At 38.5% G+C, this 570,142-nt stretch overlaps 11 protein-coding genes across 19 annotated transcripts; 3 read left to right on the forward strand and 8 right to left on the reverse strand.

Moving 5' to 3' along the window:
• Positions 1-11,015: 11,015 nt before the first annotated feature.
• LOC131438287 (uncharacterized protein K02A2.6-like) lies at positions 11,016-14,737 on the reverse strand. Its single transcript, XM_058608179.1, has 3 exons — positions 14,243-14,737; positions 13,425-14,146; positions 11,016-12,927 (listed from the first exon to the last, which is right to left on the reverse strand). The coding sequence occupies exons 1-3, from the start codon at positions 14,735-14,737 to the stop codon at positions 11,016-11,018; spliced, it is 3,129 nt and encodes a 1,042-aa protein (XP_058464162.1).
• A 5,175-nt stretch (positions 14,738-19,912) lies between these two features.
• Positions 19,913-21,219, reverse strand: LOC131438621 (GTPase Era, mitochondrial). Its single transcript, XM_058608751.1, has 2 exons — positions 20,889-21,219; positions 19,913-20,824 (listed from the first exon to the last, which is right to left on the reverse strand). Exons 1-2 carry the CDS (start codon positions 21,096-21,098, stop codon positions 19,940-19,942), a joined length of 1,095 nt encoding a protein of 364 aa, XP_058464734.1. The 5' UTR covers positions 21,099-21,219; the 3' UTR covers positions 19,913-19,939.
• A 4,390-nt stretch (positions 21,220-25,609) lies between these two features.
• On the forward strand, positions 25,610-27,830 carry LOC131436487 (uncharacterized). Its single transcript, XM_058605212.1, is given in 3 exon segments — positions 25,610-26,112; positions 26,279-26,633; positions 26,636-27,830. Coding segments are annotated over 3 exon segments (1,359 nt in total). The 5' UTR covers positions 25,610-25,906; the 3' UTR covers positions 27,434-27,830.
• Positions 27,831-34,118: 6,288 nt separating this feature from the next.
• LOC131437215 (uncharacterized) lies at positions 34,119-35,185 on the forward strand. The gene is made up of 2 exons (XM_058606399.1): positions 34,119-35,011; positions 35,068-35,185. Exon 1 carries the CDS (start codon positions 34,220-34,222, stop codon positions 34,988-34,990), a length of 771 nt encoding a protein of 256 aa, XP_058462382.1. The 5' UTR covers positions 34,119-34,219; the 3' UTR covers positions 34,991-35,011; positions 35,068-35,185.
• LOC131437214 (GTP-binding protein 128up) lies at positions 35,034-36,540 on the reverse strand. The gene is made up of 4 exons (XM_058606398.1): positions 36,360-36,540; positions 35,448-36,283; positions 35,267-35,389; positions 35,034-35,210 (listed from the first exon to the last, which is right to left on the reverse strand). The coding sequence occupies exons 1-4, from the start codon at positions 36,399-36,401 to the stop codon at positions 35,108-35,110; spliced, it is 1,104 nt and encodes a 367-aa protein (XP_058462381.1). The 5' UTR covers positions 36,402-36,540; the 3' UTR covers positions 35,034-35,107.
• A 5,929-nt stretch (positions 36,541-42,469) lies between these two features.
• Positions 42,470-44,553, reverse strand: LOC131438306 (uncharacterized). 3 transcript variants are annotated; one of them, XM_058608214.1, is made up of 4 exons: positions 44,394-44,553; positions 43,839-44,134; positions 43,055-43,331; positions 42,470-42,988 (listed from the first exon to the last, which is right to left on the reverse strand). In XM_058608214.1, exons 2-4 carry the CDS (start codon positions 44,104-44,106, stop codon positions 42,892-42,894), a joined length of 642 nt encoding a protein of 213 aa, XP_058464197.1. In that variant the 5' UTR covers positions 44,107-44,134; positions 44,394-44,553; the 3' UTR covers positions 42,470-42,891. The 3 variants fall into 3 exon arrangements, with proteins under 3 accessions (XP_058464197.1, XP_058464196.1, XP_058464195.1); XM_058608213.1 differs by having other exon boundaries at positions 43,839-44,139; XM_058608212.1 differs by lacking the exon at positions 44,394-44,553 and adding an exon at positions 44,243-44,373 and having other exon boundaries at positions 43,839-44,139.
• An 11,142-nt stretch (positions 44,554-55,695) lies between these two features.
• LOC131436170 (uncharacterized) lies at positions 55,696-63,269 on the forward strand. The gene is made up of 5 exons (XM_058604712.1): positions 55,696-55,949; positions 56,011-57,348; positions 57,413-58,331; positions 58,385-58,647; positions 62,109-63,269. Exons 1-5 carry the CDS (start codon positions 55,800-55,802, stop codon positions 63,252-63,254), a joined length of 3,816 nt encoding a protein of 1,271 aa, XP_058460695.1. The 5' UTR covers positions 55,696-55,799; the 3' UTR covers positions 63,255-63,269.
• Positions 63,270-63,316: 47 nt separating this feature from the next.
• On the reverse strand, positions 63,317-64,307 carry LOC131436171 (splicing factor 3A subunit 2). The gene is made up of 2 exons (XM_058604713.1): positions 64,162-64,307; positions 63,317-64,103 (listed from the first exon to the last, which is right to left on the reverse strand). The coding sequence occupies exon 2, from the start codon at positions 64,080-64,082 to the stop codon at positions 63,345-63,347; it is 738 nt and encodes a 245-aa protein (XP_058460696.1). The 5' UTR covers positions 64,083-64,103; positions 64,162-64,307; the 3' UTR covers positions 63,317-63,344.
• Positions 64,308-69,300: 4,993 nt separating this feature from the next.
• Positions 69,301-404,406, reverse strand: LOC131434255 (teneurin-m). Of its 7 annotated transcripts, XM_058600920.1 has the most exons (15): positions 403,402-404,406; positions 343,961-344,004; positions 315,350-315,526; positions 270,175-270,354; positions 112,276-112,542; positions 110,979-111,305; positions 108,522-108,802; positions 100,742-100,958; positions 100,481-100,675; positions 99,257-99,668; positions 99,011-99,144; positions 91,109-91,316; positions 89,610-89,636; positions 73,918-78,754; positions 69,301-73,856 (listed from the first exon to the last, which is right to left on the reverse strand). In XM_058600920.1, the coding sequence occupies exons 4-15, from the start codon at positions 270,290-270,292 to the stop codon at positions 73,110-73,112; spliced, it is 7,770 nt and encodes a 2,589-aa protein (XP_058456903.1). In that variant the 5' UTR covers positions 270,293-270,354; positions 315,350-315,526; positions 343,961-344,004; positions 403,402-404,406; the 3' UTR covers positions 69,301-73,109. The 7 variants fall into 7 exon arrangements, with proteins under 7 accessions (XP_058456903.1, XP_058456902.1, XP_058456896.1 ...); XM_058600919.1 differs by lacking the exon at positions 343,961-344,004; XM_058600913.1 differs by lacking the exons at positions 315,350-315,526; positions 343,961-344,004 and adding an exon at positions 390,255-391,138.
• LOC131434256 (uncharacterized) lies at positions 108,841-110,972 on the reverse strand. The gene has a single exon (XM_058600921.1). The coding sequence runs from the start codon at positions 110,878-110,880 to the stop codon at positions 109,399-109,401; it is 1,482 nt and encodes a 493-aa protein (XP_058456904.1). The 5' UTR covers positions 110,881-110,972; the 3' UTR covers positions 108,841-109,398.
• Positions 404,407-427,222: 22,816 nt separating the features above from the next.
• On the reverse strand, positions 427,223-452,003 carry LOC131438301 (uncharacterized). Its single transcript, XM_058608205.1, has 3 exons — positions 451,830-452,003; positions 448,678-451,034; positions 427,223-427,376 (listed from the first exon to the last, which is right to left on the reverse strand). The coding sequence occupies exons 1-3, from the start codon at positions 452,001-452,003 to the stop codon at positions 427,223-427,225; spliced, it is 2,685 nt and encodes an 894-aa protein (XP_058464188.1).
• Between the last annotated feature and the right edge of the window lie 118,139 nt (positions 452,004-570,142).

A 570,142-nucleotide genomic window follows, 5' to 3' on the forward strand; every position in this document is an offset into this window, starting at 1 on the left:
GGCCTGAAACTCTTCGCTTCCTCATAAGTGTCGCGACCGCCTTTGGGAATAAATTTGACAATTATTTCCTGCCAGGCTCTTGGAATATATCCTGTCGCAAGACTAAAAGTAAGTATTTTCTTCCAAACATGTTTGAAATGTTCATACCCTTTCTGCAGTAACACTGGGAAAACTCCATCCTTTCCAGGAGATTTGTACGGAGCAAAACTCTCAACTGCCCATTTGACCGATTCAATCGTCACAACGCTTCGAGCAAGGGCCCAAGAATCGTAACTACCTGAAAAAGTCTCGGGAAGAGCTTTCGGTGATGGATCCATACATCCTGGAAAGTGAGTGTTAAAAAGGCAGTGAAGTACATCACTTTCATCAGACAAGTGTTCACCATCTGAAGTTCTTAAGAAACTGACATTAAAGTCCTTAGACTTCGAAAGTAACTTATTTAATCTGCTAGCCTCGTTGAGACTAGAGACATTTGTGCAGAGGCTTTTCCAACCACTTCGCTCAGATGATCAAAGAGCATTTTTGTAAGCCCTTCGAGCCAACACGAATGCCTCCGACCCATCTCTGCGTCGGTGGTTCCAAGCTCTTCTGCATAGTTTCCTTAGTCTAGCAAGTTCAGCATTCCACCAAGGAGTTCCTCTAGTAGCTCGCGCAATCCGAAGTGGACAAGCCTCTTCATATGCTGCAACTATGAGTGAATTTGTCTCGTCGACAACATTTTCCAAATCAATTGGGGTTTCAATTGTTGGTTGGTACCCGTAAAATCTAGTCGCCAAGCCCTCTTCATAGAGGTCCCAGTTTGTAGATTTGGGATTACGATATGTGATAATATCAAATTTAACGTTCGAATGATCAAAGAATATGTACTTATGATCAGACAACGAAGGTTCGAGCTCATCGGAGACGAGCCAATTCACCAACTCATGCGCAATTCTATCAGAGCAGAGAGTTACGTCCAAAACCTCCTCTCTTCCAGATCTCGCAAAAGTTGGGCGGTTTCCTGCATTGACTATGTGCAGGTTTGTACTGCTCACGAATTCCATCATATCAGAGCCTCTCGAATTTATATCTGTGCTGCCCCAAATGATATGGTGAGCATTTATGTCACTGCCGATTATCACTCTTGCAGCAGTATGATACAACCTTTTTGAAGTCATCGCTTGGCGAAGGTTGGTTATGCGGTAAATATGCCGAACAATAGACATATTTCCTGTCTATGCCATCAATAGTCATACCAACTGTGACAGCACAAATATCCCGAGTTGTGAGCTCCGATATGAGAGAAACATCGAGAGCACTATTTGCAAGTATGCATGCTCGAGGCATTTCACGTGGATTAGTCATACCGATCTTGTTGAAGGCAACAAAGACTGGGTTTAACAATTTTCCAACGTAGAAGTTTCCCTTTTGGAAATATGGTTCTTGAACCAAAGCTATAGAAGCTTTACCTTCTTGAAGAAGTCTGGATAGATTCATAGTTGCTGTACGTTTATGCTGAAGATTGATTTGTGCCACTCTAACCATTATAAATTAGAGTAACGAACATTCCACCTCCAGCACCAACCGTACAACAACTACAAGAAACCAAATATATTGGCTTATAATCGCCTATAGCGAACCATGTAAGGATTTTTTTAAATGTTATTATCATTTAAATCCCACGAGTTGCGAAGAAAGAAGTCGTCCACTGTGCCAGAGCTTCGCTTAACACAGTAAGGGAAAACCCCAAGATATTCCGTTAACGACTGCATTGTTTAACCTCCTGCAGCCATTCATTCATCGGCACGGAAATACACCTTGGCTTAGGAGTTCCAATTTTTGTGGCCTTTTACGACATGGAACAGGAAACCAGTGGATCAATTCTTGGTAAAAAATAATTCCGCCGGATGCCACACGGTTTACCTGTTTGGTGGACTTATACCACCGGTACAGGTGGACCGTAGCGTTATTCTTAGCCAGTTGGGAAACCGCTACCGACACTACACGGCTATCTAGGCTGCTCAGAGAGGGAAGTTGACATTGATGGTCAACTTCCATGGATGGCCGAGCAGCCGATAATAATTTTACAAGAAGAAGATTCGCGAAGCTGTCTTTTTCCGATCCAATTTTGTTTCGGCTGATAAACTCTTATACAGTTATACAGGCCCGTACCCAGGATTTCGTTTCGGGAGGGGCCCAAAGATTAAAAATAATGTTACTGAAGATTCATATAATTCTAATTCTCGGTGTGCCTTTTACGGGTGTTTTTAACAGACACTTTAAAATTTTCCACTGGAACTGTTATTGTTTTACATTTCTTTACGTTTACTTTTTTGTTATTTCTGCAAACCATGTCTTAGAACTTCTAAATAATTATATATTATATAATATTTTGATATTATTTACCCCTCTGGGTACATGACTGCAGTTATATGATCCGGCAGATAATTTGCCACTGCTACCAGATGGCAAAAGTTTTCGATTGCAAATGTCTTCAAAAAATGATTTTTTTTCCTTTTGTTAAGTCACATTCCAGTGATATTTTGGCCAAATACTGCGAGTTGTTACTACAGTCGGAAAAAGTAACAATGGCAACGGAGTTCAGTTTGTTCCGTAAGCCCTCGATCAGCCACATTGTCCCCGGTTTAGGCTCATAGACAAAGACGGGGCTTTAATGAAGAGGAAGCTGATGGTACAAGGTAAAGTTTTCAGAACATTAGATCAAATGAAAATTGGTTGGGAACCGTTGTGTACCGCTCGATGGGTCGTTTTTGGAGAAAAATTCGAGACCAAAATCCGGATCCGAAATAGATACATATTTTCGCATAAAACTATGAATTATATTGTCTGAGTTTGATTCGGGTCATTTGAGTGGTCAAGCCAGATCTCATTTTGATTCAGTCGTTTTAATACCTGTTCAAATAGCTGGATCTTCCAGAACGTTGTAGATCAGGGCAAGACGGCGAAATATATTGGGAATTATTAGGATGAGAGTAGCTATAGAGCATAAGGTTCCGATCAGAGACAACCATAATCATAATTTGGTGTTTCCCTCCCGAGTACCCATAATTATTTGTTCAAATTATTCGGTTAGCGCTGTAGTCTTACAAACCATGTGTCATATGATCCGGCAGCCAGCTTCTCCACGGTAGCCGGCTTTCTGAAGATTAATGATCAAAAAAATTTAAATATTAAACAAATATAAAATATCATTTAATTTTATAAGTATCTAACGAGGAAAATAGATTGAAAAAAATAATTGCGAATATAACTATGAAATGAAACTTGTTTCTTGTTTCGAAACTTTTTTTATCTAGATTTTTCTAGATTCAAAGATCTTTGACAAACTGTCACTAAGGACAAAGAATGGTTTGCTTATTTGCTACGGGAAGGGTGAACCATGATGCGTTCGGTAGCTCCAGTCGGCCAGTTAAACGCAAAAAACGAATGAAGCGATATGTTCCGATTGAACCAGATAAGTGTTTATCCAGTTCTGGCATTCAAAGTGTTTTGCTGTGACTTGCAATAACAATGTTTGCTGCGACTTTAGCATTGCAAATTTTCAAGTCCGGTTTTTCCATGAAATGTTTTCATCCGGGTTTCGCACAGTTTTTAATATTTTTCATATTATTTACAGTAACATAACCAACTTAGTTCTACAAAAAATCACAAACTTCTTAGAAATTGTGTCATTTTATGCATATGGTCTTCCTAATTGGCATTGAAAAGCAGTCAAAATATCTCCCTTTGGCGATTTAGTATTAAATGCGAGGTTGGATATCGGGAAATGCAACTACATAAATCTCTCTGATATAATGGAAATAACTTTTCGAACGACTCAATGATACCGTGAGTAAATATTTTATATCGATATTTAGCTGACCCTTTCGTGGAAAACGAGCAATTCTAGAAGTGTGTAGCAGATCATCAGACTTTACATACTTCAATTTCAATGAAACTTTGTACACGGTACAGTGGGGAGAGATGTCGCACTTTTTTAAATTGATATAAGATGAACAGGATGTAACGCACTGTTATTATTTTTTTTAAATACTACGAACATCCCTCATTATTCCAACACATTTGTTTTGTATTACCGCGTCTATCATAATACATTATTAGCAAAAAAATGTATTACACGCATTTTAAGTCACGCGTTTCACATTGAAAAGGTAGCTTCTCTCACATAGTTCTTGTGCAACGTCTCTACCAATTTGTACGTACAGACGCCGTTTAATTCCAAATGACTATGGAAAAAAACTTTGTCTGTGATTGTAGACATATTTTCGACAACGTTTTATCTGTCACGAAAATAGATTATGTTTTTTCAGATGGATATCAAATGAAATACCATCTTTTACGTGGTGCGACGTGGAGCTACCAATATACTATTCGTTATAAATATTTACCGATAAAATATAGTTCGCTTCATTTAGTTACCTTTTTGTTGTCGTCTTACGAGCTGCATTCACCCTGACGCTCACAACTCTAAAGTACTTCAAATTCGAAAATACGGCTACTCTCCCAGAGCGGCATCTCACTCAACTTTTCTCTACATTTTACTTGATATTTGACAGCATTTTCCAAATTCCAAATATTGAGATAAATTGACCCATATTCATTCCGGAATAAAAAAAAATGTTGTTAAATTAAGCATTATATGAAAATGAAAATGATTATACCTTATGATCAAAAAAGAACCGGAATTTTCATTTTAAAATTCCCGCGCTTGTCCAATCGGTAAACTTTTATTCTCTCAACGTTGGCAACACTTTTATACACATTCTGTCAAATTTTGACGCATATCATACGATTAGTTTTCGTTTGGCGTCTATACAAAGAAGTTGAAAAATTTTCGTGTGGCGATTTTTATAATGGATGAAAATTTAGAACAACGTGCGTGCATCAAATTTTGTGTTGCAAATGGATTTAAGTGTTCCGAAACGTTGAAAATGTTAGAAAAGGCCTTTGGTGAATCGTGTCTAGGAAAAACACAGGCATACGAGTGGTATAAACGCTTCAAAGGTGGTCGTACAAGCTTGGATCATGATGAGATCCCTGGCCGCCCAAAAACATCTGTTACTGAAGAAAACATTGAATCGGCGAAGCAAATCGTGTTGCAAAATCGTTCTGTACCGATTAGAGAGATTGCTGTGTTGTTTCTCTTATGGATCAGCCGAACACATTTTAACTGATGTTTTGGGTTTGAAACGCGTCGCTTCTCGGCTGGTGCCAAAAAAGCTGAATTTCACGATAATGCGCCGACTCACACAGCGTTGGTTGTGTTGCAGTTTTTGGCCAAAAACTCAACCAATATTATCAACCAAGCACCGTACTCTCCAGATATGGCTCCGTGTGACTTTTTCCTCTTCCCAAGACTCAAATTGCCATTGCGGGGAACGCGTATTGAGACCATAGAGACCATAAAGAGAATTCGTTGCGTGAACTAAAATTGGATCAAGCGTTGGCATGCATGTATTGCCGCAGGAGGAGAGTACTTTGAAGGCGATAATAAAGAAATTTATTAAAAATTGAAATTTTGCGTTTTGCCTTTCTCATATAGAAAGGTTATGCAATCACTTGAAAAACCGACTAGTAAAAATTGGCCCGGAGGGCCAAGTGTCATATACCATTCGACTCAGTTCATCGAGCTGAGCAATGTCTGTGTGTGTGTATGTATATGTGTGTGTGTATGTATGTGTGTGTGTATGTGTCAAATAATCTCACTAGGTTTTCTCGGAGATGGCTGAACCGATTTTGAAAAACTTAGATTCAAATGAAAGGTCTCGTGGTCCCATACGGAATTCCTGAATTTCATCCGGATCCGACTTCCGGTTCCGGAATTATAGGGTAAAGTGTGTTCAATATTGTACACCGTCACTTAAACCGGCGAAACAAAAGACGTAAAAAATTTTCTAAACTGGACTCAAAACTACACAAATCGATAGTCGTTATCAGTAGGCAACTAAACAAACCGATTCCGGCTATCCTGGTTCCCGGTATCCGGTTCCGGAAGTACCGGAAATAGTGGTCATATATACCAAAATGGATCTCACTCACTTTTCTCAGCGATGGTTTGACCGATTTCCACAAGCTTAAATTCAAATGAAAGGTCTTGTGGTCCCATACGGAATTCCTGAATTTCATCCGGATCCGACTTCCAGATCCGACTTCCGGATCCGACTTCCAGAGTTATAGGGTAAAGTGTGTTCAATATTGTACACCGTCACTTAAAATATTTTCGGATGCAACAAACATTTAAATCGTAATTTAGAGTGCGTACTAGTAGAGTTTGTGTGTCATGTTAGTTGGTGGTCGTACGAACCGAATTTGATTATAACGGTTCTCGGGTTCCGGTGCCGGAAGTGCATATAATAGTGAACCCACTTCGTTTTCTTAAGGATGACTTACGCAATCAAAGCACTGTTTTATTCTGTATTTTATGCACAAACAATTTCTTGGTTTCTTTCAAAAATTGAAAATAAAATTTTTGAATAGAATACCACAATATTATATGTACATGAGAAAGGCATCATTACACCACTAGGTGGATAAAAACAGGTTTTTTAATAAAATTCCGGTTCTTTTTTTATCATAAGGTACTTATGTTTGTTTTACATTATTCACAATTCAACAATCCGCAATGTTCAAAACAATTTGAATCAGAACTGATAGAAGCTCAGTCCGAGTTGTTCATAACAGTTCAAAATATCATTCTTTATGCGAATCATATAACATATGATAAAGTAATAATCAAATATATACTTCTTTTGTAATATTGCCACCTACATGTTATCAATAACAGTTTCTGCAAAATTTGTTTTTCAATCTCAAATATGACATGATATTAAATAATGAATATCAATGTCACTTAATGGATATTGATGATTTTTGTATCGAATTTGCTCGCATCAGAACATTCGAACCCTTTAAGAAGCTCCACCGTTGCTTAAGTTTCAATATGCACATCCAGAAAAATATTTTCGTTTTCTTGAACCGATGCCATGTTGAATCGAGAGTTCGCACAGAGATGAGCAACAAAGCTTAAACGTTTGGTATTAGTTAAAAATACTCTGCAGTATCAAAATATGTGTACTTACATACTTCCGAGATTCGTTTAGTGGTTTTTTTTATTTTTCGATAAATTAAAAAGTGATAAAAACTATTCCGAAATCAGCTTGGAGCGACATCAATCTTCAGTTCAGCAACGCCATCGCACGGCATCACATTCAACATACCATGTCAATTGTATTTTGACGCGCACGAATTTGACATTTCTCTCCCCTACTTCCATGCACGAGATTCGATGCGAACTCACCGGAGGGCACCATGGTCGCAAAAAGGATGTTGCCAATGATTTGTTTCGGGAAATGTGAAAGCTGGATATCTTGTTAATATGATGTCTTTGCTTTTACCGAAATTCGGCGAAACAACAGTTTTCATTTTCGCTTGGCACAACGCAGTTGCTTTTTGACGAACTATCCTGAAGAAATTTTCCGGCGGTCATTAGAAGAAATGAATGATATTTTAGGATTAGTGTAAAAGGAAAACGTATGAATTCAGTAAGTATACACCCCTACTCTGTACGTCGATCGATTCGAAATATTCCGATCGAATGTGCAATTTCCATTCTGCATTTCGTTCGAGTTGGGTATGAACTCAAATATCATTCGTTCGAGTTGTTCACTTTTCGAACATTACTCGATCGACTTGCGTACGTATTATGTTCTGTTCGGTTTAGAATCCTTTAAATTTGTTTATACAAGTGTGGCGGTTTCGTTTATTAAGAAATGAATAATATAAATAATCGAATCATTCAAGTCGAACGGAATGAAGAATGCAAAATTCGAACTCGAACGAAAGTGTAGATTCGTTCGTATCACAAATCCGTCGGATTGCAGAATCGGGGTGATAATAACCATAAATTATTGTTCATTATTCACAGAAAGTGCCTTTCATAACCTACATTCACAGCAGGGAAATCGTTATAGGATATGTCTACACGGACCACGATTAAGGAATCATGAAAATCACTAAATATTACTTTTTATGAGAACATGCATATTACTAATGATTTTGTGAGCAAATCCCATAAACATTTTCATGCTGACGACTGAAGTCCAAATGAGAGCTGCGACCTGAGCGTTTGAGGTTTTAACCACGCAGAAGGTGCACTCTCCGAAGCTGCTGGTCCCACTACGTCTGCTTGCATCCAACGCACAAGACGAAATGATCGAATTTCTAGTAGTAGTAGTAAAATGTATCTTTATTTTTTGTTTTTGGTTTACAAAGATGATTTACATGGCGATTGGTACAACTTGTCGTTTTTCAGCTCTGGTTCGTGTGATGTTTCTCTTCTATCTGCTTATTTGTTTATTTTTTTATAATTTGGTTTACATTTTCTACCTTGAAGGTATGTGATTTTTGAATTTAATTAACATTATTCTGAACACGTTGAAGTTTTAGGTGATGAGTTTTTGCGCAACTCTCCCAAATTGGCATTCCATATTCAATCACGGGAAGGATGATTTGTTTATAGACAGCAAGCTTGTTCCTTAGGGATAAGGTCGACTTATGGTTTATTAGTGGATACAATAATTTTAGTAGGATGTTACATTTATTGACCGTTTTGTCAACCTATTGCCTGAAGATCATCTTGCTGTCCAGAGTCAAGCCTAGGTAGACTGCTTCATTGGTCCATTCCACCGCTGTGCCGTTTAGGGTGATTTTACAGTCCTCAGCCGGAACAAGTCTCTGGGATTTTGAATGTGGGAAAATAATGGTCTGTGTCTTCGATGCATTTATACAGATCTTCCAGCTGGTAAAATAATTAGCCAGAACATTCAGGTCTTGTTGGAGTTTTGATGGTAGCGATTTTATGACCCTACCATTGTGGACAACTGCAGTATCATCGGCGAACAGCGACAGAGTTCCGTTTTTTGGGAGTGGGGGTATGTCCGAGGTGAAAAGGTTGAATAAAAGTGTACCAAGTATACTTCCCTGTGGAACACCAGCAGAAATTTCTTGTGCGTCGGATATTGCTCCGTTAATGAAGACTCTGAATGTTCTCTCTGACAATTAGCTTTTTATTATCTTGACTAGGAAGCTAGGAAGATTGTATCTGCATAGTTTATATATCAGACCATCATGCCAAACGTTGTCGAAGGCCTTTCTACGTCGAGTAGAGCCATAGCAGATGCTTTAGACAGGGATTTGTTCCTTTTGAGGATGTTGGTGACGCGAGTCAGTTGGTGGGCAGTGGATCATCCTTGTCGAAAACCGAATTGTTCATCGAGTAGGATGTTATGTTGCTCGGTAGATGCAAGCAGACGTCGATAGATAGTCCTTTCGAAAAACTTTGATAACCCCGAGAGAAGGCTGATGGGACGATAACTTTTAGGAGAAGAAGGGTCTTTCCCAGGTTTCTTTGTGGGTATGACCTTAGCTGACTTCCACAACGAGGGGAAGTAGATAAGTCGAAGACATTGATTGAAGATCGTCGCAAGATGATTAAAGAACTCGAAGCTCATATGTTTGAGTTCTATGTTTAGGATGTTATCGGAACCTGGGTCCTTCATGTTTTTGGGTGTTTTAATGTAGGTCGACAGTTCGTGAACTGTGATCTCCAACTCCTCCGAAAAGTCGTTCGGAACCAGTAGGTTGTTCGCATTGTTTCTAACAGCCGCTTCATGCGGGCTGACAATGTTTTGTCCGAGGTTGTGGGAGCTCACGAAATGCCGACCTATCTCAGCTGCCTTCTCTACGGGAGTTATTAGACGATCCACTGGATCCAGATGTCTGACTGCGTTACTGGATGGTGATTATAGTTCTTGTTGTTGTCAACACATTGTTGAAACCGTCCCCAGTTGACCAGATGATAGTTGCGCCGGCTGTACTCAGATCGATTGACCGAGGAGCCAACTTCAGCCACCACCGGGTAGTGGTCTGAGCTGAGCTCCTGATAGACAACCGGTTGAGTGATGTTGCTCGTGTTGGTGATATAGAGGTCCAATGTTGCATGGATGCCGGAACGATTCAAGCGTGTTGGACCGTCTGGATCCAGGATGATATAATGCGCTTCATCTGCATGGTTGCTCCATATTTCTCCGTTTTGGTTTCGTCTCAAGTTCCCCCAGGATTGGTGTTTCGCATTTAGGTCGCCAGCAATGATGAACTGACACTGCCGTCGAGTTAACTTGATGATGTCTTGCCGAAGAGAAGTTGATGTTTCATTGCGGGCTGACGCTTGTTTCGGGCAGTATGCCACGATGCAGGTGATGGTGCCGACAGATGTGGTTATTTCTGTGAAATCCTATTATTCGCCGAGAAATCACCGAGTGCCGAGCGCACGTTACTACGTCTTACCTGTTCGAAGGATGTAAGTTGACTGTGAGCGTAACATGGCGGATACGATTGTGCTCGTTATTCTGCGAGCGGATGTTACACGCGTATCCAAGTGGGAGCAGTTTAGAGGGTAACTTCATTAGGGTAAGGATCATGATACTCATCTAGATATGTACACTACACATCTCCCTCCTCCACAAAAAAAAACGAAACCTACGTGATTCCTATCGGAAATTTTCTATTTCACTTTTTTCTTCAATATTATTAAATATATTGCTCTTCGATGTTGTTCAAATATTACAGATTGTACTCATACAATATTAAGTAAATAAATATAAACTGCATTATCTTTAACTCTGTTCCCTTTTTTACAATCAGTCCACCTTCCTAATAATTCATCTTGATCTGTCAGCACTTCTGTGTATTGTATTTACACTGGGTATATCAAATTTCAATATTGACATTGATGCTGAATGAGCTGAACTGTGTTCACAATTGACATTAATGCTGAACTGTGCTGGTGAAACTGAACAGATGGACTGTGATCAATTGCAAATTGCAGTAACAAAACAACGCAAGCTCGATGTTGTCTGTAATCGGAAACTCTGAAAAAGGGTATGAAAGAAATAAATTTATCTAACGAATTTGTTTTTTTTTTTAGCTTGAAAATATTTACTTGGTAAGTACTGTCGCTAGTGATCTTTTCGTACCGAGCGAACATAGTCGTTGAGGTAGTTGGGCATTCTCCGTTTTCGATCACTACGGGCTGGTGATGCATCTGATACATTCGGATTACAGCTAGTTCCAGTCGTGGCATCGTTAAATTTGTTAGTTTCGGTGTTAGATGGCAGCTTCAGCGTTACAGTTTCACGCCACTCGTGAACCTTCTTGGTTTGTGATATGTGGCGTTTAATTATTTGCCCTTCGTCGTCTTTAAGCACTAGGCTGCCGTTTTTCTCGTGTGTGACTTTGTATCTTTTAGGAAGAAAACGTGTTTCTCCTTTTGTGCGATTATAACGTTCAATTATCACTGTGTCGCCCGGTTTTATTTTACATGGTTTTGCTCCACGTCTGGTGTCTTCACGTATCTTGCCCGAGATTTTTGATTGTCGATCGATGTCTTCAAAACGTTTAACGTCGTATGCAGCTTTTGCGTGCTGTAATAAAGGCAGCCCTCGTTTAACTTTGCGACCCAGCATAACTTCCTCTGGTGGAATCATAGTTACGCTGTGTGCAGCCGCGTTATGTGCAGAAATCGCACTCTGCAAGTCTTCTATAAAATTCGTTCTATTAATTGAAGCAGTTGCCATGGCTCTATTGATGACTTTCATGTACGATTCAACCATTCCATTCTGTTGTGGAAATAACGGGGTTGAAAAAATTGTTCTTATTCCTCGTTGAGCGCAGTACTGCTTGTAGTCGTCTCCATTAAATGGTGGACCGTTATCTGTTTTGATGTACTTCGGGTAACCTTCTCTTTCAAAAATTTCGTCGAGAATCTTTTTCGTGAACATGAACGTAGTCGATTTTACTGGTTTCGCTATTAGATACCTTGACCTGTAATCAACGATCACAAGTATCGATATACCACCAAACTTGACGTATGGCCCGTTGAAGTCAAGGGCTATCGTTTCCCACACAGTTTTCGGTACAAAAATTCGTTCCATTGGTGTCGTTTTTTCAGGTTTTCCATTAATAGCGCAAATTTTACAAGATGCTACCCAGCTTTGAACATCCTTCGAAATGCCCGGCCACCAGACGCGCTGTCGTATGATGCTTTTCATTTTAGCAGTTGAAGGGTGACCTTCGTGAGCCACTTGCAGTGCTTTTGCTCGAAGATCTTCTGGTATTACAGCACAACCAGTCTTAATTATGATTCCGTCTTGCACGGTTAGGTCTTGTTGTATGGCCTTATACCTTTGCAGTTCATCCATCCACTCACCAGTTTTCAGAGCATGGATCAACTTTTGAAGAGATTCGTCATTTATTGTACTGTTTTTGATTTCTTGCTCAGTTAGGAAATCTATGGTATTTGCTTCCAGACAAGCAACTTCCCAAGGGCTCATGTTATCTTCGAATGGGTCGTCATTTCCACAGTACAGCCTGGATGAGCTGTCGGCTATATTGTCGTGTCCTCGAATGTATTCGACATCGTAACGGTATGGGCTAAGACGCAGCGCCCAGCCATCAGCGCGTGTCAGGGCTCGCTTTGAATCTTCTCGAGAGCGGTTCAAAATAAATGCCACTCCCTGTGCATCCGTACGCAACGTGAAATGTCTACCTAGAAGAAAATAGGAGAAATGTTCTACTGCCCAAACCGCACCTAAAGCTTCACGTTGGTTTTGTGCGTACTTTTTCTCGGTTGATGTTAATGCTTTCGAAGCAAAGCTGATTATTCGTGGAACTCGATCTTTGTTTTCTTGTACTAATACAGATCCTAGCGCTACCGGAGATGCGTCTGTATAAAGAATAGTTTTATCGGTGGCAGAGAAGTAACCGAGAGCCTTTGTACATTCCACAATTTGTTGCTTAACAAGTTTGAATGCTTCGGTTTGTTCTGAGCTCCAGAACCAGGATTTAGCTGCGGTAACGGCCCACAATGGACTAGCAAATGTGCAAAATTCGGTACATGAGGGCTGACGAATGAAGCCAGTCCGAGAAAGCTTCGGAGTTCGGAGAGCGTTTCTGGTTCCCGGAAATTGTTGATGCTTTTGATCTTTTCCTCATCAACATGGAAGCCTTCCTTGTCTAATTCGTGACCGAGGAATTTAATTTTAGTTTTATCAAATTCACACTTTGCTACGTTGAGAGTTAGCTTATTCTCTTTCAAAACTTGAAGGACTCTTGCGGTAGTTTTTCGAAGATCTTCCAATGTGTCAGAGAAAATCAAGATGTCGTCAATATATACAACAACATTTCCAATACCTTTCAATATCCGTACCATTTCTCGCTGAAAAACTTCTGGAGCACAGTTTACTCCAAACATTAGCCTTGTAAACCTGTACATCCCATCTTCAGTTAGGAAGGTTGTCAGATCTCTGGATTCAGTTGACAGTGCAAGGTTGTAAAAAGCGTTACTTAAATCCAATTTTGAAAAATACTTGGCTCCGTGCAGTTTTATTTTAATTTCTTCGATCAGTGGGAGCCGAAAATACTCGCGGTTTATTGCTCGGTTAGGGGCACGCATATTTACCACTAATCGGAAATCATTTTTCCCTTTCGGGACTGCTGACATTCCGCTGATCCAATCGGGTGCCGTTGTTACTTTCTCTATAATTCCTTTTGCCTCCATCTCAAGTAGTCTGCGTTTTGCTCCTTCTCTATACGCAGCTGGCACGTTGTAATAGGCATTTCTTACTGGGGTAACGCTTTTATCCACGTTAAATTTTATCATGACTCCTGGCATAGTGGGAAATTTCCTCGTTTCTTCGTTAATTTCACAACTATTAACTGTGGTTGTAACTTGTAAAAGCCCTAGATCGTTAGCTGTAGACCGCCCTAGGAGTGATCTAAGCCCCGTTCGAATAACGTGGAAAGAAGCCTTAATTGGAGGTCTGCTGCTATTTAGAACAGAAATATCAGCCTTGAATGTCCTTTCAACTAATAATGCCTGTTGGGAACCATATGCACGTATTCCGTTGTTTATTCTTTCAATCATCTCAAGCTTCGCCTTGCCTAATTTGAATTCATATTCTATTCGATCCCAATCTCTACCGCATACGATGTTTACATCTGCACCAGAGTCTATGAGAAAACGAATCGGATATGATGACCCCAAGTTACAGTCAACCAGAACGTCTTCTAGGGATAATGCATTGATATTCTAGAAGAAAAACAACATCCGTATTACCATTTACTATGTATTATTACTGTATTATATTATTGTAACATAACAAAATTTATTCTAATTTTGCAATACCTGATTATCACTTTCGTTTCCATCATTACGGTCCCTAGCCTCATCTTCACGCTTAAGAACTGCATTTACGCGCTTGCTGCGACAGGCTGCTGCAAAGTGTCCTTGTTTACCACAATTCAAACAACTTTTGTCCAGTGCAGGGCATCGGCCGTTTTTATGTGACAAAAGGTTGCATCGTGAGCAACGTGAACGTCGTCCCTGGGCATAGTCATTGTACCGGCGCTTGAAAGGTGGACCACTTCTAGGATTATCAGGATATCTTCTTTTCTGGTTACCGTGACTTGGAGCATTCTGACGAGTTACTTGGAACACTTGTTGTTCTGCGGTCAATGCTGTCTCGGCTTCGTATGATTCGTCCCGGGTAGCCGCCTGCACGATAAAATTTGTATCGTAACCGTACGTTCTGGATGCCTTGACTATTTCTTTGTTCCGTAGTCCTTTTAGTAGTTGTGCTCTCACAAAACGATCCTGATCGATTACACTATAACCGCACATTCTGACTTTGCACATCAAACGTGCGTGAAATGCGATGGCAGTTTCGTTTCTTTCCTGTCTCATAATTGAAAATGCTTCATGTTCCGCAGCCGTATCTGTCATTGTTTTGAAATACTCATGAATGTTCGCTACAAAAATCTTGTAGCAATTACTGTCCGCCAGACTAGGGCGCAGTTTTGCGGCTCTAACTATTTCTTGTAGATCAGGTCCCATCGAGAGAAATAAGAGCTGTGTTCTTTTGATTGGGTCGTTGGCGTTGACGTACTTGGAGTGTCACTTATCGCATTCCAACTTGGCTCTATTGCATAATGAGCAGAGGGTGTTGTTGGGTTATTATGCGTTCGTAAGGACTCCATTGTGGCTGCCATACATTCGAGGATTTTTTCCATTCGGTCAATTCGTTCATTTGCTCGTTCCTCGTTGGAAATCTTTTGAGCTGTCTGCTGTTCCGTATCAACATGAGAACATTCTTGGTTCCCTTCTCGAATAGTCGCTTCGTTAAACGTATTATTCAAGCTTGATGATTGTTCATGGGTATCCGCTGTTTCGTTGTCGGTTTCGCTGTCGCTGGAACTATTTCCTACTTACTTCACATCTTCGGAATCGCTCTCACTGTGGTCGCTATTGCCGGTATCATTGTCCGCATCATTAAAGCTGATTGCTTCGCATTGATTCGTCTCATGCTTTGCGCGTCTAACTTCCGACTGCGAATTTGAAATGTTTTCAATTGCTTCTGTATGCTCTATAGCTCGCACGTATTTGCCGTGGTTCATGTTGTTATTTTAGTTCGTTTGAATTTCGTGGAGTGTGCACCTGTAACAAGTGAATGTACACAAGCATTAGATTGTTTTAAAATGTAATAACTTTTACTGTGTCACATATAATTTGTTTCGTTTGGTTCCCGATATGGGGATTGTATTCTTTTTGGAAATGTTTTTGCATCGTTTTTTTTTTAATTCGCGGTAATGTCTCTTCCGTTTAGCCAACGCCATTGTTCCGGATGGGTGGCATAGCGGTTGTCCCAACTCGCTCTAGTTCATAATTGTGCTATAATTACTCGTGGCGGTTGTCCCTAACCGCGTTCGTTTCTAGGTTACTGTGCTAAGCCTTCTAAAATCTACTTCAATATATTTCGCTGCGGATGTCCCGAACCGCATGGTATCTGTAGAGATTATATCATTGCTCGTGGCAGTTGTCCCTAACCGCGTTCGTTTCAAATTTACTTCTCTAAATGCTTTCTAAAATCTATATCTTTTACTGCGGATGTCCCAAACCGCACGGTATTTGTAAACTACACTACTGAATTTTTCGCACCACGCGGTGAACATAACCTCATTTTTCACACACAAAAAAAAAGTTTTTAATGCACTCGGTGATTTCTCTTGAGAACTCAATAGAACTGTTCGCTTTTATGTTGCTCGCTGGGAGGAACACCTGGAAGGATCGCCATTGTGAAATCCTATTATTCACCGAGTGCCGAGCGCACGTTACTACGTCTTACCTGTTCGAAGGATGTAAGTTGACTGTGAGCGTAACATGGCGGATACGATTGTGCTCGTTATTCTGCGAGCGGATGTTACACGTGTATCCAAGTGGGAGCAGTTTAGAGGGTAACTTCATTAGGGTAAGGATCATGATACTCATCTAGATATGTACACTACACAATTTCCACTCCTACAGCTTCGATGAATTGTAGTTGAAAACTCGGTAGTAGTTGACAGTTGATGTTATTCCTGATCGCAATAGCTACACCTCCCCCTCTGGTGTTCGGTCGATCGCGTCTTACCAGGCGGAATCCTGGTATGTTGATTTTCACCTCAGGTTTGAGGTGAGTTCCGGTGATGAAAGCAATGTCAATCCTTTTCTCCTCAAGAAAGACTCCTAATTCGATAATTTTGCTCTTGAGTGAGCATACGTTCCAGTTGATCAGCTGCAATTTAGCAGCCATTTTCGATGACAAATAAACCAAGGGTGTAGATCTGTTCGGAATGAGACTTGCAATTGCGCAGACTAGTTGCAAAATGTTGAAATAAAACGTCGAGCTGCTCCGGTGTGTAGAGCGGTGAGGTTTCCTCAGGGGGGAGAGGAACATTGTTCTGTTGACATTGGAATCCTGGAGGCAAGTGCACCGATAGTCCATCCCGTTTTTCCGCCTTTGATGATGATGATTGGTTGAGGATTTTTCGGCAATAGATTAGGGATTCCCAATCGAGGAGTTAGCATTGGGTAGTTCTGGTCGTTGATCGCTGAAGGAGGAAGTGTTCTTCTCCTGGGTTGGTTTTTGGTAGCATTTTTGTTGCGAATTTCGATTTATTCCGCACGTTTTTTACAGGTTCTATTTGTGGAAAGGTGATTCTCGCCACAGTTGAAACATTTTTCTTCGATATGATCCATCAAACATTCATCTAGTTTGTGATTTTCGCCACACTTGATACATTTGGAGCGGATGAAACAGTTTTTCGCTCCATGTACGAAATTCAAGCAATTGGTGCATTGCGTCACATCACGATGCACGGGTTTATAACACAGACTAACAGACATGACAGTATGAGTAAATTCTTATAAAAATAATTTTTCTTGATGCACTAGTTCCACCTATATTGTACTGCGCGAACTATTTACTATCGGCACACCCCTTGTGTTACGTAAAAGTTTTTTTACTATATGGTTCCCCCTCGTTTGTCAACACCGATCAGCTGCTTGCAGGGATGCCTGATTTCATCATTATATTTGAAAATGAATCGTCACAATCAATTATTGGATTACGTTGATAATATATTTAACATTTTAGCGATGTTGGAAGGTAACCATTTATTTTTCTCAACGTTGTTCATCTAGACTATTTTTGATTGTATTGGTAATTTTCACCCGAAATTAAGTGGCGGCAGATCAGAAGTAAGAAAATATTGTAACAAAACGGATTCGATTTTGTATTGCGTTGAAGGATGAGAAGTAGGCACAATTCTGTATATAGTTTTGGCAATATGTATTAAATCTGTATCCTGCATGAAATTCGCATGGACGTATACAAATCAATACACTACAGGTAATTCTGTGTGAATGGCAACTTTGTTGGTAAATGAAAAAAATAAACACAGTCTAGATGACAAACAGGATGTTTTTGATAGGGTAACATGGCGCCATCATGCCATATGCGAGTACTGTCCCAACTAAAGGAATATTCGAAATGACCGTTAAAATGTTTGAAGGACCTAATTTGAGTGTCCTGTCTGTTAGTCTGTGTTTATAACGCTCCCATTCAACAATTATATGGAAGAGAGCTTTCATGTTTTTAAACTCATTTAGCGTTACAGAGCCTTTCTCTAAATGGATCAGGTAGAGTTGATCTCGATACTTGGTGTTTTCATTCTGTCTTCTTGTTTTATACACCGCCAACGGTTTCAGTAGTTTTTCCGTTAAAGCTTGCTGGAGCTCACTCGTCAGCATATCGGGTAAACCGCGCAGGAATACCTTAATGGTTTAGTGGAAGGTATGTCGTGTGTAAAATATTCAGACTTCACTTGCTTAAGATAATTTTGTTCTGCATTGAAATGATGTCTATTTGGAACGACGATCTTGTACCCGTTTGTACACAGACGAATTGTTGCTTTTACGCCATGGTTAATGAGATTGTTGAGGTCCGTCCTTAGTGTAGGCGGAAAACCCTTTACGTAAGAGGGTGGCATTTTCTCCTTATTTTCCATATCTTCACCGTTAGATAAGTTAGAGAATCTGTTGTTTTCCAATAAACGTTTCCTTGCAGCCTCTTCGTCACCGTTGGCTTTCGAATCAGGATCAAGCGGCCTTTTCCAGCGCCAGTACTGGAATGCCCTTTACCAGAGCCTGGTTTTCCCATTTCTTGGGATGACGACGAACTTGCGAACAGCGCGAGAGTAGAATCCAGAAAAGCTTGCTAGCGAATGAGATTACGTCTTCACTCAGAGAGAGCTAACCACTGAATACAACCCAACAGCGAGAGTTTCGTTCAATAAGCTAAAATTAAGTAAACCGTATCAACCTGAAATTGTGTAAATACGACTCAACTGTTGAGTAAATATAACTCATTTTAAAGTATTTTTTGCATGTGCCTTATGGAAACTACCTAGAGTCACTTTACCTAAAATTAGGTTATTGAACGGAACCCCCAAATTGGGTGGAATGTACTTAAAATTAGGTAGTTTTGCGGTTCCATATGGGAAGCAGAAGAGTTGCCGGGTTTACCAGTTTTTACAAACTATTGACTTTCATCAAAGACATCATATAACCAAGATATCCAGCTTCACATTTCCCGAACAAAGCAAAGTCTTGGCATTACATTCCTTTTGTGGAATTTGGCCTTTCTGTTTCAACAGACTTCGCAGCCGATTCTTAGTGTACAGAATCATTGCATGACTAGTACTATGGATCCTACTGACACTAAGAATCCTTCCAGATCGGGGCTCGAACATACGACAACTGGCGTGTAAGACCAACGTCCTATGCATTGAACCGCCAACCCGGGACAAACAAATCCCGAACAAATCATTGGCAACATCTATTTTGCGACCATGGTGCTCTCAGGCGAGTTCGCATCGAATCGTTCATAGAAATAGGGGAGAGAAATGTCAAATTCGTGCGTGCCAAAATAGTAGCACTGCGCACCCATACAATTGACATAATATTTTGAATGTGATGCCGTGCGATGGCGTTGCTGAACTGAAGATTGATGTCACTCCAAGCTGACAGGGTCTGCTTTTATTAATGCATTTCTAGTATGCAGTCTGGAGAAAATTATCTGTGAAGTGTGAACTCGTGTAGTGTTAAAAAGAAGATCGCTCAACTCTTTAGCTCTCTTGACCATAAATCTGTAGAAAATGTTCAAAACGACGAATGTAACAATGAGAGACTCTCTTTGTTTACTTTCTTTTTCGATTATTGCGAGATATTCCTGCTTTTTCGGTTATTTCTTGAGTGCAGATTGAAAGATTATAGCTTTAGTTATTATTATCGGTAAATAATGGGAGAGAAGGATTGTTAAGAGTACCGTAATAATCGAAAGAGAAAGTAAACAAAGAGAATCTCTCATTGTTACATTCGTCGTTTTGAAAATTTTATACAGAAATGATTTAATCATATGTAAGACTTCTCAGTATTCAGGGTTACTGTTATAAATTGTAGGAAAAGTAAAACAATAAATCAAATCACCATCTTTATTTAACGAACTCAGTCCCGATCTTGCTTCTTCTGAACCCTCGTAACAATGGTCAGTGATACCGGCACTGAGAAGGTCTCGATCAAATCAGAAGTAACTCGTTCCGTAATTTGTCGCAGCTTTCCGTTCCTCTCTCCGCAAACCAGCCGCTCTAATCGCTCATTCGGGCAGGTGACTACTGTGCTGGCGAAAATTTTCCCCTTGATGTTCTCGTAGAACTCCAGCTCCGTCTGCAACAGATACGGTATCTCCTGTGGCAGATAGTCCAACAGTCGGGCCCGGACGCTCTGAATAATCATTTCCTCCGGATTTTGGTCAGTATTTTCATCAGCCAGATGCTCCCACTGACCGGGTTTCGCGAGAGAGTAAATAAAATTCATAATTTCCTTCAGTCCATCACCCGTGATCGCGGATACCATAAAAATCTCAGTAAAATGCGACCATCCCTCATCAATTTTGGATTTGCATTTAGCTTCTGCATTTTGCGCCTCACTTTTCCTCTTTTTAAAGTTATAATTTTTTATGCTTTCCAACTGATTGTTGGTAACGTTTCTAACGACATCCAGAAGAACTCGTTTAGACTTGAGTGTGTCGATTTTATTCAAAATGAGAAAACTAGGAATATGCGCATGGTCCTTCAGCACTTTCAGCAGGATAGGGTTTAGTGTATTTCTCGTCCAGCTATTGGACACGTCGTGCACTACTCCGATCAATTGAGAATTGTGTAGAGCATGACGGCATGCGCTGACGAAATTTGAACCAAGTTGATGCTTTTTGATCTCTCGCTCACCGACCAGACCCGGAGTGTCGAACAGAACCAACTGCGATTCTGCACGGTTTTGAATTGCTCGTGCGGTTTTACGTGTGGTGTGTACTTTCATTGATGTTGGACAGACCTGTAAAATTCAATTTCATCATTGAAGTTTATTTAATTTCATTAAATCAGTAAAACACGTTTACCCTATGTTCTATCAAATGATTGATGAGAGTACTTTTACCGGCGTTCGGTACCCCGATGATAGCCACTTTTATCAGCTTAGATTGACCGGCAGCATTAGCTTCAGTAAGCTCCTTTCCATCACAAACATTTTTCGATAGTTTTGTACTATATCTATTTAATTGATTCAAACTTCGAGTAGGAAACACACACCGAAAATGCACCAGCATCATTTTATTTATTCTATAGTTTATAGTTTCACGAATGATCACTAGTTAACTTCATGAATTCGAATAAGTATGAGAATTGAATTACAAAATCAGCGAAAATCCACTTCACATCATAAACTAAACATAAAAATGCACTCAAGTGTCAAAAAAATGTCAAAAAGCAAATGTTGCCAGATTTTCATAGATGAGATTTTTTTTCCGTTGGGGTGTTTGATCAATGGCGTACCGAATAAATATTAACATCTCGCTTCATTTCGAATAATGGCCAACAGATACAAGATATGCAGATGAACCAATTCCATTTTAATCATAAAACTCGTGTAATTCGGTTCCATCGTATGTATTCGGAAAATTTTACTTAAAAACAGAACCAAATGACATTTCCAGCTCAGTGTACTAGTAGCTGACGAAAGTTAATTATTCTTATAAATATGGTTACATTCGACGAAAACAAAACTTATGACACAACGAACAAAGTGACAAATTGTGTTGATATATCTCGGTTAATTTTTCAAAAGAGCGTATAAGCAAGTGACAGTTTCTCTTTGTTTACTTTCTCTTCTATTAATTACCAAGCGGTTTTCACGCTTATCACTCAACTCTTTCATGAAATGATACCCGAAACTTTCGACTTTCAAACAGAATATTGTTATCAAAGAAAATCTTTTTAATAACATCACAATAATCGAAAGAGGGAGTGATTAAAGAGAAACTGTCACTTGCTTATACGCCCTTTTGAAAAATTACCCGAGATATTTGTCACTAATATTTATTTTTTCACTTTATTGAGTCTGTTTCGTTGTGCCAGAAGTTATATTTTTTTTTTGTTTCAATTATAGAGGTTTTAACATTAATGTCATTCGCCTCTTCGGGCCAGAAAAACTTTCTGACCCTATGTGCGGGGTTGGGAATCGAACCCAAGCGGGCTGCGTGAAAGGCATCGACTTACCCATCACGCTATACCCGTCCCCTCAGAAGTTATATAATTGTTTCGCTCCAGATTTCTTACTCGAAATTATTAACGACATTTGAATTGAACTATTATTCACAATGACCTCTAATGCGAATCACAGATCACTTACTTTTATCTGCCCTCTTTGCACTGATCGTGCGATTTTCTTTGTTAGACGTGAAGGTAACTTCAGAAAGTTCGTTAGTTTTTCTAAATACTCGACGAAGAATTATTTCATAAAATATGTTTTATAATGCTACTTAAAGAATTATATAAAATGCTTTCCTATTTATGGGTCAACATTACTTTCAAACGAAGAATGAGCCAAATTTATAATGTAATTTTTGTACATTTTTTGTTGTTTTTCACGTTGGCGTGTCTCTAATGCTTGAGCTTTAGGGTTTATAGAACTAAGAAATCATGAATTCACGTTTGCCTATAAATTTGAATCAGTGTCGTATCTAGGGGGAAGGGTCAAATGGGGTACTCGCCCCGGGCACAACGTTTTGAGTGGGACGGCAAACCAATCCTTGTGACCACTTTTTTTTACTTGTTCAAGTCATCTTTCCGGAGATGGAGTTCAGCTTTTTTTTTTGCTCACTAAACCATCGATAGGGGCGGCAAATTTCCTCGGCACGCTTTGGATTCCACTATGAAAAAACTATTTCGTTATGATACTTACGTAATGGTGAACGACCAGATACCGGTATTTCGAAACGCTTTTTGCGTTCTTCATCAGTGTCAGTGTCTTTAGAACAGACTTATAAAGACACTAATGAAGAACGCAAAAAGCGTTTCCCGGTATCTGGTCGTTCACTATTACGTTAGTATTATAACGAAATAGTTTTTTAACTTTTTCATACAGAAAGGCTATACAATCACTGCTAAAATCGACTTTTCAACCGAGGCCCGGAGGGCTAAATGTCATTACCAGTTGATTCAGCTCGAGGAACTGAGCAAATGTCTGTGTGTATGTGTGTGTGTGTATGTGTGTATGACAAATATTGTCATTCACTTTTCTCGGAGATGGCTTTCACAAACTTAGATTCAAATGAAAGGTCTATTGGTCCCATATAATGTTCATGACTTTCACTTGGATCTGACTTCAGGTTCCAGAATTACAGGATGATATGCAACAAATGTGTGAAAATAATGTCATTCAATTTTCTCGGAAATAGTCGAACCGATTTTGACAAACTTAGATTCAAATGAAAGGTCTTGAGATACCATAAGAATATCCCAATTTTCATTCGGTTTGAACCCTGATTCCGGAGGTTGCGTGCTTAGTGTAAAACGTTAATACCCTGATTTTTTTTTTCATAAGCTACCTCTTTATATTGGGTAGTTTTTTTTATTCAAAAAATATTTTTATTCAGGCCTATTCACGTATTTTTTTAATAAAAGATTTTTTTGAATTGGATCTCCATTTCCCTCCTGCGAGGATTGAGGGGCACTTTGTTCGTGACTCGTCTCGTCATCCATTGCCGCATCGGTGGTATTGTTGTTGGTTTCTGTCTTCTTTTCATTTTCCTCATTGTTCGCAGTCTTGAGTTCGTTGCTAATTGCTGGAGATGCGCATTGTTGTACAATGGTTGCAGTTGCTGGTTGGTTGGAGAGTAGGTTGTTAACCGCAGCTGGTGTACTTAGTTCTATAGGGGATACTGATGGTTTCATTGAAAAGGATGCTTCATAGTTGTTGGTGGCTGTCACAGGTGTACTGGGGTTGCTTGGGGTTGGTGTGAAGAAAGCACCGTTGTCTTTTGGTATAGTTGGCTCCTTAATGTTTACGTGCTTCACATAGTGCACATTGTTATTGTCTTTTGCGAATTGAATTGCATCCGACACTTTATAAAACTGGATGTAAACAACATTATTTGTCTTATTGCATTGAAGTAAATGCACACGTTTAGTGTCAAAATGCATTTGCTCCTTAAGCAAACCTTCGAGTTCTCGTATTGAAGGTCGTATTTTGCACTGTCTGAAGTCAACAAAAATTGTGTTCTTTCGTACCGGCGATAGCTTTTGTTCGTTTAGTTCACTCATTTCGAGATCGTTCTATTGTTCACTGTACTTGGTTTCTTCCGTCCCGAACATAAGCGGTTTTGTTTTATCGACTGGCTTGGATGAGATGTGAAAGCGAACTGATATTGGCTAGTTAATTTCCTAGCTTGCAGACCATGAGAGTCTGTAACTAAGTCCCATGATTGATCTACTGAATTTTATCCAAGTCCGACTACCGATACATTTTTTTTTTAATTCAGATTTTCATAGAGAATTGTAAATAAATTTGTAGGTCATATCCAGCAAAACACTCAAAACTCTGAACTAACTCAGACAAATAAACTGTCACAATCCGAAATGATCTCACCTTATACCGCATGACCCCTTCTTAATCTACAAATACATTATCAGAGAACATAATTGCAATTCATTCGCACTCAGCCATGCCTTTGAAGCACATTTATACGAAATTATCAATCAATAATGAGATTTAACTGATTATGGTAGATTCCTATTCTTTTTTTTAACATTTGATTTTAAATAATTACTTTTGATTTTTTGAATTTTGAACATTTGATTTTAAAATCTCGGCAATGTGAATACCGATAATTTCAGAAATTTCCTTCCAACACTACCAATAACTCGGTATTGTACAGTCTTCCTGAAACTTCGGTAATGTAAGTTACTTGTCAAATGATAAATAACGAAAAATTATTTCAATTTGACGTCTGCCAAGATAATTGATTGAGCACTCCACTAAACAGTCTAAGCGTGTATTTTTAGCTGCGTTTAAACTCTAATTTATGATTTTCTGTCAAATTTAAAAATGATAATTAAAATAGATAGGGTAACAGAGGTATTTTGGCCACTTCATATATTTTGGCCCACCTGAAAAACTTTATCGGTTTTTGTCGGATTTTATCGATGTTAAGTAACCCATGTTGCATTAATTTGAAGTTTATCACATTAAATTACCTATTGCGGAAGAGTTTTTCAAAGATATTACAACATTTGGTGGATATTTTTACAAAGTGGGCCAAAATAAAATCAATCCTAAAGTGGGCCAAAATACCTCTGTTACCCTAATCCTTCATCCTACATTCGTAAAATTGTTTGAATTAAATAACTGTATCTTAAGTGTAGTCATTCATAGCTTTCGACCAATTGAAATTTATAACCAGAAAAGGGCTGCTTAAGAAAATGCGAAAACTGTAAACATCACCCTACCACCCATTGAATGATTTAACATTTTTAATGTGTGCGTTAGAATGTCGAATTTTTCGTCAGTGCGTCAAGATATGCTATTTTCCCATTCAGGAAATATTTTGAACCCTGATCAAAACCCTAGGATTTCATAAAAATCGTTTCCAAAAAATCTTCATTGACAATCTATAAAAAAAAATTAACTATTTCCGCGTAAAGTTTGTTCGAAATAAATATGCACAACAGCTCCGAAATGTTTTAAAAATTAGGTTAAATAAGAAAATAAATTTGTTTCTTTTTCAAAATAAAGATGGCATCACTTTCTTACGACCAATCAGAATCGACCACATCTACTTAAGACGTCATCACCATGGATAGGCTGATTCATTGTTCCATTTTGTCATTCGTTCGCAAACTTTCAGTGGAGTTTCATCAGATTTTGTGTTACGAGCGGAAAGGATACCGTTAGATGTTGTGAGCCTCGGTACAATGGTACATTTCCAAGGAGATACTCCGAAAGAACGGAACACTTTGCGGAACTAGTTTTGGATCGTAAAAATAGAAGCGATATGAATTCCTACCAATAGAAGCTGGAAATTTTTTTTCATTTCGATAACAAAGAAGTTTCTGGAAGCGAGAACAAGTATTTGTAAAAATGAGTGGTCCCATTGTAATAACCGTACCCACCAAGTACATTCCGGTTAATCTGGCCCCGGCGCCAGTGAAGTTGGAAATTATGCCGTCACCTTCAACCAATGGCTCCGATGCTGAGGAATCGACCTCGTCCATTGATGAATACCTGGTTCGTGGCAAGAAACGACGTCTGGATCATTTAACATGGGAGGAAAAACTCCAGCGGAAGTAAGTATCTGTTTCGTTTTGTTATCGCCCGTTGCCATAGCGAGAGCCTGTAATTATAATCTAAAAAAAAACGAATGACGTGGCAATGCTATAATGATTTATGTGGGAACTCCAAGATGCTGCAATTGAAAAAAGATGTTTTATGAATTTATATGTTGTTTTACAGAAAGTTGAAGAACCGGGTTGCAGCGCAAACTTCGCGTGATCGCAAAAAGGCTAAAATGGAAGATATGGAGTTAACTATTCAGCAGCAAACGGATCAGATCAATCAACTACAAGAAAAATGTGAATCCTTGCAGCTAGAAAAAGATGCCATCTACAGCAAATATCTCGATCTCGAAAGTCGTTTCGAAGATCTACAGCACCAATTCGAAGAGCAGAGAAAACAACAGCAAACAGCTATCGGTCCCATCACTATCAAGTCGGAACCCGATCTTACCGGAATCTTACACAGTGTTGGTTGTGTTTCCACCCTAACTGGATCAGCAGCATCCGCTTATTTCCCTCTGCAGCAGGGATCTTTAAAAATGGAAACACAAACGACAGTGCGTCAGAATCTGAAGTCGGCCGACAACGACAAGGTAGCCTCACTTTGGAGGATCATTGCTCTCTGCCTGCTCTACAGGACATACTCGAAGAATTCGATGTGTCCAAACTCGAAGAGCTCGCCGAAAGCCTTCTGGCCAACGTCTCGAGCGAACTGGAAGTCACTGATCGAGGAAGCAGCCAGGCAAATGCCGAAGATGCAGGCACCGGCAGCCGAGTGCTTAGACCAATGGTGGGGACCTCATCAGAACAGCTGGAATCCTGCAAAGAAACTAATCAAGGAAGTAGCCTAATTTTGACCACCCACAACTATTCCAAGTCACCCTTTCACAAAGAGAAACTCAAGATAGAACACAGTCAGCAGTCTGATCTGGACCAGCAATCGACTACACTCTACGGAACATACGATGACGCAACTAATTGCATCACCATAATTCTGAATAAAGATGATATGCCTCTAGAAGAAGAAATTGTTTGTGAGGAAGCCGAGCAAAACCTAATAGACGAGCAGGAATTCAGTATGAAGCTAGAACCAATACAGGAACTGCTTTCACCAAGTCCCAGTCCCGACTCAGACAATTCTTTGTCGGCTTACAATGATACGAAACCAGTACTAATGGAAGATGCAATTCCGTTCAAATGTCCTCTAACTCCTGGGTCGTTTGTTTCGGACGGTGGTTACGAATCACTAGGATCGCCCATCAGCACCACCGACTACGGTATCAGCACATTGGATGAATTCTGGAACCTGGATTTATTTCCCATTCTTAATTAGGATAATTTCCCACCCTTATCCTACCACAAAGTGATGTACAAAGTAGTTATTAGTTGCTAGGAATCCTAGTTTGCTACCTACTAAGACCTGTCTATAGTTAGGTTTAGATTAGACTGCTGTAAATACTAGTTTTTGTACGTATTTATCGACGAATTTTTATAAAACAACCACAACGAGAAGATTCTCTCTAGTGATAGAATTGTATTTAGCAGTGTTTGTTACTTTTACGCATTATGCACAAAGATTAAGCGTAGACACCAGTCAACTCCCATTTTTTGTGTAATTTAAAGGTTAATATTAAAGATCATTGTTACAAATTTTATCTATTTGCTACAAACTCAATATCTCAGTGAAAGGGTTTACTTGAAATCGCAAAATAAAAAAAAACTCAAAACCATTTATGCATTTTTATTGATTATGGCCCTTATTACCGGTATCACTTCACGGTGGAAATTAAGTGAAGGGAATTTAGGTCCTTATTACGAAAGTCGCTTCTGAGACAAAAGTAATTACTTGAATGAACTGGATGCCACTATGAACATTACGCCACCAACATTTTGTTGAAAAAAAAAAAGTTTTTGTCCACTACAGTGATCACTTCACTATGCGTGATACCGGTAATAGGGAAATCAAGTAAAGTGACATATAAGTTAAGTGGAAGTGAGAACGGTAATAAGGACCTATGTTTGTTTGCCTTCTTTTGTTTTGTCATGTTTTAATGTTATCGAGCAAATATTGGGTAAAAAACTAGATGACAGAAGAAACTTGAAAAATCTCTGAATATTTCCTAGCCAAATAATCAAAAACAGGTGATTGGTAGGGAAAAGGCTTGTGTTTACGTGCGGTTTTAAAATTTGAGCCATGCACAGTCCGAGCATATACCAAGCTCTTTTCTACCGTGAAGTCTATCGATTAGTGTTTCATCACACCCACAGTAGTTCAGTTGGCAGAACTATTTTCCCGGATTGGAAAAGGTTGTGAAATAATAACTGCATCTGAGAACTGGCGTCGCCAGTATTCGTTTTTCCTTTTTTTTCTTCATTTTATCAGTCATATTATTAGTCTGCGAGGAGTGGAGAAATGTGCAAGAAAAACGATTCAAGAAATTAACCATCAGTTGAATCGAAATGAGCTGATCAATCGAATCGATTCATTTTAATGAGCTGATCGGTTCGGAGCTGCTCACCAATATGAACTGTTTCGCACACCTCTACTCTGAATCATGCGGTAAGCGGACCTTACACGACCATTACTAAATTATGTCAATGTCATTACTAAAAAATAATATCACTTTAATGAACGTGCGATTGCGATTGTTTTGATTATAGAGGTTTTAAATTTAAGGTCATTCGCCTCTTCGGGTTAGAAAAACTTCTATGTGCGGGGTTGGGAATCGAACCCAGACGGGCTGCGTGATAGGTATCGACTTTCCCATTACGCTATACCCGCCCCCTTTTTGATGAACGTGTATGGTGCAGTAATGACGTGTTTTCTATGCAAATTTGAAATATCATTACTGAATAATCTAGTATAATTTTCAAATTGTTCGATCGATAGCGGCCCTTACACGAGTCATTAAAAATGTCATTACTAAAAAATAATATCATTTTAATGAACGTGTAATGGTGCAGTAATGACGAGATTTCTATCAAATTTGAAATATACATCATTACTTAGTCATCATTAAAAATTACAAAAATAATGCTCGTGTAAGGGCCGCTATTTGAATCGACTATCTGGATTATTAATCGATTACTCGAATAATTATTCCATTGAATTGAATTGAATTATTTATTCTCATAAAATTTTTCAAATTATTCGATTAGTTCAATAATAGAATATTAGTTTCAATCGATTGAATATTACTCGATTATCTGGGTTATAATTCTCATGATTGAATCGAATGATTCGCTATCTACATCATATTTGTAATTAATACATCGACTTGATCCCGGATTAGAATTAGTAATGATTTATTCAAAAATTACTTTTGATTGATTTGTTGTTAACTTTGATTCATTCAGAAGTTTCCCACATGTTTCTACATGTCATAAATATGTCTTGAATCACAGAGAACTCACATCCGAGCTAGTACAAACTTTTTTAAAAAAGCTGTGTGAATCATAAGTAAAAATTCGCAAACAATCACCTTTGAGTACGATTTCGCGTACATGAATTACCATTGCATGCAAACTCGAACACAAGAGCCCATAAGCGATTGCTGGGCCGCTCGAAGCGCCTTTTTAGGCGAATTACTACTTGGTGATCACTTTGCCATGCAACCGTTAAATTTCTTACACACATTGAACTGACTACTGGATGCCTGTTCTCTGTGCTTGAATGTACATGTATCTAATGCCGTGTTCGTTTTCGAACCTACACACGGGCGACTCTGACTCCGAGTAAAAGGAACACGTGGTACGCGCCCTACACGCTATTTGAACACTGGTTTGAATTGCGATCACTCAAATTCATAAATTGGAACAATATGTCTAAACTTGAGTATGGATTTGAGTAAAATTTGCTCAGGCCAAAAGTTCTCTCGCATTTATTCATACAATAGAGTAAGCGTTGAGTTTTAAACATTTGAGTGAAAAAAATACTTCAAACAGTTCAGTGCGTTTTCTTTATCGGATTATTCTGATCGAATTTAAGGATGCAGGAATATGTCGTTTTTCATTGCCGTTTATAATCTGGTTTTTTAAACCATAAATCATCAATCTTAGATGTTTTCAATGGAAATATTGTGGTTTCAATTATGCCAAGTGAGAAGCACAACATAATGATATCAGAATCGTTCAATTTCGACTCCAAACCAGTCAAAAGGAAACGGTTTTGAATCACTTTTCTGGACTTTCCATTCAAAAGAAAGAAGAATGACTCTGTATATAAACATTTATGAATGAGAATGTTTTTATTTTGGGTGCAAGGAATTCAAGTTTTGAGTTAAACTCACTCAAAAAAAATATTTTTTCCATATTTCGAGTAAAAAATAGCCAAATTTTGAAAGCTTCGTCTCTTAACTCAAAAATGAGTAGATATAGGCGGTGGCTCAAGTTTAGAGTACGTGCACTTTTTATGAATTTGAGTGGTGTGTCACTCAATTTTGAGTTGTGTTGAATGAGGGTGAAAACAAGAACTCATAAAAAAATAAAAAATAAACAAACTCGCATGGATGCCGTGGTGTGACCCGAGAAAATTTTCAGAGCGAAACTACGCGATTGGAGTCCAATCAAGAGCGACTCCAGGTTGCTAAGAAGTGTATCGAAAAGTAGTTAGCAACATTGATTATTGAATAAAGCGAAAAAAAAAACATATTTTGACATCAGTTTTCGATATATTGTAGAAAAATTACATTTTTATGCATTTCACTGATTATGTTGAAGAAAATCCAAGTTTCTGTGAAACGCTCGCACTTTGGACTTGACATTCTTCATTAAATTCTGCACAGTTACTTTTGTGACTTTCCTGGTGGCAGCTGTCCAGTTTTTTTTTAACTCCTGCATGTTTTGGGACACTGTACCTTCCTTCCGAAAGTGCCGCTTGACAATTGTCCAATACCTTGCAATTGGCCGAAGATCCGGGCAGTTCGGTGGGTTGATGTCCTGTTCCACGAATTGTACATTATTTTTTGACAACCACTGTAGAACGGAGTTGGCGTAGTGGGCTGAAGCCAAATCCGACCAGAAGAGAGGATGAGCCTTATGCTTTCTGTACAGTAGCAGCATTCTCTTCTTCAAACATTCTTCCTCGAACACCTTGGCGTTAATTGTGCCCTTCTTGTACGTTTTCATGGAGTTCCGAACTTTGATCCGCTGAATCATCCCGATGCTGGTGTTGAACTGCTTGACCAAATCCCGCGTCGACGCCGATGGGTTTTTCCTGATGTACTCTACCACTTTTAAGTCCCGGCCGGGCTGGCTGGGACCCGTTTTCCTACCGGATCGGGGCAAATCCTTCATGGAACTTCTCGATAATATGTTTGACATTGGTGTGGTGCACTTTCACCCCTTTTGAAATTTCGTTGTACGTGACACTACTTTCTGAGCACCAAGTGTGCAGAATTTTCTTTCGCGTTTCCGGATCAATTCGACTCATCATTGAAACGATAAACCGTACCGAAACCAATCGATTGCGCAGCTGTTAAACAAACATGTCACCGCAAAACACGTTGCAAAAAATTAAGCCATTTCAGAGTTATAACTGTTTGAATGTTGCTAACTACTTATCGATACACTCCTTAAAACGAACATTTCAAAAGTTGTTTGGGCGACTCTGGGCCAGCTTTCGGCAACTCTGATCAATAAACGAAAATGGTATAAGCCAACTATTTGCGACTCATTGCCCAACTGTTGACAAGTAAAATTTACTCCCCAATAAAAGTGAGCTAGTGCCCACTGGTGGGCTTTAGTGATCACTTTGGGAATCACTGACTTAATGATTTACGTTGAACTGGCAGAACAGTTCGAAGACAAATCGACCGTCCCACGACATAAGGGCCTAACTGCAAATGACAGTTTCTCTTTGTTTACTTTTTCTTTCACGATTTACCGAACAGATTTTATATTTGACGCTTTACTCTTCGCAAAACTTTCAATTAAAAACTACAAGCTTTCGATTTATATTGGAAACTTTAGAGAACTTGCAATAATGGCTTCGTAATAATCAAAAGAGAAAGTAAACAAAGAGAGGCTCTCATTTGCAGTTGGGCCCATTTGTCGTGGGACTATCGAAATCATAAAGTATATATTCCAATGTGTAAGTCTTGTGAGTTGATAGCCAAACAACACGGTTTTGACTATTAGGCTTGCTGACAGCTCCCTTACAACCACAAATTCAAATGAGATTGGTTTGTTTTCATCAGGAAACGCATGTATTAAACACGATTCAGACGATTAATCAGTTTTGGGTCGACGTCAAGATTAATTTATTAATTTTATTAGCCGAATATTGCTCACGCACTCGACGTTCCGTAATGTTGACGTAGTGTCTCTTCATATGAATTTCTTGCAATTAATGTTATTGTTCCGTAACCGTTCCATGCCGGTGGAAGAGACCTGATGCTCCGTGTGAATCGCTTTACATACTGTTTTGTTTTCATCAGGAAACGTATTGGCCACCATATTACTATTCCCTGGTTCCCAGCTCCAAAAGTACCGAAATTTCACAAACTTAGGCTCAATTGAAATGTCTGGTCCTATATACAGGGTGATTTTTTAAGAGCTTGAGAACTTTTTTAAACAATAAAACGCATAAAATTTGCAAAATCTCATCGGTTCTTTATTTTAAACGTTAGATTGGTACATGACATTTACTTTTTGAAGATAATTTCATTTAAATGTTGACCGCGGCTGCGTCTTAGGTGGTCCATTCGGAAAGTCCAATTTTGGGCAACTTTTTCGAGCATTTCGGCCGGAATAGCCCGAATTTCTTCGGAAATGTTGTCTTCCAAAGCTGGAATAGTTACTGGCTTATTTCTGTAGACTTTAGACTTGACGTAGCCCCACAAAAAATAGTCTAAAGGCGTCAAATCGCATGATCTTGGTGGCCAACTTACCGGTCCATTTCTTGAGATGAATTGTTCTCCGAAGTTTTCCCTCAAAATGGCCATAGAATCGCGAGCTGTGTGGCATGTAGCGCCATCTTGTTGAAACCACATGTCAACCAAGTTCAGTTCTTCCATTTTTGGCAACAAAAAGTTTGTTAGCATCGAACGATAGCGATCGCCATTCACTGTAACGTTGCGTCCAACAGCATCTTTGAAAAAATACGGTCCAATGATTCCACCAGCGTACAAACCACACCAAACAGTGCATTTTTCGGGATGCATGGGCAGTTCTTGAACGGCTTCTGGTTGCTCTTCACTCCAAATGCGGCAATTTTGCTTATTTACGTAGCCATTCAACCAGAAATGAGCCTCATCGCTGAACAAAATTTGTCGATAAAAAAGCGGACTTTCCGAATGGACCACCTAAGACGCAGCCGCGGTCAACATTTAAATGAAATTATCTTCAAAAAGTAAATGTCATGTACCAATCTAACGTTTAAAATAAAGAACCGATGAGATTTTGCAAATTTTATGCGTTTTATTATTTAAAAAAGTTCTCAAGCTCTTAAAAAATCACCCTGTATAAGAAAGACAAAAATGTTCCGGAATTATAGGATAAAGAGTGTTCAAAACATCAAGTCTTTATTCAAATAGTAGTCGAAAAATCTAAAACTAATGTTATGAGAAAAGTGGATACAAACAAGTCTTTCGTATATTTTCATAATAGCCAGTTGAACTATCAACAAAAGTAAAATTTTGTACAGAATGTTTTAAACAGTAGCCGAGTTGAGAAAATTTTCCTACACTCTGGGGACTTTCACACCTAGTTTATTAGGTTGAAAATATCCAAGTACGCACTAATCTATCACAGTAGATTGAGACAGATGGTAATCTTTGCCAAAAAAAAAACAATACCCCTTCGGGCAATGTTAACGCGGGAAGCAAATTCCCGCTCACACCTGAATGGAATTCCAGCTGGTGCTTGAAAACCGGTTAGCATTGAACTAATTCACGAAACGCATCGCAAATCCTGTTTTTGCTACGTCAGGTGCTGCACCGTGGACCGCAAGATAGCAATCGAAACCAAACCCATGCTGAACAAGTATCACGTAAATTATTTATATAAAGCATTTCTACGACACAACGATAATTATTCAATAACGGGAGACACGGGAATCAGGTGCGACATATTTACAGTTATACGAAACGTATCGACTCATTGGTTCGCTAGTTGCAGAATGCAGCGCTCACAATTTCTAACACTCGCGGTCGTCTGCCTTCTGGTGCAAACTGGCTGGGCACAGCAATACCAACAGGTTTTTTCTTTGCTGAAACGCTGCCCGTGCGTACAGATCAATACCTGCTATAGTGAAGAGATAAATTTAGAGGTACAACAGTATCTTAACAGTCAGTTCAGGTGCCCAGAATCCACCCATCAGCACTGTTGTGGTCCGATATATCCAACACTCGGATATGATGGTCATTTTGATGAGCAATCAAGAGCAAAGAGTGGTGCCCCGGTTGAGCCATCTGTCAACGAAAATGTGGTGGTTATTTTGGCCCAAAGCGTTACACCTTCCAAGGAAGAAGCACAAGGTCGTGCTGTAGAAGTGATGACTGTTTTGCCACAAACTGAAGCTCCAGTTCTCACCACTACTACTGTGGATAACGATGATGGTTCACCTGAACCTTCAACGGCACTGATCGAAGATACTACTACTCAAATACCGGTAACTACCACCACAGTCCAGAGCACCACCAGAGGACGCCTGAGTCGCTTCCATCAAAGACGTCCATTTCCAAGGTATGAACGAGGTTCCACCGAGTCAACGTCCTCTCGAGCACCGATTCAGAGGCGTACAACAGCCTCCAGGCGGAATCCTGCCACCTCTGAGTCGCCCAGAAGATCATCAACACAAACCGGTCTGTATAACAGCGAGTTCAAAAGGCGCGTGACCAACCGACAGCGAAATGAACCAACAATTTCAACTATCGAATCTACTGAATAGGATTTCTCAACATATAATTATGTAAATTTGTTCAAATAAAACGTTTTAAATGTTTTCATAATTTTTCGTGTTATTAGCATGCCTACAAAAATGCTGCCAATGAGTACTGATTGCAGTTCAAATTTTCTTGACGATTTGAACAACGTCTTCGTCGTTCAGAACGTGTTCGATACCTACCTTTTGCGGCTGATGCTTCACAGATGAGCCCCACACCAGAGCACTAAAATAAATAAAATCAGTTCATCCGAACGAATATAAGCTTAAACTAAAACTCACTATTTAAATTCCTTTGCGATTGTCCGATGCAATTTGTTGCAGAAATTTTCGATCGTCGTATGTTCGTGGTGTAACACAATTGGTGAACTGTAATCTGGAAGTTGTCCCTTGGGTTTGGTGTAACTAATAAAATAGAAACGGATAAAAAAAATTCCAACGAGATGGTTCTCCTTTCACTTACATTCGCACAAGTTTCAGATATCTCCACATCATTTCCAGCAGATCGTCGAAGTTCCAGTGGTGATGAGCAGAAATCGGTACACAGTGAGGAATCTTGTAAATCACGTCCAGCTCTTCAATGCTGATTTGATCGATTTTGTTCAACAGATAGATGCACGGAATGTAGATCCGATTCCCCTCGATTACGTCGATCAAATCATCCGTCGTCGCATCATACTTCAGCGTGATATCAGCGTTGTGTATCTTATACTCGGACAAAATAGACTTGACCGTGTCCAAATCTAGTTCGGACTGGCTCACTGTCGCATTCAAATTGACTCCTCCCTTGTCCTTCTTCCGGAAACTGATGTTCGGCGGTTGTTTGTTCAATCGTAGCCCAAATCCTTCCAACTCATGCTCCAAAATTTGCTTGTGGGTCAGTGGTTTCAGCACATCGAGTACCATAAAAATCAAATTACATGTCCGAGCAACAGCAATCACCTGCCGACCGCGACCTTTGCCATCCTTTGCACCTTCAATGATTCCCGGCAAATCCAACAACTGAATCTTTGCACCTTTGTATTTAATACATCCCGGAACGGTCGTAAGCGTTGTGAACTCATACGCCGCAACCTCAGAGTATACACCGGCCAAATTGGAGAGTAACGTCGATTTCCCCACTGACGGAAACCCGACAAAGCCCACGCGAGCATCTCCCGTTTTGGACACTTCAAAACCTTGCTCGGAAGCACCGCCACCACCTTTCGGTGTGATAAGTTCACGCCGTAACTTGGCCAGTCGTGCTTTCAGCAAACCTAAATGACCAGCTGTGGCTTTGTTCCGCTGAGTACGGGCCATCTACGAGACAAGACGAGATAAAAAAAAAAAACAAATCGGTATAACCTCATCAGTGCATGTTGTTTTCTTCAATTACCTCGGCCTCGATTTGGGCGATCTTTTCCAAAATCGTACTCATTGCGAAGTCTTTACGTAGACCGCTAACAAATCACACACAAAACAATGTTTGAAGAATTAAGAAAATGTAACGTAAAACAAATTTACGAATGCAAAATCTACACACAATGTGTCCGCAATGTATAGGAACGAAATTGATCATGCAATCAGTGATACCAGATTGTAGTAGTATCATTTCCGTAGATTGGCATTTTCCTCGGAAGCTCTCGCGGTAGAAAGCTTTTTTTTTGCTCGCCAGACAAAACTAGTTCCGTAGTTCTCCGTTGAAAAATTTTATTTTCCGTAGATTTCCGTAGAAAAAATCCAATTTCCGTAGATTTTGTCTACGGATCCGTAGATCCGTAGAAAATGTTCGAATCCGTATATCTACGGAGATTTCCGTAGATCTGACATCGCTGCATGCAATTGGCTTGCACGTCAACAACGAAAGCCGTTCGGGTCGGACCCGATCAGAGATGCCAAATTATTTCACAGCAGATGTCAATATATCTACACTGAAAAAATAACATAACATTTTTCGTAAAGCGACCGGTGTATGGGTCAATTTTCCGAACAATTCAAATCACACTGGAAATTCACGTAAATTGTATGTGATGGTTCTACAGGGTCCGCCATCTAACTTTTTTTTTTAACTAGCGGTTATTTCGACATTGGTAACCTTAATGTCACTTCTGATTTTACAGAAACTAAGTTTTATCCTTCCGCTGAACGAAAATGGTTGTGTATACGCTTGAGGAACGCGTAAAAATAGTGCAGTTTTACTTTGAAAAACATGGTAATGTTGCGGAATGTGTGCCAAAAAATCATCTTCTCGGATGAGGCACATTTTCATCACGGCGGGTATGTTAATAAGTTAATAATTCATCATTGCTGGGGACCTGAACGCACGGCATGAGCTGTGGGGAAACAAAAGACAGAATCGAAACGGATTCGTACTTGCCGAAGATTACGAAGCTGGACAGTACAACATCCTCGTTCCGGATGAACCAACGCGACTTTCCAGATCGGAAGTTCATTCCATTTTGGATATATTCATCAGCAACATCGCCATAGACAGCTCTCCGGTTGTCTTCAACGAGCTCTCTTCCGACCACTTTCCAGTAATATTGACGTTGGGATCTTCACCAGAAACAGTGCCTATTCAACCTCGGAGGAACTATTATCGCACCGACTGGGTCCAATTTCAACAAATCGCCGACCAACTTATTAATATCAATTTGCCACTAGATTCCCCGATGGCAATCAATGCGGCCCTATCTTCCATCCAGCATTCAATCACAGTCGCTCGTGATAGAACGGTTCCAGTACAACATATGCCGAGATCCTCAGTGCCACCAAGAAACTCATCCGACTTCGAAATATCTACCGGAGGCAGTATCAACGAACTGGCATCCTAGATAAGAAGACTTCTTATAACAACTTAACTGGATAATCCAGGAAAGGATATCTGAGCTTCGCAACAGGAACTTCCAGCAAAAGCTTCGAGAAATTCTCCCACATTCAAAGCCCTTCTGGTCCTTAACGAAGGTGCTTAAGAAAAAACCGAAGCCTATTCCTCCTCTGATGTCACCCCAAGACGCAGCTGAAGGAATGCCTTAATTCACACCAGTAGAGAAGGCAAATGCGCTAGGCCAGCAGTTTGTGTGTTCTCACAATTTAGGACTCAACATTGTTAGTCCACATGAAAGAGCCATTGCTGATAGCGTAGCTGAGGTTGACCAATCAGATAGCTTGGGTCCTGAGGAAAGTAGAGTCACTGCGAATGAGCTGATGGCTATTGTGAAAAAATCCAAAAATATGAAGGCCCCCGGTTTCGACAACACATTCAACATTGAGCTGAAACATTTGAGTATTCGCTCATTTGTCTTCTTAGCTAATATTTTTAACAGGTGCTGGGAGCTTGGTTACTTCCCTTCAAAGTGGAAGTTAGCTAAAGTTATCCCAGCCCATCAGCTTACTCTCTGTCCTATCCAAGCTGTTTGAAAAGTCAATACAAAGGCGAATTCTTGCTTTCGCAGATGAACAGGTTTATTACTGGAAGAACAGTTTGGGTTCCGGAAAAGAAGATCCACCATCCACCAACTCACAAGGGTTAACAACGTCATCCAGCAAAACAAATCAATGCCCAAAACGACTGCCATGGCAATATTGGATATTGAAAAGGCATTCGATAATGTGTGACACGATGGCCTGGTGTTTAAACTGCATCGGTATAATTTTCCCATGTATCTTATTAAAATTATCAAAAATTATCTTGCAGATAGAGCATTCCAGGTTTCTCTGAATAATGCACTTTCAGAAAGATTTACTATTCCTACCCGGTGAACGACCGCAACTAGGTTAAAACCGGGTATAAATAAACGATATAATAATAATAATAATTTACTATTCCTGCTGGTGTACCCCAAGGAAGTATCCTAGGTCCCATTCTATACAATATTTTTACATCAGACATCCCACCTCTTCCGGGTGGTGGTGTTCTGTCACAATTTGCTGAATACGATTCGGTGATGAGGTCATCTAATGGTCCGACGAAGTTATCTATCTAGGACTCACCTTTGACAGACATCTGATATTCAGGTCACATGTTGACAAAATCGTCCAAAAATGCAGCATATTCATTAGGTCTCTGTATCCGCTGATTTGTAGAACATCTAAACTATGCCTGAAGAATCAGATGGCTGTCTATAAACAAATCATCTACCCCGCAATTGAATACGAAGTCCCTGTTTGGCGGGGCTGTGCACGAACGCACAAACTTCAGCGCATTCAAAGTAAGATCTTAAAGTTGATTCTAAATCTACCCCCTTGGACAAGGACTAGTGAAGTACATGAGATGGCCTCCCTAGATATACTAGAACAAAAATTCGAACAATACTGCACGAAATTTGAAGAGAGGTGCTCAATCTCTGAAATACAAATAATTCAAAATTTGTACGTATTAGGTTAGGGATAGTTAAAAGTAGGTAGATATTTTATTAATAATTAAAATAAATATTATGATTAAACATTAGTATCTAAAACAAGAGTAACTAAAACACCTATTATTAATAACGAAGTCAAAACACTTGTACTGTAAAACGTTGATGTAATACACAAAAATTAAATTAATAAACAGATATTTATGCAAAAAAAATACATGCGAAAATCGATCATTTTTTCTTGTGCGTTGGATGGAAGCAGACGTCGTGGGACTGATTTAATCAACCAGCAGCTTCGGAGAGTGCAACCGACGACACGACCAGGCACTCCGAAAAAAAAAAGGGATAAAATCGTTCGTGTACGATTCAACGCCAGTTACCACAAATAGAGCGACCCCTTGATAATGATAAAAATAATTTTCTCGAACAACACTGTTTAAGTTGCCATGAACTAGTTACCAAGGAGCCCCAAAATAAATAAACAAACGAATCAATTCAAACTATTTCTGAAATTGTCGACTGATAAAATCCTGTGATTGTTTAAATTTCAGATAAAAAAAACGATACATGTTATCCTCTAATTATAGTTTGATTTAATTTTTGAGTCCACACATTAAAAGAATCTCTCCAGGATATCTCCTTGCTTCGGCATTGTGCTCAAAAGAAAATTCGTTATCCTACTTATGTGAGCATGATAAGGTTTCTATTTAGGTTAGTCACTGTTCTAGATAAATTCAAGAAATTTTGCGATATATGAGGTGATATCAACTGCCCGTAATAAATTATGACCTGCTCTGTCGAATCTTTGGAGTCATATGGAACTAGAATTGATGCATCAGGCATGGTCAGGCATTGAAACAAAAGAAAACTATTGATGAAAGCAGAACGCAACATTGAAAAGTCTTCAAAGAGTGAGGTGATATTTGAGACTCATGAAACATAACGTAATGTCGCATTGCGTGATGGTTAACAATGTGATGAAAAATAATGGTGCGGCAATCAATATGACGATGTCATAGTTGCAAACTACGGAATTGAAAACAGAGTAGAATTACATTTAAATGAAGTCGATTTTCGAAATTTTATTGAATCAACAATGAACAAAAGTATAAACCAGCCGAAACATTTATCATTACTGTAGTCTCAGAGTTTCAATGTGTCAACCAACATTTCCACCAAATGTACTTTGCATTGGATGAAAACTTTGCATACGAAATCTGCAGATTGTAGTCATCTATGAGCATCTTAAGACACTACTTGCTTCGGTATTCCGAATGGAATTCTATCCATCGCAGTTGGAAGACTCAGCCAATGATCCGTCCCTATGTCATCAACGACAGACGACAGACACTTTGTGTTCGGAGATCCAAATTTGTAGTCTTATCGTTTCCCAACGAACATGGACAATTAATTTGTTCCAGCTATTCTTCGATACACATTAACCACTAGCTGCAGTAGACCCGGTACAGGAAAGGCATATGATCAAACCGACTATCTTTCGAGCGGTACGATTTAGCGTGATTCGAATAGTCTTGTCTCGGTTGATTGCGTAGCAGGTAGTTTACCCTTATTCGAAGATGTCGATGGAATCCTTCCCCAAAGAAATAAATTCGACGAACATTATATAGGGGCAGCAGTGCGCTTATTTTCGTAGTCGATTGGCCGCGCATAGCTCGTTGTATCATTCCCATGTTCTTCTCGTTGGTTTGAGCCGAGCTACGATCAAAATGTTGCCCCTGACCGAAAAGAATAAAAGTTATTGGAAGAGAAAGTTGGAGATATAAAAACATTTACTTCTCTTTGGCAATCAGTATAAAGTACGTAACCAAGGTAACTGTTATTCCAAGTCAATAATTTATCAACTTGTGATGCCAGTTTCAATTTTTTTCATGCTATTTCGTTTTGACATTACCAGTTACTGAGGGGTAGTCAAATTTACGATACAGTTTTGGAAGGCGAGTGGCAGGTCGTGTCGTCGGTGCAACTTCTGCGTGGTTAAAAACCTCAAACGCTCAGGTCGCAACTCCCATTTGGACTTCAGTCGTCAGGTGGAGCAGTTGGCAATGAAAGCAGACCTTTTGCGTGGTATAGAGCCTCAAACGGTTAGGTCGTGCTTTCATTTGGACTTCAATCGTCGGGAGCAGCAGTGGACAATGCTTTCATTTGGACTTCGGTCGTCAGGTGGAGCAGTCGTCAGGTCGCAGAGCCAGTTTCCCTTCGAAGAAGATTGATTACATCATCCGGTTGGTGGTCGTTTGCATTGGAGCAAAATACAACGGAAAATGGACAACAATGTGGAACATTATGCAAAATCAGCCTTTCTAATGGCTTTAAATGTTACCTAAAGAACTATAAAGATTGCTGCTTTGTAAATCGAAAATTAAGCAAAGAAAGCACGACCTAAGCGTTTGAGGCTCTATACCACGCAAAAGGTCTGCTGCCATTGCCAACTGCTGGACCTGACGACTGAAGTCCAAATGAAAGCACGACCTAAGCGTTTGAGGCTTTATAGCATGCAAATGGTCTGCTCTCATTATTGACGACTGCTCCACCTTCAATCTACTGTATATGGCCCATTTTTCAACCAGTTGTAGTTTGTAGTAAACTTTCTGATGATTTGCTATATAAAATGCATAGCACCGACTCAGAAGCCATTCATTTCGAATTTGGCTGTCGTTGTCATCGTGTTGATTATGGTGCAATCGAAGAATCTCCAAGCGAAATACAAAGCTTGTTACCACAAAAAGTCAGCGGTATCCATTGGAAGTCAATGGTATCCATCGGAATTTGAACTAAACCCGTCACTCTCCATCACGAACGCCTTCATAAAAGGTTCTTTTCAGAACCACCATTATTTTATCATAAGGAACTATACTGGTTATTTCGTAATATTTGTGTGTCAGAATGTTTATTGTAACTAATCTGTACTACACTGTTTAGGTGCATCGTTTCAAATTCTAGTAGTGTAAAAGGACAAAAATTGCACAATTCACACTATCGATCAATTAATTTATATTCTAAAGTATAAAGTAAGAGTCAGTTTTATTCGTATTCACGACATCCAGTTATGTCTCTGACATTACTACACACTTGTACTTTTTTTGTGATAGAATAACCTTTCAATATGAGAAATACAAAGAGGAAAAGATTACAGGAACATGCCATTTTATTTGTACCAAGATATGTAAAATATGCTTAAAATTAATGTACATTTTAAAGTTTATATAAAGATGCCAAAAAGCTATTGCGCTACATACAATAACATTTCGATTTAAGGCGAAAATAGACATAATTACCGCTGTTTGCTATGAATTTTCCTCGGTGTGAAGAGTCAACCACTCGAGACACATTAGGAAGTGAATTAAGTTTAAAATTAACATTGATAAAACTAATGATGGTTAGTCTCTTCCTCTTTTCAGTTATTTACATTTTTTTACTATAAATAGCTAAGATTGTGCAACATCACCTTATCGTCTATGATAAGAATGTATGGGTAGATTTCTTGCAGTTAAGGCCCTGTTCTATATAACGAAATCTGATGACGACTAGAGTGACTAGGATGCTGTAAAACTAGTCGATCAGCAGACAAATCAAGAACACGGTCAGTCCACTGAGAAGAGCCGTTACGTAACCCAAATGGAAACGACGCTCCTTATCGGAGAAATTTCTGAAAAACAAAAGTCGAAATTTGTTAAGATATCGTAACTAATTCGATAACGAAGTATGTAGCTACTTCTTTTTGCTGGCGGAAAACGGTGTCGGTGGGTTGACTCCGGGGATGTTGCTGTCCAGATAAATTACATGGTAGGTGAAGGTCATCACACCAAGTCCAAACAAGGCCGCCAATAGTATCAGTGAAGGATCCTCGAGTTGCTGCCGTACATCATTTAGCCATGTCTGAAACACTAAATTCCACCGGTTGTAGTCGACGGCTTCCGTAGCAGTATTGAGCCGGTCTATAGCGTTTCGATACCACTGCTGCAGAATAACCACGCCCGAATCCATGGATCCTGAAACGAACAGTTCGACAGCACACATCAGTCGGTGGTTAGAAAGTGTTTCTTTGGTTGCAAGGCGACAGAGGTGCGAGAAAACTACACTCGCAAATACTTCTATGGGTGCAAATTGATTGGTTTTAACGAACGTTATATAGACTACGGAGAATCTTTTATTCAAAGCTTATCCCATCACTATGCTCCTCACGTTTCGTTCTCGTATTGGTGTTCGATACTGCTCTAATAAGCAAACAGGAATGTGGAGAGAATTACTGTTTGTAGTCATATATTATTGTTTTCACACTAACAGAGCAATGCAAACGAAATATTTTTGTAGAAAAAAAAGTGACGCATCTAGAATAAAATTCAACTCCGGAGGGCAGTGACTCAACCTAAACAGATTCGATGGGAAGCATTGCGTCATGAGCATAACAAGGGAAACGAGTTGCTTTGCATGCGAGGTATAAAAGGCTTTCGATTCTGAGTACGTGTAAACACTAGAACGGTAAATAAATAACTCACCCGAATTAAACGGCAGCATGTACCGTACAAGCAGGACGACTATGGCACAAGTGGCGGTCGCCGCCAGTATGTGTGGAAGTGGAAACCGGCGGACCGCTGCACCAAGCTTCAGCTTAGACAGTTCTATATCGGTATCATCGAAGGATAGTTTCCGCGGCCGTTGCTGCTGTTCGGGGCTTTGGATGGTGGTAGCTGCTGTTTTATGAGCACCATTTCCATTCTCCGCCGGTAGTTGCTGGTCTGCGTCGGTGTTGATTGATTTTTCCATTTGACTGGATATGGAATAGATACTCTGCCTGACCTTGTCGTATGCAATAGAGTAAAAAAAAGTATTTATAAACAGACAATCATCTGTGTTGGAGTGAATGGGAGAGCGAGAGCCCCATAACCCATTCTCTATTTACAAAATTAAGGTCATCCAATGCGCTTGCGTGGGTGTCCCATTGGACTGTGATCATGTGAAACGCTGTAACTTAACGGCAATAAACGCAAAACGACGTTTGTCAAACACAAATTTAAAACGATCATCACATCTAGAAAGTATTGCATACACACCTTTGTTTGTATACAATTTAATTTTTTTGTAAACTAGATATTAACAACTCATGAATTTTGTTGAATAAGCTTAATCCAAAACACTTGTGATAATAAAAATTAGGTAATAAACAGGAGGCGCATATAGAATTAAAAGCTAGTTGCAATGATTCGTGAGAGCAGAGTTGCCACATTTAAATCTGCATTTTTCAGAAGAAAAATCTGTACATCTGTATCAGGAGATCAAAAACCTGTATTGAAAATCTGTATGTGAGATGTGGTAAGAAATCGAAGCAGAACGGAATGAAAAAGTCTTTCTTGGTTTGAATTTTATGATGTTGTATTTGGAAAATGACTGGAAGTTATTTTTGAGTTTGAGCCTTTCGAAATGATGAAGTGAGCATAGAAAAAATTCTTATTAGCAGATAGGACATCTGTGTTTACTGCTCTTGGTGTTCTTATTTATGTAAGTTTAACCCTCTTTTAAGTATTAACACAAAATCAGGATAATGGTTTTACTTCGAGAAACAACAGTACCATGATTCAATATATTGCAACTCGATCATTATTCTATTTTTAATTCACACTCTCAAAAATCTGTATAAATCTGTATTTCTTGCCAAAAATCTGTAATCTGTATATACAGAATCTTGGTCACAAATTTATCTGAAAAATCTGTAAAATACAGATTAATCTGTATATGTGGCAACCCTGCGTGAGAGAGGCGTCGATCAAGATAGAAGATTCAGTATAGGTAGCGGACTTTTCGCAACTGCATACTTTTCATTGTTGCCAACTAGTTTAGTTATGTTCGTGAAACCTTTTATCTCGATGCATTCAATTTATCACTAAATCTCACGCCTATTTTTTTTAGATAACAGGGATCCCGTAAAATAAATAAACCATTGCTTGTACAGCATAAACAATTGATTCACAATTAAATATATATGTTACAATACATTTTATTGTATCTTGACAAGATTTTTTTCATTTCCAACGATTCAATATATTGTTTCTACGATTCTACAATTGAATTTATTGTACACGTGCTGTTTCAAACAATATGCAAACTGTATATTTTATTGTTTTCCAAGAAAACATGTATGAGAAAACTTTATGATATGAGTTGTTACGATATTTAACAACCTATACATTCTATTGTAAAAAGCATTTTCACAATTAATTGAATAGTGTATAACAATACATTAAAATATTTTTCAACGGTCAAAGCATAGTTGTGGCCGGTTTTGTAACAGCAAATCGTATTGTTTTTTTACAATATTTTTTATTCGGGATGGTTATCATCGTTTAACATTCACTTCGAAAACGGAATTTACAGGTAACAGACCACAAACAATTGCAAGACTCACTAAGAATTATTTTGATAGGATGCAGATTTCGTATTATACTCATTGAATTTTGCTCTTAGCGAAGCAAACCTGGGAGAGAATATTCAGTAACCGGCTTCGTTAAGTAGTATATGTTTACACTCTCTGCGAGGGAGCTATGGTCAGCTTATTATATACTTGCGACCTGCGTACAGATTTACCCAAGTAACAATTTTAATATTAATAAATACTTGTAGCTGTCTTCAATGCTACATAATAAATCTTGAATTAAAACTTTAAACTCCACGAGAGCCTACTGAAAACCTCTATAAGAACATGCCAAGTGGACCATTCTTCATAAGGTTTATAAATCAAAGTGAAGAATTAGCATAAACCTGCGTTAAAACTCCAAATTCAAGAAAATTTTGAAACCAGCTTTACGATCAACATTTAAATTATTCGGAAGGAATGAATTCCGCTATGAATAAATTGTCGTTTTGATATTTTTAATGGCTATGTGTGTGTCATGTCAGCTTTGAATGCAACCAGTAAGAATATATTAGATTTTATTTACAAATTTGAGGTCAAACTTCATGCGCTTTTATTTTTATCGTGAATGTTTGGATGAAAATAAGAATTATAGCTAATCGCCGTGAAATAAATGCAGTTTTTGCGAAAATCTCCATGATTTTTAAAAATTATTTTTTGTGATTCTTCGTCATTTTTGTATAAAACTATTTCGTGGCATTAAAACTTGTGTATACGTTCTGAAAATGAATCATTAAAGCCCATCATTTTTATTCGTTTTTGCATTTCGAAGTATATTTGATGTCAATAAATGCTACGGTATAGGACATCATAATCAAATACAAATAATAATACCCCTAAGTCCCATACAAACGAACCGCCAATGTTTGGTTCACAGCCAGAACAAGTAAGCCTAGCAAATTACTCCCTTTCATTGCGATAGTTTGAAAATGTGGAAGGAGATCGTTTCTGGCAACGCTTTATGCTAGTTGCTACGGTGCAAAACAAACTTGTTTGTTTATGTTTATCGTTGCTGTATTAAACTGCAACAATCAGTCTAAATATCTCCGGCACTAGCACAAAAGATGAAAAATGAACACAAACACCCACGAATCTATAAATATCAATACAGCTAGTAGTATATTCATGGTGGCTAAACCATTCTAGATTATTGTTTAACTTACATTTCGCTTGTGATCTTGATTATCAGATAAAAACTGTTTGTTTATTTATTTTTCACTATAAAAAACAGTAACTATGGTGAACTTTTTCTTACCCTTCAGTGTTGCTAGTTTTATAGAAAACTCGTTAAAGTACATTGTCACTCTGACAGTGTATCATGACAGTGTACCGCATGATGCAAAATGTGTCCTTGAAAATTTGTCGAAGTATTCCGTATTATAATTTGTATTTGTCATAATGGCAGCCATGAAATTTTCTTTAATGCAAATTACGCTTAATCCAAGAAGCAATAAATCAAATAGCCCACAACAAATGTGTCATAAATATACTTTAGAACCCTCAAATTTGCTCTTAGTGAAACTGTCATCCAATGAACACGCACACACACAAAACTAGATTTATGAAAGAATTTAACTGACAATAATGTTTTAAAGAAAATGTTCGAAAGCAGTATTAAGAGTGTTTGCATGGTTTTATTCTAATACACTGAGGTTTTTTTTATGCGGTTTTTTACGCGACTTTTTTTATGCGAATTTTCAGAGTTATGCGGTTTTTTTTATGCGAAGTTTCAGAGTTATGCGGTTTTTTTTATGCGAATTTTCAGAGTTATGCGGTTTACCCTTCTGCGGTTTTTTTTATGCGAAGTTTCAGAGTTATGTGGTTTTTTTTATGCGAAGTTTCAGAGTTATGCGGTTTTTTTTATGCGAATTTTCAGAGTTATGCGGTTTTTTTATGCGGTACGTAAATTAGCATAAAAAAGATTTCAGTGTACACATTGTTTTATTTGTAGTCCAGTTGTTAGTCTGGGTAAAAAGTTTTATAGAAGCTTTAAAAACTATGATATTACTTGTCAAAAAAAAAACATTTATTATAGTCGTCATAAAACAGGTAGTGATTGAAAAATCAAGTACAAAACTCCTATAAATTACAATCAAAACCATTAGGCATTCGAATTGTTACTTGGATAAGGCCATCGTCCAAGTACCATGCGCGCGAATGGTTTTAGGAAATTTTGAAAAATTTGCCAAAACCAAAAACATACAGACCTTTGAAATACTTTTATCTATCTACAGGGTGAAAATGGCTGGAAAACTCGGAGGATTTTCCGAGTCTTATCAAAAATAGCTCTGAAAAATGAGTGTTATTGTGAACTTTCACAATTATCTGGAAAAATAAAGCGATAACATAAATTTTTTTCAAATAAACCTTATGATGGATACACAGGTTACATTCGGACACAGTTTTCTAAAACCTTTTCACGCTTTTCATAGAAAATCCACGAATTTAAAAAATGTCCATGAAATCGGTTTAATGAAATTCGTTGATTTTTCATGAAAAGTGTGAAAAGGTTTTTCGAAAATGTGTCCGAATGTTAGCCTTGTTGCCAGCATAAGGTTTTTTTTGAAAAAAAAATTTCATTCCATCGAATTATTTTTTCAAATAATTATGAAAGATTACAAAAAAAGCTAATTTTTTCAGTGCTAGTTTTGATAAGACTCGGAAAATCCTCCGAATTTTCCAGTCATTTTTACCCTGTAGATAGATGAAAGTATTTCAAAGGTCTGTATGTTTTTGGTTTTGTCAAATTTTTCAAAATTTCCATCGAAAATTTCCTTAAACCACCCGCGCGCACGGTACTTGGCCTTAAAAACTTTTCACTTCAATGAGTGATTTGTTAATTGCGAATTTTTATAATTTCATGAATTGCTACGAATATCTTGATTTATTTTTTTATTTGTTTAAACACCGGAAAACTGATAGCAACGGATTTAGAAACGGTAATGAAAAACGCCGTATTCTTGCATTCTTAAATTCGATACGAATATTCCGATAAAGAAAACGCACTGAACTGCTAGAAGTATTTTTTTCACTCAAATGTTTGAAAACTCAACGCTTTCTCTAATGTGAACTCATGGCCTTAGTAAATTTTACTCAAATTTTGACATATTGTTCCAGTTTATGAATTTGAGTAAACGCAACTCAAATCATGAGTTATGTTCAAAGAGCGTGTATATGAAACATGAGTAAAACACTGCTGGGGCTGCCAGTTTTTTTTTGATATAAAATCCAGATTTAAATTTTGTAACTGACATAAATGATGAACTAGAACACTACTGAATATGCTCTAAGGCCAAGTAGGGTAACAGAGGTATTTTGGCCACCTCATATATTTTGGCCCACCTAACAAATTTTTGGATTTGCCCGACGTTAAGTAACCCATATTGCATAATTTTGAAGCTAATAGGGGAATATGGGGTAAAATGCACCCCCGAGGCATAATGCACCTTTTACTTTTCTCAAAAGTTATAAATTTTTCACTCAAATTTTAATGAAACCGAAAGTTCGCCATAACAAAAGATTACTATTAATTTTTTTTAGCGATGGTTCAATCATATCTGGAAAAATTTGAAAAAACCAACTATGTCTCTGTTATAAGTAATTTTTGATGTTCGTTCCATTGTAATTTTTTAGAGCGAGGAAAACGATTTTAATTATGCAACCAGTAAACTTCTTCGAAAATCATTCGGGTTTCTGAAATTAGTTCTAATACAGACGATGTATTTACAATTTTATAGAAAAATCGGCAAATTCATCGTCTCAAATTTTTTGGGGCAAAACGACCCAAATTGTGTAAGGCAAAATGCTCAAGAATTCGCTTACAACAATTATCCATAAGTTATCAATTTAATGAATAATAGTGAACAATCTTCAACCTGGCAAATATTTCGTCAACGAAAAGTCTAAAGCTTTCTTTAAAGAAGAAGAAGAAGCTTTATGAGGGTGCATAGTGCCCCGTGGTTGTCATGAGCTTTAATTCGTTGTTTTTTTTTTTTTTTTTATTCAATAATATAATTATTTTTAAGGCACACTGCTTTAGCTCTAAGGTGCCAAGGACTTTTTCTAATTTTATTAACGACTAACTTAAAACTAGGATAGTATGATTGGATAATGTTGTATTGGGGTCGCAGTGGTCGACTTTGGCTGATCCAACCTTCAGCTGGCGGTCGGCACCGGCCGGTGGATGGAATATGTCATGAGTCTTCCAGATGACGTTGGCCGCATCCCTCGGTCCGTGTGGGTCCGCGGGAAACACCCCCAGGCTACGAATACCCGGCGGGTGGCCCGCATGACTAGAGCGACCTTCCGTGGGCGATGATGGTGATGTAAATATAACGAAAAAATATAGAGAAGTAAATATTGCGGAAAACGAAGTAAAATGGGGATATGGGAACGAAATGACTAAGAACGACAGAGATCTAATTAGTTGACATCGAGATGGAGAAGAGACGGGGAGGGGGGAAGCGAAAAGGTTAGTGACAGCAAGAAGATCTTGTTAGTTCCGATGAAGATGGTGGACAGATGAGGAATCGGGATAATCGGCGGAAGTTAGTGTCGAACCTGCAGGTGAAAATAATTCTTAGCCACAGTTGAAATAACGTCGATAAATAGGAGGAACTTTCTAAGCAAGATGTAACAGATTACACTTGTATATTAATGTGTTTGAGGAACTGGTATATCAGAAGCATATATGAACTATCCCGACTCGCCAACACATCCCGAACCGGAACCTCAGTCGGTCTACCTCGGGCCCTGAGGGATTCCAATAGCTCCGATCTGGCGTCGCGATACTCTACGCACGACCACACGACATGCTCGATGTCCTGATAACCGTCGCCACAGGTGCAGAGCCCGTTCTCCACGATCCCGATACGCCGGAGATGTGCGTTGAATGTATAGTGATTTGACATGAGTCGTGACATAACGCGAATAAAATCACGACTCACGTTCATCCCCTTGAACCAAGGTTTCGTCGATACCTTAGGGATAATGGAGTGTAGCCATCGTCCCAGTTCGTCATTCGTCCATGAAGTTTGCCAACTTTCGAGAGTTTTCTGACGAGAAATACTGAAAAATTCATTGAAGCAGATTGGTCTTTCATAAATGTCACCTTGTAATGCGCCCACCTTAGCCAATGAGTCTGCCTTTTCATTGCCCGGAATGGAACAATGCGAAGGGACCCAGACTAACGATATTGAATAAGACCGTTCAGATAAAGTTCGCAAGTGTTCCCGTATTTTCCCCAGGAAATATGGGGGATACTTTCCTGGCTTCATTGCCCGGAGAGCTTCTATTGAGCTTAGACTGTCCGTGACAATGAAGTAATGGTCTTTGGGCAATGTTTCAATGATCTCGAGGGTGTACTGAATAGCAGCTAATTCTGCGACGTAAACTGAAGCCGGATCACTGAGTTTGTAAGAAGCGGTGATGTTTTGATTGAAGATGCCGAAGCCTGTGGACCTGTCGATGTTTGATCCATCAGTGTAAAACACCTTTTCACAGTTGACTGTTCTAAATTTATTATAAAATATATTAGGGGCCACTCGAGGGCGTACGTGTTCCGGAATTCCACGAATCTCTTCTCTCATGGATGTGTCGAAAAACACAGTAGAATCAGAAGTATCCAAGAAATGAGCATGGTTGGAAGCAAACGAAGAAGGATTAATATTCTGAGCCATGTAATCAAAATACAAGGACATAAAACGGGTTTGAGAATTAAGCTCAACTAACCTTTCGTAGTTTTCAATCACCAGAGGATTCAAATTGTCGCATCGAATGAGCAAACGATATGAGAGATCCCAGAACCGGTTTTTCAACGGTAAGACGCCCGCCAACACTTCAAGACTCATCGTATGAGTTGATTGCATGCAACCCAAGGCAATACGCAAACAACGATACTGAATTCTTTCCAGCTTAATGAAATGGGTGTTCGCGGCGGATCGGAAGCAGAAGCATCCATATTCCATAACGGACAATATCGTTGTTTGGTACAACCTGATCAGGTCTCCTGGGTGGGCACCCCACCAAGTTCCGGTTATTGTACGAAGAAAATTGATTCTCTGCTGGCATTTTTGTTTCAGATACCTAATGTGACATCCCCAGGTGCCTTTGGAGTCGAGCCAGACCCCGAGATATTTGAATGTGAAGACCTGAGCTATGTTTCCACCCCCTAGTTGAAGCTGTAGTTGTGCTGGTTCTCGCTTCCTTGAAAATACAACCAGCTCAGTTTTCTCCGTAGAGAACTCGTTAATTCGTTGTTTTGATGGATGTTTACCCGTTGTTTTAGATCATCCTGCCTCTATGTTCAGATAATGTTTTCCACGATCGGGCGTCATGCCCCGCATATATTTCAATAGACAATTTTTAAGGTTTTGGGAAAATAAGATATTTCATGTATTTTTCAATACATTCAGTGAGTATTGTGAGTATTGTGAGTATTAGAGCTAAGGCAGTGGGTTTCATTAAATATATCGTTGAAAAAAAAAAACAGAACTGGCAAATTGGATTTTAAAAGATGCCCGGAAAGATTTTCCAGTTACTAAGGCTGTGAATCTTTTCACGGTTAATTTTAACTTTTGGTTGAAATCTGACACTTGAGCGTTTAGTTTGTGTCGAGTAGTTAAATTAAACTAAAACTGCGGTCCATTTCAAAATTTGATGGACGAAAAGTTATTTGGGTTTATTTTCCACTGGAAATAATTTCAACAATAGAATTAATATTAGAATTTTCATTGCAAGATTTTTTGCAGTGACGGAAAATAACCATCGATCTGTCAAAAATAATCATTCTCTCGAGCAGAGATGCCAGGTCTGCAGATTTGTCTGTAAATCTGCAGATTTGGGGTATAGTGCTGCAGACATTTTTTGTTGTGCAGACTTTTGAAATTCTCGCAGACTTCTACAGATTTTTGAAATTCTCGCAGGCTTTCGTCTATATTTACAGACTTTTGAAATTTCCGCGACCTTATTTTGTTGCTCGCCAAGTCAGTTTTGCGTGGCATACTTTATAGAGAAATTGCTGCCAGCAAGACATACTTGCTGACTGCAGTTTTTTTTTCAGATTTACAGACCCTGTCTGCAGATAATTGAAATTTTTACCTGGCATCTCTGCTCTCGAGCAAGGAGACAGGACCAGACAACTGGCTTCTTTTTCCAGAAAAATATTTCGATAGTCCCACGACAAAAGGGCCTAACTGCAAATGAGAGCCTCTCTTTGTTTACTTTCTCTTTCGGTTATTGCGGAGCCATTATTGCAAATTCTCTAAAGTTTCCAATATAAATCGAAAGATTGTAGTTTTACCTTGAAAGTTTTGCGAAGAGTGAAGCGTCAAATATAAAAGCAGTTCGGTAAATCGTGAAAGAAAAAAGTAAACAAAGAGAAACTGTTATTTGCAGTTAGGCCCTTTTGTTGTGGGACGGTCGATTTCTCTTCTTATTCCGGTTGCTCCCTGCTGTCAATAATAAATGCCTCGCGATCACTGTTGCCAGTAGAGATAATTATTCATTCTGAAAACTTTCTCCCCTTATAACATGCAATTATTTTTTCATTTGAAAACACTTAGACAAATATTATATCTGTCAAAAATATAGCTCTGGATTCATTTTGATCAGATGTTTGTTTTGAAGAAAACGTTTAGTTGAAACAGCTTAATAAAATTTTTCTAAAACACTCGATTCTTGCAGCTTTATTAACTAAAGTATTCAACATATTCTATTTTTAGAAAAATAATAACATACAGGATTATCCAAAGATTCGGTGCTATTCTCAACCAACATAATCAATATTCTCGTCCATATCACACTTCGTGATTTCAGGCTTTCTCTTTGTATCATCCAGTGATTGTTAAATGTACTCGTATACTTTCCGCATTGACAGGACTTAAAAACAAATTGAACTTAAATCCTATTGAAATTAATAATTTTGAAAAGATGACCCGAAAAATAAAATATCCAATATCAAGCTACATTGTTACCGACGATACTGACAACACTTTTTCTACCACCCTGCAGTAATCTTGATTTCAACAACTTGTACTTGCTTATGTCACTTTCAACCAATCACGAGCTGGTCCGAAATTGGTTCTAAAAGTGGATTAACAATTGTCAGGTCCTGTCCTAGCTCTCGAGCAGGGTTATTTTTGACAACAACAAATTAACCACTCGAGTGTCAGATTTTAACCAAAAGTTAAAATTAACCGCGAAATGGTTCACAGCTTTAGCAACGATTTATTCAGAGATGCCAGATATTTTCATAGGAAATCTGTATTATTCTCTATAAAAAAATCTGTATTTATTTGTATTCACTGATAAAATTAAATTTCAACAATAAAATGATGTTAAAAGATGTTATTCCAAAACATTATGGCTGTATAATGGTAAATTCAAAGAGACCAAGACTTTGATTCTCGTCACTGCAATCAAATACTAATAGATTGCTCATACGAAAAAGTTTTTATTTTGCTTTTTGGGAGATTTGTATTTAATTTAGGAAATCTGTATCAAATCTGTATTCTGTATGAGTATGTAAAAATCTATATAAATGGCATCTCTGGATTTATTCGAAAATTCCGGCCTCCTGTCACGACGTCATCTTGATGAGATCAAAATCGGAACTTCAAAATCAGCTGATTGCAACGTAAACAAACAACACGCAGAGAAATTGAGCATGTTTAAAATAACAAAACAGTTAGTAGTTTTTTAAATTTGATTTATATTCATTTCAAGCTAGAATATGATTGTTTCAAACCAATTTCTCCCTTCAACAAAAACAATGATCTCTGTTTGATTTGAATCAAAATTATGGTCCAACCAAACCAAAAATATACAGGGCTTTACAATTACATACAATGGTATGTGAATAATTCGATCGTGTAGCAACGGGAATGACGAAGCGTCTTAAAAAATTTCAAAATTAAAAATAATTGTTTTCTAGAAATTTTTAAACCAATATAAATCGAAATAAAAGTAGTTTTAAATATAACCTTGTAAATTAGTTTTAAAGAAATCATTTTATTTTTAAAAACAAACAAAAATGTATGATTTCAACAAACAAAAGCGTTAGTTGAAATAGCTAAATTTAAGGTAATTTATTTCAACTAAAAAGTTTGTAAATTTAAAGCGCAACAATTCTTAACTTTATCGAAGGTTCGTTCATTAGTAACAAATTTTTCAAATTGAATTCACTGTGAAATTGTTTGTCAAGAAATTGACAGGAACGCACAAGTGAAATATTTGTTGTTTTTATCAAATTGTCGTTTGAAACAAACTAACACACTGAGTAAAATTGATTATCATGTTTTGTAGTTTCAAGCAGCAATATTATTTATATCAAACCAGATTTTCTTTTGTCACTATTTTAACAAAAAAAATCGTTGCGTGAAACCCAAATTTGGTTATATTTACAATTTTTTTCTCTGCGTGAACCAGTAATACATTTGTTTTACGCGTTTACCTCGTTTAGTGCACGAAAATTAGTGACCTTTTGGTCGACTCTCTCACAATAACTTGTCGGTTTACCTAAAATACAGCAGAGTGTTTTGGGACATCAAGTGGAGTATCAAAACATCACAGTGTTTGGGGCTCGAAACGCGAGGGGCTCAACGTAATCGGTATACTTTCAAATGGCTGGTGCTCACATACCGGTGTCAGATGGGTGGAAAATTCGTTTAAAATTCATTGACCTGGCATCCCTGGTCATTTACAGTGTTATAACCAGAGATGCCAAGTCTGCAGATTTGTTTGCAAAGCGGCAGATTTCTAGAAACGGCTGCAGACATGTTCTTGTTGCAGACTTTTAAAAATCAAAATTGTTGCTGACATTTGTCAAAATTTACAGTCTTTTGAAATTGTCGCTGTCTGTTTAGCTTGCTAAGCCAACCAATTTTAATCCGCATTTTTTTTCAGAGGTTACAGACTTCATCTACCCTGCTTAAAGATATTTGAATTTTTAATCTGGCATCTCTGGTTAACAAATTCTTGTAGAAAATAAAATTGTAAACAAAAGCGAGTGTGAATTAAAAGCTGTTCGAATTTGTTTTACCGAAATAAAGCTATGAATTCCAGTGAGGACACTGTGCTTACGCTCGACGACTTCCGAGCCTGTTGTCGGTTGTGCTTCGATCGTAGCCAATCACTGGAAAATGTGTTGGCATCCTCTCAATCCGAGCTAGTGGAAAAAGTTCTGAAGTGTCTGGGCATATCGGTAAGATCTGGTTTTAAGTATATTTGTTTCTGTTGATTTACATACACCTCATCCTGTATAGATCGTTCCGGAAGATTTTCCTGCGACTCTGGTTTGTAAACGATGTCTGATGTTGACCGAGCAGTTTTACAACTACCGCCAAATATGTCAAACGTACGATCGCATATTCCGAACTATTTTGGAAAACGCCCGTTCAGAAGTCGAAGATGATAACCCACCACTGCTTGCTACCATCACAAAAAATGATGAGACGTCGCTAATCAAAGTTGAACCCATGGATTCGTCTCATCAAATCGAACAAGAACCATTGGAAATCAGCTATGGAAACATCAAGGAAGAAATAAGGAACCTTACGGAAGATATAGAGTTTTCTGAAGTAACATTATGTGATGTTGGAGAAGAACAAATTTTTTCGAATAGAAAAAGGAGAAAAGGAAGGAAAAAGCTTATCAAAAGCGGCCTGACGGTACGCATGGTGATCAACAATAATTTAATGAACTGTAACAGGGTCTACGCGAATGGTAATTTGCACTGGACCTGCTGTAATACGGATTGCTTTGTGATATACAACACTACTCCTAACGGGACGCTCGAATTGCGTTCGAGTAAGAAACATAATCATGAAACGCACGTTAAATCAATAGGAATGATACAAGTCGTAAACAGTGGATGTCTGGAACGATACGCTTTGGCTTCAATCGAAGGTGATAATGTCGGTCTTAAATTGATATGGAACGAACAGGAGTGGAATGTAAGGCAAGCAAACAAAAGCGGTGATAGAATTGCGGTTTGCGCGGATCTTTCGAAATGCCCTCGGTATGTCAAAATTATTGGTGACTTCGAACAGTTGCAGGACTTTGGTGAACACAGTCATCAGAAAAATTTCTGCATCATAAGATCGAACGAGGCCCCGGAATCGGCTATGAATCTGTGGGAATTATTCTGTCAAATCGATCCCTGCCGCCTGTCGCTGAGCTACGACATGGAATTACCCATTCGATTCAAATTGTTCTACAGTGGAAATCAATACCGGCTGGCCGAGTGTCTTTGGGACGGCTCTAGCCGTTGGCGCTGTGATACGGTATCCTGTCAAATACTCTTGAGTTATAGTGATACCGGAGAAATCGTCGTGAAAGATCATCCACACGAAGCACCGATTGAACGCCACGGTGTGCTGAATGGCATCTACTACTGCGTTATGTCCTCGAATATTGGATTAAAGCGAGTATTTTACAATGCGCATTGTTTCGGTAACAGAAGTACTGGAAAGTGGATCTGTGCGGTTCCCGGATGTCACGCTAGATTGCATGTTGGAGAAAACTATGAATCGTTTGTGATGAAGGGAACGCACGCTCATGGCAGCTTCGGAGCAATTATAAAACCATTGCATAAAGATGCTGTAAGTACGCGAATTGTTTTCTTACTAGAATCTAAAATTATGACCTAATTTGTAACATTCGTAGATTTATCTATCGTCGAAAAATCCTATTCTCCCCGCAAATGTTGCAATAGAAGATTTGAATGATATACTGCCGGAAAAACTTAGTTCAATTGCGGCGGGTAGTTCGGCGGTATTCAAAGAAATAAAATACTCGAAATCCAAAAAGAAGAACCGAAACAGTCACGAATTAGAACAGCAAGAATCGGAAACTACTGCGGTGATTCGGATGGTTTATGACGGTCACCGATACACGTTCTGCGAATTCTTCGGTGATGGCACTTCCTTCTGGCGCTGCTGGGGACAACGTTGTAAAAAGTCCGTTCACATGTCACCACTCGGATCGATCTATGCTAAGAACGAAGTTGCTGAACATAATCATCTGCCAACAGTATTCAGAGTAGGACAAGTGCCACAGGGTGATGGACAAGAAGCGGAATGGTATGCGGTTTTCGAGGATACCCTGAACAATACGATTATGATGTATCGCAACACTCTTTGGGTTTTGGTGCTCGGAGAGGGGATCTACATTGCATCGTGTAAGGATTTTCGCAACCAGGGACGGGATCGGGTGCCTTGCGATGCCAAAATAAGGATATCAACTGATTTCGCTCATTTCGAACAGACTGGTGAATGCGTGGACCATAGTGAAAGATTATTGTTTGTTCGAAGTGCTGCAGAAGCTGTCCCAGGTGATCCCATGATGTGGAAGATGTTCCAGGAAAAACATCCACTTTACCTCGATGACGGAACGCTCTTTAGCGAAGGAAGGAATTCACATCTTTTCATCGGGGGTTACCGCTATACTTTACAGAGCATGATTTGGAACGGAAGTTCCGTTTGGCGTTGTGCTTTACAGTTATGCACTACCAAGGGTCGGATCACGTGCCGCGGTTATTTCAAGACGGCGGAGCATAAGCACGAGAAAACGGAACACATGCAAGGTACAATTTGAATAGCATTTGATTTAATTTGTTTTAATCGTTTTTTTTTCAAGGTATGATATGGAATGAAAAACGCCAACAAGAAGAAAGGTACATTGTGGCGACGACCTTGAAAAGAACAATGGTTACAATGTACTACAATACTTATTGCTATTCCCTGAAAGACCCTCAGCGCAATATATGGAGTTGCTATCCGGGGCTGTGTAACGCATCGCTGCGGGTCGAGGGTGATTTCCAGCGAATTGTGGATGAAATGGATCATACTCATGACGGGACGTTGATGTTAATTCGACAGGACGAATCTCCCGAGAGCCAGGTAATTCTGATGATGTGCTTTCAAGTTAGTAATAGATTAGGTCTTCTTAAGTTTCACATGAATGACATCCTTCATGGGATAAATTTTAAGAGAGGGCGCATGCTCTCCCACGATTCAGTACGATAGGTACGATTTTCCTAGCAGCTGTTGCAACTGCCCTTTGCCATGGGTGGTCTGGAGCCTCTTTCATTCGAAAACATCATTTTAAGCGTTTTGCAGATGGTCAATTTCGTGCAGTGACGTACTTTACTCGATCGAAGGGCTTTTCTGAGTCCCCACTATCAACTAGCTTTCGCTGTGTTCTGTAGAGCTTCTTCCTCTCATGTATTTTGTTTCCGACCCATTCGTACACTTCTATTCTGTGCTTTGATCGAATAGGAATATTTCGATCGGATGCAAAAATTTACAGATCGAGACCGAATGTAAAATTTCCGATTCGTAAGAATTACAGAATCGGAGCGATGGTCAGTCCGATATGCCATGCCTCGGCTTTCAGCCTGATGTATGTTTCCATCATAAAGTAACGTGTCACAATAGCAGTTCCGTCAACGAAGCCAGAAAGCTGTGCATATTTTAGCAGCAGTACCTAACAGCTATGGGCCTGGGGTGTCCTTTGCTGTATCAAGCATACGTCTCCACATAACTCGGCCCATGGCTGCTCGTCGCCAGCCACTCAAGGCACGGATGCGTCTGAGATCACCCTCCATTTGATCGATCCACCTTGCTCGTTGCGCTCCTCTTCTTCTTGTACCAGTCGGATTAGATTCAAAAACCATTTTCACTGGGCTGTCATCCGACATCCTCATGACATGCCCAGTCCATCGTAGACGTCCGATTTTAGCTGTCCGTACGATAGGTGGTTCTCCTAGCAGCTGTTGCAATTCGTGATTCATACGCCGTCTCCACGTTCCGTCTTCCATCTGCACTCCGCCATAGATGGTCCTCAGTACCTTTCTTTCGAAAACACTAAGGGCATGTTGGTCATCTGCTAAAATAGTCCAGGTCTCGTGGCCATAGAGAACAACCAGTTTGTAGGTGGTCAATTTCGTGCGGTTGCGTCTATCAATATTCGTGGTGGGAGGCGTGGTGTTTCTTCTCTAGAGCCTCTTCCTGTCATGTATTTTGTTTTTGACGCATTTATGACCAGCCCGATACGCCTAGCTTCAGCTTTCAGTCCGATGTAGGTTCCCATCATCTTCTCAAGGTTACGTGTCACAATATCAATATCGTCAGCGAAGCCAAAAAAGTTGTACGGACTTTCGGAAGATCGTGCCACTCGTGTCGATCCTCGCTCTTCGAATCACATCTTCCAGGGCAATATTGAACAAGATACAAGAAAGTCCATCACCTTGACGTAGCCCTCTCCGAGATTCGAAGGGACTCGAGAGCGTCCCGAAACCGTATTCGTGCATTATCTGCCATAGCTGTTCTCGATCGATTGTGTCGTATGTCGCTTTGAAGTCAATGAATAGGTGATGCGTGGGTACGTTGTATTCACGACACTTCTCGAGTACTTGTCTTATCGCGAATATGTGATCCGTAGTAGCGCGGGCTCCAATAAATCCCGCTTGGTACGGCCCTACAAACTCCTTAGCTATTGGTGATAGACGACGGCAAAGGATTTGGGAGAGTACCTTGTATGCGGCGTTCAGCTATGTGATTGCACGGTAATTGCAACAGTCTAGCTTATCGCCTTTTTTGTAGATGGGACATACCACTCCAGTGCAGCGCTCTAGTCAGTGCCTCTCCTCCATGTTTAAGCAGAACATTCAGCTTGCCGATCTCCTTACTTATCTCCGACAGATCAGGGGCTGGGAATCTGTCGTCGGCTGAGCGTGCACCCAGATTGATTCCTGTACCGTTCTCTGTATATTGTGCTTCGCCATTCAGATGCTTGTCATAGTACTGCTTCCACCTGTCGATCACCTCACGTTCGTTCGTGAGAAGGTTACCACTGGTATCTCTGCACATTCCGGCCTGTGGCGTGTAGCCTCTATGTGAGCGGTTCACCTTCTCATAGAACTTCCGTGTGTCATTTGCGCGAGACAGCTGTTCCATCTTGGTCTTCCTGGTGGCGCTTTTTCTTCCGGAAAACCTGTCTGTTCCGTGCCTGTCTGTATCGTTCCTCGTTCGCTCTAGTGCGGTGTTGCAGCATCCTCGCCCTTGCTGCATTTTTCTCTTCGACCAACTGCTGACATTCGCCGTCAAACCAGTCATTTCCTCGATTCGATAACCTCGTACCTAGAACGGTTGCAGCAGTGCTACTCACGGCGGATCTTATGTTCCTCCAGCCGTCTTCAAGAGTCGCCGCGCCGAGTTGCTCTTCCGTTGGTAACACTAACTCCAGTTGTTGCGCGTATTCCGATGATAACGTGGTCGATTTGGTTTTTACGTATGTTGATCAGATGATCTCCAGGTTGCTTTGTGCATATCTTTGCGGGGGAAGAAAGTGCTTCGAACTACCATTCCTCGGGAGGCTGCAAAGTTTACGCATCGTTGACCCTTGTCGTTTGTTACCGCGTGCAGGCTCTCCAGCCCGATCATGGGCCTGTACATTGCCTCCCGGCCTATCTGAGTATTCATGTCGCCGATGACGAGTTTTACATCACGCCGTGGACAGCTGTCGTAGGTTTGTTCCAGCTGCGCGTAGAATGCTTCCTTCTCGTCTTCGGGTCTCATCTCATGTGGACAGTGCACGTTGATGATGCTGTAATTGAAGAAACGGCACTTGATCTTCAATACGGCTGCCACCCAATCACGCGCTGGCGCATCTTGCCCAACACTACGAATCCCGTTCCTAGAACGTTGGTTGTGCCACAGCTCTGGTAGAAGGTAATCGCACGATGCCCCCTTTTCTACACCTTCTGTCCCGTCCAACAAAGTTCCTGCAGTGCTACGACATCGAAGCCGCGGATTTAAAGCTCATCATGCAGCAGTCGGACGTATCCTGGGAAGCCAAGCAATTTGCAGTTCTTCCAATCGTAGTCCTTATTTCGTCGCGTAGGTCTTTGCCGCTTATTCCCTTTCTTGATCGTACGTAACATGTGTTTTCCGGGCGGCTTGTTAGGCCTGCACCAACCTCCTGTCTCGCCGGAGGGCCATCGTGTCAGCACTGTTTAGAGTCCCACACTGACACAAGGACGGTAATCAGCCGCTCCTAACATGGAGAACAGACGCTGTTTCGAGCCGCCCCAACATGGGGAACAGACGCTCGGGTAGGCTCGCTCTCTGTAAAGAGAAGGCAAGCCCCCCCTTCCCTGTCAGCATACGACCAAGGTCCCACCGGGGTTGGTTACCCGATCTTTACTATGGTTGCTCGTACCCCAGCCGGCACCGCGGGGAGGTAGGGATAGGAGCTACTGGACAAGAGGCTAAGAACCACAGAATTCAGAATATGCTCACTATACAGCACGCAAGCACTTTCTGCAAATTAAACCATCCACTGCCTTTTCATTTCCCAGATAATTATCCCACCGACGAAAGGATCCTCGAGGAAACGGCGGAGAGAACTCGACGAAAGTCAAACCGAAACAAAGCTTGCCTGTGTCAAACCGGAACCGTTGGTCCTGTCGGAAACGAGTCCGAAGCTAGAAAGCATACTTCAAACACTGGTGAAACGATCGATCAAACCACCCGAGCCGAAAAATCTAGTTAATGTAATCATTCGATATCACGGAGGTTTTACGTATAGCCGATCAACGGTACAAGCTGACGGCAGTATGAAATTGGAGTGCAATAAATTCCGCTGCCCCGGTAGGGTGATCCTGACACCGGATCAAACGGTTATTCCCAAAGAAGAACATACGCACTCGAAAAGTTTCGATACGTGCGGAAGCATTCGCGATGTCATAACGGGTGAAACTCTGACCTACATCCTGGTCAACGGTACACAGAAGCGTTATGTGACGTACTTTGTTTGCGATGGATTCCGGTATCGTATTCTCACCAAATCTCATAACATGGCTGTGGAATCGGAGTGGAAGTGTGGGAAATGTGACGTGAAAATATCGATAAGTAATTTCTTCTCTCGGATTGAGTTCAGTTCCTCTCACAACCATGAACCCACACATTTGTATATTCCATCAACGCAGTCAGAAAATAAGATCAACACTGACGGAACCCAACAGCTAGGTGGAGGAACAAATCAACCGGACGAAGTTGTATGGGGTAATCATCGGTACACGACTCCGATTTTCATACGACGATTGAATAGAACGAAATGGATGTGTTGCCGGCGGAAAAAGTGTAGAGCATATTTGTATCAAAACACCGATGGAAGCTTCGAGGACATGGAACCGCATAACCATGATGGACCGGTTGAGACTGTTGGTGAAGCACGGTACGACGATTCTCTGAAGATAAAGGACCGATATGCAATTCTGAAGCCCGCCGAGAGACCAAAGGTAAGGCAACTATTGTTTCAAAATCACAAGTATTACGATACTACGAAGGGTTGGGTGTGTAATAGAAAATCTTGCAACGGAAAGATTCAACCAAGTAGTAACTTTGACATGTTGGAAATTCTCGAGGGGCATTCTCACCAACCAACAATTACAATGATTAAATTCCAAGAAGAAATTCAGAGCTGTTCGCTGGCTCCCCAATAAATGCTACTTGTTTTAATAAAACGGATGTGATTTATCACAAAACAGCCACAAATTCTTAAATGTAAATTTTGCTCTTGTTGTTTCATATTCTCAGTCCCATGTAGATTGAGCTTCTAATCTAAAAATCGGCCTACCCGGAATCGGAATACGCATGTTGGGTGGAGGCGGTGGAATTATTTTCGGTTCTAGTTTGAATGAAAACTGCAAGAAAAATTGTTTCGTATCCTTATTCCAGTGAGTCCAGAATTTGCCGTCGGTTTTCTCAACCTCGCGTGAGGGAACTTTAAATGCAATGGTCTCGTAGGGTTCAGCCGCAAAAAGCAAATATTGCCACTTACGGTCTGGGGGTTCAATCTTTTGCTCGTAGGCCGACATGAAGCGGTGCCGAGGGATAATACCGTCAGTGATTTCCGGGTAATCAATTTGAAACAACAGTGATTGTTGGTGACTGTCCGGTTCGCGTTGTTTCGTTACCCGATAACCGGGACGACCGATTTTCACAAACTTTTTCGGTTCGACGCGTGGCTTTTCCGGTTGCATACTCGAAGGAGCCTCTTTTGCTTCCTTGGCGGCACGACGCGCCAGGTTGGCCTGATGTTTTTTGCCCTGGGTATGGGCCAGATAGCTTCCCTCGTTGTTGTGTAGAGTTAGACACAGTTTACATTCGTACGAACCGAGATGATTTTTCATGAAGTATGGATCTTTGTTCAGATCGATTGTTTCCAGTGCCAACTGCCGCAGACGTTCCCGTCTGTCACGATTGCTTTCCGACCAGGAGGCGACACCGCCTCCACCGGTTTTTCCACCGGCCCGATTTTGGAAGTCCATTTCTACGAAAGCTAATGTGAACTAGAAAAAATGACTGTTTACGTCTGGCACTGCAACTCAGGAATATAATTTTGCTCACCTTGGCGTGCTTATATAGCTATGTAGAACACTAATCCTATTTTTGAATGTTTTACAACAATAATCTTCGAATAAATCGTTTGGAATAAGCTCGGAAGTGGTATTCGCTCCTAGAAATAAGACGATATTTTTCAAGATGTCAGATTATTGATGATGCCAGTTTGTGCCAGTGATGCCAGTAAAATGAAATCACGTAAAAACTACCTGTGCTGTTACACTGAGAAAAAGTAGCGACGTTGACGTTATGTCAGCTGCCTTTGAAGAAAAAGAAACATAAGCGGCCCTTACATGAGAATTGATAATGTCATTTTTTATGATCACTAAGTAATGATACTCCAAATTTGCATGGAGAACTCGCCATTACTGTACCTTACACGTTCATTAAAATGACATTATTGTTTAGTAATGGCACTTTTAATCATCGTGTAAGGTTGTGTTATCGAGTTTTTTAGTTTGAAAAAATACTTCAATATCGCTCAAAAAAAAACCGCATAATTTCGGAAATCCGGTTGAAAAAAGCCTCCTAAAATACCGATATAGTATAGAAATTGTTGTATTGCCAAAATTTCAATGAAGTATTATCAAATATAAACTCAAGATTATAATGCTCCATACGATCCATCGCAAAATATCGGATCCGTAATCGTGAGCCAGTGAACATAGTAATTTTGTTGACCCTTCGTTAATAACGTCGATAAACATTTGAAAATGGCGGTAAAATACTATAGCAGCAAGTTTGGAAGGAAGTAAACCTATGTAAACATATCACACAAAATATTTTGTTACTTCCATTCACTTTAATGCTTCGTAAGATTAGATTATAACAAATTAAATATATTCTTAGCAATAATTTTATTGATTTTTCAAGTTTCAAGATCTACTCGATATGCAGCAAAATACCTCGATTTCTTTTATATTGCAGCTTTTAATTATTTCTACATAAACAAACATAGTCTTAGTTACGACGCATGTAGCGATTTGACGCCTGTTGTTTTGTTTCAAATAATCATTCAAGTATAACTGACGGTATACCGAAATCATCGAGGTGTCCTATATGAATGGTACATGAGAAATCATAGACCATTCCATCTTGAGCTTATCTAACTTCACACGGAACTTTTTCTGTACTTTACAGTTCTTGAAAGTCTCGCGTGTACTTTCAAGCAGCAAGAAAGTGGATGTTTTAAGTAATTGTGGAACTTCTGGCACAGACTAACAGACAGGACACTTAAATTAGATTCTTTAATCATTTTAACGGTCATTTCGAATATTCCTTTAGTTATGGACAGTTCTTGCATATGTCATGATGGCGCCACGTTACCCTATCAAAAACATCCTGTCTGTCATCTAGACACTCAAAATAATAATCATATTATAGTTACGTGAAAAGTTATGTGAATATTTTCCACCCTACTTTTCACGTAGGTTTTAATGGACTGGCACTTAAAAGCTGTTTAATGCATAATCCAGTAAATGTTACGTGTTCCATAGGTAAAATGTAATGTACTGTTCATATCACATTTATCTATCAGTTCATATCAAATTTAGATACCAGAAAATTACTATTTTATATATTGGTTGAAGTCAAAAGGGAGATTTCAGATTTTGATATAAATCTATGAAATGAAAAATGCCATGAAATATAAAACATTTATTTCAGAAAATTGTCATATAATTCCAATGGCTTAAAAAGCAACTAATAACGTCGTGGTATCTCAAATTGACAAGCCTACAGAAATCGTTTTTGTTGTCACTGCCATCCAACCGAAGCCGAAGTCGAGATCCAAGAACTCCCACAACACTACCGATGCAGGTTGAAGTCCGCATTACATGGTTCCAGTGTCTCTAACTTCATACCGACGGCCTATTTGAAGCATTCGGCAGGAGCGGGTAAACTTCCGGACTCACGCAGGCACTCGGTCCAGTTGAACACATGGAAACTTTCATACTGGAATGGTTCGGTCGATGGAGTAAAAAATTGTAATTAAATAACTTTTCTCGCAAATATTTACACTACTTACACTTCGAGGGCCACTGCTCGCCATTTTCAAAATCGAGTTTTTCACACTGGAAATTCACGTAGATTGTTTGACGTTTGGTCAATTCACGTAAAGCTTATGTGATGACTCTATTCATTTTAGGGGATGTTCGTATAACATTCATTTTCGTCACGTAAAATATTCAATTTGACATTTGAAACCATTCTACGTGATTTTTCAAGTGAATCGAACGTGAATTTTTATTTGAGTGGACTGTACTTATTTTTTCCATTTACCAACAGAGTTGCCATCCATACAGAATTACCTGTAATGTATTGATTTGTATACGTCCATGAGAATTTCATGTAGGATGCAGATTTAATACATAATGCCAAAACTATATACAGAATTGTGTCAACTTCTCATCCTTCAAAGCAATACAAAATCGAACCCGTTTTGTTACAATATTTACTTACTTCTGGTCTGCCGCCACTTAATTTCGGGTGAAAATTAAATTGAATTCTTATTTATATGAGACATCAGTCTCAACAAGATAATTTGTTCCAAAAAGTTTACTGATAGAAGAAAGTAAGCTAATTGGACGATAACTTGATGTTTCTGCTGGGTTTTTATCAGGTTTGAGGATAGGAATTACTTTAGTGTTTTTCCATCTTTTTGGGAAGTAAGCTAATGAAAAACACTTGATGAAAATTTTAACCAGGAGTCTCAAGGCAACATCGGGAAGATTTTTAATAAGAATATTAAAAATTCCATCATTACCAGGAGCCTTCATGTTTTTGAGTTTCCTAATAATTGATTTAATTTCATCAAAATTCGTCTCAATAATGTCAAGTTGTAATAACACTTGAGTTAAAATATGATCATATTTCAGTGAGACTTCATTTTCAATAGGACTCACAACGTTCAAATTAAAATTGTGGACACTCTCAAACTGATGAGCAAGTTTTTGAACTTTTTCGCCATTTGTAAGAAGTATTTGATTTCCTTCCTTGAGAGCAGGAATTGGTTTCTGAGGTTTCTTGAGAACCTTGGAAAGTTTCCAGAAAGGTTTAGAATAAGGTTTAAGTTGTTCAACTTCTTTAGCGAAATTTTCATTTCGCAAAAGAGTAAATCTATGTTTAATTTCTTTTTGTAAATCCTTAACTATGTTCTTCATAGCAGGATCACGAGAACGTTGATATTGTCGTCGACGAACATTCTTCAACCGAATGAGCAGTTGAAGATTGTCATCGATGATAGGAGAAATTAATTTAGTTTGAGCTTTGGGAACTGAAAGATTTCTAGCTTCGATAATGTATTGATTCAAATTATCAATTGCTGTGGCGATGTCCGTAGGATTTTTTAAATTTTCAATGTGAGATCTGTATTCAAACCAATTAACTCTATGATAGTTGAATATAGAACTAATTGGATTAATTATAGCTTCGTTGGAAAGTCTGAATGTTACAGGAAGATGATCTGAGTCAAAGTCAGCATGTGTAATCGGTTCACTACAAATGTGACTTTGATCTGTTAGAACCAGATCAATTGTAGAGGGGGTTTTCACGGAAGAGAAACAAGTCGGATTACTGGGATGAAGAACTGTGAAGTAACCAGGTGAGAGTTGATTATGAAGTATTTTACAATTACTGATATTTTGCCTACAATTCCACTGGACATGCTTAGCATTCAAGTCTCCTATTACGGAAAATTTCGGTCGATATCTTGTGAGTTTTTGTAAATCGCCTTTAAAGAAATTCAATTGATCACTGGTGCATTGGCAAATATGCTCCGTTAAAATTAATTCCATGAACGGTTTCAATTTCGATTCCCAAGCTTTCAATAACTTTAGTATTGTAAGAAGATAAAATTCAATGTTTAATTTGCCGTTGGACAAAAATGGCAACTCCACCACCCATTCCAGTAAACCTGTCAAATCGAAGAACCACATAATGTGGATTGCTTTTTAATTTGACATTTGGTTTAAGAAAAGTTTTTGTCACAATGACAATATGAATTTTGTAAACTTTGAGAAAATTATAAAATTCGTTTTCACTCGATTTTAAAGATCGAGCGTTCCAATTTAAAATATTCAAATAATTATTTAACATCACTGTTAAATTTTAAATTCATTATAATATTATTTGCAAATTGCCATCCGATTTGAAATGCTTCAAAAAGTGATGAAGCCGAATTCATTCGGATGATCATTTGAAAAAGTTGATCTTGTAGGTAGATCATTTTATTTTCAGTTATATCGCCTAAATCGACTTCATTTCAAGAATTGAAATGTTGGTAGGTAGACTGCCATTAGAAGAAGATGATTTGGCCGATCTACATATTAATATTGTTTTCGTTAGAAGATGAACTGCAAGGCGTTCCTGTGTTTTGATTATTTATATTAGAAGAATTAAGTGGTAGATTTATACCTGTTACACTAGCGTAACTGACATTAAAAGAAGATGATGACGAGGTCGATCTATCTGTCAATAAATTGTTTTCGTTAGAAGACGAATTGGAAGACGTACCTGTTTTTTGTTTTAAATTCGAAGGAATAAATGCCTTAGAAGAATTAGGCGTGGCATTTGTAACGGTTTTTTTGATTTTCAGGTATGTTCTGTAAATTTAAGGTCGTTGATTTGACTTGTTGTCTACGCAAACGAGCGTTTAAAATTTTTTCCCTAACAGGACATTTAAAAAAATTGGATTTTGATTTCCATCGCAATTTGAACATGAAAATTTATCAGTGGTTTCATTCATTGGACAAACGTCTTTCGAATGCGATTTACCACAATTCAAACACCGTATATCCATATGACATTGCGTTAAGTTTGCAATACGATTATGCCGTTTATAATGTTCCCAATGAATTTTAATGTTGGAAATGAAACGTACTTTTTCTAAAGTTTTCAAATTGTTTACGTCACTTCGATTGAAGTGTATTAGGTAAAGTTCATGGGAAATTCCAGAGCGTGGTTTGAATAATTCCCTTTCTTCTTGATTCTGTGCAGTAACTCATGTGTACGGAAAAGACACTAACACTGTGACAAAAGACGTCTGAAATCTAAAGTTGTATGTATATGAGATGTCTATAAATACATGCAATTTCGGTGTACGAGGGATTCCTTATTTGCTCAGCTGGCAGTAAAATTATGAGGTACTTTTGTTTTTAAATATTTTTATTTATCTTTCATCATTAGTTTCTCATGAATAATAATAATTAATAATAATCGTAATAATATTGTTGCTTTTCGGTTTACATCCTTCCATCTCACTACTTATAATTTTTACAATTTTGTTGTTTTTTCACCATTCTTGTTGTTTATTCTTGTCAGCAATTAGCTTCAATTTATTTACCACTAAATTATACTTGTAATGATTTTCTATGTCTCGTGTCATGTTCTGTTGTTCATTTTACGTTTTTTTGACTGATTCATGGTATCTGTACGAGTTTTCCTCTACCATTTATTATATTACAGAAAAAAGAGATTTACTCACTAGCATTCGTTTATTTTTCTTTTTCCTTTTCATCATCAAGTGGCTGTCGTTCAGCCGAGCAAATTTAGTCTTTATTCTGTTGTATCTTTTTTCCCCCTCTGTTTTTATTAGCAGTAGCGGCTTATTGACTCTGCTGTTTGATCTCATGTGACGCAATTTCGCGACCTATTTAAAAACTTTGATTTCACAGTCCTACTATTCCTACAGGAAGGTTTAGGAAAATATAATGTACAAAATGAAAGTTTTAGGATTTCGTAGTCTGGCGCCGCAATTACTATATTATAGTAATTCAATGAATTCACGGGGATGTATCAGAGCTCAAACCGAGCGGAAGTAGCCCACATGAATCATCATATTTACAATATTTCAGCTGATTCTAGTTGTAATCGGTGTCCTTTGCAGCTGGATAATGCCATTCGAATTGTCCAATTGAACTTATGAAAACTATGGATAGATCAGATTTAGGAAACAATAAATATACAGGTTCTAAAAACGAGTTATTTACATTGTTTTACAAAATTTAGTCACCCCTAGGTCAGATCTTAACAAATAGTCAAAAAGTTGCTTGATTTTTTTTCTCCCTATTTCACTGTGTTATTAAACATAAATTTGATTGCACAATTTCACATCGACGGTGGAGTAATTTCACACATCGATCAAGCTAACACGGAGTTAAATGTAATCTTTTGCTCGTTTCGAGCAAAAGCAACACAAACGTTAGCCTCAACTGAGTATGAGAGTCAAGGGAGTGGAAAGAGAGAGAGAGAGAGAGAGAGAGACAGATGACATGTTAAAGCAGAAAAAATATTTTCCTCATATTGCTTTTGAGTTATTTTTCTCTTATTTTTTGTTCTATTTCTAAAATTCTACCTTCACTAGCTTCTAAAGGTCGGAAGTCGGACGCCGACTGCTAGGTTCACAACGACGCCAGCCGGCCAATGCTGGGAAAACTATTGGTTGCTGGCGGTTGGCTGTGCGGATGGGGATCAAACAATGGCAGCAGAATCCTAACAGTATGGTAAATCAACATCAACTCTCTAACAGTAAAACCTATTCCGAACTAAACACAAAAATCAGTGAGGAAAATCTACATTATCGTAAGCGTTTTCTGGTTTGCCTTTCGCGGCTCCTTCAATCGAGAGACTGAGAAAGTTTGAGTATGAGCGAGTATTGGTATGTATTCCGGTTGCGGAGCAGAGAGTATTCTGCTTGTGTGAGTGTGACGATGACGTGTGTCATTCTGTGTTGCTTGTTTTTTTGTGTGCGGGTTGGAAGCTGCAACTGAAATAGGCGATGTACTAAAAACTGTCCGTCACGAATGCGGCATACGGCGTTGGTTTCCTGTTATTTACTTTCGTTTAACTACTAGTTATAGTATTTCGTTCGGTTTGTTCATGGCTTTGACTGTTTCGTTTGCATTTTTCGTATTATTTATCTGTGAGAATTTATTATAAATACCCTGTAGAAGCCAAGAATAGAGAGAATTTGCAATTTCTTCAATTTCACGCTTACTTTTTGAGTCAACCATTTGAGTTGTATGTTTTTTTTTTGGTTCGTTTCACTTAAAACGATAGTCGTTAGAGATTGTTTCAAATTTTCAGTTTAAAATCAGGAAGCAAGACGGATTTTTGTATATGATTTCGTTTTTTTTGTTTGTTTGTTGTAATTTTACTATCGCTCCTTTCATAAAGCGTTCGAATGGATGAAGGAATGGTCAAAAAATATGCCATTTGTTGTAAGCTCGATTATGAATCGAAAGTAAAATTGCTTTTTTATTGGCAAAAAACGTACGGCCAGCCTACCGTGCCATTCCACTAATACACGCGCACGTTTATAGATTTTTTTTTTGCTTTGTTTTATATAGTAATTCATCTAGCCTGGCGGCAGGTCTCAGCCTACTGCACGTGCACTGCTGCCAACACAACTAGTGATAAAATTTAGCAGAATGAGAAGATTTCACTATAATATCGCTTCGTCTGTCTGTCTGCTTATGTGATAGCTAATATCTAGTTACTGTACAGTTGTCTCCTACTAATTAAGATATTTACTCATCATTTTCTTCAACAACACTTTTCCTGATCGTCTCCATCCTCCATTCTGTTTCCCCCCGCTGTATATGGCACCGTTTTGTTTCGTTCTTCTCCGCCAACTTTCTCCATTGGTTATTTTGCGGTTGGATTCTATCTTCTTACCGCAGTCAGTCAACTGTTTTTCTTTACTGTCTTTTTGAATATCATAAAGATTTCTGTTGTACAAAAAAAATCTCCACGACCATGTGCTGAGTTGTCCCCGGTTATCTGTATTTACTTGCAAGTTTATTTTGCTTTGCTGTCACTGAAGACATATCGACTAGTTGAATGGCACTGCTTGCACAACACCGAATTCTGTTAGTTTTTGCTTGATTACTACTGCAGCCGTTGCTGAGTACGTGAGTGTGTGTTGGTTGCAAATTTCCGTATTCTACTGTTCTTTATGTCAGTTTTGCTCACCTTAAAACTTACTGTTTTCTTATCCACTAAAAGACATTCACAATTTTCACATTTAATTGTCATCTAATTAACTACATCCTTTCATTATTTATAAGATTTTTTGTTGTTGTTGCTCTTTTTATCTTGTTGTCTACCTTCTCATCATTCTGTCTGTAAAATATATAAAATGATAATATTCATGTTTCACTTCTGCTTCACGAATGATGAATGCTTATGTGTGTGTGTGAGTGATTTTTTTGTTTGTTCTTGCTTCGGGGTGAGATTTTTGATTTAGCATATAGTTTTATGATTACATTTCCTTGTTTAATGGAATCGATTACTTATTTGATTCTGCACAATTGTTCTAACAGTTATCGGTTATTGTTTGTTGATAATGATGTGGTGTCGGTGTCGGTAATTGAAAACCAAAAAAAAAAATATCATTCACAACATGGCGGAAACCATATTTATCTACGTGTACGTTTTGTAGCATTGTTTTGGAATCAATAGATTATTGTTTCTGCTGATGGGATTGGTTGGGTGTGCACGGATTTGTAGCCTTCATCTATAAAAATATGTCGTGTGTTTTTTTCTTCTTCTTTCATGTCTTTTGACTGCAACATCATTCACGATGTGGGTGTCTGAGTGTTCTGCTTATTCTGTGTTGATATTATCATTTTTCCTATATGTTTCATCTCGACTCGAATGAGAATGAGAGCATCATCAAGTGTAGAAAACTTGCCACGGTTACCTTTTTATTCTCCTATCATTTTTTGTTCAAATTTTTCATTTAATCCTATGAAAATAATCCAAAATAAATCTATGTATCACAATATTTCTAATATTTACTTCTCTTTCTTCAAATCAGTTCTCGGAGAAAGATTTTCCTTAAAAGAGAGAGAGAGCATTCTTTGAAATTTACTTGATTTCTTTTAACCTTTTGTTTTCTTGTTTGTTTGGGAAAGCTTCACAGATCGGGTCGATTACGCTGGCAGACTGCTATTTCACGAGCTTTCGTGCCGATGCTGTCGCAATGTTTTGTGATTTCCGCTCTTCCGTCGTTTTCGCTTCGAGTCGCGCTGAAAAGCCACATTCCCCGGATCATCCGCCAACTGGGGATATTTGTGTATGCTGTGAATATCGACACCGACCCAACCATCGACATCGCCGTGCGAGATCAGTTCTTCCTTTTCCTCTTCGGTCCAATCACCTCGTCCCTGGAAACCGGCTGCCACCAGCTGTTTTTCCAGTTCCCATGCTCGTTCCACGGCTCGTTTGTGAGCGTGCTTCAGTATGCGATGACGTTCCTGTTCGGGATCTACTCCGTACTTGATGATCACAACCGCGTCCGGTCCGTGCAGACGAAGTTCCTTGCCGTTCGCTCCCGCATGGTCATTGATTTCATGGGTCGAGATGTTGAACATTCCACCCAACCGACGAAGTTCCTCCGTATCATCTCGCAGCTTCATGATGTTATCTTTGACAAAGTAAAACACGTCCTGATCGTGAATGCTGAAGTGCAAATCCAGGAAGTAGGAACTGTTGAACACGGACGAGACGACATCCTGAACGACGCTGTTTGAACCGTCAACCACACTGACGAGAGCTCGACCATCGATTCGAGAAATCAGAACCCCTTCTCCAAATACTCCCCGACGATAGGCGACCCGGGGCAGGAGATTTCTCGTCTTCAATTCCATCTTCAGCAGTGGCTTTGGTACAAAACCAAAGTCAGAGAATTTCTCATCAACCTATGGAAATATAGTAAAATTAATCGGATTATTCTATGAAACAATACTCAAGCAAACCTACCTTTTCTACGATACACTGCAATCCGGACATAACGCCAAAATCTGGTGCCAGCTGGGGTGACTTGATCATAGCATTCGGCTTATAGATCATATCCTTGGTGTATTTCGATCCTTGCATTTTGGTTACATCGTAACCGAATAGTCGCAACCAAGATTTGAGGTCGTTCATGTAGTTCATTGGTTCCTTCCGATTGATCGGATCGTTGTTGTGGAACCGGTAGATGAATACGTCGGTATGTAGTCGCATTTCGGTAGCCAGTTGCTCCCACGATGGAGTCATCCATTGACCCACCGAGGTGTCGTACAGTCGCTTCTCGGTGTACACCAGGCGGGTGTTAGGATCCAGTAGACCACCGTGGAAATCTATCGGTACGAAGAAGTCCGGGTTGGAATCTTTCACCACCTTACCGAACGGAGTTCGACGAACTTCCTTTACAATATTTCCGTTTATGTCAAAGAATGCGATCGGGGATCCGTTCTGATCGGTGGCGACATAGAACCTCTGCTCCCCGGTTTCGACCGCTACTAGCATGTCACGATCGTCGTACAAAAAGCGGAACGTTTTCGACACTTTCGGGTAATGGATGTGAGTAATCAATTCGGGTGAGTTGATATTAGCGTAGAAGTACTGTGTAACATTTCCCTTCTCGTCATGGCTCGCCACCAATCGTCCCAAATCATCATAGAAGTACCAAGTCTGGAAACGATCTCTTTCCAGTGCATGGATCAGTTGTCCTCGATTGTTGTAGCGATACTTTTGTTCTCCTCGGCGTACAACGTACCCGCGGGCATCGTAACTGTTAAACTCCACATCACCTATCTGCACCACTCGATCTCCCGTATCGTAACCAAGATTGGTTTTGTCACCTTGCTCCAATATACTAATGATATTTCCATTCTCGTCATAGAGATACTTCCAACTGTTGGTTCCGACCACTTCACTAACATGTCCGTCGGCATTATAGTTTACCTTATCCAGCGAAGTAACCCGACCCACCATCACTTTGTGTGTCTTGATTCGGTTTCTCAAATCGTAATCCAACTCCAAACGATAAACATCGAACGACTTAATATTGATCAACACGCTCTTCACCCGTCCATGCTCGTCAAAATCGGTGATGGTGAAGAACTGCTTCGAAGTATCCTGAACTACCGTCCGATTGAATGCGTTCCGAGTAATTCTTAGATCACTGATCGCATCCAGCGTTCCCAGACTCTGGCCGTACTTGAATCGCATAATCGGCAAATCCTTTCCATCAATGTCCATTTCGATTCCGCTCATTCTAGCATTGCCATCGTACTGATACTTGAAATGGGCCGAAGCTAGAGCACTCTTAGAGCCGAACATCAATTTTTCGTCCTTCATGACTCCAGCGTGGTATTTGAACTCACGCCGCAGCTCAAAACCGGGTTCCAGCACGTCAACCATCTTTACTAAACTTGTACTTTCCTGATATGTGTACTGCGTAGACGACAATCCAGCCAGAATTGTTTCCAAACGCCCGGCCGTGTCGTACACGAACGCCACCTTGCCGGATTGATGCGGATGTATCTTGGCCAGTATTTGTCCATCATCGTTGTACAGAATTTCGAACGGATGACGGTTGATCGGTGAGAAGTACTGATACTTGAAGAATCCAAGCGAAGTTTGCAGTGAAAACGCGTGAATGTGGCCTCTGGGTGTAGTCAACGATTGTAACGCTCCCGCGTCATCATACTGGAGCAGATAGTCCGATCGACGGGGTGTTGTAACTTTCAGGGGTAAACTACTGAACATATCTTTGAAAGCGTAGACAATTGAGGTACCATCCCCGTACTTGATCTCATTCAAACGTCCAGCTCGGTCGAAGGTATACTCCTCCTTCAGAGTACCCCACTTCCAAGAAGTCAACCGACCGAATCGATCATAATCCAAATCAACATCCGCATACTCACCGGACTGCGGTCGATAAGCAACCGGTCGCGATGATTTATCGTACGTCACATTCAGTAGTTCTGTTTTGTCGTCCACCGACACGGTGATCGATGAACTGTCCTTTTCATATTCAAACGTCAGAAGATTTTCACCATTAACACGAAGCTTTCGGCCAACTTGGGTCAAAGCACGGGAATTCTTACCCCGTACCGGAACATGTCGAATAAAGTAGCGCCATTCGAACCGGTTGGACAAATCTCCATTGATCTCCGTTCGTTGCTTCGAGGGCACCGGATAGCTTTCACCGAGCAAGGGATCGATCTCGGCCAGAAGAATATACGGGACGGACTCCACCGAAACGGTATTACCCCAAGGTGCAACGCTCGTTGTTCCGCCATCGATCAGCACCGTAGTCTTGGTGGCAGCTTCTCCGACTCGCGACACTACCGAAGAACCTTGAATCAGCATAGAAACCTCGCGCTGGGAGTTCTCCATCACCTTTACAGTAGCACCTTTCACGCTCAAATCAAACGTCAGATCGATAACCTTTCCCGTTGGGGTAACGGCTGACGTTAGCCGACCAAATTCATCGTAATTGTAGACGTATGAACGGCCGGTCGAATCCAGTTTGGTTTTTAACAGTCCTGTCGGTCCGTGGTAATCGAAAGTCACGTTGTAATTGTCCGGAGTGCTCAGTTCGTGCAACATCTTCATTCGAGTCATCCTAAGTCTACATTTTTGGCCCTTGGTGTTTTCAATAGAATTCACCTGTGAGGTGTAGTCGCGAAGCAGGAACACCTTATTACCAGCGGCATCGGTTACCGTACTAAGTTTACCATTCGAAGTGTTTACGTTGTACAGGAAACTGTAGGTCGTTTCTCCAGTCATGATATTTTTGGTGGCGATATGTTGTCCGAATCGATTGAACACGTAGATTTCCTGAGCGTTCGGTGCATATATTTCGTATTCTTTTGAAGTTCCGGCTTCGGGAAGACTTGAAATTACCGAGCGGATGCGATAATTGGCCTGATCGGCAATGTGTACGTGTCCGTCCGGAGTTACAGTGATGGCTGAGATCGTATTGAATTTGGCACTGATCGCTAGGTAATGGTCGGCTTCGTAGCAGTCGCAACCGCGTTCCAGGCAGTTGCACTTGGATTCGGCACCGGCATAGGCAGCTATCTTTCCGTCCGTACCGATCACTCGAATACGGTTGATACGCTGGGAGTCACTTTCCGCGACGTACAGATCTCCGGACGGCGCAAAGGCAATACTTTGCGGCATTACCAGTGTAGCATGAGCTGCCAAATCAGAATCAAAAGTAGCCGGTGTGGCCGATGCACAATGCAGTGGACGGCCAGCAATCACCCGGACACGTCCATCCGGTGTCATGCGTAGGATCATGTGATCATCTATGATATGCAGCGTGTCGTCTAATGGGTTGATTGTCAGTTCGGTCGGCCAGCGAAGATGCATTTCTTCGATTTTAAGAGTTCCTTCGCATGGGACCGGTTTCCAGTGAGATTTATGCATATGGTTACCGATCAGGGTGCTGATAATACCGTCACGATCGACCATACGAATATTTGTGCCATCGGCAAAGTAAAGGACGTTATCGGATGAGATTGCAACTCCCTTCGGGTAAGCTAGCTTGGCGTCACGAGCTAATCCACCATCTCCACAGTGCGCTTCATCTCCGGGAAGGCACCGATCACCACTGCCAACTACCGGCTCCCAGTTGTGTTCCGGATCGTGGGAATCATCCTTGTTCTTAACTTTGATAATCTGATGCGATTCTGGATCGGAAATATACAATGAACCGTCCAGTGGACTCAGTGCCATGTGGTAGCGGTAAGAAACACGCGTTGCGTTGAGTTTAACCACAGTTTTGACTGTTCCATCTATCATGATTCGACGAATGTAGTTAAAATCGCCTACATAGAGGCTACCGTCTGGAGCAGCGGCCAGGGCAACTGGAGCCAACAAGCGCTGTTTGGATGCAACACCGTTACAATCGGTACAGTCCAACGGTCGCTGATGTCCATCACCCATGGTTGTCAAAATAACGCGTGGTTTGTGTTTTAAGTAAATGTTCGAACCATCTCCCTTCTGCAGAATACCTTCGTGGAAGTTGTAGCGATGATGAATGTCCAGATTCCATCCGCCTACTTCGGAAATGCTCATATCATGGCCACTCAGTTTCGTTGTCTGAACGTCCCAAATGATGTCTTTGCAGTCCGTGTATTGATAGCCTATTTTGACCACGGCTGTCGTTATGCCATACACTCGCTGGCGGTAGATGTTTAAGCGATTCCACGGGTAGGTGAACTTGATTCCAGGGTCGGCTTCGAAGATTCGTTCAAACAGAATTCCTTCGATAGTAATTCGTAGATGGATTAACTTCAGAGTTTGTGGAATGTTATCCGGCGTTAGCTGTAGCTTGATAGTAGACAAATATCCAGCAGATCTGCTGCTATGGTAGACAAGATTCAAACCGGTTCCAGGAATAGCTAGAGATTCCTGAACTACTTGAGACTCTGCCAGGATGGCACTGCGATCCGGGCACGCACCCTGGAAGCCATGTTTCCAGGTGGCCAGCACTACCGGTTTCATCGAGTCGTAATCGTGCGAAAAACAAGTATGGGGCGATCCAGTTTTCTCCTTGTCGTCAAGTGTTGACATCACAACCGTATCAATGATGACGACTTCGTTCCACGGAACCTGTACTATGCGAGTTTGTGGCCTAAACGGTGATCTACCGAACTGAAGTGTAATGGCGCCACCTCCGTTGACCATCAGGTCGAACCAACCGTCATCACGGGTCAGGGTGAAGCCTTCCAGGGGTGTCGATGTGCTCACCCGCACACCCACCAGACCCATCTGCAGAGATGTCACAACACGCCCACGAATGACGGCCGATCGGCTGTTGAGGAGGAAACATAACGAATAGAAAAAAAAAGAACACCAAATTAATCATAATTGCAGAATAATGTTTATCTTTTGTGATTGCATTGGAAATTATCACACTTCCAACATACGCACGCCCTATTCAGGCCTCTGTACACGGATTTAACCGAGGACAAATATTTTTTTATGGTGGAGCAAAAAAAAATGAAAACAGCTTCAACCAGTTGGAGAAACACAGAAATTTTCACAACGGACACGGAATGACTACACATGGGTGAATGATTTTTGTCAGGTGGAATCGGGATCATCGGATGGAGAAATAAAAAAAAAACGGAATACACATATATTAAAAGAGCCTTTTTTGCGTTCTGTTAGAATAATGCACCAGAGAGCATTGTTCTGTGTGTGTATGCGTGGAACAAAATAAAATATGAATAAATCATGCGTAAATGATAGTTAATTAGTGAATGTTTTCTTTTTGAAATCAGGCTCTGGTTTAATGACGGAAATTTTGCCGCATCGATGTGCCGTACGATTTCGAGTCGTTGACACTAATGAGAAATTTTTGCGCTACCATCATCGTAGTTGGCTCTGCCCGCGAAATGTTGCGCAGGGAAAAATATTGACGTTTAGCTACGGAGTAAGGAATGGAGATTGTTTCTGGTTGCAATATTTGTTTTGTGGCAGTTATTATAAATAATTTTTGAGTGTTTAGAATTAATTGATATTTGTTTGTTTCGGCGAATACAGTTACTGGGTACAAGATGGTCAGGTATCCTCACTCGCACCTTATACGTTGGGTAGACAGTAAGTGTAAAAATTGAACTCGTTCTTTGCATAGATTGTACTATTCTAAAAACGTTCTTAAAATGTACCGGTAATAATACAAATTAATAAGAATCCACTTCGTTTTATTGGTTGAGTAAAGTAACTACAAGTAACAAAGATTTATGAATTGCATTTTCATTGAAAATTTTCTCTGCCAAAACTAAAATTTGTTTCGGTGGCTCTTCCACTTGAGCGGCAAGTAATATAAAAACATTCACCCTTATTCTGAATAACGACGTATTGATTTTTCGATCGAATCCTTTGATTTTGCTAGCGTTATTAATGTCGTTTTCGCTTGAGAAAACTGAAACTGACCGAGGGTAGTTTCATCAAACAAACACTTTTCATGAAACTGTGCTGATTTCGCACTTAGCAAAGGGGGTTTGAGCAAACCTGATTTGAAAAACCAGGTTCGAAACTGACTCGATTTTCTTTTCAACAACGTTAAAACTAGGTTCAAAACTGGCTTCAAACAAACGGTTTGACAGCAGTAAGAGTGGAAACTGCGTTAGGGTTTGCATCAAGCGAAAACGACATAAGAATACAAATGAAATACGATCGTAAAATTGATACGACGTTATTCAGAATAAGGGCGATTATTCGTCAAACGAAATGAGTTCACAATCATTTTACTTAAATCTGTGGCAAGCCGGACTACACATTGTATTCGGAATTACACTTAAATATAAAAAAATTAGATTGTGGATGTTGAATCCATTGTGCAAATGTGTCCTCTTTGGCGTTGGATTTATTTCAAGTATATTTATGGAGTATTTCCGTCTAAATAATTTTTTTCTTGTAATATCTGTAATCGGAGTGTAATGCGATCGAATGAGAAATTTTTCATTCTGTATTTTGATCTAGCTCGGGATTTTTTTTTTAAACTAACATCACTCCATCGAATTACAGATCAAAATATTTTGATTCGCTCGAAATACAGAATAGCGAAGTCGATCCCTGGCTGAAATGCAATAACCGATTGATTCTTCCGACTTGTTCACTTTTCAAAATGTTTTTTTTTTAATTGGAGCATGAACATCATTTCTAGCTTCCTAACGTTGAGATACTTTCGTAATGGCTCTTAACGGTTTGATAAACTTGTGTACACAGTAGAAGGATCGTGCTTACTTAAGAATGAATCTTCCCAGAGGGGTTTTCGAGTACCCGAATGGATATCAATCGGGAATAGAAAGCGAGAGAAAACGGAGAAATTTTCTTATTTTTCGGATAACAACACAATTTTATTATTCATCGGAGTAAATCTCAAACGTAAGAGTGGCAGATTATTGATTTATGTAGTATGTTATAATGATAAATCGTATGTTTGGTTGTACGCAATCCTTGATATGTATTCCTAGTCAAGGGTCTAACAGACAACAATCGATTCATTAGATTTGCACCGTATCTATGAATCTCTGAATAATTTCTGTATGTTGTAAAAGTGAGAATCTGTGCACTGAAGTTTTCGAAATCTCTTTGGCATTCTGCCACTGAGTTTCTCAATTTGCCTAATAGTTTTAGACAATACGATAATTTACGTGAATTTTTCATATTTTTGTGTCATTTTATATGTTTGAACATACATAAGATTTTTCCAGTTAGTGATTTTGACGATCGAAGGATTAATTTTCCGGAGTCACTCGTGCATTTCGAGTCATTTCGTGCATGTTCAACTCCGGTTACCGATACGATGTTGTTATTAGTAAGGTACTCGTTCTACCAATCGTTACAGAATTTTACCAAAACTTTTTTTAAATATTCGCCATTAACGAAAGGCATGTTTGGTAATTCTTAAAAGTTACGACTGTTAGATAGTCCAATTCCAAATTTCATGACAATCTACCGAATAACAACTGATCGTGTTAGAGGAGTTCTAGTTTTCATCAAGCTATGAGAAAAGACGAGTTTCGTGTCCTGACCAAACAGCAACGATTAAATTGAATGATATAGTACGGTACGGATTGGTCCACCATCCTCCGTGTTCTCTAGACCTGGCCCTCAACGGCTATTATCTATTTTCAAACCTGAAAAGATTTCTCCAGGGAAAGAAATTTTCCTTGAATGCTAAGGTCATTGCAGAAACGGAAGCCTATTTTGAAGGTGTTGAAAAATCTTTTATTTTCAAAGGGCATCAAAATGTTGGAGGACCGATGGCTCCAGTTTATCGCTCTGGATGGAGATTATATAGAAGAATGAAAAAGTTTGTCATTAAGAAATAGAGGTTTATATTTCTCTTTACAGTATTCAGTTCTTTCTTCATGTAGCCCGAATTCGTGAATCGCTATAAATAGCTTTAACCGGCACCTATAAATAACATTAACCGGCACCTTTTCTTCCCTTGATCTTTTACGCTTGGGTTTCGCTAAATTTACTCCACATTTGTTCTGAGTTGATGAAATTTCAACCATCAATCGGTGTTCTGAATTTTTACCGTGTTTTAGATCTGAATGTAAACCTTTCTCTATAAATGCTCAATACTGTTTTGTGGTTGAGAATTATCTTCACATCTCTCTACCTTTTTTTATGTTTCGATATGTATAAGCGACTGAATAACTTTGTGATCATTCATTTCCTGGATTCGAAAAACTGTCAGACCCTGGTTTTTAGTTTTCTAGTTCTTTAACTGCATTTCTTGCATCTTGTTTATAAGAATGTTAGTCATAACCTTTTCGAAGTAAACGATTCAATAACTAGAATTTTTCAAAAGAACTAGATTTCTTCAAATAAAAATCGAAAACAATTCTTCGAAATATTGATCACAATACAGCACTACTATGCACACACTTTTTTGATTTATCACTTGCGCGAAGAACTGATTTGACGGCTTTGAAGGTAAGACATGTTTCGCATGTTCGAATTTCGATCTAGAAAGAATTCTTAGGGTCAGTAGGATTATGAAACTAGCCAGGTTACACCTGAGACTCGGCTGAATAGCGTATTGAAAAGGAGATGTAATCGGATTTTTTACCATCTCGGTTCCACAATTGATTTCTAATACTTAAACCATCATTTAGAGTAGGCTTTGCTATATGCATTAAACATTTTTTTTTATAAAAAAAACATTTTTCAAAATAATTTCGCTGTAATATTGCATCTAAAGGTCGAATCGAAGTTTTTGGATTCCAAATCCATAGCAATCGGTTGGTTGTAGGGCCGAGATTTTCATTGGTACTATTACCCTATGATCACCAGTATTGAAGCTTTCTTTCAAAGCGCGTACTCTAAAACCAATGAAAGTGTGTGAGAAGTGACCGAAATACGTATTTATCTATTTTGATATCGATGACTTATCATGACACGAATAGTAGTATTGTGATTGAATGGAAACGAAAGTTATTGCATGAACAATCTACAATTATACCAAGCTCTAAGTGTTAAAACGTTTTACATTGATTTGACGCATTTTTTTTTCGTATAAGAATAATCCTATTTTGAAAAATTAAAATCTTTTGAGTGGGAAAAATCAAATGGTAGTTTTCGAAGTCCAATGATAATCAAATTCCCCATTTTACTTTATTTTATCCTGATTGTAGTAATGATTTGCTAAATTGCTTCAAAATCCCTTCAGTATGCTGAGAGAACTGATTTTGTAAGAATTTCTTGATTACTACATTAATATATCATTTCTGAACAAATTGAACTAATATGCAAATTTCTTGCTGAATTGTAATTTTGTTTAGTCTTGTCTTCTAATTTGCGCACTTTGACTTGACAAGCAGGGCAAATTGTTCGCCAAGGTTTTAGTTTCATATAATTCCATATAATATAATGAGCTTTTGTCGAGGCTTATGTTTTCGATAAAACATAATTTGACGTCTTCTAGATATCCCTAGGCTTTGGATGATGAGCTACAGGGCGCGTACCCCCGCTTGGCGGATGGGGGTGGGAGTCAATTTATACTTTAGATTGACAAAGTCGGACCACACCGAGATCGATCGCTCGCTTATAAATGTAAAAAATGAAAATTTATTATATTATCTGAATCGATCACGGAGTGGACAGGACTAATACTGCTTGAAATTGACAATAGACCATTAGGTGGTTTCGAGCATTCTTATGCCTGGAATTGGTCACCAATTTGAATTATCTTGATCCAGTTGGGATGAATATTAATATACAATAGTCGTCCTGAACCGGTGAATTTAATTCAAACAAGATGACTATTTTATCAGGTATAAGAGTAAATTGACCTCTTATGAACCGTCGAGGAACTTTCAAACCTTTCCGATCCGGTTCGGTATCGGCACTAATGTTTACAAATTGCAATGACGGTGAAACTGATTGATCAGGTGTGGATACACTCTCAAATCATGAAAGGTTTGAATGTACCTAAATTTCTCTAAAGCACACTTTTTCTGCCCAAGTGACAAAGATATATATGCAATAGAAGATATTCGTATCTTTCGTTGCAAATTGATAACCGTAAAGGAATCTGTCGCTTGGGTTACATGCTAGAGGGAACCTATCAATTATAGGTCGGTTTCCACCTTCGTTACTAGTGTTCATTTGGGCACCATAGCCTAGTTCGTCTGGTTCGTCTTCTAGATGTCCCAAAATGAGCGAGTATTTTATATTGATTAGTGTTCTTAAAAATGTAACAACTGAACCGAAATTATGAAATCAACTCAGTGATGGTATGTTTTGTATGTTAAAATTCTCAATAATTGTGCTAGTTGTAAAATCTTGTAAGAACCATATTCCTAGGACTGCGTAGATGACGAGGAATTAATTTCACACGTTGGTTGACGCGTTGGACTCGTCAGTTATTATTTTTATTCTTATATCTGTTTATTTAACCCCGGGTTGAATTATTGAGAGTCGTTTTCCGGGGGTCAATTCACGAGTTGTTGGAGAACTTCAATGTAGAGTCCAATTTAGAAAAATGCGGTCGAAGTAGGTAATCTGTCAAAGAATGTACGGATTTACTAATTTCGTAACTTTGGTGGTCGGTTTGTGTGAAACAGCACGTCAATTCAATATGTATTTCGTTAAACATTATTTGTAGTTTCAAATGTTTTCTTTGTCACAATTGACACATGCTTTGTCAGACAATTGAAACCTGTTGCAGTGAATACTACGACACTGAACAGATGTAGTCAGTGTAATTGTCATTTGTTCGGTTCTCGATCAGGAAGATTTTCAATGTTCGTTCAATCGCAGTTATAACCATGCATTTGGTCTGTATCCTGGAAATCGGTTACGAAGTTTATTCAAAATAGTAGATCAAGTTTCTCGAAGGACCGCAGTGTTAATATTTTACTTTGTGTCTTGTGTCTCGAGTAAGTCACGCAAGTTCAGAACAGGCCTTGCCTGCTTTGACCATAATCATAACTGTCAATTATTATAATTATTGGTTTGTTTATATCCGGCTTTAACCAGGTTACGATCTTAAATAACTGTTAAAGTTTTTTTTTCGTGTGACCAGATTTGAAAGAACTTAAATTAAAAAAAAATTCCTATGATTTCTCTAGTCATAACGTTCTTGGGTTAGATATATTTGTCTTAGTTAGTTTAGTTTGGTAGCTTTCTAATTCTAATCTCGAATGGAACCGATCAATTTCAGGCACTGGGACAATGGATCCAAAGTTTTCCTATTTTCTCTGGTTGCTTTTGTTATTTTTAAAATCTAGGTCTGAATTATGACGGATTTGATAAATCTGCAATTTTAACTGCTTCGTCCTCTATAAACGAAAAGTAAGTGTTATTTCAACAATTATGGCAAATTCCTATTCACTCGATATAATATTTAAATTAAATATTTTTTCTTAGATATCCTAGTCGTGGAGATTTCGTTCATTTCATAAATTGCGTTTGGCAGAATTATATCATATCAATCAACAGTAAATTTCATATTTGTTAACTAAAGTTGTATAGAATTTCTGGCCAATACAAGCCAAGCAAACAAGTGAGAAAAGATTTGGTCTTGCTTCTGTTTGGTTCGGTTCAAGAGGTCAGAAAAGTCGAATTCCGACTGGGAAGTATTCTTAATGAAACAGATTTGCTTTAATTGGAGTATCATTTTTATTTTAGTTTAGTGTATGCAAAACGAAAATTTTGCGTATCCAACAGAGAATGAATTTACAAGTGACGCAAATCAACATATGACACAGTTCTTAGGAACGTGATTCGACAAATGATTGAATTTAATAAGAATGATCTTAACTTATGGCAAGCATATCCAGAAGAATACGCGTACTTTGAAATATATGAGAATGCATGAATTAAATATAAAAATGTCATTATTGAAGACGAATTTTTTTTCTAAATGTTTAGGAAACCGAGGTTTTAAGGCGATAGAAGTTTTAACATCGTGGCCATTCGCCACTCAGGCCAGAAAAATTTCTTGGACCTATGTGTGGGAATGGGATTCGAACCCAGGTAGGCTACGTGAAAGGTGATTGTCTTACCAATCACACTACGCCCGTCCCCGATTTATTATAGCTGTTGTTCTCAGTAAATTATGTTTTCGAGCTCGTAAAATGTGCTTTCAAGTTTTCATAAAGTATATTTTACTCATAAAATATGTTCGATATCGGGTAAAAAGTCTTACTGATCCGGATTGATGATCAATGATCAATGCACAAAAAAATAGTTTACAAAAGCTGATGAATTCGAATGAACTAACATCTTGAATGCAATAGTATTCCTGCACAAAACAAATTTTCCTTTGATTCTTAGACCGATTCTGACAAACATCGGCCAATGCAAAGTGGTAACGTTCAGAGACCAAAACTACACTATTCGTTCATTATGATTATGCGAACATTGATAACATGCCCTGCTAGTTTGTACTTTTGAGGTAGTAATTTTCGGATTGATCTGTTACTCCGGAAAGTGTTCATCCGAATGATTACTTTTCGCGAGCGTAAAATATTTTAAGAAGATCGATTTTTGACCTTGAGCTTCAGGGGGGTACTCCAAATTCCCCTGAGACTCCCGATTGCAAAACGGTGATAATATGTTGAAACAGTATCCCCCATCGACAGCACTCGATTGTTCAAACTTGAAAACGTCGAACTGCTCAGGAGAAAGTAACCTGATGAGCAAGCTTACCGCACATGTACACTGTGTAACTAATCCTAACTTGATCTCGACGGAATTTTTTGCAGTAAAGAATCTAAGATTCTTCTCCTAGTTCAAATTGGGAGTTTCATATTGAGCTAGTAGTTTCAAAAGAAAGAACTATTCAATGTAAGCATTTCTTGCTATTTAATGAAATCAATTGGATTCGGCCTGCTAGTTGACGTCTATACGATTTACGGATTCTGAAAGTTTGTTTTTATCGATCGGAAAATTGATGTACTAATTATATTGACGAGAAACTGCATGAGAATTGATAAGTTTCTAAGTTTAAGTTTTTTGTTTAAATGCTTTTGATTCGTGAAATTTATAGTCGGAATGACTAAATACATCATTTCATTTTGATTTTCATATGTCTCACTAGGCTAGCCGAATGTAGGTTGAGATATTTTGATCAGAATTAAACAAAACAGTTTTCGATGATTGGTGTTAGTAATGATCCGAAATTGTTTCGGTAATCGTTAAATGACAACAACTTTTTTTGTCGTCCGGTAATCAAATCAATTACTGTGATTGCGTCGATCGATGTTACATGTAGATAATTCACCTTAGTTTTTGTACATAAAAAATGTTTGCCACGATAGCTGCACGATGATTAGTCTAAGTGCAACAAGTTTCTTGTTTTGAAAACAGTTCTTGTAACAACTGAGCAACATCATGGAAACTTTGGTATGTCTTAAAAGCCAATATGAAATAGCTCGAATGAAAATATCGTACAGTTTATTAAAAACTTCGATTTGAAACATAACCCATTTAGGTTTCATAAGCAGCAATTTCACATTTTCTTACCTAATAGAAATAACCATTCTATGACAATGGTGAACTATGCAAATTTCAACAAACTACAATTGATCCTTGCAACTTTGCAAAGACAAATGAAAACAATTTCTAAACTGAAGAGACTATATTTGGTGACTTCATCTCGTTCTCTGTTATCCTTCGGTTATACATGTTTTTAGTTGGTCGTCATGTTGAATTTCTGTAACCGCATCGTTTGACAGAATAAATTTGTGAAATTTCAGCATCGTGAGGTTTCATGCTGTCAAAAATTATCAATTGACAGCATAAAATTGGGAATAACTTTCGGTCTTCACAATACAAATATTCAACGAAAATCATAGCAACCTGTTTCACTTTTTTTGCAGAATGAAAATTTTGCTTCGTTATTAGCTCGTGCAAAAAATTACTCAGGGTAGCGAATTTAGTTCAATCAAAGCAATTCAAACTGTTTTTATTCGTTGTTTTGCAATATTTGTAACTTAAATTAAATTTTCCTGTCGATATAACCCATTCTCAACTGTTTGAATGAGATTTGTGTAAGTATTGTCAAATCTTGGTATTATTTTCCATTGAGAAACTGAACCGTCTGTTTCAAACTTATTTCGGTACGAGGCTATTGATATAGGAAATCATTTTATGTCGCTGTATGTTCGAAGCTTTTATACCAAGGAAACAAATCACTTGACATTTGTGCAAGATTCTGTTGCGTGAAATGATATATTTTTTATTTGTTGCAATTTTCGCAGAAGGCAATTCGGTTCGCATTCTAAACAGTGCAAAAAAGCACCAATGGAATTCCAGTTTGATTTGCATATGTTCTAGTCTCATAGCAGCATACATTACATTTTATTGAATTCCACAGTAAACAAGAACTCGTAGCCCGACAGTCGTTGATTTCGCTGATTCGGAAGATGGACTGCTCATTTTTATTAAAACTCAACTTTTGATGTTTCCAAAATCGTTTGTTCCTTTTGAACAATTGTGGTTTTTTAGCGCACCAATTTTTTTCTAGATCACTCAAAATTGCTACCGTGATGTCACTGACCACGGTTAACTTTCCCACCCATGACCCACTTGAGCTGGGATAGAATATCAGAATGTCATCAGCTAGGTTACTGCGAACATTTCCAAGAGTACTCGATTTTTTACCCATCCGATTGGCAATTTCGGTGTTATTCATTTTCCACCAAAACAACGTCGGTGCAACATGTTTTTTTATATGTTTTCGTACCCATTGCGTTCCTGAATTTCGATTGCATCGCACTGCATGGCGACAGGAATATTGGAGTCGACGCACAATATTGAAGTTAAAAATTAAATTTATGCAATATTTTCGTGTGGCTCCCGTCGCTTCTCGGCAAGCCGTAACAGGGTAGTAGGCCTTGATAAAAAATTGAAAATGATGCGATGGTGTTTTTGTTGCTGATGTTAATTTAATTTTCATTCCCGCGGAATGCTAGCGCTGCGAAAAACTTTTTTCTGTTTGTTTCTATGTGTACAGTTTTTTTTTGGCATTGGAAAACAGATTCACTTGTTTACTGGTCAAACCGCCTGGGGTGAAGCGATATCAATTTCTACCGTTCGCTGATCCCTGATGATAACCGCTCTACTTTTCCGTTTTCAAAGTGTTTTGGTTTCGGATGGCAGCAGGCCACGTTTCGGCTTACTTACGTTTCTGTTGTTTCAAGTAAATTGTAAACATAGTACAGACACACACATACACACATGAAACAAATAACAGAAAGTAACAAACATTGTTCCTGTACGGAAAAAGTACAACATAAAACATAAAAATCGTCACGATACACAGAACTAAAGAGTTAACGGGGGAGGTGGTGTTGGTGAAATGGTCCTTGATGGTTTGCTGTGGAAGGGGTGGGAGCAGGTGATTTACTCTAGTAGTGAGAACAAAAGAAGCTTTTTCTTCTAGGGCGCACGAAGGAACAATGGTAGTGCAGGGCTTGGGTTAGAATTTTATTCTTTTCTTGCTTCACTTTCCCAACGATTTCTGCGGTGGAAGGACAGGAATTGGGTCGTTTTTCTACTGGTACTGTTAACTAATTAAACTTTTTATTCCGCAATATCTCTTTTTTTGTTGTTTGTATTGTTCTCGCTTGTATTGTTTGTTTTTTTTCATTTTCCGTGTAGGACGAGCGTTTTGTTAGTTCTCGATGGGTTCTTACCTTGCGTTAAAATGATTCCAAAAAACGCTGCACAATCACACAGTCACAGACAGTTGAGGTTAGTTAGAGAGAAAAAAGAGATGAAGGAGAAAAGCATTTGTGTTAGATTCGGTTAGGCTTTGACGGGTGTCAGGAGCTGTGTCCTTCAACGGAACTGATTCTGATTAGTTTCAAAGACTAAAGAGGGAGTTAGTTTGGTTTGGATCGGTTAGTAAGAGCTAGACAAGAAATGTTAAAGTCCAACTTCCAAAAAAAAATTTTTTGATCACCAGAGGGGTGATAATTCTGTTGAAGTTCCCGAGCTAGACTGAAGATAGGCCATTTGATAGTTGAAAGCTTGCTGGGAATCAGGTACAATTTTTTTCAATGACAACTTTAATGCGAAAAAAAAAATTGAAAAATGGCCAGGGCTTGATATCGATTGCAGCAAACGGGGTGAACAAATTGATCAATCATCAATTAGCTGAAAACAAACAGTGCCATGATCGATGTACGTATGTGAATGTGTATGAGTACCAACAAGGGAGATAGTGTTTGAAATTGTGCCGCTAATTAGGCTCAACATCAAGTAGTATCCCATGCCAGTGGTTGAACGCAAAAACTGGCGATGGGAAATAATAACAACAATGGCAATAATTAAAATATTATCGCATTAAACGGTGTTATAATCATCGTGCGATTGGTTTCGATGAGCTGAGCTTTTTTTTATCATTATTTCGGATTGAGAAATTTGTCCGACGGGTTAGAGTGGGGTATGTGGGTAACCGATATGGCTGCCTTCCGGATATTATTGTGTGTACCGAAGCCGGGAATTCGAGGAATTATGCCCTGAAGCAATCGGGCGTGGCTTGGCTTCAGTTCATCTGTTAATATTTAATGTATTAATTTATGATAAATGATGCACACATTTGTTTGTCCATTTAATACTATCGGATTTTCGCCTCCCGCTCGCTCACACACATACACACATTCACTTGATCCTACTTGTTTTGACATCACCTACTTTTGAGAGAGTTTTTCCGGGGGGTGTGGACATTGCTTGCTTTTTTTTGCACTCTGTTAGTAACAGCGATATTTATGCGGAACATTTAAAATAAAACAAATGGCAATTAGCAGGAGGATGTATAAATAGACGGGGGCACAACATAATATATTTATATAGTAATCATAACAGTAATAATTTCCATATTGAAACACAAATGAGTGAAACAATGAAACAAGAGAAAACGCGTAAAACATATTTGACTTTTATCACTCTCTACGGACTGCGGATTGCAGTAGCCGGATTTCCAGTCTGAGAGTCAGTTCGTCGTTGAAACCAATCAATGTTCAATTAATATGTACACAGCTTTTGGCTTATCGATCTTCCGGTTCGCGGAAAATCGATAAATTGAAAGAACGAAACCAAGAATCAATACTTAACTGAAGAACAACAAAAAAAAAAAGAGTGATTCCATCGATCAGCTCGTATCATTCTTAACACACACGGATTCGCTTACCTTTCGTTGAAGGTTTCCAGCTTGGCGTAGTTTTGCAGGCTACCTTCGTCGATCAAGAATTTCATGCGTTCGAAGAAGGAAGCCGTTATCGCTGGCGGTTGCTTGCGGAGCAATACGTCGATCGGTTTCGGTGCCGACACGCACAATTGACTAGTTTTGCAAGAATGCCCTCCGCAGCACTCCGGATCCTCGCAGTCGACAAGACCATCTAAAATCGAAACGAGGGGAACGGATTAGTTTTTGGGTGTGTTAAAAGTTTTATTAATTAGATTATATTGCGATTCGCGGAGTTTGATAACGACTTTGCTAGCGGATGTCAGTTTTACATCCACGCTGTAACACACACTATGCAGAAACGTCAGATATAAGTTTCTAACGTACTTTGAAAATTGAAGATTGTCATTTATAAGACTACCCATTATGTAGCTTTTTCCAGCCGAATGGGAGGCGTGTTCCTGTTCTTTCATATGTCGTGTGAAACCACCACGAATTGCATTTTTGTGAATCTCTGGTAACGTACGAAAACCACCTAGAATCAAATTTATATTGAAAGTGGGGTATTTCTTCGCAAACCACTTCACCAAAAGTCGTTTACCAAATACATTATTTCGCTCCAGATGTGTTGAAAATATCGTGCTTAGAATAAATGTAGCTCAATTAAAATAATCCTAATCCTTCTAATTGTGTGACAAGGCTGTCCTTATGTCATTCAAATAGTCTCATCATAACACGTAGTTTGATTGACGCTAAGTTAGGTAGATTCCATAATTGCTAGATTGATTTTGGTAATTAACAAAAGTGTACTTTGATGCCTTTACCGCTAACTTCATCGGTTTTCAAATGCGTTAGCGCAAAACCAAACTGACAAATACCTGTAAAATCGTTGATTGTTAATACAATTTACACTATTAGGTGTACAAGCTTTATTGCGAAAAAGTGCTTATAAATGTATTATTCAAAGTATTGTCCGTCACTAGTGACAACTTTCTCCCATCTTTCCGGAAATTTTCGGATCCCGGCTCGAAAAAAAGGAGTCCTTTTTTGACACTATCCATGAAGCAATCCATTTTTCCAACTCTTCGAAGGATTGAAAATGTTGATCTGCCAGGCCGTGTGCCATCGAACGGAATAGGTGGAAGTCAGACATCTGGGGAATACGGCGTTTCCAGGTACTTTTTGACCACTTTTGCGTCGTGAGGCCGAGCATTGTCGTGTTGGAGGATGACTTTGCCATGTCGCTCTTGATACTGTGGCCGCTTTTCTTTTAGTGCGCGACCAAGGCGCATCAGTTGCGTTCAAAAATCAAAACTGAAGCAATGAACGCAAGTAGACACGTTATTTTAGCGACTTCGTTTTTCAAAAACATAATATTTAAATTGTTAACGATTCTGATTAAAAGAAGTTGCAAAAATCACACAAAACGCCTGAATTTATGTTGCAAAAATTACCATCGTAGCAGAAACACGCCGGAAGTTATACCCAACAACGTCAAGTGCGTTACGTTTAAGTTTCAGCGAAAACAGTCTGAATGGATCATGATCCGAAAAATTTTAATCATGGTGTATTATCATAACATGAAAATATATCATTTTCCCCACATCATGACTCGTTCTGCTCATTTCAAGAATCGGAATTTCGCCCGTGTATACACATTTTCTATGGAAAAAGGCAAAACGTTCCATGGGAACGTCACTCACTCTTTTTTTTTTTTTTTTTTAATAACTATTTATTGGAATATGAGTTAAAATTAAATTATTAAGATTTAAATTGGGTGTTCAGCCACAAGTGGTGACTTTTCAGCCCTGTTATATATATATATATGATTTGGTTATTACCATGAAGACATCATTTGCTTCCGCAATTCTGAGATTTTTGTGTAGGGAAAATTCTAAACCTACTTGTATTGTGTAATGGGGAAAAGGAACTTATATACTAACTTACTAACTAATACAGAGAGCGAATCGATTCAATTGAAGATTGCATCGATTTTTGTCGGAATTTGCTTATAATATTATGTGACATTACATCTAATGGTTCTATATTTGTGAGTCTGTGTAACTCATTTGTACTAAACCAGGGAGGACGCTTCAGAATCATTTTCAGAATTTTATTCTGAATCCTTTGAAGCGTTTTCTTCCTGGTGGAACAACAGCTTGACCAAATTGGTACCGCATAAAGCATGGCTGGTCTGAAAATTTGTTTATAAATTAACAATTTGTTTTTTAGACAGAGCTTAGAATTTCTGTTTATAAGAGGATATAAACATTTAATATATTTATTACACTTTGCCTGGATTCCTTCAATGTGATCCTTGAAAGTGAGTTTTTTGTCATACGTTAAACCTAAGTATTTAGCTTGATCAGACCATGTCAATTCCAAGCCATTCAATTTGAGAATGTGATTATTGGTTGGTTTAAGAAAAGAAGCTCTTGGCTTATGAGGAAAGATAATTAATTGCGTTTTTGCTGCATTTGGTTTAATTTTCCATTTTGACAGATAATCACTGAAAATATTTAAACTTCTTTGTAGGCGACTGCAGATCACTCTTAGATTTCTATCTGTGGCTAACAGACTTGTGTCGTCACAGAATAGCGATTTCTGACAACCAACGGGTAGATTTGGAAGATCAGAAGTGAAAATATTATACAAGATTGGAGCTACACTCGAACCCTGCGGAACACCGGCTCGTACGGGTAGCAATTCAGATTTACAATTCTGATAGCTAACCTGAAGAGTACGATCAGTTAAATAATTTTGAATCATTTTGATCAAATAAATAGGAAACTGGAAATCAGACATTTTTGCTATTAAACCTTTGTGCCAAACACTGTCGAATGCTTTTTCTATGTCTAGAAAAGCAACTCCAGTGGATAACCCAGAAGATTTATTTGATTTTATCATGTTCGTTACTCTGACAAGTTGATGAGTAGTTGAATGTTCATGACGAAATCCAAACTGCTCTGGTAAAAAAATTGAATTCTCATTTATATGAGTCATCATTCTTAACAAAATAATTTTTTCAAAAAGTTTACTGATAGAAGAAAGTAAGCTAATTGGGCGATAACTTGATGTTTCTGCTGTGTTTTTATCAGGTTTTAGGATAGGAATTACTTTAGCGTTTTTCCATCTTTTTGGGAAGTAAGCTAATGAAAAACACTTGTTGAAAATTTTAACCAGGAGTCTCAAGGCAACATCGGGAAGATTTTTAATAAGAATATTAAAAATTCCATCATTACCAGGAGCCTTCATGTTTTTGAGTTTCCTAATAATTGATTTAATTTCATCAAAATTCGTCTCAATAATGTCATCGTGTGATAACACTTGGGTTGAAATATGATCATACTTCAGTGAGACTTCATTTTCAATAGGACTCACAACGTTTAAATTAAAATTGTGGACACTCTCGAACTGCTGAGCTAGCTTTTGAGCTTTTTCACCATTTGTAAGAAGTATTTGATTTCCTTCCTTGAGAGCAGGAATTGGTTTCTGAGGTTTCTTAAGAACCTTAGAAAGTTTCCAGAAAGGTTTAGAATATGGTTTAATTTGTTCAACTTCTTTAGCGAAATTTTCATTTCGCAAAAGAGTAAATCTATGTTTAATTTCTTTTTGTAAATCCTTAACTATGTTTTTCATAGCAGGATCACGAGAACGTTGATATTGTCGTCGACGAACATTCTTCAACCGAATGAGCAGTTGAAGATTGTCATCGATGATAGGAGAATTTAATTTAGTTTGAGCTTTGGGAACTGAAAGATTTCTAGCTTCGATAATATAATGATTCAAATTATCAATTGCTGTGTCGATGTCCGCAGAATTTTCTAAAATAGTTTCATGATCCACATGATTTTCAATGTGAGATCTGTAATCCAACCAATTAGCTCTATGATAGTTGAAAATAGAACTAATTGGATTAATTATAGCTTCGTTGGAAAGTCTGAATGTTACAGGAAGATGATCTGAGTCAAAATCAGCATGAGTAATCGGTTCACTACAAATGTGACTTTGATCTGTTAGAACCAGATCAATTGTAGACGGGTTTTTCACGGAAGAGAAACAAGTAGGATTACTGGGATGAAGAACTGTAAAGTAACCAGCTGAGAGTTGATTATGAAGTATTTTACCATTACTGTTATTTTGCCTACAATTCCACTGGACATGCTTAGCATTTAAGTCCCCTATTACGAAAAATTTCGATCGATATCTTGTAAGTTTTTGCAAATCGCCTTTAAAGAAATTTAATTGTTCGCCGGTGCATTGGAATGGCAAATATGCTCCAGCGATGAAATAAATTCCATGAATGGTTTCAACTTCGATTCCCAAGCTTTCAATAACTTTAGTATTGAAAGAAGGTAAAATTCGATGTTTAATTTGCCGTTGGACAAAAATGGCAACTCCACCACCAATTCCAGTAAACCTGTCAAATCGATGAACCACATAATGTGGATTACTTTTCAATTTTACATTTGGTTTAAGAAAAGTTTCTGTCACAATGGCAATATGAATTTTGTGAACTTTGAGAAAATTATAAAATTCATCTTCACTCGATTTCAAAGATCGAGCATTCCAATTTAAAATATTCAAATAATTATTTAACATCACTGTTAAATTTTAAATTCATTATAATATTATTTGCAAATTTCCATCCGATTTGAAATGCTTCAAAAAGTGATGAAGTCGAATTCATTTGGATGATCATTTGAAAAAGTTGATCTTGTAGGTAGATCATTTTATTTTCAGTTATATCGCCTAAATCGACTTCATTTAAAGAAGCGAATGGCATTGAAGAAATATTTGTAGGTAGACTGCCATTAGAAGAAGATGATTTGGCCGGTCTACCTATTAATAAATTGTTTTCGTTAGAAGAAGAACTGCAAGGCGGTCCTGTGTTTTGATTATTTACATTAGAAGAAATAGGAGATAGATTTCTACCTAATATACCAGCATAACTGACATTAGAAGAAGATGATGACGAGGTCGATCTACCTGTCAATAAATTGTTTTCGTTAGAAGACGAATTGGCAGGTGCCTTAGAAGAATTTTCAGGTATATTCTGTAAATTTAAGGTCGTTGATTTGACTTGTTGTCTAAGCGAACGAGCGTTTAAAATTTTTTCCCTGACAGGACATTTCAAATAATTGGATTTATGATTTCCATTGCAATTTGAACATGAAAATTTATCAGTGGTTTCATTCATTGGACAAACGTCTTTCGAATGCGATTTACCACAATTCAAACACCGTATATCCATATGACAATTTTTGGTTCCATGACCGAAGCCTTGGCAACGACGACATTGCGTTAAGTTAGCAATACGATTATGCCGTTTATAATGTTCCCAATGAATTTTAATGTGGGAAATGAAACGTACTTTTTCTAAAGTTTTCAAATTGTTTACATCACTTCGATTGAAGTGTATTAGGTAAAGTTCATGGGAAATTCCAGAGCGTGGTTTAGAAGTACCATTCGCTCTTTTTTTCATAAGTATTACTTGGGAAGGGGCAAAACCAAGCAATTCTTTTAGTTCATTTTTAATTTCATCAATACTTTGATCATTTGATAATCCTTTCAAGACAGCCTTGAAGGGTCTGTCTGATTTTATATCATATGAATAAAATTTATGAAGTTTTTCGGACAAATATCGAATAAGACGTTCGTAATCTTCCAATCCATCCACCAAGACTCGACATTCTCCTCTTCGTCCGATTTGAAATGAGACTTTTACTTCCGGGAGAAAAGTAGAAAGCTCAGTACGGAATGCTTTGAAGTCGGAAATCATCACCGTCACTGGTGGCATAGATTGATGTTTCTTCCCAGAACGACAAGCGTCCATTTTGGGAATTTTTGAAGAATTTTCTTCTATGTCGCTACAATCGGATTCAGGAAGAATCTCGTAAATATTGTTAGACGGCATAGGATCAACGGAAGGGAAATCCGTCCGTTGTCTTTTATTTTTACATTCAGATTCTATAAGATCGTGAATGTTATTAGAAAAATGTTGAATAACGGATTGTGATTTATTCCGTATTGAATTATTTTTAGCCTTAGGCTTGTTGCCTTTCCGGTTGGACGCAGGCATTTTTGAAATTAATGAAATTTTAAATTAAATTAACTAGGCTAAATTAGTCTTCGATTAGACTCCTAGCTAGCCTTAAAAAAGGCTGATTAATTTCTTAGTCACTCTAATATCACTCTTTGTATCACTTAGTCACTCTAATATCACTCTTTGTATCACTTAGTCACTTAGTTAGTGATTCAGGTAGCCTTGAAAAAGACTGAATCCTTGAATCAATGAAACTCTAGCTAGCCAGAAAAAAATTCCAGGAGCCAAGAGCTATACGCGTGCGGTGCGAACGACTGTTCAACACCGACTGATCACTCACTCTTTATTAAAGCTACTCACTCCGTTTCTTCATACACGATTCAGGGCGAAACGAAAGTTGATAGTGACTGTTACAATGAATGTTAGTTGGAACAAAATTCGTCTTATTTAGACTAGAATAAGTACGATGTGATATAAAAAGTGGTTTGTTGCATACTGAATATCGTTGACAAGAGTCAAAACAATACAAAAAATTATCTGTGACCGTTCTGCAAGAGCATAACTTCAATTAATTGGCGTCATTCTCAAGTATTATGTGATGGAGAATGTGAACTGAAAAATACGGTATTTTTCAAATGATATAGTCGTGTGTGTCAACTACCAATTCAAATCCCCATTATTATATAAATTATTCAGTTGATATAACTTGGAAAACGATAAAACGACTTTATGTAGTACAACCTTCGAAAAAAACCCTGTGACATTTCATTAGATGTATATAAATGGAGCGTCGCAGTTCACGCAAATTTAGGTGGAAGAACATTCAATATTGTGTCTAAAATTCCAAGCCAAAAGGTGCATTTAAATTCATACAGTCGAAACCAGTAAAATACATTCTAATCTAACATCCTTTGAAACAGTTGTTTTCTATAATGTTTCCTAATGGGAAAACCGTCTCTCTTATACCGTTTTCGTTTTAGAACCTACACGCGGGCGACTCTGACTCCGAGTAAAACGAATGCGTGGTGCGCGCCCTAAACAACAACTCATATAAAAAAATGCGTGGTGCGACCCGAGAAAATTTTCAGAACGAAACTACGCGTTTTGAGTCCGATCTAGAGCGACCCCAGGTTGCTAAAACAAACTCATCAAAAGTTGTTTTGGCGACTCTGGGCCAGCTCTCGGGCTGCTCTGATCAATAAACGAAAACGGTATTATGGTAACCTGACATAGCTGACAAATGAAGGCAGAGTGCACAACGTGCAAGCTGAATAAATCAAGTCGACCGGTGATCCAAGAAGCCTTTGTGTCTCGAAACATGAATTGAAGACATACATTTGAAAATGGTTGCGGTTTATAATGTCGTTTTCGCTTGAGAAAACTGAAACTGACCCAGAGTAGTTTTATCAAACAAACACTTTTCGTGAAACTGTGTTGATTTCGCACTTAGCAAAGCAAACCTGATTTAAAAACCAGGTTCGAAACTGACTCGATTTTCAGTTCAACAACGTTAAAACTAGGTTCAAAAGTAGCTTCAAACAAACGGTTTGACAGCAGTTAGGGTGGAAACTGGGTTAGGTTTGGCATCAAGCGAAAACGATATAAAATTGTTCTGTTTAATCAGATCCTACTAAGCAAAAAACACGTGGTTTAATGATGATGATGATGATGATGAACTTTGCAGTTTAGTGATGATGATTTTAACCGGCATACTAGATTGTATCACACCGACAACCAAACAACCGAATCGCAATCCAGTGGATGAATTATCTCTTTAGACTCGAATAGAATCTTCCGTCACTTCGACCTATTGTTTTAAACGTCACTATTAGTTCATTCTGCACGAGACTTCCTTCACTTACCTCTATCGTTGTCCTTGTTATCACCGCAATTTTGTTCCAACGGAACCGAGCAATCCGGACCATCCCAACCTTCATAGCATCGACATTCCCACATCAATTCTCCACTCACGTGGCACTGACCGTGTTGCGAGCAGCTGAAAATAAACAACAACATTATCATAATCGGGCCTTGAATTGCCTCAGCCTCCTAAGAATACAAAAAAAAACCAGCCAGTTCCGTTCGTGCTACCCACAATCTTCACTTACCCATTCGGACATCCCTCCAGAGTGCAGTGCTTTCCATTCCAGCCCGTCACACAGAGGCACGTTCCATTCTTGCACTGACCGTGTTCGTTGCATCGTGGATCGCAAAGCTTACTGTTGCAGAACTCTCCTCCCCAGCTGGGATCACAGTGGCAACTATCGCCTACACAGCGCCCGTGTTGGCCACAGTTGAGATCACACAGTTCCTGCGAGCAGTCCTCGCCGCTCCATTTCGGTTCGCAGGTGCAGGTTTGGCTGTCTAGATCGAACGTTCCATGGCCGGAACAGTCCGGCAGACACTGCAATGCATCCTGGTCCATGGTAGCACAGTCCGGTCCTTTCCAACCCTTCTTGCAGATGCACGTGCCATCGGCACAGAACCCATGACTTGAACAGGTGGGGTGAGGGCAATCCACTGTGTTATCGATGGGGAAGAAAAAAAAAAGATGGTGAAATCATTAGTGCTCATGTGGACCGCACCGCATTGCATAACTTAGTTTCTGTTAAGAGTGTTAGGGGTTACATTAGGTCAGTACCGGTGTTCCTTCCCTTGTGTGATAAAATTACTCTATGGAAAAATAGATGTTTGTGTTTATGCTGATGACAATAGTACAACAAAGCGCTATCTTGTGCTGCTATGTTAATCCTCTTAGCAGAGAAGACGGGGGGGAAAGTGTGAAAGAAAAAAATATGCTGCAAACCCAGTAGAGTAATATATAGCAAGTGGGAAATATAGTTGTCAGAAGGATGTGAAAAACAAGGAGCACAGTATCGAGAAGAAAATAAATTATAAATGTCTGAAAGTAGATAAAGTTGCTATTATGTATGGTACGAAAAAAAGGAACTTGAACAGAAAACCGCAGTGCTCTCATTGCTCCTAGTTGGTAATTAATTTAAATTATTTATATCACATCTTGTTCGCTTCTCGGTTTTCCGCGTGAAAGCCGCTTGGCGGCCAGGACTGAGGGCAGACATCGCAAAGCAACGTTAAAAGTATCCTGTGCTGATGCGAAAAATTGACCGCCCACCGTCCAATGCAGCTGTCGGCTCTTGTAAACTCTGCAATTTACCGGAATTAAAAATTAACCCCGGAGAACTCGAAACCAAAACAGAGCAAGAAACAAAGAGAGGGAAAGAGCGAACAAATATGAAACAGAGAATACAACACAGGGTTTTCCTTATTTTTTTTGTTCGGGGGTGGTGGAGATGGGGATGAGAGAAAGCTACCTTCTTCGCAGTATTTTCCCTTGTAGCCGCGAACGCATGAACACTTGCCGCTGACACAATGCCCATGGCCGTTGCAGTCCGGAACTTCGCACTCGTCATGCCGCAGCGAGCACTCCTTGCCCTTCCAGCCCGGATTGCACTGGCATTCACCGTTGATGTATTCACCCCGTTGGGAGCACAGAACCGGACAGACACCTGAAAGAGGTTTTTGGATGATTCGTGAGAATTTTTTTAGTTAGTATTTATTAAAACAAAGCTTACTTTCGCTGCAATCATCTCCGCCGTAGCCTGGATTGCACTGACAGTGCCCGAGCAAGCACTGTCCATTGCCAGAGCACCCGTTCGGGCAGTTCTGGGTCATATCCTCAGCAACGGTGGCGTAGAAGGTAATCTCCTGTGCGTCTCCATCGTCGTTGTAAATCGATAGGAACCAGTGACCTGGTTCCATGTAACGAGTCACTTCCCGACGCATCGATGGCTGCAAATGGAACGCCAGAATTAATGAAATGATTATACCGGAAGAAAATCGATGGTTCTCTGCTTTTGATTTTATTTGAAGCTAGCTAAGAATTCGATAAGCACCAATTTACGAAAAGAATGTTGCTACCCCTGACGAAGGGTCGATAAGGAAACTAAAACTTCTGGGTTGTGCATAAACACGCTAAGGTTATCGTTTGGGCGGTTATTAGTGAGTGCGAGAAAGGTACGTTCAAACAGTTGGATTCCACCACAGAAATGGGGTCGAAAACTGGATCGATACTATTTTACCGATGAGCTTTGGTTTCGATATACGACTAACCAAACTAAATAATTACAGTAATAAACAGATCCTGACGTTGTGAAGAGCGGCACACCCACTCTCAGGATACAGCATAAGGAGGATTATATAATCAAGTTTTCGCTTCGATTAATAAACACATAGCCGGAGGGATCACCCTCTTCCTACTGCCATGTCAAACTAACACGAATCGATCAAAAAGAAATCAATTACAGAACTGTAATACATCTCTCCGCACACGCTCGCTTTATCTGTTTTGAATCCCTAATTAATCAGTGCAGCAATATCCTTAAGCTACAGTCAGACAAAAACGATGATGGTGGTACTTTATAACGTGCTTCTGTGTCAACTGACATTTCACCGATAATGATGTGATGAAGATGATAACTTTGACTGGTGGCTCAGTAGGCCGCTCCCTGGTTGGATTGGCTTTGTTACGAGCGAGAGGGTGCATAACTTTATACCAACGGAAACGGAAAATGTCGGCAGACGCTCGTGAAATGTTGCATCTGTCGGGCTATTGTTGGTTAAAGGTTTTCTCATCTGATAGATTTTGTGAATCAATGTGAGATGATGGGGTAGGGTGTCTTCAGCCACTCTCAAGAATACGCACCACGGTTGGTGAAAAAGAGAAATCGATTTGAGGTACCGAGGTTGTTGTCGAAATTTTCAAGAGCTTTAGAAGTTTTAAATATAGAGTTTGAGTGTGATTAGAAGCGGCCAAACGCCTAAACACTGTTCCCAATGTTACGGTTAACTGGAATAGCAATTTTGAATATCGGCTAGAACGAATATTTTCAGAAGCTATAATTTAAAAAAAGTAGATTGTGCTGTTACATTAATGAATTGCTGACGTGATACACTTAAGTATATGCCTACTGTATCATTTGGGGTAGATCAGATATAAATTTGTTGGGATCTGGAGTGTGGGATGTATCCCTCAGCACCGACAGAATTTCTTAAAGTTTGGTGAATTGGTACGTTTTTAATGAGCTCGAATCTTCGAATCTTTAATCATGACTATAACGCTCCATTTGATAATTACAAGTTGATTGCCTATAAAGAATGCTCGGTGACTGTATTCTAGTATACCATTAATCATTATCAAATAATTTTAGTTGTATTTGATCATGAAAGGTCATTGTAGAATGTTCAAATTTTCTTCTGCTCACATAAATTGCTGAATAATTGACATTCTTTCGGAATTTTGGAATCTACAACTCGTTTTGTATATTTTTCACATTTCTTTTTTATCCGAATCTCTCTAGGAAACTGATGAAAAACCATCAATCCTTGAAAACTTTTTAATACAATATATCTAATCTAATTTAATCTAGTCTAATCCTATCTAATCTGATCTAATCTGATCCGATATAATCTATTCTAATCTAATCTAACTGGCGTAATATAATCAACTGGCTTAAGTTTGATCCAAGTAGCTAATGGCGTTCAGAAATAACGTCAAATAAAATTTGAAAAATGAAAAGAAAAATGTCTAATGTCTGAAAAATCCGGAGTGCTCAAGCACTTAACTGGCTAAAAGGCTGAAGATGCTATTAAAAAGCAGTTTATCGAGTGCTGAAACCCTACGAAGAAACTAGAACCAGAGATCGACAATTGCGATGCAAGGATGTTAAGGCACGTTGTAGCCAACTCCGGTCTCGCGATCCTAGACCAGGAAATTCTACACCAACTTTTAAACGGTACGGAAAATTTTTGACCAAATTTTTTTACATCGCGGCTGGACAAGTTCACGATCATGATTTGGCAAACGATTTGCAGTTGTGGCACGGAAACGCAATCATTCCATCGAAGAATGCCTGAAAAAGTGTGTATTACCATTCATCCGCAAGCATAGAAGCAGAGGCATATTATGGTGCGTTTTGGTCAGCTGTCACTACTACAAGGAGGCTCTTGAGTGGTATGCTATCAACAAGATCGATTTCCCCAGACTAATGAATCCTCGACTTCGATTTTCGACCAATCAAAGATCAAGGCAACTTTGAAGTAGCTGCTTCAACTAAGCGGCGTGACAGTCAAAGATTCACGGATTTTTCGAACTTACGATTTTTGCTTGTTTTTTGTTTGTTTTGCCTTTCTCATATAGAAAAACTATGCAATCACTGTGAAAACCGACTTTTGCACCGAAGCCCGGAGGGCCGAATGTCATATGCCATTCGACTCAGCTCGACGAACTGAGCAAATGTCTGTGTGTGTGTATGTATGTATGTGTGTGTATGTGACAAATAATGTCACTCGGTTTTCTCAGAGACTGCTAAACCGATTTTCACAAACTCGGATTCAAATGAAAGGTCTTACGGTCCCATAGATCGTTATTGAATTATATTGGTGATATGCACCAAAAAAATGAAAAAAATGTCACTCACTTTTCTCAGAAATGGCGTGATCGATTTTCAAAAACTTAGATTCAAACAAAAGGTCTTACGGTCCCATAGATCGCTATTGAATTTTATCTCGATGCGACTTCCGGTTCCGGAATTAACAGGAAATATGTGCAAATCTATGAGAAAATGCGCACTCAATTTTCTCTGAGTCTCAAAAGATTCTAAAGTTTCAAGAAACTAAAGAAATTCAAGAGTTCAAAAAGTCCCAAGAGTCTCGGAAAATTCTGAGATTTTAATGAGACCCAGGAAATCTAAAAGTCCCAATAGTCTCAAAAATTCCAAGTCTCGAAAGTCCCGAAAATCACATGAGTCCCAACAGTCTCAACAGTCCCTAGAATCCATAGAGTTGCCAGAGTCTTTTGGGTCGTTGAGTCCCAAAATTCTCAAAAATCTCGAATGTCTCAAAACTCCCAAGAATCTCGAAAGTTTTAAGAGTCCTAAGCGCCCAAAAATTTCAGAGAGTCAAATGTTCATGATTTCCGAGAGTTTCTCGAGTTCTAAAAGTCCCAGTGGTCTCAAAAGTCTCAAGAGCCTCTAATTGTTCCGAAGTTCTAGAAGTCCTAAGAGTCCTGAAAATTATAATAGTTCTAGGAATCCTACAAGTCGCAACTGTCCTAAAAGTCTCTAAAATCTCAAAAGTCCCAAGTGTCTCGAAAGTTTCAAGGGTCCTAAGCGCCTAAAAAATTCAGAGAGTCAAATGTTCTATGATTTCCGAGAGTTTGATGAGTTCTGAAGGTCCCAATGGTCTCAAAAGTTCAAAAAATCTCAAGAGTCTCTAATTGTTCAAATTTTCCAAAAGTCTAAAAAGTCTCAAACCTCTAAAGAGTTACAAGTGTTCTAAGAATCCTATGATTTCCAAAAATCCCAATAGTCTCAAGAGTCTCTAAACTCTCAAAAGTCCAACAGTCCCGAAATTCCAACGAGTCCCTGGAGTACCAAAATTACGAAGAGTGCCAAGAGTCCCAAGAGTCGTAAAAAGCTCTAAAATCTCAAAAGTCTCAATAGTCCCAAGGGTCTCAAAAGTTTCAAGAGTCCCAAAAGCCCCAAAAATTCAGAGCTCCAAAAGAAGATTTCCAAGAGTCTTACGAGTTCTAAAAGTCCCAAGATTCTCAAAAAATACCAAAAAATTTAAAGAGTCTCTAATTGTTCAAATGTTCCAAAAAGTCTAAAATTTCCCAAAACTCTAAAGAGTTTCAAGTGTTATAAGCTTTCTACGATTCCCAAAAATCCCAATGGTCTCAAGAATCATTAAACTCTCAAAAGTCCAACAGTCCCGAAATTCCAACGAGTCCCTGGAGTCCCAAGATTACGAAGAGTGCCAAGAGTTCCAAGAGTCCTAAAAGTCTCTAAAATTTCAAAAGTCTCAAAAGTCCCAAGGGTCTCAAAAGTTTAAAAAGTTCCAAAAGCCTCAAACATTCAGAGCTCCAAAAGAAGATTTCCAAGAGTTCCACGAGCTTTAAAAGTCCCAAGAGTGTCAAAAGTTACAACAATCTCACAAGTCCCGAAAATCTCATGCGTCCTAAGAATATGAAAAATCCCTGGTGTCCCTAAGTTCCAAGAGTCCCAAATATTCCAAGAGTCCCAAATATTCCAAGAGTCCCAAGAGTATCTAGAGTCTCTAGAGTCCTAAGAGCAGTGCGGTAAAATTTCATTTTCAATCGAATAATATAAGATGAAAATGAAATTTATGGCCGCTGACCGTCAGCATATCCCTACTAATTCATTTGACTTTTGCTTCCATTTTCAAAGGAAGCTCCCGGAATTCATCGTCAGTTGAATAATCGTTGATAGTCATTTGAAGTTTTGCTTGCTCAGTTTCAAGTGCCAAGTAGTGTAACTCCTTCATTGCCTTCGCTCTTGGTAGTAAGCAAATTCGAACGAATAGAATTATAAATGGAGTAAAGTATTAAAAATGAAAACTGAAGGAGGAAACAATTAATTTATGTGTATTCTGTGATTGATATTTCAGCAATCTGGTTTGTCTTTCATCTATTATCTTGAACCAATTGGAATGTTTACATGAACCTCATTTGAAGGCCGCTCTCACACTATTGAAAGAGATATTTTGTTACTTCAAGAGATCAACTGACGGTGGTTAAACTGAGCCTCGATTGAAGAGAAACGATTAATGACTGAATGCTGCCCGTTCGGGCCGTCAGCAAACATTGTGTGTGTCAGAGAGTGAAGTTTACTGCATTCGAGAGATCGTCAATGTGTTCCACATTCAGTTTCAATTGAATTGAATGAAGTTTTACAGCACTGCCTAAGAGTCTCAGAAGTCTAAAAAGTTCCAAGAGTCCTAATAGCCCTACAGTATTAGAGTCGCGAAAGCTCTAAGATTTCCAAAAGTCCCACGAGTTATAAAAGTCCCAATAATCTCAAAAGTTCCAGAAGTCTCAAAGGCCTCTAATTTCTCAAGTAATCGAAAACTACTAAAAGATCCAAAACTTCAACGAGTTCTAAAAGTTATGAAAGATCTATGAATCCCACGTTCCAAAAAGTCCTAATAGTCTTAAAAGTCTCAACAGTTCCGAAAATCCCAAGAATTTCATGAGTCCCATGAGTCCCAAAAGTTTCAAAACTTCCATAGGTTCAATGAGTCCCGAGAATTCCAAAAGTTCTAAAAGTCCAAAGAGTCCCGAAAGTGACAAAAAACTCAAAATTGCCAAAGAATCTCAAAGATTCCAAGAGTCCTGAAAGTTTTAGGTCAAAATGTTCTAGGATTCCAAAAAGTTCCACGAGTTCTAAAAACCCCAATAGTCTCAAAAGTTCCAAGAGTGCCAAGAGTCTGAAGAGTCCCAAGACTCACAAGAGTCTGAAAAGTAAAAGTTCCAAAAATTCCAGTTGTTACAATTTCAATTTCGTGAGTATTTTTTCACAAGCAAATTAGGTGCACATTTTTATAAAAATTACTGGTAAATTCATCTAGTTGGCAGATCTTGTTAGTTGGTGGCTGTATAAATCTACTTAGGGACTACTAGTGCCCGGTTTCCGGCGGATTAAAAAAGGTTTTTTTTTGTTGCTTTTAGTCTGCTCTTAAGCATTGTAAATTCCTTCGACATATACCACAATCTACAGGGTCCGGCACTCGAAGTGTAACCAATTAAAAAGGCCATAAATTCAGTTTGGAAAATTACTTTTACTTAATTCAAAGTACAAAATGTGTAAAAATAATACAAAATTCAGAATCAATTCACTTTGGCTCGATATGACCACCTTTTGCCTTGACTATGGCCTTGAGACGGACAAAAAACGAATCGCAAGCTGCCGAATGTGACTTGCAGGTATTTTGGCCCACTCGCGGACAATAACTTTTTTCAGCGCCTCGAGACTGGTGTATCTTTTAGTTCGGACTTTGCTCTCCAAAATGGCCCAAAGAGAATAATCCATTGGATTCGCATCTGGTGAATTCGAGAGCCATTGTGTGGACGTGATGAAGTTCGGAACGTTGTTTTTCAGCCATTCTTGGTTCACTCGAGCTTTGTGAGATGGTGCCGAGTCCTGCTGAAACGTCCATGGTCTGCCACCGAAATGTTTGTCTGCCCACGGCTTCAAAGCAACCTCCAGAATACTTTCCCGATAATATGTCGCATTTACCTTGACGCCAGGCTCGATGAAAACGATTGGAGAGCGCCCATCTGCGGTTACAGCGGCCCAAACCATTATCTGTTGCGGGTGCTGCCTCCTGGTGGCCAATCGATGACTCAAATTCTCGTATGAACGGTCGGTCAAGTAAACCCTATCGTTTTGAGAGTTTACGAATTGCTCAATTGGAAAAATTTTCTCGTCAGAAAATACAATGTTCGGAAATTGACCGCTTTCGGTCAAACGAAGCAACTCCTTCGCTCTCTCCATCACTGATTTTTTTTCGCGTTCACTTTTGGCAAAATGCTTTCTTGCGCTTGTAAACAATACAACTCCGAACTGTCATTTAGCAAATTTCTAGAGAGCTGATGCCCGTGCGTCAGCTGCGCGAGCGGTCTGAAGTTGGTTACACTTCGAGTGCCGGACCCTGTAATGTAATCGAATGTAATTTTTCAAGAGACTATTCATATTTTGTTCAGCTAGACAGTCAACAGTGCTGTTTGACCAACGTTACCCTGGTTATGTAGAAATACAATACTTGAATCAATTACACTGTGCTACAAAGCAAAAAGAATATACTTTCAAAGCGACATAGTAGAGATTGTTTATCTGGACGAATACAACAAAAACCGTGTTTGAAGTGTCTGTTCCTAAAAAATTTAATTATTGTTAACAATCCGTGTTTCGGATTTTTTGCGATTACAAATACCAGCACGGCATTTTGCCAACCTGTTTGTAATGATGATGATTTAAACGTTTATGTCGACATAAAGTTTGGTAAAATTATCTGTTGTAAAATTTTCACAAATTTTCTATTCATTTTTTGTGTAACTTAAAATCCATTTATCGTGGCGATTTCCTGAAAGTATCGCAAATTGTAAAAAGTTGGCTTTTGGAGAAAACAATTTATTCTCTTTAGAAGCGATTAAGTTCATTCACCAACCGCTCTAGGCAAGTGATTTTTATAAAAAGTTTATAACAAATAGCTATTTTCGTAATAGTTTTGAAAAAAATCTGTTATGATCTGCTGATCGGATTACTTCCCAAATTAGGTTTGGAGCGTGGTCAGGACGATTTGATCAAAGTCCTTGAATGTTTCATAGCTGTGAGCCTCAAAAAAATATATATTCGGCATTCTTTTGTTATAACATTGAAAGTCCTATCTCCCTATTCGGGTTGGTGCATTTGGATCGAAGCAGGCGACGCTTGTTAGACTTAACCTTGTATTGTATCTTGATAGCAAGATGGCAACCTACCAGCTTACAATACTTACATGGGTGGCGGCACGTGTTTGGCGTGCGTTGAAACCGCTCAGCACCTCCTTGAAGTGGTACTGAGTGTGTGTCGGCAGTGCATTTCGCCGAGCGTAAACTCCGATCGAGGCCCCGCGCGGTATTCCGTAGTCGAACTTGACGTAGGCTGGTTCCGATTGGTAGAACTGCATGTTCCAGTAGCTGTACGGGGTAATTTCCTTCGATAGTCGCTGGCCGAGTGTGATTTGCGAGAAGGTGGTGCCATCGGGTGGGAAACTTCGTGCTGGGAATGTTCGTGCACCTGGTTGTAGATTTTGTTGTTGTTTGTTGTTCGTTTATTTTGGTTTGGCGCGAGGGATAGGACACAGGGAACGCAAAACACACACACACACACACACACACACACACACACACACACACACACACACACACACACACACAAAGATGCAGAACGGTAGGCCCCGTTTTTTTTTGTTTGGTTGGGTACCACAGGTACAGCAGTTTTGGTTTTTGGTTAGCAGGAGTGGAAAGAAGAAGAAAAGAAAAAAAGAACAGAAAAGTTAGTACACAACAGGAATACTGGTGGCTTGCTTTAATGTCTTACAAGTAGATGAACGCTTCGTGAATATTAATTAATCTCTACGCTTACACGAAAGTTAAAACGAAAGTTAAAACAAAAGTGAGGCGAGTGAAGCATGCAAAGCATTTTTCTTCACGCAGAGGATGAGTTTTCCCGGATAGTAAAGAGTCAAGAATGTATGAACGTGTTAGCAAGGTATGGAATGTCGATTTAATGTTAGCTCGTCGGATGATCCCTTCGGATGTTTGATTCAGCGTCGCTGCTGTCTCTTTCATATGTTTGCCGCTATTTACACGTCGTTGGAGATGATTTTAAACTTACATTAGCTCACCTTCTAGGATTAGAATCGGTGCGGGAATAATCTTAGGGCATTCCCACATTGGTGGAATCGTACTATCTGTGACCTCTTCAGTGACGTCAGTCGTTCCCGTTGATTTTTTCTCGGTGGGCAAGATCGTGGTATTGAACTCATTCGTGCCCAAATCCTGCTCTTCTAAGTTATCTTCAGCTTCCTCAACGGACTCGCTTTCATCGATTACATTCATTATCTGGTATTTTTCGAAAAGTGAAGAATTGGGACATTTTATTGGACAGGGTGGAGCCGGTGGTGGTTCAAGAGGACAAGACCGGTTCGAATCGTCAGACTCTTGTTCGAATTCCGATTGTTTCGCTTTAGGAATATACTCGGATGGAGTCGGTATCGATACCTGCAGGACATAAACCGAATGCTGGACTGTCCCCGTCCCATTGTCGGTCGCTATGGATATGTTGACCAACAGACGTGGTAAAGTTGGTCCTTCTGTTTGTCCTTCACTCGTTCCGGCAGCTTCGTGAACCAGATAAATCGGAGCCTGAGGTGTTACGGGAACAGAAACTATTTGACTTTTCTTTTCCACAGGTGATGGCAATGTATGAATTTCCACATGCTCCCTATCATGGCTCTGTTTTTCCTGAACGTTCTTATAGTACAATTTATTTCTTGTTTTTCGCATCTCCTCGCCACTAATTGGACCATCCTCAAGACTAATGAGCTCAACATCAACAACATCGTCCATCGCGGCACCGACGAGATGTTCATAGTGTGCCAATGGATCATCATTTGGCAGTCTCTCCTCCTCGACGAACCTAAGCTTCGTATCGTCGTCTGGCAGGATATTATCAGTAGAAAACGCATCCGAGTCAACCGTACTTAACTCCACATCAAATGAATTATTTGTGATTAAATCAGGATCTTTGCTAGTAGTTGTAACATATGTTGTGTCATTATCGTTAGCGGTAAAAATTCCATCATCAGCATCATCGTGCTCATCCGACTGAGAATCATAATCGGATGAGCTGGTGCTCATCGTTGATTGAAAGTTTTGTTCGTATTCGTCCTCATCATCAACGTCATTATTATCGGGGTTGTCGTCATTGTGGTATGCTGGTTGCTCGTTTAATTCGAGCATACCGGAAGTAGAAGACATAGGTAGTGATTGTGAGTGCAATAGAGCGGAAGATGAATATGTAGGTGAAGCAGTTGTGGTAGTAGAGATAAACAAAACATTGGAAACAATAGGACCAACACCCTGTGCAGAGGTAGAGTAGGCGTGGAATAATGAAGTTGTTCCGTCACCACCCAAGTCGTCGCCGGTGGCGTCGTCGTAGGTGGCGGTGGTGGTGATGAAGGATGAACTAACACCATTATCATTAATACCATCACCGTCAGCACTAGTACTAGATTTTACGCTAATGTCATGCAAAACTAAATTATCAGAATAATCAGCATGCCAGTCAGCAGCCATATGCGGTTGTGACATCCCAACTTCAATCCCCCCAAGGCTGTTGTCTAGGTGATTGCTGTTAGAAACACTTCTACGCGGTCTACTGTGTTGCGAAACTGGAATGTTTACTGTACCTCCGTTGTTGCGGTTGCTGTTGGAATTGCTAATGCTATTGCTGTTGGCCGGCGCGGTTGATGCCGCAGACGAAGACGCGGATGTGGATGCGGAGCTTAACGAGGGTGAATCGACGGCACTGCTGATACTACTACTACTACCGCTACTACTACTGCCGCCAGCAGCTGATTTCGTTCGTCCGGAAGCACCCGAACCGGCACTCACGGCTTCCGAAGCCCGATTCGCGTCCGCTATCGTACTTTTGGCTGCAGAAATTTCTGCTTTTTCATCGACTAGAACTGTACATGGGTTCGTGGTTGGATATGATATACTTAATACATTAGATGCTGTGAATGAAAATAGAATTAAGATTAATTAGTTTGTTTTTCGTTACTGATACAGATGGAGCTACGGTCCGCGTGAAACACCGATAGTCAGAGACAGTTTAGTGAGGAACCATGCGAGGACAAAAGTCGCACCAAACACACACGAATACCATGAGAATGATGCGTGTGATGCCGTTTGACAGTGAGTGATGAGGCTGTGTGTAGTATCCCCCTATTCAGTGCAGCGATAAGAGAGCTTTGCTGTCGACATTTGGCAAACATGATCACACAACTTAATTTTGATGGAAAACGAACCACATCGACAGCTATTCGGAATTAAGGTAGTCAGACGGACTTTAATGTTAGCTTCTGGGAAGAAGGGACGGACCATGTGTGGATAATGAGTCGTCAAACAGGAAACCGTAGATTCCCCTTACGCTATTTTTCCCTTTAATGGTCACTTGAAATTGGAAGCCCCTAATATTCCGTTCGCCAGACGAGATTCTATTTACCGTAGAGCAAATTGAGTGATTAAAAATCACCGTAAATTGCTCCCCTTGGATTACGGCTGACGCCTACCCGGGTACGCGGATTTAGGGACTTTTAATGACATGATATAGAGTTTCTACGGCTCACGTTTCCCGTCACATGTAAGAACGGTCAACAGTAAGCGTAAAAAGCAGGGTTTTGGGCAAAATTAGCTTTTGTCCATTATTGGCCAGTTCGAACTAACGTGCCTCACTTTTAGGCGCCCTTCAAGGATATTAAAAGCTAATGGAAGAGTATTTTTGCTCAGACTGCCTGTGTTGAAGGGAGTCGTTCAATTTAGTAAGCATATATTCCTCACTAGAGTGGTGTTCGTTTTGGGATTTTTGGTTGAGACATTTTTTATTATTATTTTTTTTGCTATCAGTGTTCCCAACGCCGACGAGTGGTTTTTATTATTATGCCATTAGGCAAGACTAGGAAGAATGAAAAACACAACAAGTACCTGTTAATAATAATGTTATAACAAGTATAACACTTAATAATATAACTAGTATAGCCGTACACTTCCATGTACATTTGGTGAAGGTGAAGCCTTTACGAAAATTCAGCGGTGCTGAGTAGTGATGTGACGGGGGACCACACATGGCGCTCCGGGGCGGCAGTACCGGACCCATGCAGTTGCGGTCGTAGCTCTTCAGTGTATCCTTCGTGGGAGTTGAACAGGTAGAACCCGTTTTGTAGTCTATCGGTGATCCTTTGTTGTTAATTGCTGCAATTAGAGGAGAAGCGAATACCTGGGATGAGTAAACAGAAAATTTGTAAAATTGAAATTTAAGGGCCATATTAGCCAAGGCTATAATTTGGGATCCCCAATACAATTTGGCAAATTGGATGAATACGTAATAATAGACGCCAGGCGTTTTTTTTTATCTCGAATTGGTGGACCCACCTTTTTTTCAGGCAGGTGTACCAAAGAGTTTGCTAACATCAAATAACATCAGTTTCATTTTTATTCCTTTTCTTCCAGCGAGAAAGAAAAGTTTCATGTCATGCTCAGTAGGCGCTGATGCCGTTGGCCCATAAAAAGCAACGAACTCGACAACTTCATCGAAGTTTGCTTTCCCACACGTGATGGTGTCCCCTTTATACCTAATGTTTCACGTCTGGGTGTTTTTACGACCGCTGCTACCCGGTTGCTTTGCAAAATAAACACATTAAGCATAATTTGGATCAACAGATCTTTGCGTCGTGTGACACGTGCTTCCGCTAAATCGCGGCACGCGTTCACTCCCATTGACAAACGAGATTCGCTATCGACTGTGTGTTGAGCGGTACTGCTTTCGATAACATTTATGACAACGACTGCCGATCGTAGACCACGGCGTTGGAAAAAAAACGGAAATAGGGTGTCTTACAGGTAGGTCTGTGCATGTTGCCGGTAATGGAATTTCAACGTGAACAGTTTTAGTCCTACATGAGGATATAAATTTAAATCGTTTAAATGTTTACTGAAATAATTCAAAAAGGCAATCGAATCGATTTTTAACATATGCTTTTTGAAGTTTCGCGTTTACAAAAAAGAGCCTTTTTTCGACAGCCTATAATACTGTAAAATCTAATAAAGATACAAAGATTCATCCAAGAAATGAAATTTGCGTCTTTTCTTTAGCTTTCAAATAAGCGATTACATAAAATAATCTTTAAAGTTAATATAATGAAAAAAGTTAAAAATTAATAAACAAATAAAAAAATTTCAAACTTGGGTCTAACTTTTTTTCTTTTTTAGTTGAAAAAAGATGCCTTAGGGGTTTAGCTCAATCTTGGCAAAGTTTCAGAGTGGAAAGATTAATAATTTCGAAGCAGTGAATTATTCAATCACGACCCGCACGCGCGGAATGTACTGCAGCGCAACTTGCTCGAATACGGGCTTAACTTGTCGACACATGTCGCTCCACTGATCGAATCTTAACTTTGACAATTTATTGTTGGTAACGTTACAGGTAAAATTGTGGTGTAAAAATGAATTCAAAAATCAAAAATCGTTGCTGCAATCTTGTTTAATTTTAAGACTCATGTTAGCAAAAATCAAAAACATTCGTTGCGTCGTTTCTTCTTCCCTTCTTGATTTTTTGCAAGCAAACGATGTTTTGTGTGGACCGTGTAGACAGAAAGCGAGTAAAATCGAGGCAAAGGATTTACGTGAGTATTAAAATGGTGATGACATACAGTTTTGGAAAAGTTGCGAAATGATGCAATTTTCACTATTCAGCTGTGAGGTAAAAATCTACTGATACAATAATGATAACAGATTCTGAATCATCTGAGACTGATGACATTGTGTCTATATTCAGCGACTATACAGAAGTAATTCTTACGTTTACTTACATTGTAACATTGCATTTCTCAAGTTTTAAAATATCGATTGGCTTTTTATAATGAACCAAAAAGTTTTGCCAAAAAACTGGAGTATTCGTAAGACAGCGCATACGATGAACATAACAAGATATTTTGTTACGAAAATAGGGAATCTCGTAAGAAAAAAAAGATTCTTGCGATTTCGAGAACAAAAAGTGAAAACTAATATTTTTTATCAAAATTTTGATGTATTTATATTAAAAATCATGAATATTCATATTTTACAGAAAAACAATTTCCTCTGAAATAAAGTCCCTAAAATTACTTAGTGTTCCCTAAAATGAAAAACGAAATACAAACCGCTTAACAGAATATTTAATTGAAGAAAACATTGAAAACTTCGTCTATCTTTAGGAAGTTCTTTTTACTTCTGTCTGAAATGTTCAACTGCTCTTATTTTCTCGTTTACTTTGATTAATATTGAATTTAGGGTGCAAGGTTAATGAATATTGTATGTAAGGGTGCTAAATATATATTGGAGAATGTTAGAACATGTGTTTCTTTAAAGTGTGTTTCATATAAATTTAAGCGAATTTAATTTGTGACTAATAAATGTTTCTAATAGTGTTGTGATCATAATTTCAAATTTTGTTGAAATTGGTTCCATATATTGCCACATTTTCGAGATATTGATACTTGAATATGTAGTATTTTGATGTTGAATTGTTCAAAAACATTTTAGTTTGTAAACTTACAAATATGTAACCTTTGACAAAAATATGTATTTTGTTAAGTAAAATATAATTGTAGAACGTTTGAAAATTCGAAAAATTCATTGAAAAAAGTTATGATGAAAAACTTGAAATTTTAAACTGTTCATGTGTTCGACATATTTCCTTGTTTAAACATGATTTACAACTTTTCTGAAGACATAAATGCTCTATTTCGTATTGAGGGTAAAATAATTTTTTTAACTCACTTGTAGGTGGATTAAAGACAATTTTGAGTATACTAAAAGAAGCGAACAGAAATTCTTCTGAAGACATGATAAATCCAAAATCAACCCCTGAAGCACAAATAAAAAAACGCGTGTATTGACATGATTGGAACCACTGTGTAATGGTGTGATTATCAAGAAAGTTGGCGATTACACGTCCTAAAAATTTATATGATGATTGTCTTCTTTTATGGGTTATGGTGATTAAAGTGGATGGGGAAACATTCGCTGCCCTTGATCGTTATTATCTATTAAGATTTCTCGGGGGTATTCAAAATTCAATAGACTTGGCTTCAGTGGCGCTTCGCTGGATTAGAAGCATTCAATGTCGTACTGGTCGTGAAATTACGATGCAAATAGAAAATAACACAACAGCCTCATTAGCTGTTAGTTCTAAAGTTCCTCAAGAAAGTCATTCAGGACCGTGTGTATTGTTGCTCTATCTCAATGATCTCATCTTCTCAGTGAAATGTAGCAAACTATCATTTACTGCTGATTTCAAGCTATTTCATCTGATAAAGAAACACGAAAATGCATATTTTGAAATGTTCTGTTATATCCTCCTCTCGCAGTTGCTCAATAATCAGATATAACTGTTATCTTTCGCAAAATGTTCTTAAATGTGAATTTCTCCGTAAAGGACTTAATTATGTTAATTACGGACCAATCACGTTTGTTTGCAGATTTCCAAACTTTTACACTTTGCAGCTATTGTTTGGTCACTCAATATCATTTCGACATGGGTCTTGTTAAAGTCGTCCATCGCAATTCCATTAAATAAACATTCTGCAATCAATCTCCAAGTAACAAGGAACGTGGTTTGCAAGACTGTTTCCATTGCTGAATTAACTTCCCTTCGCATGTATTGACTGCTGTGATTTCCAGCGATTGATTGATTTTGATAATCAACGACGCAGTTTTCGTTTTTTCCTTTCTCTATAGAAAGGTATTAGAATTGCTGGAAAAACCGACTTTCGAACGGAGCCTCGGAGACCCATAGTTTTATATACCATTCGACTCAGTTCGACGAGATAGGAAAATGTCTGACATTCCACTGACAATATTACCAAAAACCAAAGTCCAATTTCAAACTGAATTGCATTCTCTCTGTGTAGCAAATATTTTGGTATCGAAACATAAAATGAGGAAAATTTAGAAAATGCTTATTCTTTATGATTGGTTCAAGAAATAAAAAATTCGATAATCAGTTTGCTATGAATATAACTTTGAAGAGTTTGATGGGTAATGATTTTACTAGTCAAATCTTCAGCACCAGACAATCCATTAGACATTGATACAAAATAACATTAAAACAAAGAGAAATTAGCATAAAAAAAATAAACAACACATTAAATTAATGTGTGACGGGTTGCGTGAGAGGCATCGACTTACTTACGCTATACACGTCTCCCCAAAATATAAGTTAGTAATGCGGTTTTTTTTGCAACTATGACCTTCTTAAATTCATGATTTTTCGGTATCAAAATTGAAATTTCCTGGGATTGAATGAAAGTTATTCAGGCTTCATTGACAAAAAAAAACAGAAAAATCCAGGAATCTTATTTCTTATTTCATTAATGAGGATATAGAATTTTTCAATCTAAAATATGCTTCAACAGCTTAAAGTAATGTAAAATTTTTCGAAATCTTATACAGCTCCACTAGAAGATTCCACATTAGCTTGCTGCGATCATCATTTGTTGTGAAAGTGTTTGCCGAATTGTTCCGGTTGACGGAAATGTCATCAAATACGCACACAAGTTGCCCGTGTTTGTTCGAACAACGTACAATTTAACCACAACCAACTCAAACACCGGTTCTTTTCTCTGCTTCTTGTGCTACACCGAAGCACCGATTTCACCAGCTGTGAAAAAGTTTGACAAAGAACAATATTATTCTTTGCTGGGCTCGATCTGGCTCTGAAAATTTTCGTCGAGTTTCGATGGGAATTAATGCAAATTACTTTCTCGACTGCAAACAGCCGCTCACAACGTCTATTAGCGGATTAAAGCAGTTCCGTATTAATTCGTACTGTGCGGTCTGACACGTGCGACTAGCAACCAAAAGTGCCACACTTTGGTGCTGAGAAGAAAAGCTGATCAGTCCCGAATTTAAAAATGCTGTAAAAACAAAATTAATTGATATCTGGCCATCCGAAAAATCCTTCTAACAAATCCCAACAATGGAGTACCAGGAAGCATGTATGCAAGACGAATGATAAATGGTATCCTTGTTGGATGGCACGCATGTCTAACGTAAGGCAGACGAATTAAATTCAAACTAGAGTATAATAACAATAACAAAGCCCTATTTTGGGAGAATTGCAAAAGAAAAAGGGTCAACGGTTCCCTTCGTCGGTCGACTAAAAAGGGTTGGACAACCATTCTGGATCAATTTCAGTCTGATGACAGCCAGTCTAGGGATAGTCATTGAGCTCGGTCGGTTGATCAAAGCAATCGTCATCGTCTTTTTAAAAGACGACATCACCATCAACTCCTGGACTACTTTGTTCAATATCTGATTATGAAAGCCTGCTACTCCAACCCAAAAAAAAACATTAATGAATTGCTGGCGGTTGCTACTTCTGTTACTGCTTCAAATCCCTAAACCCGATTCTTATCGGAAATGGCCACCATCCTCTTTTATACCACGTACAATGTACAAGGAAAACCGTCATCATTATTATCCCCGGATCCAAAGGGAATGTTCATTACCCTCTAGAAAAAGTCTGGTCACATGCGGAGTTTGAGTCTAAGCTGCGTCAGTCTGTCGGGTGGATGAATGAACTGAACAAATATTAAAGTATGATTAATTAGTAGTAAATCACAAAGAATCCGACCTACCACGTCAAATTTAGGGTGGGAGGTTAAGATAAAAACTATGTTCCCGTTCCTAACAATAGTTCCGAGTCGATTCAGTAATAGCCGTTCAACCGAGAAGGTTGTGTATAGAAGCGTACAGTTTAATAACGCTGGTTGGTTTACACGCGTTAAATACGACAACGGTTGAACTACAGGTAGAGACCTGTTGGCAGCAGCCGTTAAAACGTATAGTCGTGCTGCATAAGAGAGCCCTAGTGCTGGGCCAAGCTGGTGAAGGAAACAACAAAGGGCGTTTCCCAAACTCTACCCAGGCCGCAATATACAGCCACAAGTGCTGAGCAGGAGAGTGCAAAGGCACATCGAAGAGGAAGAGTGCAAAGGCACATAGAAGCAGGAGAGTGCAAAGGCACACCGGTGCGAAGGCACTTCGGTGCAGAAGCATATCGGTGCGGAGCACTAGGAAGAGGGAGACAAGACAACTCGGTCTTTCCACTGCCATACAACACGCAGGTATACACCGGTGACCTGCGCTGGTTACAGCTGGCGAAGACGAAAGCAAATCGGAATTCGAGTGGTGCTGGATGTCAGGTAGCAGTAGCATCACATCATATTCTATCGCTACAGTGAGCTTCAGCATTGTATCAACGTCCAGATACATCCAACAAGAACATCTAGAGCAACGAGGATCTACACGGCAGTGCAACGGAGATAGACAACAATTTCAAGGTAGAAGTTTTTTCTTTTCCTTTTGATTGAGTACTGTGTAGTGTTGGTTTCAAATTTTATTTTAAAGTTTAGTTAAAAATTTTAATGTGATGGATGAATCCATGGACGTAAATCCTAGCATGAATCCGATACCCCCACGAACGAAAAAATATCAGGAGAGCTCTTCTGGGCCTTGGATAGTCTTTTTTAGACGTATATCAAAGCCATTAAACATTTACCAAATTTCTAAAGGTTTGACATCACGATACTCTTCAATCAAAGAGATCATAAAAGTAAATAACGATAAAATTCGTGTTGTGGTAAATAATTTGAAACACGCGAATGATATTGTCTCTTCGGAACATTTCAATAAAGAGTATAAAGTTTACATACCCTCCAAAGATGTCGAAATTGACGGTGTTGTTACCGAAGCGAGTCTTTCGGTAGATGATTTACTCAAGCATGGTGTTGGTCGTTTCAAGAACTCTATGCTTGAGGGTGTGAAAATACTGGAGTGCAAACAACTGTACTCAGTAGTTTATGAAGAGGGAAAAAAAGTTTATCGCCCATCAGACTCGTTTCGAGTGACATTTGCCGGATCTGCGTTGCCGTCCCATGTCTATGTCGATAAAATTCGCCTCCCTGTTCGGCTTTTTGTTCCAAATGTAATGAATTGTACGAACTGCAAAAAATTCGGCCACACAGCTACTTACTGTAGTAATAAACCAAAATGTATTAAGTGTGAAGGGCCTCATAAAGATAATGATTGCAACAAGGAAATTGAAAAATGTATTTATTGTGGGAATAGTCCTCATGATGATATTTCAGTATGCACTGCATTTAAAGTGCACAAAGACAAAATTAAGCTTTCTTTAAAAGCACGGTCTAAGCGCACATATGCAGAAATGCTTAAAACGGTCATTGATGTCCCCCCTTTGGAAACCGAAAACGGGTTTTCAAATCTAGAGGAACCAGAGGACTCTGACTCTGACGAAAATAGTGAAGGTAATTCGTTTATCACTACCCAAGGGTCAGTTAAGAGAAAGAAGTCTTCCTCCAAATTACCAAAAAAGACACCTAAAATTTCATCTTCAAAAAAAGATCCCCGTGTTAAACATAAAAAGTCAAAACCAAAGACTGTGCCTCCTGGTTTGTCAAATTCACAAACCAATCCAGGATCTAGTACAGAAAAAGATAATAATCCAGTGGGCTCCATTTCACAGCCACCAACAGGATTACTGAAGTTTTCGGAAATTGTTGAATGGATTTTCTCAGCATTCAATATATCTGAACCCTTAAAGACCCTCATAATGGCATTCCTTCCAATAGCTAGAACCTTTTTGAAGCAGTTATCAGCTCAATGGCCAATTGTCTCAGGTTTTGTATCTTTTGATGGATAATTTATCACCCGTCGCAAATGATACAATCACTGTCCTGCAGTGGAATTGTCGAAGCATCATGCCAAAACTTGATTCATTTAAAATATTATTGCATAGTCAAAAATGTGATGTATTTGCTTTATGCGAAACATGGCTTACTTCAAACATAGCTTTAAATTTTAATGATTTTAACATTATACGTCTCGATAGAGACTCTCCGTATGGTGGAGTGCTTTTGGGAATTAAGAAATGCTATTCCTTTTATAGATTAAACATCCCTTCAACTTCTAGTATAGAAGTTGTTGCTTGCCAAATAAACATTAAAGGCAAAGATATTTGCATAGCTTCGGTTTATATTCCTCCAAAAGCACAAGTTGGACAGCAACAGATTAATGAAATGGTTGAAGCCCTTCCTGCACCACGATTGATTCTGGGGGATTTAAATTCGCACGGTATTATGTGGGGTTCCGTTTACAATGATAGCAGATCATCTTTAATACAAAACATTTGTGACAATTTTAGCATGACGGTATTAAATATGGGTAGCATGACACGGATCCCAAGACCTCCGGCACGCCCAAGTGCATTAGATCTATCTCTTTGCTCAACATCAATTCGACTAGATTGCACCTGGAAAATACTGCCTGATTTACACGGTAGCGATCATTTACCAATCATCATCTCAATTAGCAGTAGCAATTGCATTGCTACTTCCGCTAGTATTCCATATGATTTGACAAAAAATATCGACTGGATTAAATACCAAAGTAGTATCTCTAGTATTTTGAATTCAATGGAAGAGCTCCCTCCACTTGAAGAATATGACTTCCTCATTTGTTCGATTCTGGAGGCAGCAGAACAATCCCAAACTAAACGCTTTCCTGGGCCAACGACTAACAGAAGGCCTCCCAACCCCTGGTGGGACAAAGAGTACTCAGAGGCTAAACTCGCAAAACAAAATGCTTGCAAGACGTTTCTGAAACGGGGAGGAGGAATTCCTCAGAATTTTGAAAAACTTATGGTTTTAGAAACCAAGTACAAGAGCATACTTCGAGCCAAAAAATGTAGCTATTGGAGACATTTTGTCGAAGGTTTGTCAAGAGATACCTCAATGAGCACTCTTTGGAACACGGCCAGACGAATGAGGAATCGTAACGTGGGCAATGAGAGTGATGAATACTCGAACCGATGGATATTTGACTTTGCTAGGAAAGTATGCCCAGATTCTGTTCCTACGCAGAGCATTATAAGGGAATCTCCTCCAAATAATGGTTTTATTAATAACCCATTTTCAATGATGGAATTTTCTATAGCACTCTTGTCTTGTAGCAATAACGCTCCAGGGTTGGACAGAATTAAATTCAACTTGGTGAAGAATCTGCCCAACCTCGCAAAAAGACGTTTGTTGGAATTGTTCAACAAGTTTCTTGAGCAAAATATTGTTCCACCTGACTGGAGACAAGTGAAAGTTATCGCCATTCAAAAACCGGGGAAACCAGCTTCCAATCACAACTCATATAGACCCATTGCGATGTTGTCCTGCATCAGAAAATTGTTCGAAAAAATTATTCTACGACGTCTCGACACTTGGGTCGAGACGAACGGTTTGTTGTCAGATACTCAGTTTGGCTTCCGTAGAAATAAAGGGACGAATGATTGCCTTGCATTACTTTCGTCTGACATCCAAATTGCCTTCGCTCAAAAGCAACAAATGGCATCTGTATTTTTAGACATTAAAGGAGCATTTGATTCAGTTTCCATTGATGTTCTTTCAGACAAGCTTCACCAAAATGGACTCCCAGCGGTTATAAATAATTATTTGCACAACCTTTTGTCAGAGAAACACATGCATTTTTCACATGGCGATTTGGCAACACTCAGAAATAGTTACATGGGTCTCCCGCAAGGCTCATGCCTCAGTCCGCTCCTCTATAATTTTTACGTAAATGACATTGACAGCTGTCTAGTAACCCCATGTACACTAAGACAATTGGCAGATGATGGCGTGGTTTCAGTTACTGGACCCAAAGCTATTGATCTGCATAAACCATTGCAAGATACCTTAGATAACTTGTCCGATTGGGCTGTTCATCTTGGTATCGAATTCTCTGCGGAGAAAACAGAGTTAGTCGTCTTTTCAAGAAAGCATGATCCCGCGCAGCTTCAGCTCCATATGATGGGAAGAATGATCCAACAGGTTTTAACTTTTAAATACCTCGGGGTGTGGTTCGATTCCAAATGCACGTGGGGAGGACACATTAGGTTTCTGATAACAAAATGCCAACAAAGAGTAAATTTTCTTCGAACAATATCAGGATCTTGGTGGGGTGCTCATCCGGAAGATCTAATAAAATTGTATCAGACAACGATACTTTCAGTGATGGAATATGGATGCGTTTGCTTTCGTTCCGCTGCAAACTCTCATATTATCAAACTGGAGCGAATTCAGTATCGTTGTTTGCGAATTGCTTTAGGGTGCATGCATTCGACACATACAATGAGTCTTGAAGTTCTGGCGGGAGTTCTTCCATTAAAAGATCGATTTTGGGAGCTTTCATCACGCCTGCTAATAAGATGTGAGGTGCTGAATCCCATGGTAATTAATAATTTCGAACGACTAGTCGAGCTTCGATCTCAAACAAAATTCATGACAGTATATTTTAACCATATGTCACAGGAAATCAACCCTTCAAGATATATTCCTATCCGTGTCAGCCTCCTAAATGTCCCTGACTCAACTTTATTTTTCGATACATCCATGCAGCGCGAAGTGCGTGGAATCCCGGATCATCTACGTTCGACGGAAATCCCAAAAATATTTTCAAGTAAGTTCAGGCATATTGACTCTGAGAAAATGTTTTACACGGACGGATCGCGAATTGAAGAAGCGACAGGGTTTGGTATGTTCAACAATAATGTTTCGGCCTCATTTAGGCTTCAAGAACCTGCATCTGTTTATATAGCAGAGCTAGCAGCAGTTCATTATAGTTTGAGTGTAATCGTCACATTAATTCCAAACCATTATTTCCTCTTCACAGATAGTCTGAGTGCAATTGAAGCCATTCGCTCAAACATGACTGGCAAGACTGAACCGTTTTTCCTGGGCAAAATAAAACAGTGCCTGAACGACATATTGAACAATAATTATCTAATCACTATAGTCTGGGTCCCGGCTCATTGCTCCATTCCTGGCAATGAAAGAGCCGATATTTTAGCCAAACGTGGTGCTATTGAGGGTGAAATTTATGAGAGACCAATTGCTTTCAACGAATTCTATAGCTCGTCTCGCCAAAGAACACTTGCCAGCTGGCAAGCTTCTTGGGATAAAGATGATCTGGGTCGGTGGATGCACTCAATTATTCCGAAAATATCGACAAAGGCATGGTTCAGGGGACTGGATGTGAGTAGAGATTTCATTCGTGTGATGTCCAGACTCATGTCCAATCACTACACGTTAGATGCACATCTCCTTCGAATTGGGCTCTCCGAGACTAATCATTGTGCTTGTGGCGAAGGTTATCGGGATATTGATCATGTGGTTTGGACATGCGTGGAGTATCGTGATGTCAGATCTCAACTAATAAATTCTTTGCGTACCCAAGGTAGACTATCCAATATCCCAGTTCGAGACATTCTTGCTTGTCGTGACCTTTCATACATGAAACTTATTTATCATTTCATAAAGAAAACTGGAGTTTCAATTTAATAAAGGCCCCTTTCAAGACTTAGTTCTGATCCCAGCTGCGTCCATGAGTTCAACCAATAGCTAAATTAGAATAAAAATAATGTAATGATACAAACAAACTCGAAACAGTTTATGAAATTATTAACAAAATGTCTGAAAATAACAGCTTATTTTATAATTTATAGAAGTATATCGTTTGGTTCAAATAATATTTCCGAGTAGATTTCATAATTAATGACGAGTTACCTAAGATGATATTTAAGTAATAAGAGAATATGTTTTAATAAATGCAAAACGTTGTGACTATGTTAGAATTAAATTAGGATAAGAATATTATGTAAAAGTGATGCTACGGCGAAGAAAAACTTATGTAAACTGCCTTAAGAAATAAACGTATTTATGAAAAAAAAAAAAAATAGTTCCGAGTCCACCGATGGAAGAGTTAACCAGGCTGGGGGAGAGCATTGAAGTGGGACCTAAAATAAGGACGGATTCCCGAACTGTATCTGATGTGGTTAGTCTTTACGAAGTTAAGTGAAAATTTGATACACTCACTTTTTCTCTTTCACTCGCTCTGCCTCTGTACCCATTTAGTTGACGTTTGGCAGTTCATGCCACCCGAGCCGAGTGCTAATGAAGGATGAACCGCAAGAAAATGTTCAATTTAGACACATTAAATAGCATGACTTTTCGTAAAGCCGTTTTAAATGAACCGGGAATCGATGCCAAAGGAGTAACCAAGAGAGTAAAGATCGAGTTGCCCGAAAGGAGTCAAGTGAGATTGATTACATGATATTTTGAATTAATAATTGAAAAATAACAATATTCGAGAAAGGGAACGGTGCACGAGCGAACCAAAATGTGTTTAAGACAAATTTCAATCGACGCTTCCGGCATGTGATAAACGAGAAGGGCTAATTTTAATTAAAATTTCATTTGTCTGAATAAACTGCTTGTTGAGAAGCGTCGGACTGAAGCCATTATTTGGCTAAAGCACTCCGACTTAGGAAACCTTTTCTTTATATATATTATCCAAAATTTTATCGTGCTTTGTTATCACTTCAAAATCTGGCACCGAAACTCTTCTAAGACCACTGAACGACCGGTTTTTTTTAGTGCGCGTTCCAAGAAAGCATTGTTCTTGAAGCTGCCTTTAAGAGCCTCTGATGGAAGCCAATCAGAGTTCAATCAATAAAGTATGTCACCGACAAAGATGAAATCTGCGGTCATTAACTCAAATACACACTCGGTTACAGGTGCCAGCAGTGAAATCAATTTCACTCCTTTCAAGTTGTGGTTCCTCCTTCAACCCCCACTTATTAGCTCCAATCGAATCGCGACTAATGAAAATATGTCGTGCTTGTTGATAATTTTAGTTAATCTAAACGTTGCTTCTTAGTGGCACTGTTGGTTTTCGTTAGCCATGAACCAGACACAGAAAGGTTTCGCACAACGGCAACTGGAAAAGGAAAGTTTCTTCTTCTCTGTTTTTTTTCTTTTCTTAGCTTCGACAGTTTAGCACACCGGCGCGTGAGCTCAATTAGGAAAATGGTAGCATAGATTTTCTTTACGAGCTTCGCTTTTGGGGAATGATTTCTGCGGGTCCAATTAAGCCTGATGGCAGTAGGCGGGGGCGGTTTCCTGCTGATGGTTTCGACTGACGTTTTCGTACTTTGCCAGCAAGTCATGGTATCGCAACCGCCTTCTATGTGATGACCTTTGGTGGCGTGGCGGTAGTGGCCGATCCTTCGATGAGTCAATTTTTCGCCGCCCAGTACAGTCTTTCGCTTATCATCGTGCTGCTATCGGGTCGGTCGAGTCGGATGAAAATAGAACAAGCAAGGGACCGAGCACTCTACTGCATATTGGAATTCTTATCGTGATTGTACCAGTAGCAAACTAAGCAAAATTGTTTGAAGAATGAGCAGAAATCAAATAATGAAAGTGTTTTTTTTTCTTGGCATTCAATGCAAGAAGATACTGTCGTCAGACTGGGCTCTGCCCTAGGGAGTTGGAGGGGGGTTTATTGTCGGGTCAGACTGGAAAAATGTCGCGGATGCGTGATTTCATTCATGTTCCCCGCTTTGAACCAGTGCTGACATCTGTTGGACCAGGGAGGAATGAATTGACTTGACTCCAACAAGAAAATGAAATAGAACAAAAAAAAAACATTGACTGTCGCGGGAGCGAGGGCTATAAATTCTTAACGTTTTGCTAGTGCCTTCCGGTTTCCTGCTGGTGGAGAAATTTTTTGGTACAACCGGAACAGGATCAAGGGAGGTGCTGCCGATTCTTCGCCTGTTTGCCAACGGGTAATAAATTTACTACCATTCTTCATTCTTGGCAGTGACTGCTATTGGCATGGATTGAAGCCGATATTACAGCATGGCATGTTTCGCCTTCTGAGCTTTGATAAAATACGCACAAGATGGCGCGCTGCTTGATGTGGTAAACCGCAACATACATACATGCTTCGTCGAACAACGACGCCATATTTCTTCATGTCACCCACCAACAAGGACTGTAATTATGTTTTAATTCCGCTTGCTGCTGTTGTGTGGCTTTTGCCATATCGTAAAGCTGTCACCGTTGAAGGTATTTTATACCAATTGCTTGCAATAAATTTGATTAAACGATGTGCGCCCTTCTGCGACTGTCAGAGCCTTGTTAAATTAGAATCGAACAACTGGATGCTAGTGCTTTTGTCATCCCGTGGAATAAGATAGATGTCTCTACAGGAGACTTCTCTTCGCGTGTCGTACGCTGATCGGTCAAGAAACCCATTAATTATGGACATGCTAGTGTTGGGATATTCTCAGATTATCATTATAATCACACACTCTCACCACAATTTTTGACACCGCGAAGTCCAGTTTGCAGCAAACTCACTATGAAATAAATGTGAGGGATCTGCAGGAAGTAAACGGTTTCGGTGTTCCGTGTCTCAGTGCTTCTTCTAAATGAAAGCCAAACGACATTAAATTTTAGGTGCTTCAAGCTTCCACAATTAGAATATTATTAATCATTTCATTAATTGCCTGTGTTATCTCCGAGGAAGAATCTTGAAACTATGAAGACCATCAACTTCGTAAACTTTTGGTAAGAACCTTGAACGATTTGCTGGAAACGAAAGGTAACTGCTAAGCGGTACTTAACCTCCCGTTGCTAGCGTTGCGACAAGATCTTCAATTTTCTCCGCTGATGGTAGTTTTAAACGGTCGCAGTAGGCTGTAATGAATATTAACTACTGTTTGTTCGTTGCTAACTTGCTTTCGACGATAGAAAACGAGAGGGCGAACACTTTGATCGCGGGGCTTGTGGAACGAAAGAAGTGTGGGTGTGGATTTTTGAATGCTGCTGTCAGATTGATATTTCTACTTATCGATGGATTGTTTGATCCATTACGGTTCTACACATAAATAGCATACTAGAAGTGACAACTGAGCAAAAAGCATTGAAAATGACACTGGATTTCTTGAGGAAGCGTAAAAAGCTTCCGAAAAATTTCAGCTGATTTGTGCATAAACAAATTTGATTTACATAGGAAAAATATACTAGCAGACGAATAAAATCAATTTCCATCTTAGTTTATCCATCAATCTCTAAAGCTAAACATAAAAACCAAGAAATTCACTGATTCGTAAGTATCAATTGTGAGTAAATTTTAGATGTTGTTAAAACACCATACCGCGAGCTACTGAAACCCGAAAAATAATTTCGATTGTAAATTAAGAGCCCGATTTATTCACACTCATGAAAAATATCTTGCTTCAACAATTCGGTTATTTTATGTCATTTTTATGTACACATTTTTAAGGCAATATGAACATTATTAAGGTTGTTATCAGTAGACCAAGATTAGTTAAAAAATGTATTTTTAAATAAAATTTACTCTGTATTGTTTAGTAGTATTAAATATTAACCGGAATTGAAAGATTCAATATGGCTGCTTCTGAAAGACTTTTTTCAAGTCTTGCGAGAAATAGGATTAGATGTTGATGTTGTGATTGCATTATATTTATCTATTATTGTCTTCAATGTTCTGAAACTTGTTTGATCTTCGGGCATCTTCAATTGTTTTTCTTTGATTTGTCTAGCAGTACCAGCTCAACATTTGCAAAGACTCTAAACTAAAGCTATCGTTTTGCGAAATAGTAGGCGCTGATTGAAAACCTTAAAGGTGGCAGATGGTCGAGGGGATTCTTCTGAATGAGTTTCATATCCTACCACTACTGGCCTACTGTGGTTAGTTTCCAGCAAAATCACGACATCAATTCATACTATCAATTTTGAAAAGCAATTAGAGTTCGTTTTACCAGTGAACACGCGGAGGGTAGAACACTCGTGTGCAAAAACAAAGCCGGGCTGTCACGTTTACAGTTTTCTACACTGACAATAACATGTAAGCAATCTTATGGAAACTGGTAAAAACAGAACTCATACTGAGCAGCAGTGAATTCTTGCAAATGCACGGAACTAGCAAAAACCTCTTCTGCATCTGCTTATACTACATACGGATAACGTGAAGAAGAACGGCAGCAACAGAGGTTTATGGGAGGGGGATGGGGGATTTGTCATCGGTTGATGACAGTAAATAATGGCAAACTTTTCGTTAACGTAATCAGTTTCCGTTCACTGTTGCTTCTACCCGACCGACCCATCCACGTACGGCACTGCCGATCTGCAGAAGAGTTCTCAGTACTCACACGCAAAGTCATACCGAAAGACATCGTAATTTTCCCTTTGCGTCGTCATGGGCTGGGTTGCAATTTAGTGCTTTCATTGATTAGGGAAGGATTTGCTGTCATAATTTATGAGGCACGATTGGGGGCGAAATTATTTCGAAATAATATTTTCGATGAGTGACAGCAGGATTGTTTTTCAGCTTTGGTTACAGGAAGAGAGAAGTCGTAAAATCGACGGGGCGCGTTGAATTGATATCTTAGTTTTGGCGGAGGTCGACAGGAGATATCCAGTTTTTTGGTTTCATAGCTGTTGAGACTTTTCGAAGGAAGCAAACCGATAATGCAAATTTCAGTAGATTACTTTCCGACCGGTGTTGGCAGGTATTAATTAACTTCGATGGATTCTGCTGATTGCAGTTGAGATTTTATCCTATGTGATCTTAGTTAACTTAGTTAACGCACAGGTTGAAACTTCTCAATATCATGAAAAGACAACACTTCCTGTGTCATATTTCTTTAATTAATTGAATGTCTAGAACAGATGCTGTTTGATTATCAGTATCGATTACTGGATTTGGGATATTTATTTATTCATTTATTTTTTATAAACAGTGTAACTGTTTGTGGTCTTTATTCTGTATATTTGAATCATTTTTGAGATGCTTTATGTCGTGGATTGTAAGGTTCATTTTATATATCCAAATCAGACCAAAATCAGGCCTTTCTGATCAAGGTTTAAATTATCAACGTTCGTTTATTTCACTCATTTTCAGTATCACTTACGCCTAAAGCAAAAATTGAATTCAGGTAACATAAAATTTGGATTGTGTCCCTTAATTAGACTTCCGAAAGGCGCCAACAACATAATAGAATGGCGGCAAACTTTCATTCGCTCCGCGTCGAATCTTTTTCGGTAGGTACAATGGTGTACCGGATAGAACCGTTTTCAGTTTCCGCAATGCAATAATTTTCCGTTTCTCTGTTATCCAACTCACACCGTCCGACGGTCTCGTAAAGGTTACCCAAATCCTAGCCAATTTCATCGAGCTAACTCCGTGTACCTTCACCTTCAATTTCTTCGATCAAGCCGTATAATAAAATAATTCTACCATTCTCCGTTTGATTTCTGTTGTTCCTTTTTCTTCTTTTTCCTTCTCCCGTCAGCTCTATAAAGAAACGAGATTCGACAGTCAGGCTGTTACGTTCAATTCTCGTGGGTATTATCAAGCTACCAAACACATCCGAGTTCAAGTGGGTAGCACTGATAAATCCTTTCCTTTCCTTTCCTTCCTTCGCATCCCATCGCACCGCAGGGCACAGTCAAACGGTTGGCGAATCCGAATCTTCACCGGAGAACTCGCTTTAAATGTCGATACTGACGGCTGAAATCCCCAGCGCGCGAATGCAATCGAGGGGAAAAGCGAAGAGTCAACCTGCTGCTTTCCACAGCATCGAGACCGCCATCATTCTCCTTCACACCGGAACACTGGTATAAATCTATAAAACCTAATATAATTTATTATTAATTTCACACCATTTTAATAGATTTTCCAAAATAACAATAAAATTCAATTTAGAATTCAGCTCACATACTGCTGGAAGAACGTTCGTTGGGTCCGCATAGAGCTGATCCCGATATGCCACGGTGGGTGCTGTTGCTGCTGCTATACTGCCTCGTTTGATTGGATTGGATTTTGGGGTCGTTTCTGGGCGTTTTTTCTCCCTTATCCCAGAATTCGCCGTTCCTTGGCAAGCAGCTCTCGCAGGATGTGACCACGTACAAAATCAGCAACGTACACATACTTCCACAGTTTTGCGGGAGGAACGTGTCTAATATGTGGTACAAAACTGGACGAGCGGTTGCATCATATGTTGCATCCCTCGTGATCAACGGTTTTCGTTTTCGGTCAGTGTCACTGCTAGTTTCATGAAAGCATCTATCGCAGAAAATCGGTCGGGTAGCTACTGCTGGACTACAACCCTTCCGTTTATGGCAACCGAAAACAATAGCAAAGGGAAAACGGTCATAGCAGTCACTGACATCACCAAGCAGGCGGTGATTCGCTTCTGCTCTGGTGAAGAAGTGGGTAGCTTATCTCCGTACCTAAATCTCACCGCCAAATCTATTCGATCCTGAACCGAATCTCGTTAGTGGTGTGGAAAACTATAAGACCGCTCGGTGCTGCTGGTGCTGTTGATGCTATCCAAAGTGGACAGACCAATGAAGAGCCATTGTCTTGCTTCGTTATCATCAACTGTAATATGTCGTCTGGGTGATGGCGAGCTTCGCGATACATTAGGCCGGAATCAACTAGGGACCGTCCGTCCGACTCATTCAAGCTGGTTATTGTTAGCTCCTGCTGACGACTGTATTAATTGTTTGGTACAGTTAGCCATTCGGTTTGGGACTGCTCGTACCGCAGTTGCCAGTGGAACAAACAAAATGCACCTGATGTTCCTTGGGGAAGGCCACACACCTTGAGTGTGTCCAGTGACCACGACGTTTCGCCATCTATTCTATGCATTAGGATTGTTTGTCTGTTGGTAGGATTCGATCCATGCGGATGGGGTCAATATTTTAAAGCCAGTGATTAATTGATGATATTGCTTCAAATATAATGGTTTTGTGTGTTTGCAGTGGAAATTAAAAGTCTCTTTGAAGTTCAAACGAAACGATATAAATGATATGCAAAAATCAATTAAACGTGCTGTACTGTACGAATACCAGGTTTGGACAAATCCAACACAAGAAAGTTGTATCAGGAGGGTCACCAAACCAGCTCATATTGGTTCTGGTATATCAAATTTTGCACGAAACAAATGCCTGGATCGGAATTCAATGTTACCAAATCTTGGTTAGCTATTCGTAAGACAGAGCAGAAAAACTTCCCGACCCATATGCAGGAATGTAAGCTCTCGTCTATGATGAATTCCTTGCCCGTATGAAGTAAAACGGGATAGCTTTTCATCACGAACAAATTTAAAAAGATGAATCCTTTCCAAATTATCAACGCTGGTATCGGAAGGTATCAGACACTGTTTTGGCTGGATTCGAACACACTGGAATGTTGCCCAGTCAAGTAATATTGGACCGTTCTAAAGGCATCATAACTGGAACTAGAAGAAAAAATATTCTTATATGCAATGTCGAGCAACAGGTGTGTGAATATGGATATGCAGCAGAGGTTCAATAAAGTAATGTTGATGAAAAATAGTACAAGTCCAATTTTCGTTGTGAATGTTAGAGTGCTGTTAAAAACTTATTTTATTCTACCTAGTGATGCCTAGTCTAACTGTGATGCCTTTCTTATTGACGTTTCCATGAGAAATTGATGCAAGTTCCATTCAAGAACATATGATTACGGTATTTCCGAAACCCGAACCCGAGTCGAATAAGTGAATTTCTATGGCTATGCACTAAAAGTTTTAAATGTTTATGATGTGCAACACATCTTTGTTTTTTATATAGGGGAGCAAATTAGAACTTCAAGGAATTATACCTGTAGAAATGTGGTCTATTTCACATAAATTAATCAGGTTTATCGGGTTAGCAGATTTAGATAGTCGTTAAAATAATAAACTTTTTTTCTGTTTTAGTGGTATTCAGTTTTCGATTCAGAAGGCACCTAAAAATTTAATTCGTGCTATGATTTCTCAAAGATGTCTACACTGATTTTCAAACATTTTGAAACAAATGTAAACTATACAGCTACTCAGGTGAATTTATCTGACTTCGGCCATACCGATTTTAGAATTCCGATTCCAGTATAAAATCGTTTCTCAAAGCTCAATCGTTTTCTCATAAAAAATCCCAATCGAATTTCAGAAACAAAAATTCAAATTATAGTCCCATACAAAATGTATAAATTTTATCCAATTTTGACTTCCGATTCTGGAATTACAGGGGGATGAGTTTTTAAAATTCAAACCGATATAGAAGATGACAATCCCGAGAATAGTTAAAGTTGGACTCAAAACTATTGCAATTTATTCGTCATATGGCCATACGAATCGGTTTGGGTTATGCTGGTTCCTGAATACCGGCTCTGGAAGTACCTTAAATTACCGTAAACTCTAAAGTGGAAATTACTTCGACATATCATGAAATGTTTGATTGATTGTTACACTTTTAGATTCACATTCGATCCGATTTGCAGTTCCGACATTACAGAGTAATGAGTGATTAAAATCTCAAATTGCCACTTAAAACGACGGACATTAGAATAATGTCATGAAAACTGAAACACCGAAGAATATTCATGAAAAAAATACATGCGGATTGATAAAAAAAAGGTATCATCTCACTGCTAGGTGGATTAAGTACGTTTTTCTTTGAATAACTGCAGTCTTTACTTATATTTTCCCATTTTTAGTATTTTCTTGGGGTGCCGGTATCCGAACACCTTTTTTTAATTGGCTAGAATTTATCGCTTTACTAAATTGATAATAATTTTTTTCAATCAAATGAATCAAATTAGTTTCTTAATCAGTTTTTAGCTAGGGACTTCCGCATAATGTGCACCATGTCAGATGTTATGAGCTTAAAGTAAAAGGGTGCCGGTAACCCAACACTCTCCCCTACTAATATTATTCCACCTTTGGTTCGATATATTTCTTCGCATTCTGGATTTCCCAAACGGAGACAATGGTTTTGAGGGAGTAAGCGATTCATCAGTTGATTGGTCATTTGATCCCCAAGGAATACTGTGGAAGAAATCGAATCTATAAATACAATCGACATTTTTTCTAAAGTCACAAGAAACATGCTCGAGAAAGGTTGCTGCCAGGCAGCAAACGTCACACAAAGTGATAAAAACCGATTGCATGCTCAGACAGGCTTACTTTGATCAAATGTAATTCGCTTGTTGACTGAAAAGCTTGGTATTCTTGAATGCTTACAATCTATTTCCACGAATACATACGATACGAATTACAGGAATTTATATGGATTTTATTGTGAAATTTGTTTTCACAAAATCGCAGACGTAAAACCATAATGCGAACACGAATCTCTAAGTAACACTAAGCGAAATTCAACGCTATAAAAATAATTGCATACAAGCCAAACTTGAACACAAATTTGACGTAAAGGAATCAAATACCTGAACATACATTTCGGCAACTTATATAATTTAATCGTATAAACAACAACTACAAATACATCGCGTGTTCGATGTTTTTCGAATTTTCAAATAATACTAAATGTGACTCTTGTGCAATTGGATATTAATGATTAAGTATTATGACAACGGATAGAACTGTTTTATTGAAATTATTAGTTATTCCTGTCATGTTGTTTGCCTTGTTCCAGGCCCGTACCCAGGATTTCGTTTCGGGAGGGGCCCAAAGATTAAAAATAATGTTACTGAAGATTCATATAATTCTAATTCTCGGTGTGCCTTTTACGGGTGTTTTTAACAGACACTTTAAAATTTTCCACTGGAACTGTTATTGTATTACATTTCTTTACGTTTACTGTCTTGTTATTTCTGCAAACCGTGTCTTAGACCTTCTAAATAATTATATATCTGTTTTTGATTTCGGGAGGGGCCCGGGCCCCTCGGGGCCCCCCTCTGGGTACGTGACTGCCTTGTTCCATATCAATTGCTCGAACAACCCATCATCAAACTGATCTAGGCTGGTCATCAAAGCAGAAAAGTTAAGTGAGTTTTATGTTAATGATTTTGATAACTCGAATCCGAGAACTGAAGGCCGGTATAATGAAAATCAGTTAATTCAATCAATATTTAATATGAAATACGATTTGAAATAGCAATGTAAAAAAATTTTCTTCACCTTTGATTTAAATGATGGATTGAATTAAATGACTGGTCCAGTACAACCAAAATCAGTTCGTATGGTCTTCAACTAACATGACCTACAAATTAGAACAGTTTTGAGCCTGATTAAGAATATTTTCTTATGATTCTCTATCATGGATTTTAAAAACTTATCACCTTGTGATGTTAGAAACGGAAGTCGCTGTCTTGGATGAAATACGGAAAATTTTCATGGGACTTTTAGTTGTTTATTTAAGTTTGAGTGTATGAAAAACTGATATGATTTTGTTTGGTCATAGACTATCACGATCTGTAAACTAGAATAAAATATTTGCCAACTTTAAAAATTCTCCACTCATCACATGGCTAAACTTTTTCTTATGACATCTAAAGATTTCAGTTGAATCTTAGATAGTGAAATATAATAGATAAGTACGCTTTAAGAAATGCAAGTTACATTATTTTCATATTATTGGTGCATATTTCCATATCCGTCTAAAACCAGATTCAGATGAAATTCAGTAAATTTTGTATGGGACCTTAGAACCTTTCATTTAAATCTAAAGTTGTGAAAATCGGTTCAGCCACCTCTGCAAAAATTGAGTGTCATTATTTTCACTTTTCGTGTGTTGATGAAACACTACTTTTTGATGAAAAAAAAGTGCCGCCGATACCAAAAAATGGCTTGATGAGTGTTATCCAGACTCTGCACCGGGCGAAGCAACAATTCGTAAGTGGTTTGCAAAATTTCGTACTGGTCATATGAGCACCGAAGACGATGAACGCAGTGGACGTCCAAAAGAGGCTGTTACCGATGAAAACGTGAAAAAAATCCACAAAATGATTTTCAATGACCGTAAAGTGAAGTTGATCGAGATATCTGACACCCTAAAGATATCGAAGGAACGTGTTGGACATATTATTCACGAATATTTGGATATGAGAAAGCTTTGTGCAAAATGGGTGCCGCGTGAGCTCACAATCGATCAAAAACAACAACGAAAAACCATGCTGAAATTGAACGATTTGGGCTTCGAATTGCTCCCTCATCCATCGTATTCTCCAGATTTGGCCCCCAGTGACTTTTTCCTGTTCTCAGACCTCAAGAAAATGCTCGCTGGTAAAAAATTTAGAAGCAATGAAGAGGTAATCGCTGAAACTGAGGCCTATTTTGAGGCAAAGGACAAATCGTACTACAAAAATGGTATCGAAAAGTTGGAAGATCGCTATAATCGCTGTATCGCCTCTGATGGCAATTATGTTGAATAATAAAAACGAATTTTGGCAAAAAAATGTGTGTTTCTATTAAACGATACGAACTTTTCAGCCGAACTGTTACCCTATGTGATGGAGTTGACTCCATTATTTTCAATATATCGTAATATGTGAAACGGATAAATATTATTTATCAGGACCCACACTACCATTATGGTAAAATGCCAAATCAGACCAACACAGAACTTGTTCTTTTGGTAGTAGTCGTTTTTGCAAACCCTCGTTGGCGTAAACTGATTAGTCAATCGAACCTGTAGCTACGAAGGTTTTGCTCTTCAAAGTTCTTCAAGCTTAAGTATTTCAGTTGCTTTCAAGCTTAAGTATCTTATTGCGTTGTAAATTACGAATTTTGACGTATAATCCGGTAAACAAAATCCCTACGCTATGTTTTTCTGATACCATTATCTGCGTTTTTTTTTCAGCTCAGCCTGAAAACATAGCGACCGGCAGAAAAATAACCTGCACCCATAATCGAGTTTACAAACTTTGGCAAACTGGACTTCAATACGCCTAGCCCGGATGGCATGGCCCTGTTTGTCGGGAAAACAATAATCCTTGATGGGGAGATGCATAATCTAATAAACAGCCGGATCCCGTCCATTGGTATCAGCATCAGTTATAGTGAACCGAACAATTTAAATCTACACCACTACGACACTGTTTTGATGAGGCTCGCATTGATCCGCCCAGACAGGCTTAAAGGTGCAGCGGAAACCAGCACTGTCCTCGTGTACGATTACGAATTCAAGTAGGGGAGAGTTGCAAAGTTCGCATCTCCCAGCGGGGACCAAATCGAGTGCAAATATTCTCCAATCTCTGTTGGAATGGTAGATGTCCCCTTTTCAAAGGACGACGGAGAGTATCTAAATTGGATTGATGCGGCTGCTGCCTCATCACCGTCATCAACAATAACAAAAACAAGGATGGCAAATGCACCGTGGTCTAATTTGAAGGGGATGAGGAGGTGGTAAACCTTTCAATCGCTAAAAGTCCAGTATCGTCAGAAGAGGGCAATTTATCGTTTCGGCAGACATGAATTGAGATAAATTAAATATTTCAAGTGAAGAAAATCCGTTTCCTAAAGAGGACCATTAAAATATGCTTTCCTCGGAGTGCGGAATCCAGAAAAGTCTGGGCTCGTCCCGGGTGGTCGGTTTGGACGTACAAGTGGTTCCTTCTCAAGTGGATACAATGTTAATATAGAACGTAAACAGACGGGGAGGTTCGCCCCTTCTTCAGGATATTCTGGTTTGTTTTGGGCGCAGAACGGCTGTTGGCCGTAACCTTTAGCCATCAAACGGTGTGTAAATGAAGGAAAATTTATTAATTTCCTGCCTTGTGCCGATGTTCGTGTGTATGTGTGTTTAGCAAAGTAGTTCTCGATAGACGACAGGAGGCGTAACGAACCTACTACGAACAGGGTCGCTGGGTAGCCCATAAATTGCATACTGTGCGTTGCTGGGCGTTGTTCACTGTCTATAGGAAAGCGTATCCTCGGTTGTCAGTACAGAAATTTAGAGATTCGTTCGGAGGAGTTCCTTGAGCGGAGGAAAATTTTTGAACAGCCACGTCGTAAAATATCATGGTTGGAAAAAGGGAAAATCTCTTTTATGTTGTAGCCTTTCGTTGCCGGTGAGAAGGACACTACTCTGCTCATTGACGGTGGCTATGCAAAAAAGCATAAAAGAAAATGGGTGGATTGTCCAACAGAAACCCCCCTCGGTGGCTTTGATGATGTTCGTTTACGGTGCGGTGCGGTAGCGAATGTCGCATGGAGCGGAATGTAGTCGGTCTGGAAAATTGCAACCAAACTACCATACCAACGTTTTCTGGTCAGTCCGGTCAGGTCAGGTTAGTCAGTTCATAGAAGATTTGATTTCGGGAGCATGTTGAAAAAAGAATCGATGACGGACTATAATAGTCAAACCGATCGTAGCATGCGTATAAATAGTGCATATCAAAGCAAGCCGAGCATCCATCCAAATATGACAACTACTCCGCGCTGCGGTTAATTCAATAACAAGATTTCTTCAGCATGTTTCAATCTTTCATTTGTTCGGATTAGCGACACTGATTTACTCAGGCGGGAAGGAATTATGGATTCCAATGTTGCGGGATTTTACCTTCACCAAAACCATACAAGAACAATTCCTAAAACCATGAGAAGCCGGAAAGTAATGGCTTTGACAACGATAAAGCGGTGCGAGTGAGGCTAACAGCTCCACTGACTCATCCGTTCCCTGCTTCCGTTGGTTGTGTGCAAGTGGAACGATAATGATTCCGGAAGTCTTATGTCCGCAAAAGAAAATGACGCAATCTGCAAAGCCCCGTAGTCTGTGCGTTTATAAATACGTCGATATAAACCGACATACATCCGATTGCGTTTTATCTTTTTTTGGGGTTTCATGCTTTCCGGGTTGACCTCTTCGTCCTCTACGATGTAGACGACGACAACAGCGACGACGACGACGATGATGATGATGATGCTGATTCTCGGTGTTCTAGCTCTTCCATTTGGAAGTACGGAACTGAAACGCTCGAACGAAGATGAAAGCATATAAACACAGAACAATGTGAGTTCATTAAGTGAACCGGCAGTCCCTTTTTCTGGTCTAGCTTGGTTTCTACTCCGGAAGCTTTCAACGATTTCAACTTGTACCTTATATAGGCTAAACACATTATATCGGAAAATGACGATCATTTGGGGGCTTTTGGTTTCCCGAAGAGCAATAAACAGCACGCTCATACACGAAATTGGAAGACGACGATTGGGTTGGAAGCATTCTCCCATCTGTAAGAAAAGATGTCTGTTCCTAATCCATAAATGCTATTAGCATTAACTGCAAAATCCCAACGTGCTACTATCAAAGGCTAATATTTGTTGGAAGCTGAAAGTAATACTAGATATAGGATTCTTATGGCACCTCTGGGGGAAACCCTAAATTAAAGTCATCAACAGCAGCTTTCATATAATAAAACAAACATTGATTTTTCCACCTCCCACAGTAATCGAATCATCCATGCTGAAAGCTACCACCACTAAGTCAGGATTCCGAAGTGTTCTCTTCATTAGCACTGTTCTGATACATTATTCATTAATCGCATCCACACTGGATGGTTGGCCCGAAAGTCATCGAGATTCAATTTCTATTTCTAGTACTGGTATCATGGACTACTAGACAACAGAAGTCTGAAAAGTGAACGAGTTACCGAAGCAATGCTTTACAATTCATACATTTGAGACGATACTTAGTGAGGTGGGAATTGTGGTGTGACTGCTTTCGCGAATCTTAACCGAAGATGTAAAGTAGGCGGTGGAATATCGACCCAGTGCCTGGAACTCAAATCACCCTGGCGAAAGTGTAGCACTAGTAGGCTGGGAGATTGATAAAAAGTTATATTTCAATAAGATTCGAACGAAAGAGAATAGAAGCATTTCTGTATTTAATTGAATAAATTGCTAGTCCACATCGAATACTTACAATCTGTGCCTACTTCTCCTGCTAGTTTTCTGGTGGATCAGCACGGTCGTTTAGTTGTGAAATATCGTCATGTGTATGGAGCTTTCAAAAATTTAATTCTACTCCCTTACATTCGAGGCATTTCACATAGCGTAGAAAAATGCTAATGGTTGATATATCCCAACACACGAGGGACGTCGGTAATGTTCGTCAGCATGATTGATTCCTGCACTACCCATTACCGTGTGCACACAACACAGGAACAGCAGGTTCGGTGGAAGAAGATGGCTGCCGAGGTTTGTCACCACTAATGTAATTTATCAAAAATTAATATAATTTTAGCTCGGGTTTTGGCACTCTTCGTCGGCTTGCCGAGGACTTCGCCGGTAGAGTAGTTTATCGTCATTGCCTAGGAACTGAACCGATTTTATCATTGCAATCATTACCGAAGCACCGAAGCAAAACAGGATATTCGCATTTATACGCTAATAGATTTATGCCATTTGACGTTATGGAGTCCGTTGCCTGCTGTGAGTAAACACCCGTTCGTTCGTGTTCATGTAACTTATAAATTTCATAGGTTCTTTGTTCCTTTCTCAGTTGTAGGTCGAACATATACCGAAGTTAAACTACTTCTGTTCGGCTGAATAAATGTGACTTATTATTGCCAGAACACATGAACGGAGAACATACACAAATTTCACGTCGGTTCGGCTGTTACACACAGGGAAATATAATTAATTTAATTTATTTATACATCTAATGCTTGCCTGTCTCTGTGGTCTGTTGTGTGCCGACATGTCAAGTGAACATTTTCCATAATGGAAATTGTGCAAAGTACCTAGCTCTCCTGGCCGCTACGAAGCATGTTTAGCAATCCGAACCCGATCCTTATAAGCTTTCTCGGTCAGCCGAAAAGGCCACTGCACAGATGCTATTGCTTGGAGCCCATAGTTTAAACTGCTGGAAGGCAACGTCCTTCCAGTTCCAGTGTACATGTGCCTTTTCTCATGGCACACGTCAATATATTAATAGCCATAAACTTACGTCAAACTCCCATACACAGCCTCGCAACTGGTTTCCCCGGCTGTCATCCGTCTTAGGGCTGGATGTTAACATGCTGAGTGTAACCAAATTTTCCTGTTTCTTTCTTTCGGCTTTGCCCGGAGCTAGGCGTAGAAGAGTGAGAGTTTACGCGATTTGTTTCACCCAAGCTTCAGACCGCAATTCGCTTTGAAAATTCCTCCCGATTATAAAGCTTTGGAACTCCCGAACGTTAAAAACATACCGGAGCGGCCTGAGTGCTATGAGATGCTTTTAGAACGGAGCTTGCCTGCATGCAAACATGGATGAAGTCATGTGCAGTTGAGTGTGTGCCTTCCAGTTTCCTGCTTTTGCTAGAGTATCGAGAAAGTATGAATGGCAAAGAAGGCGACAAAACTAAGCTCATGTATCTATGTCTTTAGCAAGTGTGACACCCAACCGACCTCCTACCTGTCCGTTTCTTCTGTGTTCTGTTGCTGCTGGTAGAGCAGCTAAATTCCTGTTTGTGTTGGTGTTAATTCCTTAATAAACCATATTATGCAACCAGCGAGCTCTAGCAGTAGGCTACTGGTTGGTGATTTCCTTATTCCTCGTGTCGCTAGCTGCTGACTACGTCCATTAACTTGAAAGGAGGGTGTGTATAGTGAAAGAATATCATCTTGAAGAAAGAACTCTTTGGCGAGGTTTGGTTTCAACAATTCAGTATGCTGTTGGCAGTGGTAAAGTCTTAGAAAGTGTTTTGTCCAGCATGTACCACAGTTGGTTGGAATTATGGGGTGCTTCTCGTTTAGATTAAAAGATTACAAGCGACTCATGGGGTTGTGTGTTCTTTGGAATTGCAGTTTACATAAGAATGATTTATTCGTGGGATTCGTTTTAAATGGTAGCGTGCAGTAGAAAAAATTACGATCAAATGATCACTCCAAGTGCAGTTCTGTTTAGTTCGACCAAACAAATATTCCAAGTGTCATCATCCGAGAGTATTTTTAATCGAGTATTGAAAAAATTAGAGGGTTGTATGTAAGACACGACCGATCACGATTACATTAAAAATGAAATAATTCTAAGGTTCCCATAATAAATACAAAAATAAAGATGACGATGAATGCACTACAAGTCACAAATTACAAACTTGCTCTACTTTTAGTGTTTACATTTTTGGCGAATGATAAAAATGACAATTAGATTCTTTCAGAACAATTGATTCTACTCTATTTTATGCCTTCAACAAATTTTTACAGTTGAAAATTTTTGGAAAATATCCTTTAAATGAAAGTCAATTATGATGATTTCAAAGTTACTTGAAAGTTTAATTTTGGATACGAACAACCTCAAGATATCAGTTCGCTTTCACATCTCATCCAAGTCAGACGATAAAACAAAACCGCTTACGTTCGGGACGAAAGAAACCAAGAATTATTTATGATTATCATGCGATGAATGATGCGGTGTATTTATGCATGACGCAAAGCCTCCTATGCCGAACACGAAAATGACGTCAATTTGGTCAGCTGGGATTGGTGGATGAAAACATAGGTCAATTCTAACCATTTTTTCAATAGTATGCCATTGAAATACTGAAACGACGTTTCCATTTATATTTAAGTTAAAAGTTACCGAATCGATTGGTTGTTAAATTATATCAATCCATGAACGAATGACTGAATTATGAACGTTCAAAATTATGACGAAAAAAGGATACCCGGCTAATTTTGAAAGTTTTAATTGACACCCGGCCCCGTATAGCGAAGAGTAAGGCATTTTTAATGCCAAAAATGCGTGGCTTAGCTGCAGTGCCGTGTTGAGGGTGAGGCGACTAAGGCGACCGCCTCGGGCGCCAAAACATGATGGAATTGGTAAAAATTAGTTGTATTAATAGTTTATCAAGAAATTTGATTTTCTGAATGCAAAGCAGATAGGCGGGTAATGTCGTGAGACATAACCGAATGACGTGAATACGAATAAAATTGATGGTTCAATTTCTTTGATATTAAAAAATCGGAATTCTAGAACTCGTCCCCATTTCGAATCAATATGCTAGAGCTGAATTCTTAATCTGAGCTCTGGAACTGGACTCAGGTAACGAATTCTCAAACTGAATTCTAGAACTGAGCTTTGAATATGTGTTTTGGAACTGAACTCGAGAACAGGATTCCGGTTAGACACAGAATCCTAAACCTAAATCCTAGCACTGAACTCTGGACCCAGTTTTTGGATTGCTTCTGAATTTTAATTACAGAGTTCCGGTCTAGTATTCAGTTTTCAAATTAGGATCCAGAATTCAACTTTAGAGTTTAGTTCCAGAATTCAGATCCGGATTTTAGTTCAAAAAATTTCAGAATCTTGTTCCAGAATTCAGTTACACTTCTAGAATTGTGGAACTGACATTTGAACTCAAATTAGAGTTGCTTTCTGGAACTGAATTCTGAACGTGGATTTTTGAATGCATTTTAGAACTGAATTCTGGAAATACAACTAAGTTTTGGATCTGAATTCTGGTCCTGGATTTCGGCCGAAAGTTCCAGAACTTCAGGTTCAGAATTCAGTTTCAGAATTCTAAACGAAAATTCTGAAACTAAATTTTCGACCGAATTTTGTTTCAAAAAGCATTTCCAAAGTCCAGGTCCAGAAACAAGATCCTGATCTCACTTTCAGATTTCGTTTTCAAAATCCACGTTAAGGGTCGAGTGCTGAAATTCAGTTTCAGTTTGAGACTAGATTCTGGCATTTGGATTAAGGACGAGGAACTAAATTTGAAATCAGGATTCTAAAAATGGAAAAAAAATCTGATCTTGGATTCTGAAACCGAATTTCAGAACAGTACTCTAGCATGAGATTCTGGTCTAAACTGAACGTGTCAATTACCCCGCTAGGAAAAATAGAAAGCATAAAATTTTGACTTTCCATGCTTATGAAACATTTTATAAAATTAAAATTTCAAGTTATTAGCGAACATTTTACCATAAATTACTGATCATATTTCCGAAGACGTTAGATACAACAAGATATTCTCACGATCAAAAACTTATCACTCTCCAAAAAGGTGAATTTTGAAAAAGCACCTCATAGTAAAGTAAGTTGTATTCACGACATAAAATTCCCCTGATTTTGTATGTACAGTGCTCATTCAGAAACTTATGACTTTTTTTTTAGATTGATTTGCTCATTGTGAAGGTTTCCAAAAATTCCTGTTTCCGAAAATTTGCTATTGAGAGTTCAAAATTCAATAAAACTAATAAACTAATAACTTAGCAAAATGTTGGTCTTACCATTGGTATTTGATTGCATTGCAACTCACCAAAAATAGTATCAAAATCAGGGGAGCGTGATGAATTAATCGATGCCTTTCATACAGCCTAAAAATTTCATGTCTGCCATTTTGATGTTCTACTCTAGCATTTATTGACATCAAATAAACTTCAAAATACAAATAGGAGGAATTATGATCGACTTTCGTGTTTCATTTCCAGAACACACAAGTTTTGACGACCAAAATGACGCTGAATCACAAAAAATATGTTTGTAAATCATGCAAGCTCTTGCAAAAAGCGCATTTATTTTAAGGCAAATAGATACAATTTTGTATCCATATATTCACGATAATAATGAAAGCGCATTCATCAGAGAAAGCCTTAAAGTCGTAAATGGATTCTACTATTGAATTCCTCCGAATAAATGAAATGCGGATCGTGAAGCAGATTTTAAAACTTTCTTGAATTTTAATTTTTTTCTAAATATATTTAACGTAGGTTCATGCAGATTCCTGCTTTATAAACGAAACGAAAAATTATTCACTGGCGGAGTTTGTAGTTTCAATGCAAGATTTAAGATGTAACACTCAAGATTTCTACAAGTATTTATTAAAATTCAAAATCTTACTGAGTTCGCCTCGGGCACCAGAATTCCTCACTACGGCTCTGCTTAGCTGGAGTCAAATAGATGCAAAATTTACGAGTTAAGCAAAGAGACAATTATTTTCAATCTAAGTAAAGGAATTGAGGACTCCAATGTGTATCTGGATTTTGATGTTTGATAGCAGAAAACGTTCAAACATGCGTGTCTCTAAAATTTCTTCAGTATCTAGACGAATGCTCTGCATATAAATTTTAAATAAATTTGGGCCAATTTGGTGAAGTTTTCAATACGATGGTAACGTAGAATGCAGGTATAAACGAATGTTTACTTGGTTATCTTTTCTAATGAGTTTGAGCTTTGGCGCAATTCGTTAAATGACTTTATATATCGTTTCTTTTTTTCTTCCCGGCTCGTTACTTGACTGAATTTTACAATAATGATTTAAATCTGAATCAAATATACAAAGTCTTTCACCTAGTATTAAATTAACTGTAAAAATGGATCTTTGTTGATGTTTGAATATGTCGGTCTCAGAAGGCATAAATTTACACGATTTTGTATAACGAATGTTCGAGTTCAAGATCTTGTCTTTTTGAATTCTGATAATGTGTTTTGCTCCTGCTTTTGATTGATGATTGATGTATGACTGCATCGCATCTATTCTGGTCTTAGTAGTGGATCATTCGCATAAAAGATGAAACACCTCTCTAATGAGAAACTATTTAGTTAGCTGTGAACTTTTTTCATTCTTAGTCAGCTAATTTAAAAACTACAAGGATCAGCCCTTTGGGGTTGTTCGAGCCATTGATGTGGAACAGGGCAACCAAAATTTCTAATGATCAACAATCAAACAGTTCGATAAATCGTCACACTTTTGAATCCGCAATTGCACGAAAGTCTGCTTAGATTGATCTTGATTAGGAACCAAAACCGAACAGCCGACGAAACTAAATCAATATCCCAAATGTATGCAATTATATCTTTGACCATACTTGCGATACGATTTTGATATCTAAGCTTCTTTTCGCCAAGCTTGTGTTCAAGTTTTGTATGCAAGCAGTTATTTTTATAGCTTAAGTTTCTCTACCATGCTCCGATTACGGTTGAAGCGATAAACTTTTTCTCATTATCAATCGCGTTCATCTTATATAAATTAGAAATTAATCATAAGCACTCAAAATTTACCCTAGGTATTTGTCAATTTCTCATGCGAAACGACATAATATGGAATTTCATCCGAGCTTGCATGACACATGATCAGAGCATACCAATTAAAGCTTCAAATTGTTGTATGGCACTTTTTGTCTTGCGGTCTAGCAACAATCTACCTCTAGCATGCTACGCGTTGGACTGAAACGTTAGCTATAATTTCGCTTCTATTTATAGATTCGCGTGCTTCCAACAGCTTCGCTTTTGCATCGATTGACCAATCAGAGCGATGCTTTCACTTTTATAAATCGCTTACTGCTTCAAAACCGTCGTCTATGGCAGGGAAATTTGTTATGCCGGAGATATTTAGCAGACAAAATACGACACTGCTCGCTACTAATCAAAATTTCAATCATTTTTAATTGAAAATACGTGCTTGATACATTCAAATCGAATCTTAGAAATATTTCCAATCAAATAATGAAATAATATTATTAATTGATACAAAATATACTGAGTTGTAAGTATTTAAAACCTGACCATATTTCTACGCGTATTTTTCTTTGAATTTCTGATTTGCACCCCTATATAGAAAATAAAGATGTGTTCCACATAAAAAAAAACTTATGCCCTGAGGGAAGAAACAAAAAAAAATTATGTTTTTCTGGCTAATATTTACTAATATAGGAACAAATTTATAAACTCCTCAATAGTCAGCCTAACTGTGACAACAAAACACTCGGGTAGTACTATCGGATTGGTATGCGCGAGATATTTTTCGTGGATTAATTATGCCGTTCAATTTTGAGATTTGGGAAATATTTGGAGGTCAAATCAACGTTCTCAACTAAATCTATCACCGGCGCAAAGAAAATGAAACCTTTCGCGAGACATAATCCTGCCCGACGGAAATATAGGTACTGCATAAAGCTAATCAAATTATCCTGAGAACTGGCTCTGTGATCTGAGCGTTTAAGGCAAAAGGTCTACTTCCATTGCCGACTGCTCCTCCTGACGACCGAAGTCCAAATGGGAGGACGACCTGAGCGTTTCACGCTTTATACTTGGTTTGTTCTTACTGATGTTGATGAGAGAACCTCACCTCGACATCCAGTTCCGTCTGTAGCAATAAGAGAAATGAACAGTTTTTATTCAAACATTACCTTTTGTATTTGTTCAGTAGATTCTGATATATGCCTGACTACCTCAAAACCGTCGTCCGGATGCGAAAAAGGCAAGCAAGCGTGATGAATTTTCCTCATTATTTTAAAAAGTTTTAGAAAATAATAAAGTAAGTCGTATTCAGAACAAAAGAACCGATTTGAAGAATTCTGGAATTAGGAACTGGACCTGAGTTCAAGAACTAGATTCAGAACTTAGAACACTCAGAATTCAGTTGGATATTAGTAGACTACATTTTCGAAACTGAAATCAGTTCCGGAATCTTTTTCCAGAATCCAGTTCAGCACGCAGGCTCCGAATTCTAAGCCCATATTCCGGAACTAAGCTCTGAAACTTGAAGACGATTTCTCGCCACGACTACCAAAATGGGTTGCATAGAGTACAGTAAAATCTCGCATAATTCTTTGGGAGTATCATTATGATTCTAAAAAGAACCGAATAGAAGAATTCTGGAATAAGGAACTGGACCTGAGCTCAAGAACTAAATTTAGAACTAAGAGCAGACTCACAGTTCAGTTGCAATTCTAGAACTACAATTTCGAAACTGAAATCAGTTCCGGAATATAGTTCCAGAATCCAGTTTCAGAATGCGAATGAGAGTGGCTACCTGAGCGTTTGAGGTTTTAACCACGCAGAAGGTGCACTCTCCGTCGTTGTTGGTTGATGATATCGCTCCTTCGACGACCGGATAGCAAATGATAAATCATTCTCACGACGTCTGCTTTTATCAAGAAGAAATGATCGATTTTCGACCACGGTTCCCCTTTAATACGCATTCAGATCAAGATATGTGCCTAACTACCTCAAAATCGTCGTCCTTGTGCGAAAAAAACAAGCAAAAGTAAAGAGTTTTCCGCGCTGTTTTCAAAGTTTTAGAAAACTTAATTTTCGAGTTGTTTGTGGTTATCTCACACTGTTCAAAATATTATCCTAAATTCCTGATCATATTTTTGATGAAATGGTGAAAGAATTATGTTGCTGCCGTTAATACAAGTCGAGATATTCACGATTAAGTTCTGCCCATTCTTTTATATGGCTAATTTTGAAAAGGCACCCCAGAGTAAAGTAAGTCGTATTCACGACAAAAAAAAATATTAACGAAATATTCTGCGGTACGGAAATTCCTTTCGCACCACTCTTCTGCGAAACAACCTTGAGCATTGGAACAAGCATGAAATCCTTAGATCGTACCATTTTCCAAGATTATCTTAACAGACTATAAAATGTGTTTACATCAGCATCTAAAAGGAACGCTTAGCCACAATTTCAAGGCACAACTTTTGTGGCAACATTTGCTAACGATCAGCAGCGTCAGTAAGTTGTTGTTGACGACGACGACGACGACTACTACTACTACTACTACTACTGAGACGGCAAATGCAACCGGTCCTTAGCATGGGCTACTATGGGAAGTAAGTTTGACGGGAAAAAGACGAAACAACTTTGCCTGCAGTTTGCCATGCTAAGTTACACTTTTTTTTCGGTTCGGGGGTTTGGTTGGTGTGTTGGTTTTAAAGTGGGGAGATGCTTGGGTGCTGAATTCTCTACGAGTTAGGGGTTGTATTAAAAGCTTTTAAATTAGTTTATCCCAAACTGGGAAAGTTAATTAAAGAAGAAAAGTTGGCTCCAGAAGAGTGGGAAAATTGGTCCGAAGCTCCGGCTTCGATAAATGTCGATCGAGTTCGCACAAGTGCGTAGTGCGCAGTGCTAATTTGATTCAAGCTGTGAAGCTGCTTCAAGTTGCGTAGGTGCTAACAGTTGTAACTTTCCTGAAACGTTTGTTTTTCTGTCTCGTGGATGCCAAAAGCAAGTTCCTTTAGTGAAAAAGCGCACCACCGGTGTTTGCGTTGGTAGTTAAATTAAATGTTTCACTAAACTGCAAGAGAACCCAAAGCAAAATCTTCAACCCAATCAGACCGAAAAATACTCCACAACATCGAAGCATTCCATGAGTTTTTACTCGTTACCTCCTTCAAATTTCATTCCTCCCAAAAGCTTGGCTTCCGCTAAGGTGATCCCTCAAAATTCCGATGCCCGACAGCAGACTCAGAAGGGGAATGCATTATTTAATAACAGCCGCTATACAGTTTTACCTCAACAAGTCGGCGGAATAAAGGAAGGTATACATTTTTTTATTTATCGTAAACTAACGATAATCATGCTGCTGAGGGCGCCCGGAGTAGTCCTAAGGGTTGAAGCTCATATTGTCGAAAGGGGGAAGTAAAGATTAAGAGTTTTTCCCCCTCATCGGGGACTTGACTTGATTGAAGAAAGTGTTACTCAAACAGAGTGGAAAATGGGGAGGACTAGCGATTTTTCTTTGGCATTTACAAAAAGACAATTTCACCTTAATGATGATTACGACCACCGGCACTAGAGGTGGGAGTCAGTTTTTTTTGCCATAGCCAATGGCATGTGCCATGCAGATAAGTTTCTAATGATAAAAGAAACTCAACGAAAAGTGGGAAACTACTGGAAAAGGGGCTAAATAAAGTGATCATAAAACAAATATTAAACATAATTTCTTACAGTACACTGTACAAACGTTTTTAACAGTTTTATCGTAAGACGTGGAAGTTTGATCGTTCCGTGGGGAATGAGGAATGATGATTTTTAGTCTCTCGCTAACACCCACCTTACAGGAAGCGAGGGCAGGAAAGAAGTATGCGGTATCATCACCCCTTTCAATATTTAACTTAAGCAAGGAAAAAAATAAAACATAACCCTTTCAGTGTGTTCTTTGCCGCTTTGAAGCTAATCAGCTTCATTTACTATGAAGCTGGAAGCTTTTTTTTTCGCGAAACTTTATGTTATTTGACTTATTCTTATGCATAACACGGTACGTGCGGTCTTTGGTGGCACTCCGTTTAACCAATTGGGGCTAGATTCCAGGTGGCTTTGGAGTCTCAAGTAAGAACCGTTGTCTTTATCACCTCTCAGCATAAAATTTCTAGGAAGGTTCAAGCGAAATATTGCAGTTTTTCCCCTGTCCCTCCAACTTTCACTTGTTTTAACATATTTTTTTCGTCGATCGTCGGTAAAAAAGGAAGTTGAAGGATAACTTATTAGAATGTGTGAAGAGGTGTTCAATGTTCTCGAAGGGGTAAACCGTCTGTTATCCACAGTTAGGGTGTAGCAAAACTTAACACTCCATAATATGATTTTCTCGGAAGGGTTGTCAGTACGGGTACGGGTACGCTGCTGTCTTGTAGCGGGTGAAGGTTATGTTATTTTTATATTGTTTAATAAAATGTTTAGCTTGATGTTCTGGAACAGTTGATATAGGATGATTGAAATGTTGGCTCCCCATAGGATTCAGTTAAGGAGGAGACAACGGGAAAAGGCATCCAAGCTTAAAAACACAATTTCAACAGTTGTTGTCGATTTTATATTGTTTTTGTATTCCAGCAGAAATGTTAGTTGACCTGAACTGACGGCAAAAAATTGTTATACACAGTTCATATTTTATCGAATTTCGATAGTCATTTCAAACGTTTAATTTGGTTATGAATTTTTTTTCTTCCACGAAATTGTGGAATAACAAAAAGAAATCGATGTGGAAGTGTCTACGGCTTTCTTTGAATATTGAAATAAACATCCGCTTTTTCGTAACAAAATATTTGTCAGCTAGACAGCACAGCTCTTTCTTGTTTGCTAGTCCCTTTATCCCCTATTACTGCTCAACCATAATAAATCTGCAAGGAGAATTGCCTTAAAGACATTAAAGCCGATCGTGAAACAGGGATTCACGAGCGGAATCCCACCCATTCTGCTGAATTTGCATTAATGTTTCTTTCTTTCATTCTTTCTGCGCTGTAAGACATTACGATGCGAGGCATAATGCAAAATTCGTGTAGAGGGATTATTATTTATAGCTCCACTTTCGATAATTCGGGAGTTCAAATTTGGCTCTAGGGGGGGAGGAGACGTTGGTTGCCAAAATCTTGTGTCGTTGTGTCAGTTATATTGATTGAAGAAGAAGTAGCACCAACGTTGTTGTCATCGAACCTTGTTCCAAAACAAAAACGAATCAAATCAGTGATGGCTTGGTCATTTAAAAATAGATTGCAGTAGGTCGGTTTTAGTGCAAATTCAATTTCAACAATGCGATTATCTGTTGGCCTACTGTTTCGAAAAGTTTTATTTCTTGTTAGTCGACGATGAAACAAATTAGAATTTAATCCAAATCCAATTATCTGAACCGTTCATTCGTTCCTTTTGATTACTATATCTTTTTACTAACCTACACACTTAGAAAAAATCGTGTAGATTTACATCATCTCAGACCGACGTTTTCGAGCATCCAAAATGACACGTTTTTACAGTTGAAATTTATATGGTTTAAATGTTATAAAATAAAAAAACGAGTTTTTTTTAATTCACTAATTGTTTAACTAATATTTTAAAGTTGTACTTTTTGAAGATAAAAATACATATATTAAACTTCATTAAATTTTTTTTTCATATTTTCAATATGGTGGCTCTAAAAACAGCTGCTCCATCTCGTTCAATTTGTTGATGAGTACTTACAAACTGATCATCGGAAAGCAAAATAATACGAATATTCTGAATCGATTTGGCTATGGTCAGAACTAGAATGAAAATTTCCACCGAGAAAATCCACTTTTAATTATTATGAACTTTAATAAAAAAACAATGAATATTTTTGGTTGTAGTTCCGACCATAGAGAGACATCTAACGATTAAAATACCGTTTTGTGCATGTTGATACGTGCAATAGTTTTGGAATACGAGTGACACCCAGTTGAAACAAACGTGGTTTCGAGAAAAATCCGATCAAAGTTTTTATTCGTGACTAATCGTGCTTGCGCCTTTCATCTTCCAACATCTCTGTCATGCGTACTTTCGGGAGTAATTCTATATCAATTCTAACAGAGTTTCTAGAGTTTGTCTTCTAGAGATGTTCATTCGGTAGAGTAAGATATATTTACAATTTGTTTTTACCCCAAGTAACCAAAAGTTCGTAAAAAAGAATTTGGGTTAAGTAGCATACAAAACATTCCCAACAGTCCGTTTTTAAGGAATTACTCAAACTTGAATGTTCACCCGACGCAACAGAACAAACTTTGCAGAAGTTCCTGGTACAGCTATAAAGCAGCGAGCAAGTTTTCTGGGAACATTTTCTGTACGTTCTAGTTGCTAAAACGTACCACGCGTACATTAAAGCTCTAATAAAGATACTTGTCAGAAAATGTAGAACTTTTGGTTGCTTGGAGAGACGACGCGTAAATTTTAATTTGATTTTTATCTTACCAATTTTAACATTCTTCACAGAATATGAAACAGAAAATGGCAGTCTCAATCCATTATGGTAATCATCTTGAACATTGATCTAATTGCCACTTATTATGTGTGCTTAGTGTAATTTAAAACATTCGAAAGTAAAATGCTAGGAAGATCTCTTAGTTTGACCTTAGCGCTTCTACAGCACAATCTTTTCATTGATTCATTCAAAATTTTTCTGAATTTTCAAACTTGCGCTCACAATGATCAATATTATTCATCTGATTTCATTACACACAATTCTTCAACTAGATATCAGAATTTTTCTTCTGCCTGCAGCGGTCAAACAGTCATATGCATTCTGTCATTAATTTATTTACCAAGCAATAATTTTGATACCCAATTAATCACGTATGCATGTGAAATCTCCACACAAAACTATCCGTTGCGCGCCAAACTATTTTTTCTACGATCTAGTATTCTCTTCTTCGACGACCAAACACTTATGCAACTCGTTGCGTGCAAAACATCAATCGTAGATCTAGCAATCATTGACAACTTTTTCAACGGAAAATTCCATTGTCCATACAAATCAACAATATGGATTTATCCCACTTATCATTTGGATTTCTCGGTTGCTAGAACTCATTGATTCTCAATTTTTCTTGTTTTCTGTGGTCTGAGTTACCAAACTTTCTGAGTTTAATTAGATATTTTCAATAACTTGATCAATGTGGGGATGAACGAAATTTTCTGATTTTAAGAATTCCGAAATTTTTGGTTTCTGCTTGGACGCGTTCTTACGAATTGTTAAACCGCGCTACCGATTTTACATGCACATAAATTCTTTGATGACAAAATGATTATAGAATTTCTGTTTAGGGGTTTTTAAATACCTTAAGAACTGCAGATTTTTTCCATTTCAAAACAATTTTTACTTTTGAGTCGTTTAGAAGTTAGTGCTTCATTGGAACATGAATTTTTAATTTTATGATTTAGACTGTGATTCATTTGGATTCGAATCGATTAGTTGTTCTTTTTCGTATACATCTCCGATGTTTATATTGTAAATGAGTTAGGTTTATGAGAATTATTCTCAGCTCATCTTAATATTTACATCGCCATTTTCTTGATTGAAAAGAAATTCGAAGATTTCGTTTGTGTTAATAAGATTGAAACCAGGAGCCGAAACCCAATTAGACAATTCAATTATATGCGGAATGCTCCCGAAAGTAGCAAATCTCATCACGGAACGTTTTGCCATTTCCCTTCTTCGAAAGAATCTGATGAAGGTGCTTTTTTCGTGCTCAGCTGATGAAATATCAGAAGTCCTGGTAGACTGAAGTCGAGAGACGGAAATAAGTATGAAGAAATGTTTGTCAGGATTAAAAAAGAATATTCGGTCGCAGCTCCATTTCGGTTCTGGTATGACCAAGAAGTCGTTCGATTATTTCGATGGTGGCTCTTCTTCGGTTTTAAATACGAAGCTCAAGAATTTCGACCGATGAAGCAAGTCATAAAATTGTGGAATTACAAAGATAACAGTTAAGTAAGGTGGAGCGTGCGAGTTCACGAATACTGCTGCTCGGAAATAAACTGGTAGATTAGTGTCACACGGCACCTGACTGTTGGTTTTTTGCGAGCCTCTGAAAGCTGCTGGTTCTGCTATCTGCTAATTTCTTCCCATGCAGAATGGCAATTTATTTCCTTAATTCGCCTTATCGCGAGTAGTTTAAAATTAAATAATTATCTGAGTGAATATGTATGAGGAATATGTGTTCTCGTTGTGATGATGCGCCGAATATAGAAAAGTTGATCAAGATATATGTTACGACTACATTTTACCGATGAGAGACCATTGCCAATAGAAGAGAGTCGATTTATCAAAAACAATCAAACACTCAGAATTCATACAGTCTCGTTTCGGCTAGCCATTTTTTCTGATCCGTTACTGACTTCGGAAAGAATTAATCGTGTTACATCGTTTGAAATTAGTAAACGCTGGTGGACAGACCGGCAAACCAGTACTAATGAGAGGTTTATGGAAACGAGTCAACCTCTTTTGGGCCGGTTTCACATCTCCTTCGGTTGCTTGCTTTTCGCAGTTTTAAATATATGGACTGATTGTAATTTAGAGGCTCATTAATCTTGTGCTGACACGCAGGTTTGGCCCCAGGGATTTGTGTTAGTGTGTGCACGGCTTTTTGTTTCCATTGGCTGACACGGGTTCACACGTACAGATTCTTCAATATTTGGAAGTTGTTTCGCGAGACAGAGAGATTCGAGCGTGGTGATTAAATGCTAAATAGCGTGGGCTTAAACAGGCTTAGTTTGGGCAGGAATCTACGGAGATGCTTCGTTGAGAAATGAGGTTCTCCTGGTAATCCGTTTGTTTTTTTAAACAGTTTTATTCGCTTGTTCCCGTGTTTCTTTTCCATTTCAATACTGGCTGACTAATAATTTGTAATGCGTGATAGTTGATAATAAAACACTTACCCCCAATCTTTAATAAGAAATTCAAATATTTTGATAGTTACCTGTAAAGAAAACAAAATAAAATAGATCATTATCTAATGAACTTCTTAATGCAATAGGAAATAGTAGAAAAGTGAGGTTGACATATCAGTTAATCTCCACAGTCATAACAACATTCAACACATCGAGCTTGGGAATTGAGAACGCAAAACGCACCAAAGAAAACCGGTAGAAAGGTACTCTTGATTATCCAGAAAAAAAACAGTCACTTCGCCTTCCGTTTGACGCAAACTCGAACATTGGAACGCAGCATCGCGTTGGCTGTTGTTACTATTGTTGTTTTTGTTGATCGGGCTGGTGTTTGCGTGCGGCTCAACCATGTCATAATATAATTCTTAAGCTTAATGGGACACACATAACATTAATGGAAGATCGTTAAAGGCTTTTATTTTTCGGCTTCCCTTTGGATCGCGCGCGCGCGCCGGACTGTGGAAGACACTCGAAACAATGTCAACATTTTTTGTTTTCGTCTCACCCACCCTTTCCAACGGGTGCGTGCGCAATCATCATTAGTGAAGGAAAATCGCAGTAGCACATGAAGCCGTTAGGGTGCTTCTGACCATCGTCAGCATAATCATCATCAGAGTCGGCCTAGCCCGGTTTGGGTGTGAATGCGCTCACCCAAAAGGGATCCCAGTAGGCCTCTTAATGGGTCGGTCGTTTGAATTTACAGCGCTGCGCCCGGTGAAGCTAAATATGCCCAATCATACGCTGATTTTGCCATAATTTAGACAGTCAGACGCCTTCTTTGATTGAATTGTATTCCCAGCTGTATCTCATTAATGTCACTTTCAGTTGCATCGGTTTTGTTAAGGCATAGGATGGAGCTACCGCGGTTAGTTTATTTTGGTTCCATCGGAGGTGTAGAGAGCGATGTTTTCACTCGAAAGACATATTTTGAACCGGATGAATGCGTTGTTTCTATAGTCTGTAAATGGAAATCCAAAACAGCGTTTAGATCGCTTCGATGCGTACCGAAAGAAGAAGTCGCAAAGCAAACAATCGACGAGAAGGAAAAAAAAACTCCCAACAGACATCCAGCAGAGCAGGACAATAAAAAGATGAATAAGTTTATAATAAATCTCCGAAAAAGCGTTCCAATGTTGATAGATATTCGCATCTTAATGTCTTTTCCGCAAGTAATCATCGTAAAGTGAGTGGTCTCCGTCGTGGCCTGCGGAGTTTTTTTTTGTGTGAGTTGGCAGGAGGAAACGTCGTGGAGGTTGGAAATGTTTTAGCATTGCATTCCCACATGTTCATAGTCTCCGAGTGATCTTTCGGCTACAGAGGAATAGAACAGAAAATCGGCACAAGCTAAATGGTAACAGAAAAAAAAGATGGAATACTTTGTGTAAAAAGTTTTTCAAACATCCAAACAGATTGTTAATGTAAAGTTCTATTTTATGATTATTGTTCCACTTCAGGTTCGGAGTGTGTCTCTGTCGTAATGATCACTTAATGTTATGGTTTGCCTCTCAACGAAGTAAATTTAACATTCGGGAATGTTAATTGCACTAAGAAGTGTAGTGCTTCGATGTTTGCTGTTGAGATGTTGTTTTGGCAGCACGTTGAAACGGGAGTTGTGAAATTTACTTTTTAAAGTTGGTTTTAACGCTCATTTCAGCTGCGAAAGTCCATTCTTAGAATGCGGAATAGCGAACTATTGAAAATTACGAAATGTACGAAAAACCAATATCATTACAAGATATTGTTAGAAAAATATTTTTTTCAAAAAATTGATCATTTTTTCAATAAAAAAGTTGTGTTTTTTTGCGAAGTGATTTTAGATTTTTGAAATTGATTTTTTTTCTCAATGCAGAACTCGATTGAAATTTTTTCCAGTATTTCTATTTAACTGATTTTTAGAAAACCGCTAGTACAACACTTTGTAGCATTTGTCGTTTTAACAAAACCACAAACCAGTTTTAATCCACCTAGTGATGTAATAATACCTGTCTCTTATTACTCATACTATCATTAATATTTCTGTAGAATTTATAGAAAAGCTGTGCATTGAATGGAACATGTTTTCCGCATTTCGCATCACAGTTTGTAAAGATCGGATCAGCCAAAACTGTTATAAAACCTTCAATGACAGTTATAAATCATGAAATGTTTAAGTTTTTTACGTAATATGAATAAATATTTATAGTTTGTATTGGATCTGCTTCTGAATGGGAGATCAAAAGGCTGAATTAGAAAAATATTAAGACTCAATTTAAAAAACAAAAATGGTGTAAAACAGTATAACAGAATTCGTGCGGTCATTGAATCCATGAATCCATTCACCCATAGATACAACTTATGACATACATTGGGGTAAAGAGGGTTAAACGGACTAGTACTGTCATTCCCATTATGTGTACTTTGGATCAGAGCTTAAAATTGTCACGCATTCTCAATGAAGGAAACCATTCCAACAGTCTCATTTTCAATGTTTTACTGTCTCATTCGTAAATGACCGACACCAGAACAAACGAAGAGAGACGAAGCATTTTCGTTTCTCATCGAAAAAATGAGAGAGCATAATTGCCAACGTCACTCTTTCCTCTGTGGCAAGACGAAACCAAACTAACGTTTTCAGGTAGCAACAGCAGAATTTCAATTCTCATTCTTTCATCGATGTATTGAAAATCTGTGCCGTTTGGCTATAAAAAGTGACTGAAATATGGCAAATTCTTTGGAAACCAAAACTACTACAAGTTCGAGCACCAACAGTTATAACTTATTGTGAAACCTTTTTCTGTCGTTTTCAATTCTCACAGCTTTGGTTGAATATCGACACTGCATACTATGGGATTTTCACTAAAAACTGCAAATGACTGAAAGGGTAAATGAAAGAAAAAACACAATTTTGAAACTACTTGACATGGATTTCGTTATCATTGTTTGTAAGCGAAGCTGAGAGTGACAGTAATTTCTTGTCATTTTCGTCTATTTTTCAGTCAATGAAAATGACTTTTATTAGCTCTGCTTTGGATCACTAAAGTTTTCTACGTAATATGAACCAATATTGGTAGGTCATATTGGATCTGCTTCGGGATAGTAAATCTGAGTTCAACATAAAATTATATTTCTGGGAAAATCGGGGTAAAACGATGTAGCGCGAAGCATGCGATCATGGTGACTATCTGTTAATTATTTTTTGAGGTTATATGCGAAACATAGAACTGTCTTGTTTAACCATAATTGGTCCAAACACCGATCAGTAGAACATTTTTCCTGTAAATTCATGGAAGAAGATGACTGGGGGTAAAACAGAATACAGTTACTTGCGGTTATTCTTATTAAAAACAATCCATTTATCTAACTTATGAACATGTCCGGAATACCTTCCGATTGGTCGTATTCATTTTTTTCCCAAAGTTTCACAGTTAGTTTTCGAAGTAAAGTCAGAAAAAAGAGGAATTGAAGCAAAACGGACATGATAGTGAATTTTGCGGACCTTCTAACTACCATAAATCGATTCTACGGAAAAATTTGCATAAGAAATAAGTTTTTATAAAATTATTTTGAACAACAACACACATATGCGTTCCATCATTAAATCATTTGGCAAACAATAATGTTGATACTCAATTAAGTACTTGGCTCGAAATGATGAATCACATGAATCAAGTATGCATGTGAAATCTCCACGCAAAACTACTCATTGCGCGCCAAACGATTTTTTCAACGAAGAATACTTCTTCGACGACCAAACACTTATGCTACTCGTTGCGCGCCAAACATCAATCGTAGATCTAGCAATCATTGACAATTCCATTTTCCATACAAAATAACTTTATGGATTTTTCCCACTTTTCCGGTAAATTTAGCATTTTTTTTATGTACACGGAAAGACCGAAATCAGCATTTTGGCGAAAAAATTAGTTGATTTTCTGATATTAGTTAGTTATTTTTTGAGACAACTAATAAAATCTTACTTTTGCTAATTTAGATTTTTTATTTCTGATTCCCTTAATAATAATAAAATATTTGTTGAAATGGCTATTTTTTAGTTGAATTCACCAATTCAACGTGCTGTCATTTCTTAGCTAAGGCACACTTCATTTCTATTCAACTAGTTTTTTAGTTGAATTAGAGAATTAAAACGTTGTTTTCAACCAACATAAATGGCTGAATTGGCTTCTGCAATTTGCAGCTATGTGGCGCACTGTCACCGAAAAAAACATTAACACCGTAATGACTACTAGCCACTAGATGGCACACTACTACCGAAAAATATTTCAGTCGCGGTAGTCTTTTCTATATTGGCAGGTATAAATACGATGTTGTGTTGGAGAAAAAGACATAAGCGAAACATAAACTTCTTTTTGAAAATTTTTCTTCTAAACCGCTGCTTTCTTCATTCGACTTCGCGAAATCGACTCTCTCACTGAAAACTTTGAGCACTCTGAAAACAAAAACCGTATACAAGTAATACATCGGACGGCGTAGCCCGGAAGTTTGGAAGATACAAAAAACATCATTTGACATTTGACATTAGAGTGCAACATTCGAAACTCACTTCACTGTTCTGCGCAAAAACATTATTTCGCACAATCGCTTCAAATGCGTACAAATTCTGAATAAATACACTTTCCACTAAGAGTTTACGTCATTTTTACAAATCGAATCAGAAATTTATATATGGATATATCGTAGCACATGCGAAAAACATCAAAATAATTTGCAAGTAGGTTCAACAAGACTGTCCTTTTTAGCTTTTTAATGGATTGTTTTGCTTTGACACTTCTCATGGGTTTTTGGCTAATAAACTTGTTAATCAAACCAATTTAATTTTTGTGTTCTTTGTACTGTCCTTCAGTAATGATGGTGATAGATAAATAGAAACAAATTTTCTGATTTTAATAACAAATTAGTTGTCAATGAGAATTTCGTGTTGGATTGAAATATTGCTGGTTTGTGTCCACGATATTCGCCAACTAAACAAATTCTCTAAAAGTAAGAGTTTTTTCCAGCAAAGTAAATTCTCAATTTTGACTAATTTCATAGTTATTTTGGAAATTTTGTTGTTAAAATCAACTAATTCAAAAACAGTAATACGAATTAGGCACAGAGCTAATTTCGGTCGTTTCGTGTACGAATCCGGCGGGATATATATATATATATATATATATATATATATATATATATATATATATATATATATATATATATATATATATATATATATATATATATATATATATATATATATATATATATATATATATATATATATATATATATATATATATATAAGTTTAAAAATTAGTGTGAGATAAAAAAAAAGCAAACAGTGAAATCGCAATATGAATCGAAAAGTTAGTTAGATGTTTTGAAATCTTCAAAACCAGATTATTTTTATTTAAGTTTTAATGTTTCATTCTGCCAAGAAATATATTTTTCCAACAACACGACAATCATGCGAAGTTGTACCTAATTATATCCAATTGCAAATGAAGGAGTTATTCCCATATGACTCAATTTCGATCCACCACTCACATGAACATCTCTCATCCACTCGTCATTTATGATAAATCACCCGCTAGTCACTTTGATCTTTCCATCGAGTGCCACTCAACCATATCTACGAAGAGGCTAGGTTGGTGCACTATCCTTAAAATATATGAACACTCGCCAACATAGCCCCTTAAATTATGTACTTAAAAACGGTTCACATTAATTCTCTTCATAAATTATGACCACCGCCGTACTCCCGTACCGTCACATTTAATTTATTTTGGCTATTAAAAAATTCATCAACCTTTCCACTCACGACAGTATTCCCGGTGAGTACGCGTGTGAGCACCGTGAAAGCACCGTCGGAGTATCGAAATGCAACAAAACAAAAAAAAATCATAACATGCACAAAACCACACACTCCGGAAAGTGTTCCGCCAAAAACCGATTTTCTTCTACTTGAGGGTCGAATCTTCTTCTCCGTCGCTCACATATGACATTAAGTTGCACTTAAGTCACTTAATTTATAACAACACCGGGGAAATGTCTAAAATGCGCTTTAAAAACTCGTACATCCAAGGCTCTGCGGCTAACGTTGTCCGGAGTGGTCGTGTGCATCCTCTGCCAAATTCCGATGGTCCGCAAACAGCAGGAGCGAAGGCATCAGCAGCAGCAGCAATAAAAAAAAAACGAACCGTCATACGCGCTCAGATTATTTATTACCCTTTTCCACTCCATTCTACACGGCCATCACGAAATGATAAAAAAAATAATTTAATAACCGAAAACAACACCAAACACAGGCCTCTGCAGGGCCGATGATGCGCTCCCATGCTCTGGCTCTGACTGGAATTGCAATTCGATCGGGCACCCAAAACTCGAAATATGAATAACTTTTGGCATATATTTTTTTGCCGGTTTCAGTTGGTTTTCGGTAATGGTTACGAAAGAGTAAAGATTTCGTCTGGAATTGCCGCATCACAAAGGAACCAAAGGACAAACCTGCGTCCTTCGCCACCGCGGAAGGGTCTCTAATATTTCACCGGAATGCGTTTGCCTTCGCAGCAAAACTTGTTAATTTATTCCGGATGAAATTTAAAAGTAATTTTCCATCAACTCAATCATAAATTTATGATATATCGGTCGGGTTTTTTTTTGTCTGTTTGTCAGACCGGCCAAACTTTGGGCACTTTGTGCGACACTAGGATTAGTATTGGATATGAGTTTGTGTTTTTAATGGAGTTGAAAGTTTTATTCAACCGATGTTCAATTTCAGTATCTTTGTCAATGATCGAACCATTTGTATTGCATTTTTGTTGAATGTGACTTAAATAGAAGCAGAAACGTCAGTGAATTTTCTGAACACCCATAGTGGTAGGCGATGCGCTTTTTTTGTGATCATAATTTCACAGCCTTCTTCGAGACGAGTCTCGTTTGGGTCTTTGGTTGGAAACAATCGCGGTATTGCTTGATCATAGAGGATCTTGGATACTGACCGCGTTGTATGGCGTGGGAAGGGAGCTGCTTCCGAGAAGTCGTGCTGTTAGACGAACTGATTTTTACGATTATTAGATTTTAAATTAGACACGTGTTGAAACCAGTTGCCTGTGAATTTTACGGCCGTTCATTGAGATTTAATTTGTGTCACAATGTCGATCGATTGATTGCTTTTCGTTTGGGGGTTGAGGTCAATCGTAAAAAAAAGTTTCAAATGAGTTCCCCTGAAAATTTTGACTGTTTTGACACCGCGTGCGATTTGATCCGATTACAGTGTGGCCAAAATATTGTGCGCCTCCTTATTAGTCGCAGCTTAATTTTATACTTATTTAATCGCATCAATATTCGAACCCGTGACGTTAATATTCGTCACAGGCAATGTAGCATTATTTCGATGTTGATGTTGAAGTGGAGGAAGGTGGCAGCATCCATCAACAGTGAGCACATTCCTGTTGTCCACCTCCACACAAAACAACTGCTAGCACCAGCAAAACAGATTCCGATGGCCGCAACCGTAATCAGATTACAAATGATTGATTCGCTTTGGTTGTCACATTTCTGAACTGAAAACCCATTCGGAAGGCTGATGGCGGTGTACTTATTTGGGCTGTGTTGGAGTCTTCCTTAAACGACACGCGGGTCACGAGTTGTTTGTTCACTGGAACTTCGCTGCTGTTGCCCCAAACAGAGGATTTTGCGACACTTCACAAAGGCCGCCGAGGGCCGGTTCAGGTGCGCGGTATCTGGAAATAACAACTCCAAATGTCTGATGTGTGAGCGATGTTGTTTTTATATAATAAATGTATGTGGGAAATCAATCACAAATGATATGCGAGTATGACAGTAAGAACAACGGATAACTCTTAGATTTACAATTTAATCAAGAAACGATTCTCCGTCATTGGAATTGGAAACAGCTCGGTTCAGTTTTCGAACGCTTCATTTCAATAACAAGAAAAAATAACAGAATTTAAAGGACATAATAAAAAAGAGATATTTTTTCTCGATTTACTTTCAATTTATTTTTTGTTAAGTTTTTGTGAACGGAAGAATATGCTTTTCAGGCACTTCTGTTGCTTTATTTGTGAATACCTAGTCTTTTCTTGTAACGAAAGTCTGCTTGTTTGGTTTGGAGATGCAAATACCTTGCCAGGTCATAAGCTTACTTGCGAATTTATCCCGGTACCCGGATGGAACTTCTGGTTCGTGAGTAACGGGGTAAAATGTGCAAAAAATTAATAGAAAATGCACTCGATTTTTTTAGAGACTGCCCTACCGATTTTCTTCAACTTAGATTCAAATTAAAGGCCTAAAGGTAGTTCCACAGGTTGCTATTGAATTTAATGTGGATTCTCACATACATTTTTCATAAAATGAAGTCAAATGAAAGATATTACAACCTCGTACAATCCTACTGAATATCAACCAGATACGACTTCCGGTTCAGAAATTACAGGCTGATAATCAACCAAGTCAGTCGATAAACCAAAACCGCTTACGTTCGGGACAGAAGGAATCAAGTACAGTATTGTGTAGTTAACAATAGAACGATCTCGAAATTAAGGAGCAAATGCATCTTGACATTAAACGTGTGCATTTACTTCAATACAATAAGACCAATAATGTTGTTTATATCCAGTTCTATAAAGAGTCGGATGCAATTCAATTCGCAAAAGACAATAACAATGTGCATTATGTGGAGCATGAAAATATCAAGTACAACCAACCAGCAAATGCAAACAATGTACAACAAGGCGCATCTACAGCAACTAGCAACGAAATCAACAGCAATACCACGACAATGGATGACGAGACGAACCACGAACAAACTGCCCCTCAATCCTCGCAGGAGGAAAATGGATCCTCTCCCCCTAAAAAAAGGGTGACAATTAGATCCACGGGAAAATCGATCCAAATACATCCAATACAGTCGTAAATTCTTCAATTAGGCAGGTATGGTTAGTTGATGACCAAACACGTTTGATTTGGTTATACCGGATCATCATTCCTGGTTCCGGAAGTACCGGGAATGTGCTCATGTGCTCCTACCCGGAGAAATCAGAAACGTCCAGACGGATCTTCGCAAACTCAAATATAAATAAAAAGTATTATGCTTCAATAATGTAGAATTTCATCCCGATCTGGCTTCCGGTTCCGGAAATACAGGTAAGTGGGTATGAAATTGCAACCTACGATAATGCAAAAAAAACGTAAAAATTCTTTTTAATTCGGTTCTAAACTGTTTCAATGTATAGATTATAGTAGTTGCTGGTCAAGCGAACCGATTTCAGTTATACCGGTTTCCAGCTTCTTTTTGGGCTATTCCATAAAACTCTTAATCCCAGAAATATGCTAAAAGCTGTTTTACTTGGAAAATCCGTTCAAGAACTTTTCAATACTATGTGTTTTTCGAAAATCTTTTTAATACGAAATATATTACTTTTCAAGTTTGTTTTAAAACACAAATCTCTAATAAATCAGGAATCCACATGATAATGCGTAGCTCGTTGAATTCACATAGAATATTCGATTAATTTGGGAAATACGTTAGAAAAACCAAAATCATATACAACACTGTTCGGTGTTATGAAACCTTCACTACCTCAATGCCGCTTTCTAATTTGAATCAGTAAAGTGCAAAATTGTTCGTTTCGCTTATGAAAGTTCATATGCTATTGATACATGAGTATGAGCAGTACTTTTCTCAGTCATATCAATATAAATATTTGCCTTTAAGGGTAGATAAATCTGGTTTTATGTCTTTTATATCATAAACTAGAGACTTTCCTTGTGAAATCGGATTTATATCTGTTTTTTTACTACTGAAACTGAAAGAAACATTGTTTACTTGAGCGATAACAGAACAGAACCGAAGCCGCCATCGAGATGAACCGTACTTGACTCGGTCATCAGTCGAGTATTGGATTATGTGAGTTGGCACGTTTCAAATAAGTATCGAGAATCTGTTACTGCTACTGATACTTCAATAACCGCTTTTAAAATATTTAGTTACCGTGAAGATATCCTGTGTAATATTACTTTGTCTGACGGATCTAAGCCTTGGGAACCAGACTTACAAGCCAATTGTTGTATGGGTAAGTCTCAACCTGACAGGATGATTTTTAGTGTCAGGATTTAAGTACTGTCGAATCAGCTACGAAGTTTATCAAACAAACAAAAAAACTGAATAAAATTCCATACCTTGTTTTATCCAGAAATACTCGAACAATTCAAAGATATCTCCATCTGTAACAAAAATTTCCCCGCTGATTTAGAATGGTCTATAAAATCGAAAGTTTCCCCTACTGTGCGACCTAAACCTTCATAAAAATGTTCACACTTAGCTAGTCCTGAAACTTATTTACAAGCGAAGCAAGGCTTCCTAACCTACCATAATTCAATTTTTCTCATTAAAGTACTTGGCAGAAAATCATCACTAAATCGACTTGCTTGCTACACTATTTGTAATTTTTACAGCTCGTTCATAGCATTTTCTCCCGGCCCTTAACCTGCCTCGAAACACGTGTAGTCGTACGGGGTGGAACAATCAGTGGGTGGCTCAGGAGTACCCGATAAAAAAAAAGAACATAATCGTCGACCCAAAGGGGTTCCGCAACTTTTTCCATCACAAGCGGTGGGCCAGTCCGCCGGTCGGTTGGTTTGTTGTTGGTTGGGTGGGTGGTGGGGCGGGTCGTGAGTGTAGTAAAAATTAATTGCGAACCATAAATTCCAGTCTCTTATAGAATGGAGCGGTGTGATATAGCTGCACTTCGCCACTGTGCTAGCAAGTGAGTGAAGCGCTTTTAGCCAATTGGGAGTGAACAAACAACATTGTAACCGCGGTTTACACACACACACACACAGACAAATGCACGGAGCCGTCCGCCTTGATTGGTCGTAAAGAGTACCTCAGAATGGTGGCCGCCAGTTGACTGCCTTTAAGAGGTTTTGTCCGGTAGATATATAAGTTGCTTCATCATTACTCCTGTAGGATGAGGTGGATGAGAGTTGTGGTGCTAAAAGTGCTCCTTCCAGAAAAAATTAAACTTCCATAGTTTAATCCCATATGACACCCCTTAGTTTTCGTCACTGCACAGTGAATCTGAAGCGCAATTCCACGCTCTCAATTGATAACTCATAGAACGTGGTTTTTGAGGTACAGTATCTTCAGCAAAGTTGCTCAGAATGATAGACGCCATTTTTTTTGGCAAACACTATTTATGCGATTAATCCTCCAAAAAAGTGAGATAAAAATATTATTTTAGCTCAGGGCCAACATAGGGGCTAAGGTCAGGGTTGTTACGAAAAATTTCAAAATCAAAATGCGCGAAGTCAAAAACTAAAACGCGCTAAATCCGCGCGAAATTAAAAACTGAAACGCGCGATGTTTGTGTGAAGCGTTAGACAACTATTTTTATGCAGGTGATAATTTCCGCAGATTACGACTTGAAAATTCACTTAAATATAATTAAAAAATCTGCGTTAGTTTGTCATATGAACGCAATAAATAAGTCATACAACACGTCACGTCGAGAAACCACATGAAAATAATTGCATTTTTATTCCACATCTTTTTCGATGTTCTTTGTTAATTATTAAAAAAATGCTTACAATTGTGATATTTAAAGAAGTTAAACAGTTTTCACCGAAGATGTTTTTTTTGCTTCGACATCTTTTTACTCGGCAAGCATTTCCTTCTTGGTAAGAAGAATTTTAAGGTAGACCACATCAGGATGACATGATTTACTCTTTTTAATTTCAGTTTCAATTATAATAGAGCCTTCTCCTGTTGTCAGATTTTACTCTAAATGTCTTGCTTTTCCTCCTTATCTTTTGCTCTTTTATTTGGATCAGGGAAAAGTCCACTAGAGGTAGTTTCTGTCAAACTTGTTCTCCAGCAGGCATAAAACCTCCTCATCATTTGCATCAATAGATTACAATCCTACAAATAATACGTTCTCCTTAAATCTAGTGCTTCTATAGCAACTAAATCAAATGAGACAACAACATGAGGAACAATTTCCTGATAACTTTACGTGATATATGAAAACCGAAAGAATTGAAACATTTGTTAAATATGCGTCACATGCTACCAATCGGCTCGTTATATCCATAATTAGTTCTAACATAGGGAATTCGAAGAAAAAAATAGAATCGAAGATTACGACGTCGAATGTCTATATTCTCTGAGCAATCGATCTGCGACTGAAGTAGGTCTGCCGCAAAACTAGCCTTACAAACATCTCGATGGACAAATAATAAATCGAGACCAATCAGTTTGCAGCGGTCATGGTAACTCGGTAAGTTTAATGGATATATTCATGGCAGACGTCGGAGAGCTAATCGGACAAATTTGCGTTGAATCGTTTCAATGCGTTGGATATCGTTTTGGTAATAAGGTGACCAGATAACCGCAGTATATTCGAGTTGAGTGAACTAAAGAGCAATACGGAGCTTACAAGCAATGTACATCAGAGATTTTTTTTAGTAACGCGAATAATGAATCCTAATAGCTTAGAGGTTTAGAACATAGTAAGCTCTATGAGCTCTTTAAATTTAACTTGGATTCCAGAAAAAACACCCAGGTCCTTAACAAACGATGCGCGTTCGAGAATAGTTTGTGAAATATTATAGTTGGACTTGAATACAGAATTTTGGCTACTAAAAGAGATTTTAGTAGTATTTAGTAACATTTAAAACCATTTTGAAATATGAAAGTCATCGGCAAACGATAGTTTCATACACTTGATCGAAAAATTTAGATCGTTGAGATACAATAAAATTAATAACTGTCCAAGGTGACTTCCTTGAGGAACTCCAGAGGTCACAGTAAATGGTGAGGTTGTACAGGCTCCTATTTCCACTATCATTTCATTACCAGTTGGATATGATCGAAGCGAATTCAAAAATGATCCGTTTAATCCCAGTCTTAAGTAGATTTACTTGGAGATCGTTATGTGATGATTAATTTTGTCGAACGCAGCAGCGAAATCGATGTATATAGAAACTACTTGTAGTCGTGGTTGTAAAGAAGGTATGAAGCAAGTGTAGGTTACTAAATTTGGGGAAGGAAGCATCAATTCCACGGATTGGAATACTATACCCTTGTTCACATAGGATTTCTTCCATATTTCAGGGAAAATTGCAGAACACAAAGAACAATTGAAAATGTTGGATAGTGGAACCAACAAACTATTAGAACAATTTCTTATCACCACGGATGGAATTCCAGAACTTCTTCGTTTCTTTTCTTGTCAGACTTCGCTTCGTAAGCCTGTCGTCAAATTTTGTTTCAAGAATGCGATTTTTATCATACTCAAAATTTGTGACCATATTATTGAAGAATAGCATTTCATTTATTACGTTCTTTGCATTATTGAATGTGTTTCCACTGAGACGATATCTTCCATCAGACATCAATATCCGTGAGTGCGAAAATCTTTCGATTTCTGCATTGAAATGGGAAAACGCAACCACATATATCGAAAAGTTTTTGTAATTCCTGGTAACAGCTCTGTTGAAATAGCAACTTGTATCACTCGAGATCGGAGAGCATAAAATCTAAATTTTGTCCACTGAACAATTTCTAGAACCGCCTTCTAGTAAATTTTGGTTTTATCAAGGTGAAAATTCACTAATTCGGCCAGCTCGACCAATTGCTGAAACATTCGTCCATCTTTAAATTTTTAGGGTTTCATAAAACTCACAAGCTTTAAAAATTTGCAAATAACTTTTTTTATTCGAACAAAAGTTTCACAAATGAGGAATGATGTTTTTTTTTATTTCGCGCGAAATCCGCGTTATAGCATCAAAATCTTAGCAGAAACCGCGCTAAATCCGCAACAACTCTGTAAGTTACTTCGACAAAGTTGTTCAGCAAGTTATTTCAAACAAATTTGCAGAAGATACTGTTCCCTTAACTTGGGTGTAATTCATGATATGATGTATTTTCTAAAAAGGGTGTCCTAAAACCAGTTTTTGTAAGAAAACTATATATTTTTAATTTAAATGAGTTTTTCATGTTTTGCAATGTTCATTTTAGTTTAATGAAATAGAGCCATTTTTCGTGTTTTTTTTTCTACAAAATTCCAACTTGTCTATCATCAAAAGACACAGAAAGATGCAGATGAGACTACTTACACATTAAACTACTTCAAAAGAGCTTTCATACCGTGGTTGAATTACTCGTCTGCGATCGTCTGCAGACGAGATATGTTTTTTTTCAACTAGCCTTGCCCTTTACATTTGCAATGATAAGTAACTGATGGAACAATGATGGTAACTCTCACAATAATTGATTTTTAGGGACATCGAAGTCTACAAAGAGAAAAGTTTAGTAGTCATTACAGACGTTTTTTGAAAGTGAGATAGGAAGGTACGACTTTGAAAAAAGGCAATCATCATGTCGAATTACGTTATGTCATTTTTTGGTAATTTTTTCTATAGACAAGCTCTGCGGATAAATACCCTCTATTTATCAATTAATGTGGAGATCGATAAAAGCTTGCTATATTGTAATATTCTAAATGATTAGAAATTTTCTTTTATACAGATGTCGGCAGTATCATACACGCGAGAAATCCAGATCACTTACGAATCGGGATCCAATGAATTGGTTGTTAGTTTCATCAGATCCTTCGGTTACAAATATTCGTGAATGGCTAAAACAGTCCAAAAAGAATCTGTCGGACGATGCAAAAAGTATTTTAGCTGGTTAAGAACATTGTCAGTTATCATAAAAAAACAATTACTAAAAAATGAGTTTTGATCATACTTTTCTCTACCAGAAGATGACATAATTTAATTTAATTTGATTTTGAAAGTCGTGACAAAACAGTTACTGAACTATTCAATTTATGGACTTCAATGTGCAAAAAAAAATTATTTTGTGGCAAGTACCATGGTAATGAAAATATACTGAAATCTGATCTGACATACAATGAACCTAATCATTGCAAATGTCAAGGTCAAGGATATTTGAAAAGAACATATCTCGCAGACGAGTAAAAAAAACATGAAAAATGGCTCTATTTCATTAAACTGAAATGATAGCAGCATAGTATATTTGAGAAAATTGTGTAGTTTTAATGATGAAAAACTTTGTAAGACACGACAAACTCATATAAATTGAAAATATATATGTTTTCTTACAGAAACTGGTTTTAAGACACACTTTTCAGAAAATACATTATATCATAAATTACACTCAAGTTAAGGGAACAGTATCTTCTGTAAATTTGTTTGAAATAACTTTCTGCACAACTTTGTCAAAGTAACTTAGCCCCAATGTTGGCCCTGAGCTAAAATAATATTTTTATCTCACTTTTTCGGAAGATTAATCACATAAATAGTATTTGCCAAAAAAAATGGCGTCTATCATTCTGAGCAACTTTGCTGAAGATACTGTACCTCAAAAAACCACGTTCTTTGAGTTATCAATTAAGAACGTGGAATTGCGCTTTTGAATCACTGTGCACTGGCGGCTTCGCCGCAATGATCAGTGCAACGAACTCCGCTGCTCTGCATGATAATGCAAGTTAGTTTTTCTTTGCATCGCCAACAAATTGCATCAACATCTCATAAATAAATGATACTTGGCGGCTGGAAGGCGTACGCTCGGATTCCTAAGTAGGCTTTGGATCTAGGATGGGGACATATTGCATTACCGTCTAATGACTCATACTCCATTTGGGGCGGAATCGATGGAATATGGTTAGCTGGCAGCAGGGTTTAGTGTTAGTGAATTAATTGATTGCCGTCGTCACCACCATCATCATTACCATCTTCAGCTGTACCGCACTAAAAGCGCAACACGAAAAGGTGGTAACACATTGTTTTTTTTATGCTTTTATAACTTATTTCGACCGGACGGCGAAGGTCGAGGCCTGCTTGGTTGGGAACTGCAACTTGCGCGTCAGTCGGTAAATGCATCAATATATCTTTGCTCGACTCATCAAGGGAGGAGCAGTTGATGGTTTTACGGCCATGGCTTGTGGAATCTACATTAAAGATTATTTCGCGGTCGAATGACCAAGGCCACTACTTTATGTACCTTTTTTTCTCACCACATCACATTCGGCGGTACGTGGACCGGGTGGGTCAGGACCAAATTAGTTTAACACTTTTCCCGATTCGTTGGAGCTACCCTTTCAAAAGAGTGTAAACGGCAACTGGGGCTAAAACTACGAGTGTTGGAGAATAAACGAAAGGATAAAAAATGGACTAAGAATTGCCCTTTCGCTCGAGAAGCGCAAATATTAAAATGTAAAGGGAAAAAATAAAACTTTTGGAAAAGAAGACACTGCAAGAGGATTCGCTGCCGTCGTCGCTGACGACGGGTTTGCTGGGACGCACCGAGCAGAAATTATGTTTGTACACATAAAAGCTCATAAATCAAAATATATATAAATTATAATTTTTAATTTAAAAAACTTTTCTCTTCTGCGCGTTTCATTCTGAAACGAAGTTTTTTTTTCATTCAAACTGTTAAAGTGTTTCATGTCTGGTTGCTACTGCGCGGAAAAACCACTTCAGATAGATTGGTGAGAACGGTCTCCTCGTTGACGTTGGTAAGTGACTCCTCGTTGCAGTTGCATTTTTTTCGGATGGTTTGGTGAAGTTGTTTACAATGTCGCTTCCAGTGATCGACTGATCTTAGCTTCAGACACAAGATGGATTAAAGTAGCTCGATCGGACTTTTATAGTGTCGTTAAAAATTGTATTTTTTTTAAACAATTTTTATACTTCACTAAAATGTTTATAAAACTTAAGAACTGTCATTCTACGAAAATAATATTTCATTCAATTAAAATATGTATTGACATTACACTTCGTTGCGAAACAAAAATGTCTTCTGAAAATTGCAGGCACTTTGAGCTGCTAGGTGCCATAGCAGTTCAACATAAACTGTTATGCACTGACGGGTCTAAAACGAAACGTAAAGAAAATATGATAAAGTGGATTTTTCAAGAAAATTGATTCAAACATGTGATCGTTCATGTGAATGCTCAGCCCTAAATTAGCAGCCATTAGACCGTCAGTGAGCGAACAAAATAGATGACTTATGCTCTAGCATAATGATGACTGTTTTTCTGTTAGGAATATGTTTTTCTGTTAAGAGGTTTATACCTTGAGGCGAATGACTCTCGGGTTAGAAAAACTTTATACTCTTATGTGCAAGGTTGAAAATCGAACCCAAGCTGGTCACGTGACAAACATCGACTTTATCAAGTTCCTTAATAAAGTTTAAAATTCTAATAATATGAGGTCTTAAAAACATTTGTTGAACTTGTCGAATATCTGTGTTAGACCTTTCTCCAAAAATTTTATGAACCAAACACGACCTCATGAGAGAACAAAACTACACCTTGGAAGCCGAGGAAATCGTTCTCGAATCTAAGTCAGTATGTCTAAGAGTGGGAGATTTTTCTAAATTTAGATAATATTGACAATGTCAGTTCGTGATCACACCTCATCCGACACAGTCGAAAATCGCCGGATTCCGACGACAGAAACCAAGACAATAAAGAGTAGTGAGCACTAGGACACTTTGGAATGAGCAAATCCGATAAACACCAACCTGAATCTTGGACTATGTGATCTAATATAGTCTGTATTGGTTTCAATGATCTGTATTGGTTGCTGTATTAGCTGCAATGTTAGACCAACAGCAAACGAAATTGAAATCTGGATCAAAGGAAAAATGCATGTATTTGGAATAAAATTTAGCTAAACTTGTAGTTCAATCTATATCACGTTTCAACGTGAACGAGATGCAAGGATTCATCTTCGTTTGAGTTAGTTTCATAAACTAAAAAAACTATTTGAGTGTGTCTGATTGTATACATTTCACTTTTCTGCACACTGCCATCTTGTTTAAAAATTTCCAGCTACTCAAGAAACTTTAAAGGTCAATGAATGACTTACGAAATCTTGAACAACGTACGAAAACTTTCGAATCATTCTCGTTAATGGTTTTCGTCACGCAAACTCACCTGCAAAAAAAAAGAGGAAAGAAAGCCAAAAACAAACCTCATTAGAATGTTTAAAAAAATATATCATGAACTTATTTGCCTGTAAAGTTTCACCTCGTATAGTTCCCCTTTCTTGGAAGACATGCAGATCCGGATCCTTTTCACGGAGATCGGATGGCAAAGCAGCATGACGCGATAATTCGTTTCCATGCTGCGAGATTGTATAACTAATGATTTCGGAATGATTCCGAATTTCTGTCAGTTAAGGTGGTCCGCCAAAATACTCCTGCCAGATCGGTTCGCAAAGCTAATAATTATTCATTGCATTATTAAACAAAAATATCATATCCAAATGTGCTCTAGGTCCTACCGGCGCAAAATGCATCGTTGTCACAGCAGTAGAATGATTAATATTTTTTCATACCTTTCAGAATATTATTACCAGTGGGTTCCCAAAAAGTGAAAACTCATGATGTAAAATGATTTCAAGAATATAAAGAAACGCAGTAGGCGGATTGGTAACCGTCAAGCGAAAAATCGAAACACAACTCGTCGGCTTGGGTGATGACTCTGCAGCTGATACTCCCTTGCAAGTAGTAGAGTGGGTTTGTCTGATCGTGAAAATCGACATTAACGGGGCCGACGATGATGGACACTTTCCATTGAACGCTGGAACGTTTCTTCTTCGCTTATCTTTTGACCCAATCGTGGCAGTTCCGATTGGTTGAACTAAATGTTATGATAGACTGCTGTCATACGGGATTCTTATCTCATTTGCTTTAGAAAAAAAAGTTTTCATTTCCAGAAGATTGAGTTCGTACCGTTCGAAACAAAGATTCACTGTTTTGCGGGGCTTCTTTTGATTAAAGTGGTATAGTTGATTGGAAAACTTTCCTATCAGTTTTCGTTGAGAAACGTAATTCAAGCAGCCGTTTAAACATTGTTTGTAAACTAACCGTGGTTGTTCTTGGGAAGAAGAACATCAACAGAACGCGGAGAAATCAATTAAACGGCGGAGAATCTTACACCAGACAAGGTTCGGTCGAAGGGTCAGGGTAATAAACAAAACAATTTACGGATGGGGAAAAGTTTAAAAGTCTGAAGCACCGGAGGTGGCCGTGGGTGGTAGCTAAGTAAGTATTTTTTCTGTCTTACTACGTATTTACAACGCGTACAACTTTGAGCGGAGTCACAGTACCAACACCACGAGTTAATTGTGAATAATCAATCAGTAAGCGCAAAAGTTACAAAAGCGAATCCTGCTGCAGAAAAGTCAACATACCCTAACTTGCAGAGTGTTGCTATTTCTCCAAATCTCGACTCCCAATTCCCCAACAAAATCCCATCAATTCTGCCACCAGTGATAGCTGGCCTATCACGGGAACTATAATATATTGGAGTTAAATCTTGTGCAACAAAACACCGGATCTATTTTTCATTGGATCTTCATCGGCTCCGTGGTGCAATAAACTGAACTGTTCCTGTTCCCGCATCTATCCCGGCAATGCATGGAAGGAAGAAGCTGAGCCAATTGCTCTTCCTTGACTGTTTACATTTGGTGCTCGGAATCTGCCTGCAGTGGTATATATCTAGGAATGTACATCAGGTCAGCCAGCGGTTCTATCATTCGGCGCTGCTTCAAGCGGGATCGAACGAGAGAAGCTTCACTGCTGTTTGCTCGATTACAGAATGTAGCAATCAGTCACAGTCGGTCGATGCCGAGAATGCATTTTTTCCATTGCAGTACACCGAAATCTGGTCGAAATTCGAAACAAATAAAAAATCGATTGAAGTAGGCGTCGACCGTGGGACGGAGGGATAGGTCGATTGGTGAATGAATCTGAAACCAACAGAATTCGGATTGCCTACTGGGATTAACTTTCGCCTCGCACGATGGATGAATTGTGATGACTGGGGGATCGTCGAGTATTTTTTCAGTTATTTGAGTATCCGAGATGGAAAGATAATCAGTTTTAATTTAATATTTATTTTTATTAGAAGCTGGAACAGCAGCTCGGTTGCCCCGGCAAATTTGACCAGTTTCAATTGCCGACGCCGGAGTGTCAGAAATGGTGCTCTGCAGGAGGGTATGAGACGGATGGAATTCTAACCGAAATGAATAATAAATATCAAATTACCTTTGGTTGCGGGCGGGTCGCGCTGCTACTGGCGAGGGAAAGGAGTCTCAAAATTCAGAAGCCACATGGTAATTCGTAGCAACAAAAAAAAGGCAGGAAAATGGCTCCGAACAGTGAACACGAAGAAAATGAACTGCACCCATGTGGTGTGTAATCGATACCCGCCGGGGATTACAGAATTGATTTTCCTGTTGTTTTGTTTTTTTTATTATTATTTTTCGGCAACGAACGCTTGCTGCTCGCTTTGCCTTTATTATTTCACGGTGTGGAAATCTAATCGCCCTAAGCATGGCTTTTACGTCCTACTTTTGTGCGAAGCGACTGTAATTATAATTATTACGTTTGTGAATCGATCCTTTGCCTTGGAAGCAGCCGTTGGAAGATAACTTTTGGGACGTTGGTTTTTGTTAGCCTTAAAGTTACCCTTGAGCGGCTTTCAATTCAAGTGGAATGAAATTTGACATCACTGCTGTATAGTAAATCTGGCATATTCTGAGAAACGTCCGATGCAGAAGTTTTCTGTGAAATAATGTTTTTTTTCCGGCGACGTAGAAATTAAAGCTCACTTTCGTGAATTATTCAAATCAGTTTATCAGTTTATCAGGGAATTATTAGATCTATGATTCAATGATTTTTATGAAATTAGTTCAATGAAGAATATGTTCTTTGTATGACAAAAGAAAAGCAGATACAGAGAGTTTTCTAGTGCTTCAGCTACCTGGACTTTTTTTTATTGTTTATTTAAAAAACAACAACAAAATAGTGAGGAAGGTAATTGATTTGCGAACGGTCGTGCTACGAGGTAGCCATAAAAAGCACCGCCTAGCCACATGACGAAGTTCGACCATTGCCGAATGAAACGAGCCAAAGAGACTAGCAACATGATACTTTGGTGGAATTTTATTCGATAACGATTTTGAAGCCTACAACCCTGTCGGTCGGTCAGTCAGAGTAGTAGCAAAGATTTATGACAAATCGACACAATCAGATAACCGGTCCTGGAACTCCAGATTGATGGTGTTTATGCAAATGATATTCGATTCGGGTGGACATGATTTCCCGGAGGCTCGTTCACGGAAAACGAATACGGTGGGCGTATAAACTAACCGATCTACTTGAGCTGCGTTGCGTGTCATGTTATTTGTCAGACAAAGTATGACAGCTTCGTGTCGGTGGAGCACTGAGTGGATTGGAGTCACCTAGCGATTGATCTCGACATAGGCCGGTTTGTGGTTTTCGAGTGACGGAAAATATTATGTACTGATAGAGATTGTTTGACAATATTTCGATAGTTTGTGTAGGATTGGGTTTGAATTTTTTGTTTTGTTTCTAATGTCCGAAATTGGATTGACAAAAATCATCCAACAACACAGAACGGATGTTATTGGAAAAATAAGGTGCTAAGACTGTTTCTCCGTCTTATACAAACAGGTTTGTTGACCTTTTGATCTGACTGGATTGAACAAATAATGTACAAGCACAATTTTACAGTTGTAGTACCAAATTAGTACCCAACATCGACAACCGTGCAACTGTAACACTCCTAAATGTAGTCTGCCATATCAGCTGACAAGCGTGAAATCCTTTGGGTAAGTGAGCGGAGTAGGCCACGTTGCTTAGAACGCAACCCGGTAGTCAGCATATTTCGCCGTGGTCGTTTTGACCTGCCCGGCGCCTACTGCTGCCATCAATGTTGACTCGGTACCTACGCGTGTCCTTTGCAATCAGCGTAAAGCCGGTGCCTTAAGTATACATTACAGAATCAATGTAAAGCCAACTGTAAACACATCTCCCGAAATTGAGCCCGAGAGCGAGTGACTTTTCTGAATGACATTCGGGTAAATATTTGCACTCACGCTGGCTGGCTGCTTTCATACATTTTGAGCAGTTGGCCTCGGGTTCTTGTTTTAGTCCCACCGACGACAACCACGTAGTCGACGACGATGACGACGACGACGACGACGCTCGTTAGAGTGTTTGATTGTCCCCGTTTGCAATGTTTTCCCGTGGACTTTGCTACATCAACGACAGTTCATATTTGGCGAAATCCACCCACACGCAAACAGCCAAGTTGGCATTACTTCTTACTGTGACTTTGGTTGAGTGTTTTGCTGGTGAAATTCCCATGACCAGTTTACGGACCAGGAAAGGTAGCTGATTATGATATACCACTGAGTGAAATAGCACCATCAAGCACTCATCTTTCCTGTCTACCAATCGCTTTTTTGTACGTTCCACGCAAAAGCTAATTATCGCGTGATTCATATTCTAATTGTTTTAATCTTTTCAAAATCAACACTCATAATTGTACTCCATGACAAAAAACGGCTGACTCTGGCATGGAGCTCTAAAGGAATCCGGGAGAATCGTTACGGTCGAAGGCTCCTCGGTGCTGTCCCGGTGAGTCTAATGAGCTCATAACGATTTCTCTTGTTCATTGTTGCTGTTGTTCTGTTGTTCCGATGCATCGCTTTGTTTGTGAAAAGTTCGCTTATTTGTTTGTGTGCGGGATGAATTCTTTTCTCTCTAACACACCCACGCCGGTCCGGTTGGAATTGCATGCAATCCTGTGCACAATTGGTTTGCTTGGCGTAATTAACAGTATTAGACTACCAATGATAAATTAGATAATCGGCGATCATACTTTTGATATTCAAGCGAAACAACAGTATCTAGCACATTCCGTTTCGAACTATCGAAGCAGGCCGCCTCCTGAACCGTGGAGCTCTCTTCTCTCGATGTCATAAATCACACCTGAAATATGAGTCACTTAGGACTCTCGGTTCGATTTGAACGGGGGAAAAATTAAATTACATTCAGCACGCGAACGCACTCGTTTGTGTGTGTATGTGAAAAAAAAACTATATACAGTTTCATATTGCATATTTCCATTCATTGCGCTGTTGGAGAATGGATGCAAAGCGGGATGTTGATGGAAACCGGTGACGGTTTTTTTCAGCTTGCTATGATTGAATTATCGGCGATTGCAAGGGAGGTATTCAGGTTGAGAAGGCCCTTCAATGTGTACTCAATATTTGGTCAATGTCAGGTCATAACATTCCACCGAATATTGAATCCATTACATTTCGACAATAAAATGACGGACAAACGCTTCAAAGAGTTGATCGTGTTAATGACCTTGGTGTTTTGTTCACAATTACATCCAATTTTTAAAGCGACTCGACAATTAGCTTTTATTGCTAAAATCGGACGTGATTTTAAAGATCATTTGTTCGCCCAATACTTGAAAATGCTAGCATAGTTTGGAGTCTGTATCAGCTAGCTTAGAGTTTACGAATTGAACGCGTGCAGAAAAGATTTGTTCGAATTGCTCTAAGAAACCTTCCTGATTGGTCTGGACTCACTGGAAAATACTCAACGGCGATATTGATTCTCCGAAGCTCTTATCTCTTTTTGACTTCCGTGCTTCACAACGATCGCTACGTTCTACTGGTTTACTTCCACCGAAATTTCACCGAACGACATTTGAATTCTATGAACCGATAACTGCATGCATCAGAACATTTGGCACTGTTGAACACCTCTTTTATTTCGGCGAACCTACACATAAATTTGCACAGAAAGTGTTACGATCCACATTGTTATAACTTGACTACATCATATTCATTAAGACCTTTTATTGTAGGATGAATTAAAAATAAATAAATAAATAAATAAATAAATAAATAAACTCTCGAATATGCTGCGATTATCTGATCACCTAATTACCAAAACGAAATCCAATGCATTGAAACGATTCAACGCAAATTTGTCCAACGAGTTCTCCGACGTCTTCCATGGAGATATCCTTTAAACTTACCGAGTTACCATGACCGCTGCAAACTGACTGGTCTCGATTTGTTATTTGTCCGTCGCGATGTTTGTAAGGCTAGTTTTGTGGCAGACCTTCTTCAGTCGCAGATCGATTGCTTCGAGCAATTGCAATAGTTACAATTTGACATTCGACGTCGTAATCTTCGATCCTATTTTTTTCGGATTCCCTATGTTAGAACTAATTATGGATATAACGAGCCTATTGCTAGCATGTGCCGTATATTTAACAAATGTTTCAATTCTTTCGACTTTCATTTATCACGTAATGTTATCAAGAAATTACTGTTACTGTCTCATTAGATTTAGTTACTATAGAAGCACTAGATTTAAGGAAATGTATCATTTGGATGATTTTAATCTATGGATGCAAAAAAATGGGGAGGTTTTATGCCTGGTGGAGAGCAAGTTTGACAGAAACCAGTAGGCTTTTCCCTGCTCCAAATAAAAGAATAAAAAATGAGGAGGAAAAGAAAGACATTTAGAGTATAATCTGACAACAGAAGAAGGCGCTCTGATCATCCTGTTGTGGTCTACCTTAAAATTCTTCTTATCAAGAAAGAAATGCTTGCCGACCAAGAAGATGTTGAAGTGAAGTTCTGCCGAAAGTATCACCTGCATAAAAATAGTTGTCTAACGCTTCGTTCGAATATCGCGCGTTTTAGTTTTCGACTTCGCGCGAATTTCGCGCGTTTTAGTTTTCAACTTCGCGCGGATTTCGCACTTTTGATTTTGAAATTTTTCGTAACAACCCTGTAATTGGATATATTTGGGCTATTGATGTAATTTCGTCAGATACAAGACAAACACTAAGCATGGCAAACCGAGTCTGAGTTCGCGTGTTGGTTCTTAATACACTGAGGCCTTTTTTACGCAAGGGGATACGTACCGCGTAACTTTAGGAATCCACATAAAAACCGCGTAATTTCGGAAATCCTCGTAAAAAGCCGCGTTAAAAAAACGCATATAATAAAAACCGCGCGTATCAGAGCAATTGATCATTAGAAATTTTGATTGCCTTGTTCCACATCAATAGCTCAAACAACCCCAGATGCTCATTTACCATACCATTTTTTTCCATTCTTCGTATCCGACACGGTGTTTCTAGGTGGTGCTTTCTAGTTCACCTAATTAATTACCAATGTGCGTACATGGCAGAGAAAAGATATACGATCTCTCGGAATTTAAGTATTTTTTGGTAGAATCACTCTCCCTCGAAATTTTTTTTTGTGGGCGATTTGTTAACTAACTACAAAATGGGATGTAAATATCTCATGTTTAAAACTGAGAATGATTTTTCATCACGACAACGCTTGGCCGTATGTTGCAGTCAGAAAGATGGGAAAATGTTGTAGTTTCCGATAGAAGGCACTTCGAGAAACGGTGGAAATTACTAGATCCCTTATAATATGAGAGAATGTCATAAGATTTTCTGTAATCATGCTTCTCTCGAGATTGTTCTGGTTAATGTTATCAATTATGCATTTAACATAAATGAAGTAGGTGTTTCTTTAAAGTGCGACAAATAAATTTGAGTATAAAGGAAACCGTGCCAATATGTGAATTGAACATTGAACAAATCATCACGCTGCTACTCGTTTGGATTTAACTATACCAAAGATACTAGCTTTTGGTAAATCGGACAGAACGAGCAAACCTAGCCAGTTGAAATTTCTGTGAGGTGGTTGCCCGTTCCGACGGTGCTTTGCGTTTCGTCCTGAGTTATTTATGAGGAATAGTTAACTAACTCATTTCGATGAAGGCAACACAAAAATTTTCCGGTGACTGGAACTCACATTTGATAAAGACTGCCCCAGAAAGTATGGACGCACTTTGATTTCGCTGTAAATAATTCACAAGTGTTAGATATTCAAATTTTATTCGATATACTGATAATATTAGACTACAACAACAGAATATTATTCTCAACATTTGCTACTTAGCCATTGTAGACTAGCTGGCGCACCTTCTTGCGAACGTTCCTCATTAAATTCCGTACAGACTTCTTGGCGACATGTTTTGACACTTTTTTTCCAATCTTTTTCGAACTGTTGAATGGTATCGGCTGCCGAGACATTTATTTATTTATTGCCTTCGTTAATGCCCAAAATTCCTCAATTGGTCGAAGTTGTGGGCAATTTTGTGGATTCATGTCGTTTGGGACGAAAGTAACATGTTTGGCAGTATACCATTCTACCGTTGATTTCGAGTAGTGGTAAGAAGCAAGATCTGGCCAGAAGACAACAGGATCCTTGTGGCTTCGAATCATGGGTAGAAGTCGGTTTTGTAAACATTCCTTGATGTATATTTCGCTGTTCATTGAAGCAGTGGTGATAAAGGGTTTCGAAATCTTACCGCAGCTACAAATTGCTTGCCAGACCATAGTTTTCTTACCAAATTTTTCGACTTCAATCGGTGTCTCGGACTGGTTTAACACTTGCCCTTCTCGCACCGTATAATATTGTGGTCCCGGCAAGGATTTGTAATCGAGTTTCACGTAGGTTTCGTCATCCATGATTATGCAATTAAAATTTCCAGCAAGAATCGTATTGTACAGCTTTCGAACCCTCGGCCTGATCGATGCTTCTTGTTTCGGACTATGTTTTGGTTGTTTCTGCTTCTTATAGGTTCGAAGATTCAAACGGTCTTTATCACGAAGAACATTTGACTTCGAAGTGCCCATTTTTTTGGCCACATCCCGAACTGAAACCTCCTTCTTTTGCTCGAACGCCTTCAGTATACGTTTATCCAACTAAGGCTTAACAGGAACTTTTTTTCGACCCGTTTTCGGTTTATCCTCAAAGGTGTTATCCTCACCGAACTTCCTGATTGCATTTCGCACGGCTTTTTCACTTACTCCTTTCATTTTTGCTATCTTTCTCAGTGACAGTCCTCGTTCTGTGCACTATTTGTACACAATTTTTCGATGTTGTTCTGCTGAAAGTCCACGCATTTTGAAACAAACTAATGAACAACTGCACAAGTGGTTGAGAAGAGTGTAAACAACACTACGCAGCCATAAAAATTGACAGATTCTGAACCATTGCGAAATGGCAGCGGTTTTTGGTTGCGTCCATACTTTCTGGGACAGTCTTTAAAATTTTTGTTTGTTTCGATTATAGCGGTTTTAACTTTAGAGTCATTCACTTTTTGGTTCGGAAACACTTTCTGACCCTATGTGTGGAGTTGGGAACCGAACCCAAGTGGGCTGCGTGAAAGGCATCGATTTACCCGATCGTTTGACTGAGTTTTACAAAAATGACTTAAATCTGCGTCAAACAAATCGAGCTTTCCACACAGGCGCGCAAAATTACTCGTTTCAGTACATAATGTCGGTCTCAGAAGATGTAAATTTACACGATTTTTTCTAAGTGTGCAGGGAGATGAAAAGTTTAATAAATTGGAAAAAAGTTCGACGAATTCGCTTACCGTGAAATGGTTTTCTGTGAAATGAATCGGGCCTGTCTACTGCTAATGTGGGTGTCCGTGATAAAATTCGTGAATAAAGCAATAAGGAATGAATGTTTAAGTGCCCTGACCCTCCGAAGTGAGCAAGTTATGGCTTAAATAGCTGAACAATCAGGAGAGCGTGTGGTTCAAACACATTGAATCCATTAATCGGTTTTTCTATGGACGTTTAAAGTTAGGTGAATGTTCTGGTTAGCATCAGTTATAAGCTTAGATCGGCGATGTTAGAATTGATAGGCTCCCATTTTATTTGTGACTGAAGTGTTAATTTCATTTTAGTGTACTTCAGGATTATTCCATAGAAAGGTTATGATCGAAGAAGATTGGGATGAAACTGCGCTTCAGAAGTATCCTGGAATCTGCAAAATAGTTGAGTTTGTAAAGTCTTTGTTAAACTTTGGGGATGGATATTTATTTTTTGACTATACATAAAATATATCACAATTCGGAGCAACCGAAGCTTGTTTCTACTTATTTCAATTTCTCAAACATGATTTGAAAATTTATTCATTCCTATATCACATAGCTCATAAACTACTGAGTGGAATCTCGTGATTTTAAAAAGTTTGATTCGATAGTTGACACAAGTCGCATGATCTTAGCAGAGTTATGTGATTTCGTTGACGACTTTGCTATTTGTACACATAGCATTGAGTTGATGATGGAAACATAAATCGGATAGAAAGTAACAAAAAATGATTGAAATTGTTTTTCAACAAAAAACTTCCTGGTTCTGGTTATAGTTCCAAAGTGTCAATGTGAAACCAATTCCATTAGCTCACTCATGTCTTCACCGTTACCGGCTACTGTAATTCAACAAAGTTTCATTCTGGGGATGGGTATAGCGTGATCGGTAAGTCGATGCTTTTCACGCAGCCCATCTGGATTGGATTCCCAACATCGTACTAAGGGTCAGAACCTAAAGGTTGAAGCATCTAAAAAACGAAGCAAGAAGAAGAAAAAAGAATCATTCCTAGTTCATAACAAACAGCCATAGAACATCAAACGCATCATCAAAGCCCCCAAGTCCATCTCTGGATAGAACCAGCGAAACAACGTTTGACGCGTCACACGCAACCTGAGTCCGAGCTCATCCGAACCGCTTAATGGAACAAACGGGAGATAGATAGAATAACAAGCAAATGGGATGGCACACATTCAGACATACACACACACACACACACATGCACACACACGTTCAATATCGTGCAAACACTGTTCAACGCAAACAAAACCTTGAAAAACGTAAACATAATTTGTTTCAATTAAAACAGATTAATCACACTCTCTCCCGTGGTCCTTTTGACCACAGTCTACTGCGATTTAATTGTGGGCTGTTTGGCTAGCGGGGGCACTAGGTGGGGGACGATGATTTGACACTATCATTAATTTCGATCGGGCCTTCTCACTTCTGTATCTACACAGTTTAACAACAATACATGCAATTTCATTAGCAGCAGACGGCGTTTCTGTGAGGGTTGAAAAAAATATTAGGACGACAAGCTTAAAAAAAAACAATGCGCCTACTAATCGCATTTGGGATCAACTGTTGTGAGGTAAAAGTTGGATTGAACACGGGTCACTACGATTGTGTGGGTGAGAATGCGAAGCAAGCGAGGTATTCATTTCAACTGATGCGGAGTAATTCCGCCCTTAATTTAATACAACTTTAATGAGTGTTCGAAGCGGGACCGCAGCTACCGCCTGAATAAACTCAATTTTCACGGTTACAATACGATAGTGACCAATTAGGGTGACATGATCTCGGCTTTGGCTCGCACCAATCTGACGGAGACTGCCGAGGCTAAATAGTACGATAATTCGTGCCCGAGCTGATTTACATGGGGCTGTTCAAAACTGCTCCCCCATTACCTTACCTTACCTTTCCTAAATAGTGAAATATACCGAGAGCAAATTAAAATAAATTTATAAATGAGTCTGGGTGTCAGTTTGTAACCTCATCGAGAACCCATCCCAGTCTCGTGGGAGTGCAACTATATTATTGGACGCAATGAGCTCTACCCAGTCATAAGTATGCAACACCTTCCCCTCCTTTTGGATAGGCAATTGTAACGATTGATGGTCCTATTTGAGTCTGGAACATGGACATATTTTTGCAGTACAGCCACTATGCACTGTCAAGCGTGTTGCGGTTTAGTGAAATAGTGCAACCGGAAATATAATTGCTTTCAACGGTCAGAAAGATAGCGGGATAAAAATGCCGTTCGCCGCTTTAGTATGGGTTCGAAATTCGAAATAAACCAGTGCCGCCGAATTCGGAGCCGAAACGTTGTCGTGGGTCATTTTTTGCTGAAACACAGCTTTCTCGTTTGAAAATTTCACGGCGTTAAATTATGTTTCGGGAGCTCACCACCACATGAACGGCGATGTTGTTCTAGGTTTCAAGAGGAGGCTCCCTAGCTGGGGATGGATTTTAGTATCTTGTGATTTATTCATTTCATGGGTTCGAAATGCGGTACGTTGCGGTATGGATAACTTACTTGGTTGTAGTAGAAGTGAAAATTATTTTACCTGGAAGAAAATAAACATGATTAGGTACTAGTTTGGTGGAAAGTGTGAGATAGATCAATAGTAAGATTGAGTAGGGTTGAAAAAAGTGTGAAAGAAAGAGTGGGTCATATGTATGTGTCTTTTAATTTAATCGTTCCCATTCGCTTACTTAGAACGAGTTTCAGACATTTGAACGTTAGTGGTAAAGGTGACCGACTATAATGGCTGTAATTGTGTTGGAATATTCAATATGCGACCTATGCAGAATGAAACGCAACACAACGATCTCAAAATCAAAGAATAGTTGCTTTCTCTGAAATCCTTTTTCAAATCCAGAAAACAGGAAAAACAAAGCAGCTCTCTGGTTTAAATGGGCTGCGCAGAAAACCCTCGCACTGATTTTAAAATGTACCTCGCCTACTTCGACTGTCATCTGATCGACTGCTGTACTGCCCATACTTGCATATCAGTCCCATATGGAAAATCGGCATATCGAGAAAAAGACGATCAAAATTTTGTTTCCGATTTTTCGATTTATTGTGCTAATGCTAAATAATGGTATTATTACAAGAAATATCGGTAATACACCTTTGCTATTCCAATATTGCAATAAATGAAATTATTGAAATTTGCACTGAATGGGACTGACATGCGGGTACTTTGCATATGGGACAGACAGAGTTGATATTTTTCTCACATTTTACTGAACAAACCCTCAACTGTTATTGCAATTTTTGAGAGTATATTGAGGAGAGATTTCATTCCTCAAGCTAACTCAAAATTGGCGAAAATCGATATGGGACTGAGATGCGAGTATGATCAGTGTAGGTTTTGTATACACACAAATAAATGAAATGACAGTCTTGCGTGGGTCCCGTCACGGAGTAGTACTTGGCACATAACCACTACGCGACCAGTGCGTTTGATAAACAATTTTGTCTGTTTGCGGTGTCTAGAATCACCGTAATATCAACAATGGCAGCCGTATGCTAATCGTAGCGATTTGACAAGTAATAAAATCATTGGCAAACATCAGATGACCAGAATTCGGAAAAATAAACAGGTCCGACCAACACTCTGCCGGATTGTCCGGTTATTAAATATACGTTTGCACTTATGCAGCGCAGTTACACGAAACATTGCAAACAGGATGTGGAATTCAATCGAGTACTACTCGTTCCCGAGCATTATATCGAAATATAGTAATACATTAATAGTAACATTAATATTACGTATCGCTTTCGACCGCTTGATCGAGTCGAGACCCTAACAAGGTGGTACTAGATTTTGACTAGCGCTGTTCGAACTGTCAAATAAAAATAAACAAACCCAGCTATTGCAATCACGGAAAAAATGAAACTGGATATTTTTGATTACAATTATTTAGTTCAAGTACTGAAAAGAAGAAAAATGTTTGCAATGCGAAGTTTCTTTTTGGAACAATATGACAATCTAAAGATAAACTTTGGAAATTATTGTTGCTTTGTTACAAGTCAAATACAATTTACGTCGTCCATATATGTAGTTTTAATCAAAGGCTTTTAGGTTCTGCAGCTTTCGTTGTAGTATGCCATGAGCAAATCATTCTTTGTAGTATTCATATCTTTTATTGAAGAGTCAAATTTACGTGCTTGTCATGAGATTGCAGGGTGGTGATACTTTTAACATATTCCATATACTTCGAAGCTGTTACTAGCTATGAAACCTAACAAATAAAAAACATTATTCACGTTTTGTATGCCTAATATATTTGAAAATTTCGGATCAAATTTTATATTGTTTGTACACATACAAATTTTATTTGAATGAATGAATGAAATCTGTGCAAGCTGATAAATGTTATCAATTTCGATCAAAATTTATCAGTTAATCTTTAAATCCAACCATTAAAACTAAGAGTTTTCCAGATATGTAAATAATACCCATTTTCAATTCTCCGAAATTCATATTTCATTTTAAGATTATTGGTTAATTGATTAATATAAATCGAACATAGCGCAGAAAATCACAACACATTATAAGTAATTCAGATAAGACTGAAAAAAGTCTAAATTAAATTAAAAAAAAAAACCATTTCCCTTCGCTTTTTCCCACTATCCGTTTGAGTAACGTTTTCCGTCCACCGGTTCCAGAAGTATTATTACAAACCACAATTACTGGACATAGTTTATTTTCGACTTACTCTTGTTATCTTTCTAAATGCCATGCATCTTTAAATTGATATGATTTTTAAACAATATGCCAAACATACAAAATATATCAAATCAACATATATAACGGCCCATTAGAATACAGATTTTCAACGCTAATATGTTTATGAAAACCCATGATGCTATCGATAATTACCTTTAAATAAAAAGAAACGCATTCGAAAATTCAAAGTCGATAGCAATAAAGCTTTCGACCATTTCTTATCAAGTTTAGTCTTTTACGAGCTCGATTGTTTGGGTTTCATAATACCAAAACTTTTCGATAATCTAATACCTCTTCGAGTGAAGTCGAACGAAGCTCGATGATCGAATTCGAATCGAGAACCATAATTTGAAACATAGTCGATTCGAAAAAAAAATGAATCGAATCGAGATACATAATGCCACCCCAGGTCCGACGAAGAAGGATTGTCCGGTTATTAAATATACGTTTGCAGTTATGCAGCGCAGTTACACGAAACATTGCAAACAGGATGTGGAATTCAATCGAGTACTACTCGTTCCTGAGCTACTACTTCGAAAGCAGAGCAGATTCGAACGCGGATCGAAAATTTTTACAATATTAGTAAATTGCAATTTTTGAAAGAGGTGGAATTTGCTTTCACTATATTATACGATATGTGAATTTTTGTATTCATTTGGTACGGAAATAGTTACACTGTACTTCGACCAGTAATTTTATTTTTTTTGGGCGAGAATCATTAAATGGCGGATCTGTTTACAAAATGCCTAAACGATAAAGACAAAATGACCCGGTGAGATTGTAGAGTTGTGAATAATGCTTGCTAGACAAAACTAGTTCCTTTCCCGACCGTACTCAGTGTATACGTACGGTGTACTAAAGTATGTGTTTTCGATGACAGATAGTAAGCAACAACGTCTTCGGTCACTGATAGCTCGGAATACCATAGTTATTTAATTGCACCTTTGTACAAGCTTGTAAGGAGAAATTAATTCCGTATTTCACTATTTATTTGTTTTCTATGCGATCCAAAATCGTGCAATCTTTACGAAAGTAGTGACAATATCTTGAGCCGATACCATTGATTCGCATCGTCTCTAGCTAACCAAGCGGGCAAAAGGCACAATTTAGTTTAAATATCTTGCTTCTGTTGCTTCGATTATAGATGTTTTAACCTTGTAATGATCTCTATTTCTCTCTCGGTACTAAAAGATTCTCTAATCTGATCTGAGTGCGAGGCTTTCGTTTTTGAACCAACACGCGGGCGACTCTGACTCCGAGTAAAACGAATGCGTGGTTCCCCCTTCTAAACAACAACTCTTAAAAAAAGAAAAAATAAACATACTCGCATGGATGCGTGGTGCGACCCGAGAAAATGTTCAGAGCGAAACTAAGCGATTGGAGTCCGACCTAGAGCGACCTCAGGTTGCTAAAACAAAAATATCAAAAGTTGTTTGGGCGACTCTGGGTCAGCTCTCGGGCTGCTCTGATCAATAAACGAAAACGGTATGGGCGTTTTACCTAAGTATTTCACTCCGCCTACTTCATCTTACCCTACACGGTATGTCTATCCTTCCGGTTCTGGGATGTGTTTCGGATACCAGAATAGAATAATTGGCAAAAGAGATTCACAGTTTGGGAAAATCGAGTAGTTTTTTTTCTATATAATTCATCTGTCTTTTCGCTTGCTGGAAAATCCGATTTTTATTGGAATCCCGGAGACATTTCGTGTTATATACCATACGACTGTGCTCGACAAGATTGAAAAATGTCAGCGTCTCTAATTCTAAAAGATGCCTGGCCCGATTCAAAAATCCTAGACTCCTTTGAAAGTTGTTGTAAAGTTATTCAAGAATTTGAGGTGGAAACTTACGGTACCGGAAAAATAATCGTTTAATTGACAGAACCAACAAACAAGGTAATTATTTCAATCATTTCCCTTTGGCAGTATCGTTCCAATCGAACTCGGTCAGCGATTCGTTCGAATCCCCACAACAATAAAAACAACCCAATTTTAAATCAATTCTGATAAACGCAAGAATCTTCACCGAATCCAATACCTAAATGTTCTGAACTTTTCGCGATGCTTTACGATTGTCTGGTCGCACAATTTACCGTAGCATCAATGAATTTGTCTTATAGGAATTTTATGAATCGCAGCATCGACCTCATAAACAATCGATCCACCTCTCCACCATCACCACCACCGAGTACCTCTTCGTACAACACCATGGCCCTACTCGCGTTACAATCCTGCTTCCGCTCGCACTCAAAAAAGAAAGCCGTATAAATGTCTAATTGCGATGAAATTAATTAATTTATGGTATAATACTTCAGAAAACTGATTAAACTTCCCTGTTGTTCCTTTCTCGTCCGACTAGTAGACCGTGCTGGAGGTTAGCTCTCTCCTATGTTCCCTTCCATCCTCCCAGTGGATACAATCTCCGACAAGCTTTTGTGCTTTCCGAAAGTGAGTAGGTGAGTTGTGTGTGGATGCGAATTTGTTTCTTACAGCAAGTTCGTAACATCACCCAAGACGGCGTGGGAGATCATCCTTAAGAGCCAGAACAAGAAAAAGATGAATACCGATACAAAAAAGCCTCTTCCGCATGCTGCGCTCATTCAACCACCTTCTAGCAAAGGAACAGAGTTGTGTAAAACCAGCGGGAAGCGAGTGGGACCGGGGGACAAAATTTCATATTTCATGTGGCAATAACCGAGAATTTCCTTCTCCACTTCTGGATCCCCTTCCCGGAAGCGAAACTTTCGGTACGAGAAAGGGGAGAGCAAAAGGAGAAAACTTTTCTCAAAGAACTACTGCCGCTTCCTACAGTTGCCGCAGGGTTCGAAGTGTGTTGGAGGTGTTTCAGGACTGGGACAACACGCGTGTGATCAATAGACGGGAGGAGTTGGTGGATGATGTTTTAATAATATTCAAAACTTTTGTTATTTGATATCCATCGGAAGGTAGTTGTAGAGAGAGTGTGCTTCGATCCGTTGGTTCCAGTCAGGACGAAACGAAAGATGATTGAGGGCAGTTTCCGTTTCCCTCTCAGTTTCCCCATCCAGCGGTTGTCCTTCAGTAGACACACTGTTGCATGTTTTCTGTTCAAGCTCGAGTATCTCGACGTTTCACGGGACCCAGGGGTACGAATTGCGCATATCCGCTTCGGTTCTTTTTCTCTACTTCACCAGCTCGTGAGCTCGCAGGAAAGTCCCAGTAGCGAACAAAAGATTGTCTGCGACCAGGCCCACGGGCTTTTCTCATCACAATTCGGCTACATTTACTCTGTCCGGGGTTGGCAGCGAGGCGGTGGCAAGCACTTGAGACCAGACTCATTTGGGTACGGTGAAAAGAAATGACTATCACTTCATATCTGGGACCGAGAGTCAGGAGTCAGAACATCAGCCTCCCACCAGTCGTCGGTGCGCTTCTTCACACGGATACGGACAGTAGACACGGGAAGGGGAGCGACATGTTGAGACTTAAAAAATGACACTTTTTACGCCGCCACCTCCACCGGTCGACTCCGCCATCTCGTTACACCGGGCTGGGAATTTGTGGCGGGATTTTTAATCAGCTGGGGACTCCTCGGTACCCCATTAGGTACACTTGAGAGCGTCTTTTTTCGTTCCGAAAAAAAGGTAGAAGTGCTTTTAGTCGGAACGGAGAAAAGCATGACTATAATGTTCTACTCATTTCGCGATTAAAATGTGATGGTAGGAGTGGTAGTAGTGAAACGTCGGTTCACTTAGTAGGGTAACGGATGTGTCTGGTATATTTTTCTCCGTTCTTCTGGACACTGCATCATTAGATTGTTTAACCAAGCATCCAATGCATATTCTGGTTGCCTTAATATAGGATAGGCTAGATATTCGTTTATTTACACCCGGCTCTAACCTCAAAGATCGTTCACCAGGTGCTTAAATATTTCAAATTCCGCGCGAACACTTTTATACAGTCAGACTAACCGATCCACCTGACAAGCCTGATCTACATATGAAACGGAGTGGCTTTGGCTGATGGTCGTATAGACCGCTTCATCACAATATTGCACACTTAGTAGTTTGTTTGCATGATGATTGTCAATTAACCAGTATATTGCATAGTAGAATAACTAACAAAAAATGTTACATGCTGGGAAGAAATCTATCATTTCGATGGTGACCTCGGTTCCCTCTATTATTACTAGTGTTCATTTGGGGTGACATAGCCTAGTTCGTCTTTTCTGGAATGTGTGGACCCTAGTGACCCCCCAGCATCAACCAGAGGAAAACGAGTTTTACACCAGTGTATCTTCCTTTGAAGCTACAATGGACTATAATGAGCTGTGATAAAATTATTATACATTCAATTGTTTTAAGTAATTTTTGACTAATATGGGATTTTTATAACCGAGTTATATGGGATTTTTTTATAACTACTCAACAACCAGTAAGTCCGGAGCCCGAGGTTTGGATTCGAACAAAATTCAGTTCGACTATGAGACATAATAACCGTTCATTTAAATTTGAAGATTGTAAAAATCCAGCCAATTCTTGTGACACATACACACATGTTTGACGAACTCGACGAACTGATATGTGATTATGCCACAGTACATATTTTATGCAAACGAAGTTTTCGAGTTTCTATTCAGAATTATTTAAATATTTCCCACACAGGCCTGACACTTGCCCCTTCTTTCTCATCCACTTGTGTACCGAATAGCCTGTAAAAACCGGAAAACGACGCACAATGAGTTTTGGTTCGAATAAATACATTCTACTTTTTTTAACAAACAAATGATTTTCTTGTGTTTCAGGAGGTGCTTTGACTTTCAAAAAATCTATTTTCTGCTGCAGTTTTTGTGTGTCTCATTTCTCGGAAGGACAATGTATGGAACACTTGTAGAACTAATTTGATACTACTATTCTGCTGAAGAAAGTATGTTGATACGTTAATGCGTTTAAGAGTTATGCAATATTTTTGAGATTTTTGAAGGTATTTTTAAGACTACTTTAAATAAGTTAAAAAAATAACACCCTTCCAATTTTCTCTTAAAATTTTACTTATATTATGACCTTTCAGGAACCGCATAGGATACATTTTTATCGATCTGGCATCTAATGAATATTGATATTTGAAGCTTTATTAGTTTTTGATGAAAAAACTTTGTACTGGTAGCTCATATGAAAAAGCTTGGTTGAGCAAAATTGTGCGCAATGATTAGTTCAACAACTATTCTGAAGACAACTTTTCCGTAGAACGTTTCACAAAATAGTTAGAACAAAAAAAAATGATTTTTCAGGAGCCACCCTACTTTTACTTGGGAAAATTGATGTATCTCGATCCAATGAAGAGCTAGAGAGGTCCTATTTTCAACAAAGTTGCTCAAAATAAAATTTCCTACAACTTTATTGTACAACAAAATCATTTTTGAGTTCAATTAAGAAAGTAAGATTTTAGATTTCAATCTAAATGAGGACCACCCTAGTAATTTTTTTCATCAAAAGGAGCGCCATTTGATTACAAACAAGTTTTGTGAAGACACCAACTACAAAAAACTAATATTTAAAATATTTTTGTTACGCTAATAGTGAAAATATTTTTGTTACGCTAATTTCCCGTTTCGGACCACTGTGCGTTGATTTCGAGTAGTGGCAAGAAGCAAGATCTGGCCAGAAGACAACAGGATCTTTGTGGCTTCGAATGATGGGTAGAAGTCGTTTTTGTAAACATTCCTTGATGTATATTTCGCTGTTCATTGAAGCAGTGGTGATGAAGTGTTTTGAAATCTTACCGCAGCTACAAATTGCTTGCCAGACCATAGCTTTCTTACCAAATTTTTCGACTTCAATCGATGTCTCGGACTGGTTTAACACTTTCCCTTCTCGCACCGTATAATATTGTGGTCCCGGCAAGGATTTGTAATCGAGTTTCACGTAGGTTTCGTCGTCCATGATTATGCAGGTTCAAATTTCCAGCAAGAATCGTATTGTACAGCTTTCGAACCATCGGCCTGATCGATGCTTCTTATTTCGGACTACGTTTTGGTTGTTTCTGCTTCTTTTAGGTTCGAAGATTCAAACCTTCTTTAGCACTAAGAACATTTGACTTCGAAGTGCCCACTTTTTTGGCCACATCCCGAACTGAAACCTCCTTCTGTTGCTCGAACGCCTTCAGTATACCAACCAGTTATCCAACTAAGGGTTAGCAGAACCTTTTTTTCGACTCGTTTTCGGTTTATCCTCGAAGATGTTATCCTCACCGAACTTCCTGATTGCATTTCGCACGGCTTTTTCACTTACTCCTTCCATTTTTGCTATCTTTCTCAGTGACAGTCCTCGTTCTGTGCACCATTTGTATACAGGTTTTTGAAGTTGTTCTGCTGAAAGTCCACGCATTTCGAAACAAAGCAATGAAAACGAATAACCTACTGCACAAGTGGTTAGAGAAAAGTGTAAACAACAGGACGCAGCCATAAAAATTGACAGATTCTGAACCATTGCGAAATGACAGCGGTTTTTGGTTGCGTCCATACTTTCTGGGGCAGTCTTTATATCGATGTGTAAATTAAAATCATTATTTCGTACTGTGTATTGTGTTAGGAATCAAAACAAATTAGGTAATGATTTGTATTGTCTTGATCTTTTATAATTAGATATTGGGAATTAAAATTATTCTAGCGAATCGGAGCACACCTTCCAGTGACTCTGTGCACCGCAGGTCAATATTCGCAGTAAGGCGGTCTAATCATTTCACGTACTCATGATGCATAACAGGTTTTTCCATCGCAAAACCATCACAACCTTCCCCCCGGCAATTCGCAACGTAAAATAGTTGCCATTTGTCCGCTACTGAATTGATGGCGACCGCCAATGCTTCAAAGGGAAGTTGCGGTTTTTGTCAAACCATTCACGGCCTACTATAGCCTACTGTTTTCGGTAGTCACGAGCTCGTAGGCAAAACAAAAATACCGGAGGACGAGATATCGGCTCGAGTGACAGATGATTTTATTACGCCCAAAGCGCTCGACAGTTTCGTCCTGATATCGAAAAACCCGCCGAACCGGTGGCCAACGGATTTCTGGACATGGATGCATACACAGTGCGACGCCAGCCCGCGGTGAATTTTGGTATGCGAAGTTTGTTGATTTTTTTTTTCGGTTGCTTTGTTTTTGCCGTTGCGCAACTGTGCCGAACAGGAACTGTCAATCATTAGGCTAGCTTTCGTCTTGTCATACTTTACCGCCTATCCAGGGGGAGGAACTCAACGGAAAACAGATACCACTGAACACGGAACAGGTTCGAGTTTGGTGGGGAGTGTGATTGAAATTGAATTTTGATATTCTTTCGATGTGGTTACGATAAGTTCTACGTGATTCTGGTTGGTACGTGTGAGTGTAAGTGATTTTCTTTTTTTTCATACCTTCCTCCAGCCATGGCAAATTTTGTAGCTGATTTGACAATCAACCATCACATCGTTGTTCCACCCAAAATAGAAAGGGTATTCGTTTGAAGATGGGCTGTTTTCTTCGAATTTCTCCTCTAGTATTTTCGTTGTTTTTTGTTGCCCATCTCATAAGCATGGCAGAAATTTCGAACGATATTCGGTAGGTCCCGGTCTCACCCGTGATGACAAATGAATTTCCGGACTGTGGAAGTCAGATCACTCAAGGGGTCTTGAAAACAGCCGCAGGAATTTTAATTTTCCGCCAACGCTGACAAGACGAACGTGTGTGTCATTGGTAAATACGAGATACTGTTCTATCGCGGCACATGAATTCAAAAAAAAAAGCACATCAACGCTAGACAGAGAAAGAGAAAGAGAGAGAGAGATACATAGAGTGCGATGGAGGCGATTCCTAATGGATTTAACCGTGTATGACTGGAGGAAGCTGGAGGCTTGCTTCCGGCTGTATGATTTTAGCAAATACAGTAACCGATAAATTGAGCAAACCAAAACTGGAACGGAGCCGCTTCGGTGCCTTGCAGCGCACGTATTTGCGTAAAATTGGGATTTTATAAACAATAAATCAGTTAATCATTCCCCGCAGGTGCATTTTCCGATTTGAACTCGGGGGCTGCCGTGGCTACTGCTCAGGTGGTATGACTGCGAATAAATAGTAGCCGAGTTGGGGAATGAAAGGCAGGATCACGGCGCTTGCAGAGGGATCCGTGGTGAGCGCGAGTGCAATCTAATTTATTTATAATGCGATAATAATGTACAACTTTGTAGTGTGCGTTCCTCGTCTACCGCGCGCCACTTGTCGCTCCGCTGAGTAAATACTTTGGAAACACTGATTGGATATGCAGTGATGCTGCGTATGCAACGGAGTGCAACTTTTCGACCGCGTATGAAATGAAATAATTATTAAGGTTTCATAATTGAAGGATGGGTAAATGGATCTATTCGGAAAGTCAAATTTATTCAGGGCTTTCAGACTGTGTTGTATACATGAACCGGTCAAAATGAACGTTTTTTTTTACCAACCGGCTGATGTTTCCGCATGAATAAAACCGTTCGCAAGCAGTGTTGTAACTAGAGAGATGCTTAAAAACGATTAGAGTTACTTTAATTGACAAATGTTTTAATGTTCGATAAGAACCGGGACGAAGTATATGCGTTTCCATCAGCAAAAGTAGTTTATTTGATAGGATGCAATTTTGTTTTTTTTTCTGATCATATCAAACACATATTGTTTCCACAAATTGTTCACAAACTTTTAAAATTTCGCGGAAATTCACCGGAAGAAAGAAGCACCAAATGGTACAGAAAGAATCGAAAAAAAAATTGCAGCAAGATTACTACAATCTCTTACTTTTACCGCTACATACGAGTTAATTCAGTGGAAACTAGAGAAAAAAAAACGACTTAGCCCCTGGGATTAGGCAAAACGTAAGCACACTCACAAACTCATGTATTTCTACGATTTGAAAAACTCCCCGGGAAATAACGAGCGGATTTTCCGGCGAAAGCTAACGAAGTCAGCGCAAAAATACCGTAGTTAGGAATGGGAAACTCATCAACAGACCGTGAAACGGTTGTAATATCGACAGCAAAACGAAACTGGAAAAGTTAAGTCATTGAAATGTTATTCTTTTGAAAATAGAAACGAGAGGAAAAACTCCGCTCTACGTATAATGCGTAGAAGCTAATTAAATTTCTCCTGCTCGGAGCACTTACATTTTCAGACTCGCATCATCATCATCAACATCATTCGTTGGCCTACTAGGACGCGGTTAGTTGATGTTTGTTGGAAGAGTTTTGCATTCACACAGTAGTCCTGCGTCCGATGCCGTGTGTACCCCGATCTCTTCAAGTTTGTATCACCGCTCAGTGCGGATTTTTCCGCCGTGAATGGGTTTAATGAAACGAGTAAAAAAATTAGATTCTGCCGCGAAAGTTCGCTTCGCTTTTTTTTTTATTCTGGGTCGGTCTGTTTGTGGAAACGTGAAATACATCCGGACGTTGGCACGTGAGCGAATTGAGGAAAACGTGAGAAAACAATGCTAAATTAGCGAGAAATAACATCGAAAGGTTGAATGGGACTTTTGTCAAAAGTGGGTCTCAGGTGTAAGCTCTAACGAGAGTGTTTATATTTCGGTGGAAATTTTACATCTGGTGCTACCTATTTGTGTTTTTCACAAAGTGGAAGTTTGTCTCGACGATGCTCGGTAGGCGAAATTTGCGAAACAAATGGTACAACATATGTTCGTTGAAACCTTGGTCCGTGCAGTGACTATTTCGGTGAGCTGAAATTTTTGCTGCACTCTGGGAACGAAAATTCGATTACTGTTTGAAAAATTGTGCAACTTTGCTTGATGGGTGGCAATATTTTCTCAAATCCCAAAATTACGCCGAACTACTTGTTTTCAATGCGTTTCTCTATTCTATCTGTTCTAATGAAGTATGAAATAACACATGGATCAATAAGTCCCGAGACTAAAGCAGAGATGGCGCTCGTAGTAAACCTGTAACCACGTCTTTCTAGAGTACTAACCTTTGCTTGAAACGGGTCAAAATTTTAAGTCGATCCGACCAGAAACAGCTGAGTTATCGAGGTTGGAGTAAAGTCGTTTTGTAGTTTGTTTAAAAAATGGAAAAAAACCGAGTTTCGTGTTTTGATAAAACATTGTTTTTTAATGGGTATAGCGAAACAATGGATTGAAAAATGTTATCCGGACTCTTGTCCATCAAAAGCAACGATTTGTCGGTGGTTCGCCGAGTTTAAACGTGGTCGTACCGACACAAATGACGCGGAACGCTCGGGTAGACCTGTGGAAGCCGTTACACCGGAAAATGTGAGTGAAGTGCCAAAAATTATAATGAAAGATCGTAAAGTGAAGCTCCGTGAGATTGCTGAGATGACACAGATATCATATGGAAGTGTATTTACTATCCTTCATGAAAAATTGAGCATGAAAAAGGTTTTTTCCAAGTGGGTGCCGCGATTGCTTTCGATGGAACAAAATGCACCCTGCCACAAGTCGATGAAAACAATGGCGAAATTGAACGAATTGGGCTTTGATCTGCTTCCCCACCCCCCATACTCGTCAGATTTAGCCCCCAGTGACTACTGGCTCTTTGCTGATCTTAAAAAAATGCTCCAGGGAAAAAGATTTGGCTCAAATGAGGAGGTCATCGCTGAAACTGAAGCTTATTTTGAAGCGAAAGATAATTTTTTTTTATAAACATGGTATTGAAAAATTGGAAAAACGTTTGCAAAAAAAATGTTGTTTCCATTGTTAGTCTCGGGACTTATTGATCCATGTGTTAATTCTATCTGTTCACAGTCGGAGTTCATAAAAGAATGCATCTGGCCAACTACAATCTGGTACATAAGAGCGTGGTCACTGTTGTGAGAAAATAAAAAAAAACTCAACATGAAAATACTTTTGAATATTGTTTTATTAGATCAAAAACTTGCATGCAAATGCATTAATAGCAAGTCCAATCCCCCTTCAGCGTTAATAATGGTTCGAAACTTTCGAGGCATACTTTGAGCGAGATTTTGCGCGTGTACTTCTGAAAACGACCTTAAAATTTGTGAATTCGGCGAACAAGTTGTTTCGAATTGTGTGGTCGGTTTTTCCGAAGCTTCATCTTCATTTGATCCCAAACGTTCTCAATTGGATTGGCAACGGGCGTCTGAGAGGATCAATCCAAGGTCACGACACCATTTTGCTCCTTTGCCCGTTCAAGACGGTTTTTGCAAAGTACTTCGAAATTTCAAATTATTTCCGATCAAATGTCTGCGAACAGTTCCGTACGATAAATTTAATCCTTTTTTGGTCAATTTTGAAGCACCTTCGCGTCTTTTTTTTTCGACAATACACCAACAGAGCCGCGATTTTGAAAGTCGTCGACATTTTTCACCTCTTTAAAACGATTCACCCACTTACTCACAAACTGTTTCAACTTTTCCATGCATTTCGCCGCGGCAGCTTGGGTCATTCTGGGACCTTTCGGGTGCGAGCACATAAAAAACTGCTTCGAAGCGCGTAGCATACGCGGTACTCATTTTTAAAAAATTTTGAAATCGAGTTGTAAACAATAGTCAACTGATTTATTCTCGCATTGCATTAAGGACACTACTGCCCTCTGTGTTAAAAAAAATCACACCATTCCACTTTACCGATCGCGAGTAATCGTGACCACGCTCTTAAGAAGTGTATCGAAAAGTAGTTAGCAACATTGATTATTGAATAAAAATGCGAAAAAACATATTTTGACATCAGTTTTCGATATATTGAAGAAAAATTACATTTTTATACATTTCGCTGATTATATTGAAGAAAATCCTAGTTTCTGTGAAACGCTCGCACTTTGGACTTGATATTCTTCATTAAATTCTGCACAGTTATATTTGTGACTTTCCTGGTGGCAGCTGTCCAGTTTTTTTTGAACTCCTGCATGTTTTGGGGCACTGTACCTTCCTTCCGAAAGTGCCGCTTGACAATTGCCCAATACCTTTTAACTGGCCGAAGATCCTGGGTTCGGTGGGTTGATGTCCTTTTCCACGAATTGTACATTATTTTTTGATAACTACTGTAGAACGGAGTTGGCGTAGTGGGCTGAAGCCAAATCCTGCCAGGAGAGAGGAGGAGCCTTATGCTTTCTGTACAGTGGCAGCATTCTCTTCTTCAAACATTCTTCCTCGTACACCTTGGCGTTAATTGTGCCCTTCGTGAAGAAAATCGACGACCGCAAACCACAGGTACAAATTGCTTGCCAGACCAACACCTTCTGCCCAGACTTTTCCATCGCCACCGTGGTGTCAGCGTCGTCCAGGTATTGGTTCACCGTTTTCGTATAATATTGCGGTCCGGGCAGCGCTCCCCAAGTAACAATTTTTGTTACGCTAGCTTGCTTGTGACTAATTTGCAACCAGATATTTGAGTGATTGTTACTAATATCTAACCACTTGCATGACTCAAAAAGCGCAGTTTCTACTAGTTGTTAGGTCGGCTAAAAATAAGTTGTCGTTACGTTGTAATGTCATACTGAAAGAACTTATTTTTTCATAACTTGAAAATAACTTGTTTTCAATTAAACTAGTTGAAACTTAGTCACCATCGACATTATAAACATTGAATGAATACAGAACACTTTTTTATCATCAATAAAAAAACAGAAGAGTACTTTAAATCACAAACTTGATACAAGGTACAAATTTCACAACGATTTTCAAACTGTCGAGCGGAATTAAATTTTACTTAACTGTTTTTTATGCGCCTTCAATCAATCTGTTTATAAAGATATAACAAAAAAACAGGAAAATAACACTATGTTCAGAATGCTCAAAATTATTCCAAGTAGAGTGATTTCTCATCATTTTTAAATCATATATCATAAGAATTATAATATTATCACAATCGATGTTCAATCCCTATATTATTTTCTTCGTGTTTATGACAGTGCATAGAACAAAAATGACTATTCTGCCTTTCACTATTTTCGGCAAAAAGTAGTTTTGAAACAAGTATTATCCTGGTTTTATTTATGTTTCATACACTTCTTGAGACTCCATATTGTGTTCGCCATATTCGAGCCAACAAAAGTTGTTTTGTTTGCATTTTCGTTATCATAACGTTGGGAAAACCTACCGATAACTATCTGAATCAATGAAGAAATTATATGTTATAATCTTATAATATCTAAGTTATTACTACATCAATTCACAGTAACGATTTACATATACGCTTACGTATTTATAATGATTTCGCAACGGAAAATGAACCTTTTTACAACTAGTAGCTAAAAGCATAGCTGTGATTAAAGATATGTTAGAATCAAGTAACGATAACTTACAAATGATAGTTAGTTCAATGTTTACGTTATAAAGAAACACTGCTGTCGCCTTGTTTTAACCAGTATAACATAAAAAACATGTTCGTGCTCTTGTTGCAACACAGTTGGGTTAAGTGGTATCAAAACTAGTTACGGGTTGCTACTATTGAAGTCAAATAAACTTATTTTCAACTAGTAGCTAGAAGCATTGTTGTGATTAAAGATATGTTTGGATTAAGTAACGATAGCTTGTAAATTATATTTAATTCAATATGACACAAAGATGTTATTATTGGAAACCTAAATAACTATTTCGTAACTAGTTATGTTATGATGAAACATTGCTGTCACCATGTTTTAACCAGTATAACATAAAAAACATATTCGTGCTCTTGTTGCAACATAGTTTGGACTTTGTCGTATCAGAACTAGTTGCGGATTGCTACTTGGGTCGAGAGTCTTCCTTGGCGTAGGTTTCGGCGTCGATCAGGATGCATCCGTCTTTATTCTGTAGAATCTGGTTATACAGTTTTCGCGTTCTTGTGTTGGCCTGAACTTGCTGTACCAGGGACTTTTTCAGCACCTTCTGTTTCTTGTACGTTTTCAGAGAGTTCCGAACTTTCATCCCGATGCTGGTGTTGAACTGCTTGGCCAAATCCCGCGTCGACGCCGAAGGGGTTTTCCTGATGTACTCAACCACTTTTAAGTCCCGGTCGGGCTGGCTGGGACCCGTTTTCCTACCGGATCGGGGCAAATCCTTCATGAAAAGGGTCTTACCGAACTTCTCGATAATATTTTTGACACTGGTGTGGTGCACCTTCACCCGTTTTGCAATTTCGTTGTACGTGACACCACTTTCTGAGCACCAAGTGTGCAGAATTTTCTTTCGCGTTTCCGGATCAATTCGACTCATCATTGAAATGATAAACCGTACCGAAACCAATCGATTGCGCAGCTGTTATTACAAACATCTCACTGCAAAACACGCTGCGAAAAATTAAACCATTTCAGAGTAATAACTGTTTGAATGTTGCTAACTAATTATCGATACACTCCTTATGTAACAGACTGTAGATCTTGAAAAGTCATCATAGAAATTTCCGAATCCGAAAAAACAAATGTGAATTTCGAGTTAGAAAGTTTTCGATAAATTTTGCTTACAGGAGACGGAATGCGAAATGACAGTCTCACATTCCCACATTCTGAAGTATGAAGTATGAAGTATGAAGTATGAAGTATGAAGTATGAAGTATGAAGTATGAAGTATGAAGTATGAAGTATGAAGTATGAAGTATGAAGTATGAAGTATGAAGTATGAAGTATGAAGTATGAAGTATGAAGTATGAAGTATGAAGTATGAAGCATGAAGTATGAAGTGTGAAGTATGAAGTATGAAGTATGAAGTATGAAGTATGAAGTATGAAGTATGAAGTATGAAGTATGAAGTATGAAGTATGAAGTATGAAGTATGAAGTATGAAGTATGAAGTATGAAGTATGAAGTATGAAGTATTAAGGATGAAGTATGAAGTATGAAGTATGAAGTGTGAAGTGTGAAGTGTGAAGTATGCAGTATGAAGTATGAGGTTTCCTTATGAAACTTTTTTCCCGAGATTCATCAAAAAGCTAAATTTTTTTCGATTTTTTGCTAATCAGAACATCTCATTCGGGAAGTAAAATCCAATTCTGAAAAAGTAAGCTCCCATACCTATTACGTTGTGTTATCGCACTGCTAAAATCACCTACAATCTCGAATTTCGTGAACAGTGCAACAATAATTCCTTCTTAGCCCATCGGCTTGGATCCACTCTGTCTCTAATGAGCCGTCAAGACACTTGGTAACAGATCCGTAAACTAATCTGAAAAGATCTTATAATTATATCCGTCGTTCGACCTGAAAAACCCCGCTACCGCCATCCTCTTCCGGTACGTTTTTTGCTTCTCTCTAACGGAAAACAGCGAAACAACGTCCGTTTTTATCAGTATCCCACCAGTCCCAGTCGTCGGCATTTGAACCTTTAATTTACTCTGGCCTCGTAGCAGCAGCAGCAGTAGTTGTGGTAGTGGTCGCAAAAACAGAAGCACCATTCTTGACGCGTTCAAGATTTGCGCGGCTAACAGAAGAAGTTGTTTAAGATAAAAGACACGAGATAGTGTAAATGGGTGCTTGAGCAGGAAAAACCCCTCCCGGTGTCCCGGTTGCCCATCAATAAATACACAAGACGATGAAAAAGGACCAAGAAATCGCTACCGCTGCCGGGGTTTGCCCCTGGTTGTCGACAATCTCGTATCACACACACAATTGAAGGTTGCTACCCCCTTTTTGACCACCCACACGCGTCATTCAATGGGTCAGAAGATGGGTAATTGGAGCTCTGTGGCCACCGAACGAGGTCTGCTACAGAACCGGAGAGATAAAAGCCAAAACGAAAAAATAATATGAAAATAAGTGAAATAACGAGATCACTCTGTTGTTCCATGGGAAAACGAAGGTACCGAGTTCACAATCGTTCACAACCAATTCCCGCCGTCGGACACTTGCGCGGGCAAGTATCGCTCTTCCGGGACCACTTGTTCTCGTTCGCCTGATTCTTTATCTTCGAAAGTCCCCGGTAAGAGTTCGGATCTGCCAAGAAAAATAGCTTCTAATGAAAATGAAATGAATGCGCTCCCACTCCGGCTGGCGGTTGTGGAGTGTTCAGATCCTGGTGCCGGTCGGTTGCCGTAATAGCGGTCGTTTCCGCCTGTTGGTCCTGTGCAGGCTGATCCGATTCAAACCGACAAGAAGCTGAGTAGAGTGAACAAGAAAGTAGCACCAGGAACGAGGAAAGTGAAATGTGTGTAATCTTATAAATTACAACGTTAATGTCTTTATTATATAATCTCCACTGATTTAATATAAATCGCACGTGGACGGAAAACGTTACCGCCGCTTTTCTTCTTCAGCTTCGAGTTCAGTCCGGGTTTTCTTTTCCATTGCGATGAGCCCCGGGTTATCGTACTCACACCAGTTCTACCACTGCTAACGACCACACTGGTTGGTTGGGCTACACGGATGATGTCAACTAATGGAGCAGCCGGAATGGAATCCTGGTCCTCGCTGAGACCAACTGGTTGGGCTACGGAAAATCCACGTGTAAAACATGGCTTCAACCGAAAGGTAAATCGGTAATGATTGTAGGCTAATCCTAGCCAGCTTCAGTCAGACAAGGAACGTGGGTCGAAGCTGTGTATGTGTGTGTGTGACAGAACCTAAATCCTTGACCGTCGGTGTACCGGAAAGGTTTAAGAAAGTTTTACCAAGCTTAGATTTGGCATCTTTCGAAGACATGTTGGTCGACGACCGAATCATTGCGGGTAATATAATGTTTTAATGGGCAATGTTTCCTCTGATTTGAATCGGGAAAATTTAATTCAATTTCAATATTCAATCATTCAAATAGTTGATCAAGTTTCATTCTTTAGGCTTTTCGAGGGAAACACCTCAGAGCACAATCTACGTCTTTATGAAATCCTTTCTATTCAACTTTTAGGTTGCTACGACGAGTATTATCAACGTGCTGGGGGCGTGGTTGACGTCCAGTACAACCACTTGACACGTGAAAAATGTCATGACTTCCTTGGGCAGCTGCTCTACACTCTACCGTTTTCCTTTCGATGGAGCCCCATGGTCATCGTTGCGAATGGGAGTGGACAAACACGTGAGCGACTGCATTTCCACTCCATCGACAATCGAAGTTGAAAGTTACTTTAAATTGTAGTATTCCATGGAAAAGCCAATAAGACCACCGATTCATCCCATGTCCGCCCAGTCCAGCCAATCAATTTGCCAAGTGGTACAAAGACTCGACCATAGACCATGGACCCTGCGAGCATCAGGAGCTGTCAAGTTGAACCGCTCCTCGCCACTTTAACTTACGCCCAACCGAGCGAGGAAAAACTTAATTGAAAGCGAAGCTGTAATCTCGTTTCAATTACATTTCACGCTCTCATTCTCGAGATACTGTTCTCTTGGGTCTACCGGATCCCGATCGAGTATTTCCTCTTTCCGTGGCCATTCCATCTCCACTTTATTACACACTTATGGAGCGGGCAGATTTCATTTAAAAAATTATTTTCTTCTTCTTTAGCTGACTAAGCATGCCTATTCCTAGCGGGGATACTCATTTGTTTTTGGAATCTTTTTTTTCTGGCTGAAAAAGAGCAACACAATTTAATTCGCCGGAGGCAAGGACAGACCAACCATTGGTAATAATCTTAATGTTTTTATTGTGTAACTCCTTTGTGTGTGTGACATCAGCCCCCCAAGTGGTTAACAGTTTGGTCGAAATTTACGCGACCATCCCTAACGGATATCCGCGAGAATAGCAGAACCGGCCTTGTCAGGTCGTGTCTCGGTTGTGGCCTCGGCACGGTATAAATTATGATCACGGTTCATTTGCCGTCGACAATTGAGATAATATATTTAATTTAATTATTTCGACATTTTAATTATCACTCTGTTGTTTGTTGAAATGATCGTAAGCCTGCTCCGAAAGATATGAACCTATCCTCCGTATCGTCTTTTGTTCGGGAGGGGTTGACAGTTTCTGCGCCTGCCGCGCTCGTACCGAAAGTCGATCCCTTCCAGAGCCAGCCAGCAGTCATAAGTTAGGACGTAACCTGTCTACCAACATATGTTTCTTCTTTATGAGCCCCGACAGAAGTATTTATGCGGTGCTGTAGTGTGCCATTACTAATTCAATAATAAATTTCATCCCACCCAACGGAACTTTTGTGTAGAACACAGAGTTTCCGGCACCGTATGCGGGCTATGGTTCCCGTTCCTAGTAGCATCCAGTCAAACAATTCGCGCGTATATTACAATATTTTGCCGCTGTATGCTTGGAAAACATGCCGTTGGAAAATTAGCTTCATGCTCATCCTATTATAGACGCCTGATGGTGGTCGGATTTTCCTTTAAGTGTAGATTTTCCTGCTTTGTGGGTTGGGGAAGGGGTACCTAGCGTCGCTCAGTCATAACTAGGTAAGGAACGGATAAATGGTGCCGTGGTGTGCGTGGTTGACTGATGATGCAATCGAAGTGCTCCACTGCAAATTCGTTAGTTGCTAGTACTAGTGATTACGGTTCTAATCGAAGTAGGCTCACGAAATGCAAAGGCCACGGTTGCCAATTTTTATGGGTTGCCTTTATGGAGCATTAGAGGTTATTTAGTTGAAATCTTAGTAGCATTTGGCATGAGAAATCTTTACGGCTCTTATTTGGATTGTAATCATTCAAGATCATGTTTTTTTCGATCATAGCATTTGGATGTGAAGCGTTCACTTGATGAGTATGTTGGCTACACCAAGGAAAATATGAATTGTGATTTTTATACTGAGAAAACGTGCCGCAAAAAACCCTACATGATTCCGGAAATCAACATTAATAAAACCGCTTAGCTTCGAAAAATCGCATAAAAACCGCATAATTTTGAAAATCCGCATAAAACCGAAACTGAAAATTTGTTTTCCGATGTCAGTTGTTTTATAACTGCGACAATCATGGAGATGTAATATCACCACGAATTAAAAATCTAATCAGCTTTGGGACTCGTAATTTGATTTATTTTTGTTCGAGATTATTTCAGATCTCGATGTTTCTACATTTTTAAGAAATATTGAACTCGATTTCAATTTCAAACTGCGGTCTCATCAATACAAAATTTTTCCCAATACAAAAAAGTCCCAAAATTGTTCGAAAGAACAACAAATCTCAACGATATATGCAGTGCTAAGCCATTCGACACAAAAAAAAATCGGAAAAATTCACAATCTTTATAATTCGCAAAATAAAAACGTATAAACCAAAATTCGCATTAAAAACGCAAACAAAACTCCAGTCTGATTGACTCGCGAGTTGTCTTTTCATGATGTAGATATTTTGTTGATCGCGAGTTCAATATAACATATCGTATTATAATATTCAGGTTGCCATAAGGATTTGCAAAGATGTGCCATTGATTTTCTTTGATATCTACGAAAGTTTTAAGAAATGTCTTTTTTTCTAGCAATCCTTTAAAGTATTGTTTTTGGCATGTCATAAATTTATGAACATTTTCAGTTCGAGTGTTAAATAAAAAAGTTCCTGGTTGAATGAGTAGGAAACTAGTCACCCTTCAATGGGAAATTCTAATTGTAAAAAGAATCAAAGTCTTGGCATAACATTCCTTTTTTTTTGAAGTTTGGTCTCTCCATTTCAACAGACTTTGCAGCCGATTCTTAGCGTACAGAATCATTGTGCACGGTTAGTACTATGATCCTACAGACAACAAGAATCCTTCCAGGTCGGGGTTGGAAAATGAGACACCAGGCTTGTAAATTCTAATTGTGGGATTATGGTTTAGTAGAATATTTAAGCCTCGATAGTTTTTACTATATTAGAATATTTAAATAAACTGTCGTTATCAATTTTTATTTCTGTTTATACGACGGGTCATTTTTTGTTGCTTTCGCCACTTCAACTAAGTCATAGAATCTGGCTCATGGTTAACTGTAGCAAACGATTAATAAAGGTAATTTTTCGGGGGTCGTCCTTCTGCAGTTGCGGGCGCTTTCGATGGGCTTTCGTGGGTCACCAACGAATCCGAGGCCTACGACAGTTTCGCCTTGAATCATGTATTAGTTGGAGTGAAAACTTTGTTTTTAATTTATAAAAAAAATAATGGCTTTCAGCGAAATAACATTTTGTTCTCGAACTGCATAATTTCTTTTACTTCTATCGCTTTTCGTTCAACTTTTTAAAAATCAAACCTAAGGTTAACAATGACTTGGAAACTGGAAAATTACTTACATTTTATGAATGTAGATTTTAATCCCCTAACAAAACAGTTAGCAATACTGCTTCAATGCATTTGTGTTAGATTGCGCTACACAAAACTGAATATTTTCTGTAACAAAAGCAGTTTTCCGGAAATATAAATAAAGGGTGATTTTTTAAGAGCTTGAGAACTTTTTTAAACAATAAAACGCATAAAATTTGCAAAATCTCATCGGTTCTTTATTTTAAACGTTAGATTGGTACATGACATTTACTTTTTGAAGATAATTTCATTTAAATGTTGACCGCGGCTGCGTCTTAGGTGGTCCATTCGGAAAATCCGCTTTTTTATCGACAAATTTTGTTCAGCGATGAGGCTCATTTCTGGTTGAATGGCTACGTAAATAAGCAAAATTGCCGCATTTGGAGTGAAGAGCAACCAGAAGCCGTTCAAGAACTGCCCATGCATCCCGAAAAATGCACTGTTTGGTGTGGTTTGTACGCTGGTGGAATCATTGGACCATATTTTTTCAAAGATGCTGTTGGACGCAACGTTACAGTGAATGGCGATCGCTATCGTTCGATGCTAACAAACTTTTTGTTGCCAAAAATGGAAGAACTGAACTTGGTTGACATGTGGTTTCAACAAGATGGCGCTACATGCCACACAGCTCGCGATTCTATGGACATTTTGAGGTAAAACTTCGGAGAACAATTCATCTCAAGAAATGGACCGGTAAGTTGGCCACCAAGATCATGCGATTTGACGCCTTTAGACTATTTTTTGTGGGGCTACGTCAAGTCTAAAGTCTACAGAAATAAGCCAGTAACTATTCCAGCTTTGGAAGACAACATTTCCGAAGAAATTCGGGCTATTCCGGCCGAAATGCTCGAAAAAGTTGCCCAAAATTGGACTTTCCGAATGGACCACCTAAGACGCAGCCGCGGTCAACATTTAAATGAAATTATCTTCAAAAAGTAAATGTCATGTACCAATCTAACGTTTAAAATAAAGAACCGATGAGATTTTGCAAATTTTATGCGTTTTATTGTTTAAAAAAGTTCTCAAGCTCTTAAAAAATCACCCTTTAGTTGTACGACAACATTCCATATTCATTGCTTTCGCATGTTAAATTAAAGGTTCCTATTCTGCGGGTTTACTTATAGAAGGTACGTAAATCTTTATATCGCAATAATCTCTGCAAGAGGTAATCCATGTAGGAATGTGTTTGTTGCTAATCAAATGTGTCAATGGAAGTAAACTGAAACTGAAATAATTTTACTCGAGTAGTTTAAAGAAAAACGGAAGAGTTTTAGACTCAGATTTTCGTTTTTCTTGAATTGCAATTTTAAGCTGAAAACTGAAACTGACCCAGGGTAGTTTCATCTGTTTCTGTTTCATCACTTTTCACGAAACTGTGTTGGTTTCGCACTTAGCAACCAGGTTCGAAACTGACTCGATTTTCAGTTCAACAATGTTGAAACTAGGTTTGAAACTATTTTCAAACAAACGGTTTGACAGTAGTCAGGGTGGAAACTGGGTTAGGTTTAGAATCAAAAACGACATAAATGACTGGCGGAATGTATATGACTGTTCTAGAAATACTGCAGGAGAAAAAGTTCTGATGTCGTTCACCAGTTGATGGAGTCAGATAAATAATATTCGTCATTATCAGTGTGAGAATTATTGAAAGAATTCAGAAATTTTTTGAAAGAATCACTGAAAAGATTGTGTTGTAGAAGCACTAAGGTCCTTGCATTTTGATGATTAGATGGATTGAGACTGCCATTTTATATTTCGTATTCTGTGAAGAATGTTCAAATTGGTAAGATCAATATCAAATTAAAATTTAAGCGTCGTCTCTCCAAGCAACCAAAAGTTCCACAGTACCTTAAAAATATTAACTTTATTAGAGCTATAAAGTTCGCGTGACAGTTTTTGGCAACTTGAACGCACAGAAAACTTCCTCGCTGCTTAAAAGCTGTAAGCTCAATTTATGCTTAACCGAAGTATTTCACATCTTCACATAATTTTTTGGAGATATTTCTATTTGGGTTACAGCGAATGTGTGTTGAATTCCGTTGATTGTAGGTTAAGTGATCAGAAAAATAATGGAGAGAAATGTTAACCACTTAGTCGTTTGACAATTCTGCTGTCCGAAAACATAAATTCGAACAAATAATTTTTGGACGAAACGAAGTTCGATGGGTCAGCTAGTTAGGTAATAAAAATTAAACAGTATCTCAAAAGTCCGGACAGTTATTTGATGTTCAAACTTCATCAATGGTTGCTTTCATGTTTGTTGAAGTCGGTTTAGCCCTCTTTGCTGATTTCGTAGAGCCTGTCGAAAGGTTTGAACCGTTATAATTTAAAGTCGGTTTTTCAGCAATTCTATATTCTTTCAAAAATCAGCAATTCTATATTTTTGGAAAAATCATTTCTTTACTTCCTTTACCAGCAGATATCCTAAATAGTCAATGTTACATGAACCAGATGACAAGGAAGCTTGAGCAAACTATGTGCTAAACTATGAAAATTTATCTTTACCAAAATCTTTATTTTATGATATATATGAATCGACAAAAGGTAACACATGGGCTGAAATGTCCCGGGCCTAACACATAGATGACGCTAGTTTTATTGCAGTCACATTTTTTCAGTTAATACTAACCTTTAAAAGGCAGCTGTTAAAATTTCATGTTATTCTACCGTTGAACGGAAAAATACCGTTCAAGCGAAGCAATGGCTTGAAAAGTGTTATGGAGACTCCACTCCATCAGAAACAACAAAATCAAACGTTGGTTTGCTGACTTCAAACGTGGTCGAAGAGATATTGATGATGCAGAACGCAGTGGACGTTTAAATGAGGTGGTTACACCAGAAAAATTCACAAAATCGTTTCGAATGATCGAAAAGTGAGGTTGTGAGAGTTAGCTGACATCGTAAAGATATCAAAAGACCGTGTTGGCTTTATATTTCATGAGTAATTGACTATGAGAAAGCTCTGTTCAAAGTGAGTGTCGCGTTTACTTCCTGTTGACCAAAACCGAGAACGTGTTGATGGTTCTGAGCAGTTTTTGGCCATGTTTAAACGTAACTTCGAATTGCTCTCACATCCACCATATTCGCCAGATTTGGCTCCCAGCGACTACTACCATTCTGTTTCCGAAGATTCCGTAGCTTATTTTTTCCATTGCTGAATAGCCATTGCATGTCTAGTAAGGGAATCCTTGTAAGAACCTATTCACATTGTAGTCTTAATTGAATCATTTTATGGCTTTGGTTTGAATTATTTCACAAGTGCTGTTTCAACTAGGCCATTAAACAGAGAAGTACTATTTCTGTTGTTTAGCGTTATTTGGTTGTAACTGTTGAGCTCATGTGTGTCGTTACATTTTGTTGCATCCAATCAAAGCCTTGTCATAAATTCTTTTTAAACTTACCAACAAATGATTTGAGAGATATGTACAAGTATTTTCATTATGATAGTTACCTGAAAAAAAATAGAAAAAAAAAACATAATTAGATTAGTTGTTTTGTTGGAAATAAGTTTTTCTTTTGAAGTGGAAAGTATTTTAAGGCAGAAAATTGAGGAGTTGGGTTAAAGTTCGTTTTACAAAAAACATCTTGAACACCAGCAGTAACATTCTATACCATGCTCCAGTTACTGGAGATGGCGTGAATATCAATATGAAGCTGGAATGTCAGTTCTTGGCAGAACCTTTAATCGAACCACTGTAAAGGCAATTCGACCGTGAGGTATTCAAGAAAGTTGAAACTCTGCACTGCTGCTGGAATCAGCCGACGGCACAACAATTTCACGCTTCCGTTGTCATTCACCGGCGTAACATTTCCCAGAAATGTTCACCCAGTTTACCCAGAATAACAGTGTCCTTGTCTTCGGCTTCCTAACTGACCAACCCTGCTGGCAGTCTACGTGTCCGTTTGTCCGCAGTCAGCGTCTGTGGTCTAATTCTATAAAGCTCCGCCAGCAATCACTAATTAATAATTATATTGCATTAACTCTTGGAGCAGTATCTCACCGAACCGGCTGATCCTACAACTCGGAGCGTTGTCCAATTGAATTATCATTATTTGATATGAACCCTCATTTCTTTTCTCCGTCTCCACCACTTCGCTGGGGGCAGATTAGTTCATTTCTGTTTTGGGATAAAAGATTCTTTTTTTTTGGAGGGCGATTTTTTTCGACTGTGTGCGTATCTTTTAGCAAAGATAGGTTTATCTCCTATTCGAATAGATCGGTCCATTTTCTTACAGTCTGGGAATTGGTAAGATTTTGAATCGCGCTCAATTAGGATTTCATTTGGCGTTTCCCAACAGGAAATCATCTACTTGAGTTCCGACGTATTTTCAAACGCATCTTTGAGTGTCAGATGCAACAACACTCGACTGCACTTGAAAGTGAATAAATTGTAACCTATTTGTCACCCACATTAAAATGTCAGCTTTCCGCACTCTCACCGCTTGCTTTGTAGTTGTCAGTTGAACCATAATTCATGTGAAAACATTACCCCCGTTCCTATCGCTATCAGTATTCCAGCTGCGCCACTGTCTCAGCGCACAACTGCCGTATGGAGTAAAACTAGGGCACAACAAATCAGAAAAGAGTTAATATTAATTATAAGCTAATTTTACAACATTGCATTTTGATAAATTGAAAACTGTCATTCGTTGAGCTGTCTGTTTCCCATGACAGTTCCTTTCCCATTCCAACCATCGCATCGAACCGACAGGAAATAGTACATACAGTAAACGAATTTAGCTACCGCCGCAGTCAAAAACATGACATTACTCAACTCAACTCCTGCGCTCCGCGGGTTTTGACACAAATTGATTGCATGTTACGATTCGAATATTTGAAAACTGTCGCATTTCAGCAGCATGATATGCATCTGAAATATTTCATTCGCTGCCTGCTTTCAATCATCGCTGAGCCTGCTTCGAATGCCGATTTATTCGGCATGCGATGTGAGTGCGTTCATAGTAGAAATACGGCCTCCAATCCTGAATACGATGAAGTAGATAAACAGCCTACTGTGGTTGGATTTAACCCATCGAAAAAAGATCTATATTCAGCAAACCACTCAGCAACCACCGCCAACGAGGGTGGGGTTCATTTTTCATCACCATCGCGCAATCATCAGCCCACGTCAGCACCAGCACATGTCAGTTCCGAAAAAAAAACATCTTATCTCCGGGTTCAGACTAAGAATGTTTACAAAACTTAGCGCACCGATTCATCGATTCAAAAAAATTCTTAGCCTCAACCGACACCGACCCGGATCGATTGGATCTTTCCGAATGTGCTAAATTTACCAGTGAGTAATCAGTACAAGCGGAAAATTCTCGCGCTGGAATCCACTTCGAATTACCGCAGTTTCGTATTTTCGAGGAAATGTGAAACCGACCACCGGCCACAGCGAAGCAGACAAATTGTCTCGTTGAAAACGGCAGGCCATACTTGAAATTGTTTGTAGAAAATTTTTCCCTCTCCTCTTTGTGCCCTTGTTATTGTGGAAAGACGAAAGAATGAGTTGATGATTGGGTATTAGTTCGGTGATTTTGTGCGAAAATGAATACTGTTTCGGGGAAAAACAGCAGCACGCTGTGGTCTACATTTTGTTTTTTTGCCTTTGTTGCTTGCTACGGAATCAATGTCACTAACACTGTGAAATAATTGATTTGTTGTTTTCAAGGTCTTTGAGGTTTGATTTGTGGTGTGCTTCGAGAAATTGCCTCTTACCTTAATCATATCGTGATTGAAAAAAAACACAAGGCTTTGTCTCCTATAAGTAATACAAGGTTGATGATTCAAAATAAATACTTTTCTATTGAAAATCGGAACCACAGAAAAACTACTTTAATTCTAATCTAATTTTACAAATTAGCAAGTAAATTTAAAGGTCTTCTAGAACATGTTCTTGTGATACAAAGTGACATAATCGACAAACCGCACTTCTGTATATCCTCTCAATTTTCTCGGAGATGACTTAACTGATTTTATCAATCTTCGGTTGGTTTAAATGATACTATTGGGCAGGCGCGTAGCCAGAGAAAATTTTCGGGGGGGGGGGGGGGGGGGGGGGGGTGGGGTTTAGAACATGGTGATAAATCAACACATGTACAATTTATATCACAATATTTCCCATGGGTTATAATTTTTTGTTTCGGGGGGGGTTTGAACCCCTAAACCCCCCCCCCCCCCCCCCCCCCCCCCCCCTGTATACGCGCCTGCTATTGGGCCATCGATCAAGTTTGAAGAACAAAATGAAGATTCCAGAGATATAATAGTGTGAATGACGTAACCGACAAGCCGCTCTTTTTTGTATCTGGTCCATTTTCTCGAACATCTCGGACCGGATTTCAACAATATATGGCTCGTTTGAAAGTTATCATCAGGCCATCGATCAAGTTTCCATCATCGATTTCCGATCTCGGAAAAGAATTAGAATTAGTAAACAAAACGTATAGCTTCGAAAATTTGCATAAATACTAACTGAAAAAAAGTTTTTGTCGTCCGATGTCTTAAAACCTGATGAAACGTCGAGATCTGGTGTTAGTCCGAATTTTTGCCTTTCTCATATCATCACTATGAAAACCGACTTTCGAACCGAGGCCCGGATGGTCGAGTGGCATATACTATTCGACTTAGTTCGTTGAGTACGCAAAATGTCTTTATGTGTGTATGTGTCTATGTATGTATGTATGTTACAGTTTTTGCACCTACTTTTCTAACAATAAAAGTAGTTTTATTGTAACTGAGAATAATAAATAAAATCAGAACTATAAAATGCTAGTACTCAAGGTAGAGCAAGGATGTGAAGATATACAACAAAAAGGTGAGGCGTGACAATGGTCATTTGAGCATGCAGAAATCTTTTAGTGACTTAACTTTTACCTTCAACCAAAGGGGTCGAGTTTAAGCATCTCATTCATCGATTTTGTTTTAGGCTTTGTTAAGACGTAAAGCCGCCTTGAGCTAGTTTTAACATGATCAGTATCTAACGGGGAAACAGATTGGAAAACCGACATGTGAACACAATGATGTAATGAAAACCGCGAAAATGTTACCGCAGAGACGGGACTCGAACCCGTAGCTAACTCCTAACCGGGGAAATTGTTTTACCAATTAAACTACCCTGCATATGAAAACACATGAAGAGAAAGTCCAATTGATTGGACGAAACTAAGCATGCTTCGCTCTACTTAGCCACTACGGTATTCACTTACAGTCCCGTATCGACGGAAACAAATTCAACAGAAACACATACAATGATCACGAGTCTATTTCTACCCATCTGCTCTTGCCGCACGATACTGATTTGAGACTTTTGTTTTTGTCTATTTCGCTATCTACGGGATAACACACGATAGTTTCATCCATCGATTTAATGGATCTCCACTAGTGTGTGGTAGCAGCAGTGACGATTGTGTGATCTCAAACACAATGGTAAAGGTAGACAAACCTTTTATTGTCCTTCAACGATTTTGTTTTAGGCTTTGTTAAGACGTAAAGCCGCCTTGAGCTAGTTTTAACATGATCAGTATCTAACGGGGAAACAGATTGGAAAACCGACATGTGAACACAATGATGTAATGAAAACCGCGAAAATGTTACCGCAGAGACGGGACTCGAACCCGTAGCTAACTCCTAACCGGGGAAATTGTTTTACCAATTAAACTACCCTGCATATGAAAACACATGAAGAGAAAGTCCAATTGATTGGACGAAACTAAGCATGCTTCGCTCTACTTAGCCACTACGGTATTCACTTACAGTCCCGTATCGACGGAAACAAATTCAACAGAAACACATACAATGATCACGAGTCTATTTCTACCCATCTGCTCTTGCCGCACGATACTGATTTGAGACTTTTGTTTTTGTCTATTTCGCTATCTACGGGATAACACACGATAGTTTCATCCATCGATTTAATGGATCTCCACTAGTGTGTGGTAGCAGCAGTGACGATTGTGTGATCTCAAACACAATGGTAAAGGTAGACAAACCTTTTATTGTCCTTCAACGATTTTGTTTTAGGCTTTGTTAAGACGTAAAGCCGCCTTGAGCTAGTTTTAACATGATCAGTATCTAACGGGGAAACAGATTGGAAAACCGACATGTGAACACAATGATGTAATGAAAACCGCGAAAATGTTACCGCAGAGACGGGACTCGAACCCGTAGCTAACTCCTAACCGGGGAAATTGTTTTACCAATTAAACTACCCTGCATATGAAAACACATGAAGAGAAAGTCCAATTGATTGGACGAAACTAAGCATGCTTCGCTCTACTTAGCCACTACGGTATTCACTTACAGTCCCGTATCGACGGAAACAAATTCAACAGAAACACATACAATGATCACGAGTCTATTTCTACCCATCTGCTCTTGCCGCACGATACTGATTTGAGACTTTTGTTTTTGTCTATTTCGCTATCTACGGGATAACACACGATAGTTTCATCCATCGATTTAATGGATCTCCACTAGTGTGTGGTAGCAGCAGTGACGATTGTGTGATCTCAAACACAATGGTAAAGGTAGACAAACCTTTTATTGTCCTTCAACGATTTTGTTTTAGGCTTTGTTAAGACGTAAAGCCGCCTTGAGCTAGTTTTAACATGATCAGTATCTAACGGGGAAACAGATTGGAAAACCGACATGTGAACACAATGATGTAATGAAAACCGCGAAAATGTTACCGCAGAGACGGGACTCGAACCCGTAGCTAACTCCTAACCGGGGAAATTGTTTTACCAATTAAACTACCCTGCATATGAAAACACATGAAGAGAAAGTCCAATTGATTGGACGAAACTAAGCATGCTTCGCTCTACTTAGCCACTACGGTATTCACTTACAGTCCCGTATCGACGGAAACAAATTCAACAGAAACACATACAATGATCACGAGTCTATTTCTACCCATCTGCTCTTGCCGCACGATACTGATTTGAGACTTTTGTTTTTGTCTATTTCGCTATCTACGGGATAACACACGATAGTTTCATCCATCGATTTAATGGATCTCCACTAGTGTGTGGTAGCAGCAGTGACGATTGTGTGATCTCAAACACAATGGTAAAGGTAGACAAACCTTTTATTGTCCTTCAACGATTTTGTTTTAGGCTTTGTTAAGACGTAAAGCCGCCTTGAGCTAGTTTTAACATGATCAGTATCTAACGGGGAAACAGATTGGAAAACCGACATGTGAACACAATGATGTAATGAAAACCGCGAAAATCACTGCTGCTACCACACACTAGTGGAGATCCATTAAATCGATGGATGAAACTATCGTGTGTTATCCCGTAGATAGCGAAATAGACAAAAACAAAAGTCTCAAATCAGTATCGTGCGGCAAGAGCAGATGGGTAGAAATAGACTCGTGATCATTGTATGTGTTTCTGTTGAATTTGTTTCCGTCGATACGGGACTGTAAGTGAATACCGTAGTGGCTAAGTAGAGCGAAGCATGCTTAGTTTCGTCCAATCAATTGGACTTTCTCTTCATGTGTTTTCATATGCAGGGTAGTTTAATTGGTAAAACAATTTCCCCGGTTAGGAGTTAGCTACGGGTTCGAGTCCCGTCTCTGCGGTAACATTTTCGCGGTTTTCATTACATCATTGTGTTCACATGTCGGTTTTCCAATCTGTTTCCCCGTTAGATACTGATCATGTTAAAATTATCTCATTCATGCAAATCACTCGAGTTTCTGGTATGTCGGAAAGTACCGAAAAAGGTCTTTTACCATTTACTATACGAACCGGTAAAATAAAAGTTACCAGAAGTTGTCAGTTTCTACTTGCGACAGCAGTCTTATACACATTGAGTTTTTCACTGTATGGATATTTTTCTGAATCTCTATACAGCTAGTTGAATATCAGAATGAAAGGTTTGTTCGAACTATTGCTCATGCCCCCAGAGTCACAGCGTGCTGGCTGTTTAGCCTAGGTTGTAAGCGGTATTCAGTAGCGCTGCATTCACCGCTACCTTATGGAAACCCATCATGCTATTCTTACTTTTTCACTATTAGAGATAGTGAAGAATTAATTGTGTACGAGAATGCAGTCGCAAGTAGAAAATAACAACTTCTGATAACTATTCCTTTGTCAGTTCGGATGGTAAAAGGAAAAAGACCTTTATCGGTACATTCCGACATACCAGAGACTCGAGTGATTTGCATTGATGAGATGCTTAAGACCAACTCGTCTTGCGAAAGTTAAGTTAGTAAGCTTTTCCATTCTTTATCTTCACATAAATGAAATCACTCAACATTTTTTGACGTTGGATTGCGTCTTTGTTTTCTATACCGGGGTACAAATTCAAACTATAGAAGTAAAACCATATAGACAGTGGTTAGGCTTTGAACATCTACAACTCAACCACGAACAAGGTCTAGTTCTCCCTGTTTTTCAAACCATTGTCATTCCTCTAATTGATATGACGGTTTCGTATACATAAGTTCACGGTTTCCATACGATTTCTGCTCATCAATGAGTTCGTTCGCATTTGAGAAAATTACTCACAGAAAACCAAATTCAGTGTCGAATCGACTTGCACTCTGTGCGGTTCGATACTGCCGTAGAGAAGGTTGCTTCCACATCGTCCAACAAGTTCAGGAACTAACTAGGAAAACAACATTACTTGAGCAAAATTTCTTTATTTATTATCTAAATTTTTTATATCATGCTTATAGAATGATTTGTCCATGGCCTTAAAATAGGTTTCAGTTGCGGTGATGACTCTCTCAGATCATCAAATGACAAGCAGTCGCTGGGGGCTAGGTTATTGAGAATATGGTGGGTGAAGAAACAGATCGGTGCCCAGTACGTTCATTTTGGCCATTATTTTCATTGACTTGTGGCTCGGTGCATTGTCTTGGTTAAAGATGATTTTTTCTGCTCCATATGAGGCCGTTTTTTTACGATTCCATACTTCAAACGCATTAATAACTCCTAACGCATTAATAACTAAAAACTTTTGTTGGTACTTCCTTTTTAAGTCGACGTTAATTATACCTCGAGCATCTAAAAACTGACGCCATATTTGTTGTTACAGCTACCTGTTGCGTTTTCCCCGTCTAAATGTTGAAACAACTCCGGAGAAAAAAGATAGATCCATGTTTCGTCCACTGTTTCATACCAACGCAAGAAATCCTTTTTATTGCGACTAAACAGTGCCAACGAGCTCACTGGATTGTTGATGCGTTGTTGCTTTTGATAGATTGTGAGCGAAGGAGGCACCTATTTGGAAAAGATCTTTTTCATGCCCAGATTTTTCCATACGATCATAAAAGCACTTCCAGTTCAGTCGGACTTAGATTTTGTGTTCATCCATAACGATTATCAAAACTCATATTTTTTCCGGATGACTGCTTAATTTGGTCACGTTAAATCAGAATAGCACAAATCTTTGTTTTTATTCTGAGTTTTTAAACCATTGCCGGACTTTCCCGGTTTTTCCTTATAGGAAGCAATGTTTTATCAATAAACGGAATTCGTTATTTTTAAGTTTTCGTGAATCAAAAAGTATCGTCACTTATATGTCGGTAGATTTAGTGTTTGTGGTGCGATTGACGTGAAAATTTGACACTTGTCTTCTGAACGATGATGATAGTTTGACATTACAAACGTCATCTCAGTCGGTCCCGGGACTTTTTTTTAACAATGTGCTATGCACATCAGCGGCTGGATTTGTTTTGTGCACCGTTCGAATGCATACGGCGCTGGTCTTATAAGCCAGTAGTCATATGTTCGAGCTCCGACCTGGAAGGATTCATAGTGTCAGTAGGATCGTAGTACTAGCCATAAAATGATTCTGTATGCTAAGAATCGGCTGCGAAGTCTGTTGAAACAGAAATGCCAAATTCCACAGAAGGAATGTAATGCCAAGACATTGCTTTCGATTCATGCGAGACATCTTTCACCATCAACTCCAACCAACTAAACGATCAGGGTAACCAAAATTCTCAAAGAAATAATTTCGAAAATTTGCAAACACAAATAAGTTTATACGGAACCTAAAAGACTGCTGACTTAGTATTCCAAACAAATATTGGCAGAAATTTTGTAGTTTGATATTGTATTTAAACCATAAATGCGCAATTTTGTTTTACAACAAAATATCGAAAACGCTTCGAGCTTCGAATTTACGCGTTTCATGCAAAGTTATATCGAAACAAAATATTATTTAAAAATCGACTAAATAATACTTCAAAATAGTGAGTCGTTCTCCCCGGTACGAATAATTACCCACCTGGGCTTAATATGTTTCACCGGCTCTGATTGGAGCATCACTTTTTTGTCTACGTCCTAAAACGTAAGGATCGAATGGAGAAAAAAACCAGAGCCTGGCAACCTAATGTCAGAAAATATGCGCTTCTATTGGCCTATTTTGATTGCCACTGTTGGCAGGGTCTGCTACTCGGCTAACCAACCCATGTCCAAAACCCACTTGTGCCTGACCATCGTGTCGCAAGTCCGGCTTCGTGAATTCACCGGTTGATCAATGCTCTCAGATCCATGGGAAAATCCGTAAAAAAAGTACAACTACGACTGTAGGATTTATTTTTACGACCATCAATTCTCACTTTGACAGGTTCCATTGCGGATAAGATGCCTGTAGGACTGTGTTTTTTTTTTGCTCACCAATTTCATCCGAATCTGAGTCTGTGTGCGACTGCTTTTCCGAGAATCGTTTAATTATAGCTAAAAGAGTTTTACTGTTTCCTTTCATCATCAAATAGTTGAACGGTAGTGAATGATGCACACATACACGGCACGGAGAACCATTCGTCTAATCCGATATGCATCGTTTAAAATCGTATAAAACATGATATTTTAATTAAACAGATTTCCATGTGACATATAAATTCAAAGGGAACATGCCCGTAATACTCGCTTCCCGGATCCGTACTCACTGGCATGCATCTGAAACAGTGTGAAGCAATGAACTTGACGTTTTATTATGGTCGTCGCCGACTGCGATTTCAGCACTGCGCGTTACTGGTCAGGCTGCAACTGGAAAGCCGCGCGTCTATGCCTGTGCGACGCGATGCGACCGACGCAAGGGTGATGATGATGATTATAATGATGGTTATCAGCTTTCATCTTACATGTGTTAACACACGCCACAGCAGTCTGGGGCGTTTCAATCTCTGGCGACGGAACAGGCCGCCTTTTCTGTTGAGGCCTGCCATTTTGAACGGCTAACCCTTCTTCTACCGACCTTGGTATCAGGCTAGGCTTCGAATCGGAAAACGTTAATAAATTTCACGCCTTAAACTGTCCTGAGGCATTTTCAACGAGATTGGCTGAGACACAATTGAAGTTCTTTTAAATTTACGGAACTTTTATACCTTTTCACTGCTGCATTGGATTGCACTACTAACAATCGTAGCAGGCTGTGGTTTGGTCGAAGGAAATGAAATGCTGAAGTGGAAAACCGTATGCAAAGCAGGCTTGGATGGGCAGCATGAGCTCAAGTTCTACTGTCAAATTCAATTGCTTTCCCTACAAAAGACTCTGGCCTCTGGTTGAAGGAGAAACCAAGAGAATTCAAGTAATCGGGATGATTTTTAATTAATTATGCGCATAATTTTGTTTGACCCAGTAGCGGAAACCAGCAACAGCAGCTCCACCAGTTGTGGTCATGACAGGCCGAGACATAATGAGAAAACAAATAAATTTCCAAAAACGAACGTTGTGCGAGAATGCGTTACTAAAGTAGTTGCTGTTTTCTTCTGGTTCTATCCGGTTTCCGCGGGACAAATGGAAAATCAATCTAAATGATTGGAACAGGACGGGGAGAAGGATAATTAGAGAAGTATGGCATTGAAACTAATTTGTTATTTCACTGATTATGATCCACTTATTCCTTATATTCCTAAAACCCTTTACTTATAAACTATCCAGATGTTAATTGAATTACTATGTAACTGATTCCGTCAGTTCGACGAAACCAAATAGAACCGTTCTGGGACAACACTCTTTGTAGAGATGGGCAAAACCGTTCTGTTGAACTGGTTTTTTGTTCTTCTGAAACATTGTATGTAACTTCAAAAATAATATGAAAATTTCATAGCAAACTTAGCGGTGAGTACTTTTTCCACGTATTACAACCAATTTTTTTTATATATTTTCAAAAGTCGCGAATGTATGCAAATTCTACCGGATCCTCAAACCTGCAACCACTCCGAAATTCGTTTGATACAATATAGAACTATCATTATTTAATGAAGAACTCCATTTCACTCATTTTCCGAGAAGAGCTAGATCTTTTGGACTTACCCCCATCTCTGATTATTTGTCACGTTTGTAGCTTCGTGCCACTGTTTTGGGCAGAAAATTTGACACGCCTAATAAACTTAACCAACAATGGAAAATTAGGAAACCGCCCTGATAGTACCGAGCGGCTTAGTATTCATAATTAAAGTTTTGATGATTCATGACTACTGCGGGCAGTCTAGTTTCCGTCGTGCAATGAAGTTGCCAGCGATAATGACACAAACCATTGTATGCACCATTTGAACCGTTGCGCTTCATAACTTTTTTCACGCTGTTTAGTTTCAAAAAATTTGAAATGCCGCTATTAGCTTAACTCTCGACGGAAAGTTTCCCGTTGAGAGAATCTTTAAATTTCAAATTTCTCAAATGTTCTCTCACTCACTCACTCACACTGTTGCCGGTGGGGCCAAAGGGTTCACCCGATAAATTATTAATTATTAATAAAATTTAATTAAAAATTAATGCATTCGTGGCAACAACAAAAAAAGAACACTAGGGAAAAAGTGATTTTTCTCACTTTTCCGGAAAGCTGACTGGTAATTTTCGCCGAAGGAGCCATTAAAATCTAATTAATCCTCTAAAATGGTCGTCGCGAATGAAACTTCCGACAGGTGGAAGGGGAGGGGTTGCTTTGATCAGTCCAGTTCAGTTCAACGCTAAGCAGGCACTGATTATTATTCCAGTGACGCTTCAGCGCACCCTTTGATCTGGTTGAAGCTTAATTCGGCTGGCTGCCTGACGGGAAAAATCAACCAAAGCGGAGCAGAAACCCTAATTTTATTTAATTATTTATCTTCTCGTACGGTGGCGGTTTTACGCCGTATTGACTACAGTTTTCTTGAATGTTGTAATTAGGCAACGTTCGGCAAATGTGGCATTTTCAGTATACACAGCGTAACGACAATGGGTCAACGGTATCCTTAAGTTTCCTTAAATGTGTGTTTTCTGTGGTTTTGATGTAGAGACTGGAGTCCGTTCCAGTCGCCATACAGCAAGCGGCGCTCTTATTTATAATTTAAGATTATGCGCTTAATAGTGCTCATAGCTTTAAAATCGACACGATTCTACCGGAAATCCGATTCCTAGTATAGGAAGCTGAAACTTTTTTTAATCCTGATTCTGCCGGCGAAGATTCATTAAAATTGAGTTTTACACCCACACAGGCAATGTTTGGATGTTAATACGTTATTACTTCCTTCCTGGATATATGCTCTGCCGCTCTGATGTTGCCTCTGACGTTCGCCGAGAACAGCGCTCAACCATCCGGAGTCTGATAGTAATTGTCTCGATTTACGCGAACCTGCTCTGTTGTGAATCACCAACTCGGTATATCCCCTCACTCCCAAGATTCAACCGTTGTTGTTTGTTGCTATTTTGAACAACGCGGTCGCGTGGCGTTTCTCTCGATTGCTAGCCAGCATTTAACCCCTAGCAACCTTTATCATTTCAGAATGTTCGTTCCAGTCTCTGGGCGCCGCAGTAGGAGGAGAAGCAGCTATCCAGCTCCAACAAACCGAGGGTTTACTGCCACTGTTTTGCGCTCACTACATATGAGTGGTTCTATCGGGAGAAGGGTTTTGGGGTAATGAAGAAAGGCACATCTTTTATCGCTTGAATTACGCCATTACAGTGCTTGAAGCCGTAACACAGCAGGCGGAGCGCGAAATAAACCTACTTTGATTACGATTGCGAATTTTGCAGGGTTTCGGAATATTGCTTGGATGCTTCCTGTTTGATAGCAATCCACATCCTGACTGTCGACATCAGCATGATTTTTCCCCAGTGATTGGTGAAGTGCCTATATGTGTTTAACTCTGTTACACCGAAGTCGCATTTTTTCTAATTTGATTTTTTCTCTAATCGACAGAATGAAATAATTTGTCAATCAGGCAATCAATCATCTATCCTACCGGAATGGCCCCTGGTGGTGTTACAACAAATCGGCTTCATTGATTCCCAAAGCCATTGCTGACACGGAGATTACGATTCCCATATGCTCCATAACCTGTTGACCTAAATCTGATGCAACCTTTCTCCGTGGCTGAAACGAGTTATCTGGCTGGCTGTGAAACTAGCGCAGCATCGTGAGCAGCACAAAGTGTGTAATCTAAAAACAGCATCCCCCCGGGGGCCTTTGGGCACACAGACGGAACATCTCATCAGAATTCCATCATCGCACGTACGTTCAAAGTGGTTTCTCCTTCGGACGTTCCTTCGTCTCGCGTTTCACTAATAATTCACTTGTTGAGAGCAACTAGGACGACAACGACGACGACGACGACGTCGACAACGTTCTTTCGGTCGGGAAACTCTCAGTCAGCGTCCTGGGTTCTAAAACGATGGGACCGTTTAGAGCACTGCTGGTCACAAACGACTGGGAAATTTTCATTCATTATAGAGAAACGGAGTTTACCGAAAGATACCGGGAGTTAGAGCTAGGCCACACGCGGGAAAGACGGCAGTAATCATTATAATAACAATCACATCTACTGGTTTCGGGTCCTAGAGGAAAGGTTTCCTGTGGCTTCCTCGGTTACGTCACTGATTATGATGACAATGATGATTATGACAACTTTGATGATAATGGGCTTTTGCGCTAGAATCGAGTAACAGGAAACGAGGGAGTATCGTAATTTGTGTTTGCTTGGGGATGCTTGGCGGTTAAATTGGTCAAATTAGTTACCTAGTCCGGGTGAGTATGGTCTGTTGGATACCCCGTTAGATCAAGACACGTGCCATCGTCTGCTATGCTGTTTTGCTCGTCGTCAACCCCGAGAAGCACAATTCGGTAAATATTTGATGTCAGTTGCTTTTCTTCAGCAAAAAATTGCACGAGGAAATCCAGGACATCGATTTTTGAAGTTAGTTGAGCGTGAAAGCAACCATAATTCCTATCATTTTCGTTTGTTCGTCTGGTGAGCGCCATACTTTGATTTGACAGGGGACAGAAAGATGTCGCATGGTTCATCGGACACAGTAGGTTTGTGGCGCACTCTGTAATGCTATTACAAAACGGAAGGAAGTACTGACAAATCAAAGGATCCACACAAAGAAGACGTTGATTGGAAGGAAAAGGGCTCTTCCTAATTAGCAAGCGACGCCCGTGCGATCGATGGCACGACTAGACTCGGTTGTAGAATTTTGAAGCAAAACAGATAAATTGGTCGAGCAAGATTTGTCTCCGTTCGTCACTGACAATTTGGTTCGAATTGAACTCGATTGCTGCAAGGACCAAGTTTCCCGTCCCGCTCCGCGAAATGATGGAAGGTGCTGGGAATCAAACTCGATAGGCCACTGCACTGTGGCACTAACAGAAGGGAGATGGGTGGAAGAGATAAGACTTTACGCTTGAACAGAATCGATCCCTTATCAATCCCGTCCCATCAGGACGGCGGGGGGCGGCATCCTTGGGGAATCGTGCGTAGTGAAGATTTGATGCGGATGAGTGCGCTCCTAAAATGTTCTGCTACTGGGTTTTTTCTTCTTCTGAAAATCTAAGAGAGGGTTGCAAGGAAAGGCACGACAGGTATGGAAGGAGTTATGCTGGCACGTTTGAGAAATGATGAATAGTTTCTTCTGGAATGTTACCTAGAGAAGGCCTCGTATTACTTTCAGGGTTTCGTTTTCTGACAAAACACTAGAAAATATTTTATTAAATATAAACTGATTTTTCAGGAAATTTTCACTGGAACCAGAACTAACTTTTAAACTGATGCCGCTGATAGCTTGCTTGTTCAGCTATCCGAATTCTAAATGCATGATAGTTGGAAATAAGCATTATCGATAAATAGTTGTATATTTTTTACCAAAGCCGACTTAAAAGTGACTAGAATTGCAATTAGTGATTATGTACAGTCATATCGCGGCATTAATTCGTATTGGTTACCTGAAAATTCTGAATGCATTTCCCCACATTCGCCACAAATCAGCATTATCATTACCATGATGCTGAAATCAGAATTTAAGTTAAGTTATCGACCAATTAGCTTACTTTCTTCTATCAGTAAACTTTTTGAAAAAAAAATATCTTGTTGAGAATGATGTCTCATATAAATGAGAATTCAATTTTTTTACCAGAGCAGTTTGGATTTTGTCATGAACATTCAACTACTCATCAACTTGTCAGAGTAACGAACATGATAAAAGCAAATAAATCTTCTGGGTTATCCACTGGAGTTGCTCTTCTAGACATAGAAAAAGCATTCGACAGTGTTTGGCACAAAGGTTTAATAGCAAAAATGTCTGATTTCCAGTTTCCTATTTATTTGATCAAAATGATTCAAAATTATTTAACTGATCGTAATCTTCAGGTTGGCTATCAGAATTGTAAATCTGAGCGTAGTTCCAATCCTGTATAATATTTTCACTTCTGATCTTCCAAATCTACCCGTTGGTTGTCAGAAATCGTTATTCTGTGACGACACAAGTCTGTTAGCCACAGGTAGAAATCTAAGAGTGATCTGCAGTCGCCCACAAAGAAGTTTAAATATTTTCAGTGATTATCTGTCAAAATGGAAAATTAAACCAAATGCAGCGAAAACGCAATTAATTATCTTTTCTCATAAGCCAACAGCTTCTTTTCTTAAACCAAACAATAATCACATTCTATGATAGTTGAATATAGAACTAATTGGATTAATTTTAGCTTCAGCATGTGTTATCGGTTCACTACAAATGTGACTTTGATCCGTAAGAACCAGATCAATTGAAAACGGGTTTTTCACGGAAGAGAAACAAGTAGGATTACTGGGATGAAGAACTGTGAAGTAACCAGCAGAGAGTTGATTATGAAGTATTTTACCATTACTGTTATTTTACCTACAATTCCACTGGACTTAGCATTTAAGTCCCCTATTAAAGAAATTTGATTGTTCGCCGGTGCATTGGAATAGCTTCTATTCCCAAGCTTTCAATAACTGTAGTATTGAAAGAAGGTAAAATTCGATGTTTAATTCGCCGTTGGACAAAAATGGCAACTCCACCACCCAATCCAGTAAACCTGTCAAATCGATGAACCACATAATGTGGATTACTTTTCAATTTGACATTTGGTTTAAGAAAAGTTTATGTCACAATGGCAATATGGATTTTGTGAACTTTGAGAAAATTATAAAATTCATCTTCACTCGATTTCAAAGATCGAGCATTCCAATTTAAAATATTCAAATAATTATTGAACATCACTAATAAATTTTAAATTCATTATAATATTATTTGCAAATTGCCATCCGATTTGAAATGCTTCAAAAAGTGATGAAGTCGAATTCATTCGGATGATCATTTGAAAAGTTGATCTTGTAGGTAGATCATTTTATTTTCAGTTATATCGCCTAAATCGACTTCATTTCAAGAATTGAAGGAATATTGGTAGGTAGACTGCCATTAGAACTGCCATTAGAAGAAGATTATTTGGCCGGCGTATCTGTTTTTTGTTTTGGAAGGCGTATCTGTTTTTTGTTTTGAATTCGAAGAAATAAGTGCCTTAGAAGAATTAGGCGTGGCATTTGTAACGGTTTTATGATTTTCAGGTATGTTCTGTAAATTTAAGGTCGTTGATTTGACTTGTTGTCTAAGCGTACCAGCGTTTAAAATTTTTTCCCTGACAGGACATTTCAAATAATTGGATTTATGATTTCCATCGCAATTATAACATGAAAATTTATCAGTGGTTTCATTCATTGGACAAACGTCTTTCTTATGCGATTTACCACAATTCAAACTCCGTATATCCATATGACAGTTTTGGTTCCATGGCCGATGCCTTGGCAACGACGACATTGCGTTAAGTTTGCAATACGATTATGCCGTTTATAATGTTCCCAATGAACTTTAATGTGGGAAATGAAACGTACTTTTTCTAAAGTTTTCAAATTGTTTACATCACTTCGATTGAAGTGTATTAGGTAAAGTTCATGGGAGATTCCAGAGCGTGGTTTAGAAGTACCATTCGCTCTTTTTTCATAAGTATTACTTGGGAAGGGGCAAAACCAAGCAATTCTTTTATTTCATTTTTAATTTCATCAATACTTTGATCATTTGATAAGCCTTTCAAGACAGCCTTGAAGGGTCTGTCTGATTTTATATCATATGAATAAAATTTATGAAGTTTCTCGGACAAATATCGAATAAGACGTTCGTAATCTTCGAATCCATCAACCAAGACTCGACATTCTCTTCTTCGTCCGATTTGAAATGAGACTTTTACTTCCGGGAGAAAAGCAGTACGGACCCAAATAGCACGTTAAGTTGCTGTCCTGTATTTTTCTACAGATTGTGCAATTTATCAAATTAGTTCATATTATTATTATAGTAACTGTTGTTTTATGGAAAAAGCGCAATTTTTCTGGGTTGTGCAACATATCTTTAAGTTCTTCCGTTGTCACGAACATTTATTCACAATTATTGTGCAACTAATACAAAAACTCATGCATCGACCCTATTGCAAATGCAGCAATTAAATCAGCGAAAAAACAACTGTAAAACTCATGGGAACTACTTCGTAATGTAAACAAGAATTGAATTGATGTTTACAAAAAACATAGCAAACATAATTTCTAATAAATAAGTTTCACATCTGATTTTTAATACAACTGCCCGTAACACAAACATGGAACTTTAAAAATATTCTGCATATAAATAAATGGTAATACTACATATTGTAGAATTGATCTTTTATGTTTTAGTAAATAGAAAATCGACAACGAACTGCATTTTTATGGTGAAACATGTCTTCGTACGCCTGAAATTTTCAAGCGCCTTTGAATGTACGTGTTTTGATGATTGCACATCAATTTCTATGCAAATAACAATCTATTCTTTTCAATGAATATGATCGGTAGAGTGTTTAAAATATGTACAAGAAAGTTATCAAACATTCATACACCTTTTCAGACGATTTTAATCATATTGATGTTTCAATTAATCTGAAAAATCTAGAAATGAATTGATCTTCAATATTTTCCAATATGGCATCGAGGGTAACAGTGTGTTGAAATGAAAATGGTTCACCCAGCGTAATGATTTATTTTACCTAAATAAATGGAAATATAAACACGTAAATATTGAAAAGAGAAATTTTTTTTTTTATTTTTATCAAACTAGTTGGCTTAAACAACAATATAATTTAGTCAATCATCTTAGTGAACCCGACATTTGTGATACGCACTGTAGCTATTATTATGGTGAGCCCATGTGCTTTATTTACAAAAACAAGTTGCTCAAGTGGTAATATATAACTATAATGAACTTAACTTTTCGTTCAATATCTTTGAAAAGTGATGTCAGGTCTGTTCATTTTTTCGCGAGATGAAAACCGAATACAAATTATCTGATTTGATTTTTATTTTCATTGCGTATGTAATGATGTATTTCTGAAACTTTTATGATAATATTCTCATGTCGGCAAGTTTTACGTACATTTCAAGCAGATAAACCTGGTACAACTTTTTTGCAAGTTTCGAATTGTTTTTCTAAAAATGAAGAAAACTGCACACACTGACCTAAAATTTCATGAGGCAGTCAAGACAATGCGGACTCGGCAGCAAAATAGTTTTTACTGCGAGGTTTTCAATTCAACTTATCAGTTTTTGCCTTGCGGAGGGCATAATTTCACTATTTCTTTCTTCACAAGAGATATACAGCCATTTTGGCATATATTGAGTCCGATACAATTATGACTGCCATTTGGAAAATTTTTGATAAATTGAACAATTGTTTTAGTTACTTTGTTTTCTACATGACGATGTGAAAATTTAGGCAGAGCTTCTATAACTACTAGTGCAACGTGGGCAAGTTGGTGATTTGCTGCACAATTGTTTTAAATATACTTAAAATTGTTCTATAGTGATTTTTTCGTTATTATCGTGAAATTCAACAGGTATAAGTTGCACAACCGATATATTTAAAAATCTTTTCCAACATATCGAACATAAAAAACAATTCCAAAACAATTGTAGAACTTCTTGAAATTTCAATAAGTTACATTTGCTACTTGGGGAATGCTTTGAAGTCGGAAATCATCACCGTCACTGGTGGCATAGATTGACGTTTCTTCCCAGAACGACAAGCGTCCATTTTGGGAATTTTTGAAGAATTTTCTTCTTTGTCGCTACAATCGGATTCAAGAAGAATCTCGTAAATATTGTTAGACGGCATAGGATCAACGGAAGGGAAATCCGTCCGTTGTCTTTATTTTTACATTCAGATTCTATAAGATCGTGAATGTTATTAGAAAAATGTTGAATAACGGATTGTGATTTATTCCGTATTGAATTATTTTTAGCCTTAGGCTTGTTGCCTTTCCGGTTGGACGCAGGCATTTTTGAAATGAATGAAATTTTGAATTTTGAAGTTTGAATAATAGTTCTTTGAATAGCTGGCCTTAAAAAAGGCTGATTAATTTCTTAGTCACTCTAATATCACTCTTTGTATCACTTAGTCACTCAAATATCACTCTTTGTATAGCCTTGAGAAAGGCTGACTAATTTTTAGTCTTTAAAAAAGACTGTTAGTGATTCAGGTAGCCTTGAAAAAGACTGAAGCCTTGAATCAATGAAACTCTAGGTAGCCAGAAAAAATTTCCAGGAGCCAAAAGCTATACGCGTGCGGTGCGAACGACTGTTCAACACCGACTGTGGCATAAAAACCTGTTTTAATCCACTTGGTTGTGTAATGATGCCTTTCTCATATTATTTATTTTCTACCATATATTACAGAAGAAATTCCCCGAAATACTACAAAAAAGAGAAAAGAGTTTTTAAGATTACTGTTGCACACTACTACTACATTTATATATTACATTTAAATTTATGTTAGTGAAAATCATTTATGAGAAAGTGAAGTGAGCACCATTTTATTACATTTGATTATTACTGTTGGTACTTCTGGAACCGAAAGCTGGATATTGGCATAGTGACATTCGGTTCATTTAACCTTTCGCTAATTTCTCATATATATGTTGATTTGAATTTAGGAAAAAAAGTGTACCGGTAGTTGGAGTTTCAGCAAATCATTTATGTTATTTGGTTACAGACTCTCATGGTTTGCAAACTAGAGAAATTTACTAGCCAAAGTAGCCTATGAAAAAATATTATTGAAATTGACATTTTTACACTAAGCACCCTACCTCCAGAAGGTTGATCCGAATGAAAATTGGGATATTCGACCTTTCAGTTGAATCTAAGTTTAAGAAAACCGGTTCAGCCATCTCCGGGAAAAGTGATAGACAATATTTGTCACACACACATACATTTGCTCAGTTCGTCGAGCTGAGTTAAATGGTATATGGCATTTGACCCTCCGGGCGTCGGTTCAAAAGTCGATTTTCACAGTGATTGTATAGCTTTTCTATATGAGAAAGGTAAAAACTAGTGCTCAACATATTTAGACGTGAATTTCATAGAACTCAGGCCTTTGTTGAATTGCACTAAATTAAACCAAGATTTGAAGGTGGCCAATGCTCATTTCCATTTATGTTTTGATAGCGTATTCTGATCCGTACTGACAAAAATTGCTGCGTTCATGGGGTAACAACAAGATGATTACATAACAATTTTGCCAGTATCCTTTAGATTTGTGCTAGACAGTCAAAACCGTAGATCCCTACGGTTGCCATTGAATTTTGTAGGTGGCTTAAACCAAGTACCATTTCGATCGTCTGTCGATTTTAACACTCAATTGAGGATTTACCTGCGCTATATATTGGATGATTCCGCATAAATCCAATTACGTGGACGGATTATGTAATGTTCTCTAATTAATCATGTTAAATCAGTTTTTGTAAGTTGGTTAGCTCTGTCAGGGAAACTCTGAGCTCGGAAAAAGTCTTCCCATGCCGGACGTCGACACTGCAGTTGTTTGGCTAACACATTTGAATCACAAAATCAGTAACCATTTATTTCATTAAATAGACAGAGTTTTTCATATCCGGAACTTTCCGAATGTGTGTGTGTATGCTGTGTCTGTGCATCTAGGGATAAACTTTATTCGTTTACCGACGAGAGAGAAGAGCAATAATTTTCCGACGATTTTTGTTGACTTTAATCAGCAATTTGTTAGAGGAAGTTGCTGTGGGAGGTAGAATGGAATTTCCATAAATTTTGCAACAAACAAGGATTCAGCTAAATTTACGTAAAACGTGTTTTCTGCGAACTGATGCGAGTAGTTATCACACATCGAGTGGTAAATTTTCGATGCATCAGCAAACGAATCAAAAAGAGAATTAGATCAGTGTGTTTACACTAGAAAACTGAAAAATTAAATATCATCAGTGGTTCATCCGGATATGCTATATCAAATTTTGTCTGCCCGGTACGCGAGAAGATTTCGTGCCGTACATTTTGATTAGGCTTTGGATTGTCGAGAATTTGCCGCTGCCGACAGTATGTCGCAAGTTCTTTCCCTCAGAGGTACGATTTAATTGTGTTCTAATTACAAATTCAAGTTCCAACCAACCAACATAACAGCGCGAAAATAAGAAAAATCCCAAAAGCGGAAAACCCAGTGACAGTTTATGGCTAGTTGAAAGATATCAGCGTTAACGTTAACGACCGTTTCCAGCGCCAACTGGGATGGGACGAAAAATCTCAACCGGTGGCCAAACTTTACAAGTAGGTCGACTCATGGCATATAGAAAAAAGTCATTCTTCGATACTTTGTCGTTTTCAGTCAGAGGTGTGAAATAGACATTGACAGATTGATAGAATGTGACAGAAGCGCAACTTGTACTCTAGTAATTAGACAAAAAAGACTCTTCAGTTTGTGCTTCGAATGGCCTGCTCAATAACGCTGCACCGTCCAACAACCGACGGATAATAATTAAAAACCCATTTGTTTATAGCTTGTCTGCCGTGTCGGTTTCAGATCGAAATACTCTTCCAGAGGTCCCCCAGAAATGTTCCCTTAGAGAACACGACGAAACCACGCTGATTGTGACAAGATTTTTGTGTGTCTTACTTTGTGTTTGCCCCGGTTCCCTTCCCCACCTAGCAGATCACTTGACCGTCACATTGCCAACAACGACAGCGCGCCCTGTGACTTTGAATGCTTGCACTTGATTAATGAGGTTATGTTGCGTTTTTTGTTGGGGTCTTTGTGCCAAAAACGTTACCCGGCGATGCAGAGTGGGCTGTCTGGTGGAGGAAGGTGCTCGTTAATGTGTTTTAGAGCTGTCCTTTCCTTGAATGATTTACATTTTCCGGCTCGTCGTGGCCATCTGTCTTGTAGCGAATGGTGACAGCAGTGCGGTGTGCAGTCAGTGGCTGCACTTGTTTCGACTCGGTTTGCACTTTCCATGAAATTTGTCGCTCCCTGGTTTTGACGTTCTCGGACTGGAGCGGGGTGCAACATCTCTGGCACTGGCGCGTCATTAAGATTGCAGATTAATTTCGAGGAATTGCGATTTTGTTTAGTTTACTGGGTGACATTTGTGCAACGATTTGTTCGAACAGATCTTTCACAACTTGTTCGTATTTTCTTTCATTGGAATTTTTAATGCAAAACAGGTACTTGGTCTTTGCAGTCTTTTTTTTTAAATAGCAACTAGACGCACCCTACAAGTAACTGTTGCCTGCTACAATTGGTCCCAAATTGAACGAATTGCCGGTATTCGGATGGTGCAAGGGTTATAGGAAGTGCATTTTGTGTGAACATAAATTTTCCCGCCAGCAATTGACACTGTCACAGCACGACACGTCCATCTCGATTGGGAATGATTTATTCAAAAGCAGTAGGTCGTGAGCGTGACGGTTGGTAACGAAATTCGGTCATGTCGAGGTAGTAGGCCGTGTCGAGTAGCAAATTACGTTAATTCAATAATGCTGGAACTCCGTTAATATAGAACACTTTCAACACACGCACAGCAAGACCAGCTCGATTACGACAGTGCCAACAGTAGCTTGCATAATATGTGATACCACATTTGAAGTAACAGGCTTCTTATCGGAACGAATGTGTCGGTTATTTTTCAAGGCCTCTTTGGCTGACTAGTTTCCATTCAGTAACGTTTGTATGTGCTTGCTAACTAAAGAGCATTTTCAATTCAAATATCGCACACACAACTAACCAGTAGTCAGAACGCTAACGTTCTTTGGGTAACTTTAAACCATACTAATAATATTGTAATAAGGGAAAATATTCTCTTTCCCCTCTAGACCTTCCCTTTCTTCTATTCATCTATTACCGGATACCCGCTTAGTTTATGCTGGTAGCATTTGGCTAATTTTGCCGTTTTCGACACTTGCGAGGCTTCCCGCAGTTCCCGACGGCTTCCCGATCGTGCACGGTCCGACTAGTCCGTATGAGCTGCTCTCGATGCCATTTCATAAAGCTCACCACCACCAGCACCATGCCACCCATTCAGTGGTGCAATCCCGCTGGGGTCTTCTGCAACCATTTCGTCACTCACAGTCAGTGCTGCTAGTTTTTATGTGACAGTGGTATTTTTGTTTGACGCACAGTGAAAATTAGTGAACCATCAAGTCAGGTTCAGACTTTTATGCACGGATGTTGAAAGTCTGTTGTTGTGTAATTGCTCTCCAACCTGGAATGTTTCTTAGTGTCCATTAGTGAACGCTGAAAACCGTTTTGCCGAATTAGTTATTTGGCCAATACGAATATTTATCTACAAAATTTCTTCGGTGCATCAAGCAGATAATATTCGGATATTCGTTTTTTGTAGTTTGTGTCTACTCAAAAGTTGTTTGTAATCAAATGGCGCTCCTTTTGATGAAAAATGTTACTAGGGTGGTCCTCATTTAGATTGAAATCTGAAATCTAACCTTCTTAATTGAACTCGAAAATGATTTTGTTGTACAATAAAGTTGTAGGAAATTCTATTTTGAGGAACTTTGCTGAAAAAAGCACCTCTCTAGATTTTCATTTGATGGAGTTACATCAATTTTCCCGAATAAAAGAAGAGTGGCTGTTTTTGAGTTTTTTGAAGGAAAATTGATGTAGCTCGATCAAGTGAAAAGCTAGTGAGGTGCGTTTTTCAGCAAAGTTCTTCCAAATAAAATTTCCTACAATTTTTTTGTACAACAAAATCATTTTTGAGTTGAATTAGGAAAGTTAGATTTCAAATTTCAATCTAAATGAGGATCACCCTAGTAACATTTCACATAAAAAGGAGCGCCAGTTGATTACAAACAACTTTTGTGAAGACACCAACTAGAAAAAAAACTAATATTTAATAGTGACAATATTTTTGTCACGCTGATTTCCCGTTTCGGACCATAGTGCAATGGAGGGTTCCCAAGAATGCCGTATATTACACACTTATTCCAATTAATTAAACTACCAACGGACCATTACTAGGAATTTAACTAATTCATTTGAGCAGAAGAATAAATAACCAGCATGTAAAATACAGGCTCGAATCCATAATACCTCATCACTCGGTCACATGTTGCGAGTCTGGTCAAAAGCGATTGGAAAAATAGTCGAGGGAAACTTCTACCACATTCGTTTTCGTAGTTCAGATTTAGTATCATTTGACCTGTTTCTTATGAGAAATTATGAAGATCCGCTATTCATAGCTTACCAGAGAGATGAAAACTTTTGCGACTGAAGGACGGTATGTGGAATGAAAAATATTTAATTATTCATTCCAAATTTTGCGAAAATCTTTGTAATCAATAAAAAAGAAGAATTTTGTTGTAGGGTTTAATAAAAAAACAATTGTAGAAACATTAAGAACTGTTGAGTTCTTAAAATATACGAAAATGATCTCTCTAGTGTCATATGTTGGATTTTTTGTTTATGTTTTACAGAAATTGAGTTTAGCTAAAGTGTGTTCAATTCAGTTTTATAATTGTACACATTTTTTTCATGATATGTGGTCTTTTTACTTGTTGAGATAAAATTTTTGTGCCTTGCTCTATGTTTTTTTGCCTTTCTGTATAGAAAGGTATTAGAATTGCTGAAAAAACCGACTTTCGAACGGAGACTCGAAGACCCATAGTTTTATATACCATTCGACTCAGTTCGTCGAGATCGGAAAATGTCTCTGTGTGTGCGTGCGTGTGTGTGTGTGTGTGTGTGTGTGTGTGTGTGTGTGTGTGTGTGTGTGTGTGTGTGTGTGTGTGTGTGTGTGTGTGTGTGTGTGTGTGTGTGTGTGTGTGTGTGTGTGTGTGTGTGTGTGTGTGTGTGTGTGTGTGTGTGTGTGTGTGTGTGTATGTGTGTGTGCGCGTGTGTGTGTATGTGTGTGCACTTTTCGAAGATATTTGAACACGCTCAATTTTCTCAGAGATGGCTGAACCGATTTGAACAAACTTGGGCTCGTTTGAAAGCTACTGTCGGGCCATTGAGCAAGTTCGAAGATCAAATGGTTGTGACTTTTGGTTCCAGATATATGATGGTATAAGTGACGTAACCGACAAAACACGTTGATTTTTACCGCTCTTATATATATATATATATATATATATATATATATATATATATATATATATATATATATATATATATATATATATATATATATATATATATATATATATATATATATAAGGGTGCCAAAATTTTGGGATCACCTCTATTTTCGTTAAGTTCTAGTGCTCAAAAGTTTAAGCACCTAGAAAAAAGCCTTCATGCAAAATTTGACCTAAATCGGACATGCTTAAGGGGTGCTGCCCGGTGGTAAAGGTTTGACAATTTTCGATCTTGAAAATGCACGAAAAGGGGGAGTTCATGAAATTTCCAAAATCGAAAATTTTTTTTGATGCCGAAACTCTTAAAACTGCATGAAACATTGAAATTTAGTGTCATCTCAAAAAAAATTTTTTTTGAAAAAATCAACTTTCTGGGATTTAGAAAAATTTTCATATTTTTTCTAAGGCCCAAAAAGTCGACTTTTTCAAAAAAAATTTTTTTCGAGATGACACTAAATCTCGACGTTTCATGCAATTCTAAGCCTTTTGGCAGCAAAAATTTTTTTTCGATTTAGAAAATTTCATGTACTCTACCCTATGGTGATTTTTCAAGATATATGAAAATTCCACTAAGTGGACTAAGAAGGCTTTTTTTAGATAAGCATCACTGATTACAAATAGGCAACGCAAATGTCAAGCACTAGTTTGGAAAAATGATGCTGACTGTGTGACATAAACACTGAAGCATGCTTTTGTGAACTACTCATATCAATCTGTATCAATTGGTGTCATAATTAGTATCCGAACATATTTTATAAAAGTAATAAAATATAATAAAAGCAATAAAAATAGTAAAAAATATTTATAAAAGAAATATATTTTCATGAGACTGTTATGAAAGAAGAGAAAGGCATTATCACACCACTAGGTGGATTAGGAAGGGGTTTTTTTACTTTTAATTAATTTGCTGCACTATGCTTAAACGTACGCTCATGAGAACAAAAAGTTAGTTTTCGTTTATGTTGAAAAAATCGCAAAATTGTGTGACCTGTGCTTTGCATCCGTGCATAGGATCCCGCTTAAATATTGTATATATTTATGACTGAAATTACATAAAGTCTTACGAGATAGATTCTATGTAGACACCTTACGCATCGAATCGTCATAACGATTTTTTAAATGAAAATATTTGTAGTAACTAAGTTCAATAGTTAAAAATTTAAAAAGAATTAAATTTAAAGTAGAATCGATAAATAAAATAAATGTTCAAATCATCATCTGTCAATGATATTGACATAAAAATCGACATAATGACGAATAAATCTATATGGTTGACTAGCATGCTTCGAGATAGATTTGTAGCATTTGTGTTATCAACTTCAGTGGAAGCAATCAATGGATACCGATCACCCAAAATTAAATTACTTACTACTACCAATCAACATCATGGACTTTGACCGATCCTAAGAATTATACGGTTGAATCCGTTATGTCTCAGTAGTGATAAAATTACGAAAATGTTGGTTTGGTAATGAAATTCGTACCTACACACTAAGAAAAATTTACATCTTTTTAGATGCACATAAATGGAGCGTCGCGATTCACTTACATTCACAATTCAAAGCATGTAGAGATGAGTCATATCAGTAACTTCACAGTTGATGTAGCTTAAGCTTACTTCGATACAGACACAAAGTTTATTTTTACATGTTAGGAGATGTAATATTGTGTCATCGCCGAAGAAATTACGGCATGCTTGAATTTACGTCAAGCGTAAATTTCATTTTTTCTAAGAGTGTAATTACGTTTCGGCCACTAGTTTACAACATATAATATGTGTGGTTAGCAATAGGTTGACAAAAAAAATTTGTTACACAGATTTTGTTTTATCTTCAATTTTTTAGGTTGTCATTTTTGAAAATTTGGTCCACAAAGAGCATCTGAGTAATGTTTGGCTAGGTAACAGAGCCCGAAAAAGTCATGTAAATTTACGTCTCGGTTGATGCGCATCTCAATTTACTTACAAGTGCCATTTCATTACATCAATTTTACTGAATTTAACTTCGAATCGGACACAAGACTAAATTCTACATTATAAAATATGAGTTATACTTTTATCACACAAGGAAAATACTGCATACTGCTGGAATCAATCCTTGTGTAATTTTCATTTTTTCTAAGAGTGTAGAGTTGAAAATCGATAGACGTACAGTCAATCGCCTTTCGCTTGGCATCACTGCCTTCAAAACGAAACCCAGTAAATCGCACATCGTGGAGTAGGAGAAGTAGAGTGGCAGGTACAAGATGGGAAGAGTAGTGTGAGACTTGGTTTAACACATTGCATCACACTTGAATTGCGGTTTTGTCGGCTTGGAATTGGCAATCATCGCATACACGGACACCCAGCCTGCTTGGATGGGTGTAAATTATTCGCACATTTCAATTCATGACGGTGCGCCTTTTGTTCCATTCCAGCATCGCAGCAATCGTCTGGAAACGTCTTGTTTTGTATCTTACTGTGCCAATTGAGCAGAGCAATGAAATTGCTGGTTATGACGGGCTATAATCATATTAAATTTTATTGCCCGTATGTGCGATTGCAGTGAGTGTATGGACGGCAGGACGAGAGCCACTTGCTAGTATCGCGAAGCCAATTCCCAGTCTGTTCATGCAAACCTTGGTCGATGCTAGTGTCGCTGTTGTACTGTGATATTATTGATCAATTCCGAGTTGTATTAGGCAGGTTTGACGGTCATAAAGAAGAAAGAGTTAGATAGTCCAAAATAGTCGGTAGATAGTACGCATATAATTGGGAGTAATTAATTAGCGTAAGGTTACGGTTGTAATTTTTGCCTTTCTCATACGCAATCTCTGTGAAAACCGATTTTTGAACCGAGATCCGAAGGGCGGAGTGTCATTTATCGTTCGAATCAGTTCGTCGAGAACGGCAAATGTTTGTGTGTGTAACGTTTTTGTGCTCTCACCATTCTCGGAGATGGCTGAACCGATTTTCGCAAACTCCAGAATCGAATTTGACTTCCTGTTCTAGAATTACAGGGTGCAAACATTTCTAATTCAAGGATGTTTTCTCATAAATGTAGAGAGCAGTAGTGACCTTGAAAATGGTTCATACACTTCTCAAGTTTGTGGATCTTGTCAGTAGATGACCAAATAACTTCACTTCAGTTAAACCGAGCCCCAGTTTCTGGTTGGGATGTTTCGGAACTAGTGATCAAAAACTTTAAAATGGAACTCACTTCGGTTTCTCAGAGATGGTTGGGCCGATTTTCATAAACTTAGATTCAAATAAGAGGTCTTTATGTACGTTCAAATAAAAGGTCAAAAATGCAATTCACTCAATTTTCTCAGAGTTTTTCACAAACTCAAATTCAAATAAAAGCTCAAATTGTGTCATGAATAACTACTAAATTTTATCTGGGATCAATTTTCGGATCCCAAATTAGAGCCTGAAAAGCGTTTGAAATTTTCAACCATCGTTTAGAGCAATGATTCACAACTCTTATGGTTATGATTAGGTTATGTTTGTTGGCCAATCAGAATCATCAGAAAATTAGACTGTTCAAATGTTTTGTATGACATTTTACTACGATTAGAACTTTTCGGTTTATTTTTCGTTGCATTGTTCAGTAGTACGATTTTTTTAAAGTGTAAATTCTACAGGGTCCGGCACTCGAAGTGTAACCAACTTCAGACCGCTCGCGCAGCTGACGCACGGGCATCAGCTCTCTAGAAATTTGCTAAATGACAGTTCGGAGTTGTATTGTTTACAAGCGCAAGAAAGCATTTTGCCAAAAGTGAACGCGAAAAAAAAAATTTTGACTTGAGAGAGCGAAGGAGTTGCTTCGTTTGGCCGAAAGCGGTCAATTTCCGAACATTGTATTTTCTGACGAGAAAATTTTTCCAATTGAGCAATTCGTAAACTCTCAAAACGAAAGGGTTTACTTGACCGACCGTTCATACGAGAATTTGAGTCATCGATTGGCCACCAGGAGGCAGCACCCGCAACAGATAATGGTTTGGGCCGCTGTAACCGCAGATGGGCGCTCTCCAATCGTTTTCATCGAGCCTGGCGTCAAGGTAAATGCGACATATTATCGGGAAAGTATTCTGGAGGTTGCTTTGAAGCCGTGGGCAGACAAACATTTCGGTGGCAGACCATGGACGTTTCAGCAGGACTCGGCACCGTCTCACAAAGCTCGAGTGAACCGAGAATGGCTGAAAAACAACGTTCCGAACTTCATCACGTCCACACAATGGCTCTCGAATTCACCAGATGCGAATCCAATGGATTATTCTCTGTGGGCCATTTTGGAGAGCAAAGTCCGAACTAAAAGATACACCAGTATCGAGGCGCTGAAAAAAGTTATTGTCCGCGAGTGGGCCTAAATACCTGCAAGTCACATTCGGCAGCTTGCGATTCGTTTTTTGACCGTCTCAAGGCCATAGTCAAGGCAAAAGGTGGTCATATCGAGCAAAAGTGAATTGATTCTGAATTTTGTATTATTTTTACACATTTTGTACTTTGAATTAAGTAAAAGTAATTTTTCAAACTGAATTTATGGCCTTTTAATTGATTACACTGGTTCACAGTGCCGGACCCTGTACTATTGGAGATCATCAGGAAAAAGAAAACCGGCCTGCGCTGGTTAGAGCACAAAAAATCTATATTTCCCGTGGTTAAGAGGAAAATAATTGGTCATATGTAATGCTTTATTGTTTTGCAGTTGGAAAACGCATAAAACCAACACCGTGCTCAAATCTCATTCCATCCGTTTCGTGTATGTTCCAATGCACATTTAAGCTAATTTTGTTTAGTAACAATTTTCCACAAAACAAATTAGTAAGTTTGTAAATATTGGCTGTAGGGCTCAACCCAGCACTTGTTCCTAGTCATCATCCTCGTTGCAGCCCACGGTGGCTGACCACACTAAGACCGTTTGTGTACATACTCTTATATCCGCGGCATATATTGCAACAAAGGGGGGTACCCCACCGCGGAGTGGTATATCAGTCAACTGTTTGTATATGTAGCTAAAAGCATTAAACATTACGAGGATAAATATACACACCCGCACATACACTTACAATCGAGTGACGGTACAAAGCAGTAGCCGAGTTGCAATAACACGCAAAACTAAGCACACTCAATCAGTCGTCATCATCATCGTCATCCCGGCATGGCCTACTTGTTTGCTTATTCACGCATATTCGATTTGGCAAACATGATGGAATTCATGGGAACAGGAACCGTCAGTCGCGGTGTCGGTAGGTAGGACAAGATCCAAATCACAAATCTAACCTGAAGGTATAGCAATATATAATTTATGCATGTAGGTTTCTGTGTTTAGAGGAGATTCATTAATAATTTTATCTAAACTGTGAGATCTCGAACTTGGGTGGCTCGAAGCGATGCCAGTCGAAACATCTCTCTGCGTTCGTTGACATAAGCTTAACTGCGAATGTGTACGTTTCTTTTGAGAACAGAACTTGGCGGTTGGGGAATATAAATGTTCTATTCGGACCCACTGGTTCATGAGACAGGAAGAGAATGAGAGAACATTGGTATTGAAATTGACCAAGCCGTTTGGTTTAATATGTTTTTTGATCTTCCCACTACACAGTAACAATTATCGTCTTTTGTTTAATCAGCTGAACTGAGTGACAGGATATTGCGTTTTTTTTAATACATCTATTCCATTTTCATTATAATGATTACATTTCCTTGAAAACTTTCCGTTCGGTTCGGTAAACCGCACCGGCTGTGGTTTGAACGCACTGTTGGGAAAGGATCTTTTCCTCTGCCATCAACAATCCAATCCACCAGGTGCAAAATATCGACCAGCATCGACGGTACATTACCTGGAATTTTTCACTCCAAGCCGGTGTAGGAGGGAAACCCGGGAAAACGGAAGTAATCCACCCACAGGGTCAGTGCAAAAACGGAAGCGGGAAACAGTGAATCCAACACCATTGCTCTGGCATCGCGACGCTTTGCTGCTTGATGCATTCCGGAGAAAGGAGATAGCATTTTTACAATCACATTAATGCATCATCACCGTGGTTTCGATGGTAGGGAGGGGCGCCCGGGACTCTATGAATTGGATACAAAGCAGAATCAGCAGGTTCGCTCCGAATAGGAAATTTTACATTCATCAGCACCAGCGTAATGGAACCCTTTGGTGATATGAAATTCAATTTTCGAAATACTAGCACATGGAGGGAATAGCGAGCATCGTTTGCATACCGAACTCTGCTGTATTCCAATTCGATTCGTACGGGCTGGATTGGGTCTGTTGATGGTAGCTAATTCATGTGTTTTATCAATGACGATTTGCTGATTGTGCCCCTCTCACATTCTCACATTTGGTACACCCACGGAAAGCCTCTTTGATTTTGCTTACCGACCGACCAACAGCGACCGGCGATGATGCTTAGCAGATTGTTAGTTTCAGTCCCGCGCGGATCTACGCTTTAATATTCTAATGAAAAATAAACATCGACGCGATGAATTGGAAATGCAGACACCGAAGCACGTCGAAGTAGGCCGGGAAATGATCAATACTTGTTGAAAAAGCATACGAGCAGTGGACAGCTGACTGGGATGAATGTAAATCGTGTGTAAACAGAGGGAGAAATTTAAATTAGGACATAGCCAACTACGGACCTTGTTGATACGACGGAGTGAAGGAAAACCTAATTAGAGGAAAGAATCGCTATTGATTCCCTTGTGTATATCCCTGTTAGATATGAAGGAGAAAGATGAGCGAAGAAACGGTGCATCGATCGTAGTCATCTCAAGGGGGTTGACTATCGTTACATCCACCGTCCGCAAACCACCTCAGCGCTCGTCCTACCAACGTCATTATTTCCATGACATCATACGTGTGCTGTTCCACGATATTGCAGCAATCTCTGAGGAGACGAGGCTGATTTCAATTACCTTTCTTCCACCATGCAAGCTTTTGCCAGGTTTTTTTCTGCTTGCAAAAAAATGCTTCTTTGCGTTTTCGCTCGGTTTCTAATAAATTAATCAAAATCTCAAAGGCGAACTTTTGGCATCGGGCTTCAAAGCTACTGGGGATGAGCGTTGATGGTTTGATGGTGTGTTTGAGCCCTCCGGCTATTGAAAGAAAATTGATGGGGGAGTTTGAAGAATCTTGCTTGCTTGTTTTGGTTTACTTTTCGAGATAATGTGAATGTATGGAGAAGTGAATAGCATTAGGTTAATGTTGTCGCGCGCGTTGGATTTCAGGGATGCCAAATCAATGTATATTTTGGAGAAGCTATGCAGCAGACTAGCCTACTTATTGAAACGCAAACATGCATCGTCTTTCTCTTTAGAAAGGTAAAGTAATTGACTTTCGAACGGAGCCTCATAGACCCATAGTGTTATATACCACTCGGCTCAGCTCGATGAGATTGGAAAATATCTGAGTGTATATGTGTGTGTATGTGCGTGCACCTTTCAAAGGATTTTTTTTACCGCTCAATTTTCTCGGAGATAGCTGAACCGATTTCAACAGCCTTAGACTCGTTTAAAAGCTACTTAAATTTTGAATATCAAATGGAGATATAATGCTATAAGTAACGTAATCGACTAAACGAGTTGTTCTTTATTGCTCAATTTTCTCAGAGACGACCAAACCTATGTCAAAAATCTTAAGTTCGTTTCAATGCTTCTCTGTGTTCATTCAACATGTTTGAAGTTCAAACGGCTATCACTTACGGTTCCGATTACAAGATTGTAGGTATAAGTGACGTAAACGTCAAAACTCATTACTGCTCAGTTTTCTCGGATATGGATTAACTGAGACTGAGATATGGACTAAAATTTTTGTGGGACTGTGAGTCGATTTCGAAGATTGTATGTCTGACACGTTAAGTTTCGTTCAAATGTCAAATTATTGCTGATATATTTGGTTTAAGAAAATTTGTCGAACATGTGACATAAACGCTGAAGCATGGTTTTGTGAACTACTCGAGTCAATCTGTAAAAATTGGTGTCAAAAATGAGCCCAAATTAGTGCCAGAAATTATCTCAAAAAGAGGCAAAATTTTAATGAGATTGTATCGTTTTAAGATTAGGTTTTTTTAATATCGTTTATTTCACCACGATTTTATTTCTACTTCAATTATAGTGTAGCATAATAGGAAAAATCTCTAAACTTTCGTTCATAATTTCCCACCGGTTGCGTGATATTCGGTTTCGGAAGTAGCGAGCGAAAAGGCTCAAAATCGCTACACTATGAAATAGATAAGCCTATTCTGGCAAATTTAATTTAATTTTACAAACGTAAATGCAAATATACCAAACAGTTTTGTATCTGTCATAGAATAAATGTCGAAAGACGACTATAAAAGTTAACTTAAAATTCATGATGCCGATGAGTATAAGCACGAATAAAAATCCATTGACAGTACCATGATTAAGAAATCATTAGAATCATGAAAAAAGTCTTCTCATGAGATCATATTAAAAGCAAAATGATTGAAATCAAGGATGGCTTTTATCGTATCAAAGAACGTTCACTGGCAACTCTTCAACGATTGAATCGGTGCCATCAAAGAGAAACGGAAATCATCGCAACAACAAAAACCTGGCATGCCTCATTTAACATAGAATCGACACCAGTGCGAGAGCGAATTTCTCTCGATGACATTTCTGAGAATCAAAGTTTAGTACGCTGCTGTGGGGATCCTCTCTGAAGCAACAAACGGTCGCTTATTCTCGTTTCGCGATCCGATTCTATACAGGCAGTTGACAATTGCGATAGAATCATTTTACTATTGCCGCTTATTCTAACTATGTGCATATAACCTTTGTATAAGTTGTGTCTATGAAAATGTCTGTGAATGCTCCACACATGGGTTTTGAAATAGTGCAACCAAGTATGAGAATCATCAAGTTAAATCATCGATTCGATTTTCTGCGATAATTGTCAACTTGCGATTCTCTCTTGGGAAATTCCACACAGCAACGATCATTATCAGACTGTAAATTTTTTTTAAGGGCGTGAAATACTCAGAGTATGAAGTGGAGCGAAGAAATGTAGCAAAATTCTCTCGCGGTTCATGCATTGAGAGACTCGAGTTCTTGTAGCACACTTATACCGGATTAAAAAAGTTGTATACAATATAGATAGCAATATAGCAGTTTCTGTCAAATTTTCGGCAATCACCAACACTGACTGAAATCATGAAAATTTTTATGAAAGATGAGTTATAGCTCATGATACGTATCATTTTGTTCAAAAAATCACCAGTAATAGACATGTTTCATGATGATCATGATTTCTTAATCATGGTGCCGGTAATGGATCTGTATCCGTGTGATGGAAAGTGTAGTCGTTTTGAATTCATGGCGACATTTTTAGGCTATTTATTTCGAAACAGCTTACAGTTTGTCTGAGCTTCGAATGAAGTTCGATGCCAAATGTTATAGAATAAATACATACGTCGTACATTGGAAGCATTAAAACATGATTTGTTAAACCGGGCGTTTCATTCGAAAAATGGTTTAGCAGTAATTTTTAACAACTGCTTGGCGAACATGCTTCGAAAATATGAATATTGTAAGCGATTTACAAAAATATCAGAGCTGAGAACTGAGTTTTGGTTTCTCGTAACCGATTTCTTCCGAGTGCACATGACTGTTTTTATTATTTTTTCAGTATACATATGATTGAAAATAAATCAATATGGAACAACAATCCTAAAATCAGACGCTTGATACTCGGAAAAAACAACAACTATCTATGCTTGCAACTTCAAATCATCTTGCACAGAGCTTTCTTCGCTCCTTCCGGAAGTGAAAGTGGAAATCTCAGTTCGGCGGGAAAATTATAAACGGCATGATGGCCAAGGAAGGCTTTTATAGTATCAAAGAACGCTCTGTACCAACTCTTCACACGATTCAATCAGTGCCATCAAAGAAAGACGGATATCATCTCAGCAACAAAACACCGTCATGGCTCATATAACATACAATGGACACGAGTGCGAAAGCGAATTTCTCTCGATGACCTGTCTGAGCATCACGGGTTAGCACGCTGCTGTGAGGATTCTCTCTGAAGCAACAGACGGTCGCTTATTCTCGTTTCGTGATCCAATTCTGTATGGGCAGTAAATAATTGCGATAGAATCATTTTACTATTGCCGCTTATGCTATCTATATGCATATAACCTTTGTATTTGTTGTATCTATGAAAATAGCTGTGAATGCTCCAGACCAAGGTTTTGAAATATTGTATATTGTAACCTAGAATAAGAATCATCAAGTCGAATTATCTGCGATGATTATCAACTTGCGATTCTTTCTTGGTAAATTCCTCACAGCGCCTATCATTGCCGGACTGTATATATTTTGTTAAGGGCTGTGAAATACTCAGAGTATGAAGTGGAGCGAAGAAATGTAGAAAAATTCTCTCAAGGTTCATGCATTGAGAGACAGTGAGTTCTTGTAGCATCTTCTACCAGATTGAAAATGTTGTATACAATGTAGAAAAATACGGAGCCGCTTTCTGCCAAATTATCGGCAATCACCAACACTGATGATGGCACAGCGAATCTAACAAAATATCGTCATTGCCATGGCTTCGGCCATGGTACAATAAATTGTTATATGGACATAAAACCAATTATTAACAAAGTCCTGTCAGACCAAAAATTTGAAATTTTCATGTAAAAGAATTGAATTTAAAAGCATTAGATGTACGTATACCTAACTTGCTCTTTTAAAACACCAATTTTTTTCTAATGTATCTGTCAGTCAATAAACAATGTTTATGATTTCAATGCGTTGATGGGCAAATAAATCAAATGATAGCTGTTAAAATGCATAAGATATCGATCTGTTTTTTTAATAGGATTCTAAATGCTCGTAGAGTAATCAGAAAGTACGAGTTCTTCATGATGAACTCTCTGCTGGTTTTAAACCAGTTTTATTTCCAATAGCTTAACTAATTTATCTTCTATGATAAATCTTTCTACAATTGATATGATTCTAGCAGATCAATCAATAAATCATTACTTTATTGAAGTTCCAAAAGCTCAAACTAAATTCAGTTCACCTTCATCTACATCAACATCAAGGTTCTTGCGATCCTACTATGGAATAGTTGAGGACCTTTAAAAAAAAATTAAACATAGATTCACTGAACATTCAATCCATTTTCTAAATCTTTCTAAGATTCTAAACTGGTCCTCAGAAACCAGTTTCAATAATTTTATCAAAAATGTTCCCTATGTTACCTTGAGATTTTGCAGGTGTGTTGAATACTTATTCAAAAAATTAATAAAAATCCAACAGAACCATCCGAATTATCCTTATTTTTCAAAATGAGCTTTCATTATGCTGTTATTGATAACAACTAAAAAAATCTGTTTGATTTAAAACTGCCTGCAACCCGAGTAAAGTCTAACATCAAAATTAGAACAAATTGATATTTGATTATGATAGCAACATCAGATTGAAAGCCTAATATGATATCGACTCATCAAATTTTCAACTAATATCACATTGTGTTATCATTTTACTGTTTAAAGGCAAAAGTTTTGTGAAACTCAAAAAATGAAACTCAAAAAAATGAAAATATTATTATTTTAACAACTTAGTAAATCCATTGAAATTGAGCAAATTTCAAATGGCCGCTCAAAAATACAAAGTTAAGTTTCAATGGAAGAATGATTCCTTGTTGCCTTTTACAAAAATGCTTTGACATCCTGCCGAGATCCTGCAGTTCACCGCAACCATAACCGCGAAGAATCGATTTTTCTCAACATTTTTTCAATTTTTACGCAAATAATGCTCTTTTTTTAACCACGAGAATATTGGTGTCAAACCACACGTCTGGGAGGCATTAGATAAATTCGCGATCATCGGTACCACGTTTGCCTGAAGCAGGTCAATCTGAATAGTGGCTTTGGCATTCCCATCTCGCTGATCGTCTGCCGTAGAAGGAGCTTATTTAAGAATTTGACATGAGAAATATATTTGACGTAATCGATTTCCTTCTGTATACGTTATGTATCCGATCCTGCGTTCGATTTTTGCGTTCAGTTTAAAAAAATGTTTCGATATTTGTAATCATACGACGTCGCGATGTTCATTCCAACGTTTTTAGACCATTATTTTCAGTGCATCCAGAAATCGGGGAACTGAATGACGTAAATAATCTTCTCGCGAAACCCGTTCTGAAAATATCCATAACTTTATATCCAACAGTATGGAAAAATTCATTGTTTACGAAGTTCGAACATCGAATATTGAATGTCTCAGATTTCAGAACCTAGAGCTGATTCTTAATAATACTTTAGTGGCTTAGAGGAGCCACCAAGAAAATATATGTTTAATTTGTAGATTCCTAAGTAGTCCACAAACTATGTCGAAGACACTCTTCAAAACAATTCTCACTCCTAGTTATAAATGCTTAGAACTTCATATACTTACTTACGCTAGATATTATGAGAAGTGTTTTATCAATCATCTAATAGATCTTGGAACTTTAATACACTTTTCTAAAGAAACCGCCTAACTAAATCTTTATAATTTTGAGTCACAGGACTAACTCTGCATCAAATGATTGTAAATTATTTGTCTACACCAGAACTAAAAATTTACTGCAGAGATTCTGGTTCTATCTGTGGTCAGAAGCGAAATAATCGTTCATTGTCCCAATTAGTCGAAAAAACAAATGATCTGGGATAGGTACCTTATTCCCCGATTCCTAATTCACGTTCCCTGTGTTGTAGGAGACTTCACTGTAAAACGTTCGGTCTCCAGAGCCTCTAAATTCGTATTTCAAAGTGATTACATGTACGATATGTGTGAGATCAAGTACATAACTCAATTTAATGTTATAATGTTATCACCTCATAGCTTACAGTCCATAGCAATCGCGAAAAGTTCTCATTCCAAATCACTTAAGTTCGAAACCGGATTCTCTCCGCGGTAGTGTGGAGGAGAGATTGCATGAAATCTTTTTTCTTGCTTGCGACTAATATGGAGATTGCATAAAATCTTTTTTCTTGCTTGCGAGTAATATCGCCTAAATGTATACTATCCCGGACCTTGTTTGGCTGTTCTATTTTTAGATTATGCTCGTGACGTGTCATTTCGAGAAACACCTACATCATATTAAGTTTTCAATGTGGTTTCACTGAGAGCAAAACTAGTTTCCAGTTTGATGTCATACAGCATTTTTTTTTTGCTATCAATTTTGATCTTTTAACCGTTAAAACGACCAAAACGATAGCAAATTAAGTAATCGATATATACGAACAGCACAACATCAAATTGAGTTTTCTTTTTATCTCACACTCTACTCGGGAAGCCACTAAAAATCGTTGGACGAGACATGTGGTGTTGGCCCAATTTCCAATGGACAATAAGTTGTTTCAACACTTGTACTGAACATTTCGCTCAAACGCAAATTTGGGTATTGTCTTCTACTTTTCAATAGTTGAGAAAAAAAAATCATTATGCTAACAACTGTTATTCATAGGTGAGCTAGTAATATTTTTTCCCGGCTTTTTCCACTGAAATCAAATTCCAGACTTTTTCGCGGTTTTTCCCGATTTTCCCGGTCACTTGCCATACTGTTCTTTGGAACCAACTTTTATGGTATTAAGATTACTTCAAAATTGGGATGTCAAATCAAATTTCAAGTGACTGTAGATAGGAATTAAAACGTTAGTTACGAATCGTTCAGCGTGATCGGAGAATGAAGAGAATCTGATGAAATTGTAACAAATAACTTAGATTTGTTAGGTGGATTAAGAATATAATCTATACAATAATGTTTGTAACGCCATAAATTCGGAACTACTGAACGGATTGCCACCAAACTTGGCACAAATACTTCTTGTATTTCAGAGATGATCATAAGCGTATTTTTATGGGGGGAGGGAGCGTAGCAAGTGTCATTAACAAGGAGGGGTCATGAAAAAAATCATATAACTTGACGAAAATCGATATTTTTTAGGATCTTAGAAATATTTTGCTTTCCGTAGATATGATTTAATGGGGGATGGATGTATCAAGTGCCTTTAAAAACGGATTGCTATCAAATTTGTCACAGATACTTCTTGCTCTTCAGAGATGATCATTAGGACATTTTCAGGGGAGAAAGTGTGTAGCAAGTGTGGTTATTTAACATGGGGGGAGAGGGTCAGTGGCTCAATTTATATAATTTGAAGAGTATCGACATTTAGACTAAAAGGTTTTTGAAAATAAATTTTCATCTCTCATTTTTTGTAAAACAAAAAAAAATGGAAGGAATTTCAAGGTCGTAGTATTGCTGTTGTTAATTTGTATGCAACGCAATTTTCTTTAAATAATTTCAAAAGATCTGGTTCCATTTTACCAGGGAATTCGAAGAACTATGGAAAAATAATCCTTATCTGCCTATGAAGGCGAGTGTAATTAACTCTCAGCATAACTACGAAACATCTAAACAAACGGTCAGCATGTTTGGTACATGTTCGATATTTTTTGAAATGCACAGATACTTTCTACGTCATGGAAGAAATTTGTTGTAAGTTCACTGACAAAAAGGAAGTTAAATCAAAACAGATTAGAAAATTATTTTGAGGGTGAGAGAGTGGAGTAAGTGTCCCGAACATGGAAAGTGAAAGGGAAAATTGATTGGGTTTTACGAAAAATTGGTACCTCTTTACGAGTACAGTATATTTCTAGCAACTGAGAGTGGTTCACAAAAATATTCACAAGAGGGAAGGGGAATAAGTATTCTCAACAATGATTTGAATTGACGAAATCATACAATCAAGGTGCATTTTATTAAGTAAATTGAGAAAACTGTCGGCTCAAGGTGATGAAAATAAGTTTACAACAACATTTATATTAACTGAATCGTTATTCTATAGGTTTTCCTCTCCAGTGAACGACCAAGTGGTTGAAGTCGGGGTAAAATAAATTATATAAAAAAGTTATTCTATAGTAGGAATGTAGTTATGATGATAAATAGTCTTTCGTTATAAAATAATCATTATTAGATGGAAAACTTTGAGCGATTACGTGGAAATAATGATGTCATAAACATTTTTATAAAGAGGATGGAGTAGCAAGTGTTTATAGCCATGGAAGCCAAAGGTATTGTAGATCGAATGTTACAAGTACATATACATATGAAACTCGGAGGTTACTAAGAAGATATTTATTTTAAATGTTCCTAACAAATATGAAACTGACCCATTTTGTCGAGAATACCATAAAAATTGTGATTTTTGTGAGATCTGAGATGGGACACTGATCATTCACAATCTGAACATGAACGGAGTATTGTTCAATCGGGTTTCTGTCTAAATTATGTTTTACTACAATCAGAGTACATATTTCACTAAGCAGGACAACTTCGATTATTTTTTTTCTGCCTTCCCTTCACGAAACATTTCCGAGCAACGTCGGATAATTCAGCTAGTTTTTTATAAAAGAAATGCGAATGATTTCCAGTTTCCGGTTATAAGTGAATTTTCAGGTTTATTTCCAACAAAAGATGAAAGTAGAAAAACGCGCCAAACCAGTTAATCGGAAAATACCCTGTAAATCGTCTAGAGTTTTATTGCACACTTAAGCAGTTAGGTTGTGGGAATTCTCACTGCTGCTGCCGCTTACTAACGAAACCACAGGACACCGAACACCCTCGAACGGTAGATTGCCCGACCAGAGGTACCACCTTAGTAGAATCACGTTCGCTCTCGTTCGTCGTGAATCCGAAGTGCCTTGCATCATTTCCGCCAAAGTCGTCCTGTGAGACCGCGCTGCATACAAAATTTCGATACCATTAAAAACGGCTACAAACCGCACCCATCCAAGCAACCCGCAGCCAGCAACAGCAGCCCATGCAGGAAGACGTATGACGACGATGAAGCGCCGCCAATATGATGATGATGACGGTGCAGTATATCATCATATCATGAGGCAGTGGAATGACCGCGCAGAGGGACTGAAGAGGGTGGGTGATGATAAACAACAGCGTAAATCGGCCCACCCAAAAGCCAAAAGGTAGCATGATTCCTGACTATACTGAGATGGTGCGACGGTGCCGCTACAGCTGCTACGGGGAATGATTATGCGGTGGGAAACGCGGGATGCTGCAGCAGTGCAACCGAGGGCTAGTTTTCTGCATCATCAGCACCGTTGTAATAATTGTTATGGTCAGCGAAACATTCTGATGTTGGCGGGTGCTTGATCAGCAGCAGTCGTCGTATCGCCACCTGGCGGCGGCTGATGGTGTTGCACTCACACAATAGTCTGTCAGGCTGGGTTACTCCAGGAATTGTTTGTTGTTGGGATAAAAAAAGTAGCATAATTTGATATTATTTTTAGACTTACACGAATTTTTGAGATTCTCACTTGCAAAGAAAGAAAAATGCCTAATTCATTCAATATGCGTAATGCATCAGGAAAACTATCATTAGTGAAAAAACATAAATTGCTTCATTTCATTTTGTGCAGCGTGTTGCAAACGATCCCGTAATAGCAGCAGCAGCAGCACAATATCACACAACCCTGGAAGACGAGCAGGAAACAGTTTTCCCTTGTTTATCGATAGCTTGCATTTTTCGAACGGTGTGAGTTGTGGAATGGATGGGGAACGCAGGACGCAGAACGGTATGAAACCGCAACCAAAGCAAAAGCAGGTCATAACAGAATACCTGGCGCGCTGGTGGTGTTATTGCAACACCTGACGAAATTTTCTCGTTATTCATCTACCCAAACAGCGTTCGATGTTCGATATTCTCGCTTCTCACGTTTGGTGGACCCGGCAGCGGCCGAACGACGGTGGTGCTTTTTCAAAGGACCCCTGTCCGAAGCAATCCGGTGTGTGCCGGGTGTTAAAATTTACTCTAGATATTCGATTTATTTCGAGTGGAATTTTGATGCTATTATCCAGAACCACTGACCAACCCGCCTGCTGCTTGGTTTCTGCATGCATCCTCGAACGGTTCCGTTGGGACGTTTCTGAGCGGTCGATTGGCCAAATCCGAATTGGTGGAATTGGTGGTTAGGCAAAAAGCGAGAAAAAGATGTGACTGTATCCAACCGGACCGGACCAACGGGTCAGTTTTGGACTGTGGATAAAGTTGCTCATTTTATTGCGGTCTGTAATTATTTTCGGCTTCCGAGTTAAGAAGATGAATTATGATGCACTGGGCGCTTGCAAACTGCATTCGGGAGAAAGTAACTTCTGAAATGTGGTACAGTCAGGTAAGGCTGCCGGAATATGGTTTCAACTAATCGGATCAGTGCAGTTAAGGCGAGAAGTTTACTCTTCATCGGAACTAACGAATGGGTAGCTTTTGCCTGCGGTAGATTGCACATTTGCATACGTACTCTGTGTGAGTGATGGTGAAATTGGACAGGCTTTAAATATCTCTGCAGAGTGTGAAGAGTGAATTCGGTTTCCTGGAGGTTCGTTAGCGTCAGTTGTTCCAAGAGTTTGTGACCGCAAAATCATCGCCATCGCAACCCTCTCGATTCAGCAGAAAGAGAAGAAGGGTAAGACCGCAGTTGAACCGTGTCTATGACTACGAGGCAGACAGGCAAGAGACCACTTGGCATTTCACCGGTTAACCGCAGATTCAAAATTAACAGTATTGCATTTACATGTCCATCAAATTATCGAACAATTACCAGCGCATAAACACGTGTACCGACAAGAGGCGGACTGTCGTTCCCGGTATAATAAAACAGAACTGCTGCATTGGTAGGGCAATTAAATTGAATTGAATTAAAGACTTAAATCAGTTTACATGAAACGAACGCACGTGCGTCCCAGAGCCCCAACAAGAGTACAATGCTCTGAAGCTGTCGAGTGCTCGAATCCAACCTCGAGAATCTAGTTGAGCATCATCTTCATCCCCATCATCGTCATCATCAGCTTTCGTGATCCGATCAGAACTCGTCAGCAGTTGAAGCACATACGAAAGCAATTTGCTTTAATTTATATATATATATATCTCTCTCTCGTTTCTCATCTCCGAATCAGTAACCGTGGCTCAGTCTGCCTGATTGTCCCTAGGTCAGTCTAGGATCGTACCGTCCGTCCCTCTAGCCCATAAGTTATTTTCAAAGGAACTGGAGCTGATGGTTTGTGGTTCGTTCAGGTTGTTTTCAGAAGTGAATTATAAAACACATTAGTGTCGAATGGATCCTGCAAAATGGCTTAGGATCTGAGGCTGCTGCATTTTTCGAGCGGCAGTCGAAACATTCTTCAGCAATTAGGTAATTGGGATTTAGGTTCGGAGGGTGATGAATGCTAAATGTTTTGAGCATTAGTATTTTTCATTGCTTGTGCCAACCTGTCGGAATGTTGCAAATTGATGATGATCACAGAAAGAACCGGAAAGCACGGCCCGTTTGATGTGAGATATTTACTGGGAAATATTTTTGGTTGGGCAGTAGTTTCACACAAGCTCGGCATTTTCCAATTCTTTTATTAGATGTTTCTGGATGCTTACAAGCCATTGAAATATGGCCTTTTAGGGGTGATATAACAGTTCAACTGTTATGTACTGACGAGTCGAAGACAATACCTTATGATAAAAAAGAACCGGAATTTTCATTTTAAAATTCCCGCGCTTCTCCAATCGGTGAACTTTTATTCTCTCAACGTTGGCAACACTTTTATCCACATTCTGTCAAATTCTGACGCATATCATACGATTAGTTTTGGTTTGGCGTCTATACAAAGAAGTTGAAAAATTTTCGTGTGGCGATTTTTATAATGGATGAAAATTTAGAACAACGTGCGTGCATCAAATTTTGTGTTGCAGTGTTCCGAAACGTTGAAAATGTTAGAAAAGGCCTTTGATGAATCGTGTCTAGGAAAAACACAGGCATACGAGTGGTATAAACGCTTCAAAGGTGGTCGTACAAGCTTGGATCATGATGAGATCCCTGGCCGCCCAACAACATCTGTTACTGAAGAAAACATTGAATCGGCGAAGCAAATCGTGTTGCAAAATCGTTCTGTACCGATTAGAGAGATTGCTGTGTTGTTGGGCATCTCTTATGGATCAGCCGAACACATTTTAACTGATGTTTTGGGTTTGAAACGCGTCGCTTCTCGGCTGGTGCCAAAAAAGCTGAATTTCATTCAAAAACAGCGTCGTGTTGATGTGGCCAAAGAGATGATTTCCAACGCAGATCTATGAATATGACGTCGAAACCGCACAACAATCGACCGAATGGCGCTTCGAAGGCGAGCCGTTGTTCTAAATTTTCATTCATTTTTTAAATCGGCGCACGAAAATTTTTCAACTTCTTTGTACAGACGCCAAACAAAAACAAATCGTACGATATGCGTCAAAATTTGACAGAATGTGTATAAAAGTGTTGCCAAAGTTGAGAGAATAAAAGTTTACCTATTGGATAAGCGCGGGAATTTTTAAATGAAAATTCCGGTTCTTTTTTGATCATAAGGTAAAATATAGAAAACGGTTATGTGCCCTGTGATTCATCGTCATTTTTGTATAAAACTATTTCGTGGCGTTAAAACTTGTGCATATGTTCTGAAAATGGATCATGAAAGTCCATCATATTTTCTCGTTTTTGCATTTCGAAGTTTATTTGATGTCAATAAATGCTACGGTATAGAACATCATAATGGTGGCCGTGAATTTTTGTTTTAATGCAAATTACACTTAACCTAAGAAGCAATTAATCAAATAGCCCACAACAAATGTGTCATAAATGTACTTTACAACCCTCAAATTTACTCTGAGTGAAACTGTCATCCAATGAACACGCATACACACAAAACTAGATTTATGAAAGAACTTGCTGACCCGTCGAACTTCGTCTCGCCCAAAAATTATTTGTTCCCATTTTTGTGTTCGGAGACACAAATTCGCTTTTGCCCAAAAATTAAATATCACCCAAAATTAATGTGAACATGTGTACAGCTTTTAGGCATCGATAATGTTTTCTCAGAACTTGTTCTGCACGTTGCCAAAAAGTGGATATTATTAGATACGAAGGAACTTTTGGTGACTTGGAGAGACGACACTTACATTTTAAGTTGATATTGATCTTACCAATTTGAGCAAGATAGCTTTTATCTTATCAAAGAACGCTCTCTAGCCATTCTTCACACGATTCAATCAGTGCCATCAAAGAGAGACGGATATCATCTCTTAGTAAATTCCACACAGCGCCAATTATTCCATGTTAAATGAACCATGCCGGTTTTTTGTTGCTGCGATGATATCCGTCTCTCTTTGATGGCACTGATTGAATCGTGTGAAAAGTTGCGAGTGAGCGTTCTTTGATACCATAAAAGCCATCCTTGGTTCAACCGAAAGAATTAGTTCTATTGAACCGTTCTTTCGTTCTTCTTTTTTATATATCATTTATTTTATCCCGGTTTTAGGCTTTTTGGTTTCGTTCTTCTGAAACTTTGTATGTTCCTTCGAAAATAATATGAGAGCTACAGATTGTAGATTCAATAATAGTGAGTACTTTTTGCATGTATTTCTACCAACAATCATTTTCTTTTTATACGTTATCAAAGGTCACGAATGTGTGTAACTTCTACCAGATTCCTCAAACCAGCAAACATTACAAAAAAAACGCAACTAACTTGTATACATTTTCAAAGAATTCGATTTTTTCATTCATTTCTATATAGAGAACTATCATTCTGAAATAATGAACTGCGGTAGGGTATAAATAATGAAAAAAATCATTTTAGCGATTTTTTTAGCACTATCGTTCAACAAAATAAACTCAAACGTTTTGCATAATACAAAGCATCATTCGAACAACATTTAGTAATTTTTTCGTGGAAAAATATTGAGAAATAAGTAGGTGAAGAGGAATTTTTGAGAACGCTTCTTGAAAATCATGATTTGCGGTGTCCACTGTATCTCAGCGCAGACTAATCAGAAGTCAACAAAGCAAAGCAGTAGAGTTAGAGTAGATGTTTTTCTAGACCCCAACGTTTCTGTTTGTTTTTAAAATTTTTGGAATTTTTGTGGTTGTTTAAAGTGAAAACTACGATTTTTCACGAAAAAATCCACCATGCTATAAAACCTCCCCAAAGTAACAAACAACAAAAAGGAAAACGTTGGGGTCTGGTTTTTTATACGTAGAAAGTGTGTGCAAAATTTAAAAAAAATTGGTACAGTAGTTTTTGAATGACGATGGACACGGACTTTCAAAACCTGCTTACGAGAAAAACGCGCTTAAAGTTTTTTGTCTATATAATCAATGGAAACAATTTATTACTCAAGCGAGCCCGTTTTCAAAACATCATATTTTTTCTTTTATAATTTGTTATAATGAAACATCTCAAGAATGTTTTGTCAAGTTTTTAAGTCAGTCGAAGCAGAAATCTGGGGCCTGTGCGCCAAGCTCTTACTTCTTCGCAGTATGAGATCGGCAATGATAAAGGCCCATAACTTGCTGAGTTTTGTTCCGAAAGGCTTGAAAATTTTACAGAATATTCTTGAAATGTTTTACTATAAGAAAATATATAGAAAAAATAAATCATTTTTACAAATGTGTTAGACCCCACCCGCCGGTTACAAATTACTGCCAAATCCTTACAATTGTTGAACGAAACATGGGATGTTGGCCCCATCTCCAACGGATTGTGTACCATAAAACCTGTGTGGGACAATACGATGTTTCAAAACTTTTATTGAACTTCTTACTTAAACACAAAATGGAGTCTTGCCTCCAACTTTTGATTTGTTTAATCACGAAAATCATAGTTTACTAAGATTAGAGCTAGTCAATTTTTTCCCGGCATGGCACTAAAATTCCCGACTTTTTCCCGGTTTTTCACGGTGAAACGAAAATCCCAACTTTTCCCGGTCACTTGCCACCCTGTATATTGTATCATAGTATATCTATATCTATATCTATATCTATATCTATATATATATATATATATATATATATATATATATATATATATATATATATATATATATATATATATATATATATATATATATATATATATATATATATATATATATATATATATATATATATATATATATATATATATATATATATAAATGCAGAGATCATTCTTTGTAATCGCATCACGTAAGAACGGATGGACGGATTTACATGATTCTTTTTTGTTTGAATAGTTTTTACCCCCACCGGGATCGTACATCAAAAAAGTTAAGAAAACTTGTCGCAAAAGTGGGAAAAATCCATACAATTGTTTTGTGTGGACAATGGAATTTTCCGTTGAAAAAGTTATCAATGTTTGCTAGATCTACGATTGATGTTTGACGCGCAACGAGTTGCATAAGTGTTTGACCGTCGAAGAAAAGAATACTAGATCGTTGAAAAAATCGTTTGGCGCGCTACGAGTTATTCGTCATTTCGAGCCACGTGCTTAATTGGGTATCAAAATTATTGCTTACCATATAACACAATGACGGAATGACTGTTCTAGAAAACCGCTGTAGGCAGGAGTAAAACTTCTGATATAATTTACAAGTTGATGAATTGTGTTCAATCAAGTCAAATGAATAGTATTAGTCATCGCGAGCTCGAGTTATCATTTCAGAAAAATTTTGAATGAATCAATGAAAAGATTGCACTAAGGTCAAACTGAGCAATTTTCCTTGCAATTTGCTTCCTAATGATTTAGATTAGACTAAGCGCACACAATAAGTGGCAATTAGATATCAATGATTAGTTGATAGTTCAAGATGATTACCATAATGGATTGAGACTGTTATATTTATATTTCATATTCATATTCTGTGAAGAATGTTCAAATTGGTAGGATCAATATCAAATTAAAATTTAAGCGTCGATTCTCCGCAAAAAAAAAGTTCCACAGTACACTAAGGTCTCTTTTTACACGGGGGTTACGTACCGTGTTAAAAAAATCCGTGTAAAATAAAACCGTGTTAATTGCGGAAACCGTGCAAAAAAACCGCGTGGAAAATTTGACGTAATAATTCCAAAAACCGTAGATTTGAGTATTTGTTTGTTTTGTTTTTGATAATATGTAACTGTTTTTTCACAATAAAAACGGAAATCTAAAAACCAGCCTGAGGTTCAGACCAAATTGGCTCAAATGGCACGTTCCCCTTGATATAGACACATTGGATGACAAATTAAAATTAGAAACACTCAGGAAACACGTTGTACGAGAATCGAAATAATCTAAATGGCTCATGCCTATGTTTAATGAATTCGGTTTTCAAAAGAACGATAATACGTACAATTTAGAATGTTCGACTGAAGAAGTACTAATAATACCACCCATAAACACTTTGACTGCAAATAAAGCTTGATAATAAGTTCTTTTCAATTCCGAAGTTGCGATGTGTAGTAAACACTAAAGATCTTTATAGTAATTTTTTTAATTAAACTGAGTGGGAAGGCATGGGTATTGGATGAAGATATATGCACGCAGCGACAGAATTAAAGGGGAAGAATTCATAGAGATGAATATGAATCAAATTAGAAAAGGTATTACTATGTGTCATGCTGAAGCAACTCATTTCATCGGCGTAAATCATAATACTACTAGAGTTATATTTTTCAAATGGGTATAAAATACTGTAGTGCTCGATATGATGAAGAGTTGAAGAGATTAGTAAATCCGACTATTTCTTCAACGCTACGAAATTCTCGATCATATCAATGACGATGCTGACATCATACACCACAACTGAGCGGAAGAGACGTTGTCGTGTAATTTACAACAGGGATTGAAGATCTGAAGACTGATTAATCATTTTATGGAACGACAGTCAATGATCTCGTGAATTATTGAGTGAATGATTTTAGTTAACTTTTAAACTTTAAATTAGCTCTAATAATCGTTTTCTTACAGACAACCTATTCCCTTTTAAAAAATTTTCTCAAAAAACAAATGACAGTGATTTTTAAACTCTTGTCAGAAACCGTGTTAATTGCGAAAACCGCGTAAATAAAAACCGTGTTAATTCCGAAATCCGTGTAAAAAAAGCCGTGTATAAAAAAACCGTGCGAAAAAATACCGTGTAAAAAGAGACTTTAGTGTACATGAAAAATATTCACTTTAACGCTCTAAAGTACGCGTGGCACATTTTAGCAACTTGAACATACAGAATAAGTTCTGAGAAAGCTTTCTCGCAGCTTAAAAGCTGTACAAGGAATTGCTTCAAAGTTTGTTCTGTTGCGTCGGGTGAACATTCAAGTGTGAGTAATTCCTTAAAAACGGACTGTTCAGAATGCTTTGTATGCTGTTTAAGACAAATTTTTTTTACGGACTTTTGGTTACTTGGGCTAAATACAAATTGTAAATATATTATACTCTACCGAATGAACAACTCTAGAAATTCTTCAACATTGTGCTAAGTTTATCAATACAACATTATGGTTAGTGAGCTTTTTTTATCGATTACCTGAAGTAAGAGTCACATCAGGAACGGAAAACGTGACACTTTATATCCATTATGTTGAAGCCATTAGAGAGGGATCTCCGGTCAGTGCATTGATTCAAATGATGAGAGTCGGTGAGGATGCTCATTTGCTCTATTTTTACTTAACACAAGTTTTCCACATTTTCACATTTTTGGGCTAAAGCGAATGTGTGTCGAATTTGATTGATTGTAGGTTAATTATTCAGCAAAATATTGGAGAGAAACGTTAACCACTTAGTCGTTTGACAGTTCTGCTCTCCGAAAACATAAATTCGAACAAATAATTTTTGGGCGAGACGAAGTTCGACGGGTCAGCTAATTACATAATATTAATTAATATCATGTTATATCACGAAGAACAGATATCCAACGGACATTCATGCGTGCAAAGTTGTGTGCAACGGTGGTTTTTAACGGATTTTCACTTGTATGCTTTACACAGCTTTTTGAAACAGTGTGTACTAGCTTGGATGTCTGTTCTCTGTAGTTATATTATATCATATCATGTTTTGTATTGAATTATATTACACTAAGGTCTTTTTTCATGCGGTCTTTTTTATGCGGTTTTTTATGCGACTTTTTTATGCAAATTTTCAGAGTTATGCCGTTTTTTTTATGCGGTACGTAAGCTCGCATAAAAGAAGACTTCAGTGTATATTATATTGCAGTATACTGTATTGCATTATGTTATGTTATATTTTATTTTACTATATTATGTTACATTGTATTGTAGGATATTATATTATATTCTATTATATTGTATTATGTTTATTGAATTATATCATATTGTATTGTTTTGAATTGCAATAGTATATATTATATTGTATTATGCTCAATTATATCGACATTAGGACGGGCAGGAAGTGCATCAGGGTATCTTACAAGTGATTGACTGGATGATGGAGTGGATTACCTGAGTCACGTGGGGGAAGCTTTGTGTTTCTCCCTGAAGGTCTGAAATGAGTAAGACGCACCCTTCCTTCTAACAAACAAACCATCAGGCGGGTTTAAGCTGGTATAGCGAAATCCTTTATTATATTGCTGGATGTTCTTGCTGGAAGGCGCCGGGTCCTCAAAACCCATTTTGGCCCTCTTAACAGCAGTTATACGATAGCTATCTGATAATCAAATTCGGATCTACTGCGTAAGTCTACCCGCATACATTGGTAATGCCTTGAACTGATGGTGGCTTCACACATACATACATACATACATTCGCATCTCGGGACAGGAAACCTTTCCGGTTGCAGAGGAAAGTGGTAGTCTTCCCCAACACACGGCATATTTACATTTTGTATGAAATTGTTTTTCGTGTCACCCTATGTTTTTCAATGTATTGCAATTTGCAACTAAAATCTCATTGAAGCATCTCTGTTAAATAATGGTAACAGTAGATTTCAGCAGTCTTACAATCAAGTACAGATTTGTCGACACGTGACTTCGAACAACTGTAAGGATGACGACCAAAACCAGCATTCAACACCAAAGTCAGAATGGTTTGTTCCTACCTTTTGGTTTCAATTAAATTAGAACCTGCCCTTGTTCGATGACTACGATAACAACGACGATGAATCCTGAATCACAAATTCGGGACAGACATGGAGCAAGCACTACCAGGGATGAACCGGATTGACCAGATTCCTCGTTCCTCTTGCTTGCTGGTCTGGTCTAATCGATTGCCAAAGCAAAGCACAAACCACAAAAGTGTACCGCACATATTTTCCCAATTTAGAATAACACCGATTCCGGACCGATGTACCATGTAATGGAGTGTCTGAAATTTATGTTTTCGTAATTTTCCCTCGACATGGTTTTGTACAAAATCGAACTTTTTTCTCACTTTATCTGCACTTTGTTCTCCCATTCGGACAGACATCGGATTGGATCGGTTTTTTTTCGTTATTGTTGTTGTTATTGTTGTCGAATGAAACAGGAAAAAAAATAAATAAACAGAAAAGTAATGTCAGATGGTCGGTGTCAAGTCTGAACGGTCCAAGTGTGCGGGGATTGTCGTAAATCGTAGTTCACTCTGATACAACGCCGCCGCTCTTTGGGCGGACAGAAGTGTCGAGGATGGACAAGGACATGTGTCGTGTAGACCGGGCATAAAATTTACATACGTACGTGTACCATTTCGATGTAAAGTGTAGAGATTTGGTGCCTTTTGCTTGCGCACAAAACTGCAACGGAAAGCAGTCCTGCACCTTCACGCTTCCAGTTTCCAAATCGTTGCAAAAACCCAATTCAAGCACTTAAATTTTCCGCTTCATTCCAGCTGCCAATTGAGGGAACAGACTGCATCAGCAATAGACAGGCTAAACGTTCTATGTTTCTCTCTCTCACTCTGTTTTACTATTCACTCTGAGGTCGAATATCCTTCTCCCCATCGTTTCTTGGCTGCACTGTACCACACCTTATCATCATTTGTATCTCTATTGCGATTCTGGCCTCTGTGCCTTCCTTTTGCCGACCGGCGGAACAACAATCGAGTGATAGCACAAGAGCTATGCTTCCTTCGACGATCGAATATTTGTGTTCGGTACGTGTGTGCACTGACTGTACGAACATTTCCAGAATAGTTCACCATCCGGCGGCGGCTCCGCAGTCACTCAATGGAAGATCCAAACATGGCCTGCTTGTGTGAAATGTACATCTTTTTCCCTTTTACATCTCACCTCGTGTTGATGTCCTGCCTCCACCCTTGGCTGGATTAGACTTTTGGAATAATCAAGAAATACCTCCACAACACTCTTCCATCCCTTGTCCTTAACATTGGATGGTTCTTCGAATCCGATGACACAATTTAGAATGTGTATGCGTGTGTATGTGTGTTTGTGAGCGTGAGCATACATGAGTGGGTCGGTATTTGCCAGAACGGGAAGATAAATTGTTGAGGCCGCAAAATTTACAATTATTTAATCAATAGGAAAGATAAACAGCAAACTGGCACTTGGGAGCTATGAGTTTTGCAAGGGTAAAGGGATTTTCACTCAATCGATGTTTTATGTCAATCTAGTGAGCTATGGGACGGTTGAAGGTTTGAAGTTTGACAGAATACTGAACCATGGTAACTCGGTTGTTGAATGGTCTGGGAATCGAATGTATGTTGTTTTGCTTGAAATGGACGAGGGCAGGATATGTTTTTATCGCTCAAGAGGTTCTTCGATTGAATTGAGAAATAGAGCGTTAGCAACTGGCAACAAACTGAAGAATCTGTTTGTTTTCGTACGTCGGGAATCATTTGAGATTACGAGCCAGTCAACCGACGTCTTTTCTAAAATCGTGTACCTGCTTTTATATGTTAACGATGTTAATCAATTTTGATTAATTTTTCTTAAACTTTAAGTTCTGTACCGTACATGGAATTTACTATGAAAGATTGATCGTTCGAAAAGCACCCCATAAAATTTTCCTACTCGCTATGGCAAAAGCAAGTCAACGCACTAAAGAGAATATGACGGAGACTAGATTACTACGGATTACTGCTTTTTGCAAGTTTCAACCTAATTTCTACCTGTAAGTCAGAGTGTTCGAGTGTTTGTGGTGCAAGTATTTTATCAGACCAAAGTTGTTTTCTAGTCGAACCAAATTAACCAAAAACGAACCACTGGAAAGTGATTGTGCCTCGTGGTCGACCTTTCCGCTGCTTGTCCTCTGCGAGGCAAGGTTTGTTACATAAAATATATCTAATTGTATAAATAAATGAACGATCTCTATCTCTGTACGAGAAATGGATGGCTTGTTCACACAGATACAAGCCGAGCAAACAAGTCCTCGGACCAAAAGGACCGAAACAAACGATATTTATGCATGCATAAGTACCCATCCCGACAGCCTTTCATGTAACAAGCTCAACACACCGGCACCGCCAACTCTTGCTCATCAGACGGGCTGGAATTTATGCACATCGGATGACCCGCTGTCTCGGGTTCCATCGTCCGTACCTTTCCCAATCCCGACTAATGTTTGCCAGCCAGCTGACACGAAGCAAAGCTCACACGAAAGCGGCGCACACACATGAATCTGGCCGTATTTTTTGCACTCTGCCCTGGGGCTCCTCAAGACGATGACGACGATGGATGCTGCTGTAGGAAGAAGAAATCCTTGCACGTCAATAAGTTCGCTCGATGTCGGTCTTGTTGGCTTTGTGCTCACAAGAAGTTCTCAAGATGTTCCATGTTACACATCTACTCCCTTCGTTTCCATTTCCCTTCGGCAGTCGTACAAAAAGTTTAACTTTTTGTTACAAAGTAGTACTCGCATTCATCTCAGCAAGCCATGCCTGTTCTATAAAAGTTATATGGCAACAGTGTTAGCCGGTATTAAAGTAGGGGCGAAAAATACAAGCCTGTTTTACTTTTTTAAAAAAAAAGATCGAAAAATTACCTAATTTTTTGATCCAGTGTAAGAAACCAATGCCAAGTTGACGGTATAGGAAGGCGCTAAAAATCGGGGCTATTGTGCATCCATGTCACAAAAGATGGGATGCTCATGCACCCACAGAAAATTATGGAGCTTTCGTTCATGGGAAAAAGGCTCTGACAGACGAGTGAGTTGTTTATAACAATTTTCGTACAACGATGCACTCAAGTGGGCAGGGATGAGCAATTTGTATAAATGGAGCAAAAGTAGCAGGACCATAAAAAGCTACTCAGCTTCGTTGTTCGTCCCGTTGGTCGGGATGAATCACACCGAGCAGAAGACAATGTGCATTAGTTTAGTTCAAAACCCTAGTACTGAGTGACGAAACGTGGGAAGAATTTTCCACATTGTTAGTTCGACATGGTTTTGGGATATTATACACAACAACCAAGCACAGCAAGCCAATGCAGTTGATAAAAGCTTATGAGTGAGACAAGGTATAGTGCGTAGTGCCGGGGTGGATTTGGGCAGGAACGGTTTATTGCGGTGAAAAAGCTCGTTTGCTTGATCGGAAAAGAAGGGTTTGTACACACAATCACACCGAATGTAGGCTGTTTGAATCGGCATGCGTTGATGATGCATGCATAGCTTAAAAAATGTTTGTGAATTTACATTTTTTTCTAGCTTTTATTTTGAGCATGAAAATAAATCTATAATTTCTTAATCACTGGACATTAACACAACCTTGAGACAGATTGAATGATGCTACAACAGTCCCAGGGCCTTTTGTCTGACAAAAGGAGGCAACAATGTTCCACTGGGATATGTTCCTTATCTTGAGTATGCCGAACTTGTCAGACATTGCCCATGCTAGAACAAATTCTACACTATGTAAGAGAAGCGATCTACTATTCAAATGATTTTTTTTCAGTATGCAGTTAACATATAATGACCGAATCATGTCCTCTATCGTATGGTGTGGAAAACATTGTCCAAAATCTCCACACCTAGTAGTTAAGTTGCAGGTTAAATATAGCTCTTTCTTGGATTACACTGTAGAATGGTTGGTACTTTCTCAGACATTCGTTACTTTCACTCAGTGATAGAAACAAACCGAGCAGATTAGAAAAGTTTGTTTTTAGTAAATCATGTTATTTCCAGATTCAGTACTAATAATCGTATGTAAAGCTTCACTCATGAAAAATTATAAAAGAATGTAGTACCAAGACCGAAGCTGATACAATACGAAATTCTCTCCTGCCTAAGTGACAAATTCTCAGGCAAATTTGCAATAGAAGATACGAGTATCTTTCGTTGTAAATTGGTTACCGTAAAGGAATCTGTTGATTGGGTTATAAGCTATCCTATCATCTCGATAGACGGGAACCTATCATTTCGATGATTCCTACAGCGTTGCTAGTGTTCATTTGGGCACCATAGCCTAGTTCGTCCGGTATGGAAAGTGTGGAGCCTTGTAAGACATGCTAGGAAGTTTCATTTTTTTTCGAATACTAACGATGCATTCTCATAGACGACGAAACGTACGAGAGGCAGCTTCCCGAACTAAACCAGTAGTCGAGGTGATGCCCTACCAAGCCGAAATTTGTCTTTGTCGATGAATACACAAAAAAGTTTATGATATCTGGCAAGGTATTTCAAGCTGCGGACAAAAGCCCTGGGTATTCGTAACAAACAAAGATTATGGATATCCGAATGAACAAGCAGAAATGCCTGGGCAGTTGTCAAACATGAGTTGAAAAGAGAGAGAGTAAAGATGTAGAGACGATGTAACAAAATGGCCGCTCAGATTAGCCAACAGAGTTTCCAAAATGTGATGAATGGTGTTCCAATAAATGCTTGGTATTTCATCAATCCCAAAATCTGAATATTGTTTTTGTTTTTTTTTTTCTTTAAAATACAATAATTTACCTTCATTTTTAGTACTGAACATTGTTATTTGATTACCATTGTTCCGAAATAAATCAGTTTTTTTTTAATCATAGAAATAGTTGATTTTAAATCATAGAAACAGTGATATGCATTTTAATAAAAGAAAAATCCGGATGACAATACAATTACAATGATGACAATGTGTTACAAAATATACAGATAAAACTATTTTGTGAATTTACCTCAATTTTCATGAACGTATTTGGAGCAGGCAATTCATTTCATTGTTTGAATAATACAGCCTTGTTCATTGAAAAATAATCGAATTCCAATTTTACATACATTCCAGTTATTTTACATCGTTCGTGGTTTCAAATCAGATTTTCGATTCAAATTATGTCTATTTCATAGTACTATTGATTTACATGTCGGGTAAATTTCATTATTTTCTTGTGTAGTAAGATGGGTAAACTGTCAGATAATGTCAAGTTTAATTTAAACAGATTGAGATTTGTATAGTCGAAAAACATTAAAAAAAATGATTTCAAACTAGGTTCGAATAAAAAGTTCTACGATCACAAACTACTGTGGGCAAAAAGTAGTAAGACTTTTGAATTATATTTCGCGCGGAAACCTTATTCGTCGAAAGTTCTAGGGGTCTGTCCAAAAAAGACGTCACGCCGCCAGGGGGAGGGGGGTGTTTCATAAAACGTGACCTTTTGCGACAGGGGGAAGGGGGGAGGTTTTCGGAATGTGACGTCCAATATTTTCAATGAGCGCATTTTTGAAAGACCTAATAATATTACTGCTTTGCCGTATTTCCGGAAAAAATCTCCACAATAAACGTTTACATTCTATAGGAAAACGTGTATTTGTTGATGTAAAAGCTTCTTCTTGTAAATTCGGAAATGAATGATGCAGGAAATAATTTCTGTTGTGATCAGCAAAAGTGCACGGAGGAGCGACTAAATTAGCGAAATTAATAAATTTTGCCTAATATGAGTAAAAAAGAAAAAGATGCTTTCAAACGGTTTAACTTCAGTTATGCACTGACAATTTTTTCAGTAATTTGATTTTCTAGCATTGATAATAGTATATCATAAGAATTTCTCTTATCTGATATTGATGCATTTTATTCAATTGTACTAAATTTGAAAAAGGGCGGGAGATCAACGATTTCAAACGTAGATCATGTCATGTCTTATCTTGATCATATGTGATTTTCCTCCACCAACATCAAAGCTTATCGAATAATCCAATGATTGAACTTACATAAATCAAGAATCATTTTAGCTCAAAATCACTACCCATTGTGTGACGGAAGATCAGTACCGATATTGATCGATGTGATTTAAAATTCACTGATCAACTGATCATGAAAAGATTCTCCGGCAGTGATCTCGTTTTGATGAGGTTTTGGTCTTTATTTTGTCAGCCCTGTATGCTACACTAAGGAAATATTATTCTTTACCTAAAACAATAATATATCTGTGTACCCCTAGGAGGAATAAAACAGATGATTCAAATGTTTCATCAAGTCCAACCAAATACTTTTGTTAATTTATATAATTGATATTAATAAAATATTTTCGATGATTTTGTAGTTTTAGGGATATTTTATAATCTAATGACAGCATGTAATAAATCGCTTTTTCCCTCATATTTGTATGGTTTGTCATACATATTGAGAATGTATTGAGATGAATTTTATTTATTTTGAATTCGTGGGGGGGTCTTTGCTTCTGTGACAATTTGTGACAAAGGGGGGATGGGGAGTCAAAAATCGTCAAAAAAGCGTGATGTCTTTTATGGACAGCCCCTAGGTTGGTATGACTGTCAGTCACATCAAGTGTCACGTCATAATATTCAGTATCAGTCTGTCTTTCTGAAGTAATAAAAATGCAATCGATGTGATTTTTACGATGAATAAAATTATTCAACAAAGAAGTTCCATGATTTTTTGTGAGGAACCAGATTTCTGGTACCGAAACGTTTAGAATGTTGCAAAAGTTGTTCAAAGAAGGTCGAGAACGCGTTGATCAAAAATCAAGGTAATGTTGATAGTTTTTTTCTTTGATTATCGAAGTGAGGTGCATTCCGATTTCCTTCCGACCGGCCAAACTGTCAACAAGGAATACTATTTGAGTGTTATGCGTCATTTGTTCGAAGCTATTCGTAAAAGAGGACGTGAATCACTACGCGCATAAAAAGGCTATTTCAGAAATTGAGTTTAACAATTGCTTCGAGGATTGGAAAAAATGTTGGCACAAGGTACAATTGGGGCCTACTTTGAGGGAGACGAAATAAATTTGGAAGAATAAATGAAGATTTTTGAAATTATGAACAAAGTCTTACTATTTTTTGCCAACATCAGTAAAATTCTATTAAATTTTGTCCAAGTGCGACTTTCGGTTCCGAAACGACAGACTATCAACTGAACTCACTTCATGTTCTCGGAGATGGCTCAACCTAATTGCACAAACTTTGGCTCAAATGAAAGGTCTCCTGGTCTCGTGAACTGTTATTGAATTTTATTTGCATTATTACTTCAGCTCCGAAATTACAGGAATTTATACCGTCATTTACTGTAACGATTTAAAAAAGTTAATATTCCTCTAAGTTCGCCTCGAAACTGTTTTGTTTCGTAGATTATGCTTGTCATTGGTGAAATTTAAGGAAAAGAGTTTAGTTTTTTTGCCTGTTCGCGTTTCCAAACTGCTGTTACAGCTTCTCGGACCAAACAACTCGTACTCGGATAAAGTATCGTACTGCATTCCTTTTCTGCCGGAGATCCCAAACAAAAGGAAAGGTTCAACATGGTTGGCACAGATCTACATATCCATATATTCGTTCGTTTTGTTTGTAAATGTAATCATTTCACGCACTTTTTTAACCATCTCCGAAAAACACGACCAGCCTCCAAACCCCAGAGCACGGTAAAACCGTGTGCGGCTTTGATCGTATCACTTTCACAAAGCAGTTGGCTGTTTTTTCTGCTGTCACTGAGATCGAGATAAAAGCAAAATTTTTCGGACTCGACTGCTCAGTCATATAGTAGGCTCTGCCGGTCCAGCGTGGTGTCGTAACAAAGCACGTGCACACTTTTCCCATTACCGGCATCGGTTGCTACGTCTGTAGTAGACTAGACAGTGCACGGATTTCTTCACTAACTTTTTTTGTTGTTTCAATTCATAACCTAAAGAATGCCATTTCAGTTGCGTTCGCTCGAGGGATGGTTCAAGCAGTGAAGCGCTTGACAAGTGTAAAAATAATCAAATTTCAAGACATCGAGAGGATCAGACACACAGGTCGGCCAAAGGCGTGCAACCTACACGTGCCGAAGCATCGAAACCAAATAGGTGGAAAATTATTAAATGACTTGCGAGGCCTGACGAAGCTGTCCATCAAAAAGTAAACGGGGACCGACTTGACAGAGATGCAATCTGGATCATGTTGCTCTCTAGCGACGGTGCTGTGGTTGCATAATTGAATATACCAGTGGTTAGAGGTGCGACCAGTTCTCCCCAGGGGTGCACTTTGGTGAAGTAATATTTTCTTTCCCAATGTCGCACGAAACGTGCAGTCTCTGTGGTCGCAGTATTTGAAGAACGTGGTCAAGAGGGTATGACTACTTTTTTTTTACTAATGATCGAGCATCTGCCATCCGTTGGCCAAGTGGTTCCAGTCCAGCGTTAAAAAAACAAAAGATTTTAGATCTCTATGATCGATGATTGGTATGCAAATAGCGGAAAGTAAACGAAACGAGGACATAACAATTAAAACGACTGAAGTGAATTGACAATTGACACATGTTCCATCTGCTGATACATCGAGATGTACAGCGTTGTCCGCGTAGCTGTCGAATGTTGTTTGATAGCAAAATGGACGAGTATCCCTAGTAGTTGAATTTATCATCCGCTATGCTGCTCACGCTAATCAACGTGATGCCCTTCGCTGCATCACGCAAGATTGATCATTAGAACCTCGTTTCACCCGGTTTAGTTCGTGCTTTTTCGTTAGATCTCTTTCCACCGGAAATCGAGAAATTCTTTGAAATTCAATAACCAAAACAAAAGTCACCTGAACCCAGCCGTGGTGGATCGTTTCGTGGTACCTATAAAAAAAAGCATTCGAACGGAAAGCTTTTCGCTTGATAACTTTTTTCCACCTTCTATGTTTTGGTGAACACCGAGATCCAATTTAAAAATAAGAGCGAATGTTGATGTTTTTGATCATCTGACAGAGACACAAAACACGCTACCGAACGCCATGAGCCGAACCATTATGATTCGGTACAGCAAAAGCAACAACATCATGATGGCCTTCTCGCTATGAACCATCGAACGGTACCTGCAATCGTCAGGTGTTTCGACTTCAATTGACAGCAGTTTTAATTAATTTTCGATACTCAGAAATAGAAACGCCTCACGCGGTGCTTGGTCCTGGTCTAGAGTACTGCCCTCTACCATTCGGCACTAGTACTACTGCTCTAGCGGCCATCGTGGGTGGCATCTGTTTGTTTTGCATTCGCGTTAAATAATTTATCAAAAGCAAGTTCTCGCACTTTTCTGTGCGCTGTTGCCCCCGCCTGTTGGTGTCACTTTTCAAGAGGGCTGACGGCGGGGTCCGTGGTAATGTGATCTTCAAATATTTACCCTATCACAACGTTTATTCATCGTCTTTGGTTTTTCAGCTTGCCCACCGAAGCAGAAAGAAGAGACCAGGGTTCTGCATTATAACAAGAGAGAGAGAGAGAGAGAACTCACCTAGATTTCCGCTCGGAATGTACACGTTGCCCGACGGCGTTCGCACCAGACACGACGGTTCGAAATCGACGCCTAGCTCTGTAGGGTTACCGGTGACACGACCATTCATCCGATTCATTGTTGGATTACGCGGTGGTACATCTGGTGGAGCTGAAGGCGGAACTCCGTCCAGGAGGCAGCCTGTGGCAAAGAGAAAATTTTATATCATGAGATGGAAGTTTACAAGTGTCGTCGATTCGTCGGCATAAACGTAAGTGATGAAAGATTTAAAAAATCACATTACGCACTATTTGATATGGATGCACATGTAGATTTAGGGTCAATACTGGAATGAAAAAAGTAATACTTCGGTCAAGTGTGCGATAGAACCAAAAGTTTCTAATCTACTGCTAATAATTGTTTCCATGCAACCAATAAGCATTCACATTAGCAGTAAAGTAGCGTTATATGTTTTTTTTTCCGCGAGCAATGAAACATTTCCAAATCAAAACGCGCGAAATCCGCGCGAAGTTGAAAACTAAAACGCGCGATATTCGAGCGAAGCGTTTACACCACTATTTTTAAGCAGGTGTTACTTTTCGCAGAACTTAAAAATCCACTTTAATATAATCTAATAATCTGCATAAGTTTGTCATATAAACACAATAAAAAATTCCGCATACAACGCGTCACTTTGAGAAACCCCATGAAAACGATTTCATTTTAATTTTCCATCTTTTTCGATGTCCTTATATATTCTCTGATGTACGGAAAATGTAGAAGCGAAAATAAAATTGCCCACAATTTGGTGTTTTTGAAAGCAGTTCAACAGATTTCTGCGAAGACATTTTTCTTTGTTTCAAGATCTTCTTGTTCGGTAAGCTTTTCCTTCTCGGTAAGAAGAATCCTAAGGTAGACCACATCAGGATGATCTGATTTGGTCTTTATATTTTCATTTATTTATCGCCTCCTGTTTGGCTTTTGTTTTCTAAGACAGCGCCTTCTCTTGTTGTCTGATTTTACGCTGAATGTCTTTCTTTTTCTTCTCATCTTTTATTCTTTTATTTGGAGCAGGGAAAAGCCCACTGGAGTCAGTTTCTGTCAAACTTGCTCTCCAGTAGGCATAAAACCTCCTCATCTTTGGCATCAATAGATTACAGTCATTAAAATGATACATTTCCTTAAATCTAGTGCTTCTATTATAATTAAATCTAATAAGACAATAACATGATTTCTTGATAACATTACGTGATAAATGAAAGCCGAAAGAATGGAAACATTTGTTATATATGCGGCACATGCTAGTAATGGACTCTTTATATCCATAATTAGTTCTAGTATAGGGAATCCGATGAAAAAATAGGATCGAAGATTACGACGTCGAATGTCTAATTGTAACAATTGCAATAGCTCGGAGCAATCGATTCGCGACTGTAGTAGGTTTGCCACAAAACTAGCCTTACAAACATCGCGACGGACAGATAATAAATCGAGACCAATCAGTTCGCAGCAGCCATGGTAACTCGGTAAGTTTAAAGGATATCTTAACACCTAAACGCTCGGGTAGGGATTTTCAACGAATTTATTTTTTCAAAAATTCATAGCTCTTGATACAGTTGATCAATTTTGATGCGTCCAGTGTAAAAAAAACCAGATTTTCTTCTAGTCCATGCTGACTCATACGGAGCCGCAGCGGTCCAAAAACACCGGAATTATTCCAGATCACGTTGGGGTATGTCTGTTCTGCCGCAAGGAATACAATACAAGGAATTCTGTAGTAACGCGGAAAATAAATCCTAATAGCTTAGAGGCTTTGGAGATAGTAATCTCTATTTGCCCCTTGGAATTTAACTTGGAATCCAGAAAAACACCCAGGTCCTTAACCATACTTTTGCGACTAAAAGAGTTTGCTGAGCATTTAGTGGTATTTAAAACCATTTTGTTAATGTTACACCAACGACATCGGCGAACGATAGTTTCATACACTTGATCGAAAAATTAGGATCGTTGAGATACAATATAAATACAAACGGTCCAAGGTGACTTCCTCGAGAAACTCCAGAGATAACAGCAAATGGTGAGGTTGTACAGTCTCCTATTTTCACTATCATTTCACGACCAGCTAGATGTGATCGAAGACAATCAGAAAATTATCCGTTCAATCCCAGTCTACTTAATCTGGGGATCATTATGTGATGATTGATTTTGACGAACGCAGCAGAGAAATCGGTGCACACTGAGGTCTTTTTTTTCATTATTTTTACGCGGATTACAACAGATCTCGACTTTTCATGAATTTTTAAAACCTTTGGCATAAAACAATTTGTTCGAAGTTACGCGGTTTTTTGCGCGGTTTTTTACGCGGTACGTATCCTCCGCGTAAAAAGAGACCTCAGTGTATATAGCATCTACTTGTGCTTGAAAAGAACGTAGGATGAGGGAAGTGTAGGTTACTAAATTTGTGGAAGTTGTACGCTTTGGCATGAATCCATGCTGAGTCTCAGATATGTAGACAGAGCAATTATGTGTTTTAGAATCCAGAACTATAATTCCAAAATACTTCGATACAGTGCACAAAGCAGCAATTCCACGGTAGTTGGATACTTTTGTAAACTGGAAACACACAGGATCACAATATCTCCCATATTTCACGAAAAATTCCAGAACGCAAAGAGCAATCGAAAATTGTTGATAGTGGAAGCAATAAACTGTTAGAACAATTTCTTATCATTACGAATGGAATTCCGTCAGGTCCAGCACTAGATAAACGTTTAAACTTTTCCTTCTTCGGGCATGAAATGCCCAACTCGAGAGCAGAAAATTGAAGTTTTGTCCACTGAAGAAACTATTTGCTAGAGTCGCCCTCCTCGTAAATTTTGGGTTTTATCAAGGTGAAAATTCATCGATTCGGCCAACTCGACTAATTACTGAAACGTCCGCATATCTTTAATTTTTTGGGGTTTCATAAAATGAACTTTGCTTTTTGAAAAAATGATTCTCAAATGTGAATTTCGCGGAAACCGCGAAATCCTCGCGACAGTAACAACCCTGCAATTATCATTGTCACTGGCCTCTTCGTAATACAAATTATAACTTTAGATGCAATCACGATAACAATTTTTCACTTTTCTTAGGAAAAAAAACTGACTTAGATATTTTTAATACATGTATCCACAGGCTGTTCGAAATATCTGAGGGATCATGTTTTTTTTCACCTCCAGTAATGGAACCATGAATTTGTGATGATATCACACGAAGCAGCTCTTGTTTCACCTGTTTTATCATATGATGGACACTGTGGGATATGAGAAAAATGTCACTTAGTTACCATTTCTCTATTTTCATTACACGCTTGGATTGGCTCAATACGTAGAGCGTTACAAATCAGAGTTCGGTGTTACGGAAGTATTATCTTAGCAAAAGCATAAATTAAAATCCTAGATTCTAACGTTTGTAAGTTCAAAGGACATTCGTTTAGATTCGTTGAAAGAGAATTTCGTATTCTTCGGAACTCCTATTCGCTCGGTACTAATCTGGGAGCGGGATGCTGAGCAGTTTTGTCGTGAATACGACTTACTTTACTATGGGGCGCCTTTTCAAAATTTACCCTTTGAGAAGAGAGTGATAAGTTTTTGATCGTGAATATCTCTTGTTGCATCTAACGTATGAACATAATTTTTGCTACCTGCCATCGGAAATATGATCACAATTTTATGATAAAATTTTCAGTGTTGTAACACTATCTCAGATAGTTCAAAATTAAACTTTTCTGTAATGTTTGGTATCAACGAGTATCAAAGAGGAAAACGCATGACGATTGTTTGCCTTTCTCGTATTTCGAACGCTCATAGCTCAGTGATCTGTGGAAGAATTTATATAATCTAACTACCAATAGATTCGAAATTCGGAGGAACAGAACAAAATATGTGCTGCTCCAGCGATATAAAAGGTGATTTTGTCACTTTTTCTATCATTTTGTAAACAACGGTTACAGAAGACACACAGGAGAGTATCATTGGGCAGGCCACACAGTGAAACCACATCATAAGCCTAGCCTGCCAGCTGAAGTCTTCAGTGTACACACAAAGAACTATCTCGGATCTGAAAGCAGATCCTGTTGGTCGCGACAATTCAAAGCACTTTTTATTGCTACAAATCATCATAAAGCATTAGTTGAATTTTTTCGTTATTAGTGATATAGAACACATCTTTACACTAGTATGGGTGTCGTTTGGAAATATGCCGTGCGAAACAGAGTTGCCACATATACACATTAAACTGTATTTTACTTCTGAGAAATGAACAAATTGAACTTGATTTGCGCATTATACTTTCCAGGCGTATCAACAACGAGCTAAACTCAAAGCAATCTTAAATATTTCCTTATCACAGTGATGTGGTCGTCCTGAAAAGCACGGGGTTTGTAAGAGGTAACACAATAATGTTCCGGAAATCGCAATTTAGGCCTTCTTCTCCGTTTTCTTCGGGAGCAACACTGCCTCGTCGTTACGGATGGCCAGCTGCAGATGGCGAGGGATGAATCTCGTTTTCTTGTTGTCACGGGCAGCGTTACCGGCTAATTCCAACACTTCGGCAGCCAAGATAGACCGGTGCACCGGCACCGACATGCTCGGCGTAGTTTCCCTTCCGGAGCAGACGGTGGATTCTGCCAACTGGGAACTGAAGACCAGCACAGTTCGAGCGGGACTTTGCCTTTCCCTTAACTTTTCCTTCTTTGCCACGGTCAGACATTTTCTTTTGTGTGTTTCTTCGTAAAAATCCACGAAACGAGGCTAACAACTAGGATACTAACTCGGTAATACTGGCTGCCGCCGTACTAACCATAATTAGTAATTAGTTGAATTTTCTCTTTCGTACCAAAATCATTAGATTTATCAAAATGGAAATACCGTCAGTGATATAGAACACATCTTTGCACTAGTATGGGTGTCATTTGGAAATATGCCGTGCGAAACAAGGTCGTCACATATGCAGATTAATCTGTATTTTACTTCTCCTGAAAAATACAAACTCAAATGTTGCGAAAGGAAAAAATTTCTTAACACCGCAATGTACCCTCTAAGAGAGAAAGAGAAATTTTTAACCTAAGTAATAAATACGTAGTGCTGAAGTCCTCAACTGAAGGCAAATTTTCTAAAAATATTTTCAATTGGTATTACGCCAAATGGCATAGAAATACTGTTGGTTGTTCTATATATTTCGCCAGATACAACCTACAAAGAGGAGCAATTTTTAATCATGCGTAATTTATCTTTATATTCACGTGAAATTACGCCAATGATAGTTGTGGGGAATTTCAATATAGATGCTTCAAAACAAGATAATATTAAATTCATTGATTCCATGAGCAACTATATGAAGTTGGATATGAAATCTGCTTCTTCACAAGCTACACTACCCTTGGAGGCACATGTATTGATCTCGTATTTGCTAGGAGCATCAATGTAGAAAGCCGTAGATATACATATATCATACTTTTCATATCACAGGCCTATTGTATCATTGATCAACCCAGCGAATTAATGTTTTCTTCATTGGAAGATTATAATCGGTTGTGAACGTTGTGTAGCTGTACCTAACCATACGGACGACAGGTCAGCCTGGAAATAGATGACAAAAGTCAGCGGCATTCATCGGAATTCGAATTCAACTTATTACTCTCCAACACGAACTCCTTCATAAAAGAATCTATTATTTTATAATAAAGAACTATACTGGTTATTTCATAATATTTGTGTTTCAGAATGTTTAATGTAACTGATCTGTACTTTAGTTTAGGTGCACCGTTTCAAATTCTAGTAGTGAAAAAGGGGAATGCTTGCATAATTCACACAATTGATCAACTAATTGATATTCGGAAGTGTTCAGGAACATGTCAGTTATTTTCGTATTCACGACATCCAACTATGTCTCTGACATTACCCACTCGCTTTTTTCTACCTACTCAGAGAAGGTGTTTTCCAATTTGAACTAGTTGAATTATGTACCCTGAGATTGCAATGAATTATTAAATAAGTTTCGAATAGTTTTCGTTTGGACATAACGAAATTTCTTATGCTTTCAATAATTTATCTTCTTACTGTTTTTAATGGTAGGTGTATTGCAAATTATAACAAAAATATGTGAATCAGTTGACTCCACTTCCTTACAGTATTCGTTTTCTGTGTTTCGTTTCCCCACTTATTCGTGTTCGTTTTTGAACGAAACTCGTAGGTTGTGTAGTTTTGAAATTATACCAAAGATTTGGGAATCAGTATTGACGAAATTCGATTGAAAATCATTTTTGAAGAAGCTATGGGGTGTAGTAACAAGAATTTATCGTATTGTTGGTTGGTTTATCATAAGCACAAATTTCACTGAATTCAATTATAAAGAAAGTATGACAACAGAAAATCGGCTGAGCTTCTTTACAGAAGATATTTCAGTTTCGTCTTGGCGGAGAGGAACGAATTATATTTGCATGGATGAACACAATCAAAAATTGAAAATCGCGATCCTACTGAAGTACGATGTTATTCTTACTTTTACAGTTGAAATTAGTGATTATTTAATTTCTACATACATCTTTTACAATTCAAAGCAAAATTTAGTGTTCTCTGCTTTATTTTTACCTTTCTCATATAGAAAGGTTATGCAATCACTTGAAAAATCGACTAGTAAAAATACCTAGTACCGTATACCATTCGACTCAGTTCGTCGAGCTGAGCAATCTCACTAGGATTTATCGGAGAAGGCTTAACCGATTTCCATAAACTTAGATTTAAATGGAAGGTCTCGTGGTCATGTGGATCCGAGTTCTGGTTCCGGTAAATATTGTACACCGTCACTTAAAGTGGCCAAACAAAAACCGTGAAAAATTTCCTAAACCGGACTCAAATCTACACAAATCGATAACCATTATCAGTAGACAGCTAAACAAATCGATTCCCGGTTTTCGATTAACGACGGGATATAATAGTCGTATGCCCAAAATGGATCTTACTCACTTTTGTCAGAGATTGCAGAACCGAAATTCCCAATATTAGGGTCAAATGAAAGGTCTTATAGGCCTACCAAAAATTACTGTATATTTTCAGATTCAATAAAGAATTCACACCGTTTAGAGCACGATGTCAAAAGCGTATAAAATCTTCAAAATTTGAATAAAAACTAGTAGTATTTGTACGTCATGTTAGTTGATTTTCTTCTCCTTTTTTCTCCTCTTTCATTCTGAAGGTTATACTAGTAGTTAATGCACAAACAACCCCTTGGTTTCTTTCAAGAATCCACGAGAGACATTTTGAATAGAATTTCACAGTATTATATATGAGAATATGATTGATATGAAAAAGGCATCATTGCACCACTAGGTGGATTAAAACAGTTTTTTAAACTTTTGTACGTATTTTTTATTGTAATGTGAATGAAATTCGAATTGTTTAGATTTAAGTTGGGTGTTCAGTCACTTTTCAGTGCTGTTGTTACCATTAGGACACCATTTGCTTTCGCAATACTGTGATTTTTTGTAGGAAAAAATGTAAACCTCTTTGTAATGTGTTAACTGCTTTCCTAATTGATTTTGTGAGGCTTAATTTAATTACACGAATGTAAAGTTCGTTGAGCTTGATTCTGGACATTTACACTTAGATATATTTTGTTCCAGATACGAAGAACCTAATGTCTAAAAAAACTAGTTATTCGATCAAATCTCTCTCTCTCTCTGAAAAGTGTTGATTTGTTAAATGTCTAAAAAGGGCATTGTTCTAACGGATCGCAGTGAGCTGTTATCACATGACGTGCTTTGTTGCGTGGAAGTCGATGTGGTTCAAAGGTTTCCATACGTCAAGCTTCGCATGCTGCGATGATTGACTGGCGATTGTGGTTTTCCTGTTTGGATTTGTTAATCATGCTGGAATAATTGTTTTGACATCGGGTCAATACTAAAGAATGTTCGCTTCTGCTTATTTGTGTTTGATGTCTTCGGTTATTTCCGGGTTTTCGCTCGAATGAATTTGGTAGAAAAACTCTAGTGCAAGCCATTCTGATCACCAGATATCCTAAACGAATCTATTGAATCGGAACCGACAGCAGTCCTGTCAAAATTGCGTATTTACAATCTACCTTATCATCGATGCGTTAATTCCCGACACATGCTTGATAATTGTGGTGATTCGTGCATCGTTTGATGCAACAAAAAAAAAGCGAAAGTGCCTCAGGGTAAATTCATATTTGTTCATCATCATCATCGTCGTCAACCTCATCATCGTTTAATTTCAAGTGCCGATGAAGCAGAAGCGTTTCAAAGGCCGTCGGCAAAATGAACACTGCACACAATCACTATCATGCACAATTCGTGCACCCTTTCTCTGTACTACTCTCAGTTGAAATTTGACACTAATGTTTGTGACGTTTATTCCCGACCGGTCGTCATCGATGACAGTGTGTCCGACAGACAGAGACAGACATGATGCATCACGCACTTTGTCTGGTGAATCAAGCTGAAGAATTATCGTGGGTGACACGTAGGCAACCGGAGTATTTTGATCGAAATTGGTAGGCCCCAGTTTGGAACCAATGAGATTGAAAAATCTTAGCACGAGCCGTAGTGATGCGAGATTCTGTGTGTTTTCTCTGTGATATGTTAAATAACATACTATGATTCATACAGCAACTGTTATCAACGTTATTCTGTCGGACCTTTGATCTTCTTCATATCAAACCCAATACATCGGTGTCCCTTTCGTTCGAACCCATTCAAATGTGTGCAGAAAACCGTTCGAGAGATTTCTTCATATGTTTAATTTGCCTGAGTAATGAGTAGTCCAATAACGCAGGAGAGTTCAGTGTTCTAATCGGACTGTAAATGGTAAAATGATGTAAAACTTACCAAGCTAAAAATAATGCCAAACTCGCGTCCTCATACAATTTTCATTACCTAGTAGGTGTTCATTTTTCCGAAATCGTAACTAAAAATCTTTCTAACATCAGAGAACAGAAGTGATTTATTTCTATGATACTGCTCCCATTTACCGGTGCTTATTGAAGATAATTAAAATTATTGACTCAGCGGAATAATGTAACCAACAACCAGCTCTGAAACAGTTTGCCCTAACAGAATCCCACAATTCGTTTCGAGTGTCCAATCAGAAACGCTCGGTTGGATCGGCCATATTGACGCCCGTTGGAACCCGATGTGAGTATAAAAACCGACCTATGAAAGCTCCCAAGAAACGTTCACACCGAACGAAATCCGTTGCCTGCATCTTTCAACCACTGGAGGGTAGGTCGCCAGCCATAGTCGGTTCCCTTCTCTTAACCGGGCGTTAAATTGATACCATTGGCCGCGGTTGTCAAAGTCTACATGATTTGCCTCCGTGTGGGGGTTCCCGGATGTGTTTGGTACAGTCGGCGTGATAATTTAACAAATCCAAAAAAAAACTATCGGATGCCGGTCACGATTTGGATGACGAGTACCTACATTTCATATCTGTAAAGAAATAAACTAACCACGAAACTGTTGCGATAAGATAAATTGACCAGGTGAGGCTCCATTTTTGGCTGCTCTCATGCGAAAGATGCGCGCTTTAGCACTCGTCACGGGCCGTAAATGCTGCTCCACTGCTAGTTAAAGCGAATTTACATAATCTATGCGGAATTGTTTGTGTATGGATGATTTAACTGCCAGAATGAAAAAAAAACTCCATTAGGCTTTTTGAATATGACAGAAAGTCGTTAAAATTTCGGATTACGAACCGAATAACCCTGTAAAAGGGGAAATATAAATCTGCAATAAAAATCTGTCTGCCTATTGCCGGGCCAACTCGCTTTATTTTGAAGAGAAGGAAAAAAAATTCGAAGGGAACAAGAATCGGTATAGGATTAAATTAGTTTTAAAGTATGGAAAATTGAAAAAATCCCCTTAATATCAACCATAAAGCATGTGTCACCGTCACAAACTGGTCTAGAACGTAACGTAGCAAGAATTTGGCACCCGGAAAGATTCCGAGCCTACTACGACCGACGGCATTCGTCGAGGGTTGCTACTACAGTAGTGTCGACCGGAATGACATGCTACCAGCAAGTGTCGTAAAAAAGTTACTACTTTGCTTTGTCGACATTCAAGATACGGGACATCAGGGCCTGCTTTGATGTCGACGACTGGCAGCGGCGGTGGTGGCCTACTTTCTCATTTACGATCCTCGCACAGCTCGCCAAACAGCAATTGGAATGACCGGCGGGCGAGTCATTTCCGACCGTTTGTGCCGGACACGTAACCTTTTTCGACGGAAAAGCATCTCATGTACTTTATGAATATGTATCGTGGAAAATTTCGCCGAAAACTTTTCTGTGTGTTTGTGTGCGAGCGTTTCTACGCGTGAGGCGTTGTTCATGAGCTGCGTGCTCGAAGAAAAACAGACCAGCAAAAAATAGTGTACTAATGGGATCATATTAAAACAGAACGAAGGACCGGGAAGGACCTTTTCTTTCGGAAAAGAATGAATCGTCATAAACAAACGACCTTTGCCTTTTAGTCTGCCGGCCGGACTGGAAAGAGTTCCTCAATGAGGCGGCAACTGTCGACCGGGGAGAAGCTCAGAAGTTCTAGTTGTAAACTATTTTAGAGCTGTTATTCAGTGAAGTTTATTTTTTCCTTTGCTTCCTGTTGGCGCTGGAGGGCTACAAAAATGGTGCGTTCTGTTTTATGATGTTTGTCGATGCTTAATCAGATATTTGTTCGGTTGTTTTTGTTTGGCTGCACCCGCTGTGCTGCAATCTGAGATAGTGCCTTGCTCTACGATAAATTGTTTTCTTGTGCGAGAAGATTGAAAAAAAAAGACTGAGTACAGAAAACAGAAGACAAGAAACCAGTAGTCAGAAGACATTCGAGAAATTGGTCATTTTCTCCTAGCCTAGCGGCTACAAATCTCTCCGAATCAACCCGACTGCTTTGATATGCCCGCCCCGCCCCAAAACTGCAATGCCTGCTATGCCCGATTAGGAATGGCACGCGGAAACCATCGAAAATCATTTCGAAAGGGCACTGGAGGGGTGTCAAATTTGAATACCGAGCGCAACAGTAATGTCCTGCCGTGTGCGTGACTAAACACTTCATGCCATCTGTTCGTGCGTGCGTACAAACGGTGCGTATCGGATGTAGTTAATGGTTTATCCTTCGCTTCTTCTTCGATCATGTCCAGACCGGCAGCACCTTGTGGTGGCTCCGGAGAGTATGTTTTCGATGATAATAATGGGCGAATATTCGTCCTATCTATTTCGGACTGTCACATCGTTTTATTGGGTCATAAAACTTGGCGGCGACGGTTCGGAGAGGGAGCTGACATTCAACTGCAGCGGCTCTCAAATGGGGATCAACGACGCTTCGCTACAAGAAAATACCTTTTCTTTTATTTCTCGTCAGTTCAGCGCCTATTCAAGAATAAATAACAACATTACATTCCTTTTATTATTGCATTTAAAGTGGGAAACTGCTTATTTTTTATTCCTTTATATGTGTCATTTTATTAACGTTTATGATTTCCACTTTTCTCTCGTTCGAAAGATGAAGCTAGCACATAAATTTGACAGGCGAAACACGGAAGCAGTTGGAGTAAGCAGTGTCTGCTACATGCTCGGAACTGTCAGTTGCAGTGTGTTTTGCCTGCGACACTGTGACTACCAGTCTTGACAGAACGTACAAGCGAATCGAGTGCTAACAAGAGGACACAAGCCTGGTGAGAAGGAACAGGAATATTATATTGAAAAGAGATACCATAAAAGTTACGAATAAAAACCGAAACTGAATTAAACGCAAAGAGGGAGAACACTTCCCCTCCGCCTCCATGGTCTGGGTCTTGGAAACGAAGACCGGGACAAGTGTCGGTCGGTTTTCACGTCGTCGCCTGCTGAGTCTGCATAAAAGAGGAATATTTCTCCAGCCGATAAATAGACAATATGGCTTTCAAGGTACATATTTTCGATTTTTACGATAACTGCACGGGGAGCGCTGCTTCGTAACGATCTGCCTGCTCGTAATTGCCTCTTCCATGCCACGGAGCTATTAGGCGGAAATTGATCTCCGTAATATTCAATTTTCCAACTACATCAGCTTTTTCAAGAACCGGTGCCGGATTCAATGGCGTACAAACTAGAACCACAGCTACCGAACAGCAATCAAAATCGAACCGGTAATCGTCTTGGCGCCATCGAACAGAATCGAAATCGCGCCAATTGTGCCCCGTAGCCATTCAGCAACAACGAACGGTGAGTTTTGAAAATTTCTCGACATTCTATCCTAAGCCATTATTCTCCCACCTCCACACTCAACTACGGAGACGGACCAAGCAAATGGTTATAATGTTCTGATGAGACGAAACATGGGCCCACTTCGGGACGGTGGAGACTTTGCGCTTGATTGACTTTCGGTTGGACTAAATGATCCGCGACCGTAGTGGCTCACTTCCAACATTCATTTGTGTTTGTTTTGCTATGGAGGACTACGACGATGACGATGATGACGGCGACGTCTCTGTGGCATTGACTTTTCGTAACTGATGAGCTGTGAAAGTTTTGGGATCGGCGGTCGATAGTTCGATATAAGCAAATCAAGGTTTAAGCAATTTGCTTTTACTTGTCAATTTATTTATTTCAAAAATCTAATTGGGGTTTATCATTCCATTGGTACGAAGCCGTGAAAGATGCGTTAACATTTGATATCGTTTTTAGGAAGTTCTTTATAATTAGATATAAGAAAGTGTCGTTCAAAATTTATATTGCTGAACTAGAACTGAACTAGAACTGAACTAGAACTGAACTAGAACTGAACTAGAACTGAACTAGAACTGAACTAGAACTGAACTAGAACTGAACTAGAACTGAACTAGAACTGAACTAGAACTGAACTAGAACTGAACTAGAACTGAACTAGAACTGAACTAGAACTGAACTAGAACTGAACTAGAACTGAACTAGAACTGAACTAGAACTGAACTAGAACTGAACTAGAACTGAACTAGAACTGAACTAGAACTGAACTAGAACTGAACTAGAACTGAACTAGAACTGAACTAGAACTGAACTAGAACTGAACTAGAACTGAACTAGAACTGAACTAGAACTGAACTAGAACTGAACTAGAACTGAACTAGAACTGAACTAGAACTGAACTAGAACTGAACTAGAACTGAACTAGAACTGAACTAGAACTGAACTAGAACTGAACTAGAACTGAACTAGAACTGAACTAGAACTGAACTAGAACTGAACTAGAACTGAACTAGAACTGAACTAGAACTGAACTAGAACTGAACTAGAACTGAACTAGAACTGAACTAGAACTGAACTAGAACTGAACTAGAACTGAACTAGAACTGAACTAGAACTGAACTAGAACTGAACTAGAACTGAACTAGAACTGAACTAGAACTGAACTAGAACTGAACTAGAACTGAACTAGAACTGAACTAGAACTGAACTAGAACTGAACTAGAACTGAACTAGAACTGAACTAGAACTGAACTAGAACTGAACTAGAACTGAACTAGAACTGAACTAGAACTGAACTAGAACTGAGCTAGAACTGAACTAGAACTGAACTAGAACTGAACTAGAACTGAGCTAGAACTGAACTAGAACTGAACTAGAACTGAACTAGAACTGAACTAGAACTGAACTAGAACTGAACTAGAACTGAACTAGAACTGAACTAGAACTGAACTAGAACTGAACTAGAACTGTAATAGAACTGTACAAAATGTTTTTAAGAAATTTACTTATGTTAATGCCGTTGATTATATGGAATGTACTCTTGAAATTAAAAACTAAAATGCCGGAAATCGAATCCGGATAATATTCCACGAGACTGAAAGGTTTTTCATTTGAATCGAAGTTAGTGAAATCGGTTCATCCATTCATAAAAATATTTCCGTTGACTTTTGTATGAGAACATTTTTTTTGCACCATCTCTTTATATGACAGATTAAAAATATTACCTTTCATCATTCTGTAATTTCTGATTTGGATAAAAATCAATGGCAGTATATCGGAGTGCAGTTTCTTAATAGTTTTGCGCATCATGTTATTCCGGAACTGAATATCGGATAAATTCAGGGTTGAAAAAATTCAATTGCAGATTATGGGAAATTGTTTTGTGAAAATCGTTCAAGCTATTCAAGAGGAAAGTGAGTGATATTTAGCGATCTCGACGAACTAAACTAGAACGGCGATGCTATACGACACTTGGTTCTTCATAGCTCGATTCAAATGTCGGTTTCAAGAATGACTATGATAAAACAAATATTTTGTTGAAAAATTTTGAGCTGATTTCCTTCAGCTTTATTGCTCGCATGGTTTTGCCTTTCTCTATAGAAAGGTATTAGAATTGCTGGAAAAACCGACTTTCGAACGAAGCCTCGGAGACCCATAGTGTTATATACCATTCGACTCAGTTCGACGAGATCGGAAAATGTCTGTGTGTGTGCACTTTTCGAAGATATTTTTACGCGCTGAATTTTATCAGAGATGGCTGAACCGATTTTAACAAACTTGGGCTCGTTTGAAAGCTACTGTCGGGCCATTGATCAAGTTCAAAGATCAAATGGCTGTGACTTTCGGTTCCGGAGATATGATTGTATAAGTGACGTAACCGACAAAACACGTTTTTTATCGCTCTAATGTATATAAGGGTGCCAATATTTTGGGATCACCTCTAATTTCGTAAAGCGCTATTGTTCAGATGTTTAAGCATCTCGAAAAAAGTCCTCATGCAAAATTTGAGCTAAATCGAAGATGGGCAAGGGGTGCTGCCCAGCGGTTAAAGCGGTTAAAAAATCGACTTTCTGGGACTAAATTTTGATTATTTTTTCTAAGTCCCAAAAAAATCGATTCAAAAAAAAAAATTTCGAGATGACACTAAATCTCGACGTTTCAAGCAATTCTAATTTTTTTTCGATTTCAAGAATTTAATGGACCGGACACAAACTAAGTCTCTTTCAAGCAACCTTATAGCATCGCCATTTTTTGTACCAACAGATTATTCTCGTCCAAATAATACAAAAATATATCTTAATGAATTATGAATTTTGTTAACAAATTGCTCATTACTGATAGACTTGAAGGGTATCTCTCTTTAATTTTAGCTGAAACGAACATGCGTAAGTGCTGCCACATAATCATTTTTTGTTGAAATCGGCTCTGGGACTTCTGACATGAAGAAATAATTTCTGATTTCGGAAATTCCAAGTAAATCAGTTAAAGGATATAGAATAAATAAAAATGCAGAGATCATTCTTTGTAATCACATCACGTAAGAACGGATGGACGGATTGAGATGATTTTTTTTGGTTGATCAGTTTTTACCCCCACCGGGTTCGTACATCAAAAAAATTAGGAAAACTTACCGGCAAAGTGGGAAAAACCAATAAAGTTATTTTGTATGGACAATGGAATTTTCCACTGAAATAGTTGTCAATGATTGCTAGATCACCGATAGGTGTTTGGCGCCTAACGAGTTGCATAAGTGTTTGGCCGTCGAAGGAAAGAGTACTAGATCGTTGGGCGCGTAAAGAGTTGTTTTGTGTGAAGATTTCACCAGCATGCTTGATCCAACTTCATTTCGAGCCACGTGCTTCATTATGTATCAAAATTATTGCTTGCCAAATGATGATAGAACGCATATGAGTCTTCTAGCTATACCGGATCAAATGTTTTTATATTGATTACCAGAAGATGCATTGTGTGCAATATAAGTTAGATGATTAATGTTGGCCATCGTAGGTGTGAGTTGAACAAATCAAATTATAGAACGATTTTTTTAGCATGCTGAAGTTCGTTCAGTCGCATCGGGTAATTTCTCAAGGGTGGATTAAAAACCATTAGTTGTGAGATTTTATGCATAGACTCGAACGATAAGCAGGTACAATCACTTTTAATGTTCACTCCGCTTTAACAGAAGAATTGCACATTATTTTCATGTACAACTTTCTGATATGGATTCTTCGGACCGAACTAAACCATTCGTTAATTGTGGAGTGGAGTGGAGTACTAAGCAAAATGATAAGGTGTCGACTAATGAGACGACTATTGCTACAACTATTAAACGAAAGCAGTGTTCATGTAAAAGTTAATGGACACAATATTTAATAAAATGGTAACTTGAACTTTCGAATGTCCAAGAATTACTCATTTTATCTTTAGGGTTTTTAACAATAACAAACTAACTAGAGATTGTGGGAGGAGAAAGAATATGAAAATTGTAGAGCCATAGTACTCAAGGAAGAGTAAGAATTTGAAGATAAAGTGCGGAAAATTGCGACGTAACAAGGTTTCTCGCATCTAAGCTTTTACCTTCTACCAGAGGATAGCGATGCGAATCATTCGAGTCTTTGATATGTCAGAAATTTACTAAATAATTACTGACTACAAGTCGCGAGGGCAGCTTTTGTATATTTGCAGAATCAATTTAAAGTAGTAATCTTAGTTATTTTTGCTCCACTTTTTATTCCGTATGTCGAATTAGTTTGATTTTAAGAGAGATCTACAATCGCTGTTCGATGCACTGACTCAAAAGATGACATGGCGATCGGTGCATTCGCTTAATTTTTGCGTAACAAAAGCTTTTAACATTTTCACATGATTTTTGATGAATTCACCGCATCCAAGTAAAATAATGGAAAGATACATTGACAGCATAAGACGTTTGACAATTCTGCTGCCCAAAAACATAAATTCAAAAAATAATTTCGGGCGAGCCGAAGTTCGACGGGTCAGCTAGTCTTTTATCTTCTATCTTCTATCATTCTATATTTTATTCTATCTTTTGACTGCGATGTCACAACACTTACCAATGTCCGATTTAGCTTAAATTTGTGAAATTCAATTGCCACCCATTTCCCATGCAATCTTTTGGCAACCGAAAACAGTTAAACTTGAGGAATAGGTGTAAGAAACTGTCAATAACACTTCACGATTACCAAAAATTGAATGCGATCAGGATCATATAGGCTGTATATGGATAGGCCGTCAACTATGTATTGTAGACGATATCTGGATATTTCGGATGAAAAGAAAAATTTAAAAAAATTTTGCAAGATTCCCGAAAACGTCATAGGATTTCATAAGATTTGAGAAAATTTTATAGGACATAAAAAAATCCTAATTTTTGAAAATAGAAATAGATGATTTCAGAAGATATCGTCATCACAAAATCAGAAACAATTTTTTGCAATCGACACGTACTTGAGCTTCACTGACGGCATTCACCACACAAATGACGACCAGGACAATACTATCTTCGATCGCTCGGCCGGCAACTCCTTAGGGATCTGATTAATAGAAGCAATTATTGTCTATAATTCCCAGTGCATCATACGACAAGCCCACCCACGGTTCTCCCTGTGCACGTTTCCGTCGCTATATTAAACCACTTCACGGCTGTGTCGTTTCTACCGCTCGATTCAATTCGCCTGGTCATGTAGCAAGAAAATAATCATTTCACGGAACAATAAGAAATTGATTGGGGGTGCACATATTGTCGCCGCAGTTGTCTTTCTTTCCTGTCAGACGACTCGCAGTGAAGCATTCAATGGTCGATTTCGATACGACAAAATCATTAATAATTATTACACACCACGTTGGATGATTGGATCCCACCCACCTATTCTCAGGTTTGCCTGCTCACTCGAAGACGTAAAACAAGGTTCCGTACAGCACATGTAGAGGATATATATTAAAATATAATAACTGTCCCAGCATGATCGGAATCCGAGAGTAGGTTTGCCGTAGTTCGACTTGGAATTGGAAGACGAAAATAAAAATGGAATACACACATCATCATTTTTCCTTCTTTCTTCCACACACACACAGACACAGAAGTAATACGGCACCATCAACGAAGAAGGATCCTGAAAGACGCCGGATCACCCAGGATATGCGTCATTAGAAGGCGCACCACGCGGGGCTTTTCTATATAGGTGACAAAATATTTTTATTATTTTTCATTCCTCTTCCATCATCTACGTTTGGAGGTCAGAACAAAAAAAAAAGGTTCGAATATCATTCACTCGCATTTCTTCGGTTTCATTGTCGAACGCCTGTTGACGAGACGAGGTGCTGCGTGCTTGAGACACAATGAAAAGCGGTGCTAAAAGCCCAAAAATGGACCATTATGATCGACTGGGCACTCGAAACGAAGGGAACGAGCAAATTGCGAGGATATCATCAGCAAAAAAAAACGAAATCCACCGCATTCTTCATTTTAGTCCGCATCCAAGTCCTTTGTTCCGGTCAGTTCGGTCGGCTCATGCCATTTCAATTTAATATCGATTTCGTATCCCGCTCGGGTTGGAAATATGAACAGTGTGGACCTGAAATGACCTCTTACGTAAATAAATATTACGACACACCATCCTTTCCTGCTTTCCTCGGGTATTGAACATTGTTGGGAATTTGGTTCGAATAATGGCAAGCTCGCTAGGTTGTGTGTCCATACACTTGACATAAATTAGACGATATCGTGTTCTTCGGGCGGCTCTTGATGATGTCCTGTGTCGACCCCGGAGCGACAAAAGGATGAATCAAGCGGGACCAAAAAAAAAAAACCTTCGATCTTAAATGTTCGTAAGCGAAACGAAAGGACGAACAAGAATGACCTTCTGGGCCATTATTCTTTCCATACTCGTGTACGACAACAACCTTCTGGTTCTGCAGTGACATCCTGGCTTAAGTTTGGCCATACAGCCATACACACATGAGCAGAGGCAGCATCTTACAAGACATGAGCTTCTTTCTGCCACAATCTGCTAGTCAGTCAAGTACACGCCTCTGCGCTCTCCTCAACGACAAACAGACGATGATTGGATGGATACGGATAGCGATTTTCCACATCTAACTCCATCCCTAGCTGCATTGAGAGAAGAGAACCCACCGACTATCGTACTTTGCAATGACTTTGTCATGTTAGCGAAGCACATCAACTTGAGAACATCGGAAGTAGTGTGACATGTTTCACTGACGACATAAACAACAAGAAGAAACCAACTGTACGCATTAAACATTTTCTCACTGTGTGCGAACAATCCCATGAAGGTCAAAAATTAATAGAAAAAGTATGTTCGCATTCTCCGCAGCTCTGGAACTAAGAAACGCACTCAATCTCAGATTTTTTTTTTACGAAGCCATCCCCGTAGGATAAAAAAAATCCATTGGACTTAGGGGAAAAACAAAACTACCTCCCAGTACTTGCAATTTGTTTTCTATTTGTTTGAATCGTATACTGATGGGTACCTAACTAATCGGAAGAAAATTTCCCAACTGTACTTTTTCACTTTCACACGCATGAGCTGAGCACTTGTCAACAACTTGTTTCGACTGGATTATCTTTTAGTTAGTTGAAGTAAAGAAGAAGATTACTTGCTGAAAGAAGAAACGGTTCCCAGATTCTGCAGCCTCACTGTGCGAAATTTAAATTCTGCTCAAACCATAAGCTCAAATTCTGTTTAGGCATTTGTTTTACAGCCGGCAAAGTAACTATTTCGCTCAACGCATCATCGCAGTTTGTCCGGAAATAACTCGTCATTGTAAAAACGTGAGAAATTTTTTTCGTCTCAATTGACGTGAAAGCGTGAAATAGGTCTGACAGTTTTTCTTCACGTACACACACACAGAGACAGTCAGGGTGTGCTTTTGATGAGGGTACATTTTCCGACAAAAAAAATAGCCATCGTTGCAGCTTTACCGATATTAATCTTTCACTAGGAAGTAGTGATGCCATCTTTGAACCTGCAATTGCAAAAATTCAATTCTATGTTTAAACTGAGAACAGAATGAATTTCGCGAAAGTTTTGTCGATCTACGACAACCTGAATGATGAATCACAACCGCGCTGAAATTCTGCTATTCGGTTCGGCAACACTGATCTTGATTTGTCTGACAGTTTCAAATTGATTTCGCAAGCAGCACAGACACTATCAAAGGCAAAGGCCCATTTTCTTGTTCCGAAAATACGGTTACTGCTCTAAAGAAGTAGAAATAAAACTAGTGCTTTAATTTTTTTTATTCGTCAAACAAATGTAGACTACAGGCAAAAAAAAACATTATTTTTACTTTTATTCGTTTCCTGGATATAGTTAGATCGATTTTTTGGCAGGTTTCGTTATAAAAGCGCATCACTTGATCAACAGGATTATTTTTGGCATAATTTATTTTATTTTTTTTCTGAGAATATTTTACGACTTCTGAGATGGCGACTACCCGAGTAAAGTCTAACATCAAAATGAGAACATATTGAAATCTGATTATGATAACAACATCAGATTGAAATCCTAATAGGATATCGACTCATCAAATTTACAATTAATATCACATTATTGTATCATTTTGCTGTTTAAAGGCAAAAATTTTGTGAAACTCAAAAAATGAAAATATTCAAATCAACAACTTAGTGAATCCATCGAAATTGAGCAAATTTTAAATGGCAACACAAAAATACAAAGTTAAGATTCAATGGAAGAATTATTCCTTCAATCCTTTGTTGCCTTTTACAAAAATTCTTTGACATCCTGCAGAGATCCTGCAGTTGACCTCAACCATAACCGCGCAGAAACGATTTTTTTTTAAAACATTTTTTCAACTTTTATGCAAATAATGCGCCTTCATTTTAACCACGAGAATAATCACACGTCTGGGAGGCATTAGATAAATTTTCGATCATCGGTTCCACGTTTGTCTGAAGCAGGTCAGTCTGAATAGTGGCTTTGGCATTCCCATCTCGCTGCTCGTCTTCCGTAGAAGGAGCTTATTTCAGATTTTGATATGAGAAATATAATTGACGTCATCGATTTCCTTCTAAACACGTTAAGTATCCGATCCTGTAACAATTTTTGCGTTCAATTAAAAAAAAAATGTTCCGATATTTGTAATCAAACGACGTCGCGAAGTTCATTCCAAAGTAACTAAGGTTGAACCGGAAGTCGCCATCTTGGAATTCAGAACCAGCTCAAACAAGGTTTTGCGACATCTACTCATCAATCCCGTTCCGAAAATACCCATATTGTAAGGGAACTAATTTAACACGCGAAAGGCAATGGAAATGGCATGTTGTCGTAAAATTATTTATTTTTCCGGAAAGCTACTTTTGTAACAGAAAATATTTAGCTTTGTTTATTTTGTGTAGCGCAATCGAATACAAATCGAAATTACGTCTGCTTAGCGGTTCAAATTGAACTGCCGAGTTTAGCACTAAGCAGTTCAATTTGAACTGCTCTGCACTGATGAGTCAAAGACGAAACGTAAAAATAATAAAAACGGTTATGTGCCCTAGCACAAAATTTGGCTAACCCCTAAATGACCATACCTGCATCGGCCAGAAATAGTCGAAAACACGTTTTCGTTCGGCACGTCAGAAAAGACATTGCACTTCGTTGCAAAACAAAAAGTGTTCTGTAAGTAGCAGAAACTTTACGTCTGCTTAGCGGTTCAAATTGAACTGCCGAGTTTAGCACTAAGCAGTTCAATTTGAACTGCTCTGCACTGATGAGTCAAAGACGAAACGTAAAAATAATGAATACAAATGCTTTGGAGCAGTGTTGCCAACTTTTTTTTATTAGGGAATTAAAATCTACATTCATAAAATGTAAGCAATTTTCCATCTAACGTTGGTGAAAAATTGTTCAAAACTGATATTTCATGCAAAATTTCAGGCATAACATTTATTTGAGAATAAATTATTGTTGAAAAAGATTGTTTGAAACTCAATCCTGCAAGTCACTTTAATAAACTCGTTGCACTGCATATATCAATCTATGACAAACGTACTGAATAAAATGTCCATCCGTCCATCCGTCGGTTGATGTTTTATACACATAAAATAAGAGCTTGGAAATCGATGTTTCATTCAATGGCACTTCGTAACTTCGGAAATCCGCGTTAAAAAACCGCAAGGATAAAGAAATTTATTATTGATACCAAATATCTTATTTATTTATTTATTTGGAGCAGGAAAAAGCCCAATGGAGCTGAAATAATAATCTCTCACTCCAGCAGGCATAAAACCTCTTCATCGTTTATATCAACAGATTACAACAACCCAACAGATACATGTATGTACTTAATACTTTCAATTAAAACTAACCCTAGCTAACTAACTCTATAGTAATTAGATGACACTAAACCCATTGGGTAAACGTTGGTGATTTTGCATTAAAACTAAAGAAGAAAAGAAATATGCTTTAAAATGGGAGGTAGAAGGAAGGAGTGGTGAATGAGAGTTGGCGAACGAAACGGGGTTAGGTTCGGCATGTAGATCTAATTAGTAGTCGAAAAGATGGTGGAAGACGGATAAAAAAAAGAGGGCTAGCAAACGAGGTTAGAACCGACATTCTGATTAGTGTTCAAAAAGATAGGAGAAGAACGATAAGAAGCGGAGAAGAGGAGATAGAACAGGATTAGTTACAACGAACGAATTTATTAGTTTTCAATGGAGATGGTGGAGAGAACGAAGGGGTGGTCGACCGGAAAGAATTAACATTAGTATTATAACTGCAAAAATAAAGAATCATGGAAAAATCGTTGTATCGCATTACGAGAGAGATGAAAATCAAATTCCTATGAGCAACTACAGAGTCCGGCGAAGTGTAACCAATTAAAAAGGCCATAAATTCAGTTTGGAAAATTACTTTTACTTAATTCAAAGTACAAAATGTGTAAAAATAATACAAAATTCAGAATCAATTCACTTTTGCTCGATATGACCACCTTTTGCCTTGACTATGGCCTTGAGACGATCAAAAAACGAATCGCAAGCTGCCCGAATGTGACTTGCAGGTGTATTTTGGCCCACTCGCGGACAATAACTTTTTTCAGCGCCTCGAGACTGGTGTATCTTTTAGTTCGGACTTTGCTCTCCAAAATGGCCCAAAGAGAATAATCCATTGGATTCGCATCTGGTGAATTCGAGAGCCATTGTGTGGACGTGATGAAGTTCGGAACGTTGTTTTTCAGCTATTCTTGGTTCACTCGAGCTTTGTGAGATGGTGCCGAGTCCTGCTGAAACGTCCATGGTCTGCCACCGAAATGTTTGTCTGCCCACGGCTTCAAAGCAACCTCCAGAATACTTTCCCGATAATATGTCGCATTTACCTTGACGCCAGGCTCGATGAAAACGATTGGAGAGCGCCCATCTGCGGTTACAGCGGCCCAAACCATTATCTGTTGCGGGTGCTGCCTCCTGGTGGCCAATCGATGACTCAAATTCTCGTATGAACGGTCGGTCAAGTAAACCCTATCGTTTTGAGAGTTTACGAATTGCTCAATTGGAAAAATTTTCTCGTCAGAAAATACAATGTTCGGAAATTGACCGCTTTCGGCCAAACGAAGCAACTCCTTCGCTCTCTCAAGTCAAGATTTTTTTTTCGCGTTCACTTTTGGCAAAATGCTTTCTTGCGCTTGTAAACAATACAACTTCGAACTGTCATTTAGCAAATTTCTAGAGAGCTGATGCCCGTGCGTCAGCTGCGCGAGCGGTCTGAAGTTGGTTACACTTCGAGTGCCGGACCCTGTATTGAATAAACGGCACATACTGGAAAAGGGTTCATTATATCCGTAATTGGTTCTAGCATGGGGAATTCGTATAAATGGATGAGAACGAAGACTTCGACGATGAATGTCAAAATTGATCAATTGTAGAAGATCAGGACTGTCAACACCTGATTGAATTAGATCAGCAATAAAGACAGCCTTGCAAACGTTCCTACGTACAGACAGCGGATCTAGCTCAATAAGCCGATAGCGATCTTTGTAACTAGGAAGGTTGAATGGGTCCCTCCATGGTAGATTGCGGAGTGCAAATCTAACGAATTTGCGTTGGACACTTTCGACACGATCAATGTCGATTTGATAATGAGGCGACCAAACGATAGCTGCGTATTCTAATGTTGATCGAACTAGCGCACAATAAAGAGTCTTCAGGCAGTGTATATTGGTAAAGTTCTTGGTGATCCGAAATATGAAGCCTGACATGATTCTTGAAATCCAATTTGTGATCGAGAATAACACCTAAGTCCTTAACCGAGGATTCACGTTTGAGGACATTTTGCAAGAGATGATAGTCATATGTAATTATCGAGCGTTTACGGGAAAAAGATATAATGGAGCATTTGGAAGCGTTTAGTACCATCCTGTTATTGTGGCACCATTTGACGAATGTGTCAAACTGAGCTTGCAGAAAACGTGCATCTTCTAGTTCCTTTATAGTATGATATAGTTTGAAATCATCAGCAAATGATAGTTTGAAACATTTCACGGAGAAGTTGAGATCATTGAGGTAGAGTAAAAATATAAACGGTCCTAAGTGGCTTCCTTGAGGTACTCCTGAACTAACAGTAAAAGGAACTGTTGTGAAGTTTCCTATTTTTTTTCTGTCGAGTTTAGCAATTGTTATTTGATGATTTATTTTATCGAATGCCGCAGAAAAATCTGTGTAGATAGCATCAACCTGTAGATGCGATTGTAGAGATCGGATGATAAAAGATGTGTAAGCTACAAGGTTTGTAGATGTTGGCATGAAACCGTGTTGAGTTTCAGATATGTAGTCCTTGCCTTCGTGAGTTATAAAATCGAGAATAATTATTTCAAATAACTTGGACACAGCACATAGTGAAGCTATTCCACGGTAGTTAGTAATATCAGATTTGTTACCTTTCTTAAAAAAATATATGAATATATGATCTTAGAAATGCACTAAACGTCGTGATCTGCTGTAATCTAAAATTTTGATTTTCTTGAAAAAAAAATGAAAATTTTCTAGAATGACTTAAAAAAAAAATCGGAATAACACAAGATTTCGACGTTTTATGCATTTCTAAGACCAAACAAGAAAACCGGTTAACTTTGAAAATTCTTTCTAGAAAAAACCGCGTAACTTCGGAAACCGTTCGTAAGAAAAAGCCGCGTTGAAAAATCGCATAACATACCGCGTAAAAAAGGCTGCAGTGTATTGATATTTAGATTTAACCTTCTTGACATATTGTCTGATTTGTAACACAATCTACAGATACCTTTCCTAATTTGGAAATTTTCGCCAAATTTATCGACGAAAACAACCATAAACGGACTGAGAATTTTTACGGAACCCAGTAAGCACTAATAATGGCAATAAAATAGCCCTTTATGAGCACCAAAAATTCTTACAGCTCAATATCTGCAATCTGGAAGCTCATCTGTTGTAAATCAATCAGCGTTCAGCTTTCAGTGCAATTTAAATGCCAATTAGCAATTATTTGCTGTCATAATGCGGCATTAGTATGGGCTTATTGGTTATCGGGGCGGGGAGAAAATTTCGTCTATGAATTTGTTAGAATTGCATCATGTAAATATAGATCATCATCAGGATTTACGTTCGATTAACTTTTTTTTTTCTTGATGGGTACAGTATTTTATAAAGGACAAATGACTTCGATCATTCCTGAAACTGATGTTCTGAAATCGAATACTAGTACATGAACAGAAGAAGACGCATTGTAGTAGTATCGATCGTTTTTTGCATGAAAACATTTGGCTAAAGACCAGGCATGCTTATGTTCTACAAAATACCTTAGAAGCGATTATATAGACTTTTCTGATATGATTAGTTTATTTTTGTTTCCATTACAGAGGTTTTAACCTGACGGTAATTCACCAGAAAAAATATGCGCGTGGTTGGGATCCGAACCCAGGTGGGCTGCGTGAAAGGCATCGACTTACCCGTCACACTATACCCGTCCCCTTTTTTTAGTTTTTGTTATGTTGTGTAAATCGTGCAATTTGGCCTAGTGTAAAGAACTAAAAATACTGAGCAAAACAGGATTACAGAGCCAAACAATAGAAATGTTCGAAATGAAAACTGCAAGTCTAATATTGTTAGAAAACGACTAACTGTCAATTATTACTGAATCTTGGGAATCAGTATATCTTGTTTTCTAGCTGTTAACCTATTTGGAAAACAAAAATCCAGCACCAGATAGGTATAGTGACTACATGGTCCAAAAATGTTGGTATGCGGTGTCAAATTGTTGTCGTAATCGCATAAATCAAAACTGCTTTGAAGCGACATTCTTAATTAAGGTCGGTCAGCGCTTCCTTAGGTTTCATTCCATATTCCTGATGGACTTTGATGAAGATTCGTAGGAGGTGGTCAGTCTTAGAATTTTTATACTAGTGGGTGCCATACCCTCGATGCATACGATGTGGGATGTTGATTTTTCATGTATGACAAATACAGACGGACGACGTGCATTTTTTTTCGGGTCACGAAGTCTTGCTTTCAAGAAGCGTTCGTCGCCATTTGCAGATTGTGAAGTAAGACGTACAATGGGAGGACGCATTGGATCAATTTCGAATTGGCTGTCTGTATTCATGTCCTGTGATATTGCAGACGTATTTATGTTCTGTGATATTGAAGATGTGTTCACATAGTTAGTGGATGGTGCAGCTTCGATGTCATTAGTTCCTAGGACCGGAGCAGTGTTGTTTTGAATACTTCTTGTTTCTTTGTAAGGGTTGATTGTTTCACCTTTTTGAAAATTTATGAATTTTAGGGCAATATCTGCACCTGGATGCCCGGAGAATTGATCCTGTGCAGCTGCTAGTAAGTCCTTGTCCAAGGGTAAGGTATATTGTAATGACATATTATTGTTATTGTTGTGGCAAGTATTGTTACTATTTGTGTTGAAATTACTGTTGAAGTGCACGTTGTTGTTGTTGTCGTGTTTGCTGTTGTAGTAGTTGTTGTTGTTTTCACTGTAATGTTTGTCTCTGTTATTGTTGTTGTTGAAATTTGTATTATTTTGTTGTTTCCGCTTTCGATGTTTCCGTCTAAGGTTTGCTTTTTCTGCTTGTTTTTTTATGCAGCCGTCGAGTGCGCTGTTTCTTGTCATACACACTTCAGTCTCGTTTCCAGATTTTTTTTTACTTCCTATGAAGCGCCAGCCACTGTCGCATGCTTGAATTTCCTTCTCTGTTTCTAAAGTTGTGCTATCGAGTTCAGGAGTACAGTCCAATAGTTCTTCTTGTAGGCTTGGATGAGCGATTCTCTTTTCTGGCCTTGAGTTGGAAAATTCTGACGATAAAAATTGAACTTCGTCTATAATTTGATAGACGATTTTGTTCGTGTCTATGCAATATGTGCACAATGAGGGGGGTGCTTAGATCCGCTGGAAAATCCCAAATTTCGCATTCAACTAGCATATGCTACTTTGATCAAACTAACGTCAACGCAACAACATCCGAATCGGTCCGAAACGACTCGGAAACCAGCTGTTCAATTGTGAACATTCCCTCCCCATGGCGCTTTCGTCTAGCTTTAATCTCGCATCCAGCTGGTAGCCATCCATTAAATCGATCGTGTTTACAGTTTCCGTCGCTCAGTCACCGACTTGTGTCTAATTAAAAACACCCGTCGATTGCGCGAGTGCGAGAACGAGGACGGCGGCACCGGTAGCAGCAACCAAATAGCGAAAATCTCCAAAATTGACACGTGTCCTTTTATTTTCTGGAGTACCGCCCTGATATGCAATAAGAATGGGAACGACGTCGACGGGCGTCTATACGCACAAAAATAATGAATTCAGAACGGAATTACAATTTTCACTGGCAAAAGTCGCTGTCGTCGGCTTCGTCCTCGCTCTTCGTCGAAGATGCAGGCGAAGGAAAAGCCAATTTATTCGTATTTTGCTCTGATATTTTTTTTTCCTTCTTCCGGGCCGTACTTCGCGGCTCGAGCTGGTATTATTTTTATACTGCGCGACATTTGCCGTGAGAAGAAAGTATTGTTCCGCGAAAAGCATGCTCCAGGTACCGAGCAGAAGCAAAGCCAACTTGGATGACATGTTTGTCGAACCAGAAGCCGGATTGCTTACATTGTCAGAGTTTTCCTTGGAGAGGGTATTCGTTCCTTTTTTGGATCTGGTGGAATCCCCTCTTCCCTCTAACCACTGTTTGCAATGTCGGGAGCAGCAGCAGCCGTTTGAGCAAACACAAAAGAAAGACAGCAAAATAGGAAGGACAAATGCCTATAGAAATTTATAAACAAGTACCACTGTTTAGGAGATTGTTATTGAGACTATCTGGTAGCTCTCGGCTGTCAGCAGAATAAGACATCTTCGCGTGTATTCGCCTTACATGGCTTTCGGAGCCTGAGGGTTCGATTTTGCTGGGTTTGCCGTTCTGTCCTCACATGGCACGAGTTGATAAGGTTCCGAGGAAGTAGAAAAAAAAAATGGTTGGCAACGTCTCTCTGGGACTTTAACCTTGCTCGGTTCACGTTTACTCTAATTCAAAAGCCTACGCCACTGCAAACTTTCAGTTTGGGAATTTTCGCCCATTGCTGCTCACTTGTATGACAGGGTCGTCGTCTTGAATCGCCTGCCCATAGGGAGGCATTGTTTATTCGGCAAAAGGCAAAGAGACTACCGAAGTCTCGCTTGGTTGCGAGTTTTCTATGAAAAAAAAAAGAATTCTGACAAAAAGGAGCTTGCATGGAATTAATCTAGAAAAGAAGGCTTTTGTGAGATGGCGTTATACCGACTACCGAATTCTTGAGACGAAAACTAATGCGGCTAAGAGGATTGGGTCGGGGAGTGAGGCAAAATATTAAAATAATTGTTTCGGGCTCCTTTACCTCTACCTTCCATAGGAAAGTGAACGACGTACGTAATAATCGACCAACCATGTCAGTTTCACAGCACAACAATGGGAATCCTGCTGAGGAACAAGAAATCTTAGCAATGGGTTCCAATAACAAACCTATCGAGGAAGGAATCTTGTAGGGATGGGATATCTAATATCTCCCTCATTGACGAATTGAGATTTGCAACAGAAGCTTAGAATTTGTATGGCATCCTGTGTTGCAAAATGTTTTCATTTTCGTTCCTCCGCCTCCCTTGACAAAAGAAAAGAATTAACAATGGAACCATACATGTACCTATGGCGTGGAAAAAGGGACGGCGACACACAACCGGCACTACTTCATTACCGAGTGCAAATATTCGCGCAGTCCTTTTCGATTTCTCAACATCCCACATTCGAACTCGTTACCGAATTGACTAGTATCCGAACAGAAGGAGCCTTCCAGAGGACGCTGGAAGCCGCCATCGTCGTTATGTGAACATTCGAAGATGTTCCACAGTTTCCCAACATGGGCCAAAAGAGCTCCTAATAAAAATGCAACGAACAACAACTAAACCAACAACTAGACAGCAGAATGAATAAACAATCGAAGTTGGCTGACTGCGAGTTTAAATATGGTCACTGCAGCTGACAGACGACATGGAACTTATGCTGGTCCTAGTTGGCTTTTGCTACCGAGTCTGCCGCTTACTTCGAAGTACCATTGGCATCAAGTTATTGGAATTGAAGAAATTGAATAATATAATAACAATAATGAAGATGATAAGCATGTAGTTTATGTTTATTTTACCATAAATTTAATCGTGCCTTTGTTTTTGCACTGCCACTAGTATGCGAATGTCGACAGGCGTTTTTTAAACGAGGGAAATGAAGTGGAGTGTTAGCCTTTTTTGGGATGGTCTGAGAACCTAAACGCAGTGAGTCCCTGCCTGTGCGTTGTCAGTAAACGGTCTATTGTTGCAGAATCTGCGTCTCATGAGAAGCAGTAAAAAATGACCTCGTCATACGCACGATTGGACACGGGACTGAGAAGGGTGTAAAAGAGGGTAAAAAAAAACTGGCAAGTTTATTTAACAACTACTCCACGGCCTACTTGAAAGGAACCATGAAGCCGTGTCTAATTCGCTCTCACAAGTCATCCAGGGGGGCGATCCAACGGTGGTATCACATACGTACCAGCTAGGTATGATTGGTCATGGGATACGAGGGAGAGAGAGAGAGAGCGAAAAAAAAATTGCCGGCATGTCGTAGACTTAGCGTAAATCGTGGCGAATGAGTAAAACGTGCGTGTACGGAAATTTGTGATTTGCAGAACGGATCGCGTGTGGGTGGGGGTGCGAGTGTCTCTTTTTCCGACGGTTGCGACAGAACCAACAGTCGAACATGTGCGAACTGCATAATCAGTTTGCCTGTCGCGCAATCCAACAGTGCCACGTGTGTCGGTGTGTTGGTCAGTCGGCTATAATCCTCTCCGTTATCCAGTCCGCAGTTCAATCTGCGCACGGAAGGTTAGGGTAGCGGGTTGCACTCGATCTTCTGAACATGATATCCTTTGTGTCGGGTGGAGCTTTCCAGCAGGCTTCGAAATTGTCAGTACAGTATGATTCTGTGATTGGTTTAAGTGAGAAAAATCGAAATTTAATTACCGGTGTCTATAGTCTAGTGTCGTGAATATCTGTCATGTTAAGAGATTCAGAATACACAAAAAACATTGATTTATTCTTCCTGAAACTGATATGTCACTCTTTATACAAAAAAAAAAACGAGTATGAGAAAGGCGAACACGCGTTATAAGCTTTCTATCCTGAAGATCATTGAATCTAATGAAACAGAAATAGTTCCAACTCACTCAACAAAAAAAATTATCAGACATTATTGAACATGTTTCTGATGGTATGGAGCACACTGATGTTGTTACAGGAGATATTTTCAATCTAAAACTTGTCATTCTACTTGAAACCAACTAAAAATTGATAAATCGTTTGTTTGTTTGTCATCGCTTCGCTCATAAACGGATTCACTAATTGACAAGATATTTTTTTCGCATTTTTGCGGTATAACAACTTTTCAAAATGTGTCCTTCAGAAGTGTAACGAGAATATTTTGCCAGTTTGAATCGTTTTCAGAGCAGTACGGTTTTGTCTGATATTACCCATCCGCAAATTTGTACTGTTCCGTGTTTTGGAACAGATGCGGATTCGTCAATGCAACAACTGGCATCGAATGAAGTTTCGCTGTCAACCGATTGGCTCGGGATTCTGTTGGAATTGAGAATGTTGATTTGTACAAAAGTTCTTTATAATCAGTTTCTTAATCTAATAATATAGTTATTACTAAAAAATTATATACGATTTGGTATATTTTACCAATTAGTTCAGCAAAAAATTTCGTACCTGTTTTGTCTAGCTCAGTTCTGTATTTATTTAACTAATATACATAATCAACAGACAAAATATGGTCCTAATAATTATTACTAAGTATATTAAAAAAAACTAGTTTTAATTCGACTGCGCGGGACATGAAAATCGAATCCCGTCGAAACAACATTGAAAGAACGTTGCAAGCCAATGATGGCGCCGTTGATTCCATAATTAGTGCGGCGTAGAGGCATTCCGAGGAGGTTGTTGTTGTTGCGAAGAGCTCGTGCGCGAACATTTATGTTTATTTGATAAAGAAGTGCTGAACAATCGACATTGTTCAACAAAACGTCGGCGATTAGCAATGCACGGGACAGATCACGTCGCACCTTCAGTGTATCGAGTCCGATAAGCAGTCCGCGGCTTTCCTAACTCGGCAACTGATGAGGGTTATTCCATGGTAACTGACGAAACGAACAAATCTGCGCTGTAATGATTCGATTCTGAGATTTCCATTATGGTTCGATTCGAGCGTTGAACGTACAAGCGAGCAGTAGAGAGATTTCAAACAGTAGATATCTGTGAAGTGCTTGTGAAGTGGTAATCGAGCATTCACTGAAATTTAATGTCATTCGGTTGATCTCGCACCACTCTGAAAAAAAAATCGAGTTGACTCTGGAAGGGAAGCTTAAAGTCGTCGGCAAATGACATTCGTGGGACACTCAGTAAAAAGTTCACGTCGTTGAAGTACAGGAGGAAAATTAGTGGTCCGAGATGACTGCCTTGTGGAATGCCAGAAAAAGAAAAACATTCATTCGATACATTATCATCGATCTTAAACGCCAAACCGTCGATTGCAGAAATACGATTCAGTCCACTGAAGAAGACAGGAACCGAAGCCCAGTTGGTCCAGTTTGGCGATAGTAAACTCGATAGTCCGTATCAAAAACGTCTGTTTGAAGACCATTTGACATAGCATCTGTTATAAACGTCGTAAAGCTTAATAGCTTAGTTGCGGTTGAGCGTCTTGTGCTGAGCTTCTACGATGTATTGCTTACAGTGATTGAAAATGGGTTCCAGAACAACCAGTTCGAACAACTTAGAAATTGCACTAAGTAAGGTAATGCCGCGATAGTTGTCGATATCCTTCCTGTCTCCTTTTTTTGTGCACTGGGAACATATAAGAAGATTTCCAGATAACAGGAAATAGTCCAGTCGTGAGTGACTGTTGAAACAGTTGAAATAAGAGTGTTGCAATACCACTGGAACATTTCTTCAAGACGACAGCGGGGATGCCATCGGGTCCAGGAGAATATGAAGACTTCATTTTGTACAGAGCTAATATCAACATTGATGAAATTCAACGACTGACTCAAAACAGGAACGTTCCGTGCTGCTTGGGTGATTTGATCCGCTGTTAAAATATCTCTAGAAAATAACCCGGAAGAATTTTTTCACAAACATGTCGCAGATTTCTTGCAAGCTAGAAGTCGGCTGATCTTTGTAGTACATAGACGAAGGAAGATCTGGCTCTTTCCTTTGCTCATTAACGTGCTTCCAGAACGACTTTGGGTTAGATTTTAATTTCCTCTGCCCACTTCGCAAATAGTTGGCATAACATCGTTTGGCTGTCTATTTATAAATTTTACTTAGGAATTGCTGGTTCGGAAATTCTGGGTGCAAACTCGGATTTGTTTAAAAAGCAGAGATCGAGAATTCTGTTGTGTTCATTTTCGACGTGATTCGTTTGACGCAATAGGTTAAGACTGCAACGGTCAAGCAGATGGACGATACCGGTGTGAAAAGAAGAATGCATTGGGTCAGCGAACATAAAGCATAAGCATCGTTGAAGGATCCAAACCAACGGTGCGCAAAGCTGGTTCCAGGCCGACTTTGAATGATACGAATGTCATGTTGATAACCTCAGCACCTTTCGCAACCAGTTTGACCACCACTGGGTCGTTTGACATGCCGAGATTAGATCGTACCATTGCAGAAATTCGGTTATTAGTGACATCTGGTCGTATAAGAGACAAATATAGCCAAAATTTGTTTTTGTTATGAAGCGGAGATGCGAGTTCTCAAACAAATCGGCACAATTGTCACACATCCAATACAAATTCTTTTGATGCGATTTAAAATATCCCAAAAGAGCGCGGGAAACTTCCGAACATGCCAAATGAAATAAGCATCCGAGGTAGCCACGGCATGCAATTGAATCGATGCCGGAATAGCGATAGGAAGAACACAATTGAATCCAAAAACACTTCACGAATCGCAAGCGACAGTTGACAATAACACCTCACACTGTTGCTGGATGCAGAAATCTTTCGCTGAATAAAATCTCAATCGCCTAGCTGACGCGGAAACAATTTAAAATCTCAAAAATATTACGGACTAATAAAAACAACAAGCTCTATTGGAATTTACATTGGTAACAGATATAAAGTAAAAAACGTGATTAATCCACCTAGGAGTAAGATGATACCTTTTTTTATCAATACGCATGTGTTTTTGCATGGATATTCTTAGGTGTTTTAGTTCTCATGACATTATTTTAATTATTATCGGCAAATTGAGATTTTAATCAATTACCCTGTAATGCCGAAACTGCAAAACATATCCAATTTCAATCTTAGCGTGCGACAATCGATTGAACATTCCAAGAGATGTCGAAGTAAGTTCCACTTTAGAGTTTTTCGTCATTATTTATGGTATTTCCAGAGCCGGTATTCAGGAATTAGCATAGCCCAAAATGATTCGAATGGCCATAAATTATTACGCCAAACAATTTACATGAAATTTATAAACTCATCATCTGTAATTCCAGAATCGGATAAAATTCACCGATTTTGTATGGGACCTTAAGTCCTGTAATATTTGTTTTTGAAGTTCGATTTGGTTTTTTTTGAGAAAATGATTGAGCTTTGAGAATCGATTCGATACTGGAACCGGAATTCTAAAATCGGTGTAGCCGAAATCAGATAAATTCACCTGAGGAGTGTGTAGACATCTTTGAGAAATTGTATTGCGAATTAAAATTTGGGGGTACATTCCGAATCCAAAAACGAATACCGCTCAAACTGAAATAAATTTATTTGGTAATCGACTATCCAAATCTGCAAACCCGATGAACCTGATTAATTTTTGTGAAATGGACATTTTTATACTAATCACCCTGCATTTTCTAAACCAGAAGTCGGATCTGACTAAAAAGTAAGAGGTTTTATTGGATTTTAAGACCTCTCATTTGAATCATAGATGATTCTTAGATTTCATTTGAATCTTAGATCGGTTAAGCCATCTACGAGAAAAATTAATTGCATTATTTTAATTTCGTTTCACATATCATCCTGTGGTTCCGCAATCAGAAGTCGGATCCAAACGTAATTCAGGAACCTTATTTGGGAGTATACGACTTTTCATATGAATCTGAGTTTGTAGAAAACGGTTTAACCATCTCCGAGAAAATTGAGTGAAATTATTTGTCACACACGCATTTGCTGATCTCGACGAACTGAGTCGTATGGTATATGGAAGTCATGTTCTTCCAGCATTAATTGCTGTAAATAGTTTAAATCAATATAATTATGGAATTACTTCCAACTCGATAATGCTGGTATCATCTGGTTTACATATGCCTTATTCGAAAGATTATGTTGCCAAAAATGAACCGTGCTAAAATTGGTCCGAGGCTAGTTGTCATAAAAAAGGATGCTGTACACAGTCTTTTTGGTACTTAGAAACAATTATATGTAACAGTATAAAAAATCGTGTTTCATGTTGCTCCCAAGCATTGCTTTTTCATGCAGCGCTCAAAATTCCTTCTACTGGAATAAGGCTTACACAAAAATATCGATATCTCCGTTAAAAATGGACGGATTTTAACAATCTATGGCTTGTTGGATAGGTATTACCGAGCGAAATCTAAGTCTGGAAACATATTCTGTTTTCAAGGTCAAATGTGACAGATACTGTCAAAAAAAATTTTTGACATAAAACTTCGTATAACTCAAAAAGTAAACAAACCATTCAATAGCGTTCTGGGTGACGGGGAGACCTTTCATTTGCGACTAGTTTGATCAAAATCAGTCCAGCCATCTCTGAGATCTCGACCTCTTAGTTGACAACACACATACAGACACACACACATACACACACACACACACACAGACATTTGCTCAGTTCGTCGAGCTGAATCGATTGGTATATGACATTCGGCCCTCCGGGCCTCGGAAAATTTTTCGAAAGTTTGAGCGAATTCTATACCTATTTTTTATATATACAAAAAAAGGTAAAAACTGGGTGGGTAATGTTAGAGACATAACTGGATGTCGTGAATACGAATAAAACTGGCACGCTTCCGAGTATCAGTCAGTTGGTCGATTGTGTGAATTGTACAAGCATTCCTTTTCTTCACTACTAGAATTAGAAACGATGCACCTACACTGAAGTACGGATAAGTTACATCAAACATTCTGCCACATAAATTGCATATGAAGTAAGTTTCATAGTTATTTATAATAAATAATGGTGGTTCTAGAAAGAACCTTTTATGAAGGCTTTCGTGTTGGGGAATGACGAGTTGAATTCGAACTCTGATGGATGCCGCTTACTGACGTCATCTCTTTCCAAGCTGACCGGTTGTCTGTGGATGAGATACTGATAGGGTTGGCCTTGGTATACCGTCCACAACCGATTATAATCTTCCCATGAATAAAACATTAATTCGCTGGGTTGATCTAAAATACAATAGGCCTGTGATATGAAAAATATCAAATATATCAACGGCTTGCTGCATTGATACTACTAGCAAATACGAGATCAATACATGTGCCTAGCATAGTAGCTATTATCGTGTTTTGAAGCATATTTATAAAAATCCCTAACAACTATCATCGGCTATTTTTACAAGAATATAAAATTGCCAGCAACAGCGAATTAATTTTTCAATACAAAAAATATTCCAGAAAAAACTTATATATTCTGATTATATTCACTTCCGATTTGCATATTTTAACAAATAAGTAATTCTAATAGTTCTTTAGAAAACAGTTGGAGCCATTAGTAGAGCTGATTTTGCTAATGTTTCCCAGGGTTGTTCACTTTTCGTTTTCTTTCTCTCCAATGCAAACGACCAGCAGCTATGTATACCGCAATCGCTCTTGTTTGAATTGAAACTGGTTTTGCGGACGAACCGCATCACATCCGCTCGCAGTACCGAATGATGCCAAATTGAATCAATTTTACTTAAGAGGTTTCTTTATACGTGATTTCGTTTGTATCTTTTTCACAAATGGGCAGTACCACATATAGGCACTTATAGAATTTTGATGTCGATTTTTTCATTTCGGATTTGCATAATCCATTGAAAGAAACTATCAAAATGCTGTACATGATCCATTTCTGCCTTTCAGAAGGACCAAATTGTGGTGTTCTCTACCATATCAAGCACAGTTCGGAACATTTTTCTCGAACAATTTGTTGTACAGCAGCAGATATTTTGTTCTCTTCCTCAGAACGCGTTCTGATTGGCTGGTATTGACATGGATCAAAGTGTACTATTGAAAAACTTCAATGTTGTTGCAATATACGTTCAAGTTGAAAAATTTCGAAACTATTGGTAGTTAGATTATATAAATCCTTCCACAGATCACTGAGCTATGAGCTTTCAAAACACGAGAACGGTAAACAAGCGTCATGTGTTTTCCTCTTCGATACTCGTTGATACCAAACATTTCAGAAAAGTTTAATTTTGAGTTATTTGAGATTATGTCACACAACTGAAAATTTTATCATAAAATTGTGATCATATTTCCGATGGCATGTAGCAAAAATTATGTTGTTTCGTTAGATATTCACGATCAAAAACTTATCACTCTCTCAGAGGGTAAATTTTGAAAAGGCGCCCCATAGTAAAGTAAATCGTATTCACGACAAAAGATAAAGTAAAAAATATAGCCAGACTTTTACAGTACGCATTCATATAGAGATAGAAAAAAATATTTAAAGTCACATTTTATCCCTTATTGATTTATAGCGCTACTGTCATTCGTTACTCAGTCCGGTTGGGAGACAATATGAGAAGGCTCTTTTGATTTTGCAGAGAAAGAGGTCTTTCAATTAATCATTATACAAGTTTCTTCTGACCCCCGAATAGCAAACCTTGTTCTTGTATTGTATTTCGCAGCTTCTCTCGCAACGTATGAGCGATTGAAAAAGCACACTTTGCCTCTATGTAATAGTTGTTATGTGATAACCGGATATAAAACTGCTTCAATGAACATATTGTATAGCCAGCTTAAAAAATCCGATGGAACTTAATCTTTTCAGGTTTTTATGTTAGTTTCATAAGCACTGACATAAATGGATTATATATTTGTTATAAAAACATGTGAAGTCATATTTGAAATTAAAATTAATCCAGATGCAGAGTTATCACTTTTCTGATTTAGTCCAGAATAGTTTGGATCCCGTGGTAAGAAACTAACCCCCGTCAATTACCGTTTCATGAGTTTTGTTTTTCCTTTAAAACCGCGTATTGCGACTATGCCCATTTCCGTAGAAGGTTGTCAACTTGTCAAAATCAAACTGTCAATTATTGAACTCATACCTTACACACAAATTATCCCTTCAACATTTGATCTATTTTCGGACTTTTGTGTCCCACTAGTGATCGCCCAGTTCTCGAAAGTCCGTAACCAACGACAAAGCTAGCATTGTTGTAATTCTGGAAATTAAAAGTTATACAGTTGATAATTAATAGTTGTCAGTCCCCAGTCAGTCATCAGCGTTCCAAGTTGATGGGAACGGGTCACTAATTGTCATTTGCTATCGTTGCCTTCGCCGGCGTCGCCGCCTATCTTGCCGAGTTTCAGGCTTTTTTTTTCGTTATTTCATCGCACATATGTTGCGTCACTCGTTAGCTTGAACTATCATCCGAACTGTTCTGTTCCGTACAAGGAAAAACAAACCCCTTGAGAGATTCTGTGCCCTCGTCGCCGATGCAAAGGAGTTTGCAAGAAGAAAAAAAAAATAAGTACACGCACGGGACACGATCGGAATTGAATATCTGGGTCGGCACCTTCAATCGATCCCAGTAAGCAGACAGCGTTGAAAAAAATTCCTCAGACTGATAATAAGGAGACACAAGAGTGCCAGAGATGTTTCTCCATAATAACACATAAATAGAAACCAGTACCAGTGTGTGCTTTGTTCGGGACTGTTTCCTGAACGGATAGGAGCCTTGGCGACGACCATGTCGCCGCTTTCGACTGCTGTAATTGAAGTGGGCACAGAAAAGCGAAGGGCACAAAAGTAATGGTAGAAACGGGATCTAGTTCCGCTGAGACATCACAGTAGCCAAGGACGATGGTTTCGTTACTCATCTCGGAAACCGATTGTTCAGTGATGCGCCTTCTTCGATTGAAATCTCGTGGGAGAATATGCTCTTGAAAGGAGTTTGTCCGCCTACCGACAGCATTTCCTCACTGGGATCCTAATCAAACTAGGTAAACCTAATGAATATTTCATGTATTTTTCTTCGTGTTGTAATTTTTTTCTCTGTTTATGTCAAAGCCTTGTTAGACATAGTCATTACAGCATATTGAAAAGCAAATGTGGGTGCTATCAATCGTAAATTGCAATATGCACCTTAAAACTGAACGAAAGAAACACTCAAAAGCGACGGGTACAAATGCCCCCTCGAATACGGTGCAATTCCGGTGGGATTTGAAACCCGGTAGATGATAATGCGTCGAAATTTCGGTAGCCGAGTATCAAGCGCCCGATGGATCCAAATTCAATAAAATTGATTTCACATCAATTCACCCAGGCTGTCTGGTCCCGGTTGCTACCGCTTCCGTATAAAAAAAGGGATGCAATCCCGAGCAAAAACCCTAACGCGTTTATTTATTTATCTGTGCTGCCCAGTCTATGTGTGTGAGTGAGAGGTTGTGGATATGGGTGAGGTTGAGTTTGGGTTTTCGGGGGCTCCACAACGTCGATGTAGAGCATTCCCATCCGAGCGGAAACATAAGACGCTACAATCGGATCACCCGAGGAGATCGAAATCAAGGAAACGAAATATGAAGGAGCTTTTTTCGTTAAATTATTTATTGACTTTTCTTGCCCGGCTGTTGCTGACTTTCGTTACTGATGCTATAAAGGTTTTGGCTGTCGGGGGTTTAGTTATGGTTCGGATCGCTTTATATGGTGAAAAACGAAGGACACAAACTGCGAATTAATTCAATAGCTTTATTTAGCAAGTTATTGGCTTCCGAGTCGTTTCACTGCAGTTGTGGAGATGTATCACATCAACCGAAGTATCTTATATTGAATAGTGTTTTTCCGGGCGAATGATTCACTAGTGGATGCACTTTAGAATACCGATGCTCTCTGCAATATATTCTAAAATCCAATGAATTTCAACAGTTTCGAGATTACTCGGATTTGTTTCTGTGTTTCCAGTATTATTTCATTTAAATATTGATTGCACAACGATTACTTGATTGCTAAACAAGGTTCCAAGTATTCAAAATTGTTATATTTTTATTCAAAAATTTAGTACGCTTAGTATTGGGAGTTCGCATGAAATTTATGTTTAGTTTAATGCATTGTGGCGATAAACACCCAGGTTAGCGGTCCAATACGGTTGTTTGGTAAAGTGTTCACCAAGTAGCAATTCGCCTATAAAGACTGCCCCAGAAAGTATGGACGCAACGAAAAACCGGTGCCATTTCGCAATGTTTCAGAATCCGTCAATTTTTATGGCTGCGTCCAGTTGTTTACACTATTCTCTAACCACTTGTGCAGTTGTTTATTCGTTTTCATTAGTTTGTTTCGAAATGCGTGGACTTTCAGCATAACAACGTCGAAAAATTGTGTACAAATGGTGCACAGAACGCGGACTGTCACTGAGAAAGATAGCAAAAATGGAAGGAGTAAGTGAAAAAGCCGTGCGAAATGCAATCAGGAAGTTCGGTGAGGATAACACCTTTGAGGATAAACCGAAAACGGGTCGAAAAAAGTTCCTGCTAACCCTCAGTTGGATAAACGTATACTGAAGGCGTTCGAGCAAAAGAAGGAGGTTTCAGTTCGGAATGTGGCCAAAAAAGTGGGCACTTCGAAGTCAAATGTTCTTCGTGCTAAAGAAGGTTTGAATCTTCGAACCTATAAGGAGCAGAAACAACCAAAACGTAGTCTGAAACAAGAAGCATCGATCAGGCCGAGGGTTCGAAAGCTGTACAATACGATTTTTGCTGGAAATTTGAACTGCATAATCATGGACGACGAAACCTACGTGAAACTCGATTACAAATCCTTGCCGGGACCACAATATTATACGGAGCGAGAAGGTTAAACCAGTCCGAGACATCGATTGAAGTCGAAAAATTTGGTAAGAAAGCTATGGTCTGGCAAGCAATTTGTAGTTGCGGTAAGATTTCGAAACCCTTCATCACCACTGCTTCAATGAACAGCGAAATATACATCTTAGAATGTTTACAAAAACGACTTCTGCCCATGATTCGAAGCCACAAGGATCCTGTTGTCTTCTGGCAAGATCTTGCTTCTTGCCACTACTCGAAATCAACGGTAGAATGGTATACTACCAAAAATGTCACTTTCGTCCCAAAAGTTTCGACCAATTGAGGAATTTTGGGCATTAACGAAGGCACATCTTAGGAAACATGTCTCGGCAGCCGAAACCATTTAACAGTTCGAAAAAGATTGGAAAAAGTGTCTAATATTTTCAGTATATCAAATAAAATTTGAATATCTAACACTTGTGAATTATTTACAGCGAAATCAAAGTGCGTCCATACTTTCTGGGACAGTCTTTAGAGGCGCTTCAAGCAGCCCAGCAATCGCATATGGACTCTTGCGTTCAAACTTTCATACAATGGTAATTAAAAATCGCACGCAATGAGGATTTTTGACGGATTTTCACTTGTATGTTTTAAACAGCTTTTTGAAAAAAAGATTGTACTAGCTTGGATGTCTGTTCTCTGTGGTGTATGTAGGGTCGTAGTACTAGCCAGTCAATGATTCTGTACGCTAAGAACTGCCTACGAAGATGGTTGAAACAGAAAAGCTAAATTCCACCAAAGTAAAGTAATGCCATGACTTTCATTGTGACGAATAGTATTAACTAAATATTTCTTCAGAGCACCAGTCGGTGTTGAACAGTCGTTCGCACCGCACGCGTATAGCTCTTGGCTCCTGGCAATTTTTCCTGGCTACCTAGAGTTTCATTGATTCAAGGCTTCAGTCCTTTTCAAGGCTAACAATTAGTCAGCCTTTCTCAAGCCTATACAAAGAGTAATATTCTAATATAATCAGTCTTTTTCAAGACTAACAAATTAATCAGCCTTTTTTAAGGCTAGCTATTCAAAGAACTATTCTTCGAACTAATCAGTCTTTATTGAGACTATCACAAAATCAGTCTTTTTCAAGACTTTTCCAAACTAGGGGTCTAATAGAAGACTACTTTAGCCTAGTTAATTTAATTTCAAATTTCATTCTTTTCAAAAATGCCTGCGTCCATCCGGAAAGGCAACAAGCCTAAGGCTAAAAATGATTCAATACGGAATATATCACAATCCGTTATTCAACATTTTTCTAATAACATTCACGATCTTATAGAATCTGAATGTAAAAATAAAAAACAATGGACGGATTTCCTTTCCGTCTATGCCGTCTAACAATATTTACGAGATTCTTCTTGAGTCCGATTGTAGCGACATAGAAGAAAATTCTTCTTAAATTCCCAAAATGGACGCTTGTCGTTCTGGGAAGAAACGACAACCTAAAAGTCTCATTTCAAATCGGACGAAGAGGAGAATGTCGAGTCTTGGTTGATGGATTGGAAGATAACGAACGTCTTATCCGACATTTGTCCGAGAAACTTCCTAAATTTTATTCATATGATATAAAATCAGACAGACCCTTCAAGGCTGTCTTGGAAGGCTTATCAAATGATCAAAGTACTGATGAAATCAAAAATGAACTAAAAGAATTGGTTGATTTTGCCCCTTCCTAAGTAATACTTATGAAAAAAAAGAGCGAATGGTACTTCTAAACCACGCTCTGGAATTCCCCATGAACTTCACTTAATACACTTCAATCGAAGTTATGTAAACAATTTGAAAACTTTAGAAAAAGTACGTTTCATTTCCCACATTAAAATTCATTGGGAACATTATAAAAGGCATAATCGTATTGCAAACTTAACGCAATGTCGTCGTTGCCAAGGCTTCGGCCATGGAACCAAAAATTGTCATATGGATATACGGTGTTTGAATTGTGGTAAATCTCATTCGAAAGACGTTTGTCCAATGAATGAAACCACTGATCAATGTTCATGTTCAAATTGCGATGGAAATCATAAATCCAATTATTTGAAATGTCCTGTCAGGGAAAAAATTTTAAACGCTCGTTCACTTAGACGACAAGTCAAATCAACGACCTTAAATTTACAGAACATACCTGAAAATCAAAAAAACCGTTACAAATGCCACGCCTAATTCTTCTAAGGCACTTATTTCTTCGAATTTAAAACAAAAAACTGGTATGCCTTCCAATTCGTCTTCTAACGAAAACAATTTATTGACAGGTAGATCGACCTCGTCATCATATTCTTCTAATGACAGTTACGCTTTGGTAACAGGTAGACAACTACCTCTTAATTATTCTAATGTAAATAATCAAAACATAGGAACGCCTGCCAGTTCATTTTCTAACGAACACAATTTATTAATAGGTAGATCGCCCAAATCATTTTCTTCTAATGGCAGTCAATTTAGGAATTTTTAGGTCAGATGCATTACCAGTATTGAACTGACGCAAATAATTTTCTTTCCTTACCCGATCGTACAAATAACATTTCTGATTTTGCGAATGAACACCGCTGTTGAGCAGTAAAATCTATGCTTCACAGAGTTTCAATGCATTCTGTTGAAAATTGGAGCTAACGTGAATGGGAACTTCAAGGCTACATTTGGCGTATTTCAAACTATTCGATATAGGTCTAATATGCATAGTTTTGTTTTATGATTTGTAACGATTTTATGTGCAGTTTTAGCATATTTCTCTGCTAGAAGTTTCGGTTCCCATATGCGAGAATCTCTAAAGAAATTGATTTTCACATTTCTGATGGATGTATGTTATGTGGCCTGGCGTTGTCCTGATGGAATACGACAGTTGTTGCAAATGCAGCGTGTTAGTGTTGATTTGACCATTTTTTAAGTTGCTTCGCCGCGTTTCGACCACGATTGCAAAATATTATCGTATATCGTATTAAACTCAATTTTCATCTTCAGTCACCATCCGTTTTAGGAATGAGTAGATTTTATACCGTTTGGCCAAGGTTTCATCGGTAGAAATCTACCAACCATCTACTGGAAAAATAATGGATTTCTTTTTCCCCAACAAAATGAAAAATTAAATTATTATCATTGTGTTGTAAGCATGGACTCAAGTAACAAATTATGTTGCGATAACGTATTTCTGATTAGCTTGCAACATTTAAGTATGTTTATTTTTACTGATCACTGATATCAGGAACTGAATAGATAAACCGGATGTCAATGTGTGGTGAGATGATTTATATATACAGACGAATTTGACCACTTATCGACGAAAAATCTTTCAAGAGATCCTTTTGAATATGGTAATAATGTGAGACTTTAATGTTAGTTTATCATCAAATATGACTCCTTCCCGACGAAAGAACGGGTCAAAACTGGATGGAACAGTATTATTAGCAAATAAGTTTGCTTCACTAAACCGTAGAACTTGCTTCGGTCATTAGGTTTAGATTCGAATCCACAGTGTTATACAATTGGTACAGAAATTGTTTCAAATGTCAACTTTAGAACACTACCAGATTCTTTAATCACGATTCTATCTTCCAATTTTGCTGCAGGAAGATTGTGCTCATGCACTTCTATAGCATTATTTTCTATAGAAACTGGTATGTTGTACTTGTGTTCCACTTAGTGCACATGGTTGTTGATGTTTGCGAATTCAATTTTATCATCTGTTTTTAGAATTTAATGTATGCAACATTATTAGTTTTATTCAGTTGAATCAAATGCACTTGCTTTATATTGAGGTGCATTTGCTCCATAAGCAACACAGTGAATCGTGCATTTTCAATTGGTTAAAATTCCATTCAATTCCTTGGACGCTAAACGATTCGGCAATCAATTACCGTTGAAAATTTCGTTGAACTCAATAGGAATAGAAACGTCGGTAACGATGTTCCTTTCAGTTTAAGAGTCTCCTTCTCTGGCCCAGTGTCAATAGGTTAATTCTTGTCTAGCAAGCCTTTTACTCGCAATGTTTTCCATCCTTTTTTTCTGAATTTCTAGCACAAACCTATTACTCATCGGTCCGTCTGTTAGTTGTTTAACAATAGGACCACGGCACATACACACACCACTCATTTCGTCGGTCGCGCGTAGATTACCTGTGAGATGACCTTTTCTTGCGCGAGCTCATCCAAGATCTTGGCACAACTTTCACAGAGCCATGGGCATCGGTACTACACGGTTTTATTTTATGTTATTTTTTGCTTCAACCATTATCATGATCCGATTCGTGCCGAGCCCGCACATCTATTCGGCCTGGGTTCAACCGGTTTGCGAAGTAGGCTTCGGTGAGGATGGGTAGGTGCGCTACTTAGGCATATCTGATAGTGCCTTCTGCATGTTTTTATCCCTACCGGCGTACTGAGTTATTGTTTTGTTTGGCCGGGTTTTGAATAATGAACAGAGAACGCTGGCAAAAAGGGGGTATAGCAAGCGAAGCAGGCGTTTTTTTTACTTGGACAACACAGAAGACACAGAGACAAAGACACAAACATGTAGAATAGTCAAAGACATACACAAAACACGTAGACAAAGTGAGGAATGGGAAGCAGCGCGAGGCACAAGACAAAGACTTATGTGTAGAAGAAAATGAGTTATGTTTTTAACAACAGGAAGAAGTTTTTGAAAGATGCACTCACCCATATTGGGAGCATTACTACTGATATTGTTTGTTTACGTTTTCCTGTCGAATCGAAAACGGAGCACTGCTCACTTATTTTCTTGCAAAACGCTAGATAATATGTCAGATAAGCTCATAAGGATTTTGTGAATGAGTGGGAGAATGGTGCAGTGTAATCCCACCACCACTCTCACCGTTAGATCCTAGATGATGTGTAAGAGAATGAGTGCTTCCTGTAATCCGGGTTAACTAACGCACACTACTGTTATTTTCAACCATTTATATTACGCTACTACAAATCAAACACATACACACGCGTTCTCACTCTTCTAGTTCAATTATCAGTGCTTGCTTTGATAGTTGGTACAAACCTGAAAGAGGGAAAAGAGATAGAAGAAAAAAAGTTGTTAGTAATGACATTTCCCACGTACTGAAATCATTTGGATCTTGCCAAGCAAGAGTAAATAAACCGTAAAATAATCAATAACTGATAGTAATCTTATTTTCTAGAAACTCAACGAAATAGTCTTCAGGTTTGCCCGTCCGGAAGATGTGTCGTTCTGCAGAGAAACGAAAACAAACAAACCTCCAGTGCCGAGTATATTTATCAACCGACCGAACCAAAGCGAGTCGATCTTGGACAGAATAGAAATGGAACGTAAAAAGAAAAGCATACCCACAGCAATACACAATAAATGAATTAAATTTTCTTCGTTCGGTTCGAACGTACATAGAAGGAAGCAGTCAGTTAGAGCGTCGTTCCGGGTACTCTCGACTGGGCTGCGATAACAACAATTCCAACTACGACGATGCTGGCCAATATTGTCTATTGTCTTCACAGGAAATGCGCGCTGCAGTTCGACGGGTCCGGAGGTGGGGCACTCATAGACGACGACCTTCTTCCGATAAAGTTCTCATTGTTTTGGCTTCTTCCAGCGATGTCGACCTACCATCGACGGACATAGTCAGGGCCAACACAGCGCCAAGTGACAGCCGTCGGGGCCGAGACCCGAAGTGAAAAATGTTTTCAGTTCGACAGTCGGCTTCTCTTGGAAGCTGTACTTTTTATTCCTGATCCGGCTTTGGGTATGTCCTCATTCGGAATTGACATTGAGCGTATGGATGTACGTACGGTACATACGTTGGCTATCTCAGGCCTAGACTAACGTGGAAGGCTCGGTGGGTCGCGCGAAGGGGTTTCGAACGGTTGACTCTAAATACCGCAATATCGTATCATAAAACCAAATAAAGTGAGGTTAGTTTATAGTGCTGGATGGCGATAAGAAAAGTGAAGCTTCTGCTACTTTTACGTTGCTGCTGTCAAGCAGGAATGGCTGTCATTTGGATGGTAAGCTGAAAGCTATTCTGCAGTTAATTGAGTTGAGCTCTGTCTTTTCGGTAGATTAAGGTTTCGGGCTCGGTCCAAGTGTAATTGGTTTCTAATTGTTGTCTAATAGTTGATGGGGTATTTCAGATGAGGACATACCTATATCCAATCGGTTTCTTGCGTTCGTGAAATTGATTGTTGAAAATATCTAGTGAATACAATGCATATCTAGGTGCATTTGTGTTTTTGGAAGAAATTGTCGACGAAGAATGGATCCATGGCCCAATTTTACTATTTACAATACTTGACTTAGTATACAAGTCTTTAATGATCTTAGATCATTACAACATAATCTGGGATTCCTGTTCCATTCTGGGTTTTGATTACCACCGTACAATACATGCGCAGCTTGTTCATGTCTTTTGGATTAATTGTTTTTTTTCAAAATCCACTTTTGAATGAAATTGCCGGCGGGCTACGAAAAATAGAGAATTATTTTCAACACCCGATGAAAGAGAAAACTTTCTTCTAACGTTTACTATTTTTATTTAATCTCAGTGAGTGACAAGTCTTTCGTAATTTCTCTTCAAAGTGTATATAGATAGGTGGTTTATATGTCGTTATCACAAAAAAAAAAAATACGCGAGAGTTGAAGTGGAACATGCTCACAAGTTCTTATCTCAGATCTCCCGCGAGACGATCATAAATCTTAATAGCAATTATTATTATAATGAAACGTTAGAGTCAAGTCAGAATAATTTCGTCGAAAGTCATTTTTCCGAATTATACGCAAAAAAATTACGTAAGCCGATTTAATTCTTTCTATCCGACCTATCTGTATTGCACTACATATTCAATCTAAGTTAGATAAAAATTTTCTATGATTCTAGATATGACCAAATATAATCATGCAATGTTGTTCTTTGTTGATAGTTTTCCAAACAATCGCAAAAATCTACTGGTGACGACTGATTGTTATTTTTTTGCTACTCAATATGTCCGAAATGTTCTCGAAATGATTTAGCATCACAAGCAAAGTTAATTTGATAATTATTTGGTCCAAAATATAATTAGTTGGAATATTGATAATATAACAGTAGACCAGAAGTCAAAACAAAAAAAAATAGACCAGAATATGTTAATTTACATGTGTTTTGTTGATGAATTAACACACAAATACATTTGTAGAGCACAATTATTTACTCTTCTCAAGAAGTTTTCAGGCGATATAACTAGTTTCTTCCACTCGGATCTGCGCAATACCATTCTCTCAGTAGTATTTACACACTGAAGTTTCCATTATGTGGCTTGAAACATTAAAAAAAACTCGCCTAGAAAAATCCGCAATAGAAAACGCATATCCTCGAAAATCCATATTTAATAAACGAATAAAAAATTGCATACGAAATATTTCAGTGCAATGATGTTAATTGTTCTGGTGGTAGGGTAGCAAATTGGAAAGTTTGTAATTAAAAACTCGTGCGGCCCGGTAGAAATAGAAAATTTTTTATTTATGTTTTAATCCATTTGATGCGAAAAAGTCCCTGGTACAGCAAGTTCAGGCCAAAACAAGAGCGCAAAAACTGTATAACCGGATTCTACAGAATAAAGACGGATGCATCCTGATCGACGACGAAACCTACGCCAAGGAAGACTCTCGAGCGCTGTCCGGACCGGAATATTATACGAGATCGGTGTACCAGGACCTGGACGATGCTGACACCACGGTGGCGATGGAAAAGTTTGGGCAGAAGGTGTTGGTCTGGCAAGCAATTTGTACCTGTGGTTTGCGGTCGTCGATTTTCTTCACGAAGGGCACAATTAACGCCAAGGTGTACGAGGAAGAATGTTTGAAGAAGAGAATACTGCCACTGTACAGAAAGCATAAGGCTCCTCCTCTCTTCTGGCCGAATTTGGCTTCAGCCCACTACGCCAACTCCGTTCTACAGTGGTTGTCAAAAAATAATGTACAATTCGTGGAAAAGGATATCAACCCACCGAACTGCCCGGATCTTCGGCCAATTGAAAGGTATTGGGCAATTGTCAAGCGGCACTTTCGGAAGGAAGGTACAGAGTCCCAAGACATGCAGGAGGTTAAAAAAAACTGGACAGCTGCCACCAGGAAAGTCACAAAAGTAACTGTGCAGAATTTAATGAAGAATGTCAAGTCCAAAGTGCGAACGTTTCACAGAAACTAGGATTGTCTTCAATATAATCAGTGAAATGCATAAAAAAAAATAAAAAAAACTGAAAACTAATGTCAAATATGTTTTTTTTTCGCTTTTTTATTCAATAACCAATGTTGCTAACTACTTTTCGATACACTCCTTATTGGATTTAGGCGAATCAGGTCAATGGAAAAAGGCCTTCTGAGTACGATTCATGTAAAGCCTCTGTCGAAATGTCGAAATGTCAAAGTTATAAACAAAATCTTTCTACCATCTCCATTCTATCATAAAGAAAATAATCCTAGAGATCAGAGTGTAGTAGTAATGTAATAGAGTTTAATTGATTTCAAATTGTATTCTAATTGAAACGGTAGAAATTTTTTTTTTCGAAACAAGTGAATGTTCTAAGATGTTCAAACAATTTATCTATTTATATAAAAATGTAGAGATCATTCTTTGTAATCGCATCACGTAAGAACGGATAGACGGATTTATGATTCTTTTTTGTTTGAGCACTGGGTTCGTACATCAAAAAAATTAGAAAAACTTGCTGGAAATGTGGAAAAATCCATAACATTGTTTTGTATGGAAAATGGAATTTTCCGTTGAAAAAGTCGCCTATGCTTGCTAGATCATCGATAGGTGTTTGACGCATAACGAGTTGCATAAGTGTTTGGTCGTCGAAGGAAAGAATACTTGATCGTTGAAAAAATTGTTGACCGCGCTACGAGTTGTTTTGTGTGGAGATTTCATATGCATACGTTATCCATATAATTCTTCATTTCGAGACATGTGCTCAACTGGGTATTAAAATTATTGCTTGCAAAATGACTTAATTGCGGAATGCATACGACTGTTCTAGAAATACCATTGTAGGTAGAAGAAAAAGTTCTGATATTGATTACCAGTTGATGGATTGTGTGTAATGGAGTCAGATGAATAATATTGGATATCGAGGGCGTGAGTTTAACAAATCGGAAAATTTTTGAATGAAACGATGAAAAAATTGTGCTGTAGAAGTATTAAGAGCTAAGAGATTTTGCTTGCATTTTGCTTTCTAATGATTAAGCTTACACTAAGCGCACATAATAAGTGGCAACTAGATATAAATGTTCAAGATTATTACCATAATGGATTGAGACTGCCATTTTATATTTCATATACTGTGAAGAATGTATAAAATTAAAATTTAGGCGTCATCTCTTCGTGGTAACTTGAATATACAGAATAAGTTCTGAGAAAGCTGAACAAGGAACTGTTTCAAAGATTGTTCTGTTGCGTCCTTAACTCCTTAAAAATGGATTCTTCAGAATGCTTTGTATGTACAATTTGTGCATTAGGCAAATTTTTGCTTAACAGAAGTATTTCACATTTTCACATTATTTTTTGTGATATTTCTTTTTTTTGCTAAAACGAATGTGTGTCGAAATCCGAATTCGAACAAATAATTTTTTGGACGAGACGAAATTCGACGGGTCAGCTAATTATACACAGATTACGGTTTGTATTGTTTTCCTGCCTGTCAAGACACTGTAACCATCGCACAGTGGTCCAAAACTGGAAAAAGACGGTCAAAAGTCTGTACTGACTTTCACTGATTTTAAGAGCTAACGTGTCTTCGAAGAAGCTTTACAAGATTATATTACGCTTCTTTTGAAAGTGGTACCTTAATTTTTGTGAGGGGAGTAGCACCAATTTTAAATAAAAATATTTAATTTTCATAATTTTTTTTTCTTTCTCATTTTGAAGAAAAAAACATTTGAATTATTTTTGTTGAAGATATGAAAATGTAAAAAAATATTTTTTGAGATATATTCACTTTATTTTAAAAATAGTTTTTTTGGTTTTATCTACGTAGAATCTACCTAAGTATCCACAACAAAGTGCGCATAAATACGCATAAACAAGCTCATGGTGGTAATTTTTTTTTCTTTGCATTTTGACAATTAACAATATTAGAAAAAAATCTAAGTGGAACTCGATGCAAATTTTTTAGGCCTTTTCAAAGTGTGTTTTAAATATTGAAAATCCGAAAAATTATCAAAAGTTCAACACATATTAAAAAAATGGAAAAATGTTTTCCAAACAAAATATGAAAAAGTATTGTAAAAGTACACACCTTTACGAAGAGATTTTATTTTTAAACGTGTAAATAAATTGAGTTATCGCGAAGCAACACGTTTTTTAAGACGATATGTTGATCGTGCGACGCTCACTTAGAAATGTGCGAAGCAGCTCAGCTCCGAACCGATCAGCTCACTAAAGGAAATCGATTCAATGTATCAGCTCATTAAGATTGAACTGAAAGTTTATTTCGAGCGCCATTTTTCTTACTCCGTTTTGCTCTCATATGCATGATCGAAATCATTGATGCACAAAGAACAATGCTATGCGAACTAACTTGTCTGCGAAGTATTATTATGTCACATTTGAAAATTTCTGCAAAAGTGGCATCCCTGAATGTACCTTAGCCTACTGAGTGAGACAATTGCTCATTCAATCTGTTTAAGGAAGATAAATACACTTTTGAAAGAACGAACAAAAGCTCATGCACACATTTCTTCTCATTTATAACTCGCTCTTCAAGAGCCGAAGATCCGTTCAGCTCGTAGCTTGTTTTCACCTTGCCAGCAGGGATGCCAGGTCATTTTTTCGAAAATCTGTAATCAAGCCAAAAACCTGTCTGTGCAAAATCTGTGCTAGTTTCCCCGTTTCCATAATAGCAAAAAAAAGGTCTCACTATTTTCTACCGCTCTGTAATTTTTTATGCTAAACTGTGATCAATTTTAAAAATCTTTGATCGATTTCAGAATCTGTGTAAATCTGTGACCATTTTCAGAAATCTGTGAAAATCTGTGTCAGTTTTTAAATCTGTGCAAAAGGTTGAAAATCACTGAAACACAGATTAATCTTTGGCATCCCTGCTTACCAGTGCTGTGAACTGGTGAGCTGCGGTTCTTTTAAAAAGAGCTGTGAGCTATCAGCTCACTTTAAAGATGTGATTCACTGGAATAACTCAGGAGCGAATTGCCCATCTCGACGCAGACTGCAAAAGTGAGTTACAGAAATAGCAGACGCGTGACGCCCTCCTTTTTTTAACCATTCATGGTTTCAGCATGGCCATAGTGAAAATGAGTCACACGAATAGTACTCAGGATATTCTCATTGGAAAATAAATTGGATTAGGAATATATTTTCCTATAAGTATTGTAAAAGTTTATTGCATTAAGTTGCATATTTCGCTTCGGTACAAGGTTTCCTAGGTAAAAACAGCTAAAATGATGTATAACTTTTCCAGAAAAGAATAAACCTATGCAGAACCTTCTACGAAATTATGGGATTTTGTATATTATACAATTATTCCAAACAATGTATGCATAAAAAAATAACTTGAAACAAGTTATAAATAAAAAACTGATTTTAAGGGGGTTGCCATAAAAACGCTTTGTATATCTAGACTTTTAGTATATTTGACAAAGTAAATTATTTTCATTAATTCTAAAACTTTGTAGAAGAAAAAAAAATTCTATCTCTTCAGAAAAAAAAGTTATGGTTATATTTTTTGTCAAAGTAGGCCATGAACAATTAGGGATAGAATCAAATTACGCGGTTTATATTTGTAAATAATTTCTTAAAAGCAACTATATGCATTAAAAGAACGGTTTGGCAGCTACTGATTTGTGTTCACGTTTTTATTGATTCTGTGCATCGGTTCGATAGCATATATTTCGTAAACCTCAACGTTTAGAAACAAAGATGACGAAACAAACGAAACACTCAACAATTCGTTAGACAACTAGTTTATACAGCATGTCGACCTGAGGCGGAGCAGCAAAGTACAATCGCGTCATTAAATTTTAATCCCGAAGACTCGGTACTACGATCTCCGGTCGCCAACTGTTTTCCTTCACCATGCATGAACCATTGTTTTCGTTTCGTGCTTGCTGTCACATGGAAAGAATAGCCCTGCTCGGGCTGTTACCCCGAGGGGTCCTTAAACCGACACCGAAATGATGCTTTCCCGCAGGAAAACACGCACCGCACTCATAATTGACGGGTATCGTCACGAACCGGCACTGAAACGCACTCCGCGTGTGTGTGTGTTTTCAGCTGCTGGAATTCGGTTCCATTTCCGGTGCTGCTGGTTGCACATGTTTTGACAGTTGCTTTCCGTATTGTTGCATCTTGATAGCGACGACTTCAGAATTTAAATATAATATTTGAATTCTCGAACCTTCAAGTCAAAGCTTTGGCATTGTGCATTCCGATCGTTCCTGTCTGCTCCAGTACTGTGCTGTGCTATCTCGTTCCAACCCAAGCCAATCAGCCGAAGAAAAGAAGAAGTATAATGTAATATCGTCTCTTTGGGGTAAACAAATATATTTATCTATCCTACCCCCCGCATCGACGGGACTCGCTCGCTCGCCTGCTTGGATGTGACTGTAAGTGTCCTCGTTAGTGTAGTTTCCCTGATGCCCGAAGAAGTCGATTTGCTGCTGCGATGTCGGTCGGAATCTGCTATGTTTGCATACGACACAACGTTAGAAAGAAACTGCTTTCCTTTTGGGGCGTTCGTCGGAGATACAGGGTCAGGGTTGGACGTAGAAAAGGTGCATATATGGAAAAATCGTTGAAATATTTTTCATCTCCTATTGTAGTGGATTTTCCATCGTCTCTGCTGCTGATGCCAACCACTGCGGCGGAACCCAGCGCGTAGATAAATCGTGCTCGATTGCCGGGGAATTGTCATGGCTTTTTGCATAACTTGAGGTACTTGACTTTGTCGATCCCTTTCGCATAGCTTCGGCTTATAGAAGGAAGGCAAAGGGTAGCCAGTCAGTCTTTAATTGAATTATTTTATCTGGCTCTATCCATCAGTATTCAAGCTGCCACTGGCAGAGAGTGTATCCATTCAGCGAAACGACGACTGACATACATGCTGTAAATAAATATATATATGAATGAGGGGACCTTTGCTTATCGAGATCTTTCTCTTGGACCAGGAACTGCTCCGCGAGCTTGGCGCAATCAGCAGAGCAAATAACACTGGCTTCCTCCAAACAACGGTCTGTATACCTTTATAGTTTGGCATCAGCGTCGGTGAATAGGCAGTGACAGCAATATTTTGACAAATGTTTACCACTCGCATCTCCGTTGTATGCGATTCCATTATCTGCAATAATCAATTCTCTCAATCAAGTAAATTGTTTTTCGGGTCTGTCTGTCTGTCTAGCACAGTGCAGAGACGTGTTTGTGGTAGGGCCAGATGGGGGGGTTTAGGCGAAAATCGCTAAGCAGGCTTTAATTTAGAAATCAAATGTACGGTGTTTATTAGAACACCGACCCAACGGGTATCGACCCCGTGCTACGCTTATGATTTATTTACGAAGACAAAAACGGGAAACGTGTCGTCTTTCGTCAAGTTCTCCAGCAGCCAACACGCAGTACGAAATTAATAGCACTCATTTTGTCTGGAAGAATGGCAAATCGTATAGTGTTCTCCCACACGATTCCTCCGAACGCCCTTTCCCCACGTACTCTGCTCAATTGCATCTTGCCTGCGGAGAGGGGAACAAACGCACTAATGGGATACATTTTCGGTTTAACAAATCCATTTAGGCCGCTTCGGGGGGTTTTCTTTTGATTATTATGCCTAAAATTGGGAGACTTAATTGGAATAGTTTCGAGATTACCATCGGATGTGCATTATAGATCTAATACTTTCGCAACAATAAATCTATTCATACTGCCGATTGAAGTAAATAGTTTGTGTGGACCAAATTTTAGCAAATTTCAACTGATGCCATTTATTATACCAGTGTAAAACTTTTCCATTATGATCCCGTAGAACCGCACATTCCGGTGACCGAATCTTGCGGTGCAAGAAAAAACAACAACTCCCCGACTAACAAACATATTTCATAAATCCCATTATATTGTAATTTCCAGTCTAACCATACCATAAATCAGCATAAATCAGTGGAACCTGAGCGTGGGGTGAATGGAAGTATCTAAAATTTCACTCACACACATGAGCACTCGCTTCGCATGATTGGATCGCCGAGCAAGTGAAGAAGAAAAAGGAATCAACTATTGCGAAAAAAAACAACCTTTTTTTTCTCTCACTCTCGGTGCAAAACGAAAGTGATCTGCGGTTTTCTTTTTTTTTTCTCCTGCCCGCCTGGGAACCCCACAAACGGCGGCCGCAGGATCTCACAGAAATGAACATCGCTGAAACCAAATATCTGGCATTTGCCATTAAAGAAGGAGTTTGAAATGTCATTCGATTCCAATAAATCATAATCCCTGTGTTCGGTATCTGCGAAAAAAAGAAATCGAACGGAGGGTTGACGGGGTGCAATTCCATTGGAAATTTCCGCGAATATAAAAATGTCTTTTCCTTCTTCGGTTGGTCGTTCGCTCGTTTGTCCGCTCAGCATCCCGATCCCGAGATGAAAAACGGGGGTCTCCTGTGCAACAGCAATTGATGGAACCCAAGTGATTCCAACTTTTGCTCTCTCTCTCTCTTTCTGCCTTCTCCATCGCTTATCCGTACTGCTTCGATACCGTGTCGGAACAGAAGAATTACGACGGGCGACGGGAACGATTGATATCATGATGATGAACAGGCACTCTTGCTGCTGCTTCAAATGACAAAATCCATATTCAATACTTGTCACAGTAGAAGCAGAACAGGGATGGGAGCGCGGGAAGTTGACTATCGGCAATCGTTTTGGATTTCCGTAGGTACTGCAATGACGATTCCTTCGTCCGGTGTTCCACGGTAACCAGAGAGACCGAATCTTCACCCTAATTGCCTATTATTTTGATTTCATTTGTTACTTTTATCTTAAAAATTGATTTTGCCCCCGCCTTGTGAATTTCATTCACGGTTGTTGGGAGTTTGGAATGTCAATAATCAAAGTAGGCGCACACAGATCAGTAAACTTGTGGAGTTCAGCTTGTCAAACAGCAGAGACAAATAGAAGTACGGGTTTGAGGTTATCTAGAAATTAAACTCGGGTTGGTTTTGACATTTTGTGTTAATTATGAGAGTTTTTGCTTTTTCAGTTGTCTATTAATCCATCGAATTCGGTAATGTTTTGCTGGTCGAGATCCAATTTGGGTTGTTTCATGCGCGGATTTCGGGAATAGAACACATCTGGGCTGAATGGAAAGTGATTGTCGTACGCTACGTTTCGTCTTCGACTAATCGGTGCATTAATAGTGCATGTTAATCAGCTTGCTAAATGTGAATCGCACAAGGTAGAAATACCTTGAAAATTGCTTAGGGTAGAAAAAATATTAAGTGTTTTATATGTTTGTTTGTCCCCTGTGTGTTGGTAGTAACTTAAAAAGCCAGGAAGACACATTTCCTTGGTCTCTATTTAGTAAGAAAGTGGAATTATGTTTGAAAATTTCTAAACTTTCAGCTTTATCTAATTTCCATGAGTTAGCAATTCGTAAAACTTCATTCAATTCAATTGAAACTGAATGTGGAACACATTGACGATCACCCTACTGCAGCAAACTTCGCCTTCTGACACACACACAACTTTCCCTGGCGTACCTACCGGGCAGCATTCAGTTCTTCACTCTTCACACTTCCAATCGAAGATCAGTTTTACTACCGTCAGTTGATCTCTCGAAGTAACAAAATATCTCTTTCAAAAGTGTGAGAGCGACCTTCAAATGAGATTTATGTAAAATTGTAATTCGAATTGGTTCAAGACAATACTGCCCATACTGGCATATCAGTCCCATATCGATTTTCGCCAATATTGAGTTAGCTTGAGGAATGCAAACGATCCTCAATATACTCTCAGAAATTGCAATAAAAGTTGAGGGTTTGTTCAGTAAAATGTGAAAAAAATATCAACTCATGTGTGTCCCATATGTGAAGTACCCGCATATCAGTCCAAGTCAGTGTAAATTTCAATAATTTTATTTGTTGCAATATTGGAATAGCAAATCTATTCATTCGCACTTGCTCACTATCAACAGCGAAGACAATGAAGCAGCTAGACTACTTGGCACTTGAAACTGACCAGGAAAACTTCAAATGACTAGGTACGATTATTCACTCGAAAATGGCAGCAAAAGTCAAATGCATTAGTAGAAATATGCTGACGGTCAGGGGCCATAAATTTCATTTTCATCTTATATTATTCGATTGAAAATGAAATTTTACCGCACTGATAGTGAGTACTTTTTGCATGTATTTCTACCAACAATCATTTTCATTTCATACGTTATCAAAGGTCACGAATATGTGTAACTTCTACCAGATTCCTGAAACCAGTAAACATTCCGAAAAATACAACTAACTTGTATACATCCTCAAAGAATTCGATTACTTTCATATCTGTATAGAGAACTATCATTCTTCACAGTTCGGGTTTACATCTCATCCAAGTCAGTCGACAAACAAAACCGCTTACGTTGGGGACAGAAGAAACCAAGTACAGTATTGTGTAGTGAACAATAGACCTCGAAAATGAGTGAACCAAAGGTGAAGGTTTGCTTAAGGAGCAAATGAATCTTGACATTAAACGTGTGCATTTACTCCAATGCAATAAGACCAATAATGTTGTTTATATCCAGTTCTATAAAGAGTTGGATGCAATTCAATTCGCTAAAGACAATAATAATGTGCACTATGTGGAGCATGAAAATATCAAGTACAACATTCCAGTATATATGGAAGATAGTGCTATAGAAGTGCGTGTGCATGATCTTCCCTCAAGCGTCATTGATCCTTATATTCGCCATACCATGTCCCAATACGGGGAGATTCTCTCTATCGAAAAAGAAAAGTGGAAGAATTTTTTCCCCGGTATTCTAAATGGAGTACGTTTGTTACGCATGCGCTTGAGGAGGCCTATACCTTCTTATGTGACATTCGGTCAGGATACAAGAATACCGTGCAAATCACTTGTTACCTATGACAATCAGATGGCCACATGTCAATATTGCCAAAAAGCTGTTCACTACGGTAAGCCATGTGATAAACCGGACAAGGAGACAACTATACCAAAGGACAACGGTGCTTCCTTCACATCAACCCCAAGCAACCCCAGTACACCTGTGACAGTCACCAACAACAGTGAAGCATCCTCTTCAACGAAACCATCCAACGTATCCCCTATAGAACAAAGTACACCAGCTGCAGTTAACAGCCTACCATCCAACCAACCAGCAACTGCAAACAATGTACAACAAAGCGCATCTACAGCAACCAGCAACGAAATCAACAACAATACCACCGATGCGGCAATGGATGACGAGACGAACCACGAACGAAGTGCCCCTCCATCCTCGCAGGAGGAAAATGGAAGCTCCTCTCCCCCTAGAAAAAGGGTGACAACGAGATCCAATACAAAAAAAAATCTTTAATTTAAAAACTCAGCTAAATCGGCCACGTAAAGCTTGTACGCAAATAGGCCTGAATAAAATATCTTTTAAATAAAAAAAAACTATCATTCTTAAATAAAGAACTCCAATTCACTCACTTTTAGAGGAGATATAACTCGTTGAACTGTTCGTGAACGGATTGCCCATCTCAAGTGTATTCCAATATCATATTAGCCTATTATAGTCTAAAAAAAGTATACCTAAGGTTAAAAATGAACCAGAAACAATTCTCCTCCCGATTCCATCTAACAACATATAAGATATTCTTTCAAAATTGAATTTTGGCGAAACAGAACAAAATCCTTCTAAAATTCTTGAAATGGACTCTTGTCGCCTCTAGTGACTGAGATGATCTAAGTTTGATTCTTCGTCGGAATTAACACTCGCATTCTTGTGAATCCCACTATGAAATCCATCTTTAATATAAATTAAACATTAAACATTCACATTTCTAAGGTTTTTCACAAACTCTCAGGAACCAATTTCAGCTATCAAAGACGGAAATCAAATACTCATTGCAAACGATGGACAAGGTCAAAGTCGACAGCTTTTTAAATTTTGTGAATCTTATTAAAATCAATATCAAGATCACAACACAAGTATTGTCTCAAGATGACATTACTGAGACAAATTATGATGAAATTTGGACAATTATTAGCTCACTCAAAAACATGAAGGCTCCTAAGAATTTTTCATATTTTTATTAAACATGTTACCTGATATTTCTTTTGCAATAATATTCTTCAAACTTATTCTGAAATTTAACAGAAAAAGCATCCATTCGATGTGCTGTTGTTGATAACAATTAAGAATGCTTTGATGCTTTCTGATCCATTAAAAATTGCTGCCAAACCCTTACAAAAATTGTTGAACGAAACATGGGATTTTGGTCCCATCTCCAATGGATTGTGTACCATAAAACCTGTATGACACAATACGATGTTTCATTACTTTTATTGAACTCCTCACTCAAACACAAAATGGAGTATTGTCTCCAACTTTTCATTTCTTTAATCAGGAAAATCATGATGCTGAAAATCTATACTAAGCTTAGGACTAGTATTTTTTTTCTGGATTTGCACTAAAATTCCCGACTTTTTCCCGGTTTTCCCGGTGAAACGGAATTCCCAACTTTTTCCCGGTTTTCCCGATTTTCCCGGTCACTTGCCACCCTGGAAGATGCTACAAAATCTCGAGTTCCTCAATGCATGAACCGTGAGAGAATTTTGCTACATTTCTTCGCTCCACTTCATACTCTGGAAGATGCTACAACAACTTATACAAAGGTTATATGCACATAGTTAGAATAAGCGGTAATAGTAAAATGATTCTATCGCAATTATCAACCGCATGTATAGAATCGGATCGCGAAACGAGAATAAGCGACCGTTTGTTGCTTCAGAGAGGATTCCCACAGCAGCGTGCTAACCTTTGATTCTTGGACAAGTCATCAAGAGAAATACGCTCTCGAACTAGTGTCGATTCTATGTTATATGAGCCATGTCGGATTTTTGTTGTTGCGATGATATTCGTCTCTCATTGATGGCACTGATTCAATCGTGTGAAGAGTTGCCAGTGAGCGTTCTTTGATATGATAAAAGCCATCCTTGATTCTAACTAGGATTTTGGATGTCGGTTCCAATCTAAAGGTTAGTCCGTTTTTGTCCTAGTACTTTCTTCCTGTTTTGCAATTTTTTCAATAAAAACAGAATTTGTTTAAAATTTTATCTAAGCAATACTTGAATAACAGGAAAATAAAAATTCTCATTGTTTCGTGTGCTATTCGCCGCAGGAGTTTCGCGTAAACATCGCTCACGTGATGACTTATAAATAATTCTTCTTCCCTTTTTTGGGATTTTCGTCGAAAATCCTTCGCACCTTTAATTCTTGAAAATGATTTTAAATTTTTAAATAAAAAATAGGGCTTTTATCGCGTCTGTCATACAGGCCGCGCTAACTCGAGATATGCGCTGCTGTTCATAAGTTCGGTAAGATGGCGCCATTGGGAGATACTCACTTGGCCTTTAGACCGTTTTGAAAAAAAGCTATTTAAGCTAACAATGATTTGGTTAACCGGAATGCAAGGATATAAACATTGCATTGTTTATAACAAGTGATAGTTTCAAGTACACTTTGAAAGAGTAATCAATTGACAATATGAAACCGTTGATTAAAAATTTCACAAACTTAGTTTCAAAGCAAGCATCAATCGACATTCTGACAATCCTGCCCTCGCCCGTTTGATGCTCACAGCCTGCTAGATTGGCACACGCTTCTAGAATAAAGTACGGTAACAGCAATCTCGCACAATCATAGTTATTAATTTGAATAAAAATGCTCTTTCACTGCCACCACTACCGCCACCCTTTTCGGCGCGTCATCGCGAAACCAAAGTCAAAGCCTGCTACTGCTGTCAAGCACCAAGTGACGGCTGTTTCGATCGGACCTGACATCTAGCGGGAAGGTCTAGTAGGTGCTGCACTGTTGAATTGCGCGACTATCGCATTCAAGCATGAAATGAATTTTTCGTCCGTTTTCGACTCGGTTCATCCTCCGCTTCCATCGAATCGTTCCGAAAATTGCTCATGGTTTTTATGTCTTACATTATAATTTGTTTCGCTTTCCTACTACCGGGCCGGGAACAGCTCACACACGATCCTACTCCAGCGTTTGTGATTGTGTTGTTCTCGAATTGTTTGATTACTATATTTCAATTATTATTTGTTTTCATTTGTTGTTTTGTGCTCTGCCCTGCCTTTCATTTTGATTTGCAAGATAATTATGCAAATTACTATGTTTTACTTGAACCGCTCGCACACGGAAAACTTCACTCTCTGAGAACGTACCGTCGCTGGAACCGGCATCAAGACAGCAGTGTGCGACCCGTTCGGTTTTGGTTAGGTAAATAACCGAAAGTAGAACTTCAGCAAAAGGAAGTACCGCAAAGAATCGCAACCGTATCGTAAGTGCTGTGAAATTAATTGAAAATTAATCGTGAAAATAAACAAAGCCAATTCAATTCCGTTCGCTTCCTGGGTAGACAGTCTGACTGTAAGCTGCCAAATGTGTCAATGTGCTAGGACTAGTTAACACCTACCGTCACCGTCGATCAGCTCGATTTGGCCGCAGTATGGATCGCACGCTGTGAACGCTTTACCAGACCCGATGGAAACCTGATGACGGTGTAGTGATCTTCCGTTAATTAAACAAAATTATTGCGCACCCAACCCAACGCCATAAATCATTGTTAATTAAATTTCTGTCTGACTTGTGGCGGAAAATATGTTTCCATTTACGATCACCAATTCATTAATTATCCATATTTTCCCATACAGAGCCGGCAGGTGATGGTTAGGTTGCTGCATCTTCGGCCGAATGGTGTCGTAAAAAGGATCACCAAACCGATGTCAAACTAGTAGTACTTCTGGCATGTAGTAAATATTAAATGCATTGGACCTTCTATTGATAGTAGATTTGCTTTGCTTTTTGCTCTACCGCATCGAAGCAAGCCGCTTGCTTCTAGCAACTGTACTGTCAAATGTCAAAAGCAAGCAAAACATTACGACAGTTTCGAGTGATGGCAGATCCGTCCAGTGAAGCTAATACGTGAAAGTGAGTGGCACTTGAAAGAAAACCTGATTTTTGCGGTGCGTGACCTCGCGGGATCGGATCGACAATCGGAACCCATCAGCGGTTGGCAGCTAAGAAGAGTGTCATTCCCGATTTGCGGAAGACGAAGTCACCGAAGTCGTCGTGTGTGTTCCCATACATGGCGAGTGGCCCATTTATCATTGTGAGCTGAAATTCTCCAATGTGCGATCATTAATTATCATTGTTTTTAGCATTTCCCCGGGCGGTGCCCCGCGGAACGGACGGAGGTCATTTAATTCCTAAACTGGCATAAATTTAATCTGACATCGAATCAAACCGTGCACGTCTTTGGGCTGCCCGCCATGTTTGGTGTGTTCCGGACCGGACCAACTCGATCGTTTTCCCTCTTTTCCTCTAATTGGTTCTCTAGCCGGGAGACGTGTTAGTATTTTCGGAGCGCAGTTTCACTAAAGTCGTGATTCCGTGTCGGCACTAGAGGAACATGATGTAATTTCGTGCTTATGTTTTCTTTTGTCCCTATACGGTGGTGTGTGGAAGAAAACGGAAAAAGTGGTCGGTTAATCGATCGTCACGTTTGCGGGAAAAGGCGAAAGTAATTACGCTGGACATCGTTTTACCTCATCATAGATCGTGGAAATGGGACCAGCTGTAGGTATGCAAAAGCTAGCCAGAAGATCCCGACAGTAATAACCATTTATTTTTCAATTGAGAGATCGCTGTCAAAAACTACACCATTGTTCATCACGATCGCGTGTTCAGCGAAGCCATCAGCCACCCTCTCGCGTGTGAATAGAAAAAAACGGGAATTTTTTCTTTGTTACGCAGAGCTGTAATAATATGGCTTTTGCCTTCTTCCGTTCGTTGATCGTCTATAGAAAATGCCAGGGTGCGGAAACGTCACAAAAGAGTGGCTCTAATTGATGCTTTCCAGAGACGTCACCGTCAATACATAATTGCAGTAATTTCACGCGGAAATAAGATACGGAAAACTTTCCACCCGCTAGTAGCGCACGATCAAAGCGGTCCACGAAAATTTTCACCATCATTATCGTTCGTTGTCGTCGTCGTCGTCGTCGTCGTCGCCAAGGCATTGTTTATTGCCATAAACGATATCCAACTGTCATGTCGCGTTGTGTGCGTTTGGCAAGAAATCTTTTTCTTCATTAAAACTGAATGAAATCGCTATAAATTTCCGGGTCGGGATTTTAGTTTCATCAGGACTATGTTCTAACGACTAAAGTTTCTCCTGCAGGCGGTAACCACAATATCTCTTTCGCCTCTGGTCTGACTGGAGACCGGTGCACAGTGCAAAAGACCAGACCAGGAGTCAGACCACGAGATAAATAGTGGTCTCGAAAGGCTGCGGAAAAGTTTTTTTTTCGGCCACAGAAGCTGAAGTGTTAAAGTCAAAATTTATAGCAGCTTCGCCACTTTTTCCCACTTCCCGTAATGGAAGTGACCGTTAGTAGTTCGGTAAAATTCCCATCCGAGTTGACCGGGAAAACTTCTCCGCGTACAGCGCAATCTATTTTGACAGGTGAGGTTTATCCACGGCAACTTTCGTTCAGCCTCAGCCAAGATTGTTCAGAGAAAAAAAAGCAGCGTTCAATGGCAAACCGGTGAGATTATTTATGGTCAGATGTCAAAGTTTAATGGTGCCGACCGAAAGTACAGAAAGATGCACCGCATGGGGGAGACGAAAACACTATCCGCGAGAATAGGAGGCTAACAAAAAAAAAAAAAGGAATACCATATCTGTGCTGTTTCTCTTTCATGTTCTTCATTCGAATCCGTCTAAATTTGTCGCGCTCTCATGCAAGGCAAGACGCGAGCGGCCGTCCAACGGTGCATTAACATGCGTCTCTTGTTCTGCGTTGTTTACAACGGCAATCTGTCAAAGTTCAAACTTCAAAAGGGCCTATCGCGATCGCGAGATCAAAGCTTGATTCCATCTCTGGCATTGTCTTGCTCTTGGTTCCCCTGGTAGGACAGAATTTTTCGACAGGATATGTCAAGCTTTGCAGAGTCGGAGGTCTGACGCAGAGGCAGACGCCGAAGTTCAAAATGTCGCCCGAAGAGAGTGCTTCCTGTTTTTCTTTTTCGGCAGGGTCTTGCTTATCTTCGGTTCGGAATCGTTAATTGTTTGTTTTATGGGTGCATGCTACTAATTGTAAATGCATTTTTGCTGTTTGCCTTGCTGCTTGCTGGGTGAAGAATCGTGATGCACCCAGAAAAACAAAGGTTTTTATTTTTATACCTCTTCATTCCGGTGCACTCTAGTAGAAGTGACGAGGGCTGCATTTCGTCAATGTACTTTTAGAAGTTTTATGAACTTCTCTACTCTTTAGACGTACGGGCGAACCACAACGTGGTTGTTCTTTTTGTCATTGCTGCTGTCTCCGTTCCGGTACATTTTTGACAGTGGTGTGTGAGTGTCTGTATGCATGCATATGCAGTTTCCGAACCCGGTGCCCCTTGCACTGGTTGTGTAGGCCGGGGTCACATCCCGAAAGTGAATACATTTAACAAATTGACCGAGGAAAAATCGTTTCCGTCTGCCATTAGTTAGGTTTAACATATTTATTTTTAATTTCGAAACAGCCTCTGCGTTCTTATCTCGCTGTCGGCATTTGTTTCCAGCAGTAGTAGGCCACCGCACTGTCGTTTCCCCGGACAGCAGCTGTGATTGCGAACCCGCATATATGTCGGAGAGATCGACAGAAAAGCAACATGGAAAAACTGTCATACAACTGTTCGCATGTGCAGTGTGTGTACAAGTCTGGCATCAATCCTAGTGAGCCTTGAAATGTAATTGCGTACGCAACTTCGAGTCGGCCATTAATTCTTTATCGCTGAGCTGTGGTGTTCTGTTGATGTTTTGGTTTTTGGGGAAATTCCAAAGAGAGCCGTCTCAGTTTTCGGCGGTTCACGTTCCGGTGTTTTCAGGTAATTAAACCTAAATTACTTTCGTCGCCAGTGCGCTTGGTAGTAAGAACGATATCGTCTGAGTTGGATTCAGTTTTACAGGCAAGCTATTCGCGTTCAGCTCTCGGGGAGCGATTTAAAGGTGCGTTCACGAGAAACGCCGTAAAAGTGGATCATAAATTTCAAGCTTGGACATCTTCTAATTTTTGGTTGCCAACGGAACCTTCGGTATGCCATTGCTGTTGTTGGGAATAGTTAGCAGCACGATGAGTACTCATCAGAGCGGAAACGATCGTTTGAGAGTCGGGCGCGGGAAAAAACGTCTCCTCCTGTGCCCTGCGGGAATGATTAATTAGTCAATACTGTAAACAAAGCGATGGACAGCCGTTGTGAATCCGTTTTCCGTGTGTGAGCCATACACGGGAAATCCTTCAATGAGTTTACGGCTTTATGGCGTCCGTTTGATTGGCCCGAGCGTCGGAACTAATTAGGGTCAATTGCCGTGTGAACTAGGATTTCGTTGTCGATTGCTAACCTTGGATTGTTTAAGAGATGATTACGGCGTAAAATGAATGCTCCCATCCACCGGATAGTTGTCAGAACTCGAACATTGTATTTTTTCAAATAACTATTTATTGGAATATGAGTTAAAATTAAATTATTAATATTTAAAATGGGTATTCAGCCACAAGTGGTGACTTTTCAGCCCTATTATATACATGATTTGGTTATTACCATGAAGACATCATTTGCTTCCGCAATTCTGTGATTTTTGTGTAGGGAAAATTCTAAACCAACTTGTATTATGCAATGGGTAAAAGGAACTTATATACTAACTTGCTAAATAATACAGAGAGCGAATCGATTCAATTGAAGATTGCATCGATTTTTGACGGAATTTGCTTATAATATTATGTGACATTACATCTAATCGTTCTATATTTGTGAGTCTGTGTAACTCATTTGTACTAAACCAGGGAGGACGCTTCAAAATCATTTTCAGAATTTTATTCTGAATCCTTTGAAGCGTTTTTTCCTGTTAGAACCAGATCAATTGTAGACGGGGTTTTCACGGAAGAGAAACAAATCGGATTACTGGGACAAAGAACTGTAAAGTAACCAGCAGAGAGTTGATTATGAAGTATTTTACCATTACTGTTATTTTGCTTACAATTCCACTGGACATGCTTTGCATTCAAGTCTCCTATTACGGAAAATTTCGGTCGATGTCTTGTGAGATTTTGCAATTCGCCTTTAAAGAAATTTAATTGTTCGCCGGTGCATTGGAATGGCGAATATGCTCCAGCGATGAAATAAATTCCATGAATGGTTTCAACTTCTATTCCCAAGCTTTCAATAACTTTAGTATTGAAAGAAGGCAAAATTCGATGTTTAATTTGCCGTTGGACAAAAATGGCAACTCCACCACCCATTCCAGTAAACCTGTCAAATCGATGAACCACATAGTGTGGATTACTTTTCAATTTGACATTTGGTTTAAGAAATGTTTCTGTCACAATGGCAATATGAATTTTGTGAACTTTGAGAAAATTATAAAATTCATCTTCACTCGATTTTAAAGATCGAGCATTCCAATTTAAAATATTCAAATAATTATTTAACATCACTGTTAAATTTTAAATTCATTATAATAATATTTGCAAATTGCCATCCCTTTTCAAATGCTTCAAAAAGTCGAATTCATTCGGATGATCATTTGAAAAAGTTGATCTTGTAGTTAGATCATTTAATTTTCAGTTATATCGCCTAAATCGATTTCGTTTAAAGAAGCGACATTGGAGGAATATTGGTAGGTAGATGTCTACTTGTGTAACTGCCATAAGAAAAAGATGATTTGGCCGATCTACCAATAAATAAATTGTTTTCGTTAGAAGATGAACTGGAAGGCGTTCCTGTGTTTTGATTATTTACATTAGAAGAATTAAGTAGCAGTTTTCTACCTGTTACCAAAGCGTAACTGTCATGAGAAGAAGATGATGACGAGGCCGATCTACCTGTCAATAAATTGTTTTCGTTCGAAGATGAATTGGATAGCGTGCCTGTTTTTTGTTTTAAATTCGAAGAAATAAGTGAAATGAAATGAATGAAATTTGAAATTAAATTAACTAGGCTAAATTAGTCTTCGATTAGACTCCTAGTTTGGAAAAGTCTTGATAAAGACTGATTTTGTGGTAGTCTTAATAAAGACTGATTAGTTCGAAGAATAGTTCTTTGAATAGCTAGCCCTCAAAAAGGCTGATTAATTTCTTAGTCTTAAAAAAGACTGATTATCAGTGGTGGTAAAGCATCGCTTCCGAACGCGCAAAACGTGTTCGTTCCGAACCAAAAAGCGAACCACCATCGCGAGTATAAATTTGCCGATACCATCGTTCGAGCAAGCATCGCCGAACCCAGAAGCGATGCTGATGGTGAAAGAACCGATGCTCTTTAGTTTGTGAGCCTATCGTTCCTTGTATGTTCATGAACATCCGATTCGAGTAACTACTGTTGCTTCGGATGAACCGAACTTTGTCAGCTGCGGCTGGACGTTTCAGTGTTTGGGTAGCTTAGCAGAGTATGGTAATTTTGTATATTCCCTGCGAGCTGGGTGACTCAATATGATCAATTGAAAATGTTTTAACATTTGCAAATTGGATATTGAATAAATTGGTGGGTCAATAGCAATTGAAATGGAGTAATTTTGGGCATTTCCAACGAGCGTAGGGTGCATGTATATGGAAAATTGATTTTTTTTACTAATCTAATGACTAATTTCGATGCTCTATTGATTGGTGAATCAATAGCAGTTCGAATTGGTTAATTTTTCACATTTTCAGCGAGCGTAGGGTGGCGCAGTATGAAAATGTGTAAATATTTTGACTTTTACTAATATGATGTTTTATTAAATATTGAACCAAAAGCAATTGAAATTTAACAATTTTGGACATTTTCAGCGACCGTAGGGTGGTTCTATTTGAAAGATTGACAAAAATTGAATCTAACTGGATGGTCTGTTGATTCTGGAAACAATAGCAGTTCGAATTGGATAATTTTTTACATTTTTATCGAGCGTAGGGTGGCGTAATATGAAAATTTGTATACATTTTGACTTTTGCTGATTTCATTTTCCATTTAAAAGTAAATCAAGAGCAATTAAAATTTGATACTTTTGGTCATTTTCGACGACCAAATAGGGTGGTGCTATTTGGAATCAATAGCAGTTCCAATAGGATTTCCTATTTCCAGCGAGCGAAGTGTGGTCCTATTTGAAAAATGTTAGTATTTGAATTTGCAGATCCGATGCTTTATTGATTGGTGAATGAACTAAATTCGAATAGGATAATTTTGGACATTTACAATGGGCGTAGAGTGGCTTAATATAAAAATATGGTAATATTTTACCTTCTTCTAATTCAATGTTTAATTGATAGCACTTGGAATATTATAATTTCAAGCATTTTGTTCGGTGGTAACGCAGCTTTATATGAGAAATTGCGATTTTTTTTGCCCATTCGGATGTTGTGTTGATTAATATATCAATAGTAGTGGTGATGAACCATCGGATTTAAACATGAAAATCGTCGAAATGCCTGTGATTTTGACTGTAATTTTTAACGCGCTATTGCTTTGCTCATCAACTGAAAAAGAATTTAGTTTTGATGCTCTAGGTAGGCATTTCATCGAACTATAAATAATAAAACTACGCATCGAATAGAGCTCAACTGACCTTCACCGATGGTCTGCCAACTGAATGGTTTGGTACATATTGCTCCGCCGAACAGCATCGAACTTTACCATAAACCGAATGAACAGCTTTGCATATTTTTGCTAGAAAAATATTTCTAAACAAATATGTACAAAGCATTGGTGTTCGGTTCCAGCTTTACCACTGGCATGGAGTTGTAAATAATTTAAAAATTACAATTTTCTATATGAAGCCATCCCGCGCTCGCTGAGAATATCCAAAATTAACAAACGTTGCTCGCTCGCTAAAAACGTCCAAAATCATTCAATTTTACCTGCTACTGATTCGCTCATCAATTGAACATTAAAATAGCGAAAATCAAAATATTTTCAAATTTTTATATTAAACTCTCCTACGAATTCGAACTGTTATTGATACAACAACCAACAAACCATCGAATTGGTATTAGTCACGGTGGCAGAGAATTTCCAAAAATTTTTTACTATTTAATAAATCATCGAATTAGTAAAAAAATCCAAATTTTCAAATTGCGCCACTCTACGCTCTCTGAAAATGTCTAAAATTATCCAAGTTGAACTGCTATTGATTCAACAATCAATAGAACATCAAGTTTAGATACACACTTAAATTTTTTAGCTGAGTCTCGGCAAAAAAATGCCGAGATTCGCACAGCCGAGTAATCAGCAATCATCTCGGTAAAAATAAAATAACTGAGCGTCTCGGCACCCTCAAATTTGACAAACGTCAAATATTGCCGAAATCGCCAGCATGAGATTTACTGTTTGCTCAGTGAAACGTTCGCTGAATTTTCGGCAATCCAATAAAACGAAAAAATGAAAAAAACAAATTACCGAATCATCAGTAATAAAAAATCTAGTCAATTAATTTTGTTTGTAATTTCTAAACATTATAAACACACCATTCAGGATCAAAATTTCATTTTATTAACACTTAAAGGAGGCTTACAAATTTGTTGCCAGTAGTGCTTAAAGCCTCTACCTTAAAACATGTAACATAATAAAAAGTGGCGTTTCCGGATGCGGCCACCTTGAGTCGAGCTGGAAATATGAAAATAAAAATAAACATACAAAAATTTTCAATATTTAATGATGCATATACGGTCGACTGCGACTGATAAAGTCGCTTTTTATAAAGCGAAACATGTCACTATATTTATTCAATATTTTTACTTGCAAGTGGTTCCACGTTTCTTTGAAGATTATCCATTTTTTCACTCGAGAATTTCATCAGAAAATAATCGCGCAATGCGAAGCGAAAATGTAACGCAGCAATAAATGACAGCTGTCGTGCTGAATCTCGGCAACAGCTAGCGCATATTCCGAAATCTCGGCAAACGTCTCTGCTGATGTCGGCATATCTGTTGTTTACTGATAAATTCAGCAAGCAATTATGCCAAATTTCGGCAAAGTGATGCATTTTACCGAAATATCAGTGAATGCATTTAACGAAGTTCAGAAACATGCGTATTGATTACTGAGCAATCAGCAAATTTAGGTGTTGATGATCAGTTTCGGCATTTTATTATGCCGAGCTCTAGAAAAGGTTTTAAGTGTGTACGCTTGTTGAAAATACGTGAAATTACTCAATTTTCTTTGCTATTGACTCACCAGTTTATTAAACATCTAAATTGCAAGAGTAAAAAAATCCTTTTTCATATTGAGCCACTCTACGTTTGCTGAAAATATCCAAATTTTAGTCAAAAGGTTTACAAAATTTTTGAACCACCTAGCTGGAAATGTTCCAAATTATTCAATTATTATTGTTATTGAATCTATAAATAAAAACCATAAAATTTGCAAAAGATCCAAAACATACTATTTTCCATATCGAGCCACCCTACGCACACTGGTAATGTCCAAAATAATACCATTTGAATTGCTATTGAGCGATTTATCAATCGAGCAAAACAATTTTTTTTGTGCTGATCCTGTGTGCATTGATAATTTCAAAACCAGGATGCGAGAACTGAAATCAACAAACCATCGTATCGAACGCAGTTTACTCGGCCTTCGCCGATGCACAGTGATGCCAAGGTGGCAGAAATCCACAAAATAAATTTATTTTTTCCTACACTATATTAATTTTTTTGAACTCTCAGATAAGCGAAGGATTACAGTTTAAAGTATAAAGGTTTTTGAATAAGAAATAATCTCTCCATATCCTTTCAAAGATAGGGTAGTACAAACTTTCTTTTCATCCTTCCATACAAAATATATGGCGCAATGATGATGTTTTGCGATTAGAGTTCTATATAGGTAGGAAAGGGCTGCCACTGTTCAATAGTATTTGATTTTATAGCATTTTTTCTCTACTTTTCAAAAACCACTATGCGATCCTGCACATCTCTGCACTTTGAAGGTTATTTTCGATTGTTGGCGGGCTCGACAATAAAAATCACAAAAACAAGGGCTATGTTTTTGTAAATGAAGTCGGTGCGAGTAAAATTTAATTAAACGGTTATATGATAAATAAAATCAGGACATTTATAACATACATAACATAAAACACCTATATAAATGTCGTTGTATAAATCTATTTATAATATCAGGCGTTGGAATAAATTAGTCGCGTTTTTTCTGCTTAGTTTCATGATTTTTAGTTAGAGTATTATTGCAGTACCGTTTATCAAAGTATAGTCCATCGTTACGTACCTCTTTCTGTCATCTTTCTAGTAAGACTACGATACCACGTTTGAAAAATCCATTTTCTCAGGTTCGACAATTGAATCGATCCAATTTTTGTTGGTGTCGTAGTTTTTGAAACTTACCTGACAAGTTATGCGCCATGGATTGGAGAAAATGGCAACCGTATGGAACAATGTTTGATAAAAAAAATAGCGCCTGGGGCAGAACTTTCCATTGCAGCGATTACAAAATAAAAGCTTTTACAACTTTCGAAACATGGAGTCTTGCATTATCATGAAGCAAAAATACTATGCCATGAAGAGTCCGTTTTTCATGCAATGCTCTGTCCAAACACAGCAAGTGTAATATGTATGTATATGGAACCAGTTATGGTGTCACCAAATTTGAGTAGCTCATAATAAATAGCGGCCAGTTGATCCCACCACATGCACTTTTTCTGTTGTCCGGAACTTTCTTGTAGTCCATATAAAAAATTCCCAAATTTGAACCACGAAAACCACTTTATGCATGTTTGCTCAGCGTCAGTTTTCATTTTACATAGTTTAATAAGATACTTTAACATAATAAAAATCCACTATTATTAGTAAAGCGGTAGTATTCAACCAAATTTTATTTTGTACTTGTGTTTGTGTTCTTTCATAAAGTCGAAAAACTTTAAAATGCAAAATGCAGAGCATTTTTCAAAAATTTTATTTTTGTGAAAAACAACAAAAAAACTTTTTTGATTGTTACTCTCCCATCTTTAATCATAGTGCAATAAACTACAACAGTTGTATGTTATGTTACATATCAGAAAATAAAAATATAAAGATGAGCTCTTCTGGAGAAAATTGATGTTTTCAAGATATAAGAGAAAGTTTTTTTTCTCAGTGTATAAATTTTCCACACAGGTTTAATCATAGGTGAGGATAGGTGAGAACTCCTAATCAATCACGAGATAAATAAAAATACACAAGTTAATTTATCAAAAAAAGTCGTCATTTTCCGGTCCATAGCGAACGGTGCATCATGTCACTTTTAGGTGGATCGAATATTTTTTCATACATTGTCAAGATGGAATTATATTTAGAGACCTCAAATTATTAGAAAAAAATCATCCAACTGACGTTTATCGACGTATTTATGGTATTTGCCAACTTTTGTATGGAGTGGCATCACTGTGCGATGGTCCGCCAACCGAACGGTTCGAACCAAATTGCTTCGTCGAACACCGAGCACAGAACATTTTCGCATTAACCGAGGGAATAGTTTTCGAACCTATCGCATGCTTACGCTCGGTGAACATTTTTGAGTAAATTTGCAGAAGCATCGACGTTCGGTTCGCAATTTACCACCACTGCTGATTATATTAGAATATCACTCTTTGTATAGTCTTGAGAAAGGCTGACTAATTGTTAGTCTTTAAAAAGACTGTTAGTGATTCAGGTAGCCTTGAAAAAGACTGAAGCCTTGAATCGATGAAACTCTAGGTAGCCAGAAAAAATTTCCAGGAGCCAAGAACGACTGTTTAACACCGACTGAACATTGTAATTTGTTTACAACCACTTCGTTTCAACTAAATGGCCCAATATTTCGTCAACATGTTTGTTTTTTTTCTTCTCTCGACTCAGTAAGTATCAATTTCACTGTTTGAAGTGACATTTGAAAGAAACAAACAAACCTCTTGTGAATTGGGTCAGCCACGATTCCCAATAGGATTGCTGAAGAAATTTCTTTTTAATTACAATCGCGGCTCGACCAGTGAGTGAATGGATCGATTACTGAGTTGCCTGTCATTAAGAGCTAAATTCCTCGAGTGGTCGTAACAGGTTGTGTGAGTTTTTTTTTAATTTCGCTTCGAATGAGGCATTTTATGGCACTCGATTGCGGTCAATAAATCCTTGTTTATTCCTTCCTTTGCTGTGATGCGGTTCGCTTATCGATGACACAGTGTCCACCAGATGCCATTTTCGTCTTGTAAAGCAAAAGCATCATGACGGCGGACGGTTGAATGCACGATAGGCGTAAATGGTGATTAGTGAAACTGGTCGTTTCCAACGTGCGGGACCTTACGGATTTAGCTGACTGTGAATTGACCTGTATTATTTAACGGTCGCCGTCTTGCCGGCCATCGTTGTTTGGAAAAGATAACGTACCGCACCGGGCCAAACGATGGATGGGGGTTCCCTTTTGGAGCGCGTTTAGATTTATGCCTTCGCCGCGATTAACAGTCGTGAGAATTAGTTGCTTCGCTTCATCTCGCCAGCCGTGTTACCAGAGGTCCCAATAAGGCAGTGAACGTGTGTCGTTTCGGTGTAGTTGTCGGCTTCCTAATGGTCTATATTTCAGCTTCTTTCACCCTGTGGAAAGAGAGGCCTGCTGTGCCATGATGTAACTCCTGTACGGCGTGGTGAGACTTGGCACACACACGGGAATGTGGGTAGTGATTTCGGTTCACACCTTTATTCCCTGTCCGCATGACCATTGAAAGGTCGGGGCAAAGAATAGACCGAGGACTCAGCTCACGACGAGTCGGATCTATTATGGTTATGACGGGGAAGCTCTGAAGGCCCAAATTAAATGCTTATAGGAGGGCGGCATTGCCGTTACTCAGCAGAAAGAAAGAAAAAAACACACTGCAAATGAATGGCTTTCTAAAACAACACACAAAACACAACGTGCTAAATCACGAAAAATAACCATTTAGATACACATATTATTAGCTACAAGAAATGCAAGAGGCTCTACGGGCTACACGATATTGTATTTAAAAATAGAACTCTGATCGAGGATACACACCTTCGGATTTTCTATAAAACTGATAATTCATTATCTTTAATTTAGCAAAAATTTTGATAACTTTTTTGTGTCTGTTCTGTCAGAATAGAGTTTGAGTGGGGTTTTTTTTCTCGTGTGTACTGGCAAAGCCTGTTCCTCTTCTTCTAGCAAAAGCTGCCCGTAAGAAGCATAAACGTGATTGTTTTCGAAACGGGATCGTTTTTACTCACACGTGAGTCCGTCTCTCCACTTTTGACTCAGCGACGAAGCTTACCTGAAAGAAAATGAAGAGAAAAATTGATTAGAAACTGTACATCTTCTCTCAGCTGGTTTATGAGTAGAACAGTATTTTTATGTACTTTTATGACCAAAATCTGTAACACGAGTTTTCAATTAGAACAACTCAACTAAACTGGGGTGTTTTTGGTGCAAACTAAAACCACTAATCTTAAATATTGCCGTAGAGTTCGGTTTCATCCGTTCAAAAGTGATGGCATACGAAATCGCTTTCCTCGACGATTTAATGGTTCAATAAAATTGGACTTAATTACCATTAATTTTATTATTTGCCTCTGCTTGTCAGTTTTCCAAGCATCCGAGCGGCACAGTGCATTAGAAAAAAAACGTTCAGCTCCGGGCCCCGATATTAAATGCCATCAATCAGCGCTCTATGATCGTGTCGTCAATGGCTCATGGCTCCAGTGTAAACACACTGCAGACTGAGCGACCAAAATCTCGGAGGGTGCGATATAAATTTTTATGAGACCTCAATAAGGTCTATCCCCAGCAGTCAAACCAATTAGCGTGGCGAGATCGAGGGAAGCAACGAGCCGCAGTGGCACTAGAATTCATTATCAAATAATATTGATGTGCTTTTATTGCACTACATTTATAGGCAAGGAATGAAATCGTTTGTACGGTCTATTATTGATCGCCATCGGATTTTGGACGGCTTCAAACATTAAATTGATGAGAGTGCTCGTGTGCATCACAGCAGGCTGCGGTGGCAACTGTCAACTGACAATCGCTTTAACCCGTCATTATCGAAGCCAGACGCCAAGAGTGAAACTGGAAAAAAGAAGTTCGACCGTGCGAAAGCAGTCCCGGAGCCAAATACGTATGGTTAATCGGCCCACGCACTACGATTGTCACATAATTTCGGTGATTATAATCAAGCTGACCCCGGGAGAATGAACGCAAATTGGACGAAAGACGTTGCTAAGAGGCTTATTTGGCAAGCAGAAAATTGCCTACCCGGCTATAAAAAAGAAGGGAAAAAGTGGAGCCAAATCTTCTTATAGCGATAAAATATTCATACTAACTTGGTGGAATGGCAACCACCATTCACCTTACTGTGAATGAAATTATTTTCTTCCTCCGGCAAAAAGTAAATCAAAATAGCTTAGTATGACAGTTAATTACCGCCCATCTTTTGGGGAGTCCAGTTTCATGGTTTGGTGCTAATGTGCTAGCGATACATTATCGCCGGATTGTAAACAGTTTGGTAGCTTATAAAATAGTTTACTACCCGAATGGACGGAAACGATTTATCGATTGAACGTTTGAAAAGCAATAAATTACTGGCCTAGCAAGATCTACTACCAACAGTTATTGGTTCGGATGGTTGTTAAAATTGCTTCGGATTCAGATTTCGTTGCTACTGTCCAATTATTTGATACGCCTAACGAAACATGACTTTATGGTCACTAACCATGTTTTCTCAGCAGAGTTTGTAGCGGGTTGCAAGTGACATTTGTTATTTTCCTCCCCGCTAGCAGCGGTCCAGAACACATCTCGAGACGAACCGAAAATCTGCTGGCACCGGTCGAGTTCACGTTAATTAATTAACAAATATCGAATTGAAGCTACAAAGCGGAGAAAAATGTGTTCGAACTTTGAAAGAACATAAATAAAGTAGCAGTTAACATCGAATTTCTGTCTCCCGATGGATTTCAAGTTTCTTTGAGCTAGTTGGGAAGATCCGACTGTCGAGATAGGAAAAGGAGAACGAACGTCGACAACTGGTCATCTGGGTTCGCCCTTCCCTGCCCGTGAAAGCACCCGGCATATGCTAACATATTCCATCATGTTAAAATTAGTTTCGACTGCTTTCCCGCTTCCCCGCCTGAACCAGACTTCACACCGTACGACATATGGGAGCACTTGTCCACCCGAAAATCCAAGCAGGCGGAGAATAATTAAGCGAAGTATGTTGCACAGGAAGGCTGAGATCAAGTTAGCATGCGGAGGAACGTGAAGCATCGGGCAGCGAATCTAGAAGGAGCTACTTGTGCGCGCTTGTCCGTTCATCCGTCGAACAGCCAAGCTAGGATTGAGGAGCATGACGCTTTCAAATGTTCCCGCCGTGTTCGCTCGCTCGTCAACCCCCCTCGCCACCCGTTTGATTACCGCACCTTTTGGTCGCAACGCTTACTGAAACTCGCTACTGATGAGATTGGTGAAGGTGTCTTTGGCGAAGCTTCCCTACACGACGGACCAGTGACTTGTTTCATTAATTCAGCTCGGCGTTGATCGAGTGGAGAATAGGACGCTTAGAGCTAAACAAAAATCAAGATAACAACATAATTTTTGAATGTTAAATACAAGCGAAAACGCTTTTGAAAATAAACATGGTACAGTGGGGGGAAGTGCTCCGAAGGTGACGGACGGACGGGAACCAATTTTCTACGGCCAAAACACGAGCGTTCATAGTTTCGGTGGAGCAAACGAATAGATGATAGATGGTAGTACCCGATAGCGGTCAGAATGAAAGCTTACCGGCAGAACTCCCCTCTGCATAAACGACACAAGGAAAAATAGACGATAGAATAGAATTTAAATTCAATTTCCAACGAAAATACGCCAATAAACATTAACTTTATCATGTTTACTGGAAATTTTCCCATAGTTGAAATTGTTCCACTGCGTTTTCTGATGGGTAAATGTTTTGACAGCAATGAGATAATATTCAACGCAAGCCGGTTTCCGAGGCCTACTAGATCGCAACAATCTCCATTGGAATGATGCGGCGTTCAGTGATCGACGTCATGTTTTATAGCTTATATTTTGGTTGTCTTCCTTTAAACAGTACCTCTTGGCGCATTATCATTATCTTGATTTCAGATGGTGTCTTCAACGTTTCGATCGCCAATCTAGCGTGGCGATTGAGTATACTGTAGTTCTTTGACAGTTTTGTCCACACTGGCTTTGGTGTCAGGGCCGGATAAAGGCATAAGCGAAGTAAGCGGTCGCTTAGGGCGCCAGAATTTTAGGAATTTGGAAAGCGTTTTTTTTTAATGTATAAAATGAAATGTGCGACCTTAGCGAACGGAATTTCTAACGAGTGAATGTGAGTCGTTAAGGATTGAAACCAACAAGGATCACTTATATGATTTATGACCCTTTGCGGATCCTATACCTAGATTGCGGATGATTCACACCTACATTTGCCTATACCAAAATTTAATATTAAGTTGACTTTGTTTGGATTAGTTGAAAACGGTACACACACACAAATTGAAATATTGTTAATGTGGATAAAATAAACCAAGTTTGGTTGGAGATGCTGCTTTCAAGCTTCATTAACATATATTCACAGTTAGTAAACAGATGCTCTAACAAACAAAAGTCAGCCGAAGGAGGGTTAGGAAACTTTCGATTAATCATTTTTAATGAGCACATTGATTTGAATAAAATCATTTTATTTACCAATGACAGCGAATGCAGCTACGACATCTCAAAGGAGTCGGTTAGATTAGACCATCCGATAAATGCCGTGGATCGAAAGGTGTTCCAGAAAAACCAAAGATTAATGAAAGTGAAATATCTCACGGATTTCTTTACCTCCCCGTACCGAATCTGGCACACTCTAAATCGGTTCGACACCGTTCGAGCAGGGAGTGTGACAGCCATTACAATTTAATTCGAAATGTCGTTTTAAGGTTCCAGTCAGCTAGCAGCAGCAGCAGCAGCAGAGTAGCAAAAGTCATTGCTCAAACTCCCTCGAGCGTGTTTGGAAGTAGGACACACCACCTTCTGTGAAGATGTTCCTCGCCCTGTCAAGGTGACAGTTGGGTACGCGATTTATACTTCACCAGAGCTGGGGTCTTCTTGGCATTACCATTTTTTCTTCCGTCAAACTTGCGAAAAAACGCCTGCGGTAGCAATAGATTATCTTAAATGCTTGGATGATAATGGTGCTCGACGACGAATGCAAAACGAGCACAGCTGACTGGTGCGATGGGGGTGGGATCGTGAATGGCGTACGAAGAGGTGAGCGTTAATGCGATTAGTCCATAATCATGCTTTCACCCCAGTCGGTTGGAGGGTTTTACTGAGCTCTCTTTTGGTTGCAATGGTTATAGCCTCTGGGGACAGCAAGTGCTACCAATTGAAGGATACGCTTTCATTCCCACCAAGGATTTGCTGCGGGATGGAAAATTGAAGCTAAAAATATCCCGATCCTATGGAAGTTCACTGAAGGCCCAAGAGATTGCACAGCTAGTGTAAAATGATAAATTTAGCATTAACATTTTCTGCTTGATAAAACATCCCATAGTGAATGATTAAATTCTTTAACCAACAAACCAGAAGACATAAATATCCAATAGGTGATCATGCCAGTAACTGTCAATGGCTTTGTTTTGATTACCGCAAGCAGTGAAATTGGAATAAATTTGAAAGACAAGTTTAAACAACCAACCGGTGAATGGGGTAAATATAAAATGGGTGGCCGCTACTCATCAGGTTTCGATGTGGACACTAACTAGACACTCAAAACAACTGTAGACATAAATGATTGTCACCGATATAATTTAAACATTCCGAAACGTTCGTTCCGATAGTGGTGACAGCAGTGGCAGCTAGCAGCTCAAATTTATGAAAATCAGATTCAGAAGAAGTTGCTTGCTATGACAGGAAAACGAGATGCTAAAAAACAATTTAAAATAAGCACAGCCAACCCAAGACCAGCCCGAGTCGATACCGATCTATCCGATTTCCTATTCCACGAATCGACAAACAATATGTTTGTTGGTCTACACATACTTTTGTTAATTGATTCTATTAGCATGTCAATAAAAAAGCAACTGTTTGTCTTTGCTAGGAGGTTCCAAAGCCAGCTGGCTACTTATGGTAATAAGGGCGTCTTTCAGATCAGAAATGCATACAACACACGGACATAAATCGGACATCTAAACAAAGCAGGCCTGTAATGTTTGAAATTTTCCTGCGCCTACTGGTATTTTTTAAACTTCCCCTGGTAGCGCATATGCATAAATATTTGTCTATCCCGGTCTTTACCGCTTTCCATCGTGGCCTGCTTGGTTTTTTTCTGTTTTGTTGCCGTAGAGCAAATTGTATCCAAAATATTCCGGGAACATCCAGTGAGGTTTTTTCTCCCTCCTAATAAGCCGTTGTGGGGTCCACCTTCTACTTCGTGTCCTTCGGTGACCAACGATGGTCGTAGAGGTGACATTTCTTCAGTTTTAGCAAATGCAAAGAAGATGAAGAAAAAAACAGGCAAGCTTCACTCAAGCTCTGAGACAATAGCGAATGATATGTATTTATGATAATGGTTATGTTTATTATTTGTTTATGTAAATGCAGTCTAGTGCTACCCTCATCGGTGGCGATCCAGGACCGGTACTAGCACTCTTTAGCATTCTACGCGGAAGCAGTAGGTGGTAGCAGTAGCAGCAAACCGTGAAGCGGCGATGTTGACTCAAGCACTCTTCAGAAGTGGTCCTCGAGCGCCAACGTCGAGCAGCACTAAGTTGGAAGATGGCTATTCATCACACGGCTCACCACCACGCACGGTGCCGTCTTTTTTTTTTCGGTGTTAGTTGCTGTGATGTGCCGCGTGCGGTCAACGATCGAACCAAGCTGATTAAAATATTGCGCGAATAAATTGTTTCGACATGCGAAGAGGCCCGGCCGCTGCGAAATCATTTCACGCACCGACCGACCGATCAGTGATTGTAGTGAATGCCAGGTGGCAATCATCATTTACTTGGTTCATCAAAATTACTCCACCCGTGGCTGGTAGTCGGAATTCTTCGGTTCCTTCATTTGTTTCATCTCCTGGATGCGCCGTTTATCGCTGAATTGATTACAATCAGACCGGTCCAAACGAAAGCCAATCATAATGATGGTGAAATTATGATTATGACTCCTGATGCCAGGCCGTGTGTGGAAGGTAGGTACAAAACAACCTCAGGTCTTTAGAATCAGGTCGCCTAACGGAACTGATCTAAAGCGCTGAAACAGACGAAGGCTATTCAAATTTCCCACCCACATTAAATTGAGTATCTGATTCAAAGCAAACCATGAACGCTTGGCACGCCATTGATTCATTCTGATTGAATGAATGTTTAATGCCATTATGTTATTATGCCTGGTAGTTCACTGCAGGGAGGAAGTATGCGCAAGTAAGCTATGCCGCACGCCGCCTGCTTTGCGCGGGCTGCTTCAATTCCGTCCGTCCGTTCGGTTCCGCGAATTGCAATTCGACAAAGCAATTACCTGCTTTTGTCTTTTGCGCAATAGTAGGATACGCCTACTGGGATCTGATCTGTGCGACGCGGTTGCTGAGGTTTGCTGAGAGGCGAATTGTTTACACGGCGACTTTTTGGAATTCGTTCCAGCATTAAATTTTCTACAACTCGCGTAACGGGCGGTGCGTAGGTGAAAAGTGTCAGAAAGGGTTCGTCGAAAGTGGGTAAAAGCTGGCTTCAATTCAAACAGATTAACAACTCTATTACTTGCCATGGGGCTAATTGAAAAAGGTGATAGGCGAACTGGTTATTAAAGACTGTCCCAGAAAGTATGGACGCAACCAAAAACCGCTGCCATTTCGCAATGGTTCAGAGTCTGTCAATTTTTATGGCTGCGTCCTGTTGTTTACACTCTTCTCTAACCACTTGTGCAGTTGTTTATTCGTTTTCATTAGTTTGTTTCGAAATACGTAAACATTCAGTAGAACAATGTCGAAAAATTGTGTACAAATGGTGCACAGAACGCGGACTGTCACTGAGAAAAATAGCGAAAATGGAAGGAGTAAGTGAAAAAGCCGTGCAAAATGCAATCAGGAAGTTCGGTGAGAATAACACCTTTGAGGATAAACCGAAAACGGGTCGTAAAAAAGGTCCTGCTAACCATCAGTTGGATAAACGTATACTGAAGGCGTTCGAGCAAAAGAAGGAGGTTTCAGTTCGGGATGTGGCCAAAAATGTGGGCAATTCGAAGTCAAATGTTCTTCGTGCTAAAGAACGTTTGAATCTTCGAACCTATAAGAAGCAGAAACAACCGAAACGTAGTCCGAAACAAGAAGCATCGATCAGGCCGAGGGTTCGAAAGCTGTACAATACGATTCTTGCTGGAAATTTGAACTGCATAATCATGGACGACGAAACCTACATAAAACTCGACTACAAATCCTTGCCGGGACCACAATATTATACGGTGCGAGAAGGGCAAGTGTTTAACCCGTCCGAGACATCGATTGAAGTCGAAAAATTTGGTAAGAAAACTATGGTCTGGCAATCATTTTGTAGCTGCGGTAAGATTTCGAAACCCTTCATCGCCACTGCTTCAATGAACAGCGAAATATACATCAAGGAATGTTTACAAAAACGACTTCTATCCATGATTCGAAGCCACAAGGATCCTGTTGTCTTCTGGCCAGATCTTGCTTCTTGCCACTACTCGAAATCAACGGCAAAATGGTATACTACCAAAAATGTCACTTTCGTCCCAAACGACATGAATCCACCAAATTTTCCACAACTTCGACCAATTGAGGAATTTTGGGCATTAACGAAGGCACATCTTAGGAAACATGTCTCGGCAGCCGAAACCATTCAACAGTTCGAAAAAGATTGGAAAAAAGTGTCAAAACTTGTCGCCAAGAAGTCTGTACGGAATTTAATGAGGAACGTTCGCAAGAAAGTGCGCCAGCTAGTCTACAATGGCTAAGTAGCAAATGTCGAGAATAATATTCTGTTGTTGTAGTCTTATACTATCAGTATATCGAATAAAATTTGAATATCTAACACTTCTGAATTATTTACAGCGAAATCAAAGTTCATCCATACTTTCTGGGACATTCTTTACCATTCGTTCCATTGCTGGATTAAAAGAAATTGATGGGGATTTATTACTTATATTCACAACAATTCTATTAAGAATAATTTTTAAGGATATTAAACAAAAATTGTTGATACGAATGTCCGTTTCGATAATCCACCAATATAAGGCTTACAAAAATATTTGAAAGTAATAACCCAATTTTGCTTTCAGAAATTGCAACCTTTCAAATTGATATAAAGACACTGATGAAGAACGCAAAAAGCGTTTCGAAATAACGGTATCTGGTCGTTCACTATTACGTTAGTATCATAACGAAATAGTGGAATCCAAAGGAACCTATCATTTCTTTCTTTAAGACGGTTTACTTTCAAATTGGTTTAGTTTAAATTTTATGTAATCTTAAATTTCACTAGGAAATAAGTGCACCAATTTTCAAAGAGTGTCACAAGTAATACTAGTAGTAATAGTAATGTAAATAACAAATTTTGGAACCGCATTCGGAGTCGGAAAATATTTGACTGAAATGGATACTCATCATTTGATGAACGGAGCATAAAGAGGACTTGGATAACCATGTAAGGTGAAAACACAACAAATAGGATTACATCGTTTTGCATCCCTGCAAGGATGCTGAATGTTTTACAGGTACCAAAATGCACGTTTAATAAAACCTGTAACCTCCGAAAAAATATTTCAATTTCGTCCCAAAATTTCGAGCAGAAGTGAATGTCAAATAATCTACTATGGCCTGTATTCATGATGTTATAGAATACTTTTAATTAGTTGCGTATCATTAATCAAATTTGAGTTCTAATTCGGAATTTTTTGTGTGATGATACTAAGCGCTTTAGGCGAGAGTTTCAAACACTTTTATGGAAGCCATCAAAAAATTCCTTGATTTTAAGAGCCACAATTCTTCTTTTCAAATAGAGTGTAACATTTTGCGAGTGATTGTTTTGCTCTTCATATACTTGAAACAATATAGTCTTTCGAAACAATCTTCATGGAAAACGGTTTTGAAATTGTTCCAAGATGGTGATGGCCTTCTTGGATCCGGGCATTTTCCGTTAAAAAAAGCTTCTTCTCGATCAGTTCTTTTATTTTTCTTGTGACATGGTATGCTTTACGGTATGTTCAGTAGAATGTGTTGGATAATATTTTAAGGATTATTGTTTGAATTTAGTAAATTTTGAAAACATTCTGGATGCAGATTTCCCTCTGAAAAGAATGTCCCTCTATTGTTGGCGACGCCAGTTCTACGGAATATCAAATAGGATGAGTTTCAAAAACTATTCTATGTCTACCATAGTTATTATATTTTTTATTGTAGTACAAATTAAATTTAAATTGTTAATATTTAAGTTCGGTATTCAGTCACAAGTGGTGACATATCAGCCCTATTATACACATGATTTGGTTAGTCGATCTTTTAGTTGATCAATTAATAGGTATTTCTTGAAGGTGCCTGGAAGCTAAAAAAGGTGTGTTGGTCTGAGGAAAATGTTTTATAAAGAAAAAAATCCGAAAACTTTTTCCTTTAAAGTTTACTGTTTTCTCTACAAGTCGGTTCAGAGGGATTTTAACTAGAAGGCGGTGTGAGCATATAAATGCTTTTGCTATTTCGTTTCGAAATTCAGGCCATAACGGTATCAGGAAGCTTCATGTTCATATGCTTATCAATGTTTTATGTGTCTAGAAATATTGTATTTCAGCATCGAAAATGTCGAATTGTGTGCTTTATAAACGTCATTTTCAGAAGCAGTCGAAATAAATGCTGAAAGTCATCAAATGTGGAATGAAACATATGGGAAACATTCTGAATCCGTTGGAACGTTAAACTTTCTAAAACTGCTTGTCCTTTTCGAACATCTTGTAAAGGGCATTATCGCCCGCTAACAAGGGTCAAGTCAGCAATTCAGTCCACTGAAACTTCAATGTTGATTATTTTGCTAAAATCCTTTCTGTGGTTCGTAACTCTTTGATTAGCTAGTCCTTTTTTTTCTGTTGATTCTCGTTCAATCCAATTTGGCACTGATTTCTGTTCGTGTTTCCATTCACTAACCTGATTGGAACACAAATTTCAGCCCGAAAACCCATCGCTAAATTAAGAGACCAAATTAAGGCGCCGAAAGCTCGCACTTTCTCTGAGCTCATCATTCAACGCTCTTCGCTAATTGTTCCGGTGAAGGTTTGCAATCGCGAAACACGACGGCGTAAAAGGGGTCTGGCTAAACACTGAATGGGGTTAGCTCGATAGGTGGCACGACTATCTCCAAAAATTAAGACCTAAAGCGCGAGTCGAGAACGAATTTGGATGAGTCGTTTAAAATGCCATTAAGACACGAGGAAAGGAGGTCCGAAGAAGACGAAGAGGTCGCACAGGAAATGTGTTATGAAGTGATTAAATCTTGATGCTCTGCCCACTGCTTCGGTGGGCCCAAGTTTTACAGGCTGAGCTAATGACGGGTATGAGGAGCATTCGGCCGGTCACATACGCAAAAGTAGTGTTCCTTTTGTTTCCCACAGGGCACACTGTTCTGCTAGAATTTGGGCCTGGGCGGGCAATCTCGGCTCAAAAGACTATAATTTTGAACACTTGCTCGTATCACATATTCATAGGATCCATAATTAGTGGGTACGCAAGCAAGTTTTTTTCTTCTCGTTGACTAGAATGTTCCGCCCAATGACAAGCCTGCTAATGATTACCGAGGCCCTTACGAATAGGCCAGTAACGAATCCACCACCTCGCCTTTTTGGGGCATCGTTTCGGATGGATTGTTGGATCGATTTGGGCGGTACACATCTCAAGCGATTAAAGTCTCGTAAGCAAACTTGAATGAGGCAATAATTTTGCTAGACCAATTAATCGGAGTTATTTCTCTTTGATGACGACAACCCTCGAGTAGAGTACGATGAGAGAGGGGGGTAAAAACGCGTACTCTCGGAATGTTGAGATGAGCAATAACAATAAAGCGAGTGGAATAATTGCTGCAATTGACTACTCTCGTAGGACTTTTATGGTGCTCTTGTTTGTTTATGTACGATTGTACGAACGTCTGTTGGAATCACAACTTGAAGGGGGTATCTTTACTCTGCACCAGACGAAGGACAGTTCCGCTGAACTTTCGCAATGATTACAGAAATCGTAGATAAACAAGTGATGCCACTTTAGTTTTGTTAAGGTCTTCGAAGATCAAAGTAGTTACTTCGGAGTTTAGACGATAAATAAAGCTATAAAAGAAATAATTGGTTCTCTGTTTTCACTCGGCTATGCCGATGAATCCTTTTTGTAATTTTTTTTTCATCCAGAAAGAAGAATGTTAAAGTGAAATGTTGTTATCATTTTTCACATACTTTTTTCGACAGCTGGAATTCTTATGACACAACTGAAGAAAATTTTGTTATAGTTGTACTGCATTTGTGAACTAAAATGAGTATTTATATCAAATCGATTCTTTATAGAATTAAGCTTTGGTGGAGATTTTTTACGGATAAATTCCACGTATTTTTTCTATTACACAATAAATACTGTCGCGTAGCATTGGCAGACTTTCCCGCGGAATTTTCGTTCACAACGTTCCAGAGCTTAAATGGCTCGGCAGCGGAGAAAAAAGAGACACCGATAACAATAGCATGATGATTCCTTTACAACTTGTTTCAACCTCAACAAAGGAAAAGACATTTCATCTTTTCCCTGTCGCATTCGACGGTGGAGTGGCCGGAAAAGACGAAAAGAGAACCAGAATCAGATGCGTATTATCTCTATATCACGATGACAACATCAACACCGATCATCATCGTTATGTTTGATTCGTGTGCTTTTTTTCCAACCAAATAAGCGGCGCGCGATGTCTTGGCAGGCGGCGATTCATCGCTCATCATCATCATCATCATCATCATCATCATCAACATCATCGTCACCAACATCGCTGTCACGATAGTCGCTCTTCCTCGTCATATAATAAACGCCTTAAAGTGATTCTCATTGTCAATCATGTGACGCACTTTCGGATGCCCGTTTCTTCCCGTTTTGGAAGCGCGAATAGGGAAAGGAACCGGTAGTAGCAGTCGACTGTAGCTGTCAGTCAGCGCTGAAGTGGAGTCATAATTTGACAACTGGATTAGGATGAATATCCTTATTACCTCCGGACGGAGCAAAAGGGATCCCCAAATATGCTGATAACTGACTCGGTTTGCTCAAGCACGTGATGAGTTCTGCGTGAGAGGATAAACGAAGTGTGACGATTCGAACCTTTTCACTGCTTTTATTTGATTTTGACAAGTGAGTAATATTGCGATGTTTTTTGTTTCCCAGCACGAAACGTATTATTGTATATTCTTGCGCTGTTGTAATCAAATGTTTTACAATTTAGATTACTTTATTTTTCATGATGTTTTAGAAATTAACATAATCTATCAATATCTCATTTGAAACAACAATTCGTTTGATGTTCTTAAGATCTGATTGAATGACTACGAACAACTCTTAAAAAAACAGCAGTTGTATTTAGGCTAAATTTTCAGGGTTAAAGGTATTGAAGAACTTTTTAAAATTTCCATCGAAGTCTTTGATCAATTTAATAAATTGGAGAATAACCGATTTCAGTTGTTTCTAAAAATTGAAACCTCTCAAACAGTAAACACATTAAAGTAAAAACTTGGAAGCTTGTCCATGCTTGTTGAAAATCGCGCCAAAGTTCAAGCTACGGGCACCAGTAACTTCTAATACGAAAAACTTGGAAATTTGGCATGAATGAGCACAAGAATGAACCGTTTCTTAATCTCTCACAAACAACAAAGTCTGATCCGTAGCATCTCCATCCGCGATGTACAAGTAGTTTGGTCAATTTTAATCTACCAATCCCAAGCTCTTAATAACACGTTCGGAAAACCCACTGATTGAGAAATTGGTGGATAACAAGCCAACTCGACAGACAGATCCGCGAAGAGAAAAAGGAAATCGATTTCGGTCACATTAAACAGGTCAATTAGGTCCACCTATTTACGTCCTCCCGTTGGTTGGCAAGGAAGAAGGAGACAGGCAGAAATTAGTGCCTCGGTGTGGTTTTAATTTTTCGATCCCGTCCCGGTCCACTCTCTGGTCCGGGGCTGTGTTTTATGTTTGCTTCCATTCGACCCTCCCAGAAGAGTTTTGCAACCCGCTGGTGAACCCCAAGAGAATTTTTTCCCCGTTACATAAATATCAAATCTTTATTGGGTCCATAAAATGTCACAAAAAAAAGAGAAATGCACACACGTTTCTGTTGGACAGAAGAGCCTTCGGACTTGAGAAGGAAATTATCGAAGCAACCATCGTCGTTTTGGGTTTCTGCGTCCTTGCGAAATTTTTTTTTCGGTCTCTAGGCATTGTGCAACGATGTTTGTTCTTCTTTTCGCCTGCTATTCGAAATCGGCTGTAGTAGGAGTCAAAAAGTTGCAATAAAAAAGTGAAGACAAATAAAGTTTCGTTCTTAAGCGCCTACTTTACAGTAACTAATGAGGGTAAAGCTCCGATTTCTTTCACGGACCAGGACCGAACCAAACCCAGGACTGGAGAGTTCTTCGACAAAGGATCTTAATTAGAACTGGATAGCTTTTCGGAACAGTCTCCTCTGTTTCGTTAACACTTGGTAACAGCCGAACCGAAAGCAAAAGTTGTTCACTAGAATACGAGATTAGAGAAAAAAAGTTTTCCCCTTTTCCGCAATAAGTTTGGCTCCGGCCTTAGCCCCTCGGGGCATGGAAAGATTTTTTGATTAATTAATGTTACTTCGTTCACCCCTTCCACCGTTTGTCGGGAGTAGGCAAGCTGACAATTTTCGTTTGAGCGCGTCTACACCGCGGAAAGTGAGAGTAATCATAGGCATAAACGAAAAAAAAACTTGACTTTCTTGCGTGATTACTCATAATTAAAGTTAGAGAGAGAAACCTTAAATTGAATCTTTCTGCCTCCGGTATGCCTTCAAGCGGTTACCACAGAAAGGGAAATTTCACTTTGAGATGCGACAAATGTCGCGAAAGACCACCGGTTTTACGGAAGCCGGCCGATTAGAAGCTAATTTTGTGCTTGATTTCGATGAATGACCAGCGCGACGAAATTTGTGGACGGCGCTTTTCAGTGTTGGTTGAATTGGAGCACGCAACTGTCTGTCGGCACAGTAGGCTGCGGAAATGTGTGTATGTTTTCTTTTCGCCCATCGGGGTGAAGCTTTTATTCGAACCATGTCACGGCCAAGCCTGCTTTGTTTAGCTGACTTGGTTCAACAACGGCTTGCTGATGGGAAAAGGAAATTGGATGCATTTCAATTGCTGTCAATAAGGAGGCAATACGTTGATTACAATTTAATACTTGTATGCAGTGTGTATGCTATGGGACTGGGTACCGGTTCACACGATGCCGATGCCTGCGATATGTGGAAAAATGCTGAAATCGACATTTGATGAGCCTTCCGTCAGTCGCGCCAAAATTTGTTTATTTTTGTACTCACACCCGCATTTCGGCAGGTTGAGCGGGTGTCGAAAAAAGACGGCTCCCCGGAAACAAAAAATTGATTCGCGTATTTTCAAATGCTCACTAGGAATAATTCTTTGACCTCGATAGACTTTTACTTCACCAACTCCTCGGGGGATGAACAAAAAGATGGGTTTTGTATTGTGATAACATTGGAATGATTTGAAACAAAAAAAAAACCAGGTGATTAATTGTCCAGATAATGGCCGGATTCCTGGCGTACGATCATTTAGGTATTTTTTGATAAACGCTAATGAGCTTGTTTAGCGCACCTTCGGACTACCAATCGCCTGCTGTCTGCTATTTATGTGCCGCCAATCGGTTTCCATCGCAACGGGTGACCGAAGATCAATGTTCGATCAAGTTTCAAATTTTAATAATCATCGATGAAGAGTGAAGGCAACCACCCATCGCGATCGCTGGCTGAACGAACCGTTGGCTCTTCCCACACCAACCATCGGTAATTGTGGCTAGCCGTGGGTTTCGGTCGATAGCTTCCATTGCCATTGCTTCCAGTCCAGCGTGAGCCTGAGCATGACTCGTTGTTTTCCAATCGCGATCAAGTAGGAGGTGGCTGAAAATGAGTTACGGGATTTAATGAATTCCAAATATACTCGGTAGTATTTTTGCCAACGCGGAAGGACACGATGAGGCCTGAATTTATTGCTTGTTTCCTATTCCAGATAAAAAAAGGAGAAACTGTAGCAAACAGTGAAAAGGAATGCAGCATATGCTCAGCGTGTGAGTGCATTATCGCTCACCTTCTGCTAGTGTTTAGCAGTTGGCAGCATTATGCAGCAAAGTTGTTGAATTACAATTTCGTTTTAGGCCGCACAGTACCAGCGTATGTGCTTTATTATCACCGATTGTTGCAGGCCCCGACAAACCGGCAGAACTATTACGCGCTCTTTAGCTCTCAGTTGCCCAGCTGGGGTCTCTTGCGATGGGCTCCTCCTTTTAGCCGGATTATCAAATAATGAAATCTAAATTAAAATTAAACAATTGGTTACAAGCTCCACTGCCCGGTGCTGCTGCATGTTTTATTCCATGTAGAGTTCCTTTAAGAAGAAGCAGTGGCCTCAGAGTTTAGCCCTCGTTAAGGACGATTCTTCCGTGCCGGGGTCAACTTGTCTAAATATGCATATCTCTAGCTCGATGTGGCACTCGCGTGTGCCCAGCCAAGTTACAGCTGTGGTTCCTAACGACGGTTTTGGATTTCCATTCAAACGATTGTTCATCTGGGACTTCGGTGGAAAAGAAATAACACGATACTCACCGTGTGCTTTCAAACATCAAAAGAACACACCAAATAATGTTCCACAGCAGCAACACGATCGCTTCTGAGTATGTAATTCAAAAACACAAGCCCGCCATACGCGACGCTGTAAATAATCACAACCATTCATTATTCTTGAAAGAGCTCGGTGCGTTTGAATGTTGTGTCCTAGCGAGCACATCGAATGGAGTAGCGACTGCATACGGTATGAATCGAGAAGTTTAATCTCGCAGCAAAAAAAAAAAAAAAAGAACGACTGATATTCATTCATTCGTTTTTGTCGGTGCTGTCACCGCTCAACCACGGTTGACTTGGACGACGGTTTAGAATGCAATGTGCACGCAATGACAACGCACCTACTGCGATCAGTATTGCCACATTCATTCACCGCTGGTTGTGCTAAGGACGCCGACAAAATTCACTGGGTTTTGATCAGAAACTCAAGGAAAAATACACGTAGAAATATGGTTAGGTTTGAAACACTTACAGCTCACTCTATTTTGTATCAATTATTAATATTATTTCATCATTTGATTGGAAATATTTCTAAGTTTCGATTTGAATGTATCAAGCCACGTATTTTCAATTATATATGATTGAAATTTTGATTAGTAGCGAGCAGTGTCCTATTTGGTCTGCTAAAAATCTCCGGCAAACCGCATTTCCCTGCCATAGACTACGCTTTTGATGTATGTAAGATGTAAGCGATGTATCAAAGAGAGAGAGAGCATCGCTCTGATTGGTCAATCGATGCAAAAGCGAAGCTGTTGGAAGCACGCGAATCTATAAATAGAAGCGAAGTTATAGCTAACGTTTCAGTCCTACGCGTAGCATGCTAGAGGTAGGTTGTTGCTAGACAGCAAGACAAAAAGTGCCATAAAACGATTTGAAGCTTTCAATGGTATGTTCTGATCTTGTGCCATGCAAGCTTGGATGAAATTCCATGTTATGTCACTTTCGCCTGGGTAAATTTTGAGTGCTTAAGATTAATTTCTCATTAATATAAGATGCAGCCGATTGATAATGAGAAAAAGTTTATCGCTTCAACCGAAATCGCAGAATGGTAGAGAAACTTAACGCTATAAAAATAACTGCTTGTAAACAAAACTTGAACACAAGCTTGGCGAAGAGAAGCTTAAATTTTCAAAATCCGTATCGCAAGTACAAAAATATAATTGCATACATTTGGGATATTGGTGTAATTTTGTCGGCTATTAAACAAAACAAACAATGTTCGGTGAGGGTTCCTAATCAAGATCAATCTAAGCAGACCACCAAACAACGATATTGTCAGTGATGGAGTATGGATGTTTCTGTTTCCGTTCAGCCGCGAAGATACACTTTATCAAGCTGGAGAGAGTCCAGTATCGTTGCTTGCGTATTGCCTTGGGTTGTATGCAGTCGACTCATACGGGGAGTCTCGAGGTACTAGCGGGAATTCTACCGCTGAAAAACCGTTTGTGGGATCTCTCATATCGACAACTCATTCGATGTAGCGTCTTAAACCCGTTGGTTATCGATAACTTTGAACGGCTAGTCGAGCTTAATTCTCAGACCCGATTTATGACATTGTACTTTGATTTCATGTCACGTAACAATTATTCTTCTTCATATAATCCTCACAGTGTTCGTTTCTATGATACTTCTAATTCTACGGTGTTTTTCGACACATCCATGAAAGAAGATATTTATGGAATCCCGGATCACGTATGCCCTCAAGTGATCCCAAATATTTTTAATGACAAATTTAGAGAAGTCGACTGTAATAAAATGTTTTACACTGACGGATCACATCTCAACGGGTCCACTGGCTTCGGTATTTTTAATGAAAATTTCACCGCCTCCTATAAACTCAGTGATCCGGCTTCAGTTTACGTCGCAGAACTAGCTGCAATTCAGTATACCCTTGAGATCATTGAAACTTTGCCCACAGACCACTACTTCATTGTATCGGACAGTCTCAGCTCTATCGAGGCTCTTCGCTCAGTGAAGCCTGGAAAGTACTCGCCGTATTTCCTGGGGAAAATACGGGAACAACTGAGTGCTTTATCTGAAAAATCATATCGGATTACCTTGGTTTGGGTCCCATCACATTGTTCCGTAAGGGGCAATGAGATGGCGGACTCACTGGCCAAGGTGGGCGCATTACAAGGTGAAACCTATGAAAGACCAATCTGCTTCAATGAATTTTTCAGTCGTTCTCGTCAAGAGGCACTCGTCAGCTGGCAAACCTCCTGGAATGATGGATATCTAGGACGGTGGTTACATTCCATTATACCGCAGGTATCGACGAAAGCTTGGTTCCGAGGGTTGGACGTGAACCGGGACTTTATTCGCACAATGTCAAGACTTATGTCCAACCACTCTTTGCTCAAAGCGCATCTTCATCGTGTTGGCCTTAGTGAGAGTAATCATTGCGTTTGCGGAGACGGTTATCATGACATCGAGCATGTTGTTTGGGTGTGCTCCGAGTATTGCGACGTCAGACTCCAGCTAATTGATTCCCTTCGGGCCCGAGGTAGACCACCTTATGTTCCAGTCCGTGACGTTTTGGCAACCCGAGATCTCCTTTACATGACCTACCTCTATAACTTCCTCAAAGCTATAAACGTGCAAATCTAGTGCCCTCTCTTTCTCTTTCTTTCTTCTACAGTGGTCCTACCCCAAATGAACTAAACACTGGTCAAGCTGAATTGCTGGAAACCATCCATAAATGACACACCGACATCAAAGTACACCAACAAAGCATCCGAGTCTAGTACAGTCTCTTCCTCGTTACAATCTGGAGAACGTCAAGAACTCGGAAATGAAAAGTGTGTTAAGAAGATGCAAGCTATTAATGAATGATTTGTAATACCAAAATATGTTCAAAATCAATACAGTATAGGTCCCACCCTCCTGACACTCCTTTACTAACTTTAGGGGAGCAGGTCGCCCCATAATACGGCTTCCACTCATATCCACCTAACAACAAGATAATCGGCCACGTTAAGCTAACGCAAATGAGCCCAATAAAAATTTTATTATAAAAAAAAAAAAAAATCTAAGCAGACTCTCGTGCAATTGCGGATTCAAGGGTGTGACGATTGATTGAACTGTTTGATTGTAGATCATTAGAAATTTTTTTCATTGATTTTGACAGGAATGGTTTGCAGGATATTCATCCGTTTCTTTGGGATCCTAAATTCTTTCATATAGGGCAACGGCTCCCTATTTCATCTGAGCTCCTATTTCCATCTCATCCCTTCACCTCATTACTTTGAACATGAATAATATTCTAAAACCTCAAAACATGATCACTTTTTCGCACAATTACACTACCATTGAATGCTGGATGACTTCATAATTAGTAATGTTCCCTTGCCACTTGTTTAATTAACGATTTAAAACTTCAAGAATTACCCGACAAACAATAAAAGTCTTTAAAAATATGAGATGAAAGTTTTTCACTCAGTTCACTTGATTGCGCTTTGTTCTCATCTCATTTGGTTTCGCAAAGTTGCCAAGTTATCTCATATTGTTACAAAAAATAAATTGTTTTTCTTCTTCAAATTATTACCAAAAAGTATGTTTTTGGTATCCGTGACATTAGTTTAATTATATTATTGATATTAATATTTAAATAAAACTGTTTTGGCTTCGAATATTACCAGAAAGAGCGTGTTAAATACTAATGAAATAACCATTGTGGCAAATCTAGTAGCACTGGTTTCATTCCGCTATACGCCAACATAACGCTGTGAAGTGTGTGTGTGTGTGTGTTTCATCGGCTGTGCACAGAGATGCCAGGTATTTTCATAGAAAATATGTATTACTTTGCATAGAAAGTCTATATCTGTTTTATCTGTTTTCACTAATAAAATGATGTTAAAAGATAGTTCTTTAGATCTCCGTAAGTCATTGCCCCATTAATTAGATAATTCAACGAGTATATTTTTTTTTTATTAATAATAATAATGTGGAAAAATCCTGGTGAGTACGGTTGTATCGTTTGAGTTGTATATCTGGCAGCGGTAAGGCAGTCGGTCACCAGAATGTCTGCAAGCCATATTTTTCCAGCTGGCAGCGTTTAGTCAGCCATCTGGCAGCCATGCGAATGCGGGTGAGAGTGTAATAGTGGAATATTGTGTTTTGATTGCTGTCGCCATTGCTAATTTATAGGATGAATAAAAGATCAACGATAGGATGAATAAAAATCCATTGAGATGAAATTAGGAGCAGAGTAGTGAAAACATCATTAGTGTTTTTAGCAGTTTTATAAACATTAGTTCAATTTTCAAGAAATGTGAATCAATTTTCAACGTGAAGCAAGGCGAATGAAGCAGTAATATGAAATAGTTACAGTGATTTTAGTGGCTAAATCGGGGTTTGAAGGCGACGTCCCTACAAATGAGATGAAATAGGGAGCCCTTACCCTATATCTATTTTTTTGAAAATCTATGTAGTTATCACTGAGAAAACTGCATATTTATTTTCATTATTAAAAGTGAACGTTTGTCTACGAGGGGGGAGAGGGGGTTTTGTTTCAAAGTCTCATTGTATTTTTGTATAAAACTGACGGTAATTTTTTTTTGCAAATTTCTCCGTTATAACATGAAATCATCAGTTTAGCTTTATTCAACGAAAAACGGATTCGAGAAAGGTAAACGTGGCATAGTGGCAAAACTTTTCTGCTTGCTGATTTGAACCTTTTGCTTCCTATCGTTCATCCGGTGAAGACTATTGAGAATTTTTGTATTCCTTTCGACACTTGAATATAAGAAAATGGCAACATTTCGAGATAAAGTTATAAAAAATATTGCACTTTTTAGGAAATCCTGAAAAAATAAGTTTCTCGGTTTAAATACATGTAATTTTACGATGGACCACGGAATAATAATGGTGGCACTCTCTGAATTGAATCAATGCACAGTGGACAGTAAAAGTGGACAGTAAAAATGGACCAAAAACGCGACGATTTTTTTTGGAGGCATGTGAAATTGATTCCATGTATTTAGAAGGACCGCACAAAATGCTATTATGTTAATTTTACCCCAAGTTCCCTTTTATACTGCATTGTATTCAAGCTTAACTCTATAACATGAAACCGAAGAACTTACAGAAGAGCGAATAGAGTGTTTCTGATGTAAAAAAAGTCTAACAAATCGATTGCATACAGTTTTATTGACAGCGGAAAACTCGTTGTACCGTTTGACCGCCTTTTTTTCTAGTTATAATATTCAGTTGAAATATTATCTACAATCCAAAAGCAGATCTAACACGATCTATCAATATTGGTTCATATTATGTGCAAAACATCTGTGACCCAATTAAACACAATGTGAATGACAGTACTAGCCTGTTTAACCCGTTTTACCCCAATTTATATCATAAGTCGTATTTTTGGTTAAACTTTCTTTCGCATACCGAAAGCAGGATGATTGCGGTTGATGAAAATCGATTGATATTACGAAGAAAGGCCTGAAAATAGGAACACCATTTATTTTCTTAATTTTTTTTAAATAACTTTTCAAATCAAGGTACATTGATCATGTTACTGCGAAAATGTTCAAAGAGTTGCTTAAGCCACTACGTATTTTCAACAAAATATTAGTATAATATAACCAATCTGTTTTATCAATAATCGAATCGACCAGACTCCTTTCAGAATTCAGTAAAATTTTACCTCAAAACTATTATAAAACCTTCAATGACAATTATAAACCAAAAAATGTATTTGGATCGCTAAAGTTTTTTACGTAAATATGACCAATATTGATAGTTCGTATTGGATCTGCTTCCGAATTGTAGATCAAAAGGCTCAATTAAAAAAATTTAGGCTCTATTAAAAATAATTGGGGTAAAACGGTATAACAAGATTCGTTTGGTCATTGAATTCATTTGTAATCTTATTTTTAGGGCTTTCTTCGTAATATCAATCGATTTTCATCAACCGCAATCAGCCTGCTTTCGGTATGCAAAAGAAAGTTTAACCAAAAAAACGACTTATGAAATAAATTGGGGTAAAACGGGTTAAACAGGCTAGTACTATCATACCCATTGTGTTTGATTGGATTACAGATGTTTTGTACGTGATATGAACCAACATTGGTAGGTCATATTGGATCTGCTTCGGGATTGTAAATCTGAATTCAACATAAAATTATATTTGTGGGAAATTGGGGTAAAACGTTGTAGCACGAATCATGCGATCATGGAGATGATATGTTTATTATTATTTGAGGTTATATGCGAAACATAGAACTGTCTTGTTTAACCAATATTGGTCCAAACACGGATCGGTAGAACTCAGTAATTTCATGGAAGAAGATAACTGGGGGTAAAACAGAATATAGTTATTTGTGGTCAATCTTATTAAAAAACAATCCATTTATATAACTTATGAGCATATCAGGAATACCTTCCGATTGGTCGAATTGATTTTTTTCCTGAGTTTCACAGTTAGTTTTCGAAGTAAAGTCTGAAAAAAAAAGAATTGGAGCAAAACTGGCATGATAGTGAATTTTGCGGATCTTCTTACTATCATAAATCAATTCTACGGAAAAATTTGCATCAGAAATACTAACTTTGAAAATATTTGCTTAGGTTTTTATAAAATTATTGATCAAAGTCTCGTTTTCGATCGTTTTTTCCTCACTGGATTAAATTATTTTTTTCTCATTTCTTAATATAGTATGAAAAAAATCTATGATTTTATGTATTGAAATATTAGTAGTGCATTTCCAATGTTTCGTTCAATTACATCAAAATTTTAAATCACCGAACATAAAAATCTCGGATATTCATTATAGGCAGTTATCCTATTTCTCTATTTTCGGTTCCGAAAGCACTGAAAATAGTAGTGGAAACTTACATCGATTATTAACTATTGGCTGAACCGAACATTTATATATATTCAAATGATAGGTTTTATTACTTTACCGATTGCTATTGAATTTTATCCAAATTCGACTATTGGTTCCGGAATTATAGTGGAGTAGAATATATTTAATTGTTTAGTATTAACAAGCGACCAAGTGTTAAACTGTTTTCTATTGTTATTATATAATTGTATAAAAGTTTTTTGATTTGATTTTAGTGCTGTTTGCAAAACACTATTACTATTACACCGGAATGTAATAATAAAACTTTTTGTTTCCCTTCAAAGTGCTATACCACAATCTGTAGCAAGCCAAAATTTGTTTCGTCCGAGACGTCAGATTAGACATTTCACTCCAGTGTAATAGTAAAAGTATTTTGCAAATAGCATAATCTAATGAGGGACAATAATATTCTTTTTCTTTTCAAAGTTATACCAAATTTTTGTTGATCAGGTTTTTTCGCTACAAAAAAGGCACACTTCGAAAAAACCCTGTGATTTTTCATCTAATAAAATGCACAAAAATGTCTCTGAAAAACACGTCATCAATGCATGACTGATGAATGTATGCCTGTTCATTGCGTATAGTCAATTTTTGGCGATACTACAAGCTTCTAGATCGAATATGGCGTCGAAAGAAGAGCAAGTGCGAAATGGAATGTGTACGGTCGCAAATAAAAACCCGGACCTGTTTGTAGTAAAAGTTGCGTAGAAGATTGGTATTCTTGAAAGAATTGTCCATAACGTTCTTAAATCTTCCGATAAACGTTTGACAACAGCCAGGAAGGCTGGGAGCGGAACAAAAAAGAGATCTCGGGAACCACCAAAAGGATGCAAGGGTGAAGCAGAAGTGATCAGATCTTTCTATAGAAAAACTTCGAAAAGTTTGAACAAATTGGAGAATGATGGCAGGTTCAAGTTTTCCCTCTAAGGCATATTTTTACAAAAGTCATTTTCGCAACATATTTGATGTAGCTTTTTCCACCCTGTCTTTCGTTGGATATTGACAAAAAAGTTGAAGTAGGTTGTTAGTTTGTACAAAAATTGCGCAACTCTCGTCAACAATCAGTGAAATATTCTCATGAAAATAAAATGTTTGTAATTAACAGTCGAGTGAAACCAACCAACATAATAGATAGTCGAACAAGATTATCGTGGCACGTGGCACGTAAATGATGGAATTTGAGCAATGATCAACCAATCAATCGATTTCCCTACGGGATGCCATTCCGGAATTCAGTCTGTCGCCAAGGAATATTTCTAAACCCTTGGAAGGAAGCATCTAATTTGCCATTAAAATCCAATTGGAAGTAATATTTTGGCTGGAATAACTTTAATTAGAATAGCAGAATGTTGTGGTCCTACTTATACTTTGCTGCTTTGTCCCCGACTCTTGTAATGGCTTACAGACAACCGAGTCCTCAGAAGGCAAAGTCTATTAACGCTCTGTCAATGCTTGTGCCAGTCAGTCAGTCAGTCGGTGCGTTGTTGGCGTTGTTGTTTGTGACTCATTTTCCTCTGTTCGCTTGCAATGTTGTATAAATTGTCTTTCTATTAACCCTCGTATCAGCGGCAGAACCAGCAATGCTGGGACAAATACGCGCACATTCAGCTAGGATGTCACCCGGAACCAGCAACCCGCCCACAGAAAAGGCAAGTTTCGCGTTCCGCCAATGCAATGGCTTCGGATTAAATTGCCAGAGAGCAAATTGCACACAACATCACAGTCAGTGTGGCGGTAATCGAAGAAGCTCCAATCATGGCATGCTAGATCCCTGCTTTCACAATAGTGTATTGTGAGCTTGCGGTGGTAGCTTCTGAATTGCTAGTTTCCGTTTGTAGCTCGTTGTGCTAGTCGGGCGAACGGAAACGGGCTCCAACGAGGTTCGTCCTGTTGTCTCCTTCCACCGGGTAAAGTCAAGATGATAACGTTATCGTTGTTGTCGCTGGAGGGCGGAAAGTTTTTCCGATATTTAAGTATTAATATAAATTGATGATTATAAAGATAGTAAACAATGGCATTATTTCTTCTCGGTTCAACCGATTCGGTTCCTTCCTGAGTTAACTGCAAAGAAACGAATCTTTCATCAACCTCGGGCATTTAGGGGTACTTGAACCGGCTGTTGTATATGGCGACACAGTAGAACGCACCAGCTCAGTGTCTTATTTTTATCGTTCGGATTGCTAGCGCTTTTGGGCGTACTCACACATCCACACAGTGACGCCAAGGATACTTGAGCATTAATTTTCTTTTATACTTCTCCTTGTGTTTTCGTTTCAATTTCCGCCAGGACGCCCTTTGCCAGGAGCATAGTTGTAGTGCTCGAAGCCTGTTCAGCTTCAGCTTTGGGTCTAGGATCTTTTGGATCTTGCGACAAACGACGGAAAGTGGAATGGAATTAACTTCTCATGGATTAGATAATGTTTCGCTCCTTGGAAAACTACCAGCCGGAAGATGGATGGTGTTCACATGGGCTATATCACACTTACAACATGGAAGTGAAGAAGGTGGATGATGATGATTCAAGTTAAGTTTCACTTTGGGTTTTAATTTGACGTGGTTTGCGATGCGAAGCAATTGAGGTCAGTCAGAAACAGTTTGCGTACGGGAATTCCTAGTCCCTTCGCTGGATGTGTCACCATTGAAACTATATCGTGTCAATCGGGAACCCTGAAGTTACGCATCGAATTGCGGTCAGATCAAGCGTAAATATTTGAATAATTAATTTATACATGGTGAAATGTCAGCTAATTGACACTCACATAGCTCATCCTCCACCCGTAGAAAGGACCAGTGCAAAAGTTGGTACGACAGCGAAACCTAACCGCCGGTACCGTTTCGGGATCGGGGCGAAAAATCAAATCGCATACCATCAATTATCAATTTACATCAATTACCATTTCGATTGGATAGCCCGGTGCACCGAAATTCCTGCAGCGCATGCAGGCTAGGCAAGGACCGTTAGCTGACAGTCAGTCAGTCAGCCAGTCAGATAACCGGGAACTCGGGTTGGTGACTCTTTTAATCAACTGTCATTTGCCATACCCCCGGGGTTCAAGTATGTATGAGCTTGCGTGAGTGCAAAATGGTGGTTAAATCTAATGAGTTAGTGCCCACTGAACGAGGATGTCACCCCCGGGAACATCAGCCAGTGCTCGGGTTCTCGGTGCGGTTGGTAACCCACTCAGACAAAGCGCACCAAAGCCTGGAAGCCTGGAGGAAGGGAGAATATAATCCCCTTGGCTCAGCCAGAAGATTGACACGTTTAACAAAACTAATAAACGACAATGTTTCGTATTCAATCATTCTTTTTTGACAGATTTTAAATGTTCGTAAACGGTTTCGGTACACACTCCGTAGGGCTGAGTGAGGCTGCAGGGGCAACCTCTAAGGGATAGAGAATCAGAACCAGGAGGCTTTAAAGTGTTTCGCTTGGTCGACCAAGACAAATACCAACCTCGGCAGCTCTCGGGCGCATGGATGATAAATGAACATGACCACGACACAACACTAGTGGAACGATTCGAGGAACGAACTGAGAAGAGATTAGATTGACTGCCAGACCGTAATGTAGATAGATTAGTTACATTGTGGACGCTTCGTCTTCTTGTGTCGCTTTCATTTCGGGGTGAAAATGATTGAGGATTTTTAATCTTTGCGAGAAATTTGTAACAAAACGATATTCTTTTTCCTGTACACTTTCCGATGTATTTTTTTTTCGCAACAGTAAATGTCTACAACTGGTGATCAAATTTAATGAACTATAAATGTTCTCATCATATCAATCATCGGCGGGCTAGACGCGACTTGGATCGCTGCCACTTTATGTCACATTTCCAGCGACAAATTGTCACGACCAGCGTCGATTGACAATTTTGAAGAGCAGCACGAAAATCCGGCGCCGGAGAGCAACATTTTCATTCGAACGTCGCCTGCTAAGATTATTATTTTTTTTTACCGGACGAACGAAGGACGGGGAAAAAAGTGAGAAAAATTCTTTAACCTCGGTGCTCGGTTCGGCCTACCCTGATTGATCATTATTAATCGAATCCAAGTGACATTTTCTCGGACCGTGGCACGGCATGGCGTTCGCATGTTTTTTTCTATTAAACAACAATCCCTCTCCCTGTCAATCGCGTGGCGCAGGCAGACCAGGGTAGGCAAACAGCGTTATGATAAATGGTTGTTGTTCGATTTATCGTCACCTCTCACTCACACCCGAGCTGGTCAGCATGAACTGAAACTCGAGAACGAGTTGGGCTTAGCTTGGAATAAACGTTTATTAACAGTTCATTATTGTTAATTATAATCTTTTTTTTTGTTCTTTTCAACCATGGTGAGAAGGAAAAGATTGGAAACACCGTTACAAATGAGTTTTCTCCGGCGCATGGATAGGAGCTTGTTCTTTTGGGTTGTGGCAATGATTGAAATGGATTTAAATGACGAAGGAGTTATGCCCGTACATGCAGCCGGTATTTATGGGATTCTTCGAACCTGTCCGGGGAGAACGAGCCCGCCCACAATTCGTGGTCATTACGGCGGAGCGAGCTGGAGAAGAAGAAGGAGAGATAAAAGGGCTACGAATGCACAGGCGTCAAGATGAGAAACGAGAATGAGCAATCAAACGTGGTTCCAGCGGAATTTTCCTGATGAATTATGGGTGTGAATGGAATGAGCTTTCACAGCTTACGGTGCATGGTCGGAAAGTGCCTGGGGGTCATGGCGGTAGTTTTAAAGTTTAAATGACCTCCCTGCACCGAGGGCTCTGGCCGGGTGTAAAACAAGCGAGTTCGGATGAGAAAGACTAACGCGTAACCGGCCCTCGAGGCGGGTTTATGCGAAGATTTAACGCCTCGTCTACACACGGAGATAAATGAGCAAAGTTCAGGGTGTAATTTTAACTGGCGTGCACCGACTGGTAAGGTGGGTACGGGACATTTAAGCTGACCGCTGTCGTATGCCAGTATCTCAATTTTGATCTGTTGATTTGTTAATCAGTCATCTGTAAATGGAGGTGGGGATTTAGGGATTTAGGAACATTTTTTACCTATAAAACGAGCCATTTTTCAAAGCTTCGATTTACTACTAAAAAGGTTTCAGAACTTTTTCAGAGGCTTTATGCGAAGTTTTGATGTCATGAAAATGTACCAAGCAAATCTGAAAACCAGAGTATAATTCTAGTAATGGGTAAACCAGCTCGAACCAATAAACCTAGATTTCAATGATTGCTTGTGTTCTGTGCTGTTGATTTATTCACGAAACTTTTTCCGGTAAATGTATGAAGATGTTGCATTTCGATTACTTTCTTGTGAAATCGAATTCCATGAAAAAGTACACAATTGATCGAAATAAGCTCTACGGATCTACTGACAAAATGCAAATCTGTAGCCTGCTGTAATTACAAGTTTGAGTGTTAGAGATGCTACTTCCAATTGCCAATTTTTTGGTATGAGTCACTACTGTTTCAGAAGAAATCTGTTTGATCTGAGTTATTTGATGTCTTCACAAAAGTTTCTCAGATTATTATGAAGATTTTTTTAAGTGACAAGCCATGTTCCAAAACTTATTGTAAAAACACAAAAAAGTCTAACTTTTTAATTTGAAGGAACGGGTTTTTGGAATCTTCAAATTCAAATCCAATAAGTTTTCCAAAGATATAAACTCTCTATCTCTTATAGTTGAGAAGATATAGACGATACTATTTTATGCAAGCAAAAACATAATTTACATGACTTTTTGTGTTTTTAAAATAAAGTTCGGAGCATGGTATGTCATTTAGAAAAAATTCTTCATTCATTTTTGTGCCTTTACAGTAATGTTCGGAGCATGGTATGTCACTTAGAAAAAAAATCTTCTTTCTAAGCTCAGTAATGATATGATAGAGCCATTGTTCGGACCTTATGCCGGATTTCCTCTATTAACTTTTTCTACAAATGTCGGATGGTTTTGTGGTCTTCTAAAGTTTTCTTCCTCCTTAAATTTCTTACGAAAACGACACATGCACTGATTTTTAGAGTTCACAGCTTGATCTCGAGACGATTTTTATTTTGCAAAAAGTGAATTTCTCCATACTAAACCCCATACAAACTTTAAACCTCGGGCGCAAAAATATAGTTTCTCCGATCGAGCTTAAATTTTGCATGATGCTCATGAGACCTAAAAGGAACACGAAAAGAAAAATAAACCGAGAAAATAATCCTTCCCCATACAACCTTGTTCCACCCTAATGTTCATATTTGAAAGTAGTATTTAGAATTCGAACCCATTCAGAATGCAAGGGCTAAAAAGGATTGTTAAAAGAAGATGGAACTTTTGCTGATTGCAGTTCATGTTTCAACCCAAACCCTTAGAGTCAAGTAGCATTTACTATTTGACTAAATTCGTTGAGATTACAAAATATTTCATCAAACTAAGAATCATACGAAAGATATTGGATTGTCATCGGATTATATCCGGGTCCACGTTCTAATAGCTATGTGATGGATGGCTGAATGCTTCACTTTAGTTAACCCAATCAATCAAATTACTTCAATTTGCAAGCTCTGCGGATTGATGAATGATCACAGTCCTAATAGCTATATTTATTTTAAATAGCGCCACCCACATTTTTAATTTATCACCTTCTGTTGTTGTTGTTGTTGTTCTAAAGGTGATGATTGTAACAGAAAAAAAAAAACTAACGACCTCGCTGAGTGCTGAATCGAGGTTGTTTGCATCACGTATCAAAGCTATATCTTTGTTAGCTACCTGCAATTTTTGGTCAGCCAAAACTAATCTCGTTAGTTTCATGCAAGGTTGAGGAATTCTGAAGATATACGGCTAGGGTTTTGTCGCTGGCTTCCTGAAGGAAGTACACTAGGATCGTACCATTTTCTTCTTATTTGCAAAATACTTTAGTTTTACCTTGCGATTCGGTGGAGTGCTGGGTTTCACTGACGATTTGTTCTTATTTCTTGTTATTCACAAAGAAGCAAACGACACACATCGAGTTCAAGTTCAAGTTGCACTTGCATAGACTGATGTTAAATTTCATTTCCAGATTGGTCATAACAACTTTTGGTGAAGACATCAACTACAAATAATAATGTATGATGGTTGCAACGACTGGAAGATGAGTTTATATGTATTGACAGCTTTCTAAGTTCCAAATCACTAGACGGATAAAAATCTATTAGCGGTACCATGATTTTTTAATCATGAACCATGCCTTCTCATGAAATTTCATGAGCAAAATGATTGACATCATTAAAAATTTTCATGAAAGATATATTATTGTTCATGATATTAATCATTTTGTTTATGAAATCATGACTTATTATTCATGATAGACATGATTCATGATTTCATGATTTTTAATCATGGTACCGGCAACGGATATTTACCCGTGTAGGCAAACGATTTAATTCTTAAATTACCCGATGTTTCGGCAATTTTTGATTGCCGTTTTTCAAGGGAAATTTAGTAAATACGCTTTTGTTGAGTACGTTGATTGCCAACGGATATAATGGTTTATGTGGGAGTTTTATTTATTTATTTCAACATGGAAAAAAGTACCGAGGAAAGTTATCGTATACTAGTAAAAGTATACGGTGAACATGAGCAAACATGCAAAAAGTGTTTGCGCGGTTCAAAAATGTTGACTTGGAATTCAAGGAACATTCCAACCGAAAAAGTTCGCAGATGAAAACCCTTGCCAATTAGGATTGTCCACATCACTTGCAGTCAACTTTTCGACGTTCGAAAAATGCATCGAAGCCATTGGTAGTGGTACAATCAGCCCTATTCTGTACGTCGATCGATTCGAAATATTCCGATCGAATGTGCAATTTTCATTCTGCATTCCGTTCGTGTTGGGTATGAACTCGAATATCATTCGTTCGAGTTGTTCAGTTTTCGAACATTACTCGATCGACTTGAGTACGTATTACTTCTGTTCGGTTTAGAATCGTTCTAATTTGTTTATACAAGTGTGACGATTTCGTTTACTAAGAAATGAATAATATAAATAACATGGAACGTTTAAGTAGTGTTGACAGTGTTGATGGTTAGTGGTCGAAATTTCAAGCGCTCCCGAATTCGTTCGTATCACAAATCCGTCGGATTGCAGAATCGGGGTGAATATAAGGATTGACACGATTTCATGTTTCGAAAGACGTAAAAACTTTTTTTGGAAACACTGAAATGGGAGGTTCTGCCCCACCCGTCATAATCGCCGGACATTGCTCAATTCGTTCCGACTCCTAGTGTATGACTTGTCTAAGCAGCTCTTCGAAAACTATAAAATGATTAAAAATTAGATAGATTCATTCTTCGAATCTTAAGAAACAATTTTTTTAAAGCGATATCCAAGCTTTACCAGAAAGATGGTCAAATGTAGTTGATAACGATGGACGTTACTTTGACTAACGGTACTGTATTGATACTCTCATAATAAATCATGTAACTTTTCAAAAAAAAAACACTGATAATTTCAATTAATTGTTAGTTTGTAAGCCTTCCGACGGTTTGTTGTTCATTGTTTATTGTGGAGCAAGGAAAAACACACAGACACTAGTTTTTAATATAAAACATTTTTTCTAACATATGACATCATAGGAGCTTGCACTTAAAGTTTGTGAAAACCAGTTCAGTCAACTCTGAGAAAAGTGAGTGAGTTCCATTTTAAAGTATGTACTCACTGTTCTGGGGCCGGTATAATCAAAGTGAACCAAAGAATAGAAACTAACATGATTCATAAATTGAATTTGATTATTGAATCAATTAAGAAGATTGTTTCGTTTTTTTTTTGCATTTTCGTAGTAAAAAACGGTCTGAAAGTTTAGGCACTCCTCATCCAAAAGGCGCTGGAAATATGATCCATATAAATTAAGAATTCTGTAAGACAGGTTCAGCCATCTTCGAGAAATATGGTTGAACATATTATCATTTTGTTTGTACATATAATCCTATAATTCTGAAACCGGAAGTCATATTTAAAAGATATTCAATTTATATGGAACCGCAAGGCCTTTCATTTGAATCTTAGTTTGTGAAGTGAAGTGAAAAGTGAATGCACAAAATGTTACTTACGTACACGCGCACAGACAATTTAACAGTCTAATAGTGGTCTTGATGAACTGATTCGAATGGTATATGACAGTCGGCTGAAAATTCAGTTTTTTCAGTGTTTGAAAATCCTTTTTGTAAGAGAAAGGCAAAACATCATTACAAACATACAGACCGAAGTACTCGATACGGTGACCGGGCCAATTACATTTCAAACAAAAAGTCTTTATTATGGCCTTGGCGTTTCTAGCCCGTATAGCATGAAATGTATGTAATTTGAAGGTCAGAATGAATTCATAAGTTTCGTGAATTGAAATAAACGTTTTGAAATAAACCTTCATGAGAGAGCTGTTCGAGAAGTTGTAAGACATGATAACACTTGTTTCAAAACGTCAAATCTGACATCAGTATTGTATAATCGAATGTTTTGAATGATATGCGTACTCAGAACACTTTGTACTTCGAGTCTTGTTGTGCTATTTTTGATGAGTTGAAAAATTCTGTTCGGCAGAAGATTTTCTGAATCAACTCACTACAACTTGTGTTGATTTATTTATTTATTTATTTGGAGCAGGGAAAAGCCCAGTGGAGATGAAATTTAGCAATCTCTCTCTCCAACAGGCATAAAACCTCCTCATTATTTGTATCAACAGATTACAATGATCCAACAGATACATTTAGGCCTAACACTACAATTAAAACTAACAGATAAAACTAAATGATGGCACCAAGCATAGCAGTATTAGTACTCTTACTTAGAAGGTGAGAGAGAGGAGAAAAGTGGTTAGGTAAATTGAATACAAGGGTTGGTGGAGGGGGTGACGTTAGTCATGTATGTTTGAACGGTATTCGAATAGTAAAACTAATAAAGTTAGCAGGAAAGTATTTCGTATTTCGGGGTAAATGAAGATCGAATTCGTTAGGACAACTGTTGAATAAGCGACACATACTGGAGACTGGTTCATTGAAACCGTAGTTAGTTCTATCGCGAGGAACTCGGAGAAAATGATAGAATCGCAAATTACGACGATGGATGTCAAAATTCAGCAGTTGTAGGAGATCTGCGCAATCAATCCGGGATTGGATTAAGTCCGCAACGAAAACAGCTTTGATGGGATCCCGGCGAACAGATAGCAAATCGAGATTTATGGGTCTACATCGATTTTCGTAGCTTGGAAGATTTGATGCATCTCTCCATGGCAGACGGCGCAAAGCGAAACGAGCAAATTTCCGCTGAACAGCTTCAATTCGCAGCTTATCAGTTTGATAATACGGTGCCCAAACAACGACAGCGTACTCAAGGGTCGAGCGAACTAATGCGCTATAAAACGATTTCAAACAATATATGTTGTCAAATTTTTTTGCAATACGAAAACTGAGTCCCAACCTCTTAGATGCTTTTGAGATTGTATATTCTACATGACCTTTGAAATTAAGTTTAGAATCCAGTAACACTCCTAAATCCTTGATTGTTGGCTCCCGTTTTAGGACGGTTTGCGAAATAGTATAACCATACGTGATCGTTGTTCTTTTGCGAGCGAAAGTAATGACGGAGCATCCAGCATCCTGTTAACGTTGCATCAATTCAGAAATACATTTAATTGAGACTGCAAGAAGCCGGTGTCATCAGGATTTTTGATGAGATGAAATAGCTGAAAAACATCGGCAAAAGATAGCTTCATGCACTTCAACGAAAAATTCAAATCGTTGAGATATATAAGAAATATGAACGGCCCCGGATGGCTTCCTTGGGGGACTCCGGAGCTTGCGATGAATGATGAAGTGACACAGTCACCTATTTTCACTGACATACTGCGACCCGTCAGGTATGATTCAAGCTAATTAAGGAATGATCCGCTGAATCCTAGCCTATCGAGCTTGGCAACTGCTATCTGGTGATTCATCGTGTCGAAAGCTGCGGAGAAATCCGTATAAATAGCGTCTACTTGATGTTGTGCTTGCAATGAACGAATGATATAAGTCGTATATGAAACGAGATTTGTGGACGTAGATCGTTTTGGCATAAACCCATGTTGAGTATCACATATATAATTGGAAAGTTGTGAACGCAGTTGTGAACTATAAAATCCAGTACTATTATTTCGAATAGTTTTGATACGACACATAAAGCGGCAATTCCTCGATAGTTTGAAATGTGGGATTTGTCGCCTTTCTTGTAAATAGGAAAAACATAAGAAATCTTCCATGACTCTGGAAAAACTCCGCGTTGAAGAGAGATATTAAACGGCATCGTCAGTGGTACAAGAAGGCTTCTAGAGCTTTTTTTTAACACTAGTGACGGTATACCATCAGGACCGGCACTTGAAGATGGTTTCAGCTTTAAACACGCATTGTTAACGGCAGCAGTCGTAATCCTAGGGTGAGGACCAATCGATGAACGGAGTGGAACGTTACTGGCAGCCCTTAAAATTTGTTGTGTAGTTAAAGTTTCATCGAAAAAAAAAACGCTACTAAATTGAATACGGAATAAATTGCTGATACCAGCAGAGGTCGATGCATTCAATTCACCAAAGGACATGTGAGTTGGTAATCCAGATTCCTTTCTCTGGTCGTTGACATGATCCTAGAAACGTTTAGGATTAGTTTTAAGATTGTTCTGGATGCTGCGTTGATAATCATAATAAAGCGCCTTATTCAGCCGTTTTATATCGATTATTCACGAATACGTAATGTGATCTTAATTGAAGTGACGGATGCTTAGTAAGTTTTTTCAAGGTTGATCTTTTGACACGTTTATATCGTTTCAGAAGCGGATTCGACCAAGGAGGATGAGCTGGCTGACGACAAGTTTCCTTTGGAACAAACTGGTCGATTGAGTATAGAACAATGTTTGTCCAAACCGAAGCAGCGGTATTGCAATCGTTGTCAGATAGTAGCAAGCTCCGATCTAATGATTATAAAAATCTGTTCATTGCCTCGAAGTTTCTATTTTTGTAATCGTAGAATATTGAATCCGAATTACGCTTAAAAATTAGCGGTGAAGATTTCGTTATAGAGATATGGAGAAGCGGATGATGATGGCAAATTTTAACGAGTGGTTCAGGTGCTACAGTGAAAAAATTCCTGACTGATGAAGCAGAGATCGAGAAGGCGATTGTTGCTATTGTACTGCTCATTCAATTGCACTAGTCCAGCAATGTTATACGGGACATCATGTTTCGATCGTATTCCGAAATCAAAAGGTTGAGAAAATTCAACTGTAAAAAGTTCTCGAAAAAATGAGAAATACGACGAAGCGAGCTTTTCCACATCACGTCAAACAAATGACGATACTTTGAATGGAAGGGGCATCCGGGCATCAAAACGCATGTTCTGGAGATAGAATGGAAAAGTGTCTATGGAATTGGTTCAATCGCTTGCAAAAGTGATTTGATATTCGTAGATATTACTTTGTTTATCTCATCACTTATCGAACATCATTCGTATCATGAAATTAGATGAATCTTTTAAAAACGAATCTGTTTCGCATGAATTCGTAGAATAGTACTTAAATCTGTTCGGTTTTCATCAACCCGCCAGTCAGTCTGAAGGTAATTGCACCAGTATCAACCAGAACGCATCAATCTCGTTCCATTTGATAAATTTATGCAACTTGCCAAGATAGATTGTTCCTCAACCCGCCCCTGGGGAAGCGAACTTCATTTGTCAAAAGCTTTGCATCGGTTTGTGTTTTTCTTGTTTACATTCACTGGATGGTAGCTAGTCCCTTCTGGATGTCCCTCTCCGTCGACACGTCTTCGTCATCACGTGCACTCAGCGGCACAATCTAGCCAAACCATTTGTCACACCGAGCACCCTCTTCATCGCCATTCACTTGGCGAGGAAATGCATTTGGGCTTTCCGTTTTGTGTGACCTCAATTCAAAATCAAAACTCTTCACAGGAGTGGAACTGAGTTCACCCGGGCGAAATTAATGATCTTCAGGATGAAATTTGATGGAAACTTTTACCTCCAACTCCCGGACGTTATCGTCGTTGTCGTTGTCGTATCCAGCTTAGATATGGCTTCAAAGCCGATGTTGGAACGGGTCGGCCGTCCAACCAACCGACCGACTGACGACAACGGCGAGCAAAAGGATTCTCAAAGTTCAACCTAATTTCAGCTGAACCGAAGTGGAAAAAAGAAATGAATGCGCGAAATCCGAGGTATTTTAGCTGGTGGAAACCCTGTAGTAAACAAGGAGGAGAAAAGGGATGAGGAAGAAAAATGAAAGAACCTGGTAGCAAACAACGGTCCTACGAAGGAAAAGCCAGAGTGCACTGCAGAGTTCAGAAAGATGGAAAATCCTTCTCCCATTTCAATTACACACAGTTCAGATATCAAAACCTTCGCCTTCTGTGTTGCGCACCTTCCTCGGCATCCTCATCGCCTACTGCGGAACTGCACTTCGCCGTTGCTTCCGCCATCGTTGTTTTTCTTTGCTATGTAACTGCTTGTGCAACGCTGCGATGGCAAAAAAAAAGTTTTATCTAGGTTTTGCGTGGGCGGTTCCACCAGCCCGTTCTTGTCCGGCACCCGTTACCACCTTCCGCAAGGCTCAGGCAAGCCACAACACCACGACTCTGAATGTGACTTGAATTAACCTATTTTACTTTGTGTTTAAATTATTTTAGAGTTCAACTTTGTTGGTCTCGCCCGAACTGGGTGCAGGCCTCTCTAAGCTGACTGGCGAGTTCGCGTGCATCCGTTCAGCAAATTTGAGAAATGCATAAAAAATGGTTCTTTCATCCGTTTATATACCCCTCGCTGCTGGAAGTGCTGTGCTTGTGTACACGCAAGCGAAGCCTGCTTGGATCCGACCGAGCAGTGGAACGCGTACACTTTGAAGTGTTGAGCAGAAGTCGTTGGGTTGCCATCAGAGGAAAAATGCTTGGCCAAATATTACTCGCTTGTTAGTGAGCTTGGATGGGACCAACGTCAATAGTTTGTGTGTAATTAGAAGTAATTTAATTCTCGTTGAATGTTATACGCTGGGGTTACCTACTTTGAGAGAGAAATCTTTATTTTTTGCTTCTGGAAGCTACTTCAAGTTTCAAATAAATTGAGAAATGATTGTACTGCTCTAACCAAGAACACACAAAACTGATAACCAATATCAGTGATTGATGGTGAAGGAAAATCTCGCAACACTCATTCAAACAACTGCTAATCACCTCGATTACACCGCTAAGTAGCCTCGCATCGGCAACAACCACGAGCACTTTCTTCGCCATTCACCAGCTGTCGTCCTCTATTTATTCGATAGTCGACGCGTTGAGAAAAGCCCGGCAATGGTAACCCCTGGCTGGCTGGTTGGCTACCCGAAGGCAACAAATCTTTTAATCAAACAAGCAAACAGTGTTAAATCTGTCGCTGGCAAGCCACGTCGCTTTGGTTGTTTTTCTTTTCTGTACTTGATCTACGCGATGGCGATTACTAGTCATCTCGCGTCTCAGCATAGGGTGCGGTTATTAGCATGTGTCCACTGACCTCCTTGAACCGTCTTGCCAGCTAAACTCAATGTCTCTCGCATCTGTTCGCATTTCCGTCTCGTTCCGTTCCGTTTCGCGGAACGGAAAATGCGGGAAGGCGTAGCTAACTTGGATCTCGTTGTGATACACACCAGCTATTGTTTTTTTTTTCTCTTATCCTAACCGAATTCAGAGTGGAACGCAAAAAAAAGCGTACACCCCACCGAAGAAACATTCGACCCCGACGTCATTATAAATAATTATAAATTGCACAAATCTGTCTCCAGTGGAATATCTTCATTCTAGACGTCGTCATCGTCGGAGTCGTCCTCATCATCGTCATCACCACCGTTGGTTGCGTTGCCTGCGTCGCCAACATTATTGGTGCGGCCGAACAAGAACGATACCGTCCAGAAGCACCCGCATCGACCGCATGGCCTGTCACTAGATATACTGGCTTGTAACGCTAAGCGTGTCTGCACGAGTAAACCCCGTTATAGAAAAGCCGGAGAAAATTAAAGCTAGAAAGGAAGCAAGAGAAAAATCACAATTTTCCCTCCATTCGGCGTCACCGTCGTCGTCGTCATCGTTGTCGGTCCATCCGTCCGAGCATGAATAGACAGCCAGTCAGGCGCATCATGGCGGTGGTCCTGAATGAAAACTGGATACCTTGTGTGCTATCAGGCGAAAGGTGTACGGGTACGAGTTCCTACCGCGCCCGATGGCACTGCCCAGGATACTCCAGAACTAGATACGTGCTGGAAAAATGGTTCATCATGCGCAAAAAAAAAAATGAATATGAACTAGTCTTGGGAAGCTGTGTGCGAGTGCGGATTTATGGTCGTACGTGTTCACGTATTTATACGTAAATGGGCTGTCTCCGGGCACCGTCTCTGTCCTGTCAGGAACAATACGTTTCTCTACCCCGGAAGGGTATGTTATTTAAAAATTTAATGAAGTTAAAGGTGATGATAAATACACCGAGACTTCAGCTTCTAGCCGTTTTCAAGCGATCGAAAGACCGGGTTCCAGGGACAGGTCCCATCGGCATTGACTTGTAAATTGATTTTTCGTCGCGTACTTTTCTCCAGCATCCCGCACAGCCATCAGCTGTGAGCTGGGTCCCCAAACAATTTTCTTCGGGACAGAAAAAGGGGGTGAAATGAACCTACTTTAGGATTTGAAAGGAAAAACAAGCCATAATTTATCATCTCTGTGCCTCCTCCGTCTACCACCGAAACGCATAGCCTGCTGTGTTACGTGGGTCCTTGACAGAAGGAATAACGGTACGGTAGTGAAAAATCAAAATACGTTCCACTTCGGCCGCACGGTATGATCCGGAACTAACCAGGGGTTGCACGAAGCAGGCAGCAAGGAAGGGAAGTTTTTTTTCCCCGATAACCGACCGACAAAGACTGGCACTGATTGTTAGGGAAATGTTTGCGTTATCTTCGATTTCGCTGGATACTACTTGTAAAACCAAATCATAAATCTTATCCGGGATGGAAAATCGCTCGTGTCAACCTGGCGCAACACGGAAGGGGGATTGTTTCTTTCTACCTTTTTTGGCAGGGGTGGCGGACCATAGCAGAAAATCGATATTTAAATTCGGTTTCGTACGATTTTGCTTTGGCGAGGGTTGCAATTGAGAGATTGATTGGTGATGGGACTTTGATCGGGCAGTGGAAGACAAACTGGTGATTGATAGGGTTCCTGTTTCTCTGAGGAAGTATGACTTTCAGGGTTGTTACGAAAAATTTCAAAATCAAAACGGGCGAAATCCGCGCGAAATTGAAAACTGAAACGCGCGATGTTTGAGTGAAACGTTAGACAACCATTTTTATGCAGGTGATAATTTCCGCAGAACTTGAAAATTCACTTAAATATAATTTAAAAATCCTCATAAGTTTGTCATATGAACGCAATAAATAAGTCCGCCTACAACACGTCACTTCAAGAAATCCCATGAAAATGATTGCATTTATATTCTACAGCTTTTTCGATGCTTAGTTAATTAAAAAATAAAATAAAAGTGTTTACAATTGTGATATTTAAAGAAGTTAAACAGATTCCAGCGAAGACATTTTTTTTGTTTCAACATCTTGCTCGGCCAGCATTTCCTTCTTGGTAAGAAGAATTTTAAGGTAGACCACATCAGTTTCAATTATAATAGTGCCTTCTCCTGTTGTCAGATTTTATTCTGAATGTCTTTCTTTTCCTCTTCATCTTTTGCTCTTCAATTTGGATCAGGGAAATGCCCACTGGAATTAGTATCTGTCAAACTTGTTCTCGAGCAGGCATAAAACCTCCTCATCTTTTGCATTAATAGATTAAAATCATCCAAATGATACATTTCCTTAAATATAGTGCTTCTATTGTAACTAAATCTTATGAGACAGTAAAATAAGAAACGATTTCTTGATAACATTACGTGATAAATGAAAGTCGAAAGAATTGAAACATTTTTTTAAATATGCGGCACATGCTAGCAATGTGCTCGTTATATCCATAATCAGTTCCAACATAGGAAATCCGAAGACAAAAATAGGATCGAATTGCAATTACTCGGAGCAATCGATCTGCGACTGAGGTAGGTCTGCCACAAAACTAACCTTACAAACATCGCGACGGACAGATAATAAATCTAGACCAATCAGTTCGCAGCGGTCATGGTAACTCGGTAAGTTTAGAGGGTATCTCCATGGAAGACGTCGGAGAGCTAATCGGACAAATTTGCGTTGAATCGTTTCAATGGGTTGGATATCGTTTTGATAATAAGGTGACCAGATAACCGCAGCATATTCCAGTTGAGTGAACTAAAGCGCAATATGGAGCTTACAAGCAATGTACATCAGAGATTCTTTTTAGTAACGCGAATAATGAATCCTAATAGCTTAGAGGTTTAGAACATAGTAAGCTCTATGTGCTTTTTAAAAATTTAACTTTGACTCCAGAAGAACACACAGGTCCTTAACAAACGATGCGCTTTCGAGAACAGTTTGTGAAATATTATAGTCAGACTTGAATACAGACTTTTTGTTACGAAAAGAAATGACGGAGCATTTAGTAGCATTTAAAACTATTTTGAAATATGAAATATGAAAGTCATCGGTAAATGATAGTTTCATACACTTGATCGAAAAATTTAGATCGTTTAGATACAATGAAATTAATAACTGTCCAAGGTGACTTCCTTGAGGAACTCCAGAGGTAACAGCAAATGGTGAGATTGTACAGGCTCCTATTTTCAATATCATTCCATGACCAGTTAGATAAGATCGAAACCAATTCAAAAATAATGCGATTAATCCCAGTCTACTTAACTTAGAGATCGTTTGTGATGATTGATTTTGTCGAACGAAACAACGAAATTGGTGTGTATAGAATATACTTGTAGTCGTGCTCGTAAAGAACGAATGATCAAGGAAGTGTAGGTTACTAAATTTGGGGAAGTTGAGGGCTTTGGCATGGATCCATGCAAAGAACAATTGAAAATGTTGGATAGTGGAACCAACAAACTGTTAGAACAATTTCTTATCGCCACGGATGGAATCCCAGAACTTCTTCGTTTCTTTTCTTGTCCAACTTCGCTTCGTAAGCCAGTCATGCAAATTTTGCTTTAAGAATGCGATTGTTATCATACACAAAATTGGTGACCATATTATTGAAGAATAGCATTCCATTTATTACGTTATTTGCATTATTGAATGTGTTTTCACTGAGACGATATCTTCCGTCAGACATCAATATCTTTGAGTGCGAAAATATTCTTTCTATTTCCGTATTGGAATAGGGAAACGCAACCTCTGTTGAAATAGCAATTTGTACCACACGAGTTCGAAGAGCATAAAATCTAAATTTTGTCCATTGAACATTTTCTAGAACCACCTTCTAGTAAATTTTGGTTTTATCAAGGTGAAAATTCATCAATTCGGCCAGCTCGACCAATTGCTGAGACGTTCGCCAAATTTTTAATTTTTAAGGGTCTCATAAAACTCACAAGCTTCAAAAATTTGCAAAAGAACATTTTTTATTCATAATGATTCACAAATGTGGAATGATGTTTTTTTTTTCAAATTCGCGACCGTAACAACCCTGGACTTTGAATGGTTTCAGGCGCAAGGCACTACTCATTGATCTGAAGTCGCTGGTTGAGAGTCTCAGGCAATGACTTAGCTAGCCAGTTGTCAACCGTTAGAGTTCATAGCTGAACAAAATTCTTTGTTTCAGTAAGATCGCAGCGTAAATTGTACATTTACGAATGTACTACCAAGTCTGTTGGAACCAAAAGTAAAATTTTCGCATTGGAATGTGACTTGTGTCGAAAGAAGACACATATTACATTTTGTTTTAAATCATAACTCCTGAACCACTCGGCCGATTCTGCTAATTTTTGGATATGTTGTCAATAAATGCCTATAGTTTTTAGGAAAAAAATGCGACACGAGCTAGATCAGGACAGAGAAGTAGAGATGACGGAATTAACAAAGAAGTATAATTTCAATTAGAACAAATGTAACTTCAAAATATTTCAGTTATCGTCAAATAAAGTGCAATCGACCACGAATGTAATATCGTATCGTATTTGCGAAAATTGTTTCAGTCATTTAAAAAAAATCGATATGAGTTCCACTACAGTAACTTTTGAAAACTACGCGAATGTGTGTCACATTCCGTTGATAAGCACATAGTCGTTTGACAATTTTGCTGTCCGAAAACATAAATTCGAACAAATAATTTTTGGGCGAGACGAAGTTCGATGGGTCAGCTAGTGGTTAAAACAAAAAAGCTAACGTTTCAGTCCTACGCATAGCATGCTAGAGGTTGGTTGTTGCTAGACAGCAAGACAAAAAGTGCCATAAAACGATTTGAAGCTTTAATTGGTATGCTCTGATCTTGTGTCATGCAAGCTCGGATGAAATTCCATGTTATTGTCGTTTCTCCTGAGAAATTGACAACTAACCTAGGGTAAATTGCAAAAGATAATTATATATTATATATTATTTATATAAGATGAACTCGATCGATAGTGAGAAAAAGTTTATTGCTTCAACCGAAATCGCAGAATGGTAGTGAAATTTAACGCTAAAAAAATAACTGCTTGCATACAAAACTTGAACACAAGCTTTGCGAAGAGAAGCTTACACGGAACCGTAAAATAACCTAATTTTAAGTACCAATTTGGGAGTTCCGTTCAATAACCTAATTTTAGGCAAAGTGGCTCTAGGTAGTTTCCGTAAGGCACGTGCAAAAAAATACTCAAATATGAGATTTATTTACTCTACAGTTGAGTCTTATTGACTCAAAGTCAAATAATAGGTAGTTTTTATTTTTCGGGTAAATATCGAAATCCGTATCGCAAGTATGTACAAAGATATAATTGCATATATTTGGTATATTGATGTAATTTCGTCAGCTATCAAACAAATACAAATTAAGACAAATAATGTTCGGTGTTGTTTCCTAATCAAGATCAATTAAGGCAGACTCTCGTGCAATTGCGGATTCAATAGTGTGTCGATTGATTGAACTGTTTGATAGTAGATCATTAGAAATTTTGGGTTGCCTTGTTCCACATCAATGATTCGAACAACCCTATGGGGCTGATCCTTGTAGTTTTTACAGTGATTGCATAGTCTTTCTCATATAGAGAATGGCAAAGAGATATTGAAGGAATTCAGTGAACCTATTTTTCTTCTTGAATCGATAGTTCAAAGCATGGGGCGCTGGTCTTACATGCCAATTGTCGTATATTCAGGCCCCGGTCTGGACAGATTCTTAGTGTCCATGGGATCGTAGCACTAGCCATAGAACGATTCTGTGCGTTAATAATTGGCTGCGAAGTTTGTTGGAACAGAATGATCTAATTCCACGACAGAAATGTAATACCAAGAGTCGTTTCCTATTTACAAAATTCCACAAAACGATATAAGTTTTTTGGAACTCTCGGCTAGCCGGCTACCTAGAGTAATGAAAACATGGGAATACGCGTAGTGTAATGGAAAATTTTTGTGGCATGTGGAATTCGTACAACAAAAGAAAAACATTAAAAAATGTGACGTCCCACTTATGTCGCACTCATAAAAGTGATGAAATTCCCGCGCTCAGCACAAAAAGTAAGCGTCCGTAAGAAAAAAGGCAGTAGTAGGCCATTGCCTCCAATTATCCCGGGTAAAAAAAAAATAAAATAAAAATCAGTAGCGAAAAGCGCACAAAACTACTGCGATGTGTTTCAGGCAGTACCATAGTGTCTCTTCACACAGAAAAAATAATTAAAACCTGCAGGCATGGCAGCCTGCTTTGATCTGCAGCACTGTTCCGTGAAACCCACTTTTGACTTTCGTACCTGGAACTCGCCAGTGCCAGTACAGTTTGGCACTAATGAGGGTGGTTCTCCAAACGCCTTTTGCAGTAGCATCAAACGCGCATTTTTCTTCTTTACTTTGGAGACGCGATTTTCAAAGGAAAACGGACAAATCTCATTGTTGTTCGACGGTGCTCGGAATTCGGGACTCCGATAGTCCGTGAGTGAACGGTGCTGCTAATGACCGCGAACGTTAGTCCCGGCGATTGTTCGACGCTGCTTTCAGCAATAAATATGAAAAAGATGGTTAGAAGAACTTTTCCACTGAGGCTTATGATTTGCACCAACGAGGAGGGGAGGACGGCTGCGGGATGAAAACGAACAAGCAAAAGTTACCAAATATTTACTCCGCCGTTGCTTTGGCTGGCGGGGATTGGAGCGGGGATGAAAATGGGAAAAATTAAGGAAAGTTGGTGAAACAATGGAAGAAAAGCTGGTGGCGCGCTCGGAGGTTGGCTGACTAGTCTAGCTGGGCGAGAAAGATTTAGTATTCTCCAGATGGAAACTGCGGGTTTCGTAACGAAAAAGGAAGGTGCTATGAGCCTGCCTCGACGAATCGGGCGATGGAGAACGATTTTGTTTTCACAGATGCTTGAGTTCATGTTTTTCTTTTTAATTTTATGTGCTTTGTGAGAGTATTTTCAACCTTTCTTCTCGACGTTTTTTTTTCTTTTTGCCGGGCCGCTGATGTACAACAACTGAGAGCACCGCCATTTTAGTACCATTTGTGAGTTCTGTACGGAGCCGGAACAGCTGTGCGAACTGGATTGAAGGGGCGTCATCGTTTTGCAGGCACGGGGGGGCAGACCGAAAAAGAAAGTTGCAACATCCGTCGCCGTCGAGGGTTCGCGCGAAAACCCGTGTAGCACTGTACTGCACTTTCGGCCTGAGAGCTGAGAAAACGAGGTGCCAGAATCAATAGCCTCGACAAGGGTGCCCCCTGATGGGTGAACTTGAGCGAAGTGCATCAACAGCAGGAGGACGAAAAAGCTGCAGGGTATTTGGCACGAGAGATAGAAATGGAAAGAAACAAAGAGAGAGAGAGAGAGACCAATTCACAAACTTGGCGAGGGATAACTTCATCACACTATCGCGCAAATAGCTGTTTTATGTTAATTTTTTGTGTAAATTGCCCCGAGGGGAAATAATATGACACAACTCCTGGAGGCGCTCGGCATGTGGAGGAAAAATGGCTCTATAGGATAAATTGTTTTAATTTTTGATTGATATGCAAATGGGTAGCGGTATGTCATTGGCCTGCCTGCCGAAGGGGTGACAGTTTTCGTGCTTCATCAAAAAAGGGAATTGCGTTGGGGGAAGAGACAAGCAATCACAACCGATTGGCGTAATTTAAACATTTGGCTTTGGAAAGATTTAGATGGCTTATGTGTCATATGGAAAATAAGCTTCGATCATTTTCATGAGGTTAGTCATTTTTTATTGTGACTCTGTTGATTTTGTTACGAAGCAGAGCTTGAAATCAAAATACTGAAGGTAGCACATTTCTAAAGTTAGAACAAATACTGTAATGTAATGAAAAAGAACGTTGTTTTTTTTCAAATTTACCCAAAAATTGACTCAGAGGATGGAACGGAATAACAATACAATACGGGGCCATTAATTTTATTGTATTAAATATTGACATATTTCAATTATAATTTCTCTCACGTTTAGAATGCCGATAGTTTGAATCTCACAAAACTATACAAAAGCATTTTTTTCCATCGAACAAAAACTAGCTGTTGTGCTTTCACCGCCAGAAGCAACGCCGTCGTCATGGCAGTGGGTGCTGAACATGGAAAAACCAAGCCACAAATCTCCTGCAGCGCTCAATTAATCGTGTAATTATTACTAAATTGGAAAATATTTCAATATCTTTCCCCTAACCCCTTACCGCCGTTCCGAATTCCGGTGTTGTCTGACCGTACGACTGCTGATCCAGACTGCCAGAAATAAACACTTACTAACACACCCACATGATGCTGGAACGACTCGGTCCGGGTGGCCAATAAAGTTCATACTGCCGTATGGAAATTGTCGGCTCTGGTGTGCTCCCCCGTCTTTCTTCCGTTCACTCTTTCCGCAGGGTCCAATTGACTCTGGGACTCGATCCATCCTAGTAGGCACCGTCACCAAGGCCCTCGAAGTATGTTTGCCTGCCAATGGAGAAAAACTCCCGGCCGTTGGCTGTTGTGTGCTGCTGGTGGTAGTAGGCTCTGCGTCTGACTCCGTCGGTCGGCGATAAATGCAATTTCATGATGTTGTGCAATATCACGACTTTATCGCAAACTCTCACTCTTGCAGCTGTTTGCCAAAACCCTCACCACCCGAGGTCGGTTTAGTTTTTGGTGCAACCTTTCCGGCTTCTGAACAGGACCGACCGACTATGAAGTTAGTCAGGGCGGATTAACACGCGAGACACCCGTACAATGATGGGATGCGTTGCGTTCCACTGTCCACGGATGAGTGCAAAGTGTGCAAAATAGGATTAAAATATCATCAGTATAAGCCAAAATTTATTTTTGGCTTCGCCTTGGCATTCTCGTGATAGCAGCTAATGAAGCAGGACCTCCGCTGTCGCATTGGTTTCCTGCATGGTGGCGCTATACGCAAACGAAAATAATGCTTTGATATGGCTTTTCGAGATGTCTGGGAGCAGATATACCGGCTTTGACATCGATTATTGACCTTGACGTTGAAGTACCAAAATTCTTTTCAAACTTTGGTGAATATCGCCAGCTAGGAAGTTCGATGTCAACAACCCCAAATATGATAAAAAAAAGAAAATACATCACATATGGTATGCGGAAAACCCGCCAACAGAACCTAAATTGCAAAGTAAGAACGAAACTGAAATGAACACTCTAAATTGAAGTAAGAAAAGAAATATGAAAGCAATAAATAATAACCTCTTGTATTATTTTTCACAGCTCCGCGAAGTATTCCATTATCTCGGCAGTCCATGGTTGCATTAAATTCGTACGAGTTCATTTTGGCTGCACCGTCGCACAGTTAGTTCCTCATTTAGGGTTGCTCGGTGCCTACTTCGATGGTCCGCACCCTTCGCCGTTCGGCTGTTGTTGATGTTGTTTTCTTTAAACTCCCTGTATTTAATTTACCGCATCACTTATTTCTGCTCTGCGCTCTGCCCCCCACACTTTTGCACTTGATCGAATTTATTTTTCCTTTTTCGGCGATTTCGTCTGCTCTCCGGAGATTTCACCGACAAATTTTTATTTTCGCACGAACAACTGTTGTTGTGGAAAAATGTAATCGCCTTTTTCTTACAACTTAGTACGTGTGTTCGTGTGCGGATGCCCGTTTAAAACGAATTACTAGCGAATAACCAAACACCATCCAGCAAAATAAATTATGACACTTTTTTCCAGCTGGCTAGTAACCGGGCGACAGAAAAAAATCCTGACTACTATGTTACACACCGAATATAGAACGGGAGACAGAAAAACGCGCACGCACCAAAAAAAAAACAAACCCACGGAAACACACACCGAACGGAAACCGCTCACGCGAGCTCCTCTCGTCCTCAGTGTGCCGAGACAGAGCAGAAAAACTTATCAAATTTTCATAAATTTACATATAATTTTCCTATTTGTCACTGATAGTGGGTGCGTACACAACAGGAGATGTTCCTTTCCAATGCCGTTGCTCGTCCCAGCACTTTGATATGGTAAACTGTATTTTCGTCAGACCCACACACACACACACACACAGGTACTGCGAATTCCGATGGTTGGTCACCTCTACCGGGTGGTTGTTGTTCGTTGTTGCTGGCCTACTCGGATGCAAATCATACAGGAAGCGTAATCAAAACAGGAAATTATATGAAAAGAAAACATGAAAAAAAATAGAAATTAATAAATATGCAAAGGTTGTGGGAAACGGAATAGGGTTTTGGGGGGGCATGTTGTTGGAAAATAGTGTGATGAGTTAAAACCAGAAGAGTTCCCATTCAAACAAACAAAATATTGATGGGCTTTGAAAAACTTTCAAAATATTGTCTTAACAACAACAACAACAATAGTCTTGTTTTATTAAAAAAAATTGACCCCAAATGACTTAAAGAAAATGTTATAGTGATTTTCTTGACTGTAAATTGCTGCATTGTGTCATAAAATTTATCTTCAATTTTTTTCTATACCAGTGCTGAAGTAGTACGTATCAACAGATACGCTGGTTTTATCGCAATATTGCATTGGAATTTGAAAGTTCTGAATTCTTCTTCAAAATAATTAAATAATTCTCCTATGCAAACCAAATATTTTGTTTTCATACAGTAAAATCATAGGCTGTGTATTCTGTTCTTACATTTTTATTGCGTTTTACCTTTTTTTATATATATAAAAAATAGGTATAGAATTCGCTCAAACTTTCGAAAAATTTTCCGAGGCCCGGAGGGCCGAATGTCATATACCAATCGATTCAGCTCGACGAACTGAGCAAATGTCTGTGTGTGTATGTGTGTGTCTGTATGTGTGTTGTCAACTAAGAGGTCGATATTTCAGAGATGGCTGAACCGATTTTGATCAAACTAGTCGCAAATGAAAGGTCTCCCCGTCACCCAGAATGCTATTGAATGGTTTTGAGATCGGATGTTTACTTTTTGAGTTATACAAAGTTTTATGTCAAAATTTTAAGTATTTTGACAGTATCTGTCACACTTGACCTTGAGAACAGAATATGTTTCTATACTTAGATTCCACACGGTAATAGCTATCCAACAAGCCATAGATTGTTAAAATCCGTCCATTTTTAACGGAGATATCGATATTTTTGTGTAAGCCTTATTCCAGTAGAAGGAATTTTGAGCGCTGCATGAAAAAGCAATGCTTGGGAGCAACGTGAAACACGATTTTTATACTGTTACATACAATTGTTTCTAAGTATCAAAAATACTGTGTACAGCATCCTTTTTTAATGACAATTTGCCTCGGACCGATTTTAGCACGGTTCGTTTTTGGCAACATAATCGTTCGAATATGGCATATGTAAACCAGATGATATCAGCATTTTCGAGGTGGAAGTAATTCCATAATTATATTGATTTAAACTACTTACAGCAATAAAAGCTGGAAGAACATAACTTCCATATACCATACGACTCAGTTCGTCGAGATCAGCAAATGCGTCTGTAACAAATAATCACTCGTTTTTTTCGAAGATGACTCAACCGTTTTCTACAAACTCAGATTCATATGAAAAGTAGTATACTCCCAAACAAGGTTCCTGAATTACGTTTGGATCCGACTTCTGATTGCGGAACCACAAGATGATATGTGAAACGAAATTGAAATAATGCAACTCATTTTTCTCGTAGATGGCTGAACCGATCTAAGATTCAAATGAAATCTAAGAATCATCTATGATTAAAATGAGAGGTCTTAAAATCCAATAAAACATCTTACTTTTTATCCAGATCCGACTTCTGGTTTAGGAGATGCAGGGTGATTAGTATAAAAATGTCTATTTCAAATAAATTAATCAGGTTTATCGGGTTTGAAGTTTTGGATAGTCGATTACCAAATAAATTTGTTTCGGTTTAAGCGGTATTCGTTTTTGGATTCGGAATGTACCACCAAATTTTAATTCGCACTACAATTTCTCAAAGATGTCTACACACTCCTCAGGTGAATGTAACTGATTTCGGCTAGACCGATTTTAGAATTCCGGTTCCAGTATCGAATCGTTTCTCAAAGCTCAATCATTTCCTCAAAAAGGCCAAATCGAACTTCAAAAACAAAAATTCAAATTAAAGGACTTAAGGTCCCATACAAAATTGGTGAATTTTATCCGATTCTGGAATTAAAGATGATGAGTTTTTAAAATTCATTCCGATATAGAAGATGTAAATTGTTTGGCGTAATCATTTATGGCCATTCGAATCATTTTGGATTATGCTAGTTCCTGCAAATCGGATCTGGAAGTACCATAAATGATGACAAAAAACTCTAAAGTTTAACTTTCTTAGACATATCATGGAATGTTTAATCGATTGTCACACTTTTATATTCAAATTCGAACCGATTTTCAGTTTCGACATTACAGGGTAAGGAGTGATTAAAATCTCAATTTGCCGTTTAAAACGACGATAGTTAAAATAATGTCATGAGAACTAAAACACCTAAGAATATCCATGCAAAAAACACATGCGGATTGATAAAAAAAGGTATCATCTCATTGCTAGGTGGATTAATCACGTTTTTGTTTGAAGTAAAAACCCTTCCAGTTATGAGTTCAACTGCTGTTAAATGTATAGTACGCATCTCCAAGTGACAAGGGATCGTGCCACTTGACCGAATTCATTCTGATTCCACTTTGGGTTGGAGCTGAGTTAATTTCAGTTATCTTCAAAGAAAAACGACATATGATTCAACTCATTAAATTCTGACTGGCACACTATGATTCAATGGACAAATGAAACTTAATTTAGAAAACCCCGTTTAAATATTTTTGAGGGCAAAAACCATTAAAAGCAAAACCGGACACGGACAAATTACAACTATCGAACTTCTGTAAATTTTATAATCAATAACAATTAACTGTCAAACTACGACCACTAAATTTGAAATTTGAGAAAACCAGTAGAAATATCTTTAATATCATTATTTCGCATATGTTTTGAGTGCATTTATTTTTGAATTGAAATGGATAAAATGAGACAGCATTTGTGAAAAAATCAACCGTTTTTTGAATTTTCGATCAAATATATAATCAGAATGAACATACAACTTACCAAATCGTCCGATAGAGTTTACAGCTAGGTAGATTTTGACAGATCGACGAAAATTCTATGACTTAACGCTTTGTAATCAGTATCAATTTCCAAGTAAGTAAAACTATTGTACTAGTAGAAACGATATGTCCTTCTCTAATTCTGAGTGGTAAACACTTTCTTCGAAGAAATAATTGAATTTAATTCATTCAAGCACAAAGCAAAACGTTTCAACACCATGCTTTTTGAAAGCCATTGCACTTTATTGTGAAGGAGAAGCTCGTGAAATGGAGTCTCTACTTCATTAATGAATTCTACAAAATGATAACTGATTCCGGTCATAAATGGAACTTTTTTCAAAATTGGAGTTTATTTTAAGTCATATTCATCTTACCGAGATTATTTGTATTCTGTATATCGAATTGCTCTAAAAAGTAAGTGGCTGTATCTAGTTTTCAAAGGTCTATTTGGTTTCTAGGTTCTATAGATCTTCACCGTTCTGCTTCAGTTCGTAAAATTCTGCTAATCGTTCTGCATTTTTCCGGGAATGCAGAATGATGTCGCTTTTGTAAAATTTCTAAACCCTCTCGAGGGTTGGCGGTTTTATTAATTCGAAGAGGCAAATGAATGGTTAAAACCTCTATTTTATTTCAAACAGTTCTTTGGAATCAGTCGGTGTTGAACAGTCGTTCGCACCGCATCGCAGTAATCCGACTTGCTTCTCTTTCGTGAAAAATCCCTCTACAATTGATCTGGTTCTAACAGATCAAAGCCACATTTGTAGTGAATCGATCACACGCGCTGACTTTGACTCAGATCATCTTCCTGTAACATTCAGACTTTCCAACGAAGCTATAATCAAACCAATTAGTTTTATATTCAACTATCATAGAGCTAATTGGTTGGATTACAGATCTCACATTGGAAATCATGTGGATCATGAAACTATTTTAGAAAATTCTGCGGACATCGACACAGCAATTGATAATTTGAATCATTACATTATCGAAGCTCAGCTCAGTTCCCAAAGCTCAAACTAAATTAAATTCTCCTATCATCGATGACAATCTTCAACTGCTCATTCGGTTGAAGAATGTTCGTCGACGATAATATCAACACTCTCGTGATCCTGCTATAAAAAACATAGTTAAGGATCCACAAAAAAGAAATTAAACAAAGATTTGCTCTTTTGCGAAATGAAATTTCGCTAAAGAAGTTGAATAAATTAAACCATATTCTGAACCTTTCTGGAAACTTTCTAAGGTTCTTAAGAAATCTCAGAAACCAATTACAGCTCTCAAGGAAGGAAATCAAATACTTCTTACAAATGGCGAAAAAGTTCAAAAACTTGCTCAGCAGTTCGAGAGTGTCCACAATTTTAATTTGAACGTTGTGAGTCCTATTGAAAATTAAGTCTCACTGAATATGATCATATTTCAACTCAAGTGTTATTACAAGATGACATTATTGAGACGAATTTTGATGAAATTAGGTCAATTATTAGGAAATTTAAAAACATGAAGGCTCCTGGTAATGATGGAATCTTTAATATTCTCATTAAAATCTTCCCGATGTTGCCTTGAGACTCCTGTTTAAAATTTTCAACAAGTGTTTTTCATTAGCTTACTTCCCAAAAAGATGGAAAAACGCCAAAGTAATTCCCATCCTCAAACCTGATAAAAAACCCAGCAGATACATCAAGTTATCGACCAATCAGTTTACTTTCTTCTACCAGTAAACTATTTGAAAAAATTATCTTGTTGAAAAACTTATCCCTCTCCCACGTGGAAAATTGTGAAAAGGCGCCCCATAGTAAAGTAAAATGTATTCACATCACAGGCATGTCGTGGAAGAGATCCAAAAGTTTGCTGGGTGAGTTGACGTTTGTTTTTTATTTGTTTTGAAAACTAAGAAAACATTGCTAAGAATTAAGATCACCAACAGAATTTCTCATTACGATTTACGTTATTCACGATTCCAGTTTTTCACATTTATCTTAACTACGAAGTAATTCGTGGATTTTGAAATTCGTGGACTGTGGGATCCGTAGAATATTCATAGAAGTAATTTCTCTATTTAATTAAACTTAACTTTATAATAGGTTTTATCTTCGAATCGATTTTTCAGCATTTTACTGATTTACTTTTATCAGATTGTATCCGGGCAAATCACTTTTTTTTAAATTTAAGGATATTCCGGTATTTTTTTAATTAACGGTATCAGCGTTTTTAGATACTAGCGTTACAATGTTCATACTTGTATTGCACATTTTTTGTATTTTCATCACCATATACGAGAGCTATTGAAAAAACTCATTTAACGAAGTTTGTTTGCTTGGACTTATTTTGAACTTTGTTATCAGTACTCAACGCCTCAAAAATATTTGAAGAGACTTGCAAAAAAAAATCTAATCAGTGTCCAGTAAAAAAACAGAGTAAATTAGATTGGTGATTGCCTTTTGTGCAGTGCCCATAGTCACAGTAAAAGTTGTTGAATTGACAAAACAATTATTCCGGATAGGAGAAGTTACGGGTTTGTTGAGCCCCGTCTCCGGAGATTTTTTTTTTGAAAATTTTTTATTCTACTTTTATTTTCATCCGTCGTTTTTCAATCTGACCTGTTCTGTTGCATCATTCGTAGTGGAAGCAAAATTTCAAAGAGAAAAAATCAAGTGGATAAAAGTTGTTTCGGGAGGGGCCCATAAATAAGTAATAACGCTTCTAACTGATGTAATGATTCTTTATGTATCTAGTTCTAGGTGTGTCTTTAGTATCTTTGGTAAATTTCTTCTATCATATAATCCCATAGTTCGGATTCGACTTCTGGTTTTGGAAAAACTGAATGAAGAATATTAAAACCTTCACACCCTTGAAGTGTTCTTATAAGTGATGATGTAAAAAGAAGCAAATATTCTGATACTATTTAGTAAGCTCTTCTAGTTTACAAAATTTTGTTTATTATTTATTTGAACAAATAATCGAGATGATTTTAACAAATTTATATTCAAATGAAGTACCTCATAATCCCTACATGATCTTTTTTAATTTCATCGAGTAAACTTTCGAGTCTGGATCAGCGATGCCAGATCTGCAGATTTGTTTGTAAATCAGCAGATTTCTAAAATAAGCTGCAAACTTGTTTTAATTGCAGACTTTTTTGCATACTTTTGAAAATCACACTTTTGAAATTGCCGCAGTCATTTTTTTTTGTTCGCTAAACCAATTCCGTGCATCATTTTTTATAGAAAAAAGTCCGCAGACTTTTTTTCGAGTTTACAGTATTTGTCAATCCTTTATAAATATGTTTGAAATTTTTACCTAGCATCTCTGGTTTTGATATACAGGGTGATGAGTATTAAAAATTCGTTATTGAGAGTGGCCATGCAACAGCAGAAAAATCTTCTTGGTAGCGGTCAAAAACTCCAAAACGGAATTCACATAAATATCATAGAGATGACTAAGACGATTCACACAAATTTTATGGTTTTATGGTTTCATAGACTTCTATGCTGTTTCAACCGAATCCAGCTTCCGGTTTCGGAACAGGTTCCGGAAGTAGTAGTCACAGAATGCTCTTGTGTACCGGCATATTGTCTCGCAAAACCGATTTTTCCGATTTTCAATCGCTCCAATAATGCACATTTACAATTGCTGTCGATGGTGTTTTTCTTTTTTCGAGGTAGTCCACGAAAATTATACTCTGACAAACCCAAAGAACCGACTTCATAACCATTCCACCCAATTTCAGTCCGACACCAATTTGCATCAACATAGGCGAATATGATTCCCAAGTGTGCTCGCGTTCCTTTTTTCAATCCTGAGTAAGCAAGTGCGGCATCCAGCGGCAGGACAACTTTTTCATTCGCGGAATCTAGCTAAAACTATGATATTTTTGCTCAGTACTAATCCTTATTGCCCTGCTGGTCATCCAGTACCATTACCTTTAATTTTGACATTGATTTTTGTAATCGCAATGGAAGGCCTGTGCTCTTGCTAACTTGTGCCTCCCAAAAAAATTATTTAAGAGCCACAACCTTTTTGCCTTTCTCATATAGAAAGGGTATGCAATCACTGAAAACCGACATCCACATACAAATCGAATAAGTTCGTCGAGATAAACCAAACTTAAATTTAGTTGAAAGTTCTTGTAGTCAGGTAAGACATTTCAGAATTTTATCTGGCTCCGATTTCCGGCTCTGGAATTACAGGGTTTTTAGTGTTCCAAAATAAAAATATGTGCACAAACTTTTCTCGGAGATGGCGGAACCGATGTTCACAAACTTAATATCAAACGAAGGGGCTTAAGATCCGATAGGAAAATCCTGAATTTCATTTAGATTCGGGCCTGAAGTTACAGGGTGATAAGCACAAAAAAAATCGATTGCTTAAAAGAAACGAGTTTTTCAAAACTGGTTGGTAGAAACTTCTAATTAGTAGATTCTGTTAGAGATTGAAAATCGCAAACTGGAAAATACTTTACTTCGAATTTTCGAAGACTATTCGACCGGTTTTCACACATTCAAGTGAAAGATTGCATCATACCAGAGATTGCCAGGAAAATTTGTATGGATCCGGCTTCCGGTTTTGGAATTATAAAACTTTTCCAATATGTAGGTCTTATTAGTTCATTGCCAAACTTAATAGTTTTTACTATACCGGATCTCAGATTTCGGTTCTCGGAAGTAGTGGTTAAAGGAATGTATAAATCCAACCGATGAAAGTGTCCGATTTCGGGAGAGGCCAGGGTCCCTTGGGCCCCCCCTCTGGGTACGTGCCTGGTTTCAGTTCAATTTGAGCTACTAAGCACTGGAGAGTCGCAGGCGAAACGTGCAAAAAAAATGTTTTATTTGCATTTGGTGACACCAAACGGTTACTTGAAACCAAAAATTTTCTTAAAAAATCACTCATTTCTTCGGTTTTCAAGATCAATCGAATAAAAACATTTTGCATTGTTATTTATTAATGATGTTTTTTCCAAAACAAAACAAGTTACCAATATATTTTTTTAAATAATTAGATTTTATTTCGGCTGAGATATTACTTTAAAAATGACGAATCATTAGATGTTCTTTAGATAAAAACTGAAAGTGTAATTTGAGATATACAGAGCTCTGAATGCTTCTGCTTGTCGCATAATCAGCCGGATTGAAAAAACGTTCAAAAGTCAATGTAGCTAAAACATTTAGAAAAAGTTTTGTGAATACACAGAAAAAAAAAATGTTTTGCTAATTTACGCCCAGACAAGTATCTTTTTATTGAGACTAAATGTAAACGAAATAAAAAAATAGCATCCCAATAATCGTTTGGCGAACTGTTTATCGTATAAAGTGTGATCTTTCTGTAATTCACTGTAGTACGAATTCAGTATAAAACCTTCTTAAAAAGTGCACGGTCAGCATTAGTGCGAATAGATTAGTCCCTATTTTAGATGCAGAGGTTGGTTCGGTTTTGCAGCAAGTAAAAACGACATAAATCACTCTTAGTTGCAACAATTATACATCATAGCAGCCATTGCCAGTCATTCAATGGACTCAAACACTCGGTTCTGGCTGGCAGTGCCTCCTTTGTTCTCTGATGCAGCACGTGTTGAACAGATGAGGAACGGTCAAAATTCATTTAAATATCCCATTTTCACTTTTTCAAGGATTAGTGACGCTCACAAAACCTCTTCCAACAAGTAGAAAAATTACTCATTTCAAGCATTTTGTTCTTTGTATTAGACAGAAAGTTGTGAATGAGCAAGGCAAAGGACGAAGCAAAGGAGTCAAAAAACAAACGAATGTCAATTTAAGAGCCAAAATAATTGATATCCCAAATTTTCTTGTATACATTAGTAAAAACTACACTTACGCTCTTAAATCATCTGACAATCATGCCTTCGTCCTGACCGATCCATTATCCCCGGCGAAAACAAACCCAAACTTGTTTATTTTAGTGCTAGTAGAAACGGACTCGTCTCACCAATCCTCGGACGTTTTCTGACGTTCATCTCGTCCCGTCAGTCGTGACTCACAGGGTTTGGTGGAATGCGATCCCTCTAGTGCCGGCAGAGCTCAGGTACCGGGTCTAAATCTTATCAACTTTTACGACGGTTTCTCTTCGTCTTCGGAACAGTCCCCTGAGGAGTATTTATTATCTCTGTCAACCTCCGGCCCTCCGGATTTGCTTACCTTTCTGCCTGCCCACACTGAACCATTTACTTCTTTGCCTGAAGGACTACGTCACACGAAAAAAAATCAATACATTAAAAAAAAGAATATCTTTTCTCGATTTCCTACCAAGCTCATGAGTCATCTGTGAACGGAAGATTGACCTCCAAATGATTTCCAATTAACTTCTATCTACGAACGAAACTAAAGCCAACGAGGGGACGGTGATTACACAGGCACATAAGCGAGGGTGATATCCTTGGGGACGAATATCGTTGCTCAATCACGCAGGTAAACCCCAACCTCGAATGCATGTTGCCGAAAAATTATAACTCTAATCCTTATCGATTTTCAATCAATTTACAAGCCGTCTGTGAATTGTGGAATCATTTCACTCATCAGAATGGAATGGGAATAAAATATCCTTTCTATAGTTAAAAAAATTAACGTGCTGAACTTTCTTAGTCGGAATCGGAATATTAAATACAAATCCACCAGAATCGGATCCCATTGCTAAAAATAACTCGCACAGAAGCACAGCAAAGAAAGGCAGAAAATCTTTCGCCTGCACCGGCAGCGTGTCCTTTTTGGCAGGCATCGGACAAGCGTAATGGAAAGGTTCCGTCCTCTGCCGCCCCTGGTGTTAGTGAGTGAGCGAATAAGTGAATGAGTGAGTGTCAATCCGATCCCTTTTGATGGTGTCAGTGTGCGAAGCGGCGAAAGGATTTGGTTTCTAAAATAGAGCGTGAAAAAGACCCCGAGAGGGAGAGAAGGCAATGAGAGAAACTGCCGAAACCGAATGGAAAGCAGAAAAAAAGGACACTGTGGCTAGTCTAACGGGATGATGCTGCAGAAACGGGACCGTTCTCACGGCCAGATGTCGCCAGCGGTATCGCATTCGGGAATCGCAGTAAACTCCCTTCGTCTGATTTTGGCATTCGACTTGGCCCAGTTTTTTGGCGTCGGGTTTTATTTATCGATTTATTGTTTTGCTTTCTCACATTCGCGTGTGTGGTGTGCCGTTTTAATGGAGATATACTTAGAACACTGCTGCTACTGCTGCCTGGTGACTGTGGCTCTTCCTATCGTTTTTTTTGTAAAGCGAGTAAATGCTGACGATAAAAGCAACAACAAAAAAATAACCGGGATCAAGTGCGGGTTTAATCTGGAATGAAGTGGTTTCCTGAAATGGTCTATTCGATGAAAATATTGCATTGTGTGGCTTTGTGCTTCATGCATCCTTTACGAACGAGTCAGAACTTTCGTTGCCGCACATTCAATCTAACTCATTTATTTATTTACAATATTATCACGCTAGATTGCTCGTTCATCACATTGACATAGCTTTTAGCTTGGCAAATATTATCTAACCAAAACCCGTACGGTCTACTGACCCTATTGTCACTTTCTCCATGCAGCCAAATTACCGTTTTTACTTTTTTTTGCCATTCGTACCCTATGCATTGACTTATACGGCAATGCATTTCGATTATTTATTAGTGTTCTCGTTCAACTTTTAATATTGGTTCTTCCATCCTTTTTCCTTGATTTGTTTCCAGCAGACAGCTTGAAAACACGATGTTTTCCTCCAATATTGATGACGATGTCAATGTTTATTTATCTTTCTCGTTAATACTTTGTACCATTGTTCCGTTTTCTGGCTGTCTCTTCCGATTCCTCGTCTCTTCATCCCGGGAACCCACAAAAAACTTCAACGCAAACTTTGATTGAAATCGTACCATGTCATGTGTGAGTGTGCACAGCCAAGCCAGAATCCAATCGTAGTAGCGTGTACCCTTTTTGTCAGTGATTGGCACGTAGCCGGGAACTCGTTTAAAGACCAGACTACTGTGATCGAACCAAAAAAACGAAACAAAAAAAAAACAGAGAAAAACTTCCCAGCAAGCACTTTGTCGATATCCTTTGCAAAGCATCGGCGTCATCATCAAACTTTTTTTTTCTGCCTCACCCAACTCTGACTGTCGTCCACCATCAATTTCCGGTCTGCTCGGGAGAAAATATACTCCTGGTTGCTTCCCAAATCGAGAGCTTCCTGAGGCTAACCACATATTTCTTCGTGGTGTTTCCTTCGCTCCCGAAGAAAACTTCAACTCTTTAGGAAAGAATTTTCTTGTTTTTAACTTTTTCCCCTCGACCCGAGTATTGCCAGCCGTTCGTTGGGGATGAGAAAAAGTTCCACAGTTCTGCACCTACCGTGGCTTTCGCAGCCTCACAGCTTGCAGCAGAATAGTTTCGAATTTTTCTCCCATTTATTTACAACCAGTTTCGCTGAATGCGGGCTTTTCCAATTTGTTTGCTTGAATCTCAACAAAACTTTCATCTCCTCCGTACCCGGCCCGGTTAACGATGCCTCCAGAAGCGTAAAAAGTATAGATGGAAAAACGGAAAACAGAATGAGATTTTCCAGCTGCCGAACAGAGCCGTTAGTTAGCTATAACTCGGAAAACGGATTCCGTGCCGGGTAGTCCGCCGATGGGATGTGGCATCTCCTAGTTAATAATTAATTCCAGCAATCCTTCGCCGAGATTCGCTGGAAATTGTCATTCTGCACGAGAGAACGTTTAATCTGCATATTTCATGATGGTTTTTTTTTTCGTTAAATTCCACATTTTAATTTACGCAAAAGAAATAGAAAAAATACTCCCGCTCATTTCAGCAAATGAATCCAGAAAGGAATCTGGTAGGCTTTGAGTGATTTAATTGCTTTTACGGAAATTTGATCGTACTGGACAGTGTTAATTGCTATTCATTATAGGACCTAAAAGGACAGTAAGGTAAACAAACCGAAAATGGTTCGGTGTATTGAGTAAATAGTGAGCTGGAATATTGGGAGTTTTTCGCATGACTGTTTAATTATCTCTAGCCCAGTAATTGGGCATCGTGATGTCGTAATATTTTTCTTATTCTGTTTAAAATAATTTAACACAGTTTCAAAGTTGCTTTTAATAGCATTACACATGTTATCCGAAAAACTTATTTTGAATTTTTGTATCATCATTAACATCTGATAACTGATCACCGAAATTGTCAAGATCGATTTTCATTAAACAAATGAAGTTTTGGGCTCGACAAATCAGTTATTATCACATATTCTATCAAAAAACAACATAGATTTTTTTAGTAGTTAACTATGGCAATACATGTTATAAACACTCACTTTTTAATCACGTTTGAGCATCAATCGCCACTCGCATAGGTACTGGACATGGAGCTACAACAGAGAAATTAATTCTATCAGGATTACTTCCACTGCAACCGTAGAGTAATTCTCCTTGTTGGTATGTCACTTGTATTATGTTTTACTTTCTTTCACGTTTTGTTACACCCTCCAGAACACATTCGTATCCGCGACACACTGAACTGATAATACGAAAACACTTCTAAGAAACAATTTGTTGGAGTCTACTATTTTCACCCTAGTTCTTTGACCGATAATAAAATCACACAAGTTTTCTTCTCATTATTGAAGGGTACCGAGTGCTCATATTTCCCATCTCGCACATATTTCCTATCGGTTCAGCTTCATTCCGGCACAACTTTGGCTGGTTCCCCACATCATCGGGCTGGTCTCTTCCATTCTCCTGTTCCGCGCTAATCACCTTTTCGGTCAGTATAAAAAAGTACAACACCTGCAGCAGTTGACACTAAATTATGATAGCGCACTGGGATTCATCTTGCACAAGGCTCTCCGTTCCTGTCACAATCAGCCGCCCATCGCGCGCGAGATCCACCCGACGAGCACGAATTTTCATTGATTTTCGGGGTGTTTTATAACTCACACACTGCTACTGCTGATTCTACTACGAGTACTGGTATGTTCCTTTTGCCTTCGGGTACTTTTCTTGTCCGTTCTTTGCACTTTATGAATGAGAATATCAGACAGCCAACTTCCGAGTATGCAGAATCAGAAAAAAAAAAACTGGAACGCAAGCAGGCTGTGACACCGATATGAATGCACACACTTTGCACACGCGAACGCGACCCGCGAGTACACGAGAAGAGGCTCCTATGATGCAAGTATTTCTTTTTTACAGCACAGTCCTTTTTCTTGGGCGACCAAACCATGAACGGCACTCAAAACGCACATGAGCCTCAGTTGACGGTTACAGAGCATTCGAGATGTTTGCCTTCCGCACTCGGAAAGCGTACGATGCAAACTAACTACAAGCCGAAGTGAATGAAAATAAACAGCGAAAGGAGACCTTTCGCCATGTAGATTTGCTTTTCGATGAGAGTGTGTAAGTGCTCTCTTTCTCTCCCGCTCGTATGAGCATAATTCTTTCGCCCACTTCAATTGGTGCTGTTCTCTGCTGTTCGATCAAAACATTGAACAGTCCCTGGAAACCCTATTCGGGCGAAATATGTTTTCTCTCTTCAGAAACACTCATTCGCTCTTTCACGCACACAGCCAGAGGTGATAATTCACGAACAGGTCGTGCTTCGGCAACGGTCGTTCTTCGCCCGCCGCATTCGGAACGTAGTTCGGCTTTTGCTCGGGTACCGCAGCTGAACTGTGGAAAATCTCTCACGCCGCCGCTGGGAAATCAATTTTCAAATAAAACACACATTTGCGTTCGATTGAGAATTTTCCTCTTGCAAAAATGAAATATCTGAAACCTTCTTTGAAAAACAAAAATCGTCTACTCGGGATGAAAAAAGTGTCTGTGCGCGTTGAAACTCGATGTTAGTGATATCGAACTTGGCAGGAAGATTTTTTTTTGGAATTATGTCAGAATGTTGTTCTTGTGATTTCCAAGTTGCCTTTGGTTTGTCCTTCCCTAGTTTATCGCCACAGGATCTCCCCTTCCAATCACTCCCGTGTCCCAATAGAAATCGCTCTTTCTGCGTCAAGGCGAAAATTCCTTCATGCGAGCAATTTCCACTGCCATTAAAATCTGCCACACTCTCGCTCGCTCGTTCGTAGACGAAAAGAGGAAAAATCGTTGAAATCTACTACCAGTCAAGTTCTGTACGCACACATTCGCCCACAAATAGCGAAATAGCGAAGTGCATATAAGAGAGAAGAATAAGAGCGGATTGGGAAAAATGTCTCTAATCGTGTCTGATCGTGAGTCCTGTGTTTCACTGCCCGGCCTGCTGGTTTGCGACTCGCGATTTTCCACTGGGTGTGCGTGACCGAGCGACCAACCGACAGACCGACCACTACTCACATACTTTCTAAGATATTATGAGACATGTCCAGTGCCTGCTTAGCTCTGTTTCGAGGAGCCGACTTCCTTTTAACTGCTGCTCTCGCGTTTTCTCGGTAGGCAGCTTCTGTCTCTGTTGGTGTTGGTTGGTTGTTTCGTTCGGTTTGCTGTCTACCGACCTGCTCCTTGAGGAGTACAGCGGAGAAGAAGAAAAGCCAACCCAAAAGCAGCGAAAATCCTCAAGTGTTAACTGCACAAATCTCTCGCTCCTCTACCCTACGGTTGCGGCTCATCGCATCGCAGTCGAGGCTCTGTCAGAAGCGTCGGGTGGCGATTTCCGAGTCAAAAGGTGAATCACGAGTAACGAGCAGACTGCAGCAAAGTAGCGAACTGGTGGCGATGATGGTAATGATGATGTCCTTTGCTATCCTGGGAATGATCCGGGAGTTTTTTTTTCATGCAGAATTAATGAAAAACGTAGAGGGAACGGGAAAGCCTTTCGCGGACGGTAGAGTTTAAGCGACTGAATGTTGTAAGTCGAAAGGACACACTTATTAAAGGTGGTTTGGGGGAAAAGTTAATGGTCATTGCATTACATGTACAATGATTTTTTATTTTTTTATTACATTTTGTTCAAGTCTTTAACATTTATCATCCTGTATTGCATAATTCAAAGTCGGATTAACATAAAAATCGATAGTCATTCCAGATACATCGAATCAAGTTCCATTACAGTGTCTTTTGTCTACTTTCGTGCACTTAAAATCAGCATATTATGACCGGTATTTGAATTCTTTTAGTTATCAATTTTTTTTTTTATTCAAGAATATAATGTTTAAGGCACACTGCTTAAGCTCTAAGATGCCAAGGGCTTTTACTAATTTTAATTTACGACTAACTTAAAACTAGGGTTGTATCATTGAGTAATGTCATATTTGGGTCGCAATGGTTGACTTTGGCAGATCCAGCCTTCAGCTGGTGATCGGCAGTGGCCGGTGAATTGAATATTTCATGAGAGTCTTCCATATGGCGTTGGTGAATGTTCATGTTGGCCGCATTCTTCGGTCCGTGTGGGTCCGCGGGAAACACCCCCAGGTTACGAATACCCGGCGGGTGGCCCGCATGCTGTTGGTAAGTTTCCGTGGGCGATGATGGTGTTGTTACAGAAGAAAATGAGAAAAAAAAATAGCGAAGTAAATATTGCGGAAAACGGAGTAAAAAGGGGATATGGGAATGAATTGACTAAAACGACAGAGATCTAATTAGTTGACATCGAGATGGTGAAGAGACGGGGAGGGGGGAAGCGAAAAGGTTAGTGACAGCACAAAGATCTTGTTAGTTCCGATGAAGATGGTGGACAGATGAGGAATCGGGATAATCGGCGGAAGTTAGTGTCGAACCTGCAGGTGAAGATTATTCTTAGCCACAGTTGAAACAACGTCGATAAATAGGAGGAACTTTCTAAGCCAGATGTAACAGATTACACTTGTATATTAATGTGTTTGAGAAACTCGTATATCAGAAGCATATATGAGCTATCCCGACTCGCCAACACATCCCGAACCGGAACCTCAGGCGGTCTACCTCGGGCCCTAAGGGATTCCAGTAGCTTCGACCTGGCGTCACGATACTCTACGCACGACCACACGACATGCTCGATGTCCTGATAACCGTCGCCACAGGTGCAGAGCCCGTTCTCCACGATCCCGATACGCCGGAGATGTGCGTTGAATGTATAGTGATTTGACATGAGCCGTGACATAACGCGAATGAAATCACGACTCACGTTCATCCCCTTGAACCACGGTTTCGTCGATACCTTAGGGATAATGGAGTGTAGCCATCGTCCCAGTTCGTCATTCGTCCATGAAGTTTGCCAACTTTCGAGAGTTTTCTGACGAGAAATACTGAAAAATTCATTGAAGCAGATTGGTCTTTCATAAATATCACCTTCTAATGCGCCCACCTTAGCCAATGAGTCTGCCTTTTCATTTCCCGGAATGGAACAATGCGAAGGGACCCAGACTAACGATATTGAATAAGACCGTTCAGATAAAGTTCTCAAGTGTTCCCGTATTTTCCCCAGAAAATAAGGGGGGTACTTTCCTGGCTTCATTGCCCGGAGAGCTTCTATTGAGCTTAGACTGTCCGTGACAATGAAGTAATGGTCTTTGGGCAACGTTTCAATGATCTCGAGGGTGTACTGAATAGCAGCTAATTCTGCGACGTAAACTGAAGCCGGATAACTGAGTTTGTACGAAGCGGTGATGTTTTGATTGAAGATACCGAAGCCTGTGGACTCGTTGATGTTTGATCCGTCAGTGTAAAACACCTTTTCACAGTTGACTGTTCTAAATTTATTATAAAAAATATGTAGCTGTTCTGAGTGAGTAGATCGATGAGTTTATCATTAGCTCAACTCTCGGTGCTGTCTGGTGCATTCAGGCACTTGAATCTCCTATCGGTGAATTCAACGAGGAGGTGACTGCCAGGCGAGGACAAGCCAAAACCGTAAACTCACGATCCTATTCCCATCCAACCGCTAATCCCAATCGATCTTATAAAGGGTGATTTTTTAAGAGCTTGAGAACTTTTTTAAACAATAAAACGCATAAAATTTGCAAAATCTCATCGGTTCTTTATTTTAAACGTTAGATTGGTACATGACATTTACTTTTTGAAGATAATTTCATTTAAATGTTGACCGCGGCTGCGTCTTAGGTGGTCCATTCGGAAAGTCCAATTTTGGGCAACTTTTTCGAGCATTTCGGCCGGAATAGCCCGAATTTCTTCGGAAATGTTGTCTTCCAAAGCTGGAATAGTTACTGGCTTATTTCTGTAGACTTTAGACTTGACGTAGCCCCACAAAAAATAGTCTAAAGGCGTCAAATCGCATGATCTTGGTGGCCAACTTACCGGTCCATTTCTTGAGATGAATTGTTCTCCGAAGTTTTCCCTCAAAATGGCCATAGAATCGCGAGCTGTGTGGCATGTAGCGCCATCTTGTTGAAACCACATGTCAACCAAGTTCAGTTCTTCCATTTTTGGCAACAAAAAGTTTGTTAGCATCGAACGATAGCGATCGCCATTCACTGTAACGTTGCGTCCAACAGCATCTTTGAAAAAATACGGTCCAATGATTCCACCAGCGTACAAACCACACCAAACAGTGCATTTTTCGGGATGCATGGGCAGTTCTTGAACGGCTTCTGGTTGCTCTTCACTCCAAATGCGGCAATTTTGCTTATTTACGTAGCCATTCAACCAGAAATGAGCCTCATCGCTGAACAAAATTTGTCGATAAAAAAGCGGATTTTCCGAATGGACCACCTAAGACGCAGCCGCGGTCAACATTTAAATGAAATTATCTTCAAAAAGTAAATGTCATGTACCAATCTAACGTTTAAAATAAAGAACCGATGAGATTTTGCAAATTTTATGCGTTTTATTGTTTAAAAAAGTTCTCAAGCTCTTAAAAAATCACCCTTTACATCCCTATCCCATCATCAGCTGCCGTTAGTGGTTTGAGTATCAGATTATACGATGACATAAACGTCAACCGCTGTCAGTTGACAGATCGATCGCGCGCGATACGGTTCAGGTAGATACAAGCCGCAATTGGGAATCTTCGGATCTTCTAGAGTGAACTGTGAGAGAGTGAACATCGAGAAAACGCATTCCGCGTCTAAAGTCCTTTCTTTATTCATTTAGTTTTCCGGAAGTGTTTTAATAGCAACGGAGGACGGTCGTAGACCGCCCGTTGATCGCGAAGTTCGTACCAGTTACTAAGAAGTATTAGTGAGGCGAAAATAGCGCATATTTTCGCAAAAGTGTCGGCCCTCAACCACGTGCTAAAAGCAGTATCCATCACGACGAGTCCTGTACCGACGAGAGCAGTCGGAGGAGGTGAGTCTGATACCTGTCATAACCCAAATCAGCGTCTTCACCCTAGGCGTGAAGAGTGTTTGGGTGCACCACGCCGTGCGTTTGTTGGGTGAACGTAGATTCACCGGTTTCTCTCCCTTACTTTTGTTGCAGACCCGCCCTAACCTCATAGCTCTACCGACACATCGAGCTGCGACTAACGGGAGAGGATCTACGGTCTAATCCGTGCACTAAGGTAAACCTCTATTGCCGAGAGAAAATTCAGTTACAAATATTTGGGGCCACTTGAGGGCGCACGTGATCCGGAATTCCACGAATCTCTTCTCTCATGGAAGTATCGAAAAACACAGTAGAATCAGAAGTATCCAAGAAATGAGCACGGTTGGAAACAAACGAAGAAGGATTAATATTCTGAGCCATGTAATCAAAATACAAGGACATAAAACGGGTTTGAGAATTGAGCTCAACTAACCTTTCGAAATTTTCAATCACCAGAGGATTCAAAATGTCGCATCGAATGAGTAAACGATATGAGAGATCCCAGAACCGGTTTTTCAATGGGAGGACGCCCGCCAGCACTTCGAGGCTCATCGTATGAGTCGATTGCATGCAACCCAAGGCAATACGCAAACAACGATACTGAATTCTTTCCAGCTTGATGAAATGAGTGTTCCGCGGATCGGAAGCAAAAGCATCCGTATTCCATCACGGACAATATCGTTGTTTGGTACAGCCTGATCAGGTCTCCTGGATGGGCACCCCACCACGATCCGGTTATTGTACGAAGGAAGTTGATTCTTTGTTGGCATTTTCGTTTCATATACCTAATGTGACATCCCCATGTGCCTTTGGAGTCGAACCAGACCCCGAGATATTTAAATGTGAAGACATTGCCATTTGAATTTCGGTTGAGAGCAACGCCAAACAATCGTTCGTTCCTTTGCCTCTGCGGAAACCAAATTGTGTATCTGAAAGTAAGCCATTAGTTTCGACCCAATTGTCTAGACGGAAGAGAATCATTTTTTCGAACAATTTCCGGATACAGGAAAGCATAGCAATCGGCCGATACGAATTGTGATCGGTGGCTGATTTTCCTGGTTTTTGAATGGCGATCACTTTCACTTGTCTCCAGTCATGTGGAACAATGTTGCCCTCAAGGAACTTATTGAATAAACTCAACAAGCGCCTTTTGGCGGGGTCAGGCAGATTTTTCAACAAGTTGAATTTTATTCTGTCTAATCCCGGGGCTTTATTGTTACATGACAAGAGTGCAAGTGAGAGCTCTACCATCGAAAACGGTGTTTCGTTTGTGTTTGGTGTCGCGGCGCGGGTGATCTTCTGTTCCGGTACAGAGTCTGGGCATACTTTTTTAGCGAAATCGAATATCCAGCGGTTGGAGTATTCCTCGCTTTCGTTCGTTGTGTTTTGGTTGCGCATTAGTCGGACTGTGTTCCAAAGAGTGCTCATAGATGTTTCTTTCGTTAAGCCGTCTATAAACCGACGCCAGTAACCTCGTTTCTTGGCTCTAATCAAGTTCTTAGTTTTAACGTCTAACGCCGCGTAATTCCGGTAATTATCAGGTGTTCCATTTTTTCTGAATTTTTTATACGCGGAGGCTCTCTCCGCGTTTAAGTTTGTGCACTCTTTGTCCCACCACGGGTTGGGAGGACGGATGTTAGTTTTCGCGCCGGGTACACGTTTCGTCTGAGCTTGAGTCGCGGTGTCGAGAATCAAGCCAGCCAAAAACGTGTACTCTTCCTCCGGAGGAAGTTGTTGAGTTCTTTCAAGTTTCTCAGATATCGAGGTCGCATAGCTATTCCAATCAATATTTCGTGTGAGGTCGTACGAAACATTGATTGTCTTCGATGGTTTTGAGCCACTGGTGATTGATATTACGATCGGTAGGTGATCGCTACCGTGGGGATCAGGAATTACCTCCCACGTGCAATCCAACCGTAGCGATGTCGAGCAAAGGGATAAATCCAGCGCACTTGGTCTTGCTGGTGGTGCAGGAATCCGTGTCATTTCTCCCGTATTCAATATTGTCATATTGAAGTTATCGCAGATATCATGGATCATAGCTGATCTGTTATCATCGTGAAGACAGCCCTATCCCGTACCGTGTGAGTTAAAGTCTCCCAAAACCAACGTCGGTGCGGGAAGGAGCTCTATGATATCACTGAGTCGCCGATGCCCAACCGAGGCTCTTGGGGGAATGTAGATGGAAGCAATACAAAGGTCCTTACCTTTGATTGTAACATGACATGCGACAACTTCAATACCTGGTATCGAGGGGAGGTTAATTCGATAAAAAGAATAGCACTTTTTGATCCCTAAAAGTACTCCTCCGTAGGGATCATCTCGATCCAGGCGAATAATGTTAAAATCGTGGGAGTTTAAGGGTATTTCAGAAGTTAACCAAGTTTCGCACAATGCAAATGCGTCACATTTCAGATTATTTACTAGAAATTTAAATGAATCTATTTTTGGGATAATACTTCTACAATTCCACTGTAAAACAGTGATTAGATCCGTGACCTCGGTGGATGATTTAGCCATCGAAAGATACAATCGCTGAAAGAAGGGGCCAATTTGCAGTCAACTGCTTCAAATATGTTTTTACTGTAGGCATGAAAGCAATTAAAATGCTTCTAAGAGGGTCTGAAATATTGAAAGTTGTAAAAATCCAGTCCACAACACCAGAAAACTTGATAAGTCCAGCACCTAGTTGGTTCTCTGGTGGATTTTTAGGGACGCTTGGGGATTTTGTAGTCCCTGGAAGTGGTGGGAATTCCATCTCGGAATTGAGTTTTCCGAGACCAGGAGCTTTTTGCTTCGGTGATTTTTCCCGATTCCCGTTAGCTGTAACTTTTCGAAGCCCTTCGGAAGACACCTTCGAACCCTTACTAGGTAGCTTATGAGAAGATTTATTCATTCTTTTCCTACAGCTATGAGGGACCGCTGAAGATGGACCTTCCAAAGGGTCGTCAGAATCGCTCTCGTCAGTCGACAAGCAGGCATATGGATTCGTTGTCTGTTTAGGAGGGGTGGCACTTTTAAGCATCTCTGCGAAGGAACGCTTGGAGTGCTCCTTTAGGGAACGCTTCATTCGATCACCTCGCAGTTTGTAAGCGGGACAATCAGAGAGGTCATGTGGACCCTCCTTACAGTAGAGACACTTTTCAGCATCCTTACCGCAAGAGCCGTCCGCATGAGCTTCCCCACAGTTAGCACAACGTGGCTTATTGCTGCAATGGGTAGCTGTATGCCCCAGTTGTTTGCAATTGGTACAATTCATTATCCGGGGTACAAATAAACGAACAGGCAAACGAACCCGGTCCAAGAGGATGTAGTTGGGCAAAGCAGTGCCGGCGAAGGTCACACGATAAGAGTCTGATTGGGGATAAGACTTTGTTCCATCCCCTGCGATCGATACTGAATGCAATCGCTTGTAATCCAGTATCTTGACATTCTTAAGTGAGGGGTCTTTAAAACAACCCGCCCCGTACTTAAGAATATCCTCGCAAGTCAAACTCGCATCGGTGACCACACCGTCGATTTCTACTTCGCGAGCGGGCACGTAGACGCGGTACTCCTGCGTAAAGGGATCCTTTTGAACAAGCTCATTAGCCTGTTTAGAGCTGGTAAACAGGACCCTGAGCTTGTCTGGCCGTATTCTATCAATACTTTTTATAGTATTATATCGCGAAAACAGGTCTCGCGATATTTTTAAAATATTTAAATTTTTTTCTCTTGATTTGGTCCGGAAATAGACCGCGTAAGGCCCGGCCGGTAGTGCGAGCCCATCAGGATAGCTCTTTATGCGGGACATTTTACAGACAAGGGAAGTCTCCATTTGAACATCGGGAGCGGGGGGGCCAGGGCTTAAATTAGACATGTCGCGGAACTACTTCCGCGCAGAAACAAGTAATTCGGGGGGAAATATAATGGTCAAAAACGAATAATCGAAGTAACGGTACTTAACTTAAGATCCAACGGGGGACACCAAGCTGGTCTTCGTCGGTCGGCGTATCGCCGCTTTGATGATGTGCAAAAAACCTCCGAGAGGAAAAAGCACACTTATTTATAATCCTCACACAATGGCCGCTTGTTTATAATCCGCACACTTGGCCTTGATCGCCGAAACAATAACCGGCTAACGGTACCGTTTCGATCCACCGCTCACAATAAGGCACTGTTCTATTATATAATGCGAAAAAAAAACCTCTCAGAGGAAAAAGCACTATTGTCTATCACACAATATCGTTTCGATCGTCCGACCACTTTATCACACACACACAACTGGTTTTCAATGCTTTCGCAGTAAATCCAAATCACGTCCGTTCGCTCGGAAGGTTGAAACGGCAATGAGTCTTTAGTTATCAATTAACAACATTAACTTGCTAGAAGATTTTACGAACTAGTTCAAAGAAATTTGCTGGTATTTATATTGTAACTAACAAAAATAACTCATGCTCCATTTTGAAAACGATTGGTTTAACCCCGACTTTAACTTCTTTTCTCCATTCTTAAATTCAAACCCATAGAAATATCGTTAAGGAGATAATCGAAAGGTAAATGAGCCGCCGAATTTCCACTACGCTTCAGTTTGACACCGAAGTGACTCGTGCAAAATTTAATTATTATATTCTCATCAATAAAATAATTTGTACTGATGATTGCGATATTTTTTTATTCAATAATATATATATTATTGAGGCCATCCTTTGTAATCGCATCACTTAAGAACGGATGGACGGATTTACATGAATCTTTTTTTTGTTTGATCATTTTCTATCCCCACCGGGTTCGTACATAAAAAAAAATGAGAAAAACTTGCCGGCAAAGTGGGAAAAATCCATAAAGTTATTTTGTATGGAAAATGGAATTTTCCACACAAAATGTCGTCTACGCTTGCTAGATCATCGGAAGGTGTTTGGCGGATAACGAGTTGCATAAGTGTTTGGTCGTCGAAGAGAATACTAGATCGTTAGAATATCTTTTGGCGCGCAACGCGTTGTTTTCTGTGGAGATTTCACGTGCGTACTTGATCGATGTGATTCGTCATTTCGAACCACGTGCTTAAAGGTGTATCAAAATAATTGACCAAATGACTGAATTGCGTAATGCTAACCAAATAAATGTTGTATTAAAACCATTGTTGGTAGGAGGAAAAAAAATCTAATATCGTATATCAGTCAACAAATCATCTTTCACATGAATTTATTTATTAGGGCGCGTATTATCAGTGATAATTAGATACTACTGTGAAATACGATTTCTGTAATGAAATAAGATTTTTTGGTGTTTGTGAAGAACATCAAAGTTGACAAATCAGGAGGAAACTAAAATCAATGCGGGCCTTCAGTTTCATTGCCATGAGTGCAGATGCAGAGTCTCATAACCATAAATGCAAATCGTGAATAACACATGGATCAATAAGTCCCGAGACTAACAATGGAAACAACTTTTTTTTTGCAAAATTTTTTTTTATTCATCAACCTTTTAGGGTGATACAATGGTTCCAACGTTTTTCCAATTTTTCAATACCATGTTTATAAAAAAAATTATCTTCCGCTTCAAAATAATCTTCAGTTTCAGCGATGACCTCCTCATTTGAGCCAAATCTTTTTCCCTGGAGCATTTTTTTAAGATCAGCAAAGAGCCAGTAGTCACTGGGGGCTAAATCTGGCGAGTATGGGGGGGTGAGGAAGCAGATCAAAGCCCAATTCGTTCAATTTCGCCATTGTTTTCATCGACTTATGGCAGGCTGTTTTTGTTCCATCGAAAGCAATCGCGGCACCCACTTGGAAAAAACCTTTTTCATGCTCTATTTTTCATGAAGGATAGTAAATACACTTCCATATGATATCTGTGTCATCTCAGCAATCTCACGGAGCTTCACTTTACGATAATTCATTATAATTTTTGTCACTTCACTCACATTTTCCGATGTAACGGCTTGCACAGGTCTACCCGAGCGTTCCGCGTCATTTGTGTCGGTACGACTACGTTTAAACTCAGCGAACCACTGACAAATCGTTGCTTTTGATGGACAAGAGTGCGGATAACATTTTTCAATCCATTGTTTCGCTTGCACGGTGTTTTTACCAATTAAAAAACAATGTTTTATCAAAACATTAAACTCGGTTTTTCCATTTTTTAAACAAACTACGAAACGACTTTACTCCAACCTCGATAACTCAGCTGTTTCTGGTCGGATCGACTTAAAATTTTGACCCGTTTCAAGCAAAGGTTAGTACTCTAGAAAGACGTGGTTACTGGTTTACTACGAGCGCCATCTCTGCTTTAGTCTCGGGACTTATTGACCCATGTGTTATATTCCTCTTCAACATTGTGTTAATTTTTCCAATAAGAAAATCGGGCTTATCTTTTGAATAGCCGGAGTAGCAGGTAGTGAAAATTAGTAACAGTTTATATTACCCAAAAGCTACCAGGTCAGTTCGGTCACATGCAATGTGTAAAAAAAAGTTGGATGTTTTCAGCGCATTCACTGAACATTCAAAAGAAGACAGTCAGAACTGTTTTTGAGTTTAACTTAAGATGCGTTCTATGACTTAAACTTTTCTCTATTGCTACGAATCTATCGAGACGAGTCTGTATACTGATACCCTAAAACCATTATTTATGAGATCTGCTGTTCCTGTTCAATACACTGACTCAAATGATAATACGAGTACTGGCACATTGACTGCTTATTTTCGCTTTACTGTAACAGAAGTATTGCACTCTTCGGACATTGATTCTCTGGTCTCTCATCGCGATTCGTTGATTGTAAGGTGAGTATTCAGCAAAATGATGTTGTTCCTAGACTAATTGATGCGAATGCCTTACTTCAAAACTTTGTGATTACTTTGTGATTTTATATATTGTACGATGTACATAAATGGAGCGTCGCATTACACGTAAATATACGTTCAAGAACATGTACACGTAATTCAATGAAATAAAAGAAAAATACTGACAGTGAGAGCGGCAACTTGATCCGAGAATCATTGGATCGCAAAGTACGTCCATTAATCGACTGAGCCATGGAAGCACGCATCAGCTTTTCCTACACCTAAATTCAAGCAGTTGCACTTGCTAGCCGGTTAGAAATAACATTCGGAACCAGTAAAATTCAGGCTCATCCTGCATTAAGTCATTACAAATGGAATTTTCCGTCATTTAACAAATTAAGTCTTATTGAATTGCATCATATGTGGGATTACATCAACTGTAAAATTCAAAATTTGTGTGTGTGTGAGTATATTTAAATGAATTCATTGTTCATTATCAAGTTAAAGAACAGTATATTGAATGCCGCTGTCATTTGAATTTCTTAACGCCCAGCAATTCTATCATTCTATCGCTATATTTCTTATAGAACATTGATCTGACACGCTGCGTAACATCGATTCACTATGACTTTGTTATGGTATTAGACTAGTGGTGAGAGAGAAGAGAAGTAAAAAAAGAATTTTCCTCCTGGTGATCTGAAACGATTTTACATTCGGGTTGAAAAGTCCTATTGCGTCTTCAAATGCAATGACGGCCCAGTTACGAGGACAGCCATTGAATATTTGCGAAATTTATTTGAATAAGAGAAGCCGTTATTCCGATCCTGTAAACTTAGGAACGGCTTCGTATTCACAGAAGAGAAGATAAATAAAGTTGCGACCATTCGAAAAGTTCACAGAGAAAACTATTTTGGGAGAGAGTTCGACGGCTCAGCTAGTATAATATAATATAAAGGTACACTGCTTAAGTTCTAAGATGCCAAGGGTATTTTCTAATCTTAATTATCGTCTAACTTAAAACTAGAATAGTATCATTATGTAATGTAGTATCGGGGTCGGGGATTCTCGAGAATCCAGCTTTCAGCTGGCGATCGGTAGTGGGCGGTGAATTGAATTTAGCATGAGAGTCTTCCAGATGGCGTTGGTAATTTTCTATGTTGGCCGTATTCTTCGGTCCGTGTGGGTCCGCGGGAAACACCCCCAGGCTACGAAGGCCCGGCGGGTAGCCCGCATGCTGGTCATCGACTGGAGCGGTCTTTCGTGGGCGATGATGGTGATGTAACGGAAGAGAATGAAAAAAAGTAAATATTGTGGGAAACGGGGTAAAAAGGGATTGTGGGAACAAAATGTCTGAAAACGACAGAGATCTAATTAGTTACCATCGATATGGTGAAGAAACAGGGAAGGGGGAACAAAAAAGTTAGTGACAAAAAAAAAAGATCTTGTTAGTTTCAATGAAGATTGTGGACAGGGACGGGGATCGAAAGAATCGGGCGGATGTTAGTGTCGAACCTGTAGGTGGAGATTATACTTTCTGAGCGAGATGTAACAGGTTACACTTGTATATTAATGTGTTTAAGGTAATGATATATGAGAAGCATATATGAACGAACCGGAACATTGGGCGGTCTACCTCGGGTCCTGAGGGATTCCAGTAAATATAGGGGATTCTTTCCTGGCTTCATTCCCCGGAGAGCTTCTATTGAACTTAGACTGTCCGTGACAATGAAGTAATGGTCTTTGGGCAAGGTTTCAATGATCTCGAGGGTGTACTGAATAGCAGCTAATTCTGCGACGTAAACTGAAGCCGGATCACTGAGTTTCTACGAAGAGGTGATGTTCTGATTGAAAATGCCGAAGCCTGTGGACCTGTTGATGTTTGATCCGTCAGTATAAAACATATTTTCACAGTTGACTGTTCTAAATTTGTTATAAAAAATATTAGGGGCCACGGTTGGGAACAAACGAAGAAGGGTTAATATTCTGAGCCACGTAATCAAAATACAAGGACATAAAACGGGTCTGAGAATTGAGCTCGACAAGCCTTTCGAATGGTTGTATCGGATAAGCAATCGATATGAGAGATCCCAGAATCGATTTTTCAACGGTAAGATGCCCGCGAGCACTTCGAGACTCATCGTGTGAGTCGACTGCATGCAACCCAAGGAAATACGCAAACAACGATACTGAATTCTTTCCAGTTTAATGAAACGAGTGTTCGCCACGGATCGGAAGCAGAAGCGTCCGTATTCCATCACGGACAATATCGTTGTTTGATGTGTGGGCACTCCACCAAGTTTCGGTTATTGTGCGAAGAAAATTGATTATCTGCTGGCATTTTTGTTTCAGATACCTAATGTGACATCCCCAGGTGCCTTTGGAGTCGAACCAGACCCCGAGATATTTAAATGTGAAGACCTGAGCTATGGTTTCACCCCCTAGTTGAAGCTGTAGTTGTGCTGGTTCTCGCTTTCTTGAAAATACGACCAGCTCAGTTTTCTCCGTAGAGAACTCGATACCCATTTGAAGAGCCCATGTCGACAAGTTGTCGAGGGTATCTTGTAATGGTCCTTGGAGATCGGCAGCTTTGGGTCCTATAATGGACACAACGCTGTCGTCGGCAAGTTGTCTTAGCGTGCAAGATGTGTTGATACATTCATCGATATTGTTTACGTAAAAGTTGTATAAAAGGGGGCTTAAGCATGAGCCCTGAGGAAGACCCATGCAGCTGAAACGTATTATCGACTAATCCCCATGCGCGAAATACATGTGTTTCTCGAACAATAGATTGTATAAAATGTTGTTCAAAACTGGTGAAAGACCATGCTGGTGCAGCTTCTCAGATAGTATATTTATAGAAACTGAGTCAAAAGCCCCCTTAATGTCTATGAAAACTGACACCATTTGTTCTTTACGAGCAAATGCCATTTGAATTTCGGTTGAGAGCAACGCGAGACAATCGTTCGTTCCTTTGCCCCTGCGGAAGCCGAATTGTGTATCTGAAAGTAAGCCATTAGTCTGAATAAATTCAGCAAGCGCCTTTTGGCGGGGTCAGACAGATTTTTCAACAAATTGAATTTTATTCTGTCTAATCCCGGGGCTTTATTGTTACATGACAAGAGTGCAAGTGACAGCTCTACCAACGAAAACGGTGTTTCGTTTGTATTCGATGTCATGACACGGAAGATCTTCTGTTCCGGAACAGAATCGGGGCATACCTTTTTAGCGAAACCGAATATCTAGCGATTAGAATATTCCTCGCTTTCGTTCGTTGTGTTTTGGTTGCGCATTAGTCGGGCTGTGTTCCAAAGAGTGCTCATAGATGTTTCTTTCGTTAAGTCGTCTATAAACCGACGCCAGTAACCTCGTTTCTTGGCTCTAATCAAGTTCTTAGTTTTAACGTCTAATGCCGCGTAATTCCGGTAATTATCAGGTGTTCCATTTTTTCTGAATATTTTATACGCGGAGGCTCTCTCCGCGTTTAAATTTGTGCACTCTTTGTCCCACCACGGGTTGGGAGGACGGATGTTAGTTTTTGCGCCGGGTACACGTTTCGTTTGAGCTTGAGTCGCGGTGTTGAGAATCAAGCCAGCCAAAAACGTGTACTCTTCTTCCGGAGAAAGTTGTTGAGTTCTTTCCAGTTTCTCAGATATCGAGGTCGCATAGCTATTCCAATCAATATTTCGAGTGAGGTCATACGAAACATTGATTGTCTTCGATGGTTTTGAGCCGCTGATGATTGATATTACGATCGGTAGATGACCGCTACCGTGAGGATCAGAAATTACCTCCCACGTGCAATTCAACCGTAGCGTTCTCTAGCACAGGGATAAATCCAGCGCACTTGGTCTTGCTGGTGGCGCAGGAATCCGTGTCATTTCTCCCGTATTCAAGATTGTCATATTGAAGTTGTCGCAGATATCATGGATCATAGCTGATCTGTTATCGTCGTGAAGACAGCCTCATCCCGTACCGTGTGAGTTAAAGTCTCCTAAAACCACCGGCGGTGCAGAAAGGAGCTCAACGATATCACTGAGCCGCCGATACCCAACCAAGGCTCTAGGGGAAATATAGATGGAAGCAATGCAAAGGTCCTTACCTTTGATTGTAACATGATATGCGATCATCTCGAACCAGACGAATAATGTTAAAATCGTGGAAGTTTAAAGGTATTTCAGAAGTTAGCCAAGTTTCGCACATTGCAAATGCGTCACATTTCAGATTATTTACTAGAAATTTAAATGAATCTAGTTTTGGGATGATACTTCTGCAGTTCCACTGTAAAACAGTGAATAGATCCGTGACCTCGGTGGATGATTTAGCCATCGAAGGATACAATCGCTGAGAGAAGGGGCCAATTTGCAGTCAACTGCTTCAAATATGTTTTCACTGTTGGCATGAAAGCAATTAAAATGCTTCTAGGAGAGTCAGAAATATCGAAAGTTGTAAAAATCCAGTCCACAACATCAGAGAACTTTATAAGTCCAGCACCTAGTTGGTTCTCTGGTAAATTTTCAGGGACGTTTGGGGATTTTGTTTTCCTAGGAAGTGGTGGAAATTCCATCTCGGAACTGAGTTTTCCGAGACCACGAGCCTTTTGCTTCGGTGGTTTGTCCCGATTCCCGTTAGCTGTAACTTTTCGAAGCCCTTCGGAAGACACCTTCGAACCCTTACTAGGTAGCTTATGAGAGGATTTATTCATTCTTTTCCTACAGCTATGAGGGACCGCCGAAGATGGACCTTCCAAAGGGTCGTCAGAATCGCTCTCGTCAGTTGACAAGCAGGCATATGGGTTCGTTGTCTGATTAGGAGGGGTGGCACTTTTAAGCATCTCTGCGAAGGAACGCTTGGAGTGCTCCTTTAGGGAACGCTTCATTCGATCACCTCGCAGTTTGCCATTATGTCATGCAGGACCCTCCTTGCAGTAGAGACACTTTTCAGCATCCTTACCGCAAGAGCCATCCGCATGAGCCTCCCCACAGTTAGCACAACGTGGTTTATTGCTGCAATGGGTATCTGTATGCCCCAGTTGTTTGCCATTAATACAATTCATTACTCGAGGTACAAAAAGACGAACAGGCAGACGAACCCGGTCCAAGAGGAGGTAATTAGGCAAAGCCGATCCGGCGAAGGTCACACGATAAGAGTCTGATTGATTAATACGCGTATTAATTTTTTTTTATTGCTATCGAATCGCTGCTCTGTTGATGAGTGTATCAATAACAGGTTGAATTTGTTAATTTTGGACATGTTCAGTGAGCGTAGGGTGCCTCAGTATGGAAAAATTGAACATTTTGGACATTTCACTAATCAACAAAGCATCAAATTGCAAGATATCAAAATTAAGTGATTTTTTTAATTTGAGATGAGATTTTAAATTTTTTCGTAGGGGACGGGCATAACGTGATGGGTAAGGTAATCGCTTTTCACGCAGCCTACCTGGGTTCGAACCCCAACCCCGAACATTGGGCGAGGAATTTTTTCCTAATAACCAATGAAACCGGGAAAATCCGGTGAATTTAAATCGGAAATTTACTTGCCACCCTGAATGTTACTCAAATCTTCGAGAAGTACAGACCTTCATCGAAATCAGTTCGGCTTACGCGATGCGCTTCGAGAAAAACGAACATGTGCGCATAAAAATCGGAGAATAAGTACAATGAGATCAGGCAAGCCATCGTTAATCTTTCCAGAACGTGATTTTATGTCGGCTCTATTCCGTTCTACAAGCGCGAGATCACTGTTTTGCGCATTCCATATGGATACACATCTGAGCTGGGCGGAGAAACATAACAATCGCGGTTGGAAAACGATTTCATCGAAATATTATCATAGACGTGGGTTCCCGAGAGGCGTGCCTGGTTGGGAAATAGTACCGATTTCATTCATCGCGCTGTCAAATAGCTGGATTTAGGGAATGCTTATGAGATTTTCTTCGAGTTGGTGTTTAGGAATCTCTTTATGCAGATTTTGAAAATAGCGAGAATGTTGGAAATTCACGAACTAAGCCGTAAGACGTCGACTGAAAAAATAGTTGAATTCGATCAAATAAATTTGTTGGAAAAATGACCAGATGTGTTGGATTGAGCCTCACAATCTGTCGACTTAAGCCTTAATGAAACTGTCTAGGTTATCATGAAAACTTGCTTTCATTTTTGAATTCGAAAGATTTAGCGGTCCTTGAAGCGAAAAATTGATTGCGCTGAAATTGCTTGACAGTGCGCTGTAAAAAATTATTACTTCGTGTTGAAGGATACTGAATATCGAATATAAAGATTCTTCAACTGAATATAGTTTAAAACGAATGCCTCTATAATGTAATATTTAATTATTACAAACGATTGCGTTTTAGTGGAAGATCATATCAAACAGTCGATTACGGTCGATGGGTATAGTGTGATGAATAAGTCGATGCCTTTCACGCAGCCCATCCAGGTTCAATTCCCAACACCACACATAAGGTCATATCATGTTTCTGAGATCCGAGAGGTCGTCAAAAGTTGAGATAACTAAGTTTCTATGTCATGCCTTCCCGTCATGTGTCTGTGATGAAATTTGGTCAATAGAACGGCGTCGAATAGATCCTATCGCCATCTGCGTTAGTAGCAAAATGAGAGGGTGTAATAATTCATTTGAAACACAACATTTAAAAAATAAAAATCTTTTGGGTTTGGATACGAAAAGTAAGAAATGAATCATTGAATGCAAACTGGAATATTGGTAAGACCGGATAATGATAATTATTCATACAAAATTAAAGAACATTCGTCGATTGCTTGCCATTTGCACGGGATCGAAAATCTTTCCGGAATGTTTGAATCCATTTGATGCAAACATTGCATTGAGCCTGGACTGGTCGATGGAACGGTGTCCTCGAAACGAGATTTGCTCTGTATACAAAATAGGTCATCGGGTTCAAAAACTTATCACTTTCCCCCATGTAGGGTTACAACCTCGGATGCAACCCTCACGTGGCAGTAAATTTATTTGAAGGGAAAAAGATCCAGTAATTGAATTGAAAGGCATTTTCAACTTTCCTCCATACTCTAGATATATCATAAAATAATTGTGATATAATATCGGATTCTGGGAATGTACTTAAATACTGATTATATCATATTATTCGCAGGGGTTTGTATATAACTAGGGATCTAATTACCGGAAGATCTATGGTTGTCATATTTGTCCCGTTAGATTTAACGACAATAAAAGTTATAAATAAAGATATGTAACTGTCCCGCATTGACGCAACTACGTATCCGGGTTTTTGGTTCTCCATACATGGTTGAGTCTGTGTAGGCGGAGCTACAATTAAAGGATATTCTCTCGTTTCTCACCCAATGTGGTAAGGAGCTATAGTCAGAAGGGTTCATCGTTCTTCCTGGAGGGAATTAATCCTTTCTGTTTTGACCTTAATGAGTTTGGCATCTCTTATGGGGTGCCGAATTTTTTTCTGCTCATACATACTGCGAATCGTTCTGCATTCTTCCGGAAATGCAGAATGATGTCGCTTTTGTAAACTCTATTAATCCATGTCTTTTGGGACGGAAGTAAAATTTTTGGTAGTATACCATTCTACCGTTGATTTCGAGTAGTAGCAAGAAGCAAGATCTGGCCAGAAGACAACAGGATCCTTGTGGCTTTCAATCATGGGTAGAAGTCGTTTTTGTTAACATTCCTTGATGTATATTTCGCTGTTCATTGAAGCAGTGGTTATGAAGGTTTTTGAAATCTTACCGCAGCTACAAATTGCTTGCCAGAACATAGCTTTCTTACCAAATTTTTCGACTTCAATCGATGTCTCGGACTAGTTTAACACTTGCCCTTCTCGCACCGTATAATATTGTAGTCCCGGCAAGGATTTGTAATCGAGTTTCACGTAGGTTTCGTCGTCCATGATTATGCAGTTCAGATTTCCAGCAAGAATCGTATTGTACAGCTTTCGAACCCTCGGCCTGATCGATGCTTCTTGTTTCGTACTACGTTTTGGTTGTTTCTGCTTCTTATAGGTTCGAAGATTCAAACGTTCTTTATCACGAAGAACATTTGACTTTGGCCCACTTTTTTGGCCACATCCCGAACTGAAAACCTCCTTCTTTTGCTCGAAAGCCTTCAGTATACGTTCATCCAACAGAGGGTTAGCAGGACCTTTTTTCGACCCGTTTTCGGTTTATCCTCAAAGGTGTTATCCTCACCGAACTTCCTGATTGCATTTAGCACGGCTTTTTCACTTACTCCTTCCATTTTTGCTATCTTTCTCAGTGACAGTCCGCGTTCTGTGCACCATTTGTACACAATTTTTTGACGTTGTGCTGCTGAAAGTCCACGCATTTCGAAACAAACTAATGAAATCGAATAAACAACTGCACAAGTGGTTAGAGAAGAGTGTAAACAACAGGACGCAGCCATAACAATTGACAGATTCTGAACCATTGCGAAATGGCAGCGGTTTTTTATTGCGTCCATACTTTCGGGGACAGTCTTTAATGTTTTGTAGTTTTTTTTTCTGCTGTTTTCCCAACTCATCCACTTCACAATTCTTTCCATGTTCCTTTCATCCGTCCCTTTCCATCAGGAAAATGATGAGAAGCAACGGCATAGCACAAATCTCCAAATAACTAGGGGAACGTGCCACTTGAGCCAATTAGTTCTGATTCCTGTGTATTAATTACAGGTAATGCTTATTTTACGTCGTAATGGATTAAATCATATGAATCATAGGGAGTCGTCATGTGTTGCACTGCATCTTTTTCTAGGCCCAACACAGCAGATGAAAACCGTACCTCCATGGTAAACTTTGAAGTGGCGTCCAACAATAAAGTAAGACGTTTTCACGTCCAAATTCAAAACAATGATATTTGGGAGCAATTTTACAGATGCGTCAACTGGAATCTAATGCGAAATTCTTCGTAGATGTCTTGAAATGATTGAAATTTTATGGAAAGTTGAGTTAATCCTATTTGACATTTGTAAGAGATTTCCTGTTGACTCGGAATATTATTTTAATAATGTCAAACAGACAGGATTAAATTTGAAGGAGCCGAAGAAAAATATCTTTTCAATAATACTCAGTACCTACCGAAACAATATTACAGCAGTAAACACTCGACCTGACCTAGATCGGGAACTCAATTAGGAACCTTCTTCTAGTGACATTATAGCCAGGAAAAAAAATCAACCACTCGAATTAACATTTCACCAGAGCTGTAGAGGAAAACCAAGAAAATACTTTCTTCGCTATAAGCACAATAAAATCCAACTTCAAATGGCAACCCCAGGTCTATTAAGTACAGGTTTTCGGTACAGGCTGTTCCGTCTGTCTGTCGTTGGTTGGTTGGTTGCTTTGGAAGAAATCCGTTGGAGCGTTTCACACATGGATCGTTATTTCACTTTACATTCGCTCTGAAGGTAGGATTCCACAGTTAGCTGGTGGTAGCAGGCGGCTGCTGAGAATGGTGAAGGGATCAAACCCCAGCAACTGGGATCATTTCTTCGTTTGTCGACTGAAGCGAATAGGCTACTGGGATGGGACACAGACACATGTACGTACGAGCGACTCAATAGCATCTCTGTCGTCGTTGTCCTTTGATGGAATGGAATTTTCCATCGTTTTTTTACCTGTGTCCTTTTTTCCTCATATTTTTAAATATGCTTGAATTTAAGTTTAATCTCATTGTGGATTTTTCCCTCACTCAACCAAACGAGAGAATGGTAGCGGAGAAAGCTAGGTAACATGCCTTTGCCTGATGTTCGTTCAATGAGACCAGTACGGAAGGCTACTTTCGATGGAAAAGTTTCAACGATACCAAACATGCTGGTACCTTTTGATGCTAGAGCAGTACCGTTCTGATTCGATTTCCAGTCCACAGAGAGCACTGTTTGATGGATCCGTTTTGGAATACCGGAGTTCGCTCTCGCACGCTAGCGAATTAATCTGCAAGAAAATTCGATTATATTTCCCATCGGTAGCATTTGAGGGAACATAGTAGGCACTTCTTTGCATTTATGCCTGGTGGAACGTATTCAAATGATTACGTCTTGGTTCAGTTCTTCATAGAGGAAAAAAAAATCATAGGCGTATAAAGGACCGGGTAAATCGAAGTAACCATTGATATCGAACGTGGAATGATTTTTTTCCTGCGAATCGTGGTAGGAAGCATTCTGCCGGGGTTGGTCTACTGTGTGATATCGACGATGAGCGTAGGTTATTCGAAAATAGCAAGAAACCTCGTCCTCTGCCGAGGACTTCACCTTCGCCTCTTGGTTCAACGAATACATTTGCCTTTATTCGTTCAATTTGCTGCGAATTGAACGACGATGGTTGGAAGGTTTTTTTTCCCATTATTGTGTATTTTGGTTGGTAGATTTGTTGGCCAATGAAGGGAAAGGTGCGTTTTAATAGAGATTTAGTAGTCACAATTTTTATGTTCTGCTGATTGATGGTTTCTGAAAAATAAAACGTTTATCTCTGCAGGTAACAAATTTTATGAGATCCTGCTATATATTGCTTCTAAATTCAGCACTGGGTTCTTTGAATCATCAAACCTCTGCTATCGATCAGTCAGTCCCATCAGGAGGGTTCTGATCTGTTCGACCCATCATTGTGATATTTGGGAAACACCATCTTCCGTTTCCTAATCACGTTTTTCGTGTTAACCCTCCGTTTGGTTGTTGTGGCATTTGTGGGTGAAGGAAGAATGCTGCCGCTTCCATTTCCCGGAAAAAAGTAGCCTACACCAGACTTTCCAGGTAGAGGCATATGAGCGTTCGTTTTCCAGAATAGAGCCGATTCCAGCAAGATACTAACCTGAAAGAAGAAAAGAATAGAAAGAAACACGTTTTGAATAACCTCATTTTCATCGCTATCCTGTTACTAAAGGTGAGGCCTGCTACGATCGAATCGACAGGTGCGGATTGGGGGAAATCATGCACAAAAATTTCAGTGCGTGTGAATGCAAACCTTCTGTTGAGGCAGTCTAGAATCTAGGCATTCTAGGTTCGGAATACAAAAGCGAAGAGTCTGGAGTGTGAATTGTAGTGTGGTGGGGGGTTGAAAACGACGGGCAAAGGTGACTCGAAGGAAAGCGAATGGGTGTAAAATGAAATGAAAGCTTTTGGCGCCTCCATCGAGCACAGCTTTCGCCTAGATTCGTATTGGGTGAAAGGAACACGTATTGGTGCGTGCCTCATCGCTGCCCTCCAGGGATCCACGGTTGTAGCTGACAGGGCTGCAGGCTTTGATTGGATTGATACCGAAGGCAGTGGAAGCAACGGAGAAGAATATGAATGACGGTAACCTTTGGGGTGTTTTTTAACATGTTTTGGACGAGCACAAGATTTTCGATGTTGTGTGCCGTGAATACATTTGTCAATTTAGAGTTGATTTTTTTTTCGAGGGCTACGCGAATTCTGGCAGGTGAGTGTTGTTGAGGTTTTCCTTTCACAGAGATTGAATCTGCGCGAGTGTTAGCTTTTGAAAACGTTTTATTGTGTCGATAATGGAAAATATTGATTTACATTTTGGGAATATTTAGCCCAAGAGTCATGAAGAGAATTCAAATGTTAATCGAAATATTTCCATGCAAAGTTTATGAACCTTCCTTAATACTTCGTTCAACGGTTGATCTATTGACAAGGGCACGTTCTACGAATCATGCCTAATTTATGTTCAGTCTACTTTTGACGCACAAAGAAAGTATCGAAAAAAAAAACTCGGAACCATAACCTATTACTACGACAGCACGAACAACAACAACAACACCAGCAACAAGGGCGGCAAATAATTTATTGCCATTAACCATTGATGCTGTTTTAATTTATGAAAACCGGAAATTTTCGCTTGCTCTTAAGCTTGGATGTAAAAATTTTTCGTATGCTGAAAGAATTTTCCGAAGAAGAAGGGCATTTACGCACGAACTGTTGCAAACTTTTTGTTCGAGCATTACGCGGGTCATGGCAATAGAAGTGATACAAGTTATGTAGAAACAGACGAAAGCACATGGGATGATTAAAAGGCACGAGTTCGGTAATGAAATTTTGTTGTTATTTATGACTTTGAAGCTGCCTTCAGGATGAGTGCTATTTTACTGGCTGCTATCGACGTTGAACGGTGCGAGATGCTTTCGAAGAATGCATAAGTGGCTTACGAAATTGTTGAAGTTTGGCCCAGAATGGAATTTATAGAAAGTGTTGCGGCATACTGACAGTAAGTGTCAAAAAGAATCGACCAGTATGGGATTATTAGGACTTTTTTCCCGTTTTAAATAATTATATTTAACGTGATATGTCGAATGTTCTATTTCAGGTACAGAGAAACTTCTGGAGTTAACCATGGAAAGGGTTGTAACATAAAAATCGACTAAAGACTGTCCCAGAAAATATGGACGCAACCAAAAACCACTGCCATTTCGCAATGGTTCAGAATCTGTCCATTTTTATGGCTGCGTCCTGTTGTTTACACTCTTCTCTAACCACTTTTGCAGTTGTTTATTCGTTTTCATTAGTTTGTTTCGAAAAGGGTGGATTTTCAGCAGAACAACGTTGAAAAATTGTGTACAAATGGTGCACAGAACGCGGACTGTCACTGAGTAAGATAGCAAAAATGGAAGGAGTAAGTGAAAAAGCCGTGCGAAATGCAATCCAGGAAGTTCGGTGAGGATAACACCTTTGAGGATAAACCGAGAACGGGTCGAAAAAAAGGTTGGATAAACGTATACTGCAGGCGTTCGAGCAAAAGAAGGAGGTTTCAGTTCGGGATGTGGCCAAAAAAGTGGGCACTTCGAAGTCAAATGTTCTTCGTGCTAAAGAACGTTTGAATCTTCGAACCTATAAAAAGCAGAAACAACCAAAACGTAATCCGAAACAAGAAGCATCGATCAGTCCGAGGGTTCGAAAGCTGTACAATACGATTCTTGCTGGAAATTTGAACTGCATAATCATGGACGACGAAACCTACATAAAACTCGATTACAAATCCTTGCCGGGACCACAATATTATACGGTGCGAGGAGGGTAAGTGTTAAACCAGTCCGAGACATCGATTGAAATCGAAAAATTTGGTAAGAAAGCTATGGTCTGGCAAGCAATTTGTAGCTGCGGTAAGATTTCGAAACCCTCCATAACCACTGTTTCAATGAACAGCGAAATATACATCAAGGAATGTTTATAAAAACGACTTCTACCCACGATTCGAAGCCACAAGCTACAAACGAAAAAGCTAATAGTCATTTAAGCACTAGAAAAGGATTCACAGGTAATAAATTTTCTTAAATAAAAAAAAACAAATTTCAAGTTAGTGTGAAATCGAGCAGTTCAAGTAGTTTAATTTTCAAATTTCGGTAATGGAAACGTTGAGGTCATGACGAAGTATTGCAAAATCTATTTGAAATCTTTGAAATCTCAGAATTGATTTTTTCTCGGACTGAAGGCAAAGCCTTGGTATTACATTCCTTCTGTGGAATTTGACCAGATTTCGCAACCAAAGCATATCGTACAAAACCATTACATGGCTGGTGCTACGATCCTACAAGTACTTAGAATCCTTTCAGGTCGACAACTGGCTTGTAGGATTAGATGAACTATACATTGAGTCACCAACCCTGGCGGTCTCTTCGGACTGAAGCATGAAAATGAAAATGAATGAAATCTCGGTTTGAAAAGTTTCCATAATAGATCTTCATCAAAGTCTAGACAGTTGCCCTTGGATGTGATTAGTGCGAACGTTATAATTCATTCTTGAGTCGTGTCAATGTTTGTTGATAAAATTAGCAGAAAACTTAGTTCACTAAATCTCGTTGCAACTCTTTATCTAGGAGAAGAAGTGAATCGTCAGTGCCGTTTGGCTCACGAGTCACATCTTCATTCGTTGTTTCAATTGTAGTTGTTCTGTCCTTTAGTACAACTTGGAATGTCAAGTTTGGAGTTAATTCCAGTGGGATTGCCTTGTTTTATAATGTTGAATTTGATGTTTTAGCGAATGAAGAAACCACACAATCTCGATCCGCTCGCTTTCCTCGGAGATGACTGAACCGATTAAAATAATATTTGGCTCGTCTTAAAATTATTATCTAGTTATTGTTAAAGTACAGTCGGCTCATCGCGAACACTTCCGATCCTAGGGATACAATGGTAAACAGTTCGGAAAGCCTTATAACTGTACATAAATGAAGCATCGCAGCTCACGCAAATTGCTCGCAAGTAAAATTATGTGATTTGAAAAGTATACGGTTTGGAATTTAATGACAATTCATAGCGACTGCGACTTAAACCGAGAATCATTGGATCACAAAATACGTCCGTCATTCACCTTAGCCATAGAAGCACTCATCTACTTGGCGCCGAACGCAATTTTCAGGCGGAGCTTGTAAAATTCTTTCAAAATGGACATGAAGGCATTATTTGTGGGATTATATGCGAAACAAAGAACTATCTTGGATAGCCTTAATTGGCACAGAGACAGATTTTTTTTTCTGTGAATCTATGGAAGAAAAAGTTTTGGAGTAAATCAAGGTTGTTCTGATTATCAGTAATTGATTTATTGAACTTATGAATATGTCTGGAATACCTTTTGATATGTTGAATTCATTTTTTCTGAGTTAGTCAGTCTTCGAAGTAAAGTCAGAAAAAAAACAGACTTTAAAAATATTTACTTCAAAACACCTATTGTCTCATCTAAGTCCGCCTTCTAAAAACACTATGTTTTAATTCGATTTGTCGTTTTGTAATCACTACACAATATTGGCGAAGAAAATGGAAATATCACTGCGGTACCTCATGTACCTCATGTAGCTCTGACCGACCGAGAAATTTTGAACAATAGTGAAGGCTGATTATCGGAAAATGGGAGGAGTGTAAAAATCGGTTCAAAATATCAAGCGTCAAGACAGGGATGGAAATAAGCATACTTTTTGATTCACAGTGAATAAAAATAGTCAGTATTACCTTTTCATATAACGTATTTATTGTAGACATTTCAATGATAAATTTGTATTTTACTTAGAATTTGAAAATGTCTTCCTCGTTATCAGTATCACTGTCTAATTCGGAATCCACATTTCAACAAAGTTATGCTCGTTTTGATGCTATTTTGTGTTCAATCAACAGGTTTGACGTTCAAATGACTATCACTTACGGTTCCGATGATATAATGGGATAAGTGATGTAAACGTCAGAACTGATTACCGCTCGAATTTCTCGGATATGGATTATCCGATATCAATGATTTCAGGCTCGTTAGGTGAGTTTATTTCATCCGTCGCATCGCAATTCCATGCTTCGTGATGTATTTGAAATTTATTCACCAATACCGTCGTGGTAGAGTAATATAATCAATATTAACAGCTAACAATATTAACATACATGCGGCGATAAATAATAATTATAATGATAAGGAAAACACGTTCAATCACAAAGCGTGCTATGCAGCTGATAAATATTACTCTATTTATCTTGAATATCGCACACACAGAAGTAACAGGAGTGCAGGATTTTGCTATGCCAATTCAAACGCACCATTCATACGTTGCGCTCCTGTTAATCATGGAAGTAAAACAAAGTCCTTTGTCGCTATTTCTACTTTTCTACTAATTTTGCATTACTGTTAAACTAACATTATCAATGTGATTACGATCCAAACTGATTATTTTCATTAAACCGTCATCTAGTGTTCATTTTATAACGAACTAAAAAATAGGTTGCAAAATCGAACACGATTTTTTCAAACGAGAACATATGTTAAAACTTCATAAACCGTGCCGTAATGAAACCCCACTTCCCCATTATTTTTCCCCACTCTGGTGATAAGGACTGTTAAAGAAGCATTCCTGAAAGTAACAAATTGACAATTTTTCCCCAATTTGAGCACCCTAATTGACAAAAATTATTGATGCACATGCTCCTTTAATATTCCTTATCATCCGTCACTTAACTTGCCAAGGATACAAATTTGTCACTTTTTCTACAATTTAAAAATTATTATTGATACGCTCTATCCTTAGTTAAAAATTCCTGTAGGATTACTGTTGTAACTAATTTTCAAACTCATCGGGACCAACGATTCTAGAAGTAAATCAATCGGCACTCATGTCTGAACTTGTTCATATATGATTTTCTTCCACAATGCTCAAAGCTGATCGAATCGTCTAGTGATTTGATCTTACAGGAATCTGTGCTAATAGTAGCTCAAAATCACTACCGATTTTGTGTGACGGAAGATCAGTATTGATTTTGATCGTTGTGATTCATAGATCTCTGATCAACTGTTCTTAAAAGGATTAAATCAGTAGAGGGGGAAAGTGGGAAAAATCACAGGCGAGCATCCTCGCTAATGATTATGGTTTAATGATTATTTGACGTTGATTTTTCCAGCCCTGATTCAAGAGTGTCTTCGAAGATAACAGTTTCACTGCCTGTAAAGTTCAAGAATTCAACTGCAGGATCTTTTACATATGGGTATCGCTTTCTAATTTGATGCAAATACTAAAAGAAATTATGCCTAGAATATTCTTAGATTCTCATCGAAGCGTTCTATCAAATGAGCATAAAAATTAAACTTGTCACAATATTTTGAATACATTCCTGATTCTGTTCATATATATGACACAGAGGGTAACTTGAAATGTATGTGCGAGACCAGTTTTGAAGATTTATAACCTTTTTTGTCTTCATTTATTTGCCAGTTTTAATTTTCTTTGGTGGAACTTTCTGATCCCGAGAGGTTAATAACCATAAAGTTTAAAGCCACATGATTCCGGAATTGCGGAATCGGAAGTTGGATCTGAATGAAATTCAATTCATAATAGCTATGTTTTGAATCTAAGTTCGTGGGCATCGATCGATTTTGGAGTTATAAACCACAATAATTTTAAATTTTTCCATCGTGATTCAAATGAGCGATAAGAAAAAAAAATTTTCTGCGCCCTAATACACATATTCAAGCTAACATGAAAAGACATAAATGAAACATTAATTTCCAAAGCTTTTTATCAAAAAATCGCTGTGAGCTGAGTTTGAAACATAGCAGATTTCAAAAAATGATTGAGCGTTATAATGGCTGATAATTGCAACTTATCATTGAAAGCCCCTTTGAGTAGTTTTGAATAACCGAAAAACTTGAGCAGAAAACGTTTAAAGATATTTTTAATGCAAGAACCGAGCAAAAAACTTTGAATAACCGGATAAAATCTTAGCACTTTCAGCGCAAATGTGTTGATTTTTGCATGGAAACTTTCTACGTGTTTCCCTCGGCTCCGGGATTCATTCAACGTATTGAATGTTGTGTATTTTATTTAACAGATTTGAAGTCGTTTGTTGTATTAATTAAACGGGTGCGCTTGCAACCCACTATTTAATCTACAAGTTGTTTGAGATTTACATTAGAAGAATTAAGTGGTAGATTTCTACCTGTTATACTGGCATAACTGACATTAGAAGAAGATGATGACGAGGTCGATTTACCTGTCAATAAATTGTTTTCGTTAGAAGACGAATTGGAAGGCGTACCAGTTTTTTGTTTTAAATTCGAAGAAATAAGTGCCTTAGAAGAATTAGGCGTGGCATTCGTAACGGTTTTTTTGATTTTCAGGTATGTTCTGTAAATTTAAGGTCGTTGATTTGACTTGTTGTCTAAGCGAACGAGCGTTCAAAATTTTTTCCCTGACAGGACATTTCAAATAATTGTCGTCTTTCGAATGCGATTTACCACAATTCAAACACCGTATATCCATATGACAATTTTTGGTTCCATGGCCGAAGCCTTGGCAACGACAACATTGCGTTAAGTTTGCAATACGATTTTGCCGTTTATAATGTTCCGAATGAATTTTAATGTGGGAAATGAAACGTACTTTTCAAATTGTTTACGTCACTTCGATTGAAGTGTATTAGGTAAAGTTCATGGGAAATTCAAGAGCGTGGTTTAGAAGTACCATTCGCTCTTTTTTTCATAAGTATTTCTTGGGAAGGGGCAAAACCAAGCATTTCTTTTAGTTCATTTTTAATTTCATCGGTACTTTGATCATTTGATAAGCCTTCCAAGACAGCCTTGAAGGGTCTGTCTGATTTTATATCATATGAATAAAATTTATGAAGTTTCTCGGACAAATATCGAATAAGACCTTCGTAATCTTCCAATCCATCAACCAAGACTCGACATTCTCCTCTTCGTCCGATTTGAAATGAGACTTTTACTTCCGGGAGAAAAGTAGAAAGCTCAGTACGGAATGATTTGAAGTCGGAAATCATCACCGTCACTGATGGCATAGATTGATGTTTCTTCCCAGAACGACAAGCGTCCATTTTGGGAATTTTTGAAGAATTTTCTTCTATGTCACTACAATCGGAAGCAGGAAGAATCTCGTAAATATTGTTAGAAGGCGTAGAAGCCCGTCCGTTGTCTTTTATTTTTACATTCAGATTCTAGAAGATCGTGAATGTTATTAGAAAAATGTTGAATAACGGATTGTGATTTATTCCGTATTGAATTATTTTTAGCCTTAAGCTTGTTGCCTTTCCGGTTGGACGCAGGCGTTTTTGAAATGAATGAAAACTTAAATTAAATTAACTAGGCTAAGTTAGTCTTCGATTAGACTTCTAGTTTGGAAAAGTCTTGATAAAGACTGATTAGTTCGAAGAATAGTTCTTTAAATAGTTAACCTTAAAAAAGGCTGATTAATTTCTTAGTCACTCTAATATCACTCTTTGTATAGCCTTGAGAAAGGCTGACTAGTTGATAGTCTTTAAAAAGACTGTTAGTGATTCAGGTAGCCTTGAAAAAGACTGAAGCCTTGAATCAATGAAACTCTAGGTAGCCAGAAAAAATTTCCAGGAGTCAAGAGCTATACGCGAGCGGTGCGAACGACTGTTCAACACCGACTGACAATCGGAAATCTTGATTTACATTTTCGTGCGCAAAATGGGCTTATTTCCACCTCTGCGTCAAGAACCAAAGGAGAAAAGCTTGTTCAAAAATTGATAGCAGAAATCAAGTCGAAGGTTCGAAAGTTTGCGCGCGAGAAAGAATTTTTTGAATGATGATGTGATGATGTATGATGATGATACAAAATTTATTTTCGGTCACGCTATAGTAGAAAACTTCCAAAACCGTGTGGTTACATCATAATCTCGTTATCATATGTACAAAACAATAAGCTTATACAGTATCAACTCGACGCCGAAAAGCAGGCACATTGCGAAACTTTCACACCCGGGCTAGTTGATTCTGCATTTAACTAACAAAGTAGGCTTGTGTATGCATTCGCTATTGAGGCCAGGAAAACGAATGAAGTTTTCCTGCTTTCAAGGTAACCGAAAGCGTCCCAAGGCAATCCAACGGCTCATCGCCTACCACGATTGAATAAGAAAAAAAAAACCCATACAAACAGCTGATACACCTTGCGCACGGTGGTATAGATTTTAAAGGGAGGAGGAAGTTCCTGGGGTACACTGACTGAAAAGAAGTTGATTGTTTATTCGCACCTCTCCGGCCGGGTTCCCGGGTTTCATTTGGAAGGTTGTTTAGTCGGTCGGTAGTCTAAACACTGGAAAGAGAAGGTGCCAATTCCAACGGTATTACGGCATTGCATCAACAGTGGCTCGTTCTGCTCGGTTCTAGACCCAACCAAACACTGACGGCTTGCCAAGGTTGATTGATGGCACGAATGAATACCAGCACAGAATGCTTTGCCGCGCACGCAGTGAAAAAGATGATTTTTCGCTCTCTGGTTTTGACGTTGGCTGGAAAACTTACAGAAAAAGTTCATGTTTCGAAACATTCTGTTCCCGATTCTGGGTTACGGGTTTTTCAGCAAGAGCAAAAGAATGCCGCAATGTAGGGGGAGAAATCGGTAACCTGCGTACTACCCGAAATTGCCAGTCAGCTCTTGGTTTTGCCGAATGCTTTACTGAAATGGAGCTGATTTGATATTACGGAAAAGTATAAGTTAATGGGAATTTGGCCGAGAAAAATTACGTCACATTTTTTTAAACACTGAACTGCTAACAACTTAACACATATTTTTAATCGGGATGAAAGAATCAAGTTAACAGTTTATGTTCGGGGCAATATTTCGTTTTTCGCACACGGACACCTGATTGATGGTTGAAAAGTGAATACTACTTTAGCATTAAATTTTGTTTTGATCACTTATTTTCAAGCATTAGTGTTGAATTAAAATTCTTTTCAATATCTCACTGAAATAAATATAAAGAGAAATAAATATAACGAGAGAAATTTACATATTCCATCCTACATGGATGGAATCCTCGTATGTGTTGCTCTGATAAACACATTGATAAAAGGGTAAAATGTTGTAGGCATCTTTGCTTGCTTCTTTCTTTTTAAACGAGCCCCAATGGAGGCTAATTTGTCACTACCCAACCCTTCGACCTCTATTCAAAAAAGGATGGACTAGGGGTAAATAGTCTGCTTCGTCCTTTGTTTTCATACGACGTTTAACCTTCACAGATCGGTAGCCGGCCTTGCTCGTTTCCCGATGATGATGGGTTACCCGGCCATGTTTGCTAGTGTCGACAAAAAAAGGGATCCTAATGCGATTGGCTGCCAATCCTGTTTCGTTGGTTGGGTTTTCTGCTTGCTACCATTCGGGAAAAAAAACAGGCACTGATTTTATATTTGATTCATTCAAATGTTAAATTCGATTTCCTGTCATCTTGCCGAAAGAAAAATCACCTGACTTTCATAGAAAACCTTGCCCGAGGGAAGTCGAAAAGTTGTGAAAGCCCACACGGTGACGGATGGAAATAGTCTGTTTTCGGTGTAGCACCCGTCTTTAAATTTTATCGATTCATTTACCGAACGAGTAACGGAGCCGTCGACGTAAGCAGAAACAAAATTGGAAATGTTAGATCAGATAAGGATAAAATACTGATTGAACTGAATGAGCTGAGCAGAGAGTCAAGAGAATTAGATAATCTTTTCTATGTCTTTTGGCTGTGGTGCAACATATGTCGATTGTTTCGAGCTCAAATATATAACATTTTTTCGTAGGAGCTGTGGAATAAATTAACGAAAACTTTACAATGACTCTAATTAAATAAAAAAAAACAATGCTTTGTACACTCTGAAGGCTTTCCTTCTTTCCACAATCAAGTGATTTATCAAAAATTGTACAGAAAAGTGCTCAAATATTGTACAAAAAAAGATTGAAAATGTATACAAAAAGTACTCAGAAAGGTAGAAGATAAAACAAGAAAGAAGATCGGAGGAATATGGAAGAAGTAAGTAAAAAATCGAATACAATGCAATACTACCCCAATTCGTTCTGGAAAATCAAGCGATTTGTATTTGTATGTTTTTAATCAGAATATTTTATTCGTCATCCTACTATTGCTAGGAGTTATATTTCGAAAACGAATTGTTCCGGGTGACTTGTTGAGTTTCCAGTTAGTTAATCATGAAAGCTTTGGGCGAGTGTGATTTTCCACAAGAAATTACATTTGTTTATTTCAATGAAATCGCCTGAAACTAATTTCAAAGACACTTGCACGATTATTTACGAATCCCAAAAAAAAAAGATGATTTTATTCTACGGACTCTACAAAAGGATGCGGTAGTTTTTGCTATCTAACTAATGCTAACGGTCAGTTCTTTCTGCGTTTGTATCATTCGATGGATGATTTATCATTCCTTTCGATTTATTCATATGATTTTACAGTGGCATTGACAAAGCATCTTTCGCAAAGTAAATTAATTCGCCTGTTATGAGTTGCATTTGTGTAGTGGAAGTATCGCTTAAAAGTGTAGAAATTTTAATATTATTCGTTTCGAGTGTAATTTTTTATAGACATTTCCACAAAAGCTTTTCATTGCCCTCAACACATTTTTACAAAAGGTAAGATAACCAAATGCTCACAAGCTCCTATCGTATGTCATATGATCAATAGAACTGTGCGGTAATAGCAGAATGCGAGGGTGTGAAGCAGTTTGCATGTAATAATTCATTTGAAATGCGTAAATCTTGAAAAATCTTTCAATTAGGTGTCAAGTATTTCGGCAGACGTTCTTCTACTGCAGTATATTTGAACCCTTTAATGCGGATTTAAATAAGCATTAATTTATCTCGAGTTTTTGTCAATTTGGTTTCATAGATTAGAATTTTTCAACTCTTCCTCAAACAATTCCACGCATAAAACAAAATACGTCTTATGGGTAAGGATATTTTTTTTTCAAAGATATTTTTATTTAAGCACAATGCGGTTAGCTTTATGACGCCAACGGCATTCCTCCCAGGTGGCGTTGGTACATAATGATAGTGGCCGCATGATTTTCCTTTCCTCGAAGATCCGACGGGTTGCCCGCATGTTAGTCATCGACGGCAGTGATTCTCCGTGGGCGGTTGTGATGAAACTTATAAACAAAAAACTTGTGTGAATCTTCCGGGTGACGTGGAAACGTATCGGAAATTATTTGTAAAGGAAAAATAAAATTTTCTGCTTCACCCCTAAATTTGTGGTAAATTTATGCATATACCAATTTTGACTATTTTTACGTTTCGTCTTTTACTCTTTAAAAGTTTGCCTAGCGGTTTATGTTGAGCCGTCAGGTCACGGTAGCAGTTCAACATAAACTGCTACGCACTGATGAGGAAACGTAATACCGCTGATTTCTGTACAACGATGAGGTGACAGACATGTTTTGCGCATAGAATGATTGTACTGTGAAACGAAACAACTCAAAATTTAACTTAATTTCCCAGTTCCGATGATCGATAATTTAGAAAAAAAATTTGCGGTTTGAAGTGTATTACTAGCAACTAATTTATGACAGATATAATTAATGTCTCAGTCAGTTATGGTTCTAAATGGCAGCTTAGAGAATTTTGATGTCGATTATTTCATTTCGGATTTCAATATTTTAGTAAAAGATACCATCAAAATGCTGTACGGGACTAATTTCTGCCATCTCAGAAGAGCCAAATTGTACAATTTTCTAATATATTAAACAGTGATTGTATATAAACGATTTTTAACACTGTAGCGAATTTAGAACTGTGAAAATTGCAAAAAACTGATCAAATTATCTTAGATTTGCACTACACTGATGAATTTAATTTTTGATTTACAAAGAAGCAATCTTTAGGTAACTTTTAGAGCCATTAGAAGGGCTGATTTTGCATAATGTTACACATTGTTATCCATTTTCCGTTGTATTTTGCTTCAATGCAAACGACCACCAACAGGATGATAATCGATCTTCTTTGCGCGAAAAACCCAAGCGAAAGTAAAGAGTTTTCCGCGTTGTTTTCAAATTATCAGAAAATTTAATTTTTGAGATAACCCACACTGTTCAAAGTCTTATTCTAAATTCCTGATCATATTTTCGATGAAATAGTGAAAGAATTATGTTGCTGCCTTTAATACAAGTCGAGATATTCACGATTAAGTTCTGCCCATTTTTCCATATGGCTTATTTTGAAAAGGTGCCCCATAGTAAAGTAAGTCGTATTCACGACAAAATATAAATATAAAATGGAGGAAATATGAAAGGCTGTTTGGAACTAATTTTTGGAACACGAGAACTATTTTTTATGCAACGACCCTGATTTCTACCAAAAAGGTGATGAATCACTTAATTTTGTTTGTAAATTTGGCCGAGTTTTGCCAAATCCGCATAAAGTTCAAGGTGTTCAGTCATAATTTCTTTTTCACCCGCATATTCACGATAAAAATAAGAGCGCTTTATGCTATTAACATTGATTCTCAGAATAGTGAATAAATCTACGATATTATTAGTATGTAAACATCAAAAACGGCATGGGGAACACATATTCCAGAAAAATTCTTTCAACGTAACACTTTACTCATCACGAAATTTTCATAAAAAGGATTATGTTCATCATAAAGCTGAATTTAAGGCTTGCTTCATTTAGAATTGGAACAAACTTTTGCTTATATTGTGGCGCTGCTGGTGGATGGATTTGGAAGCTCTTGGCGTCCACGTGTCGGGAATTTTGTCAGCTTCACGTATGATTTTTGACATTCCGAAAATCGACTGTACTTTGTAAACAATCAACATGGAAGCCGAAAGAAGGAAAAAAAATTGTGCACAGTTATTTGGAAAATCCATTGTGGTCTGCATCTAGGCTAGCTAAACAGCTGAATTTGCCCAGAAATACCGTATGGCGCGTTATCAAACGGTATAAGAAAACATTGACGACGATTCGGAAGCCTCAAGCCGATCGTCGGAGTCGAACTGACGACCGGAAATTGCGTGGTAAGATTTTGAAGACGATTAAGAGGAATCCTAATCTGTCGGACCGTGATTTGGCCAGAAAATTCGGTGCTGCCCATAGTACCGTGAGGAGAACTCAACTCCGGGAAGGAATCAAGTCGTATCGAGCTAGCAAACAGCCAAATCGGACAATGAAACAGAATAGTGTGGTCAAAATTCGTGCTCGGAAACTATATGACCAGGTGCTGACCAAGTTCAACGGGTGTCTTCTGATGGACGATGAAACCTGTGTCAAGGCTGACTTCGGTCAAATCCCAGGTCAAAAATTTTACTTGGCAACGGCTCGGGGGGATGTTCCAGCCAAATTTAAATTTGTTTTTGCCGACAAATTTGCAAGAAAATTCATGATTTGGCCGGGCATTTGCAGCTGCGGCAAAAAAACGAAAGTTTTCGTTACAAATAAGACAATGACATCGGAACTATACCAAAAAGAGTGTCTCCAAAAACGAATTTTGCCGTTCATTCGATCCCACGACCATCCTGTAATGTTTTGGCCAGATTTGGCAAGCTGTCATTACAGCAAAGCCGTTTAAGAATGGTTTGCAGAGAAAGTGGTCCAGTTTGTTCCGAAAAACCTTAACCCACTCAACTGCCCCCAGTTCCGCCCTATTGAGAAATACTGGGCAATCATGAAGAGGAGACTCAAGGAAAAGGGAAACGTTGTCAAAGACATCAATCAGATGACGACCTGGTGGAATAAGATAGCTAAAACGATGGACGAAGAAGGTGTGCGCCGCCTACTAAGCCGTGTTACAGGAAAAATTCGAGAATTCCTTCAAAACCGTGACGAATAATTTTATCCGTATTTTTTCTTAAAAGTATGAAGAAAACGCTACATTTGTATAAAAAAAGATCTTGAATACAATAATAAATAACTGAAATACAGGCAATTGTCTTTGTTCCAATTCTATTTGAAGCTAGCTTTAAAACCTTCTTGAATTTTAAATCATTCCGAAATAGATTTGACATAGGTTTGATGCTTCACTTTGCTCCATAAATCTTATGATAAATGGTCTACTGGACTGAAATATAATTTCGTAACGGTTTGATTAGAATTTTGAGGAGTTTAAAGTTGTTATGATGCTATATTTATGAAGTAACACTGAAAACTATTACAAGTATTTCTTAAATTGAATATGTAACTATGGTACGTGTTCTGCTTCAATTTACTCACCATGAAAGACATGATACGCTGTTCTCTCTATTCATACCCAAAATAAGACTCTTTCTAAACAATTTAAAAACAAGTTTCCATCCAATGGCATTCAACCCGATGATACAAGACGAAGTAATAAGAAGATTTAGAGTTTCCAGAAGTGAATATAGGGGACCAATGTGATAAATGGAATTTCGATAGGTCATCAATAAACAGGATGATTACACAATTGGTTTATTGATGTATTAGATATTTAATCACATGTGCATTCAAAATATGAATCATTATGTTTTCAAATCCGTTTCAACAATAAATTTACTTGTTATTGAATAGAAAACAATTACTTAATAGTACTGATTTTCTGTACAAATATGAATATACTGTCTTCCTTATTTGTATTTCAAAACTTCACCAAATTTATGAACATTTCTTGGTTTGACTTCTTTTTGAAAATATGCTACAAAGTATATAAGTTTTATGCTGCTTGTTGGCATTTTACCAAGATTTTTTTTTTTCAAAATAAAACGAAGATTGTTTTTATATTTGATACTCAGAAGAATGAAATATTGTTTCATGAGTTTACCATCTCTCGGCAATGGCGCTGGTAGCAGTAAACAGTGATGTGATTTTGAACAGTACAACGATAAATGACCGTAGTACGAAAATTTATTTCTTCATTGTCTTCGACTAGAGGTGACCTATCGCACAGATTTTTACACTTATGTTAACTTAAAAATATTATTTTCGATTTGAATGTGTCTTTGCTCATATTAAAATCAAACAACAGACATCCATTGGGTTGTTTTGGCCATACTGTGTGCGATGAAGTGAGCGACGAAGAAATTCCGTTCTTCGCAATGATTATTCCGGAACGTTAAAATTAATTCTTTCCAGTAGTATGGGGCAATCAATGTTGTCATTCAGTAGGTCGAACACGAAGAGTTGTTGAAGGAGTATTCGTCTGTTTTGTAAAGTAGGTAGGTTGATGAGAGCACAGAGATTCTCGTAACGAGATAGTTGAGGACGATTTATCCAAGGTAGTCTTCGGAGTGCGAATCGGACGAAGCGCTTCTACACCCTTTCGATCCGATCGATGTGAACACTGTGATACGGAATTGTAACTCCATACTGCATACTGGAGCCCAAATTGTGATACGAAGCCCAAATTGTAACTCCATTCTCCAGAATACTGCGTACTAGTGCGATGTAAACTGACTTGAGGCAATACACGTCGTTGAAGTTTTTTTCGTTTGATTAGTCCCAAAACTGCATAGGCCTTCGCAGTAACGAATGAAAACTGTTCGATGGAAGCAGTAGCAGGTATACTCAAAGAATACGTCGGCAAACTACTCAGGAACGATTCTGACAAAGGCGGTGAGTTGTTACTTAGCACGCTTTGAAAGAATGACGAGAATAGGTTGGCTGAATCCGAAACTGTCGACGAAGATTGGTGACGATAGTGGACACTGACAGGAATTCCACGGGAAGAAGTTTTATTCCGCTAATGAGAGCAAAATTGTTTCGGGTCAGCCTTCAAATTGTTCTCCATCCGTGAAACGTACAGCCAAAAACACGATGCGTTCAATAATTCAAATTGGTGTTCCAAATCACGAACGAGCAATTTATCATCTAGATTTTTTGTCCGGTAAAATTATTTGCGAGCTTTCCTTAGACGATTCCTGAGATTACGCAGCTCTCCATTCCACCAAGGTTGTTTGTTATTGGATTGACACCTGCGTTTTCTTCTAGGCACGAGATATCGAAAAATTGCATCTAATTCATAATAGAATTTCTTTATTGCTTCATCCAAAGTGCCATGCGCCAGTATCTCCACCCAGTTAATTCGTATAATTTCAGCACTTAACTCATGAAAATTGCACCGATTGAAATCGTAGAATATTTCTGCATCGTCAATCATGTGCACGCATTGAGGAACTTCAATTTTTAAAATGAAAGGAAAACGGTGGTGATCTAGTTTCATTAGTGGCGATGGTGGTGCTAGAATTTCGCAATCATTGGCGCAACTAACAAATGCTTGGTCTAGCAGTTTTCCATCCAGGTTCGTTAAAAAGTTAATTTGTTGTAATCACCGTTGTATCATGATGCTCGCCTGATACCACCGTGATTCAGGGTGATAGACATGTGATTTCATGGTATCGAAAGTTCAGTGAGTCCGCGGGAAACACCCCAGGCTACGAAGACCTGGTGTCCCAAGGGTGTGATTGGCTGGTTTCGGAAATTGATGGTTTGGATACGATTGGAAAGAAATAGGACATTGGATGCAAACCGGAGTATTGGTAAGATCGGAAAATGTTAATTGTTCTTACAAAACTGAAGAACATAAACTAAATACACGTCGATTGCTTACCAATTTAAAATTCTTCTGTAATGTTTGAATCCATTTGATGCAAACATTGCATTAGGATGGGTCTGGTGAATGGAACAGAGATTTGCTCTGTATACGAGATGGGCCATCAGAATTGAATCGATTGAATTAACTACTCCTTGAGTCCTGGATTAAAGTCATTTGCATGTATACACCAAACATATGAGAACATGATTGCATCTGGTTTGCAACAAATGAACTATTTAACGAATGAAAACGGTAAACTGCTAGACCTGGTTTTTGTAAGCAATGCTGGTGATATCGAATTATTAGAACCTTATTGTTCTAGCTTGATAAGACTAGATCGTCATCATCAACCGTTTGTTTTGACTATTGACGTTTTGGTTAACTTTTCGATGAATGATAGCGTGGAAAAAATTTATGATTTCAAACATTGCAATTTTGATTCTCTGAATGCAGGAATTTCTTTTATCAACTGGTTAGAGATATTAACTTTGGGCTCTTCAGATGACGCTGTGAAGAGATTCTAGGATGAATTGGACTCAATTTTTCAACGGCACGTTCCCCGAATCAGACGTGAGAATATTTTCCCTGAATCGTGGAAGAAGGCTTTAATTATACCAATTCACAAATCCGGAAACGTGCATAATGTAATGAATTAACGGGGAATTTCTATTCTGAACTGTTTTCCAAAAGTTTTTGAAAGCATGCTGTTGAACATTCTCTACCCTGCAGTAAAACACATAATATCTTCGGATCAACACGGTTTCGTCAGGAATCGCTCTACTACAACAAACCTGATGAGCTATGTGTCTTCGCTTATTAGCAAACTTGAAAAACGTCAGCAGATCGATGCAGTAAATGTAGACTTTTCAAAGGCTTTCGACTGTGTTCCACATCAACATGCAGTAGAGAAGCTGAAAAGAATTGGCTTCCTCGATTGGTTAACCAACTGGATCTTTTCATGTACCTTTCAAATCGTAGTGCATCTGTAAGGCTTGGTTCTTCGTGTTCAGTAAGCTTCAACATTACATCTGGAGTTCCTCAAGGAAGCCATCTCGGGCCTCTACTTTTTGTACTTTTCATCAACGACCTCTGTGACAGACTTACATCGTGTAAACTCGTATATGCGGATGATTTAAAGGTTTATCGCATCATAACAACTCTGGTGGACTGTTGTGCTCTGCAGATGGATATCGAGAGAATTCTAACATGGTGCCGTAAAAACGGTATGGGAGTGAACATCATTACTTTTGCACGAGTACGATCTCTATTTGTGTTCGAATAAACTATGAACGCTGTCCCTATAAAAAGTGTAACATCGGCCATGGATCTTGGTATTATTCTCGACAGTAAACTTCGATTCACAGAACACTACTCAACCTTGACAGCAAAGGCATATGCAGTATTAGGGCTCAACAAATGCAATACTCGCGACTTTACGGATATCTACTGTTTGAAGTCACTGTACATCTCTCTGGTTCGTAGCATTCTCGAATATGGAGTTACTGTGTGGCCGCCGTACCACTCTATCCACATAGATCGTATCGAACGAGTACAAAAGAGCTTCATCAGATTTGCGCTTCGGCAACTTCCTTGGCAAAATCTTTTACAACTTCCTGCGCTCTCATCAATCTTCCCACTCTACGAAATAGGCGAATATACTTGCAGTGACTGTTTATATTCGATTTGATATCGCACAACATGGACTGGCCTGTGCTGTTGGCCGAATTAGATATCAACGTTCCTGGTAGATTACTAAGGAGAACTGAATTTTTCCGTCCTGTGGCTCATCGAACGCAGTATGGACAAAACAATCCAATAGGTGTTTGCTGTCGACGTCTTTTTCCTGTGAACCGCTGCCAGATAGTGGCGCTGCTCAGAATGTGTGTGGCCAAATGACGCAGAGATCATTAGTTAGATAGGGTCAGGTCTGGTGAATATGTCGTCGAGTCTAAAAACTTTCTTTTTCCGTTTTCTGTCTGATTTTTTGTCATGAATACGACTTACTTTACTATGGGGTGCCTTTTCAAAATTAGCCATATGAAGGAATGGGCAGAACCTAATCGTGAATATCTCGACTTGTATTAAAGGCAGCAACATAATTCTTTCACCATTTCATCAAAAATATGATCAGGAATTTAGGATAATATTTTGAACAGTGTGAGATAACCACAAGCAACTCAAATATTAAGTTTTCTCAAACTTTGAAAACAACGCGGAAAACTCTTTACTTTTGCTTGGCTTTTTCGCGTAAGGACTACGATTTTGAGGTAGTCAGGCACATATCTTCAACATATCTTCAACTGACTGCGTATAAAAGGGGAACCGTGGTCGAAATTTGATAATTTTTTCTTGTGCGTTGGATGCAAGCAGACGTCGTGGGACCAGCAGCTTCGGAGAGTGCACCTTCTGCGTGGTTAAAAACCTCAAACACTCAGGTTGCAACTCTCATTTAGACTTCAGTCGTCAGGTGGAGCAGTCGGCAATGAAAGCAGACCTTTTGCGTGGTATAAAGCCTCAAACGCTTAGGTCGTGCTTTCATTTGAACTTCAATCGTCGGGAGCAGCGGTCGTCAATAATGAGAGCAGTTCTCATTTGCTTTTCGGTAGTCGTAGCGAGAAGTCGTCTTCAAGTTTCAGATTTTAGTTCCGGAATATAGATTTAGAGTTCAGAGCCTGCGTGCTAAAACTGGATTCTGGAACCATATTCCGGAACTGATTTCAGTTTCTAAATTATAGTTTTAGAATTGCAACTGTTCTCTGAGTCGGTTCTGGGTTCTAAATTTAGTTCTTGAACTCAGGTTCCTTGTTCTAGAATTCTTCTTTTTAGAACCATGTTTTGGCCTTACCTTGGTGTGTTCCGGTTCAAAAAAAAAACGTCCGAGGCCAAATATGCGGACAGTTCTCCTACCTTTCCTTTCAGGTCTCAACTGCAGCAGTGTATCAACCGGCAAGTGCATCTACAGGTAAGTAATTCCCATGCAGATAGCCAACCAAAGACGAGGATCGCAGCACCAGGTAAGTAAAACGATTTCAGCACTTTTACTAAATCAAACTATATTTGACTACTTTTACTACTTTTACTACACTACATTTACTACAATTTACACTTTGGCCTTGGTGGCCGACCTGCCGCAATGAAGGTTGAACTGAACTGAACTACTAAAAACGAAACCGATTATGTGATCACCAATACATACAATGAGTCGGTCGACTATTCTACCTTGCCGTGTACAGTTCTTGACTTTATGCGCAAAGCGGCTCATTTAGAAATCATCCAACCTAACTTCTCGAAGAGGATTGATACTTGTATAACAGTTACAGTACGATACGTAAACATTAGCCGGCCACCTAAATTTGTTTACAAATTTATATTCACACATAATGGTAATGTTTTTTTTTCAGAGCTAAATCCTTTAAATTCAGTTAAGTGGAACAATTTGTGTCTTCTGTAGTGGATGCTGCTACCCCTTGAGTATCTGCGTTAATAGAGTGACGAAATCTTCGTACGATAGTTTACATTGACCGATCGTTTAGATCAACGAAGTTTTTTGCTGTTTTTACTGCTGCTTCCCATAGCCCTCCGAAATTGGGTGCTCGAGGGGGTATGAATTTCCATTGAATGCCTCTATTGACACATTCATTGACAATTTTTTCATGACTAGGTTTATCGTTGAGCATATGATACAGTGCCAGTAGAGTATTTTTTGCTCCCTTGAAATTAGTTCCATTATCGGAATGAATTTGTTGAGGCAAACCACGACGTGCTATGAAACGACGTAAAGCGGCGATAAATGCGTCTGTGGAAAGATTGCAGACCAACTCCAAATGCACGGCTTTAGTAGCAAAGCAAATAAAAACAGCTATGAATGCTTTTTGCGGGGATGCTCGGCGATGTACTGGTTTCATATAAAATGGGCCGCAATAATCCACTCCAGTGATCGTGAATGGTCTACTGGGTACAGTACGAGTCTTGGGAAGTTGACCTACGGGCTGAGTAGCAGGGACAGGGCGGTGGCGAAAACATATGAGACACTTACGACACACAAAATTAACCAAGTCTTTACCACGTAACGGCCAGAACTCTTGCCGAATCGATGCCAATGTCATACGAGGGCCTGAATGCAATGTGAGGGTGTGATAATGCTGTGCGATGAGGCGAGATAGTGGATGCTTACTTGGGAGAATCATAGGGTGCTTGGCTTGGTATACTTCTTCGGAGTGTTGAAGCCGGCCACCGACACGAAGGATTCCATTAGTATCAATTATTGGACGAAGATATTTCAATGCTGAATGTGATGGAAGTGGTCGCTTGTTTTTTAACGCCTTCAACTCTTCGTGGAACGTTTGCTGCTGCACACCTTTGACCAATGCTTCTTTGGCTGCTTGCATTTCTTGTGTTGTGACAAATATATCAGTTGGATGTTTAAATTTACTCTTACAAGCGTTTACGAAGCGTAGTATATAGGCTGTAACACGTACTAGCTTTAGAAATGACGAATATCTCTCATATAGACAGTCTACGGTCGAGTTTTGTTGAACTACTAGTACGGTTTTTCTTCTCTCTAGAATATCTTCTGGCGGAGGTTCTGGATTATGGTGTTCAGGCCAATTTTCCTGTGATTTTTGGAGCCAAGCTGGGCCTTCGAGCCAAATCATATTTGCGATGAAGTTCCTTGGTAGCATTCCACGAGATACATAGTCGGCCGGGTTTTCGACTCCTTTGACGTGGTTTCAGTTATGTCCTCGAGTAAGATTTTGTATTTCAGAAGTGCGATTTCCGACGAAAGTCTGCCAAGTGTTGGATGGTGCTTGTATCCAGTGTAGAGTGACGGTGCAATCTGACCAAAACCAGCAAGAAGTTCCTTCCATCCGTAATGCTGCTGAGACCCGGGCGTATAGTTTGGCCCCCAAAAGAGCAGCACACAACTCCAAGCGAGGTAGAGAAAGCCGTTTGAGTGGAGCTACACGAGATTTTGATGATATGAGCGTAACCTTGATTTCGCCATCCTTGTTGGTCGAACGCGCATAAATACAAGCTCCGTATGCCAGTTCCGAGGCATCGCAGAAAACGTGAAACTGAGTATCCGTTGGTTTGGCTAGGAACAAACATCTTGGTATCTTAAACGATCTCAACTCAGGTAACTGAACGTAGAACTCTTCCCATCTAGCGTTTACAGTAACGGTAACTGGATCATCCCAACCAACGGAAGATAACCAAAGCTGCTGCATGTGTATCTTAGCCCAAGCTATAACAGGTGACACAAGTCCAAGAGGATCGTATAACTGAGCTATCGCCGAAAATATCTTTCGCTTTGTCCATTGCTCGCCATGTTTGATATCGCGAACGTCGAAGCAAAACTGATCTGGTCCAGTCTCCCAGGCAACTCCTAGTGTTTTCACCTTCGGTTCCTTTTCAAAATGTAGAATGGTGGGTCCTTCCGGGGCAATTTCCAAAGCTTCTGAGATATTTGAGTTCCATTTTCGAAGCTGTAGTCCTGCTTCCGCCATTAGTGTTTGTACACCGAATCGCAATCGCTTAGCATCTTCAATAGATTCCGCTCCCGATAGAAAATCGTCCATATAAAAATCTTCCGCTACTGCAACAGATACTGATTTTTGGTTTCTCGCACTGTTCAAAGCCAACTGCTTAAGCACTCGTGTTGCCAGGAACGACGATGGAGAAAGACCGTAGGTGACAGTGAGAAGCTCATAAACCTGAATCGGCTCTGATGGGTTGAAACGCCAGACAATTCTCTGCAATGGTGTATCTTCTGAATGTACGCGTATTTGCCGATACATCTTTTCTATGTCGGCAACCAAAGCGACAGCGTGTTTGCGGAAGCGTATCATTAGATCTAGCAAATCATCCTGTATTACCGGTCCAGTAAGAAGCGCATCATTGAGAGAAAAATTCGTAGAAGTTTTTGCTGAACCATCGAACACGACTCGCACCTTTGTTGTTGAGCTTGATTCCTTGAAAACTGGATGATGAGGAAGGTAACAAACTGGTTTTTGCTCTTCCCGTAAACCGTCCACTGAGCCGATGAGCTTCATATGTTCCAGATCTAGATACTCTTGCATGAATTCACAGTACTGCTTCTTCAGTTCGGAGTCCTTCGTCAACCGCCTTTCCAAATGTTGAAATCTTCGTATTGCTGCATCCTTCGATTCTCCAATCATTTCGTGGAAATTCATATGCTTTGGATAGCGCACTACATATCGCCCGTTTGTATCACGACTGACCGTATTCCGGAAATGTAGTTCACAATCTTCCTCTTCTTGGGTCCGAGGCAGCGTTTCCGATAGCTCTTCGATTGTCCAAAACCTTTCGATGGATTTATTCAGCGATTTTGTTACAGCTAAGTTGCAGCTCACTGTTGATATTCCACCGTTCCAATCGGATTCACCTGCTGCAACCCATCCGAAAACCGTGTTGACGAAAACTGGAAGAGTATTGTCGATCCTACGAATTTGTAACCGACCACCATCCATAAGATGAAAATCGTAATAAAACTGTGAACCAAGTACCAAGTCAATTGGACGCGAAATGTAGAATTCAGGATCAGCTAAATCCATATCGGACGGTGGATTCCAATGCGCTAATGGTATAGACGTAGATGGCTGATTGTCTGTTACCTGCCCCAAAACCAAGAATTCCATTGGCAACGAAAAATCTAGCGTACGCGAGCTAACAACCGTAGATACTTCCCAAGAAATATGCCTTCTTGTTTGTCCGATTCCGCTAATTTCCACTTTCTTGTCGCTACGTTGAAGTTTGAGAAGTTGACATAGTCTTTCTGACATGAGATTTGCCTGTGAACCTGAATCCAGCAACGCCCTAGCGAGATGTGTCCGTCCCCATCTATCCTTCACTTTCAGTATCGCCGTCAGCAGGAAAATATGCGATCCTGTGACCCCCATCGCCATATTAGATGATATAGATGCGACCGAACTAGAAACCAAACCACCAGAGTTCGACGCAGCCCCAGAAGTCGATGGAGACCCACCAGTCTCAGTTGTACCTGCCGCAGAAGATGAACCAGAACCAGGAAATCCGGGATGAAGTAAAGAATGATGCTTCTTAGAACAGGTTCTACACCGATATTTCGACGGACAATCTCGTGCCAAATGATTACGTCCCATACAGTTACTGCACAATCTCTTAGAGTTGGTGATCTGCAGTCTTTTATCAACTGGATACTTAAAAAAGTCGGACATCTTGCAATAGAATGTTGCTCGGAACATACAATGCAGTTTGGACCCGAACTTTCAGTCGCCGCGTTGACCGATACCTTCGCTGGTCTGTATTTAGCACCGGTCGGAGAAGACAAATAAGCTGAACTTGAAGAGTGTTGATCCACAGAAACTGCATCAAGCACACGTGTCTGCTTTTTCAGAAAGTTTACTAATACGGCAAACGATGGTTCATCGTCACCTGAAGCATGCTCCTCCCAGCGTTTTTGAGTAACGTCATCCAATTTTGAAACCATGAGATGAACCAACATCGCACCCCAGCCATTCGTTTTTTCGCCCAATTGATCTAGAATTTTTGTATTACGCTCAAAACAGTCTATGATGTCGTGAATAGCAACAGCGGATTCCTTTTTTATCTTCGGATACTCGAATAAAGCGTTCAAGTGTCTCTTTTTTTAGTAAATACTTGTTGGAAAACCTAGCGACCAATGCATCCCAAGCCACCCTGTAATTCGCATCACTCATCGGATATGAATCGATTAGTTTTAGAGCATCGCCCTTAAGAGAAGCCCGCAGGTAATGAAACTTTTGGATACCACTCAACTCGGAAGACGAATCTATCAGGGCTCTAAATGTGTCGTGAAATGCAAGCCATTTTTCAAAACACCCATCAAATTCAGGCAAGTTTATTTGTGGTAAACGTACGTATGTATGCACGCTCGCCGATGAAGCTACAGCTGTATTATGTGTCGTATTATGCGTTACCGTTTGTGGTAATTTGCCTACCAGCCCTGCTCTTACCTCGAAGTATTTCTCCTCGAACTCCTCTCGAACAAGTCGGTGGCCTGCGATGTTCTCCTCGTGATCTTCAGCACTCTCGATTTCGCACTGAATTTCCTCGAATTCATCCCATTTCGTCTCTAGCTTCTCCAGTCGAAATCTAATTTGATTTTCGTCCGGTGACTCCGTGCTCATCATGAACCTCTCCATCCGAAACAAAAAATCGACTATACTGTCTCTTATATGAATCTTTGATTTCATCTTTTTGCCCATAGTAGACGTTCAAGACCAAATTTACAAAAAAATGATGCAGCAAACCAGATAATTCTGGAAAATAAACACCAGGAAAGCACCTCGCGAGAGAAATTTAGTGTGTTGGACAGGTACTCACCTTGTGAGCCTGTCTACCAGGCCTTGTATGTCAAAACAGAAAAACTTCGCGAGAATCAAGAATCAATATTGCCAACAAATTACTCCTCCAGCACAGTATATACGAAAAGTATCACTCAAACTCGTTACGCAATGCCAACACTCGAACGTCACAGTTGCAGATTCGTCAAAATCACACTCGCATTCAGTCAGAAGCTCTCAAAAATTAACATTCAAATCTGCAAACAATACACAAAGCGAAACACCTTCCGCACTGTTGGGTGAATAGGTGGACAGGTACTCACCTTTTGTACCTGTATCAAATGCCTTGTGCAGATAATTATACATTCATCTTCACTGCATCGCACACAAACAATCAAACTTCTATTTCATTCAATCCACATACCAAATGTCGATAAAATTGCCCGCGGGCATCCAGGGCTCAGTACTTGGTTGTAGCAAAATACGCAGTATGTTGAAATTAATATTTATTTTGTATGTGCACTTGTTCCATCCAAAAAAAAGAGAAACGTTCCAATATCACCATCCGAATTAGTTCAGCCTCCATTCATCCATCGGTAGCGATCCAGTAGTGTAGTGTCGAAATATTAGCCACCGAGAAGAAACAAAATAACGACCAAGTAGATACGCAAGCGAAAGTAGATTTATTGGACAGGTACTCACCTTGTGAGCCTGTCAACCAGGCATTGAATCAAAAATTTCTTAGCGAATCCAAATCTACCAATGGCGTTATTTCCCCAAGTATGATGGCTGCTTCTTCGTCGGATGATGGCGTTCGAAGATCCAAATAACTTTCGTGATGGCGGAGCTTCGCCTTTATTCTCCGAATAAAATGGTGCTACCGACGCCGCGTCGCTTCTTCGGAACACAAAAGATCCTGGTCACGGCACCAATGTTTTGGCCTTACCTTGGTGTGTTCCGGTTCAAAAAAAACGTCCGAGGCCAAATATGCGGACAGTTCTCCTACCTTTCCTTTCAGGTCTCAACTGCAGCAGTGTATCAACCGGCAAGTGCATCTACAGGTAAGTAATTCCCATGCAGATAGCCAACCAAAGACGAGGATCGCAGCACCAGGTAAGTAAAACGATTTCAGCACTTTTACTAAATCAAACTATATTTTACTACTTTTACTACTTTTACTACACTACATTTACTACAATTTACACTTTGGCCTTGGTGGCCGACCTGTCGCAATGAAGGCTGAACTGAACTGAACTACTAAAAACGAAACCGATTATGTGATCACCAATACATACAATGAGTCGGTCGACTATTCTACCTTGCCGTGTACAGTTCTTGACTTTATGCGCAAAGCGGCTCATTTAGAAATCATCCAACCTAACTTCTCGAAGAGGATTGATACTTGTATAACAGTTTCGCTTCTCTCTTTATACGATACGTAAACAAACCATAATAATATTCTCAAAGAATTATGCGAAATTTTGCTTTACTCTATACAACCCATTTGATGGTCGTGGCGAAAAAATCGTCTTCAAGTTTTAGAGCTTAGATTTTAGTTCCGGAATATGGGTTTAGAATTCAGAGCCTGTGTGCTGAACTGGATTCTGGAAAAAGATTTCGGAACTGATTTCACTTTCGAAATTGTAGTTCTAGAACTAAAATCCAACTGAATTCTGAGTCTGTTCTAAGTTCTGAATTTAGTTCTTGAACTCAGGTCCAGTTCCTAATTCCAGAATTCTTCAAATAGGTTATTTTTGTCGTGAATACGACTTACTTTACTATGGGGCGCCTTTTCAAAATTAGCCATATGGAAGAATGGGCAGAACTTAATCGTGAATATCTCGACTTGTATAATGGCAGAAACATAATTCTTCCTCTATTTCATCAAAAATATGATAAGGAATTTAAGATAATATTTTGAACAGTGTGAGATAACCACAAACAAATTAAGTTTTCTGGAAATTTCAAAACCAACGCGGAAAACTCTACTTTTGCTTGGGTTTTTCACGCAAGGACGACGATTTCGAGGTAGTCAGGCACATATCTTCATCTGAATGCGTATACAAGGGGAATTGTGATCGAAAATCGATCATTTCTTCTTGTGCGTTGGATGGAAGCAGACGTCGTGGGAATGATTTAATCAACCAGCAGCGACGGAGAGTGCACCTTCTGCGTGGTTAAAAACCTCAAACGCTCAGGTCATAGTTCTCGTTTGCCTTCCGGTCGTCAAGGCGAGAAGACGCATTAAAAAAACATTATATAAAATCAGCCGTTCTAATGGCTCTAAATGTTATCTAAATAACTATTAAGATTACTTCTTTGAAATTCGAAGGTAGAAATCATCAGTTTAGTGAAAATCGAAAATAATTTGATTTGGTTCGTGCACTTTTCGCTGTGCGAAAATCGTTCGAGATAAATGTTCCGAACTGTGCTAAATATCGTAGAGAACTCCACAATTTGGTCCTTCTAAAAGTCAGAAATGAATCCTGTACAGCATCTTGATAGTTTCTTTCAATGAAATATGCAAATCCGAAATGAGATAATCGACGTTAAAACTCGTTGAAAATTTTAGTAGTGAAAAGGGGGAAAGTTTCGCAATTCACACAATCGATCAACTGAAGTTGATTTCGAATTCGAAAGTGTAAAGAAATCGTGTCAATTTTATTCGTATTCACGACATCCAGTTATGTCTCTGATATTACACACCCGTACTTTTTTCATAAGACTGATACACGTTTGGAATTTGCTTGCGGTTGATCTTTCAGCTTCTCGGTCGTGTTTGTGTGTTTAGGGCAGCTCAAAACAGTGTCTGACCAGGAGCGGGTGACTGAAGGTAAAACGCGAGACTAGATATCACTGTTCTTGTAAGGTGGCAAATCGAAATAGAAAATAAAACCAAGTAAAACGAAGAAAAGGTGCAAGGTGTGTACCATTGAAGTAATTGAATACTACATCTTTCACTGGCCTTTAAAAACAGGTGTTCTTAAACTATTTTGACAATGCCTTCAAATTCATTCATCGGTTCTCTACTGTAGTTACATTTTGTTAGTCACCATTGATTCTCGGCTAGTTAGAGCTCTTGAATCCATGAACCAGCTGTTGAAGCTGCAAGCAAAACAAACCACCGTCCGATTGGGGATGCAATGAACATGCAGCTTCCCATTCACACCGTGGAAAATTCCCGCCGGCAGTCCGGCATCAAACACTAGCTGGATGCTGGATAGTTACACTTATCGGAATGCCGTACCGTGCGAATGTAGTTGCTGAAATGCGGCACGATGTTTGCCAGTTAGAGAAGTAGAGACATGTTCTTCAACCCATCTAGCTTTTCCCGAGCCTGATCCTTGTGATGCACTACCGAGCAAACTGCACATAGTTGACTGACAGCCGCACCAGATAGTTCCCAAGCTGTTAGAAGGATCCCACCTTTTATCAAAAAAAAAATCTTCCTACCGTTCCGTTCTTTGTTGTTCCTAAGCAACTGGCAACTGACTCACCTGCCAACCCACCAAAGGTAAACGGAAGTGAACTAGAACGAGCCGGTGCGGAACATAAATCGATCAGTTTTAATTGATCCCCGGTGCAACATTTGAATTGCTCAAGTGAAGGCAATAAAATGATTTTTGCTTAACTGCTTCGAGTCGGACCCGGAGTCAAGAGCAACCAAGGAAAACTCGAAACTGCACCTCGGTGATGGGGCCGTAAAACAATATCCTTGAAAAGCGATGGAATTTCGCTTGCGATTAGAGGCGCAGTAGGCCGTGGGGGGATAACTAACTGCTTTCGGGTTGCGATGATGGCGTGGGAATGAGAACCGTCTTTTAGGCGCGCTCGAACAAAGTTCGCTGGTTGCTTGGATGGATGTCATGGATGGGAAAGTACGCCTGTGATGGATTGTTTCGCCGCTGGATGGGTTTGGAGACCTGAATTCAACACCGAATCGCCATTCAGCGAATTTCTTCGGTGCGGGCAGCTTTCCATCTCATTTGAGCCAAAATGGGATTTAAAATTGAAATCAGGAAGATATTTTTCGAACCTTATTACATCAGGTGTTTTTGATCCCAGAATGCTTGTCTGTGTAAAACAGAAAATTTGAGAAAGTTTCTTTCATTTCCGGAAACTAGAGAGGTCTTCTAACTATTTTGATATGTAACTGACGGGTTCTTCAATCACTTCAATTAGTAAATTGTAAACTTTTGCTCGAACTTATCCCACTCGGGCGTACGTTTCATTTATGCGATAAACAAAAAACGAAATAGCAGCTGTAAACATACATACCCTCTAATCAGACTAAAAGCCCAGCAGACATTTCTCGTAAAGCTATCAAGTGCTAAAGAAACTCAAAGTGAACTATCAGAGACAAAGCAGATCTCGTTAATCCGCGGGCAGTAAAAATAGAAGAGAAGAAAAACAGTACGTATTTGGAAAAGATAAACAATCGGCAGTCGGAAAGTCAGTACACTTCAGCATGTGCCGGAATGGTGGTGTGCGGTGTTGGCAGAGAGCACACACAGCTCTCTGACCCATAGAGAAGAACTAATATTTTGACTTTCCTTCTATCTCCTTCCGCAGCCCTTTTGAATGGAAGAGATTCAATCCCAGTTGTGGTACATTGATAAATCATCGTTCGCCCGTCCGTGTGCCGCCCGGGTTAAAAAAAGGCAAATACTCAAAACGGTGCTTTTTTTCATCCTTCTCTACTCAACTGCTGATATGTGTTCCAACAGAATCGAATAAGTTGTTAACGAACCTAAAATGCTTCGAGCTCGTCCTCCTGACCCTGTCTTCCTATGTTGGCTCGATAGTCTGGAGGCTTCTCTGATGACGATGATGACTATGACAACTCACTGCGAGAAGGCATATGTTGGATTTTGAAAGGCAAAAAAAAGTGTTCGAAAGCAATTTACCATACAACACTGGAACTGAGGCTGAAACGGAATTGAACCGTGGCACGAGTAATCCAGTGAAAACCCAACCAACCACTAGAAAAAAATAGGTCCATGAATTATCTAGGAAAAAGTCACGTTTTATTGGTTTTTACCGAAAATGAAGATAAACACACTCGTTGCGTCGTTGAGTTGAGAGGGTCGCAAAAGACCGAACGACGTCAGGGCATTATCAAATGTCAATATATCAGACCGCATTAGACCGAGTTTTGGTTGATCTGTTCAAAGTTCGCCCGGGTCTCAGCAGAGGCATTCCCACATTCCCAGTACATACATAGTTCTCAATCGGACGGCTAAAGCAGTTAAGTGGTTTTCCTACCGTTCTTGGAAAAAAATTCTAGTGCTTGCTTGTCACCGATGGTGGCCCTCACGAATGTAATCTCTATGCTCGACTAAAAACTGAGCACGAATGGCAGTAGGCCGGGTCTGTCAAAACAAGATTACGGTGGGCTTTTGACAGTACCATCAATGGACACTTTGTTGTGTGCACGAGTGTTATCGCTGCCGATTGGAAATATTGGTTGGCTGTGTTGAATTTTGCTTTCTGTGGGATAAGACAACAAATGAAACGGCCAAGAAAAGTTAAGATTATTAGCTGTTCTATTTTGGAGGATTTCGGGGTAAAATGTCCGACTTGATTTGATATGTGGGCTTTGGTAATTTTAAAGTATTTTCGGAGCAATGTTATTTTGCGTTTTCCAGGATATGTTATTTAATGTAGACACCAGATTAGATTATTGTTTTAACGTGGAATTTTATTGCAGTGGTTTGTACTGATAAAATAATAAGTGCTGAGCGATAGCTTTGCTTATTAATGAAACAGTTTTCTACAGTGGTGCGATTCTGTGACTACTACAAGATTCAAGTTGCGACAAGGCCACTTACCACCATGCTTATGGGATGATGGCTGAACCGATTGTCACAAACTTAGATTCAAATAAAGGGTCTTGTAGTCCCAAACTAAATTCCTGAATTTCATTTTGATCTGACTTTCGGCTCCGGAGTTATGGGTTAAAATGTGCATCAAAATGAAAATATGTTTTCTAACTTTTCTCATAGATGGCGCGACCGATTTTCACAAACTTAGGGCCAAATGAAAGGTCCTGTGGTACGTAATTTCGGAATTTCATCCGAATCCGACTTCCGGATCCGGAAATATAGGGTAAAGTGTGTTAAAAATTTTATACCATCACTGAAAAGAGCGAAAAACCGTAAAAAGTTTTTTAAATTGACCTCAAATCTTTTCCAATTGATAGTTTTTATCAGTAGACGGTTAAACAAACCGATTTCGGTTATTCTTTTAAGAATCGAAGAAAATTATTTTAAAGAATATCATAGTATTATATATGATAGTATGATTGATATGAGAAAGGCATCATTACACCACTAGGTGGATTAGAACAGATTTTTGCTTCGTTGGTTTAAACGAATTTCGAACAATGTTCGAGAATTTCGAAAAGATCCATAAGAACTTTTATTTGAATCTTAGTTTGAGAAAATCGGTTGAGCCATTTTCCACTACTTCCGGTAATTCCGGAACCGGATTCATTTTGGAGTGAAGTAAGTGCATATTTTTGTCACACAGACATTTTGCGATGCTGACTGACAAATAAGTGTTACTTATGGAATAGTATTTATGATTTGATACTATTCCAACTCAAACGGAACTCGACAACATGATAGCCACCATTGCCGACCGCCCTCATGTCTATCGTCCTTCGGAGAAGAGAAAATGTTGATGCTTCACCTACTGAACAAAAGGACGACGACTCATCACTCTCTTCCATAGATTTCGCAGAGTTGGTAGTTGAGATTGGTATACGTTCTGGGATTCACAATAAGCAAGCGATTCGACCATGAAATTATTGTTTTAAATCTATAACTTATTTAGAATTCGAGTGCACAGGTAGGAGGGACAAAGTTAGTAATGTTTAGTAGCTTACATATTTTTTATATATTATAGAAAAATGACAAATCCTACGAAAATTATAGTGTTCAAAATAACCCTCATTTTCGAAGTAGAATACTGAAAAAAAATACTGATCGAATTTTACACTGAAAGAAATTTTACGATCTTAAATATTTGAAGTCAAATTACAAAAAAACACCTTTCTTTATTTGAAAGAAATTGTCAATCTTTGAAGAGAAAAATTTTTTTCTAACAAAAACTGTAAATACCAACAATAGGGTATTTAGTGACATTTTTTCACAAATTGAAATTACATGAGTTTACCTTCACCCGCATTGACAAAATTACCATGCAGCGTCAATCATAGTAACCCATGAATTAATAGACAAATTCTGACAGCTCTATCAATCGAACACTACTCGTGATGGCAAAAACAGTGAAGCACCTCCATTCGGAAGCGCGCGCGTTCAAAGGACGACACCCTGTCGTGTCGAAAACGGATATCATACGACACTTTGTGGACCCCGGATACGCCCGTTCCGGCATCCAAAACATCTGGGTACTGTTGGACAACAATCATAGCATCGAAAAAACATAAACATAGCTGCAGGCCATGATGTAGCGGCTGAATAAGATGATCAACTTGACTTTCCCGGCGATTCTTGACGTGGTGGTGATGATGGATAACGAGACCTATCTCACCCTGGATGCAACGACGGGTAGGGCACGAAGGAACTGAGCTACTAGGTGAAGTTCATTTCACACACCAAGTTCGTCAAGAAGGTGCTGCTGGGACTGATAATTAGCGAGAAGAGGATGACAAAAGCGCTCTTCTTTCGGAAATTTATAGTACGGAATGACTGTCGGAAGTTGCACCGTTCATCAAGAAATACCATAAGGGCGAAGACGCCGTATTCTGGCTGGATCTGGTGTCGGCCCACTACTCGAAACGAGCGTTGGAGGAGATGGAGCGATTGAATATCGATGTGGTACCCAAGTCAACGAACCCGCCCAACGTTCCCCCGCTGCGTCTCATCGAGAATTACTGGGACAATCTGAAGAGTAAGATCTACTTCAACAATTTTGTCGTGAAATCTAAAGACTGTCCCAGAAAGACGCACTTTGATTCCGCTGTAAAAAATTCACAAGTGTTAGATATTCAAATTTTATTCTATATACTGATAATATTAGAATACAACAACATAATATTATTCTCAACATTTGCTACTTAGCCATTGTAGACTAGCTGGCACACCTTCTTGCGAACGTTCCTCATTAAATTCCGTACAGACTTCTTGGCGACAAGTTTTGACACTTTTTTCCAATCTTTTTCGAACTGTTGAATGGTTTCCGCTGCCGAGACATGTTTTCTAAGATGTGCTTTCGGTAATGCCCAAAATTCCTCAATTGGTCGAAGTTGTGGGCAATTTGGTGGATTCATGTCTTTTGGGACGAAAGTGACATTTTTGGTAGTACACCATTCTACCGTTGATTTCGAGTAGTCGCAAGAAGCAAGATCTGGCCAGAAGACAACAGGATCCTTGTGGCTTCGAATCATGGGTAGAAGTCGTTTTTGTAAACATTCCTTGATGTATATTTCACTGTTCATTGAAGCAGCTGTGATGAAGGGTTTCAAAATCTTACCACAGCTACAAATTGCTTGCCAGACCATAACTTTCTTACCAAATTTTTCGACTTCCATCGATGTCTCGGACTGGTTTAACACTTGCCCTTGTCGCACTGTATAATATTGTGGTCCCGGCAAGGATTTGTAATCGAGTTTCACGTAGGTTTCGTCGTCCATGATTATGCAGTTCAAATTTCCAGCAAGAATCGTATTGTGTCCATACTTTCTGGGACAGTCTTTAAGGAGAAAGTGATAAATAAAACGAAGAATGAATGTAGTGAATGTTCCGGTTAACTGCCGTAAGTCCGCTTGCAAGAGCGTAGATTTTTTTTTGCAATTAAGCATAAATAATCATCTTCCATAGAAAATTTATCAAAAGCAATTATCTGTCCTTGATTTATTTTATTACTATTCGTAAGAAGTCCATTTTTTAATGCAAACGTTAAAATACTAATCGTGCCAATTAAAGACTGTGTGTCGGTATGTTTTGTGCTTCATTTCGAAGGTGTGAATTTTTATCATAGTGTATACGTTTTTCGCACTAAAGAGTGAATACAAGGAAAACATCTGAGGGTGAATAATTTTTAGCCTAAAAAATGCTAATTTCACATTACGTATACTGTTTTTGAATTAGTAAACCGGTTTTACAAGGCATGCTTTTTTTTACACGTGTAGGCGATGCATGCATTGGCACAGACTAGCTTGTATTGAAGTTTTAGGTTTGTTCAAAATATATGCCTACTTCAAACGAGTCACCTAATTTATTGCCTCGTGCAGCAAGCCAAATACCATCAGGTAAGAACCGTGCTCAATCAGGTTTCAAACGTTCCACTCGGCCAAACAACATTCATTATGATTTGAACTTTGAAACCTTGAACCTGTTTTATGTCTATTCCAGTCAACCGAATACCGGTCCGTAGGAGTCACGGCATAAACCACAGTCACCAATAATTATCTCGCGTTGTCGATCGGTGGCATGCGCAGTTTTCATTCAACGTCAGAAAACATAACCAATAGGCGTAAGTTACGTGTTCGATGGCTGTAGTTTTTCTACTAGATTTAGCAAAAAGCAAAGAAATGAAGAAAAAAAAACACAATTATATATGAAACAAATTGCATTCTCACCACAGCGTTGTGCAGTTCTATGTTCTTGAACTGACACGAGGAAGAAGGAAAAAAAACATAAACCAAAGGAAAAAGTGGGCGTAAAATTTTTAAAGTGGTTTTAATTTTCGTTGTGCACTATCCAATCCAAAAGAGCCATGGCGAAGCAGGTTCCTTAGCATGTGCTTACGAATCCAAGGGCGCGCAACCCGAGAGCACATTAATTTATTCATACAAGAAACAGTCACTGGCAAAGAAACGCTGCTCACGGCTCGATACGCGAAATCCAGGCCTTGCTGTGCCACAATCGAAACGCCATCCCGCATTCGAAGTAGGAATGTTTGAAATTTCGCGTACCGCCAGAGTCAGACAAGCAACCAACAACGCCACCGTCCGTGCTTCAGGCGCATCCTGCGGTTTGTAGTTCGGGCGTGAGCGAGACAAGAATGATCGCGGTAGGCTTGGAAAAACGCTCGAAGCTGTCCGTGTTGTGGAAATAATTGCAATTATTGTTTTCGGATCGAACTCTCGAAAGCCCGTATATGGAGAGTGGGGAGCGGTGGCGGTTTCTGGTGCCCAAAGATGGAGAACGAAACGAGTCATGGCGATGCGAGACATGGTAGAATAATCGGAATTAATTAGTCTCAATGAGGAGGCTTTCGGATGACTTTTCTTATAGTGGAGTAGTTCTGGGTAACGAGTGTGGCTCCTGCATTTTTGTGTGTTTTGCTTTCTTTTATTGGTACAGCACTTGAAATCCATGAGCAAACTTTACAATGAATTGACAAACGCGTACGTTTCGTACTGCCTAGGTTTCTGAAATGTCTTAATATTCCTACTGGTTTGTTGACAATTTATCAAAAGTAAAATATTTCCGTAATACTTTTTCATTTGTAATTAATAATTCCTGCGTAATAATTTTACTCATCAGAACTTCGTACATATTGTACTGTGCATGGTTGAAGTGGTTCAAATTTCCCAAGCCCTACTATCTGGTAACAGTTCACTGAAAAAAAAATGTTTCCACATACCTATATGCAAAATGTGCAAATAATTTCCCCGATTCATTAGTTAAAAACTGTCCCAGAAAATTTGGATGCTGCCGAAAACTGCTGAGAATTTTTCAATTTTTTGTACTGCTTCCTGTTGCTCATATTTTTTTCTCGTCACTTATGTGGCCGTCACTTTTACGCCCACCACACTCCCCCACACCGAAGAGCTTCAATTTTTGAAGCACCCTGGTAGTGGACGCAAACTAATCTCAGCTCAAAACAAAATGATCTGCAAAATACTACTAAAAGAAAGTCTTACTTACAATAAATATAATCGAGAAACACTGAGATGTTGGTATTTTCATGATGTGCAATTAAACATGATTAATAAATATTGCGAAATCCCAGTGGAGTTGATTTATTTTTAAGGGATCTACAATGATACAGGCTACCTAAATAAAAATTATACTAGAATGAATTACTGTTGACAGTTTGTAAAACAAGGAATACATTAATACATTAAGGAACTACATTAATTACAACATACGCTCAGTCTATGCTTAAAATGATACTTCAGTCTAGCCCCGAATAAGGCACGGCTGGATGTTCTTTGAATGTCAAGTGGAAGTGCATTATATTTTATTGGACCAGGTATGGCCTTTAGTTCACGCAGCGAATTCTCTTTTATGGTCTCTATGGTCTCAAAACGCGGTCCCCTCAATGGAAATTTGAATCTGGGGAAGAGGAAAAAGTCATACGGGGCCATATCTGGAGAGTACGGTGCTTGGTTGATGTTATTGGTTGAGTTTTTGGCCAAAAACTGCGACACAACCAACGCTGTGTGAGCCGGCGCATTATCGTGGTAATTCAGCTTCATCAGTTAAAATGTGTTCGGCTGATCCATAAGAGATGCACAACAACACAGCAATCTCTCTAATCGGTACAGAACGATTTTGCAACACGATTTGCTTCGCCGATTCAATGTTATTTTCAGTAACAGATGTTTTTGTGCGGCCAGGGATCTCATCATGATCCTAGCTTATACGACCACCTTTGAAGCGTTTATACCACTCGTATGCCTGTGTTTTTCCTAGACACGATTCACCAAAGGCCTTTTCTAACATTTTCAACGTTTCGGAACACTTAAATCCATTTGCAACACAAAATTTGATGCACGCACGTTGTTCTAAATTTTCATCCATTATGAAAATCGCTACACGAAAATTTTTCAACTTCTTTGTATAGACGTCAAACAAAAACTAATCGTACAATATGCGTCAACATTTAACAGAATGTGTATAAAAGTGTTGCCAACGTTGAGAGAATAAAAGTTTACCGATTGGACAAGCGCGGGAATTTTAAAATGAAAATTCCGGTTCTTTTTTTATCATAAGGTATGCTAGAGGTAAGATGTTATGGGTATTGTCGGAGTATAACAATAAATTTTTTTACCATCACTGAGAGGGGTGAAAAACCGTAGAAAGTTTTCTAAATCGACCTCAAATCTTCTACAATTGATAGTTTTTATTAGTAGACGGTCAAACAAACTGATTTCGATTATTCTTTTAAGAATCGATTGATATGAGAAAGGCATCATTACACCACTAGGTGGATTAAAAAAGGTTTTTTAAATGAGAGCTTGCAGCACGACCCCACACCGATACCAAATAAATGAGCTGGGAATGTATGTACGCAAAATAAAAGTTTAGAAGTGCACGCTTAGGAACATATGACTTGACCCTCAACAATATACCGCAGTAGGATGCCACATGATTTCAATAGATTTAATATGGTGAATCCAGGTTAACGTGGGGTCAAAATATACACCCAAATATTTGGAACAGTCCACTTTTTCAACAATCTAATGTCCCAATTTAGGATGACGATGGATTGGTATTATTTTTCTTATGGCCCGGTAAATCATATATTTAGTTTTTATAAGATTTAAAGACAATAAATTTGCACTAAAATATTGATCCAAAATACTTAAATCGCTCTCTATTGAGTTTATGATAGCATTGATGTCATTGTTAGGATAAAATAGAGCTGTGTCGTCGGCAAATAACCGTGGAGTCCCTGTGAGTTGCAGGATACCTATATCATTAATATACAAAAGAAATAATAGTAGTCCTATGTTGCTACCCTGTGGCACTCCAATGTTTATGACAGTAAGATTGCTACAGTCGCCCTCGATGGACACGAATTGTTGTCTGTTTATCCTAATTCTGATACACCCAAACCTCCATTTACGAACCTTATATATGTATGTATGTATGCTTACAAACTCACACGTCTGCATATATGTGTATATATTTATACATATAAATGATCGCTTTTACTTCACCAATATTTATATGTATTAAGAAATACAAATCCTTGCTCACATGCGTACGTATAAGAATACAAATATACATATATAAAGTACGTAAATGGAGGTTTGGGTGTAATAGAGTTCGCGATGCCCCTGATGCCGTTGCATTGAAGTTTGTCCAATACTGTGATCCAAAGTGTCAGAGGCTTTTTTGAGATCTAAAAATAAGGCACCAATCAAGTTTTTTTGATCGATCTCGCTCATTATATTGTCAACTAATTCTATGATAATGGTATGTGTGCTAGAACCTTGTCTAAAGCCATACTGAAATTTATGAAGGACACTATGTTTGTTTAAAAATTCAAGAAGTCTATTAACCAATAGTTTTTCAAAGATTTTGTTGAAGACAGACAGAGTCGATATAGGACGATAATTGTTACAATCACAACGGTCACGAGACTTGTAAACAGGTATAACTTTAGCCACTTTTAAGCAGTCAGTCTGAACAATTGCATTGAAACATTGGGAGAGAATTCTAGAAAATGTAACAGATGGGTTTGTACGAATATTTTTAGCTAATTCTTGGCCGACATTGGAGAAAAATTTGTTGAATATCTCACAAACTTCAGAGTTTACATTAATTTTGTTACCTTTTTGGATCAAATTTATCTTGTCACTTTTTTTTGTTATTCCGAATGTATTTTTAAGATTTCTCCAGAACTTTGAATGAGGTGTCTTTGTAAGAAGGTTTTCATAATATGCTTTCTTGCTATTCCTTTCCATGATATCAACCTTTTTAGATATATGTAATAGCATTTGCTTAAGGTGTTGGTCCTGTGGGTTTGCTTCAACACGCTGGAGATAATTACGTTTAACTTTCACCAGTGTCCATATACCCAAATTCATCCATGGACAATGAGAGCCTTTCATTTTAACTGTTTTTGAAATTATTCTCGTATGTTTTTCAAGTAGGGAGTTATACACATGCACTATATTTTGTAGAACAGTTTCAACGTCGTCTATGACATCAATACTATTAATGAAATTTAAGAACTCTTGATTCAATTGACGATTGTTAACCATTTTTTTCGTTAGGGTCATTGGTTCCCTTTCAACAAATAATTTGAAGTTCGTTAGGATTAGAGAGTGGTCACTTAACTCATTATGTATTGTGTCGTTGCGAATCCTGTTAGTGTCAGCAAGTTTGTATAGAATATGATCCAGTATGTTGTCGCTAATTGGACTGGTTGTAAAACAATTTGTACACGAAAAGTCGAAGGATTCTAGCAAAGCCATACATCTCGTCACAATGTTGTTATTGATGAGATTTATTGGGACATTTATATCACCTACAATAAAACACGTATGCTTCGGTTGGACAGAACACATCAAGCTTTCTAAATCGACGGAAAATTCATTGAAGTCAAAACTAGGGGGACGAAACACAAGACATACACAAGAATGTCATAATAATGTCCGTTAAAACATAATTCGATGTTTAGATGATGAAATCCATCGAATGTATATTTTTTTATTTGTTTATATTTTGTTTGACATATATTGCTAAACCCCCACTGGAATGATTTATAATGCGGTATTTCGTAGAGGGAACAATTATCATTCTTCAGCCAGGCTTTTCCGATTACTATGATATCTATAGAAGTTTTAAAATTTTCAAGGTCCATTAAGATTTCGTCAAATTTAGAAAGATTGTTAATATCCCTCACATTCTACTGCAGAATCTTAAGTGTATGTTTGTCATTACTGCTGTAGTTATCATTGAACCTATAAATACTATCATGAAAGAAATTTGTCGTCGTATTATTCATTTATAAAAAAGAAGACAAAACAACAAAAATTACGATACGAAGAAAAAATTAAAATAAAAATAAAAAATATAGAAACATAAAAATCATACTACAGATTTCGAGATCAAGTTCGTTTTCGTTTTGGAGCAACTAATTCTGGGGAGGAAGACACTGATTCCGCGGATTGATAAAAGTTTTTTATACGATCTAGGTCAATTTTATTGCTAATTTTTTCCATTCTTGAATAATTTCCTTTTTTATTAATATTACTCCTCCTCGGCCCGGCCATACATACTTTATGTTTAAAAGTTTAAAAGTCCTGCTTTTTATCAAGAACTATTCCTCTAGTGGTTTCGTTAGTGAAGACCACTCTTATCGGAATGGGGGCGTCAAAATTTTTATTACCAGGATACAAACGGGATGAAGAAACAAGTGAATCACGAGACAAATTAACACCAATACATTTAAAAGTTTTTAGCACAAGTTCATCCACATTTTCATTAGGACATGAGGGTAAAAAACGGAAGATCATCGCATTATTGGCGACTGTCTTTTTGTTTTCCTTATCGTGAAGTTAAGTAGTTAAGTTAAGTATTTATGAACTGTATCGTTTGTAGAATTATGTCACCTGTAAAATTCATAATTTTTTTCTGTGTAGCATTAGCAGTATAGCCCGTGTGTTGCTACTCCGTTATTGGTTTGAACCAAGTGAATCTGCAAATGTTTTGTTTTTTGTAGCACCGTGCTTGCAAATAACATGTGGTTTCTTGCTGTGTATATTGGATTGATTCTACTACTGATTGCTACTAGAAACCGAGGAACATTTCCACATGCATCACAGGAAGGGATTCTTATTAGTTTTTGTTCTGGCAGCATGCTACCGAGAATGCGTTGCAATTTCATCATGTTCTATGTTAATATGCATTTTCTAATAAAAACTCGATGCATGAAACGACTACTTTCCGAAACTCATGAAACTCCGGACAGCCGGCTGTCAGGAGTGTCGCTATTAATTATTTATGGTCTAACGGATGAAAAATAACACTATTTTTGCGATTTTTTGAGCTATCGTTCCAAAAAATAAATTTAAAAAAAAGCATCATTCGAACAACCTTTAGTAATTTTTTCGTGGAAAAAAATTGAGAAATAAGGCAGTGAATGAGTAAATTTATGATTTTTCACATAAAAATCCGCCATTTTGTATCTGTAAAACCTCCCCAGAGTAAAAAAAACGAAAAGGAAAACGTTCGGGTCTAGTATTTTACATGTAGAAAGTGTGTGCAAACGCGAATCCGAGATGAAAAACGCTGCAGCTCGCGCGTAATGTTGCCAGTTCTCCCCAAAAGACATGAAACCACGAAATTGACATTGGGCTTTACCGAAGGCATATCTTAGGAAATAATGTGTCAAAACTTGTTGCCAAGACTAACTGAATGGAGGAACTCTTCATTAGGGAATTGTATTGAGAGAATGCGGGTATAGCGTTATAGGTTAGTCGTTGCCTTGCACGCAACCTACCAGGGTTCGATTCCCAACCACGACGCGCATGTGGTCCGAAAATTTCTTTGGCCCAAAGAGGCGAATATATGCAACATTTTACTACCTAAACGCAAGAAATATATAGTTTGTATAATTATTTTTTATCAATTTGCAAAAGTTTTGTTCGATTTATACAAACTCTAGTATTAGGAGGCATTAGTATAAAAATTTGCCTAATTTTTCATGTAACTAAAAATATTATTAAAATTAGGAATATCGACGAAATACAGGGTGGCAAGTGACCGGGAAAATCGGGAAAAAGTCGGGAATTTGGTTGTATTGGGAAAAACCGGGAAAAAGTCAGGAATTTTAGCGCAAATCCGATACAACAAATGAAAAGATGAAGGCCATTTTGTGTTTGAACTAGAAGTTCAGCACAAGTTTTGAAACTTCTTGTTGTCCCTCACAGGTTCAATGGTGCACAATCCATTGAAAATGAAGCCAACACCTCAGCAATTTTAAATCAATAAGAGCTTTCTTAGTTGTCACCAAAAACAGCATAATCAATGCTCATAATGAAAAATAAGGATAATTTGGATGCTTCTGCTGGATTTCTATTAAATCTCGACAAATATTAGAAAAGATTCCAAGTGCAAATGACAGTTTCTCTTTGTTTATTTTCTCTTTCAATTATTACTGTATTTTCCAACATTTTTTTAACAGCAGATCGAAAGTTGATAGTTTCAGTCGTTATTCTATACAAAGTGTAAGATAGAAAGATTGCCTATAGGACCATAATAATCGAAAGAAAGAGTAAAGAAAGAGGAACTGTCATTTGCACTTAGGACCTTTTTATAGTGTTTTTCTTCAAATTTCAGAATAAGTATGCATAATGGTAAAAGTAACATCAGGTAACATGTTTGATAATTTTTTTAAGAATTCTTAGGGGCTGTGTTTTTAGTTGTCAGCCAATGATTTCCCTGATTTCACCAAAATTTATCTTAGTAATGTCAAATTGTGACAATACTTGTTTAGATATCTTGGTATTGATTTCAATAGGATTCACAAAATCGACAAAGCTGTCGACCTTCATTTTATCCACCGTTTGCAAGGAATGTTTGATTTCCTTCTTTGACAGCTGAAATTGGTTTTCCAGAGTTCGTAAGAGCCTGTTCAGTATCGATGATAGGATAGTCAAATTTAGATCATCTCAGTCACTAGAGGCATTTTCCAAAGTGACAAGCGTACATTTTAAGAATTCTAGAAGGATTTTGTTCTCTCGCCAGAGCCCAACTCTGAAAGAATATCCTATATGTTGTTAGGAATGGTCTCTCGTCCTCATGTGCACCTCGTGGCGCTGTGAGAACTTGTATGCACACATTCAGGAGTGGCTTCAGTGACTTATGCTTATGGCAATTGAAAACAAATTGCTGTCTCAGTTGCAACGTCGAAACGGTTCTGATATCATACCATATAAGCAGTGCATAACCCGTAAATTTTGTCACGAGACGCCACTAGTTGTTAGAAGTAATCGGGTTTGAGGGAGGAGTGTGGTGCTTTAGTTCATTCATTTTTAATTTTTATACTATACCAGGCTAAAAAGTGTTGGAATACTCTAGAGATGGTCAGTCCGCGTACGGTCCAAAAGAACTAGTTCTCCTCGAAGATTGAGCATATTGGAGTTCTTTATTGAAGAACGATAGCTCTCTATTCTTCTCAATAGAATGGTCTTTCGAAACGTTTGCTGGTTTGAGGAATCTGGTAGAAGTTCGCGAACTTTGAAAATGTATACAAAAGAGAATGATTATTGGTAGAACACATGCAAACAGACTTTATTATTATTGAATCTGTTAACTACAAAATAAAATTTATAGCTCTCATATTATTTTCGAAGAAACATACAAAGTTTCAGAAAAACGAAAGAACGGTTCAATAGAACTAATTCTTTCGGTACAACTATCAAGTTTTCAACAGTTCTTTGAAATGAACGGTTTTACATATTTCTAGAATACACTCCTAACTTGCATAAGTTTTAAGAAGGACTGATTTTCCAGATAGCCTTTAAAAGACTGATTCAGTGGTAGTCTTGAAAAAGATTGAATAGTTCGAAAAAAAATTATTTTGTTTTTAATTGTAAGACTTTAAATTTAATTTTTCATCATTAGGCTTTCAAATAACTGATGATATTTCTGGAAAACTACACAACACCACCAATAAACGTCGAATATGATGTGAAAGCTGCGCTTAAGGGCTGAGGACAGTACCGTAAAGTGGTAGGTTTTTTGCTATTTTCCCGTTTCAAATTATATTTTCTTGGAAACGGTGCAGAATGTAGGAAAACCCACCTGACAATGTCTTCAAAATTTAGTTGAGAATATTCTGTGAAATTTTCAGAATGATTCATTGAGTTTAGCGGTCGTGTTGTATGTTTTTCTGACTGAAGAACTGCTGGAAATTGGAACGCTCGGAAATGCGTACCTCTACTTGTTCATCGAATATCTCGGCTTTGAAGGCTTGTATCATGAATCTTCCGTGATAAAGTCTAGATAATTTAGTTTAGATGCGATTAGTACATAAAAACATATATGTTATCGCGATAAAAATAAAGTCTTGTATTTTTCTGTGAAACAAAGTCAGTTTCAATGCATCCGCCATTGTTTCGCTTTGGTTTCCTGATAGTATTCTGATAGCATGGGAACGTGCCATTTGAGCCAATTTGTTCTGATTCTGATTCTGAACCACGTGGTCGATTAAAAACTCAACACGCGACCGTCTGTCCTCAGATCTTAAGAGCATTATTGGAAAAAGCAAGAAGTTTAAATTGTGTTGATTTTTCAAGAAAGTTGCAATAATTTTGATACTTCATTCCTTCGTGGAATGCAAGACTGATCACTTTCATCACCGTTGGCCAGATATGTTTCTTGTTTTAATCCTATTGTTACATCGAAGTTACTGGCGAAGTAAAATACAAAATAAAGATGGAATACATTGGGCTGGATGGTACTGTTAGTTCAGAAGATAAACGTTTGGACAAACTGTGGATGAGAGTTTTAATCGTAGTTCCAAGGAGATACCCGAAAAATTCTTATTTCTCTCGATGTTTTTTGGACATGTAAAAATCCGAGAATTTTTAGACGGGAAATCCGGGAGAAACCGGGAAATTGAAATCGCTAATTCACTTGCCACCCTGGAAATATTTCTCGAATATGTTGGTGGAGACACTGACTTTAATATCGGCTAGGTCGCGAACAAAGAGGGGCGTTCATTTTATTTTCGATTCATTATGTATTTTCACTCATTCAGTCAATCACGAAGTGTAACAACGGTCGATCTACTTCAGCTCAGCTGAACTCTGCTCACGACACTTGGTATTAGAATCACTTCCCCTCTTAGGTGTCGTTTGTTATAGATCCGATCAGTTGTCGGTTGTTCTAAAAGTACAAGTTTTTCCTGTCGTCGAAGCAAGCAAAACTGAAGTCTTTAAATTCCGCGATCGTAACACAACCTGTTGGGTGTTTTGTCTCTCGAGTTTTCGCTCTTTGACTGCCTATTCCACCGAACGCTGGATGGAATCTTGTTTTAATTAGTTGAAAAATGTTCCCGAAGTTCAGCGGATCGGATTGCTTGCTTGCTTGCATGTTCCGGGGAATGTGATTCCGACTCGCGAGTGATTTTCCAGTGTGTGCATCCCATGAATGCATAAAATCGCGATTCATTGCTACGTCTGCTTCGATGCGACCATGCATCGACAGCCGGAGCCGCAGATGACATACCGCTAGTAGAAAAGGGTGCTGGTGCTGGGGCTGGTGGTGCCCCCCGTTGACCACGGAAGTGACGAATAAGCGGGTAAAACAAACTGAAATAAAACAAACCAAACAAGTTAAGCCAAGAAGCCAAAACCGAGCAGCCACTGACAATCGCATAATGGCACTCAAGTTGGTTGGAAGAAATCGATTTCTTCTGTGGCTTCGGATTCTGTCTCCATTCAGTGGAGAGTTACCGAGGCTGGGGTAAAGCGGACCGGCGAGCAAAACGAGATTGCATAAACAAACAAATTTGTTACATTTTTTACTGGCTGTGTTTTGATTTTTATGCTACAAAGAGGCTCGTGGAGATCGGCAACCACCACGAAAGCAGTCAAGTGTGGCGGAATCGAAGATTTCTTGGTTTGGCGTGCCGACCGTCAACCGAAGGGAAGCTTGCGCATTTTTGCGAGCATCAGCGGCAGAAGAGGCGCAAAAACAGATTGCCAGGCAGCCGACCGGGACCAGGCAATTTCACTTTTTATGGGATGATATTTCGTCGCACGAATTTTATTTCATTAGCGGAACGACATTCTGGAAGGTGTAAAATAAATTTACAAAGGACAATTTTATGTGTCTGTTGAGAAAGAGAATGAACAAATGCTTTTTCGACATGTTAGTGAAAAGTTTTTGCCGACGGCTAGGAATGAGAAGCATTGAATTGAATATCGATTCATGTATTTGGTTGTTTTGCATAATTCACAATTCAAAGAAATTCGACTTATTAAAGTACGCTGTCAATTATACGACATTTACGGGAGAAAGTTTAGTAACATTCTTCGTTCACTCGAATTCACAAAAATGAAAATCCCAACCAGAGACTAACTGTTGCTGCTCTAATACTGCCACCGCTTTACCATCTCCTCTCGAGTGTCCATGTAAGGGCATACTTATCTGCTTATTTACTTACCGTTGATGTTTTTTTTCCTTTGAAGATCCAGCCTCACCAACCCGCACCGCCCAAAACGGGTCGAAAAATCGTGACCACTCATTCCGACAGCATTCCGACACTTGTAGCAGCTCCAATTATTTTTTATTGCCGTTACACACTGGATTCGATGATCTAAGCACTGTTTTCTATCGGCGATTGTTATTTTAGGAAATTATCATATTTAATGGTTTTATGTACAATATGTTGTTTGAGGCTGAATGCTTCCAACTCCCTCTCGGTTTTATTTTACTATCCATTCACCAGCAACGTTGGCGGGTGTTGGCCAACTTTTCAATTCGACTCCCAACCAGCCCCTACTTAGGGACTCAATTTAGTCGCTGTTGTCTACGAGCTGCGGGACGAGAAGAACCATGTTGATTTTGGGAGAAAAAAAAAGTTTCAAAGTTCTTTCTTCCATTTTCAATCCGAACTTTGCCGCTGATGTGTGCTGCGTTTGTTCTTGGGGCACGAAATTGAAGAAGAAACATTTCTTTATTATTGAATTGTTATTACTCTGCCGCGCTGATGATGAACTTCGGTTGAAAGGAGAGCTCAGATCAACTTTTTTTCGGCATCTCTTCAGACAGACACAAAACAAGAAAAAGATGCTGAACTACCTCTCGAATGGCTTTTAGAATCCATTAGAAACATCACACGGTTTTCGTGTGTACGGCTGTTGAAATTTTTAATGACTTGCTGACTTGCTACTTGAAGTGGTTCTGAAGTGATTTTTTCTGCCACTGTCCGTCTTGTCAATTTCGCTGCAGATTCGTCAGCATCTCATCCGGTTGATGGTCTACTCTGTAGTGTTTCTACGTAGAAGCCAATGCTACTGCCGATTGTACTGGAGATAGAATTATAACAAGTGGATTTACTTCCTGATCGAGGAGGGCATCGTTGTTGAATTGTAGCACCACAAGTATCATCCTTCAAACCAAGTGTGAAGTTACTCCGAATGTTGCCGGAAAATTGCAATGATTCGATTTCGTGACCCACTTCGACGAGTACTTGCTGTTGATGGTTGTGTTCGACTAGATTTGATGACAACATAACGGCAGTGGTGAACTCAGTTTGTCCGCGTCCCTTACAACTTTTTCTAATGGGGTGATTTGTCTGCAATGCCATCATTAAAAATATTCAGCTGAGCTACTGTATATAGTTTTTTACTATTTCAAACCTTTCGTTCACTAACTTATATTTGATTATCACTTCAGATTCCAAATGCATATTCCAACCCGTCTGTAACAAAAATTCAATGCTGTGACTGTATGGAAGCTATCGGATGACGCCAAACGAGCCCAAAGATGTGAAAGATGTGTTATTGTTCATGATGTCAATCGTTTTGATCATGAAATCATGACTTATTATTCATGTTAGACATGATTGCATGAATCCTCCTATCTATTAGTATCAATGAGCAACTACGCAAAGATTTGTGTTAAAAAGTGAATTTCGCAATAGTTATAATAGGTTATGGATGGTAAACGACTGGACAATGCGCCATTCAGGCGCCAATGTGGTTCTTAGCCTCTTGTCCAGTAACTCCTATCCCTACCTCCTGCGGTGCCGGCTGGGGTACGAGCAACCGTAGTAAAGATCGGGTAACCAACCCCGGTGGGACCTTGGTCGTATGCTGACAGGGAAGGGGGGGCTTACCTTCTCTTTACAGAGAGCGAGCCTACCCGAGCGTCTGTTCCCCATGTTGGGGCGGTTCGAAACAGCGTCTGTTCTCCATGTTAGGAGCGGCTGATTACCGTCCTTGTGTCAGTGTGGGACTCTAAACAGTGCTGACACGATGGCCCTCCGGCGAGACAGGGGGTAGGTGCAGGTCTAACAAGCCGCTTGGAAAACATATGTTACGTACGATCAAATAATAAATACGACTCGGAATAATCGGCAAAGACGTACGCAACGAACAAAGGAACATGGAACTGCAAATCACTTGGCTTCCCAGGCTACGACCGAATGCTGCATGATGAGCTTCAAATTCGCAGCTTCGATGTCGTAGCACTTCAGGAACTTTGTTGGACGGGACAGAAGGTGTGGCAAAGTGGCCACCTTCTACCAGAGCTGTGGCACAACCAACGTTCTAGGAACGGGATTTGTAGTGTTGGACAAGATGGCAGCTAATCAGTGATAGAATGTGCGTATTGAAGATCAAGGGCCGTTTCTTCAATTACAGCATCATCAACGTGCACTGCCCACATGAGACGAGACCCGATGACGAGAAGGAAGCATTCTACGCGCAGCTGGAACGAACCAACGACAGCTGCCCACGGCGTGATGTAAAACTCGTCATCGGCGACATGAATACTCAGATAGGCCGGGAGGCAATGTACAGGCCCATGATCGGGCTGGAGAGCCTGCACGCGGTAACAAACGACAAGGGTCAACGATGCGTAAACTTTGCAGCCTCCCGAGGAATGGTAGTTCGAAGCACTTTCTTCCCCCGCAAAGATATCCACAAAGCCACCTGAAGATCACCTGATCGACACATGGAAAATCAAATCGACCACGTTCTCATCGACGGGCGATTCTTCTCCGACGTCATCAATGTCCGCACTTACCGCAGTGTCTATATTGATTCTGACAACTACCTTGTCGTGGTTTGTATGCGCTCAAAACTATCGACGGTGCACAATACTCATCGCACAGGAACGCCGGGACTCAACCTCGAGCAGCTACGTAGCATTCGTACTGCAGAGGAATACGCGCAACAACTGGAGCTAGTGCTAGCAACGGAAGAGCAGCTTGGCGCGGCGACTCTTGAAGACGGCTGGAGGAACATAAGGTCTGCCGAGAGTAGCACTGCTGCAACCGTTCTAGGTACGAGGTTATCGAATCGAGGAAATGACTGTTTTGACGACGAATGTCAGCAGTTGGTCGAAGAGAAGAATGCAGCAAAGGCGAGGATGCTGCAACACCGCACGAGAGCGAACGAGGAGCGATACAGACAGAACACGGTTTTCCGGAAGAAAAAGCGCCACCAGGAAGACCAAGATCGCGAAGCGATGGAACAGCTGTACCGAACAAATGACACACGGAAGTTCTATGAGAAGGTGAACCGCTCACATAGAGGCTACACGCCACAGGCTGAAATGTGCAGAGATACCAGTGGTAACCTTTTCACGAACGAACGTGAGGTGATCGACAGGTGGAAGCAGTACTATGACAAGCATCTGAATGGCGAAGCACAAGATACAGAGAACGGTACAGGAATCAATTTGGATGCACGCTCAGCCGATGACAGATTCCCAGTCCCTGATCTGTCGGAGATAAGTGAGGAGATCGGCAAGCTGAGGAACAACAAAGCCGCGGGCAATGACCAGTTGCCAGGCGAGCTGCTCAAACATGGAGGAGAGGCACTGGCGAGAGCGCTGCACTGGAGTTGTATGTCCCATCTACAAAGAGGGCGATAAGCTAGACTGTTGCAATTACCGCGCAATGTGATTGCTGAACGCCGTCTACAAGCTACTCTCCCAAATCCTTTACCGTCGTCTATCACCTATAGCTAAGGAATTCGTAGGGCCGTACCAAGCGGGATTTACTGGAGTTTGCGCTACTACGGATCACATATTCGTGAACAGCTATGGCAGATCATGCACGAATACGGTTTCCCGGATGAACTGACGCGATTGGTCAAAGCAACGATGGATAGAGTAATGTGCTACGTCCGAGTATCTGGGACGCTCTCGAGTCCATTCGAATCTCGGAGAGGGCTACGTCAAGGTGATGGACTTTCTTGTATCTTGTTCAATATTGCCCTGGAAGGTGTGATTCGAAGTGCGAGGATCGACACGAGTGGCAAGATCTTCCGAAAGTCCGTACAACTTTTTGGCTTCGCTGACGATATTGATAATGTGACACGTAACCTTGAGAAGATGATGGAAACATACATCGGACTAAAAGCTGAAGCTAGGCGTATCGGACTGACCATAAATGCGTCGAAAACAAAATACATGAGAGGAAGAGGCTCTAGAGAAGAAACACTCCCACCACTAATATTGATAGACGGTGACGATATCGAGGTGGTTGACGAGTTCGTGTATTTGGGCTCACTGGTGACCGCCGATAATGACACCAGCAGAGAAGTTCATAGACGTATTTTGGCAGGGAATCGTGCGTACTTTGGACTCTAAGAAACCCTTCGATCGAGAAAAGTACGCCACCGCACGAAATTGACCATCTACAAAACGCTAATTAGACCGGTTGTTCTCTATGGTCACGAGACCTGGACTATGTTGGCAGAGAACCAACGCGCCCTCAGTGTTTTCGAAAGAAAGGTACTGAAGACCATCTATGGCGGAGTGCAGCTGGAAATCGGAACGTGGATACGGCGTATGAATCACGAATTGCAACAGCTGCTAGGAGAACCACCCATCGTACGGACAGCTAAAATCGGACGGCATGTCATAAGGATGTCGGACGACAGCCCAGTGAAAATGGTTTTTGAATCTAATTCGACTGGTACATGAAGAAGAAGAGCGCAGCGAGCAAGGTGGATCGATCAAGTGGAGGGTGATCTCAGTAGCGTCCGTGCCTTGAGTGGCTGGCGACGAGCTGCCATGGACCGAGTTATGTGGAGACGTATGCTTGATACAGCAAAGGACACCCCAGGCCTATAGCTGTTAGGTTATATCTCTTCTGACTCTTTTCATTAAAGTTTTGTAAGGCGTGGTTGATCTAAAAATGAATAATTTAAGAAATATCGAACATTGATGCATGTATCGAACTAACAAATCTTTCCTTTTAAGGAAGATTTAGGAAGATGATAACAATTAGAGATTGAAATCTGAAATTGATTTTAATCCAAGTTTATTTGTGTAAATCTCTAACTCAACAAGTGAAATGTTTTAAGCAACAATTTTATGTATGCATCAAAATTGAACTAGTTCCGGTAGGAAATACAAAAAAAAAAGCAAAAGATAATTCAATGGAATACCAACTTTCTTTCAATCGTATGTTTGTCGAGCTTTCTATAAAACTGCTTCGTCGTTCTGACGGGCAATTTTGCGGAAGCTTATCGGCACCTTAGTCATGGTTAATCAACATTTAATGATTTTTATAATAAGAATATATATTAAGGCATACAAGCTTCAACTAGCACAGTGATTTGTCATTAATATTTGTTCTATTTGATAGACTTCGAGTTCCTTAGAAACTTGCTTGGAAATTGCATGCTTCTAAATAATTAGATTTTCATTAAGTATCAATATTTAACCATTTCTATCTATTACAGACTCATTTGCAAGTGCCCCGGCTGAAATAATTGCTAACTAGTTTCAACTCAAATGATCGTAAATTGTAGGTTTATGCAACTACACAAAGTTTACTGCAGACAGCATGGTGGTATCTGTTCACAGAAGCGAAATAATCGTTCATTGTTTCGATTAGTTTAAATCCTATATGTTATACTAAACTTATTGCCGAATTCTCAGTCCAGTCACTCTAAAATTCTTGACCATTTGAATTTTCATTCAGGGGTTATCCTATGTTTGTGCTTAAGGCAAAGAACCGTTTTTACTTTTTTTTACGTTTCGTCCTAGACCTAGAATTCCAACATAAAACGCCAAGTAGACGTAAAGTTTATGCTATTTGCAAAACATGCGAATGCTATATGACCATACCTCAATGGGCCAACATAATCCGAAAACAACGTCAAAAGTCATATTTCACAGAAACTCAATCAATTGCTGTGATGCTCGCATGCTATAGATACGACAAAGGCAAAGAGCGTACGTTCGTATTGATAAAATAGTTTTTTTTTGTCGCGAATACGACTTACTTTACTATGGGGCGCCTTTTCAAAATTTACCCTCTGCGAGAGTGATAAGTTTTTGATCGTGAATATCTCTTGTTGTATTTAACGAATCAACATAATTTTTGCTACATGCCATCGGAAATATGATCACAATTTTATGATAAGTTCAGTTGTGTGACATAATGTCAAATATTTCAAAATTAAACTTTCCTGAAATATTTGGTATAAACGAGTATCAAAGAATATAATTCATAAGGCGCGTTTGCCTTTCTCGTATTTTTAAAGCTCATAGCTCAGTGAACTGTGAAAGGCTTTATATAATCTAACTACCAATAGAATCGAAATTTTACAACTTAAACGTGTATAGCAACAGCATTAAAGTATTTCAATAGTACACTGTTGAAAAACCTGTCTCATTTCATCCATGTCAACACCAGCCAATCAGAACGCATTCTGAGGAAGAGAACAAAATATCTGATGCTGTACAACAAATCGTTCGAGAAAAATGTTCCGAACAGTGCTTAATATCGTAGTGAGTTCCACAATTTGGTCCTTCTGTAAGGCAGGAATGACGAATCCTGATAATTTCTTTCAATGAAATGCAAATCCGAAATGAAATAATCGAAATTAAAATTCTATAAGCTGCTTTTTTATAGCCGTTAGGACAGCCCATTTGTGAAAAAGCTACAAACGAAATCACGTAAAAAGAACTCTCTTAACAAAAATTGGATCAGTTTGGATTCTATCGCCACTGCGAGCGGATGTATTGTGTGTCGTTTGCAAAGCTAGTTTCGCTTCCGACAAGAGCGATTACGTCACAGCTGCCAGTCGTTTGCATTGGTGAAAAAACAACGAAAAGAGGACAACGGTGGAGAGAATCACACAAAATCAGCCGTTCTAATGGCTCTAAAAGTTTTCTAAAAAACTATTTGGATTTATTCTTCGCAAATCGAAGGCAAAAATCCTTAGTTTAGAGCAAATCTAGAACAGTTTGATTAGATTGATGCACTTTTCGCTATGTGTTGGTCGTGACAATTCAAAGCACTTTTCAGTGCTACAGATCATTATAGAGAATTAATTGAATTTACTCTTTCGTGCCAAAAGCAGCAGATTTATCCAAATAGAAGTAGGCAATGTTTGCACCGTCACTAACACATTCAATTACGAATCACGGAATGCAAAAATGAAAGTGTTGATATAGAACAAATTTTTATACTAGAATGGGTGTCGTTTGGAAATATGCCGTGCGAAACTGGGTTGCCAGGTATACAGATTAAACTGTATTTTTATTATAAAAATCTATACTCGTTATTTCATAATATTTAATTGTGTTTCAGAATGTTTAATGTAACTAATCTGAACTTTAGTTTAGGTGCATCGTTTCAAATTCTAGTAGTGATAAAAGGGAATGCTTGCATAATTCATACAATTGGTCAACTAATTAATAAGTGTTAAGGAACATACCAGTTGTTTTCGTATTCACGACATCCAGTTATGTCTCTAACATTACCCACCCGCCTTTTATTATAGTGGTTTTATTCTCTTCTAACCTGAATTCCAATCATACTCGTACGGGATGGATACGACGAAAGAAGTGTACACTGACAGAAACTTTGTGAGTTTACACTGCCTTTTAAAATACACTGCTTTTTAAAATAAGCTGCCACAGTCTAAAGTATTTGCAGTTCAAGTTCGCACATTACGTAAGATCAAAGTTATTTAGATTTCCCTGTATGTTCACTGATTGCAGGATCAGTTTTCTGTTTGATATCGTATGACATTTTTCGTATTGAATATGATTCAAGATTGAAGGACTCAACGGATCACGCCCAAGGTAGCTGCCGGAGAGCTAATTGTATGAACCTTGACTGATCTTGACACCATACGTTTGTCAATTTTTCTACTTTTGTTTTTCGATAAATAAGTATAGAAAAAAGAATCAACGTATAGCACGATGATGAAAAACCATGTTAAACTCACTTTCGAACTAATATCTTCGAATAAGTTTATCAGGGCTTCCGGCTACCGAAATAGAAAATTATTAATTTTTTTCTGTAAAAGATTGGAGCGGGACGCGTAACCAAACTAAAAATCTACTATCGGTTATCAGAAGTGAAATGATCAATTATATCAAGTATTTTCCTTTTACTTATTCAACTTGCTGCTATAGCAGTGAGGAATATTCATATAGGGCAACGGCTCCCTATTTCATCTAAGCTCCTATTTCCATCTCATCCCTTCACCTCATAACTTTGAACATGAATAATATTTTACAACCAACCGGAAGCAAACTGTGAAATGTTTTAAAATGATTTGAAATACTATTGTCACACTTTCCTATTGAAAGAAAATGGTTTTAAATTCTTCGGTGATCGTTTTTTTTCATATAAAATAAACTCACTTTTCAATTTAGGACACATTTTCGTCTCAAGATTTACAGTTCGTCATGTCTCTGAATATCTACTAATCGATTCGTCTCAAAACATGATCACTATTTCGCACAATTACACTACCATTGAATGCTGGATGGCTTCATAATTAGTAATGTTCACTTGCCACTTGTTTAATTAACGATTTAAAACTTCAAAAATTACCCGACAAACAATAAAAGTCTTTAAAAATATGAGATGAAAGTTTTTCACTTAGTTCACTTGATTGCGTTTTGTTTTCATCTCATTTGGTTTCGCAAAGTTGCCAAGTTATGTCATATTGTTACAAAAAATAAATTGTTTTTCTTCTTCAAATTATTATCAAAGAGTATGTTTTTGGTATCCGTGACATTAGTTTAATTATATTATTGATATTAATATTTAAATAAAACTGTTTTGGCTTCGAATATTACCAGAAAGAGCGTGTTAAATACTAATGAAATAACCTTTGTGGCAAATCTAGTAGCACTGGTTTCATTCCGCTATACGCCAACATAACGCTGTGAAGTGTGTGTGTGTGTGTTTCATCGGCTGTGCACAGAGATGCCAGGTATTTTCATAGAAAATATGTATTACTTTGCATAGAAAGTCTATATCTGTTTTATCTGTTTTCACTAATAAAATGATGTTAAAAGATAGTTCTTTAGATCTCCGTAAGTCATTGCCCCATTAATTAGATAATTCAACGAGTAAACTTTTTTACCAATAATAATAATGTGGAAAAATCCTGGTGGTGGGCAGCGGTAAGGCAGTCGGTCAGTAGAATGTCTGCAAGCCATATTTTTCCAGCTGGCAGCGTTTAGTCAGCCATCTGGCAGCCATGCGAATGCGGGTGAGAGTGTAATAGTGGAATATTTTGCTGTCGCCATTGCTAATTTATAGGATGAATAAAAGATCAACGATAGGATGGATAAAAATCCATTGAGATGAAATTAGGAGCAGAGTAGTGAAACCATCACTAGTGTTTTTAGCTGTTTTATAAATATTAGTTGAATTTTCAAGAAATGTGAATCAATTTTCAACGTGGAGCAAGGCGAATGAAGCAGTAATATGAAATAGTTACAGTGATTTAAGTGGCTAAATCGGGGTTTGAAGGCGACGTCCTTACAAATGAGATGAAATAGGGAGCCCTTACCCTACATTATTATTATTGTAGATTTAATGAATTTTCGAGAGAGGTGTGTTTTTTTCACGACTGTGTATAAATATGTTAATATGTTAAACAAAACTACTGCAATTATCAAATTGCGACACTTAGCTGTATTCGAATAATGAAACTAACTTGTTTATTATTTTGTAGTTTTCTCAGTTCTTTTCTTCGATTCGAAGCTTTATCAGTTGCGTGGCAGCCAGCATCAGAGTTTTGACCGTTTTGACTACGATGAACCTAAAGGCGTCGTATATCCGAGCTTCAAAGTCGTGGTGAGAGCCATTAAAATCATACCCTTTTTTCATCCACAGGAAAAAAATAGATTGGAATTTGAGTGCGAGCTTTTTCCGAGCAAAATTTTCCGCATCAGGTGCGAGTGTTTTACATCTGCCGGAAAGTGTCCGGAACCACCGAACGGACCATAGCTGACCGTAGCGAGTCCTGCATCAGAGTTGATATTTTTTCCCTGAACGTGTTCCGCTATGGTTGGATGGAATTCGACATCCATCTCTTCTGTTTTTCTACATTCAATGGAGTTTTCGTCCTAATATGAAACACATTCATCCGTGATCGTAAACTCAACAGCTGTGGTGCCAATTTTAGCGCAAAGGTGCAAAAACTAGATGGGATCCATCAGTGTGGCGAAAATAGGTGCACAGCAGGTGTGAAATAGTACTATCGTCTTTGAAGTTTCAGCAAATATTTGCGGCAAGGGTATTCTAATTTTTTGTTCAATCCGCAGTCGAACAAATATCTGTGAAACGCAGAAAAAAGAAGTTCCACTAAAAAAAGCTTTATAAACCACAGAGAAGGCGACAAAATTTAATTAAATCAGGCTTAGGCTTCGAACAGGTTTTGTTTTTTCTCTTGTCTTAAAATGGCTTCTTTGAAATTGACATGAAAACATTGCGGATTGGTTGTTTTTTGTCTCATATACCGAGAAAAAAAACCTTAAATTCTCTTGATCCCTTAACGAGACTATGGCTAAAATGTTTTGTTTAGCAAAAAAATAAAATACATCTACCAACATCATTTTCGGCTAATCTCCTATCCGAGCTCGATAGTAGTGAAAAATCGACAGAAACTGAGACAAGTACGATATTCAAAAAAGGCGGCGACTTGTAAAAAAATATACACGTAACAGGAACGACATTTGTGTCACAGCCTACTGTTACCATCGAGAATTTGATGACTTGACTCCGGGCACAGTCAGCATACACGTGAAACTTTTGGTACACTGGCGAACCATAAATCATAGCAGCCTGGTTCTTTGGTTTGCCTCATTAGCATCCCATTTAAACGGCGAAGCGATTTGTGCCCCGTAATCGCAGGACCGACCGTCTAGTCGGTTATTCGTACGATTGGGACGGTTCGACGTCGGGAAAGGGTCCCGTAAGAAATGATTGACTAACGGCGGTTGTTTTGTTTGACATTCGCTAGAGGAATTAAGTCTTTAGCGAAAGGGAGTGGAATACTCCGACAGCAATCTTCGGTCAATAGTGCAATATGGAGAATACTAAGTGATTGGAATGTTTGTTATTCTTTGTGACGAGGGAAGCAGATGATTGATTTCGGCATGTCTTATTCCTTGACTGGGAGGAGTAAGACTCTGCGTCGGAATTATCACTTTTGAAATCATACATCGTACGAAAAGATGCAAACATAAATCACAACAAATAAAAATATCACTCTTTTCCATTTCCGCTCGGCAGCGAAACCCGACACGACTCTAGGTCCAGTCAGTCGGCGTTCGGTTGATGACTAATTTGTTTGCTCAGTTCTCATTGATTCTGTCCGCTCGCTAAACATTTTTCAACCGACAAATCTGACAGTTTCTTTTCGTCATAGCTGACTCTGATTCGAGCTGAACAGCCATCGCTGATTGGACCGGTCGATTAACTGTGCAACTGTGCTGTGGGTAGCAAAATTTAACATTACTGTTTGTTCACTAAAAACATGCAATCAGTCGCATGGGGTCTCAAAACCAGCAACTTAATGTGTAACGGATTTCAATCGCATTCATCCCACAGTGAGTAACTTTGTTCGTTTCTGGAAAACCGAACTGTCATCTTTCAGTTCGCAATTAATTTATGTTCTCTTGAGTATTTTGCGCTCCGTGCCGACTTTGTTAGTCATCCGGTTGAGATGAATTTTACTTGTCACTTCGAAGCCATAAACGTAAACCGCATCGTGTTGGAGGCAGTGTGAACGTGATCAGCGAATTTAAATAAACGATTTGATGACTTTGTTATGACGTATTCGGAAACGGCAAAGTAATATTCACTCACACTCTAGCTGCTAGTGATCGGTTCGACGTAAAAGTTTTGAATACGTATTTGTAATCTACATAAGTTGGTTGGGTTAAACATATTGAAGATCGAAAAAATAGCTTGATTTCAATTTATTTCTTTTTCGCTTAGTGCCGAACCTTACCTGGTTGTAACACTCCTTTTGCTTGAAGCTAGTTTCAACGTCGTTGTATTGAAAATCGAGTAAGCTCCGAACCTGATTCTAACAAAATACTCGATACTTTTCATTACGTTTCTCATTACACTGAATGAGCCTTATATGGCTTTACTGGGCTTAAACTTGTCCGATTGAAAATGTCAAAAATTTGAGCAAAAACACGTTCAAGGCATCGTCTTGGTATTTTCAGTTTTCCACTTGTCAATCGTCTAGTGCGTCAACATGAAATCCGCCCGTCCGTCAAGCTGCGGGTTTTACAGATTTTTTGAACGACGTTACGATAAATAATAAAAAAATATGAGCAACAAAACCAATTTCCACAGCCATGCCATTACTTGCACATGATCGAAGTAGGCGGTACTGACAACGAGAATACCATCTCGTCAAGAAACTCACTTCTGTAAAAGCGGTCTGTTGTTTTGTTTTTATTTCTCCTTCGGTAGTCACAGTTGTTGTGTCCAAAACTGGAGCTCTCACTAATGGGTCCGAAACACCCCAAGGTTGGTACAGTTACATCATGCTGTAGATTGAAATTCTTTTTTACGAGTACATGAAAAAAAAGCACATCGAAAAGGAATACAATTTGAAAAGAAAACGTCAAATAATACGATAAAATGAAACATGCTCTTCCAAAGGTTTTTTTTCTTCTTCTGTTCAAACTGGTATTATAACTATGTACCAATTTAGAAGAGTGTTGAATTGTTCAGAACGTATTTCTGCTGTCAAAGAAAAGCACAAATCATCATCAAGTATGCCAGGGTTCGTTTTTAGCTAAACCAAGCATAAACCTGTAATCGCTAAGAAAAGCGTATTTTTCGTCGTGTGTGGCGTATTTCTTCTCAACAGCTGCGCTGCCGCAGTTCCCAAGTACTTCTCACTGCCAACCAGTCAGTAGTTCAAGAGTATCTTTATCCGAAAATCAACATTCATCTTCTTATGTTCTGCAGCCCTTCTTCTTTCCCCCGACTTTCCTCGGTGTTTTTTTTGCGCCCATTCAATTCTCCAACTGCATCGAGCGCGAAGTACCACGAAAAAAAACAGAACTCTTTACAATAATGCAGCAAAACTCCAAGCCAAGCTCAAAGCAAACGCCGGGCTAAAAGTAGGTATCACCATCAGCGGCATCAGCCGTTCCATACTCCGCCATCATCGGGACCACGAAGTGACTGCATCCAAGATGAAGAAGCATTTTAGCATCAACACGGGAGCCAACCAAAAAGTGAACTCTCGCGAGAAGCCGATATTCATCTTGTAAAACAAACGACTTCTTTCTGTGCCCCCCCGACAACCACCAAGCTTTAAATGAGGCGGTGAGATAAGGCGATTTTCGGTCAGATCCAACGTAGAGCCACGCACTGGTCGGAACTAGCGGAAAACGGGAGTGCGCGCCAAAGGAACAAGATCGTAATCGAGACGCATAAGAACTGCAAGTTTTTCGAATTATTTTTTTTTGTATGATAAAACAACCGGTCGATCGAATCGGATCGTCGGGAGCGCAAATGTGAGAATAAGTGATCAAATTTAATGGTTTTAATTTGCAATTTGCGTGATAAGAACGTTTTTGTTCTGCTGGTGATTTTTATCGAGGAAATGAAAGCAGGTATTCAATAAAAAAGAATCATCGATGGCATTGGGATGAAGATAAAGAAATTATTAGATGGTTAGCGCTCAATAGGAAACTATCGAAAAAATCTGATAAATGAGTCATACAAGAAGAGTAAGTAGGGACAAAAAATATGTCAGACAGGATTGAAGAAAATAAGGAGGAGATTACAAAACGGACGTAAGATTAAACTAACAGAGCAGCCTGTTTAATAACTTAACAGTTGATTTAAACAAATAAATAACTGACAAGATACAAAGGCCAGGATACAAGAAACTATAGGCTAGAGACTGAAATCTAGAGACTCGAGACTAGATCCGTTAGTGAGCAGTATGCCGTCAAATTGTTTCGTTCTTTCAGCGCATTATTCCAAACGAAGTATGCATAACAAAATAACTCGAAACAAGTTATGACTAAAAAACTAGTTTTAAGGGGGTGGCCATAATTCAGTAATTAAAACTAACTTTGAAAAGACCTAAAAAAAAAGTTCCACCGAGTTCCACTTATAAAGTTGCATAAAGTTGCATATTTCGCTTCGGTGCAAGGTTTTATCCTAGGTACAAAAAAGGTAAAATGTTGCATAACTTTGCCAGGAAAGAACAAACCTATGCACTACCTTCAACAAAAATATGCGATTTTATAAATTCTATAATTATTCCAAACAAAGTATGCATAAAAACATAACTCGAAACAATTTATGAATAAAATACTGATTTTAAGGGGGTTTCCATAAAATCGCTTTGTATATCCGAAACGGTGCGACCTAGACTTTTGGTATATTTGACAAAGTCATTTATTTTTAATAGTTCTAAAGCTTTGTAGAAGAAAAAAAATTTCTATCTCCTCAGAAAAAAAAAGTTATGGTTACATTTTTTGTCAAAGTAGGCCATGAACAATTAATGGTAGGATCAAATTACGCGGTATATATTTGTAAATAATTTCTTCAAAGCAACTATATGCATTAAAAGAACGGTTTGGCAGCTACTGATTTATGTCCACGTTTTTATTGATTCGAACCACTGTGCGAGGGTTCGGAAGCTGTACAATACGATTCTTGCTGGAAATTTGAACGAAACCTGCTTGAAACTCGATTACAAATCCTTGCCGGGACCACAATATTATACGGTACGAGAAGGGCAAGTATTAAACCAGTCCGAAACATCGATTGAAGTCGAAAAATTTGGTAAGAAAGCTATGGTCTTGCAAGCAATTTGTAGCTGCGGTAAGATTTCGAAACCCTCCATCACCACTGCTTCAATGAACAGCGAAATATTTTGCCTACAACTTCGACCGATTGAGGAATTTTGGGCATTAACAAAGGCACATCTTAGGAAACATGTCTCGGCAGCCGAAACCATTCAACAGTTCGAAAAAGAAAGATGTCAAAACTTGTCGCCAAGAAGTCTGTACCGAATTTAATGAGGAATGTTCGCAAGAAGGTACGCCAGTTAGTCTACAATGGCTAAGTAGCAGTGTTGAGAATAATATTCTGTTGTTGTAGTCTAATATTATCAGTATATCGAATAAAATTTGAATATCTAACACTAGTGAATTATTTACAGCGAAATCAAAGTGCGTCCATACTTTCGGGGACAGTCTTTAAGAGCTTTAACTTGACGTCTCCTTAGTGTGTTATGTTGCACTGCACTGTTACACTTTGATTTTTTGCACTAATGAGTCGAAGACGAAACGTAGAAAAAAAAAACAATGTAGTAAAAATGTCTTAAATGTCTTAAATGTCTTAAATGTCTTAAATGTCTTGAATGTCTTAAATGTCTTAAATGTCTTAAATGTCTTAAATGTCTTAAATGTCTTAAATGTCTTAAATGTCTTAAATGTCTTAAATGTCTTAAATGTCTTAAATGTCTTAAATGTCTTAAATGTCTTGAATGTCTTAAATGTCTTAAATGTCTTAAATGTCTTAAATGTCTTAAATGTCTTAAATGTCTTAAATGTCTTAAATGTCTTAAATGTCTTAAATGTCTTAAATGTCTTAAATGTCTTAAATGTCTTAAATGTCTTAAATGTCTTAAATGTCTTAAATGTCTTAAATGTCTTAAATGTCTTAAATGTCTTAAATGTCTTAAATGTCTTAAATGTCTTAAATGTCTTAAATGTCTTAATTGTCTTAAATGTCTTAAATGTCTTAAATGTCTTAAATGTCTTAAATGTCTTAAATGTCTTAAATGTCTTAAATGTCTTAAATGTCTTAAATGTCTTAAATGTCTTAAATGTCTTAAATGTCTTAAATGTCTTAAATGTCTTAAATGTCTTAAATGTCTTAAATGTCTTAAATGTCTTAAATGTCTTAAATGTCTTAAATGTCTTAAATGTCTTAAATGTTTTAAATGTTTTAAATGTCTTAAATGTCTTAAATGTCTTAAATGTCTTAAATGTCTTAATTGTCTTGAATGCCTTAAAGTTTTTGAAAAGTCAGATCTCATGAATGCCAGTTTTTCTTTGTAAATTATATTGTTTTTCTGCAGTAAGACACTTGAATATAATTTGTTGGTTGTTTCATGATCTATATTACTAACGGAAAATAGGCTTTACTTATCAAATAAATCCTTTGAAATGCAAGACATTTTCTCATAAAAAAAATTCCATGACCGGTGTCCTTAATCTGTATTTTCGTAGTTGTTCTTGTTATTTACAATCGATCTTACCCCACTCGAACTCACAATACGATCCAGAAACGGAGGCCTCAGGAGATTTTCGCCCGCAGAGTAATTTAAATTTCTTCTCGAGGACCTTTTCTGAAGTGAATGCCCTACGTTGAATAAGAAGTTCAATTTAGTCACCGTGAAAGAATCCAAACAAAACTGTTAGAATGCAGGAAATAGCGGAACACGTTCTCAAGCATTCACGTCATTTGGCTTAGCCTTATAAATTAAAGATTATCCTTATTATGGCATTCCATGGTTTATTTCCATTCTCTCTTTGTTCGGCTCGGTTGGTCATCAGTGGATTTTTTTTATATTGAGAGCCGCCCACTGCCGCTGGTAGCACTGTTAAAAAATTAAGTCGATTTTCTGTGGCATAATTTTCACGCAACAAAAAAAAAAAGATTCCTGGTTATTTTATGGAGTAAAAGTATTTAAATATTTTGACTACTTTTTTATAGTTCTCACTTTCCGCACCGAAACACTTTCGTAAGACGAAATTCGTTTCAGTTCCTTCATCTTCAGAAGACAGTGGACTCGGAACCGCACCTGAACAAACCAAACAAAACAAAAAAAAAACAGAACAAATAAACGACAAAACTGCAAAATTGGACTTTTGTTGGCATTTGTTAGACTTCCTTGGGTTCGTTCGTGCTGCAGTGATCGGATCGATAGGTTCTTTACTGTTTCAAGTGTTCCTTTTTCAGCGGATTTGTTCGCTTGGGTTTCTTTTAATTTGCAACTCGTTTTTATTTGTCTGGAGTTCCTCATGAAACTAAGGCCTCTATCGGATTTTGTTTCTGTTCATTAAATGCAAATATCACACGGTCTCTGTCAGTACGAAAGCAAATCCCATCCGTAGGCGGAGGAGGAGGCTCAAAGCATAGCTCGAAAATTTTCGAAGATCGTGTCGAAGCGACTCCGTGTGGCCACTTAGTAACACTTTGTCGTCCTGATGTCGGTATGAAATATGTATACCAAGATGATACCGACGAAGAGGTGTTCGGCCTGATTGGACTCATTGTCGGAAAAATAGAAGAATCTGGCATCGTCAGTTTTGTGTTGATGGTCGGGACATTGACGAGTTTCAAATGCTATTCAAATATCTACCAACCAACCAACCAACAGAGCTTTTCCTTCAATTCAGTTCAATAGTCTGATAAAATTGAAGTAAAAAGAAAAACAACCTTTTATTTTTTTCTGTTACTTTTATACCATTTCTATTTCTTGTTCCAAGGAATCAATCCGTTGTACAGGAAAGTTTACCAGACACACAAAAGGAGCGCGCAATGCAAACATAATCAATCGTAAAAAGCTTATGTTTGGCTTTGAATCGCATCTTGAATGCTGCCTGCCACGATTACTACTGCTACTACGGGGGCCATCTCCGACCGGGGACGGAACGGAACTGGCGTTTGCTGTTTTCAAGACTCGCCCTCAGCAAGGCTCTACGTCTTCCCAATGTGGATCGGAGAGTGAAGGAGGGAACAGAAGAGGCGGTAGTGCGTAGGAGGAATGGTGGCTATTCGATAGGAGGAAGCAAAAGTGCTCTTTCAAGCGTAGGTCTTTTGATTGAATTGAATGCAGATTGCGTTCGCTTTATTTACAGATTTCAGTCTTCTTCGATGCCGAGACTGGGGGCGTTCTCAGTCTTCCAGCTAAGCTGGTTTATGGAAACTTGAGTATCCAAAGTCGAGAACCATGCCGGTAAGCAGGTAAAAAGAGCCGTATAAATTTGTACAGTAGCAAGTGGTGGTTCATTACGCTTCTGCCCTCATAACAGCACACATTCCATCGGTCGGAACGTGATGAGGATAGATTGGATGTGAGTGCATTGTTGATTCTGCAGTTCTGGAATTGTCTTATCCGGATGAAGTGAGATCTCGATGAGAAAGTGGTTTCGGAAATACGAGAGATGGTCGGACAGGTTGGTCTTGTTTTGGTTGATTTGTGGTTCGTTAAGACTGGTTTTAGCTGAATCAAATCTTGTGAGACTTTTGCCGGAACTGGTCCTTGCAGTGCCGGTGTCTTCGTCAGTTTGTTGAGGCGCGATCGTTTTAGATGTTGTTGTGTAGGGTTGGGTTTGGTAGATTAATTCCAGATCTAGTAAATATTTATATGAAATAGGATGAAAATTGGCAACACCATTCATGTAATTTTCCCAAGAAGAGAACAAGAGAATAAGAGAACAAGAGAATGAGAGAACAAGAGAACAAGAGAACAAGAGAACAAGAGAACAAGAGAACAAGAGAACAAGAGAACAAGAGAACAAGAGAACAAGAGAACAAGAGAACAAGAGAACAAGAGAACAAGAGAACAAGAGAACAAGAGAACAAGAGAACAAGAGAACAAGAGAACAAGAGAACAAGAGAACAAGAGAACAAGAGAACAAGAGAACAAGAGAACAAGAGAACAAGAGAACAAGAGAACAAGAGAACAAGAGAACAAGAGAACAAGAGAACAAGAGAACAAGAGAACAAGAGAACAAGAGAACAAGAGAACAAGAGAACAAGAGAACAAGAGAACAGGAGAACAAGAGAACAAGAGAACAAGAGAACAAGAAAACAAGAGAACAAGAGAACAAGAGAACAAGAGAACAAGAGAACAAGAGAACAAGAGAACAAGAGAACAAGAGAACAAGAGAACAAGAGAATAAGAGAACAAGACAATAAGAAAACAAGAGAACAAGAGAACAAGAGAACAAGACAATAAGAAAACAAGAAACAAAATTACACGAGCCAAAGTAAAACCTGTGCTTCTGTTATTGCTGTATATGAAATTCAAGGTAAACAGGTAGTAATAATTTTTGAAACAGCATCATAAAATTGCAGGAGTTGAGCATTTTTATTGTAGCTATAATGCAAATATCTACTTTATACAACAACAATTTCAACTGTAGATTGTAAATGTCAGGATGCAATAAACATGTCAGGATGTCAGGATGCATTCGAAGTGTGAAGGAGTCAAAAATCCATTACGTTCAGTCTTTTTTACACGCCAACATAACGAGAGGTAAGCCCACTGCGCTCAATCACTGAAAAAAGTTCTGGTTTCTATGTGTCGGTTTTTCTTGTTATGCTTTGTGCGACGATTCGTTCAACTAAAACGGATATTTGCGCGCATTTGATGACGTTACATTTCACCTTAAAAAATGCTTTACAAATGCAATTCAAATATTATAAAATGTGTTTATTATTCAAAATAAATACTTGAATTATTAGTGTTGTTCATTGCGTACTATTTTTTTTCATATCTTGTAAAAACTTTACCAGAAAATAACGCTGCAGCGTATTAACAGTGTGATTGAATTGAACAACAGTGGCAGGTGGTTTTTGAAATTTTCGAAGCGAATGAAAAATCAAATTTGCGTTTCACTTCTGTTGTACCGACAAATAATGATAAATAAAACTAAATTTAGACTAACTTTAAATAAAAGTTCGTTTTTGGCAACACGAAGGCATTAGTTTAATGTGACAATTCAGTTCCATTGCACATTAAAGTTTCTTTGTTTTAAAATATAGCACGGCAAAGAGTTATCCTAGTGCTTCATTACATTTGAATGTTAATATAAAGAACATTGCTTTATTGAATGTAGCTTTAGTGCCTACAAGAAAAGCAAGTAGCAAGTTATGAAAGATGAAAAGATGAAAAGATGAAAAGATGAAAAGATGAAAAGATGAAAAGATGAAAAGATGAAAAGATGAAAAGATGAAAAGATGAAAAGATGAAAAGATGAAAAGATGAAAAGATGAAAAGATGAAAAGATGAAAAGATGAAAAGATGAAAAGATGAAAAGATGAAAAGATGAAAAGATGAAAAGATGAAAAGATGAAAAGATGAAAAGATGAAAAGATGAAAAGATGAAAAGATGAAAAGATGAAAAGATGAAAAGATGAAAAGATGAAAAGATGAAAAGATGAAAAGATGAAAAGATGAAAAGATGAAAAGATGAAAAGATGAAAAGATGAAAAGATGAAAAGATGAAAAGATGAAAAGATGAAAGATGAAAGATGAAAGATGAAAGATGAAAGATGAAAGATGAAAGATGAAAGATGAAAGATGAAAGATGAAAGATGAAAGATGAAAGATGAAAGATGAAAGATGAAAGATGAAAGATGAAAGATGAAAGATGAAAGATGAAAGATGAAAGATGAAAGATGAAAGATGAAAGAAGAAAGATGAAAGATGAAAGATGAAAGATGAAAGATGAAAGATGAAAGATGAAAGATGATGTCTGTATAAAAAAGTCTTACAGTTTATTTCAGTGTAATTGAAGCTCGTTAGTACTAAAGAACCAGCTGACAGTAAATTTTCATCTGTCATTGTAGCAACTTTGAACTGTTTTCCCACCTTGGGTGCTTTGATTGATGTCGCGGAATGTTTTGGACGATTCACCTCAGTTGGTTCGAGCTATAACATCAAATCATAAAATTTATCAAAATTTGCATGTTCTCATTTACCTCGATGAATAATGTATGGGGTCAAGAAATACACACCAAATCAAACCAAATGCACTAATGCTTGTATAACAAACCGAAACAAGTCCTCGAATAACGCGACTACGAATCAAACCTTTTGTTGGCATAATGAAACTAAGAAAAAGGCTGCTCCAATCCTCATCCCCACTTCGTGTTATGCATTAATATTGTTCCTGTCTAAACAGAACTGGCAGACGATTGAATTTTATCTGAATTTATTCAGCAATCGTAGCTGTTCATAAATGCCATCAGCTCACTCGCCTGTTCCTAAATGACTTGTAATAGGTCGTTAAAACTAATTATTGTCGTTTTGCCGTTTATTTTTCTTTTCTTGTTGTGGTCTTCGAATTTTTGGTCGTTTGGTCAACTTGCCTGGCTGCCATCGGATCAGTAGAAACTACCATAAAACATGGATGTTTACTTAATCATTTCTCTTGGGACTGTTTTATTGCTAGGGGGAAAGGATTTCGGACCGAGCTTTCGATGAAAGCGAAGCCATAGTCTCTAGAAGGTTAATTTGCCATCATGGATTTGGGGTTTTTATGCAAGTTGCGAAATCTGACGAATAGTTCGAGTCCATCTGTTTTTAGAGACTGATCGATAATGATTGTAGATGAGATCACAGAAAACTAGTTTACAACTTTTTGTGAATGGAATTTGTTTACAACCGAATAATAATAATAATAATACTAATGAAGATAGCACAAATTTTGTCCATGAATAGTGATAACGACGTATTGTGATAATTGGTATACATTATAGCAAACCAATCGACAGAAATCAAACAATGGCAGCTAATTTTTGTACTGATAATCGTTTCATAGACAAATTTATTTATTCTTAATTCCACAATCTTCAATTTGCTTTAGAATTCAGCGCTTATCAGTTGCACGGAGGTGAGTTAGAACAATGATTATCAGTTATTTCAGTGGTTCATGACATTATCTGTGTTTACATAAGATATCGTTTGAGACAAGTATCCGCCATAAAAATTTGTTTGACACTCATATGAAGAATAATTCGCCTTGTTGAGACATTATATATGCTAGAACATCGACCGAACTATTACGAAGAGAAACCTTTGAAATGAATTATCAAGTTCTGTAGACATTCCGTCATCAAATTGTAGCATAGCTTGCAAACCGAGAAAATGTCAGCAGTTCTATAATGCCAGGCAATTTCCTCATTGTATTTGTATTCGTGTTTAATCTTACAGCCGAAACAGCGAAGAAATTGAAATTCAACACAGCGCCAAGTTGCACCACGTTTTTATTGCACTTTCCGACTCCGGGTTTCTCCGGGAGTCTGCGAACCGAAGGATATTTTTTCCTGAACCATTGTTGCAATGGTTTTGCTGAGAAATGTTCCTATTATATTTGAATAAAATTTCCACCTCGTTTGCAAGGATTAATATTTGCCGGCTATGAATTCGGATTAGTTTGAGACGTAAAAAGTTGCCATTTCAGTTTGCCTTTTTACGGTTGTGTTTTGCATTATGAGAAACAAATTGCGGTGTGCTCATATACACATTTTGGGTTGTTCTGGTCAGACAGGCGAATTTTTTTGTTATATATCTTGTTGGAGTCTCTCGCCACTCTACGTCATGTGCTTCTTTGGATAAGATGTAAGTTTCATTCCGGGTATGGCAACAGAAACCCCACTCAACAGCCGGAACGAATTACGAGTCTGGCAATCCAACAGTCCCAGACGGTTTGAAGAAGCCAAGAAGAAGAAAAAAAAACAACACGAGATGAATGAGGTGCAAAATAATAAGAAATAGTTCCTGGAATGCAAGATGGATGAGGGTTCGCGTTAAAATGGCATAAACGAAAATGAGTTTTGTGTGACTAAGCTCGCTTGAATAAGACAAATTCGAACACAATGGAATACAATGTGAAATCGAACGAAAAAAATTTCCAGGCAAAGAATCTTGTCATAAAAAGTGAACCGATATTTCCTCTGTAGCAAGAGCCAAGCAGTCTCTTCGGCACTCAACAAAACCCACGAGCCTCCATAGCAGGCCATGCCAACAAAACGCTAGCTACTGGGGCTATCTAATCTTGTCAATCCGAACCAAACACCGATCGAACTGGCCGCGTTAATGTCTTAATTGAATTTTTAATATCTCCAACCATGGCCTAAGATCTTTCTGCCTCTTGTATCAGCTCGGCTCGGTGGGTGTAGAGACACTGCCTCCGCAAAATTGCACGAATTCCTTCCATCACCTTAGCCGACCACCTTAACTTTTGCGAGGCAGTGGCCGGACTTGTGTAGTGCGGAATCCGATTGAACTTGCCAGATAACCCACCTCCCCCTCCCTACTCGGCGGTTTCATTTGCAATGTTGTGTGATTCGGAGCAAGCGTACTCAAAGTGGATTGTTGTGAAATTACAAAATGAACCGCCTGGAAGATGATTTGATTTGTTCAGCGCAAGAAAGAATTTCTTCATGAAACTACGTTAATTACATTGCAAAATATTACAAAACAAAGTAGGCCAGTAGACGTTCAATTTTCCCGCTAAGATGCACGTGTTCAGGCTCAGTCAGAAGCCACTGCAAATTTGCTTGACGACGATGATGATTATGAAGAAATTATGATTTATATCAACAACCTCATTTTCAATAGAAACTCATATCTTGAAGAAGAGCTGAATGCGATTAAGACAAACAACACAAAAAATAACTACTCTGCCAAAGAGTTGAATAAAAAAGCAGCTAACAGCACTGATTGAGCTCTGCTGCACGCCTTGAGTCGTTTAGGAAGTGAAAACGACTGCACAACAAAACAACGCTTTGTTGGAGGCGCGGCCTGTTTAGTTGATGAGTCTGTTCGTTTACAGTGGCGTTGCAAGGCGATTTGCGGGTGAGCGATTGAGTACGTTTAATTTGTACTTTACTATTTTTCTATCATAATTTTATACCACGTTCACACTACGAGTTAAAACGAGTTTTAACTCTGATTTCATGTTTTAAGTGAAATAACATGTTTTTCTTCCGTGTTATTCCATATTCAAAAACGTCACATTAGAACACGTTTTCCCAAAATAACATGATATAATGATCAGTCAAGCACAACCCTGCTAGCATTTTCCGTCATTTTTCGACTATGTCAATTGACAAGCTTTTATCGAAACAGTTTTCCATCAGAGTAACCATGACAAAACAGAACAGGAAACTTGTACAACCATGCTTGGTTTTTTTTTTTTGTTTAAAGACATCATTTATTGCTAAAAATATTTATTTCACGTAAATGGCCAAAGTTTCCAAGCAAATACCCTTCAAAACGTTGACAACTAACGTGATATAAACCAACAAATGGCAAAAAATGACTTTTTAATACGTAGAAGAAAACATTCTGAGTGAAGAAGTAGAAAAATTGAAGCGATTGACATGATATTTTTACCAATTTTTCCGAGGCATTGTGAAAAACCATGCTTCTTGAAACCGGGAATGCAATCTTCAATTCTTTCACTGTAGATTTTCCTATTCCGAAGTACTACAAACTATTCTATAAGAATTCCGGAACCCAGTAAAGTTCCACAGTAATTTATCTTCTTAACAAGTGCCTAATATTTGCGACGTAAACATTTTGCAGTTTGTTTATAAACAAACTCAATATTTTATTTTCTGCGGGTGTGAACATAGTATTAAAGTAAGTGCCGGATTTAAAGTGATTTTTAATTTCTTGATGTTCTGAATTCGGTTTTTTCGTAGCTACCAGATTTTGGGGACCAAAAAAAAACTCTTGCATTGGTATCGAAATAATGTAGCGGAATGCGCGAATAGCGTTTTTGATCAATTATTCAAAAACTAGATATTTTGACAGTTGTTATGTTTGACTGTGACAGATTTTTTTGAGCATGTCTGTATTGTGATTACATTGATCAGACAAATAAAACTGGTTACAGACTTAAATATAGGGAATGGGCTGTTTATTGCAGTTTTTCTGCACAAATTGATCACATTGGAAGAAAGTTTGTGGGGCAGAAAACTTTTTACGAATTTATCGCATTATGATAAAATGTCGATCAGGTCTCACAAACGGAAGTTCGTTGCGTTGCTACTTGGTGTGTTGGGTTTAGAAGCAATTAAAGAAGGAATATAAATGTGCTCCGGTTTTTTACCTTTTTTTAAATATCAAAAATAGGTACAGAAATTGCTCAAACTTTAGAAAAATTTTCCGAGGCCCTGAGACGCATGATGGTTATTATTTTAGAAAATCTCAAATACTGAACTTTTCCACAGCTCTTCTATGTATCTAAAAATCATTTATTAACCAAGTATGAAGTGAGCGTGTTTTGTTTAATTTAAACGTTTATGTTGAATGAGAAAAAAAAATAGTCGAAATAGTGACCATCTTTCTGGCAATTTGTGGATACCTCGAGAATCAGACATCCCATATTCGACTTCTGGTGCAAAGTCAATGCGTGGCTATTCGATAAAAACAAATGGTAGTCATTTTACTTAAATTCATATTTGTTTTCCTTCCTTTTTGTCTTTCTCTATAGATTCTTCTTCAAAAGAACGACTGACCACAAAATAACATTCAAATATTTCGGATTTACTATCCAGGGTTAATCAAGGAAATTTCCAACCCGGGAAGATCCTTGATCGCATCAAAATCGAATCCGATATCTTTACCAGTATCAGACAGTAAATCAGGACAGAAAGGTAACATAGATAAGAATTGATGAAAAATACAATCAATGTGCGTTTTTTACGTAAATTGTGAAGCCAGTCGACCCAAGGTGATGGAAAAAAAATTTACCACAATATTTGTATTAACTGAATTGTTATTCTATAGTGCGAACGCAATAATGATGATAATCAGTCTTTCTTTATCAAATAGGGGAGAGTGCGGCTACTTGAACCACTTTTTTTTGTTAATTGATATATCTTTTAAACTATTTGGGGTAAAATATGTTTCACCTACGGTTAATCAAAACAAACCTTTCTTTTCGATATTCAATGTAATCAATAAATGTAAATTCGCTTTTTGACATAAATAGCAGCTTTTTACAATAATATGTCAGATAGTTCAAGTATCCCCATGCATGGGGATACTTGAACCACCTCATGGGGATAATTGAACCACCTATAAAGAAAGTATAAAAATATATAGAATTATATGAAAAAAAATTTTGTTATATTTTTGACCATGTCTCTTTAAAAAAAATAAATATCAGATTTATTTAGTATAACGTATGAAATCACTTTGTCTGACTTTGTTTGAGAATCTGTAGCGGTAATACTCTTTCCTTGAGTTTTATACTTTCTTGGTTTAGCATTTGGGAACCCTCGTATGTTTTCTAGAGATTGTCTTTGTAGAAATCCACATTTATTTAGCATTCTATTGCTTTTTTTGGCACTATGGATGCCAACGGAATATTGTTAGAATTTTTGACGATGCTCTCGGTGCTCAAGCTTCTGTTGGTAAATTTACTTCCTAGAAAGTCTGATACAGAAAATGTATGTGGATTAAAAGGAAAAAATCCTGTCTTTTGAAATCCAGATATTATATTCGTTGGAGTAATTGCAGTGTCATGCGCAGCATTCACGCATTCTGCAACCTCGTAAATTGTAAATGGTTGCTGCAAAGATCTGCATGCAGAGAATGGTCGTAAGCTGTTTTAAATGAACTGTAAATGAAGTTCTGTCTAATGGTTGCATCTTATTGTGTGGTGGTAAAGTTAAAATTGTAATGCCATTTTTCTTTGCTAAATCCAAAAATCCCAATGTACAGGTGGCCTTCGTGGTTTTCGAAATTTAATAATTTCAGATTTGTTTTCAACGCGTTCAAAATTTAATAAAATGCTTCAACACCTCTAAAAACTATTCTGCATTCATGCATCCTGTTCTATTTGCAAGGCCGAGTGTATTCGGCACACTGTTTTTCAACATGAATGAAGTTATTCCGTGGAAATACCATCGCATGTGGTAGAAAACCTCCATCAGCATTGACGAAAGTGGTTCATGTAACCCCACAAAAAGTGGCTCATGTATCCCCACAAATCATTAACAGATTGGAAGTGTTTTCAAGACGGCAAGAAATTGTTTATTTTTTCAAACTTTTTGTGAGAATGAATGAATTTGTATGTGTTTACGATAACAATTAATGTTATGCAATTATGTACCACAGGTGGAGCTCAAAAACCATTTTCCAGAATAAAATTAGGTCGTGATTCGTGCAGTTTCATGCAGAGAATAACTTTGATAATTAATAACAGTAACAACAAACGTCAGAAGCGTGCACAAATATGTGTGAGGTTAGGTTCGTAGAAAAGTTTTTAGTCAGTGAAGAAATATCCCTAATGGTTCATGTATCCCACTCTCCCCTAAACATTATCAAATGGTACAATTGGATGTGACGCGGGACGTAAATTCAAGTACGTTATAAGCACAGATACTTCACCGAACTCAGAGGTTATTAGGATCAAACATAAAACTGACCCGATTTGTCGAGAATACTGGAAAAATTTAGATTGTTGTGAGATCTGAGATGGAACACTGACCGTGCGCAATCTGAACATGTACGGAGTATTGCTCAATCGGATAGCTGTCTATGTTGTGTTTCACTACATTCAAAGTATTTCAATGGACAGAAAAATTTCTGGAATGTTTTGTGGCCTTGCCTACACGAAACAATTTCGAACAACGCCGGGTAATTCAGCTAGTATGTGAGGTTAGGGGGCTTTCTTGAAAATATAATTCTTCTTGTTCAAGTTTTGTACAAGTACAAAAAATTAAGAAAAACTTTGAAATCGAATACATCAATCGAATGTAAAACCCAGTGTTTTGAAAAAGATGCATCAGAAAATGGTTTCAAATTTTATGTATTTAATCTTACTCCGACTGCGGTTTTTTTTTTAAATTTTGCTCATCGGTATAATTTAATCTCTCATGCTTTTCCAGAACAATACAAAATGTACGAACCTTTCGGTATTTTGGAAACGATTTAGGTTTGCCGTCCAAAACTCGAATTTTTCAAACAAAAAATTTAATCTTGATCCAAAATTTACAGCCACTCCTTTGCTACGTTACTGGTTTGTTTTAGTCGGTCAGTGATTGCTAGATCTTGACTGTCTTACTGCCAATTATTTGCACACCCAATCCCGGTCTCCGGAAGAGGCAGTGCTGATTTATCACGTAGCCTACTTTGATGTTTGCACACATTGGATTGTGACATCAAACGACTGATTTTTTCTCTTTTGTTTGGCTAATAACTTTAGTGTTAACTCATTTTGTGTTTATTACTTGGATACAATTTTCTCCAAGGGCTTAAATTTTCACCACAAGTCTCCTTTCGGTGTCAGAACTATAGATTCCCCGGAAAACGCAATCGAAACTGGTGTTTTCGCGCTAGAACTTACTTTAAATTGACTGAGTATGCTTGCCAACCCCACCCGCGACTGTAACATTTCAAATCAAAGCCTTTCAAACCTTTCATTTGAACCTAAGTTTGTGAAAAATCGGTCGCGTCATCTATGAGAAAAGCTAGAAAACATATTTTCATTTTTTTTGACATTTTATCCCATAACTCCGGAACCGGAAGTCAGATCAAAGTTAAATTTAGGAATTTAGTATGAGACCTAAAGAGCTTTCATTTAAATCTAAGTTTGTGAAAATCGATTTTACCATCGCTGAAAAAAGTTGGTGCACTTATTTTTACAATTTTTTGCACATTTCACCCCATAATTCTGAAACCGGAAGTCGGATCCAAATAATATTCAGGAATTTTGTACTTTGTAATACCACAAGACCTTCCATTTGAATCTAATTGTGAATTGTGAAAATCCTAAAAAAAAGTTAGTGCAACAAAACGTTACATACACATATATGCACTTACACACACAGACCTTTTTTCGTACTCGACGAACTGAGTCGAATGGTATATGACACTCGGCTCTCTGGGCCTCGGTTCAAAGTCGGTTTTCACAGTGATTGCATAACCTTTCTATATGAGAAAGGCAAAAATGACGCAATAGTTTCTACGGTGAACCAATCAGAGATCAGCACATCTGGTATGCGGACTTAGCGGTAGGTTTATTAACATTGTTCTTACAAGGCTCGCATCCGTCTGAAATTTGCCAAAGTTAATGTGTGAATAGTGACTTTAGGGAGTCAATTTGTTTTCTTATATGGCATTATTTGTACAACGGAATAAGTGAAGCCATAAACAGTTCAACGAATTATCAGCAAGCTATTTTACATTTGTTTTTAGCTCACGACTCGATTCGAAGCTGACTCAGCGAATGGTATAAGTATTTAGTTTATTTACTCCATCAATTGTCACTGTACAATATTTCGTAGGATTTCCGAAGAATGAACATTTTCTTACTCTCGATAGATTATATGACAAAAAAGTAAACACTGAACCAAGGGACGACTGTTCAAGAATTATGTAGATGCGTGAGCATAAATTCGGATTTAGACTACATTGTTGCTGTTGCAAGCTCGAGCTGCGAAAAGACAGTCGAAAGGCAACAAAGTCAGTGGACGAATCATTGGACCATAAGCGAAAGAACACATATCTTCGCCGCTGTCATCGATTCCGCGACGCATTTTATGTCCCGGCAACGAGCGCTTCGCTCATGGCATACTGCAATGAAGTGCTTCAGTCGACCGGTTCCCATGGGGACTCTCGAATTAGCAGCGATAAGCATAAAAAAAGCACCGCTCACTATGAGTGTGTTCCCGAGCAACATAATAGCATAATAGAATTGAATCTAAACTGTTTCCTCTTTTTGTTATTTTTTAGAAAATTTAATTGTTTGAACTACTATCGAGACTAGACTTATATTATTTCAGCATATGCAAGAAAAATTACTTTCTCATTTAATCTTGATACTGCTTGCTAATCGGGCTTTGAATTGAGTTTTAGGGGTAACGTTGTTTTTTTCGTCAGCGATTCGTTGTTGAATCAATGGTACATGTATTTGTCTTTTTTTGAAATGTGTAGCCTGATAAGCAGTAGTGTAAAAATTTTACGTATTTTTATTGCTGATCGCCTGGCTGCTATTGTTTGAGATGTACATTTTCTTGAATGGTATTATCAAATTGAATGATGCTTTTTATATTTTTAAATAATCAAAATTTTGATTGAAAATTTGACAGTGTAGTATCACGGTTATTAACTCGATGAAAGATTACCAAGTCCAACACGAAATGATTTGCACATAAATTGATTTCCAAACCATTTCTAACTCTAAATTTTTATAACATTTTAAAATATTTTATGAGGAGAAACGCTATTGTTTGGGTTTTCGACGCAGACTAATGATTATTGATAAGATTGTTAGAAGAATCATGTTTGATGATTGATGTTCGTGAATACTATCTGTGTTGAACTATAAAGCAGCATTCAGATGCCACAGCCAATTTTCGTTATCACCATCGTCAAAATTAATTGAATGCATTCTTATGGAGACATTCACACACAACGCCACGGAACGTTTTGACGTCCGAAACGAGTGAACGTTCCGGTAAAAACCTGTTTCAATCCACCTAGTGGTGTAATGATGCCTTTCTCATACTATCATATATTTTTCATCATACTATCATATATAATACTGTGGTATTCTTTGAAATAATTTTAGAATCTTTTTTCACGACACAAACGAACCGCACGGAATACAAGTAGATTCAATCCTAGTAGTACAGATATCTACGCACTTGCACTTTTGATTATTAGTCAATTTTCGGGAATGTTAATCCCTTTCAGGGAACCTTTCAGAAAATCTAATTTTTGCTTTTCAAGGGGTTCGCAGGTTTGCTCTCTGAGAATTAGATTTTTGGTAGGTCCAAGTTCACAACCACAATCGAGAAGAGTGTGTCTCTTGCTCATGAAAAATAATTTTTTCGGTCGTTACTGAATGGCTGCTCTGTATTCTAAATGACTGTGAAATTGCATTTTCATGTTTATCAATAATAATGCTTATGACAGCATCTCGTCGGATTTCTGTAGCAGTATAGTACTAATCTGAATCTTAATCTAGGTTAAATAACTTTCCCGAAAAAAACTTCATGCAATTAATTTTTCATAAAATAACTAGCTGAATTACCCGGCGTTGCTCGGAAATCTTTCGTAAAGGCAAGGCCGCAAAAAAATCCTAAAAATTGTCCTGCCCATCGAAAAACTCTGAATGGAGTAAATCACGGCAACCCGATTTAACAATACTCCGTACATGTCCAGATTGCGCACGGTCAGCGAGCCATCTCAGGTCTCACAATAATCATAATTTTTCCCAGCATTCTCATCGAATCGTTTTAGTTTTATGTTTTTCGTGAAATCCGATCAATTTTATCTCATACATACTACACTTCCTCTCCCTTAAAATAACCTAATAATCTTCTTTGATATAAAAATAGTATCTGTATTTGTCAAGAAGCATCGTTTCTCGTCGAATAAATTTTATACCGAACTCGAACACTTTTAAGTGAACTCAATACAGCTCTCCTCCATGATTACCTTTGAGTAGTGTAGAAAGTATACGTGCTCATCAAAACTTGATGACGAATCGTTTAGTTATTTCGTAGTTATACTGAAACTTACGTACAGTTGCGTTCATTAATTATAGCAATATTACCTAACACGACCTAGAAATTCTTGCCCCACTCTTGTTTTACAAAAAAAATGGGAGATGAAAATTTATTTTCAAAACTCTCTCCTTCTAGTCTAAATAACCCACCCTTTTGATCACCTCAATGAATATCTAAGCTCGCCGAGAAATTGAAAAATGCCCTTATGACCACCTCTGAATTGCAAAAAATAACTGTGGCAAGTTTGGTGAAAATTTGTTGAATTGTTATGAAACTTTCCCGATATATGCAAACACTTTGACTTCCAGCTTCTTTATTAGCAACTTGCTATCCTTTCACGCGAATAAATATTCTAATAACCATCACTTAGTTGTTATAAATATCTGGGCCTGTCGAATAAAGATTTTCGCAAAATTCGAAACATTTTGCCTCAAATTCCCCTTGTGAGCAAACACTTACTATACACCTCCCCTTCCACTCTTAAAATATCCGTATAGCAATATATGGATTTTCATTAAGATATCTTATGGGTTTTAGGAAAAAGAATATCGTATGCGAATCCTAAGACCGCATTATGTAGTCACGAAAATTGGAAATCCAATTAAAAGCCTTAAGAAATTCATACGAATTTTTTAGGAATATTGTGCGAAATATTATGACAAACATAACTTCTCTCATATACTGCGGAATTCATAAGTTGTTAATATGAAAACTATTATAGTGATAGATGAGATGTATATTGCAGACTCATAAACATTATCACAGAGGTATAATTTTTGTATTAATCTTTTGCAATTGTGATTTTGGTGAGTTTTGATTTATCATAAGATTTGCCTTATATCGTTTATCGTTAAGAATACTTGCTACACACTCTCCTCCCTGAAAATATTCCAATGATCATCTCTCAAGAGCAAGAAGTATCTGTGCCAAGTTTGATAGCAATTCGTTCAGTAGTTTCGGAGCTATGCCGTTACAAACATTACACCCCCCTTTTCGAAGGAACTTGCTACATCCACCCCCATATGGTCATATTCAAGTTGTGCAAAAAGTGACTATGATCTTGAAAAAAGTATCGATTCTCGGCAAATTAGACAATTTTTTTCATGACCCCCCTGTTAAGGACATTTACTACGTTCCCTCCCCATTAAAATACCTTTATAACCATCTCAGAAGAGCAAGAAATATCTAAGATAAGTTTGGTGGCAATCCGTTCAGCAGTCTCGGAATTATGCCGTTACAAACATTACATCCCCCTCTTTGAGAATACTTGCTACTTCCACCCCCCTTATGGTCATATCTAAGGTATGCAAAATGTTTCTATGGTCTTCAAAACGTATAGATTCTTGTCAACTTATATGAATTTTTTCATGATCCCCTTTTGTTAATGGCATTTGCTACGCTCCCTTCCTAAACCCTAAACCATCTCTGAAATGAAAGAAGTGCCTGTGCCAAGTTTGATGGTAATCCGTTCAGTAGTTCCAGAGTTATGGCGTTACAAACATACAAACTTACATCCATTTATATATATACTAGCGGACCCCTGCACACTTCGTAGCGCAATAATATTCTCCAGTATTTTCTGTATTTGTCGATGAGTTCCCAAATCTCGGTTCCATCGATGTAATTTAAAAACAGAAGGCAAACGGGATGGTTCGAGTACATTGGACGAAACTGTTCTTAGCCACTCAAACGCAAATAGTTTTAAATTTCAAAGTACTCTGGGTTGATATAATTTGGGCCAATTGAGGACGTTTGGACTCAAATAAATAACCGAACTTGCAATTTGAAGCAATTGACGAAATTTTAAGGTCGCTTCGAGAAAAATTTACACAAAATTTCGTCCAAAGAATCCTTCAAAGGTATAGCATAAAAAATGCTTATGAAAAATTTAAGCCAAAAAAAAAACAGGAAACATCCTTCTAATTCGAATGGAATTATTCAAAAAGTAGAGAGCCGAACAGTTTTGGTGTTTGAGTTAACGGTGTTAATTTGAAGTGGCAGAACACCTCAATCCGGTGGTCTCTGAATAAAATTTCAGCGTATTTTGACAGCAATAATTATATCTATCGTGAAGATAAGATTCACATTTCTGGAGTCTTAGCAAAACAACGAATCATAAAAAACGTTAATCACTTTCTTTCCACTTGACGGCATTGAACCCAAATTTATGTATCGGAAAATGGAAACCTGTATGCTGTTCATTTGGCGCCCTGTCTTAATTGAACATGTGATTCGAAATAAAGAAACACGTGAATCAAATAGGCTCAGTGAAATTATTGCACAAATTAGCTCGTTTTGGCGCCAAACGGCTTTATTAAAAATCTAGTATTCATATTTTGCTCTCCAGCGGGCAGCAGCATTGCATAATTCGATACGCGCCAAACAATCATTGGAGATCTAGCATGCATTGAATGGAAAATTTCCAATTCTAAACGAACCAATTTTCTGGTTTTTCTCTACTTTCCCGTAGGATTTTCCTTATGTACTATAGCCTAAAACCTCCGTATAAAGGTCACCTTTCGAAAAAAAAAATCATTTGTAGATCGGTCCACGCATACCAGAGAACATTAGCAACACACACTTTTTCCGCTATTATTTCATATATATAGATAGATATATATAGATTGTACATTTTTTTAGATTCTATCATGTTTTGGCGCCCCCCCCCCCCGGTTAGCTGTTGAAAATTCTTTGAAAATCATCGTGTATAAATCCGAAAGCTAGGTCAAAATGAAGTTTAGTATTTTTTTACTGGATTGCAAGATCTTACATTTGAATCTGATTTGATACAAATCAGTTTAGCCAGCTCCGAGTAAATTGAGCGACGTTTTTTCAAATATTTTCAAACCTTTCACCTCGTAACTACAAAACCGGAGGTTAGTGAAATTATTTAAACACACACACTTTTGCGATTTCCTCGAAGCGATTCGAAAAAAACCTGTATGACACTCAGCTGGTGAAAACCATCTGCTAAAAAAGTTATGTCGACGTTACTTTGGATATATGTTCTTCAAAGTCCAGCCAAAGTCTTGGTGATACTCTCGATTGTGGAACTTGTCTTTCTGTTTTTAACAAACAAAGACTAGGATCTTTCGATTTTATAGCCTCTCAGAATTTTTTAGAATCGATGTGAACCACCGGTGAACAGATATTACAGACGTTTCTTGGATTAATAAAATTTTAAACCAAACTACTAATTCGAAAAAAAAAAACTATGTTCAGCTTCCATAGTTTTGCAGAGTAGTTTACGAACCCGTTATCAAACCGCGTTGGCGAAGCCGCATTCGAGGAACATCATTTTTTTAACTATCAACTCGTTTGCCGCAATTTGAGCTGGATTCCATGAACCTTGCCGCGCTCGGAACCATGTAAGATTAAACCACTCCACTATCAGATTCGTCGTCCAACTGCTCGAGTACGGGATTTTCTTCTCGACTGTTAGACCTAGACCGTGGCCTAGATCCGGTATCGGTTGCCATGGTGGAACTCGCGGTTTTATGCTTTCTGTTCCAGTGCGCTCGGTCCTATCAGGTCCTGTACTGAGTTTTGGTGCTTCGTCGAAAGCAGAAATCAGCAGATTTTAGATACAGTTTTGTGAATTGCGAATATTAATGATATTCAAATGAGATTCGGTTTGTGGCTTATTGTTCCAATCTACTCTTCGGTCACCGGGCTGAAACAAAGTAAAAGATGCTGCATCTCGAGCTAGCATTCAACACACACACACGTACATAAATACATACATACGTACGGACGAATCAACATAATTTGATGACCGTCCTTTTTCTTCTGCGAAACAAAATTGCGGTAGCAGAATCGTTTTCATCGGATGCCAGCCAGCTTCTCGTAGTCTCGACATGGACCGGACCAACCGTCGCCACCAGATTTCACTGGCCCGATAAGGATTATAATGTCATTGTCATGGTGAGTGAGTGGAATCGTCGTTATCCGGAATACCTATTTCTGCGCTAAAAGGTACCACCTACCTGCCTTCAGGTACTGGCGTGGCAGGGGACCCTGAGAGAGAGAGAGAAAGACCAGCCAACACAAGACAATAGTCGAGAATGAGGTACTTTTTCCGGGGATCTTGATTACGAGGAGAAAGAGAAATGGAAATACAATGAAATGGAAGCTTTCTGGGGCTGAAATCTACCTCCCAGACTGCGTGGGGGTGCCCGTTGCTGATGTGAACGATGATGATGATGATGATGATGATGATGGCTTTGATAGTCGACAAAAAGAAGAAAACGTGATAGTAGAATTTGTAGGTTTTGTGTTGATTGCTGATAGCTGCAAAAAGCCAGCCCATATGGAATGAGTGGTTCGGTGCGATCTGATTGTAGGCTAAAACTTAGAATCATAAATTGAAACAGATTAAGAAGACTTATTTCGGTCAAACACCAACCTGGTGCCAGTGGATAAAAAAAAAGTGGTATGTCTAGCCATTATCCACCATCTTATTTGATTTTAAGTTTGGCAGGCGTTTCCCGTTTGAAATGCCAGAGAAGGAGAAGGAGAAGGAGGAGTTAAGGCGGTGTTGTTAATAAGCTGTTTGAGCAGATTACTACTCAGTGATAAGCACTTGGATTGGAACCCAGAGCTGAAGGGGCGTGTGACGGGGGCGTCCAATATGAATATTAATGTTGGCAGTTTTGAATTTATAAACAGTTTTCTACATCACATCGAATGGAAGTGATAAAATCAATTAAGCCCGGGTTGATGTCGTCTGGTCTTCTAAGCAAATGGTTCAGTTCGTTGCTTCAGATTTAATTAACAAGAAGTGATGTCATGTGTTTTTACGGGATTGTCTTTGATGTAGGACTCTCACGAAAATGCTAAACGGTTTGCCACCAACGAAGTAAATAACATGTCACAAAGCGTGCTCATTAGGGCGTAAAGTTTGCATTCACCTTGATTTCACCTGGGATTCCTAGCCGTTCCGACCAATACGGGGGGAATTAATTATGTGGCTTACCTGCAAATGAAGAAAGAGAATGAAAATGCAATCATCAGTATCCTTGCAATTTAGCTATCGAGGTAGGGTTAAACTGAAGTTGAGATCCCACCCTGCACCATCGAAAACGCGCTAAGGATGAGTAACATCCTTAGCATATCTTTGTGGTTAATTATATATTCAAAGAATAGTGGGAAACCATTTTCTCCTTTTTTCTCATCCCATCCCCAAACATCCGGAAATTTTATCCTTAATTAAGTCTCATTACGCTCGACAGAGTTATTCAATTAAAACCACTGGCTGCGGCGAGATGCCTCTTATCGCTCTTATCCCGAGCTCGGATGTCGCATCGAGGCACAGGCGAAACACCACGTCCGTTGATAGGGAAAACTATTTTCCAAAACATGACAAAACTCTTCGTCTTGAGGCAAAACTTTCTCCCAGCACCACCGGAGGCGCCAGTACCAGTGCAGTGCGATGCAAAGAAAGTTTTCCGAAACCCAGCTGGCCAGATCCGGTATGACGTGGAGCAGCGCCGGATCGCAGGTCAGTAAACAACATCTATTCTCGTTCCCATGGCGACGGCGATGCAACGGAATCCTGTTAGAGAAATCCTCCATGGATTCTACCCGCGATGGCAGATCCAAAAGCTTCGAAATTTAAACCGAATGAGTGCAAACGTGTGAATAATTCATCAGTTAAGAGTACCGTGGTTGATTGCTAGACTAGAGGGGAAGTGCGGGTTGATCGTAGTTAGCGCTGATATTTGCGATGTGCCTGGTTACTGCGTCAGTCAGTTTGGTCAGAAACTCGATTTCGCTCAATAATTCAAAGATTAAAAAAAATGTCCGAGTAATCGTGAACTATGCCATCTTATTTCCAATTAATAAGTATTTTGTTATTATTTGGATAATCTAAGTAGTTTCACGTAATTGACCTTAGAAATGTGGTAATCTGTCACACCGAAGAATATCTCCTGTTCAATCTAATTTTCAAGCCGATTCACTCATCGACTTAGCCCGGCCATATCTGCATGTGTTCTCTTCGCAGAAGCATTTATCTAGTTTCATTTCCGAAAAATAGACGACAATTGAGCAGAAGCTTCTTCTTCTACCTTCAGTTGCCGGAATATTTTAGTGCACTGGATCTGGTTGTTCTGTTTCTTAAATTGTTTCTGTATTGTAACATTGTTTGATACTGGCAACCCAGGACAAATTGTTGATTTTCGAGTATTATTTACCATAACCATAACAGAAAATTCAAACCAAACGGTTCAGATGAATACCAGAAATCTTTTGTCGATTTTATGTTCTGTCTATTCATCCAGTTTTGATTGATAACTCAATGGCACAGAGAATAGGAATGTTCTTCTTACTCGTACCATCATTTTAGCAAGAGAATATGATATGACTGTCTCAGAGAGTACATTGCAGATTGCGTATCTCCGAGCCCATATCATCTTTGCAGTATTGCTCACGAATGTCGTCCTAGTGATCTACATTTGATTAAGGATTCTTAAAACGCAATTGTTAACATTTTACTCATTTAATACTATGTTTACATCGATCTAATTCATTCGTATTAATTCCTAAAAAGAATCACTCCATCGAACCCTGAGAACCCGTTTGCACTCTTGCCAGTTGAAGAAAATACCTCTGACGACCCAGGCGAAGGACCTTCCTACACGCAGGTTGAAGGAAGCAGGAAAAGACAAAATCTGGCTTCTGCTAAGCTTCCTCGTAAAGGCCTCAGAATGTCCTCTTCGTTACAAAATGATCAAACGAAAACGAAAAGTGCTGACTCAAAACCGAAGCAAACACCTTCTGGTTTCAAAAAACTTAGAGATGATAAGGAGTACCCAGCACTTCCAGGGGCATCAAAAAACCCGAACGACCCCAAATCACAACCATAAAATCAAACAAACGTTGGATTATTGAAATTTTCTGATATCGTGGACTGGATATTAACAGCCTTCAATATTACTGATCCTCTAAAAAGCCTCCTAACTGCTCTACTGCCAACAGTAAGGACATTTTTAAAACAGTTGACTGAAGAATGGCCCCTCCTTGCAACGATTGTATCTTTTGATGGATAATTTACCAATGAGAATCGAAGATATGATCATTGTGCTTCAGTGGAATTGCAGAAGTATCATACCAAAACTTGATTCTTTCAAACACTGACTGACTTCCACTTCAACCTCGACTTCCATAATTTCAACATAATCCGCCTGGATCGAGAAGACTCTTATGGAGGGGTACTTTTAGGGATCAAAAAGTGCTATTCATTTTATCGTATTAACCTCCCCTCGACACCGGGAATTGAAGTTGTTGCTTGCCAAATTAATATCAAAGGCAAAGATCTATGTATAGCTTCCATCTACATTCCTCCCAGAGTCTCGATAGGGTATCGTCGGCTTACAGACATCATAGAACTTATTCCTTCACCGCGGCTGGTTTTAGGGGACTTTAACTCGCATGGTACAGGATGGGGCTGCTTATATGATGATAACCGTTCTTCGTTAATCCAAGATCTGAGTGACAACTTCAATTTGGCAATCCTAAACACGGGAGAAATGACACGGAACCCTAGACCGCCAGCACAACCAAGTACGCTGGATTTATCCCTTTGCTCGACTTCGCTGCAGTTAGATTGCAAGTGGAAGGTAATCTGTGATCCTCACGGTAGCGATCACTTGCCGATCATAGTTTCTATCACCAACCATCGGAAACAATCAATGTATCGTACGATTTCACACGAAACATTGACTGGAAAAGTTACGCGAGCTCGATATCTGAGAAACTAGAAACATCACAAGAGCTTCCTCCGGAGGAAGAGTATGCATTTTGGCTAGCTTGATTCTCGACACCGCAATTCAAGCTCAGACGAAACGAGTACCTAGCGCGCCAACTAGTATGCGTTCTCTCAACCCATGGTGGGACAACGAGTGCTCAGAGCTGAAAACACAAAAAGCTTGCGCCTTCATCTCATTTAGAAGGAACGGAACCCCAGATAATCATCGGAAATACGCGGCGTTAGAATTTCAAATGAAAAGTATGATTGAAGCTAAGAAACTGGCGAAGGTTTGTTGACGGATTAACGAGAGAAACAGCAATGAGCACTCTTTGAAATACGCCCCGTCGCATGCGCAATCGAAATCACGCGAACGAAAGCGAGGAATATTCTAACCGCTGGATATTCGATTTCACTAAATAAAAAGGCGGGTGGGTAATGTCAGAGACATAACTGGATGTCGTGAATACGAAAACAACTGACATGTTCCTTAACACTTCCGAATATCAATTGTATGAATTATGCACGCATTCCCCTTTTTCACATTTTTCGCAAAAACAAAGAAAGCTTCACTTGATCTCGATTACTGTGAGTTTCACACAGCGAAAAGTGCACAAATCTAAGCAAACTGTTGTTGAATTGTAGTAAACTGAGGATATTTCCCTACGATTTGCGAACAACAAATCCTAATAGTTCTTTAGAAAACTTTTAGAGCCATTAGAACGGCTGATATTGTGCAATGCTCTCCATCGTTGTTTTTTTTTCCCAATGCTAATGACTGGCAGCTGTGACGTAATCGCTCTTGTCGAAAGCGTGCAGACGATACAAAACACATCTGCTTGCAGTGGCGATACAATCCAAACTGATTCAAGTTTTGTTGAGAGGCTTGTTTCTACCTGATTTCGTTTGTAGCTTTTTCACTAATGGGCGGTCCTAACGGCTATAAAAATAGCCGCATACAGAATTTTAATGGCGATTATTTCATTTCGGATTTGCATATTTTATTGAAAGAAACTATCAATATGCTGAAGGGACTCGTTTCTAGCATTCACAAGGACCAAATTGAGGAACTCACTGCGATATTCACCACTTTTCGGAACATTTTTCCCGGACGATTTGTTGTACAGCAGCAGATATTTTGTTCTCTTCCTTAGAACGCGTTCTGATTCTTATCACTCTCTCAGAGGATAAATTTTGAAAAGGCACCCCATAGTAAAGTAAGTCGTATTCACGACAAAAATGGGTTGTATAGAGGTACAGTAAAGTAAATTCCGCATAATTCTTTAGGAGTATTATTATGGTTTTAAGAAGAACCGAATAGAAGTCTGGAATAGAGAACTGGACCCTGAGTTCAAGACCTAAATTTTGATCCAATAACAGACTCAGAATCCAGTTTCAGTCGCTGCTGGTTCTCGCCTTGATGGCCAGCAAGCGAATGAGAGATGCGACCTGAGCGTTTGAGGTTGTAACCACGCAGAAGGTGCATTCTCCGTCGCTGCTGGTTGATGATTCCACTCCCACGACGTCTGCTTCCATCGAACGCACGAAAAGAAATGATCGATTTTCGGTTCCCCTTTTATACGCATTCAGTTGAAGATATGTGCCTGACTACCTCAAAATCGTCGTCCTTGCGCGAAAAACCCAAGCGAAAGTAAAGAATTTTCCGCGTTGTTTTCAAATTTCAAGAAAACTTAATTTTTGAGTTGTTTGTAATTATCGCACACTGTTCAAAATATTATCCTGAATTCCTGATCATATTTTTGATGAAATGGTGAAAGAATTATGTTGCTACCATTAATACAAGTCGAGATATTCACGATTAAGTTCTGCCCATTCTTCCATATGGCTAATTTTGAAAAGGCGCCCCATAGTAAAGTAAGTCGTATTCACGACAAAAGTATGTCCTGATTCTGTTCCGGAACAGAAGATATCCCGCGTCGCGACTTCGAATACAAACGAAACACCGTTTTCGATGGTAGAGTTCTCACTTGCGCTTTTGTCGTGTAACAATAGAGCCCCGGGGTTAGACAGAATTAAATTAAACTTGTTGAAAAATCTGCCTGACTCTGCCAAAAGGCGCTTGTTGAATTTATTCAACAAGTTCCTCGAGGGTAATATTGTTCCACACGAATGGAGAGAAGTGAGAGTTATCACCTTTCAAAAACCTGGGAAACCAGCCTCCGATCACAATTCGTATCGACCGATTGCTATGCTTTCCTGTATTTGGAAATTGTTGGAGAAAATGATTCTCTTCCGTCTAGACAATTGGGTCGAGACAAATGGATTGCTTTCAGGTACACAATTCGGGTTCCGCAGGGGCAAAGGAACGAACGATTGTTTAGCGTTGCTCTCAACCAGAGATGCCATTTATACAGATTTATCTGTATTATACAGATTTTTACATGCGCATACAAATTTTATACAGATTTCCCAAATTTAATACAGATTTATGCACATACCACAAAAAGTAAGAAAAGAATAATGAAACTTTTACGTCTGAACTATCTATTAGTGTTTGATTTCCCATATTAAAATGGAAATTTTTCGTGCAGCTATTTGATGATGAACGCTGAAATACATTTATATTATAATTATTAAACCAACTTTATTGTCAGACTGAGAAGTATGACCTGACTTGACGTTGCGTATTGGGCGTTTGAACTCCATGTTTGAATTTAAAGTCAACATTATCAAACGAAATAAGTACCCTAAGGTCTTTTTTTATGCGGTTTTTTCAATGCGACTTTTTTTATGCGAATTTTTAGAGTTATGCGGTTTTTTTTATGCAAAATTTCAGAGTTATGCGTTTTTTATGCGCAGTTTCAGAGTTATGCGGTTTTTTTTATGCGAAGTTTCAGAGTTATGCGGTTTTTTTTTGTGCGAATGTTCAGAGTTATGCGGTTTTTTATGCGGTACGTAAACTCACATAAAAAAAACTTCAGTGTATATGGAATTACAATTCAATTGTGGTTGATAACAAAAACTATTAAATTTCGTCGTTGAATGTTCCTGTCAGTACGGCAATGACTTACGATATAAAAAAATGCTCATTGAATCTGCAATTTTATAACAATAATCTATTGAATAACATCTTTAAACATCAATTTATTGCAGTTATTTCATTTCATTAGTGAATACAGATAAATACAGATTTTTTATACAATGCAATACAGATTTTCTATGAAAATATCTGGCATCTCTGCTCTCAACAGAAATTCAAATGGCATTTGCTCGTAAAGAACAAATGGCATCAGTTTTCTTCGACATCAAGGGGGCATTTGATTCTGTTTCCATTAACGTTCTATCTGAGAAGTTGCATCAGCATGGTCTTTCACCAATTTTGAATAACTTTTTGTATAATCTACTGTCCGAGAAACACATGTATTTCGCACATGGTGATTTGTCAGCTACATGGGTCTTCCTCAGGGCTCATGCTATCAACACATCCTGCACGCTAAGACAACTTGCCGACGACAGCGTTGTGTCTATTGGAGGACCCAAAGCTGTCGATCTCCAAGGACCATTACTAGATACCATCGACTAGGGATGGTACTCGGAAGGCAAAGTATCGATACCTAGGGTATCGGGAGACCGAAATTTTGGGAATCGATACAATGTATCAAAAGGCAATAAAGTACCGATACCTGTAAGTATCAATTGATACTTGCACAGCAATCATTTCAAAATAAAATAAGTGAATGAATTCGCGACCTTTGGTCCATGTCAAAGATTATCTGCACGCCACTTTGTGTTGGAGCCATGATGATTTCACATTTCACATATTTTCTCAAAAATTTTCATGTCAAAACCTTTATGTCGATACATGAATACTACACTAAAAGCCAATTCCTATTGCCATTACGACGGCACCGAGGACGGACTGCACGGAAGCACCAGGCTCGTGCATGGATTGGTATGACGTGGACTAGCCGCCGTTGAAATTCGTTCTCGACAATCTCGCGTCGTCCCACAGCGCACTGGAAGGGAGTGCAACGAGTGTGAAAAATTGAAATCATTGACTCCTCAGTGAGTATGGCCTTTATGTGCGTGTTTTCTCACTCTCTATCAGTGCATCTGTGGGACGAAGCGAGATTGTCGAGAACGAATTTCAACGACGACTAGTCCACGTCATACCAATCCATGCACGAGCCTGGCGCTTCATCGAAGTCGAAGAAAAAAAAAGAGAGGTGGATTGTGTCAGGAACATAACCGGATAGCATGAATACGAAGAAAATGAATTCTGGACCTAAATTCTGAAACTCAAATTTGATGCTAGACTATGGAACTGAATTCTGAAACTAAGTCCATGAATTGAATTCTGAATCTAGATTGTTGAACTGATCACTGAAACTGAGATCTGTAACTGAATTCGAGACCAGGATTCTTCGAGAGTCCGATCCAGGATTCAATTTTCAAAGTCGGATCCAGAATTTAGCTTCGAAACTAAGTTGTATAATCCAGATCCGGAATATAGTTCAGAAATCTTCAGAATCAAGTCTCTGAATTCAGTTACATTTCTAGAATTGTAAAAGTGAGTTTTGGAACCTAATTATAGACCATCATTCTCTAACTGAAACATGGTTCTGGAAAGCATTTTAGAAAAGAATTCTGGAAATAAAGCTGAGTTTTAGATCTGAATTTGATCCAGATTTTCGGACTGCAGTTCCAGAACTTGAGGTTCAGAACTCACTTTTCGAATTCTGAACTTGAATTATAAGTCTGAATTCTCGATAGGAGTTTTGCTATCGTATTCTGGTCTGAACCTCAATTTCAAATCCAGAATTATATTTCAAAATTCATATTCAAGTCCAAAAATTTCTTTTCCAAATATTAGCTCCAAAGTCTAGGTCTAGAACGAAGATCCTGATATATGTTCCAGATTTCGGGTCCATAAACCAGGCTTAGAATAAAATTCTTAAATTTAGTCCAAGTTCCAGAATTCTGGATTTTAATTCTGGCCCTGGATTCCGGACGAGGAACTGAATATTAGATCTGGATTATGAAAATGAAAAATTAAAATCTGGTCTTGGATTTTGAAACCAAATTTCAGAACTGAACTCTAGAATTGGATTCTTGACCTGGATTCCGATCTGAACTGAATGAAACAACTACGCAGGCTAGAATAAAAGAAGCATCAAATGTTTACCTTCTTCACTTACCAAAAATGAAATTTAATTTCGAGTTATTCGTGGTTATATTACAGAAAATTTTATCACAAATTGCTGATCATATCTCCGATGACGTGTAAAAAAATTAGGATAATACGTTGAATAAAACAAGAGTTATTCACGATAAAAACCGCTCTTCCAGAGGATAAATTTTGAAAAGGCACCCCATAGTAAAGTAAGACGTAATCACGTCAAAAAATGTTCCATCGGTGACAGGTATAGCGTGATGGGTTAGATGCCCTTTACTCAGCCCACCTGGGTTCTAATCTCAACCCCGCACATAGGGTTAGAAACCAATTCTGACCCGAATTGGCAAATGACCTTGGGAATTGACTTCAATCTGTTGCGATACTGTGAGTATCGAGACCAAAAGTATCGATACTAACAGTATCGCTCTGATGTAATATCGATACTAAAAATATTCGATTCTCGAAAGAAAGTATCGATAATTCAAAGTATCGACTCGGTATCGGACATCACTACCATCGACAACTTGTCAACATGGGCTCTTCAAATGGGTATCGAGTTCTCTACGGAGAAAACTGAGCTGGTTGTATTTTCAAGGAAGCGAGAACCAGCACAACTACAGCTTCAACTAAAGGGTGAAACCATAGCTCAGGCCTTCACATTTAAATATCTCGGGGTCTAGTTCGACTCCAAAGGTACCTGGGGATTCCGAATATGTGTACTGTTTGAAAATACTGTTGTTCGGAGGCAGTTCGGATATAGGGAGATTCTTTGAAGCGAGCTTTCTTGTGCAGCAGCTCAAAGCTGAAATTATTATTAATTAGATTAGAACAATAGATTGCGAGGAGCTCAGCTAATTACTTACATTAGGTCTTCCCTTATTCAACTATCCGAAACTATAAATCTCCTTTAAACGTAGTAATCGCTTGTATACTACTAATACCTTTTTTCAGGTGAATAATGAATTCAACTCTTGTTCTATTCAAATGTGTTCTAGTTCAATGCACTCAATTATACGGCTAGATCTTCGAAAATGGGAAAAAAACGATAAGCGTGCGTTAACCGTAGTAACACCTAACCTCACATATATTAAGAATGCTTACCGTTGTAATAACGCATATCAACTGAACAGTATTTCATATACTACCGTATTGGGGCAACGTTCACAGATAAAAATATTTTGTGTATTTACATCTATTTTCATGCACATATTTGGAGCAGGTAATTAAACATAAAATTACTTTACAATTCTGTACGTTTCAATACAATTTAATCGCGAAATAAGCGTTAATTGAAAGATACAGTTATATTCATTGAAAATTCAATGCAATTCAATTTAGTTTTGCATCGATGAAGGTTTTCAATCAAAATTTCGATTCAACTCATGTCTATTCCATGTTACTATTGATTTACATCTCGTGTAAATATCATTATTTTTTTCTGTGTTATCCGAAACGTCCCAGAATTCAATTTCAAATGAACTTAATTAGGTAGGATAACAAAAATTATATTTAGTGCCGTGTGCAGCGTAGTCGCTTTCATTCGGCTTGACTTCTACTTCTTCTTTTGACATTTCACTCCTCCATCCGGTATGGCAGGGTGCCCGATTCGTTTGCCTGCAGAAAGAACAGCAGTGTTATCAGAACAACTGTATTGTGTAAATTGTAATTGTATAAACACCGTGTCACTGCGTACATATCAGGAAAATTGAAAGCTTTCATCTTTCTGTCGATTCTTTCAATTGACAACTCTGGAAAGCAGAAGAAATACCTGGCTACGTCTTCTAATATTCGAATAATCCATTGAATATCCATTGAATCCATTGAATGTTTTGATTTGAACGTATCTAATAATATGTCTTTTTAAGAATTCGCATTTGAATGTCTGTGCGATGTTTTATTTCGAAGACTAGTTTGTGCTAATTTTCTAAACAGTCCGCTTGCTGGTGTCCGGCGAACACATGGTAAAAAAAATTGCACAGTCGCTAAACTGCACACTATGCGAATAAAATTTTACTCTGGGAAAGTGTGAAATAAATTAATACTGATTATCTTTAAATATTCTCGTCATCACACGTTTACATCTAATAAGGCGGAGTTAACGAGTGCCAAAAACCCTATAAACATAGTTTCTTCATTCATTATTCTATTTCTGATTAGCTTACTTCGCTTGCAATAAAATATCCAAATAGTTCGATGGGGTCGATTGGTTGCTCCTGAATAGGACCGAATCGTTACATTTTTTCTCTGTTCAGATGACGGCCAGTCAACCACAATCGTTGTTGAATAGATTTGAGTGTAAGTAAAAAGTGAATTTCATTTCAAATTGAATCTAGCAAAAATCGTGAACGCCAAAAATTTCAGTTTAAAATAATATTGAATAATTAGTGATACAGGTTAACGTCATCGAAGTAAAACCAACTAATTAGAATTCGCCTTCAGTTTCCGATATCCATTCCGTTAGAGTTCTTCGTCAGGAAAGAAGCACTCCTTCTTAGCTTGGGATGCTGTAGTGAAACTGCTTGATAGCTGCATTGTTGGAAAAGGAAGTAATTACACTCAAAATTATTAACCTCTGCAGTGTCTGTGGAAATTGGTGCTAGTTTTCCTCTGTCAACTCCCTGAAAAAAGTTTCCACAATGGTTGCGTTGCTGGTGAATGCTAACCAGTTGCTATTGGTTTCGGTGGAACGTGGAACGGTATATTTGATGACTTGCTTATTACAATATGATAAACTTGGCAATGAGTCGATGGAATTGTATACCAAATATTTGATATTGTTTTGCTTTTAAATTTGGTTTAACTATGCTCAGTAAACAAAATCATCTCGTGAACCAACAAGCATTCTCACAGCAACATTTTCAAACAGCTGCTCAGCACAGTGGTCTACAAAGAATAATGGTACTGATATGGATTATAAAAGTACTTCCAACATCAACGGAAAGGATCTTGAACTTGACTGCGGGAAGCCAGTAACGTAACAGTAACTATAGCAGTTTTGTCCGCCCCCACGAAACGAACTAAAGCGATAAGTGCAATGGCAAATATTGTTTTCTTCGTTTATCTGCTCACTTATCGCGAGCACAACTTCAAACGGAATGTTTCTCTTGTGTTATGTGCGCGTGTATCTACAATATGTTTGTGCATTTAAATTACGCTACACGCTGTTTGTGCCGCTTTGTTCCGAGCTAACCGAAAGAAGGAAGCAACTTTTTCCCTGCCGTCTGCCAGCATGCTAAACTACGACTGCAACAGTAGGCGTTGCGGTTCCACCAACGTTGGTCGTCGGTTTTTGGTCGGTGGGGGTGTGGTGACTGTTGGAAAAGCGAAGCTTGCTATGTTTTATCGCTTTGTGTGTGCTCCGCTAAAATCAGCTTCAGCTCGTTTGGCGATGATGGCGCCAGCCCTGCTGCACTCGCATTGTTCGAAATTTGTTCGCAACGGTTTCTTAAACTCTATCGATAATTGTTTACTGTGTGGTACATCCTCCAAGAAAATGCGTAGCGGTTTTTGTGTGTTCTGGAAAGTATGCACTCAGTTAGTATTTTGCTAGTGCATTCCTTTGTTTTGTTACCAGAAGAATTCCCGTGTGCTGAAGTTATTTTCCGATGATCGATTTTTTCTCGACATCGGAAATGGTTTACAATGTTTCCTAAACTAGTTCTTTCATTGTTTTATTCATTGAACTTTGAGAGCTTTGCTTTTGCAAGGAACGTACTTCAGACGGTGGTATGCGGCATAACTTTAATATTGTCATAGTCAAAAAAAAAAAATAAAAGCATGGTGATCAGGAATAGTTGCATAAACGAGCTAAATACACAATTCGCAAAATTTTTCTTCTGATGTAAAAGAAGGATGGAGGAAGCAACTTAGAAACTCGTTGTATTCAAATATTATATTATCAGCGGCTTCATGGGCTGCGATTTTCACGATATTTTACTGATTTTGCGGAATGATGTCAAAAAACAAAGTTGTAAGTCATTTCGTATTTTTGGAATTTCATTTTTATTTATTATTTAATAATCGATTGTTGTAGAATTTTTATAAACTAAAATTCGCCATATTGTTATATTGAATCGACCGTCGAACATGCAATTTGGGGCTCCTAAGTAAAACGTATATTTTGTAATAATCAACTATAGTTCAGATGTCAAACAGTTGACCACAAATATGTACTGGTCATACTAGTAGCAATTTGCATGGATATTGTCACACATATGCTGTCGAATCAATGACAAGAATCTGAACAAAACGAAATTTATTCCGTTTGAAATTGAGACTTTCTTGATACATCGACAATTGAAATTCGGATTAATTCCACTATCGATTGGTGACAGCAATTTTTTCGTGTAACATATTGCGCTAGATTCCAATTCTAACACTTTTGAAAAATCACTCACTGCTTTGTATTACGCAAAACATTTGAATTAGAAATTCGCGAATCAGTGGTTTATTTCATTTGTTAGATCCTATCACCGAGGGTCGATTTTAAACAGAAAAATAACAGATAACACCTGAGCTTAGCTTTCAATTAGTATCAGATACAGTTGCGGAAAAAGGGTAAGTTTTCCTTAAAGACAAAACTCGAACTTGCAAACCTTCTCCAATTACTGGAACTGTTGTGTACCATATTAACTGTCATAAGACTAAAACTAAAACTTCGCCCGATAAAGATATATAACTTAACAAATTCGATTTTCCTTCTTTGAGATTTCCTATTGGTGCTAGGACAAGGTTTGATGAATCCACAAGAATCGTTAGTTGGTCGATGGTAGCACACGAATTCATTGCTTGCCAAATATTAAAAATATCGGATTTTTTGTTTGCCCTAGAGCGGAATGTTGATGTGAGATCCGACTGGCATTGTTAACTTCCCTCTCTGAGCAGCCTAGATAGCCGTGTAGTGTCGGTAGCGGTTTCCCAACTGGCTAAGAATAACGCTACGGTCCACCTGTACCGGTGGTATAAGTCCACCAAACAGGTAAGCCGTGTGGCATCCGGCGGAATTATTTTTTTTACCAAGAATTGATCCACTGGTTTCCTGTTCCATGTCGTAAAAGGCCACAAAAATAGGAACTCCTAAGTCAAGGTGTATTTCCGTGCCGATGGCTGAATGGCTGCAGGAGGTTAAACAATGCAGTCGTGAACGGAATATCTTGGGGTTTTCCCTTACTGGATACACGCAATGCTTAGCAATCAACTTCTTTGATCATCGCTTCGGCAGGCCAGAGATTAGAAAACTGAGTGTCTGTGGGTGTCCTCAAGGTGGTGTACTATCCCCACTTTTATGGAACCTAGTCGCTGATGGTTTGTTAAGGAAACTTAATAGTCTTGGATTTCCGACTTATGGTTTTGCCGACGATTATCATATATTGATGACCGGTATAAGCATTAACACTCTCTTTGATTTAATGCAGCAAGCCCTGCGATCTGTTGAACAATGGTGTTGTCAGGTTGGATTATCTGTAAATCCTGGCAAAACATCAATGGTGCTTTTCACTCATCGTAGGATAACTACAGGAGCTCGTCCGTTGCAGTTCTTTGGTTCAGAGGTCACTGTGGTCGATCAAGTTAAATACGTCGGGGTTATTCTTGACTCAAAACTGAATTGGTCTGCTCACCTTGACTTCAGGATTAAAAGAGCTTGCATGGCTTTCGGCCAATGCAGACGAGCTTTTGGAAAATCATGGGGACTCAAACCCAGATATATTCATTGGATCTACACAACTATTGTTAGACCAATTTTAGCATATGGTTGTATTGTATGGTGCCAGAAAGGAGAAGTCGCGACAGTTCAGCCAAAGCTAAATCATCTCCAAAGGATGGTCTTAATGGCGATGGCAGGAGCATTCACGACAACTCCTACTGCTGCTCTAGAGGCGCTACTGTGCATTAAACCACTACATGTGTTCCTAAAACAAGAAGCATTATCTTGTGCATACCGTCTTAAGCTTACAGGGCTTTGGAACAGTAACCCATTAGGTTATGCTACCAGCCACACTCGCTTGTGGTCTCAAATGGTTACGTGGGATGAGTATTTACTCGCTCCTAGTGACCTAACTCTCACATGCAGTTTTCCTTTCAAAACATTCAATGTGAGCTATCCTTTTCGTGAGGAATGGTTGTCTGGTTGTCTGGAACGACAACTTGATGAACACATAGTTTGTTATACGGACGGTTCTCTGTTGAATGGTCGTGCTGGTGCTGGTGTCTACTGTCGTGAAATGAGGCTGGAGCAGTCTCATTCACTTGGTAGATACTGTACTGTGTTCCAAGCAGAAATCTACGCAATTCTGTGTGGAGTACAATCGGCACTTCAGCAGAGGATCTGTGGTAAACGTATTTATTTTTGTTCCGACAGTCAGGCAGCCTTAAAAGCACTCAGTTCGAATGACTCACGGTCGAATCTAATGATCGCATGTCGAACTCAAATTGAAGACCTCAGCATTAAATGCTGTTTACTTCGTATGGGTACCCGGCCATTCTGGTATTACTGGAAATGAATGGGCTGATGAGTTGGCTAGAGCTGGTGCAACGAAAGATTTCGTTGGTCCTGAACCAGCTTTACTACTTTCAACTAGTTGGATAAAGCACAAGATACGTTCTTGGGCTGCATCCAAACATGCCAGCTACTGGCGCAGCTTGCAAACTTGCGCTCAGACAAAAGCATTTCTACCAGATTTAAATCTGAAAATGTCAAAGTGTCTACTGCATTTCTCCAAGTATCATTGAAGTATTCTGGTCAGAGCTCTGACTGGACATTGCAAACTCAATTATCACATGGCTACTATTCAACGTGCTGAGTATTATTCGTGTGATTTGTGTGAATGCGGTTATGGTACTTCATATCATCTGATATGTAACTGTCCCGCATTGACGCAGCTACGTATCCGGGTTTTTGGTTCTCCATACATGGTTGAGTCTGTGTATGCGGAGCTAAAATTGAAGGATATTCTCTCGTTTCTCACCCAATGTGGTAAGGAGCTATAGTCAGAAGGGTTCATCGTTCTTCCTGGAGTGAATGAATCCCTTCTGTATTCACCTTAAATAGGGTTTGGCAGATTGTTTGGCATCCTTTGGGGGGTACCGAATTTACTTCTGCTCGTACATACTGCGAGTCGTTCTGCATTCTTCCGGGAGTGCAGAATGGTGTCGCTTTTGTAAGATCTCTAAATCCTCTCGGGGGTTGGAGGTTTTATTAACAGCAGACTGTTCGGGACCTCGTAGAGGTTCAGAATTTCCTTCTGCTTCCACTAAATGTGATCCTCAGCAGATTGTTCAGCATCCCTTAGGGGTGCAGAATTTACTTCTGCTTTTATGTGTTTTTGTGTCGTCAATTTTTCCCATCCTCCTAGTCCAACCCTTACCATTTCCTTTCAATCCTTCCCTCTTATATATCGGGAAAATGATGCTAAAAACAAATTGATGGCAAGGCACAAATCTCCAAATATCAAGGGGAACGTGCCATTTGAGCCAATTTGTTCTGATTCCTGATTCCTGAATAGTTGGTCGATGGTAGCACACGATTTCATTGCTTGCCAAATATTAAAAATATCGGATTTTTTGTTTGCCCTAGAGCGGAATGTTGATGTGAGATCCGACTGGCATTAGTGTATCGCAAATAGCATTAACTTGACGTTTCCTTTTCAGTTTATGTTGAACTGCTAGGTGGCATAACAGTTCAGCATAACTTAAAACAAGTTCAAAGACGAGACGTAATGAAAAATATTACCCGATCAAACAAATAAATTTCAGTTTTACATTCAAAATAACACAATTTAAAACTTTTTGTTTGTTGTTACGCAGGAGCTCTTCTTCTAATGTATCAATCAGTTTGATCAGTTTTTACCCCCACCAGGTTCGTACATCAAAAAAATTAGGAATACTTGCCGAAAAAGTGGGTAAAATCCTTAAAGTTGGTTTGTATGGACAATGGAATTTTCCGTTGAAAAAGTCACTAATGCTTGCTAGATCATCGATAGATGTTTAGCGCATAATGAGTTGCATAAGTGTTTGGCCGTTGTAGAAATGAATACTAGATCGTTGAAAGAATCTTTGGCGCGCAACGAATTGTGTTGTGTGGAGATTTCACATGCATACTTGATCCACGCGATTCTTCATTTCGAATCACGTGCTTAATTGAGTATCAACATTATTGTTTGCCAAATGATTTAATGTTGGAACGCATATGAGTGTTCTAGGAAACCGCTGCACAGTGGGGAAAAAACGACCAAAAACGCGACTTTGCTCAATAATTTTATAAAAACCTAAGCAAATATTTTGAAAGATAGTATACACATTTTTCCGTAGTATTCATGGTAGTTAGAACATCCGCAAAATTCACTATCATGCCCGTTTTGCTCCAATTCCTCTTTTTTCTGACTTTACTTCGAAAACTAACTGTGAAACTATGGAAAAAACTGAATACGACCAGTCGGAAGGTATTCCGGACATGTTCAAAAGTAAGATAAATGGAATGTTTTTAATAGGAATAACCGCCAATAACTGTATTCTGTTTTACCCCCAGTCATCTTCTTCCAAGAATTTACAGAAAAAAGTTCTACTGATCGGTGTTTGGACCAATTATGGTTAAACAAGACAGTTCTATGTTACGCATATAACCTCAAAAAATAATTAAAAGATAGTCTCCATGATTGCATGCCTCGCGCTACATTCTTCTACCCCAATTTTACCACAAATATAATTTTATGTTGAATTCAGATTTACTATCCCGAAGCAGATCCAATGTGACCTACTAATATTGGTAGAAAACTTCAGTGATCCAAAGTACACATAATTGGAATGACAGTACTAGTCCGTTTAACCCTCTTTACCCCAATGTATGTCAGAAGTTGTATCTATGGGTGAAGACCTAGAAATAAGATTACACATGGATTCAATGACCGCACGAATTCTGTTATACCGTTTCACTCCATTTTTTTTAAATGGAGCCTTAATACTTTTTAATTCAGCCTTTTGATCTCCCATTCAGAGGCAGATCCAATACAAACTATCAATATTGGTTCATATTACGTAAAAAACTTAAACATTTCATGGTTTATAACTGTCATTGAAGGTTTTACAACAGTTTTGAGGTAAAATTGCCCTGAATCCTGAAAGGAATATACGATGAAAATACGCATTGGCTTAAGCAGCTCTTTGAACATTTTTGCAGCAACACGATCAATTTACGTTGATTTGAGAAATTATTAAAAAAATAAAGTGAAAGAAATATGTTTTCATTCCTTCGTTTTTTTGTACAGATAATTATATCTCTATTTTCTCATCACCACCACCAGTATCTTCAGTGTCTTCTGCTGACAGTGATTCGTCTACGACAGATTCATACGACTTATGAAATAAATTGGGGTAAAACGGTATAACAAGATTCATGCGGTCATTGAATTCATTTGTAATCTTATTTTTAGGTCTTTATCCGTAATATCAATCAATTTTCATCAACCGCAATCAGCCTGCTTTCGGTATGCCAAAGAAAGTTTAACCAGAAATACGACTTTTGATATAAATTGGGGTAAAACGGGTTAAACAAGCTAGTACTGTCATTTCCATTGTGTTTGATTGGATCACAGATGTTTTGTTCGCAATATGAACTGCTTTTGGATTGTAGATCATATTTCAACTGAATATTATAACTAGAAAAGAAATGGGGTAAAACGTTACAACGAGTGCTGTCATTAAAACTATACGCAATTGATTTGTTAGACAATTTTACATCAGAGAAACTCTATTCGCTCTTCTGCAAGTTATTCGGTTTTATGTTATATAATTAAGCTTGAATACAAAGCAGTATAAAAAGGGATCTTGGCGTAAAATGAACATGACAGCGTTTCGTGCGGTCCTTCCAAATACATGGAATCGATTTCACATGCCTCAACAAAATCATCGCGTTTTTGGTCCATTTTTCCCCACTGTGCGCTGTAGGCAGGAGAAGAAGTTAGTTAGTTAGTTGTTTTTTTTAGCCCGGTTTTAACCAGAAGAAGAAGTTCTGATATCGTTTACCAGTTGATGAATTATGTTGAATGAAGTCAGATGAATAGTATTGGTCATCGCGGGCTCGAGTTTAACAAATCAGAAATTTTTTTAATAAATCAATGAAAATATTGTGCTGTAGAAGCGCTAACGTCAAACTAAGAGATTTTCCTTGCATTTTACCTTTTTTTATATATATAAAAAATAGGTATAGAATTCGCTCAAACTTTCGAAAATTTTTCCGAGGCCCGGAGGGCCGAATGACATATACCAATCGATTCAGCTCGACGAACTGAGCAAATGTCTGTGTGTGTGTGTGTGTGTGTGTGTGTGTATGTGTGTGTGTTGTCAACTAAGAGGTCGAGATCTCAGAGATGGCTGGACCGATTTTGATCAAACTAGTCGCAAATGAAAGGTCTCCCCGTCACCCAAAACGCTATTGAATGGTTTTGAGATCGGATGTTTACTTTTTGAGTTATTCGAAGTTTTATGTCAAAATTTTCAGTTTTTTGACAGTATCTGTCACAATTGACCTTGAAAACAGAATATGTTTTCAGACTTAGATTCCGCTCGGTAATACCTATTCAACAAGCCATAGATTGTTAAAATCCGTCCATTTTTAACGGAGATATCGATATTTTTGTGTAAACGACTTTTCCCCCTATTCCAGCAGTAGGAGTTTTGAGCGCTGTATGACAAAGCAATGCTTGGGAGCAACGGAAAACACGATTTTCTATTCTGTTACATACAATTGTTTCTAAGTACCAAAAAGACTGTGTACAGCATCCTTTTTCATGACAATTTGCCTCGGACCGATTTTAGCACGGCTCGTTTTTGGCAACACAATCGTTCGAATATGACATATATAAACTAGATGATGGCAGATTTTTTTTTAATTATATTGTTTTAAACTACTTACAGCAATAAATGCTGGAAGAACATAACATCCATATACCATTCGAATCAGTTCGTCGAAATCAGCAAATGCGTGTGTGACAAATAATTTCACTCAATTTTCTCTGAAAATTTCTTTTCTACAAATTCAGATTCATACGAAAATTCGTATGCTCCCAAACAAAGTTCCTGAATTATGTTTGGTGCCGACCTCTGGTTCCGGAACTACAGGATGATATATGAAACGAAATCAAAATTGTGTAACTCATTCTTCTCGTAGATGGCTGAACCGATCTAAGATTCAAATGAAATCTAAGAATCATCTAAGATGCAAATGAAAAGTTTCAAGATTCTATAAAACATCTTGCTCTTCAGTCAGATCCAACTTCCGGTTTCGGGGATACAGGGTGATTAGTATAAAAATGTCTATTCCACATAAATTAATCAGGTTTATCGGGTTAGCAGATTTGGATAGTCGTTAAAAAAATTAACTTTTTTCAGTTTTAGTGGTATTCAGTTGTCGATTCAGAAGGCACCTAAAAATTTAATTCATGCTATGATTTCTCAAAGATGTCTTCACTGATTTTCAAATATTTTGAAACAAATGTAAACTATACAGCTACTCATGTGAATTTATCTGACTTCGGCCATACCAATTTTAGAATTCCGGTTCCAGTATAAAATCGTTTCTCAAAGCTCAATCGTTTTCTCAAAAAAGCCTAATCAAATTTCAGAAACAAAAATTCAAATTGAATTAAACTTATATACAAAATTAATTAGTTTTATACATACATACAAATATTAATGAATTTTATCCAATTAAGCTTCAAAGTTGTACTCAAAAGTGTAATTTATTCGTCATATGGCCATACGAATGGGTTTGGGTTATGCTGGTTCCTGAATACCGGCTCTGGAAGTACCTTAAATTACCGTAAACTCTAAAGTGGAACTTACATATCATGGCATGTTTAATCGATTATCACACTTCTAGATTTAAATTCGATTGTATTTGCAGTTTCGACATTACAGAGTAATGAGTGATTACAATCTCAAATTGTCGCTTAAAACGACGGTCATTAAAATAATGTAATGAAAACTTAAACACCGAAGAATATTCATGCAAAAAACACATGCGAATTGATAAAAAAAGGTATCATCTCACTGCTAGGTGGATTAATCACGTTTTTTCTAATGATTTAGATTAGACTAAGCGCACACAATAAGTGGCAACTAGATATCAATATTCAAGATGATTACCATGATGGATTGAGACTGCCATTCTAGATTTCATGTTCTATGAAATGTTCTATGAAGAATGTTCAAACTGGTAAGATCAATATCAAATTAAAATTTCTAAGCAATCAAAAGTTTCACAGATAGGGTATAAGATATATTTACAAATTATAAATATATCCTACTCTATCGAATGAACAACTCTAGAAGAGAAACAACAACATTCTTCAACATTGTGTTAAGTTTATCAATACAAAATTCTGATTAGTGGGCATTTTTATCGATTATTGGAATCAAAGGCCACATCTGAAACAGAAAACGTGGCACCTCTCCAACTTACCAAAAGTTCTTACTACTATAATTCATGGCATTTTTTGGCAACTTGAACGTACCGAAAAAGTTTTGAGTGAACTTTGCTCGCTGCTGAACAAAAAGTTGCTTCAAAGTTTGTTCTGTTGCGGCGGGTAAACATTCAAATGTGAACAATTTTAAGGAGTTCTGTTTAAAATGTTATTCATTAGCTTTGTATGCTACTTAAGCTAAATAATTTTTCTTTTCTACAAACTTTTGGTTACTTGGATTACTACGAAATGCTAATATTTCCCACTCTACCGAATGAGCGAGTAACTATAGGAAAGAAGCTCTTCAATATTTTGTTTTTAAATTTTTCAATACAAAATTCTAATTCAACACTAAATGCTGAACTTTTTATCTATTTAAATAACAGATTGCAAGAATCATATCTGAAAGAACAAGCGTAGAACCTTATATTCATCTTGTCGAAACCATTAGCGAGGGTTCTCTATTCAGTGCATTGACTCAAAGAATGAGATGACAATCTGTGAATTCACTTCCTTTTTGCGTAGTATTGCAAATTTTCATATTATTTTTGGTGATATTTTTTTAGCCAAAGCCAAAAGAGTGTCACATTTCGTTGATTTTAGGTTAAGTACTCAGTAGAGTAATTGAAAGAAACATTAACCACATAGTCGTTTGATTATTCTGCCGTCCGCAAACATAAATTCGAACGGATAATTTTGGGCGAGACGAAGTTCGACGAGTCAGCTAGTAAGGCAATAAATTTTGTTCTCAATAATGGTTATTGCTGATGGTTTTTTTTCTACCATCAGATCTAACGGCTGCTATTATTTTAGAACATAAATCATAAAATGAATGCTGAATGACAATAATCAACATCAAGAGACAAATATGACTACCACGATGGTATTAAAATATTGAAAATTTATCACGTGCAAAATGTGATTAAGTTTGACACTTACATGCTTAACAAAGTGCGTAACCTTCGTTATTCACAAGTTTCAAATTGCAGTTGGCCACGAAAACACTAAGTGTTCGGTATATATCCAGTAAACACCTCTTTGTATCAACTTCCAGTAGATCAAAGCTACAATTTTATTTATTCTTAGAACAGGTTTTGATTATTAAATTCATACATACGATTTTGTGTTCCTGTTAATTTTCCTCCTGCAGATATCTTCCCTATAACCGAACCTCGGTACCTTATTCTTTCAATCAAATTCCTACCGGTCGATCCGTACGGCGCCAAATGGATCCGCTAACCTCAACACACGTAGCTTTCTAAATACGATTGGTTTAGGTTAAGTTTAAAGTTCGATAATAATTCATTTTTAATACCTGGTAAGATAGGTTTATTTAATTTCAATTTCACCCACTAATTTTCATCTATTCTTCACTACCTTATTTCTTTGCTTATAGCGTACCTTCTTTGCTATCAACGTGATCTTTTTACTCCATCAAATTTTTACTTTTTTATATCCTGTCACTGACGTTTCTATCTCTTCTATTTTACTTCCGTCTATTCTGCTGTCAAATTTGCTTATACTGCTACTTGGAGTCGGCCGTGATGCCAGAGCAAACTTCGATGTCTCTTCTTACAACTAAGTATACTATGATCACGATTTGAATCTAGTATTGCCGATTGAAACTGTCCAGTACGATCCAAATTATTTATGTGTAAAATTTTGTACTATCAAATCGGCGATTATTAATGCATCAAGTCTTACCTAAGCTACGAAAAATCATACAGACCTTGCCTAGGTTGACCTTAATTCTGGCTCATAGCCGGAATAGTGCACGATTTCGATTAGAAATGTGTTTGAAACTTGCATTCATTGCAAAAACCGTAGGCAGTGCTATTATAAATTGCAGTTCTTATCCAAGTAACATCTATTCCCGAACGAGTGTGGGTGTAAATTACTTCATGATAAACACATCGGAAACAGCTCGAAAAAGCCCCTGCAAACAGTCAGAAGCAGAATGGGATCGAGCAACAGGATCAGAGGAGAACCGACGGACTTCGTTGGCCGGTCTCTGTGTGAAACAATGAGCTCATCGCTCATAACTCATGCTCTGGCTGCTGGTGGTACTGCGGTGCGTGGTACAACCTGCAAATGAAGGGTAATTTATAATTATGAATGAAGCACTTTTTCATATGAGTGCTGTATAGAAAATTAAATTTCGTTCCCACCCTCACCTGGCAGCGGTTCTCGTCTTTTGCTTCTTCAGGGTCATTAGGCTACAATTGCCGGCTGTTCTGGCACACCGAACACGTACGTGAACGTTGGAAGATAATTTCAGGGTCGTCCCAAACCAATCCCGGGACCAGCCAGCATCGTTCAGCATTCGCCGCCGCCGTCGTCGTCATCGTCGTCGTCGTCGTCGCGGCCGTGGTGTTCGCGTTGGCGTTTGTACAGCGAAGATCAGCGCCTTCTCGCTCAAAAAACCGCACAGCTGGGGGTGCGTTTAAAATTCATGTTCTCGATTCTCGATGGGGTCCAGTTGCGGTATAGCAATCAGTCGAGTGAAGTAGCGAAGGGACCTTTTGTTAGTTGGAATTCAATTTTTGACTTTTTCTATACATTGCAAGGGAAAAAAACAGGGACCGCAGAACGAATCCCGGCCAACCGAAAATATTGTGGTTCTCGTGAAACGAATCGATGTCTATTGAATCAAAACAAAACCAAACGTTGCATGATTAAAAATGAATCCGTTTTGTATGCGGATAGAAGAGATCAGTTGGTACCTGCTGTTTGGATACAAACAAGAGTCCATTTTTTCCCACTACGCACCTTTCGATAGCTTGGATGGCATCGCAGCAATCGGGGTTTTTTACCTTTCGTGATGTTTTCACTTACTTTAAAGAAGTGAAGAAAACCTCTGACAGACGAACACAAAGAAGAAAAGTAGCGTAGTAAAAAATGAATACATTTACTGTTTAAAGGTTAATTTGATCTATTTAGAGTATTGTTTGAAAACAATTCATAGCTTTCCAGCTGTGTTGATTTGATTTATGATTCCTGTTTAAGTTTTGCTAATATTCCACATTTTCGTAAGATAAGTAGTATGGTAGTGAGAGGACTCGTAATAGTTGAAGATTTCTTCAACGTTTGTAAATAATAGCTTAGAAAAGCTTACTATATGCCGTGACCTCAGCGATGGTCCATAATGAAATTCACAAGCAAGAGTCCTACTAAATTCATTCGCTGCGCGGCATCTAACCACTCACTGCGTAAACCTCAACGGTGATTTTATTTGCTCTTTCAACTTAATCAAATTAGACAGATATGGCCGTTTTCTTTGATTTTTTTTGTTTGCCTTGACTAGATTGGCACGATCGAGCCAAACAGACGAGACCTTGTTCAACCGCACGGCCAACTGCGATCCGAACTCGATCGCGAGTGGTGCGGTTTTTGTTAGGACCTCGAATGTGTTGACTTACGTCTTGCTGGCAGGCAATACGGTTTAACTCGGCTTAGTACAAATCCGCAAAACTAAGCGTAAATGGTGGATGGTGAATGCCAAAGGTCCCAAAACATAATGAACGGATTCGGCTGCATAGCAAATTAAATTATAATTAGGCACACTCATAAGTCAAGGTCAGACACGAGCCGTTTTTTGTTTTGCTTTTCATTGTTTGAAGAGTGTATAATCCATGCTGCATTTGAATAAGGTTACCTAATTGCTGAGACAAATAATTAGTAATTAGACAAATTAGTGATAATTGCATACTTAAATGGGGGAATCAAATTGCACAATTATATTTGAACAGATTATTCCAATAATCTAGAAAAACCTTGTTCTGAAATATTTCAACATGTTCATCCATTGTTTCTCCATCTTGCACATTAAATCTTTTTGACGGATGTCGGTAAAATTTTACTGACTTTCAAACAGCTGAATTTGCTAAACGATCGGTAGAGTTCACTGAACCTCTTCCTGTTATAATTATACTAACATTCGGTGATATTTGTGATATATTTGTCGGTGAACTCCATAAACTCGTAAAATTAGGGAGCACATAATTTAAATAAAACTTGTCTTATGATAGCTTCGTCTTACAAGTTATTTTGTTTATGATTCACAGATTGAATTAATTGAAATTAATTTCACTATATCTTGTGTGTAATCGTCACATTAATTTCAAACCATTATTTCCTTTTCACAGATAGTCTGAGTGCAATTCAAGCTATTCGCTCAAACATGACTGGCAAGGTTAAAACATTTTTTTAGCAAAATAAAACAGTGTCTTAACGACATATTGAATAATAACTATCAAATCACTATAGCTTGGGTCCCGGCTTATTGCTCCATTCCAGTCAATGAGAGAGCCGATACTTTAGCCAAATTTGGTGCTATTGAGGATGACATTCAGGAGAGGCCGATTGCTTTTAACGAACGCTTCTTCGGATAGAGATGATCTGGGTCGGTGGATGCACCTAATTATTCAAAAAGTATCGACAAAGGCATGATTCAGGGGGCTGAATGTAAGTAGAGATTTCATTCGTGTGATGTCCAGAATCATGTCCAATCATTACACGTTAGATGCACATCTCCTTCGAATTGAACTCTTCGAGACAAATCATTATCGGGATATTGATCATGTCGTTTCGAAATGCGTGGAGTATCGTGATGTCAGATCTCAACTAAAAAATTCCTTGCGTATCAAAGGTAGACTATACAATGTTCCAGTTCGCGACACTCTTGCTTGTCATGAAACATGAAACTTCATTATCATTTCATAAAGATGATTGAAGTTTCAAATTCATAATTGACCCTTTAAAGACTTAGTTCTGACTCCAACTGCGTTCATTAGTTCCACCAATAGCTGAATTTGAAAAGAAATGATGTAATGATACAAATTCTAAATATTCTATAAAAATATCAACAAAATGCATAAAATAACGACATATTTTATAACTTATAGCAGTTAATCGTTTAGTTCAAATACTATTCTGTGGAATTGTAGGATTTTTCATTTAAACCCCTAAGCTTGTTAAAATGGATTGGGAGATCTTGTCAAAAATCGAGTGCATTTTTTTGCCTTTCTCATATAGGAAGGCTATACAATCTCTGCAAAAACCGACTACCATTCGACTCAACTCGACGAGCTGAGCTGTGTGTGTGTGTGTGTGTGTGTGTGTGTGTGTGTGTGTGTGTGTGTGTGTGTGTGTGTGTGTGTGTGTGTGTGTGTGTGTGTGTGTGTGTGTGTGTGTGTGTGTGTGTGTGTGTGTGTGTGTGTGTGTGTGTGTGTGTGTGTGTGTGTGTGTGTGTGTGTGTGTGTGTGTGTGTGTGTGTGTGTGTGTGTGTGTGTGTGTGTGTGTGTGTGTGTGTGTGTGTGTGTGTGTGTGTGTGTGTGTGTGTGTGTGTGTGTGTGTGTGTGTGTGTGTGTGTGTGTGTGTGTGTGTGTGTGTGTGTGTGTGTGTGTGTGTGTGTGTGTGTGTGTGTGTGTGTGTGTGTGTGTGTGTGTGTGTGTGTGTGTGTGTGTGTGTGTGTGTGTGTGTGTGTGTGTGTGTGTGTGTGTGTCACAAATATTGTCACTCACTTTCCTCAGAGATGGCTGAACCGATTTTCACAAACTTAGATTCAAATGAAAGGTCTCAAGATACCAGTTTTATACCATTCGACTCAGTTCGACGAGATCGGAAAATGTCTGTATGTGTGTATGTGTGTGTGTGCACTTTTCGACGATATTTTTACGCGCTTAATTTTCTCAGAGATGGCTGAACCAGTTTTAACAAACTTAGGCACGTTTGAAAGCTTTTGTTAGGCCATTGATCAAGTTCGAAGATCAAATGGCTGTGAGGTTTTTTTTTAGATTAGCATCACTCTTCTCATATAAATAGGCAATGCAAATGCCAAGCGCTTGATTGGAAAAACGATGCCGAGTATGTGACATAAACACTGAAGCATGCTTTTGTGAACTACTCGAATCCATCTGAATTAATTGGTGTCAAAAATGAGCCCAAATTAGTGCCAGAAATTATTTTATAAAATGATTAAAAAATCATGAGATTGTTTTGAAGAAAAAGGAAGGCATTATCACACCATTAGGTGAATTAATAAGGGTTTTTTTTATATTTGTTAGTTAATTTCTCTAGTTTGCAGCCCTTGAGAGTCTGTAACCAAATAAACCATTGATAATCCCATAAAAGATCTGCTGAATTTTATTCAAGTCCGACTACCGGACTAGATTTTTTATCCAAAATTCAAATCTTCATAGTGAATCGTAAATAAATTTGTATGTCATATTAGTGTATGGTTGAATGAACCGAATGTCACTATGCCGATATCCAGCTTTTGGTTGCGGAAGTACCAACAATAGTAATCAAATGTAATAGGGTAACAGGTGTTTTGGCCACTTCATATATTTATTTTCATTTCGGGGAATTTCTGCTGTAACTTACGCTTCCAGGAGATAATGAAAATGAAAAGGCATCATTACACCACTAGGTGGATTAAAAAAGATTTTTTTTCTATATTTTTGCTCATTATACCAGGGTTTGTATTGTGAATCCTTAAACGAACGAACTTTGCTTGACATTACTGAGTGAGAGACCTATATTAGAGAGAAACTGAATGCGCGAGACAATATCCTACTGAGCAGACCAGTTTAGCCTAAGCAATCCATGGCAATGCAATGAAATGAAGGGATCGCTCTCGTTAGTACTGTACGAGAATGAAGAACTTTGCTTCACGGCGTGCTACAAGATGCAGTATATCCAATACCAGTACATGCAATGTTTAGAGTGTTTTTTTTACAGAAATCATTTTTGCACATAATGTTTGTAGCAGAGGTGGAAATAAGCAAATTTTTGATTCACAGTAAATTTTATTAGGAATTTGAAAATGTCTTCATCGTTATCAGTATCACTGTATGATTCGGAATCAACACTTCAACAAAGTTAGACTCGTGTTAATGCTACTCTGTGTTCATTAAACAGGTTTGAAGTTAAAATGACCATTGATTGTAAGCAATTCATATGAAGGGACACAACGTCAAGTTCACGGAACATTTTGACGTTGGATACGTGAGTAATATTCGGCTTAAAAAATATTAAATTAGCCTTGACGTCGAAGTTGTTTGATCGTCCGAATCGCGTTTATTGCAGGCATTTACTGATGAAAACAAACCAATCTCATTGCCATTTGTAGTTGTAAGAGAGCTGTCAGAAAAGTTAATAATGGTATAAGTGACTTACGCGTCAAAACTGATTACCACTCAATTTTCTCGTAATGAATACCATTTCAATTTTCTATCAATAATTTTAGACTCGCTAGGTGTGTTTATTTCGTCGGTCGCATCGAAATTCCATGCTTTGTAATGTATTAGAAAATTTATTCAGCAATACCGTCGTGGTGGAGTAATATCACTAATGAAAACAGCTAATAATATTAACATACATGATGCGATTAATAATAACTATGATGACAAGAAAAACAATCACAATCCAATCACAAAGCGTTCTATGCAGCTGAATAATATTACCCTATTTAGCTTGAATATCATACACAAACGTAACGGAAGTGCAGGATTTTGTTACGCCAATTCAAACGCATTTAATTGGGTTTATTCTAAATAGTGCATGAACATCATCATCAGCAGCAACCAGTTGGAAGTAAAACAAGGTCTTTCGTCTGAATAATCACTATTTGGCGTGATATTTTTTCATTTACTAATTTTGCATAGCGTATTGCTATTGCGCAGTGAAAACTGTTAAATTAATATTATCAATATGATAACGATCCAAACTGATTATTTTCATAAAACCTTCATCTAGTATTCATATTATTGCGAAATGTCTTGATGAGTGAGTTTGAGGTTGCGAAATCAAACACGGTTTGTATCAAACGAGTACATGTGTTGAAACTTCATAAACCGTGCCATAACGAAACCGTTTTTTACCAACTCTGATGATAAGAACTGTTAGAGGAGCAGTCCTGAAAGTTACGATTTGAGAGAGAGACGAGTTGGCAACACTGGGAGTGCGATGCGGTGTCCTGGTGCTGCTCTCAAAAAAGTATAATTTCAATGTGTTGTTTGATACGTATAGTCAAAAATTTGGTTGAAATAGTTATTTTGCAGGTGTGACAAGTATGTGTTTAGTAGTGAGAGTGCTATTTATTGAATTATATTGATCCGCGAAACTAAAGATACTCAAGCGGCGGATACTGTGAATTTGCCGCCCTAAAATTCAACGATGTTAACTTGTTAACCGATCGAAGCACCGTATGCATGTCATTGTCGGTGTTGTCGGATTTCTATGGAATGTGTGAAAGTTTACAAGTCGATCGTGTCATTCAGACTGAAGATCTACGGTTGGTCAGCAGCGGACCCATTCACGAATGTTTTTATTTTACTCTTTCAGTGGTCGTGTTTCATGTCGCGTTGCTGACAGCAGAGCGAGTGGGAGAAAAGGGATACTGGTGAGATCGTTCTTTGGAGATATTTCAAATTTTTCTTACTTATTATAACTCTCCTGAGCATCAAAAATCATCTTTTGTTAAGATCATATTGTTTACCAAAACATATCCGGATCTCTTTCCCTTTCTACTAACAAATCTCCTCTCCCGTCATGCTCGTGGAGATACAGTGGTCTCTAGAAACAACGAGTGTTGGACTAACATTCCTTCCTTTCCCTCAGTAGCACAGCCTTTGGTCGTAGGATTACTGTCGTCACTTATCAATTGATCTTAAAAAGAGTAGATCAGTAGTGATCTTTATTGAGCCCCCAAAACCACTCCCTGCGCACGGGCCAGAATTCAATTAATAATCACTTTGTTTTGAGTCTTGTGAAAATCGAGCGATACCAGTTCCCTTTATGAGTTATAGATCATTATTATTTTAGGATTTTACTGTACGATTCAAATGAGCGACTACAACAACAAAAATTCTGCGTCCTAATACACATATTCAAATTAACAAGAATAGACATTATTGAAACATTAATTTCAAAAGCTTTTCATCAATCAATCTCTGTATATGATACTGAGCGTTATATGAACGGCTGATAAATGCAATTTATCGTTAAAACTCCATTAATATTTTGTGTGCCAAAACCGAAAAAAAAAATAATTTTTTTTATTTAAAAGATATTTTTATTCAGGCCTTTTTCCGTACAAGCTTTACGTGGCCGAATTAGCCGATTTTTTAAATAAAGAATTTTTTAAAGTGGATCTCGTTGTCACTCTATTTCTAGGAGGAGAAGAGCTTCCATTTCTCTCCTGCGAGGGTTGAGGGGCACTTTGTTCGTGGCTCGTCTCGTCCTCCATTGCCGCATCGGTGGTTTTGTTGTTGATTTCCGTCTTCTTTCGTTTTCCTTTGTGTTCGCAGTCTTGAGCTCGTTGCTTTAGAAGCGCCTTGTGTAATTGGTTGCAGTAACCGAATTAATATTTTGTGTACCAAAACCGGACTTGAACTTTCCAGAGCAAAAAAACGTTTAAAGCCGTTTTTAGAGCAAAACTCGGACAAATAACGTTGAATGGGTTGACTGGATAAAATCTTAGTCGATACTTTCAGAGTTGATTTTTGCATGTTTCTGCGTGTTTCCTCGGCTGCGGGATTCATTCCACATATTGAATGTTATATATTTCATCTTACAGATTCAAAGTCGTTTGCTGTATTAATTAAATTGTTTCATTTTAATCTAATTGTATAGAAATCAGATATTTTTATCTTGACAAATTCAGGTCAATAATTATGCCATTTTTTCTGGAATCAAAATTCGTAAAACTGTAAAAAATTACTTCAAGAGCAAGGTCGCACCAGGATTTTTAAGAAGTAGATAAAAAAAGCTTTATAATGAATGAATAGTTACAGATACTTTTCCCCGCTTCTGAAAACCTAATTGTTAACCTAATGGCCACCAAGGAAAGTAATTAAACAAGTCTCAGAATACACATCTGCCAAAAAATGTGAAGTTTAATTAGCACAGATTGCGATGCCTATTCTCATGCGTCTAGAACACTCGAACCTCGTTCTTGACTAAATGCGCGGAGAACGTACGAAGCGTTGTACATTCATTTCTACCGCGGTACATAAATGTGCGAACGAGTTTTTGTGAGAGCAGCTAACGCTCTTCGCCTGCGCATGGTTGTCTCCTGAGAGAGAAAGAATAAATTTGTCTCAGCGCAATAAAAAGAGTGCGTATGCATAAGGTCAGCTGCTACGCTGTGTAATATACAATTCCAACAATTTAAAAAATAACCGCAATTTTAGTTTTGTTACCCAATTTTTCAATTCACTGTGTTCTATTTGTTGATTCACAATAAAAAAAATCTTGATTCACATTTTCGGGCGCAAAATGGGCTTATTTCCGAGATGAAATTTGATCACATTTCAAAAATATTTCAAACATTGGATTGCATAAATTTTGCATTTGAACCCATTTTCAAAACGATCAATTTGTTTCTGTAAACTCACACACTGTGTATATATCTTAGAAACACTAAAAGCAATGTTCTTTTTATCATTATCAATCGGAAATCAAATTTATGAATCTAGTTTTCACATAGACATCTTCAATATGAGAACCATTCATCAAACGCTAACCTCATGAAGCATAGTCATCAGCTGGCGCACATCTTGATGAACTAATGAACGAACGAAGCAGCTCTCCTTGCTTGGGTGGCGCTGTGAATTTTACCCGACATACGAATGTATGTGAATAGCACGGAGGGTGAAACTCTTTTGTTGATATTCATTGCTTCAATTGCGAGTTCTGAATTTCACCTCATTATTCCGGAAACGAAATTCGGATCAGGATAAAATTCAATAGCAGGCTATTCAGTTGAATCTGAATTGAAGATAATCAATTATGCGGTCGCTGAGTGCACTTTTTCAGAATGTTTTTTGTCGCATTTTGTCACATACATGCACTCAGACCTTTGCTCAGTTCGTCGAATGGTATATTAAATTATTTTTCGCGTGAGGAAATTGTATCAGTAAGATAAGCGTGAGCAAGGTTACCCGAAGCTGAGATTTTACCAACCACAGAAATTGTCTAAGTACTGTTGAAGTTCCATGCAATCTGCCGTCAATAGCACAACAAGAAACTGTTTCAAGTCATCCCCATATATAGGTCTGCATCCTGGTGAAATGACACAAGAAATGCTATTATAACACAATAAAAATAGTAATGGTCCGAGCTAGCTTCCTTGAGGAACAACTGATTTTTCAATGTGTGTGTTAATGGCGAACATGATAACTTGTACGTCTTTAGTGCAGAATCAAATTGCAATATTGTGTGAAATAATTTCCTATTCGTGCAAAATTGTGTGCTGAATTAGTGCTTGAATTGTGTTGAATGCAGAGAAGTAGTATGTTCTGTGCATGCTTCTATTTGTATTGATAAAAGTGTCGAAATTACCGTGTGACGTTCGCCCAAAGAAAGCGACTTCGTTCCGTTATTTATTGAATGATTTTTGTACCGTTTTTTGTTCTGTGATTTGTTCTCCTGTTGTGTGTGTCGGGCCGCTTGGTTTGTCAATGAAGCATGGGGCAATGCAAGAAGTGTGGGGAGAACATAGCCATATCGGATGTTGGAATTAAATGTTTGGTCTGTGAGAATGTATTCCACCAGCGCTGTTCTGGCCTCACCCGAGCTATTGCTAATTGGGTAGCGGATTTACCGGCGCTATTGTTTAAATGTGCAGAATGCTTAGAAGGTAAAGTGGTATGTAGTATTGTCGATAAGGGTGATGTTCATTCGTTCGTTAGCGATATGAAGAAGGAGATGGAGAAACTAACATCCATTTTTGAATCGTTCGCTAGTTTGCGGGAGAGCATCGAAAAACAGATTAATGTCGCAATAGAGAGTGGAATCGAGAGACTGATCAGGTGTTTCAATGAAGCTTTCGAGAGAAAGATGGCATGTTTGAAAAACAGTGTTGCCAAAAAGATGGAAGATTTGAAAAGTTTACCGATTTCAAATAATATGCAGAATTACAATGAATTGGCTGTAAAGAACAGAAAAAAATTATTGTTGAGAGGAAGACTCATTCGGAGTCTGACAGAAATCCCTGCCGAAAACGAAAATTATTATCAAATAATTATGAAGAAACGATGCTTATTGACATTAAAAATCGTAATTATTGTAGATTTCTTGAATTTCTCCCAACCACTTTTGAACAATTGAAAGATATTTGTTTTAATTTAGGGAAATCGGCTGGTATTGACAATGTAAACTCAAAATTGATACAGGATTGCTTTTGTGTTATCGGACACGATCTGCTGGACTTGGTAAATGAATCGTTATACACGGGGCATGAACCAAAAGTTTGGAAAGAATCTTTAGTGGTTCCTATTCCCAAAGTTGCTGGAACGGATAAAGCCGAAGAGTACCGTCCCGTTAACATGTTGCACACGTTGGAAAAAAATTTGGAACTTGTTGTTAAAGATCAGCTGATTAACTATTTAAACTCTAACAGTTTGCTCATACCGGAACAATCGGGATATCGGAAAAGTAACTCTTGCGAAGCCGGTCTTAGCAAAATGGAAGGAGAAAATCTAGATTAAAGAGACTATTTTTGCAGTGTTCTTCTAGACCTGTACTGTTATAAACACTACAACACTTTGGTATCGAAGGAGTGGCATATAAATGGTTTGAAAGCTATTTGTTTGATAGAACTCAGAGAACTGTTTTCATCGATGTTGTGTCTAGTTTCCAGGGTAATTCACTTGGTGTGCCACATGGTAGTGTTTTAGGTCCTATTTTATTCATTATGTACATAAATGACATGAAGCGAGTTTTACGGTTTTGTGAAATAAATTTGTTTGGTAACGATACTGTTCTGTTGTTTTTTTTTGTTTTATAATATCAATTATTTTACCCCGGCTTTAACCATTTTGGTCGTTCACCGGGCGTACTGTTTTGTTTATTATAGCTAAGGATTTGGATGAAGCGGTTCCACATTTGAACGAAGATTTACATTCTCTGGCTCAGTGGTTAAAATTCAAGCAATTAAAACTGAATGTCTCAAAAACTAAATAACAGTTCGGCTGAAAAGTTCGTATCGTTTAATAGAAACACACATTTTTTGCCAAATTTCGTTTTTATTATTCAACATAATTGCCATCAGAGGCGATACAGCGATTATAGCGATCTTCCAACTTTTCGATACCATTTTTGTAGTACGATTTGTCCTTTGCGTCAAAATAGGCCTCAGTTTCAGCGATTACCTCTTCATTGCTTCTAAATTTTTTTTACCAGCGAGCATTCTCTTGAGGTCTGAGAACAGGAAAAAGTCACTGGGGGCCAAATCTGGAGAATACGGTGGATGAGGGAGCAATTCGAAGCCCAATTCGTTCAATTTCAGCATGGTTTTCATCGACTTGTGACACGGTGCATTGTCTTGATGAAACAAAACTTTTTTCTTTTTCAAATGAGGCCGTTTTTTTGAAATTTCGTCTTTCAAACGCTCTAATAACGCTATATAATAGTCAATGTTGATGGTTTTTCCCTTTTCAAGGTAGTCGATGAAAATTATGCCATGCGAATCCCAAAGTACAGACGCCATAACCTTACCGGCCGATTGTTGAGTCTTTCCACGCTTTGGGTTCGGTTCATCGCGTGCAGTCCACTCAGCTGACTGTCGATTGGACTCCGGAGTGAAGTGATGGAGCCATGTTTCGTCCATTGTTATATATCGACGAAAAAAATCGTTTTTTTTTTTCGATATAACAGCTCCAAACACTGCTCAGAATCATCAATTCGTTGTTGGTTTGTTGGTTTTGTTGGTTTGTTGTTGGTCTTTAGGGTGTCAGCTATCTCGATCAACTTCACTTTACGGTCATTGAAAATCGTTTTGTGGATTTTTTTCACGTTTTCATCGGTAACAGCCTCTTTTGGACGTCCACTGCGTTCATCGTCTTCGGTGCTCATATGACCAGTACGAAATTTTGCAAACCACTTACGAATTGTTGCTTCGCCCGGTGCAGAGTCTGGATAACACTCATCAAGCCATTTTTTGGTATCGGCGGCACTTTTTTTTCATCAAAAAGTAGTGTTTCATCAACACACGAAATTCTTTTTTTTTTCCATTTTTTTCACAATAACAAAAGTAGCTTCACTCAAAATGCAATATCTCACAAACTAATAATCAGACAGCTGTCAAATTTATACACGTATCTTTTGAAGGTTGGTACTAACTGAAAATGGTATGGATTTAATTCTAGTGGCGCCCTCTCATAGAAACGATACGAACTTTAAGGCCGATCTGTTAATTTGTTATTTCTTCTTTAAGCACTGGACATGAAGCCAACATTGAAATTGATGGAAAGATTATTGATCGCGTTAGAAAGCTTCTTATGCTTTCGATACTTATGAAGGAGCCAACTTATTCAAAATGTGGTGAGGGTATTTGCATTGTTTATGGAAACATTCAAATTATCAACATGCTCTGTACGAACAGTTTGGAAAAAAATCATATTCCTGTTTTTTTTTTCCTTTCAAAAGTTATTCACGTCCATATTCTACTTCCAAACTGCGTGAGAAAGTGTCACAGCAGCTCCTGTTGTTGCAAAGCTCGCCAGGCAGGAATGACTGCAACTTTATTATAGTCGCGTCGTTAAAACCAGCTGGCGCATAGTTTGTAAGCAAAAACAGCGTTGGCTTGGTTTAGTTTTATGATTTTTTTTTTATTTTCTGCTCTCTGCAGTAGGGCACTCCGGTTGTTTTTGTTCCGTAGGAGAGCGGCTTGTATATGTTTGTAAACCTGCCTAACAACACTATGCTCCAACCAAAGAAGCACAAAGCATCCAAGTTTTAATATAATGTTATTAATAATGGTCGTCATAAAGTACGGTTCGATGCCATGCTGTCCATTGGGCCTCGGATTCTGTACAGCGGCCCGGTGCTGCGATGCAAACGAGGTGCAGATTAATGGTCTGGGCAGCCTCGGTTGGATGTTTATTGTTATGGCTTCTTAGTTGTTCGCACCACCACCACCACCACCACCACCACCACCTCTGCCATCAGTATCCTGGTCGGTGTGTAACATTACAAATGATTAATCGTCACGCCAAAAACCTTGCAAGCCGACACAAAGAGAAACCTAAATCGCCCAAAGTAGCATAATCGACAACCGGTAGCAGCATGTTGTGGTATTGATCGGTAACGAGCACGGATTCATCTTTAATAGAACGAGCTGACGGCAGGTGGTCTGTTAAATTTTACTGATTCGGTTACACTGCGTCCTTATATTTATCTAATTTCAAGATGTTGGTGAAGAAACGACCGAATATCGGATCAACAGGACGCATGGTGATCCAACACAATCGCACACATGGAACAAAATTCCATCATCGCAGCATTTGATTGGGGATCTCGTGGGAGCTCTCGACGAAACGAACGCTAATCCTTCATTGACCCGTTTTGTCGCACTGCCATCAGCGGCGACAGATAGCCATTATTCAAAACGGTAGGTGATTTGTTTCCTATTTACATGCCAGATTGAGACCAACCAACCAACCAACCAACCAACCAACCGGTCAACCCTTCACACCAAGTCGGTAGCTCTCTATCATGGCACCGGGAAAGTGATTTCTTACGCTCCCAACGCCACACGACAGACGGATGACCGCTGTTTATCTTCTTAGTCTGGTTTGTACTCAGTTTCCAGGAGCCTTTCTCTGGGGACCGACGACTCCTCTTCGGACAGACACTGGACGACGACTGGAATTGAGCCGGTGATCCAACTGCTTGCGGTTGTTCCATTTATCTTATTCGCTTTCCTTCTTTTCCAACGAGCAATAAGCTTATGGCACACTAGTTCCAGTGCCATATCGAAACTTTGGTCAGTCACTTTCTTGAGGTGTAATGCTCCTTGCACGCTCACATGAACACACAACTTCACCGGAGTCATTTGTTTACCCACTCGCACCCTGGTTGAAGGCGGCACTACACTTCCACCGGGTTCTCTTCGGTGCTTGCAGTGACCAGAAACGGCTTATCCTTTGCTTCAATCTCGTTCTCGCTGTCTGGTTAGTGGTTGAGTTTTGTTTGTTTGTCCATGAATGTCGGACGATAACGATAATGAATGTTATGAATGTTGTGTTATGAGGTCTCTTTCAGAGTTTCGCGGTATCGGCCGGGTTTTGTGGCGGTCCTTAAGATTCCTGCCGCGTGAAAGACCAAATATGCCATAAATTTGGTGAAATTATCAAAGTTTCAGCATCATTTAGCGAAGCAAGTTTTGTGTCATGCCACGACTGGGATGGTTTCTACGCCCGCATGTGTTTTGTTTTTATCCTTTTAAGGCCACGAAATTTGTACGCCAATTGTGTCATTGTGTCTCTTCAGTCTTCAGTGCTGGTTCACACACACCAAATTACGACTATCTCATAGTTTGCCTACTGCGTTAATTCGCTGTAACCGCAGTGCAAAAAGCACCTTGCCCACTTTGGCGCCACCAAATCAAGCAAATCGTAAAAATTGTTGATACTTTTTATGATTCATAACTGTCTTGTTAGTGGTTTTTGCACTCCGAGCCCTCGGTTCCCAAGAACCATATGGTGTAGTAAAAATGTAGCTCTACTACCAGGACAGTGGAGTACTGCGTTTCGACACAGAAGGAGCTGGCGGCAAATTATGACACACCATGATAGTTTTAGCAGTTTCTTTAGGCGGATTGTTGTTTGAATTTCATGGGTTGCTTTGCTCCGTTGATTTGTAAATGAAGCGAGTGTTTTTGTTCTCGGACGAAATTTTGTCACGACTCCGGCGACTGACCGGTGTTGCCGAGAATGATTTTACTAAGTGACACCAGTGCAAAGTAGCACGTACAAAATTGAATAGCTATCCGAGTGGTTATAAACAACTTACAGAATAGGCGCATAGCGTCTCCAGCGCGGTGCGCTGCATCGAGCGTATGAAATGTCCAACAAAGTGTGATAGCTTACAAAGTTTACAATGGTCTCTATTTTCTTCATTTACATAAACGCAACTGGAATTTTGAACTCTTCTGTTCGCATTATCTGCAAAAAACCAGACTTTTTTGGTGATTTTTGACATTATTTTGGTAAATATAAAAAATATAAAAAGGTATAGGACTCGCTCGAATTTTGGGAAAATTCAGCTCGACGAACTGAGCGAATGGCCGTGTGTGTGTGTGTTTAGTATTTATATGTTGTTCACAAAGAAGTTAAGATATCAGAGATGGCGAGACTAGTCGCAAATGAAAGTTCTTCTCGTCAGCCAGTACGCAACTGATTGGTTTTGCGATTTTATGTGTACTTTTTAAGTTATACATAGTTAGATGTCACAATTTTCAGTTTTTTTTCTAATTGCAATAATTGGATTGCATAGTTTCAAGCCATAGATTGTAAAAATCCATTAACTTTTAACAGAGTGCTCAGTGGTCCCAACCACATCAAAATACGTTTTCTGTTTGAGTTTCAGGTTGATTTTGTTGCTTCATTGCATTCAGAAACACTTTTGATTGGATTTTTTTTTGTATTCTTCTTTGAATGAAATCAAAGTTGTCATTAATCTCACTTAGAAGTGAGTTATAAGTTTTAATTTCCATACATTGCGTGGTAGTGAATTCAAGCCTTTTGATGAATTATAGAACATAGATACTACAAGAAAAATGCCGAACACATGGGCCCTTTAAAATGCATCAGTGTCGATATAAGGATCATAATTGATATGAGGCTCCCAAAATGTAGTTTTTCCATCATAACTTTCTTAAGAGGCGGGTAGGATCTAACACTTTTGAAAAATCATTTATTATTTTCTTTCTATTTCCTAATAGTAAAACATTTCAAGAATATTCTGTGAAATTTTGAAGCCTATCGGAACAAAACTCAGCAAGTTATGGGCCTTTATCTTTGCCGATCTCATACTACGAAGAAATAAGAGCAAGAGAGTACACAGGCCCAAGATTTCTGCTTTGATTGACTTAAAAACTTGTCAAAACATTCTCGAAATGTTTCATTATAACAAAATACAAAAGAAAAAATATGGCTTTTTAAGAATGTTAAAGTCTACGTGCTCCCTTGAGTAATAAATTGTTTCCTTCGATTTTATAGACAATAAACTTTTAACGCGTTTTTCTAGAAAGCAAGTTTTGAAAGTCCGTGTCCATCGTCATTCAAAAACTACTGCGCCCAATTTTTTTCAAACTTTGCACACACTCTCTACATATAAAAAACCAGAGCTCAACGTTTTCCTTTTCGTTGGTTGTTACTATGGGGAGGTTTTATAGCTACAAAATGGTTGAATTTTTCGTGAAAAATCGTACTTTTGAATTTTAAGAACCACCAAAAATTCAAAAAATTAAAAAAACAATCAAACAGAAACGTTGGGGTTTAGAAAAACTTCTGCTCTAACAATGCTGCTTTAATTTGTTCACTTCTGATTAGTCTGCGCTGAGATACAGTGAACACCGCAAATCATGCTTTTTAAGTGGCGTCCTCAAGAATGCCCCTTCACCGACTTATTTCTCAATATTTTTCCATGAAAAAATTACAAAATGTTGTACGAATGATGCTTTTTAACATACAAAATATTTGAATTTATTTTGTTTAACGATAGTTCTGAAAAAAATCGCAAAAATGATGATTTTTTTCATCATTTAGACCCTACCTTTTCAATTAGTTCAGCCTTCTACACACACACAAACACACATACACACACAGAGAAACATTTTCCGATCTCGTCGAGCTGGTCGTCTGATCGAGCTCGATCAAAAGTCGTTTCTCCACCAATTCTATTACCCTTTATAGAAGAAGGCAGAAACATTGATGCAAGAATATTCAAATGTATGTAGTGCGATTAAATGTTGTTAATCGTTTTTGTTCTCGAGTTTCCTTAATCGACGAGAAGTAAAGATACATAAAAAGCGTTTTAGCGAGCTATTTGTGCGCAAAACAGTTCCCTGGAGAAATCCATTGTCATTTCGCTCTTCCTTATTTTATTCCTCAAGGATTTATGACGAAAACTAGAAAATTTTACGGTTTTAAAGAGATTTTTAATAACCGTGCTCATACTTCATCTGATTATGCAAATAATATTAATTAAAATAGTCTAGTTTAGCTTGTAAAACCATGGCTAAGGATATCAAAGAGTACCGCGCTGACGACGCCAGCCCTCACAAGGTGTCGTTTTAATCGCTATTTTGAGATATGCAGTTAGCCTATATGCAGTGAAGTTGTGTCTTGCATTGTTACGTTTGACTTGAGTGTTTTAAAAGAGGACTTCTAGTGCGACGACCGTTTTCAAACGTTATTTTTGTTTTAAAGCCTAAATAATAAGTATATTTATTTGCCTTTATGAATACATATGATCAATCTTAGCAAAATTTTCAGCAGTCAACACAGAGAATATCAGATCAACAAGAACGAACCTTGCCATGTTTGATGCAAGTATATTGAATCTTTAATTCATATATATGCCTAGGAGATACGATTGAAGTATCAAGTATGCCTAACGCTCGTATCCGTACTGTTTTGTACAGTATTGTACTATATTTTTGACCCAAATACTGCGTACTGTTTTTTACCCTCATATGTGCTGCATTTTAATTTGTACTGTATTTTTACATTTTTCACACTAAAAATTAAAACAGAATTTTAAATCTTTAACGCATCGAATTTCGATTTGTGATAGAACAAAACGTCTGAAAGAACAGTGACAACACGTAGCGAATGTGCAAATAACATTTTTTCATTCATCATTCTTGTGCAGAGCGTGTCACAACATTCTAGCGAAATGTTGATGACTAAAAACTAAGAAAAATGTCTGAACCAAGAAAAATCATACGCTTCTCAAAAAATGTTTGATAAATAATTCGTTCATTATCTAGTTTTTGTCGAACTTAAAAATGGTCTAAAAAGGAAATAAAAAAATGTGAGGTTATGAAAATAAATCATTTGATAATTATTTACTATTTGTTTAGTCTTGTTAAGGCGTAGAGCCGTATTGAGTTAGTTTTACATTTGATCAGTATCAGTTCTTCGTGTCTTTCACATGCAGGATAGCTTAATTGGCAAAACGATTTACCCGGATAGGAGCTAACTACGGGTTCAAGTCCCGTCTCTGTGGTGACTTTTTCGCGGTTTTCATTACATAGTTGTATTCACATGACATTTTTTAAATCTGTTTTCCTCGTAAGATGCTGATCAAATTTATTTGTCTTTTATTCATTATTTTTTTAAAAATGCGTACTGTAAAATGTACTGTTTTTTCAAGGTCGAAATACTGTATTTTCTTGATTTTTACGCCAAATGTACTGTTTTTCGTTAAAAATAATATACGAGCATTAAGTATGCCGGTTCCAAGTCCGAAAAGAGGGCGATGTTGGGTGTTCAAGTAACCCGTAGAACCAGTTCCATTCAACTGAATGAAAGTTATTGTATGCTTTTTGGTTTCGTAACAAAATGCACTTAGTCAGAGCCGTAGTGAACATTTCTGGCGCCCGAGGCGAGTTCAAAAATAATCGTCCCCTTCAATTTTTTAACAAACACCATAAAGACGAACACACATTATTTCATTTTCCTGTAAGGTTAACTCAAGTAACATTTTCAATTTTAGTAGATCCTTGTAGCTCTTTTGAGTGTTACATCAGAAATCCCGAATGGAAAGCTGAATTCTGAAAATAAATTATGAACCAGTGCCCTAATATTGAACTCTCGACTTACTCCTCCTGCATTCTGGATTTGGATTCTGGACCGAAATTTTAGATTCTGCACTAGAATTATAGTATTGGATTCTATATCTAAATTATAAATTTGTATGATGGAACTGTATTCTGGTTCTGGGAATGAATTCTGGACCTTAGATCTGAATTTTTTTCAGGACCTGGATTCTGCATCCGATTTCTGGACTTGAATTATGGAGACCTGGATTGGTAGTCTGGGTTCTGGACCAGAATTCTAGGACTATATTCTGTATCTGAATTCTGGACATGAATTTTAGTTCTGTATTCTGGAGTGGGATTCTGTAAATGAATTCTGGTTAAGGAACTGATTTTTTGACCTGGATTATGGTTCTAGCGTCTGGGAATGAATTCTGGACCTGGGTTCAGAGCTTTAATTCAGGACCTGGATTCTGCATCTGATTTCTGGACCTATAATTGAGACCTGAGTTTTGGAAAGGTATTATAGAACTGGATTCCGGACATGAACTCAGGAGCTGAATTTTGGACACAAATCTTAGATTCTGCACCAGTACTTGGATTCTGGAAATGTATTTTGAACATGAATTCTGGAACTGGATTCCGGACATGAATTATGAAATTGGACTCTGCACTTGGATTTTGGAAATGAATTCTGGATCTCAATTCTGAACATTAACCATGGATCTGAATTTTGGTACTGAATTCTACACGTACACTTCGGACCTGCTTTCTGGGCCTATATTCTTAACTAAACTTCGGAGTAGAACTCTGATCCTGGATCCTGAATCTTGATTCTGCACGCTTAAATTCTATTACTGAATCTCGGCAAAAAAAATAATGCCGAGATTTGCACAGCTGAGTGCTCGGTAATCAGCAAAATGTATAATTACTGAGAATCTCGGCAATCCTAAATTTGTGAGCTATGAATTACTGCCGGACTAGCCAGTAGAATATTTCGCTTTTAGTTAGGCAAAAGCGATCATGAATTGCCGAGTTATCAGTAATTGAACGAAGAAAGAATTGCTCTTCTTTATTGTATAAAATAAATATCATAGAAGCTAAGGTGGAAGAAAGAGGGTGTTTTATTAATGTTAATTTTAATCTAGCATACATAAAAGACTAGCAAACTCCAAAAGAAAACATCACGGCTAAACACAATTTTATTCTAGTCCTCATCTACCTAAGCAGATATTTATAAGTATATATGCATTGTAGATAGTTTTTTTATTTCACTTATCTTTGTACGAAATATACAAATAAATTTTTTCACAACAATTTTTTTTCCTAGCTTCACGAGCAACGGTGACGTGGTGCTTTGCAAAATCGAAAAAAGACATTAGATGACAAGTGCCTCACCGAGTTTCAGTAAAATCTAACTCACTGTTCGAAATCTCGGCAACTGGATTTGCTGATTTCGGGATATTTGTGGTTTACTGACAAGCTAAGTTTAGTATTATGCCAAACTTCGGCAAAAGAATGCGCTTTACCGAGAGATATTACATATTATTTGAACGAATTTCGGAAAAGAGCATGTGAATTACTAAAGAATTAGAAAAATGTCGTGTTGCCGATCTAATTCGGTATTTCAATATGTCGAGCTCGAGCATCGGTTTTAAGTGTGTGGACTTGAAATCTGGAACCTAGATTCTAAACCCAAATTCTGGAACTGGATTCTGAACCTGAGTTCTAAATCTAAAATCTGAACCAGGGGCAAAAGTTTTAGAAAAAAGAAATTTTTTCGTTATTTACGATTCTCATACTACTGAAAATTTGATTGTAAATTGCTAAAACATATTTCCTATAATATAGAGTTAAAATGATTAAGTTAAGCAATTTTGGCTCATTTTGAAAGGGCGAACCAGAGTAAAATAACACTTCTCCCAAAAAAAAATCGCTCCCGCAGTCGAGTTATGAAAGTCATGCGATGTTGGTAAGGACTTAAACATTGCAATTTCGACGAAACCCTTCGATTGTTTTTTTTTTGTGTAAAGTCAATTGGTCCCAGTGAACAGATACGGAGTGCGGATTAATTGCTTCCTAGACTGTTCACCAAACTTTTTACAAATTTTACGCTTTGAAGGAGGTTTGGCAGAATCGTGTTCATTTATTAGGAAACGCTCTTTCGAAAATTTACATTTACATTCAATTAACCTTTTCAATTATGTTTCTCGTGTCGTGATGTAAGAACCCCAAAATCATAATAATTTTACCTAATTAATCGTTCACGCATCCTCAAGCATGCTATGATTCTGGATAAAACGTTGCGTTATCTTAGAACGGTATGGTATTTTTTAAACTTATGCCAAATGTCTTAGTATTTAAAACTTCGGGAACTAAAATTCCAAAAAATATTTTTTTCCTGAATCGAGATCTAAAATTTCAAAATTGACTCTAAAACTCAGGAAAATATTTAGGTTGAAGTTGTTAGTTAGTTATTTTTTTTTTATTAAAGAGACGTTCAGCGGGTGGGTGGTTGAGGTTGAAGTAATTATTATCATGCCAAATGTAATAAAATTGCATGAAACATCGAGATCTAGTGTCATCTCGAAAATAATTTGAAGAAATTGACAGCGGAAAAAATTGACAATGGAGATCCAGAGAATATTTAGAGATTTCCGAAATCGAAAATTCTTTTTTTTATCTCAATGTCCTTAAAATATCTTAAACTTCGAGAACTAGTGTTACCTGAAAAAATCTTGTTGGAAAAAAAATCGACTCTGGAACTCCGGAATCGATTTTTTGTCGAATGTCTCACCTCGACGTTTAAGGCATTTTAAGATATTTTGCATCAAAAATAAATTTACGATCTCAAAAAACCTAGCGTTCAGCATTTCGAATGGAAAAAAATCAGCAGAACTCCTACAAAAATCATTGCCTCTCATGAAAGACAAAAAGCGCATTAAAACCCACAGAAACCTGATGAGCGTAGAATCCTTTTCCACGGTACAAATGAATCGCACAGAATGTAAGTCGATTCAATACTAATTTCGATTGTGGGAAGAAGCTCAATTTAAATGATCGCGTCCATTCTACGCGAACTGCGAAGGGATTTAATGCATACGATATTGTCGTCTTATTTAGGGGAAGCTATGACATACAAAATTATACATTGTTCGTTATTTATTAAAGTTTCGACAACCAATTATCTCAAATATATAGTTTTATCTCATCGATTCGATGCGACCTGATCACCGTTTCGCATTCGTGTATAGAATTCAAAGAGTAGTCCTACATCAAAACGTGCTATATATAGTTCAGTGAACAGTAGTATAGATATCTACGCACTTGCACATTTGATTAATAGTCAATTTTCGGGAATGTTAATCCCTTTCAGGGAACCTTTCAGAAAATCTAATTTTTGCTTTTCAAGGGGTTCGCAGGTTTGCTCTCTGAGAATTAGATTTTTGGTAGGTCCAAGTTCACAACCACAATCAAGAAGAGAGCGTCTTTTGCCCATGAAAAATAATTGTTACGGTCGTCGCTGAATGGCGGTTCTGTATTCTAAATGACTGTAGAATTGCATTTTCATGTTTATGAATGATAATGATTATGGTGGCATCTCATCGGATCTTTGTAGCAGTTTAGTACTAATCTCAAACTTAATCTTGTTTTAAAATTGTTTTCCCGAAAAAAAAAACCAAAAATACTACAATTTAAAAAGATTTGAAGATTCCTGTTACACACCACTACTATTACTACTTTGATATACTACATTTGAATTTCAGTTAGTGAAAATTGGAGAAAATGAATTTACGTTAACGATAAAATGGAGCTCACTTCATTATAGTGCCATTCGGTTCATTTAATCATACACTAATAAGACATACATCAATTTTTTACGATTCTCTATGACAATTTAAATTTTGGAAAAAAATGTACCGGTAGTCGGAATTGGATCAAATTCAGCAAACCATCTATGGGACTATCAATGGTTTATTTAGTTACAGACTCTTATGGTCTGCTAACTAAAGAAATTCACTAGCCGACATAAAAAGGTAGCTTATGAAAAAAAATATCTTGAAAGTGACATCTTTGCACTAAGCACCCTACCTTCGGAACCAGGGGCTTTATCAGAATGAAAATTGGAATATTCGTATGGTATCTTAAGACTTTTCAGTTGAATCTAAGATCTGACGAAGATCACATTTTTTTGTAATTCCGAAACCGGAAGTTGGATCCAAATGAATTCCAGTTCTTATGGTCCCATACAAAACTTCTGAATTTCATCGGTTTCGGAATAATATGGTAAAGTGTGTTAAGAACCAAATTGTGTAAAATTTTCTAAATTGACCTCAAAACTATTCCAATCGATTGTAATTATCAGTAGACGACCAAACAAACTGATCCTGGTTCCGGTACCCAATTCCGGAGGCCAAGAAAATAGTAGTTATAGGGTAAAGTGTGTTACAAATTTTATACCATCACTTCAAAAGTCGAAACAAAAAACGTAAACAATTTTATACGCAATGTCATCTTGGGACAATTCCTTTGTAATGCTCATATTTCTATGAGATGTCAATAGTTGGCTCAGTGAATCTAGTTTTAATTTTCTTTTAAAGGTTCCCAACTATTCCATAGTAGGATCAAAAGAACGTTGATATTGAAGTAGATGAAGGAAAATTGAATTTAGTTTGAGCTTTTGGAACTGATAGACTTCTAATAATGTAATGATTTAAATTATGAACAGCTGTATCGATATTGCCCAAAATAATTTCAGGGTTTACATTGCTTTCGATATGAGATCTGTATCCTAGCCGATTAGTTCTCAGGTGGTAGAAATATATTAATTGAACTAATCATTGTTTGATTTGAAATCCTGAATGTCATTGTAATTAGCTGATCTGAATCAAAGTCAGTTCACTACAAATGTTACATTGATCTGCTAGAATCAGATCAATTGTAAGAGTATTTCTCATATAAGATAAATTAGTTGGGCTATTAGAAATAAAATTGGTCAACAATCAGCGGAGAGTTTATTATGAAGAACTCGTACTTTCTGATTATTTTTCTGATTATGACATAACGGATTCCCAACGCCGCAATTCACTTGCCACTCAGTGGAATGAAGATGAGATACAGATTGTATTAGACAGTTTTAAAACATTTCATTAGACTTCCAAAATGCTCCAAAAATGAGATCACCACAACACTCTGAACGCTGAACATTTTCGCTCTTATTCCTTACTAAATGGAGAGAAAATCAATTTTCGATCGGCTCGATCAACAAAGATCTTCAAGATCCTGACCGATTATACCGCTCCGAGCTGCGAAAGTTATCCAGCGTACAATCAATTTTAACATTTCTTGCATCACTTGCCTTCAAAACTCGGAACAATGGATGTGGGGGTGTGCTTCTTTGTGAAAGAAGCGAAAACAAACATAAAATCACTTCGATGAATTCAGGTCATTTTCTGTTACATTCATGCAATCCCGCAAATTGCAATTCAACTTGGGTGGGCCTTTATTTCATCTCGGAAAGACATTCCACAATGGAGGGTGCATCTCCCAGACTGCACGGTCGTACGGCCATCAGGAAGGATGTAACTTGGAACTAAGTTACTCAAGCCGAAGTAGCGCAGTTGTACGCATTTCAAGAAGAAAAATCTACTCTCAGTGGTATTGTTGAATCACTTTTAATTAATTTAATTGAATCACCAAGCGCCAGTGAGTGAGTGCCTACCGAATCTTATTATCGAAGTGCACTGCGGGGAAAAAAGTCTGCCTGTGCATTTCCCCGGCAGACCCCAGCGAATGACTGCAAAAATGAAATCAAACAATTCTGGATAATGGTCTGTTCGCTACTGGAAATCTGGATCTGCCAACGATCTTCCTCCCAACAGGTGGCAGCAGAACCGCACGCCAGGAATGACTTATTCTCTGTTTAAAGGTTTGTTTTACAATTTAATTGCACTGATTGCTCTCGTGCTACAACTGCTTGTTCAGATGATCCACGAGGAAGGTTTCCATCTCCGGCGATTGCTCTCAAGGTGTGGGGCCTCACGTCCCAGATGATGTGAGATAGATGACTTGAAATGGTGTTGCAGTCAGGAAATTTCTTCTCCAAGCCCCGAGCCTTTGGGTTTCTCGTGTGCTAGGCTCCGTCGTTGGATAACGGATGTTAATCACGCAGCATTATTTAGTACTGATTGTGGTTCAGCTTCTGGATGCGCGAAATAAGATGCGCTTCTTTGGTTTTGTGATCGAGCAACTTGCTTTTTTTCCGACTGCCAGACGAATCCAGTAGAAGCAAAGGAACGACGCAAAAACGCCAATCAATTAAGTGATAAATTAGCTTGATTGTGGTGTGTTCATGCGGTGATTCGTTCCCTGAGGGTATATCTGGTGTAGAATTGCATTCAATCATCTGGATTTTATGAATTATAATATTCACTAGACTTCCCCTTGAAGTTTATCCAAACTACTGCCAAAAGCAGTCGATCGCTGATTGCTCTCGGTTTCTTACTCAACCCTCATCATAGCAATCCATGACTGTTCAATGGCATAAAATAAACAGAAAGCGCTCATAATTGCTCATTTGAATATGGTCAAAATATCTCATGGCTAACTCGATTTCGGTTGTTGAGCACGATCACTTATTAGCAGCTTTTTCGGGTTTACAAGTGACGACACTTTGTAAACATTTCGTGCCCAAGTGGCAGATAACTATCGATAGCGTGTTCGTGTTCATTGGTTTTGGGTTAAAAAAAAACAGTAAGAGATGATGATCACTTAATGAATTAAATTAAACAATGGAATATTTTAGCATTACCATCACAGAAACCTGCGCAACCTTCATGTTCAGTGGAACAAAATTCTCTCGCAACATATGTTCGAATAATATAAGATCCAAATCCAATAACGACGAACCAAAAAAAAAAAAGAAACGATTCTGCACTGAGCTTATTGGGTGATGAATAAGCGTAGAAATTGCCGCACATTTACACTGCAATAAATTAATTAACCAGTAGCAGTGCAACAGCAGGCAAATTCACCTTCCAAGTCCGTGCGGTCCCTGGCAGAAACCCCCCCCCCCCCCCCCCCATTGCAGAACCATCCTAGCCGGAAAATGGCTCAGTTCGACTTCCGGCTGTTGCCGATGCTGTTTTGTGTGCAAGCTGTGAAAGTACATAAATGACAAATGGCAACAATAGAAATAAATTTATCGTGCAACAAATGCAACTGAAAACTGGGTAATATTTTTCTGCGCATTTTCGTTGTTTAGGTCACATTCACACACAAACACACACACAGAAGTACGCATGGTGGTGGGGTTTGATGCTGCTGCTTCCCCGACGGAAAACTGCTCATCCCAAGTCGCTTGCTTTGATGCCGTTTTGCTGCACACAGGGTTAAAATGAAAACTTGGCAGCCCTGCATTCTGCTGATGGTTTTCATACCTTTCGTTAGGAGTCAACCACCGGTCAATCGTTGCTAACAGACTAATCTGAGCCATCAAGCTAGGACAATGCCTACTTTCTGTATTCTCTTCGTGGTGCCTAGCTTTACAGGATTTTATGAGAAACTTTAATGGATAGTTTTTACTAATTTTTACTAGTGTTACATAAAAATTAATTTAAGCGTTATTTACCTAATCAATGCAAAATAAAACAAGCCTCGAAACTTAAAAACGAAATGCATCCAACAGTTGCTCGTTTATCTCACTGTTCTGGACACTCATCCCTGGACAGAAAATGTCACAAGGCAAAGTTCGCACTTTTTTCACTGTCAACCCGGTCAACCGCCACCGGCGCGCTTCTCAGTTGGTTAGTTGAATGCAGTCTGTTAGCAAAATAGTGCTAAAGTATAATAATAGTTCCGAGTTGTCTCTCCAAAAGAGGGGGCAAGCTTTCTGCACGTTTTGAGATGAAAAACCACCGGAACACAGAGTGCAAAATGAGCTTTCAGTGGTCAGTAAATTTGAAATTTTCTAAAGAATTTCTTGTAATGAAAAAACTTTATCTATGATTAAAAAAATCGTTCTAAAGTGCATCAGAGAAACGGATAAGTAAGCAAATTGAATCTTTAGTCGTCGTCAATAACAATTTTATTAATACAGCAATTATAGAAACAAGATTTCACTAACTATTTCGAATACAAAAATTATATTATACACATTTATTTTCGGATTTTAAGTTCGGTAATATATTTACTTGAAAATTCGTTATTTCTATCAAAAATTACCGATTAGTCTACTGTTCTTATAAAAATTGACGTATACAGCATATTTTGTTACCAAAATTCAGCTCTTCAAAAACATGTACTGAAAATTTGGCAATTATCTACCGAACTGTCTTCACTTTGAAATTATTCGGTAAATTTAATAGAAATCGTTCTGATCGATCAGTAATTTATCGATTTTTCCGAATTGTTCGGTAAAGAGTACCGAATCAATTTGTAAAACGAAAGCACATAGCACGCCATATTGGTTTTGCCTTTCTCTATAGAAAGGTATTAGAATTACTGGAAAAACCGACTTTCGAACGGAGCCTCGGAGACCCATAGTGTTATATACCATTCGACTCAGTTCGACGAGATCGGAAAATGTCTGTGTGTATGTGTGTGTGTGTGTGTATGTGTGTGTGCACTTTTAGAAGACGCGCTCAATTTTCTCGGAGATAACTGAACCGATTTTAACAAACTTGGGCTCGTTTGAAAGCTACTGTCGGGGCATTGATCAAGTTCGAAGATCAAATGGTTGTGACTTTTGGTTCCAGATATATGATGGTATATGCGACGTAACCGACAAAACACGTTGATTTTTACCGCTCTTATGTATATATATATATATATATATATATATATATATATATATATATATATATATATATATATATATATATATATATATATATATATATATATATATATATATATATATATATATATATATATATATATATATATATATATATATATATATATATATATATATATATATATATGGGTGCCAAAATTTTAGGATCATCTCTATTTTCGTTAAGTTCTAGTGCTCAAAAGTTTAAGCACCTCGAAAAAAGCCTTCATGCAAAATTTGAGCTAAATCGGACATGCGTAAGGGGTGCTGCCCGGTGGTAAAGGTTTGACAATTTTCGACCTTGAAAAAGCACCATAGGGGGGAGTACATGAAATTTCCAAAATCGAATTTTGTTTTGATGCCGAAACTCTTAAAACTGCATGAAACATCGAAATTTAGTGTCATCTCAAAAAAAATTTTTTTTGAAAAAATCAACTTTCTGGGACTTAGAAAAATTTTCATATTTTTTCTAAGTCCCAAAAAGTCGACTTTTTCAAAAATTTTTTTTTTCGAGATGACACTAAATCTCGACGTTTCATGCAATTCTAAGCCTTTTGGCATCAAAATTTTTTTTTTCGATTTCGAAAATTTCATGTACTCCCCCCTATGGTGATTTTTTAAGATATATGAAAATTCCACTAAGTGGACTAAGAAGGGTTTTTGCCTTTCTCTATAGAAAGGTATTAGAATTGCTGGAAAAACCGACTTTCGAACGGAGCCTCGGAGACCCATAGTGTTATATACCATTCGACTCAGTTCGACGAGATCGGAAAATGATGCTGACTGAATAACATAAACACTGAAGCATGCTTTTGTGAACTACTCGAATCAATCTGAATCAATTGGTGTCAAAATTAGTATCCGAAATTATTTAATAAAAGTATGAAATATATTTTCATGAGACTGTTATGAAAGAAGAGAAAGGCATTATCACACCACTAGGTGGATTAAGAAGGGTTTTTGTATACTGTGATCGAAGTGAGTAAAATGGAATATATATTGAACAAAATCCAATCTTTGGATGTATCGTTATTCGAACTATCCAGTAAGTAAATCATATTACTTACCTTCTAACATTTCAGTTTTACAATTTTGAACGCAAATTTGAATTTTTCTTCCTGACGCTGTACATTACGACCGTACATTTTCGAAATGTAATAGTCGTTATAGTCGGTTCTGGTCTTTAAAAAGACATATTTTGGATAAATATCCCCGAGTACCGCAATTTCTCGTGAATTCTCCGTCATTTCAATCTGCATTTGAATATGCGGAACTAGCGGATAATGAGTCAGTAGATTCAATTAATGAAGACACTAAACATACCGAAACGGATGAAAATAAAAATATGATTGCACTGAGTATTTGTCGCCTTATGGCGAATTCTGGTCTTCCTAGAAGCAAGATTTCGCAAGCTGTTATGATATGCGAAAATGTTGTGAATCATTTAGCCGAATATCTAGAGAAATTGACCTTGAAACAAATAGCGTAGATATTAAAGCAACAACCACTTTACATTTCCTGAATAAATTTCGGAACTTTGATTTTTTTGATAGTGTCAAAACGAAAGCACGTCAAAAGACATTTCTCAAATCGCTAGCTGTGAGTTTCCCGGAACCATTAGTGGAATGTGTGGGAAGTCATACTGCTATACGCTACGTTAAAGGAGCACCGAGGAGTGTTAAAGTAAATGACACCTTTGTTTATGTACCTATTATCGAAACACTAAAACTAATATTCCGCAATCCCCGTAATAGAGAGCTTCTCAAAGGAAATATGCTCAATGAACAGTTAACACCTGGCATCAAAGAGTATAATTCATTTAAAACTGGTATCATTCAATGGATTATTTTAAAAAGTATCCTGATGTAATCCGTCTGTCTTTGTAGGAAGACGACGTTGAGCTTGGTAATGCTTTTAGCTCTAGAATAGGAAAAAACAAAATTTAAAATTTCGGATTTAAAATACAAAATTTTCCCGATAAATGGAATAGTTCTCCAAAGTCTATTTTTCCTCCGATATACGCACTTTCAAATTCAACTAAACAATGTGGATACAACAAAATAATGGAGCCTTTACTTGCGGATTTAAAGAAACTTCAAGAAGGTATAACTATATTTTATGGATCGGAAAAGTTCGAGTTGCGAGTTGTAATTTCAATATTTTGTGGTGACACACTTGCTGTGCACGAAGTATTTGACATTTCATGTTAGAACAATAGATTGAGATGATATGAACTTATGAAGCCATTCGATGTGGAACTTCAAAACCTTCCGAATGTGGACTGAAAACAAGTGGTTGTATCTTAAACGAATTGGACACCTTTCATATTACAAATAATTGGGCACTTGATGTCATGCACGATATTGCCGAGGGAATTATTCCCTTGACGCTGCAATTAGTATTAAGCCGGAATTCGAAAAATAAGAGTTTGAATTTTAACAAAGAATTTATAAATTACCGGATAAATACTTTTAACTACGGTTACGCAGATCGCAAAAATCGCCCGTCACCCAACATTACGAAGGAAATGTTATCTAATCCATCCGTTCATGTGATGCGACAAACTGCACACATAATATTTTCTGTTTCGTATAGCCTTCCTTGGAAATCCTTTTCGTACATAGATTTCTACAGATATATAGACATATTGCATTGAAATGACAGATTTTTTGGATATTTCTCACATATTTAGATCGAAAATATGCATCAGAGATGATAAACAGATTATTCATGTTGAATCACAGATTTTAATTTGGCAGCTCTGGACCTGGCATCTTTGATTATTACCTCATCAGACGCAATCTTTTGTCAACAAATACGAATACGTCTAATAGCCAGGGTTGCCACATTTAAATCCATATGTTTGTGCATTTGAATTCTGTATTCAAAAACTATCAATCAAGTCTGAAATAATAGTTTCTCTTTGTGTATATTCCCTTTCGATTACTACGATACTATTTTCAACCCTCCCTTCTACATTAACTATTACATTTCACCTAATATTATGACTCTACTTTTTCTCAAATTCTCAATAGTAATGAATTGTTGCACTTTATGCTAAAAAGTATTGTCTTTTTTACTATTTTCATTTAAGATTACATTAGACTTCGAAAGACTGGGACAAGGCGTAAAGGATATCGAAGAGCGATTCAATGTTTTGAAACTGATGATTCTTCACAAATACCGAGAATTGTATCAACATATTGCAGATGGTATTGAAACTAAAATAATTGACATCTTAAAATATATAATTTGGATATTTTTATAGAAACTTCTAGAACACTGGCGATAATTCGAAAGTATTATCCTTCTCGTGGCGCTAAAAGAACAAAGGATGCAGATACAGAAAAAATAAACCCGTTAAACGGTATAAATCAGTGGTTAAAGGTAAATAACTGTATTTTTTTAAAATTCCGTCTTGTTAATACCATCACAAAGAACGAATATAATATTAGTATTAATTAATTACGCTGTTATGTCTGTGAATTTATATGTGTTATTCCAGGTTGATGACCCATTTCCTGAGGTTAATTCCTATATCCCGATACTACTTTACAAAGCTGAAGGAGGAGCTATTATTTGGCGCGATCTTAAAATTCCAGTAGAGGGAGATATTCTGTACTGCTTCGGATTGCTGTGCCAGTGTTTTGAAGTATTCAACTGTAGAAGCCATCCTGCAGATAAACTGTTTTATTTGTTCATTATGAACACTTTATATGGTATTGGAACTCTTACTACAACGGGTGAAAACTTTCGCCGAAGCTATGAGATGAAAGAAAATTAATGTTTTTTGAATAAAAAATAAAACGGACGTAGAGCAATCAGTTGTTCAAGATATTTTTTTCCCAAAATTTCAAATGAAATAATTTAATCATTCAAAATTAATTTTCTGCTGCACTGAACTGTAAAAATTACTGATTCAATCAATTTGTTTAACCGCTGATTCGGTAACTTTTCAACGTAAAACAAATACTGACTAAATAGCAATATTTACTGAATCCTCATCAACATTTGCTGACCAGTACAGTTAAAAATGACAATTCGAACAAACTGCAGTTTTACTGAACGTTCGTCGATTAATAAATTACTGAACAGATTACCGTACGTTCAGCTGTGTAAAAGTCGGTAAAATATTGCTGAAATCGGTAAAGAAAACTAAGTGTGTACTATATTGGTTTAAAAGTCTATTCCGTATTGAGACCTAAAGTTTCATCATTAGATTAGTTATCATAACAATAGTTCCGTAACTTCACGGTTTCAAAGTATTCGACCACTATCAACATTTTCTCCGAATAGAGAAAAATCCCCTTTTTCAAGCAAACAAAGATACGCAATTCGTTCGTATGACGATTATGGTTCGAAATTTCCCTACTTCCTCAGGGTTCGTATGCACCTGTCTAATCTGTTTATGACACAAACATAAACGGGACGCGGCCAGCAGCCATATCATTGTGTGTCAGGTAGACTTCCTGATGTCGTTACTCGGTTGTGGTGAAGCGAAGCCTAAAATGTTCCAGATAAGTCCCACACATCGGTGCATTGGAGAAATGCTGCGATGCCGAACGGTACGACACGGAGCCCTCAAGATTAGAGCAGATACCAGCAGTCCTGCCAGTGAATTTACACACGCCTACTAGATTCGTGCTCGTGCATCGCCGTGTGGGCTGTAGGGCGTTTCATCGTAGCAAGCAATGTGTCGCGTTTTAAAACATGATAATGGCGGTCCTGTCCAATCGCGATGCCAGTCTTGACAAGGACGTCAATATGGTACGGTTTTACGGAATCGCTACAGTTTGAAAATGTGCTTCTTCTGCTAGGTTATACTCGGATTTATATAGAATAATCTTCAATTTCTTATAACTCACACCAAACGGTAAAATATATATTCGAACATGTTAATTAAACACATAATTTAAATCGGATGTTCTTCTCCCGATCGGCGAAAAGAAAACAAAAACCAGATAATGGCCCGACAAGCCAGGCACCTATGGTTTGAGCACTGGTTGTTTCCTCCAACTCAGTCGGGGGGAGAAACAACGACGAACAGATGTTATGATGCCGGCGGGAAAACTACCGTACCGAAAGGTATCCAAATCTTCAACGACCCCAGGCCATCGAGGGTGGAAGCAAATATTTAGTTTGACTTTTGACCCGACCATTCGGTTCTGGCCTGGCTGCTGCTTGGCGGTGCCGGCGGTCTTGCACATAAAATCACATATTTACCTTTCGGACTCCGTGCTTCGTCGGTGGGTGCGACGGAGATGTTGAAACGGCTGAATTCCCTTTACGATTGGCATGGTGAAAACTTTCCCTTTTTTTTCTTTTCTTCCGCTTGTTTGACTGCAGTCAGTGCCTTTCTTCACTGAGATGAGAGATTCAATTAAGAACAATGGGACACCGGAGGACTGAACACGGGGCCGGAAATAATCATAATCTGGAAGTACTTGAAAGAAAAAGTCGAACCCGAGAGAGAGAGAGAGAGAGAGAGAGAGAAACGCAAAAGAAATAGAAGACACCAAATTACTTTTCGACCTTGTCGGCTAGGTTCCCTCGTTTTTGTTTGGTGTTATTTATCGACAATCTAAGAAACTAGTACCATCATCTCGATGCACGTCACGATGTCTGTTTAATTTTTTTTTCAACAAGAAAAATGTTGGGTCGGCAATAAGCTAAAATTTGATTCGATTTCTTAAATCAAGTTGGATTGTGAAGAAAATGTTCTACCAAATTAGTTTTTGTTTCGTCGCATTGTAGATTTTTGTCTAATTAACATAGTCTAAATTCAAAGATAAAAATGTGTTTATTCCACGCATTCCAAAGATACTCACTCATATGCCATTCAAAATTCCCATCCATTTGGCTTTTCTGTTAGGCCAATAAAGCTCATGACCAATCGTTAAAAGCTTATAGCGCGATTTTGGAATTTTTCACATGGACAATTAGATGTTGCCTGTACCCGTGTCGGCAAACGATCGATTTTATATATTTTTACCGAAAATGGAAAAACGAAAAAAGAGCAACTATTCCCAACCTGTGGTCCGTAATTTTTTATTGTTTTTGATTTATTTTTTATATCTATGTACTTACTTTTTGCCTCTCATATAGAAAGGTTATGCAATCACTTGAAACACCGACTAGCAAAAATTGTCATATACCATTCGACTCGGTTCATCGAGCTCACTAGGTTTTCTCGGAGATGGATGAACCGATTTTGACTAACCTAGATGAAATGAAAGGTCCCATGGTCCCATACGAAATTCAAGAATTTCATTTGGATCCGACTTCTGATTCCGGAGTTATGGGATAAGGTGTGTTATATATTGTACACCGTCATTTAAACCGGTACACAGTGGTTCGAATCAATAAAAACGTGGACATAAATCAGTAGCTGCTGAACCGTTCTTTTAATGCATATAGTTGCTTTTAAAAAATATATACCGCATAATTTGATTCTATCCCTAATTGTTCATGGCCTACTTTGACAAAAAATATAACCAAAACTTTTTTTCTGAAGAGATAGAAATTTTTGTTGTCTACAAAGTTTTAGAACTATTGAAAATAATTTACTTTGTCAAAGATACCAAAAGTCTAGGTCGCACCGTTTCGGATATACGAAGCGTTTTTATGGCAACCCCCTTCTTAAAATCAGTTTTTTATTTTTAACTTGTTTCGAGTTATTTTTTATGCATACTTTCTTTGGAATGATTGAAGAAAATAAAAAATCCCATATTTTTGTTGAAGGTAGTGCATAGGTTTGTTGTTTTCTGGCAAAGTTATACAACATTTTATCTTTTTTTACCTATGATAAAACCTTGCAGCGAAGCGAAATATGCAACTTTATGCAGCTAATTTTTACAAAATTTATAGGAAAAGATATGCCCAATACCATAAAAAAATCTAAGTGGAACTCGATGGAACTTGTTTTTAAGCCTTTTCAAAGTTAGTTTTAGTTATTGAATTATGACAACCCCCTTAAAACTAATTTGTAATCATAACTTGTTTCAAGTTATTTGATTATACATACGTTGTTTGGAATAATTGTAGAAAATATAAAATCCCATAATTTTGTAGAAGGTAATGCATAGGTTTATTCTTTTCTGGAAAAGTTACTCATCATTTTACCTATTTTTACCTAGGAAACCTTGTACCGAAGCGAAATATGCATAAGCAAACATTTGCAATACTTACAGAGAAAATTAATTCCTAATCCTATTTATTTTCCAATGAGAATATCCTGAGTACTATTCGTGTGATTCATTTTCACTATGGCCATGCTGAAACCATGAATGGTTAAGAAACGGAGGGCGTCACGCGTCTGCTATTTCTGTAACTCACTTTTGCAGATGAGTAATTCGCTCCTGAGCTATTCCAGTGAATCGAATCTTTAAAGTGACCTGGTAGCTCACAGCTCTTTTTTAAAGAACCGCGGCTCACCAGTTCACCGCACACTGATTTTCAACCTTTTGCACGGATTTCAAAAATGGAACAGATTCTCACAGATTTCTGTAAATAGTCACAGATTTACACAGATTCTGAAATCGATCATAGATTTTTTTTGATGGTCACAGATTTTTGATAAAATGACCTGGCTTCCATGCTGGTAAGGTGAAAACAAGCTACGAGCTGAACAAATCTCCGGCTCTTGAAGAGCGAGTTTTAAATGAGAAGAAATGTGTGTATGAGCTTTTGTTCGTTCTTCCAAATGTGTATCTATCCTTCTTTTACAGATTGAATGAGCCATTGTCAATAAGAAATCTTACCTCTCACTCAGTAGGCTAAGGTATATTCAGGGATGCCACTTTTGCAGATATTCCCAAATATGACATAATAATAATTCGCAGACAATTTAGTTCGCATTGCATAGCATTTTTTTAAATCTCTTTGTAAAGGTTTGTACTTTAACACAACTTTTTCATATATTGTTAGGAAAACATTTTTCCATTTTTTTAATATGTGTTGAGCTTTTGATAATTTTTCGGATTTTCGATTTTTAAAACTAACTTTGAAAAGGGCTAAAAAATTGCATCGAGTCCCACTTAGATTTTTTATAATATTGTTAATTGTCAAAAATTTAAAAGTGGAATCTGCAATCGTGCAGTATGGTTTTCTCTTTCGGAGTAAATAATAAATTACAATCCACAATTTGCAACCTTGAAATAAGACGGCAACAAGATGAGAATGTGCACTAGGACTATAAGAAATATGCTTATAGTTGTTTTTCTGACCGCGTGTACAGTAGCAATCTACTTTGCAGTTTTTCTAGCCACCTCAATCTTAACTCCTCCGAACACATTGTAGAACACCATTGTCGATATTTCCAAGCTGCAGACTCAACATCTTCGAAACGCGAGACGAGCACTGCGTAAAAATTTAGCTCTTGCATTGCAAAATTTCGAACTACTCGCCCGCCTAGTGTACCGAACCAAATTGCAAGACTTTTAATTTAAACTTCTACTGTTGCAACAACCCGGGGGTTCAATGCATAGGGCGCTGGTCTTACAAACCAGTTGTCGTATGTTCGAGCCCCGACCTGGAAGGATTCGTAGTGTCAGTAGAATCGTAGCACTAGTCATGCAATGGTTCTGTACACTCTGAATCGGCTGCGAAGTCTGTTGAAACAGAAGGTCAAATTCCACTACAGGATTGTAATACCAAGGCTTTGCTGTTGCAACAATTGATTCCAACCTGAAACTTGTCCATCAAACAAATGAGGGCATATTTTAGCTCTATACGCTGTTTTGATAGTTTCGTTCAATGAAATTTGCAAATTCGAAATGGAATAAACGTTATCAAGTTCTATATGTTGGTATTTTTGTGATCGTTGTGAAAAGGCTATAAATAAAGTTGGCATTCTGCGGTGAGGAAAGTGACCTAGTAGGCACTGCACAGTACACTTAACAGAGACATTTCGGACGTGCAAAATTACGTCATCTGACAGCTCTCAGTTTCAACAAGTACGGTACCCAATTTCCACTGTTTGTGTAAGCTCCGATGATTTTAGGCGCTGACGAATGTTTTTTGGTGTGAAAACGTCTTACTTTATTATGGGGCGCCTTTTCATAATTTACGCTGTACAAGAATGGGTAGAACTTATTCGTAAATATCTCTTACAACAAATGAGAATTTAACTGATGACCTAATCCCACATACGATGTAATTTAAAAAACGTGCTTAATCCACCTAGCAGTGAGCTGATACCTTTTTTTAATCAATCAGCATGTGTTTTTCGCATGAACATTCTTCGTTGTGTTTAGTTTTCATGAACTTATTTTAATGACCGACGTTTTAAAAGAATTGTAATTAAAATTTTGGAACTGCAACACGCATCGAAGATAGAAATTGTATGATACTTAAAATTATTCCTTTCAAACTAAACGTGTGACAATCGATCAAGCATTCTATTAGATTTAGATGTGAACGAATAAATTGGAATAGTTTTGAGCCCAACTTCGAAGATTTTTTTTAGTATCGTCATCTTCTATGAGGGTTTGAATTTTTGTAGAAATCGTAGTGCGTTCCACATAAAATTTTTGAGTACCTACATACCGGTAAAACTGAAATAAGTTCATTTGGTCATCGGCTCCCAAAATCTGTGAACCCGATAAACCCGATAGATTTATTTGAAAATTTTACACTAATCATCCTGTATTTCCTGAACCGGAAGTCGAATCGGATTAAAAAACGTTATTAATCCACCTAGCAGTGAGATGATACCTTTTGTTTATCAATCCGCATGTGTTTTTTGCATGGATATTCTTAGGTGTTTTAGTTCTCATGACATTATTTTAATTATCGTCGTTTTAAACAGAAAATTGAGATTTTAATCACTCATTACCCTGTAATTTCGGAACTGCAAATCGTATCGAATTTCAATCTTAACGTGTGACAATCGATTGAACATTCCATAAGATGTCGAAATAAGTTCCACTTTAGAGTTTTTCGTCATTATTTATGGTACTTCCAGAGCCGGTATTCAGGATCTAGCATAACCCAAAATGATTCGAATGGCCATAAATTAATACGCCAAACAATTTACATCTTTCTCATCATCTTGTAATTCCAGAATCGGATTCAATTCACCAATTTTATATGAGACCTTAAGTCGTTTAATTTAAAGTTTTGTTTTTGAAGTTCGATTTGGCCTTTTCGAGAAAATGATTGAGCTTTGATAAACGATTCGATACTGGAACCGGAATTCTAAAATCCGTGTAACCGAATTCAGTTAAATTCACCTGAGGAGTGTGTAGACATCTTTTAGAAATTGTAGTGCGAATTAAAATTTGGGGGTACATTCTGAATCGAAAACTGAATACCGCTTAAACTGAAATAAATTTATTTCGTAATCGACTATCCAAATCAGCAAACCCGATAAACCTGATTAATTTATGTGAAATGGACATTTTTATACTAATCACCCTGCATCTCCTAAACCAGAAGTCGGATCTGGATAAAAAGTAAGAGGTTTTATAGGATTTTAAGACCTCTCATTTGAATCATAGATGATTCTTAGATTTCATTTGAATCTTAGATCGGTTCAACCATCTACGAGAAAAATGAATTGCATTTTTTTAATTTCGTTTCACATATCATCATGTGGTTCCGCAATCAGAAGTCGGATCCAAACGTAATTCAGGAACCTTGTTTGGGAGTATACTACTTTTCATATGTAGTTCTGAGTTTGTAGAAAACGGTTTAGCCATCTCCGAGAAATATTGAGTGAAATTATTTGTCACACATGCATTTGCTGATCTCGACGAACTGAATCGTATGGTATATGGAAGTTATGATCTTCCAGCTTTTATTGCTGTAAGTAGTTTAAAACAATATAATTATGGAATAACTTTCAACTCGAAAATGCTGATATTATCTGGTTTACATATGCCATATTCGAACGATTATGTTGCCAAAAACGAACCGTGCTAAAATCGTTCCAAAGCAAATTGTCATGAAAAAGGATGCTGTACACAGTCTTTTTGGTACTTAGAAACAATTGTATGTCACAGTATAAAAAATCGTGTTTCACGTTGTTCCCAAGCATTTCTTTGTCATACAGCGCTCAAAACTTCTACTGCTGGAATAAGGGGAAAAGTCGTTTATACTAAAATTTCGATATCTCCGTTAAAAATGGACGGATTTTAACAATCTATGGCTTGTTGGATAGGTGCGGAATCTAAGTCTGAAAACATATTCTGTTTTCAAGGTCAATTGTGACAGATACTGTCAAAAAACTGAAAATGTCAACATAATACTTCATA

This window comes from Malaya genurostris, chromosome 3, assembly GCF_030247185.1.
Source record: "Malaya genurostris strain Urasoe2022 chromosome 3, Malgen_1.1, whole genome shotgun sequence".
Lineage (NCBI taxonomy): Eukaryota > Metazoa > Arthropoda > Insecta > Diptera > Culicidae > Malaya > Malaya genurostris.

Bases quoted from the DNA above. Each gene is read 5' to 3' on its own strand.
- LOC131438287 (XM_058608179.1), bottom strand. From the start codon at position 14,737: ATGTGCGGTTATAGTGTAATCGATCAGGATCGTTTTGTGAGAGCACAA. The intron at 14,147-14,242 runs GTATTGCAAAAT...TTTTTCTTCTAG, and splicing joins GAAACGAAAGTGATAATCAG to AATATCAATGCATTATCCCT. The intron at 12,928-13,424 runs GTATTTTTCAAA...CACATTTGCTAG, and splicing joins ATAAAACTGCACGGAGCCAA to TCCATTGTGGGCCGTTACCG.
- LOC131438621 (XM_058608751.1), bottom strand. From the start codon at position 21,098: ATGATGCTGGTGCATTTTCGGTGTGTGTTTCCTACTCGAAGTTTGAAT. The intron at 20,825-20,888 runs GTAAACGTGTTT...TGAATTTTACAG, and splicing joins ATCATTTGATAGAACATAGG to GTCTGTCCAACATCAATGAA.
- LOC131437215 (XM_058606399.1), top strand. From the start codon at position 34,220: ATGCAGCGCTCACAATTTCTAACACTCGCGGTCGTCTGCCTTCTGGTG.
- LOC131437214 (XM_058606398.1), bottom strand. From the start codon at position 36,401: ATGAGTACGATTTTGGAAAAGATCGCCCAAATCGAGGCCGAG. The intron at 36,284-36,359 runs GTAATTGAAGAA...CTTGTCTCGTAG, and splicing joins TCGCCCAAATCGAGGCCGAG to ATGGCCCGTACTCAGCGGAA. The intron at 35,390-35,447 runs GTAAGTGAAAGG...CTATTTTATTAG, and splicing joins TATCTGAAACTTGTGCGAAT to TTACACCAAACCCAAGGGAC.
- LOC131438306 (XM_058608212.1), bottom strand. From the start codon at position 44,296: ATGATCACAGTCCAATGGGACACCCACGCAAGCGCATTGGATGACCTT. The intron at 44,140-44,242 runs GTAAATAGAGAA...GCATACGACAAG, and splicing joins CATTGGATGACCTTAATTTT to GTCAGGCAGAGTATCTATTC. The intron at 43,332-43,838 runs GTGAGTTATTTA...TGTTCGTTTCAG, and splicing joins CATGCTGCCGTTTAATTCGG to GATCCATGGATTCGGGCGTG.
- LOC131436170 (XM_058604712.1), top strand. From the start codon at position 55,800: ATGAATTCCAGTGAGGACACTGTGCTTACGCTCGACGACTTCCGAGCC. The intron at 57,349-57,412 runs GTAAGTACGCGA...TAACATTCGTAG, and splicing joins AACCATTGCATAAAGATGCT to ATTTATCTATCGTCGAAAAA. The intron at 58,332-58,384 runs GTACAATTTGAA...TTTTTTTTCAAG, and splicing joins GAAAACGGAACACATGCAAG to GTATGATATGGAATGAAAAA.
- LOC131436171 (XM_058604713.1), bottom strand. From the start codon at position 64,082: ATGGACTTCCAAAATCGGGCCGGTGGAAAAACCGGTGGAGGCGGTGTC.
- LOC131434256 (XM_058600921.1), bottom strand. From the start codon at position 110,880: ATGTCACAACCGCATATGGCTGCTGACTGGCATGCTGATTATTCTGAT.
- LOC131434255 (XM_058600913.1), bottom strand. From the start codon at position 390,336: ATGAACTCGTACGAATTTAATGCAACCATGGACTGCCGAGATAATGGA. The intron at 100,959-108,521 runs GTAAGTATTGTA...TTCCATTTGCAG, and splicing joins AAACACGTGCCGCCACCCAT to CCATCGATGCGTCGGGAAGT. The intron at 99,145-99,256 runs GTAAGTGAAGAT...GTTTATTTTCAG, and splicing joins CTGGAGGGATGTCCGAATGG to CTGCTCGCAACACGGTCAGT.
- LOC131438301 (XM_058608205.1), bottom strand. From the start codon at position 452,003: ATGAGCACGGAGTCACCGGACGAAAATCAAATTAGATTTCGACTGGAG. The intron at 451,035-451,829 runs GTAAGAGCAGGG...GACTTTTTTAAG, and splicing joins TCGAGGAGAAATACTTCGAG to TATCCAGTTGATAAAAGACT. The intron at 427,377-448,677 runs GTCAGATTGCAC...AACACCCCAAAG, and splicing joins GGAACTTCTTGCTGGTTTTG to GTTACCGTCATTCATATTCT.